Source organism: Rutilus rutilus (genome assembly GCF_951802725.1).
Source record: "Rutilus rutilus genome assembly, chromosome: 11".
Classification (NCBI taxonomy): domain Eukaryota; kingdom Metazoa; phylum Chordata; class Actinopteri; order Cypriniformes; family Leuciscidae; genus Rutilus; species Rutilus rutilus.
This window is the reverse complement of record NC_140216.1, coordinates 15258804-15790924: the sequence shown is the minus strand read 5'-3', so window position 1 is coordinate 15790924 and position 532121 is coordinate 15258804. Positions and strand designations below refer to the sequence as shown.

At 38.8% G+C, this 532121-nt stretch overlaps 8 protein-coding genes across 11 annotated transcripts in view; 3 read left to right on the top strand and 5 right to left on the bottom strand.

Annotated features, from left to right (window-relative positions):
- Positions 1-18168, bottom strand: part of zfpm2b (zinc finger protein, FOG family member 2b) — a 44600-nt gene extending 26432 nt beyond the window's left edge. The window contains exons 1-3 of the mRNA XM_084423830.1: positions 17950-18168; positions 5334-5489; positions 2775-2876 (exon numbers count right to left, since the gene is read on the bottom strand). Of these exons, the coding sequence (XP_084279956.1) occupies positions 2775-2876; positions 5334-5489; positions 17950-17989 (298 nt within the window). The 5' untranslated portion in view covers positions 17990-18168. The remainder of the gene's footprint in view (positions 1-2774; positions 2877-5333; positions 5490-17949) is intronic.
- A 37213-nt stretch (positions 18169-55381) lies between these two features.
- lrp12 (low density lipoprotein receptor-related protein 12) lies at positions 55382-70338 on the top strand. The gene is made up of 7 exons (XM_084423699.1): positions 55382-56365; positions 58749-58805; positions 59740-59875; positions 64494-64696; positions 65269-66370; positions 66520-66652; positions 68119-70338. The coding sequence occupies exons 1-7, from the start codon at positions 56299-56301 to the stop codon at positions 69040-69042; spliced, it is 2622 nt and encodes an 873-aa protein (XP_084279825.1). The 5' UTR covers positions 55382-56298; the 3' UTR covers positions 69043-70338.
- Positions 70339-92428: 22090 nt separating this feature from the next.
- Positions 92429-155538, bottom strand: LOC311299989 (glutathione hydrolase 1 proenzyme-like). 2 transcript variants are annotated; one of them, XM_084424029.1, is made up of 15 exons: positions 155513-155538; positions 118880-118994; positions 118660-118749; positions 117058-117219; positions 116799-116929; positions 113524-113607; positions 113247-113436; positions 112929-113089; positions 112685-112834; positions 112353-112489; positions 111513-111700; positions 93759-93865; positions 93542-93657; positions 93218-93331; positions 92429-93103 (listed from the first exon to the last, which is right to left on the bottom strand). In XM_084424029.1, exons 2-15 carry the CDS (start codon positions 118918-118920, stop codon positions 92960-92962), a joined length of 1815 nt encoding a protein of 604 aa, XP_084280155.1. In that variant the 5' UTR covers positions 118921-118994; positions 155513-155538; the 3' UTR covers positions 92429-92959. The 2 variants fall into 2 exon arrangements, with proteins under 2 accessions (XP_084280155.1, XP_084280154.1); XM_084424028.1 differs by lacking the exon at positions 155513-155538 and adding an exon at positions 135467-135588.
- Positions 154129-167678, top strand: LOC311299988 (NACHT, LRR and PYD domains-containing protein 3-like). 3 transcript variants are annotated; one of them, XM_084424027.1, is made up of 10 exons: positions 154129-154256; positions 154370-154471; positions 156095-156263; positions 156956-157063; positions 162751-162849; positions 162956-164839; positions 164960-165133; positions 165224-165397; positions 166069-166115; positions 166460-167678. In XM_084424027.1, the coding sequence occupies exons 3-10, from the start codon at positions 156121-156123 to the stop codon at positions 166984-166986; spliced, it is 3156 nt and encodes a 1051-aa protein (XP_084280153.1). In that variant the 5' UTR covers positions 154129-154256; positions 154370-154471; positions 156095-156120; the 3' UTR covers positions 166987-167678. The 3 variants fall into 3 exon arrangements, with proteins under 3 accessions (XP_084280153.1, XP_084280151.1, XP_084280152.1); XM_084424025.1 differs by having other exon boundaries at positions 162953-164839; XM_084424026.1 differs by having other exon boundaries at positions 154145-154256; positions 154373-154471; positions 162953-164839.
- Positions 167679-173839: 6161 nt separating this feature from the next.
- rims2b (regulating synaptic membrane exocytosis 2b) lies at positions 173840-332387 on the bottom strand. Its single transcript, XM_084423300.1, has 44 exons — positions 332199-332387; positions 331373-331542; positions 317864-317902; positions 311180-311266; positions 307155-307365; positions 290079-290254; positions 262537-263414; positions 251794-251858; positions 248053-248172; positions 247264-247363; positions 246447-246570; positions 244255-244301; positions 244040-244149; positions 241651-241698; positions 233213-233343; positions 232600-232771; positions 232166-232319; positions 230552-230578; positions 228972-229040; positions 227149-227284; positions 226294-226380; positions 225844-225915; positions 223875-223970; positions 221741-221800; positions 221484-221558; positions 221174-221221; positions 220257-220313; positions 217341-217450; positions 216945-216974; positions 215661-215732; positions 215186-215254; positions 213875-214222; positions 212826-212873; positions 212009-212044; positions 208974-209015; positions 207214-207236; positions 204596-204735; positions 203141-203302; positions 194270-194457; positions 180508-180649; positions 180218-180330; positions 177750-177851; positions 177501-177640; positions 173840-175482 (listed from the first exon to the last, which is right to left on the bottom strand). Exons 2-44 carry the CDS (start codon positions 331525-331527, stop codon positions 175276-175278), a joined length of 5316 nt encoding a protein of 1771 aa, XP_084279426.1. The 5' UTR covers positions 331528-331542; positions 332199-332387; the 3' UTR covers positions 173840-175275.
- Positions 332388-336148: 3761 nt separating this feature from the next.
- Positions 336149-351443, top strand: slc25a32a (solute carrier family 25 member 32a). The gene is made up of 7 exons (XM_084422809.1): positions 336149-336558; positions 337622-337772; positions 341489-341574; positions 345852-346006; positions 348087-348200; positions 348848-348993; positions 350659-351443. The coding sequence occupies exons 1-7, from the start codon at positions 336366-336368 to the stop codon at positions 350783-350785; spliced, it is 972 nt and encodes a 323-aa protein (XP_084278935.1). The 5' UTR covers positions 336149-336365; the 3' UTR covers positions 350786-351443.
- Positions 351444-354500: 3057 nt separating this feature from the next.
- On the bottom strand, positions 354501-364566 carry cthrc1a (collagen triple helix repeat containing 1a). The gene is made up of 4 exons (XM_084424328.1): positions 364351-364566; positions 361314-361532; positions 356565-356781; positions 354501-355222 (listed from the first exon to the last, which is right to left on the bottom strand). The coding sequence occupies exons 1-4, from the start codon at positions 364468-364470 to the stop codon at positions 355080-355082; spliced, it is 699 nt and encodes a 232-aa protein (XP_084280454.1). The 5' UTR covers positions 364471-364566; the 3' UTR covers positions 354501-355079.
- Positions 364567-436211: 71645 nt separating this feature from the next.
- Positions 436212-456954, bottom strand: mc5ra (melanocortin 5a receptor). Its single transcript, XM_084423829.1, has 2 exons — positions 456852-456954; positions 436212-439659 (listed from the first exon to the last, which is right to left on the bottom strand). Exon 2 carries the CDS (start codon positions 439585-439587, stop codon positions 438598-438600), a length of 990 nt encoding a protein of 329 aa, XP_084279955.1. The 5' UTR covers positions 439588-439659; positions 456852-456954; the 3' UTR covers positions 436212-438597.
- Positions 456955-532121: the final 75167 nt, after the last annotated feature.

Genomic DNA, 532121 nt, shown 5'->3' with positions numbered 1-532121 from the left:
CTCCCAGTGTGAAAAGGCTTTAGGGGGCTCAATCAGTGGGACTTTGATGTCGACTGCAGCTGTAATGATTTCATATTGTTCCAGGGATTTCTCTAATCCACTACACTTTCATTAAAATCCCTCACTCCATCCTGTCTTCTTCTGAGGCGTCGGACAGAATCGGCCTCCTTTCGTTCATCTCTCACTCTCTTTTTTTTGACATTCGCTTCAGTCCTTCTCTTTCGCTGCAATATTCATTGGGAAGTTATAACTGTAGATGCTAATTCAATTTGAGATGTTGGAAATCATTCCATGCAAAGCTTTAATTAGTAAATTATGAGGTTCAGGAACAAGAACTAGTGACGGATATAGCAGAAGGGTCACGAAACAAAACAAAAAAAGTTTGGTCTGACACACTAAAACTTCATCACTCCCATCAACAAAACAAATGGTGGTTGCAATTCAACGTCAGACATGCAGGTCTAGTTGTGTTTGTGGAAATACAAATTGCTGTATTAACTATCCACATCCTCAAAATTAATCTAACACATTCCTATTCGTGAAAACACTCTGTTCTCTCTAGTCTGCAAGTACCCTTTGTCTTGTTGTGTCATGACACTTGCTTGCAGTACAGATTGAGTGTGTTGTGCATTGAAAAAGCATTACAGTAATGGTTTTCAATTAAGATGCATTGGGGTAAATGAATATGCAAACAAGACTATTGTGCTTCTGTAGCAAGGAAGATTCCCTCCTCTATGAAAAAAAAAAAAAACTAGTGAAACGCAAGAAATAGTGTACCGTGCCCGCCTCTGTTCTATGATTAACCAAATACTGCATTGCTACTTTTCGTTTTACATTTTTATGGCGATATCACTTGACAACATTATAATCATTATATTTCTCATGAAATATACACAACCATTCAAAAGTGTGGTGGTCAATATGATTTTTAAAATGAAATTAATACTTTTATTCAGCAAGGACACATGAAATTGATCAAAAGTCAATTATAAGGGCATTATAAAGACATTTTAAGTACATAAGATTTTTAATTTTAATAAATGATGATCTTTTAAACAAAAATTATAACGGTTTCCAAAAAAAAAAAAAAAAAAAAAACTATTAAGCAGCAGCAAAAACTGTTTTCAGTATTGAGTAATAATAAATGTTTTTTCTTGAGCAGAAAATCAGCATATTCAAAAGATTTCTGAAGGATCATGTGACTGACATGTGACATGTAACTGGAGTAGCTTTGCCATCAGAGAAATTAATTACTTTTTAAAATGTTCAAATAAAAAAACTTTACATTTACATTATATAAATAGTAATAACATTTCACAATATTTCAGTTATTACTGTACAATTGTTTTAAAGCTTATGAGGTGAGGCTAAAATCAGTGCCGGATCCAAAACCAAAGGTGCCAGTATAACACAAATTAAGCATCAATTCTAGATATTATGTGTCTATTGGCTTGGCATACTGAGGCTCAAACTGTTCAGAGAAGACAAAAGCACTCTTTGCTGATCAGATAAGAAAACACAGTGCCTCATTATTGTATTTATTCAGAGGATGGAGGGAGAGAAAGAGAAATCCAGCGATAGAGACCGCAACAAAGAGCGTGAATATCAGAATGCGGTGATATCTCACCATCAAGACCTGATTACAAAGACCGTGATCATATATAAAGATAAAAGAGAAGTCAGCTCAGTTTGGCTCTGGCACTAGTGACTGTATTGTGTAAATCTAGTGTGAACAAGCAAGATAAAGGCACCTCCCAAAATGGCATTATTACATTATCAGATTTCATGCTTTTAAAGAGGACAAGGCTTATTACAGTACATCACTTGGCTGCACCTTTCAGACTCACTGTATTTTGTCTTACACTGTTGCAAATGTGACATATAAAAGGTAGATTTTTTTTGTGGAATTCAACAATTCAACATGCATGCATGCAACTATTTGAAATATTTCACTGTGCACAAAAAAATAGAAGGAGGTTGTTTATAGTGTTTATCGCAAAGTATAAGCAGTGTGCAAGTATTCCATTCTGAATGTATATCTAGTGAACTGCCTACCTACGCCATTTATGACGACAGATGCTTCTGATTTTGGGACTTTCTGAGCCCACTCAGAATGGAAAATGTTTATCTGTTTTGTTCATATTCTACACTTTTAAAAAGTGTACTTTGTAACAATGTCAAATTATAACTTTAAAGTGCATTTTAAAATAATTGTTTTTAATAATCTTTTGCCATGCTTTAAAGAAGTACACTTATTTTGATGCGTTGACTAATATTAAGCACATGTAAAGTGATTAAATTAAATTATTTGATTAAAATTTAAACTGTAGTGTGTTATTTAATATTACATTTAAAGTTAATATGCTTTAAAAGTACTAAATTGCAACTTCATTATCACAAATGTGTAATTACAAATATATTTTAATACATAACATGCATGTTGAAATTACAATTTAACTTACCATAAATGCTTGTCAGTACATTGAAGTAAACAGAAGCAATTATAAAATTACATAAAGATAAACTGAGAAACTCTAAAGCTCAACTAATTGCACTTAATATAAATTTTAACTATAAAATGTTTTAATTTAATTGTAACTTAAGTGTCTGAAAACCTCACATTTAGTGTGCACTGAAGTATATTCTTTTAAAGTATATTATTTCCATAATAAGGACTATTCCTAAAGCCTACTTCTTTTTCACAAGAGTATGTTGAATTGTATAAATGTAAGGTGTGTTAAGAGGGTTGAGACGTGATTGGACAGCTGTCTTACTTGGACCGTCCCATTCCTCTGCTGTCAGTGGGCTGGGCTCTACTCTCTCTTCTTGTCCATCACTGTCTTGTTGTTCTACCTTTAAACTTCCGCCCATTTCACCTGTAAAAAAAAGACATCAAAGCTTAGCTGTATGTGAACAAACGGCTAAATCGTAGCACAATCACTAAACCGGACAGTGACGGCCGTTCTGGCTCTCGCACCGGCAGCAGCTGTTCATTTTTTTGTAATTCCAATATGCAGTTTCTCATTTTGGATTCTTTCAAGTGTCTGCTGTGGGATTTGACGCTCGTTTCTTTGGAGAGAATGGAAAAGAGACAGAGAGCAAGTCCCTGGACCCACCTTGATCACAGACTCGCTGCCTGTGTTAAGCCCTGTGACGAAACTTATTGGAAATGTTTAATTACAGTGTTGGGAAAGAAATTAAGCTACAAGATGATTCCTTAATTAAGCTGTGATTAAGGATTTTCTGCCTTTGGCTCTGACACCATGGGCAAAGTACTATTTAACACCGTCACAGGCAAGAGAAGTTAACTCCAAGAACAGGCCTATTTACCTCAGATCCTCATTCAACTTCTTTCACACACACACACACACACACACACACACACACACACACACACACACACACACACACACACACACACACACACACACACACACACACACACACACACACACACACACACACACACACACACACATGCACAGAGGGAATCAGTCCATGTCCTCTGCGGACAGGAAATTCCTTTCTAGCGACAGGAATGGATAAAACCTTATGATCTTAAAACTCAAGCTGAATAAATACAGGGAAAGAGCCAAGTATTAAACCTTCTTGAGGGGACAAGACAGCCCAAATACCACTTAAAAGCTGGTGTGAGTTCAGATAAGGGGGTTTTAATGTATTTAGACAAATTAAAAGTAAAAAAAGAGCAATATATTAACAAAACATATGGTAAAATAAGAGCCAATAGGATTTTTGGAAATAGACGAGTAGGTGCTGACATATTCTCAACACACCTTAACTGGAAACGTGAAATTTTTACAGATCCATTTGTTCTGGAGTAATTAATTGATTTGTTAATTGTAAATATTAAATCATTACTTTATCAAGGTGTCATGATCTATTCTGTTATTTTTTACATTTATACTGTTCACAGATTAACTGTTCTATTATATAACTTAGCACGTGTAATGAACCTCAACCGGAAAACTGACGTTTTTACATATTTATTTATTCGTGCTCGAGTAATTAATAAGCATTCCTGCAGTCCAGAGAGCGGCTCGAAATGACCCCGCACTGAGGAAATCATACACGCTAAATCATAACTCATTTTCATCAGGTATAGGTGTCATGATCTATACTTTTACTTTTGACATTTCCATTATACGGTTCACAGATTCAAAAAGCAATTATGTGATCAAGTTTGAAGGGGGGGGTGGGTGTTCGAGAAAAACAATAAATATTCAAAAATGTTTCTTTGCCATTGCTCTTCAAAACTTAATAGGTCAAAACATATGAGAAAATGAAAAAGAATTGCCCCTCTTCCTTTTCAACAAGAACAAAAGGAAACCGCCACACATCGTTCCGCCAATTTTGAACAAAAAAAAACAGCGAAAGTGATTGTTCTTTTGAAGATTGCATGCTCGAAGGCAAAGCAGGTAGTTTACGCAGTTCACTTTGCCGTAGCAAACTTTTGGACGTTGGGGATAGCGAGACAGGCATTTCAAAGAGAAGATTCATCGTTTACAAATAGAAAAGCATAACGTTAGGACGCTGAGTGAATTTCAAATGTCTCGGGGGTCTCTGAATTATCCCGTTGTTACGGTGAGGTGTGGCCGGCAGAAACGCCTGTAATTGAATTTCAGTTCAAAGAGATGATGCTATTAGCTCGAGTTTGATGGTGGAAGCCTGCAGCAAATACCAGCAACTCTGTTGTTATTTACTATGACCAATAACCCTGTTAGTAACATATACAGTAGGTCTTCCCTCAAAATGCCATATTTCTTCAATCTTCTCTTTCATATTCAAATTCAATTTCAGCACAAAACCAAACATTGCTTTGAGCTAAAGGGGTGGTGGGAAGGTGCGAAAAGATTGTGTGTTCTAAAAAAGGTCTGATACTTCTAACATTTACAGAGGATTGTGGAATACAATATGAAATATATATCCATCTATACTGGATTACAGTAGAGATGTGTTTGTTTACGTATACACATATAATTGTAGTGAATTGTAGCAGACTTCCAATCAGATACATGCTACCTATCACCGCAAAACATAAACATGCTGATGTGTATTTGTGTTTTAGAGTACACTTTATTTTACAGTGCCCTTGTTACATGTAGCTACTATAGTAATAACTATAAATTATGCATAATTACATCATGAAACTAACCCTAAACCAAACCCTCATCCTAACCCTTGCCCTATAATTAGTGCATGTAGTTAATTGTAGAAGTGTAACCGTATATTTTAACAGTCTCCTGAGCTATTAAAAGCAAGCTCTGGGCAATAAAAGTTTCTCTTTGTCTCTTTGTGCTGGGAAATGAGCTCACCATTCTTCAAGTGTTCTCCGTCTTTAGAGATGATGTTCTCTGGGTCAGAGAAGTAAAGTGGGTCGTCCTCCACAGACCTGTCTTCTTCTTTCGATATCTCCTTCTTCTCACACACTGTCTCCTCAGACTCTGTCTCAAGCCCATTTTCAAACATTCCTGTCAAATAATGGACAAACAAATGCGCAACTTTAACACTTCAGAAGATGATAAAGGGAATTCATCTTTGTACTAAATTGCATGTTAATTGCATGAAATGAAAATGTATTGTAGTTTAAATTTATATTCAATGCAATTAGCTGAACTTTAGAGTGATTTTTTACCTACTTAAGTAGGACTTAAGTACATCTTTAATTGTAATTTCATAATTACTTCTGTTGTCATTGAAATATGGTTAAAGTGTAACCCTGAATATACTGACAAGCATTTATGGTAAACTAAAATATACTTTGATATCTATTGATATTTCTATTGAAATGCCTATGTCGTATATTTAAATATACTGTAATTACAAGTGTGCATTCGATGGACACTTTTCTATGCCATGAGGCCACAGGAGAGGATTTGTGAATGACAGTGAATGACCCTGGTAGGTCACATGATAATGACAACAATGTCGTACGTCCGGATTACAACTATACTACACACATTCAGAATTAGCATCTAGAGAGTATGCGATTTTGCATTCCATAGTCATGAAAGTGTACTCTCTTTAAGTAATTAAGTAATCTAATGTCCTTAATATTATATAATCTGCAAGTAGATATGGGCCAAATCAAAGTAAGTCTGATCTCTAAAAAAGCAACAGTACACCTCTCTTCAACAAGCAACATGTCATCATGTCCATCAAACACTGTAGGATGCAAACGCCACTAACAAGTCATAAACCATGTGCACCTTGCAAAATATGACAGTACATCTCTTTTATAATGTTTTTGTACCTTTCATAAGTATAAATGAAGGCAACTGCAAAGTGTTCAAGCAACGCCAACACAGGAACAGATCCAAAGCCTAAGGTTACGTCTGCTCCAAGATAACTTGTTCACGCAAGCAGCAGCATTGAAGGTAGACATAGCACACTTTCTTATGAATTTGCCTTATCAGTGGGTACAATGTTGATTTTTCATTTGCTTGCCATGCCTTTGGGTGGTACACCCATGCAATCACAAAGTTCATTTTTCTCTGTTTGATTAATTTCTTTCCTCTGTCAGAAAAAAAAAAAGACATTGGCAACATTCTATCAAGAGAGTCCTTTTCCCTTCCAGCTGTACCAACTTTGATATTTGCATATTAATTTTTTTTTTTTTCTTCAATCGGAGGGCATGAGGAGTAACACCCACCTGAACGAAATTAAACAGAAGTCTTTTTCACCTTTGATATTAAAATATTCTGGCTTCTACATTTCCATGTTTACAGGGATGAAAACTGTAAGGATGAATGTACATTCAGTGAGAGAGTCTGTGTTTTTTTTTTTTTTTAAACATGTTAAAGGTTTTCATTTAGGGTTAGGTTTTTCTTTGTGTGTGTGTGTGTGTGTGTGTGTGTGTGTGTGTGTGTGTGTGTGTGTGTGTGTGTGTGTGTGTGTGTGTGTGTGTGTGTGTGTGTGTGTGTGTGTGTGTGAGTGAGTGAGTGAGTGAGTGAGTGAGAGAGAGAGAGAGAGAGAGAGAGAGAGTGCTGTGATGTTGTGATCTGGGTGAGTAAACCCTTTCTTTTCATTAGCTTTATGAATGGCCCTTTTGTAGGAGGGCAGCAGTGACTGTGTGCATGAAAGGAATCAAGACACAGATGTAATGAGAGGAGACGTGCTGAACAAGGTCACCGTTTTACCATATTTGATCTTGTAGCAAAAACAAAAATGTTCAGCCTTCCCCAAAGGACAATGTTATTGCTCAGAGGTTACTCCTCCACAGCTCAGAAGACTTGATGAAGCTCCCACTTAGGCATAAACTTTAGTATAAAAAGATTTCTTCGAAATTATTCCTTTGGAGTATAAATAAAAGTGCTCAGCAGACGATCTAATCTTTGAATAATTTATTGGCAAATCTTTAACGGAGTTCTAAGAGAAACTATAGATATTGAATACACTGTTTTATAGTTATACAGCTTATAGATTTTCAAGGTAAATAACTGCAAAATGACCAGTACATTACAATAATATCATTCAGTATTTAACTGTGATATGCATTGTTTCATGGATAGCTTGTCACATCACAGTATCTTTTTATGAATTGATCCCATGACTGTAAGTTACCGTATTACCGTATATACTGCATCTGTGAATTTTCCTTCCTATAAGTACCTCTAAAAAAATCTGACATTTAGATTTTCAGATTTGATATTTCTGTTGATTTTCTGTTTCAAATGTTTGTTGAGAATGTGTGTTTATTGACTAATTTTACTTCTGCAATAATTCAAACAGAATTTGCAATAAATAATCATGCTGAGCTTGGAAAAAGAACGCTTGGTGACGTCAGCCAAAAAGGAAGGGCAATTTGGAGGAAGAGTAAGTTATTATAATTTGATTACAGTTTAAATGGAGATTGTTTTTGGCATAACATGCACTGACAACAAAAAAATAAGACTATAAAGAAATATGAAGTAAGTAAATAAGGTTATATTGACTTTAAATTTAACAAACAGGTCACTATTTAAGCGCTCATGCTGTTTGCAATCTCCTAACCCCCTTCCACCAGAACACACTGCACTTAAAATCCATCTAGCCACTGAAACACTTCCTCTAAAACACACACACACACAAAGCTGAAAACACACTAAGTGAAATATGCAAGTATGCGGGCATGATCTGAGTGACTGCTAATTTCATGCTTGGATTTGCTGCTCGCCTGCGATGTTGGAGGCGTGTGTTTGCATGGTGATAGCGGCCCGGCTCTGTATCAGCTGGCTTCAGTGTAGAGCCATGCTGCCCCGTCGCACACCGCAGCCAAAAGCAGGACGCTCTCCAGCGCTCTAATTACACCTGAGCTAATTCAATCTGACAGCAGCGAGCCGCATGGAAATCAGCCTTCTTTTCCTTGTCATTTCAGCCTCCTCGTTCTATTCTGGTATTTTACAGTATAGTTTATACATCTGGCCAAAGATTGATGAGTTAAAATGGTGCACGAGACAAATTTTCCTACATTTGTCAAAATATGCAGAATACAACACAGAATACTGTATCCCACAATGCAATGCACTTAACTTGACCTTCCATTTCCAATTTGATGAATTAATGACAGTAGAATCAACTTTTGTAAATTTTAACATTTGTTTTTTTACTTTTATTTTATTGGACTGTCAAAAGTTAAAACGCATTTAAAAAATGCTAAATAATTGTTTTATTTTTAAGATGGCAACTGAATGGCCCTCACTGAATTAAACTGAATGAGGTCATGTTACAGTAAAATAGCACACTATTGTGTTGTTTGATACATTAACTGCGTACTGTTTCACACGTATTTTAGTTTATTAGTATGCCAGTGTTGCATTAAGATCACACCACTTACACTGTGCAAAACTGTGTATTGCAAACATGCACATCATCCAAAAAGTGACCTGGCCCTAATTTAATATCTGCCATTTTTAAATACAGTTTGCTTTAAGGACAACATAACACAAAAACTAAGATGCATCATATGCATGCTTGATTGCATTTCCAAACAGAATCAAATTTTCCATGCTTTCCTCTGTGTGAATGTCAGATTTGAATTCCTCCTCCTAAACATCGGCACAACATCAAACAAACAGCTGTGGCAGTCTGCCACTGTATTGCATGCCCGATCACCTCATGGCATAACATCTCATTCTCAGTCATTCTGCTGGGTGAAGGAGTAGATGGACCAGAGAGATGTAGAGAATGGAAATAAAAGGAGAAAGAGACAAAGAAAGAGAGGGTTCAGAAAAGTTGTGAGCCAAGAAAGTAATTTAAAGTGTCTCAGGGCCTAGGAGAACATACTTGAACCTCCAGAAGACCTTTGTCAGAGCAGACGCCTCATTTAATTTGATGCAAATAATAAAATCAGGCTGAGATAGATAGGAGTACAGTATTTTCACTATGGTGTACTGTTGCGTATCTAGCCATGTGTTCAAGATGTACCCTTGTGAAAAAGAAGTGTGCTTGTTGTACTTTAAATCTTAAAAGTACTTTTTTTTTTAAACTGTACTTGTAAATGATAAGATATTAATGAAAATAAAGACCACTTGAGTCTACTTAAAGAGTCCACTTTCATGACTATGTTTCTTAACACACTTTTAAAAAGTGCACTTTGTAAAAATGTCAAATTAAAAGTTTTACTTTAAAAGACATTTAAAATCAACATTTTGTCCTGTATTAAAGTACACTTATTTTGATGTGTTGACAAACATACTAAAGTGCATGCAAAGTTCTTGGTTATAATTTAACTGTTTGTTATTCAATAAGTTATTATATTTGAAATGTAATAAATTGCAACTTCATTGTAAATGTGTAATTATAAATTTAAATACACATAGAAGTTTCAATAGAAATTACATTAAAGTATATTATTTTAGTTTACCATAAATAAGTTCATAAGTCCTACTTAAGTGTGTTAAAAAGCTTTCTAAAGTTCCGCTAACTGCATTTAATATAAATTTAAACTATATTACATTTTCATTTAATTGTAAAAAAAAAACATGCAATTAAGTGTCCGTTACATCACATTACATTCAGTTCACACAAAAGTATGTACTTTTAAAGAATTATTTCTATGATAAGTACTCTTTTTAAAAGTATAGCAAAGTGTACTTTATATATATATATATATACATACATACATATATTTTTTTTTTTTATGCAGTTTACCTAGGAACTAAATATAATAGTTTAAGCTAAGAATATAATATTATGTAACACTTTATTTTACAGTGTTGTTACTGTGTACTTACTGTAGTAATGACAGGAAATTAGCCATAATTAATTACATGCAACTAAGCCTAAACCAAACTTCTACCTTAACCTTACATTAAGTATGTTGTTAATTAATATTACTCAATATTTAATGTACTGTATAATTACACTATAACAAGGACACCTTATGAAGATTAACCTTCTCATACAGCTCACAAAGCATCTCAGTGATATACATCTTTGTTTGCTCTATGGTGGTTAGGAAGAATGAAAAATAAACCCATGACTAATCAGTCAATAATAACTATTTTTTTTCTTTTAGCATACAGAATCCCCATTAGCGATCACCATGTTCCCATAATCCCCCAACATACACATGCTCAGTCCTTCCCATGAACAGCCTTTGTGCTGCTGTATCTTTAAATGAGATTAGATGAACGATTAGTACACAGCCTAGAAACATGAATAAGATTCAGATCCCATCATATAATACACTCTCTTATCCTTGAGCTAGTATTTAAGGGAGAAGTGTAGGAACAATGACTCGTATAAGAGCTGACATCTGGATGGAGAAACTGTGTTAACTGTGATTGGAGAGGAAACAAAATGGCCTACAGCACCCTTGTCTGAAAAAAAAAACGATTTTCTGACTTCAAAGATCTGAATTCAACAAAATCAATCCACCATAAGATAATCAATTCTATTAAATCAGAACTAAAGTCTGCATTATCCAGGCATTCACTCTACTGAATGGTACATTTACATTAAAGTAGGCTATTTTATAAGACAGAGATTGAGGACATTATGATTTATTTAAATATCAACTATGATTATCCTATTGTTTAGAAGAAATACAAATAAACAAATTAGATATTATTTTTGGTATACAGTAAGATTATGGAGCTTTAAAATAAATGTAGAAAATAGTAGTATTATGTAATTTGTTTAGATCATACTGAGATCTCTGGCTTTTAAATGGAGACTTCACAAAACTCTTCTGAAAGTCTACAGGAGATCCATGTGAGAGTTTGGGTTGTTTTCCCAGGAGAAAAATCTGAGAAGCGGCAGACTTACACATAAGTCTCCGTTTACTAATTGTTAATATACTGTCTGGGTAAAACAACAGAGATATTAAAGATATCTTTTTTGTAATTTATCTGTCATGATCCTTATTCAGTTCATTCTTCATGGCAAATAAACCACTCCAAACAACTGACATGTAATTTTCTGAAAAATCCTTGATATAAACAGAAAGCATAACTATTAATTAAGCTTTAACATAATTCCAGTATCCTGGAAGCGTGCTGTGCAATCACTAAGGTAATTAAAGAACTTAAAGGCTGTCACTTGATATCAACAGCTTTGCAGACTGAACCCCAAAAGCACTTTGAATTATGAACTTTTAAGCGCAGTTCGCAAAAGATGCTTGCACAAACTTCAGCTATCACCTATTAGTCCTCCGGATTTGTGCCATTAGCGATTTTCCACTCCGCATTTAAAAGCATGCCATCACATTTGCTGTGGAGGTGCTGAAGTTAAAATTAGACCGCAGAGCTCTCTAATCCCAACAAACACCATATATTGTCGCACCAACAGCCACTGTACAATCAAACATACTTGGCTTTTTTAAATAACTCATTTATTAAGCATTTTATAAGACTTTTTATGCCAAATACCAGATCATTTTTGACCGTTTCATGTTTTTAACATCTTTGATTGGATAGACACTAATCATTAAAATGAATGCCTCCAATAAACAAACAGCTCTGAACTCTGCTGCACTATATATATTTATCTCTCCATAACTTAAGTGATATTGTAACCATCTGATCTAATTCAAACTTCCCTGCAGTACAGACTTAACACATACAGAACTCTTAACATTCACAGAAGGAAGATATACTTCATTTCCACAACTGGCCAGGAGAGAATTTGCTCGGTTGTTTGGTATTTTGAGACATTTATCAATCTACAGAAGAAAGCATATTCCAAGATCGCTCATTTGAGTACATTTATGATACATCGGCATGGTTTCACAGACAGAGCTTAGATTAAGCCAGGATTAGGACTTAGGTCAATTAGGACATTTAAGTAGCTTTTATAAACGTGCCTTAGAATTTTTTTTTTGCATCTCGAGGCTAAACAATGTCACTGATATATTTTACGATTTTTCAGTGCAAGTTGCTTTCAGTTAAAACAACTCAAACATGCATTTTAGTCTGGAATAGGCATAAGCATTGACTGTGAAACCGGAGGATAATCTCTTTAGTTTGTCAACAAAGCAATTCCTTTTTCATGGAGCATTAACAGGATGAAAATATTCAGAAGTCTCTCTCATAATATTAATGAAAGTCCTTTGATTTATGAAATAAAATAGTATAAGGAAGAGAACATGGAGCACTTTCAATAAATGGAAGAGTAAGATGAGTGAGTATTGAAGTACCGCCTTTCAAAAAGCTAAATAAGCTAAAGAAGTGAAATTATGGTTGTTTTATTTGCTGTATGATACCCTTGTTATCAGAATGTATTGCTGATTTGACATATATTGTTCAAATGTAATCTTGATCAACAGTTTTGGCAATTTCTGTCTTTCCCCATTTGAGTAGACAACTTGCCTACAGATGACATAAAAAAATAAGTTACCAAGATGGCCGCCATGTAAAATGGCATGACTTAAGGGACATTTGTGTAACTTGAAGGACAAGCTCTTTAACAAATCTTAAGTACAAACACTCTAATTGAGCCGTCTTTTTGTTCCCATTCAAAACCAAACACCAGTTTGTGCATCTGACAACAGTTATTGATTTAACATCATTGAACTCTAAAGGCTCAATGAAGGTGAGGAGAATAAAAGTGGCGTGTTCCCTTAGAGCCGCTGGACCTCACTGATAGGACATCTAGCACGGCAGGGGCATCAATGATAAAGGCTTGTCAAATAAACATCTCGCTTATCTTGTTTTTGGCATTGATTCTGTCGGCCTCTTTTAGAGCTACTGTCCCAGAGGCTGCCTACAGATGCTGTTTAAGGACAGTCTTTTGTACATTTGTATTTTTGTCCGTTGTTTTTATTTATTTATTTTTTTATTGGTTGATTGATACAGACATTTCAATAACTGAAGCCAATATCTACTGAACAATTAATTAAATACATTTAGAATATTACAAACTATTTCTCTGCCAAATGTTATGTTTTTTATATATATTTTCAAAGAAAAACTGTTTATCAAAGAATCCTGAAAAGTGTTACAATTTCCACAAAAATATTAATCAGCACAACTGTTTTCATCATTTCTAATAATAAGAAATGTTTCTTGAGTAGCAAATCAGCATATTAGAATTATTTCTGAAGAATCATGTGACACTGAAGAAAACATATGCAAACAGAAAAGTTATTTTGAATGTTAATAATTTTTCTCGATATTACTGTTTTTAAAATGTTTTTTTGATCAATTTTGCGAGCGTAAACGAGACTTTTAAACATTTTATAAACTAAAGTTTTTAAAGTTTTGCCAAACTTTTGAATGGTAGCATGTGTGTGTGTATATATAAATATTTTATATATTTTATATATTAGGGCTGTAACGATACACGTATTCGTATTGAACCGTATTGAATTGTATTGAATCGTATTGAATTTGTATTGAACCGTTCGGTTATATATATATATATATATATATGCACCATTTTTTTAAAAGTCCCTCAAGGCTGTGGATTGCAGTGATTTTACCCCTTACTGTAATGCACAGCCTCTTGTGGCTTTTTGCTTTAGACTACAATCCAGGTATTACTAATCACCGAGTTGTGGAATTGTTCTGTGCAACAAACAAAGACAAATAGTGGCTACATTCCTAAACTAGTGTCCGGATGTCTCCAAGTGTTCCTAGAGAAGGGTGAGCCAGTCGCATGGCGTTCCTGTCCTGTCCTCTCCATCTCCCCTCCTCTTTTTGCAGCCTAGTGAGCCACAGCACTTCATAGCTCATTAGTGCTGAACAGATGCTGGGGAGAAAGTTGGCACGCAATAAGCCCTCTCTTCATATTGCACTGATCTGTGAGAGATAGCTCACGAATGAGGGATGCCTCACGCTGACAGTTGGCAGATGAAGTTAATCAAAACGGATTAAAAAAAGAATAAAGGAGAGGCAACAAATCTGACATCCTTGATAGGGTATAATAATGAAATAAATTATCATATTCTGACAGCACAAAGTTAGCGCCGACAACTACGAATGACAGCCACCAAATAAATAATTTAAGTATTATGAACAATGAGAGCAAGAGAAATACTTTGACAGTTCACTGCTGCAAGAGCTGAAACTAGCTTATGTGGCAAATCTTCATTGGCAGTTACACCATATTGAAATAGATAGTTATCACATTCAGTAGTTAGAAGCATAGACAGTGGCCCCATTTGGACACTTAAAGGGCTCACCGAAAAATGAAAATTCTGTCATTAATTAGTTACTCACCCTCTTGTTGTTCCAAACAGACTTTCGTTCATCTTGAGAACACAAGAGAGCTTTCTGTCCCTCAATTGACAGCAACGCAACTGAAACTTTGACGCTTCATAAAGTTCATAAAGAGATCGTAAAACTAATCAATATGAATTGAGCGGTTTCGTCCAAATTTTCTGAAGAAACACGATTGCTTTATATGATGAACAGATTGAATTTAGGCTTTTATTCATATATAAACATTGATCAGCGAACATAAACTGAAGTTCAACCGAACCTGCTTGACCCGCGAGAACAAACCTCATTGCGGAAGCTCACAATTTTGGACTAAACCACTCAATTCATATAAATTAGTTTTACAATCTCTTTATGAACCTTATGAAGCGTCAAAGTTTCAGTTGCGTATCTGTCTGTGGAGGGACAGAAATCTCTCAGATTTCATCAAAAAGATATTTTTTTGTTCCGAAGATGAACAAAAGTCATGATGAACAAAACGGTTTGGAACGACGTAAGGGTGAGTGATTAATGACAGAATTTTTACACAATTTTGGGTGAACTAACCCTTTAAGTTACAGTTGTGGCGTATTCCATTTGTCCTCGGCAGTGGGAAAGTCCTAGTCCTTAAAAGGAACTTTTAACTAGAATGTCCCCTCAAGTCGAAGTTGAGACTGGGAAACTTGAGGGGAAGTGCAACAACCTCGAATTTAGAATCCAATATGGCTGCTCAGTGCATCAAACATGAAACAGTAGTACTTTGTTGTTTATTAGCAATTCTGTTTGTCTGTGTCTCAAACTCAGTGGTGCACGCAACATCCAACCTCTTTTTGTGGACATGATACTCGGCATTATCTGTGCAAAATCTGTGCTTTTTTATGTGTTTGTATTCCGAAAGAACAAGCACAACAAAGGTTTGCCTGGACAGGTCCATCTTAGTTTTCTGACCAGTTTACTGGAACGAGGTCAACTCGGGTGTGACGTCATTTCCAGATATGACGAGGTAAATTGAACGCAGCATTAAAAACATGTCAATATCATTGAATTAAATATCAAAATATCAATATCAGCACACAAATGCTGATTGACTCATTTCTGCAAAGACTTTTTTTTTTACTGTCAAGGTGATTTTAGTAGATGTATGTATCAGTTCACCTCATGTTCAAACAGGTATCCTAACAAAGCAACCAAAGGTAGCCTATGTCACATTAACTATGATGTGTAAATGCCGCTGCATTTTCTGAAGTGGTTCATTTTGCATTAATGATGGCCTGACCGTACATTATATGGATATCAGTTAAAAACTATTATAATATTGGGGACGAAAGAGACAAAGAGTGAATCTTTTTTTTTTCTTGCATTAGAGACAAGGCACTTTGTACTTTTAATGCCAAACTGTAGATTTCACAGACTGACAAAGATATTCAAAGATAAAATGTAGAATCAGTATTTATTGTTTCATAGACAATAAGAATGCCCTCAACGTAACAATGAAAATTAAGTTTAAGTTTGAAAGAAAAACAGATGTTATGCTAGTATGGAAACCACACCTAGACTCGTCGCATTCTGGCTTTTTAATCCGCTGTCATTTATTTGCACCGACCAACAATTTGGACAAATTTACACTGCGTATGGCCATGGAGGTGATAAGAGGTTGAGATGAACAGCTGGTACCAGCCTGTGCCTGAGATGCTGATCTGATAGCAGTGACGGCTACTCTCCCACCAAGACACCTTGGCCATCCAATCTCACTTTACCATCAAACTCTTATTACAATAAAACCCTAAACAGCAGCAGAGGGGGAGGGCTGCATGGGAAGAGAGAGAGAGAAAAAAAAGATGACCCAAAATGCCCTTTTTATCTCTCCATAAGGAGAAAGACAGATCCTTCAATAGGGCTAAAATAGTTGGAGAAAAGAAAATACATAATTTATCACCATATTATCGGAATATCCAGGCGGGCTAATAAAGAGAGTGCGGACTGACTATTCCTTGTCTTATCATGCGAAGTGGAGGATGGGGGAGGGATTATCAGGCTGGAACAGACTGCTGGCCTGGAATTCTAATGGTAATAATGGGGTCTCTGATGGTATATCTTCCCCAGCTTATCTAGCCCATTATCTGCCCTTATCGCCACAGTCATCGGGGCAAATTAATGGAGCTCTTTCAGTGCTCTGGCTTTATCTGCTTCACAGAGGGCACACCAGAGAATGGAATAGGCAAAATATGAAAATCCAGGGCGAATCGCCAGGGTTCAGATAACAGGGCAAAGTGCGTTCAATTGGGAACAAAATGTAACAAAAAAAAAGAGAGGAACGTCTCTACCCATAACAACCTCTTTGTCCTTTGCTATGAGCAGGTGGCTGGTAAAGCTGTGCTCTTTACAGGTGCTGCTGCGCTCTCTAGCCTACAGTCATTGCAAGAACTCTCTGCTGTGTGCTAGTGTTTCAAATCACTCCAGAAATATGTGGGACACGTCTGCAGATTGAGATATCACAACAACTGCCTTCTGTATAATGCAGACCTTGAAAAGCAGAAACAGACATGATGAGAGCTGATATGCCTGGACTGCTAAGCAAACAGTTTCAGCACTATAAAAACTCCAGTGAGGTGTGCCATGACTGAAAATAAATTACGTATTTTGGAGAGCTGTCCTTGTGTTATTTCAAGTCTGCTTCAATAAAAATTGAATTTCCTCCAAGCGTCAACCAAAGGTCTTCTCTGTAGTTCCGAGATGCATTAACAGATATTTGCTATTTTGCAATGTCTGCCTTATTCAAAGAAGTGTCATAGTATTGCAATTTTTACAACTTGCAGGTTGCATTATTTTCACTGCAAATACATTTTATTCATTACATTAATTTCCCACACAATGTAGGAAGTTCTGATTTAAAAATATATATTTTGCATAAATAGTGTATACTTCTCAGTTTATTAAAAGCACTGTATTAAAAGTAATAATAATGCACATGGTTTATACTTCACAAACATTGCATGCAGCCATTCAGACAAATCAAGAGTTGTACGCTACATTTCAAACTTTCCGATGATCTCAAAATTTAAATGTTCTATATTATAAAAGAAGAATAATAGTTTTTTCATACATTGAAACAAAACAAGCCTTTGATTTTCTGATCCACATCTGACTGCTCCGATCAATCAATCACTTGATCAATAGCTTAATGCATATCAAATCTCTTTAAAAGAAACGTTAGTTTCAACTTTATCTGCATTAAAACTACTACAAACAACTGTCATCTGTTTTGAGAGAGAGAGAAAAGCATGAGTAAAATCCGCGTTGGCAAACTCACGTTTGAATTGCTTTGGGTTGCTCTGTTTCCTCCGGGACATTCCTGCTCCGCGCGCTGGACTCGAGATTAAACAATGATACTGCGATTCATCCAAACACAGATAAACGCGCTGTGTGTAAGACTCGGGTGTGTTTCAGTGTCTGTCTGATTCCAGTCAGGGTTAGTTGGTGTCGTCGTGTAGAGGGTTAAGTTGTGTTGTGATCCGAGCGCACACTGACAGCGCAGATGAGCGCGTGTTGTGCTTTTGTTGCAGGAGGTTTGAACGCAGCGGTGCGCCGTAGAGCTGCAGCACCACTTACACACTCCACACACACTACAGCCAAGTCACATTCACTGCACTGTAGTATTTAATACCTTTTCGTTTTTTTTCTTCTTCTTCTTTCCTCTCAGGATGTTTTTGTATCAGGTCTAATTAAATACAGTGAAAATAGAACTTTCTGGATTCATTTTGGAGTTTTGTTTTGTTTTTAAAAAGTGTTACATGGTTTGGTTATGTTTCTCATATTAGCTGGAAATCTTTAGAACAACACAATGTAAAATGTTACATTAAACAGATTAAAACTGTGTCTCAAAACCGTGGCTGTGTTCAGAATTGCATACTACCATACTATGCATACTATTTCTGCAGTATTATGCATTGTGTGGTTTGCAAATGTTGTTAATTTATGGGCTGTTATGACTGGATAATCTACTACATTTTGGTCAAATGTGCAGTATGCAACAGAGGCCTTGTCCCAAACGGCACCATTAGTCTTTGAAGTCCTCCTCTGAGTTCTGATGTATTGCCATGTAGACCGATGGTCCTGCAAGACATAAATACACATCAAGTGCACCATTTGAGACAGGGCCAAAGCTTACGTTATGCAACACTATATCCCACAATGCAATGTGCTCACTTTTACTTTACCAGTGTGAGAAAGAACTGGAAATAATAACAACCATGATTTTTAGCATGTCCTTGTTAACTGACTGATTGATCAGACTACAAACAGATAAGACTATTTTGCATAAAATTTTTATTTCCGAGATGATGGCTGGATGCCAATTGCTGAATTCAACATGCTTGCACACTACTATTTGAAATGTTTCACTATGCATTCTCTTCCATAAAAAAAGAAGGCTGTTTACAGTGTTTTCTGAATGTATGAGCTGACTACCTAGAAAGCAATGACCATAGATGCTTCTGATTTTAGTACTTTCTGAGCTGACTCAGAATGGGCAAATTGTTTTGAAATGTCAATGAATATTACTTCAAATATATACACCTAATTATTAACCTATTTTATCATATCACCCTTGTGAAAAAGAAGTGCACTTAATTGTATTGAATGTACACAAGCTGTGTACTTCAAATCTTAAATGTATATATTTCATGTCCACTTTCATGACTGTTTCTTAACACACTTAAGGACACTTTTAAAAAGTGCACTTTGTACTAGTGTCAAATTAAAAGTTTTACTTTAAAGTACATTTTAAATAATCATACTTTAATAATCGTTTGTCCTGCTTTAAATATGTACACTTATTTTGATGTCTAACATACTAAAGCACATGTAAAGTATGTGATTATAATTTTAACTGAAGTGTGTTATTCAATATTAAAGTTAATATTTTTTAAATGTACTAAATAGCAATTTTATCATTTCAAATATATGTATTTTTTACATTTATTTGCATAGAGCTTTTCACAATACATATCTTTTCAGAGCAGGTGTTGGGTTGTGTCTTTAGTCTAGATTTAAGGCTGAGCCTTGAACATTATTTTGGAGCATACACAGTTTTTGGAGCCAAATGCGAAAACGTTCTCCCTCCTTTAGTGGACTTAGATGGGACAACCAAAAGTCCAGAGTTTTGCGACCCTAAAGATCGTGATGGATTGTAAGGTGATAGAAGTTCGGTTAAATACATAGTAGCTAAATGGCCTTAAAGGTCAGTAGAAATACTGTGTAATCGATGTGGAACTCAAAAGGTAACCAGTGTAGAGATGATAAACGTGGTGTTATATGGTCATATTTTCTTGACCTGGTGAGAACTGAAGCGGCTGCATTTTGAACAAATTGTAGCTTGTTTATTGAGGATGCAGGACAGCCACCTAGTCATTTTTACTCTAATTTAAATACTTGATATGCAAGTTACAATAGAAATGACATTAAAGTTTTTTTTAGTTTACCATAAATGTTTGCTAGTCATTTGGCAGTATTTCAAAGATAGAAGTAATTATGAAATAATATAAAGATGTATGGGATAGTTCACCCAAAAATGTATTTACACAAAATAAGTCATTTTAAAGAATGTTGGTAACCAAACGGTTTCTGGTCCCAATTGACTTCCATAGTATTTATTTATTTATTTATTTATATTATTTTTTTTCATACTATGAAAGTCACTGGGGTCTAGCAGCTTTTTGGTTACCAACATTCTTCAAAATATCTTCTTTTGTGTTCAGCAGAAGAAAGAAACTAAATGATGACAGACTATCCCTTTAAGTTCTAAGTGGGTCAAAAAACACTCTAAAGTTCAGCTAATTGCATTTAATATAAAATGTTTAAAAAATTACATTCAGTTGTGTCAAGTGTAGGCCAACTGCAGACTGAAAGTCAGTTTTGTTTGTAATTTAAAGTATAGATGCTGAGATTTAGCGCAATGGGAATCATGTCTTCCATCTAAGGCTCAACTAAAGGATTTGCAACTCTCTTTTTATGGGAGATATCAATGGAGAATTCCAGTTCCATTGAGACGCGGGAACGAGCGTGATAAGGGCGGGGGCGCGCCATAGATGGATTAATTATGAGCGAGCATAGAAAGCAGGCTTATCATCACTTAGCACAGGAGACAGGCTCACACGATCACAGAGCACGGATAAGACGGGAACAATGCGATGCTACCTTACAACCCATCGCCTTACTTTTTTTATAATTAAAAACTAACATGCAATTATGCCCGTATCTTGCTCAACCGAGAGGGCGATGTAAATAACTGTGCTGTAAAATGATGGCAGGGGAAAGACAGTCTATAAAACACAGAGGACAGAATGACCTCTGTGAAAAAGAAGATACAGAATGGGTGAAAGTGCATGCAGCACTCTTACAGTAAATCACAACCACTTAACCTTTAATTCCTAAAAACAATAAAACTTCTTCAATGGTTCTTTGAATAGGTTCCTGTCAAGAAGCATTATTCACTGTAGGAAGTTTTTGAGTTGGTATATGTTTCTTTGGTGGGTATAAGTTATTGGTGTTATATTCTTGTTATATTGGTGTTATTTAAAACACAAGATCACTGATGTTTTAAAGAACTAGAGAATGACATGTTCTTTTTGAGACTTTCTCTTATGGCTGTAAAGACCTAATGGGCTTATTTTTACTGGACCCATTTATTTTGAAGAGTGTTGGATGCAATCAATAGAGACCAATATGAGTATATCACTTTTTGGTTAGTTCAGACTGAAGTGTTACCCCTTGTGAAAAAGAAGTGTGCTTAATTGCACTGAATGTGTACTTGTAGTGTACTTAAAATGTTAAAAGTACTTTTTTTTTTTAAATGTTCTTGTAGATAATATAATATTAATAAACTAAAAGGTCACTTAAGTGTATATAAAGAGAATAAACTTTGATGACTATGTTTATTTACACTCTTAAATATATTTTTAAAAAGGTTTATTAATCTTTTGCAATGCTTTAAAGAAGTGTAGTTATTTTGATGTGTTGATCAACACAAAGCACATGTAAAGTACTTGATTATAATTTTAACTTAAGTGTGTTATTTAAAGTTCATCATTATTGTAATTACAAATGTTTTCAAATACATGACATGCAAGTTTCAATATAAATTACACTAAAATATATTTTAGTTTACCATAAATCCAGTAATTATATTTCAAAGACAATAGAACTCATTACGAAATTACATATAAAGATATACTTACTTAAGTGGCTCAGAAAAAGTACTCTAAAGTTCAGCTAATTGCATTTAATATAAATTAATACATTTAAGCTATTAAATATATATTCATTTGGTAGCAATTAACATTCAGTTAAGTGTCCGAAAACATTACATTTCACACTTAGGTTTCGTAAGAATTACGTACTCTTTTCAAAATAATGCTAAAGTGTACTTTTTTCATAAGGGACAACATTCTTGAAATGTCTTATTCTCAATAAGCTACACTAGAAAAAATGCCCTGTTTTGCTTTATGTTCTAAATGAAGGTTCAATGCATCTAATCTTGTCAAATATAATGCAAGAGTTGCATATTTCGGTACCACTTTACAATAAGTTTTCATTAGTTAATATGTTAACTACATTAGTTAACATGAACTAATAATTAATCTTGGTAATGTTCATTTCAACATTTACTAATACGTTATTAAAATCAAACGTTGTATTTGTTAACAAGTTAATGCATTGTGAAGTAGCATGAACAAACAATGAACAGCTGTATTTTTTTATTCACTAACGTTAACAAAGATTAACAAATACAGTAACAAATGAATTGCTCATGGTTAGTTCATGTTAATACATTAAAAGCTAACAAATGAAACCTTATTGTAAAATGTTACCCATATTTCAGTACCATGAAGTACCAGTTCTTCCAGCTCCACGTTTATTTTTATAAATTTTATAACAAACTTCAGAGCTGAGTCTCAAGTTCAAGACCCCTATTTTGCACAGCAAGCCTAATTTGTTTTCTATCATTATATTCAAAGATTACATGAGCATATGAACTTGTGAAACAATAAATGTACCTCCCAAAAGTAAAAGTGCCTAAATTTAGTTGATAACCTTGATGCATTAATTATTCAAAATGATCAATTTGAAACACTGAAATAGAAATAGAGATGCATAAAATGTGCCATGTTCAATTTATTTTGCAGAAAAAAAAAGTTATATACAGTATCCAAGAACAGTCAAAAGGGACAAAGTTAATCACCTATGATGGTTTTGGATGTAACATCAAATCCTGAATTATTTAAGTGCTCTTAAAGATCTAATCAACAAACAATACTGAGATCTTTCTCAACAAACTACGCAGGTAGGTCTGGACTTTTGTGGCATGCGTCTCCATGCGTTTCCCCCCATCTCTCTGAGAAGATTGACTTGACCTGTAACAATTAAGGCACAATTCATCCTGTTACTTTATCTGGCTTGTCTGAAGCCCTCAACTCCTTGCACCTACCTTCCATCACCTTCACATTTCTGAAGGCCATTAAAAGGATATCTGATAGAATTATAGTGTGAAATGGGGTAGGGTGAAGCCTGTGTAATGGGTTTTGCATATGTTTTCGCCTCTGGCGTGAGATATATTTGAAGTTCGTTTTTATTCATTTGATAAAATAAATTGGCAAAACATCATCCCCGCCAACCTTTTACCCACCTGTGTGCTATCCATAAAGAGAGAAACAAATCTAGAACGGCCAAATCTTGCTAAAATAACTCAACTCCTACAAGAGAGCTTTAACTCCCCCCTAAAAACAAAGTAGAAGATTATATTTACAGTAAGGCAAACAAATTTAGTTTGATGTATTAGTCTCTCAACATTGTCTGCGAAGGATATTTTGTAGACAATGTTATCCCTTCCTTCAAATTGGAGGCATATTATGTGAACATATGGGTCTTTGGTGATAAGCCGTGAATGGCAAAAGCTGCTTCCTACTACCTCTGATGTTTACTTCTGTGGTCTTACCACATTTACACAGTGCAGGGAGAGTATGGAAACTCAAAAGGCTTGATTCAATTAAACAGGAAACAGATGCACCGTCAGAACATGGAGGTTGAGAAACCAATGCGGTGGAAACATGGAGGACGCCGCACGCGAAGTGGTGAGGAAGTGGAAGTGCGACCTGGCCGAAAGGGTAACGTCCACTGAGGTGACGTCAAAGTTATCTTAAAAAACAAATGAAATTGCCATTACACGGTTCGTAGCGACACGGATGTCGACGGGGGCAGTGAATTTTTCTCCTCCCCACGGAAGCGACCGGTCCGCTTGTGTTTGCTGGATTAATAACTTCATTTAAAAGCTCCAGGCGAGAGGAAAGTTAACAGTGACAGTGGCCCAGGTTTTGCGCACCCTCAACGAGCCATGAAATTACTGCATGCCACCTGAAAACGGCTGCTGATGGAAAGGGAACGAGCTTGGGGCCAGAAATCGGGGGCTGTCCCACATGTACATGGACACACACACACACACACGCTGTGATGCTATCACACGTTACCGAAGCGTAAGGAACAAAAGGGCCGGTTGTCGCAATCTTGTTTCTGCGTGGATACTAAAAGCGCTGCATGCTCTAAATCATTTTTATAAGTTACTATAGCCTATATCACAAATTACATTTCTTAAAATTTTCAGTTGTTTCAGTCCTACACAACAATGAGGTGCAAAGATCATCAAATGAAAATGTTGGTTTCTCAGATTTTTACCTGATATAAAGTCTCCAAAACCGCCTCCTCAAGAGTTTCACAGATCTCACAAATGTCTCACATGATGCTCAGATTTGAAGTCTGGAATCTTCAAAAGATTTCAAAAAAGATTTCAAAATGAACATTTCTCCTCAATTTTTTTGACTGTCCAAGACCAAATTATCTGTGCTAATTTAAGTGTTTTATAGCAGGGGTTCTCAACTTTCCACTTTCCTGCCGAGTTTAGCTCCAACCAACCCTAATCAAACCCTAGACAGCAACAGTGTCGGTCCAGAACCGGCCCACATCTGGTACGTGTGGATTCCACGTGTACCAGATCTGGGCAGACACTGGCTGCATCCGAAAACGTAGACAGCTGACTTTTTGCCCCGCTGCCCTATCAGGCAATGACTTTGCAGGCAGCGTTTGCACACGAAGGTACCTCACGAAACTGATTCGGACAGACTTCTGAGGCAGTGTTACGTTTTAATTATCTACAGCAAAATAGAATTAATTTATTGCTACAAATGATATCATAAGAGGAAAACAATTATCAAAAATGTACCTTTACACACAAACTGATGACCAGCAGCAACTTTCAGACTCCATCTTTATTTTACTAGCTCAACTGTCACAGACTGGAAAGCACAGGATTGTGGGATATCAAAGGCAGTGAAGGATACATCTATGCTGCCTTCAAAAATCGATCAAATGAAGGTATCTCAGGAGACAGGAAGTGAAACTAACATTACATTTGGACGTGCCTTGATGCCTTCCAACCTTGGAATGTGTTCTCCGAAGGCAGCATTTATAAATTTTCGGACGTAGCCACTATGTTGCTGTCTGGGACACACCTGAACAAGCTAATCAAGTGTTCAGGTTTACTAGAAAGTTAAAGGCAGGTGAGTTTGATCAAGGTTGGAGCTGAACTCATGTTCAAAAGTTTGGTTGAAATCAAAAATACAGTAAAAACAGTTATATTATGATTTTTTTTTTACAATAAAAAATAAATGCTTTTTATTTAAATGTTGGCCTATTTTAAAATGTAATTTATTCCTGTGATGGCAAAGCTGAATTTTCATCAGCCATTACTTCAGTCTTCAGTGTCACATGATCATTCAGAAATCATTCTAATATGATGATTTGCTGCTCAAGAAACATTTCGTATTAATATCATCAATGTTGAAACAGGTTGTGCTGCTTAATATTTTTGAGGAAACCGTGATACGTTTTTTTCTATAGAAATCACTTATGATATTATAAGTCTTTACTGTCACTTTTACTTCATTTAATGATTCCTTGCTGAATAAAAGCATTATTTCTTTCAGAAAAATATTACAGACCCCTAATTTTTTAACGGTTTTGTAGCTCTGTACTCTCTGTGTGTCTACAATTGTCTCATTTATGCCTGTTTTTATTTATCTTTGGAGAAACATCAACAAACAACAAGCTTGATACTTAAAGATCCTCAATATCTCCTGAGCTATGTAAGACATTTGATCAACAAAAATGTTCCTCTGGGTCATCTAATCCAACAGGAAAGAAAAATCTTAGGGGGCGTTTACATGACACTGTTTTACTAAAACTAACAAATAAAACTAAAACCGGACATCTAAACAACTAAAACCGGACAACTTTTTATGCATTTTAGGAGTTAATTTACATGACAATGCCGTTTTGGGGGCCCAACGAAAATTAGCCATTTTTTATTATAGTAAAGGTGTAACCATGGTTTTGTTTTGACGTTGTTCACACTACGGTGACGTATAGTGTGCATGCATATTACATGTTCGGTCTATTGGTGCATAGTGTTTCTTTACAATGTGACATACTGGCCTGGCATGAATAATACAGCGTTTTTAGTCATTTTCGTGGATCTGGGATCGTTTTGACAACATCGTCGCCTGTATGCGAGAAAAAAAAAATTACAAAGGAAAAACTTTTCTGTTTAGTACATCGTCCTGTAAATAGCCTTCAATGAGAACTCATCACAAATTATCTGTTTCTCCTAGACAATGTGACCAAATTGACATCAGATTAAGATGTCTTGTCAAGAAAAAGACCCCAGTCAGTCATCTCATGTCTCCTCTAAAATTTTAGAAGATAACTCAATCATTTCTCATCAAATTCCTCCAAGAATGATTTATATGAGGTACGAAGAACATTATATGCAGCTCTATCTTAGACAAAGGTGATAGATTTTGAGCATAATAAGTCCTGCTTCTGACATTAACATCAGAGCAATAAATTTAACTTTGGATAAAGTTATCCAAATGTTGCAGAGATATCTATGCATTTCCTGTAATTATACACATTTTAAAAGAAAGATGCAATTTTTTAGCATGACGTAATATACTGTCATATTTCAATTGCAATTCTCAGACTAAATGAGATTTTGCTGACTGACCACAGAGGGAGTGAAGCATCAGGCTCGTCATTATTGAGACATCACCTTAACATCCTTTTGATAACTATTATATTTCACTTGCTGTTAATGATAATTAATTAATTGTGTAAATGCTACTCCAAAAAGCATTATTAACACTCTCTCTTCGGGTTAAATCTAGAGGGGTTTCTGTGTGCCTGTAAATGAGAGCTTAATTAATTTAGGCCCTGCCTTAAGAATTGATAGGAATTGTTAACACTGTATGTGGCCTCATTAATATGTGTCCCTATGGGCTTGGACTGCTAATCATCACACATACTAACAACCTGACGGAGTCTCTGTGTGTGGCTACCCCTCGCACAGACACGCTGACATTAGGTAATTAATCATTAAGAAAACAACACCTCTACTTATAACACTGGCACAGAGCAAATTCAACCCGTCACTCCGACTCTGGTTATGAGATCTCTGAAATATATTTTTACAAGTCATTAAGCAAGGAGTCAAATTAATTATCCATTTTTAAAAGTGGTTTTGTGTGCTTTTACGGTTTACATAATCAGTATTACATTATTAGTAGCAAAAATAATCTTTACAATTCCAAAATAACAAAAATACATCTATTATAAATGCAAAAAGACCTATCAAATTAAAGCAGTATGTAAGCAATACGATATAAAGGCCTAATATATTGTGAATCATTTTATTAAATAAATCAACACAATAATAATAAATACAAATTCTAAGGACACACATTTTATTTTTATTTTCATGAAAAAAAAATCCATAAAGTGTCACTTTTGCACAAACAAGTAAACTCTCTAACATGTAAACAAAGATAGTTGGTTTCTTTGGAAGATGTGCAGTGATGTGCAGCTGGGAACAGGATGGGAACTTTCTGTTTTATAATTAAAATCGAACAATGTAAAAATGTAACAAAAATGCCTGGTCTTAAGTGACTCCAAAGTTGGATCTGAATTTCATCCTTTCAAAATATAATCAATCAGTGCTTCCCCTTACCCATACAAGTCTATGTTTTTAATAGAAGTGATAACACTATAACAATAGATTATTGAATAATTCTGCTCAGGTGGCCTGTAGGTTATGATGAATATTGAAAATGTTGGAGATGCATATCTGATTCATGAATTATTAAATAACAGCCACATTATTTATAATAAAAAATAAGAATTAAATAATAAAATGAAATATGTGTAAAACTGTTTTTAAAAGACCCTTTAAGAAAGCAAATAAGGTCAATTTTGATTTGATGTGTATTTAAGTAAAAAAAAAAAAAAAAAAAAAAAAGATCAATGTTCCATATCCTTATGAGGGTACCTTAAATTGCATAACTTAAAAATAAAACTGGTTTCCCATGCGGGCTTATAAAGACTACCTGATCTCCCAGTTGGTCCAGAATCAATTTTAAGGTTTTAATGCTGGTTTTCAGGACTGCCACTTGAACAGCACCTCCCTACCTCAGTTCGCTCCTACATGTGCACACTCCCTTCCGTCAGCTAAGGTCACTGAATGAGCGATGCCTTTAATTTTCTTCACAACTAGACAAAAAGTCACTCCAAAACCTTAACCCTCTCTGTTCCTCTCTGGTGGAATGAGCTGCCAATCATATATTTTAAAGGTCCCATATTGTAAACCTTTCTGAAGTTTTATTTTAGGTTTTGATGTCCTTAAGAATATATATTTGCGGTATAAGTACCAAAAACCATCTCAATATATGTTTATGTAACGGAGGCCAGCTAGAAGTCGCTGTGCGAGTAAACCTCACTCCTCTGATCTCAATAGGCGCTCTAGCGATATACACTAGACTAGAGGCTACAGTCTTTAGCCTCCTTGTTCAAACACCAAACTCTCATGCCGGAGACCCGGGTTCGAGACCCGCACAGAGCGGGGCGAGTAGGACCCGGGTGGAGGGGTTACATTTACAGCTTCTTTCTCAGGAGCTCTGCCAAGAACAGGTCGATTTTGGCCTGTCTACTTAATATTCATGAGCCTCTCTTCTGATTGGCCTGTTGTTTTCTGAGTGACGCATGGCCAGGCCAACCACAGCTACTACATGCATAGTTTGGCATGACAGAAATAGCGCAAAGTGCGCTCCCTTAATAATTCCTAAAAAGCTGATATCTCAGTTCATCACGATCTCACAAAGCTCCGTTATTATCAATGAAGCTGACTGCACAATAAATATTTCATAATGTCAACACTTCGTTTGTTATAGCCTAATCAGAGGACTTGCCAGCACGCAGAATTCAGCACTGAACAAAAACTCAGTTTTGAGCGGTGGGTGGATTCGATCTTAAATGCATCTCATTGGCCTTTGCGTTCAAGAAATCAACACATGTCTGTGATTGGCTACATTGCTCAACGCTGCAAACATGTAATAGAAACTCGTTCTGGCCTGTAAATAGTTTTTATTTAGTTTTAGTTATTCTTGTTGCTTTTGTGCAATTATTCAATGAAATTCATATTCATTATTCATATGAATAACAATTTATTTGTTTTTAGATGTTTTATTTTTTAGATATTTCTATTTTGCGGGAGTCCCGCGAATCTTTAATTCTCCCGCAACCCGCACACCCACGAGTAGGCCTACCTCACGCCGCACTCGGCCATCACATCTAGTCCCACGCCGCAATCTGTTGCGTTGGGTCCCGTGGGAGTGCAGGTTTATAGAGGGTTTTCACGACGCGTCATCAATCCGGAAGTCGGCCATTTTGGAGGCACTGAACGTAAACAGTGCCATTGAACTGAACGGACTCGCAAATTTGGCTGATTATGGCTGAAAAATGGTCAAGTTTTGGTCTGTACTCATCGGTCGCACCGAGAAAAACATTTCTTGTTCTATAGACTGCCAAAAGTTAAAGAGAAGAGTGCAAAAAACTGATGAAAGATGGCGTTTGTGGTTGAGAGAGGCACAGCATCAGCCACTATGGCTAAAATTTTGACGTAAAATAGTTAACTATGGGTACATACACACTGTCAATCCGATTATCTTTGTAACGTTATCCGATTGGAATATGATCTAAAATGATGTCCACACTGTATGCAAGTTCTGTTCAGGTCAGCTCTTTGACAACACGGCAATGATGTTGCGTTGATGGAGGGGTTTGCATTTGCAATATAAATGTTTTCTTATTTAAATTTTACAATATGGAGATGTGTAGCCGCCGCGCTGGACTACTGCGTCTCGAGCTGCAGAAGTGTAAGTTAGGAGGCTGGTACTGTAACGTTATGCACAACTCTTTTTCCGCGCCGGTTTCAAAATACTTTTCAAAAATAATAATTTTCTGCTCGTCCGGCACTTGCAACAACACAACCTTGTTTCGGCAGCGACTTTCAGCATGTTCCCTATAACAACGTCTGATGTTTACATTTTACGTGGCGTGAGAAAGTCACATAAACCACGCGAAAGAGCGTTCAGACTGGTGGATTTCCTGATATGTGATTTGGATATTAAACCACATAGGGATGTAGCTTGAAACGGATTTCATGTGCTTTTTTTTGGACTGACAATCTGAACGTAGCCAATGTCGGGATACGAAATAGAAGTTAGGACTAGTTAGAGAAGCTAGCTCGTTCAGATCTTTACCAAAATGTTGAGCTCTTTCCTGCTTTAAGTCCTTCTCTATATGATTTCGCAGCTTCCACGTGTTGTTCCCGTGGTTTAGACATCAGAAATTAGTGTAACAATGTGTTCAGTAGTACATAAACAGTGCAATCCATGCCGTTGTTTACATCCGAGTACCTCCAATATGGCCGCGCATCCGGGTAACTGACCAAGTCGTGACGTAGGTGAAAACTCTCTATACATCCATCGACTGAACAGCATGTTTCCATGTTGTTGCTCAGCCAGTGTTGCCAACTATTTTCAAAGGAAAGTAGGCTAGCTAACAACACCTTCCATAAAAGTCGCTAAATGTAGCTAGATGAGGTCATGCGTTAATTAGCATATTCATGACGTCACAGCGTCGTACTTGCGTTCTGCTTGCCTAATGTGTTTTCTCTCTAAATGAATGCTCATGATATAGTGAATGACTACATTTTTTAGCGCAATTTTCCACCGGACAATTTTGCGATTGTTAACCTGTTAAGCTGCAACCCCACTTTTGAAAAATCGGATTTTGCCAATTTCTCGGCAACCATAATAGCTATCGAGTTGAAACAAATTGAAACAAAAATTTGATTTTTTCTGATCAAAAACGGATTTTTCCGTAGAATTAATTAATTAATGAATTAATTCTACATTTACAATAAACTGCCAGGTGTCAGCTTTCAAATGAGATTTTTGACAAAAATCCGTTCCAAATTGCAATCGATAGCTTCTAAAATTTACAATAATATTAGAAAAAAAGATTTGATCAAAAATCTTTCCTTTATGCTTCAAAAATAGAATTTTGAGTGTTGTGATCCCATGACGTGAGAAAATTGCGCTAAACACTCACTGAGTTTTTATTACTTGTTTATAGGCCAATGTGGAAAATTATCTGAATTGAGAGAGTTCGGGAACCGGATGAACTAAAGCTCTGTGATAGTGAAGTAATAAGCACAAGAAAAGAAAGGAAATTAAAATGGTCAAACTAAATTCTTAAATATAGGCTATAAAAGAAAAGCAGAAAAGTGATGCTTTTGAAAAACACTGCTTATTCACGTCTGTCAGATGCCGTGCGCTCAACAGAATGAATGAGCTGCTGCTCCTCTCAGCCATTCACTGAACAGGGTAGACGGAGCTAGAGAGAATGACGGCAGGGAGAAAGCAAGAGCTCGCGCTCGCAGGACTGCCAACATTTGGAGGTTACTGAGGTATGTCCTAAAAGTCGCTAGATTTGTCGCTAGTCACTTAAAAAATATATATATATATTGCTAAAGCCAAGGGGTCTGAAAAGTCGCTAAAAATAGTTGGCAACACTCAGCAACGATGTTGTCTGGTGTTGGGCAAAAGGAGGGAGGGGGTGGGCAGTGCTCGAGGTGGTGACTGAGGTGGTGACTGAGTAGTTCTGACATCACATTTTTACGGAAGTCACAAAGGCTCGTGAAAAAGCACTGCTACTTTATGCAGGCTGTGTGCATTTGTCTGTGGATTGACTGTTTTGAAACGTATATGGTAGTTACATAGCCCCTAGACCTCTGCTATCATGAAAAAAAGCCAGGAAATTTCATTTTTGACAATATGCGACCTTTAAGAAACAGTACAAGATACACCTCTTTCACAAGCACTTAACCACCAAACACCCTTAAACCACACAGGGGCGTCAGACAGGGGGTATCAGTGGAACTGAGTAACAGGGACCCTAGGCGAAGAGGGGGCCCACAAAGATATATTGATATTGTGGTGTTGTGAGGGGCCCTTGGTTCTGTGACTGGGGCCAGGGATGTAGTGCAGGCTAAACGCACGTAAACGCCCACCTCCAAAGTGCGTTTATCCACCTCTAAATTGCATTTATCCACCTCTAAATTTCACATTATTTGAGCGGACTTTGCTTTTCCAGTGCGTGATCGCAGAGCGGTACATGATTCGAGCATTTGGGCCGTTAACGACAGAGCAGAACGCGCAGCGCAAACACGTAGCGGAACATTGAGCAGAGAGCACAGAGCGCCGTCACACACACACACACGGAACAAAGAGAACGGTGCACACACGGAGCAGGAAAAGACACGATCGTGAAGTTACTAAACAAACTGCGCGAGAATGAAACCTGATCGCCGAACACGGAGGAGCGGGACGGCATATTTTCGGCCTTTTCAATAGCAGCCGCAACAGGAAATCGTTAAAAGACGCAAAAAAAAGTGATTTTTTATTATTTATTATTCATTACAGGCAACTGGTTTAATGTAGGGAGCATGTCGAAACCCACCTGTACAAGAGATTCAGAGGGAATCAAGCCTGCACCAGGTTAAAGACTTTTCCCTCTACAGGGAAACACTGATCCACATTTTTCTGACATATTATAGACCAAACAACTAATCGATTAATCGAGAAAATATTCAACAGATTAATCGACTATGAAAATAATCCCAAATCATTATGTACAAGTGCATTGCATTGGAAGCCCTGGATATAAGCCTCCCTCTCTATCTCTCTTAAATATTTTTGTTCTCTGTTTTGTCATTTAGTAAACTTTATAGATTTCAACCATATTATTCCTTCATTGAGTCTCTTTAACAAGAACTTAGATTAATGTATGAATTGAATAGTGATTGTGTGACCTATGATGAGGGAACAACCAGTGATACCCTTGGTAGTACCATCAAATGATAGCCTATAGCGATGTCATCAGGATATACATACACCGGTAGGCAGTGGCCCAACCTTACCGGGTGACCACGTCGTGGTCCACCAGAATTTATAGTTTACCCACCTCTTTTTTTACCACTACACCTCTGACCGGGGCCCAACATTTGGTGCTACGCCCCTGAACCACACACACACACACACACACACACACACACACACACACACACACACACACACACACACACACACACACACACACACACACACACACACACACACACACACACACACACACACACACACACACACACACACACTTTTCTACTAGTTGTTTAGTCTAGCAGTCAATAAACCTGGCATTGTGTATTATGTTCCTCTCTTGTAAGCTACTTTGGATAAAAGAGTCTGCTAAATGTGTAACTCTATAAAGTCGTTCATTAAAAAAAACTAACAAAAAAAACACTGATGCTTCCAGTCATTCAAGACAACAGTTCTTACATTGTTTTCTGACTTACTCCATCCTGTCACTGACATTTCCATCTTAGATTGAATAATTCTGTTCATTTGGCCTGTATGTTTTGAATATTGAAGATGTTGGAGTCAGTTGGACATTGTCGTAGATTTTTCCCTAAACCTAACTAACTGGGTCATCTCCAATCGACGTTCCCTGGGTCGTCTCCAATCGACATTCCCTTTCTATTCAAAGTCTACCTAGGTCGTCTCCAATCGACGTTCCCTGGGTTGTCTCCAATCAACGTTCCCTGGGTCGTCTCCAATCGACGTTCCCTAACGTCTCCAATCGACGTTTAATATATAGTCTACCTACTAACTTGCTTCCCTAACTAGCTTTCTTCCTGCGCAGGAATAATCGACAAACAGACTTAAGCAAATGTCCTTTAAATGCTTTAATCACGGCCAGGAGATCTTCCCAAGCAGTTCTCAGGGAATCCCTCCCAAGAAGCATTATTTATTGAATTATTAAATAGCAGTGCCATTATTTAGGTCAGGGGTGTCAAATTCAGTTCCTGGAGGGCTTCAACCTTAATTAAACACACCTTATCCAGCTAATCAAGTTCTTCAGGCTTTTAAAAAAACTACAGATGTGTATGTTGGAGCAGGGTTGGAACTAAACTCTGTAGGACTGTGGCCCTGATTTAATTAATTTAATTAAATATGTGTACAGCGTTTTTTTAAATGAGGAAATAAATTACAGAGTGCCCCTTTAAGAAAGTAAATATGGTCCATTTTAAATTCATGTTGTTTTTAAGTAGAAAAAAAAAAAATCAGCAGAGGACACCTTAAAAATCTGAAAACAATATCAAGCACTTGCACATTTAAATAAAACTGTTTTCCCAGGGGGCTTAGATTATAAAGTAATTCATCAAAAATAAAGTGCATTGATGATTTGAGTCGATCAAGACAACAGCTCTTACATTGTTTCCATATCTTCCTCCATTCCGTCACTGACATTTTCAGCTTAGATGAACTTTGGCCCATTATCATTTGCAGTGAGACAGGTGCAGGCTTAATGAATGCTCCCAGTGTTTAATTAGCTCCCTGTGGGACAGTAGACAGGATTATCAAATGAACAACTCCATAATTACTATCCATCACATGCTCACTTCCTCTCTCTGAGAACATCCTCTCCTAGCGCTGTCACCACTGTAGCATCTCGTGCATCAGAGCAGTGATGGGGGCAGAGAGAGTCATCACATGGGGTGAGGGGAGTTCAGAGGCCTGGACAAAAATGCCCTTCTTCCTCATATAATGCCCAGCACCTGATCATTAGAGGTTTTATAATGGCATGCCACCATTATGGTTCAAATATGCAGAAGCCGACATGTCAATTAGCTGCTGAGAGCCTTGAACTGAAGGCAGAGAATCAGTGTAGTGCTGGTAATTAACTTAAACAGTAATTAGGCTTCTGTCAGAGATTGTCGTGTCATAACAAAAGATAAAGACAGCTGTTAGCGTGCGAGGAGACAATAGCTCTGAGAGTGTCATCTCTATATACGAGGATCTCTTATAGAGTTATGAAACATCCATCATTGTGCTGCTTCATGATCTGTATCATACAATGAATGTCTATATTTCCCATTTGTTTTTACTGAAGTTTCAACTCTGACCATCATACTTATTCAACTGGTCTCAAAGAGTAGTAGCCTTTTAGACATCAATGGATCATTGCATTAAACAACAAAATTGTAACATTATTATTATTATTATTATTATTAAAAAATAATAAAAAGAAAGATTGCACATCATAAGACATCCAAACAATGTTTAATAATGTGATTACCTAGATAATGTGAGTATCAGGCTGGTCATGTGATTGCAATGTGTTGGGCAACCTGTTCCATGTAATATAAATCAGCTAATATGACTGGTGTCTGCATCACACTTGGACATTAGTGATTTTAAACTGAATTTTTAAAGATGGAAGAAGCAATCCCTCGGGAACAGTGTACATCCATTCATCCATCCATTTTTGAAACCACATTGTCCAATGTCCAAACACACTGGATGGATTTGTCAGTACATCAGATGGTTTCAGGACAGTGTACAATTATTGCTAAACTTTAACATGTTAAGAGCTGAGTTTAACATGCATCATACAATAGAAATAATTGGAAACATCTGATAATTTACAATAGTGCAAGACTGAAAATCATGAAAGGGGCCTACAATAAAATGAAAGCAATTTTAAGAATGGCCTTATAGTCTATATAAAAAATTAAATAAAAATTCCAATGACAGCAGTACAAGACAAGGCATTTTTAAGAAGGCTCAAACAACATATCAAATGTGTCCCATTCATTTTAAAATAAACTACTCCTCAGCTCAGTTTATTCATTGGTTTTGTAATTAAAAGGCCTGAAGGCATTAGAAACCGCGTGGCTCGTTGTGATTTTGCCCTTTTTCCGTATGGCTGTGTCTTGTAGGAGATAAACGCTGAAAGGGAAAATATGGGAGTAGCTAATCTTCAAATCCGTGGCATGCGGTGAGGTGACTGTGATAGAGGGAAGGGTTGCCGTCGATCTGTGCGCTGATGAAATGGAGGGGAAGCAGATGGGGGAATCTCACAGTGTGAGGTGAAGAGAGGCCGTTCTTTCAAATCTGCAGCAAAGAGAAAGATGAGGAGACACAGAAAAACATTCCGAACACTTCATCAGCAGTGGCCCACAACCCAACCCAATCTCTCTGCAGCTCATGGACAGCATCTGTGACATGATATTTAACAAAACAATTTACCGTAATACACTTACTCTGTAAGTCAGAATAAATGTTACAATACAAACTGTTTCAACTGCTGATATGTAAGGCTTGAATATTATAACATGAAAGTAGAACAGTAATAAAACAGAACTTAGAACAGTATTTCCACCTCAAAAGGACAATTTATTGAACTTTACAACTTAAACAACACACAAGGTTGCATGGAAGACAGTAAATGCTTTAATAAAACCTTCACAGTTATTCCACTTTGCTACTTTGCAATCCACAGGAATATCTTCTCCCATAGATGTCTGTTGTCCAAGTGCATTTAGTATAAAAAATAAAATAAATAAATAAATAAAAAGGTTAAAAATAAAAAGGTCTTGCCTGTGCAAAACTCCCATGATGCTGGGTTTTTGGGGGTAGTGGTCAGAGCTGTGTTATGTGGCTGCTATAGGGGTAGTTTGTAGCATATTGCTGACAAATTGTGTATTCTGATGCTGTATCCGAAACCGAATAATTCCCTATTATATAGTATGTGAAAAACAGTATGCCAAAAGAGTTGTGTGTCCTAATACATAGTATTCGAAAAACCTATACCAGAATTCTACCGAAATTCTAAAGTGCACATTCGATGCACATTTACTATCCCCATGAGGCCATGGGAGAGAATTTATGAATGGAAGTGAAGTGAAGTAATGGACACCAGTAGGTCACTTGACAGTAACGAGATGAATGTGTTACTTCCAAATTTCATTCATTCTACCAATAGTCATACTATATAGAACATACTTTTTTAACAATCGCAAAGTAAATTCAAATATAGTACCTACCTATTCAGACAGTGTGCGATTTCGGATGCAGCATGAGATTTTTTTGGAATGTTGCTGTGGCTGCACCTTGCAAGGATTTTGCTAGGTTATTTACATCAACCGCAATACCATTTTGAAATGTTCAACAAGGAGACCCTTTTTAAATGTAAGTGAGTTTAGATGCCCCAGTTCCCGAAAATAAACAGCTTTTGTGTGGTAACAGTTCATCATATAATAAATTAAATTAATAAAATAAGATGCCTGGTTTCCATGACACATTTTTTTTTTGTAAAATTTATTTGGGTTTACAATGGAAAAAAAATAAGTAATTTACTTCAATTAAGCCAATGGGACTTTTGCCCATTTTATCATCAATAAAGTTGTGGTCACATTACCAAAATTTTGTAGGCAAAAAGGCCCAATGTTTATTGTCAATAATGCACCCACCTTCAACACGGAAGTAAAAGTCTCAGGTTGTGTGTAACCCGGTTTGCGGAGAGGGGAATGAGACGCTGCATCAAGGTCGTTTACGCTATGCGTGAGCCTTTGTCTAAAGCACATGTCTACACACGCCGGTTCCTGATAGTCTCAGCCTCAGACGTCACACCCACGTTGGTTAAACGTCTGATGAATATGGCATGCTTTTCTGGAAACACTTTTAGAAGTCGCTATCTGATTGGTTGAATTCTTCAGGATGTCCAGGAGACTTGTGTGTCGTGTTCTTTTACAGTCCGCCTGGAAACAAATGGCGTGACGCCAAAACCTCTCGTGGAAGAAAGCGTTGTGTTTACAACTGTGACAATGAGTGCTTACCAGGATCAACTAAACGCTGGATTTTCAAAAGTATGTGAAGTTCGCGGCTCCATTATTGCAGTAAAATTGCACAACCTTCTTGAATTAATAATTTATTAGATGCACGCTGGTCTGTTATTGTAGGGACATCAACAATATATTGTCATGCACCTAAACATGGCGCAGAACAAAACAAACTGTGATTGGTTGTGTTACATGTCAGTCAAACGTCCTCTTGGGCGGTCCTTTGCCAACAAAAGCTGCGATAGAGTCCAGACCTTCTGCCGTCAGTCTGAAGGTCTGGCTACACGAGACTAGTTCCTGATTGGCTACACGTGATAACGTAGTGACATAACAAAGCCATGGGATAGTGCCTGCCCAACAAGGCTGTGTATGTGCACAGACAGTTGTTGAGCTCAGGCTGAGTCCAGATGAACCCTGAAGGACTTGACACCCTGGGGTTGAATCCATGTCCAGACTATAAAACATGATAAATGTGTGCGGAGAGGACCATCCTGCTATCTTATAAGGATGCACCCATAGCCAGAGCTTTGGAAGACACAACACTCCTAGTGGAGTGGGGCCTAACCCCTCTGGCGAAGCCATACCACGCACCTTGTAGGAGAGGATGATTGTGTCAGTGATCCAATATGAGATACGCTGCTTGGTGACCATGTTTCCTCTATTTCAGCCACCAAAACAGCTGAGAGGATTTACATCACTCTCCTGAGCGGAGAACACAAATCCCCAGAGCATGGACCGAACATAACAGCTGCAGACCTTCTTTCTCTTGCATCTCATGAGATGAAGGGAAGAAAGCCTGCAGGACCACTGGATGACCATCCATAGAAGAATTATAGCTCTGTACTATAGCTATACATATTATAGCTATAGCTATATGTATTATAGCTATACGCCACTGTATAGCTCTGACATCCCTTGAAGCAAAGTCTAAGCAGGAAGAGGCTACTGACGGGGCCTGCAAGTCTCTCTTAAGGGAAGTCAATGCAGATCCACTTTAAGAGTCAGCATTTTTTCAGAGACTGACTCCAAAGGCTCAAATGGGGCTTATGCTAAGGCTCCCAGGACCAATGCTAGGTCCAAGAAAGGAACTCACAACCGACAGATAGGCCTCAGCCGTCTGGCACCTCGCAAGAACCAAGACACCAGAGGATGTCTCTCAATAGAAACTCCATCTAAAGGTATGTGGCTAGCAGAAATGGCGGCCACGTAGACCTTTAGCATAGCAGGGTCAAACCTGTTGAAAGCCGTTCTTGAAGAAACTCCAACACTGAACCAACAGGGCAGCTGACTAGGTTCAGATGGTTCTGCTCGCACCATGATACAAAGAGTCACCTTTTTAAGGCATACAGCTTCCTGGTGGAAGGGACTCTAGAACTCAAAATTGTCTCAATAACCTCAGTTGAGAGACCAGAATCTATGAGCTGGTACCCCTCGGGGGCCAGACCCAAAGTCTCCAGATCTACGGCTTGGGGTGGGGTGGGCTCTCCCATGAAATGCTGTCTAGGAGAGAAACCAGGTCCAAGAACCATACTCAGAGCGGCCAGAAGGTGGACTCGGTCCTGGCGAACCCTTGCTAGAATCCCGAGGAGCAGAGCTATCGGAGGAAAGGCTTACAGATGCAGCCTCGGCCATGTCTGTACCATGGCATCCAGCCCTAGAGGAGCTGGAGGTGTGAAGGTAAAACAGAGGGGACAGTGGGTCGTCTTCTTGGATGCAAACAGGTCCACTGATTCCTGAAAACCCCCGTAGCTACTACACCATTGAACTGAGGCGGACGGGAGGCAAACTGCATCCTGTAACCTTTTTTACTTTATTCAGTACCCATTGAGAGACATTTGGCATTAGCTGCCACACTGCCAGAAAGTCTGACAGAGGGATATATTTTTTTATAGAACTGGCCAGCTCAACACCCTGAATCATTGAACTGGCAGGGACTGAGCCGGCCGAAAGGAAAAATTACTCTTGAGGGAAGATGGGGTGAATAGCCCATTGGCCACCTCTCAAAAACAGAGTGATTATGACAAAACAGAGTGCATGATTATGATAATAAAATAATATGACAACAACAACCAGTTTGCAACATTAAGCAGCATAACAGAAAGTTTTTGTACAGCTAAAATAACTGGAAGCGGATGACACCGGATGCCTCACACATTAAGTTAATATCCACGCCTGCTCTTATATCAAAAATAAGGTGTATAAAGCACAGCTTACACAGAAGTCACTTTAAAACCAATGAGCTTTCTGTTGGTCAATGCAGCAAACTCGCATGATCAACTTGAACCCGTTGCAAAATTGTCCTCACGCAAAATTCCCAATCGCATGGATTTCTATTGAAATGCCTGGATTTAGCCCGTGAAAATTCAATTAATGTGACCACACCTCAACAAGTCTTATGATTTAAGGTATCATTCATGTATGTAATACAAACATTGAAGACAGGTTACACACCAAAGTTTAATACTATAAACATTAGCATTAGGGCTTTGTTCATACAGTATATGACCAATAGTAATATTGATGCTTGCTTTAGCCAGCCCAATAAAAAAGGGGGAAATCTTTAACATGCAAACTCCTTGATGCTGATGAAGTCTTGGCTAAAGAATGACATCAGACTAAGCAAAGGTTCATTAATAGCAGGTGTGCGATGCGTTTCCTCCTTATCAAGTTAAGCCCGGCAAGAGGACTGATAAGAGACTAATGCAAATTCACTGATAAGAACTGAGTGCAAATATTTATGATGTACCTTCAGAATGACGCATACGTGAGCCAAAAACAAGAGCTTCCTTTGTGTGGTCTTGAGAGATGAGCAGAAAATAAGTTTAGTGGACGCTCTATTCCTGCAACCACTTTGTGTTGTGTGTGTGTGCTTTCTGTGTGCTAAGCTGTTCATTTAGAGAGGGTAATTAGTTACGGTAATTACAGTGATGTCATTGGCTTAATTGTTTTTGAAACTGACTGTATGCCTGTAAGAAAAGATTGCTGGGCCCTTTACAGGATTTGAGTCGGAAAATGTTCACTTCAACACCAAAGTCTTGTTTTTGTAGGATCGACTAAACAACCTTTCTCTGAGGAAAGATGTGTGTGAGAGAATCAGCTAATTTAGACTAATTAGCAAGCGTAATATGTGCTCTTGGATTAAAAACTTGAAATAAACTAAGGTTTGAATGAATTACTGGTGGGTCGAATGTAAATACAATGAGTTGAAAGTGTTTTGCACATTAAAAGTCTGGCAAGGTAAGAGCGAGTCAGTGGCTCACTGCTCTAGCACACAGCGGCGTTACAACAGACAACATAACATCATTTAACCTTTACAACGCTCGTATTGATTTGTTTTGTGTTTATCAAGACTGCGATCAGAGCTCGCAGCTGGCTCTGATGGTGGGTGATTGGGTTAATTGAACGGTTGCGAGAAGACAAAGAGATCCACCATGTTAGCCTAGCCTCTGGGAGTATACGAAAAAGTTAGCAGTAGCAGTTAGCGAAGTAAGTACGGCTATTGTAGTGAAGCACGAATGTTTAGGGGCTTATCACATGCTTGATTCCATACAATTTAACCAAAGAGGGGACTGTTATTTACAATACGCACAATATAACAAAGGTGGTTCAAACAAAACCCTACGGCTGTTTTTCCCTCTCTAGCGAACTTCCTCCAGGAGATCTCGGGACAAAATTGGGAAGGCACGTTTTAATTAAATCCCTTTTGCAAATAACTACTGGCCATTATAAATCATTTGGTATCACATAAAACTATTTTACTCTTCTCTCTGTGGTGAGCAGAGTGAAAGGCCTTTTCAGGTCTAGATAAGTGTTAATAAATTACCCATGTTTCCCCGTTAATGGCTGTCAGCCTGCCTTGGAGAGATATCATTGTGTGTCATGAATATTTTGATGTTGTGATTAGATCAAAAATGCTGTGAATTCCTAAACAGCTCGACGCAGCACCGCTGATCAGAAATGGCTATTTCACCCAAACAGATTATAGTGCTTGCATATCTGCAGATAGGGAATAATTAGAATGACACCAGGCCTGTATTCTGCTGTAATAGCCCTGCTACTTTAGCCTATCCCTGTGATCTGGAGACTGCACGGAAACGCACGTGTTTCTGAGATTCAATGTACCTTGGCAGCTGAGATAATGACTATTCTGATGCATAAGCAATTTGTATTTACTGGAGGAGGGAAAAGAAAAATAAAATAGGGAAAGAAGAAATAAACCCAATTCTCATCCCTGTGAGAAATTGATTAGATACTTGCAGCCATTTGTGTATGGTAGTTTCATTGCCTGTCCTCATTATTTGTGGAAGATTATCATCGCGCAGCATGCGCGCATGCTACTTGATGTTTTAATTGACAGGCACAACAAAGGAAGAAGTGAGCTGGATCTCTGAACAGCACTGCAAGACTATTTTTGTGCATTTATTCTGAAATATCACATTTGCACCATACTGTGCTTGCTATTTCAGGTTAAAATAGCATAAGATATTTTCTGAATCTCATTAGCTTCCTCTAGCATTGAGATAAAATGGTGATCAAAATCAGACTTTTGATTAAGTGTCATGGACTTTTTCTCTTGAGAAAAAATACCCAGTTTCACATGTGTTTCCTCTAAAGTTTCGAAAGAGATCTCAAAAGTGTCTCATACTGTGCTCAAATTTGCCAAGATGCTAAAGTCTGCAATTAAAAGTTTAAATGCCATCAAGATTTCAATATGAACTGAGATGTGCTACCACATTTATTTTTGTAGCTCAATACTTGTGTCAATGATTGGCTAATTTGTAATTACCCTGTAAAGCCTGACATATGAATTAATTGTCAGAGAAAAAGAAAATCTTAAAAAAAACTGTTTATTAAAACTTTAGATGAAATACTAAAAATTAAAACGTTTGCATTTGTGTTTTGAGTATCATATTTGGATCAGGAATTTATGGCTCAGTATGACATGGGAACTGAAAAAAAAAAAAAACATCTACATTTTATTTAGAGACCCAAACTGAGGAAAAAATGTAATTTGCTGCAGTTATTGATATTTATATGGCCACAAAGCAAGATGAAATTCTGATAGCTTGTAAAGTTAATCAATGAGATCTTTATCAGTATAGCAGACTACTGTTATAGGTTATAATTGTTATACTGTTATATTTATATGCTTTATAACAGTAAAGCATATAAATAGTTGTCACTGTATAATAAGCTATGTGTTAGTAAGATGATATTTAGTTTTATGATCAAAGTTATTTATTTATTTATTTATTTATTGGTGGCAGGGCACGAGTCATGAAATAATGATTGAGATGTGCGTTCCTCAAAAGCCTGATGTATTATACTTGATACTCAGATAAAAAAAAAAAAAAAAAAAAATTAGATGATCAAGTAAATAAGTGGTAGCACTTTAGAATAATGGTCTGTAACTATGCAGGAAGTAATGCTTTTAACTAATATGGAAACAAGATGAACTAATCAGTAGGCTAAGTAATATCAAATTTATAAGTTCCTTATTAGGTCAATAATTACTAATTAATTACTAATCACAACATAATGTGAGCATACTCTCAATGTGGTCATAAAATGGATCACTAATACTCAAGTGTTACCTAGTCACTCTTCAAGAACTACTAGTGATCTGGACCATTATTTTAAAGTGAAAAATACACTTTTAAAGTAAAAATGTAACACTTAAGTAATTAGTGATGCATGACTGGTAAAAAAAAGATGACCAATTATGTCTCAGACACACAGTAATGTTGTGGTTAGTAATTTATTGGTAATTCTTTATAATAAGTTTATTGTAATTGATGAGGCTAATCTCATTCAGTAATTCTTTGTAATTTGTCATAGTTAGTTATTAGTTCTAATCTCATTCAGTAGCCTAATTATTGATTACAAGGAACTATCTCTGTCCTAAATTTGATATCACTTTCTGATTAGTTAATAGCAGTAGCTGAAATGTTAATGTAGCCTATACTCTAAAACATAATTCAGTGGCTTAGTAAATATCACAGTAATAATTAACTTTATTAACTTAGTAAAAATCTCTGAATATCAGATTGTTTGAGTTAAACATACCAAAATAATTGACAAAAAATCCAACAGGTAATTTTGTCTAAAATGTACAGTTATATTTAAGTTTTTTTTTTTCACTAAAAGAATTTAGTATTTGACCAATTATTTATTTATAATACACTTAATATATTTCTGAAATTTCGATTGAGAATGGAGAATTGAACCACCAATTCAAGAACCACAAAAATTACTTAATTCAAATCAATATTATTAATATATTTAACACATTCTTAAGAAATTGAGTAAGTTTGCTCAATTAAAACAATGCACCCCTCCCCCCACCCTCTGACATGACAACAACTCAACGGTTGAGTGAGCGCGGGCTGTTTGAATTCTCTCCAGAACAGTTCTCTCTTCTCTTCTTAGCGTCGTATAATTGGTGCATTTCCACTGTGAAATTCAGGTGTGTGTATGTTTTATTTTATCTATAAAATCATTACTGTGCTTTAAGTCATTTTATTTAATGCAAAACAACATACTGGGACGCAATGTGAGTCACCTAAAGGAGTGTCAAGTCTGTCTTTTCGCTGATTGAAATGCCTGATCCCTTGCATAAAACACACGACTTTATTCCTAAAGATAATGAATATAATTAATTTGGATGATAAAATGTCCTCAGAACTGTGCACTGTTTGTTTATTGGCAGGTTATGGAGTCAGTTGCGTCGCAGCATCTTTCGGATCTGAGTGAAAAGCAGAATGGCGGTCTGAAGTTGAAGTTCACCCACAGAGCACGAGTTCATCTCAGGCACGAGAACCAGCGCTGATCTGGTGGAAATTGGATAACAGACCAGTTGATTACACTTGAATTACTTTTAAAAGTTTTTACTTCTAATATTTTTGTTATATGAGTTTAAATGTAGGCAGTAATTAAAATTAAAAGTAAATATTACTCATAAATAAAACAATTAATATTATTTTTTAAATTTTTTTCCTCAATTATTTCTACTCAATTTTATTTGTTAATGTACCAAATACAGTTACTCAGATCTACTTTTTTTTTTTACTTACATTTACTCAGTTCATATGGTATAATGTAATTGATTTCATTGCGTTAAAATGTAATCAATATTTTTAAGTGTTTACAAATTTTTTTACAAAAAAATTTAGTAAATCATAGTAAAAGTTTTTAGAGTGTAGTAGGCCCACTCATGCAGAGTTACCTATTAATGACGGACCATTATTCTAAAGTGTTACTTTAGAACATTACAAGTTAATGTTCTTGAAATATTACTAACAATATAATATCTTAAAATTACTTCATAAAAATCAGTAAAGATTTCACAGCAAAAAGAAACATGTATCACAACCTTGGGGGATGTTTTTACAATTAAACCAAAAGGCCATTTAGTCTATTTGCTTAAAAAGTATAAACTATCAGACAATTAATCAGTAGATTGTGTACAACAGTTTTTTTGTTGTTTTTTTCCAGCAAAGTTTTGATCATGTTGATAATTTTTGCATCAAATATGATCCAGTAAACTTTTTTAGGGTTAAAGGGAAAAAGTTGGTATTCAAATGATAAAAAAAATATTAGATGACTTAAGAAAACTTTAAGTTGTACCTTTCCTTAATTCAGTGTCCGGTAACGTTTGTGTGTTGCTCAGCCTGTTAAATGAATTATTATTATTATTAAAACTTTCTGTTGGAACTCTATTCTTTGTCTGTTTGCCTGCAACCAGCTGTGACAAATAATTCTCCTGAGTTTTGAAAGAGCAACCTCAGAATAAGAATTTCCTCTGTATTCTTACTTTGATATCTCAGTTGTTTCTCCTAAACAGAAATTATGTCAAATAAAGAGATATAATTATATTTTGCTTAATATCTTGCTTCTCAGTGTCCTTGGTGTTTTTTTGTTTTGTTTTTCTCCTAAGGAATTGTAGGAGAACATTTGAGATAAAGTTTATGCTTAAAAACATCTGAGCAATACAATTTTCCTCTGGGTTAATGCGAACACACAAACTTTAATAGATTAAGAAGTGTCTTTTAAATTGTTCAACTTTCTAAAGTAACTTATTTTTATTCGTTAATTAGTTTGCCCATATGCCACACATATGCATTCACTTTAATCCATATGGTGCTTCCTTTATAAACAAATCTGGGAGTTATTCTGCACGATCTATAATGGGTTGATCCAGTCTAAGCAACAGAAGACAACAACAGCAAACTTCTAATTGTGCATGTGTGGAAAGAAACCAGTAATCTGTGCAGATGGTTGTCAAAATTGATGAATACTTCAAAAGAGATGCATCAGTCGAGATTGGCACTACAGTACGAAACCACAATGCAGTGCCCCGCTCAGTTTGTACGCTATTTGCCCGCAATCCCGCTGAAAGTGAGAAAGGAGATGTTGGGAAACATCTGGAAAAGCAAATCCCAAATGGCATCCTACGAGATTCTGCACTTGTCAGTCATCAGCCGTAATGGCGCTCTCTGGGTTGACAAGCTTTCATCAGAGAGGACGATGTTTATCGCTTCAGCAAACTGACGCGTGGCAGCTGTGTAGGCTACTGACTGTTACCAGCACGGGCCATTTGAGCTAGTGACACTGAGGTATTACTTTGCACAAATGAAGTTAATTTAAAGATATAGAGGAACATTTAATTAGTGGTGTTTGCTGAGGCAAACATAACTCTTCGGTTTTGGTGTATAACGTCTTGCTTGCACTGTTTGACTAGGAACATAGCCTTACTCAAATCATGCAGCTTGATGATACGAAGTGTGCTATTACTTAAGAGATCAAACTTACTGTTTGTCTAAACTTTTAAATATAAAGGTGGTTCCAAAAGGTGGTTTTTGCAGCAATGCCACAGAAGAACCATTTTGGGCTTTGCAAAGAACCTGTCAGAATCGTTTTGTTTACTCAGTGTGTATAGGACATTTAAAGTGATAGTTCACCCCAAAATGAAACTGTTGAACACACATAAAGATATTTTAAAGAATTTTGGTAATCAAACAGTTAACGGTAGCCATAGGGGGAAAAAATACTATGGAAGTCAATGGCTACCGCCATGTCTGGTTACCAACATTCTTCAAAATATCTTCTTTTTGTGTTCAACAGAATAAAGAAACTCATACAGGTTTGGAACAACATGAGGTTGAGTAAATGATAACAGAATTTTAATTTTTGGGGGGCGAACCATCCCTTTAAAAGAGACCACCCTGAACACCCTATAGCATTGCAGAAGTATTTTTGCTTGTATAATTCCAGGGGTCGTGCATGAGAGGAACAACATGTTTCTCTGTCAAATATAGACTGCAATACATGACACTGATAATTCTCTGCAAGTATCTTGAGCAGTAGATTCAGACAGAAGGTTCACATGGAGTTCAGGGTCACTTCCTGATGTTTAATGTATCTTTCCATTCTTCTAAGTCATTTATTCCCTTTCTCCCTCTCTATTTCTGCTTACCTTCTTATTGTATGGCAGGGTTACTATTTTTAACCTTCCTCTAAAGACCCTTCATCTGAGCACTGAGATATGACTGGGGTGACATTTTATGGAGTCAACAGTTTCTTATCGAGGGCTGTGTCTTAAGCTTTTCTCTCCAGGGTTTACTAGCACTGAGAGTGCGCTGAACTGCTCTGATAGCACTACTGATCTTAACAGAGGAAGACACTGATTTGTAGAGTTCTGAGCCCCTTACTGTCATCCAACTTCAGTTTACATTTTGTAATTTTGTAAAAAGAAAGGTTCAAAGGATTATGATGATTGCAACTGCGCAATCACTTAAATGATTTAACCTTAATTGTTACGGTTCTGAACATTTAAAAAAAAAAGGTTTCAATTGGAGCCCTCTCATAAAAGTGCATTAAAACACCATCAGAATTATTTAGAGAATCTTTTAATGTCAATTCATAATAATATATTATCTATTATCTCAATATTAGGTGTATATATCTAAATATTAAATGTTATAATATTATCATAATCTAAATATTGTTGTAATTATTTAGAACTTTGAGCATTTTGATGTTTGAACTCTAAATGTTTTATCTCTTCTAAAAGGGCTGGTGTTTCTGTTTCCTTCCTATTAAAAGGTTTATTCTTCCTAAATGGCGAATTTTACATTGTTTGTTCAAAGATAAACTAAAACCATTATAAACTAAAACATGTATGCACCAGTAATGAGAGGAACTGTTCTTCCTCTTGTGTGGATGGTCCAGCTCGCCAATGATTAGATCAAGACCAATTGTGATTCTTGGCAGATTTAGTGATATGTAAAATGTCTTTGAAAGAAGAGCTTGGTGGCATTTTGGAACAAACCAGCTTTATCTGGACGTGTTTGAAAAGCATTTTCAACATTATCAAGTAACACTGAAAAGGTCCTTGTTGATTTGAAAGTGATAGGTGCAAATATCATGTCTCCTTTATAAAGCTGTCAGGGTTGTCTCTAAAGATTGTCTTTATCAGACATGTCTTTACTTTAAGTATAGCAGCTGATTGGATATTGGTTTAACATTTTTATACAATAATAAAGAGATGTCAACAAGTCAAGGGATGCTCTGCACTAGTACAGAATTAAGGAACTAACAGCACAACAATGCTACCATCTAGTGTGCAAATGGGATAGGACTCTACAGTTTAAAGGGAGGTCTGGACCAAATAATGATTTAAATAATTCCCTTTGCTGATTTGTCTGGCAAAATACCCTCAATGTTTCTATGAATTTGATAATAAAATGATTTGTTTCTTGTGGGAACGCAACACTTTTGAGATATAAAAGCATTGAAATATATTTGTACCTCCCTTGTTTTTCTCACATCACTGCGCTCCTATAGGGGCTCTGTATTACACTCACATAAATATGTTTTACCAAATGCTGTTTTTAACTTAATACCAAAAGGACTTTTAAAAATGTAAGGCAGGTAAGTCAAAAATTAAACCATTAAAATGCTTACCTCCACTATCCCAATATAAGAGGAGAAGAAACAAGGAACTTAAGTGAATAAACTTTGACTGAAGAAATAGTCAAATAAATAAAAAAACATTCACTTTATGCAATTCTCTACATCGGTGTGTCAGTATTGATCAACACAAGTGAACAGTCAGTGTACCCTTTTCCTGTGATTTCTCAGGTCAAATAACTAACTTACAGTAGTTTCGCTTTCTGTGTAGTCAGTGTGTTTATGCACACCCATTTTGATTTTAAAGTTAGCATGAGATGGAAATTGCAATTTTATGTTCATTGTGTGTCACGTCTTTGTAAGGGGATGTGATGAACCTGTGGGTTATCACCATGTGAGCATCAGTTCACAGTGTTATTGTGTACATTGATGTTATGATTGTTTTCATGTTGTTTACCGGCTTTGATTAATTATATTATTTGTGATTATGTTATCTGTTTAAATGCATATGTAATAGCACTGACATTGAATGTGTTTCCGTTGTCATGGGAGTTAACCGCCCCCTACTCTTGGTATGATCGGCTAGTTTTTGGCGGGAAGATATCATAAAAGGAGTGAGGCTAGTTGAGCCGGAAGGAGTCGAGCCATATGGAATGCCAAACCTGACTTAATAATAGATAAATAAATAAATAAATAAATAAATATGCGAAGAAATGTAAAAAAAAAAAAAAAAACACTATTTATAGCCTACTCTTATTTCCTTATTTATGTATAATTATATTTTTTTCCACATTTATTTATTTTTACATTCATTTATTTATGCATTTATTTACTTCCACTTTTATTTATTCTCACATTTAATTATGTATAGATGTATTTATGTCTACATTTATTTATTTCCACATTTATTTATTTATACATTTATTTATTTATACATTTATTGCTCTGTATGCTAACGTGTTTTACCTCAGACATAGCAATCGAGCTCAGAGTGGCAGTGCTGAAGCTTTGAGGCAACAGGGACACCTTGTGGCGTGACCAAACAATATGCAAGAGGTTTGTGGATGTGACTTTACAGGTCACGCAGGGAATAAATGACTTAGAGAAGGGGAATATTGCCAAAATCTTATATCACGGTTTATGTCCTTTAATATCACCCTAACTGTATGTAGCCTATATAGGTTTACCAAACATAGGCCTACTCTTTATTCCGGACATGGCCGTAAAACATCAGCAGGTCGGGATTTCTAAAATGTCTGGGCACACATGAACAGAATCCGCTGGTAACAGACACTTTGACACGGAAGTGGAATTATTATCCACTATTAATCACATTTCATGTAAATATGCTGGATGAGCTTAAATTGTATGCATTCCATCCACAAGTTCTCCTGTATTGGAAATTAGCATTTTCTTAAAATTTTTGTTAACACAAAGCTTGTATTTGGAACAATAATTGTATTCTGCACCACAACAAATCTTTTTTTTTTAATGAAAACTGGGTTCAATATAATTTTTTCCCTATTGGACACGATGGACAATTATTGTAATGTTCTAAATTACAATGATTTTTGTTTAAATTTTAGGATTTTTTTTATTTTTGAAATGCCATACCAAAAAAAGGGATTCTTTCACACTACTCTAGGACATTCTCTTTCCCATTTCCTTGTCTGGGTGAATTATCTATTAAAAATCATGCAACAACAAAGAAGTGTCTTCATTGAAAGACTTCATCCATATAGAATTTTCAAAGATTTTAATCCAAAAGAGGTGAAGGAAATGAGAAGGAGTTATCTTACCTTTCCAAGTCTCCCTAAAGTGAAAGTATTTTCATTTTAAAATAATAAATAACATATTTTCATCTAAAGAATTCCTTAAATCAAAATTTGATACTGGAGAAAACTCTTGTCAATTTTGCAAAATTGATATTGAAACCACTGAAAATCTTTTCTTTTATTGTAGGCCTAATACTCAAAGTTGTTTTGGTCTCAATTGTGCAGTAAAATATTGTATAATGTGAATCCCCTTGAATACAAACAAATTAAGTTTGGTGTACTGAAGAAAGATTGTTCACAACACTATTTTGTCAATAACCTTTTTGAACTTGCTAAACACTTCATTCATAAATGAAAAGCCCCGTCCTTTCCTTATAATGAACTTAAAGCTTTTGCTACTTCTCTCTCAAATTAAAAAGCTACTATGCTCGCCAGTTTCTTCAATGACTTTGCTATAAATGTTGTTCTTTCAATTATTTCAATTATATATTTTTTTAATTTATTTATTTATTTTCTCTTCCTTGCCTTTCATGGTTGTAAATATGATTTGAGATTTCATATGCTGTTATTTAGGCTATTGTAATTTGCAACTACTTCTGCCTTTTGAGAATTGTAAATTGTTAATAGCCTATTGTTTGTTCAATGCCTATTTTGTATGTAAATTGGTTTATTTCTCAAAAAAAAAAAAAAAAACTTTCTTCCGCCACAAAATTAATAAATAAATGCCCCAATTAAAAATGGTGTAAAAAATAAAAACGTTGTATGTGATAATTTTATTATATAACATAATATGATATACTATCACACGGGAAGAGTGCTGAAAAATACTTTTTCTTTCTTTTTTGCTGTTTCTTCAGAAAAAAGAAAAAAGTTCCAAACACCACTGAACCGTTGCGTGAAAACACGTGGTGTTTTCTTACTGAACGAATCAGTAGCCTGTTTGAAGGAATCGTCTGAATTAACGATTAAACTCACTCGTTAAGACGGTGGCTTGGCACCACCTGTTTTAGTTTAATATTTAAACTTAGCCTATCATGATTTCATCGATTCTATCATTTCATATTTAAATATTCAAAATGTTATATTACAATTTTTATCTCATACCATTATTTATGCAATTGTAATTGCAGTGTAAATGCATCCATGGCTCCGAAAACGATGTTTCCATTGCTACAGTGAAACGGCCTCGTTTCATGTGAGTGACAGGTTTCTGGAGGGGAAGGATTGAATCTCTTCTGGATACTGAACAACCCTATAGACGCTTTTCACATTTCCGGGTTTCTCAGAAGCAGCCGTCATAGTTGGGTGAACCTGAGAGAATACATTAAATATATATATATATATATATATATATATATATATATATATATATTGTGTTCCCATTTGCTCAAATAGCAAAAGAAAAACTCCACAATATTGTTTTCACAACTTTTAAAAGGAGGAAAAAAACAGAGAGAGAAGGATAACAGCAGTCAGAAAAGAGAAAGATGTCAATTTTACTGTCACTCCCACAGCTGCATAATTTGCATAATTTGATGCAAAGTAATATAATACAAAGTACAGTGTTATAAATGTACCATTTTTTTTAAATTAAAATATAAAAAAGCTTTGCAGGATTTACAATGCTGATTACTGATAGAAAGTTCATCCATCAGGAAAATAATCCATACTACTCCAGGGGGTTAATAAAGGCCTTTTTTTGTGAGAAAAATATCCATATTTATTACTTTATAAACTATGATCACTGGCTTCAGGTAATGGCCCTTATGCGAGTCGAGAGCTGTATGGATTACTTTTATGATGAATGGATCCTTTTTTGGGCTTCAAAACCTCAGTTACTATTCACTCCCACTGTAAAGCTTGGAAGAGCCAGGATATTTTTTTATATAATTCCGACTGTGTTTGGCTGAAAGAAGAAAGTCATATACACCTAGGATGGCGTGATGGTGAGTAAATTAACTAACCCTTTAAACACAAAGTAAAAGCTAAACACAAAGTGGCTCTTTCAATATATTTGTCATGCGTAAACAAATCTGTCATTTGAACTGTCACTATGAAACTGGCACAGAGCAAGATGGCAGAGCATTGAAAACTGCTGCAGGGGATTTTAATATTTGTAATTATACACTCACCTAAAGGATTATTAGGAACACCTGTTCAATTTCTCATTAATGCAATTATCTAATCAACCAATCACATGGCAGTTGCTTCAATGCATTTAGGGGTGTGGTCCTGGTCAAGACAATCTCCTGAACTCCAAACTGAATGTCAGAATGGGAAAGAAAGGTGATTTAAGCAATTTTGAGCGTGGCATGGTTGTTGGTGCCAGACGGGCCGGTCTGAGTATTTCACAATCTGCTCAGTTACTGGGATTTTCACGCACAACCATTTCTAAGGTTTACAAAGAATGGTGTGAAAAGGGAAAAACATCCAGTATGCAGCAGTCCTGTGGGCGAAAATGCCTTGTTGATGCTAGAGGTCAGAGGAGAATGGGCCGACTGATTCAAGCTGATAGAAGAGCAACTTTGACTGAAATAACCACTCGTTACAACCGAGGTATGCAGCAAAGCATTTGTGAAGCCACAACACGCACAACCTTGAGGCGGATGGGCTACAACAGCAGAAGACCCCACCGGGTACCACTCATCTCCACTACAAATAGGAAAAAGAGGCTACAATTTGCACGAGCTCACCAAAATTGGACAGTTGAAGACTGGAAAAATGTTGCCTGGTCTGATGAGTCTCGATTTCTGTTGAGACATTCAGATGGTAGAGTCAGAATTTGGCGTAAACAGAATGAGAACATGGATCCATCATGCCTTGTTACCACTGTGCAGGCTGGTGGTGGTGGTGTAATGATGTGGGGGATGTTTTCTTGGCACACTTTAGGCCCCTTAGTGCCAATTGGGCATCGTTTAAATGCCACGGCCTACCTGAGCATTGTTTCTGACCATGTCCATCCCTTTATGACCACCATGTACCCATCCTCTGATGGCTACTTCCAGCAGGATAATGCACTATGTCACAAAGCTCGAATCATTTCAAATTGGTTTCTTGAACATGACAATGAGTTCACTGTACTAAAATGGCCCCCACAGTCACCAGATCTCAACCCAATAGAGCATCTTTGGGATGTGGTGGAACGGGAGCTTCATGCCCTGGATGTGCATCCCACAAATCTCCATCAACTGCAAGATGCTATCCTATCAATATGGGCCAACATTTCTAAAGAATGCTTTCAGCACCTTGTTGAATCAATGCCACGTATAATTAAGGCAGTTCTGAAGGCGAAAGGGGGTCAAACACAGTATTAGTATGGTGTTCCTAATAATCCTTTAGGTGAGTGTATATTATGAGAACACATGAATTAAAAAAAAAAAAATGTGCGTGGATTAATCATTTATAATAAACTGCAATATTCCATAAAAAATATGAAGTGCCAGTTTTTATTTCATGGTGAATTTAAGTGTCCATTAGGTCCATTCGGTGTTACTTTTGTTTGTTTTTATCTATAAAAATGTTTTCAGTAATAGGGGTTTTAAAAGTTAATTATATAAGTTATTATATCAACAAATAAATATTTTTCAGCAGCTTGGTGGAATAGGTGGTTTGTTGGTTTAAAAAAATAATAATTAATTTTTGTATAAATTGATCATGTTGCATGTCTAATTTTAGTTTGCTACTTTTCAAATGTTTTTATGTAGATATTATTATTATTTTACCCTTGTCCCAGACCCAGACTTTCAATCTTACATATGAAAATCCATCATAATAAAATATTGCATTTTTATGATTATGTAAACAAGGAGTAATATAATCAATTTCAGTATTTATTTGTGAAAATAATTTAATTGTTCCCACAGTAGTGGTGTCATTTCCATCACAACAAAGGATGCATTTAGTAGCAACACTTCAGAAAATCCTTTGTCGTCTTGATTTATGTAGAATTATGTTATAATTAAATATATTTTTCTTCAGAATATTACAGAAAGCACATAAGCCAAAACACTTCATGACAGTGGTGGTCAGTATGAACATTACACAGTGTACTTTGAGAAAAACTGATTTAGGCAGCTGAAGAATTACATAATAAAATACTAACTCCAACAGCTTTTGGACACTGAGAACAAAAAAAAACAAAAAAATAAAAATCCTGAACCATCTGTTTACTTCCTAACGGATTTAACCCCGTCATTGGGCATGCGTGGATGACACGACATCTGTCACTCAGTAAGGGGCACGTGGGCTGTTTGAATAGAGACCAGATGTTAGTTTTTCAACCCATGATGTCTGAGCTCAACAATGCAGGGGCGCTTGAATACAGTGACCTCTCTGACTATGAGAAGAAGACCCCGCGGTCAAAGCCTTTGTTAAACAAAGCAGCTAGCTCTCTGTTATACTACATTAGTTGCTGTATTATCCTCAGAGTCCTTCCACATAAGCCCTGTCTCTTCTGAACTTTGGAAAGTAGTTAAAGACATTAATAATATATATATATATATATATATATATATATATTAAATTTTAAAAATATGAAAATCACAGATGATATCTTTTCTAAAGGAATTAAAATGGGACTTTATATCAGAGGAAAACATTCTAAAATTGGGATTACATTACAGTGAATGGTTCTGGCTTTGTGAAGATGAAATTTATACATAACCATTACAGTAGGAGTCATTAGAAAGAATTGACAATCACTGGTGTTGCAAGGTTAACTGGGCCCCCTGTTGTTCCATTATTAGGCTGTCCTGGCCCCATGTACAGTCCCCCGTCTCGATCCATGAATTTTGAGTGAAAAAATTATAATTGTGCGAAAGGTAATGGCTCCTGAAGTTTTTTTGTGTGTGTGTGTGTGTGTGAGAGAGAGCGAGAGAGAGAGAGAGAGAGAGAGAGAGAGAGAGAGAGAGAGTTGTTCAGAGGGGGAAGGGCTGGTTTGTGGTGGTAAATAATACCCGGCTGTAACAACACACAAGCGATCGGAAAGGCCAAAATTCCGCAAGTAGATTTCAGTCAGAGCAGCAGACGATCATGCTATTGATTAAGCCTGATGTCTAGTTTTATTTTCAGTGTTTGGTTTGGTCAGATTTCTGTTAGCGACATCATGCAGTAGATCAGTGTGTGGCTATATTTGTCTGGATTAGGGCTATTTGACACCTTTAAACTCTTGGAATTAGCGCTTTCACGTTGGATCATCGATAGATTAGTGTTGATCTCGTTTCAGGCTTTTAAGGACACTTTGTGTATGTTTTAAAGGAGCTCGTGTGCTAAACAAAAGCGCTAGCACAACCGGCTAGTCAACACTGGTGCATTTAGTCAGTTTATATCGAAATCTTATCAATGATGGACATCGGAAAGGATTTAGCTGCTTTACTAATTAGATAAATGTGCATTTCACCCCAGAGGTTCATTAAATGAATCAATGGGTTTTATAGTAGTAGGTTAGATTAGAGGTGTAGGTTGACATTAGCATTACCCTGTTAGCATTAACGTTAGCGACTCCTTTGTTGGGAAGACTGATTGTGATTTCACTCACTTTGCTTTTTGTTGAGGGAAATTATCGCTTTTATTCAAACTTATTAATGATTTTATTATTTATACATTATTATCGTTTATCTAAGACGGTCGTTTTTCTGTAACATAAGTGTTATATCAAGATAGAAGTAGGAAACGAAAAGAAATGTTGAACAGCTAGTGTCTCTGGTAATACTCCTCTATAGAACACACATTGTGTATAAATAGCGATACTAAAACTACAGAGTAGCACATTTTATCATTTAAAGCTATTATGGCCTACATTTTGAACCTAAACAAGATCTGTTTGCTATGGACACATCTACTCTTCATTTTTATGGGTAAGACACTTCTCTACCGTTTATTGATTTATATAATATATAGACTACATGTTTATTCTATTTCTCTAACGTTACTTACAAATATCCCTGTATGTGTTTTTCTCACGCTATTTTTGGTTTTGTTAAAATAGCATTAATGTACTAGTAAAATGCAGTAACGTTAGGCTATTTCTTGCATGCTCGGTTATAAACTAGTGGTGTGATATTGCAGTGGTGCTGCTATGGGAAAAGTGTGCTGCTTTTCATTCACATACATTGAGGTTTCTCTAATGGTTAAATTGGGTTTGATTTAATTACTGCCATAGAAACTCTGACACGCTTTAAACATGTAACGTTAGAGTGAATGTGATGACATGGCTTGTGTTTGAGATCAGATCCGGGTGAATGAAGGGAACAAAGACTTCTATTGTTTACAGCATGTCTGTCCATCTCTGTGATTGAATCCCATCATCTTGACTTAAAACAAAACAAATTAATCCTTTTGCCCTTCATTCTCTCGTTTTATTTCCCATCCACCTCTCTTTATTTCCCCTGATGAGGGATTTTCAAACATTTACATCTCATGTTTTGGGAATTTTTTTTTCTTTTCTTTCCTCTTTCACTTTTGATTATGTTCGGAGGGTTCCTGCTTTCTAACTTTCTATGTAAAACAGATCAGGGGTGTTTTTTAATGTGCAACATTAGATGGAAATGGTACAGTTAGTTGAATGTAACTGAATGGCAGCTATAAATGCACATTTACTGGAAAACATACTGTGAATTTGCACATACTTTTCAACAAATCTCAACAAATTTTTGAAATTGACACAACTGAGCCCTGGCCATCCTTAATCTTGCAGTAATACTTTACAATACAGTCTAGTTTGTTAACATTAGTTAATGCATTAACTAACATTAACAATGAGCAATATATTTTTACAGCAAGTTCTTATTCGTGTTAGTTCTCAGTGAATTAACAACTAATGTTAACAGATGCAACATTTGATAAAAAAAAAAAAAGATTATAAATGTTGAGTAACTCAATTTAATAAATGCTGTAGAAGTATTGTTCATTGTTAGTTCATGTTAACTAATGTTGACAAATTAAACCTTATTGTAAAGTGTTACCCTTCTTACAGTTGGCGTTACACTATTTTATTATTTAATAGATAAATCCGTGTAAAGTTTAATTGGTAACCACACTCTAGTTGTTCAAAATTGTTTGTAAAGTATCATAAAGACTAGTCCATCTGTTCCAGTTGTCAAATTTGTCGCTGGGGATCTTACAACTGACCTATTGATATAGGCAAGCTAAAATATCCACCGTATCCATCAGTTGTTGTACATTTGTTGTATATCAGCGGCCTGGTTTGCATGCCTGTGTTTGAATGTCGACTGTTTCTCCTTTGCTTTGCTCCCATCATGCCCTCAGCTGCTGTAAGCCAACAGACATAAGTGTGGGAAACCCCAACAGATGATGTTTTGCAAGCTCAAACAATGAGGGCTCTTCGGGGCTTACCTTGTTTTTTTTTTGTGTTCATGCATACAGAAAAGTATATTGTAAATGGTATGTCTACAGTATACTGCAGAAGAGTAGGATGCTTTTGTACATAGCCAGAGATTTAATTGCTAAACCCCTATGTTATCTAAAAGTCATCTTGTGTGGCTTTTAGATCGTACTAGTTGCATCTGATCAGTTTGTATTGGTGTTGGATTTTGGCTGAAGTGGAAGGTACAACAACGTGCCAAAATACTCAGTAATCACTAATTTAAGTCTATATATTAGATTGCAATGTTTTTAAATATGTGAGTGAGCAAGCAAGCAAGTGATTCTATCTGGGATGAAAAACCTAGCTACGTTTTGGTAAGCATTGGCCAACAAATTCAATTTTACTCCACTGAATGAAGAATGGAGGGAGTTTCCCTAAAAATGTCACTATAATGATATTGTGAGAGAAACATACTGACAGGAAAATTCTTATATAAATTAGATACAGCAGTAACACCCAGTCCGCCAATTCTGAAGAGAAGTCTAAATTGTGATTAATTTTCCTCTGCTTCCTTTACATTCTGATTCTGAAGTAAAGCATTGTGTCTTGTCCTCAGAATTACTGTGGGTGTTTGAACCAAATTTCTCTTTGTTGCTTGAAATGTGGGTAGCATTCTGGGTCAGTCTGTTGCTCACAAATGCACCGTTTTAAAATTGGTTTGATTACACATTGTTCCTAGTGGATCAAATTTAAACTCTGTTTTTTTAAAGCTCTGCTGCACACTAGATTGAGTTTGAAGGATCATGTCTTTTTGCACCCTTTAGGTTTTCATCTACGCATATTGATTTCTGCAGCATCATATGGCATATCTGTATATGAATATCTGTTTTTTTTTTTTTTTTTTTTTTTTACAGATAATGCAGTTTCTTCGGAGCACAGCGAGAATGTATATGTATCAGGGATGTCGAACGGTAAAGTCTTGTTCTGTTTTGGTTTACATACCCAGGTTATAGATCTTGTTCATCTTCAGAGCAAAATAGACACTTAATGAGGTTAAACTCTGTGGGTGTCTGATATCCAAAACATTTTTTCAGAGTCCTCAAACATAGCTTATAGGGAGCTGTAAGTGTCTTTGCAGATCACTTTCTTTTAAAGGAATGTAAGGCTCTTGATATTTAGCCCAGATTAGTCTGCTACCCACATGTTACCTCTTGCCTGGCTAACTTTTAACTGCTACTCTTTCATCCACCCCATTTCATTAGTAGGCCAGCTTTATTTCTAGCATTTTTTTTTTTTAGGGTGAATTCGGGAACCCACCTTTTTAGGTTATATTGCACATGTATTTAACAATTTACTGTTTTGGTGTTCATAATTCAGTGAGCTATATGTAGAAATCATATACACTCTTTTTTTTTTTTTTTAAACGACTCTGCCTTGAAGTCTAAAGCATCATCTCATAATTGTAATGAAGGCTAGAATGCATTTCAACATGCTGTTGGAAACATTTATTCTGAATGAAGTCAGCAGAAATGTTAACAAATATTTAATTCCCTAATAAAAAAGGACAAAATGGTTTAAGCTAACTAAAAATTAACTTTTAGACTAAATATTTGTATTTAGTATTTTTAAAAAATATTTTTAGCCTTTTTTTCTTGAAATCAATTTGGAATCAATTATGAAATGGTCTGCCTGCTTTACATGAAGAGAGCTTTTTGTGAGGAGCATATGCAACGTAGCATGTCCAAATAAGCAAGCTAATTTACAAGGTTTATTATTGGTTAAGATGCAGTGAAGTAATCAAGACGGCTCACTTGGTTTTGGACAGTGCTATTGTGTATTAATCACCCATTATGTGTTGAAATCTGTGTGCAGGGTCCTAATCTTTGTTTTTGTGGTCTTCTCCAGCCTGTGGAGATGTAGCGGAGCAGATAAGGGCGTCCAGTGGAGTGATCACCAGCCCTGGTTGGCCCTTCGAATACCCTTCTCGCATCAACTGCAGCTGGAACATCAGGGCCAACCCTGGAGAGATCATCACCATCAGGTAACACCTCACCACAATGCTGCAATATTTGCCATTCCATGATCAAAAGCAGGCCAAGAATAAAGATGGTGCTCACAGTTTGCCTAAATTACAGGCTACAGACCATAGGCACTATAAATTCCTTCAGTGGTGGTGGAGTCTGGTACTCTGTACCAATTCAAGCTAGCATGTTTTCATAGTAACTGCTCTTGCTGAAGCAGTCTGCCTCTTTAGATATAGATGAAAAATGGTGGTCGACTGATATATTGCCAAAGCTGATATTTGACTTTATACATATACATATACATATACATTTTCCTGTTTGCCAGTGCCTGAGCACACAGCGCTCCCTGTCTCCTCCTTCATTAGTTTATCGTCTCTGTTTAACAGTTCTTTCTACTACGTTATTAATTGAACTGTAGTTCACCGAAAAAAGAAAATTCTGTCATTAATTACTCACCCTCATGTCGTTCCAAACCCGTAGAAGGGGTTGCACACCAAACTAGAATTGCAGCATTGCGTCTAGGACAGCTCGAGGTATCGCACACCGGACGCGCACATTCTTGGACATTCTATGCCCAGCAATATTGTTATGGTTAAGGACATTATGAAACTAAGATAATGTCTGTACTATGTTATGATTGTACTGTACAATTAAATGCAACCGTTGCTGAATCTGCAGTCTGACTCTGAACACTTTACCTCAGGGCGTACGTTAACTGAATTAATTGAGAATCTCACCTGAAAAACCCATAACATCAGCAATCTTCATCCATGCAGCTGATTTCTGTAAATGAATGTAAAACTAAATGTATCTTGCAGCAAAGGGTGAAGTCAGTATGTACATTAATGATGATTTGAGACAAATATTATTAAAATTTAATATAAAACTATGTAAATGGCACTCTGTGGCACTGCAGGATTTTGAACAGGGTCCTGGGTCATACCTGGGCGTCGCAGACAGACGCCGAATGTCGCTGCCTGTGTGTGTGTACACTCATAAAACATAATGTGTTCGAATTTTAAAGACTTGACGCGGCGCTGCACTTCTCGTCCGGTTCAAAACCCCCTTAAGACTTTTGGGTAGCACTTTACTTAAATCCTTTATGTATAATGCATTATAAAAGTATTTTCAATGCATTAATTATGCCTTGTAATTCACCTTATAATGCATTGTATGGTCTCATGAATACCAGTAACCACAGGTATAATACATTATAATACTTATCTAATCATTAAACACTCTGAGAGCTTTCTGACCCTTTATTGACAGCCTATGCAACTACCACTTTCAAGCCCCAGAAAGGTAGTTAAGACATCATCAAATGAATCCATGTGACTCCAGTGGTTTAACCTCAATTTTATTAAGCGATGTGAGTGCTTTGTGCAAAAACAACAACAATAATTTGCCACTTTATTTGCAAAATATTAATATCCATCCCGTAAGACTTTCGTTTATCTTTGGTACACAAAATATATTTTTTAATGAAATCTGAGAGCTTTCTGTCCCTCCATTGACAGCCTATGCAACTACCACTTTCAAGCCCTATAGAAAGGAAGTAAAGACATCATAAAAGTAATCTATATGACTCCAGTGATTTATCCTCAATTTTATGAAGTTGCAAAGCAAGGGCTTTGTTTGCTTAAAAAACAACAACACTATTTAGAAATGATTAATCTCCAACGCACGTCCACGCAACAACGTCTGCTCTTGCGTCAACAAAACGCACAAAAAAGATCTTCATTTGTGTACTGAAGATGAACGAAGGTCTTACGGGTTTGGAACAACATGAGGGTGAGTAATTAATTACAGAATTTTCATTTTTATGTGAACTAACCCTTTAAGCATAGTAAACGGTATACAAAATATTATAGCAATTTATGCTATATGCGTATATAATTGCTATTATATTAGTAAAAGGACAGCAAACACTATAAAACTTTCTCATTTACCATGAGCCTGCATTAAATACACATTTATATAATTTACAAATCTTTGAATATCTGAAACTTTTCACTGCGCAAACCTGGCTTGCAGACTTGGTTGAATCATGCCGTGTGATCTTCTGAAGTGTGCATTTGAAACCTGCATACAAACGCGTTACTCTGTGCTTGACAGTCAGTCCATGTGAATTGAATTGAGCTGTCACTGGAGACGCACGATCGACAAACTTGAAACTTGATTTCAAACTACGCTGTGCTTTATCCAGTTTCCCACTAAGTCTTATTTATGTCATTTTTCACTGTGCTGTATGTAAAGTGTAAAGAAAAATATCTGTTGACCACTAGTTAAAAACACTGGGCATCTGTTTGTTTTTATCCTTGTCATTTTTAAAGCAATGCAGTGTCTCTTGGAATTTTCATAGGGATAGGATTGTGTTTTGAGTGCTGGTTCAAAGGAGTGAGTGTTAATATAAATTATTTATTTATTCAGTTACTGCCACCTCAAACAAACTCCTTTGAAATGGTTCTTTATTTCTATTTTTATGTTCTGCATCTGCTCTATTTTTGTACAGCCTGTTTGCCTCAACTAGAGCATTTGTTTATGTCTTTATCTGAGAATGGTGTCCATGGTTACTGCGACAGAAATAGACCCAATTGGTATTTCTTCCCACAGGATGTGATTTTTGTGGTAAACACAGAAACTCACTAATTTTGCCAATGGAAGCGGTCTTATAGAGATGCTATTGGTCCAGTTTTCAGTAGGGCTGAATGATTTGAAAAAAAAAAAAAAAAAAAGTTTATATATTTATTTTTTACAAATGATATATATATTAATTAGTAGGGCTGCACAATTTGGCCCAACATTTTGTGCTTGTATATTAATGAGACTAATAATAATAAATTATGATGATTATTATTGCTCAATAAAAATATTTAATAAAATAAGAAATATTACTATTAGTAATTACTATTACTATAGTAATATTACTAATTAGAGTTATTTAAGAATAAATATGTAAGGGATAATGTAGAGCGAGGCGGTTGTTATAGCGAATACAACCCCGACAGGCTGATCAGTGATCATGAATCAGCCTGAAGGGGTTGTATTCGCTATAACAACCGCCTCGCACTACATTATCCCGCTTATTACATGGCTACCTACCAAATAAATCAATAATTTAACACAAAATATTGATTTAAAAAGGAGTTTGATTCAAAAATTGAATTGTTTTGCTTCCGCTAAAGAAAATAGTCTGTTCCGTCTCTACGGTTAGAATCCTGCGTCCATTGCAACGCTCTGTTTTTCATGGCAACGGTGTGTTATCCGTAGCAGCGGTCTGTTATCAAGAAATAACAGACCGCATTCTACATTAGAATTCAACCAAGCCATGTAATAAAACAATATAATAATAAAAATAAAAATATTTGACAGAAAACGTATTTTACGAAAAACTGCAGGGTTACCTGTTAACATGGTGACTATAAATCATTAGAAAGGTCGAAGGATTTATTATAAAATATTATATTATTATAAAAATCTTTGACAGTTTAATTTTTGTCAGGAGGAGTCCATGTCTTTAATATGAAATATGAGCCTTTTATGCATACACTGTGGGGGAAAAAAAACTCTACACTAGAGAAAAACATGGATTATTATATACATTTCTTTAGAGAGAAGTATTATTTTTCCTAAACATGTTTCTGTTTCATTCATTCTGGAAGCCAGGGGGCGCCCTCGAGCAGAAACTCCACATTTGCCTCAGAGAAGTAATATAATGACATTTTTCAGGAAATCCCTAATGTGAAGCTAGCACTGTAGCTGAATAAAAAGAACATAGAAACGCTTTGACTGATTAAACATGAAGACAATAAACACATGACTGTCACATTATATGGTGTATTTGAGTCCTTCAAGCCTTCTCTGGTATTTTCATAATAAAGTATATTTATAATGCATTGCTAATCGACATAGCCTTTATCACGGTATAGAATACTATAAAATAATATATTGTCTGCTTTGTTCTGTGATAAGAAGCCACATCAGATCACAAAAGGAAATTTCAAACACTCGACTGATAATATGAATTGAGTAAAAACATGTTATTAAATGTTGTCTTTTGTTGGACAACAGGTTTATGAACGCTTTATAAGTTTAGGAAGATGTTTGAGGCATGTTCCTTTTTTTAAATGCATGTTATATGCGACTCAAACTCACAGTGCATTCAGAGATGGAACAGCATTTATTACTGATCACAGACACTTCACTAACACGTTGTGCATATATTTATTTAAAACAAAATTGCAGCCTTTGCAATTAATCGCATTAAGCCAAATCACGATTTTTGGTTCGATTTCGATTAATCGTGCAGCCCTAGTATTCAGCAAGACACTGCGTCCCACATATACCTCCTCCTTTTTTATGTCTTTAGTTTGGTAGAGCTTTTCCCAGCATCATGTTTCTTAATTGGTACTATTTAATAATCATACATCTGGAAGTCATGATCTGTTGCAGTTTGAGACATAAGATGCAACAAGACGTAATCCTGTGTCTAATGTCAGTTAACTCATTAAATTATGAATTAGCTGTTGATCAAACTTCTTGATTACAGGGATGCTTTTTTTTTATTATAAATATATAAAATATTATTGTGCACATACCTGACATTCCTTTACTTAAAATTGGTTGTACTTTTAGTTTTCAGGACTTTGAAATTCAGAGCTCGCATCGATGTGGTTTAGACTGGATCTCTATTGGCACCTACAAGAACCTGGATGGGTACCGGGCCTGTGGCTCGTCTATTCCTGCCCCATACATCTCCTCTCAGGATCACGTGTGGATCAAGTTCCACTCTGATGACAGCATGACTGGAAAGGGCTTTAGGCTCTCTTACATAACAGGTAGACTTGCTATTTATATCCCTTTAGATTCAACTGCATCATAGAGGATACAGTTACGTAGATGTCTTAAACACTGTCTGGCACTGCCATGCAACACTTGTACACTTGTGAAACAATTTTCACTCTCTCTCAAAGGCTGCATTTACATTGCAGGTCTTGCAGGTCTTGATGGTCAATTTCGATTTGTTGACTATATACGATTTTTTGACGACCAGCTTATATATTTTTAAAGTGACCCATATCCGATATCTGCATTTTTTTTCTTGCATTTGCTCAAACTTAATTTTGAACCACTCCTAACCTATCATTTCCACTCTACCAATTTTAAAATGGGATTAGATCTCAGATTTGCATTGAATAAGGGAAATAAGTCCTGTCTTGAGACCAGAATATAATAGACAATTTAAGGTTTTAGCTATTTAGATTCCATGCTGAATATAGATCACACACTTCCCTTTGGCTGTTGCACAATAAACCTCCTCTGAAACAAATCTTCCAAAAATGTATAAATCAAACATTACTGCTAATGCTTATGTCTATCCAAAAGGGTAAAATCTGTTTGTAATTGTTAGGTAAATCGGAAGAAGCCAGTTGCAAGCCTGACCAATTCCACTGTGCTAATGGGAAGTGTATCCCGGAGTCATGGAAGTGTAATACCATGGATGAATGTGGTGATAACTCAGACGAGGAGCTGTGTGTACAGCCAAACCCCTCCGCATTCTTCTCCTTCCAGCCCTGTGCTTTTAACCAATTCCCGTGTCTCTCACGCTACACCCGTGTTTACACCTGTCTGCCAGAGTCCCTCAAATGTGACGGTAGCATTGACTGTCAAGACTTGGGCGATGAGATCGACTGTGACGTGCCCACCTGTGGCGAATGGCTGCACAATTTCTACGGTACTTTCAGCTCACCCAACTATCCTGACTTCTATCCACCTGGTAGTAACTGCACCTGGCTGATCGACACTGGTGACCACCGTAAGGTTATCTTACGCTTTATGGACTTCAAACTGGATGGCACAGGTTACGGCGATTATGTTAAAGTCTACGATGGATTAGAAGAGAACCCCAGGCGTCTGTTGCGTGTGTTGACTGCATTTGACTCTCGAGCCCCTGTAGCGGTGGTGTCATCTTCAGGACAACTTCGGATACACTTTTATGCTGACAAAATCAATGCGGCTCGAGGCTTTAATGTTACGTATCAAGTAGATGGCTTTTGCTTGCCATGGGAAATCCCATGTGGAGGGAACTGGGGTTGCTACACTGAACAACAGCGCTGTGACGGCTACTGGCACTGCCCCAATGGCAGGGACGAGCTCAACTGCAGCAACTGCCAGGAAGATGAGTTCCCATGCTCACGAAACGGTGCCTGCTACCCACGTTCTGACCGGTGCAACTACCAGAACCGTTGCCCAAACGGCTCAGATGAGAAGAACTGCTTTTTCTGCCAGCCTGGAAACTTCCACTGCAAGAACAACCGCTGTGTTTTTGAAAGCTGGGTGTGTGACGCGCAAGATGACTGTGGGGATGGAAGTGATGAAGAAAGCTGCCCAGTAATTGTACCCACACGAGTAATCACTGCCGCTGTTATCGGGAGTCTGATCTGCGGCCTGCTGCTGGTCATTGCTCTGGGCTGCACCTGCAAACTGTACTCACTCAGGATGTTTGAGCGCAGGTAAGTGAAGAAGTTTGTTGGGTAGATAGCCAGACTAAAGCTAAAATAGAAATTGATTGGCAGGGAAAATTATTTAGCAGCTTATTAGTATATGCTTCTGTGACTGTTCTCTTGTCAATTACCAATTAATGGGTTGGTTGTTCTTCCAGGTCATTTGAGACTCAGCTGTCCAGAGTGGAAGCAGAGTTACTGAGAAGAGAAGCTCCTCCTTCATATGGGCAGCTGATTGCTCAAGGACTGATCCCCCCAGTGGAAGATTTTCCTGTCTGCTCTGGAAATCAGGTAAGAAGACTGCATAATTATGTACTTAAAGGCCCGTATACAAAGAACAATAACTATGTTAGCATACACACCAACTTTTGCGCTGCAGTTTTGTCATTTGTCGCTTTTAATGCTCTAGCTTGGTGGATTCTGATTGTTATTTATAGTTTATCAGCTGGAAAAAGAAAGTGATTCCAAATAAATAATGTTCCCTTGTGTCATGTGGAATTCCCTTTTCTCATAGAATTAGAACAATTATTAAAACTTTATGGTTATCATTATAGTTATCGTCCTTGGTGTGAACGGCTCTTTAGTCTTTGGATCGAGACAAAAGGACTTCTGGTTGTTCGCCCTCCATGTTTGGGCAGAAACTACAAAGTCTAGTCATGTCCAAAAGCAAAGTTTTCCAAAAGCCTTCTCTATAATAGGCTTGGTAAATTCGCACAAAGGTGCTATCTGACTGATCTCGAGACATTCCCAGACAATAGAAAGCATGATGTTTGACCTGCATGTAATGGATGAGCTTGTGAACGTGCTTGTGAGTTGGGAAATTTAGGAGCGCATTAAAAAACGTTTGGGGCGCAATGCAAATTTATTAAATATGCGTTTTACTTTAATAAAGGGATACAAGGATGCATTTACAAGCAAAATAATATATATTAGACGTCACAATAATTGCTTAAGCTTTTATCATAGTATGTGGTATTATCACAGTAATGAATTGTTACAAAAAAGTGGTTTAATAACTTTGAGGGGTTTTTTTGCTAGAAGAAAAACAATTGAACATTTAAATATAATAAAACAAAAACACATAATTTTTTCCAACAGATTAAAGTGCAACATTTTTTTTATAAAGAACATTAACACTTTACAATAAGGTCTCATTAGTTGGCATTAGTTAATGCATTAACTAATATTAAAAATGAGAATTAGCATTTGTTACAGTATTCTTTGTTAATGTTAATTAATAAAAATACAGCTGTTCATTGTTAGCTCAGGTACATTAAATAATATTAACAGATACAAATTTAGATTTTAATAATAATGTATTAGTAAATGTTGAAATTAACTAAGATTAATAATTGGTTTAGAAGTATTTTTCATTGTTAATTCATGTTAACTAATGCTAACTACTTATTGTAAAGTGACAGTGTTACTGAACAGTGAAGAATCAGAACATTTTCAATCAATATCTAGGCCATGTTTTAGTCCAAGTTTAAAACTAAATAGGCCTACCTATTAAGGCTTTAAGTATTAAGCATTTGGTGGTGAGATGAACACAATGTTTTTTGAAACATTTAAATACTGTTAAGAAACAGAAATGGGGTAAAGACCTCTTAAAATGATCAAGGTTTGTTTAGAGATTTTATTCACTCGTGCTCAAATACATTTTACATTTTGCACAAGTCTATTTTTAGTCGCAAATGCGAGTGAAACGTTTGCACTGTCGATCCCTGGGTAACATTCCCTGTTGTTCTTACTTTCAGGCATCTGTTTTAGAAAACCTAAGACTGGCAGTTCGTTCTCAGCTGGGATTCACCTCAATCCGACTCCCCACCACAGGGCGCCATGGCAACATCTGGAGACGCCTGTTCAATTTCACACGTTCACGGCGATCTGGTTCTCTTGCACTGGTGTCTGCGGACACTGAAGAGGGTCCTGCCGGCAATGCCTCTGCACGCGAGCCGGAGAGGCTTGGCTCTCACCGTGGACTCTTGCCCTTGGACTCCGATGACACAGACACTGAAAGTGATCACCATCCCCGCAGGGATGTCCCTGGAGCTGTTGGAGGCCTGATGGCCCCACTACCACAGAAAACTCCCCCTACCACAGCCGTGGAAGCCATCGTCTCGGTGTCTGCCAGCTCTGCCCCACTGGTCAGCCGAGAGAGCAGCATCTCTGAGAGCATCTCAGAAAGTTCTGGAGTAACTGGACCTCTGTGTTCTACTACTACTACTTCTACAAGGAGCCCCTTCAGCAGTGCTTTAAGCCGGGTCACACGGAGCCTCCGGTGGATTCGTTTCTCTCTTGGTCGCTCAGGTGACGGAGGGTCAAGTGGCATTGGGCAGAATCACAGCCCTCTGCGGCAACTGGAGCAAGGAAGTGCGGGCTGTACTGGTGTCGGTATTAGGGGCGAGGATGAGGATGACGTGGAGCTCCTCATTCCTGTCTCAGACTCCGGCTCCCTGGACAGTGATGAGAGCTCCAGGCCCCTGCTGGAACAAGGCTTTGAGCAGGCTTTTGTGCCCCACCTAGCCCCCGCTGCCGTCTCTCTCAGAGGCCGGCTGGTAGGTAGGGACGGCCCCTGTGAACACTGTGGAATTGTCCATACGGCGCAGATCCCAGACGCTTGTCTGGAGGCGACGGCGAAAACAGAAACTAGTGATGATGAGTCACTGCTGCTCTGTTAAGAATTGCCCATATGACTCTAAAATGCCCCTGCTCACAGCTTGCCATTTCTGTTATCGCCCCCTAGTGGAGCGGAGGTTGAATGTCTTTTAGACAGGTGTCCTCTTATAAAACGAAGAGCTTCAGAAATCAGGTACTTTTAAAGACCAGTCTGTTCAAATCATACAGAGTACGAGAACTCCCCAATCCCACTGTCCCTTCCACTGTGCAATATTAGTATTCGTTGAGATGTTTACCAGGTCAAAGTCTATTTTTCTGAAGAGTCAAATTAAGCTCACGTTGAGTAGAGAGTGAGCCACTCTGCAGTTCTCAGTATGGGAAAGCAGCACAAACCAATGCATCTATCCTGGACAGTGTGGAACAACGAAAGACTGAACACATCCAAGCGCTCTGAGAGATTTGTTACCTAAACTTTAATTTATTTGTACATTTGATGTCAGACATTTGTTTTATTAAAGGAATGGTTGACCCAAAAAATTAAATGTCTACTCACTCACCCTCATGTTGTTCCAGACATACTCTTTGTGGAGTTATTTTGAATGATGTCCTCAAAGCTTTTTCCTATACAGTGAATAGGGACGGGCTGTCAAGCTTTTAAAACAATGATAAAACAGCACTTGCACATATGGCGTATCAAGGTACATTGTGTTAGATTTGGCATCAAATGTCATTGGTTGAGGGCAATTTTCAACGATTAAAACAAAAGTCATATGGACTTGTTTCAGGGGTCTTTTTTGTTCTTATTGTATGGAAAAGAGCAGCTTGGAGATTCTGCAAAGTTTTCCCCCCTTTTTTTTAGGAGTAACAGATGAGCAAATAACAGATTTTTAATTTTGAGTAAAATTATTCTTTTAACTGCTTGCAAAAATTGGGATATCAACCAAAATTTGGTACGGTTGTTCATTTCAGTGTGAGTTTGGTCCCTGCTGCAGTGGTACTATGTGCGTCACATGCGAATATGAGCGAGGGACATTTATTTATAACAGAGTATAATCTGAGAGGGAGCTACTATTTTTAAAGGATGTTGCATTGTATAACAGCCACTATTGTTTGTTGTATTTATTTTTTGTTACCGTTAACCTTTTGGTAACCTTACTGTTTTGGTACTGAGAATTGTGTGAGTGTGTGTATTTATTATTGGTTTTCATTTCGATAGTGTTTACTTGAAAAGCATGTCCAGCTGTCTTGTGCTTATTTCTTTTTCCATTTCATAATGCGGTGTTAATATATCTATATAATTATATACATACACACATTCACAAACATGCTAAATATATATATAAAGATAAAAAGAAAAATGTTTACTGCACCAAGAGAATAAAAGTGTTCATCCCACTTGTTTATGTTTGACTTCTTTTTCTCTTGTTTTTTATTTATTTTCTTTTTTTCTGAAATGAGCAATAATGGTCATTGGATTTTGGTTTGTAGCAAAGAGGAAGCATTCTAAAAGTCGTCTTTGGACTGCAGAAAATGAATTACACCAGTGTCTACTGATGGCCCTAGACACACAAACAAGTACAGATTTAAACCTCACCGAGAGAGAGAGGGGTAAAAACATGACTGTATTATTGCTGCTGTTTCCACTGGGTGGAGCCAAAAGCCAGTTTAATTTTGTAATATAGTCGAGGAGTTATTCTAATTAAAAAGCTAAACACATTTGTAGTTCTATCAAATATTAAACCAATATCTGGATTTTAAAATGCATATTTAAATGAAAAGTATCAAATGTTACCTCAGAGGAAACCACAGCAATTTCTGATGCCTTTTACAGGTTTTACAATCACTAGAACATATTTCTCAATACTTTTCAAAACTCTTTGAAAAATAGATACCAACTTTCAGCTTGGCACAGCAGTTAATTTCACTTTAAAGATGCATTAAAACTACTAAAACACTTGCAGTTTTTCTCAATTGCTAAAACACTAAACCCCATTATTTGAACCAAATGCTCAGTCAGTGGCCTAAACATATTTGTCAAATAAAAATTGTTTGGCTAAACTTAAAACAAGTTCAGGTATAGTTAGACACCATTTGCAATTATCATGCACTCTTTTTGCAAAACTCTAGTCTTAATACAATTCTGTCAATACTGACTAAAGCAAGATGCCATTTAGATGGACAGAGAAGAACATTTGGATATGACTAGACTGGAGCTTAAATAAACATAAGATTCAAATCGACCAAAATATTGGATGTAATATAATCTAGCAGCTTCATGACCAGCTCTCTGTGTCCTGCTTCAGTGCTTTTACAGGACAGGTTTCAGTGATACTAGACAAGACCAAACTGATCAGGGCACATTAATAATGACTAATATGCTGACTGTGGTTGGGCATAAAGAGACAAGCACATAATTTTAACACAGGGACATGCAGAGGGGGGCTTGCTATGTGGCCCCCTACCAAAAATAACGTGAAGGTAAGGGCGGGACAGTGCCCTTCTGTAAAAGAGTGCAACAGTTCTGTAAAAAATATTTTTCTTTATAGGGTAATTGATTTTTAACGATAACATAAACTATTAAAGACATACTGTGAGCTACAAGGTAATTGATGGTTTTCTGTTGAAGCTGTCAGCTTGCATTATTAAATGCTGTGAAGAATTCCACCAATCAGAGTGGCACACTTCCAAGAAGCTCTACGAATAACCTAATCGAGTTCCCAGATGGCAACATTGTGTCTGCCCAGATTCGGCCCACATCTGGCACATTTGTAATGATGATCTGGCCCACATGCTGCGTTGAATGATGGCACATGGGCGGACCGCTCCTGTTTACCAGATCTGGGCTACAAGCAGGCCATTATAGCAATGCCACATGTGAGCCAAGAGCAAAGAAATAAACCAGAACTGGACCTTATCTGAGCCACAAAATCTGTGTATATGAAATATGGAGTCATCTCAGCCTTAATAAGCCTGTTAACAAGCAGAATCACTGACGGAAAGAAAATAACAGAAAAAGAGATGAGAAGAAACACAAAAAACTACAACTGACTTCCAGCCATAGCCTTAGATGAAATCGACTGAAGATAAAACAAGACATTAACATCTCAGCAGAGGAGGATTAAATAACTCCACAAACAGCATTACGAGATTACAGATTGACTTTATTTCTGTCAATTACAGATTTACTTTACACTCACCTAAAGGATTATTAGGAACACCATACTAATACTGTGTTTGATCCCCTTTCGCCTTCAGAACTGCCTTAATTCTACGTGGCATTGATTCAACAAGGTGCTGAAAGCATTCTTTAGAAATGTTGGCCCATATTGATAGGATAGCATCTTGCAGTTGATGGAGATTTGTGGGATGCACATCCAGGGCACGAAGCTCCCGTTCCACCACATCCCAAAGATGCTCTATTGGGTTGAGATCTGGTGACTGTGGGGGCCATTTTAGTACAGTGAACTCATTGTCATGTTCAAGAAACCAATTTGAAATGATTCGAGCTTTGTGACATGGTGCATTATCCTGCTGGAAGTAGCCATCAGAGGATGGGTACATGGTGGTCATAAAGGGATGGACATGGTCAGAAACAATGCTCAGGTAGGCCGTGGCATTTAAACGATGCCCAATTGGCACTAAGGGGCCTAAAGTGTGCCAAGAAAACATCCCCCACATCATTACACCACCACCACCAGCCTGCACAGTGGTAACAAGGCATGATGGATCCATGTTCTCATTCTGTTTACGCCAAATTCTGACTCTACCATCTGAATGTCTCAACAGAAATCGAGACTCATCAGACCAGGCAACATTTTTCCAGTCTTCAACTGTCCAATTTTGGTGAGCTCGTGCAAATTTTAGCCTCTTTTTCCTATTTGTAGTGGAGATGAGTGGTACCCGGTGGGGTCTTCTGCTGTTGTAGCCCATCCGCCTCAAGGTTGTGCGTGTTGTGGCTTCACAAATGCTTTGCTGCATACCTCGGTTGTAACGAGTGGTTATTTCAGTCAAAGTTGCTCTTCTATCAGCTTGAATCAGTCGGCCCATTCTCCTCTGACCTCTAGCATCAACAAGGCATTTTCGCCCACAGGACTGCCGCATACTGGATGTTTTTCCCTTTTCACACCATTCTTTGTAAACCCTAGAAATGGTTGTGCGTGAAAATCCCAGTAACTGAGCAGATTGTGAAATACTCAGACCGGCCCGTCTGGCACCAACAACCATGCCACGCTCAAAATTGCTTAAATCACCTTTCTTTCCCATTCTGACATTCAGTTTGGAGTTCAGGAGATTGTCTTGACCAGGACCACACCCCTAAATGCATTGAAGCAACTGCCATGTGATTGGTTGATTAGATAATTGCATTAATGAGAAATTGAACAGGTGTTCCTAATAATCCTTTAGGCGAGTGTATTTCTGTCATACATCTACAGAAGTTCTTATTGAGAATTAACAGTGGTTTAACTCTAATCTTTAATTTGAAGTCACCACAACGGTGATTAGTGTTCCCATTAGTTGGGCTCTTAACTCTTATTATTATATCTTTTGACTTTTTTGGCTGCTGTGACAGTGTGTTTGTCAAACATATTTGCAGTAGCAAAGGAAGCTAAAGCGAAATGAGATAAGGTGATGATGGTTACCTGTTGTAATAATAGAAATAACCTGCTGATGTCATTTGAATCTAATAGAATCTAACAATTTAGTTGTGCCATTAATATTTACATTACAAACCATGTGTTACTGCAGCATGAGATTCAGCAGTACTGCAGTGATCAGGTAGATTTTAACAAATGTAAAGGAATTTCCTTTATCCTGACTATCTAAAATAAAACTGTTGCGTCTACTCATCGACACAGAGCGTCTACAATCGACACTTAATAAATAATAAAACTGTTGCGTCTACTCATCGACACAGAGCGTCTACTAATCGACACTTAATACCCTTTATACTCTAGCTCTTGCGTCTTCAATCGACAACTGGCTGAGTTCACTAATAAAACTTACTTGATTCCCTAAACTGACCTGCTGCGCAGCAGAAATGAACAGACAGACTTTCAGCAAATGTCCTCTAAATGCTTTAATAACGGCCGGGAGAGTCTTCGAGCAGTTCTCAGAGAAACTCTCCCAAGAAGAATCAAGGCCGGAGGATCTCTTGCAAATTCCATTGAGAATCCCACCGTAAAACACATATACAACAGTTTTTATAGTATAGAGGTATGACATAATGTCAGGCTGCATTACATAATTTCCCCACTATTTGATTGGTTCTTCATATGCAAACCCCTCTGTTACTAGGTAAAGCAAACTCTGATCTTGCGGTGATCTCATCTGTAATCACAAGATTCTAACAGACTGTCTAGTTTCATTTCCCAAAACTGTGTTATTTTTACATACATACGCACACAGTCAAAGACACAAGTTTTCCATTGGTTTCGTACAGTACATCCTGTTCCAATGTTAGATGTTAAATAAGGTTAGATGTTATAAACATGGTTAGTTTAATATACAGTTTAAAATCTCCACGACACAAACACAAAAGCGAGTAATAAAAAATGCACCCACTATTTAAAAATGTACAGCGTGTTAACTCGAGTGTGCGTGCAAGCCTCTGAGTGTGTGTGTGCATGTGTGCGAGTGCAAGTGTCTGAGCGTGTAACTTAGTCCCCCTATAGTCAATAATTGTATCCCTTAAAAGTCATTTTTGATCACCAAAATAATATAAAAAAACAATCCTTGAAATAAAATTCTTCCATAGCTTGAATGTAACTCTACACTCTTGCCTCATTCGTATGTGCGGTTGTATGAATATGCAAATGAGCCCCGCCTCCACTCACTCGCACCAGCTCAGGGGCTGAGTTATAACTGTTGCGTATGCACAAAACAGGCCCATATGAAAGATATGCCACTACCGACGCATAAGTTGTTGAAGGGAGTGGATTGAAATCCACTGCTGCTTCAATGTATATGTAATGAGTGATTATAATCAAGGTATTAATCAATACTGTTCCTTCTAAATATCAAATGAGTTGAATGACTTCTCTGGAGATTTTACTTTGTTATAGAAGTTAGTTACCAGTGTGATTACTGAAATGTTCTTTTCATGTATTCATTAATGTCAGTATTTGATATTTGAATGCAGTAACGTTGCTTGCCTATTTATCCCAGCTTCCAGAAATTAAATAGGGACTGGTTTTGTGTTTGAGAAAGGTCTTCAACATGTTAAAACACATAGGGGTCATTTAAGTCTATAGTTAAGGGACCATTTGTCAGTTAAAGCCTATAGTTTCCATTTAGGATAAAGTGTCCTATCCTGAGAGAAAGAACTTGTTATCTTGATGTTTTGAGAGGACTCTCCTGTTTATAGTTAGAGCCTGGCCAAATCCAACCTTGGAAAAGATGTGTGTCGGGTGTGTGTGTTAGTCTTCTTGCTTACAGGTTAAGGAACCACTGGCATTGTTGGAGATTGACTGAGTTGTTGTTCGAGACATGCTGGCACCCAGCAACCCAAATTTGCGACCTGGAAGGTCATGACGTGCCTAACTTCAGGGTCAGAGTGTCAGCGGCATAATCTATGGAGATATGCTTCTGTCTATCTGTATATGTGTGGAAAATTACTATGTTTATCAATTTCTTGGCCAATAAGAATCATTCAGCCTGTAAGCAATGACGTAGCTTAGACCTTGGAAATGGTATAACTGCTGTGATCTTTGTAACTGTAAGCGGGGCGGCCTACGAACTCCTGTGTGAGTCTTGAAGCTGACTTCTGCTGATGAAACTGCAAACTATATTCAGTAAAACTTTTCTTCAATTTTTTATAATTCTGACTCCGGGTCTTCTTTTCAAACATCTGGTCCTTGGGTCCTAAACTGTTAACCCCTAACAGTAATGGTGGAGGATGCGGGCAATTATTCTTGGTGACACCCCTGGCAAATCAGCAAACAAGGTAGAAAGAATTATTTGGTAGTGCTGTCTGAATGGAAGAGATTGTGAAGGGGGACGAAAGAGCTCCACTCCGACGAGGCGAGTGGAGAGCTTCACTCTGATGAGGAGAGTGAAGATTAATTATACTAAGTTTAAAAGTATAAGAAGTCGCTGATAGCATTGTTTAAAGTTTAAAGTTAACAAGAGCAGACAGCGCAAGCGAAGCGTGCTCTGTGGGGGCCCCACTGGGCATTGTTGGTGTAGCAACACCCCAGCAGAGTACGTCCCTGGATTGAAGGTCCAGGGCGCCGCAAACCTACTCCATCTCTTCCATCTCAGATAGGGGATCCCCGAATTTAGTGAATCAGGCAGTTAGGGATACTAACAAAAATAGGGTTGTTTGCCAGGGATGCATCAGGAATGATCCCGAGAGAAAAATACAACTTGTGACCCAAATTGGCGTGGACCAGTATATGTAACTGTCATGTTGGAGCATACTTTGCAGTTTCATCACGCAGAAGCCAAGCTGTGTTGTTCAAAGATCGCCGCCTCCATTTCTGCAATAACTTCAGGTGAGTTTGAACCATGATTAATATATGGCTGATGAATTAAGGAACCTTACAAATAGTAAGACAGAAGAGAGCAAACGCTGTAAGCAGCTGTGCTCTGACTTCAAAGAAATGTGCAGAAATTATTAAGAAAATGGGTAGTCAGGGTTTTGATTCTGTTTTGAAATTTAAACAACAACTTGACTGGCTACAAACAAAGAAAGAAACTGAAAATTTGTCATTTTTATCCTTGTATTGCTTCCGATGATTACAAAAAGCAAGTAAATGTAATTATGGGTCAGGGATCATTTCCTTTGACAAATGTGATTCAAGTTAAACAGAAACATTGTGAAAACCCCTTAGAATATGTTGAGTGATTTTCTGTGCAGCTTATGAAAATGAATGTGCTGCCAATGATAATGATGAAGATTATGATTTGGCTATTGTGATTGAATCTGCCACTGGTGGACTGTAAAAGAATACAGAGAACTGCTTATCAGTGGCTCTGTTTACATTCCTGATTGGGACACACTGCTGCAAGGGTGTGCAGTAAGTTGGAGCCGTTTGCAAGCTCAATGATCAAACTATAGGCAAGGTGTCTGAACCCACCAGATGACAGAGAGTGTTTTAATTATGGTCAGCAGGGCCATTTAGCCCGTAATTGTAAATGGGCACTCAGAAGGTGAGAAAATGTGAAAGTAACAGAAATTTCTGGTTTTAATGTGGGTTTGAAAGTAGATCAGTGTTTAAATGACGATATCAAAGTTTTCGTCTGAGAAAGAATAAGAGATAAAAACAAGGTCAAAATATTGAAGTCTTAAGGGAATCCTTTTGAAGGAAAGATCTATAATAATATTTTTCATAAGTGAATTGATGAATACAGGTTGATGTAAAATTACAGATAATGACAAAAAATATGAGTTGCAAAATATATAAAAGTAACTAAGGGATGATTGTGTGTTAATGAAACACTTTTAGAAAAGGTTTAGATTATATTGAGAGACTAGTCTCATAAATGATTTACAATGATAACTGCAAAAGATGCATCACAAGCGGAGAGTGCTAGCCTCCTCAAAGTTAGTGTGAATCCTACAACGGGAACTTGACAACTAAAATTTAGATGAAATGTGATCAAATAAGTAGAAGCAGTATTACTGGATTAACAGTTGCTAAATGTAAAATGTGTAGAAAGGCATCTGATTAAACAAACAGCGGAGGAATGGTGTTGACCATGAAAGAACTAGGAGCTGATGTTTTGCTTTCAAAAGATAAGCTTGTGATTGGCTGAAACAGTTTGCTTATCTGAATCTGGTGTGTGCTGTGGCTGAAACGGCCAGTGCGACAGAGACACGATCTGAGCGAAAATGTGTAATGTCTAAATTCCCTGATGTGGGCAAAAGACAAATATAAAAATTATGTTTATTTGAAAACGCATGCAAATTCTGGCAAAGATGCCTTACGCTGGGCTAGAGTTAAAAGATGGTAGATAAAGTTTGATTTGAGAAGTTTATGAGAGTGCAGTGTACCAGTCCTGAATGCCTCAGAGTCTCTCTCATTCAAAGTCAGCTAAAAGCTGTTATCTGAGCCTGTGTCATAAGTGATAATAAGCTATTTATAGTAAAGCACAGTGTTTCAGTTGAAAACCATAGACATGGAGATGTTAAAAGAAATCATGCTACAGGCAGTTCAGATTTCATACATTTAAAGGGAAGTTTGGAAATGTTTTAAAAGTAAAACTGAACGACTTTAAAGAAGTCTTAAACGATAGAAGTGACGTTTTTGACTAGTTTAATTCAGGGCCAGTAACTTCTTTGTCTGATCTTAGCCTCCACCATGAAACAGGGCCGATGGCTCCGGCTACAGATGTAACAGTGGACGTTGATGACTAAATTCACTGAGTATAATCTCAGTATTGCGATTTTGCTGATTTGAAGATGTTTAATGGATTTAAGTTAATAAATACTGCTGTTATTAACCTGTCTCCCTGTGTTAACACTATTAGGCAACCTGATGGCTCTGGTGACTCTTGAATGTGCCTTCCTTAAGCTCCAGAAAACAACTGATTAGGTTGAAGAAAATGGTCAAAGATTCTGTTATAGGGAAGAGCGGTTACCAGTGTGCACGAAGTGATATCACTCAAAGACGGGTAAGATTCTCTAGGGCCAGAGGTCAACCTAAGACAGAGGGTCACGTAACAAACACTGGGCATCTCCTGAATGGAGGTGTGTTATGTGAGTTGGGTATGAGAGTGGCGCTGAATGACTGGGAGAGGCCACCAGCATCAGCAGATCATTAAGGGGAGATGGAGCTGTGAGAAGTTACGGCAGTTTGACCCAGAAATGTGAGTTCCTCCATACCACTCACCAGAAACCGCATTCATTGTATGGCTTGTTTTTCATTGTGACAAGTGCAACTGTGCCAGGGGACAACACCCTGATGGAGATTAAAGATAAAGAGCTAATGGGAATGGGCTTTCAAGAGCCAGTTGAGACCGTGAGGTGATTGTCATTATTTGTTGTGGAGACAGTACAAAACTTAATTTATATCAGGAACATGATGCTGGTTGCCTTATGGGCAAGGAAAAAAAATTATGGAAGTGTTGATATTGAAATAATATGTCAATAAGATAGTTTTAACTCCTGAAGGTCGTTAGACATGGTGGTGGCTAAAGATGAAGACAGCTTTTGTAGATTCAAGAAAAAGTCTGGATAACTTTAAAGGTTAGGTGAATTGAGTATTTAAAATAAAGATAACCTTAGAAATGCTCATAGCATAATGTATTTTAGATTGTTGTAATGGTACTAATTTGAGTTAAACATTTGTATTTTAACATTTGTGAACTATTAAGGGTTCTATGATTCATTAAGCTACAGTCTTAGGAGGCTGTTGAAAAGATTATTTGTGTATACTGAGAGAGACTGCTTGGGTGGAGGAAGGTCTGTCTTTCTGTTATCGGCCTGCTAAAGCAAGCTGAAGCAAAATAATGATAATGAACCAAAACAACCCAGCTGATTTTTTAAAATCAAATGAATAATGAACAGAAATGCTTTGAAACTGGTTAAGAGACTATGTAAAATTAGGTAACACCGAAAGAAAAATGTGAAGTAAATTTTTTTAGAGTTAATATATAAAAGTGAACATTGAAAATGAGCATATGTGTGTCTAGAATGAGTGCGTGTGGTGACTGCACTTCATGTCTTGTATGTGTTAGTTTGTGGTACTATTATTTCCTGATTTTGTGAATATTGCGTCATTAACCTCTGGAATGAGTGTTTTATCATTACAGATGGGTTAAGTGAAACGACAAACTTTAAAGAAGCTGATAATTCTGAGTCAATCTGATGAAAAGACGATACAGAACATTGGGACGAGCTTTAATTGGATTGGTTTTCCAGCTCTGTCTGCTACTGGTAATTATGACAGCTTTTGTCATTTATGATGTTGATCTGAATTACTCTCTGGATTAGTATTTATGTAAATTGGAATTGTGAAGTTTAAGATTGTCATCCATTATGGGGTAAAAACTCAAAATTCAACTGAGGGTCTAAATTTAAATAAGACACCTAGGTGGGATCATAATGGTAAACGTAAAAATAATAGACTTGATGGCAGAGAGACAAAGTGACACATTGGCAAAGTCACTATCCAAATTATCCAGAGAACTCCCTCATTTTTATGAAAGGCCGGTGGGCGAACAGAGGAGGAGTGGATATAACTTCTAAAAAAGTTGTATTTCTCAATCCATTAAATGGATGTATGACATTAGATGTCTAAGAAAACTACAATTTAGGTAATAAAGGTTAAAGGAGAAAGCAGCTATATGGCTGTCTTAAGGGTTGAGATTCGAGTAACATAATATTTTGGTTTGTGAAAAACAGTAAAGATAAGTGAGACTGAGACATTTACATTTAGCTGACGCTTTTATCCAAAGCGACTTACAATTGCTATATATGTCAGAGGTCGCACGCCTCTGGAGCAACTAGGGGTTAAGTGTCTTGCTCAGGGACACATTGGTGTCTCACAGTGGATTCGAACCCGGGTCTCTCACACCAAAGGCATGTGTCTTATCCATTGCGCCACACCACCCCCCAAGACAATACTGATAATATTTTGGGGGATTTTCAGACTAACCATTTGATAGAGGAATACTGTGAGAAGTAGTTATAATGAAAAATAAAGTTAAAATTAATGTTATGAAAACACGGGTATTGAAGAATTAATAAAATACCATGATTTCCCTAAAGAGGGAACTTTAAGTGTCACTAGGCTGACAGCGCTGAGAGACTCGGTGGAAGAGGGAAGTGAAAAACAAAAAGGTTGTATGAGACGTGTGTGTAGGGATTGTTAGAAAACAATAATGTACTGGTCAGATAAGGAATGAACAAAAGTTTTTATTAAGCAGAATGGGGAACAATTCTATATTTTAGTGGTAAAATAATGATTGAAATGATGATATGAATTTGTTTTATTTCTATTTTTGAAAAAAAAAAGTACAAGATGTTACATGCTATGTGACTGTAAACTGAAGGATGAATTCACTAGAGACTTAAAGTACTTGGATTATGGGTTATGGATTATTATGGGTCTTAATTATTATTATTATTTTTATTTGTTGTTTATTTTCAGTATGACAACCATTGTGTTTTGAACCTAAAGGGTCTATAATGGGGTAGTGAAAAGAATGGATTAACTATCTTTTTCAGTTTATTATAAAAGGAATTGGAAATTATAGTTTTATGCATGTATCCTGGTATTTATGATTATAGACAATGTCTGTATTTAGGATCTGAGTAGTGACTGTGGGTCTAGCCCATGCTAGGAATACAGCAACAGTGCTTGCTTATTTAGCCCGGCTTCCAGAGAATAAATATGTACTTTTTTGTATCAGTTAAGTTGATGATAATTCCAAATTAGCCAAGATGAATAACAGCTGTGTAAGACATGTAAAGACAGCTATGTCCAAAGGTTCTGGAGATCAATAATACTATGTGGGATATTATGTTCATGTTAAGTCCTTGAAGGAAAAATATATTGTCTGTTTTATAAAAAAAATTAACCTGACAGAAGAGCATGGGTCAGACAACAAACATTTTGAAGCAGCCTTTATGGAAAGACCAGATGTGGTGTTTAGGACCCCACATTGGTCTAAAACGGGGGACTGAAGGGAGTGGATTGAAATCCACTGCTGCTTCAATGTATATGTAATGAGTGATTATAATCAAGGTATTAATCAATACTGTTCCTTCTAAATATCAAATGAGTTGAATGACTTCTCTGGAGATTTTACTTTGTTATAGAAGTTAGTTACCAGTGTGATTACTGAAATGTTCTTTTCATGTATTCATTAATGTCAGTATTTGATATTTGAATGCAGTAACGTTGCTTGCCTATTTATCCCAGCTTCCAGAAATTAAATAGGGACTGGTTTTGTGTTTGAGAAAGGTCTTCAACATGTTAAAACACATAGGGGTCATTTAAGTCTATAGTTAAGGGACCATTTGTCAGTTAAAGCCTATAGTTTCCATTTAGGATAAAGTGTCCTATCCTGAGAGAAAGAACTTGTTATCTTGATGTTTTGAGAGGACTCTCCTGTTTATAGTTAGAGCCTGGCCAAATCCAACCTTGGAAAAGATGTGTGTCGGGTGTGTGTGTTAGTCTTCTTGCTTACAGGTTAAGGAACCACTGGCATTGTTGGAGATTGACTGAGTTGTTGTTCGAGACATGCTGGCACCCAGCAACCCAAATTTGCGACCTGGAAGGTCATGACGTGCCTAACTTCAGGGTCAGAGTGTCAGCGGCATAATCTATGGAGATATGCTTCTGTCTATCTGTATATGTGTGGAAAATTACTATGTTTATCAATTTCTTGGCCAATAAGAATCATTCAGCCTGTAAGCAATGACGTAGCTTAGACCTTGGAAATGGTATAACTGCTGTGATCTTTGTAATTGTAAGCGGGGCGGCCTACGAACTCCTGTGTGAGTCTTGAAGCTGACTTCTGCTGATGAAACTGCAAACTATATTCAGTAAAACTTTTCTTCAATTTTTTATAATTCTGACTCCGGGTCTTCTTTTCAAACATCTGGTCCTTGGGTCCTAAACTGTTAACCCCTAACATTGTGATTTATGAAAACAATCTTAACAGGAAAATTTTACACACAAACTCTGATCCATGCGTACAAACATTTTGGAGATGGAGCATTCTGGCGACACCGATGGTAAGCTGAGGGACTGACGGCAGATAAAGGAAAACCATTTTAAACCTTCATTATGTGTCCTAATCATAAATACAGTGCATGTTCACATTAACAGTTTTAAAAAATCAAAGAATGATTTAAGTTTTACATCTGATATACACATTTAGATTAAATATGCCATTCTCATTAATGGAGTTAAACACTTAAATTACATGAAATCATTACTGAGAAGTTACAAAAAATATATATATTCTAATAAATAGAAATATTTGTAGTGGATGTGATGCTTTTGAACACTTGGCATGCTGTGTTTTAATGTTTTAACTACAGCGAGGATTGCTTTGCGTATGATAATAGCAGAACTCATGGTCTGAGAAAATATTTACGCGCAAATAATGATCAATAATGCACAATAAGGCCTATCTGTTTCCATTAAAAATATAAAGCAATTGAAAATACTATTTGGTGAGTGGAAAAGATTAAGAAAAACTTTCTCTAAAATATACTATTTGATTTATTTTGTTCAAAACCAAGGCAAAGATAGGCTGCTAAATGATTTTTAGCAATGTAATTTGCCGGCACATTCGTATCTCATATTTTCCTATGTCTTGTAGCTACTGTTAAACATGGTATCACGTGGATGAATATGCATATGCAAATAATATGCAGATGAGGATATGCATAGTAAAACAACTAGGCGTTGTAAGCTCCATATATGGTTATTTCGAGGAGGAGATGGGGTGGAGACGCATGTGCGCACAATCGTCCGCTGACTGGGATTTATCAAGGGAATTTTGAGCAGGTTCTGTCGGCCTCATTTATAAAACTGTGCATATGATCCTTAGTAAAAGTGCACGTGTGCCCGAAAGCCAAAAATGGCGTTTTTGGCCAAAAGCCAAAAATGGGTTAAATCCCAGTCAGTGGAAGATTGTGCGCACATGCGTCTCCACCCCGAAATAACCATATAAGGAGCTTACAACGGGGTTCAGCAAAAAATCGGCAGCTGGCAGCAGGAAGTAGCTGCCACTGGCAGCTGACAATATACCTGTCAATAAATCCAGGGCTGCGTTCAGCCCCGACAAAACGTTGCACAACGTTTTTTAAACAGAAACGGTGATGTGTTGAACACTGTTCTGATGACGCAAGAGTTGCAACTATGGCAGCTGAGAAGGCCATTCTTTGTAAAGAATTTTCTGAGCCTGATGAAGTTAGTATAAATATGTGTTTAATACTACAAAATATGTCCGATGTTACAGTTACTGTACTTGCCGCCCAGAACAAAAGAGAACATCCCAATCGAGTGAAGGGATTGCTGAAACTGAAATGGAAGCACACATCTTACCTATTTCAGACTTAAACACATCTATTTAGCCTCACATACTGACTTTATTTGTAGTTCATACTGTTTTAATACCCTGTATTTTCTTTCTCATTTTTAGGAAAAGCACTTAATTACCATTGTTTATTTCTATACCAAATGTCATACACTTGCAATGAAGCTAAAAATATAAATAACTACATCATTATGTTGATATCCTATATTTTTACAATCAAACTTACGACAAACATGTCTTCTAATATCCTCAGTTGTTGCGTATACTGAGCTGCATCGAACACATTTGTAAATTACTTTCCTTGAACCCATTGTGCGAGTTCACTTTAACCCCCAATTTCCACCAGATGCGGAACGGCTGCGGAACGGCTCCGCTGCGTGACAGCTCCGTGTTCCGTCGTCCGTCAATACCCACCAGGTCCGGATTTGTTGCGGAACGGCTGCGGTCATGAGTGACAGCTGACGTCATGAGGCCCCATGTAATCTCGCGAATTCTGGTGTGATCGCGCGATATGTAGTTTCTATAAACAGAACTACCAAACCAGGAACAGTTTTCCATCCGGAGGAGTATAGGATAGATTTTATTTTGAAAATTAAACGGATCTTTTATTTTGTTTCTGGCTGTTCTGTTTTGTCACTCGACTTCCTGTCCTGCGTACTCTGCCCTGTAGTGCTGCAGAGCGCTCCGGTGTCGTGCCGAAAAGTGATGGTCCGCCGAAAATTGATTGCGCCCAGTCTCTTTAAGTCTACAGCTGGATCAAACAGACATAACGGGCAAATAACCATCAGTTGATGTCCGTGGTAATAGCAAAGGTATCTGTGTGATACTTTAACGTTTCTTTTAACATAATAATAACAATTGTGGCCAAATAAGTGTTCTCTTACGAGAGGTTCTCTCGTACTGCGTAAGAACTTACGCTTGGGGGAAAGTCTCTTTCCGCGAGATATTGAAGCCAAAAATTATCCTTTAATTTTTATATAATGCAAAACGCGTTGCAGCAGCATACAGACATAGGCGAGGCACCTTTGCGCGCCTATTGGCTGCTCTGCGGCAACTGCAGCAGCCTATCGAGAGAGGCCCTGTTGACGCTGACCAATGGGGGTGCTTCGCGCCCATCTGCGCAGCGTCCCGCCGAAATAGGCGTGGCCTAGGGCTATAAATATAGCGTCGAGAGGCTGGTTCACTGATTTTCATCTCTTCAAGCGGAGCTCACGCATCGCTGATCCTGAGAGAAGCAGCGCCGTCTGAAGAAGCCTTTCAGCGGGACGAGTCTGCATCAAAGCCGCTGGCCGAGCCGCCTTCTGCCGAGCCGCCTTCTGCTGACATTCCTGCTGCGCTATCCGGTGCACTATATCCTTTACTGCAGTGTGTTTTCGCCCCGCGAATCACACACCCTTTCTCTCTAAAAGAGCTGAGCGTCTTTTTCAAGATGTCTCGCACTCTCTGTGGCTCGTGCAGAGCCCCTCTCAGCGACGGGGACCGCCATGTTATCTGCGTTTCCTGCCTGGGAGAAGATCATGCAGCTCTCGCGCTCGCCGACTGCGGATGCCCTCATTGCGAGCTGATGTCAATGGCGACTCTGCGGACTCGCATGGCACGCTTTCACGAGTCTGCACCTCTGCCCGCTGCCGCGCCGTAAGAAGCGCCACGCTCAGCGAGGCCCTGAACCTCCTCCCACCGAGGCAAGCTCGCCGGTTCGCCCGCCAGCTTCACCGCCCGCTTCACTCGAGTCTATCACCCCCGGACAACGGCCGCTGTCCGCCGCCGTTTCCGTCGCGGATGAGTCTGATGATGTGGAAATAGCGGAGGAGGACAGCTGCTCTATCCTAGCGTCAGGCAGTGAGGATTATCCGAGCTCTGTTGATCTCGCACCCCCTGCTCGCGAAATGTCTGGGAAACGGGACGCGTCTGCTCTCTCAGGCCGTTGAGAGCCTCGGCCTCGAGTGGTCGACGCCTGTAGAGCCAGCACGCAACCGACTGGATGGCTGCTTTCTAAAAGGGGACCGTGTTGCTACACCGTCTAGACCCGCGCCGTTTCTTCCTGAGCTTCACGAAGAACTCGCGAAATCCTGGTCTGCACCCTTTTCAGCCCGTGTTAAAACTTCTGTTTCTGCTGCATTCTCCGTTGTCGATGATGCTAAAAACAGAGGATACCAGTCCCTTCCGGTTGTAGAGGAAGCTGTTGCGGATCACCTTTGCCCGCCCTCTGCTGGACGGCGCGCTAAGGCTGCACTTCCCTCGAAAGCCTGCCGCACCACCTCAGCACTGCACGGCCGCGCTTACACCGCCGCTGGACAGGCTGCAGCTGCATTGCATACAATGGCCACGCTACAAGTTTTCCAAGCCAACCTTCTCTGCAAACTTGACGAGGAAGGACTGGAAGCTGTAAGCGTCACGGATTTAAGGAGCGCCACAGACCTTGCTCTTCGCGCTACAAAATCCGCTGCACAGGCCGTGGGGCGAATTATGGCCTCTCTCACCGTTGCTGAGAGACATTTGTGGCTAACACTGTCTGAGATGCCGGACTCGGAGCGCGCCGCGTTCCTCGACGCTCCCGTCTCATCTGCTGGGCTCTTTGGATCGTCCGTCAAGGATTTTGTGGACAGATTCGCTGAGGTACAGAAGACGTCGCAGGCCATGAAACATTTCCTGCCTAAGCGCGCTAGCTCCGCGACAGGTCGCTCTAAACAGCCGTCTGCTCGAAGCTCACAGCCGCAGCCGCAGCCGCAGCCACCGCCCGCCGCCGCCGCCGCCTCACAGAGGAAGCAGGCCCGAAGCTCGAGACCGCGCTCTCGCTCTGCTGCCCGCCGCCCTCAACGTGGTCCCCGGCCAAAGATTGACATCAAGCCCGAGGCCTCGAAGTCGTCCTAGCCCTTCTAGGAAAACGACGTTGTTCAAGTCCCGCTGCGGCCAGACTTCCACCAAAACTACCAGTTCGCTCAGTTCCAGAAAATGTGACTGTTCCAGCTTATTTAGCAGTAAACAAGTCGGTAACACGGCCCGCTTGCCTGCTTACAAACGCCGTTGTCACGGCGACCCAGATATATCCCTCAAAGAGTGTAATTTCTGGTATTCCGGCCACGGCCAATGGTGTTATAAGTGTAGAAAAAATGCCCACTGTAACGTGCTCATTCCTACACACAAACACAGCTCTTCACACAGAGCTCGCGCTCATAAAATTGACTCAGGTCGATTGCGCGTTAAATGTAGTGCATGTGCCCACAGCCCAGTGCCCACATACACTGCACACTGCATGTCTCCCGGTTTCTGTAAAAACGAAACCTACGCACACACGGTCACAGACCCAGGTTGTGTTCAGTGCTTCCCATGCCCCCTAAGACGGCTGAACAAAGCGCTTTCAAAGCGCCCATTCAGAATGATCACGACCAGACATATCCTCTCGCAAGTTCGCCAGGGGGACTGGTTTGCGTCGATAGATCTGAAAGACGCTTATTTCCAGATACAAATAGCGTCTCGTCACAGGCGATTCTTGAGATTCGCCTTCGAGGGCCAGGCATATCAGTATACAGTCCTACCGTTCGGCCTGTCTTTAGCACCCCGTACATTCACGAAGTGCATGGACGCGGCCCTCGCTCCCCTGTAAATTCGGGGAATGCGAGTTTTGAACTACTTGGACGATTGGCTAGTTCTGGCTCAGTCTCGTACAGAGCTTATGGAACACATGACCATTTTGCTCGAGCACCTCGAGAAATTAGGTCTCACAGTCAATTGGGCGAAGAGCTCTCTGTCTCCCAGTCAGGAAATATCCTTTCTGGGCACAGATCTGAACTCGCTGTCAATGACAGCTCAGTTATCGCCACGACGCGCACTGGCCGATCAGCGCATGACGGAAAGCTTCCGCCTCTGCGCTGTGGTCCCGCTCAAGCAGTTTCAAAGGATGCTGGGTCTCATGGCCGCAGCATCACCAGTACTTCAGCTGGGGCTCCTTCGGATGCGCCCACTTCAGTTCTGGCTGCAAGCGCGTGTACCGCGCAGAGCGTGGACTTCCGGTCTTTTTCGCCTCAAGGTCGATCAGAAATGCATTTCAGCTCTGAAACCTTGGACGGCGACCGACTGGTACCGGTCAGGAGTAAGCCTGGGGACTTCCTCGAGTGTGAAGGTGGTGTCCACGGACGCCTCCACCTCGGGATGGGGAGCGCTGCTCGAGGGCAGACCGTTCTTTGGCCTATGGTCAGAACGAGAAAAGCTCCTACACATCAACTGCTTGGAAATGATGGCAGTCGACAATGCGCTCAGGCGCTTCTATCCCCAGATAGCAGGACACCACGTTCTAGTCCGTTCGGACAACATGGCGGTGGTGGCCTTTATAAATCACCAGGGAGGCCCCAGGTCCCGAATCCTTCACAGGCTGACCAAACACCTCCTGGTTTGGGCCCAGCACAATTTACGCTCACTGAGAGCAGTTCATGTGCCCGGCCACTTGAATTTGGGACCAGACAGACTGTCCAGGAACAACGTTCCGGCAGGAGAATGGTCCCTACACCCACAGACAGTCCAACTGCTGTGGAAGAAGTTCGGCAAAGCGAAGGTAGACCTGTTTGCGTCTCAAGAAAACGCTCACTGCCCGATATACTTCTCCAAGAGCACGAACGCGCTGGCCCACGTATGGCCTCGCTGCCCGCTCTATGCCTTTCCCCCCATTACGCTCATACCTCAGGTAATAGAGCGGATCAGGGAAAGTGGATGCTCGGTGCTACTAGTAGCTCCGTTCTGGAAAAACCAGGTCTGGTTCCCAGTTCTGATGCAACTAGCGAGCTCTGCCCCATGGCCGATACCACTGAGGAGAGACCTCCTCACCCAGGTCAAGGGCTCGATTTGGCATCCTCGCCCGGAGCTTTGGGCCCTACATGTATGGGCCATCAATGGGTACCCGCTCACCTCCCTTCGGGAGTACTAAACACGATCACGCAGGCTAGAGCTCCCTCTACGAGACGGCTCTATTCCTCGAAATGGTCTGTGTTTTCTAGCTGGTGCACAGCCCGTGGCGTGTCACCCCAGGACTGTGGGGTGGTGAACGTTCTTTCCTTCCTACAAGAGCTTCTGGAAAAGGGCAGAACCCCTTCCACGCTCAAGGTCTATGTGGCGGCTATAGCAGCGTTTGTTAAGCCAACGCTAAGCCAGTCACTAGGGAAGAACGATCTGGTCGTTCGCTTCCTAAAAGGAGCGAAGAGGTTAAACCCTCCCAGACCCCCTTCAGTTCCCATATGGGACCTTTCCACGGTCTTGGAGGCCATGAAAGGCGCCCCATTTGAGCCAATCCAATCTGTGGATATCAGACACTTGTCCTTCAAGACAGCGTTTCTCTTGGCTCTCGCTTCAGTTAAGCGTGTGGGGGACTTACAAGCGCTTTCAGTAAGCGCGACATGTATGGAGTTTGGGCCAAATGACTCAATTGTCAGGCTCAAACCGAGACACGGGTATGTTCCTAAATCCCTCAACACACCGTTCAGGTCCCAGGTCATTTCCCTGTCGGCCTTACCGGTCCCTGAGGAGGAAAAGGACGCCGCTTTGCTCTGCCCTGTCAGGGCATTAAGAGCCTATGTGTCTCGCTCGTCTGTTTTCAGACAGACAGAGCAGCTATTCGTTTCGTTCTACGGACGCTCTAAGGGGCTAGCTGTAACGAAACAGACCCTATCCAGATGGATAGTGGATGCCATAGCGCTGGCATACACCTCTAAGGGCCTACAGTGCCCATTAGGTGTCAGAGCACACTCCACAAGAGGCATGGCCTCTTCGTGGGCTTGGTCCAGTGGGATTTCCCTACATGATGTCTGTATGGCGGCAGGCTGGGCCTCCCCGTCTACATTTATCAGGTTTTATAACCTGGAAGTTCCCGCTTTGCAAGCTAAGCTGTTGTCGGTCTAATAAGCCAGTACTATCTGCCCCGAGGTCAGCTCAGATGCTGGAAACTGTTCGAGCAATGCTCACGGATCGATCATACAGCCCTGAGGGCAACTGTAAGACCCGTATTTTTCATCAGATCAGGCCAATAACTTGCCCTGACTGCGTGGAACACTATCATTATATGCTCCCTGGTGGGATGCTCCCTATTCAGGAATTATGCTTTAGCCTCTCTTCCTGGACTCTCTGTGAGTCCCTGATGATCATGTACCATATGGGCCCCGGGCACATGCCCTTGGGACTTTGGTATTGGATCTCAAGCACGCACGGCGTTTTACATTGTGTTCCCCAAGCGTAAGTTCTTACGCAGTACGAGAGAACCTCTCGTAAGAGAACGTACTCGGTTACTAACGTAACCTCGGTTCTCTCTAGAGAGGGAACGAGTACTGCGTATCCTTGCCGTGCCTGCAGTTCGCTCTGGTTCGCTCCGGCGATGAAAACCAGTGAACCAGCCTCTCGACGCTATATTTATAGCCCTAGGCCACGCCTATTTCGGCGGGACGCTGCGCAGATGGGCGCAAAGCACCCCCATTGGTCAGCGTCAACAGGGCCTCTCTCGATAGGCTGCTGCAGTTGCCGCAGAGCAGCCAATAGGCGCGCAAAGGTGCCTCGCCTATGTCTGTATGCTGCTGCAACGCGTTTTGCATTATATAAAAATTAAAGGATCATTTTTGGCTTCAATATCTCGCGGAAAGAGACTTTCCCCCAAGCGTAAGTTCTTACGCAGTACTCGTTCCCTCTCTAGAGAGAACCAAGGTTACGTTAGTAACCGAGTACGTTTGCAGTTTATAGCTTAATCAGGTATACAGTCTATGTGTATGGCATTTACATGATTATAGGAAATAATAGAAGTCTGTTGTTACCGATGGAATACGTGTTTGTATTTGGAAAACGGACTGTAGCCTATAATAACATGACTTACTGTTGAGCTATATATAAAATAAAGACATGATCTCTTTTGCAATTATCCTTATGACACTGCATTATTTACTTGCTGTGTACCAACCAATCCAGCCCTTTTTACCTGTTAAAATACCTTTAAATGTCGAAAACAACCCATAAAATGCAGTATTCTACTTACAACAAAATGATTGAAGCCTCTACTTATTGCAATAAATAATGCAATCAATTTTCGGCAGACCATCACTTTTCGGCACGACACCGGCATCCGGCAAAAATGGAAGCTCTGCGTATCTGCTCCGGAGGGCTGCGGATCGCCGGAGTCGGAACGCAGCTGTACTGCATTCAGTGGAAATACACTCATTGACTTTAATGGAAACCTATTGACTCCGCCGCCGTGCCGGAGCCGTAACGCAGCCATGTTTTACATGTTGCTGCTGATTGGACTGCAGTTCTGACACACCCACAAGAGAAAACGTATCTCAAACCCCGTTGCACACCGGTGCACGCCGTTTCCAGGAAACATGACGTTCAACCCGGAAACCGTAGCAAAACGTTGCACACCGTTTTGAACTTGAACATGCCCCAGACGTCAGCTGCCGCTAATAACCGGATGCCGCTTTTAGCCAGGCAAATAAGTTATTATATCAATATAAAATTTTAGTAGCCTACTTATTTAAATAAAAGACTTCTATTAGTAATTATTTGATATTATTTGATTAAAAAAGGTTTATCAAATATAAATCAAGTAACAAAGATCATAATAATACAAAAACAAACAAACATTAAGCTACACTTGAAATTATGAATTTGTACGTGTATAAATATAATTTATGAATGAGTGTACATGTTTGTTAAATAATGAAATCTATTACATACAGAAAGAAATGCCTATGCAATCATATTGTATATTTATCAAATATACATACACATTCATTAAACTTAAATTAAAATTAAAATAATGAGAACAGGCAAAGGCAAAATTCCTTTCAGGATAAATCTGTCCAAATAGGCCCTAGCTTAATTAAATTATATTACTAGCTAATGTAGGCTATTTAAAGGTTTTTCATAAAAAAAAATAAAAAAAATCAATTGAAGTGTTCAATCCCGTTGTTTCAATTGGTTTTGTAGTTTTAGAATGTTTGAGCAGTATGATTGTCAACAATCTGGCCTTATTTAAACATGAACTGCTGACGAAATCCGTTCATGCCAGCTAAGGAATGCGAGGGAGCAGCAGGTACAGAGCGCTTTAATTCCTCGTTGTATTGTAGTCCTATAAAGTGAATTCAAAAAGGCATTCTTTTTCTTTGAAGCAACAAAGGCTAAATAATTTGTTATGTTTTTTTTTTTTTTTTTTTTTTTTTTTTTATTGGTGCGGATGACACGCAGCATATAGCCTATTATAAATATAATATATAAATTATGAATTTTTACATGTATAAATATAATTTATGAATGAGTGTACATGTTTATTAAATAATTAAATATATACATACAGAAAGAAATGCCTATGTAATCATATTGTATTTATTAAATATATAGCCTATCTTTATACATATTAAATATACAACATTCAAACTTAAATAATGAAAGTACTGTCTAAAAGAAGAAGAAGAAAAGTACTTTGTCTTATCAATTACCTTTATTTAAAATCATATTTTGCTATCATTTAAGTTCAGTTTTACATTTGTAGTACTACTTTTAATACATTCTTGTCTTTGTTTAATGAAGCAGCTGTAACTTTTGGAGCTTCCCATCCTTACCATTAGAAATGGTTAGATCTAAAAAGTGAATGGTTGTTTTGGAATGTTCCATGCACAATTTTACATTCCTATCATTATTATTCAAGTGATCATAAAATTGTAACAGTTCTTCATAAGAACCACCCCATATCAAAAGAATATCATCAGTGTACCTCCCCCACCATTTTATCTTGTCACTGTATCTGTTTTAAAATCCAGACAACTGCTTTTTAGACACATTAGATGTGCAGCAATACTGACAAATGAAGAAAACAAAATGTAGGTGTTGTGTGAATATGTTGTTTATGAATATATGCATTTTCATTACATTAGCACCTCAGGACTATTGCACCTCTCATTAAAAAACCTCAGAGCTGTCCCTGGAAAGAAGTTTTAATTTGGCTGGGTCAAACACTCAGTATCCATCAGGATATCCACCTTTCCTGGGGTCAGATGCAGCACAGATTTTGTTCTCCTCTCGTACAACTGCCTGGACCTTTCCTACTGAAGCCGTTTTATTTATGATGTGATTCTTCAGCCTCAAGCCATCAGTTACATTCTGCATTCACAAAAATACAACACAGAGGAAAAATTTGAATAATTATCACTTTGCTAACTTTGTGAATATGATTATAAGAATACATCTTATATTAAACTTCCATAAGAATTCTACCTCATCAAAGCCACCTTCTACACATGTTGTGTTGGGATTAAACTGATTGTGAACTCTAGGTTCATTAACAGCTTTCTGAACATCATAGTCAAAGAACATGTAGTTCAGGATCACCTGAGACGAGGAACACAGGCAAAGAAAAATGTAAATTTCAACAAATGCATTTCCCATCACAACAAATATATTACTGAAGCACATAACCTAAAGTATGCCTAAACAAGGTCAATTTCATAGTATTGACAATTGATGTGTGCTGTAGATCTGTAATGAATTTTATCATTTTTAAGCAATTCTTCTGTGATCTGTTAAGGTATTTTTTGTTACCTGAGCAACTGCGGTTGTGATTTGTGTCCCACCTGAAGCTCCAACAACCATTTTTACTTGTCTGCTGTGTTTGTCCAATATTATTGTGGGAGACATTGATGAAAGTGGCCTTTTACCTTGTCAAAAACAAATACGCATTATGCAATATTTTATAGGTGGTATAATTTATTATTGTAGCTAATAAAATAAATGGCATATGTTTTTTTTTTTTTTTTACCTGGTTTAATTAGATTGTGACTCTTTTCAAATTTAAAATCAGTGAAATCCTTCATCTGGTTATTAAATATAATGCCTGTTGAGCGGGACATCACCTTAGAGCCAAAGCTGAGAACACAAAAAAATACATTATAACATATTATTTATAAAATTATTAAAGGAGGTTTCAGAGAACATGGTTTGGCTGAAATATTGCCCTCCTCTCCCTTACGGAATGAAAATATATTTCCATATATTTATGATCAATATATTAAGTGGTGTAAATATACTGAATAATATATGGATGAATATATTGCATATAGCTTTAATATATTACAATATATTGAATAATATGTAAGGAATTGACGCTTTCATATATTGAAAAATGTACAATATATTTACACTGTAAAAGTGAATTAGTTGAGTGTACTTAGAAAACATGAGGAAAACGATTGCCTTGGATGTTTTACTTAAAGTTGTAAGTTTCTAATATAAAAACATACAAAAGTGTGTTGGGAAAATGATAGATCGTGAGCTTAGAATTATAAGGTTCTATCTCCGTTTAGGGTAGTTCTGAGATATTGAGCATCAAAGTTTTTACATCCCAGCTGGCAATGGAGAGATGGAACCTTTTTATTTGATTAATAACTACTAACAAAATATTTTTTTACAAAAATAACACCACACAGGCATTAATAAACACCTAATGGATCAGATTATGTCAAAACTCAATTTCGACCAAAAGTGGAGATAGAACCTTATAATTCTAAGCTCACGAGATTGCATTTATTTGTATTTATTAAACTGCAATTACTTTGTATGTGTCTGAAACTTAATTGAATAAATAAAAAATTACCAAAATAATTAATGGAAATGACTGCAATACAGTTATTGCCTTTTAAATAAAACAACATGCAGCAAATCATTAGTATTCATGAGCTGTGTCCCAATGTGAAGGCTGCAGGTCGTATTTGAAGGCAGATTGGCCGTATTTGAAGGCCGATTGCGTCACAGTGGCGCGACGAAGGACGTCCCAATTCAAAGGCTGCATCCTTGGAAGGTCGCATTTGAAGGCCGATTGCGTCACGCGGCTCGATGAAGGCTGTCCCAATTCAATAGGCTTGTTTGAGATGCGCCTTGCCTCGCCTGAAATGTAGCCGAGAGTAGGCGGCTGCAGTGAGAGGAGGAGTGAAAAAAGCGCAGGCAAGCCGGACAGATCTCTCTTCTCGTAGTGGATCTGACACCTGCGAGATCAAAGATGGATATCGCGGGATTCACGCTCGTGCACATTGTTGCTAATAAACTGGATGTAATCAGAGCCCGTCTACGGAGAGCCTGTCCACTCCCTATTAAGCCCTATTGTACCGAATTTTGGTTGTAGTACCACCAGAGTTCCACTGGGGGCGCTCGCCATGAGTGCAAAATGAATGGGAGTCAATGGGGCTAGACGGCTAAATTTGTCTCCCTCACCCGATTGCCGTTGAGAAATCTCAGATGTGATTGTAGATTTTGCAAGTTCAACATGGGTTTTAGGTCGAAAGTTGAATGAACGAGTACTTATGTCGTTTTGATTTCTTACAGGTTGAGTTGTTGTTGCCCATGACACGCTAGCATTCTGCTAATGACGTCAGCATTCTGACGTCATTGACATTTTGAAAGACTTTTTTAAAGCAAATAAGTGACTCTAAAAAATCTAACACCCAGCAATGTGTAATTTCTTTGCATCTCCTTTCGAATACAACATTCAAATTACTAGACAAAAAATTATATCCTGAGAAAAGTGGATTTTGAGGGGTATACCGCCATTGACCTCCATTCATTCTGCACTCGTCCTGTGAGCGCCCTCATATGGAATCAGAGTGGAACTGCAACCAGTTCAGAAGCCGGAAGTGTAGTGAGAGTGAAACTTCTCGCCATATTAGACATTCTCTGATGTAATTCAAGTTCTGTTGCTTTTATATGAAAATAAATAAAATGAAGAAGATACCCAAAGTACTTGTTATTTAATTCCATTCCAAATACATGTTTATCAATAATTTTTTCTTAAATACAGACGTGTTTTTATTTATTTATTTTTTTTTTTAAATTAAATTGCATAACCCAAAGAGATCGCACTGTCAGATAGTTTGGGAATATTCACACATAACATATACACATAAAACCTGATATTAGAGTTTTAAAATCAAACATTTTAAAAGAGAACAATACATCACAGTTGTTTAAACCAATGAGCATTAAGCTGTGTCGTCAGCAAGTCGTTTCCCATCGTGCTTTTGATCAGCGCAGTCGGTGGAGAGCAACTGCGCTCGACTGCAGAATCCGACACGTGCGCCTTGCGATCGCGAGAGATTTTTGACATACGTCAGCATGACATCAGAGCAAGGCAGACCGTACTCGGACACATTAGGCTTGTTCGACTTCATGCAGCTCTGTGCAGACCGATCGGCGGCTGACTTGAAGCAGTGCATGCCGGTTAGAAATTTTGTCCGACTTGATCCAGCGCCGACGCCACGTGACTGTGACGTATGCCATCAAAGTATCGCGAGAGCGATTCGAGAGTAGCCGGAGAACTCAGCCAGCGCAGCTTCTCAAGAGCGACTGCACTGGGCTGCAGGAGCTCTGATGACGACACAGCTGTTCCACGATTGGCCAAATCCATTGCATGACAACGATCACATGTGTTGCGTGTTTATTCAAACACCTTTAGTTCCTCTAAAGCGCACAAATCAGTTTTTTATAACAGTAAACACTCTTTTCATGTAGTTGTGATGTTATATTGTGTCATGTTTATCAAAGTAAAACTGATTAAAAAACGTAGACTCCACTTCATTGATAGTAGCTTATGTTGAACTTTATTCTTGTTCAAACAGACGCTGTGTGAAGCAGGACATACATAAAGTATTGAATGAAAATGTCTCTGAAACATTATTTGGCAAATATTGCATTTATTTCACTTCAGCTGTGGTAAAGTATGCAAACACCACGTGAGCGGTCACTACGGGAACCAGAAAGTGTCCGACTTCACATCTCCGTTTGCAGCTCCTCCCCGCCTGCACGCGGCTACTCTCGCCGATCGGATACATCCAGCCGCAGCCGATGTCGAACACACCTATTTCTAACCGGCATGCATCTCCTGCTGATCACCGGTGATCGGTTCTGCGCAGATTTTGCTCATCTCAAACAAGCCTAATTCTGCATCCTCCGAAGGCCGTATTCGAAGGACGGTTGCGTCATCGCGCCGCGACGAAGGCTACCCTGATTCAAAAGCGACGCCAAATGCGCCCTTCGTTTCCCCGTGAAAGGAAGGATACATAAATGGACACTTAAGCCGAGTTCAGACTGCACGATTTTCAAAGTAGTCGGGTCACTGTTCTTTTCACACTGCGTGACTATCTGGGGTAACATTCAGTTGCTGGTGTGTTCACACTGTACGATGCATCGGCGATAAGAGGTTTCACACTGCATGACTTTCAGGAGGAAGAATCGCCGACAACTTCTGTCTGGTCCGCAAACTACGTTTCGCAACCAAACACAGCGAGAAGTGATAAGGAAATAGCGCAAAATCCCGCGTGCGTAAGACCGCAGTTCTCGCGCGAGACTGAAATTGTTATTAAAAATGATAGCCCATTATCCAAATTGTCTGTGCACTGATTTGCAGCGGAAAGGAGAGAAAAAAAAAAAAAACATATTATGCATGAGGAAATGGCTGGGAAGACAAGGGGACCAAGGACTGTGTGTTCTGCAAAGAGAGTTGGGGGTAAATAAATAATTTTGCAATGTGCTGCTGTTGCTGCTGGTCAAGCAAATGTTTGTGCTTTGTTTCTGTTTGATATAATTGTAAATATATCTATTAAAATACTATTGTGGCCTATAACTCCTCCCCGAACTCCCCGCTGCTCTGTATCTTGCTCTCTCATTGGTTTCGGTCATCGCCGATGTAGTTTTCAGTCAGAACACTTTTCACACAGCAGGATTTTGAATCGCCGACAGGTCCAGATATTTAGCATGCCAAATATCTCACGGGCGTCTGCGACTCGTCTGCGATTCTCTCAGATCACGTCTTTGCTCATTCATACTGCGTGATTGTCACTCGCGTGAACGAGCACCGATTTGCCTGTGATTTCAGGCATTTGTCGGCGATTTCTCAAAACCTGTCGGCGAGCCAAAATCGGGGCTAAAATCGTGCAGTCTGAACTCGGCATTAGCGGCCTATACATGGATTTCTCGGCGACGTCATCACTGCTTGCGCACGCAACCGGGAGGCAGAAAGACTCGCGGTCTTCGTACTGGAGTAAAGGGTTTAGGCTATAGCATAGTGGTGGTGTTGTCGATAAGTCAAAATACCAAGGAGTTGTTGCTTAATTTATTTACATGCAGGTCTATCTGTTGTTTTTCTGCTCATTTAAATTATACATGTTGCAAGTAATTCCAAATCTAGGCAATTGGAAGAGTGGGACAGAAGGAGGAAGTTGTATGTTATATTCTTTCTATTCATAATTTGACGAGCTGCACATGACCACATAGCACGTAGTTGTATGCATCAAGGGATTTGTACACTAATCATTTCTCTTATACACACTTGCTTGAATAAGATAATTATGGCTATATATCAGGCCATACAATTGCTGGCCACTTCTTGTCATCCACAATATACCGTATTGCGTAGGGATCCGGCAAGATCTCACCATTGCTGAGAGTAAGTTTTATTGATTATTTTTGCCGCTAATGCCACGTAGTTTTTCACCTATATTTAACAGCGCTTCGTCAGAAGTACAAATACAACAGCCGTCTTTTAAATCCTATCCAATGGTTGAAAGGAAAGGAGTAAACACGGTCACTAGTAGGTTGTGACGGCTGTCAATCAAAATGTGGAGCGGTGTATTCGTTCCATGTGTTTCCTGTCAGAAAACAAATAGATAATTTGGTAAATTTAAATTTAACAGAATTTATCAACTTGTTGCCTGCTGTGGTTGTTTTAATTCACATCCTTTCTAAAAAATATGAACGTTTTTGGTTTAATATATTCTTAATATATAAGACTGTCAGTGATCTAATTTCATGTTTTATATTTTATTTGTTCATTGTTTATTTTGTTGAGTTTTAGTTGGAGTTGGTCAGAACTGTTTAAAAAATATAATAATAATAATAATAAATTATATATATATATATATATATATATATATATATATATATATATATATATGCGCATGCATGATGCCTGCTGCCTTTGGGCTCAGTGATGTTGAATTTAAAAAGACATGTTATGTTACATAGTGATGTAATGGTGTTTTCTGGAAGGAAAGGAACTAAAGAACAAAGAATTTTTATCAGCTGAAAGGCAGAATACAAATGTTTTTATTAAATTAGATAAACATCATATAACAGTTTCAGGTTATGTTTTGGTGTTGGTAACATGTCCCACATTGTCCCACACAAACTTATAATCGTCCCACATTTGGTTTGTTTGATGGTGGTCACCCTAATTACATTACTAACTTAGTCTTACATGATAATTCATACATACATCACAGTATGTCCGGATTTTGATTCGTAAACAGTTGGACGTTTTACATAATTTTATATGAAACACAAACAAACAGATCCAACTCTGAAATTGCAGTTATTGAGTCAACAAGAAATTACAAACAAACAATGCGAAATCTACGTTAAAGGTAGGGTAGGTAATCATTTTTCAAAAAAAAAAACATTCCAAATTTGTTTAAACTGTCTTTATATACCAATACATAATTAAAATGTAAGTACTCTGAAAAAGAAAATATAAAAATCGAGTGACTGTAGACCTTTTAATCTGCAATAAACACAGCTCATTATTTCCATTCACTCCACCCCCTCCCTTCTGAGCTCCTTCCAAAGCCACGCCCCCAAAACACATGAACGCGCAACGCCAAACGCTCAGGCTGGAACAAGACGCATTTATTACCTGAGACGAGTGGAGAGGAAGGAGCGCAGTACATACAGTGACATCATGTCAGAATCACAGAAACACCTAACTTTATCACTATGAATATAAACAAATAAGATTTCTTTTAGTACTCACTATCAAGCTAGCATATCGATAATGGTAAAGTTTCATTCGGTAACGAGCTATATTTATAAGGCAAAACTAAAAACAGGTTGCATTGATACACGTTTTTCCATTACCATCAGTTACACTGTGAATGTGATGAAGGTGAATTTCGTGTAAGATTCTATTATACGGTGTTTTGCATGTAAGAGTTTCCATGATGAAAACATTGTTGACTCTAATGAAGACTAACGTACACTCCGAGTCCGGAGACAAGTACCGCATCGTCGGTTCGAGGACAGGCCCGGGGTTGAGGGCGAAGCAGAGGAGGTCGTTCAAGAGTGCGGGCAGGGTCCGAGGAAGTAGTTTTTGCCTTTTTTGCCTTCGCTGACTGCATATGCAGGTGCTTTGAGCTGAATATTTCCGGGAACGGTGACATGTGATGAGTGCACGCAGGGCAGCGCGCGCAGTGGGGCTCGGGGCGGGCACGAGACATGAAGGCATCTGATTGGTTCTTTACATTCGCACCGAATGGCAGTGATTGGTAAGAGTTTTTACTGTCCTGCAGCTGCTACAGAGGTCTGATTTTTTTCAATCCTTTTTCTAAACACATAATGTATTGACTACTATCAGGATGGAAGGACCATTTCACCCAGTATAAAAAAAAAGTGTTTCTGAACAGGATTACCTACCCTACCTTTAACAAAAATAAATCTTATATATAATATCTTATATAAAAAAAAAACTTATAGGCCTATAAAATATAAAAATATAATATATATATATATATATATATATATATATATATATATATTTTTAAAGGCATATTTTGTACATGACGACACATGTCCTTATAAGGCCAAGAGAACATGTCGTTTTAACGACATAACATCTCGTTATTATGAGAAAATATGTCGTTTTAACGACATAAACTATTTCATTATTACGAGAAAAGATGTCGTTTTAACGACAAAAGATCTCGTTATTACGAAAAAAATTGAGGGGAAAAAATAATATGTAACGTTAGGCCTATGTGGCAGCAATGCGTCCATAGACAGTAAAAGAAATGGACACAGCGACCCCATTGGAACTCAATTGAGACAAGTGAAGCCCATTTTTAGCGATTTCTTAGCACTTCCTTTCCTGACGCGCAGACTCAAACCGAGCAAAGCTTTACACGGACCACGTGAGCAACCCGTCTGTCTTCTAGTAGCTGTGCCAATAAAAATCTGAATCATTCCCTTCCGAATCTTGCAGAGACGGAGAGTGTGAGTATGAGCTGTCCATAAGCTTGGAGCAGGAGCAATTGGCTACATGTTGTTTATCACTGATTCTTGGGAATTTGGATAAAACAGGTTTTAATTTTGAAAATAAAAAGTTAGTAAAATTACAAAATCTGAAAATATATTATTATTGACCAAGGTCTTGGCTGTTCAGCAATATATCGGTGCAACCTCCTCATTTTGTATTTTTTTCATAAAATAGGCGTTTTTCTAGTTATTACTTTGTTTTTGTCAACGCCGTCAGACACAATAAAAAGCAAATCATTTTTTTTTTATTTGGTCTAATATGTATTTAGAGTTTTTAAATCATTATCTGGCATTCTTAGTACACATATTTGCTGTTAAGTGTTAAATATTCACTTTTTTTCATGTTTTATACTGTTTCACGTGTACTCCTTTAAAAGATCTAACATCATACAATGTTCATTTTAAGCCTAAATAGAAAAAGTTATGTTTTTTTATTTAACAAACATTTTTTGTATTAAAAGATACCATTACTTTAATAACTCAACAGCACTGAAGAAACATATTGTAAGCATATTCATTTAAAACAAATAAAACTCCCTCTGACGGTGGTGACTTTAGAACTGAGGGTGGTGACACTAATCTGACGGTGGTGACAGTGGCCTCATTACAACATACAATTCCAAAATGTATACAACTCAAGTCAATGGCTTCTTGCTTAACAACTTTATTTAACTATTTGGTCCAAAAAATAACAATCCTGAGCACTGTGATAAACATTTAGCCTGCCTACTCCGAGCTGGATCGAGTATGGCCTGATCCACCTGACTGTTTGGGGGAAATTCTAGGTGACCTGAGCCCTTTCTCTTACGTTCTCTTGATACTTTTTGTCTATGTTTCCAAGCCTTTCTCTGACTTCTCTTTTCCCTTTCATTCAAGTCATTGCTATTTTTTTAGCTTCCCTTCCTCCACCCTCTTCTTCCATCTTTGCCTTTCCGTTCTGAGGTATTCCTCCTTTAAAGGAGAACTTGGCAACTTTTTTAACTTAATAAAACTGTCTAGAAATAATTTGGATGGTTAAACAACCTGTTCTGGTGATATTGGTGACTTTCCCCGCTCCCCGCAGCATTCCCATGCGGAAAACCAACCTTGCAACTTGGGGACTACCGTCCCGGCAAGATAGAAATTGGAAGTCTCATGAGAAGCGAGAACGAGAAGCGAGAAACACGAACTGCTTTACGGCAATTTGACATAAACACATGCCATATGATACTGTGTATGATGTATTACCCACCTCGGTAGACATAGCTCCACACGACAAAGTTGGCCGGCTACGATAATAACATATGCACATGAGCAGTGGTAGAAAGGGGGAGGAGGGTGCCTCAAGTGAGTTTTTTTTACGACTGTGTTGTGAAATATACGGCCCACAGCTGTAGGGGGAGCTCTTTGAGAAAACACGCGACAACAAAAGTGAAGATCAGCGAAGAAATTACTAGAGTTGCCGAGTTCTGCTTTAACTCTGCCTCACTGTGTATTATCTCTCTCCGCTTCTTTTGATATTCCCTGTTTCTTCTCCTCCACAGATAGCTGCTACCTAGCCATAACTTCCTAAAATACATAAAGTCAAAGTTGATCTAGAGTAATGACTATGAAATTGGGGGGGGGGGGGGGGATTACAGTGAATGTTAGATTTGGTTAAATGTTGTCATGCCATTTTCATTTGGCTTTAGTCATGGGAGATGCATAGCCTACAAGGGATATTGTATGTGCTATATAGGTAGGTAGTAGGTGCACTATGTGCATCCCAAATGACGTAAGCCAAATGTACATGGCATAATAGTGAATTGAGAGAGAGGGAAGGTTACCAATGGTTATACCGCAGTTAGGTCCGGTCTAATTACACTGAACAAAATTATAAACGCAACACTTTTGTTTTTGCCCCCATTTTTCATGAGCTGAACTCAAAGATCTCAGACTTTTTCTATGTACACAAAAAGCCTATTTCTCTCAAATATTGTTCACAAATCTGTCTAAATCTGTGTTAGTGAGCACTTCTCCTTTGCCGAGATAATCCATCCACCTCACAGGTGTGGCATATCAAGATGCTGATTAGACAGCATGATTATTGCACAGGTGTGCCTTAGGCTGGCCACAATAAAAGGCCACTCTAAAATGTGCAGTTTCATCACACAGCACATTCCAACAGATTTTGCAAGTTTTGAGGGAGCCTGCAATTGGCATGCTGACTGCAGGAATGTCCAGCAGAGCTGTTTCCCGTGAATTTAATGTTCATTTCTCTACCATAAGGAATCTCCCAAGGTGTTTAGAGAAACTCGTGTTCGTGAGGATGTTCATGGATATCCACGAACATCCTCACTCTCACTCGTGCTATATTGCTTAATAGTAGCATGTGGTGTAGGCCTGTATGGAAGAAATATAGGGAGAATTACATAAATACAAATATAAAACAGGTTAATGAAACATTACAGGCCATATTGGTATTTATTGTGATCAACAATTATATTCTAGCCTTCGTTGAGGACCATTTGGAGGTTTTTGTCACCACCGTCAGACTGTACGTCACCACCGTCAGACAGAAAACCTGACGGTGGTGACGTATAACGGTGGTGACAAAATCTACTCTTTCACATGATATGCATGAGTTGTTCACATTAGCCATCTTTTTTTCCCTCTGTTGCTATCTACTTCAGACCTCTTCTTAAAAAGTATACATTTATGTCATAATCTAATCTAATATTTTTTTATACAAAAGAGACGGTGTTGACATGTTATGGTTGTGACAGTAGCAGTGTCCAAAAATATGAACAAGTCTAAGAGAAATTAGCAAACTTACAGGAGCTTGAGTGATCTTGAAGCATGCAGAAGAGTTGAAGGTTTGAAAATGGGGTCCCCAGGAATTAAGTTGACCTTGTAGTTGCCTGATTTTATTGCTTTTTATAAATATCTGACGGTGGTGACGAATATGTGGGACACATTTTGAGCAACCACAAAATAATTGTAATATGTATTAAAAACTACAAACAGTGAGGTTTGAACAATATTTACTATGTACTCTTTCATGTGGTAAAGATATTTTTCAATTTAATTATTACGTTTTGTTTTTTTAATCAAGTTGAAATGATTATCTCCTATCCGAGGACAACTGATTTTGTAGGCAATGGGCCAGCATATAATCATTAAATTAATACAAATTAAAAATAAACCTATAAAATAACCTTACATATGTGCAAAGGACCCCCTGATTATAACCTTGATTCTTTTTATTCATGAAAATGTTATTAATTTCCAACAGAATTAGCACTTTTCTTCGTGGGACATGTTTTATCCAAATTCCCAAGAATCAGTATTATAATAAAGGACAAAATAGGCTATTTTTATAAGCTATTAGGCTATATTTTTATTATACGTGGCTACTTATTTTTCATTCTTGTTGTTTTTTGAATAGGCCTACCATTCATTTAAGGATTTGACATAGGGGAGCGCGGGGCACAACCTAACGCGGGGTTAGTTGTAACACGCTTGTTTTAAATACTTCCGCACATGCTTGGATGACGAAGCTTTGTGTATTTACAAGTTGCCATATCAACACTATATAGAAAAAAAATTCCGCCAAAATTATTTTATTTTTGGAAGATATCCATAGACATTTATTAAACCATAGCAAAAGTAAATTTCTTACTTAAGTTAATTTTTCATCTCTATTTTTTGTGTTTATTTAAAATAAGACAAATCTGATATTATTTTAATCTCCAAGATGTTATTTAACAGTTGAGATAGTTATTTAATGTTTCGCTAACTAGCAGAAGACACTAGCCAGGTTTAAATCCCAGTTGTGCAGGCGAGGCCATGTTGTAACACTGCGTTACAATGTGCCCCTATTAGAAATATGCTATTATATTCTATACTTTTATTAATTTTATTGAGAAAACATGAGAAAAAGGTGAATAAAGACTGAGAGTCAATGTTCAGAAATTACTAATTATTTATTTGTTTTGAACTATTTTGTATAGCTGTGTTTTCATGTGTTCATAGTCAAAACTCAAAAATGAGTTTATATTTAATTATTAAAAATTGCCATTATTTTATATGAAAAAGTTTTTTAATTGTATTTTATTTAGAAAATGTTTTAGTTTGTTTTGTATATTTTTTTTTATTAGATCAGATAACATTTTAAGCTGTCACATGTTATGGGGCAACACACCTATGGGGCATGTTGTCACATTTCACTTCCATTCTTTCGGGGTATATCAAGAAAAAAGTATACACTGTATTAATAAAACAAAAACACATAATTGTACCAGACATGTGGGAAATTAATGTGGGGAAAAAAATACTCTGAACCATAAGTAGATTTACACAAATTGAGAAAGTCAAAAAGCGTTACTTTGTGCCCCGCTCTCCCCTAGGCTACAGTAAGGGGAAGTAAAATACGCATAGACATAGCCTATATGTTATTAATAGTGTTTATAATGTTAATGTTGCATTTTATTTACCGATCTTTTACACTATTTCTGATTCTGAATAGGCTAATAATAAAATGCGTTTGTTTCCCTCTCAACATGACCCGGTGCGCTGCGTACAAGCGCACATCTTTGAGATATAAATTAATAAATTTTAATAAAACACAAGGCCTACATCATAAAACTCAGAAGAGTATGTATTTTAATATCTCTGTTGTTCTCTGTTCTCCGGTTGTTAGATAGTCAGTCTGAATGTCATGCGTTTACGTTAATATAGAAATATTATATTGTCAATGCATTATTCTTTTCTTTTTGTATTAGTGTTAAAAATATTAAATTTACAACTAATTATATTGATTTATATCTTCATTTATTATTTAAAAAAAAAATTACTGGGCGAGGGCGACCATGTAGGCTAACAGCCGTCATTTAGGCATACCCAGCTGATGCAAAGCGTAGGTGAATTTATATCTACACAGAAGAAAGCCCTGTCTAGTGTTTTTCCCAGTACGGGTTGTGTCGAGCCATGTTAGTCTGGTTATTTGATGGGAAAAAAAGATGAAATGTAGTTGCAAAAAACGTGTTAGGAATCACACCGCGAGGACTCTTATTCTGCAGTGAAGAACTGAGGAAGAACTGATGACGGGACAGTTTGATCTTCGGCTGACAAATCAAATGAAAGGGGCGTTTCATTCCCGCCCACGTGTAAAATTCGAATATTCCAGCTGTTTATACATTTTTCTACCTCAGAACGAAAAACGAAAAATGAAGCTGAATTCTTGTTTTTCGTTTTTTTGGAAAAAATGAAAATCGAAAAAGGAACTGTTTTCTCATTTTTCTACTTTCAATATTAAATAAAAAAACGACTGAACGAATGATACACGGATTTACATGGTGCGTCCTTTGGAAGACGCATAGCCAAGGCTGCATCCTTGAAGTCTTCAGTCCTTCGAAGGATGCAGCCTTCACAATGGGACACAGCTATTGTCTTCTGCTGAAGCACAGGCTCTACTCTTCAGCACAATGGCGACCCACAAAACTCAGACAACAGAAACCCTTTAAATCTCACCGTTAAAATAGTCCAAGTGACTACAGTGGTTCAACCTTAATTTTATGAAGTGACGAATACTTTTTGTGCGCAAGAAAAAAAAAACGACTTCAACAATTTCTTCTCTTCCGTGTCAGTCTCTAGGTGTGTTCGACATCGGCTGCGGCTGGATGTAACCGATCGGCGAGAGTAGCCGCGTGCAGGCGGGGAGGAGCTGCAAACGGAGACGTGAAGTCGGACACTTTCTGGTTCCCGTAGTGACCGCTCACGTGGTGTTTGCATACTTCACCACAGCTGAAGTGAAATAAATGCAATTTTTGCCAAATAATGTTTCAGAGACATTTTCATTCAATACTTTATGTAGGCCTACAGCTTCATGCAACGTCTGTTTGAACAAGAATAAAGTTCAACATAAGTTACTATCAATGAAGTGGAGTCTACGTTTTTTAATCAGTTTTAATTTAATAAACATGACACAATATAAAATCGCGACTACATGAAAAGAGTGTTTAAAAACTGATTTGTGAGCGTTAGAGGAACTAAAGGTGTTCGGATAAACGAAACACACACGTGATCGTTGTCATGCAGTGAATCCGGCCAATCGTGGAACAGCTGTGTCGTCATCAGCCCTCGTGCAGCCCAGTGCAGCCGCTCTTGAGAAGCTGCGCTGGCTGAGTTCCCCGGCTACTCTCGAATCGCTCTCGCGGTACTTTGATGGCATACGTCACAGTCACGTGGCGTCGGCGCTGTATCAAGTCCATAGACAGTAAAAGAAATGGACACAGCGACCCCATTGGAACTCAATTGAGACAAGTGAAGCCCATTTTCAGCGATTTCTTAGCACTTCCTTTCCTGACGCGCAGACTCAAACCGAGCAAAGCGTTACACGGACCACGTGAGCAACCCGTCTGTCTTCTAGTAGCTGTGCCAAGAGAAATCTGAATCATTCCCTTCCGAAACTTGCAGAGACGGAGAGTGTGAGTAGGCGGTGTCCATGAGCTGGAGCAGGAGCAACTTTTGCTAGGTATTCTGATTAATTATATTGTCATTTTGCCTCGACGTCCTCCCGATTGCCCGCGAGCTTCTCCTCCTGTCCATACGGTAATCTCTCTACTGTGCGACAGAGAGTCGCGTAGGTATGACGCAATCGTTAGCCTACTTTTACTAAAACTGCTTCTACAGGGCCATAACATAAGCTACAAGGTAATGGAGCATTTTATACATTGTCGTGTTTCTTTAGAAATAAATAATGGACCAATGGAGTCTTTAAACGCCTCAGATGTAAAGTTATTCGCTGTCAAAGTGACGCCAAAATGAATGGGAGTCAATGGGATGCTAACTGCAGGTGAAGTTCTGCTACAAGATGTCGGCACCCGGCCGACTTCAACTTCCGGTCGACTTCCTTCCCGCTTGATCAAGTCGGACAAAATTTCTAACCGGCATGCACTGCTTCAAGTCAGCCGCCGATCGGTCTGCGCAGAGCTGCATGAAGTCGAACAAGCCTTCTGACTGTTCACGTGAGCAGCACGCGTGTGATGCTGACGCAGGAGTCGGCCGGCGTTTGACGTAGAACCTGGAAGTGCTGCACTGTGTTTACAACATGGACATGTCAGAGACTGACATGAAAGAGAAGAAATTAGGTGTTTGTGTTTTTTTCTTCTTCTGTATTTAGCCAGGGACAGTAGGGGTTGGAAGTTACATGTATTCGTATTGACCGAAACGGTACGGGCGTCACGGTTCGGTGCATGAATAGGCCTATACACGGAGAATACATGGTATAAAAATAAATAAAACTCCCGTGCAAATTAATTAATGTAATGCGGAACTACTGGGGGGAGAGGCGCGGGCGCGTCATTTTGTTCATACAGGACATCATTCAAACTGCAAAGTGTTTACTTATTTTGGTGTACACTCGCAATAAAACACAATATTGTGCTTTTGTCAAACTGTAAACTCTTGTCAAACTGTAACCTAGAACTGTCACCCAACCAAATCACACACACACACTGTTTAAAAGCAAAAAAATATTTATCCATCCCCATTTAAAAACAGTCTTGTGGGTGCCATCTTTTGGACAGTCATCATATTGCATTGGTTTTCTATGGCGTCAAATGGTGGACAAAACAGCGCAAGCGCATAAACACAGCGCGCAAGTGAATTACAACAGTGTGAGCAACGTGACAAAGCTCGCACGTAAAATGTAAACATGCAGAACTCTCAAATCCCAAACTGGAGAACAAAAAATATGATTGTGCGCACAAATTAACAAGTCGCAAGCAGAAATAACAGCCGCGAGTAGTCCGCCTTGCTCTGATGTCATGCTGACGTATGTCAAAAAACTCTCGCGACCGCAAGGCGCACGTGTCGGATTCTGCAGTCGCGCGCAGTTGCTCTCCACCGACTGCTGATCAAAAGGTGTGTTCGACATCGGCTGCGGCTGGATGTAACCGATCGGCGAGAGTAGCCGCGTGCAGGCGGGGAGGAGCTGCAAACAGAGACGTGAAGTCGGACACTTTCTGGTTCCCGTAGTGACTGCTCACGTGGTGTTTGCATACTTTACCACAGCTGAAGTGAAATAAATGCAATATTTGCCAAATAATACACAAATGTTTCTGAGACATTTTCATTCAATACTTTATGTACTGCTTCATACAGCGTCTGTTTGAACAAGAATAAAGTTCAACATAAGCTATCAATGAAGGGGAGTCTACATTTTTTAATCAGTTTTAATTTGATAAACATGACACAATATAACGTCGCAACTAAATGAAAAGAGTGTTTACTGTTATAAAACATTTATTTGTGAGCTTTAGAGGAACTAAAGGTGTGCGAATAAACACGAAACACACGTGATCGTTGTCATGCGGTGAATCCGGCCAATCGTGGAACAGCTGTGTCGTCATCAGAGCTCATGCAGCCCAGTGCAGCCGCTCTTGAGAAGCTGCGCTGGCTGAGTTCTCCGGCTACTCTCGAATTGCTCTCGCAGTACTTTGATGGCATACGTCACAGTCACGTGGCGTCGGCGTTGTATCAAGTCGGACAACATTTCTAACCGGCATGCACTGCTTCAAGTCAGCCGCCAATCGGTTTGCGCAGAGCTGCATGAAGTCGAACAAGCCTAGAGCTTCCTTAACGGTGCATGTGATGACAGGCTGACGGCAGAGATCGCGGAGCAGCATGTTGATTTAGAACGCAAACTTTTGCTGAATTTATGAGAAATCTACAGACGCAAACAGACAAAGTGTAATAAAATAAAGACCTAAATGTGTATTTCGGACTTTTTTTCAACACAAGTCTGATATCCAAAAATCTCAAAATTGACCAGTAAAAAAAAACGATGTTTTTGCCTGCCGTGTCTCGCCTTAAACAAAAAAGATTCTTGTCGCTTCATAATATCAAGGTTGAACCACTGTAGTCACATGGACTATTTCAACAATGTCTTTACCATTTTGAGCCTAGAAACTGGTAATTACCTTGCAGTCTATGGAGGGTCAGAAAGCTCTTGGATTTCATCAAAAATATCTTAATTTGTGTTCCGAGGATGAACGAAGGTTTTACGGGTTTGGAATGACATGAGGGTGAGTAAATGATGACAGAATTTTAATTTTGGGTGAACAAACATTTTTAAAATTCCCTCTGATTATATTGAAAACACCAGATCTTATGTTGTGGAATCAAAGAGTTGGGTAATCAATTGGGTAAATCTAACTCTAGATTAGGTTCTAAATGATTTTAGTGATCAAGATCATGAGGTTTATGTCCAAACACAAACAAAAACGCCTGATCATATTTTCAGTTACAGCTAAAAATTAAGAGTCAAGGGCCCAACTAAAGCAAACACTGATCACCAGAATGGTAATCTCAGTCCTTCAGTGAATATGCTTGTTAACAGCAGGTGTTCATCACTAATGGTTAATCATCAGCCAATTAATCACTTAATTATCTAATTAAAGGGGATGTCTAATACTATTTCATGCATTATGACTTATTCTATTACTGTTAAAGAGTTGGATTCGGATGATGGAGTATTTCTGTGCCAAATACACTCCTTCAGGATTCGTATTCATTTCGTAAAGTTTTTTTCGAGTATGGCCCTGTAAGACGTCATAAAGGCCAGAATTCTTTGTATGGGCACTTATCCCAGAAGAGCACGTGCACACATCAACCAGAACGAAAGCAAGAGCATGCCCATCAACGTGCTTCGTTCGGGTTGCGGAAGCCGTTGTCAGCGCTATCCTTTTGTTTTTAGACCACAAAATCAATGTGTTTTTGTTTGTGAGGGAAAGATAACCTTGTTCAGCTTAGTTTTTTACAGGGCAGCAACTGAGTTGTGCAAGTGTGTTTGTTTGTTCCAGGCATTTCGGTGATGAATGTTTTATAAATAAGGCCCATTTCAAGTTCAACGCAGGATTTGCAGATCGTTTAAAACTGGAAGATGGAGAGGTCCCAGCGATAAAAGATCCCGGTCATGAGTCAGAATTGCAGGCGGTAAGCAACGTCAAATGTCTGTGTTTTGTTGGCAATCGGCGTGTAAGTGTATATAATGTAAACAACATGAACGTATAGTGAAACAAACGTTATCCAGGGATAATGCGATGATGTATTGTGCATGATTTTTTAGCTCCACCCATGGCACGCCTCCAGGAGCTTGACTGTATTCGGAAAGAATCAGTACAACGTATCTGTCTTTTCTAAATCACATAAAACTAAAGACTCTTCGAAGATATGAAGTATGTAGGTACTTAAGATTAACATGAGATTGGCAGAAACTGTGTGTTATGTGCCCTTTAACTTGAACACTGCTTCACTGTTACATTTTAACACTCTTGAGTGTGGACTCAAATAAACTCTGAGGAGTGTTAATGTAACACTGGGGATTTTGCTGTGTAAATTGAGAAGCAGCGCTCAATAACCTAAAATGAGTGAGTCAGATTAAGAAACACTAATCTCTGATTTTTCATCTTTCTTTTACCGTTCATTGATACTGCTGGTGACTGCCACTGCACTCCCATCTTCAGCAATGATGGACAGGTGAGATGTGCCAAAATCATCAGGAACAATATTCTCCTCTTGCTCATCATAACTGTCTTGTTCAGTGTCATCTTTAATCTTTCTCCTAATGTAGTCGGCAAAGCTTTCAGAGGTAATATTTTGGATGGCCTTTAAAACAAGATTCACAAGATGCATGCATATCATATTTGAACAGTGAAAGGTTTTGAAGAATAATGTCTGGTGTAATATGTTACCTCAAGCTCAATTAGATCAGGTGAGGCCAAAGTCACTTCAGATATTCTGCACTTTAAATGTTTGACTTATTTATTTAAAGGTGCACGATGCAGGATTTTCAAAAAATAAATAAAACATTTATTGTTTATAAACCTAAAAATTATAAAAAGCCCTATTTATAATACATTTATATTAGTTGTTACAATTCCTGTCTTGTTTCCCCTGAGTTGTGTTTAAGCACTCTTGTGCTGAAGTGTATTCTATGTTCCTATTGTTCCAGTGTTTCACTTCTGGTTTAGTTCCTGTTTGCTTTTGTTTCTGTTGCTGCCTTGTTTGTTGCCATAGTGATTAATTACTTTCTCCTGTTCCATGTTATCTTGTGTATGGTGTTTTGTATTTGTATTATATATCTTACTCTGCATTTGGATCCAGCTCTACCTCGTTTATTAGTGCACCGTTCGTGTTTGGACAAAATAAAATTACATGAAGGTAAGTTTTAAATGAAAATGTTTATTTTGGGGCCTTTCAACCCATAATAGCCAACAAAAATCTTAAAGTTATACAATGTAAAAAAGGTTGAACTCACATCAGTGATGTTTTCACAATGTGGATCACCCAGTTTACTCCTCTCCTCATAAGCAGCACGGAAAGCCTCTATTATATGATGATATGTCAAAATCTTATTCTCTGTTGTAGAAACATTGCTGCTTGAGAAGTTGTAACCTGAAATGACATGCATAATTAATTGAACTGAAGCTCAGAACATTTTACAAGAATTAAAGAGCTTTCATGCATGATGAAGATATCTCTTGCCCTAAAGATGCACACTATACATTTACTTTGGTCAGTTACAATTGTTGCTTATGATATGATAGCAATGAGATCCTCCTTGGTAAAATGCCTTTGAGTTACACTCACCTTTGAGTATGTTGAGTATCAGAGCGAGAACGGGTCCACCGAATGGAGCATTAGGAGCATGAAATATGTATTTCCCCACAGTAAAGTTTACTGCATACTCATTCAACACTGGCTGATAATTATTTAGGTCTTCAGATGTTATATCCCCTCCTGTGTTATGAGACACAAATATCCAGACAGACTTGATTTAATAATATTAGGGCAGCAGCCTCTCAATTAGAGTAAAATGTAAGCATTCAATCACCTGCAGCACTGATATCATCCACTATATCTTGAGTCAATGACCCATTGTAAAAGACATCTGGTCCTTTTTCTGCTATCCTCCTATAGGTCACAGCTAGTTGGGGAAATCTTATAGTATCATTTTCCTTCAATATGGTGTTGTTTGAGTCACAAAACACTTCACTGCAAGACGAGAAAGCAAATCAGAAGTAACAATGTTATTCAATTAAAGGCAGATGCTATTGGCATATACAGTACTGTAGTATTATAATAGTGCTGAGCAATAGCCTTTTGGACATCTATTCTGATAATTATTTTGCTAGTTTACAAATATTCTTACCACCATGTTGGATTATTAAGAATAATTTTCTTATTGTCTTTGATAGTTTCAGCCAATGCCTTGCCAATCCGAAAACCCTTGAATGCCAACTTTATACTGGGCTCAAACAGTTCCTTCCATTTCAGTCTCCCGTGTCTTTTGTGTGCCATCGCATAACCACGTAGTTCTCCTGGTACAGCTATGAATAATCCTGTCATTCATTACAAAACATAGAGGAGTGGTCATTCAAGGGTTAAAATTGCAACAACAACAAAAAAGTTGTTTTCTGGTGCTTTACCTGGTTTCTGCAGGTCTTTGTCTGATGTGTGCTGTGAAGCATTCTTTGGAGCAGTTTCTCTGGCATCAATTGTCTCCACCTTTCCTGAGGGTGAAAACACATTCACACCTGGTCAACACTGTGGCTTGCGGAAACAAAAGTTTCCACAAACCACAGCATATTTACTTCCAAGTGAGTGTGATGCAGGGACTGGGTTCAACATGATGAACCCAGTCTTTTTTTATCAAGTTCCTCCCATATAGAGTTTGCTAAAGCCTGGTTCACACGGCAGGATAATTAGGCAGATTTTAGCCCCGATTCACCCCTTCCGACAATCTTAAGAATGCTCCGATTATCGTAAAATAATCTGGTCAGATATTCCTGCCGTGTGTGGTGTGTTAAGACTGCTCTCGTCTGCTCGGAAGGACGTCGGGACCGCTCCGATCTCAAATCGGGGATATCCAACATGTTGGATTTTTTTGGCCTGATTTCTCCTCGTGTGTGGTGTCCCCCGGAGACAAATGAGCACGCAGCCTGTGGACTGTGGCGTGTAGCCAATCAGAAAGTGAGGTGACGAGGCGGCGAGGAAGCACTAGGAAACAAAATCAAAATAGCCGGCGGCATGGCGCACCAGAAAGTCCAGTGGACGTCGGAGATCATCGCCTTTTCTTTTGATAACGTTTTTTTTCGGTTAAAAACAAACTACAAACTATCGCCACTGCATCCTCTTCATCCGCCATGATCATCCGAGCATGATGCTCGGGAGTCAAATCGGTTCGTGTGTGATGTGTTGATTTTGCCGTGTGGCTGCGCACCACACACTGTACGACCAAAACCGTTAGACCCGTGATTTTTTTATCGCCGTGTGTGGGGTCTCTCAGGTTTGGAAAATCAGCCGACAATTTTAAAATCGTCCCGTGTGAACCAGGCTTAAGTAAATGACCTAAAGATCCTCTACAAGTGAAGATTGAGCATCAGAATTAGATCACAGATAATTGTTGGAAACTTTAAAGGAGTCATAACCTAGTATTACCTTGGATACCCACGCTCTATTATAGTCTTTCAGGCCCTTCTAAAAAAGAAAAGTGAAAAAAAAGTGGAAAAAAAATAAACACAGAGCTCCTCTGACCCTTATTTCTGAAGGCATTATTGTCTCGCGAGATCTGATGCGATATTTTGGCTGTCGTGGACGGTCATTGTAATAATGCAAATGAGGGGCGTGTTGATTGGTGGCAGGAAGGAGGGGGGTTGACACCGCAGGTAACGCTTCAGCATATCATTCCAAAATGAAAAAAACATTTCCATGTTGATTCTGGCAGTCAACAACAGAGCAACTCACGTGTGCACCACGTTTCTGCATTTTTCATGGTCGAGTGTGTACTTCGAATCGGAATTCAGTAATGGTGGCGCTCGACTGAATATGAGGGGGAGAGGGGCAGGGCGGGCTTCCTGCAGCATAGGTCTGCGGTATCCATATATGGTATATCCTGCGCCGACTTGACGTCAAGTCGGCGCAGAAATTAACATCACGTATTTGAGAAATCAACTGCAAATAAAATGAAATAAATCTCTCAATATCTCACAAACAGCATTGGCATAATTATTTATTATAAGTGAGTTATTTCCATAATACAAAAAATAAACGGAACTTAGCTCTAGTTAATGGACAAGTTAAGCATGAACAAGTTTGTGAAAGGACTGCCAGTGCCAGGTAAGTGTAAAGCAGATGATGAATCTAATTCAAACTCACATACCAAAACAATGTGTCTACATCAGGCGCTAGCTGACAAACGCAAATACTGTAGAACCAGTGATGTTGGTTCTGGCACTGGATGCGACAAGACATGACGAATCCCCAACAGTGGACTGGTGCCCCGTTCTGTTTCTGACACAAGGACAAATTAATTTACATTTATCCCATCCAGTAGACAGCTGCAAGCTGTCGCAGCACGGCCGTTGTGTCCAGTGCGATTAAAATACAAGAAAATATGACAAGCCATATCTTGCCCACGGATTCACCAGTACACCGTGGGTAATTAAGAGAGACCACAGTGTGTTGTGTGCCTCAAAATATTAACTTCTGACAATGTGAAGCCGAACAAGTAAAGACACCACTTAAGAGAAGCAGGAACACAAAGAGAAGCACTATTTATTGAAGCTTGAAAAGATTCTTCTCTACAAAATTGGGTCTCGGCAGGAAAGATAATAATAATTGTAATAATAATGTAATAATTGTAGTGTTTCCTTTAGTTGGCATCCTTGCATAACTTTCTCTTCTCATTTTCCCCCATGTTCCTCTTCAGACAACAATGAAATGCTCAATCATCACTTCTACTTCTTCATTTAGCAAGTGTGAAAAGCAAAATAATCACATGCAATGGAATTTTAACAAATCCATTTTGAGCTACATTCATATGTTGTTTGAAATCCTATTGAAATAGCATTTCGGAAAATCGATTTTAGTCTGACCGCTCTTATCTAAACGTAGCATAAACGTCAGACGTTCTCATAGGAAACATGCTGAAAGTTGCTGCAGAAACAATGTTGCAAAGTGTGGGACAAGCAGAAAATTACAATATAATGAGACATGTTGAAGACCGTTTGAGACCAGCAGAGACAACAGCACATCGCTGACGCAGAGAGTTGCTGGCTCAGAGGACGTAGTTGTCCAACACGGTGGCTATATATTGTCATGCTCTAAATATCACAACATCAGTATTGCAAACTTCTCCATGTTGTTATTGTTGTTGTTTTTTGGCATGCTTAGCAACGTTATTGGCATAGAAACCAACACAGATATTGCGGAAAATGCGTGGACAACTTAGAATAAAACGTGCTTGAGCAATTTAAGGCAATCAGTTTTACTGTAAAAATGTTGCCTTGGTTTAAATGAAAGAAGAAGAAAAATTAGGCAACATTTTTGCATCAGAATTTTAAGTAGTTTTAACTCAACTAATTTGTTTAGTTGAGTAAATTAGACTTTAAATGTTTTCAACATGTACCCTTAATACCAACATGAAAAACTTTCCTCATAAACACAACTGAAATGCTTTGTGTAGGAGAAGGATAACTAAATTGAGTAAAATAATAACTAATGTAAATGCACATTAGTACAACAGTAAATATATTGTCACATATTTTTGAATATATGAAAAGCGGCAATTCTTCATAATATTCAATATATTGCAATATATTAATGCAATATATTATTCAGTATTTTTTTTCTTCAATATACTTAATGATATATTGAACATAAATATATGGACTTTTTTTTTTTTTTTTTTCAGTAAGGATACCTGTTGATGGATTGTATATGGTGAAAATCACACCTCCTCCGATGCCCATGCTGTGGGCATTAAACAGACTCACACACAGCAGAGCAGAAATAGCAGCATCAACTGCTGAACCATCACGCTTCAACATGTCCCTGTAAACACAAAGAGCAACATTCAGATCAAGAGCAATGACTACAACGACTCTATAGAGTTGCACAAGTTCATTGCTCTTGCATGAAATCTTTACCAGAATCATAAATGGAGCTATTTGGAATCGTACCTCCCAATCGTAGAGCAAACCCCAGCATCCGCTGCCACTGCTGCTTTAGCATAGCAATTATCAGAGGGTTTTACATTGGGTGATTCAGAGGGCGATTTAGTAGACCTCTGAGTGAATGTCACTATCAGAACTATTGCAATTACAAGGGCGACGATCAGATATCTGAAAGTAGACCAGAGATTATCTGATGTTTATTCAGCACACATAAATAATGAAATGTTGTGTTATAAATACACTCACCTAAAGGATTATTAGGAACACCTGTTCAATTTCTCATTAATGCAATTATCTAATCAACCAATCACATGGCAGTTGCTTCAATGCATTTAGGGGTGTGGTCCTGGTCAAGACAATCTCCTGAACTCCAAACTGAATGTCAGAATGGGAAAGAAAGGTGATTTAAGCAATTTTGAGCGTGGCATGGTTGTTGGTGCCAGACGGGCCAGTCTGAGTATTTCACAATCTGCTCAGTTACTGGGATTTTCACGCACAACCATTTCTAGGGTTTACAAAGAATGGTGTGAAAAGGGAAAAACATCCAGTATGCGGCAGTCCTGTGGGCGAAAATGCCTTGTTGATGCTAGAGGTCAGAGGAGAATGGGCCGACTGATTCAAGCTGATAGAAGAGCAACTTTGACTGAAATAACCACTCGTTACAACCGAGGTATGCAGCAAAGCATTTGTGAAGCCACAACACGCACAACCTTGAGGCGGATGGGCTACAACAGCGGGTACCACTCATCTCCACTACAAATAGGAAAAAGAGGCTACAATTTGCACGAGCTCACCAAAATTGGACAGTTGAAGACTGGAAAAATGTTGCCTGGTCTGATGAGTCTCGATTTCTGTTGAGACATTCAGATGGTAGAGTCAGAATTTGGCGTAAACAGAATTAGAACATGGATCCATCATGCCTTGTTACCACTGTGCAGGCTGGTGGTGGTGGTGTAATGGTGTGGGGGATGTTTTCTTGGCACACTTTAGGCCCCTTAGTGCCAATTGGGCATCATTTAAATGCCACGGCCTACCTGAGCATTGTTTCTGACCATGTCCATCCCTTTATGACCACCATGTACCCATCTTCTGATGGCTACTTCCAGCAGGATAATGCACCATGTCACAAAGCTCGAATCATTTCAAATTGGTTTCTTGAACATGACAATGAGTTCACTGTACTAAAATGGCCCCCACAGTCACCAGATCTCAACCCAATAGAGCATCTTTGGGATGTGGTGGAACGGGAGCTTCGTGCCCTGGATGTGCATCCCACAAATCTCCATCAACTGCAAGATGCTATCCTATCAATATGGGCCAACATTTCTAAAGAATGCTTTCAGCACTTTGTTGAATCAATGCCACGTAGAATTAAGGCAGTTCTGAAGGCGAAAGGGGGTCAAACACAGTATTAGTATGGTGTTCCTAATAATCCTTTAGGTGAGTGTATATATGACCTGGCATAAAAAAATCATGTCATGTAAATTATTCTTTCTATTGTTTTTATCTATGGAATTTGCAACATCCTGAACCTCTACAGCTCTGAGAACTGCTAGATTTTATTTTATGTTTTACAATATTATAAAATGTGTGTACATGCTTCATCACCTTTTTGTCTTGCTTCTATGTAGTTCATAAAAGAATGCGCAGATGACACAACACAACATTAAATAGCAGCTGTCTACCAGTATGAAGAACCTATAAAACAAAAACAAACAAATAATTGTAAAAATTATTATTATATATATATATATATATTAAATATTAGATAACACTACAGTGTGTGTAATGGTTGTGCAAATGGATAGAAGGAGGGGTGGATGGGTACCTCATGACATATGTTAAAGGACAGGATGTTTCTTGGTCCATGGTGTGCTGAAACCGAAATTTTCTTTGTGCACATATAGATGTCTTAAGACAAGAGTTAAGTGGGCTTATATAATCTGTGAAACAGACAATTTAACAGTGGTTTAAAATCAATCTAAACCCAACATTACATATTGATTGGGCATACGGGCAAGATCTTCCTTGACAGGAGTGTAACTTATAGTGGCATAACTCTATTTGTATCTTTAAAAAAAAAAATTTAATGAATTTTAGAACAATACATTTCTAAGGTAAAAACATGACATAAACATGACATACTGAAAGAAAATATGTTTTCATATTTTTATATTCGATATATTAAATGGTTTGGTAACACTTTAGAATACTGTTTCTTACTTACTGCATAACTAAGGAATTATTAAAGAACTAATAGGTAATTCTTCATTAACTACTTCTTCACTACTGTTAACTACTAAGGAAGATGTGTTAACTAATCAGTATGTAATAGAATTTTATGATTGTGTTAAGTAACAGTTAGTTAATCAATAACTAGAATTATGTCATACATCTTGAAGAATTACTAATTAAGGTTCAAGAAAAATAACTAAGAAGTAACTAATGAACAGATATACAAAACTACATTGAGTTGTGACCTTCCTTATTTACTAATGTTATTAATAGAAGTAGTATTATGGAAATACAATTTTAACAAATGCATATAAATGTTAAAGCGTTTTTTTGCCTGTGTGGTTTTGTGAGTAAGTTCTGTAAGAAATCAACTTCAGAAAGGAACCCCACCCCCACTCAAGTGCCTTGCCATAACTAACCTCAGATTCGTTTTTATATTTTATATACAGTAGCCTACTGTGTTTGTCTGTTTTCCTCAGCATAGAATGCCATTGAGTAAATTCATGTATTTGAGGCAACGACTGAGGGAAACTGAAAATATAGGGAACTTATTAGTAATGAATTCCCAACAGAATATTAAACACTAACAGATCTCTCAAGATCTCAGCAGAAGAGGGTTAAGTTTAGATATTGATTATTAATCGAAAATAATTGTGTTTGCTTTTGTTGGGTTCTTGACCCTTGAACATAAGTTTTTCTCTGGCTGCTGTAACTGAGTGTTTATAAAACACATTCATTATGATAAAACAACCCAAAGAAATAGTGGGTAAAATCTGTTGGGTGTTTATTGATAATGACATAATCATCATGAAACATCACACCATAAAACTCATCCCATGGTTTATCAAAAGTGTGTTCGTTCAATAAATGGATTTAACTGTTGTATTACAAACACTGTTATTCTATACATTTTGTAGGGCTTGCATAGTTAAACACATACAGACATCAATAATCAGCATATGAATCTCGACAATGGTGACATACTTCATGTTGAAATGGATGCTGGGAGCTACCATAGTCTAAAACTCATCCATGGTTCCCAGAATGCATTGCAGAATGAAGCGTGTCACCATTGTTGAGATCATACGCTGATTCTTGATGTCTGTCTATGTCTAAATATGATAATGTGGAGTGCGGTAAGTGAGGAGACAAGAGACAGAGATGCGTCGAGTCAACTTTACTATCCACTTCAATATATCTATCACACAGTACAGCGAGTGATATCAAAAACCAAACACAACGTCAAAACCGGAACTCGTCATCGTCTAAACCCCCCTCTCCTTAAAGGTACAGTCCCTTGGTGAATGTCTCTTTCAGACTTCCTTGTGGGTCACCACACAGGCCCCCCCAGAATTCACCCATAATAACAGGGCCAGGCCGAACATGTACCCCAAATAGAACATGTGACACTATGCACTAGTGCAAAACAGAACAGTCCAGTACATAACAGTCCCTTCAACAAAGTCAACGTACAGGGGGGCGGACTGGGCGGCCATACCGGCTACGCCTAACAGTAGAGGGGCCAAGGGCAAGGGGCGGGGCAGGGGCAGGGGCAGGGGGCGAGGTTGCCGCAGGTGGGCGCCCTCGCCGCGGGGGCAGGGCCAGCTGAAGCGGTTCGCCAATATCCACATGAGCAGGCTTGAGACGGTCAATAGCCACCCGCTCAGGCCTGCCCCCCATATCCACAACAAAGTTCTTAGACCCCCCCCACCAGGACACGGAAGGGCCCATCGTATGGGGGCTGCAGCGGTGTCCGATGGCCATCGTGGCGGATGAAAACATACTTGGCTGATGGTAAATCCTTGGGCACGTAGGACCGGGGAAGGCCATGGTGAGACGTTGGAATAGGAACGAAAGCGTCTGCAATGTCCCGAGACGCAGCCCGATGTGAGGCAACTGACCACGGGGCCGTGGCATCTGGAAGAAACTCCCCCGGGACACGCAGAGGCTGGCCATACACCAGCTCGGCCGATGAGGCTTGAAGATCGTCCTTGGGGGCGGAGCGAAGGCCAAGCATAACCCATGGGAGGCGGTCAGCCCAGTCGCTGCCCGTAAGGCTGGCCCTGAGCGCGGCCTTCATGTCACGATGAAACCGCTCGCACAATCCGTTGCTCTGTGGGTTATAGGCTGTGGTACGATGGACCTTCAACCCAAGGACCTCGGCGACCGCAGACCAAAGCTCCGATGTGAACTGCGGGCCCCGGTCCGAGGAGAGGTCGGACGGTGTGCCGAAACGGGCCACCCAAGCCATAATGAACGCCCGGGCCACTTCCGCTGATGTAGTGGAGGACAGGGGAACTACTTCTGGCCACCTGGTGGTCCTGTCCACCATGGTGAGGAGGTAGGTGTAACCACGGGAGGGGGGAAGTGGGCCCACCAGGTCCACATTCACATGATCAAAACGTCTCTCTGGCACTTTGAAGGGTGCCAAAGGAGCCTTGGTATGACGAGTCACCTTTGCGCGCTGGCACGCCACACAGGCCGCCGCCCAGGCCCTGACGTCCCTCCGCAGGCCCGGCCAGACGAACTTGGCCCCCACCAGCTTGGTAGAGGCCTTCACCCCCGGGTGGGAAAGACCATGGATGGCATCAAAAACTTTATGCCTCCAGGCAGCAGGTACCATGGGGCGAGGTTGCCCAGTGGAGACGTCGCAGAGGAGTGTAGAGTTCGCCGTGTCAAACATCACATCTTCCATGAGCAGCGCCGTGGGGGCCGTCCTGTAGGCTTGCACCTCAGAGTCCGCCATTTGATCCGCAGCCATAGCCGCATAGTCGAGGCCCAAGTGGACGGAACCAGCGACCGCCCGGGAGAGGCAGTCGGCGACGAAATTGTCCTTGCCAGCCACGTGCTGAATGTCAGTGGTAAACTCGGAGATGGCCGAGAGCTGACGCTGCTGTCGACCAGACCATGGCTCCGTAGACTTGGCCATAGCAAACGTCAGTGGCTTGTGGTCAACGAAAGCCGTGAACCGCCGACCCTCCAACAGGAAACGGAAATGACGGGTGGCGAGGAAAAGACCAAGGAGCTCCCTGTCGAAGGCGCTGTACTTCCTCTCATTGTCCCGGAGCTTCCTGCTGAAAAAGGCCAGCGGCTGCCAGGCTCCGCTCACCCACTGCTCACACACAGCCCCCACGGCATAATCAGAGGCGTCCGTAGTAAGAGCAACTGGGGCGGTCGGAGACGGGTGCGCCAGCAGAGCAGCGTTGGCCAGCGCAGTTTTGGCAGCATCAAACGCATCAGTCATCTCTGGGGACCAATCCAACACGTCCGCCGGTCTCCTACCCCGCAAGGCGTAATACAATGGACGCATGAGCTGGGCCGCACGGGGGAGGAAACGGTTGTAGAAGTTCACCATGCCCAGGAACTCCTGCAGGGACTTCACAGTGCGTGGGCGTGGAAAACTGGCGACGGCCTCCACCTTAGCAGGGAGGGGGACTGCCCCCTGTGGGGTGACGTGGTGGCCGAGGAAAGTGATGGATGACCGGCCAAACTCGCACTTGGCCGGGTTGATGATGAGGCCATGCTCACTGAGCCGGCCGAACAGCTGCCGAAGATGCGTCCGGTGGTCGTCTGCGGACGCGCTGGCCACGAGAATGTCGTCCAAGTAAACAAACATGAACGGCATATCTCGCAGCACCGAGTCCATGAGACGCTGAAACGTCTGCGCTGCCCCCTTGAGGCCGAAAGGCATCCGTAGGAATTCGAAAAGGCCAAAGGGTGTGATGACTGCTGTTTTGGGGACATCCTGCGGGTGGACAGGCACCTGGTGGTAACCGCGCACCAGGTCCACCTTTGAGAAAATGGTGGCGCCGGCTAGGTGGGCGGAGAAGTCCTGGATGTGCGGCACTGGGTAACGGTCGGGTGTGGTGGCGTCGTTCAGGCGACGGAAATCTCCACAGGGACGCCATCCGCCATCAGCTTTGGTCACCATGTGCAGGGGGGAAGCCCACGGGCTGTTAGAGCGGCGCACGATGCCGAGGTGCTCCATGGTGGCGAACTCCTCCCTGGCGATAGCGAGCTTGGCAGAGTCGAGGCGACGGGCTCGTGCGTAGACTGGGGGGCCCACCGTGGTGATGTAGTGCTCCACGCCATGCTTAGCCACCGCCGATGAAAACGTGGGCGTGGTGATGTCAGGGAACTCAGCAAGTAGGCGTTGATACAGGTCCCCGTTGGCCAGCGTGTTTGACAGACAAAGCGCCCCTGTCCCTCCCAGCGTGCAGGGGTACGAAGCAAAAGAGAGGGCGTCGATCAGGCGGCAGTTTGTAACATCCACCAACAGTCTATAAGCGCAGAGAAAATCCGCCCCCAGGAGCGACGTAGACACAGCAGCCATGACGAAGTCCCAGCCGAAACGCCGCCCGCCGAAACACACTTCCACATGCCTCGTGCCATAGGTACGAATGGGTGTGCCGTTAGCGGCGTCCATCGGGGGGCCGTGCCCGCCAGCCATGGTGTCCACAGGCTGCGCTGGCAGGATGCTGCGCTGAGCCCCAGAATCGACCAGCAGCCGCCGGCCGGACAAGGTGTCAGTGATGAACAACAGCTTGCAGTCACGGCCAGCGCCCATAGCTGCTAATGAGCGCCGGCCCTGGCTTTTCCCTGGGCTCCAAAACTGCAAGGCTGACGACACTGCTTGGCTTTGGCCCCAAACCTGGAATGGTAATAACACCACCCGTCCTCACGCTGTCGGCGGGCCGTCACAGCAGCTGCAGTGTCTGGGTCGTCCTCCAAGGGTGGAACAGACGTGCGCTGGGTGGGCAGCAGTGCATGGACAAACTGCTGCCGGTTGGCGAGGAAAATCCTGTCTGCCTCCACAGCCAGTGCTCGGTAGTCTCTGGAGGAAGGGAGGGGGGAACTAGCCAGTGCGGTACGCACGGGTGCTGGAAGCTGCCGCAGGAATATGTGGGCGAAAAGGAATGAGGGATCCGCCGCGCCCAGCACCGCCAGCATCCTCTCCATTAACTCGGACGGCTTGCTGTCGCCAAGGCCGTTCAGGGACAGCAGGCGGTCTGCCTTCTCCAGTTCTGACAGTTCAAAGAGGCTCAACAGGAACGTTTTAAGTGCGTCGTACTTGCCGTCAGCTGGAGGAGCCTCTAACAGCGCCATAGCCCTGGCCGTCGTCGAGGCATCTAAGGCCGCTACCACGTGGAAATACTTTGTAACGTCCTGTGTTATTCCTCTCAGCTGGAACTGTGCCTCGATGTGCTGAAACCACGGCCGTGGATTGTGCTGCCAAAAGTCCGGTAACTTGATGGTGGCTGCGTAGATCGCGCCGACATTAGCCGCGCCGCTAGCAGCGTTTTCACCACCGTCGTTGTGTGACATAATTCAGCCGTGTTCAACTCGCGTTGGGGTCACCAATGTGGAGTGCGGTAAGTGAGGAGACAAGAGACAGAGATGCGTCGAGTCAACTTTACTATCCACTTCAATATATCTATCACACAGTACAGCGAGTGATATCAAAAACCAAACACAACGTCAAAACCGGAACTCGTCATCGTCTAAACCCCCCTCTCCTTAAAGGTACAGTCCCTTGGTGAATGTCTCTTTCAGACTTCCTTGTGGGTCACCACAATAGCAGTTCAAAATGTTTTGTCCAATCCCACCGGTCACAATAGTGACCGTAAAAAAATGTTTCATTTCTAAGGCTATAAAAATTTTACTAAATGATCTATCAATGCATTTCCAGTAGATATTGAAATAATAAAGGGTCTCAATGAAATATGTGCAGTGTCGCATGTTTACTGTAAATTGTCACATGACCAGAGCTGTTTATTTCCTGTTTGTGCCAAGAGAAGAGGAAGACAGCAAGAAAGCTCCCAAAGAAAAGGGTGGTAAAGTATGTTAACATAAAGATAGGACATAGATTTTTGGTACATATCATGTTTAAGGTGTCTAGTATTGATATATGCATTTGCAATTACTCAACTTTGTTTAATGTGGTCATAGAACTCACAAACATGTCAACGGCAACAATAGTGACCGGTGGGATAACCCATTGTATCTACATACTAATACACATAGGCTAACTGTTCTACCTTACTATCTACCTAATTTTACACACAGACACACACACACACACACACACACACACACACACACACACACACACACACACACACACGGTCACGTCTCTTCTGATGTCTGATCTCCACACACACACACACACACACACACACACACAGACAGACACACACACACACACACACACACACACACACACACACACACACACACACACACATGGTCACGTCTCCTCTGATGTCTGATCTCCACACACACACAGACACACACACACACACACACACACACACGGACAAACACACACACACACACACACACACACACACACACACACACACACACAGAGAAACACACACACAAACACACATACACAAACACACACACACACACACACACACACACTCACACATGGTCACGTCTCCTCTGATGTCTGATCTCCCCTCACACACACACACAGACACACAAAAACAAAACCACACACACACACACACACACACACACACACACACAAAAACACACACAAACACACTGCATAGGTCAAATAGACCTATATTAAATCAATACAATGGTTGATACAACACAGTATCCCACCGGTCACAATTGTGACCGATCATAAAACACACTTTTTCACACACTTTTCCATGAAAATTTCTAAAAATTATGATTGATTGTTTCAAAGGGATACTAATGACACATGATTTGGATATTTTTGTGTCTGGGAAAAATTTGGGATTAAATGGGTTAAGTGTGGGATGAATCGTAGGGTGAGATCTGTGAACCAGGATATTTAATGATGATTAAGTCATCATTAATAAATACCCAACAGATTAGGGCCAGATTTATTTTATTATTATGTAACAGGTTGAGAATCTGTAACGTTCGGTTTGGCTCATTGGAAGTAGGTACTTTTTAGGTGTGCGTATATTTCAAATGGTAAGACACGCCCACTGGCGTTGAACCGCAGCTTGACATTGAGTACACCTGTGCGGCCAATCATGGAGGTGCGTCAGGTTTTAGTGGCGTGATAAAAAGCCTGTTTAAGTGGGGCATTGTCATCCTTCTCTGTGCTGTGTGTAGTAACAGGCTACTCATTTCGATTTGCGTTGCCCTCTCTGGAATGTGTGTGCGTGAAGTGGCGAGCGCGGGTAGCATCAAGTTCATTATAGCTTAAGAATTTCTACGTTTCCTACTAGGTGCGGCCCAAGAGCGCTAGCTGCTGGTCTGTGCTGTTTTGTTTTGTTTTTTTATATTTATTTGTGTCACTGTTTCATTGTCCTGTTCGCACGACTGACTGCAGCGGACGTTGCGGTTTCGAACCGCTGTATCCACCGAGCTCTTTAACGAGCTCTTCTCGTTATGAACTGTGTTGAAGTATTGGACATGTGTGTTCTATGGGTTGTTATATCAAACTAACACGCTGGTAGCTGGGTCCATTTGAAGCAGCTTGAACGATCTTAAATATTAGTATTAGTTGTGACGTTAAATATTATGTCGTTTTGATTGTCTGTGAAATCTCTTTCCCTTTTGGTTTTCTTTTTTTCTTTTGTTTTTCTTTCTTTCTTTCTTATTACAAATTTATTTGCCAGTGTTTATCTGCATTTGATAATTTGAACTGTGATATTGAAGCTTAACAGAAGGGGGAGTCTATTTGTTTTCTCTTGGTATTGTTTTTTTATTTTGTTTATCACTTGCTTTAAGAAACTTTGTTCACTGATTTGCTGTTTGCTGTGTGGTTTGTCCCTTTCTGTTAAAGTGGGTTTATTATGGTCTCTTATTAACTGTGGGTATTTAATTGGTAATTGTACGAGATCTATTTTTAGGATGTTTTAAATGACTGATTCTCCCTGTGCGAAATAAATGTTGTATACTTTTTGAAAGTCATGTCTCTGTCTTTGATGCAATCTGAACCAGCAGGGTCCTTCCTTTTGTTGTAATCCTTCTTGGTTTAACTCTCTTTTTGGGGGTATTTTTATTACTTTTACTTTCCTAGGTGGAGAAGTAACCTAGGTGGCGTAGTCGGGTTTTTCTAATATTTGAAGGTTACTATTATTATTATTTTATTTTTTTGGCCATTTAAACTGTCTTACAAACACTGAGCAATAATAGCAGCCAGAGAAAAAATAAAGTTAAAAAGTCAAGTGGAGACTTCTCACTCATGGAGGCTTGTTCGAAAAAAAATAGACACAGGGAACGATCGGGGAAAGGATCCCAATTCCAGTAGTCGTGCCTCCTCACTCTGCACAGTTTGTATGTCTCTCTTATCTGACACACCTGATTCCGATCACCACATCATTAGAAGAGAGCTCCATGAACTCAGGTGTGTCCCTATTCAGTGTTCACTGCTCCCTACTCCCTAAGTACGGGATAGCTGTTGAAGTTCACTTCACTTGACAAAATGTGTTCATTCAGAACAGATGTAGGCAATATATGGCCTGTTGAACGATATGCCTCACCAATAGTGTCCGCTACCCAGTGAGCAAGCCTTTGCTTTGACAAGGGTGCACCTTTTCTTCCGTGCCCAACGCAGACAAAAAGCTGGTCAGTGGTACGCCATGGGGCAGTCTTTGATACATACTGCCTCAACATACCGACTGGATATAGGGATGCCTTGTCCTCTTTAAACACAGCCAGCTGAATGGGTTGGTTTGTGAATTGAGGTGACAATAACTTGGGCTGAAATGCTGGGTTCGGCCAAAGTACACATAAACGAGGCCTAACTAGGTACACTGTTAACCCCTGCTGTAAAAAAAGGCCAAATTCTGACAGTATAATACAATTTTTCCATTAAAACAGTAATATACTGTAGAAAACAATGCATTCTGGGTTATATTTGTTGTTTTCGAGAAAGTAGCCTACAGGAATATACTGTGAATTAACAATGCTCAAACTCGACACTCAGAGACTGTTCTCCAAATCACACCCTATACCCTCATTCACTATTCCCTACATTAGTTCACTAATATAGTCCACCTGAATGAAAAGAAGAGAGTGAATTCAGACACTGATGAACACCTGGTCACACTGGTCAGACAGACTCCTTTCCCGTTTTAAGCCAAAATCTACTTTTTGCCCTTAGGTACAAAATGCTTCTTTACATACATTTGCTAAAAAAGTGAACTTTGATATTGAGAATTTGTTTAAGAATAAAAGGGCATCCAAACGAAGTAACCTTTCTCACAAAGAAAAAAGTGCTTTGGAAGCATTATCCAAAGATGAAGATTTAGTTATTAAAAAAGCAGATAAAGGGGGTGCGATTGTGGTTTGGAGCAAGGACTTATATGTAAAAGAGGCTTCCCGTCAGTTAAATAACACAGAGTTCTACCAACTACTGACCCATAATCCTATAGAATCTCTTAAAGAGGAATTGGGAAAGATGTTACATCAGGCTAAAGCCAGTGGTTGGATCTCAGACCCTGAACTTAGATTTTTGTTCAGTGAGAATCCTAGAATGGCATCTTTTTACATGTTACCCAAGATACATAAATGTCTTGAGAACCCCCCAGGTAGACCTGTGATTTCAGGGAATGAAAGCCTTACTGAAGCAGTTTCTAAGTATATTGACCATTTCATTAAACCTTTTCTACCTTCACTCCCTGCATATGTCCAGGATACTACTGATGTTTTAAACAAGAACAAAGAGCTACAAGATATAGGCTCTGAAACCTTCCTTGTAACTATGGATGTGGAAGCATTATATACAAATATCGACCATCAACAGGGCCTTGCAGCACTCAGACATTTTTTGAGTGGGCGTCCTGAACATGAAATGCCACCCACTGATTTCTTGCTGTCACTAACAAAATGGACCTTGACTAATAACATTTTTGTCTTCCAGGATAAGATCTTTAAACAGACAAAAGGTTGTGCCATGGGGGCATGCTATAGCCCTTCCTATGCAAGTCTGTACCTGGGCAAATGGGAGGAGGACTTTGTTTTGAACCAAGAAAATAATGTGTTTCACAAGTTTATTATCTGGTGGGGGCGCTATATTGATGATATATGTCTTTTTTGGTCTGGCTCGGAAACAGAGTTGAATTAATTTCATGATTATCTGAATAGCATTAACCCAAACATCAAGTTGTCTTTAGAATATAGCAAAGTGTGTATTAATTTTCTTGATTTGACAATTTCAAAAGATAACCAACACAATTTTACATGCCAAGAGCTTCCATCCAAATTGGCTTAAAGAGAATGTCCCATATGGGCAGTTCCAGAGAGTGAAGAGGATCTGTGACCAAGATCATGTTTTTGAGAGTAAATCACTAGAGATGATGTCACGATTTAAGGAAAGGGGATATAGAAGCTCTACTCTCCAAAAATCTTACACCAGAGCCAAACATGTAGCTAGGTCATCACTACTACAAAGGAATACACCGAAACAAACAAAAGAGAGGCCTGTTTTTGTCACTACATACAGTACAGAGGCTGAACAGATAAGGCAAATCATACAAAAAAAAACTGGGGTATTATTGAAAGCGATGAGGTACTAAGTCAGGTCTTTCCTGAACCACCTCTCATTAGTTTTAGAAGATGTCCCACCCTACAAGATAGACTGGTTCACAGTTATCTTAAACCAGAAGTAAAAAAAAACATGGTTAGGCCCTAGGCCCATAGGTTCTTACAAATGCCATCATTGCAACCATTGTGCTAATGTAAGACAAACCAAAATTTTTCATGATGTTGGTTCCCAAAAGGAATTCACTATTAACCATTTCATAAACTGTCAAACTACCTTTGTCATTTATAGATTGGAATGCCCTACGTGTGAAGTCTTTTATGTAGGAAGAACTAAGCGGCGTTTACTGGACAGACTGGCTGAACTCAAATACGCAATTCGCACAGGAAACACCAACTATCCCATGATGGCAAGACACTATATGGAACATCACAATAGTGACCAGTCCACCTTACAGGTCTGTGGGATTGACCACATTCCTTTGTCCTTAAGAAAAGGCAATAGACAAAGGCAGCTGAATCAACGGGAAGCTTTCTGGATACATCGCCTGCAGGCTACTAAATATCCAGGCTTGAATGAGGAACTTGTGTTGTTAAAATAAAAAGTGATAAAAATAAAAATTAAACATAAAAAGTGATACATTGATCATAATTAATTTATGTCAAAATTGCACATTAGTCACTCAGAAATAAATTACCGTTAGGTCTATTTCACAAAAGAAAGAGGACACACTTACTTCTTCAGTTGCGTCTGTTTCTGTTTAACTGGTAACGTTAGTTACAGGACATATTTACATCACATTTAGAAAGAATGATAATTTCTACAAATATATGCCACCAAAAATACGACCTGAGGAGCTTTAGCACTCTCGACTACTCCCATACAGATATTTTCAGTCAGAGAAACAGAGGACGCTCCCGAAAAAAAAGTTGCTTTATTTTATGATAGTCCGGTTTAAAGAGATGAGACGTAGGCTACTGACAGATAAAATAAGAACATGACTGTGATAGCCTTTATGATTGGTCTGATTTCTTCAAGCGTTCACTATGTTTTTTTACTATGCGTATCTTACTATGTTTACTATTCAATTCTTGAATTTGAATTGAATTTGAATTAAAGGAAGCAGAATTGCAATTCAATAAAAATTAAAAGATATTCATATACATATTTTAAGTGAAGTGTTTAACAATGAAGCTTTACAGTATATGTCAGATATGATTGCATTATAAATGATATTAGTTTGAACTACTTGTACAGATTACATTAAAAGGATATGTTTTCCCCCAGCAATGAATGTTAAAAGCTCTAGTCACAGAACAAATAAAGTTTGATTTATTGTAATTGTAATTTTGTGGCACATGATGGAACATGACTCCATTTCCCAGAATGCTTTACTTTAACCAAGTATTTAAAATGGTTGCTAAACAATTTGAGATGGACATTTGTTTGAAAGCACAATTTGATGGGCAACACTGGACTTTTTAAGTTTCAGAAGTCCCTTACAACTTCACTCTGCACCTGTTGAGAGAATCTTTAGTGTTGCAGGAAAGATATTCAGACCAGAACGGTGCAGACTAAATGAAAAAACATTTGAGGAGCTATTGAGAATTAGATGCAACCGCCATGTGTTGGAGTTCACCCCAGTGAACGAGAGGGTCGCTTCCCTGCGTCTTCGGGTCGGGGATAGGTCTCTCACTGTCGTGTGCGCCTATGGGCCAAGCGGCAGTGTAGAGTACCCGGCCTTCTTGGAGACTCTGGGAGGGGTGCTGGAAAGTGCTCCGACTGGGGACTCCGTCGTTCTACTGGGGGACTTCAACGCCCATGTGGGCAGCGACAGTGTCACCTGGAGGGGCGTGATTGGGAGGAACAGCCCCCCTGATCTGAACCCGAGTGGTGTTCTGTTATTGGACTTCTGTGCTAGTTACAGCTTGTCCATAACGAACACCATGTTCAAGCATAAGGGTGCCCATCAGTGCACATGGCACCAGGACACCCTAGGCCGGAGGTCGATGATCGACTTTGTGGTTGTTTCATCTGACCTCCGGCCGTATGTCTTGGACACTCGGGTGAAGAGAGGGGCGGAGCTGTCAACTGATCACCATCTGGTGGTGAGTTGGATCCGATGGCGGGGAAGGAAGCTGGACAGACTCGGCAGACCCAAAAGTACTGTGAGGGTCTGTTGGGAACGTTTGGCCGAATCCCCTGTCAGAGAGATCTTCAACTTCCACCTCCGGCAGAGCTTCGACAAGATCCCAAGGGAGTCTGGAGATATTGAGTCCAAGTAGACCATGTTCTCCACCTCCATTGTCAACGCGGCCACTCGGAGCTGTGGCCGTAAGGTCTCCGGTGCCTGTCGAGGCGGCAATCCCCGAACCCGGTGGTGGACACCAGAAGTAAGGAATGCCGTCAAGCTGAAGAAGGAGTCCTATCGGGCCTGGTTGGCTTGAGGGACTCCTGAGGCAGCTGACGGGTACCGACAGGCCAAGCGGACTGCAGCCCGGGTGGTTGTGGAGGCAAAAACTCGGGCCTGGGAGGAGTTCGGTGAGGCCATGGAGAAGGACTATCGGTCAGCCTCGAAGAGATTCTGGCAAACCGTCCGGCGCCTCAGGAGGGGGATGCAGTGCCCTACCAACGCTGTTTACAGTGGAGGTGGGCAGCTGTTGACCTCAACTGGGGATATCATCGGACGGTGGAAGGAATACTTCGAGGATCTCCTCAATCCCGCGGTCATGTCTTCCATTGAGGAAGCAGAGGCTGAGGGCTCGGAGAAGGACTCGTCCATCACCCGGGCTGAAGTCACCGAGGTAGTCAAGAAACTCCTCGGTGGCAAGGCACCGGGGGTGGATGAGATCCACCCTGAGTACCTCAAGTCTCTGGATGTTGTGGGGCTGTCTTGGCTGACACGCCTCTGCAGCATCGCGTGGCGGTCGGGGACAGTACCTTTGGACTGGCAGACCAGGGTGGTGGTCCCTCTTTTTAAGAAGGGGGACCGGAGGGTGTGCTCCAACTATCGGGGGATCACACTTCTCAGCCTCCCCGGGAAAGTCTATGCCAGGGTACTGGAGAGGAGAATCTGGCCGATAGTAGAACCTCGGATTCAGGAGGAACAGTGTGGTTTTCGTCCCGGTCGTGGAACACTGGACCAGCTCTATACCCTCTCCAGGGTGCTGGAGGGTTCATGGGAGTTTGCCCAACCAATCCACATGTGCTTTGTGGATTTGGAGAAGGCATTCGACTGTGTCCCTCACGGCATCTTGTGGAGGGTGCTCTAGGAGTATGGGGTTCGGGGCCCTTTATAAGGGCTTTCCGGTCCCTGTACGACCGGAGCAGGAACTTGGTTCGCATTGCCGGCAGTAAGTCAGACTTGTTCCAGGTGCATGTTGGACTCCGGCAGGGCTGCCCTTTGTCGCCGGTTCTGTTCATTATTTTTATGGACAGAATTTCTAGGCGCAGCCAGGGGCCGGATGGGTGTCAGGTTTGGGGACCACACGATTTCATGTCTGCTCTTTGCGGATGATGTTGTCATGCTGGCCCCATCAGACCTGGACCTTCAGCATGCACTAGGACGGTTTGCAGCCGAGTGTGAAGCGGCTGGGATGAGAATCAGCACCTCCAAATCCGAGGCCATGGTTCTCAGTCGGAAAAGGGTGGTTTGCCCGCTTCAGGTTGGTGGAGAGTTCCTGCCTCAAGTGGAGGAGTTCAAGTATCTTGGGGTCTTGTTCACGATTGAGAGAAGGATGGAATTGGATATTGACAGACGGATCAGTGCAGCTTCTGCAGTAATGCGGTCACTCTACCGGTCTGTCGTGGTGAAGAAGGAGCTGAGCCGCAAGGCGAAGCTCTCGATTTACCAGTCAATCTACGTTCCTACTCTCACCTATGGTCATGAGCTGTGGGTCATGACCATAGACTGTAAAAAAAGATGGACGACGCCCCTTCGCTCTCTTCCATTGATGAGAACTGAAGCCGCCAGAGTCCCGATATAGCGCTGACATATTGGAACTTGAGTCTGCGCAGTAGCGATCTCGGGACCAGACCTGCGCAGTCGTGAGCAGGAAGTAAAGCCGCGAAATCAACGCTCCGCCCTCACTCTCGCAGAATGCACTCAGGGAGAGTGGATTCTGCACACTTTTTTACAAATTGATTGCAGTACGACAAGAGGCTTGTTAAAATATAGTAAATACAATCTCCTCAGTCTTCCGAAGATCCCGAAAAAATGTCCGTTGGTGCTTCAGTGACTACTTCGCTCAGAGAACCTGTCAATCACAGCTGTCAATCATGACGTTACACCACCGCATCACGTAACTAACTAAAAGCCAACTTATTTTTGAAACGGACACTTGAACTTACATCAGCGTGATAAAAATGACAGCAAATGAAATAAACCACCTTTGGAAAAAAGATATTTGAAGTGTAATTTAATTGTTTAGTTGGTCTCACGTCCCGTTGAATAACACGGGGAGGCGGGACTTATAACCTATACTAGGACCAGTCACCGGGGGGCGATCGAGACGTTTTGGCTTCACTTTTGAGGGCTTGTGCGGCACGCTTGGTCATGACCAAAAGGACAAGGTCCCAGATACAGGCGGCCGAAATGAGCTTTCTCCGCAGGGTGGCTGGGCGATCCCTTAGAGACAGGGTGAGAATGTGGACAACTGCGTAGTGCACGCTGTTGTTGTTTCGTTCAAACATTATGGAACATGGCAAGCAGACTATGGGACAAAAGGAGAACTAAAACAAGGATCAATATTAGCGTGGCGTTTTCGAAATGCCGAGAGCTTCGCGGCAAACTTCGACTTGACAGAGACACCACTCTTGCATGTACTTTATTAGACAGGTGAGCAAATTAAAAATATAAAACAAATCAATGTTATAAAGCTCAACATGATGAAATGTTAGAATATGATCAGTATATTATTCTAATGTTGATCTAGCTTACTGCTAGTCTCATACAGCCAACAAACTAACACATAGAATAACATTATAACTTTCAACACACTCAAATTCTGTTTAGTATGATAGTGTAACTTTAGACCAAATAAATCAGCGCTGCGTTACCTCACAAGTTTAAATTCATCAAATAAACTGACCTGTGTGAGTAATAATTCAGCATTTGAGGGTAGTTCGGTAGAGTGAAATGTGCTCATTCCTTTATATCTGTGTGTGGCGCTGATATCTGTCTCTTATTAGCAATCGCGACCTGCTTCATACCACAGTCGTGTTAAAAAACATTGTTTTCACTCATCCATAAACATTATTAGATCCATCAGCATGACAGTGAGTCCCATCATTCCGCTTATCACTGCGTCATCAACCTACGCCTTTGTTATTGTAAGCGGTTAGCGACCCCTAGCGGCGATGACTTTTTTTTTTTGATAAGATGAATTTTATTTTTATATATATATATATTTTTTAACATATTGTAGCTATAACAATGCATCTCAAAAAGCGACACAAACCAAAAGAAGTTCTTAATTCTACATAAACTAAGCAAGAGCAATTTAACCTCAGACAAGTATTATTCAATCAAACGGCATTCACCACACAGATTTACACTTAACCATCTGTAAATATAATGTCTTACTATCCAGCTAGTTATTCACCAGTTACTTTTAAGGGTTGGTGCAGTCACATTTTTAAAGTAGCAGCGCACATGCCAATAATTGGAGAAGTAGCAGCTGGATTCAACCTTAAACTTACCGGCGAGTTTTGTGATCTTTTATTCAGTGTTGTAATAATGGTAGAGGTAATAAAACAAGAAAACCTACATAGACTTCTGCGTATATGCTAAGATCCTTTGTAAGAGACACACTGTATGATGTGTTGTGTTAGGTCATTTGGTGGAGTTTTTATGTAAGGTTTCACTTCCAGGATTCACTTCTTTCAGAAACATTCCCACCTTCCTCACTGCTATTCCACATCCCAATATTTGCCCATATTTTGTATCAAGCTAATTTTTCATTATACATTTTGAATCATAAAACAATATTACATGCATTTAGTAAAAATGTATCTGATCGCAAGAAGAACGGAGAAACAACCACACACATTTTTATTCAAGATATCTTAAACATGTCACAAATAATGTAAAGCCTACATAGCCAAATGTTTTGAACAATCCAAAGCAGGGAAAAAATATTTTATATATATGTATAACAAAAAGTCAAGGTAGCTGTCATGGTTGCGGATGTAACAGGTACAGAAATGACACTGTTAAATATATGAGTTCATTTGCTAAAACTGATAAACATCATGTTTAAAAAAATTAACAGACTTTCGTGCATTAGAACATTCTGAACCCTTAACACGTTTTGTCACAAAAGCCAGTATTGTCCACTGTCAAGGCTTTGCGAGTTGATTTTTTACAGCAGAAACCGACAAGCACCCTTGTTGTTTGTGAACAACCCGATAAGTCCGTTTTTAGCGAATCAGCACACAGTATTCAGGTCAGGTGACAAGGCTGCTAGTCACTTCGAAAAGACGTGCTAATTGAGTGTAGTTTCGTCAAAGCTGACTAAAAGTAATTGAGGTTGGATTATTTAGACAAACTTGATAAACCTGTGATATCTTCTTTGGGGTGTAAAAGGAAAATAAAAGCTGCAGCTTTTTTCACGGAACCTTGCTAAAGCAGCACGTTACAGTGTTGAGGGAAATGCTCCCTGTATTGCGTGTAATCACAACAACAAAGTTTATCAGGCGTCTATGTCAGCTGAGGAGATTAATGTTACAAATATTAACCGAGTGTTTTATTATATATCATAGCAATTTCTTGGTTCTCTTACGAGAGTACTCTCGTGTTGCGTAAGCTAGCTTACTCCTTTTCTCGAGAATACTGAAGCAGAAAAATTATCCTTAATATTTTAACATGTAAAACGCATTTGCTACAGCAGGCAGACATAGGCGAGGCAGCTCGCGCACCCATTGGCTGCCCTGCAGCAACTGCTGCAACCTATCAGTGCGTCTGGCATGACTCCAGCGCCAATGGGAAGCCTTCCCTGCATTATGTCATGACCTGCCAGAATGGGTGTGGCCTAAGCCTATAAATACCCATCACCCAGGTTGCACTATGATTTCGTCTCCTTTCAGCGAATTATTCTCTTCGCTGGATCTACTGAGAAGAAGAAGCTGCGCCGTCGAACAGCACTCAGCGGGATGAGCTTGAGACAGAGGACGCCGGCTGGATTATCGCCACCTTTGCTCGCCGTACCTGCTGCGCTATCCGGCGCCCATATCCTTTTCTTGCTTCCGTGTGTGTTTGCTGCCGCGACACACACGTCTTTCTCTAAAAGAGCCGGCATTTATAAATGCCTTCCATGTCCTGCGGCTCATGCCGAGCCACGCTCAGTGATGGGGACCGCCACGTGCTGTGCGTTTCCTGCCTGGGCCAGGACCACGCGAACCTCGCACTTGCTGACGGCGGCTGCCACGAGTGTGAAGCGTTGCCTCTATCGACCCTGCGGGCTCGACAGGCGGCCTTCTCCACTAAGTCCGCTTCCCCAATGCTTACTGTTGGGCCGTAAAAAGCGCCGCTCACAGAGGCCACCGGAACCGTCCGTGAAAGAGCCCTCGCCGGTGGCGTCCCCGCGAGCCTCTTTCTTTCACAGGAGTCCAGCGTGAGGGCGTCGGTCGACGCTGAGCTTCTCCGCCTCCTTACTAAGGCCGTAGAGGGCCTCGGCCTCGATTGGACCGTGCCCCAGGAGCCCGCACCCAACAGGCTGGATAGTTGCTTTCTTCAAGGTCGCCGCTCTTCGCCTGTTCTGAGGCCCACTCCCTTCCTCCCTGAACTGCACAACGAGCTCTCCAAGTCTTGGGGAGCTCCGTTTTCGGCCAGGCTAAAATCCTCTGTTTCCTCGACGCTCTCTGCGGTTGACGGAGCCAAGGACAGAGGATATCTCTCCGTTCCTCTGGTCAAGGAAGTGGTTGCTACGCACTTGTGTCCGCCCTCTGCTGGATGGCGGTCCAAGTCAACCCTACCCACCAAAGCCTGCCGGACCACTTCAGCGCTGATCGGCCGCGTGTATGCTGCCGCTGGTCAAGCTGCATCCGCGTTACACACCATGGCGGTACTCCAGATACATCAGGCCAACCTTCTCGGCTCCCTGGATGAGGCTGGCCTGACTACGGAGCGTGTAACGAACTTGAGGAGCGCGACGGACTTGGCTATCAGAGCAACCAAAACTGCCGCCCAGGCCATTGGACGTAACATGGCCACCCTCACCTTCACGGAACTTCACTTGTGGCTGACGCTGTCTGATATGTCAGACGCTGACCGCGCCACCTTTCTGGACGCTCCCGTGTCACCGACTGGTCACTTCAGCCCCTCGGTGAAGGGCTTCACAGAGCGCTATTCCGAGGAGCAGAAGGCGTCTCAGGCCATGAGACACTTCTTACCACGACGCTCCAGTTCTGAGTGTAGAAAAAGTGCCCACTACTCAGTGCTCACCCCTACACACGGGCATTACCCACGCAGTGTCTCACACCACCCCGGGGTCCATTTCAAATATATATTTATTAAAGATAAAGAATGAGCAACGTAAAGTAAATAAAGTCAGTGTAATTGTTAAACTTAAGAAACGAAAACGTATGCAATCAGGGTATGTGAAGTGTCATGCAAAAGGAAACAAAATCAGCAAAACGGTGTAGGAGAGAAGGAGAAGCGGCGGCCTCCTTCAATCAGGTCTGGAGAGCTTTTAACACCCAGGATACTGGAAACAAACACACGCGGTCCTGGAGCAATCACCCGCAACACGCCACACCTGTGCTCCGCTCACCTATAGGGGAGACGTAACAAACAGGCAAACCGCAAAGGAGGAGGAGCTGACAGGTCCGAGACCGTAACACCGGGTCCCTGAGTATCAGCGACCGGAGCCCAGATTTCATTCTACCCCTGGCCATTCACGCAAAAGCGTGGGAATCGATTCCAGGGGTCTCAAAATGGGTGTTAGATATAGTGAAACGGGGCTACTCGCTTCAATTCGCTCACAGACCACCGCGCTTCTCAGCCCGGGTCGAAACTTCGGTGAATCAGGAAGAAGCACACCTACTTCGCACCGAAATAGCGAATTTGCTAAGGAAAGGGGCGGTAGAGACCGTCCCCTTGGCAGAGAGCGAGTCAGGGTTTTACAGCCGTTACTTCTTAGTACCAAAGAAGGACGGCGGGCTCCGCCCCATACTAGATCTCAGGCGTTTGAACAAAGCTCTTATGATACGCTCGTTCAAAACGCTCTCAACCAGACAAATCCTCGCTTGAATTCGACCGAGGGACTGGTTTATATCAGTGGATCTGAAAGACGCCTACTTTCAGATTCAAATAGCATCCCGTCACAGGCCATTCTTGAGATTCGCCTTCGAGGGCCAGGCTTATCAATACTCCTCCCTGTGCTGAAAAACCACCATGTTCTAGTCAGAACAGACAACACGTCAGTGGTTAATAAATATGTGGATAAATCACCAGGGCGGCCTCAGGTCCCAGAGCCTTCTTGCGAGAGCAGAACCTTATGGGCTCAGCACAATCTGTGTTCGGTGAGAGCAGCGCATGTGCCGGGCGTTCTGAACGTGGGCCCAGACATGCTGTCCAGGGCCAAGCTTTCCCCAGGGGAATGGGCCTTGCATCCCATGGTGGTGCGAAACATTTGGAACATCTTCGTCAGAGCGGAGGTAGACCTGTTTGCGTCGCAGGCCAACACTCACTGCCCGATATTCTTTTCAAAAGAAAGGGACGTGCTGGTCCTAGACTGGCCCAGACGTCCTCTCTACGCATTTCCCCCGGTCGCCTTGTTACCACAGGTAATCAAGCAAATCAGGGAGTGCAAATGCTCGAGTGATAGCCACGCTCTGGGAGAATCAAGTGTGGTTCCCAGAGTTGATGGAGCGGGAGAGTACAGCTCCATGGCCGATTCCGCTGAGGAAGGACCTACTGTCCCAGGCCGGGGGCGCAGTTTGGCACCCGTACCCCGAACTGTGGGCCCTACATGCGTGGGTGATCAATTATTGCCATTTCATCTCCCGGAGGGAGTAATGAACACAATCATGCAGGCTAGAGCCCTGTCTACTAGACGGCTCTACGCGTCTAAATGGTCAGTGTTCGCTGAGTGGTGTTCAGCTCATGAATTGGACCCGTTAGAGTGTGAGGTAACGGAGGTGCTTTCTTTCTTGCAAGAGCTGTTGGACAGCGGGAGAACCCCATCCACGCTCAAGGTGTACGTGGCGGCCATAGCGGCATTTACAAAGCCTGTAAATGACCAGTCGCTGCGAAAGAATGACCTAATAATCCGTTTCCTCAGGGGAGCTAGGAGGATTAATCCTCCTCGGCCTCCTTCGGTTCCAGTTTGGGACCTTTCCACAGTCTTAGAAGCCATGAAAGGCGGCCCATTTGAACCATTACATGCGGTGGAGCTGAAATACCTCTCCTTCAAAATACTTATGCTTTGTTATCGCGCCTGACCAACCTAGTTGCTCAGACCGTTGACATATTGCAGCGTCCTGTGGGCCTATGCAGTTTCAAGGTTCATTATTGCCTTAACTGTGTATATGTGTAAAGCACCTAATCTCTATATACCGAGTCATCCCTACCCGTTCTGTCGCTCACGCGTCTATTCCATTTTACATGAGCCCCGGGTATACTGCCCTTGGGACATTAGTATTGGAATTTTGCACGCACAGCGTTTTACATGGGGTTCCCGGCTAGCTTACGCAACACGAGAGTACTCTCGTAAGAGAACGACTCTCGGTTACTAATGTAACCTCGGTTCTCTCTAGAGAGGGAACGAGTGTTGCGTAACCGGCCGTGCTTGTGTTGCATTATGGTTTCGCTTTCAGTCGACTGAAATCATAGTGCATCCTGGGCGATGGGTATTTATAGGCTTAGGCCACACCCATTATGGCGGGTCATGACGTAGCGCAGGGAAGGCTTCCCATTGGCGCTGGAGTCATGCCAGACACACTGATAGGTGGCAGCAGTTGCTGCAGAGCAGCCAATGGGCGCGCAAGCTGCCTCGCCTATGTCTGCCTGCTGTAGCAAATGCGTTTTACATGTTAAAAAAGTTTCAGTATTCTCGAGAAAAGGAGTTTTCCCATAGCGTAAGCTACCTTACGCAACACTCGTTCCCTCTCTAGAGAGAACCGAGGTTACGTTAGTAACTGAGTGTCGTTTTGTTTAACTCTGAAACATGAAATGTGGAGTTATCTGCTTTTGCCAAAAAAAACGATTGTTGGAGTTATTTGTCTTTTACTGTGGCCGAGAGAGCTCAATGCGCTGTGTCGCGGAAATTTTAAACTGTAAATTAAACTAACCATGTTTCTAACATCTAACATTCTAACATTTGAACAATGCACAATGTACTGTTCAAAACCAAGGGAAAACTTGTGACTTTGAGTGTGTGTGTGTGTGTGTGTGTATAAAAATTAGGGGAAGTGAGACAGATGACTAGTTCTCAAACCTGTGATAAGTAATCACAAAAACAGAGTTTGCTTGTGTCAGTGACAGAGGGAAAAGGTTGGGGCTTTTGAACCAATTGAACCAATCATACTGAAGGTTACATATTAGTCATGATAATCTTATTTGTTGTCTCGATTCTATAAAAACTGTTGTATCCGTGATATCTGGTGGGATTCTCAATGGAATTTGTCTGAGATCCTCCGGCCTTGCTTCTTGGGAGAAATTCCCTGAGAACTGCTCAGAAAGATTAAAGCATTTGAAGGACATTTGCTGAAGTCTGTTTGTAGATTATTCCTGAATATCTATCTATCTATTCTATCTGTTGCAGAAGAATATCAAGTACAAGTTAGACAAATCTGACATATAATGAGGGCTTCCTATAAAACGTCTGTCATTTAACAAATTTTAAAAACACGGATGGATAATACAAAATGCTTTCTGACATTCTGACAGAAAAAAAACAAGCAAGAACAAAATTTAAACTTAGCCCGTCAATTTTCATTTTACAATTATCATCTCTCTCTGTGTGCGTGCGTCCGTGTTTGTGAGAGAGAGCTCGCGCAACACTGAGGTAGCCTACTTTTTAATCCATAAGTATTATAGGGTGGCCCTTAAATGTACGATTTTTTTTTATTTAATTTTTTTCTGCAGCCTGACCCGCTAGATTTGTTCCATTTATGCCAAAAACACCCCAGAAAAAAAATGGGGCAAAAATATTAATATTTAGAGGTAGCTCAAGCACATCAAAGTTCGCTGTTTTTGTAGGCAATTCTACAAGTCAGCAAAATTCTTCATTCTAAAACGTTTAGCATTGAGCATTGTATTCAATATACACAGTTTGCAGAATGCATCAAATCACATAGCCTATTACTTGATCACAGTTCAATGTGAGTACTATATTAATTATTTAACCAAATATATCTTACACAACATACATTTGACTATTGTAAGATAACTGATGATACGCATCTTTTCACAGTTAGTCCAGGCAAAGTAACTAATTTTGGAGCCAAAAATAGAACTAATTATAAAATAATTTTTTGCAGCTTAGATAATTTCTATGAAGTGTCCAGAACAACATACTAAAAGTCCTAAGAAATCCTAGTTGAGGAAATATGTTAAATTCTCAACAATGTGAGATGTGTGCCAATAAGGCCAGACAACAATACACCCCAATGGGGCTATTTTTTTTCCTTTACTCCTATCAAAATGAAACTTTACACAATGAAAGTACCCATGAAGAGTAAAATTTTTGGTATTACAAGTTTCTTTGAAAATGAATTTGAATATGCAAATGAGCTATACACTAATCGAATATAGGCTACCCAAAATACACCCGCATAGGCTTAATTTTTCTTTTACTTCTACCACAATAAAACTTTACACAGTGAAAGTATACATGAAAAGAAACATCTTTGTTGTACAAGTTTCTTTGAAAAATCTATTTTAAATATGCAAATGAGCTCAACACTAGGCCTAATTGACTTATGGCCAAGAAACCATAAAGTCACAAGTAGAAAAAACGGGGGCCAAATAACTAACACATTCATGTCCATTCAGTAAGTTAACCTATGAATAAACACAATACATTTGAAGTCACTTGCCACACTTACCTGGGTCACTTGCCACAAAAAGACTTATATTGACCTTAAGAATTGATTGCACAATCTTGCCTCCAGTTGCTTTCAATTTTTTTTTTTTTTTTTTTTTGCGAACAAGCCTTACCTAATGACATTCCCCCACATATAACATCAGAAGAAAGTCAGAATAGCCATCTTAGTCATTAGTAACGTGGTGAGATTAAATTTTGGGCTGGTAGATTTACAAATGATTGGTATTTTTGGTAAGATTACGAGATTACAGGCAGAAGTCAATCTTACCAACTAAACGATTCACTCTCACACAGAAGACAGATGAAAAACCAGATAGACACACTTTCCAGACATTCCAGCTCTTTAAAATAATTTTGCCAGACACCAAAACTGCTTCTCTTTTTGTAGTTAGCAAGTATTTCAGACCAGGCGGGCCACACATCAGACTTCAACCGTTTGTAAAGTAGCTTTGCAGTGTTATGAGAAGCTAGCAACAGCAATATCTAGGTTAGTTAAAGAAAAAAACTTTAAAAAAAACAAAAATAAAAAAAATAAAATAAAAAAGAAACCTCCCCATGTTGTTGTTACCTGTTGTTACCGACCCTGAAGACTATACCGGCGGGGGTTATACCCCTGGCAGGTACTACCAAACCAGGCAGTTTTCAGGTTAGAGGCCAGTCTAAAAGCAGCATTGCCATCACCCATTGGCAGTAGGATGATTGGATGAAGATTGGGTCGATGTATTTGTCATACATATGAATGGTGTTTCTGCCTATATGCAAATTAGGACATATTCAATAAGTGTGGCCCTCGTGTCGTGCATATTCAAATTCATTTCAAAAGAAACTTGTAATACAAAAAAAAAGTTACTTTTCATGTATACTTTTACTATGTAAAGTTTTATTGTGGTAGGAGTAAAGGATAAAATTAATCCTATTTGGGTGTATTTTGGGCATATTCGATTAGTGTATAGCTCATTTGCATATTAAAATAAATTTTCAAAGAAACTTGTAATAAAAAAAAATATATACTTTTCGTGGGTACTTTCATTGTGTAAAGTTTAATTTTGATAGGAGTAAAGGAACAAATAGCCCCATTGGGGTGTATTGTTGCCTGGCCTTATTGGCACACATCTCGGATTGATGAGAATTTAACATATTTCCTCAACTAGGATTTCTTAGGACTTAGTATGTTGTTCTGGACACCTCATAGAAATTATCTAAGCTGCAAAAAAATTATTTTACAGTTAGTCTGTCGTAAAACGCTACTTTGCCCAGTTCACAGTCAATAGTTCAGAGTTTCTTAACACAGCATTTCTGTGAAAGTGGCTTCGTTAGCCCGTCGTTAACACAATTTATGCTTCTGCAAGAAATGCATAGAATATATTTTGTGCAAAATAGGTGTAAATTCAGAATTGCCATTAAATAAGCAAGTATTTAAATAGTTTAGATAAAATTAGGCAAGTGGTAATTATCACAAATTGAGCATAATAACTGATTATACAAAATTTCAATGTCATCGAGCAACCTCTAAATATTGTTCAAATGAGCTCATATTTTGCCTGAATTATTTTTTCATGTTTTGTAACAAATTGAGGGGGTCAGACAATTATAAATCAAAACTTGAAAAATAAGGGCCACCTTAATAAGTAAATAACGCGCTAGTTTTCATACAAAAAAAAAAAAAAGTAACATAATTAGGTACTTTAGTTATTATTAACACAATAACGTAACACATGAAGGCTATGTTTCTCAACACTGAGAATGAATAAATAAACGCCTGTTTCTCCAGACTCGCGCTTATCAGTAATCCACAAATCACATCACTTTCTAATCACTAAACCGTAGCGATTTCAAATTTATTAAGATTTATTGTTCAGCATTACTTGAGCATTTTATTATTTGCATGGCTGAATGACGTCTTCCTCTTTTCTGAGTGACCATGAATAACGGAGTATTTTAAGATAATCCATGCGATCCGTGTGATCATCGAATCCATAGGATTAAGTTAACTCAATACAATATTTAAACTTTCCACATCCACCCCAGGCCGTTTACCTTCCGGAGTCAGAAGTACCGTTACAACTACTGTCTTCGCTTATGAAATCACGGCGGGCGGGCCGCGGGAGCGGAAGGGGGATCGAGCGGGATTCTTTATTGGTGTCGATTTTCAGTCTCTTTTCAATGATAGGCCTTACGCATCTGTCAATCATCCCCGCTTGCTATTTGGGGAATGAACCCAGCGATATGATTGGTCGAACTCTTCTTCTTTTGCTGTTGCTTGATTTGAGGACTGCGCGTGCACAGAGGCGTCACTAGGGGCACATTCAAGTTCAAAACGGTGTGCAACGTTTTGCTACGGTTTCCGGGTTGAACGTCATGTTTCCTGGAAACGGCGTGCACCGGTGTGCAACGGGGTTTGAGATACGTTTTCTCTTGTTTGGTGGGTGTGTCAGAACTGCAGTCCAATCAGCAGCAACATGTATATAAAGCATGCGGTATTAAAGTGAACTCGCACAATGGGTTCAAAGATAGTAATTTACAAATGTGTTTGATGCAGCTCAGTATACGCAACAACTGAGGATATTAGAAGACATGTTTGTCGTAAGTTTTATTGTAAAAATATAGGATATCAAATGATAATGATGTAGTTGTCAACATAATGATCAACATAATGATGTAGTTGTTTATATTTTTAGCTTCATTGCAAGTGTATGACATTTGGTATAGAAATAAACAATGGTAATTAAGTGCTTTTCCTAAAAATGAGAAAGAAAATACAGGGTATTAAAACAGTACAAATAAAGTCAGTATGTGAGGCTAAATAGATGTGTTTAAGTCTGAAATAGGTAAGATGGGTGCTTCCATTTCAGTTTCAGCAATCCCTTCACTCGATTGGGATGTTCTCTTTTGTTCTGGGCGGCAAGTGCAGTAACTGTAACATCGGGCATATTTTGTAGTATTAAAACACATATTTAGGTAACACTTTAGAATACTGCTCCTTCATTAATGAATAACTACACAGGAACAAATGAGTAATGCACTATTAACATTGTAGTAACTAGCCTACTATTAACTAACAAGAAACTCTGATTAACGAATTAGTAAGTCATAGCGTTCAGTCGAATGTGGTAGTTCACTATTAGCTAATCAGTAACTACTATTTTTCATACCTCACTGAAGACTACTAAGAACTACTATAGAGCTGGTAAGTCCCGCCCCTTCGCTAACCCCGCTGAACCTCTAGGTTGAAAAATCGTCAATGCAAGTGAATGGGAGAAAATAATTATTTTCTGGTCCCGTTTGAATTGTGCCATGAATGTGAACATATGTTGTCTGTGAATTTTTTATATAATCTTTCATGTGAAGAATGCTACAATTTAGCGGGTAGAAGTTTGATACGGTTAGACTTTGTGTGAGAGCACTTTGTGGACTACAACTCTTCGCTGCTTTCGACGCGTTTGAAACGTCACCACCACTCGCACACGGACACTAGCTCACGGATCCCGCTAAACATGACTGTGTCTTTGGTGCACTTCACCGCCTTCTTTCAGGGAGAGGACAAAATCGTTGAGGTTGGCGAAAACCACGGGTAAGTCAACTTTATGGGGTGACGTCACGACATGTAGTCTTTCTCGTTATGTATTTTCGACAACTGCTAGCCGAAGAATCATACCATATACTGTCAAACTCGTAACATGAAAGATTATATAAAAAATTCACAGACAACATATGTTCACATTCATGGCACAATTCAAACGGGACCAGAAAATAATTATTTTCTACCATTCACTTGCATTGACGATTTTTCAACCTAGAGGTCCAGCAGGGTTTTACGGAAGGGGCGGGACTTACCAGCTCTATATACAGGTTCATAATTAATATTAATAATACATAATATATAATAAGGTAATGGTAACTCATTAGTAATTAATCAAGTGTTACTACATCCTTCTAAAGGAACTAATAATAATTTGGATCTGTATTCTAAAGTGAAAAACATGATAAATACCTAATATTGACTGAAGTCATTGTAAGTTTTAAGGCTTTTGTAAGGTTTTTGATAGTAATGACTCAAGTGTTACTACATCTTTCTAAAGGAACTACTAATTATTTGGATCAGTATTCTAAAGTGAAGATCATGGGAACACACTAGTAATGACTAAAGTGTTACCAAATTCATTGGAAGGAATTACTATTCAAAATCTAACAAAAATCTCAAAAGCTTACAATGACTTCAGTCAATATTAGGTAGTTATCATGTTTTTCACTTTAGAATACTGATCCAAATAATTAGTAGTTCCTTTATAATGATGTAGTAATACTTGAGTCATTACTAGTGGGTTACCATTACCTTTTATTATAAATTATGCATTATTCATGTTAATTATGAACCTGTAGATAGTAGTTCTCTGGGAGGTATGAAAAAAATAGTAGTTATGATTAGCTAATAATGAACTACTACATTCATCTGAGCGCTATTACTTACTAACTTGTTAATCAGTTTCTTGTTAGTTAATAGTAGTTACTAGAACGTTAATAATGCGTTACTCGTTTGTTCCTCTGTAATTATTCATTAATGAAGGAACAGTATTCTAAAGTGTTACCCATATTACTTTGTGAAGAATTTTCGGAGCCTGATGAAGTCGGTATAAATTTTATACCGACTTCATCAGGCTCCGAAAATTCTTCACAAAAAACACAAAGAATGGCCTTCTCAGCTGCCATAGTTGCAACTCTTGCGTCATCAGAACAGTGTGTTCAACGCATCACCGTTTCTGTTTAAAAAACATTGTGCAACGTTTTGTCGGGGGTGAACGCAGCCCAGGTTTTTGCATCTAGTTTAGAGTGACAAATCGTACCAGCGTACTTTGAAGTCAAAATGCGTATCCGCTACGCAAAATGCGTACAGGTTGGCAGGTCTGGTACAGAAAAAAGCAACAGACTGTTTAAAGTGTGCAGTGCAATATAATTTATAGATTGAAACCAGACATGAAGTGTTCAATACGGCTTTCGCAAAAAAATAAATAAAATTAAAGCTGCAAGCAGCATTTATCGGGGTTCAAGCAGTTAAGGCCTTTAAGGCCTTTAAGCACACAAGCATCAAAAGACATTAAGTTTTATTTAGCAAGCATTTAACAACTGCCATCATAGATAAAAAAGTCAATTTACAGCCTATACAGGCAGTTTACCATAGGAAATATATGGTTTTAAAGTGTTTTTACAGTTACAGCACCTTTTGCCTGAGTCTTCTTAAAGTCTTGCCTGATCTCCACCACTTTTATTAGTAGTACTCAAAGTGTGCCCATATATGTGTGTCAGATTTGTTGTAAATATGTAATTTTGATAAGGAGTTTAGACAATTATATTCAGTGGCGTAACAAGCCAACACCGGGCCCTTAAGTAGGATTATCAAGGCGGGCCCCTTGATGACGCAATTGATGACATTGATGACACAATGTCCGCGAGTAGGCTACCATGAATAGGGCAGGATATGATCATACACAGCATACAAGAGATGAGATGACTAACAAAATCAGGAGTAGCCTACGCTCACCAATAACAAAACAAAAAAACAACAAAAAAACAATGGGGACAGCGCACTATAAAACATTGTTAGGCCTAGGTCCAAATACATAAAAAAGATGCTCTCTTACATTATAGCGGGATTTTCCGGGCTTTCCTATGTGCAACTGCAAAGTTGTCGATTAGATCAGGATTGTGCGCACAGGCATTCTCAATTGACCATTCGCAGGGAGTTTGATTAACAGGCGATCTGACTAATCATAATCCGCCATTTTGTCCAACAAAGAAGTCAGGACAGTTAGTAGATTAACATAGGAGGATTTAAATTTGAAAAACAAAGTGTACTGACGTCTTAGTACTTTAAAACAACATTCCTTTTATGTTCATTCATGTTTATTTTAATGCTATAAATCAGTGGTTCTCAAAGTGTGGTACACGTACCACTAGTGGTACGCAGGCTCCGTCTAGTGGTACGCAGAGGAATCATTGAATTTCGCACGTAAGATCAAAATTTACTGTCTATTGTGTGATCAGTTTTGACCGGTCCCTGGAGCGTACAATACGATTACACCGGTGTGAGTAGAACGGCCAGTGCATCACGTGATCAACTGCTAAATTCAAATCGTGCTCGCAGTTGGCTGGCGGTGAGCCAGAGACGGACGCGCGCCACTTATACGCTGTCAAATATCACAATTATTCAGTGTTTTTAACCACATAATGTTTATTTTACGTTTCAGACATTTAAATTCACATAAGTACTAAAAAACAATACATTTACAATTGGTAAAATACACACTGATGTCTATGGAAGCGAAAAAAATAATTGCCATTATAATTAGACGGCACGTTTTACACATTGTGTAAGTAACTTTAAAGTTAACTCTATTCTTCTCCCAGTTCACCGGCCACTTACTTTCATGTATTTTGGGAGAAGTGGATGAATTTACGTGCTGTAAATCCAACAGATACGATTCTCTGAACAGTGGCACAAACTAACATAACGGCGCATATAGCTCAACTAACGCGATCGTTTTAAAGGTATTTAAAAAACATAACACTTCCACTTGCAATATTTGACAATAGGAATATCAAATATTTCATGCCATAGCTAACAAATTTGTGAATATTTTTAATTAAAAAAAAAGAAAGAAAAGCAGATAATTAGTCATTCAGCGCTGCGGTGTGTCACGTGACAATCAATGATGCGTCACCATGGAAAAAGTAAAGTGATCAGTTCTGCCTTGAAAAACTCACAGGGGTCAGCCAAAACATTTAAAATTTACGTTTAAAAGGGTTAAATATGAATACACAGCCTGTTTTTTTAATTAATATTTTAAGGACAGTAGGCTACAGTTTTTATTTCACTTTTAGGTGCAATACATTTGAATTGAATCAAGTTAAGTTTTTTATTAACCTGTATGCAGGGGTGGTAAAAGTACTCAAAAGTTATACTTGAGTAAAAGTATATATACCTAAATAAAAAATGACTCCAGTAAAAGTAGAAAGTCCTCCATTCAAACATCACTTGAGTAAAAGTACAAAAGTATCCGATTTAAAACGTACTTAAGTATGGAAAGTAAAAAGTAAATATTCAAATTAACTGTAAAATATCAATAATTAAGCAGATCAATTGTTTTGGGAGTGATATGCAATGTTTTAATTGAAGAAATTAAAAGATTAGATACTGCAATTAAGAATTTGTTAGATTTACAATCATAAGAGAGAATGAAGCACCTTAACATAGTATAGTGGTTGAACTTGCAATAGACATGTTCCATAACATTAGCTGCATCAAACAGAAGATGCGCAAAATACAAGATAAGACTTGTATTGCATATGTTGTATATGTTTTAGTATATCAATGAGGAAGAACCATCTCTTTAAGTTGAAATATCTTCAAAACACACCATTAAGCTACACAGAATACTATTCCAAGTTGTAAAAGCTTTTGTTCAGCTTTAGCAGAAGCTGATTTTCAAAATTGCGAGTCCATCCTGGCTCTCCTGGGGCTAAATAACAATCCTGCTATACTAAACAGCCTCTTACACGCCACTGAGACAGGAAGGGGTGTGTTTAACCTGATGTACAACTTGCAGTTCACAAGTTCACACTTACATACAACTAGTGGAAATAAAGTTTAATGCGTATTTGGCGTGCTGTCCGGGGGGAGGGCTCCGAGCTCGGAGTTCGGCCTGAACCCAGAGGACTCCCCCCGTATGTAACTGGTTAGGACTAGAAGTGTGGAGAAGGGGTGGTGGAGGGATGCTGTTAAACTGTCAATGGATTGAGGTGAGACCGCTGAATGTATATATACCTCTTACCACTGATTGATTGCTGAGTGCTCTCCACTCGTGTTAATTATCTGAACGTGCTCCTCCCGAACTTTGTTAATAAAACATCATATGGAGGGAAAGGTATTCAGCAGACTGATGTAGTCAGCACGGTTTAATCACACGCAACCCCAAGTCTGCCACCGTTAGCTATCAATATGCGTTAGCTTGACTAAAATTAGCTATCTGTTTACAAGGCACGTTTCAATATGAAATCACTTGGCTAACAATAGTAACAACATTAACGTCAACTCACCTCATTATGTTTTCTCAGATTTGAGGGTGAAGTTTTGAATGCTGAAATTCCATTCACCCATGGCAGGCAAAAAAGACATGCGTGAGAGTATGCTGGCAAAGACCTCATGGCCTCACGCATTCTTTTTTTCAAAAGAAAACCAAGTTTTTCATTGGTTTGGAAAGCCAGTGTAATAAATACTTGGAGCGGGCATGGGGAAATGTTTTGGAGTAAAAAGTAAACTTTGTCTTTAATATTGTAGTGGAGTAAGAGTGAAAGTAGATGCAAATAAAACATACTCAAGTAAAGTACAGATCCCCGAAAAAAATACTTAAGTAAAGTAACAAAGTATTTTTACTTCGTTACTTACCACCACTGCCTGTATGCAAGCAGCACAGTGCATTGTTAATGTTCAAACTGTGTTTTTACAATGTTTAAAGTGGCTGACAATAATAAATATTCTTATTAGAAATTAAGCTGCCTCATTTTTGAGCTGTGCATAACTGTAGCTGAATAGTTAGGCCTACTACGCTACTGTATTTTCATATTGGTCATTATGGTGGTACTTGAAGAGCCAAATATTTTTTGAGGTGGTACTTGGTGTAAAAAGTTTGAGAACCACTGCTATAAATTAACTAGAAGGAAGAGATGATCGGTTCACAAGCAGCTTTAACTGAGCCTTGAGTCTACAGCGATCTGTCAGACACATTAAAGAGTCACAAAACGGTATTTATTGTTTAAATGTCTCTAAAAAATGACTACATTTGAAAGGTGAGACTTTGTTTCATATCAAAAGTACTTGTCTGTCAGCGTGCAGTCTTTTCTCTGATCCGCAATGTATTTTTCACTGCGTGAGAACTTGGTGTGGTGTGAGAGTGGCGTCGCTTGTCAAACATAGCAACAGTAACTAAAGTGGGCAGGTCTTTGCGAACGGTCATTGACAGTATGGACGGGGATTCGCCAGTCCCAATTCAAAACAAATTTCATCACAATCCATCATTGTTCGTTTCAAACATGTGAGAGCATCAAAATGATCCATGGGTGAAATTGATTGGATTTCATTTCTTTTTTTGTCAGTTCCTATCATAATTTGAACATTTTGACATTATTGTTTAGCTATTTACCTATGTTTTCAAATTTCCTTTGTTTTTTTGTTGTTGTCTCGATCAGACTAACGGCTTTGAAGATAACCACAAATTTTTAAAGCTCTAAATGACACTTACAAAAACCATAAGGCGAAACCTGGCATGTTTGGTATTGTTGGACTCGGCAAAGATTCTTAGGAGGTCACTCCTGTTAAAAAAACACGGGCTTGAAACTTCTAAGGCTCCTTCAAGGCATTGTGCCAATGACGTATACTGAGTTTTTTTAGATACACCAATGTTCTCATAGATTATCATGGCACCCTGGACAAAGACACTGCGTGCCAATTTTCAGTAGACTAACGGTTGGGTGCGCTTATAGCTATTTTCATGATTTTTTTCACTGTTATAGCGCCACCAAGTGGCCAATTGTCACGATTTTTTTTCATGTCAACTCATATTGAGCTTATGAACATGTGTCCCAAGTTTAGCAAAAATATATCTTTCCGTTCACAAGTTATAACCATTTTATAGCGCTACCAAGTGGCCAATTGTCAAGATTTTTTTCACGTGACCTCAGAATGAGCTCATGAACATGTGTCCCAAGTTTTATGAAAATATCTCTTTCTGTTCACAAGTTATAACTGTTTTATAGTGCCACCTAGTGGCTAATTGTTGCGATTTTTTTCAAGTGATCTCAGAATGAGCTCAGGAAGATGTATCCCAAGTTTAGCAAAAAAATCTCTTTCCGTTCAAAATTTATAACCGTTTTAGTAAAAGTGGCCCTGGTGCCATCAAAGATTTTGGTTCCCCTTATCGACCGTTAATTGAAATTTTGAATTTTTTGGATGATTATTGATTGTCAGACTCCAGAGAATATTCTTGCAGTGGTTTGGTTCCGATAGGGCCAAAAACCTAGGAGAAGTTCGCAAAAATAGGTTTTTCAAAAAAATGCAATTTACTCGAAATTGGCGCCTGAAGGGCGAGCAAATCGGAGATAGCCATTTTGTCCGCCTTGTGCCAATGATTCCAACGATATAAGACACTTGATCCTGGGACAAACGGTCTACGAGTTATGAGCAATTTTGAACTTTTGGTTGCTGTAGCGCCACCTATGGGCCATTCGGGGTCATACTCTGATAGGTTGTCCCCAAATTGAGGCCTACCATCTGGCCAGGTTTCACGTCTCTAGGCCTTACGGTTTGGCCTGCACGATGCGTTTTACGAATCCTTACAATTACAATAGGGTTTCAGCATTTCATGCTTGAACCCCTAAAAATTCAGTCTTGTGGTACGAGAGTAAATTGTCGTGTATCTCCTACCAGAAAGCAGGAGATCAAAGAGGTAGTGTGCACTGCAGGGGGATCTCTAATAATTTTGGAGGTTCTGCTCCAACATCTGAACAAATAAATGTCCTCAACTGATGTATATTATGTCTGTGTGCTGATTATATTTTGTACTGTTTTGTTGCAGAGCCCTCTGTTCCTCTCTTGTACAACTACCATACCAGGATGTGATGCAATATGTCCGTACAGTTCGCAAGAAATTTCAATCTTGCTTTCTTTAATCATCTCAGGAAACAAAGATGTTGTGCTTTTCCCATGACAGTGGAGGTGTGTGTAGGCCAAGAAAAATCCTCTGTAATGTTCAACCCCAAGAATTTAAAACAGGGGACTCTCTCCACAGCCACTCCATTTATGAACACAGGACTAAAACAGCAAAATCCACAGTGTAATTTAACACTCCTCAGTGTATATTTATATATTATGTACATGTCAGTGTACATAGCTTTTCTGAGGGGTGTTCAATTAACACTGGGGATTTTGTTATAGGTCTATCCTACACAATTATTCGCTAACATTTGCTTATTTTTCCATCTAAAAGTTGTATTCATTTTTGCAATTAGCCTAATTATGTCTTTTATTTTGCTCTACTTTATTTTTGTTTTGTGATTCTTTATTTTTGTTTGTAAAACATATTTTTTTCTCTCTTGCTACTTTCTTTTTCTTTTTCAATTCTTTTTTTATTTGCTTTTTTTTTTTTTTTTTTTGCTCAATACTTTATTTTTTTGATATGCTACTATAAAATGAACAAACTTATAGGCAGGCAGCTCTTGCCCCACCCCTGGTTCCGCAGTGCCAGTACCCAGTTCCTTTTTCCTTTTCTAAAACTGAGGAAGCACATATCACTGAGAAGTGGAACTAAAGTAGAAACCGTTATTCTTCATATTTAACATTTATAAATTCAATATTGAATTCAAGTAAGCTGTTCAGACCAAGACACTATTTGGTAAGTACCTACTTATGCGTCGCAGATGGGTGAGAGACATTCAGCAGGATAAATATCTATATTCGACCAAAAATCAATCCAACGACTTTGAAAGTGGTTTATTGTCTGCGCAGCAGCAGGTGACCAGAAGTGAAAGTAATTTACGACACTGAAGAGACGCCATTCCTGACAACCAGAACCAGAACTTCGAGTATATAAATGCGGTGTATCTTGTGGTAAGTTTTGATGTTACTCTTTGTTACAACGTATAACATAAAATTGGTTTCTTCCCTTCTTTACAGGGTATTTCAGAGTTATTAGGCTATTATGTGATGCGCAAACTATCGTTAAGTTTGCGGTTTGACATTCAGATTTCTTTTGGCAATAAATCCGCAGTGCGCTGTCGTAGACATACAAATAATAACGCATGTCATTCTTTATGAATTGTGAATTCAGATGACGCGATCTGGTCCGAAATCTGTGTTTGTTTTCCTTTCTTGATCGCTCCTTCTTTTTCTTCTGTAATAATGACAAACAAGGCTGACTGTGCAATGATAACGGTCGAGGTTATTCGTTTAAAAATGGTAATCTAGTCGGGTCCTACTAGACTCAAATAGACTGTTGTGATTTGTGAAATATTTTACAGTACATTTTTGGTCAGTTAATATGGAGTTAATATTGTGCCATAATTAAACAAACAAATCCAGCATTTTGCAAACAAACTCGATCTGCTTTGCAAAGGAAAACTCGACTCGCAAACAAACAGAAAGCATTGTGCAAGTACAAAGGTCAATTTGAGCGAAAATGCAGTGGAGAAACAAATATGTTTTGTAAATAAATGACCCTAGATAATATTTAACAAATAAATACAAACTATTCTACAAATTGAATGTAACCTTTGAACAAATACCAAATTAAGTGCATACAAATGCATACCTGTCTGTTATGATTGAGACACTTGGCTTTTTATGAGATTCCTCCTCGCACAACATGAATTCGTCAGAAATTCAATTACAAAAAGTAATCATGTAGATTCACTGAAACAGGAACTCTGGAAACTTGCAGAGTTTTACTATTGATAGCAGAATTAGCATTCGCCTGCGAAGCGATCTTGTTTTTTGTTTTTTCGGACTTGCCCATTGTGTCACTCTCTAGTAATATAAAGGTATAATTATCAACTGATAGATGTTAGAAGTTGAAAGAAAGTGATTAAGTCTTTTTCTGACTGCACTAAAAGCCAATTACACTTTTTGAGTTTGCAGAGCACATCAACTTACATGTTGCTAGAGCGCCATCTTGAACCGCCCTCAAATTTCTAAGTGTTACGAAACGTTTCAAAACCATTATGACGTAATGATGAAGCCTCATTTACTGAAATCACGTGACGTGACTCTGGCAGTTTGATACACACTCCGAACCATTGATTCAGAACAAAATATTTGTAAAGGTTTCGAAGCTTCATGAGGCAGTGTTTTGAAATTGGCATCACTAATGGTTGCTTGCTATCTAGGAAAGTAATTTAAGTAGTTAAAAACCATAGTTTATAAGCATTTTGTTTTAGGATTTTTCTAGGTGATATGATGTGATGTAAAATGATTACTCATCAGATTTATCAATGGCATCTGAAAACAAGTTTTGACTTCAGAAACAAGTGGTTTTACTAGATTTCAAAAAGCATGCAGGACTTAAAATACTTGTCTTACTCCATGATTCTGAGAGATGTTTGCTGCCAGTTTTACTGCAAATATGTTGTTATTGTGCATTTGAAGATGGTTTTCTTCTGATGCTGCACTAAATCAACCCCTCAAAGTCTCTCTCTCTTAAAATTTGTGTTACCACATAAATATCTTAAATCATAGGAAAGAGGAGGGGGGATACCTCCAAAATGAGTGTCTGTGAGGAGAGAGAGGTGGGCAGCGGGGAGAAAGAAGACTGTGTTGCAGGACCCAGCTGTGTGTCAGTGAAGAGTGGTCAATCCATGAGAAACCCTACTAATTTCAGTGATGGATCAGTGACCGCTGACCCCAGGTACAGTAATTAATTTGTATGCTTTTGGCATATGCAAAGCAATTGACAAATTCTCAGGGACAAGAGATTAATAGACAAACATGGGGCTAAAAGTTCAAACAAGCCATTTTATTTGTACAGTAATTTTCACAATTCATATTATTTTAAAGATTTTAAGGATTAAAAATCCCTCACCATTCACTCACCCTTGTGCCATCCCAAGGGTCAGTGTGAGGCAGTCAGGTGTCTGAATACAAAAAAAACCGACTTGATGTGGACAAATGTAAATGTGCTGTTTTCTGATTGGGTAATGATCCAATATGCCTAATCAGATCACAGTGAAGCTCCTTTTCTGCAGTGGAAACAAGTTTGAGCCTGGAAGCCGCACCATGTTGGTGGAAAAACAGCCTAAGTGAACCACGTGGTTCAGTTGAAACCGTCTATACCAGGGGTGGGGAACGTTGGTCCTGGAGGGCCACTCTCCCCAGAGTTTAGTTCCAGCCCTATAAACACACCTGAACAAGCTAATCAATGTCTTCGGGATCACTAAGGCTACATTAAGGTGAGTTTTTTTCAGGGTTGGAGCAAGTAACTCTGTAGGACAGTGGCCCTCCTGGACCAACGTTCCCCACCCCTGGTCTATACCCTCAGCTTATGTTTAGACGTTTTCGGTTTAATTTAATAAAATTCAGTTTTGTTTGTCTTTTTGTCAGAACCACCTTAAGGACATCTTCAGGACCCAGTTGTGTGTCATTAAAGAGTAAAATATCCATGTTTGAACCTGAAAACTTCAGTGACAAAGCAGTGACCCCTGACCCTTCGTAAGTATAGACAAAGTTGTTGATTACAGATTACGAAGAGTATAAGGTTACTTAAGGTTATTTACTTGTTGTGTCATTGTTGGTCCAATATATATATATATATATATATATATATATATATATGTATATATTTTAACTGCATAAATAACTGCTTTTGAACTTTCTCCTGTAGATTGGTGGGTTTAAACTGGTTTGTTTAAACTGGTTTGTTTTTTAGGAAAATTGAAAGGAGTTCTATATTTTATCAACTCAATAACCTATGTAAATGATCTGAGTTTAACACATTAATGTAGCACAATAAAATAAAAATAAAAACATAGCAGGATAGTCTGTGTGTCTATGGTTGGCTATGCAATGTCGACTTTCGGGGTTGGCCATAGTACCTGCAGGCTGCAGCCAATGGAAATGCTTCTATGTCACTGCGTGTGCTCACCGAATGCTTCATGAGAGCGGATTGAGGAAGGACCTGCTTTCTCAGGGATGGGGCACCATATGGCACTCGCAGAGTATTTAAGGGGCCATCCGAAGCACTCGTCCCCGTGAAATGTCATGATAGAGGAACAGCAGCTACGACCGTCTCCAGAGTAAGCCCTGTCCCTTCCATCCCCTTGGTATGGAGGACTACTCTCCTTGGGCTTACATGGGTCGCTGGGTAGGTTACGACTGTGTGAGGGCAGTTGCCAAAAGGGCAGAGATGAACACTCGAACATCAGACTCAACGCAACAAAAAGGACTTGTGAATATTTTAAAAACAACTCAAGTCTTTTATACTAAACTACTGATATCATAAAGAAAGAATTTGTTTTATTTTAATAGTTTTATAATATCTGCATCATATTTTTCCCTACGTGACGTGGTCCGGACCCTTATCATAGAATTTGATTACGTATGTCCATGTATTACATGTAAACTCCAAAATGTCATAATGAAAGTCCCATGAAACATGACGGGAGCCACCGTGCTATATATATATACAGACTTCCCTCTCCCTAGACACTTCCTCCAGCTCTTCTGGGGGGACACCGAGGCGTTCCCAGGCCAGCCGGGAGATATAGTCCCTCAAGTGTGTCCTAGGTCTTCCCCGGGGTCTCCTCCCTGTGGGATGCGCCCGGGACACCTTCCCCGGGAAGGCGTCCAGGAGGCATCCGGAACAGATGCCCGAGCCACCTCAGCTGGCCCCTCTCAATGTTATTTTCCTCTCCAGTACCCTGGCATAGACTTTCCCGGGGAGGCTAAGAAGTGTGATCCCCCTGTAGTTGGAACACACTTTCCGGTCCCCCTTCTTAAAAAGAGGGACCACCACCCCGGTCTGCCATCCTAGAGGTACTGTCCCCAACCACCATGCGATGCTGCAGAGGCGTGTCAGCCAAGACAGCCCCACAACATCCAGAGACTTGAGGTACTCATCCACCCGCGGTGCCTTGCCACTGAGGAGTTTCTTGACTACCTCTGTGACTTCAGCTTGGGTGATGGACGAGTCCACCTCCGAGCCATCAGCCTCTGCTTCCTCAATGGAAGACGTTAGTGACGTATGCAGCTTTTATCTCTCTTAATGTGTGTACATGAAAAAGAGAGGTCAAACAATTTATTACTTAACCCTCTGGGGACCAAAAACGCGCCCGCGCGTTTTGCTCTGTTTTTTTTTTAGCAATGAAAAATAAACACTTAATGCTCTGTTAATTTTGATCTTTCATTTTCGTGTAATACATCAATCGATCCTGTTCAGTTTCTATTTTTTTTCTGTATACTCACAATAAAAATAAAGTGTTTTGCTTTTTGACAAATAAAGAAAAATGAACATGATGCGATTTCTGCCTTCTCTCTGTCAGTAAACTCCCATTTGAAACGCGTTCGAAAATGATCTATAACTCCACGAAAATTCAGTCAAACAGGCAAACAGACCCACGGGCATAAAGCTTGAGATCGCATCTTTTAAATTAAGTAATTTATATAAAAAACAAATATTCTCAGCTTCTGTAATCTGTATAAAAAGAGAGCGACTCCAGTCGAGCTCATTACGAGCCATTCAAAAGTAATTTGACCACTCCCCGGAGAGCGCGTGCTATTCAAATGCAAATTCTGAGAACCATTTCAGTCTGAGAAACGCCCCCACATCAGCTGTAAAAAAAGCGCCGCGAGTGAGGCATAATATAGCCTACCTTATGGAGAAAAGTTTCCTCAGAACAGTGCTGATATGAGGAGCAATATCTCCTGATATGAGGAGCAGATCCCGCTGAGGAGTGAGGTAGGCTGTTTTCTTTTCTCAAGTGTTGATGTGGAATAACGTTATGGAATAACGTTAGTGTAGGCCTATGTAAACCGCAAAAAGATGAATCGCATTTCTATAATATGACTCGCCTTTCTGTGAGATGAATGAAGGGTACATATTTGTAAAGACTGTTTAGCCTAAATATGAATCGCGCGTCTGTGTGTGAAAGAATAAACTGCTTTGCTATAGCTGAGATGAGTAATGTTGATGATGAGTAACGACTGAAATATGTTGAAATAAAATATATTTGTATAAGCAACGTATTAAACAGTTTTTAGGCTACTGTAGAATATACTGCCACATCAAATAAGCTTTTGTTTAGCAATTTCTGCTCATATCTAACGTTATATATATATACATATATATATATATAAAATAGCCTACTATTTTTGTCAAAAATAAAGTCATAGACTAAGATGTTAGATGTTCCAATGTTGGCTATATTCAAACTAATGAATACATATGATAAAATGTAGGCCTATAATCTTTTTTTTTTTTTTACAAAGAAAGAGTACACTTGAAATATTGTTGAAATTGTAATTATTGTTGTAATTGTAACATTTTTAATAAAATAGCAAAACATATTTACAAGAGAGATGTAAGCGAAATCTTAAATGGTCAATGTAAGTCTAAATACATCTTTTGTCCTTGCATTGTGGCTCAGTCAGTGTCACACCTGGCTCATTAGGCAGAGTCATTATGCAGAGTCATTATGCAGAGTGGGTGGGACATTGTAATCTAAGGTGTAAACTACTCCTCCTCCTCGCATATTGGCTTTCCAAGCAAAACCTGTTTTACACCATTTAAATCAATGTATTTTTTTTTTGTGAACGATAAAGCAAGACTATTTTCACATCATTTTGAAGCTAGAACTCAAAGGGACAACATCCATTAGTCAAAAGTCTTGTGGACACATATTTAATATGTGTTTTGTGGTCTTAATTCAGCAACTTTCATTTTTATTTTTTCCAATAACCACGCATAAACATTATTCTCTTAAAAATACAAACATCTACATACACGTTGCTCGCATATTATGGTAGCCCTGTTTGTGCTACATAGAGTGAATTTACACCTTAGCCATTAACATGTTTATAAATAACTGAAAAAAGCACAAATGTCAAGGCATGTCAGAACATCTCAAGGACCCCAAAAACAGCTTGGTCCCCAGAGGGTTAAAACGCATATTTTAACTTATCGCAATCAGTATGAGTACAGTTTTCAATTGACTTATTCCGAGGATTGATATTTTCTGAAAATGACTGTCGGAACTGCTGTATAACAAACCGCAACTGGCGTCATCTTGCATCCATTTTGCGATTGTATTGAAAATGACTACTCGTCTTGTTGCCAGGACGATTGTTTTGCACATTGTAATGGATTATAAAGTAACAAGCTGGACTTACATTATCCTTTACATCTTAGGACCTTTATTACAAACAAAACAGATAATAGAAAGATTATATACTTTGTCTATATAGTACAACTAGAATAAAAATAGGATTTTTTTAGTCTGATCATTATTATTTTATTTTTTTTTGTAAGGCATGAAATGACTTGAGACTTGCACGGACTCGTGACAAAAGACTCAAGACTAGACTCAGACTCCAGCTTAAAGACTTCAGACTTTTTCTCGGACTCCAGCTTAAAGACTTGTGAACATCTCTGAGGCACGCTATTGCTTGCTAGCATCTGCGTCTTCGACACTCCTAATACAGTTCAGTGGTTGTGGCGCTTTCCATCAGGACCCGATTACATCAGTATCGATGTAACGTCGAACGTGAAAGACTGAATGGAAACATCTAGGTTACTAGCGTAACCCCTGTACCCTGAAGGAGGGAACGGAGATGTTACGCCCCCTGTCCGGCTCCTCAGCAAAACATGAATGGAGTAATGCAGGACATATCTATACCCGTATGTCCAGGTGGGTGGGACTCGGCATTCAAATCTCACTGGTCAATGTCCATTGGCTCATTTAGTTACCTCTTGGAGGTGATTTGTCTCCCAGGCGAGACCCCTTTACGTCAGTATTGACGTAATGGCTCCGTTCCCTCCTTCAGGGAACAAGGGTTACATTAGTAACCTAGACGTTTCCTTTAAGCCTGAGGACAAATTTTATTTAACCAGTAATCTGTCCTCAAGAAGGTTTACATTAAGTCCCTTGGGGTCCGATAGACCCCAAACTTTTACAGAGCGTAAAAAGTTACAAGGAAATATATATTATTTACATGGCAAACTATATATCATTTTTTAAATGTACTTCTCAACTATACATTTATGCTGTGGAAAGTCAAACATTGTTATTGACAGCAGAGTCTCACGATTAAAAAGAGCCCAAACAACATAATCCATTGCTTTGATCACGAGATATTCCTCACAAAGTGATGCATGCTTAGCTAAAAAACATGTCTCTCATCTTTTTGAGATGCAATGTGTTTTCCAATGGTCCCAGAGCCATCCGTGCTTGTTTTCAAACGTGGAATAACACAAAATATATATCATCTTAAAGCATAGAATCTCCGCTTTTAATGAATCTAACCTCTTTGATAAACTCCTAACGAGTGTACCACCCGCGGGCGCAACCTAGCTATGAAAAAAATCATAATCATATTTTTTAAAACTACTGCCTTGATTAACACAAAATAGATGTCATTTGAAAGCTTAGAGTCTTGAAGTTTACAATGAATGTAGCCAGTTTGATTAACTCCTAAGTAGTGCCGAGTTATTTGCTGATGAATAGAATTTTGTTTTCATAATCTTTAAAATATTTTTTTGTACTACGTACTGCAATGTGTCAAAAACATTATACAGCTCATGAAACATTCACAGATCATTGAAAATGGTACATCATTTTATACAGCATATTATTACAATTAAAATGAGCCCAAAATGAACATAATCTATTGTGTTGATCATAAGATATTCCTCTTGGAGGAACAATTTAAAAAATGCCCATTAGGGGGTGTCAAGGACTGAACAAAAATGCTATCCTGGTCCCAAATGCTGTAACTTTTGATAACTTTATGCAATCACCACAAACTTGGATCCAGATGCATTTCACATGTAGAGGGACTTCACCAAAAAAAAATTTTTTCTCTTCCTTATTTCCTTCCTGAGTTATTCCATGTCAAATAAGAAAGATTTGCAAATTCATAATAAAAATGATATATATATATATATTTTTGTCTTTAATCAGCAGTTTCTCTGCATGAGAATGTTCAAATGTAATGTTATTTGTATTGTCAAAAAATTTTGAAAAGTTTTCTATCAAACGATACCTTCCTTTTGACTCTCCTTGTTATAGTTTTGGAAACATTGTCTGGAGGACACAGAAACATGAAACAAGATTGTTATGTTCTATTTTTATTTATTTCTAATACATCTGAAATGTTATCTTAAAGTAACAACTTTTTTTTAGGAGTGAGGAGAAACAGGAGAGTGAAGCCGTGCAGCAGGATTCTCTCCAACCAAGTCAAAGTCAAGTCAAAGACAAACACAAAAGCAGCATGAGGAACAAGTATGAGAGATTATTTGAGGGGATCAATCATTCTGGTGGTCTCCAATAGTCAATGTAATGCCTGTAATTGCCTTTTTTGTTGCTCTTTTTATTTTAATTTCAGTAGGGGAGAGACACATGAGCTGATCAGACCTGTGCCATCCTCATCCCACTATCAGATTCACATTAGGCAGAACAAAACTGAAGCAGTCCTGCAGACAGACACACTGAAGACTGGAGACCTGCAGAGAGTCAAAGACCAGCTCAAAACCAGCATGAAGAACAAGTTTGAGAGATTATTTGAGGGAATCAATCTACAAGAGAATGAAACCCTCCTGAATAGGATCTTCACACAGCTCCACATCATACAGGGAGAGAGTGAAGGAGTGAATGAAGAACATGAGGTTTTACAGATGGAGAAAACAGCCAGAACACAACACTCACAAGACACTCCAATCGACTGCAATGACATCTTTAAAGCCTCACCTGAAGCAGGATGTGAGGAGAAAGACCAAATCAAGACTGTTCTTACTAAAGGCATCGCTGGAATCGGAAAAACCATTTCTGTGCAGAAGTTCATTTTGGACTGGGCTGAGGGAAAAGCCAATCAAGATGTAGATTTAATGTTTGTGCTTCCATTTCAAAAACTGAACTTGATCAGAGATCATCATTACAGTCTTCACAGACTTCTGCTTGACTTTCATCCTGAACTTCAAGATCTGCACTCAAAGATTTACGAGGACTGTAAAGTTGTGTTCATCTTTGATGGTCTGGACGAAAGCAGAATGACACTGATGTTTTCAGATGCTCAGAAAGTTTTTGATGTGAGTGAAACTTCATCAGTGGGTGTGTTGATGTCAAAGCTCATGAAAGGAGAGCTGCTTCCCTCTGCTCTCATCTGGATCACCTCCAGACCAGCAGCAGCCAATCAGATCCCCTCAGAATACATCAGCCGTCTGACAGAGATTCAGGGATTCAATGAGCCTCAGAAGGAGGAATATTTCAGAAAGAGAATCAGTGATGAGCATCAAGCCAGCAGAATCATTGCACACATCAGAAGAGCAAGAAGCCTCCACATCATGTGCCACATACCCGTCTTCTGCTGGATCTCATCCACTGTGCTTCAAAAGATCCTGAAAGTAGATCTGAGCACAGAAATCCCTCAAACTCTGACTGAAATGTACATCCACTTCCTGGTGATTCAGATAAACATGAGGAATCAGAAGTATGAAGAGAGTGATCCAGAGAAACTCCTGCTTTTCAACAGAGAAGTGATTGTGAAACTTGCTGAAGTGGCTTTCAAACAGATGATGAAGGGCAATGTGATGTTCTATGAGGAGGACCTGAGAGAGAGCGGCATAGACGCCACTGACACATCAGTGTATTCTGGAATTTGCACTGAGATCTTTAAGGAGGAATATGTGATTCATCAGAGGAAAGTCTACAGCTTCATTCATCTGAGTGTTCAGGAGTTTCTTGCTGCTTTCTATGTGTTTTACTTCCATGTAAGTACAACTATGAAGGGACTGAAGAATTTTGCATCAGTACATCATTTGCTTAAAAGTGCAGTAGATATAGCCCTTGAGAGTGAGAATGGACACCTGGATATGTTCCTGCGATTTCTGCTGGGTGTCTCACTGGAGTCCAATCAGAGACTCTTACAAGATCTACTGACACACACAGAGAACAGCTCAGAGAGCATCAGGATAACCACAGAGTACATTAAAGAGAAGATCAAAGATGGACATGAACTCTCCACTGAAAGATCCATCAATCTGTTCCTCTGTCTGCTGGAAGTCAAAGATCAGACTCTGTCCAGAGAGATTCAGGAGTTTGTGAAATCAGACAAACACTCAGAGAAGAAACTCTCTCCTTCTCACTGCTCAACAATCGCCTACATGCTCCAGATGTCAGAGGATGTGCTGGATGAGCTGGTCCTCAAGAAATACAACACATCAGATGAGGGTAGAAGACGACTGATATCAGCTGTGATCAACTGCAGAAAAGCACAGTGAGTGGTTAGTTTGTGTGTACTTTTTTAAGAGACTTTACATTTTTACATTTTTACAGTCAGATGCATTTTCACTTTATTACATAAATCATTACACTATTCTATTTTGTTCTTTTTCAGTTTTTCTGGCTGTAATCTCTCTGCTCAGGACTGTAAAATTGTGTTGTCAGCTCTCCAATCCTCAAACTCTGTCCTGAGAGATCTGGACCTGAGTAACAATGACCTGCATGATTCAGGAGTGAAGCTGCTCTCTGATGGACTGAAGAGTCCACACTGTCAGCTGGAGATACTGAGGTATAAAGAACATATAAGAGATAAAGTAAACTCAGTCGGTCCTAATGCTGTGTGTATGTAGATGATCTGTCTGTTGATGTGTGTATGTAGGTTGTCAGGCTGTATGGTGACAGAGGAAGGCTGTTGTTATGTGTCTTCAGCTCTGAGTTCAAACCCTTCATACCTGAGAGAGCTGGATCTGAGCTATAATCACCCAGGAGATTCAGGAGTCAAGCTACTCTCTGACAAACTGAAAGATCCAAACTGCTCACTGCAGATACTCAAGTATGTGGGGTGGAATGATACATTTTTGTGTGTACATTTTTAATGCTTTGAGGACAATTGTTTCCACAGAGTAACTCACCTAAATCTAACTCTTGTCTCATATGTAGGGTCACAGGAACACATAGTTTCTCTTAGTCGCTCATTTTCTCTTAAATATTTGCAATTAATCCCAACAATTAAAATGTTAAAGGAGAACTCCGGTCAATTTTAACATTGAGCTCATTTTTTTGTACATTTGGAGTGCTGTCAGTACAGAGAACAACGACAAAAATCGGTGTTGCCTACGGCGAGTTATCCTCTTTTTAAAATTTGCACCCTGTTGACTTAAATGGGGCAAGTTTTAAACCTGCTTTTAGGCTCTTAACATCCTTGATGTGTCATTACAAGTGCACAGATCATGTGAGTGATTCCTTCGGAGTGAATGCGGGTGAATCTGACTCCAGTAGATGTGAAAGATATTAATAAAAATGATGTTTATTCAGCCAGCGCACATACCTGTATTTACATCCTGTTTTCGGTCGAAGTCCACAGTAATCGATTGTCGAGTTCACGCGCGTGATCATAGGTACTAAACCTATGCGCGTGAACTCGACAATGGGGTTCAATGTGGACTCGGAGTTCTCCTTTAATCAAACATTTTCCATCTGTTTTGTGTATTTGTCACTCTCTAGCTTGGACCATGGAGAACATTGTAGGATCACACCAGGACTGAAAAAATGTAAGTAATGTACCTTACTGTTCCTCTCATTTACTTTTAAAAGAGTAAATTCATTTTATTCATGAAGAGAAATAGGCTGCAAACAAATTATATGGTACTGTTGGAACCTTCTTACATTATACACATAACAGCTGCAATACACAATATATATATATATATATATAGGGTATCCTTCAGAAATCACTGTTCCTTTGTTCTAATTGTATAAACAGTTTGGTTCAATTCTTTACAAAACACAGATAGAGTTGATTGCAGTATCAGTGTATTGACATCTGACAAAAGCTAATTAAAACCATCAAAAAACTTTGTACACATAGATACTGATGTTCTCTTCTTGTGTTCAGATGCGTGTGATCTCACACTGGATCCAAACACGGCAAACATTCGTCTCTCTTTGTCTGAGGGGAACCGGACGTTGACGTATGTGGAAGATCATCAGCCATATCCTGATCATCCAGAGAGATTTAAATACTATGAGCAGGTTCTGTCTCAAGAGAGTTTCTCTAGACGGTGTTACTGGGAGGCTGAGTGGACTGGCTGGAGTTATATAGGCATGACATATAAAGGAATCCACAGAGGAGGAGGAAATCAGTGTAGATTTGGTTACAATGAAATGTCCTGGTGTGTTTTCTGTATTGCTGACAGATACAGTGCCTGGCACAATAATAAAAATAAAGACATACCTGTCCCTTCATGCCGCTCTAAAAGAATAGGAGTGTATCTTGACTGGCCGGCTGGCACTCTGTCCTTCTACAGCGTCTCTGACACACACACACTCACACACTTACACACATTCAACACCACATTCACTGAACCCCTTTATGCTGGATTCAGAGTGTATGAAGCCTCAGTGTCTCTGTGTCAGGTTTAACAACCCAGGGGATATTCCTGAAAGCAAGGTTAACTTTCTGTCAGATATACTCTAAACTCTGTTGATTAACCCAAGACTTGTTTACTTGTGGTATGCTGGTTCCAAAAAACGTGTTCGGGCATAAGTTCAGTCAGTTCACAAAAGAGCGACGAATCGAGTCACCATGGAGATGGACTCTAAGAAGAGGCATGTCATACTTTTTCCTCATCTTTTGTTCCATGGCAAGTTACATTCCTTGTGTATATCACTAACTACTGTGTGGTTTGGTTTAGCATTAAGTTTTTTTTTATTACAGTGAACAAGAATTGTATTTTTTGCTTGGTTCTAAATATATTAATTAAAAGTATTTTCCTTGCAATTCTTGCAAAATGCAATCCAATCAGGCAGACAGGAAACCACTGTGCAACAGTGAAAACCAACCATCATACTAATGCTGATTGGCTACACGTTTGTTGTTGTGTCTGGTTGTGTCGGTCCGACCAACTTTCAAACAACGTTTTTCAAATATCGCTTACCCCACCTTTAAGGCCAGCATCACTATTACTAACTGCTCTATGTGTCTGGTTCATGAATGAATTGATGTGTTGAATGGCAGTTGAAAGTGAATGAAACATTTTTGTATTGACTGAAAAAAAAGATTTTAGGTCTGATAGTTTGTGCCATAACCAGCGCAAATAAAACTTTAAAACAACTTGGGATGTGCTCTGTGGTGTCTAATTTTAAATGTATGTAATGCTTGTAATTAATATAAAACGCCTTTTTTTTTTTTGCTACTGTTGTAACACACTGCTAAACTACTCAGCTGTGGTTACTCTATAAATGGGAAACAAAGCGAACACTGAGAAGACACAAGAGAGAAGACCCATCTAATATGTGAACACAATGAAAAAAATATTTTCAACCTGGCTTTATCCAATACTCACATTTCGTTTTTTTAAATATATGCAAATTAGTGCATATTTAATTAGACATTGCCTAATGTGCATATTTAAACATTAAATTACAGAAAACTTCTGATACATTTTTTTCTCATCTTAATGTAGGTAATTAACTGGGAAAGTTTCATGGTGATTACAGGTGAATAGGGTAAAAGTTTTAACTAGCAGATATCATATCAGATATGTCTCACCTTAAACTTCGCAATATGGTTATGGTTAACATTTTAAACCAGTGGAACGGCCTATCCTTTTTCTATAACAATCTTGTTTCGTCCCCCACCGATATCCAACTGTTCACAGACGCCGCCCCCTCAATCGGTTTTGGGGGATTTTTTCAAGGTCGTTGGTTCACGTTTCCGTGGCCACCGCAGCTCCAGGACATATCTCAATCCTCAGCCCTATTCAAGCTTTACCCTCTCGTAGTAGCAGCTTTTCTGTGGGGGAAAGAATGGGCCGCTAGTAACATTTTAGTGCATTGCGACAACGACGCAACAGTGCATTGTCGTCCCCTTGGAATTATAAGGTTCTATCTGCGTTCTGAACAGTTTTGAGATATTGAGCTTTAAAGTTTTTGCATTCCATTCGACTGTGTAGAAAGAATCTTATTATATTCTAAATAAAAAGTTGCAAAATGTACACAACTTAAAAAACAACATCACATAATGTAAAGAAGTGGTCACAGAATAAGACTATGTGACTAAATTTTGACAAAAATGTCAGATAGAACCTTATAATTCCAAGGGGACGTTGTATTAACAAAGGCCGTTCCCATTCACCTGGGCTGCGTTCAGCCCCGACAAAACGTTGCACAACGTTTTTTAAACAGAAACGGTGATGCGTTGAACACACTGTTCTGATGACGCAAGAGTTGCAACTATGGCAGCTGAGAAGGCCATTCTTTGTGTTCTTTGTGAAGAATTTTCGGAGCCTGATGAAGTCGGTATAAATACTGTATGTGTTTAAATATTACAAAATATGCCTGATGTTACAGTTACTGCACTTGCCGCCCAGAACAAAAGAGAACATCCCAATCGAGTGAAGGGATTGCTGAAACTGAAATGGAAGCACACATCTTACCTATTTCAGACTTAAACACATCTATTTAGCCTCACATACTGACTTTATTTGTAGTTCATACTGTTTTAATACCCTGTATTTTCTTTCTCATTTTTAGGAAAAGCACTTAATTACCATTGTTTATTTCGATACCAAATGTCATACACTTGCAATGAAGCTAAAAATATAAACAACTACATCATGTTGATATCCTATATTTTTACAATTAAACTTACGACAAACATGTCTTCTAATATCCTCAGTTGTTGCGTATACCGAGCTGCATCAAACACATTTGTAAATTACTTTCCTTTGAACCCATTGTGCGAGTTCACTTTAATATCGCGTGCTTTATATACATGTTGCTGCTGATTGGACTGCAGTTCTGACACACCCACCAAACAAGAGAAAACGTATCTCAAACCCCGTTGCACACCGGTGCACGCCGTTTCCAGGAAACATGACGTTGTAGCGACAATGGGTAGAAAGCAACCACCAACTAATCTTCTTTTTGAATATTAATTCAAATTCTCTACTTCTCGATGACTGAGGGGGGAAGATTTGTTCAGAACGTCTCATGATCATCACCGGTCTGACTAATTGAAGGAGCCCCCGGCACTAACACATAACTGGTCAATGGCTAGCTTTGTGGCCTACTACGGACTGGTTAAGATAAAGACAGTGTCCGCACATTCCAGAGTCAAATCACCAAGACCAGAGCCATAAGTCACCCATCCCGGTGCCAGAGAGTCTGCAAAAGACCCTTTAAAAGAAGAATCGACACCAGCAGATGTTACTGAAACCCCGACAACATTCCTGAACACCTCCTCCTTAAGACCTCTGAACAAACAGAGTTCTGTCTCTTCACCAGAGAACTGATTCTTATCAATAACTATACATAAAATCATTCAAGAACAATTTTCAATGGACTCATGATCAAACAATCATGCAACTACCTAATCCTGGGTTGTTTCCACCACTTATATGCATATTTTAATAAGATAATATGTTTTGATCCCATTTAATTCAGGTAATAGTTATTATATTAACTATTAGAAGGAGTGAATGAATGAAAGTGTGTACTGTTTCATATCAATGCTATCTTACGAACACAACTAGCAAGATGGCTTGAATGATATCGGTGTAATATGTTTTGATCTTCTTTTAATTAGAAATCATGTCTAAACTGTGGCCCCTGTTCTCTCTGTTAGTAAGGAGAGCACAGATAAGCATGATTTACGATCAGAACTGAAAAGAACGTCACCTCCTAAATTCAGCCAGTGTCTAATTGGCCAGAACTCATCCTGGAGGTTGGACAAAATTTTAGTTTAAAACCTTAGACCCAAAAACAAAGCCCTCTCTCTCTCGCTGCTCTCGAAGGTCTCTCTCGGTGCTCTCTCTCTCTCTATAGGAACCATGTAAACGCGCAAACGAAATAACCCAAATCAAGATCTGAAGAACATGGGTTAAACAGCTTCATTCAAGCCATCATCATCTACTCTCAATTTCCTTTCTTTTCTTAGTTTCATTTCTTTTCCGTTGTGAGTGTCGGTTCTAAGTTAAGTTTTGCGACAAGATTTCGAGCCACGTTTCTTCTGCAAAGCCAGCTTCAAACATAGACATTCATTCCGCCAGCACACCACGTGACTGACCACGTGACCCAGACATCAGGCACGAGGAGACCGAACGGACCGGGAAAACCCCTTTCACGCAACAAAAAGGGAATCCCCAAAAGCAAATACGCAAGTAGACTACCTCCAGACTTTTAAGCTGAAACTGGTGTTTTGATAAGGGTAATAACCAGTCTTAAGAAACGATAGAAGGGTTAAATTAATGATTGATGGTTCGTTCAGGTCATGTCTAAGTGCATATGGAATCGTGAGATTTCATCCTTTCACTCTTAAACCCACTCTTTCCTCACTCTATCCCTTTCTGCAACGCATATGAATGTGTATGTGTGTGTGTGTGTGTGTGCGTGTGTTTGTGTTAGAGATTAGCTTTATGTATTAGTATATAATCAATAAAGTATTGTTTGTATTTGAAAAGAGATTGCTTGTGTATGTGCTTATCAGATTTATTGTCTTGAACTTCGATTTAAGTTACCTATGCTTTTACCCTTAATTTACTTCGTAATTTATTGTTAGCTGGGGATTAATTCTTTCTTGGCCAGGAAGATATTATATTTCCTAGAGTTAATACTTGTTATGCTTTCTGTTCATTGGATGAACTGATAAAATGATCATACTATTGATTCTGCTACAGTAAATTCTGAAAATAATTAAAAATAATTAAAATATAAATTATTGGTCATATTCCGTTATGAATAATAATTAATAATATTTATACGTGGGCGTATAAACGCTACAACGTTCAACCCGGACACCGTAGCAAAACGTTGCGCACCGTTTTGAACTTGAACGTGCCCCTGCTCTGATGCCACTCCTAAGGTGTCTCACCTGGATTTCAGCTTGTGACCAATTCATCATAATTGCTAAACACGTCCCTGGGTCAGAAAACCGAATCGCTGACTCCCTGTCTCGTTTTCTGTTTCAGAAATTCAGGATGCTGGTTCCAGAGGCGGATCAATTTCCAACTCCAGTACCTCGCTATTCGGTACTTATATTCCTGTAACCCACCCGTTAAAACCCTCCTGGACGCATCGCTCGACACTATCCTCCAAGCAGTTTCTCCCAGGACCCTCCAATCGTACGTGACTGCTTGGAGATGTTTTAAAGCATTCCATGTCTCTTATAACATGCTGTTCCCCGATTTTTCTCTTCTTTCAATCACCTCATTTATTTCCTACCTTAATAGCGTTAAGGACTACAAGTTGGGTCCATCAAAGGTTACTTGAGGGGCTTTTTTCCATAAATTGATGTACGCCGCTCCCTCCCCCGAGATAAACAATTCACAAACCTCCCTCCTGATCAAAGGGATTCAAAGATCCCAGCCCACCCGTCCCGACGCCAGACAATCCATAACACTAGACATTCTCACCAAATGTATTCACGCCCTCCGCACAGGCTACCAGTCCCTCAATACCGCCCTCACACTCGATGCTATGTTTATCCTAGCCTTTTTGGTTTTCTTAGATGCTCACTTCCAAATTCGACCCAAAAATCCAACCCACCATCTCAGACTTGTCAGTACTAGATGGTGAAACAATCTCATATTTGATTAAGCAAAGTAAGACTGACCAAACCAAAAAAGGTCAGTTAATTTACATTTTTAACCTCTCATCGCCAATCCAACCATACCAGTCCATTCTGGCATATCTACAATGGAGAAGCTCTCAGGCTAAATCTCCTCTGGAACCCCTGTTCATAGACGAATCCAATAAACCCGTGACACACTTTTGGTTCCAGAAACACCTCAAATCTGTTCTCCAAAAGTCAGGCATTCCAGCAAATAATTTCTCAAGTCACTCTTTCCATATCGGGGCAGCAACTTCAGCAGCCCAAAAAGGCCTCTCCCAACAGCAGATCCAAGCTCTTGGGAGATGGTCCTCAGATGCTTTCCAAAGCTATATCAGGACCAACCGGTTCCACATCAAACTAGCTCACCAAACCCTCATTGATTAAAACCCCCTGGGTCGTCCACCTGGGGTCTCTCTCTTTCCATCCAGCGAGCATTTGGTCTCACAGCACACGCAGTGAGAAACTCTTGGTCGAGCACTCATGTTCCTCGTTCCTGTTTCCTCTTTTTTGTCCAGCGAGCATTTGGTCTCACAGCGGACGCAGTGAGAACTTTCCCGGTAGAGCACTTACGTTTTCTCTTCCGTCCAGCGAGCATTTGGTCTCACAGTGGACGCAGTGAGAAAATCTCCCGGTCGAGCACTCATGTTCCTCTTTCCTGTTTTCTCTTTTTGTCTAGCGAGCATTTGGTCTCACAGCGGACCCAGCGAGAACTTTCCTGGTAGAGCACTTACGTTTTCTCTTCCGTCCAGCGAGCATTTGGTCTCACAGCGGACCCAGTGAGAAAATCTCCCGGTCAAGTACTCATCTTCCTCTTTCCTGTTTTCTCTTTCTGTCCAGTGAGCATTGGTCTCACAGCGGACGCAGCAAGAATTTCCCGTAAGCATAGATCGGAATTGTCACTCAACCGTTGGTGAGTAGGGCCCGATGACCGCAAGCCGCCCACGTCGAAGCTACACGGGCCGACCGTGATCTGCCACAAACTGCTCCCATCAAGAAAGGTGCAAACTCTGCCGATTGGTCGTTCCAAATGACAACTGCTCCCCGTTCGCGGGCCAGCAGGGCCCGTCAGTTCGGCGCAGTGCTTTAAACTTTACTCCCTCTAATTGTATGTAACTGTGAACTCGTGAAATTGGCATTTGGAATAAATTGGTATTTTGACCTAAATGAGAATCCTGCAATCCATGAAAGTAAATGTTTTGGTATTTTAAGCTGTAGTAGGTCATGTTGTAATGTCTGTGGCCTTCACAACGTGTTTTAAAAGGTTAGTGAGCAGGTTTGGGGAACAAAAGCAAACAAAACCAGTAATTAGTAAATGAATTTTATTCTCTCAAAACAAGAAACAATTAAAAATTCATATTGTGTGGCAATTTTCCCATCTCCACGAACTGTGACTCACTCCTCATTCGACAACCAGTGTCTGTTGTGTTGAATAACACAACGTGTATAAACATTGTCCAATCCACTCTGAGATCAGAGACTTGTACAGCACCATCCAATGGGATCCATTTTTATAACATTTTCTTTATAACAATAATAAAATAAAATATACTTGCAACCTTTTCAAGTCAACCTTGAATAAATATAAATTTTCTTCTCAACTCCCCCCCCCCATGTTTTTTAGTTTTCTTTTGTCTGTTTGATTCTCTTTTCCTTTTTTCTTTTCAAAACTTCAAGATGAGTGCCAAGAGGTGGAATGTTGCGTTGAATGTCTGAACCGTCGGCCACAAAACCTCAACCCCGACCTGAATCCGTGGACGCCACTGGAACGGTGGGTGGGAGGGGGGACGACAGAGCCTCCGGTCCACATGCACTGTACATAAAACTGCAAAAAATTCCCAGATGTCTCTATCAAAACATGCTGTATTACTCAGACGGTGTGCTCAATCCATGTTGCAGACCCTTTTCAACATGCTTGCTTTGAATGAATGAGCCATTCTAGTGTAACGGAACACAGTGGGATCATGACAGACCCATACGATAATCTACAGCTCTGTCTCCACATGAACACATTTATGGCTGCATTTGAAGGGAGAAATGTACAATTTTCATGTTACGTTTTTATATCGAAATAAATATTGTACATTTATTGTTTTCCTCAACCATCTCTTGCTTTTTTTCCCTTTAATAATATGAGATACAAAGTCTCACCAGGTCACACCTGTAACCGAGATCTGTAAAAATACAGAAGAATATTCTAAAGGATGACAATCACGTCGTTATCATTTTGCATTCAGTCCCTTTGAAAATCATGCACTAGAGAATTTCATATTAAAAATAATACAAACTGTTGAAAATGGCTGATCTGGTCATCCTTAAATAAGTTTCTTCCTCTTTCTTTTTTTTCCTTTTTTTTTTGCAAGTCTCGAGGAAAATAACCATATAAATTTTTTTTTTAAAACAACTTTGCATCCATGCAAAAAAAAAAAAAAAAATTATAAATTTCATACAGTACATCAACAAAGAGAACATCATACCGGAGCACAAAAAGGTCCATTATTTATTTATGTTTATTTTTTCAGAATTGTGTTGTTTCCTGAATCAAACAGGATCTCTGGCCGTATCCATTTCCTCATCGCCGAACTTTGAAGATCGGGCTTGATGTAGGGTGATTTCCATAAGAACGTCATCTCTCCTAGGTTACTCTTTCCTATTCCATTTTAGCCAAATGCTTCTCTCTTCATAGATCTTCTTTTGACAGCTTGGCTTATGGTAATGGCTACAACGCATCAAGTTCTAGGTAAGAAACACTGACATCTCTTTGCATACAACAGAGAGTAAACAGCCAGAGTAAAACAGTGTCTTCCTTTTTCTACTGTTAACAGTCAGACTCTGCCGAATCCCTGGCTGCATCTCTTCAGCTGAATGGAGAGACTTCCTGTGGCGTTCTTTCCCTGCGTGCGACAGCAGCATACAAGTTTCTTTTCATTTATTTTTTTGGCAGAAGGATGCAGGCCTTTTCTTTGCCTCTTGTTGCACGGGCTCAGAGGACACAACATCAAGCATGCAGTGTAACCAGGACGTGACCCGTCGAGACCCTCTCCTCTCTGTCAGTGCTGGAGCTACTCACGCCGCCCTCTACCGCTCACCTCCTCGTGCCGCTACGACCGAACGTTGGAACTGTCCAGGCCTGAATCTGGAGGTTTACTACTTAAAGGTGCCAAGGTTGGGTCCACCAATGAGGTGGGAGGGAAGAGCTTGTACCAGCCAATCACCATGTTGGTCAGCTCTAAATCGTCTAACAGGATCTGGGCGGCTCCCATGAAGGACTTGTGGTCCATGCGTCCATAGTCCCCCCAAACAATAATCTGTAGAAAGAAAAGAAAGACATGATTAGTCAAAGAGTTTCCGGAGATGTGGTGCATTATCATGAACTAAAACTATTTAAAACAAAATTGTGATTTGAAATAAAGCTGAAATAAAATAAAATATAAATATTAGATGAAAATTAGATGAGTTAAATTAAAATTAGAAACTTGGCAAATAACTAAAATAAAATAATGTGAAGTATTAAAATGACTAAAACTGAAATAAAAATAAAGCTAAATAAAAATTAAAATAACAAATTTACTAAAATTTTTACTAAAATTCAAATGAAAACTGGAAATGTAAAAATAATTAAAAAACTATTTAAAATGTTAATAAATACTACAAACAGGGGTGCAAACACATGTATGGTCAAAAAAGAGAGAGGTAATCGAAGCCCTCGTCCCGCGGCAAATATCCAGATACTACATTGCCACCATCCCCAACCCATCCCTATAGGCACATAGAGTCAAATGAAATTTAGAAAAACTATCTTGCACTTCTTCTTCTTGCTTTACTGCTACTTCCTGAAAACAATTTCACCTGATGATTTGAATAGCTCTTTTTGTAAAGAATTAATAATTCTAGGATGATTGGGGTAATTGTGTAGGGTAGGCCTAGTGCATCTGCATAGAAACTAATAAACAAAATACAAATATAAATACAATAAAACACAAATACACGAGAAATAAAGCAGTACTTTATGTTTTTCAGGTAAATTAACTGTATTAAGTATTAATACAGTTTATCTTTTGACAAAACGTGATTAAGCTCTTTCTCTTTTGTTGTTTGATTAACTTTGGTGACACAAACAGCTGCAGGTATATTGGGTGCTGTCCCTTTAAGACGAATGCACGTATCTAATACCGGTAATGACACGCATCCGTTTTATTTTGACTGCGTTTACGGGGAAACTCGTTGAGACGGACACTGGCTTATTTTTTCGTGCACATGTCTGTTCAAACACAAATAGATAAGAAAGAAAAGGGAATTCGGTGTTCACGAACTTCACGTGCTGTCTGCGACTGAGTGGCTCTGTGCGCCGACAGACCATCTACATTTGGATGTTAAACATAATATATATAGCCTGATACAGCAAAGACAACGTCGGCAGTATTGACGGCAAAATAGGCTACAGAATATTTCGTTCTGTAGGCCTATTGACAGGGGCAATATTTGAAAATCGATAATTAGGCCTATTTTTTAAATTACAATTATATATGCATTTGTCAAAACCGAGAGACTTTCAAGCATCAAAATGTAATTCATTAATATGTATTTGCGCCTTCTATTTTGTCTGAAAACTTCCAACACTCTTGCATGTCGCGTGAAAAATAGGCGTCGGTTGCGGTTCTATTTCTAGCACGAGGTTTCGGCGCGGCTCGAGAAGTGTGTGTGTCACGCAGGCATTGTGCTCTAACACAAGCTCTAACCAGTTAACATGAGAGCCGACATAAAAACGGACACTCCACGCCACGCAGAGAGAAATGTGATGCAGTGGCAGATCCAGAGTGAGACAGAAACACTAGTGGTTCACGCTTGCGCACATACTGCTGGTTTGGCGCGCAGTGTTCTGATTCGCTTATTTCCTATTTACTTGTTGGTGGACGCAATCCAGAATTACTGTTGGTTAAATTATAATCAGACCCCCCCCCCCTCCTTAAAAAAAAACTCTTCGGATCTGCACGATTCACACAAGTCACCCAAACTGACGTGAAAAAAGCGGGAGGCGCCAAAAAGCGCGCTGTTTGCACCCCTGTACAAAACATAAATGTGGTGAAAACATGTCTTGGTCAAATTTAATTCAAAAATCAAAAGAAAACACTAGGAAAGAAATTATATTTGGCATTACGAAAATTATGCCTATTTTTGGACCATTACGTTTTTTGTGACATTATTTTCATAACAATGTGCCTTTCGTGACACTTTCAAGTACACACTCTCTACCATACTTTTTTGCCTTACATGTTGTTCATACTTAGTAAAGTGAGAAAATAAGATGCAGCCCTGATGGCGTTACCTGTAAAACCTTCCCCTCAGGGTTCTCCTCAAACTGAAGCTGCTGTTGATAAAGAGGATCCAGAGTTTTTCTTGCTGTCCGCGTTTTCTTTTTGTTGATGCATTTCCCATTATCCAGCAGATATACTTTTACATAAGGTGCTGCAAATGGAAGATTGCAAGGATTTACATATAAACCTCACAAAATAGTCCAAAAACAGGTATTTAAAAACGGTATTGTGTCACAATCAGATTGAGTAATGAGGTGTACCTGGGGTCTGTTTGTTCCCTGGTTTGCCCACAAGGCCTCGAGCCCGAATAACTTCAACATCCAGCCTTTCTTTCCTGTGTACCATACCAATCTGGATGTCACCTGTGGAGAAACCACATCCAAACTCTTAGAGCAGACAAAAAATGATTTGATGAAAGGTAACACAGTGTTATTACAATGCTATGGACAAATCATTTTGAATATTAAAGGAATATTTCACCACACAATTCTGTCATAATTCAGGTTTTACTTTATTTTGAATGAAACCTGAGAGGTTCCTGTCCCTCTACTGAATGCCAAATCGCCAATATGCTATTATTACGGAGCTCCGCCTATGATTATTTATCTTCGTTAATTGTTCTTATTCTGTTCATTGGTTATTTTATTTATGAATGGATTTTGTTTTCATGAAACTGTTGGCTGACAATAAATCACATTTAACTAATCTTAATTGTCAAATAATTTTTATCTCATGTATTGTAAAATGCTGTAATTTGAGAGTAGGCATTGGGCCACCTTATTTCACCAATGTCCACTATTTAACAAATGTTAAACTTTTATGAAAAAAATACTAAAGCATGTAAATGATTTAATTCCTTCATTATCTACACGCTTTAACAATTTAAGTCTGAACTGTTTGTATGCAACTTCTCTTTGTTTTTAGTAGTCAGCCTCAGACGCTCGATCGCCTGCTAACACATATGGTTGGATCAGTTCAGTAAGCTTCACGGTGGGGGTGGGCAATACAAAAGTGTAAATCACTGATCTTTCATACAAAGAGTGCTGGCTTGCCTGATAATAAGTGTTTTAAACAGAGTAAGCAAAGGCAAAGTGCCAGTTTCAGGATAACTGTTTCAATGTGTCCAAATGTAATTTTATTAAGCTATAAATATTGTATTGTATTTAAAGGTTTTACATGAAAGTGTTTAATCGTTTGAAGTGATCAATCCAAGTGTTCAACTGGCTTTAGATTTTTTAATCAGTTATGATTGTCAGCAATCTTATATTATCTAAACAAGTGCCCTTGCCAACTTTATAGAAACGAATTTGAGTGGAACAGGAGCCTGGGCTGAGGAGAAACAGAGCTTGTTTATTTGCAATCGAACTCGTTTTTTAATAAATAAGTATCCTGTTACTGTTCTGAGACTTCATGTTAACCTTGAAAGCCTGACAAAAACTGCTTTAACAGATACTGTTGTGCAGCGCAATGGAGGCTCTACTGGAATGTAAAAAATGTTTTGTAACTTGCCATTATTTATTAAACCAAATGCTTGACCATAATAGTCTACTGTCCCTTATTTTTAAGCATCAATAAGAATGGTAAAACACAAATCCTGTCGGCCAACATCAGTTAAGAGGAAATATTTATTTTATAGGTTTTACTCGCACAGCTCTTACTAGGGCGTCTTCGTTACATAAAAAAACAAATGCTTACATAGGGTTTTGATTACTAAATTTGAATCTCCTTTGGAGCTGTTTAATGGCTACTCGCGAAAATGATCTGATACGTTTACCCCATAACTTGTGAAACATACTGTATGTATACTGTCGGTGTATGAATGAGTGAGTGAATGGGTGAATGTGAGGCAATATTGTAAAGCGCTTTGGTGGCCATTGGGTCTTTGAAAGCGCTATATAAATGCAGTCCATTTACCATTTATTTACCATGTGAATAAAAGTTCAATTACATTAAATGATCATTTAAATATCTTAAATATGTTCTGAATATAAAGCGACCATGCCTCTTCACAAGACTTGGATTAAAACGCTCATCAATTTATAACGAATTTATGACCTTTTGGATCTTCTAAGCTTTGGTTACCACAAATTTCAATGGAGGGATCAGAAACCTCTCCTTTTCATTAAAAATCTCTTCATTTGTGTTTCAAAGATTAACCAAATTCATATTGAGTTTGAGATATTGAGTAACTGTTGACCTAATTTTTTTTTTGGATGAACTATTCCTTTAAAGGATTCATTTCTGTTCCAAAATTTATATTATAGCGTAATTTACTCACCCTCAAGTCATTCTAGGTGTTTTTGACTTTCTTCTTTCAGCCAAACACAAACAAAGTTTTATTGAATATAACTTCGATTGTGTTCGGCTGAAAGAAAAAAGTCATAAACAGCTAGGATGGCTTTAGGGTGAGTAAATTATGGGATAATTTTCATTTTGGGGTTACCTATTCCTTTAAGCCCAACGTATACTCTGATATTTACGCATATGCAAAGCATACTTCGCATAATGTAAATCTCATCATAGTACACATACTGTATGCGCATAGCCCAATTATTCTAGTATACTTTGTATATTATAAATACTATATAGAATGCCAAGAAGGATATCTGTACGGCTGTACGCATACGCTAAATGTTTGTCAAAACTGAAGTTGTCTTACAGTGTCTATAACTCCAGAGAGAGTTGTTCATATTAACAAAAGAATAAAATAGAGACCCATGATACTAACCCATTGGAGGTGTGGCCAATGTCTGTCTCCCTGCCAGCTGGGCTGGGCCAAGACCATCCAAAAACTCAGTGAACTGGCTGTCTGATGAGATCTTCACTCCAGGGAAGATTAGACTATTAATAGATAACGGACAGAAAATCAGTAAACTGAGTGCTAAAGGCTTCTTGCAAGACATTTCTTTAAAGATATCATCAATGATGCAAACCCAGCCAACCAGCAATGGTGGTGATGACATCATGTGATTTATGGAGTGGTGGACCATCATATTCAAATAGATTTACTGCACTTACTTTCCAGGTTTTGCCTTTTCACCATCGTCCGTGGTCTCTCGGCTGGGCTGCCGTGTCATCCTGCTCTTCATCTCAACGGCTAAACCCGTCTCCACACTCCGCTGGATTGCCAGGCGCACTGGCTTCTTTTTCTTACCCTCCTCTGAAAATTACAACAAGGGGAAGGGAAGATGAGAAAATAAGACAAATGTGTGACACTATGACCGCCCGTTCCACCCCACAGTGTTTTGAGTCCATCTCGAGTAGTTTTGTGGTCTTGGTCTTTTGAGCATTTGGACTCGGTCTTGACATGGATTTGGACCGAGCACAGTCATGAGAACTTCAACTCATTCATATGATCTGCTTTGAGCTATTGTGTATCTCTGGACTGGAGCAAACTGTGCGCGCGCTGTTTGCATGACACTGACGTGAAACCAGACTTCATTCCCCCCAAAGAATATTTACATTGTCTGAATTGTTCAGAGCCTCTTCAGGTCTCTGTCTTTACTCAGACTCAACCTACTCAGGTTTCAGCCTGGACTCCAACTTGTATGAGCTGGTCTGAACTAGAACACTGCAAACCCACATGCATTTGCCATTAGTTGAGCAAACTCGGAGGCCCATCCCAAACTTATGCCAGAAGAGTGGAGAATGCTCATGCTCTTCAGGCAACAAAAATGGTTTATTTATAGTTGTCTGCTCATCAAACTGGGTTGGAGAAAGTTTTTTAGCAACGGAAAACATAATACATTTCACCCTTAAGAATTTTTTTTTTTTACAACTACTGAATGAGATTCAAAAATAATACATGTTATGATCAGCAGGGGGCGTCAGTCTGCCACTCTGAGCAGCAGGACATCCTGTGTCCCCCAGTCAGCTTTTACACATCCATCCATCCATCGACACAAACATACATCACTCATATACGTCTCTCTGGCTTTCCGATGGCCACAAACCCTTCACAAACAAATTTTGCGCTGACAAATAAAGCTTTTTAAAACACAAGACACTGAAGCACACCTGATATGTAACTTCATTCTTACCTCCGTCTGCCTCTTCAAAGGAGTTCATGCAGGGGAAATAGATAGCCAGTGCCTCAAAGGAGGCCGACAGGCTGAGCCGGCTCTGTGAGCGCTGTATCCGCATGCCGGGGACAGCGGCGCTGCCATCCTGCCCTTGTCTGCCCATTTTACCACCCGGCACCCTCAAACACCTCTAAGGACACTGAAGAAGGGTAGCAGATGCGTATAGCTGATGCCGTGAGACGGTTTTGTAGAAACAAGTTTGGCAGGATTGTGTTCGATAGCAGCTGCGAGTCTTATTAGTTCTCAGGTTATGCGGTGAGGATGACTGTCTGACTGTCTCCTCTGCAGCGCGCTACTTCTCATCTAAAGGGGTGGGAGGGGGAGACGGTAGCATGTGCACGTGTTTCACAGAGGATGTGGCCAATCAGAGGCACAGAATCTAAGAGACCCCTAAAACGCTTCTCCAGGAGACAGAGCTCTGCCTAGAGATATGACTGAACACAAAAACACGCACATGACTTGCCTTCTGACTGCAGCTTCATCAGTCACTACACAAACAGCTGTTCTCATGCAGCTTTTCCAGCAACAAGCTACATTTTCCATTGAAATGATACATCACTGCGTTTTATGTCGCATTGTATTGTGCACGCAGCTGTACAACAGAGTGAACAGAAACAACAGATGGACGAAGACATGAAGTCAATCTACTGTACCTTAAAATGCAGATGATGCCTGTGGTACCTTGCCGATGATGGAAAACACTTTCTCAAACTAATAAGATTGGTTACCTGATTTAACATCACTTCTGAGACTAAGGACACACATTTGTTATTAGTCTACCCAGTAAGATATTCTTGTTTTGAAAGAAATGAATACTTTTATTCAAGTAACAGTAAAGACTTTTACAATGTTACAAAAAACTATTTCAAATTAATGTTGTTCTTTTGAACTTTCTATATCAAAGAATAATAACGATTCCATCACGTTTTCTACAAAAAGATTAAAGCAACTTTTTTCAACTGATAAAAAGAAGAAATGTTTCTTGAGCAGCAAATCAGCATATTAGAATCATTCCCGAAGTATCATGTGACACTGGAGTAATGACTGATGAAAATTCAGCTTTACCGTCACAGGAATAAATGACATTTTAAAATGCATCAACATAGAAAACAGTTATTTTAAATTGTAATAATATTTTACAATATTACTGTTTTTACTGTACTTTTGATAAAATAAATGCAGCCTGGTAAGAGATTTCTTTCAAGAACATTAAAACCTTATACTGACCACAAACTTTGAACGTTAGTGTACAGTATCTCACATAACTCTGCCCTTAAACAGCACAATCTATGATTCATCGATTTACAGTCAAGTATTTACGATTTGTCAGTCAAGCTGTTCTTCACATGTAACTGTGTGGTTCTTGACCAAAAGAGGCAGCAAAAAAAGGTCCAGACCTTCTATCATCATCGATCTTCGTTAAATTGTTAATTATTTTTCTATTTTTCTTCATTAAACAACTCCCCCTGGGCAAACCTCATCTTTCAAAGTTGAGGTTTGGGAAATTGAAAAAATATCATATCACAATTTATTTATTTTTTCAGGAAGGATCATGTTCCACGATCTGATCAAGATTATTTTTCATGTCGGTTTATTGCAAGCCACTGAGAGGTAGAGCCAGACAAAAAAAAAAGAAAAAAAAAAAGGAATAGCTTGACAAGGTAACAAAGTATAAAAGAAAAGGATTACAGACCATTAAGGCACATAATAGGACAAATACGACATAATATACAAATTACATAAGTAGTGCTTTAATTTTTCAGCTAGGTCTATTTAACAGTAAGAAACTGAATAGTCAAATGTAAAAATAAAACTGCATAGACTTCACTTTATGAATTAAATATGCATTGATGCTACTTAAGTTATTCAGTAAAGAGCAGTGTGTGATTTTCTTTCTGTCTTTTGTTGTTTAACATTACTGAGACAAATGTCAGCAGGTAAGCTGCGGTCACCTAATGCACAGATTCAATATACTGACACATCCAATTTCTCCCTGCTGTTTATGTTCACTTAAGATATATCCGACTGTGAAAGATAACTTAGTTCAGTACTCGTAGAGGAACCATAATCACTCTAATAGTTAGACAAAGTGGCACAATGCGGACAAATAATCTGACACGCAACATCCATGGAATAAGTGATCACAACTCTGGAGAAATGCGTCTCCATTTACAGGTAAAAACACACTTTACAAACGTATATACACACCCGATATGTGCAGATGTGCAGTTGTGTTTTATTTCCAGATTATTAGTATATTCTGGTAGCTTTAATGTAATGTAGCTTCAAATGTAAATAGCTCCAAGGAACAGCATGTTATCTTTCTGAAGAAAAACAGTGTGACAACAGGTACTCACTACCTGACTGAACTAATGACCTAAAAACCCATGAAACAAACACACTGCAATATCACAACCTGTTACAAGAAATGCAAAAATTGCAAGTTCTACTCAGTAAGCCTTATCATTAACAAAGTGAAAACTAGCAGCTTGTTTTTGTAACAGAACTGAGACAACAATCTAAAGACTGGCAGTTCCATTCATTATGGGGTTTTAGGCAAATAGAAACAGCATGCACCTTAATGAAGATGTGACATCTAATCTACACTTCTGTAAGTTATAAATATCTTATTGTGCGTGTGTTGAAATCATCACCCCTGCTGCATACTGGCTTAAAATAGTAACGTCTCAAACCTTCCTATTAAAGTCTAAAGAATACAGTTGTGACTCATATCTACGCTCAAACCTCAACATGTCTGACAGTAACACAAATAGTGTAGCGCACATAAAGTCTAACAGAGCATAACTTCCCAGCACGTTTTACTTGTGTCATTTATTTTTAAGTAGCCTATGCCTACACAATCCAATGAACTTAAAATACCATCTAAGCACTAAAAATAACTGGGTGTTTGAGATCTGTAATGCAAACCATTGGCTAATAAATGTGCAGTTTATATTAAACACTAATATTGCAATAGTGCAGACAGAAGACTCAGATCTGACATTAGACTCACTGTGTGGTCTAAGCGTGTCGTAACAAACAAAATGATGCTGGTTTAATTCACTGTCTCAGAGGGCATGCGCGCAGGTCATGGAGTAGTCGCTTTTTTTCTGAGCTCCTCTCCGCTGACACTAGATTTTGAATGCCTTTGTAATTAAAGTACCGTCAAACCATTTTACAGTCGATAATGACATTTTGAGAGTTACCTTTTGTCAGTTGTTTTGAGTACTTCGTGAAATTTAAGTGTGTTGTGACGTGATTTTCGTTATTTCACTGACTCATTCTGTGTACTAAAGGCGTCACAGAAACCGTTGCAGCTATTAAGGAGGACGCCAACCGAGGAAATTCTATCTCACAGGGAAGAGTGATCGCGATACTTGCCACAATCGGTGCCCAAGGAGATGATTTGAAAAAGCTGATAGAATACAAGATGACTGATTTAAGTGCTCGCTTGGAGCTGGTTAACTGCTGGTTAACTTGCAGATCAGAACAAAAAAATGGGCGAGGCGTTGTGCCTTTCTACTGTAATATATTTTAGAATGTAATTTATTTTGGTGATGACAAAGCTGAATTTTCAGCAGCCATTTTTCCAGTCTTCAGTGTCACATGATCCTTCAGAAATTATTCTAATATGCTGATTTGCAGCTCAAGAAATGTTTATTTCACTTTTGATCAATTTAATACATCCTTGCTGAATATATATATATATATATATATATATTTAGACTGAAGATAGACTAAAATAAACCTGAAATAATTCCTTGTAACACATGAATGGAATATTCCACAATGTCATTCATTTAGAATGAATAACACACTCAGGAGAGCTTTAATGGTCCATTAAGTACAGTCTCTTGAATAACAACCAGGTGTTGAAATGGCTTTTTACCATCATATCATGTGCTGAGATATTGACTTGTGTTGACCCTATGACCCCTAACCTCCTCTCCACCGAAACAGATGGACGTTGTGAGCGGTCAGCATGTTATTAACACCTGGACCACACAGACCGTAAACGCAAGTCCATTATTCCACAACAAGTGGTTTACACAATCCTGTAAAACAGCCTTTGACAGGGTGTTTAGAAAGTCTCTGCTACTGAGCAAAGAGCTTTGGGAAAGTTTTCATGGTCCTGTTTTCCATTTATCAGTTCCAAACCCTAGTGATCTGCTTAGAGAACATTTTAGGGCAATTTCAGGTTAAAGGCTCGATTATAACCTATTATACCATAGGCACGCCCAGCTCTACAGGCTGTTTTAAAAGGTAGGTGGACAAAATTATGCTGCCTTTTAACCCTTGCACAAGTACTGTAAATTTAAAATATTCTAGCTGAGCCCCCCAAAAATAAAAATGCTAAAGGCAAACTCTCCTGATGTGCCCTAATTTTGTGGTGTATAACAGTGCAGATGTAGAGTATCCGGTTTTTCCTTTCAAAGCCACTTTTGTTATTTGTCAAGGTACATTATTATTATTATTATTTCTTTTTTTAACAATATGTTTAATATCAGAACAATCTTAACAAACTGACTGAGGCCTGTTCAGGACAAACAAATTCACTAAAATGAATCAGACTTGCCAGCGCTACGAGAGTGAGCCAGCTCTCTTTGTCATTTACCTCCACTCATTTGTCAAGAAAAAATAACACAAATGTGACTTTGACAAACAACGATCAATGCGCTACAACACTAATCACTGGAAAAGTGTTTTGTAACTTTCTAGTGGTGTGTGTGTTGGATGTTGCCACATGCTGAATCATACACCTCGGTTTAATGTCCTTGTCATCATTAGATCTTATTTTTCAGAAGCTCTACCCACAGACTGTGCTGTTACTATCAAGGAAGAAATAATCACTCTAATAGTTAGACAAAGCGGGACAATGTGAACAAATAATCTTTGCAAATCAGTGACGGTGCAACACGCAACATTCATAGGAACAGTGATCACAACTCTGGAGAACTATGCGTCTCCAATTACAAGGAAAAACTACACTTTACAAACGTATATACACAACAGATATGATTATTTCCAGACTATTAGTATATTCTGGTAGCTTTATTGTAATGTAGCTTTAAATGTAAATAGCTCTTAGAAACAGCATGTTATCTTTCTGAAGAAAAACAGTGTGATCCATTAACAACATTTCTCACTACCTGACTGAACTAATGACCCCTGAAACAAACACACTGCAATATCACAACCAATGATAAACTGGACAGGATGAAAAAAGCCAATGGCCTGGTCAGAAAAATATTGTTAGTAGCCTACTGTTTGCTAAAAAATATATATCTCACAGCATTTGTCCATGAATGTTGCTTTAAATCATACAGCTAATGTTAATCACTTTAAATGAAGTCCAGAATGTAATACAGAACAATTTTTCTATTCTTTGTGGTTTTATTTTTATGGTTTATATACATACATCATTAGGTGCCACTCAAGAGACATATGAACAGCAGAGTTTTACATCATGCCATACTGACGTACACAGCCAGTGTATCCTCCTCCAGACTGTGTGTGTCTGTGTGTGAAAATCAGGAGTGAGGAGGAGGTTTGTTTTTAGCTGTATATGACTGATCCGGCAGGAAATAGAAATGAGACGATCTTTAAATACGTGAGGAACAAGCATCGGGTGTGAGAATGAGCCTGTTAAGTATGGAAACATGTCAATCTGTACAGCGGGAGAGTGAATCATTACTGCGCCACAAAAATATCCTCAACCTATTTAAGGGGATCTTGGTGGATGTACGACAATCATATAGTAGAACATGTATAGCTGTCTTAAACATTATACTTTTAGAGCTAGATTTATGTTTTCCTGAACACAAAAGAAGAATTTTAAAGATGGATTGTAACCAAACAGTTTTGGTGACTACTGACTTCCATTGTATGGCCAAAAAATTTACAAAAATAAACAAATAATTAAAATAATTAAATAAATAATTAAAATAATAATAATAATAATTAATAAAAATAAAAAAAGTTATCAAAATTTCTCAACATCTTCTTTATCTTCCACAGAAGTAAGAAAGTAAAATGCTCCGCCTTGTGAAAAAGTAGTGCACTTAAGCATACTTAAAAAAAATATTATGAAAAAATATACTTTAAGAGAAAAATAATAAAGTGGGAACTGAATATAATGTTTACTTAATGTCATTTCTATTCATGTAATTACACATTTGAAATGATGAAGTTGCAATTTAGTTCGTTTAAAGGTTGTATCAGCGATTTCAGGCCCAAACATAAATGATCACATTCATCTAATCTTTCCTAACGATCCGCTAGCTGCCCGCCCCATAAGCACGCCGTCAAAAAACAGCGTCTCTGTAGGCAGCCTAGGCTCTGAAATCTGCACACAAAAACAGTTGGTTTCACCACCACTCAAAACCAAAATAAATAGTGTTCCAACCAATCACCGACAGGGGGTGGGTGTTGTGAGGTTTTCGCGTGCAGCCGTCATAGGCAGCCGTGCACGAGCGCAAAACCTCACAACACCCACCCCTGTCGGTGATTGATGTTTTTGAAAGTTTTATTGAATGTGATCATTTATGTTTGGGCCTGAAATCGCTGATACAACCTTTAAAATATATTAACTAATTCAAATTTAATATTGAATAACACACTATGGTTAAAATTATAATCAAGTACTTTACATGTGCTTTAGTATGTTAGTCAACACATCAACATAAGTGTACTTTAATGCATGACAAAAGATTAATAAAACTTAATGGTTTAAAATGTATTTAAAGTAAAACTTAATTTGACATTATTTCAAAGTGCACTTTTTGTAGTCATGAAAGTGTACTCTCTTTAAGTGCTCTTGAGTGGCCTTTTATATTTTTAAGATTTTAAGTACACTACAAAAGCACATTCACTACAATTAAGTGCTTTTTGCAAGCCTGTGGTCCCACTGTACATACTGAATACACAAAGCCAGAGGAACGTTTGAGTTCTTGCCAACACAGATGAGATCACTCAAGTGAAATAATGCCCTTTTGCATCAGTTATGTTAACTCACCAGTCAAATCAACATAAGCGCTGAAGGATTGGCCTCCAGCAGCAAAGCTCTTTTAAAACCAACAGTTTTTCCTCAACAGACAGCAACGGGAGATCTGTGCGGGAAATGTACATACTTGCATGTGGCAAATGCTGTAAAACTGCTTTATCTAAAGAGAAGCTTTGACCAGTGTGTCTTATCATAGACTAACGATCTCAAAGTATAACCACGTGGAGCATCCGATTCAATCCATCCCATCCCAGCAGGTCTTTATGAGGCAGAGTGGGGTGTGAGGCACGATTTAACCAGTAGGACCTCTGAATCCTACCTGTGAGCTGTAGAGAGGGACATGCACTTCCTCAAAGCTAGCTCATATCACTGCATGTGTGTGTTCAGATGGGCTACTCATAGGTCATGACTTCCATCATTGATAAAGTGAGTGACAGTGTTTTGTTTCTCAGAATAAGAGAAGGAGGTCATTGTAGGATTTTTAGCGTAAAATATTTCCTTTAAAACTGTATTAGTGTTTAGTAGTATTTTAATTTGCAGGTTACTAAAATATCTCTAGAAAGTCAAACAGGTTTGGAGTGACATGAGAGTGAGTAAATTATGACAACATAACCATCTTAATCATTAAAAAAAATGAATTAAATCGATTTTTTTTTTATGGTAATAGTTTTTTACATTTCATGAATTATTAATTTACAGATATTACGTTTTGAGGAGTCACACCATGTGAATTTTGCAATAAAAAGGTCAAATTATCTGATATTATAAGGAAACTTACTGACCATGGGGCTTTGCAGGTGCTTTCTCAATTAAATCACTTCCTGTTTTTTTTTGGTCCATGTTAGTTGCACCACATGACTTCTGCATGAATTTCCACTGGCATTGATTAAGCCTGTATTACACATGGCTGTATAATGAATGAACACAGACCTATTCAGACTATTCAGAATTTGTGCCAGCAGCACTGCATGGTCCAAATGGATCTCCATCCATTTAGATGATCAGTAATAATGATCCTGATTGATTTGAATGGCTGAGCTGTATGCTCAAAGGGACCTATTGCATAACAGTGTGGAACAATATGAAAATATAACGTCTTGCTGTTACAAAAGAAAAATGGAAAGTCTGGCTTTCTTCTACATGGATGGATTCAGAAAGATCAAAGTTATACTTTTAAAAATCAAGGTTCCAAAGTTTTTTTTAGGTTTTTTTGCAGTGATGTCATAGAGACATTTTTGGTTCCACAAAGAACCTTTCAGTGAACAGTTCTTTCTTATTGTAAATAAGATTTTTAAAATCTAAATGGCTATTTTCCACTATAAAGAATATTTTGCGCAGAGATGGATGTTAAAAGGGTGGTATAATGCCCTTTTCACAAGATGTAAAATAAGTCTCTGATGTCCCCAGAGTGTGTATGTGAAGTCTTAGCTCAAAATACCCCACAGATATTTTTATCGCATGTTAAAATTGTCACTTTTTGAGGGTGAGCAAAAACGCACCATTTTTGTGTCTGTCCCTTTAAATGCAAATGAGCTGCTGCTCCCAGCACAGAGGGTGGAGCTTCGACAGCTTGTGTCCTTTTACCTCACACAGACATGCACTGAAAATTTCAAAAACTTTTAGTCTTTTATGTTCAAACCGGAGTCAGATAATGATTGAGAGACTCAAGAAGAAGTGACAACATTTAGAGTGCAACAGGACATTTCTGAATGGTTAGTTGATGAATTTATGTAGCTTATGTATAGTTATATTCTAGTCATATTCTGTCATGATAATCTATATATCATGTTCCCGGGGGCGGGGTTTATGTAAATTCTGTGAGATGTCACTAACCCTGGAGGAATGTTGTGTAGTCCCTACCAGCCGTTTGTTGTAGCACTTAAAAAGCAATTTCTTTAAAAGAAAATATCTTCCTTTGCTTTGAACTTTGAGCATTGTAACTTTGCAGATGTTGTTTACGCTCAAACAGGAACATTACACACTAACTAAAGTTAGAAAAGTGAAATCATAATCTACCACCCCTTTAAAGGTTCTTCATGGAACCCCAGATGGCAATAAAGAACATTTATTTCCAAGAGGGTAGGAGCAGCGAGTGATTTTCTTGTTTTGTTGTTTGATTAACATTAATGACACAGACAGCAGCAGGTTTATTAGGCTGTCAATTTAAGACCTAATGCATGGATCCAATATACTGATACACATCTTATTTTCTCCCAACTGTTTTCTACATTCACATAACCAAATGTGTGTACATGTATACCAGCCAAGCCTCTGCCTTTTTGTGTTTATGAATGTTTAGGCATGCACCCCGAAGCTCAAAGTATACTTTTTGCTTGTCTGTGTTTCACTTCGTCTTAAGCCGGGTGTGCACTGTACGATTTTGCACATAACCTTATGACGCAATTAGTGCAACAACAACAAACCACCACTTGTTACACAGACATCGTCTTAGTTTTTTCCCATTTGTCTTTTCAAGACAAGCCATGATTACAATTAACGCTAGAGATTGTCTTTGTTTGTTAGCCACCATTTCAATCCCACATGTTAATGCAGCTCACCGTCACCGAACATGTCACAGATTGATGATGTAAATCTCTGGATGAGTCTTCTTGCGTGTGTCCTTTTTTAACGAATCTTGACTGTCTGACATTAAAGACAACTAAGATCCCAGTGTGACATGGCTTACAGCAGGGATCATGTTTGTACAGTCTGACAAGCAACAATCGTAAAGGAGCGAAAACGCACCACTGTAATAGCATGCGGCACAATAATAATTGTATCTCGATTATCGTGTTTTCATAATCGTTGGAAGCCAAAATCTAATTTAAACAAAAATTTTATAAATCAAACAGCCCTAAGACGAATTAAGGCGAGACACGGCAGGCAAAAACATAGTTTTTTTTTCACTGGTCATTTTTGAGATTTTGGGATATTTGTCTTCTTTCAGACTTGTGATGAAAAAAAGTCCGAAATACACATTTAGGTCTTTATTTTACTACACTTTGTCTGTTTGCTCTTTCAGCTTTTTTTTTCTGCTCTTTTCTCTCATACTCCAAGTCTGAAATCTCCACTTCAGTAGCACCTATATACACCAAACTTTCCAGTCTTGTACCTAGTTATATTATGAAGACATTTACAGGGGGATTTGTAAATATATTATTCCTAGCCTGATTTATATACAATTTTATTCCCAAAAACATGGCGAAAATAATTTTAAGGCTATTGACAGTATATTCTGATTTACAGGATAACAAAAGTAGATATACATAAAGCCCTCTGTAATTTTTTTCCCCATCTAATATGTGAACACAATGAAAAAATTATTTTGAACTTGGCTTTATCCAATACTCAGATTTTATTAGATAATGCCTAATTTGCATATTTAAACATTCAATTACATTACATTTTTCTCATCTTAATGTAGGTAATCAACTGGGAAAGTTTCATGGTGATATCTGCTAGTTAAAAATATTACCCTATTCACCTGTAGTGTCTCGCCTTAAAGGAATCGTTCACCTAGAAATTCAAATTTGGTCATCACTTACTCACCCTCAAGTTGTTCTAAACCTGTATGGGTTTGTATGAGTATGTATCGGTTGACGGTAGCCATTGACTTCCAATGTATTTTTTTTTTCTACTATGGAAGTCAATGGCTACTGTCAACTGTCTGGTTACCAGCGTTCTTTAAAATATCGTATTTTGTGTTTGTGTTTAACAGAAGAAGAAGAAACTACCCCTAAACTATCCCTTTAAGCACAGGTTTACTATAAAGTTTAATAAAATAAAAATAAAAAGTCACTAAAATGTTAAATCAACAAGTCTCAATGTGTATCCTTAAATTGCGTGGACCTCAAGTATGACCAATGTATTGTTGCATAAAGACAGCCCTTGACGGAGTTCAGCCTGGTTTTTCCTCCAGAGCCGTCTGTTGTGGTCATCACTCACAAAGCACTTAGTGAAATATTGACGTGCACTCAATGATGATACAGCCGCTAGTGCAGCTGCCACATCGTGGTCTGAATATCGACTTGAGTCGGCAAACCCCAGTTCGTCTCCACAATAACAAACACAGTGGCCTAGAAAAACACCTTCACGTTTCCTCCACATCTATCTGAAGAGCAGAACGTGAGAGGTTCTGCTCGAAGCCATTGTGCTGATAAATGCAGTATTAACACAACACCCTGACTAACTCACACTGACAGAAATAGACAAATCACATGTTAGAAAATTGGGCTGTTTTTACAGGTTGAATCTGTGCATATGTTACTTGTGACTTTATGACCTGCATTTACATTTGAACTGAATGCGCCGCAAAATACCTCATCCAAATGATCTTCATATCTATCTGTTATTTAGGTCAGCAGCAAAACATAGTATCAAGCATGCATCCTTATTCATTGTAAAATGAATGGAGGGCAAAAATTTAAAAGCTGGGCGAGAACTACATTAAAAAGTAGAAGGCAATGAAAATCTTCCAAAACTAGGAAGTGCAAAGGAATATATACAATCAAGTTTAGGGTCAGTAAGATTTTAAATATATATATAAATGACTGGAGTATTGACTGCTGAAAATTTACATTGACAGCTTTAAAAGACAGCTTTTATTCAATAAATTATAAGAAGAGAAAACAGTATTTAAAATTGTATTAATATTTCACAAAATTACTGTTTTTACTAAATTTGATCACATAAATTCAGCCTTGGTGAGCATAAGAGACTTTTTTCAAATACAATAAAAAATTGGGTAACGCTTTATAATAACTGCACGCTATTAATCATTAGCTAATCATTAATAAACAGTTAATTCATCATTTATAAAGCATTAATAGACATTAATAAGCAGTTTATAAATACAGCTATATATGCTTATTCTTGATTTATAAGCATATCTATAATGTGTTTAATAATTGTATTTTCATACTTGATCAATTTATCATTTCTAAATGAAGTATTGTTTTATTTGGAGTTGTCAGTGGTTCATATGATCACTTAGAAAGTTTAAGTAAATGATTAATGATTAATAAACTATTTAAATGTACATTCATACATCTTAAATATTTCTAGGTTCTGCATCACTGTGTTGTGTTTGTTAACTTTTTCTGTTCAGAAGATAACTGAGCCTTTAAATCTCCTTTGTAAATGCTTTACAAGGCATAAATAGTCATCACTTCAATGAGCTCACAAAAATAGATAACTGACCACTACTAAATGCTTTATAACTACCTGAATTAACCATGAATTACAGTAGAAATACATGTTAATAAAGCATTTATTAACACATTAAGTAACCCATTACTATGTCTGAATAATAAGATGTGTGAATGTACATTTAAATAGTTTATTAATCATTTACTTTATAAGTGATCCTATGAAACACTGACAACTCCTAAATAACTGGTTTGTAAATACTGCAATGCTTCATTTAGAAATGATAAATAATCATTAATAAAGTTTTATTAAACACATTATAGATATGCTTATAAATCAAGAATAAATCATTTATAGCTGTATTTATAAACTGCTTATTAATGTCTATTAATGCTTTATAAATGATGACTTTACTAATGATTAATAGCGTGCAGCTATTATAAAGTGTTACCAAAATGTTTACTGACCCCAAACTTTTGAACGGTAGTGTTAAGTGTTGGAAAGTTCATCAATCTCTTGGGTTAATGTACTAGCACAGCTCACTCACCCTCTGGGTCCAGTTGTGAGGTACTTTGACTCTTTTTTCCCAGTCCCACCATGGCGGCCATCTTCGCCCCAAAGCTGGAGCGCCTCTTCTTGTCATCGTCCTCATCGTCATTCCTGCCCAGCGAGCACATGTCTCCACCCACACTGGAACTCTTGGTGATGACGGAGCCAGGGGTGGCCGTCTGAGCCCTGTGTTTCATTTTAGATGTAAACTCACTGTCAGCAATATCAGAATGAGGTGATATAGGAACAGGGAAGGAGAGGAGGACAGGGACAGGAAGAGAGAGGAAGGGACAGGCTTAAGCTATAGGATTTAGGAGCAGGGTCAAAGGTGAAGGACAGTCACACTGGTATAACAGCCACAGTGTATGACATCTCCGGGGAGCATCAACATGACCAGCAGCTATACAGTAGGCCTACTGCAGGGGTGACGTATTTTTCGTAGGCCAAAACCCGGAAAGAAGTTGCAATTTAGCACTTCCAGTTTCATCGGACTGAAGTCATTGGGGTTTTGAATGGGTTTTTGATTAAAAGCCTGAAATAAGTTCTGTGGTTATTTTCACATTTATTCTACAACATAAAATACATTGGTAATACCCCCTTTAAAAAAAAAAACTACTTGTCTTGAAAAAGGTGGTTTCTAAATAGAACTACAGAGGTTGTCTGGAACATTAAACGTCTTCATGCTGAACAGATAAATACTCACTAGTCTACTTTCACAGCCTCATTGTGTTTCGTGCTCTTGCAAACTAAACTAAATGTTTTTTAAAGGGATCATAAACTGCATTTTTTTTTTATGATTTTATAATGTTTCCTGAGGTGCAATTATATTGTTAGTATGATTTTTACATATAAAAGGTCATAGTTTAGAAATAAAAGTGCATTTTCCACCCTGATTTTAGCCCTCTGATTTGAAAGCTCTGTCGGAAGGGGTGTGTCTGCAGTGAGACTTGAATGTATACGCCCACTGCTGTGATTGGCTAACATCTTTGCATATGAAATAAGTATTACACGTGGAACTCTCTCGAAATCTTTTACTACGTTTTTACTATTACAGCTGGCAAGATTACCTAATCGTGAAAAGTGTTGATTATACCATTATATTTTGATCTACTCCCATTGCATGAAATGTTGCAGTGATGAGTATGTAGCCGATGAGAGATATGTGTGGAGTGCATGAATGCAGTGATCTAGTCAATGCACCCTCACAAATGCTGAACTAACAGTTCAAACACGATGAAAATAAGAGATTCATTGAGCAATGTAGAAAGTGTCATTAATTATAATGGGAGTTTTGGCGAGAGTCCAGAACTCAGTCACTGATAAACTCAAGCTGTGTGATTGACAGCTACTGCGATTATAAAAGGAGCATTCTTTGATCGCTTTCTGTGTATAATTTATTCACAATTTAATAACAGATTATTTTAACGTTAAGCATTAATAAATTCTGTAACAAATGTATTGCTCAGTGTTAGTTTAAGTTAGTAATGCATTAGCGTTAACCGATGGGACCTTATTGTAAAGTGTGACCAAAATCTCAGATTTTGATTGCAGACTTATTTTGTAAGAAGTCATAATGGTGTCATAAGATGTAAAGACTGTGTGCTGCTGTGTCTATTATCAGTTCACCTGCCATGAGAGATTGCTGTAAGTCAAACTCTACACAATTAGTTTAATAAATCAGCATTAGGGTTAGCATAATTAAATTTAATTGAAAAGGTCTACTCCAGCATATGTTGTAGAAAGGTCAAGTATGGACAGAGACTGTAATATGAAGTATTTATCCACAGAGGCACAGTTTGCAGAAAGCTTGTATAATGACCTATTTTAGTGACGTGAGACAAGCTCTCAAACAAGGGGGAAATAATGAGACAGTGACTCATCAAACTCAAGCTCTCTCTCCTGAAAAGATAGGAGAAGATGGCTTTAGGCTACTAACATGAGATTGAATCCTGTGCTAGTGATCCGTCTTACTAATAGAAACGAGAGATTACTTTCTGTTTGGTTTTCTGTGAATGGCAAGTTATTGAGTAAACTTTTTTTCTGGGTTTGTATCTACCATATGAAAATACTATCAGAAGACTTGTATGAGGATTGTTCCATTGACACCAAGTTAAAATATTTCTACAGCCTTGAAGAAGAGGATGAAGCTGTTTCTATGACAACTATCTTCAACAATAATCTTTGCTCTGAATGTTAAAGTCTTTATTAGGCAGGATCATCAGACATTAAACACTGTAACACCATACAAACTGACTCAAATGTATGTGTTATTACTTTTTTTTTTTTTATGCCTCTACAAACTGATATTGCTTTGTATATTGAAATCAACAGGTTTCAGCAGGTCCTATTATTGTATGTGTCTACAACTGTATAACTTATTAAAATATATTAAAATAGTCTGAACAAACTATTTTATATTCTTGAAATACTGTACTTAAGATTTTAGACAAGTTTTTGTCGTTTTTAACTGTACTTTTAACACTTATATGAAAACTTTAACTAATTTTATGAAAACATGCAAACGGTTAAGATTAGACTGAAAAACTCCTTCAGAAGGAAGTGCAGAGCAGTAGGTGCTACACACAGCCAGAAAAAGCACAAGGTTTGACAGCAATTTTGCTTTAATCATTAGTTCTTCTGCCGTTTAATAATGTGACAATCACAATTGGTTTTTTGCAGTATTTGGGACAGAGGAGCATGTTTTGAAGACAATTACATTATGGGCCCTATCTTGCACCCAGCGCGATTGACTTTGTACACCGATGCATGTATCATTCCTATTTTGCACTCACGCACAGCGGACTTTTCCCTCCACAGACGCACGTCGGTTAACTAAGAAATACACTTGCGCTCCCGGGGGCGGTTCAGCGCAAAGAGGAGGTGTGTTCCGGCGCAAACGTTCCCTCATGCTATTTTGCAGGTTTAGAAAACAATTCCGCCACTGAACGAAAAAAACTAGTTTAAAGTCAGTGGCGCGTTGCGCATGTTATTATATGCTATTTTAAGGGCGCATGCTTGGCCATAATCAATGTAGCGTGTGATATACTTCGATTCTCTCATCTACACAGAAGCAGCAGTTTTCATTTTTGCAAATCATACATATATTACGATAGATAGATAGATAGATAGATAGATAGATTATTATAAAAGCATACATCTAGCTTACACATTTACCCAAATTATCATACGCCTGTTTAACCGAAGTTAATTTGGGTGTGTTTCTCCATCCCCAACATCACTTCTCTGTGTTTTACGGCCGTGACGAGAACGTCGGTCTCCTCGGCTGTGAACGCTCCTGCCGTGCGCCTGGCAAATCCGCCGTTATAATAGGAATCCGCTATAGAACAAGCGCGCCTGCTCTTAAAGGGAATGTGAGATGACGCTCTGATTGGTTTATTTCACGTTACGCCCAAACCACACCTATGAATAATGAAGCTACTTCAGGCCAACCCAATTTAGATTTGCGTCGGGCGCAAGAGTCATTTATCCCACCAGTATAATAGCAACAGCGCCCAAGACCCGCCCACAAAGTTACTTGCGTTTCGCGCTTGATACATGCGTTTCAGATCATTAAAATAGGGCCCTATGTCTTCATAGTGCATCAATGAAGAATTAATCCTTGTTATTTTATATAAATTAAATTTTGATGCCTCATGAAATGACCAGTCTAAAGTTTTTTTTATACATACTGAGAATATTTCATATTTATATTTACATATGATGTCTCTACACTACCATTCAAAAGTTTGGGGTCAGTAAGATTTTTGCTGTTGTTATTATATGGCAAAGATGCATTAAATTGATCAAAAGCAACAGTAAAGACATTTATCATTTCTATTTCAAATAAATGCTGTTCTTTGGACTTTCTATTCTTTAAAAAAAAAACTAAACTAAAAAGTATCACAGTTTTTAGAAAAATAGCAGCAGAGCTGTTTTTAACATCGATAATAAGAAATGTTTCAAAATCAGCATATTAGAATGATTTCTAAAGGATCATGTGACACTAGACTGAAATAATAAGCATATGAGACTTCTTTCAAAACCATTAAAAAAGAATATTACTGACCCCACATTTTTTAACAATATAGTATCTATAAAGTACTATAGGCTCGTAGTATCATTCACTAGAACTGAGTCCCTGGAGTATTGGATCATACTGTTTTAAAGTTGTTTTTAATGTCAAAAAGTTTTTAATGTTGTTTGTATGTCTATGTGGTGTTTTTAATTTGCTTAATGACAAAACTTGTGCAAATTCATAAGTCAACACCATTGCTGATTATTTTCTCCTAATTAAAAGTGAATCAATGAACCAAAGACAGTCTCAAAAACGAGGTTTGAAATCGACTGTTTCTCATGTCACAAACTACCATGTAACCAATCACATCAATGTGTGGGCGGGCTTTAGCATATCAATACTATGCTCTGAAGCAGGGGAGTCTCAAGAGTAGCCAGGTTATCCCGATACATTTGTCTGTTGATATGAAAAATCGGGTACATTTAGCAATATAGAAGGTTAATTATGTATTTGATGTATAACATAATGCTATGACAAATGATATGCCTTTCTCCACTGACGTTCTAAGTTCTTCAAAGCGTTTCTAAAGATACTGATATTTAGAAGGCAGACTGAGATTGCAAATGCGAACATGGTTTGTGTAACATTAGCAACACATCATTAGCTGTTTGATAACGTAGTCAATCAAAAAGCTAATCATATTAATTACCGTTATGTGTCCGACATTGTAAAAAGCGATATCACTGTGCAGCGTTTACTACAGTAATTTGAGTAAATTTGACCAAATCTCTGAGCTTGAGTTAGTGAGTGGAGGCGGAGTTAATTTGGATATTCATGGATCTGCATATACTAAATTAAGCAAGGGTGTAGAGTTACGTTCAAGCTATTTTAAAGCTTGTATGGCATTTTGGTGATCAAAGTTTTTTGATCAGTTTTAAGGGATACAATTATTACTACAGGGGGCTTTTAAGGGCCTTATCAGTCAAAACAAATGAAAATGGTGGGTTGACAGAAAGACTTCATGTGACAAAGGAGGACTACGGCTAGCTATGGCATTTCATCTTGGCAATTAATCTCATGCTGCAGCAGCTCAGTGTGTTTGTGGAAACTTGAGAAACCAATGAAGACATAGAGGAATAATGCTGAATGTTTTCATTTCCTGTGTCGTTTAGGCAGAAGCTATGAAATCTAATGATTGTGTCTGTATGAATACACAATAACTTAGATAGGAAATAACCTTGTCTTGCTATGACAATGGCATTTGACATTGAATGAGACTACCCCTCATTAAAGCACCATGAATGGCCGTCATACAGTCACGTCAAACAGTAAGAGGCATAAAACATTTTGAAGAGCGCTAGTGCTGCTTTGAAATGACTGTAACCTAATAAAAATGCAGTCTACAGTACTCAACATCTGTATGAGTGCACAGAGTGCTGGTTATGTAAGAATTCATGCTACTGCAGTTGCTAATTGGTGAAAAATTCAGTTGACAACATTAAAATTCTATTTTATCTGCTGTAACGTTTTAATGATCACAAACACTTCATCTATATTCAGTTAGTGACCCACAAATGGTACTGAAAACTTATTGAAGTGGAAATTGGTGGAAATGCTTGAGAACTTAAGCTTGTTTCTTGTTTTTGCTCTAATTGGAATGGAGATGGCAGCTGTTCATGCAGAACTCCCCAGGGTTACTAAGATGACAGTGATATTATGCAAGACTCAAACTCTTTTGGGACAATATGACGAATTAAAGGGCAGTGGAGAGTGGTGCCATCTAGAACTACCAAACACAGTATTGAATAACAAGACATATGCACTGAAAAAAAGTGAAATAACTGTGTCATTTATTTAAAGTGCATTTTTATGTTGGTCTAATCTAAAAACAAAGTTCCCTTTCAGTCTGTCATGTTCGAAGTTAACTCGATACTGATGTATGAGGAGCCCACTTAAGAGCCCAATCACCCTCGGGTAGCAAGAAATCAGGCCATTGAAGATTGGCGAGTGAGATTTGCATGCCAAGCCACTCCCCTGGACATACGGGTATATAAGCTTAAAGCATCATCCATCGCACCTATCTGTTGCCACACTTTCAGCCCATGGTCGGATCTTGCGTTTCTACGGGCAGGGGTACCCTTAGAATAAGTGTCCAGGCATGTTGTTGTCACAACAGATGCCTCCAGGTTGGGCTGGGGCACTGTATGCAACGGGCATGCAGCTTCGGACTCCTGGACAGGAGTTGCTATCATTACTGCTAGCCCTGCGCTGGTTTCAACCGTTGCTGCAGGACAGGCACATAATGGTCAAGAGGGACAACACTGCAACGGTGGCGCACATCAACCACCAGGGCGTTTTGCGCTCACGTTGTAACTCGTCCGCCATCTCCTCCTCTGGAATCAGCAGCAGCTCAAGTTGCTCTATGCCATTTACATCCCGGGCGAGCTCTATGGTGCGGCTGATGCGCTCTCACGACAGCTCACACTCCCGGGAATGGAGACGCCATCCCCAGGTGGTCCAGCTGATCTGGATTTGATTTGGGGACGCATTTAGGTAGGCCTTTTTCCTTCTCCAGAATCCTCCGATTGGCAGCATTTTTACTCCCTGACCGAGGGGACCCTCAGCACGGATGCGCTGGCACACAGCTGGCCCCGGGGGTCTATGTAAGTATGTGTTTCCCCCAGTGAGCCTGCTTGCATAGACACAATGCAAGGTCAGGGAGGATGAGGAACAGGTCTTGATGATTGCACCATACTGGCCCACCTGGACCTGGTTCTCGGACCTGATGCTCCTGGACCTTCTTTCCCAGAGACAGGGCACCATATTGTACCCGCCTCAAGATCTCTGGCACCTGCAGAGACCGCCCAAAGTTCCCACCACTCCTTTTTGGGACCAGGTGGTGAACTTGCAAGTGCTGCCCCTGGAGGAGGCAGGCCCATCCCCCGCATTGCCCAGCCCAGACAGAATGCGGAGCTTTGAAAGTCAGCAGAAGGGAAAGGCTGTCTCCAGAGGTTGGCCCAATGGATAGGGGATGCCATTGCCTTGGAGTTCCAAACTCAAGGCATGCCGTGCCCCTTCTGAGTTAGAGCTCACTCTACATGGCGCCTCTTTAGCAGACATCTGCATATATTCAGGCCGGGTGAAACCTAATACCTTTGCGAGATTTGATAATCTCCGGGTAGATCCAGTTTCCAGATCCAGATCCAGTTTTATACTGTGTTAATGGTATAATAGGTAGGTGGATGGAAAACTGGCTCGGTGTAGCAGGAGCAGCGCCATTCCCCTTGGCGAGGGGGTGCGAGCACTTATTTTTTTCTCCAGATGAGTTCCCCAGCCGGCGAACCCTGGTTTGAGGTTCCTCCAACACCCTTGGCAGTTGGAATTAGCGGAGGAGTCTGACGCTAAGCCCAATACTTGTGTGCATGTCAGCCCCCTTGGTCAGGATATGGGTACTGCGCTAGGTGCCCATAAGTAGTTGAACCCCCTTGGGTAATATCATATGTGTATTCTTCCATGGAATGGTTTCCCCGTTGGTTAACCTGTGTCCTTCCCTTGACAGTGTCTGCTCTGTCATAGCTCACCGTTTGTATTAGTTCCATCCCTTTCCAGGTAGGACCTACCACAGAGTTTTCTTCCATATGTAGTACTGCCCCAACAGTCAGTCCATATGAGTATTTCACACGTTACCTCCCTACGGGCAGGATGTGGCCTCTATAGCGTCCCTTTCCATCTGGACTCTGCTCACTTCCCCAGTGTTATCCAACCAGTCGTGGCTGAATAGGGTAAAGCAGAAAGGAACAGTAGCTATTGATCTTCCCCTTAGAAAGTTCTGTCCTTCCGTCCCACCAGGTATGGAGGTCTGTTCGACTTACATTTCGAGCTGGGAAGGGTCAGCGTTTATGGCACTTTCCATAGGGAGTCCATACATCAGTATCGACGTAACATTGATTCTGACTGACTAAAAGTGAACATTTTGTTTACTGTTGTAACCCTCCTCCTGTATAAATTATGTTCTTTTGAACTTTCTATTCATCAAAGAATCCTGTTTTTTTTTTTTACACTGTTTTCAACATTGATAATAATAATAAGAAGAAATGTGTCTTAAGCAGCAAATCAGCATATTAGAATGATTTCTGAATGATCATGTGACACAGAAGACTGGAGTAATTATGCTGAAATTTAGCTTTGCCATCACATGAATAAATCATATGTATTCAAAAAGAGATGTTATTTTAAATTGTAATAATATTTCACAATATTGCTGTTTTTTCTATTTTGAATTAAATAAATCCATCCATGGTGAGCAGAAGAGACTTATTTTGAAAACATAAAACGAGAATACAGCAAAATTATTTAACTAAACCAGGTTTGTGACAAGTTAATGCGTTTTTTCATTTAACATTATTAATCAGCAGAATAACTGATACTGATACAATATCTGATCTTACCTTTTTATATTCATATCCAGGTGGGAGAAATATTTACTTTTTTTGGTAAATACTGGTAAAAATTCTTAGACATCAATGCTTTGGCTCTCGGGGCCCAGGATTCCCATCTATGATGACGATTTTGAGTGTTAAGGATTTTTTCTTTTACAAAGTACTACGGCTGACCCAATGGAAATGTAAAACTGTTCTAAAAAAGTATTGTCCAGACCTCCACTAGGAAGGAAATATAGATACCGGATCTCTTGGAACTTTATCTTAATACCCCTCCCCTGATTTAGGGATATGATCAGACTGGGGAGAACATTAGCTGAGGACACAAACTGGAGAACACTAAGCTGGAGGACATTAGCTAAAGGACACTAGTTGGAGGACATTAGCTAGGTTTATGAGACACTCTGCTTCTAACCTCTCAGGTTCCTCCTGTTCTTCCTCCTCCTCTGGGTTCTCAGTAGACAAACCCACCCCCCCTTCATGCCCCGCCCCCAGTGCACTTGTTGTAGTTGATTCCACCTGCTCTTCCACAACAACAGCGCCCTCTTCTCCCTGACTCGGAAGGGCCTCCGCACGGCTGACATATACATATACATGGACAGTCAGACAGACAAACAAACACATAAACCAAGCCATGACATCATGAAAGGAAGCATGCAGGACAGAAAAGACACAGAACAGACAGCCATGAGCTTGGCAGACATGCAGATGATGAAAATAAAATAAATCTTTAACAAGATAACATAAAATTAATACAAAAAAAAAATTAACTCTCCTAATTCTGTGACAATAAAGGCCACAGAATGATGCTGTCACATACTTTGAGATTCTCCTAAGTCTCAATCCTTCTGTTAATGGGTTAATCTTATAAAAATAGAGTCCAATTACAAAACATGTCCAATTCATATTTCAATAATACACTTTAAGCTTATTTATAAAATGAAATGTTTTTGCTTTGTATTGCAACATTCATGAAAAGTAAGCTTTTCTACACAAAACTCTAATAGGACACTAATGTGTCGTGAAAAAGTCTGCTCAATTCTGTGATATGAAAATATAACAATGTTATATAATTTAATTAATTAATTTAAATTAATTGTTAAAGAAATGTATACTTTTATTCAGCAAGGATGTATTAAATTGATCAAAAGTGACAGGTAAATCTTGTAAATTGTTACAAAAGACGTCTATTTTAAATAAATGCTGTTATTTTGAACTTTCTATTCATCAAAGAATCCTGAGGAAAAAAAAGGTATCACGGTTTTCATTGATAATAATAAGAATCATATTCAAATGATTCTGAATGATCACGTGACACTGAAGACTGGAGTAATGGCTGCTGAAAATTCAGCCTTAGCACTACAGAAATAAATTACATTTTAAAATATATTAAAATAGAAAACATTTCTCTTTTAAATTGTAATAAAATTTCACAGTATTAATGTTTTTATTGTATTTTTGATCAAATAAATGCAATCTCGCTATGCATAAGATACTTTTTTCCAACCACAAACTTTTGAATTAGTAAAAAAAATTGAATATATGCTTGAATTAGTATATATTTATTGCATTATTGATATGTTTAAAAACGTTATGCAGAATATTTGTTTCTCTATTGATTTTGAGGTGAAATATGAGCTGGACATTTTTTCATTAGAGTAACCTATACAAGTCTATTCAAAAACATGTGATGTCATCTCAGCCATTGGTAAACACACTCTTGGAAAGTTCAGAGGTTTGGTTCACTTCGCAAGCAGGCAGAGCCACACCTGAACTCAACAGAAGCACAGTAAGTGTGACCAGAGAGTTTGTCCATGGCTGAAGATACATCCACAGGTATAACAGGTCAGTGGGTTTATTGTGTGCCTACCTGATCCTGCGGCTCGCTCGCACCCTTTCTGATTGGACAGACATGTAGCTCGTGCTGCTAAGCCGAGATGCACTCGACATAGCGGACACATCGCTTACATCACTGTCCGATGACCTCATGGAGAGACTGTCCATCCCCTGCTGTGAGAAAAAAAAACAAAAAAACAATGCTGATTATTACATTAAAATAATGTTGCACAAACTGACTTCAAAATAGAAACGAAATAAATTTCAAACACGGCCCAACAGTGGCCAACACACTTTTTCAGGTGCATTGGTTTCCGGAAGTATTTTTCCATTCATTTTTTCCACAGGGATTTAAAAAAAAGTGTTTGTTAAAGCATTATGCCATGAAACAAACCAATCAGCTATGAGGTGAATCACTACAAATGTTTTTTTTGAAGCAAAAAAATCTGACAAAAAGACAAAGGTTATAAACTTAAATTAAATATTTAAGTATTTTGACTGTAGGGGTTGCGTAGAGCTTTGTTGGTGCGATTTGCCCACTTCGTTTCTCTGATTGGTGGAATTTTCTATACAGCATCATGGGCAATGTTTTTAACCACAAATTCCACTGATAAACGTGATTATTTTAAAATAAGCTGAAAAAATGGAAACAGATGGCTTAAAAAAAACAGCCTATGTCATTGATTAACAACCTCAGAGCTCACAACAGGTCTGTCTATAAAGGTTTTAAAGTTATTGTTATAAATCAGTTTCCCGTGAAAAATGAATGTTACCAAACCGCAACTGTTGCACTCTAGAGTTTGATGTTAACATGTTGCTAAGCTAACACTAATACTCTAATAACCATAAAAATCAGATCACAGATCACACAAATAATTATTTTAACTATATAGTATTAAATTAAACATCAGTATCTTTTTGGTCAGAGGTTCTTGACACCATCAGCCATCTTGGATGTATCTAAGATGGTTAGGAATGCATTCTGGAATTGAATTGCATTATCCAGGGTTAGATTTTGGTCCAAGTGGTTTGTCTGTCCTTATTTACAATAGAAAGTGCATTGAATGCTGTCTTGGTAGGCAACTCACTAGGTTTGAAAACAACCAATAACTAAAATGTTTATAAAAGTCACAAAGGATGTCATATCCCAGAGCACACACAGATCTGACCTGACAAAAAATAAAACAACCCCCCCGCCCCCAGTTTTTATATAACTTCCGTTATTAATCAAAACAGAATAGAGGACCAAGTGAAGCGTTTGTAACATATGCAAGAATTATGGTAAACAGTGCACACGTGCCTCTGTTGGAGATCAAATAAAAGAGACGTGTTATATAACTACAGGATTCTCAGTGCTCATCTTTTCTTATAGTAAACTCACCACGAGTTATGGTGGTATATTTCAGCAGTATATCAGGAACACATTTTTTACAGATACTTGACACTTTATGTAACCATGAGGAACAGCTAATCAGTACTTAATATAATGTCTATGTGAGGGCCTTTATATTGTGTCCTAACCAGGCACAACATTGTGTCCTAACCAACAACAAACAGTAAATCATTCATGTTAATCAGAGAGCTTTTGTGAAATATTATTAGAATTTAAAATAAGTGTTTCCAATTAGAATTTGTTTTAAAATGTCATTCATTTCTGTGATGGCAAAGCTGAATTTTCAGCATCATAACAAAATCCTTCAGAAATCCTTCTAATAAGCTGATTTGCTGCTCATGAAACAATTCTTATTATTATCAGTGTTTAAAAACAGTTGTGCTGCTTAATATTTTTGTGGAAACCGTGATATTATTCTTTTCAGGATTCCTCGATGAATAGGAAGATTTAAACAGTATTTATTTGAAATATAAATATTTTGTAACATTATAAATGTCTTTACTGTCAATTTCAATCAATTAATTGCATCCGTACTGAAGAAAAAATATTAATGAATTATTTTTTTAATCTTACTGACCCCAGTCTTTTGAACGATAGTGTACAGGCTGTAAATTACGGACTCTGAAACAATAGATATACTGTTTAAAATTAAACAAAGTGCAAAAAATTAACTGGTAGTTAAATGTTATTGAATGATGTCATAGTTAATGTGATTCTCTACACCTAAACTTACTTTGTTTGGACACATGTGTGAACTTGAGAAGAACTGACTTCAGTTCATGCATCTAAAATCACCAAACCACCAGGTGATTAAAAGTTGTTGCACAATTGCTGATATTTTGTATCCACATATTTTGGGCCTGTTGTAGCAGTCATTTTCATTTTGCTTTGAAAAACGACAGAGAAACATCTTATTGTATCTGGTCGGGACACAATGTAAGGGTGGAAATTAATTTTACTCCAACTGAAGAGAACATTCCTTACTGCAAAGTAAACTATTCTCAGTCCACTGGTGACAAAGGCCAAACGTCTGGCATCGGACATGTTTGTAAACGCTTAAAATATCACCAAAGGGAAGTATGCAGCAAATGATTCACTGGCTGAGACTTCTCGTCTCTACAGGCCAGGGTTATTCTAAAAATTAATGAAGTCACCATGAAGAAAAGCTTCAAACAAACAGCTCCTCATCTATTCCCAAATATTAAGGATACAATTGCTTTACTGTAGAAAAACTCAAGCAATGACAGAAAGAAACATACCTTTGATGGATCCTTCAAAGTGCCTGTGTGACAACAAAAGACAAAAAAGTTAGATGTATTGAAACTCATAACAGAAGCACAGTACTGTATGTAAATTAGTAAATGCTGCTTGTTGATACAAATACACATCCAACAAACTCCAAAGCGACACACATCAGACAACAGAAGTTATATGGACAGCGTTTTTTCAACAGTAGGAAATTATAGCTGATCCAGTCCAACCCAAATAAACAGATGTGAAAGAGAACACAATGCCATTAAGCAACTGAATGAAAATGAATTTGACCAGTCATTTAAAGACCCTATGAAATGAATGCAAGTTACACATGTCTGTGCAGGAGATGATGTCATCAATAATTCTGGCAGAAAAAAAGGAAGGGATTGTATTTTGTAGCATGTACTGTATATCTGCTAAAGATTTACTTTGTCGGCTTTTAGGAGTACACTTGCATATGATAAGATCAAAGCTAACACACATGAGCTCGTAAAAGAGTAATGGACTAAAAGCCACTAAATAAATAAATAGATAAATAAGTAAACAAATCACAGATTCCCTAAGGAATAGAGTACAACAGTGCAAACCAACTTTTTTAGCGGCACTGGTTCCGGAAGTATTTTTTCCATTAATTTCTCCGATATGGGATTTAAAAAAGTCTTTGTCAAAGCAACAAAGTATTTGGAAATCAGACCAAAATACAAAGGTACAAGACTGTGTACCATACAGCTTTAGTGATGGAAAGAACTTCAATCCAATGAAGCATTGCAAACAGCATAAAATATAAAACTACTAATTTAACATGTGATTATATATAAAACAATAGGTTTTAAGTGTATTGCAAAACATGCATATTATATATAGAAATATTTCAATATTTTGAGAGCGTGACTCGTTTACGTGGCGCTTCATGGCAGTGGGTGGAGCTAAATAGATCTTTTAACACGGTTTTGCTTGTTCTGCTCTCTGATTGGTGGAATTGTCTATACAGCATCATGGGTAATGTAGTTTTTGGACACAAATTCTGCTGTTAAACAATATTATTTTAAAACTAAAAATCGAATTTTTACTTGGGGAACCCGACTATTGCACTCTATTGAACGAGCAAATTCAATAACATTCAGCAACCATCAAGAAAAAAAACAAAAACATATTTCAACACTCATTATTACTTCAGACTTGATTTAAACACTAATGCCTGGGGACTTTGGTCTCATATAGAAATAATTTACTGAATTCCAGAATCTATGCAATGAAGTAAAACAAATCTGTCTGAAAGATAAGACATCATATCCTAATTCTGTGAACCACTGAAAAGACTGGAATAATTTTGAATGCTGGTCTTTAACGTGATGCTGGTGTCTCCACTAGATTGCTTAACTAACTTAACCAGCATGACTTCCTTGGTCTGGAAAAGTTAGTTCAGCAGTCTAGCTTGTTAAGAAAGATGGTCTAATGGATTTCATTAGAAAGACAATATGCGCTGATTCTCACAAGCACTCTTTTGAAACATTATACATGTCCTTGCTGTCACTTATGATCAATTTTAGTCCTTGATGAATACAATTATACATTTTCTTTAAAAAAAAGTACTGACCCCAAATTTTTGAACGGTGTAGTTCCAATGTTTTAAACTCTTTTAATAACACTACCCAACCATTTACCCTGTTTGCTCCACACACACACACACACACACACACACACACACACACACACACACACACACTGTTTTGGAGGGGTTTATGTTAGGGTTAGTCTAAATTACCTGCATCTCCATTCTCTGACACTGTTGACTCTGACACTACTGCTGATGTGTGGATGAAACACAAAATGAGAGGAAAACAAGACAGTTTAAACAGACACATGACACACAATGTTATGATGGAAACACACACACACACACACACACACACACACACACAAAAGGATTTTAGATGAATTTCAGACTCAGAAACTCATCACTCATGCCGAAACAAACATTAAAAAAAAGATCTGTGAAATCCAACACCTCAGAAAAACCTTAAAGCATCAAAAGAATGTACTGAAGTGTATTAAGCAAAGGTTAATGTGGAACATACGTCTCAAACACACACACACTACAAACACAGGTCATCTATGCCCTATTTTCCCCACTGCATACTACATGCAACTTACACTACAGTAATGTCTAACATAGCTCAATGGCATTATTGATTCACGGTTTATTGTCTTAATTCTTCTTTTATTGAGTTTAATTGTTTAATTTGAGAAGCACAATCAAATATATTCTAATGCTAAAATAACAACAAAAAGGCCAGCTCTTAATTCATATTTTGAAATCATATTAGCTTTCCAAAAACCCACAAGTCTCCAGTTTTATTTTACCAAACGAATGATACAGGTGCTATAAAATTACTGTGAAATGTAGTTTATTCTGTTCTTCTGTTTTTAATCTTTCAGTATTCAGATTATTCAGCTGTTTATCATAATGTATCAAAATTACAGATTCTAAATATATCAGTGAGAACCGTTCATCTCAGCATCAATAAAAGTGTTAATTACTACCTTCCTTCTACCTATTGCCATAGTGATGATGACAAAGAACAATTAGCAGTTCAGTTCTACAACTATATAAATAAAATCTATCTCGCTATATAAATAAAGGTTACTTGACTAAATCTGAAGTGAATGACGTGAATTTTAATCAACGCAACAGGGACATGCACAAACATTTTTAGGGGCAGTGGCCCAAACCAAGAAAAAGGGCACCATGTTCTGGTGTGTTTGTTTGGAACTATTTTCAATACACTCTCAGAAAAAAAGGTACAAAAGCTGTCACTGGGACAGTACCCTTCAAAATGGTTCTAATATGTACCATTTAGGTACTAATATGTACACTTTTGGTACCAATATGTACCTTTGAGGGACTAAAATGCACTCTTTAGGTACAAAGTAGTCCTTTTGAAAAGGTACCGCCACAGTGACAGCTTTTGTACCTTTTATTCTGAGAGTGTAGAGCAAAAACATACTGAATTTACATTATTATTTTATAAAATCTAAAAAATACCTGAACTGAAAATTGTACTGTTGTATAAAATCAATATCACATTTGCAATCGTGCTCATAGGCCATTCGAGAGAAAAAAACTGCTCTCTTGCTCGTGTGATACCTTGTTAAAAAAGGAACTAATTCGGGGGAATTTTTGCTCCCATATCTTGAATTTTGAGTCATTATTATTATTTTGGCTGCATTTCCGACCCTGATCTTATTACTATCTTTTCGCTTAATGTTGTATGTGTTGTACAATTAAAATGTGTTAATCTTAAAAACAGACAGATTTTAACCTACAATTGCAGAATTTAAGTCAGCTGTACGGTATTGTACTGTGTTTGTACTGTGTGTTTATTCATCAATCCCAATAGACATTTTCAAGCACTGTGTGATTAGCTCACTTAAAGTCCCCCTGTGGTGAATATTAAGTTGTTTCTATGTGGTGTTTTTGATATGCTTTAAGACAAACCATGTGAAAATTCATAAGTCAACACCATTGCTGAGTATTTTCTCTTTAGAGGAACCAAAGACAGTCTCAAAAACGAGGTTTGAAATCGCTGGTGTTTCTGACGTCACAAGCTACCTTGTAACCAATCACGTCAACGTGTGACCAGCAACGAGTGGATCTCTGAGCGGGTGAGTGGAGGCGGGGCTAATTTGCATATTCATAGAACCGCGTATACTAAATGAGTTACATTCGAGCTATTTTAAGGAAAAGCTATTTCAAGGAATTTATTTTTTATTTTTTTATATATGTTATATGATCAAAGATTAGTTTTAAGAGATACAATTATTGACTACAGGGGGACTTTAAATATTTAGTGCTGCTTCATAAATGTATGCAAAATTTCATGTTGAAAAAATGGATTCATAGTGCATTTTTGTGTCGCAACGTGTTGTCTGCTCAGTTCAGTGTGAGCCGCGCTGCAAAAATCACCCTCGCCAGAAAGAGGACAAGTCAAGCATTAACGAGACTTAAAAAGCTCATGTTGATCTATCATTCGCAGCCCATAATGAGAATAAACACCAATAAATGTATTGATATTTTTTGCTTGCTAGCACACCAATACTGCAGACGCTTATTTAACCATGAAAGGCAGAAACCATGATTGTGTTAATATATGAGTAATTATGAAGCATGGGTCTCCTCTAGTCCGCTTACTCCTCTAGGGAACTCGGAGCACGGCTGTGGTGCGAGTGATAAGTGGAAAGCCCGGACCGGAGTGGATCTGGAGCTGCAGATTCATTACAGAATGCATATGGCGCGAATTGAAATCCACTCCACTCATATACAATACTCTGCCTGCTAGAGGGATACCTCGGCCCAAGAGGGCAAAGGGGCAGTAGCTCAGGCCCTGTAGCTACCCGTAACTGCAACGCAACATTTGACAACCTATATTACTGAATAAAAACAGTGATAACCCTATTTGGGAATAATTGTGTAGTTGGTTTACAGATTAATCTGAATTTAACTTGACTTATAAGCGCTTCCCAGTAGGCAAACACACCATACCCAGTTTATTACCTGTTTGATGTTTAAATATACCAAAAAGTTTTAGAACACTTTTTTTATATATATATTTTAGTAATCATGCCGTATAGAGCTGTAACTACAGAGGGTTCAGTCTTAATAAATAACATGGCAGCAACAAGAGCAGCAAAAGAAGAGAGCTACATTGCAGAAGAAGGCTGCAATCTAGTTCCTTTGGAAGCGCACTAGTGTTGATCTATTCTACTAAAGGCAGATGAAGACCACAGGTTGTGGCATACCAGGAGCTTTCTTCTGCTGGTCCTCCCATGTCACCTCTGAAGTTACAAGACAAGGAGAAAAAGTCAATGGTCCTAGTTAACAAAATTGTTAATTAGATGTGCATACTTCAAGCCAGCAGAGTGCATATATAAGGCACATTTAGCATGATTAAATTACAATTATATGACGTTTACCCTCATAGTTAAAAAAAAAAATCCAGTTATTTTTTTCCCTCCATAAAGCCAAAAAAATTTAAATAATAATAATACTTTCCTTTTTCATTTTTCATGCATATTATCATTTGCAATTATTAAGAAAATTGATTTTTTTAAATTAAATAGTAATTTAATATTATTATGTTTATTTAATCACTTTTTTAAATTAATTTTAATTTAAAAATATAAAAAAACTTGTACTCTAACTATGAAAGTCTAGTTGATTTTTGAAGTCTAGTTTTTAAAAAAGGAGTGTCATTGAGCCATCTACAGGTGAATGAAGGTACTTGGTTTACACGAGTGTCCAGTGGCTTCAAAAACATAATGAACAATTATTCTTAAAATAATAACTAATCCCTCAAAACTAAAAAAAAATTAGCTCAGCTTAGTGCAGAACCAGAATTTCTAAACATTTTCAATAACATCACTCTTAATGACATCACCAACACAATCATAGCGTAAATAGACTATGATATAGAAAAAATATATCGGATACAAGTGCAGCCGTACAAACGTCAAGTACTGCAAACGTATCTACTTAAACATCTACTTTTCTAAATCTCTGCAACACAAACACACTGTAAAACATCACTGAGAGATTCACACGGTCACACACACTTGCCTTTCCTCCCATTGACAGGTGGGGGAGCTACAGGCTTTTCCTGGGATTCTTGTGTCGGAAATGGCACACACATAAACAGAAGGGGAGTTTAATCATCAGTATTTTCCACAACCACACAGGTACAGTCTAACCATGCTAAAACACACACATATGCACACTCATGCTCCTATGAAGCTACGAGCACTCAATCTATGTTCAGAACAGCATACTGTACTACTCTTACTATTTCTAATACTGTTTATGACTGCATACTGCATACCGTTTGACATACTATTTTTAAGTATCACAGGAAGTATACAGTGTATACCAGGGGTGCAAAAATACTTAGTTCCAACCCTGCTCCAACAAACATACCTGTTAGCTGGATCATGTGCGTTTATAATTAGGGTTGAAGCTAATCTCTGCAGGGCTGTCGCCCTCAAAGAACTAAGGGTGCGTCTCAATCAGCTCTCTAGCTTCCTAGGTTGTGAATTAGTATATCGTGTACACGAATATTGGCACTGGTAAGGACAGTAAAGACCCTGGCTCACTACACATTGGGTCACTGATGACTTATTTCCTGCAACATGCCATTGTACAACATCACTACTGGTATTTATGAACAACAGCAGAACTGATATCTTTCTGACGTCATTTTTAAATGTTATTCAAAGTACATTATGAAAAATACTTTGCTTGTTACATATACATATATGTGCAAAATGTTAGCTAGATTATTGAAATATAATTAAATAATTGTTTGTATTTAAAAAAAAAAAAACATCTATTGTGTGGTGAGTTGGCTAACGTGATTTTTTGTGCTTCAGAACTTCCGTTAAAGGAACACTGTGGGCATCGATGCTCTCTGGTTTTCTTGGTGCACTGTTGGATTTTTTAGGGAGCGAACGTTTCAGTGCACTGGTAGGATTTCGTGGTTGAGACAGCCCTTTAAATGGCAGACTCCCTGATCAGTTCCCTACTACTGAACTAGCGAGCTGATTGAAACACCCTAAGTTTTGCATCCCTCGTGTATACTGTGTAGTAAGAAGTACTCTTTTGCATTGACACACCTGGCACAGAAGCCTGTTGTACAAGAGGTGAGGCTGATGATGAGGCATGGGCTGGAGGGGGAGGAGCATGTGATGCAGGAGGAGGGGCATTGACTGGAGAGGGAGGGGCATGTGTTGCAGGAGGAGGGGCATTGGCTGGAGAGGGAGGGGCATGTGTTGGAGGAGGAGGGGCTTGTGCAGGTGGGGGAGGGGCATGTGTTGGAGGAGGAGGGGCCTGTGCAGGTGGGGGAGTGGACACTGAAGAAGGTGGATGGGGATGTGCAGGAGGGAGAGGAGAGTGGACATGAGGAGGTATGGTGACATGTGCGATGGTAGGGCCCGGGACAGGAGGCTCCATCCTCTCATGAGCTTTGTTGATGATGACAATGAAGACAGCATGATTGGCAGAGACAGGGTTGTGGACAAAAAAACAAAACAAAAACAAAAAACAGGAAAATTAACAAAAGGATTATTTGGGCGGACATTTATGAAATGCACTGAAATAAAAAAAAAAAAAAAAAAAAAAAAAACAGACAGACAATAAACATGAAAATATGTACAGGCAACTCGCTACTTTAACAGATATCGAGCCATCTTGCAATATCAGTGCATATGAAATAATCCAGTTTAACTGATATCATATTTTATTGTGATATAATAATTTATTATAATTGTAATTTATTATAATTTAGTTTTCCAGAATAAACATTATTTTTACTTTAAATACTTATTTGATTTAACAATAACTGATTTATTATTTGGTTAATATTTAAAAAATGGCTTTAGCGGTTCATTTTTATCAAAAACAGTAAACAGTAAACACATATATTCTAATATTTTATTTTATATAAAAAAATATTTTATATTATAATTTTTTTTTCAGGATTCTTTGATGAATAGAAAGTTTAAAAGACAGCATTTATATGAAATAGAAATTGTTTGCAACAATGTAACAGTTTTACTGTCACTTTTGATCAATTGAATGCCTCCTTGCTAAATAAAAGTAGCCAAATAATTTCATGCAAAAAAAACAACAACAAAAAAAACAACCTTATATAACATTAAAAACCAATGGCAGGAAGAATATTAAGCTATTTGAAACAAAATCAGAATTGTTGGTTTCGGCTAAAAATGTCGGTGCATTACTAATAATACGTACGATGACACACACACAACAAGGTAGTTTGTGCCACTGTATTGTAGTGTACTGCTACAGTATTTACTGACCAACACACTCTATTTAGCGTTTTTTAACATTTAATCTACAGATTTTTTCTTGTTTGTGTATTGTTATTATGGGATCAATTGCTTGCTATGCAATAACAGCATTACCAGCCATTGCTTGTGTGACTTGTGGAGGTGGAGGGGGCGGGGCTGGGTGATGTGAAGCCCCTCCCACTGCTTCAACATTCAGACAGAAATGAGTGTAAAAAAAGAAAGACAGAAGTATGCCATCAGACATGAGGGTGAGAAATATAAAAATATGAAAATAGAAGCAAAAAAACTAAATTAATCTACAATTTACTGAAAGACTGAAATGTTTCTTTTCTAAGTCCACTTGGTGACTGACCATACTAACTAGTGTTCTGCAGTACAAATGCAAATATAATTCAGAAAATTCTGTTTTTTGAATATTGAATAATTTAATAATATAAAAAGTGATAAAAATCCATTAAAATGTCATTTACGTAGTCTATTAACAAACTTATTAAAACAACTTTGATGCAAATGCAATTACTCTCAGAATATAAAGATCATATTTGCATTTGACTGATAAAGTATTCCATGTGTCCTAAATATAATTTACCAGCCACAGTCTGTGGAAGCTGGGAAAGAATAGGAGAAGGAGCAGGAGGCTGAGGTACCATCCCTGTTCCTGCTTCATTGGTTGATGAGTTGTGCAAATCAAAAGAGAAAGCAAACCAAAATGTCAATAAACCAACAACTAGTGACTAATAAACCATAATTATCACTGTATGACTGAGAGGATTACTGCTAGGAGTAGACCACCATGCAGGTGCAAGAGTTCTAAAACTAAATATACAACAAAACAAAAACAAAAACAAAAATATATATATTCATCTCTCAATATTGCTCACATGCCAATGATTATCCCTTCAAAAGTTGCCGACCCTCTGCTATAAACATACCAGAATTTACCCTGTTTTTTTAGCACTTACAATACTGTCAGAAGATGTTACTAACGTTAAAGTTCTGACATAAATTGCCGTCTGCTTTTATCTCAACAAATTTCAATTAGGGCAATTTTGTATGAATACCTGTTTACCCTACATAATTAATATATAAAAAGGTAATTGCAGCTTTTTATCTCAGAATTCGGACATTATTTCTCGCAATTTTTATCATTTTTTAGTTAAAATCACAATTCAGACTTTTTTTTCTCAGATTCGTGCAATCTGGACTTTCTCTCTCAGAAATGACTTAATTTCTCGCAATTCTGAGTTTGTATCTTGCAATTTTGAGTTAACAACACGCAATTCTTTATCTCTTTTTTTCTCAGAGTTGCAAGTTTATACCTCACAATTTGGACTTGCTTTCTCACAATTGCAAGTTTTAACTGACAACCTAATTTCTCACAATTTTGTTACAATTGGAGTAAACATCTAAAAAAAAATATCTCTGAATTGTGAGTTTATATCTCACAATTCAGACTTGTTTTTCTCAGTTGATATCTCTCATTTTTTGAGAGAAAAAAGTACTGAATGCAAGATGTAAACTCACAATTTCCAGAAAATAAAGTCAGAATTGCGAGATAAAGTCACTTTTTTTTTACTCTGTGACGAAAACAACCTTCCATACGGTGGCAGATTTGGACATGATTCCAGACATGGACGGAGTACATAGACTACACAAAGCATACATCTATAATGATACATGTACAGCACTATTAATTGCACAACCAAGGCTGAAGCATCTGTTCACTATACCCAATGAACGGCAGAAGCTAGAAAAATGACAGGTAACGCTCACAGACCAGAGCTAACAGGATTAGTCAAACAGAGTAGATGATAAAGCTGTAATAAAGAAGACTGTGACGTAGCTAAACACACAGAAGGTAGTGCTTACAGACCTTCATAAGGCTCAGTAATGCCCTCGCCATCTTCAAGGAAAAAGGGTGGGGGAAAAAGCAATCCATGTTTTGTTATGTAAAGGACAATAATGTTATTTTATCCAAATTGTAGTTACACAATATTCTTTATCTGACTTGTGGTCAAGATGTTTGTTTAAGCATAAGCCTTTTGTTTGTGTGTGTGTGTGTGTGTGTGTTTGTGTGTGTGTGTGATAACTGATACATTTGTGCAATAAAAGGCTATAGTTATTTACTTAGCTTATTTGTTGAATTTTTGTCAGTTACCCAATGGAAAGGTTATTCTTATCATCTGGTGACCCTAACCTGACTAATTATAAAGGCTTTCTACCCATGAGCCATCTTGCAATTTGGAAGAAGCCTGGTTTATCTACTCACTTCTGTCCATAGAGCCCTTTGGTGGAACTTGCGGTAGCTGCCGACCTCTTCGACTCGATACTGGCGTGCTGGTGGGACTTGTTTGGACCGATCCAGTGCGGGGATTTGCCCTGCGGGACAGATGGTGTGTCAGTAATGAACATAAAGCATTACATCTAAAGAAGTGTTTGACGTCGAGTCATAAACCTGCCGCAAGACAGGGCAGACTGTTTGACTACAGACACACGCTGGTGAGAGAATACTAATAAAAACAAACCTACATACTATGGTTATACTGGCAGTAGCATCGCTTACTAATGATGCAATAGTGTCAGAAAACACACTCCACTTGATTGCTATAAAAAGGGACACATACTATGTACTATTAAACAAAATAAGTCAATATTTGGCACGGTTTTCTCAAGGGTTAGTAAAAAACTAAAAGGAAGTAAAAACATTTGGTGAAATATACGTTCTGTAGATAAGGTACATCAACATGAGCTGGTACAGCAACCCACATAATATTGTAGGTGAATCTCATGAAAACTTTCTAGTCATATTTCACCCCAATATCAAAAGAAATACATGATAAATTATATTTTCCATTTCATCAACAAGGCCTATTTAACATAAAGAAATATTTGCATTTTACATAATTTTAATGAAAATTAAGCACATTCTTCTCTCCTGTTACTATAACTTCTCACTATAAAACGTCTTATTTACATTACTGTAATGGAAACAAATAATTATATATTATATAATATTTAAATTGTAAAGTTTTAGTAGTGTTTGTTGCATTGCTTTTCATTTATGCTGATTTATGTTATGTTGATGTACTTTTCAATTGTGGGAAACAAACCACCATTTAACCTGTTACAGAACAGATTTCTTTTTGCACAAAATCTATAAATTATGTTAGCTTGTTTCGGTTACGGTTGTTCCGTTACGGTATAAAACAATTTAAATGATAATTGCGACTTTTATATCTCACAATTCAGACTTTTTTTTCTCAGAATTGTGAGTCATATTGTCAGAATTGAGAGATAATTGTGAGATGTAAACTCGCAATTGCTAGAAAAAAAGTCAGAATTGTGAGATATAAAATTACTTTTTTTGACTTCTCAGAATTGTGGACATTTTTTTCCTCAGAATTAAAAGTTTATATCTTACAATTCAGGCTTTATAACTCACAAAAAAAGTCAGAATTGTGAGATAAAAAGTCACAATTACCTTTTTCTTATTTTTCATTCAGTGGAGCAAACAAACTTCCATAATAAATAAAAATGCAAAATGATATAGAAATGGAATATAAACAGAAATGAAAATCAACATTTAAAATGCTTAGAATTACCAAAATAAACCATCTGGACACATATTGTGAAAATCACAATAAAAAAATAATCTTGTTGAATCTAAAACAGGCTTAATTTTCTTTTTATAAAATATTTTTTCTTCTATTTCTCTTCTTATTTTGGGGTAAAATATGACCCAACAAGTTCTTGACACATGTTCTTTTGTGTAAAACTACAGAAAAATAACCATTAAACAAATTTCACATAATATAACCATATAAGAGCATGCATCTAGTAAATATGTCACAGTCATGTGCATTTTAGCCACGTAAACAAATATATACGTTTAAAATGCACATCAACTCCACAGTAAACACAATGATCTTTAAAGCACCTTTTGAGCTCAATGTCGCATTTGCTTTCCAATGATCGTACATGTGCCTCACATCTCAAAAGTAAATTTGTGGCACATTCAAGAGCTACTGCGTCTCTTGCATCAGTGAAAGTTCATGCGTAAATCTGAACATTTATGTAATTTCCTTGTGACTTATGATGTGCTGGGCAAATCGTAAGTCAAAAGGTTTTATGGTGTCTCAAAAGGTGGGATGGAATCAGCATCAGGAGAGGTGCTTGTGGCTGCTAAAGCTGCAAGGAAAGTGAAAAGGCCTAAATGCATGAGCACACGGCACTCATAACAGCCCATAACTCAAAGCATAAACTGTTAAACCACAAATAAATAATGTTAGTAAACACAAAAAAATTATAATAATTAAAACAAATAAGAAAGTAAACCATACGATGCCAGGTACAACCCATTATATCTCAAGAGGATATAACAGGTGTGTCTATAATTCAAATGAAAAGAAGTTAGTAGCAACCATCATCACTACTCTCTACTTTATAAATGAAAAACAGCATCGTTACAACAGGGTTAAAATAAGAGGAAGTGGAGAGAGGCATTCCAGGTGACAGGAAGCAGAAGGCATGGTTTCGTTTAGGGCTTTAGTGCTTGTTGTGATGGGTCTGGGTCACCTCGTTAAGGCAGGAGAGGGAGGAGCGGATCTCCCTGACGGTAAGGACGGCATGGATCTCATGTAGCCGGAGTCGGGCCGCTCAGATGAGCGGGAGCGGGTGTAGACCGGTCGCTCCATCATGGGCCGCTGGTCAGCTGACCTGGACCTGTAATGGTCATGTCTGTCCACCATGCTGCGGCTATACCTGCAGAATGTTAGTCAAAAAGCCACGCTCAGCTGAGCCCCACTGCATCATGGGATCACAGGGCATCAAATGCTCTATAATCGCGTTGTTCCTGTGAAATGATGCTGGTTGGCTAATAATTGGCAAAAAACAACCAAACAAAAAGTTTCAATATTGGCTGCTCAGGGTCATCAGCATAAACAGAAACTCATAAAGAAATACCAAACTGAAACAACCAAAAATAAGTGTTAACCAAAGCAAGTCAACAAACTGACATGTGCAGGTAGACAAAAGTTAAAGAAACAAACAAATAAACGTTTCTGGAAGCTGCTGCAAAGAAAAAAAAGTGAAAACATTTCATACTGACACAACAATAAGCCCCATGATTAGTCTACTCTATTCCTCTATACTGTACTCTATACGTCTACAAATTCTACTGTATTACCTCAGATCTTCCTCAAAGTACTCATTGTTAGCTGGGAACCCTGGAATATGATCCTCTCTATAGAGGTGCATAAGAGAAGAACATGAAATGGTCATTTAGCAGCTCTCATAGCTGTCAGAAGTTGCTAAATAGCCTTATCACACAATATACCCTTGTGAAAAAGAAGTGCGCTTAATTGTATTGAATGAGCACTTGTAGTGTAAATCTTAAAAGTATTTGTTTTTGCTAAACTGTACTTGCAGATAATATAATATCAATGAAAGTACACTTAAGTGTACTTAAAGAAAGTACACTTTCACGACTGATTCTAAACACACTTAAGGAGACTTAAGTAAAAGTGCATTTCAAAATAATGTCAAAATAAAAGTTTTATTTTAAATCATTATGTTTCAATAACCTTTTGTTGTGCTTTATAGAAGTACACTTAGTGTACTTAATTGGTTAAAAAAATTCAAGTCAGCCAATTGCATGTAATATAAATCTAAACAAATACATTTTCATTTAATTGCAATTAACATGCAATTAAGTGACGTAAAACATTACATTCAGTTCATACTTCTTTTTCATAAGAGTTTATAGATAATGTAATGCATAGTATACTGTTCAAAGTGAGAATCGGTTACTACTTCAAAACAAACTAACTAAAACTAAATTAACTTCATTACGTTTTTAAAACTAGGTACCATACTAATATAAAATATTTATTTAGTTGTGCTACTGCTATATCTTCTAATCATTTAAAAAGCAACATGTGATTTGTTTTTCACTGTGCTAAAGCTTCCATTTACCAGAATATTAGTGAACATTTAAAAATGCTATAAAAACGTAAAGGTAACAGGATAACCAAAACATCTAAACTGAACTAAGGTCTGCACTGAAAACGTCTACTGAAACTATTTCACTCAATGTAATAATACCTTTCTGTATCTGTAGATGGCTCAATTTCTATCCTGGGGCATGTCCTACTGAATAAACCAACCTCAGTGTGTTAGTACATGTACTTAGTACATGATATTCAGTTTTTATTTGCTTGAAAATGTATAAAAGGTCAGTGTTTGAGAAGATGAATAAAATAAACAGGAGTCTCAAATCCATAACTGGGATCTAGACACAAAGTCTCAGTGGGAACATAAATTGGGCATCTGTTCCTAGCAGTTAATAACTGATGAGTAAAAAGAAAGAGAGTTTGTGATGTATTGTGGGTGTTTATCTCTACAGAAATCTTACCTGTAGTCCCCACTGGTTCCATTCATGACATGATTGGGCCATGGAGTAGATACATGATTGGGCCCATTGTAATATCTTTAAATGGAGGATGAGGAACGATAGATTGAAATGAAGAAAGGAAAGTATGATTAGAATGAGCAACAGTTGAATTCGGGCAAGGGGTGAGAGTTATGTCTCTATAGTAAAATAGTCCACTTGAATACTATTATGGATGCATAAACATAATGCATGTCTCAACTTAAGTATCTGGGTTTTACCTCTCAGGTGAATCAAAAGAGTCACTGTAGGTAGACATTTGTCTATCTCTCCTCATCCTCCTGAACACAAAATAACACAAAATCAGATCCTATGTGCCAAAAATAATTCTACTTGACAAAAAGAACTCCAATGCAGCCATAAAGTGCTATAGATTCACATTTGCTCACGATAACAGATCGCAAGTTAGTTGCTAAGGGGTTGCTAAGGGGTTCTGTGTGTCTTTTTCTTTTGGAAAATTTTAGCTGACTAAAATTTTGACTATAGGTCAAAATCAAAAGAGCCCATCCCCAGGTCTATTAAGTGATTTTATAGCAGTTTTATCATCTCCTAGGCAGTGCTGGCTAGATTACTTACAAATTGTAGTCCGCTACAGATTGCAAATTGAATGATGAAAATACATTTTAGATAATGTACTCTGACTACTTTTTTGATTACTTTTAGATTACTTTTGACCTAACTCATTTATCATATTGATTTGAATAGGACAATCTTACTGATTCCATACTGATATACAAATACAAATAGAAAGAAAATACATTCCACAGTATGAATGGCATTAAACATTACGTCAGGGTTTCCCGAACTGTGGTTTGTGAAGGAACTGCAGGGGGTTAGTGAGTTTATGAAAAGCTAGTAATAATAAAAAAAAAAATGTAAAGTGAAATGTCTTGTCAACAAGCCACATGGTTTGAGGAACTTACATTTCAAAATTGTATTCTTACTATTACTTAATTGTAAATATTAATATAATATTTTGATTTCCAGGGAATGCCTGAACTAATAAAATAAATATCTCAAATTAAATGTAAGTTGCTTTAGATAAAAGCATCTGCCATGTTTATGGTTACATCATGGAATACTCCAATAGGTGATGCCATAGAAGAACAATTTTTGGTTCCCAGTTATGTAAAGGAAATTTTTTCTCAGTGACAAGAACATTTTAATAATCTAAATAACCATTTTCTACTATAAATACTTTTTGTGGAGTGGAAAGATTCTATGGATGTTAAAGAATCTTCATGGAACCATATATGCCAATAAAGTACCTTTATTTTCAAGAGTGAAGAGATACGCATGTATATTATGGTGTGGTCACATTTACTGTTGTAAGGTGAATTTTTACAGGCAAAATCAAGTCATTTCAATAGGAATCCACATGACTGAATTTCACGTGAGGGTAAATTCCCACACAGATTCCGCAATGGGTTAAAGTTGGTCATGTGAACTCTGTGCGTTGAACAACAGAAAGCTGATTGGTTTGAAAGTGACTTCTTTGTTTCACACATCACAACACTATTGACAAATAAACCTTTTTTTTTATGCCCTCGAAATTTTGCTAATGTGAATGCCGCAAAAATTATTATTAATATTTATATGTGAATCTTATCACACCTTAGGGCTTCCGTACACCAAAGCTGGCAAGGTCTACTCCATAATATCTGAGTCTCCACTACACATCCTGAATAGATTCAATCCTATATTTCTGAGGGGTAAATAATATATTTATATATAACATGGTGAACATTCACTGTAGCTTGCAGTTTTTTGACTGGCAGTTCTGTCATAGAGTGACGCTAGTTGGCTTGGGACCGAAAAAGCTAGTGCTCAGTCATCAAAACAACACAAGCCATCCAGTGAGCAGCGCTGAAGATGCAATTCATTACGCCACAGTGGGAATGGTGGAGTGGGAGCTACTAAAGAGACATACATACACATTTCACAAATTTCTTTTGGGAAATATTGTTCTAAGATCACAGGCGTACTTAGTAGCATAGTCGGCAAAGTCACAATCTGTTCGCTATCATCTATGTTTATCCTCCTGAGAGGAGCCATAATGACTCCATATCATTATGATGACGGCACAAAGCTTTCTCAATGGGCAGAGGACTGACGCTACAGCGACACTTTAAATTTGCCACTGTTTTCCAAACATTTACCACATTTCTGTAAGAAAATGGCCCATTTGACGTTATTGTCTCCTTTTCCACCCATTGGAAAGTTTCCTTCGTAAATCTGGAGACATAAACATGAAACATTTTGAAAGGCGCAACTAGCTATTCTAGCCCAAACTACTACCCACGGCACTAATATGAAACATCATGAGAACGAGAGTGAACCGCTGTGGTTTACTACCTGTCCACGCTATTGTACCCTTCTGAGTATGCACGGGCCATCCTAGTGGAGCGCAGTAACCTGACCGCATCTTCCCGATAGAGGGGGGGGCACATACTATGAGTCAGAACAGAAAGTGAAAGTGCAGTAGTTAGAGATGGGTGGGGCAAGTAGGGATTATCTGGGAGGTAAGAGAGTGGGACACCTTTTTTTGCCACCTCCACTCTGAAAGAAGGAACAGGTGGAGATCACCCAAAGCACAAAAGCAGAAATCAAGAAACCTCAAGTCAAGTACTAGCAAATGCACAACACTACACTGTTCTTTTTGAAGGAATCCTGGGGTGAATTCACTAAACAGTGTGTGCCTTTTTATGCGTGTCAAAAATACCAAAAGACATTAGCCTTTCAAGGCGCATTATAGACTGCACTTTATTTCCAAAACTGTATTTGATTGGCTAAAGTATATTTTGGGTTTTACGTGTAGGCTAGGGTATGTGTACCCTACGCATTGCATAAATATAGTCATCTGTAGATGACTGTAGAGAAACAGCACAGAAATTGAACAAAGATGAAACTTTCTAGTGCACACGAGTCGATCTTTGTAGTATACTTTGAAAGGCTGTGTGTTCGAAAGTATGCATACGCTAAGCGTTTACGTCAAAACTGAAGTATTCTTTAGGCTTTCCATCACACTATTATGGCCATGGAAGGTAGGCGGTAAACTGAATCACTTAATAGAGATGTTTGTTTACATTTTTTTAATGTCAGATGATCAATTGATGGAAATGAGCGATTATTGGGATTTGATTACCAAGCATTCATCCGTGTAGAAGCATTGCAAAATTTCAAGAGTCCACTGGGTGTCTGGACCTCTGTGGTGCAGATATGCCGTACAATTATAGTGAAAATGTTTGTTTGCTTCATCCTCCATATTATAGTACTCAGAACTGCCCCGAAAGAACAGAACTATAATGTGCAAATCGCTTTCAGCACAGAATATTGTTGCCTGACTTGTGAAAAATGATTCGGGCACAATTCATTCATAGTGAATCCCCAAAGGTTTTAATACAAGATTTGACCAGAGAATATGACACTGTTGTACAAAAGCTTGGGGTCAATAAATGTATACGTTTATGCAGCAAGAATGCATTACATTTCTATAAAAAAAGTGAGAGTAAAGATTGTTATAAAATATTTCTTTTGCTTTGCCATCACAGGAATAAATTACAATTTTCAACATATTCAAATAGAAAAAGAGTTATCTTAAAAGGTAATAGTATTTCACAATATTACTGTTTTCATTGTATTTTCAATCAAATAAATGCAGCCTTGGTGAGCATTAGACACTTTTTTAAAAAAACATTAAGAAATCTTACCAACCCCAAACTGTTGAACAGTAGTGTATTTCGTCCCTCAGTTTGAACACAAAACAAACAAAAATCACATTTACAGTAATACATTTACAATGGTAAATAAACAGACATGACATTTTTATTTTATTTTAAGTATACAGCATAAGTGTTAAACCATATAATATTACAATATAAGTGTTAACATGAGATTTTGCCATGTCATGATCATGTGAAGCCAGCAAACTGTTAACTTTTCTGTAAGTAATTATGTTTATCTATGTAGGTCTTTCCTTGTATTGAAACCTGAACATTCCTTTAAGGTAGTAAGAATGTGACAGTATTAGTAAAAGAGAGGTGCTCAATGTTTTCTCATGTAAAAACATGACTCTATCATCCGAAGATGAGATCTATAATGCATGAGTGAATTAATTACATACTTATTATGATTAAATGACTTGATTAAAGTGAAAGAACAGCCTCATGTTTCTTATACAGTGCCATGTGTGGGCAAGCTGTCACCTGTCAATCAGCTAGCAGCAGGGGGTAAGTGGGTGGGTGAAAGTGAGAGGAATGCTGTGATTGGACAGAAGGGGGAGGTGAGCAAGGGCGCGTAATGCTGCTCTGGGGTAACAGAATACCTGGGGTCCTGGATAACGGGGTCGATGGTTGGCTGTCTGTGTCTGGTTCGAGGAGGGAGGGTAAGATACTGGCTGCAACCACAGGGAGCAAAGAACAGAAATATGGCTGAATGGAGCTATTGAATATGGAGCGATGGAAATATAAAAGCGAGAGAGGCAGAGATTGACGGATAAAAAAAAAAGTGTGATGTCAAAGAGAAAGGAGAAGGAACAGATTTTTTTCCCTGCTTTCTCAAAATGAACTAAACCTTCCTACGGTTCTCTCTGTGCTGCTGGCACATCATATTTGTCACACTGAATTTCCATAATCACGTTAACTGAAAAGATGAAGGTATAAGGCAACATTCCCATTTGTGTTCCCTCTATCAGAAAAAAAGCAATCTAAGACACAAAGAACTTTTAAGGGCACAATAAACACAAGCGCTCTCTAGCGTGTTATGTGAGACATACCTGTCTGGTGAGTATCTGTCTTCAGACAGGTGTTTTCGGGGGCCATAAAGCGAGGGTGCTCCTCTCACACCATGGTCTAAACTTCGACTGAAGGAGGGGAGAGAAAAGGAGAGCCCTGCTTTGACAATGAGCACCAGGAACAGAAGTGCCATATTTAATGCGTTATTTTACTATTCTGTAAATAGACTTTAAATAGAACCGTTTATTGAACCTTTAGACAAAATATTGTTCTTTAAAAAAGTTTTCATATGTGTTTTATGTTTTGTCTCATCAGGATTGTATGGCTCATATCATATGATACAGGACAATATATTTATTCAGATACATTTATAAAATGAATGATACATTTATTCAGATGAATAAAAATATGTAATTTGGTGCAGTTGCTAATATTAATATTATAAGGTGAAATTCTTGTAATGTAAAATAATAGGATCTTTATAACAGTGCAGACGACTACGTACATAAATTGCATATAAATATCAGTTGTTATTCTATAACTCCTAATAATATGTCTTAGTAAGATGAAATCTAAATGCTTATTTTTATGATCAAAGTTTTTATATTGGGGGGAAAAACATATAATGCAATGAAATCCAATGATGATTGAGAGATGAACATAAACATTCCTCAAAAGTTCCCTGATGTATCATAATTGTGTTCCCTGATGTATCATAATTGATGCTCACGTTTTAGCATGATGTTTTTTAAAGATAAATTATGTATGCATAATCAAGTACACCTAAGTCCAGTAAGTGTTCATCTTGAAATATTATTAACAATATACAATTTATTTTTACGTTTACTTACGTTTACACATAAATCACTCATTTGTGTTTTTCTGTTGTAGATTACCTTTGTGGGGGAGGAACGCTGGGTGAGCGTGAACGTGTGCGGATCATGTCTGATCGTGAACAGTGATTGGATGACATCACCTGCTCAGGTACAGACAGAGTGGAGCTCTGGAAATCCCTGCCATTGTGCCGGTAATCTGAGGCAAACACAACACAACAGACATTTAGCTAATCAACTGAACATTCAGTGAAATAAAGGAGCATTATAATTAGTATTATCTAATACAATGGCATTCAGATATTTTTGGGTGTCCAAATATTTTTTTGGGGAACTGCATTTTGTCTACTACACAATGACACTTTATGAACATGAAGTGAACACAACCGTTAAGAGTCCTGTCACAACGTCAGAGTGAAATGACGGTGAGGATTTTCTTTGTGCTGAGTTGGGAGAGACTAAAGTTCACAGTAATCTTCTCTCTGACAATATCCTTTAATTTGATTTGTTGATTAGCATGTGTGAAACGCACACAAAGGCTTGGGTAGCCCACGTGCAATCAGACATCAAAAAGATCATTCCAGAGACAACAGAAATCCCTCTGGAGTTTCATTTATTTAGATCAGATCAGGTCGTGTGTTCAAACGGTCAGTAAGATTTAAAAATAATAATAATAATAATCATACTTTTGTTCAGCAAGAATGCTTTAAATTGATCAAAAGTGACAGTAAAGTCATATATAATGTTACAAAAATGTCTATTTAAAATAAATTATGCTCTTTTGAACTTTCTTTTCATCAAAGAATTCATCAAATAACTGTTTTCAACATTGATAATATTAAGAAAAGTTTCTTAAGCAGAAAATTAAATAGAATGATTTCTGAAGGATCATGTGACACTGAAGGGTGCCGTTACGATGCTGAAAATTCAGCTTTGCTGATTTAAAAAAAAAAAAAAAAAAATTAAATTGTAAAAATATTTCACAATCTTACTGTTTTTACTCTATTTTAAATAAAATGTATGCAGCCTTGGTGAGCATAAGAGACTTTTATAAGACTACGTTCACACTGTCAGTCTAAATCGGATTATTTGTGTATTCGATTGGAATCTGATCTAAATGACTGACTGTCCACACTGTGTATCGCACCTGTTCAGGTCTGATTTGTGTGCGCTGTGGCTCTTTTTCATTTTCCACACATTTCCATCTGTGTTGGTTTCCATGGCAATGATGTTGAGTTGGTAAGACTACACCAAAAACAACATGGAGGGGGTTTGCAATGCTGTCTTAGAATAAGACAATGTGTATCTGACTGCAGCGCTGGACTAATGAAGCAGCGACAGAAACGGATGCTTTTATGAACAGCTTTATTCCATGCTGCCGTCTCTGCCGTACAGTAGAAAAAGTAAATACACATCATCACTGGACAACACAGAGATGTCTCTATTATATTATTTTCTGCGTGACCAGCACACTGACAACACAACGCAATCTTGTTTCTGCAACGACGTCTGACGTGTTTACGTTTTACGTGGAGTGAGAAAGAGACATATCAGAAATCAGAAATCAGAATGGTCAGACTGAAATGGATTTCCAGAAATTATATTTGAATAGGATTTCAAACCATATACGAATGTAGCTTGAAACGGATTTGTAAAAATCGGATTTCATGTGACTTTTAGAATTCACACTTGCTAAATATGATCTAATTCCAATTTTTGGACTGACAGTCTGAACAAGGCTTATAAGTTTATAAATGAATTTGATATATAAAAGAGCACTGAATTTAATTGAAAAGTACTGAAAAAAATGTTTTCAAGGACACTCAAGTCTTCAGTTTTCTAAGTACAGTGTGGTACTAAAGCAGAGAAAGGTGACTTCGCTGTACCTGAGATAACACCAATCCCATCTTCACAGTCGTAATCAGAGAACTCACTGTCACTGATTCTCTGTGATCCTGAGAGAGAGAGAGAGAGAGAGAGAGAGAGAAGAAGGGTGGAGGAACAGATCACGAGGGACATAATGAAGAAAAGACCCTCTTAACGTGACCGTCTGTTGTAATCCACAGGACGGTTCACGTGAGGTTAAGTAATCTAGCTAGGGTCACAGCAGAGCAAACACATACTAAACTAGCATCATGTGATCAGAGATGCACCAATATTGAAATTATGATATTAACATATTTTAAAATAATTTTAAAAACCTTTAACATTTCTAATTAATTCTAAATGAATAATTTTTATAATTAGTTATTATATTGTGAACTAAACATAACTTGTATTTTTTAATATTTTATAATAAAATTATTATTTAGTTTTTTTTGTATGTGGCTGATATGATGGCTGATATTATAAATATATACAGTTTTGCCTAACATTTTTTCTTTTGTTCGTTTCACAAAAATAGCTTTCAATAAAGCAAATCCTTCACTTTTACATTTTAATTACATTTTTAGGCTTTCTAGGCATGAAAAAATGCTTTTTACTTCTGAAAGCTTTTAAGAATGTATAGTTTGACCTAAAGAAAAGACCCGATATTTTTATATTGGATATTATTCAACCTAAAAACATTTAGAAAAGCTTATATTGGTCCATTTGTAGTTATAACTTCGAAAAGCATTAACTAACGAGTATTACATTTGTTACAGTATTTAATAACATTTGTTAACATTCGTTATTAGAAAAACTGTTCGATATTAGTCCCTTTTAGCTGAAGTCCATTAAATAATTTAAATTTGAATAATATATTGAGAATGACCTGAGAATATTTGAAGTGAAAAACTTTTTTCCATGCTAAGGCACAGCTTATGTGAAAGCAACCTGGACTAGTTTGTGAAAGTAAGTCACTATATTGATGATGTATAATTTGCATGTACAACAAAATGCATTTGTTTCTAATGAAATAACTTTAGGCAAGAGGCTCTTTGTATCTCTTACAATATATCCATGCCAGTTAAATTTAGTTTAAGCTGACGCTTTCTCATTAAAAAAAACATCTGCAGCTCACGATGAAACTCACATTGATAACAGAAACATACTTTGGTTCAGACCCAAATAATACAAGAACCAAGTGTGAAGCAGAGTGAGGTTTGCTATCATTTAGTTTTGAAATAAAAAAAATAGTGAAACACAGCAAACATCAACCACAGAAAGGTTTGTGAGAGACTGGGAAAAGCGTTAGCAGTCCATAAATAGATCTGCTCAGGAACAGCTATTAACTGGGCTGATTTTTTTTTTTTTTTTAATGGTGAAGATCAGGCCTAAAAAGGGATATAAGCTTTAAAATGAGGATTGGTGGCATGTAGCAGCAGCGATGAGCATTAACTCCATGCAAGCTGTGTGGAATAGTGGGGGTTTCTGAAGAGTATGAGGCGGAATTGAGGGGAGATCACACTTTGGACAGTGTAAAGGATAGTAATCACATTGCTGGCCAATCACATGCTAACTGGAGCAAGCAGGTCAAAGTTACCTGAGTTGTATAAATACGGGCTCTTGACTGGAAATGTGTCAGTGGTGGATAGATAGTAATATTTTTTTGAAGGAAACAAAACATGAAAACAAGAAAACACATCAACAAAAACAAAAACAAACATACATAAAATGTTCTTTTGAACTTTCTACACATACAATTTTAAAGAAAAATGCATCATAGTTTCCCCAGCAATAATAAGCAAATATATAAACATAGAAAACAGTTCTTTTAAATTGTAATAATATTTCACAATATTATTGTTTGATCAAATAAATGCAGACTTGCTAAGCATACGAGATTGCAAACTTTTGAACGGTAGTGTGTATTTTTTCACATGTCTATATGTTATACAGTGCAATTCAAATTTTATTTTATGATTTAAACAACTGGTAAATGAAACAAAATGATATGATGAATGATTGACATAAAATGAATTCTGACAGGACTGTTCACAGAAGTCGATTTACACATCTGAAAGTGGCCCTGACTGGATTTAAATATGTGATTCAAAATCTTTTGCTGTTCACACTGTGCGGGCAAAATCAGATTGAGATCACATTCAATTGTACTGTGAAGACTTTAGTTTACTATTATTAAAGGGTAACTAAACCCTAAACCAACTTTTTTTAGTTAATGATCTGTAAGAATGGGGCTTTATTAGTGCTGTTCATTGATTCAAGTAATTTTTTTGGCATTTGGGTATAACCGTTTTTAATTCTATAATATATGGTGTAAAAACGGCTGAGTGCTGCCCTCTTTAGGTTGAACGGTGGCTACTGCAGATGAATTTTCCTATTGGATGTTTGCGGTACTACGTGACTTAAGCGGTACTACGTGATGTAAGCAGGTTCCAGCTCACCATGCCCTTGGTACGAGCTAGCGTACATTTATCTGTATTTAGTACAGTGGTCAGGAGGGTACGTAGGTGTAGTGTTGCTGGTTGCAACAGCACTGCTGGACTGCATAGCTTTCCAGCAGACTTGGAAATTAGACGCCAGTGGTTGCATGCACTTGGCCTGGAAGACCGTGAGTTCCCGCCTAGAACTCAAGTGTGCAATCTGCATTTTACGCGGGATTGCTTCTCCAACGAAATAGAGGTGGAAATGGGCTTCTCCACACGGCTCGCGCTGAAAAGCGACGCAGTGCCAAACGCTGCTCCTCCTGCATGGACTCCACCACCGCAGCGGCGTCTTGATGTGAGTGATCATATATATTTTGATCACAATTTAAGTTAATCCTCTGGGGTCGACAAATGCGCCGGCGCATTTTGCTGGATTTTTTCACATAGCGGCAAAATATGAATATGCCTGCGCTATTGACATTGACAACTCGATAAATCTCATCAGATGCATGTACTTTACGTCGTCTTGCGACCCTGTGAGTCACTCTCCATTTTAGAGTCTGACAGCAGGTCTCAGGTGCACGCCCCCCCCGCTCAGCCCTGCCCTCGGTTCGTCCCCTCTATCTCCGCTGGGGTCTGCCCACTTTTCTAGCATTTTTCAAATATTGCCAGTGGGTGGAGTCAGGCTCTGACCAGGGGTTTAGTTACCCTATAAGCAGTTTTAATTGAGTATGTTTGTGTTTATTGTAACAGTAGATGTGTGTACATACTCTGTAACCTGCGCGTTGGGCTCTCTCCATGTAGGAGACGTCTCTGCATGTAGGGTGAGGGGTTAGGCAGCGGCATAGAGGACACGTCATGTGTTTGGAGCTTATACCAATGAGGCTGATCATCCAACAGCGCTGTCTCCAGCTCTATCAGAATCTACACACACAAACACACAGGTATGAAATACAGAGCCATTTATGATGACTTATGATGTTTTGAGTTTAAACTGCACAATTGTGCAATATTTAAAGTCTAAACTTTGCCAAGAAAGTCACAAAATACTTTTTTTTAAATTGATTTTAAACTAAAACTTCTATTCATGTCTGATATTTCTGCCACAACAGTTTTCTTGCATCATACCGAGTAAACAGTGTGAAATATTTTATTACTACGAACGTGGCATTATAGAGACAGTGGGAAGGTGTTCCTCTCTCACCTCTCCCAGGAACTCGCTTTCTTCCTCTCGGACTCTGGCCTGGTCCCATAGCGTGATCTCCAGCATACGTTCCCTGAACTCTCGCCTGTGCACTGGCGAGTACATGAACGTCTGGTTCCACTTGGGTTCCAGAGATTTCTTCACTGTTTTCGTTCTCCTCTTACTTTTATCGCTGAGAAGAACAGGTGAGCTCATACTTTACTGCTGCTAATATGACTTAAACTTGAGGGGTTTTAACATATATATATATATATATATATATATATATATATATATATATCGTTTTTTTCAGTAGTTGTCAGTCTGTGTTTGTGGAATATTTCGAAAATTCAGCTTTGTCATAAAATATATTTTAATTGAAAATAGTTCTATAATTTTTTTTTATAATATTTCACAATATCACTGTTTTAAAGTATTTTCGATCAAATAAATGCTGCCTTGGTGAGCATTACAGAATTCTTTCAAAAACATTTTAAAAACGCACCACCTCACCACAAACTTTTGAACAGCAGTGTAAGTATTGTTTACAAAGGTTATCATTGGAGATTATAATAAAAAATCCAAATTCAAAGTTCTTTTGAAGGACAAAAGCTGAACTCTGAAGTGTAGGTACCTTCTGTCGGGGAGGAAGTAGATTTTGACGTAGGGATTCCTAGGCCGCCCGTCTTCTCGTGAAGGGAGGTCTTTGGCGCCCAGGATAGTGACAATGAGTTGATGTCCCACTTTATCGTACCATAGCTTGACCTGCAGGAAGACACGGGCTCTCTTAGGTGGTATGTAACAAAAGCTTACCCCAGAGGTTCCAGGGCAGCCCTGCAGAAGCGTCACATGCTTGGCAGAACTTTCCCAGAGCAGGTACAGCACCAGCACACACCAACTAAATCAAGCTAACTACCTCTCAAGATCAACTTTGATGATCAACTAAATTCACCACACACACAAAAAAACAAAACAAAAAAAAACAACGAAATTAAAACTATTTCTAAACACTGAACCACATAGTTTGATACCACAATGTTTCTGGGGGCTGACTTTTTGATGCACTCAATATTCCAGGTTGAATACAGCTTCATTATCACAGAATCTTTTTTTGACTTGCATCTCAGTTTGTAAAAACTTTTGTTTACAGTAAACATACTGTATTGCACGTACTATGGGGAAAGACACCGTCTTAAATCTAAATTAAAAGCGCTTAAAACCCTTTCCCTTTTGAGGGAATTTGGGCTGCGTTGAATGACAACACTTTGGAGAACTACTCCAGCGTGACAGCATCTGAAGCATGTGTGAAACTACTAGTCCAATCCTGATTGGCATTGCGGTGTGATGTAGAGTGTGACGGTGCACCACGGAAGCTACAAAGGTAAGCTGGCACACAATAGCATCAGCTTCTGTTCTTCAGCAAGTGATCTGTGTGTGAGAGACTGTCATGTAAAGTTCTATGTCCTATTTGGTGTTGTTTATCCTGACAAAAGAACGAAATTATGGCGAGTAAGAAAACTACAAAAAGTGTGTACCTCCCTGACCCAGATACATCACGGGAGGGGACACACACAAGTTAAGTTTTGTGTTCTCTGCCTGGGAGCAGAGCATGCATGGGCAGCTCTCGAGGCTGCCTGTACTCACTGTGAGCAGCTGCCGCTCAGGATGTTCCTCTCCCATCTCCTCGCGGTTCGGGACCAGCGTCTGCCGAGGCAGTGCGGCATCTTAAAATCATGGTATTCACAAATGGAGCTTGCAGAAGAGGTGGAGACAGCTTCGGCCCTTTCTCTTCCATCATCTGCAGGTTCCAGCCCTCACATTTGGGATACGGAAGCCTGCTCTGCAGCTTCTTCCACCCCGAGCAAGTGCTCGATGCTTGAGTTCTTCAGTTCTGAGGAATTGGAAGCTCTCAGCATTGAGGCGGGGGAGATTGAGGATTTGCCTCTTCCCCCACTTATGAGGAACTGGTTGAGGTTGTGACTTGTGCGTGGTAGCTTGCTTTTCCATTTAGTTTCTACAGAACTTAGTTTGATAGAAGCAGATAAACGCTTTCTGTTAAGCAAAGCACAACCTCAGCGCCGGGGCTTACCGTTCTTTCACAATCGCCATGTTGAGTTATTGAGATGGAAGAAGTTGTTCTCTTCCTGCTTATCGAGCCCATCAGCAAATGTGTATTCCAACATTATGGGCTCCATGGCAGCATCGGTGGCAACGGAGAGGCATTTGTGGTTGAACCTCTTGCGCATCAAGGAGAGGGATAGAAAATTCCTCCTTGATGCCCCGCTGCCACCTTCTGGCCTCTTCGGCAATGCTGTAAGTTCAGTCGTTGAAAGGTTTCAGGAGGTGAAACGTCAATCTGCAATGTTTAAGAGGTTCATCCCTCACTGCTCTTAGTCCCGTGGGGGGTAATCAAGTCCTAGGACTGGTTTGTCATGATAGAGCTAAATGATGCATACTTCCATATATACATCCTTCCTCAACATTCCTTCCTGAGGTTCAGGGGCAAAGCATTCCAGTATAGTTTTCTTCCATTTGCCTAGCTCTATCCCCTCGCACCTTCACGAAGTATGTGGATGCAGCACTGGCTCCTCTGAGACTCCAGGGCATTTGTGTGCTCATTTATATAGACGACTGGTTGATTTTAGTCCAGTCCCGACAGATGGCGGTTTGACATCAAGATGTTGTTCTTGCCCTCATAAGGCGCTTGGGGCTGAGGCTCAATTACAAGAAGAGCGTGTTATCTCCCCTTCAGAAAATTACCTTTCTCTGGGTAGTTTGGGATTCCACTACGATGCGGGCACGTTTGTCTCCCACTCGTATCGAGTATATCATGATGACAGTAACCAGGATCAATCTTGGCCAAGCTATTACTGTAAAACATTAAAAAATTGCTGGGGCTCATGGCAGCTGCGTCCAATGTAATATATTTTGGCCTGCTGTACATGAGACCCCTGAAGTGGTGGCTCAGAACCAAGGGGTTTTCCCAGAGATAGTGGAGTTAACCCTCTGAGGAAAGGTCCTGCTGGATTTAAAAAAAAAAACAGCGTATGCTTTCTGTCGTCTCAGGGCCCATTCACACCTACCTTGTTTGGTCCGGATTTTCGGACTTTTCAGTTTGGTCCAAATCAAAATTACAGGTGTGAAACCTCCCCCGGACCACGGATGAAATTTGGTCTGACGAAAAGAGGTAGTCTCGGTCCGGATCAAACTGAACAAAGGTTTGGTTCGTTTCTAGTATGAAAGCATTTTCTGTATGGTTCTGACTTTCAGACCATTTACAGGAAGTTCCGGTGGTTCCCGTGTAGCCTAAACAACTGAAGAAGAATATTTATGTGCAGATCTGTCAGTCCTGCCCACAGCGTTTCTTCCAGCTGATTCGCCCGTGCACACACACACACACATTTGTCCTGCGTCCTGCCGGCGACGATAAAATGTTCGCACAACAAGGACGTTCATTGGCGAATTTGAACTAGCCTCGAGTATAGTTGGTGCTGCAGGGAGTAATGCCATAATAATAAAAGTATAGTGGCAACGATATGCGTCTGTTCATTCATTCTTGTCAAAGTTACCCGCCGAATTGACAACACGCTGACATCAGACGCAAACCACAAAACCAATCAATGTCAAGATGCAGCCCATATAGGTGATGACGACAGGACGCAAGTATGTCATGTAAAGATCTTTAGTGCGCTCGCATAATTGCAATGTGAATCTAAACCAAAACTACCCAAATGTATACAATGTATCAAAACATGACCTTTGGTTCGGACCTTGGTGCAGACTTTCAGGTGTGAAAACGGCCTCAGTCTCTGGGAAATTCTTTGTGACACATTTCATAAAAATGAGCCGGAACTCACCGAATACTTGCCACACAGACATAAGAGATGCGTTTCGGGACTATATTTCTATCCCTCAGGCAACGCAGCTCCACTGGGGCTGGATGCCATGGTACAGGCGTGGCCAAGTCGAGTGCTTTGGGTCTCCCAAGAAGGGGTCCCCAGTGCCTTAACCTCCTTTGATCAGGGTACACTCTATGAGGAGTGTTACATCTTCGAAAGCTCTATTATCAGGGGTTTCCTTCCAAGAAGTCTGTGAACACATTTATGAAATTCTACAGTCTGCGTCCCTTTGCCACACCTCCTGAATGTTTGAGAGCGGCTTGCTTCAGCCTATCAGAAGCTGAGGCTGTTGTGTGCTGGCTTACCTTTGTTGCTTCCGTGGTGCGCCATCACACGCTACGTCACGACGCGTATATATATTATTATTTATGTATTATTATAGTATAAATACTATAATTAAATATAATAAAACTGCTGCTTTGAATGAACAGCCATGTTCTCCTCCCGTGATGTAACATGAGACTAGTGTGATAAACTGTCTTATAATGTTTCACAGACAAGGTTAGTAACAAACTCTAACGACAAGACCAGACACAGGTAAACCCAGTGAGTTTTACACAATGGTCTACATTCATGATGACAATTTACATTACAAAAATTTTTTTTTTAGAAATGGTTTACTCATTCACTCATGTTTTCACACTTGCCCAATACAGCTAATTCATGAAAGAATATCTGAAGGACACCTTTAATGTAAATGTGTTTTTACTTTTCTTTTACAAACTGAGGGGCGAGTTTTTGGATAGATATTAACATCACTACACATCAATAGATATTAAACTGCATTTAACCCAAAATATTAGAGGGGAACTACTTGTCTATGATTTCTGAAATATTGCATGTTAGGCTACATGTGAGAGGATTTGAACAGTTGTTTGTGTGCTAGTCTGGGTTGTGGAATATTCCATCCCTCATTGGCTGGCCAGGGGATGAGGGCGTGTCTACCACAAGTCTCGTCCAATCAGATGACTCAAATGTAGTGACAATTTGTCACATTTATTCTAAAACTGACAGACACTTTCAAAGCCCAGCAATCCAAGTCAAATAAGATACCACACAAGAGACTAAGCAACGGAAATGTTAACATAAAACATTTTTTTTTTTTTTTTTTTTACTTTGTGTGATTATCTAATTTCAACCCAAACTAGAATTTAAATGAAGCAGCTTTGAAAGTCTCAGTTGCATCTATCTGGGAATGAAATAAACTAAATATTCATTCTCAAACATGCATACTATATAGTAAATTATCCTAAAAACCAAGAAGGGCAAAAACTGGAAGGTTCTGAAACATGGCGGACAACAATATGAATAAATAAATCATTAAATAATCAGATTCATCTAGCCAAAAATTATTAATTTACCTTGAAATAAATGAATTAGCAGTTAAATAAATCTAAACTTAAATGTCCTTACTTGAATAAACAATTAAAGCAAAAGTTACATGTATTCATTTATTTAGACATAATTAAATCAGTGTTAATCAGTATAATGAGATAAAAATGTGCTTATTTATTTATTAAAGGCAGTGTAGGCAATTTGTTCCAGAATTATAATTTTTTTGTTATGCTGGTTGAAAGTCTCCACATCCTGATAGCAATCACTACGTTAAGTGCTCTAAATGTATATATATATATATATATATATATATATCGTTTGTAGAAGGCATAGGACCACAAAAGGTTCGTTCAATCATTGCATTCGGTCCATTTATGCGTTTCAATGACAACACTATCAACAACTAAATGAATCTGCCGCAGTCAGGTGGTACAGGTCAGTGCTCTTTAAGTTGTTTATGCTCATTATTACAGTATTGTAATGCTATGTGCGTTGAGATATGAGGTAGTTTAACACCGTTTCTCGTCTCGTGACGCTTTGAAGACTCAGCTGTGTGCGTTCATGTGTTTTGAAGGAAGCGTGGCTTTGGAGAGCACTCTGAAGGGAGGGTGGGATCTCATGCTTTCAAAGCCAACTTGCTATTGCTAGCCACTCCGAAAATTGCCTACCCTACCTTTAAATCAAATAATGAAATGATCCAGTTTGTTTGTAATATTTCATATATCCAATTGTAAAAAAAAATCTGTAATGTAATTACCTTTTTGTTTTTTACATAGAAAAAAAATATTTTGTCACGTTTAATAACAATAGGTTTACTTCCCGAATGACAAATGAAACATTTAATTATACAGTTTTGAGTACTTTGGTCCTCTATGAACACTTCTCAATTATTGATAGTAGCTTAATTATCTCACTTCCAAGCATTTGCCCTTTCAGATCACTAGAGCTAAAAGAAACACTATAATGCATCTTTAGAAAGAACTTACTATTCTAAAACATACTCCATTACTAATGCATGCAGCAAAGCAACAGAAAGTGCTCAATGCAGACTAGGGCAATCCAGGTAGCTTCCATTGCAAAAAAACAGCAGGGGGAGGCTCCAGTCCAAACAAATTGTACCATTTGATTCTTACACAGATGTATCGAGGTCTGTGTTTTTATTAGTTGAATGCATCAGGAATAGGGTTGGGTACTGTTTGAATTTTAGCAATTCCGATTCTAATTCTGCTTATCGATTCCGATTCTTATTGATTCCCAGTTTTGATTCCAATATGGTAAAAAAAACAAAAAAAAAACTTAAGATATCAAACATATTTATTCTGTTTCTGTGTCTTTGCAAAACATTCTGAATGCCATGAAAGAAAGGTAACACTTTATTTTAGGGTTCAGTTCTCACTTTGAACTAGTTGCCTATTAGCTTGCATATTACTAGGATATTGGCTGTTTATTAGTACTTATAAAGCACATAGTAATGCCTTATTCTGCATGACAAAAGTTATTCAGTCAAGATCAGTGGGTGATTTTCTTTTTCTTTCATTGATTAACAGTAATGACAGACAGCAGCAGGTTTATTAGGCTGTCACTTTACGACTTTACGACTTAATGCACAGATCCAATATACTTTTACACATGTGTTTTCTTTCTCAACTGTTTACGTTCACTTAAGACATAACTGACTGTGTTTGTTTAAGATGATGGGCCCTATTTTAACGATCTAAGCACATGGTCTAAAGCGCAGGGCGCAAATTCACTTAGGGCGTGTCCAAATCCACTTTTGCTAGTTTAACGACGGGAAAAATTGTCTAAAAGGGTTGTCCTATTCTCTTAATGAGTAATGGGTGTGTTTTGGGATTTACGTGCGTTAAACCAATCAAGAGTCTCATCCCCCATTCCCTTTAAATGCCAGTTGTGCTCGTGCCATGGCAGATTCGCTATTTACATGACGGAATTTGATAGTGGAAAGACCGAACGCGTCTCCAGAGCGCAAACGGATCTGCTCATGTGCGAGGTAAAAGTGCGCAAGCAGACCATCTACGGGACACACCAGATTCCACCATATCTTTATGTACACAATAATAATCTTTTACATTGTAATCCTTTTATTTTAAATATTTGGCGTGTTTGTGTGCTGCTGTGTGTTTAATAAGCAGAGTGGACGTGCGTAGTGGACCTGCCTATAGGCACACATTACTAACGCACTCATTAAATAACAAAAATATAAAAATAAGTCTATTTCTGTTGCCTCAAAATAGAAACGTGCCAACAATGCGCCAGAACACACCTCGTTTTCAGACCAGCACGCCCGTGGGCGCACAAATGGGCGCAAATGCATTTGCTATTTAAACAACGTGGTGCAGGACATGAAAATGATAACTGCGTCGGAATGAAACTAGCAAAAAACACTTGTGTCATGCTTGGTGCTGCATTGCGCTAGGTGTAAGATAGGGCCCGATATTTTGACAACATTTTGTGTGTATTCGTCAGTTCAAGCGCAAGAAGACGTGAAAGAGAACTCAATTTAGTATTCATGCACTATATGAGAGGTGAAATTCTGTGCACGCGCTCTGGATGTGTCCAGCACGCAAGTGCCGAAATGAGTTTTATTTCGCGTTTTCTTGCTCTTGAATGGTTTCGAATCACAGGAATCGATAAGTGGAATCAAAATTTTTATTTAATTTTTTTAACAAGTATCCTTGACCTAAAGTATCCGATTCCAGACATTGAATTTGTTTTTGATCCAACCCCAATCGGGAAACAATAGTCTGAAAATCTAACATCAATATATCAAATTTTTCGAAAACTACAGCAACAACTATTGGAGTTATTACAGTTAAATGAGAAATCATTAGCAAGTGCTATTAAAGAATTAGTTCACTCAAAAAATTAATATTCATCATTTACTCTCCCTCATATTGTTCCAAACATGTCTTATTATTTTTTTCTCTGTGAAACACAAATCAATGTTTGTTTTTTTAAATACTTGGCACATTAAGATGTCACTGCAGTTGTTGTTTTTTGGTTTGTTTTTTTGGTTTGTTTTTTTTGTCAATGATGTCTTGTGTGCATAACATGCCAGGTTTAAACTACTTCTTTATTGTTCCACAGACGAAAGCATTTCATATGGGTTTGCCTAAACAGTAGTCATTTGGTACAATTTGTTTATTTATCTATGAAGTTTAGAAAAATGTTCTACATTGGAAAATGCAATATTATCTTGAAAGTGTGGCAATTAGCATAGTGTATCTTTTCATTATAACACAGAACATAATATTTGATAGTACTGATACAAACTGGGCCTCTTTGGCATTGATTTTATTTTATTGTACTAAAAATGTAACTAGCAATATTCATACAAATAATAAGTTCCATGTTAAATGACAAAGAATGAAAAATGTCTGTAAAAAAAAAAACAGTTTAAAATTTAAAGAGACTTAATTTAGTAACCTACACTAATTACAAAATCATGCCACATTTAAAAATAGGGTAAAACAAATGTCTCTTTAAACTATTAAAACAAGTATGTAATTCATGCAGAATATTTCAAGCCTCAGCAAGATGGCCTTTCAATTAATTAAGCAAAAATCAGACTGTAATAATGAAACAGCTCTTATGAATTGTGGTTATAAATTGCAAGGGCAATGACATATTTGGGGGAGAAATAAAAACTGAACAAAAGAGCAAGGGGGAGAAACTTGGAATGCTGCCGTTTTCCTGCAGTGCATTTTCCAAATAACGCACAGAGAGAGTAATGAAGGATTGATAAAGACTGCCAGAAATGAAAGAAAAGATTAAAAAAAGACTGAGCAGAGAAAGAGAGAGAGAAGTCTGACGATGTTACCTGGACCCTAGGGACAAAAGGCGTGGCTCTTCTACTAAGGCATGGACTCTGGATAAGCAAAATTAACAAAAACAAAAGCAATACAACTAAACCAAAACTGCACAGTGGCACACAAATTAAAACAACCCATCTGAGAAGTAATTTAGCCTAACAGAGTGACAGCTCTTATTCATTTATCAAACTGCTTCATACATTACGAGAATCTTAAAGCTGAATTAACCTTAGGCTCATGTGTGAGTCCTGAATAGTGTCAAAAGACGATTCTTATAATGCAATGTAAGTATGCTTATATAACCACAGTGACACATGTTGGTATGTACAGCTTATGTAGAATACCTTTCAACTTTAAATGCCTTATAATGTTTCTCAATAATGTATACAGTCAACAACAACATGCAGCAATGATCAGTATATGTGTGTTTTAGGATAAATCTCCCACATTCCAAACAAAAAGAAAACAAATGTACAACATCGCAACCCATAGCAAGATAGAAGAACAGATACACTTCAGCACAAAAACAGAAGAAAAAAAACACTTCTTTTACTATTATTGTTAATTAGCATTGCCTTTTTAAACACAATCTCTCTATATTTAATATATTCCCAATTGTTGCTACAGCTCATTTCCCTATTAAACAATTAAAAGGAACAATAATTGCTAATTGTTTCCCATGCCTGAAGCAATTTACTGTACTGTATGAAAGCGCTAACACCTGGATGAAACTTACCTCACAGACGTCTCAGGCGTACAGTTAGGACCACTGATAATGCACACTGTGTAAATTATTTATACGCTTCCCCTGAGTTTCAAACTGCCATTAAGACCGAGGTTGATCGTTAAAGTAGACTGAAAAACTTCAGAGAAATGTACAGTAGCTACCCCTTCAAGGAATTGACTTTACCTAACATCCTGATCCACCTGCGCTGTGTCTGAGCTGATTGAGTCTACGTCAATCGAGTAACAAGCTTGAAAACTAAGAATACGTTTTCCATTACGGGATTCCTTCCAGAATCCAGGCTGGTCTGTGACGGACACTGTCTTGGACTGACAAAACCGTCTAGAATCACACAATACACCTGCCCCAAACTAACAAATGTAAGATGTCATTAGATTTATAGGATGTATATTTATTTTATATATCCTATGTTTTGCTCATTTAACTTTATAGCATAGAAAACAGATCTAACATAAAATTATTTATTTAAATTTAGCATTTGTAGCATTTAGTAGCATTTAGCATTCCACAAACCTGAAAAATGAAGTACAATTATAATACACCGGCACAACCTAATTAGGGTCTATTTAAAAAATAAAATAAAAAACTAGTAATTTAGTTATTTATGGTGCTCAAAATGTTATAAAATTACAATATTGTCACCACTTACTGAGTCCTGGCTGTGGAGTGACTCAAAGTCTATTTCTAAATGAACAATCTCTTGGGAATCCTCAAACATTTAGCTAATTATGACATTAACAGGTATTTAAAAAATATATTTTATGCTTGTAAATTAGAAAGAGGGAGAGTTTATCTCCTATTTATGTGGAACTAGATGTTAATGTATTTATGTAATGTTGAAATGATAAAGAACAGCATTTTTTTTATTGTATTATAATTATTGGGCATGCAGTTTTTATGACCTCATATCAGGAGAGATCGCATGAAATATCTGTATTTTTACAAATGAATTTGTCACACTGCAGGACTATTCAAATTAACCAGTGAAATAAAAAAATCTGATAATAGTGGTGATTTTTATTTTTTTTTGTAAACATGATTTTTCCCAAATGCTTATAATACACTACTACTAAATCTACTACTACTACTAAAACAGTAACATTGTGAAATATTATTACAATTTAAGTTATAAATTAAGTGTTTTCTATTTGAATATATTTGAAAATGTAATTATTCCTGTGATGAAAACAGCATTTATTTGAAATAGAAATCTTTACTTTATAAATGTTTATATTGCCACTTTTGACAATGTAATGCATCCATGCTGAATAAACTGAAAAAAAAAAAAAAAAAATAGAAAAAAACTTAAATCACCCCAAACTTTTGAACAGTAGTATAAATTACCTATATTCCTGATGTAAAAAAATAAATAAAAAAAAATCATGTCCATTTGTCAACTCAGCACATACTCTTTTAAAGCTTTATAGAATCTTATCTAATATAACTCCTTGGCCTTTTGATCTGAGCCAATATCTGTGTGAATGAATAGTGTGTGCTGGCAAATGCCCTGAAGATGTATTGAAATAATGGCTAAACATCAAAGCTAGCACCATTTCATCAGAGAAACCCTGAGTTGAGCAGCCAAAGACAAGCAAAATAAGTCTAGATATCAGTCAATTGTGCAGAGCATCTGAACAGATGCTGGTACTCACTGAGAGCTGTCCAGACAGATACTGAGGGTTGTCCCGATGCATACCAGGACTCATGGGGGAGGTGACAGAGATAGAGGGACCCATTTTTTGGGATTCGAAGGAACTTGAACCTAAAAAAAATAATGAATGAAGGCTTAGATCATTGATCCTCCTGCTAAAAAAGTGCTAAAGTACTGATGTGTTTCAAACAATATATCAAAACCAACTAAACTTACTTGATTCAAGTTGTCCATGTGTGCTCTCTGGTATTCTAGGGACATCTCTACGAGGAAAGAGTGAATAACATTTTAATGGAAAGCATCCCAACTATATGTCAGAAAGTAATCGGAAAGGTAAAAAAATATCAAGCTTTGATAATACACACACACACACACACACACACACACATATACATATATATATATATATATATATATATATATATATATATTTTAATACACATTTACATATATATTCACACACACACACACACACACACACACATACACATACACATACACATACACACACATATATATATATATATATTTTAATACACATTTACATATATATACACACATACATATACATACATACATGCATACATACATATATACATATAAATACATATACACATATACATATACACTCACCTAAAGGATTATTAGGAACACCTGTTCAATTTCTCATTAATGCAATTATCTAATCAACCAATCACATGGCAGTTGCTTCAATGCATTAAGGGGTGTGGTCCTGGTCAAGACAATCTCCTGAACTCCAAACTGAATGTCAGAATGGGAAAGAAAGGTGATTTAAGCAATTTTGAGCGTGGCATGGTTGTTGGTGCCAGACGGGCCGGTCTGAGTATTTCACAATCTGCTCAGTTACTGGGATTTTCACGCACAACCATTTCTAGGGTTTACAAAGAATGGTGTGAAAAGGGAAAAACATCCAGTATGCGGCAGTCCTGTGGGCGAAAATGCCTTGTTGATGCTAGAGGTCAGAGGAGAATGGGCCGACTGATTCAAGCTGATAGAAGAGCAACTTTGACTGAAATAACCACTCGTTACAACCGAGGTATGCAGCAAAGCATTTGTGCAGCCACAACATGCACAACCTTGAGGTGGATGGGCTACAACAGCAGAAGACCCCACCGGGTACCACTCATCTCCACTACAAATAGGAAAAAGAGGCTACAATTTGCACGAGCTCACCAAAATTGGACAGTTGAAGACTGGAAAAATGTTGCCTGGTCTGATGAGTCTCAATTTCTGTTCAGATGGTAGAGTCAGAATTTGGCGTAAACAGAATGAGAACATGGATCCATCATGCCTTGTTACCACTGTGCAGGCTGGTGGTGGTGGTGTAATGGTGTGGGGGATGTTTTATTGGCACACTTTAGGCCCCTTAGTGCCAATTGGGCATCATTTAAATGCCACGGCCTACCTGAGCATTGTTTCTGACCATGTCCATCCCTTTATGACCACCATGTACCCATCCTCTGATGGCTACTTCCAGCAGGATAATGCACCATGTCACAAAGCTCGAATCATTTCAAATTGGTTTCTTGAACATGACAATGAGTTCACTGTACTAAAATGGCCCCCACAGTCACCAGATCTCAACCCAATAGAGCATCTTTGGGATGTGGTGGAACGGGAGCTTCGTGCCCTGGATGTGCATCCCACAAATCTCCATCAACTGCAAGATGCTATCCTATCAATATGGGCCAACATTTCTAAAGAATGCTTTCAGCACCTTGTTGAATCAATGCCACGTAGAATTAAGGCAGTTCTGAAGGCGAAAGGGGGTCAAACACAGTATTAGTATGGTGTTCCTAATAATCCTTTAGGTGAGTGTATATTGTACGTATTTTCTATGAAATGGTTTTGATCTCAATCATTTCAACCAAACAGCCATTTTTGTCAAGCAGATTCAAAATAGTTATAAACAGCAATCTTTACCTGATCGTGTTTTAGGAAATATAATTACTAAATAAAAAGATCATTAAAATATCAAATATTTACAATGGTAGGTCATTTTGCTGTATATTGCCATCAAAATAATTTTAAATGCATCACTGATATATTGCCCAGCTCTTCAAAGGTAACATGAGCATCTGACAATTTTGGTGCTAGACTCTTAAATGGCTGAAGGTAGAAAAATGTCTAGCATTTTGAAAGACACAAACAATAATTTCAAAGCATGTCAAAATGTTCTCCTAAAGCACAGACCTGAAGCAGGACTTTCATTTCAAATCATGAATGTTGAAGTTTCTGCATGTGTGTGTGTGTATGTGAATATAAGCATCCATATGTTGAGCTACCACAGGCTATCCCTCTTCATAAGCCTCCATTGTCAAAGAAAATGTGCTCTGTGTCCCTGAAGTGACATATTGAGTAATAATCCATCACCCGCTTTAACTCACCCAATGGGCCGTGAGACCACCAGCTCCACCTGGGGCTCTGGCTTGGATTCTAGAATTATATTGTAAACTTCCTTGAATGTGGCTCCCTGCAAGACCCTCCCGTTCCACTCCAGAACCTGATCACCTGAGGACGGATACAACACAGGATGTCCACAACATACAATATTATCTCCACTTAAAACAACATACTTTTAATTTTACTACATCATTTACTCACTTTTATGTCATTCTAAAACCATGAGACCTCCATTGGAAGACCATGAAACCAAAACTTTGACGCTTCAAAATATTTATAGAGACATTGTAAAGGTAATCCACATGAACCGAGTGGTTTAATCGAAACACAAATGAAGATATTTTTTAATAAAGTTAATAGATATCTGTCCCTCCACTGAAAGTCCATTCCACCAAAATTAAAATATTAAAATGTTAATAAAACTCATATAGACATTGTAGAAGTAATCCATATGAACCGAGTGCGAGCGGTTTAATCAAAGCACAAATTAAGATGTATTTCATAAAACCAAAAAGATTTCTGTCCCTCCATTGAAAGTCTATTCCACCTAAACTTTAAATATACTAAATTACATGAAGATATTGTCAACGTAATTTAAGAGGGTGACAGAATTTACTTTTCTTTTCATTTGTGTGTGTGTGAGCTAACATTTTAAGTTTAAAAAAAAGCTTGATTTTTAACTTCTTTTGTCATATATACAGTGGAACCACAACATTCAGCAGGATTGTAGAAGCAGCAGCTTGTACAATAATAAGTACTGAAAGAAATGTGTTTAATTGTGATTTGAACAGAAGTATTCACCTGGTCGTAGATGGCCGACAGTGTCTGCCAGACTTCCTCTCTTCACCTTCGTGATGAAAGCACAAAGTCTGCCAGACTCTGTCATCTTCCCTCCCACGACCTGCAGCAAAGACAAAAGGCAATGAAATTTCTTTAAAATATGTTTTACATGAAATTGCAATTTTTCCAGAACAAAGGGTCTGAAAGGTGATTATTTATCTGGATTTTAACTACAGAAAGTTTGACCTCTACCATAGAGAAATGATGATGATCCCCAGGCATCAAAACATTACAACACCATACGTGCTAATACTGTGGGGCGAGTTTACTATGAATGAACTGATAGAGTTGCTTATTTGCATGCATTTTCTGTATACCCCATTTACTATAGAAACTATGCAAATCAGACAACAAAGCAAACACACCCACAAAATGAATACTAAATACAGTTTGTCCAGGGGAAATTGCTCCCTATTTACAGAAATGTACCCAGATAATGGCTGAAAGACAGTGAGTGGTCAAACTTTCAGTAACTCAAGCACTATATCAGCATAAATAGTGCCCTTTGTGGGAATGGGTACTATTTTAAGTGCAATGAGTCATCAGTAACCAATTTATAATACAAGAACTCAAGCAAAATTCAGTCCACAATATTGTAACAAAGGTCAAAGTTCAAATCATTAAGGTAAAGTAAAACCTGCAGTATTGCGTATGAAGCTGATCAAGTATTTGCTGAAGTTCTCCTATGATTGAGGTTTATTTGCATGACTTTTAACAGGTGAACTCTGACAGTGTTTGGGAATCTCTTACCTTGAGGCCCAGCAATGCCCCCGTGTCTCTGGGCACTGTGCCATCTTTCATCCGCTTGTTTAGCACTATCCGCCCTATTAGGCGCTCTCCATCTTTGGATGGTTGCCATGTCACCGGGTGCTATGGGGTCAAAGTGATAATACACCTTTGGTTTTTATACAAGCATTCACTCCGCACATTACACACACACACATACAGGCTCAGGGAAATTAGAGGAGGAGGGTGAACTCTTACTTGCTGTGAAGACACAAACCATCCCAAGGTGTTACTTAAAAATAAGGCATTGGTTTAAAGGCAAATTGAAATACATTCACACAACCTTTTTTACTTTTGTAATCGTATATACTAATGAAACTGGATATTCAACAAAAAAAATGTAGGATGGTATTTGATTTTATTTATTGAGGATTGATCGAGTCATGACAAAAGTGGGCCTTATAGACCAGAATGGAGTTATCCATCTTTTTTTTTAATCTTTGGATTAACATGTGCAGATGATAAGAACAGGAACACACATTTCATGTTGACTTTAAAAGGATTTTTTTTAATCTTGTCATAAGTAATTTATAAAAGCAATAAACACCATAACATTTACAATATTTAAAGAAATAATTCACACAAAATTGAAGATCCTGTCATCATTTTCTTACTCTCATGTCATAAACCAATCTAATAAAGAAAAGCCTGAAAGAGTTCCCACATCCTCTGCAGTTCTCAAATCTAATATTCATTTCAAATGGTGCATCAAGACATACAGTGCCACATTTGATATAAATTTACATATAATATCTTTTATTTTTTTTGTATCTTGACACTGCTGTTAAAATTTGCACCACATTTGAATTGAATGAGACTTAAAAGCTGCTAGGAGGTTGAAGATAATCAGCGATTAACATTTACATTAGGCCATATTTTTACAGACTTTTTAAAGCTATTTAAAAAAAAAAAGCTATTTTAAAGCTCACTCAAAGCTATTGTATGGCTTCGGAAAACTTGGAAAATATAACATGATTTGTATAGACCACTTTGTGGTACAGTACATGTTTTTGCCATTGTTTGAGCCTGACAGCCTCAGTCGCCATTATGAATAAAAGCATCCTGCAGTACATCTTCTGTTGTGTTTCACAGAGAAAAAAAGTCATACAGGCCTGGAACGGCATAGTAAATGATGACAGAATCTTGGAATTTGCTAACAGCATGAAAGTAATTGTCTTCAAAATATTTTTACACCCTGTAGGGGTCGGTTTGTGCGTTCATCAAGTACAGACACAATAGACAGGACAGGTTAGAGGTATCAAGCACACTATTCTGTGGACAGCAACTCACAGTATTGAACTAGATCAGCAGCTCTCAACTGGTGGATCAAAACACTGTTCTGATAGGGCAGATATTAATATATTAAAGCAATAAGTCCAAAGAAGCATTGGTTTACAGTGATTTTAGAACAGCTACATTTACACATTTTTTTTTACATTTATTCATTTAGCTGACGCTTTTATCCAAAGCGACTTACAATTGCTATATATGTCAGAGGTCGCACGCCTCTGGAGCAACTAGGGGTTAAGTGTCTTGCTCAGGGACACATTGGTGTCTCACAGTGGATTCGAACCCGGGTCTCTCACACCAAAGGCATGTGTCTTATCCATTGCGCCACACCACCCCCCACATAGCTATAGGCACAACGCGAAGCAGAGTTGTTCAGTAATATTGATGTAATGTGTGGTGTGTGTTTACACAAAATTTTACATGTTAGAATGTGACTCAGCCAATCATAATCATGGCGCAGATCTATCCATTTGAGTAAAAACAAAATTAAATGCAAAGAACCTGTAGTTGGCTTGGTTTGTAGTATGGGACGCAGACAGGCCCTTTTCAATTCAAACAATAACAATATAGATTGACCAAGTTTTAAAAGAGGATAGAAATCCACATATTTTGTTTGTTTTTTTTTTTTCATAAAAGGCTGTACATTCAATCAAACTTAGAAGTTTTTGCACAAATTTGTCGTTTTTAGCAAAAATTCTTCACTCACTTGGTAAAAGTAAAATTTAGACAGATTCTAACATGGACAGGTTGTTATTACACAAGAGTGTTACAAAAGTTTTCAGCGACAAGCGAATTGTCTGTCCAACTCTTTGTCTAAATGCGAAACAGTCAGAAGATATTTAATGTTTAATATATATAGAGGGGAATTTTGGACAAATAAGGATTTATTGTTTTTAATTGCAATACACCAGAAATAAAAACCAAACCATTAACCAAAAGTTCTCATTACTTGTTATGGTTAGAATTTGAGACATAACCCAAATGTACATGCTTATTTCATATGGTTCAGACTTAGGGCCAGATTGACTAAAAAGGGTAAATTAGTGTGAGATTTCAATTCCAAAAAATGCTGATGGGAGTGGAAAGTACTGCGCGTGATCTACTGACGACGCACAAATTAAAGACGCAGCCGGATCATTTCCATAATGACCAACGCAATCTACGAAGAGCAGCGCAAATTAGCGTCTGGTTTAAGACAAGCTTTTTTGGGCGTTAAATAATGGTGCAAATAACAGTAAATTGACTAGTGCAAACCTTAGTAAATCACCTCGCATGATTCATTTAAATACTCTCTTCCCATAAATCCCTACAAATGCATATGCAATAAGGTCAGCCGCAAAAATAACCCTGTCCACAGCTTTTTAGCACTAATTTTTCACTGCGTGTCTTTAGTAAATCCTGACAGTAGTTTAACGCCAAAAGAGGGTTTGCGTTGGCGCAAACTGATAGTAAATCTGATGCATTGTGTTAAAAAAAAAAAGACATTTTTGAACCAGATGAAGCAAAACCAGTTGAGAATCACTGATCAAGATCAATCCATTAACCAAAAGAAAAGTAAACTGCTCTCACACCCTCAAGCTGTATGGATGTAGCAAGCTACTTCTATTCACTACTGTGAAAGACATGGGGAACAAACAAAAACAAAAGACAGGACAGGAAAGGGCAGCATGAAGAATGAGACAGTGAAAAGGGGAAAAGAAAAACAACTGCTTAGTGCAAGATTGATTCCCACACTAGTCTATCCCTGTGTTTAAGCTGAGACTGAAGGATTGTGTGGAAAAAATCATGTCAGGAAAATCCCAAAGGAGGAAACAGTGTGAGAAGGTAACATGAAGTGAGGAAAAACAGGTTTGCAATCAGAATGGAGCGTCTGTCCGCATCGAGAAGCATGCAGCATATGGAGCACACAGTGCCAGGAAGTTTGTCATTCATCTTTCTGTGTGTTAGGATGCGCTACGACTTTGCAGCCAGAAGACAGTGGAGCCAAGCAAACAAGAGGGTTCGCCTCTCTCCTGAGAGGCACGGTTAGAGTAGAAAACCCTCTAGGGCTGGAAACAGACAGTGAGTGTGTCGAGCAGGTCAGTCACAGGAAGTGTCGTCTCAGTACCTTGTCGCTATGGCTATGCTCCTCGTTTAGCGTGGTGCTACTGCACGTGTCAACCCCTGAATCTTTGACCTGCGGCTCGCACCACTCCACGTCTTCGTCGTGGGAGCGCTCCCAAAATCGCACCACTGTCTTTTGCCTCTCAGACAGGGCATAACTGGCGTCCAAAAAATATGCCTGCTCATTTGTTTTTCTTTTCCCCCTTTGAATGTTGCCTAAAAGTTATGGATGATATAAAAAAGGAGAAGAAACAAAACATGCAGAGGTGAATTAAACGAGGGGAAATGGGGTGAGAGGGTCAGAAGCCTCACCATAGACATTGAGGCGGCCTCGCTATGCCAAGACGCATGGTCCCACCAGTGACCATCCATATCTCCTGAGGACAGCACAGTGAGAGGACACACACTTGTATAAACAAGAAAAAACTTATATAGTCAAATGTACAACATTCATTTACTCGCACACTTTCACATTCTTACAGCTCTCTTAAAGGAATAGTTCAACAAAAATTAAACTTCTGTCATCACTTTCTCACCCTCATGTCTATCCACACCTCTATAACATTCTTTCTTCCTTGAAACACAAAAAGAGATATTTTAAAGAATCTACAAGCCATTTTTTGTTTCATGCAATTACAATGCATGGGGAATAAATCTAAGTTTCAAAAAGAACATTTGTGATAGAAATCGCAATGATAGATCTATCTATCTATCATTATGCTTAAAGGCAAATCACATCATCTACATGGCACAAAAATGTGTGTACCAAATACCAATAAATAAATCTATTTTACAGAAATATTATGATTAAATAAAGTAACTTATTCTAACATAAATATGAATAAAATAATTTATTTTCTACAGGTAAAAAGTAGCACCACACCATGCTATGTTTCCTTTCTGTCATTCTCTCCATCTCTCTCAGTTTAATGGGGAAGTGAGTGTGAGTGGATGTTTGCCCACTTCTTACAGTCATGTGACACAGGCCAGCTATATATATCAGGGGTGTTTTAACACAAACTTTAAAAAAAGAACTGAAATGTCTGAAAGTGATGCAGAAACACACGTTTTGCATTAATGTAATTTTTATTCAGATTTTATACCAAAGAACTAGCTTGATATATCGATACTGCAGTATCGATGTGCCCATCCTTGTTCAAAAATAAACCACAATTCATTTATTAATTAATTGGAATGATAAAATCAAGAGTTAAACTCACAGACTCAATGATTTGGTTGCAGTGATTAAGAACTCACTGGATTTGAAGATTATCAATGAAAACTTGGGTCTGGTGCTTATACAAAGCTATCGTATGACTTGGAATATGATGCACAAGTCATACGGACTACTTTTATTGGCCTTTTATGGTCCCCATTCATTGTAATTAATCTTTAAAAAAATATTTTTTGGCATTCTACACAAGACTGGAAGTCATACAGGACCAGAACAACATGAGGGTGACTAGTCTAAATGATGACATAATATAAATTTTTAAGACAATTATCCCTTTAAATTAGCATATTAGTAATCAATACTACTTTTCTTTATACACACATTTAACTTTTCAAAAAAGGAAATGTAAATAAACAACAAATACAGATATTCAAAGGTGTATAGTGTTACATAAAAGCATAAACCAAAACACCAAAAAAAAAGAAGAAAAAAAGACAGCTTCTATCAGCTTCTTAGCTTAACATCTGACAGTTAGTTTTCCACTGAAGTAAATCTTCTGACTCCTATATATCTAGACAGCAGCATTTCAGTTTTTAGTTAAGAAATCTTGATCTGGTTGGTTACACACAGACATTAAAATCAAGTGCTTAAATGACATTTAAAACACAAACTGATATTGCCCTTTGCTGTTGCATAATGTAGACTACATAATACCATAAAATGCATACTACTTTGTTGTGATGTTATATTTTGATAATCAGATATATTTAACATATTATAGCCTACATCAAGCAAATATGAATAAATTAACAAATATTCTCCTTGCATTATCATTGGAACACAAGTAGTTATTGTAACATAAGCATTACTTTTAAAAGTAAAGTTTTCCAACTGTAACATTTCTATCGTGTCATTATGCCTAGAAGAATAATTATCTGAATCATCTCAAGTATTATTGTACTGATACCTTCTTACCAGTACAAAACAAAACTGGACTGGATTCATTTATGTAAACCATAATCACAGGATTCACTTGAAATGTGCAAAATAGTTATTTACCTGTGACTGTACCGTCAGTACAGAAGAAACAGTATCTTTGATTAAGAAACCAAGCTGTAGTTTAAAGATGAAAAATATGGCCATTATGCATCAATAACTTTAACAGCTAAATTCAGTGCAATATTACAACAGCACTATAATAAATGTGGGGGAAAAAACCTGTATCCTACCACACAGCATAGAAACATAATATTGCAAAAGTCTGATTACTGCCGCTAACATTGCATCATCCTGCTCCCAATTTCCCAGCCAACAAACAGTGATATCTGTATTATACCATGAAAAGAATGAGCATTGTAAAAGCTTACTTCAGTAGACATTACTTCTGCTTTAACATACACCATGCCTCACAAACCAGAAGCATTTGCCATCAGTCACATCATGTGTAGACCGTCCCCAACGTCTTCAGGAAAAAATAATCTGTTCTGTGTAGTCACAATATATTGTTGATAATCCGTCTTTGCTACACCACCTCTTCCAAATCTTGGCAAGTTAAAGTTCCACAAAGCTGATTTACTCAACCACGTCCACCAGAACTCAAATGCAGCTCTTCAAGTCACGCTTGGGTCAGTACTCAAAGATCTGGCAAATCCTCTTCAAGGAAGATGTCACACCACAACGTTTGCCATTTTTTAATGGTCTCTCACTGTGTAGTTCTTTCCCTCTCTCTCTCCTTGCACTGAGATGGAGTTCATGCCTTAGAATAATGAGCTTACTGTTATTCTTGTAAGCCAGCTCAAACACCCTGCCCTACATAGTCCCTGCATCACTACAGACTGTTTCCCTGAGTTTGCTGGGCTGATCTCTGACTCAGAGAACCCCTACAGCTCGCTCTTGACTCCTTAGCAGCAAGCATTGGCCTCAATCATCTGCACAGAACCAATAGTCCCATTCCTTTCCTTAAGATTTTCCAACCTTCTAGTTGGGGGTTTTACATGAAAGTGACAGTTCAGAGAGAACAAATAAGTTAGTAAGAAGTATCCACTCATTTGAGACTGAGGAATACTCCAAAGCACATGGCAGCAGAGTCATCCCCATTCATTAAAATATCAACTTACCACCATTTTCCCTGGCTTCAGACAGCGTAGCGTCTCGGTGTGCGCCTCCACCAGTTTGCTACTTTGACCAAATCCTTTTCTCTTTTCACAGATGGGGAGGGAATTGAATACTTTGAACCAATCAGGTTGGGTTGTCACTGACTGATTGACGTGTGTCCAATGGCACCCGATGGAAGGATAAGCTTGTCAGAGATCAAGCTCCTTCCTGTCTACAGTCAAGAGGTGTGCCACGCTTATGAGGTCAGAAGAGAGTGATTGGATGTCTGCTAGATTTGTGGCAACTCTAGAGTTTAAAGTTGGCTGTTGGATTGAGAATTTTGGGAAACAGTCATGGCCTCAAGAAACACCAACATGGTTATCACACTAATCCAACAAAACCAAACAACCGTTGGGATTTGGAGTTTGTTGGTGTTTGTTGGGGAGGTGTGAACTAGCCATTAGATAGCAGACTGAAACAGAGAGACAAAGAATGAGTGTGGTTGAAGGTGGAAGCAAGTGTGTCTTTGGGACGTTCTTTAAAATTCTGCTCCACTGTAGTCTCTTGAGTGCATTAAGTAGCTGTGATGTGACCACTACATATGCACTGTTGCAATTTCACTTTCTGACTTTGACATGGAAGTGACCCTCTACAAGTGCCCTCCACCGCAAAGCTGCTGGAACTCCCTCTCCCTACCTCTGCAGATGGAGGAAAGGCTCTGGGGAGCTCTCTCTCGAGACTGCTCCTGTGCAAAGAGGCTTATCCAATTGAGCTAATTGTGACCCTGACAACATCAGAGCTTTTATGGTAGGGGCCAGAAACACAGGGCAGAGGCAATGATGAGCTGTATGAAAATAATGATGCAACGGAAACTGAAATACTGAAAAGGGTCATGTATATTATGATTTTTCCCTTTTGACATGTTTCAAGCTGGCAGACCACAAAAAATTAATTAAAAAAATTACTTGTTACTGAAAAATTAAAAAATGTCTATGCACAATGTATGTCCCAGACTAAGGTAAAGTAGGTATGTCCATTAACAACAATTTTTATCAAATATAATGCATACATTTAAATATAAATTTAATTTTAAAACTATGTGGTGCAGCAGGTTTCTGGAGTCACTGCTATTGAGTACATTCAAATGAAGTGCACATAAATTCTATAGAAAATAATGCTTTAGAATTTTAGAAAGCACTGTTCCATTCACCAGACGTGTCTGATGTGCAACCCCATTTATGCATCTCTTTCTGTTAAATGCTCCATCAGAGCCTTCCCAAGCATAAGGGTCCTTCTTCCAAAACGTCGTTGTTGAACGTCGTCTCTTTGGTCGTGTGTCGGCCATATCAAAATTCTCAAGAATATACATTTTTAACGTTAGTCGTTGTCGTTGTCTAGGACATCTCTCCTCTAGCTAACTTCCCTCTTCATGCTTCTCTCTCCTCCACTCCCCACACCCCCCTTCATGTGCACGCGCACTAACCCCCCAACCCCCACCACCAAATCATTCTTGTCGGTTATTGGCTGGAACACTGTTTGTTATGTTTCGTGGCCAAGGCTGGGCCAGTTTGTTTTTCTTGCCGTTTGTGGAGCCAAAAAAAATTTGGCCTAAAAAACGCGTGACATCGCTTAGAGCACCTTTAAATAAAGAAAATATCCATAATGTGCAGTGCTGAGGAGACTCAGTTTGAACCCTTTTTTGAAACCCTCAGTTTTGAAACCCTGTCAGTATGACTATTGAAGAAACATGATGTGCACGGCTGAAAAAGGCAATTTGGTGATGCATTTTAATAATTCAACAATTTAAAGATTCTAAGATTCACATTAGCTCATATACTTGTCAGGATGTACTAGTAAGTTGCACTCCTAAAAAACACCAGTATAAAGTACTGTATGTTTTGCATGCTTAGGAATGGAATGCTGATTGCTGGTTTGCTGCTCTCCAGGATGTGAATTAGGTGAGCTGGTCGACCAACTTCACCAGCACTAACCAGGCCTGGATTTTTTTAACCAATGGATTCACCCAATGAACTAGAACAAAGATATGACTGTCTGTTTGGCTATTTACAGATTTATATCTAACCTGTGGTGATGACATTAGGGTGGCCATACGTCCGGATTTTGGCCAGACAGTCCGGCTTTTAAGCCCCCTGTCCGGCGTCCGGTGCAGCCTCAAGCCGGACACTCATTTGTCCTCCATTTTGGAGTTACGCTGAATCGGCCTAAAAAAACCCGCTCTAGAATCTTTATTGGGGCGCAGCAGCATAGCGTCTAATGCCGTAAGATCTCTGGTCAAACAAATGATTGGCTGAAAGCGCTGTCAAATATATATCTGATATATCATTGGTTAAAAATGTAAACAAGCCTCCACGACATGGAGTAAACGTGCAGGCTACGTCATATCATAACGTTAAGATGCTGAAACATCAGACCTCATTTAATCCGGAATGGACAAAAGAGCACAAATTTGTCCATGATGACCCTAGAGGTGCTGTTGTCGCCTGAGCTGCTGCAGAGGGTGAACTTCTTTGTTAAGAACTGAAATGTGTATTTATTAATTTTTCGCATTCATTATTTGTTTATTTATGTATTTCTGTGTTATGTTACGTAAATGTTATGTTTTCTGGCACTGTGCACTTTTCAAGACAGGTTCATCTCAGTGGTCAGTTTTTGAAACAGACATCACAATGTCTTGAATAAATACAAATACTGTGAACAAACACTTTTTTGCCTCTTCTGTTACACATAGGTCTACATCAAGATATATCGTAGATCAAATTGTCTGGCAATGAATAGACTATTTCAGATTCACTGTATCATGATGCCATCGATATGATGGACAAAATTGTATTGTAGTTGCAAGTACACCAGAGTCCTATGCTATTATTCTTGCCTCACTAAATGCCGCAAAGTGTCCTCGTTTTTGGTGTTATGGAAATGGCTACCCTAGATGACACTGATAAAGAAACTACGGTATCGGCCCGATACTGAGCTCATGTACTTACTTGTACTCGTAAAAATGCTCCGATACCAACAACCGATACCAGACAGCATGTGTACAGTGTTTGTGTCCAGACAAAGAAACACTGACAACAGAGAATATAATGGGGATCAAAAAGAAGGCTGTGAATTGAGCGCATCCCTTTTCACAGACATTAGTGGAAAGATTGGTAGTTCAGTCGGATGTCAATGGCAAAGAAAGTAAAACGAGGCATGTAGCTTATTAACGTTAACGAGAGAGAGAGAGAGAGAGAGAGAGAGAGAGAGAGAGAGAGAGAGAGAGAGAGAGAGAGAGAGAGAGAGAGAGAGCGCACTTCTGTTGAATGCAAGAAGTTCCATGAATACAAACATCCAAAGCGCGCGCCCCGAAAACCAACGTATCAGACAGCGCGCAAATACTGAATTGAATTGTCTTTCAAGTCTTGCGCTTGTACGTACGAATTCACACAAAATTATGTAAAAACGTCTGTCTTGGCGAGTATCAAAGTAAACAAAGTCGGTTATATTATATCTCAAGTCAACATAGAGATTATATTCAAATGGGGTCCGTGCGTTCGGTCTTAAAGGGGCAGCAGTCTAATAAACCTGCTGCTGTGTTTTAATGTTCAAACAAAGGACAAATAAATGACTCACTGCTCTTGACTAAATAGGCTACATTTTGTAACTTTACAAAAACATCCATCTATATTTAATTTATATAGTAATGAATATGCAGTGTTTTTTTTCACATTTGATTGATTCGTTTTTGGTGTAGTCTCAAAATTGGAATAAATAAGTGATATTTCACTTGTGTCTAAACATTTGTACCACTGACCCAATCCTCAGCACTGAGCCCTTCTGGAGCAGCTCTAAATATGTGATGTACTATTAAATGAAAGATCAAATATGATAGAGCAATTTAAACACTGAAAGTAACAGAAGCTCATACAATGCATTTTAGCAGGCTTAATTAAGCATGAAAATAACTTAGCCAACTAAGTTAACTTAGCCAAATAAGTTAGCCAACTAATGTGATTTATATTGTTTTGGTTTCTACCAATACATTTAAAAATTACAAATGCAGTGAAAATACAGGTATCGGTTACGGTATCGATATCAGCGAGTACCAAAAATGACAGTATCGGTATCGGACTTGTTCTGGAAAAAGTGGTATCGGTGCATCCCTAAAAGAAACATCAATGATTGCTCTTAATTCTTTGTCAGATCTACAGGACATTACATCATCAGGTCATTTGAGGTCATAGTAAAATACTCACTTTAACTGTCCTGTAGAAAAAGCTGTATAAATTCATATTGTAACGGGAATCAACTTAATGACTGTGTCCACTGAAGCTCTTCACATCATTCCCATTCACACAAACACAATAGTATCTTCAGCCCGGCTTGCATTACATAATTAAACCTGCCTATATAATATGAAACAGCCTCCATGGTTTAAAACCCTAGTCATGTGACTCACCCCATGTAATTGCCAGTTTCAGTGGATTCTCCTTTATCTTAAGTGCAGTTTTAAACTGAATTTAAAGGGGAGAGGTCACAGAATAAATTGCTTGTCACAACTGATCTCAACAACTCTAAAGCACAGAAATTAAAACTAAAAGAGATTTACCAAGAGAATCTGAGGTCAATGCAACATCCTAGCAAGTCTTTACACTTCAACTTGACATCCCATGTGATAAGAATGTCACTCAGGGATTACGTTACTAGGGACGCAATTATAACCAGTCATAATTTACTGGTTAACCGGTAACCGACAGAATTTTGACAGATTAATACTGTCGGTTAAACAGTTTAAAAAGTGCTTTTTCAGGATTTTTAAAAAAATCTTTTAAAATAAGGAGCCAGTGTTCTGACGTAGAAGCTGGAAGCACTGCATTGTGTTTAATACAACTGACATGGAAGAGAAGAGATTGTTGAATAAAGTCATTTTTGTTTGTTTTTTGCATAAAAAAAGTATTCTCGTCGCTTCATAACATTAAGGTTGAACCACAGTAGTCATGGACTATTTTAACGATGTCTTTATTACCTTTCTGGGCCTTGAAAGTTGCAATGACGTTGCTCCCTATGGCTGGTACAGAAAACTCTCAGATTTCATCAAAAATATCTTCATTTGTGTTCCGAAGATGAATGAAGGTCTTACGGGTTTGGAACGCCATGAGGGTGAGTGATTAATGACAGAAATTTCATTTTTGGGTAAACGACCCTTTAAATTTAACGGTTTCAGAACAGAACAAGAATGAAAAATAAATAAATAAATAGCTATATAAACATCAAGGCAAAACTAATTCATTTAAAGTGAAACTGAAACAGAAACCAGTGTTGGGCTCACGTAGACAACCTCGCTCATTCGGCACCGGGGTTGGGAAGTAATGGAATACATGTAACAGCGTTACGTAATCAGGATACAAAAAATTGGTAACTGTAATTCGTTACAGTTACGTCAAAAAACAAAGATTTCAAGGTAGCAATGCTAGAACTGATATATTGTGTGTGCGCGTGAGGCGATCACTTGAATTGTTTCTTTATAACGGAGGAAACAACTTAATACACTCCGTCATTTATGGTCATAAGTGGAAGTCATCATTTGAAACTGTAAAGGGTTTAGTTTTATTTGTACTTTGTATCATTGTACTTTTTTAAAATAAAGAAAACAAACAGGATGCCGCATTCTGCGGTCACGGTTTATTTTCCAGTAACTTGTTTAGCACCATATAGCCTACTACTTGCAAATTTTTTTCTTTTGTTTTGTTAATCTCGTAATGATTTAAGTGAAACATTTCGCGCATTTATTCCTTTTATATATATATATAATTTTATTTATTTTTTCGTTTACAGAAGAGCTGCAGGTGTGTGATGTGACGATGAGTGAATATTTGCGCATGTAAAACTAAACCCCTGGAAAACAGATTTAGTTATTTTTAATGGGTCACAGACACTTATTTATTCTAGTTTAATTTATTTCTAATCTAACATAATCTTGTCATTTAACAGTTAAGGATCGGTTAACAAGCTTTGGTTGCCGATTAGGGGAAAAAAATGAAATGAACATCACTAACCGTTACAAAACATCACATTCACAATCACACCCAAGTCTGTTATGGTATAGCCATACAGTATTAAAGGTTTAATTATTGTTCGTTAAATTAAAAATGCATTAAGCATGACATTTTGGCAGAAAAGTTTACTACTACAATCTAGTTAATGAACAACACTGGCTTTTAACAACCCATTTAAAGGGATAGTTCACCCAAACATTATGAAAATTATGTCATCATTTACTCGCCTTCAAGTTGTTCTAAACCTTTATGAGTTTTTTTCTTCTGTTGAACACAAACAAAGATATTTTGAAGAATGTAGGTAACCAAACCATTTCTGGTCCTCATTGACTTCCATAGTATGAGAAAAAACACCGTTTTCTTACCAACATTCCAAGAAACTCATACAGGTTAAGAAAAACTTGATGGGTGAGTAAATGATGACAGAATTTTCATTTTTGGGGGAACTATCCCTTTAATTCTACAATTGCAATTGCATCAAGCACAACTGAAAAAAACCACAACAAAAAACATGCAACGATTCATCAACTAATTCATCAGACAAAACTGACTTTCACTGAAGAAGGAAAACCAAGAAGAACCAAAATGTAACCAAAATAATTTAATATCTAGGATGCCAAATCATCTGACTGTTGATTCCTTTAAGGTGCACTAAGTAATTGTATGTTTATGGATGCGTCCAAAAGCTTAGGCAGCTGACTTGTTGCCTCTACACTATCAGGCAATGACTTCACAGCAGTGTTTTCACACAAAGGTATCTCACAAAACCGATTTCAGACAGGAGTTCTGAGGAAGCAGAACAGTCTAATCATCTACAACAAAACAGAGCAAGCTTTGGTGATAACTAAGCACATATTTAATTACTATAATACTAATTTCGCGCTAGAACTGAAATCAAAAGTTGAATGACATTCAAACTCATACATTTACACACAAACTGACCACCAACCACAACTTTCAGCACAGGCTAATTGTATATGGGCAACAAAGAATACATCTATGCTACCTTCAAAAATCCATTGGATTAAGGTATTTCAGCAGACAGAATGTGGCAGAATCATTGGCTTCAGGATTGCCTTGTTTCCTTCCAACACTTAGGAAGGCATACTTTTTCAGGTTTTGGATGCAGCCTATGGCTGTCCAAAATCGCATAATCTCTTGAGTAGGTTCTTATTTTGAATAAGTAATTCACAACCGCTAAAAAAGTATGTTCTATATAGTATGTGTAGTATGAATGTATACATTCACCATGTTGTCATTATTATGTGACCTACCAGCATCTGTTAAGTCGCTTCTCCACCACTCATGAATCCTCTACCGTGGCCTCATGGGATAGTAAAGTGTCCATCGTATGCACACTTCAGAATCTCGCCGGAAGAAATAGGTAATCCGGGTACTTTTTGCCGACTCTTTTATGAGTACTGTGAATTTGAACATACTTCTTTTGTTTTTCGCCTACTATATAGAGGAGAAGTATGCGATTTCAGAAGCAGCCTTTGTTTCACTAGCTTTTATTTGTCTCCCTAAACAATCTATACAACATCATTAAACTCTCTGCTGCCACCATCAGCTCTGGAGCACCATGAAGGTCAACCATGAAGGTGCAGCTCTTTCTAGGCAACTGATATAACAGGAGTCACATCTGAGATTACTTTTCTAACTGAAACACTGCAAATGTTATTAATCAACAATGAAATTATTTCATTTTCATTTTCAGCCAGCAGCGTTTACCTTTTTCACTGATGGACTCACTTTCCAGCTCCACATCCTCACAGCTGGTGTACTCTGGCGTGGTGGCCAACTCCTCCTCCGAGCTGCTGAAGCTGCCCATGGTTCTGAGCTTGCCAAGGCGTTTGCTTCGGTTGGGTCGAGGTGGAGGAGGCCGAACCGATTCGGATTGGTCTGAGCTTAGGGAGTCATTTCGCAGCATGCTATCCATTTTGTCCCGATTGTTCCTGCGCATAGCTGAGCTAGGGTCCAAGTGGTGCTGTTGGGGTATGGGTTTCCTTGTTGGCTCCGCCAGTCCTCGCCGGCTTTCACCCAGCACAGGGCTGCGGTGTGGTGTTGGTGGGCTATGATTCGACATCCGATGTCCCGGTGAGCTCCTGTCCTCAGAATATGAGAGTTGACTTGGACCTCCCAATAGAGGGAGGCGCGACTTCCGCATACCGGGGCCATGCAGAGGCTCGTCAAGTTCTGTATAAGCAAGTGAGACGTCACTATGGCGCCGCTCATGCCGTGCCCGTGACACCTGGGCGTGGATGCGCATCTGCTCCTCGTAGGGCTGGGGTTTGACCGGGTAGCGCGCCAGGTTGGGGTCACTGCGGTAACGGGCCTGGTATTCCTCCTCACGGCGCCTCTGGAGTTCATAGTCGTCTAACTGGCCGTCCAAACGCTGGCCTTGCGAGTGCCAGCGTCCTCGACTGTCTCGATAATCTCCCACCTCGTTGTACATTCTTGAACTCCTTGGCGAACGGCCAGGATCACGTCCGTAGTCGGACGGAGAGCGAGGCATGCCACCTTCAGGCGGGGCATACTGCAATCCTCCTTCCCCCTCCCTTTGGTTATATGCCGCGTTTGGGTCTCTGGATGCTGATGGGCTTCTGTTTCTAAGAATGGAAAAAGAAAATAATGTCAGTGTGACTGGTCAATACAGTGAGGCAAGTCTAAAGCAAATAAACAAATGTAGACAATCACAAATGAGCTTTGGGCACCTCCTTTTCTCTTCAAGCAATTCAGATAAGAGATGTGTAAAACTACATACTTTAAAAATTAACTAGAGGGTGAGTTGTCTGAACAACTGAAGCCCTGTATATTACTCTGATTTAGGGTAATTCCCAAGACAGTTCAGACCTGTTTCACATAGGATGCATTCTTGTGTTCAAAAACAGCTGGATGTAAAACCTGGAACAGGTTCTCAGGTTGTTCATGGTGCAGGATGCTAAAGACTGGTCAGAAATCATGAGAATAATCATGATTATTTTATTATATGGGCAGCCTCAATTTTTAACAGTAAAAAATACATCTACATACAGTTTTGTGGGGAAATGTTTCATTGGGAAATGTTTCTCAGGTTGCAACATCTAATATTACTCAAATAGGCAGAAAACCAGATAACTCCAGAGGGTATACAATTAGAGAGATAAATACAAAATAAATATTTTTCAATGATTTTTTTCTTCTTCATTACAATTACAATACAGCCAATTATTTAATTTTGGAAACAAAGTCACACTTATTTTTCTCACACAGAATAAATTACCCTTTATCCATAAAAAAAAGTATTGCCATTAAAAAAAAAAAAAAAAACGGAACTAGCAAGCCATCCTGATCTATGCGTAATTACTAGACCCTCAGACTAAACTGTTTGACGCAAACAGTCACCTCAAGTTCACTGCCCAAGAGTCGATAACCATTTGGCTTCAGGACTCTCTTGTTTAAGCAGGCATACGTCAACAAGCATCACTGTTGTTCCTGCCCTGGAGCTCTTTCATCGTGAGGAGCCCACAGGGACTGTGAGAGTGGGCAGTTGGATCGGGTTCGGTGGTCCTGGGACCAGTCTGCCATAACAGACCCTTGAGCCATAGCTTTCATAGTGGTTAACCTTTAAGAGCAGAGAGTTTGGCTCTAGCCACAATCATGAGGGGAATTATGTCACACTGAGTTTATTTACCTCCCTTTCTTTCTTTCTTTCTTTCTTTCTTTCTTTCTTTCTTTCTTTCTTTCTTTCTTTCTTTCTTTCTTTCTTTCTTTCTTTCTTTCTTATTACCTACGTCATGTCATGCCAGCCAGTGTCACTTACAGCAGATGCCACTACTCTACAGCACTAGTTCAAAAAGGAGACAATGGGATGGGTGTGATTGTAAAAGTAAACATCACTTACTATTGCTCATACTTGCGGTTAGCGATTTGAGCAAACCCATAACCCTAAATAAACCCTAAATAAAACTTCAGCGTGTAACTCAGCTCTTATTCTTTGTCTTCAAGGCACGAATGATACTTCAAATCATGTGACTTGTTGAGAAGAATGCACTGTGCATCAGTGAAGCACCGAGAAAATTTTGGCAACTACCCACAATCCCTTACAGTGGGGAGTTTTTGCATGGGCAAACATTTTACTTTTATTGACACAGGCAATACATCATTAAATGATTGTGCAGAGTTAGCAGCAGTGCCATATTGAGCTGTACCATATTCCAGCACTAAATGACTGCTAAATGTCTAAAATGTGACATCGACCAATGGGCTATATGGCATGATTGCAATGTTTACCATGTGAAAAGCTCTATGAGCTTCTCAAACAGAGCAGCCCAACACAGCAGGAGAATATTTTAAAACATTCTGTACGTGTACAGTACACAATTACAACACTATAGGTTGTTTGCTTTAAAATAAAGGCCATCTTGAGCACAGATGCTAGACTGTGAAAAGACCCCCCAAAAAAAAAAAAAATTCAGTATTGCATTATTTGTGTATAGAAATTCCTTATGGAATTAAAGATCCCAAATAAAACACATATTCCTCCTTTCCACTGAAATAGTGCTTGGGTTGGAGTTGAATCAAAATCACTAACTATGTCCCACCATATTTTAAAATCCAATTCAGCTTATTTTATGTTCATTTAGTAATGGTCATGAAGCAATTTAAATATATAACAATTCAAATGAATAGTAATACATTTACAGATGATATTTGTAAATAAATGCAATTTATTTAAAACAGGAAAAATAATGTCACTTGAGTTACTGTGAAATGTTACAAAAATAGGTTAGTTATCAAATAAAAACACCACATCTGGTTTTAGAACATACAACACATTAGAACATATATTTTAAAGAAGTCTCTGAAGTTGCTGAATTTATTTGTTAAAAAATTACAGTAAAAACAGTAATATTGTGAAATATTTAAACATTTTCTATTTGAATATACTTTAAAACGTAAAAGAAGCCATTACTCCAGTCTTCAGTGTCACAAGATCATATTCTAATATGCTGATTTGCTACTCAAGAAGGTTGAAAACACTTCATATTTTTGTGGCAACCATGATTTTTCAGAACTCTTTAATGAATAGGCTATAGTTTAAAAAACAGCATTTATTTGAAATATAAATATTCTAAAACATTATAAACGGTTTACTGTCACTTCTGATCAAATTAACGCATTCTTTTTGAATAATTTTTTTTTTTTTAAATCTTACTGACCTCAAACCTTTGAATAGTGGTGTATATTATAACAATATGTATATTATAGTAATATAATATGTTTACATTCAGGGCACTGATACTGCATAGAAAGGAACTCAATCCCATTAGGATGCTCAAAACAGCATCTTAGTGAGACAAAAAGAGGAAGACAAATTGAATGTTTAAATTCTATATCTATGCAAACCTCACCACAAGCATGGTAAGCTTTCCTAACTGTACGGCCAGCTCTGTGCAGGCATTACTCAGGCGTTATAATTACTCGTCTCGAAACATCTGTACGCCTGTCACAAAACCGTCAACTAAGCAGCATTCAGTGAGAGCCACTCAACTGTCACACAAACGCTGCACAGGCAAAAAAAAAAAAAAAAAAATTCTTCCACGGCTGAGCGCGTCACGCATGCACGCACCTGTCAGTCAAGAGCTGCACATCTGGGCTGCGGGCGCGAGCATGTTGAGTGCGTGGCTGCATCAACCACAAATCCCTGTTTGAGCGCTGTGCACCACACCGCTACGCTGAAGGGCTGAAGAGGTCCAGCTGGGGGGAAACCAGGTCACCACTACAGAAAACACAAGCACTACTCCCGTAGTACAGCAGCTGCTAGCTTAGCACATCATCCACCCCTCCCAGCATGCCCTCACACACGGAGGCGTTACGGTCAGGCCGCACCGGAGCGAAGAGTCAATTCTAGAAAGCCGAAGTGGGCCGAGAAGTGCCGACGGGTGCCGAGAGGCCGAACGCACGAGGAGCAAAGGCTTCTGGGACTGGAGAGCAGTGTTACCATTTAATGCTGTTATCACAGGCTGTATTTAGCTGGAGGTCAAGCACGACTTTACCCTGCAAGGAGGATTATGGTACTTAGCTGATTACTGGCTGCCTGACGGTTATTGCCTACCAATTGTACGGCTTGGGAACTCCTTCTCCGAGTGCAAGACTGGATTTCGGCATAATCATCTTCCTCTTTGCCCCGGCAAACTCCAAGAACAAAGCGACACAATATCCCAGTGAAATAAACCTCTCTCGATATGATGTATCAGCATATATAACTTGGCTGTCTCAGCATGTATATGCAGCAATTGCATGCATGTGTGTGTGTGGGGGGGGGGGGCACATTTCCTTGAGCTCTGAGCAAGTGTGGGCATGTTCACAAATATTCATAAATCTGGTGTGTGTGTGTGTGTTGAGGAAGACACAACAGTCCAGTCTCTTTCTCAAGCAGACAGATTAACTCAGGGCCTTGTGAGCATGTGTGCATAAATGCATCTGTGTGACAGTGAGAACATAGCGCCACCTACAGTCAGTGAAATATAATACACTGAAGCTGATTGGTGTTAATTAAGTGGGTGTACTACAATTATATAAAAATTAAGTGTATATTTTTTATGTTAAAATTAGTTTTATGAGGGGGTTTTTAATAGCCCATGCAGATATCTACAAAAAAAAAAAAAAAAGTATAATATCTACAATAAAAAGTATAGTAAGCAATGTAGGGCTTCACGTTTTGAGGAAAAAATTGCAATTGAGAATTTAAAATGTGATTAAAAAAAATCCCTGTTTGCTGTTCATGTTTGTTGGGCTGCACAATTTGGCCAGAATGTTGTGATTGTATATCAATATGGCTGTATAATAATAATAATAATAATAATAATAAAATATATTAAATAAAAATTACAAAATTACAAAATTAGAAACATTAATATTGTAATATTTCATTGTACATTAAAAACTATTTTTTTATTATAATAATTACTTTATTTTACATAACAACTGTAAAATTACAATATTTATAGCTTAATTTCTTACATTTTAAATGTCAAACCATCAAAATTGTATTTTGACAAAACCGCAGGGAGCTTAAATCTTCTCTTTTGTCAATAATCACTTCACATTACAAGTGAAGTGCCTGTCCCCTGAACACACTGTAAAAAAACGCGATCTCTGTAGACAGCCCAGGCTCCACAAATGGCAAGAAAAACAAACTGGCCCAGCCTTGGCCACGAAACATAACAAACAGTGTTCCAGCCAATAACCGACAAGAATGATTTGGTGGTGGGGGTTGGGGGGCTAGTGCACGTGCACATGAAGGGGGGTGTGGGGAGTGGAGGAGAGAGAAGCGTGAAGAGGGAAGTTAGGAGGAGGGAGGGTCGAACATCGCTTAGAGCACCTTTAACACCTGCATTTATCTGCCAATGTGAATGGAACACTGTACTAAACACTGAATCTACAGTGCCACTGCAGAAGAAATTGTATTTTAGCTTGGGTTTAAATTCAATGTGAAAATATCAATATTGCATTGCAGGCAGCAAAGGGGGTGAGAATGACTCTTATGACCCTATTCTTTTTTCCAATTCATCAAAAACAGTCAGTGACAGTAATTACTGAATTAATTACTCGCTTACTGAATCACAAGTCAGATCACTTTCAGTCATGTCTGACTGTTCCTGTGTTATGTAGTATTTAAGGTTTCTGAGGCTTTTAAACAGTGTAATCATTGTATTTTGAAATGCTATGTATTTTTATTTACTATGTAGCTAGGACATAATATATACCTAAAGTTAATACAGCATTTACGCCAACCACTGTGCTATTAAAATCTGTTTAAAATCTGTGTAAACACACCTTGCCAGCACAGCAATGCCCTAGAAACCACCTAGAACATTCTAAGCAACTGCACACCAATAAATTGGAAACCACCTACACCCTGCCTTCAGTCTTCAGTGTCACATAATCCTTCAGAAATCATTTTGTTATGCTGATTTGAGAAATTTCTTAATATTATCCATGTTGAAAACAGCTGCTTCAGTTTCATGTAGAATCCGGGTTTCATTACCATTTAAAAAAAGATTTTATAAAATCAATACTTTTATGTAGCAAGGACGCATTAAAATTATCAAAAGTGACGAACAAGACATTTATAATGTTACAAAATATTTCTATTTGTTTTAAAAATTGCAGTTCTTTTGAACTTTTTATTCATCAAAGAATAAAAAAAAAAAAAATGAAGCAGCACAACTGTTTGTATTCAACACTGATAATACGATATTTTGCAGCAAATCAGTATATTAGAATGATTTCTGAAGGATCATGTGACACTGAAGATTGGAGTAATGGCTGCTAAAAATTCAGCTTTGATTCATTTGACAGTAATGATTTACATTTTAAAATATAGAAAACATATTTTAAATTGTAATAATACTCCCTAATTTCACTGTTTTTACTATATTTTTGCAGCCTTGGTGAGCATAAGAAACTTCTTTCAAAAACATAAAAACGTAACCAAAAACTGTTGACCAGTAGTGTATAAGATGAAATTTCCAGAAATAAAACATAAAATGATAAACATCCAGATTTGTCTAATATTAAAACATCTTAGTCACCTCTAGTGGGCCCCGGTCCCCTGGTTGAGAACCACTGCACAAGCGAGAAATGACACACTGCACCTTCTCAACTGATGTTGCTAACCTAGTAGCAAGGTTCATCATCCAGTCCCACTTTAGGACAGATGGTATAAATCAAATCCGCCCAGTACATTGATTTCAGCAGAGCATTCGTGCTGTGATCGGCCCGTTGGACCCTCCACACAGTGTTCAGACAGCAGCAGAGATCACAGCCTCTCACCAAGGGGGATCCGTCTGACCTGCTTCCATGTAAAAGCTCTAAGACTGCCTTATTAGCATCTGAAGACACACACACACACACACACACTGTAAGTAGGGCATACCCCAGTAGAGCGGGACACACTCCATAAAAGAGGTGCAGAAAATTCAGGGAAGAGAATCAACCACAACAGTAAGGTAAATAGACCTTCCAATAAGAAATGTGACAATGTGAAATGTGACAGGGTCACAAATCAGTATTTTTTCAAGGTACATGGTGCCGTTCATTACCATATGTCACTTTACCATTATACCGTACAAAAGTGCATTAAACGGAAGTTGCAATAGTCTTTTCTTCCCTATTGTTGTGACGTACATCCGAGTTTCTCGAACATGATCTTGTCCATCGGGAATCGATGGATGGTAGGGTGCTCTAGGAGGATGCTGACATGTTGCTAGGGTGTTGCTAAGTGGTTGTTAGGATGATCTGGGTGGTTGCTAGTGCTAGTGATTATTAACACGTTGCAATGTGGTTGCAAGGATTTTCAGGTGGTTGTTAGGCCATTGCTAGGTGGTTACTAGTGTTTTAACTGTGTTGAAATGTGAATGCTAAGGTGTCAGGGTGGTTCCATAGGGGTTTGCTACATTTGGTCAAGTTACTGTTACTGTTACTGTTACAAGTTACTGGGCATCTTTACGTAGGGTAATAGGTTAGTTCAAATTATGAACCCTGAGTATGAGCAATAGTGATGCTTGCCTTAGCAAATGCCACTATAATATTTCTCTCTTAAATCATAGCTGACTGCACTGAACTATTATAATAAGCTTCACCATTAGTTAGATTACAGAATGCTATAGACCTGTCATTTAACCCCCCCCCACATCCAAGCAACACCAATATCCAGAGACAATACCACTAAAAAAACGCAACTCTGCGCTAAGTACAGCGTGCCAGACATGAGTCATAGTTCAGAAGGCAGTAGCGGAATGCTCCAGAACGTTGGTGCAGTACTCTGAATCTATTAGTATGCTCGTTGTGTTCCAAATATGCACTGATTTTAATTACCTACTCTTCTGATTCAGCGTACATCACTCAAGCACTGCACTTCTGATGGAGTAATGCTGTTTACTGGAGTCCAAAACCCTTGTAACTTCCTCTCTTTCCAATGGAAAGAGAAGGAAGGTTTAAAAAATAGTTAACAAACAAAAAAATATACAGTATATTCTGTAAAAAAAATGTATTCATTTTATTTCATCTGTGGAGTACAAAAGGAGTTGTCACGCTCTTTTTCTTGCAATTGTCAAAAAAATTATATTTTGATTGCTGAAAAATGGCTGCTGAAAATTCAGCTTTGCCATCACAGGAATAAATTACATTTTAAAATATACTGGAATAGAAATCGGATCTATTAAATTGTAATAATTGTTCACAATATTACTGTTTTACTGTATTTTTGATCAAATCAATCTTGCCAAACTCAAAATGTTTGAACAGTGGTGTACAATGAACAGGAACTGAAGCTTTCAAACTTCAAAAACAAGTATCATAAAAGTAATACATACGACTTATGTGCTATATTCTACTTCTGTGCTTATACACTATACGTCTTCTCACATTATGCAATAGCTCTGTGTGAGGAACAGAGCAAAATTTGCTATTCATTAACAATTATTCTTTTGAGACAGATTGTTTCAATAAATCATTTGATCCAGTTCACAAAATCATCTGAATGATTCTTTTGTGAATCAAACTGATGCATTTAACTATTTGACTTCAATTTCAGTCTGTTCCTCAAACAAAGCTTGTATAAATTCAGAAGTTTTTGACGTTGAAAGCTTAATTGCATGAAAAAGAGTGGCCAGCAACACATCATTCCGAACTTCTCTTTTGGTGTGAAGAAAAAGAAAGTCATGCATGTTTAGACCAACATTAGGGTGAGTAAATCATGTTAGTATTTTCATTTTTGAGCAAACTTTTGCTTTATATGCACTTCCTTTCTTGTAAGGATCACTCTTTAACTAATGGGCACTCCAGTGTGGTGGGATTTGAAACACTTAGTCCAGCGCTGCACACAGACAGTCTCTATTTTGGGCCTGGACAGGCAGGTCATAGGGCCGTAGAGTGCCTTGCAGGCTGCTGAATAAATAATTTGTTCCTTTATATAGTGGGTGAAGTGGATGCCGGTTGAGTCGGCAGCCTTTAAAAGAGGATGCGAGCGAGAGTATAAATGAACACACATTGGTTCCTCTGACGCATGCGATGCAGCACAGCGCAACGAGAGATGTGGGTAAGCGGCGCAGTCAGAAGGGAGACTTTCTCGTCTCATTTTAAATTAAAACAGATTTTCTCTCTCTTCTCTCTTAGATAAACACTGCCCTATTCATCCACTCCAGTCGAGCCCTTTCTAGCACTTTCAATCAGATTTCACACAAAAGAAAAATGCAGTGCGGCGCACAATGGCTGAAGTGTAGAAAATTGCAGTGGCTCTGAGAGCAGAGAGCTAAAAATGCGTTGGCGACCAGCTCGGAGCTAAGTATCACTGTTATTTCTATAGCAAAGTTTGTTTCTCAAGGGCAGAAGTGATGAATATTTCTCTGCGCATTATCAAAGGCAGAGAGATGTCATGTTGCTGTCAGTGACGGAGAGGATGGGAGCTCTGAGGGGGATGAAACGGCTGTGGGTTTGGGAAATGACACTCTACAGTGTAGCAAGAAGTGTTGTGTGCAGACTTTTCGTGTGGAGTCAAGACAGTCTTCAAAAATGCCTGGGACACAGAGATGCACTGATACTGTGATCATGTTCGCCTACTCTGTAAAACGCTCCAGCATGTAGAATACATGCAACATTCATTGCAAAAACACTGATGCAGAGCAAGATATTTCCAGATTCATTTGATATATATTTTTTCAGCAAAGATGCATTAAATTGATAAAAAATTACAGTAAAGACTTTTACATTGTAACCAAAAATTTTTATTTTAAATAAATGCTGTTCTCTTGAATGTTAAGACTCATCAAAGAATCATAAAAAAATGTACCATGGTTTCCATAAACATATTAAGCAGCTATTTTCAACATTGATAATATTAAGAAATGTTTCTTAAGCAGTAAAGCACATATTAGAATGATTTCTGAAGGTTCATGTGACACTGAAGACTGAAGAGTAATGATGCTGAAAATTCAGCCTTGACATCACAGGAATAAAATACATTTGATAATATATACAAATATAAAACAGTTCTTTTAAATTGTAATAATATTTCAATAAATTACTGTTTTTACTTTTTTTATATCATAAAATTGCATACCATAAAATTGTTGAGCATAAGAGGCTTCTTCCAAAAACATTGAAAAATCTTAGTGACTTATGGTGATCAGTTACTGTGTCCCATATAATTTTTTTTTTTTTTAAATATCTACTTTTATGTTCTACATAAGATAGAGTCATAGCAGGTTTTAAACAACATGAGGGTAAAATAAAAAAATAAATAGTAAATGATGACAGAATATATATATATATATATATATATATATATTGATGAACTACTACTTTAATAAAAATAAACATACTACCTTCAATACTTAGTTTTACTTTAACAGGTATCAGTAACAGAATGTACCACAAAGAAATGTGTTAGTCATTCATATGAAAAATAATGTGACACCTTGCCTCCACGTCAAATGAGCAACAGATTCAAAGCGATGTCTTTTCAGGGTTCTTAGTTTTACTGCATACAAACTGTTGAAAAAATATCACTTTGAATATAAACAACAATTGCAATGGTGGGTTCAAATCCTCCTGGGAAGTTCGTATTTACGAGGTGGGAAGTGTGGGAAGCTTTCAAGTCACTTTCGTCTGAGTTAGATGGGGGTGCACTTTCTCTTAATTAATAAAAAAAAAAAAAAAAAAAAAAATACCACAAGGTTCTTAAACTCTACTTCTAGAAAATGAAGAACAAGGAATGTGCATCAGGTTTGTTTTGCTTTTTTATGTTTTTAATTAATTTATGAAGCCACTGTAAACTTTATCGTTACATATTATATTGTTATATTATAATGCCATCATATGTTGTGCAGGCAATTAGCTTACTTTGCTGTAAAAAGGAAATCCAGACAGCATCACTGCTAAATACTTTTGGTTGGAATTGTGGTGCTGCGCCATGTTTCTCACTGACACGTCCCCAACTCGTAAAGATCGAGAAAATCCCGAGCTTCCCACTTGTATTTACGACATTGTGGCGGCATTCATGTGCGTTCAACTAGTAAATACGATCTTTACGATATGACTTGAACGCACCATAAGCCAAACATAAAGCTACCGTTCTGAAGAAGAGAAGAGACTTAAATCAATGCCAAAGTTGTTAACGAGTTACTTTCCATCAGAAGTAATAATTTATTTTTACGTTATTTCATTAGTCCTCCAAAAAGAACACTAATAATTATTTTTAAAATTAAAATTCCCCTACACTGGTCTTCCAAAAAAGCAAGCACAATTTCTCCTTAACTGATCCCCCATCTCATGCATTTCATCACTTACTATACCCCCTGTTCTTGAAATACATTTTAACTCTATCTTCCAAAAATAAAAAGGTATTCCAGGTAGTCCTATATAAATAACTCTAAATGTAATCCGAGAACCTTGACCTAATATGCAAAGGTCAAGCAGCCTCCCCAAGGCCACCACCATGCAAATGATCATCTTTAAAGGAATAGTTCACTTCAGAATGAAAATTCTGTCATCATTTACTCACCCTCAATTTGTTTCAAACCTGTATGAAGTTATTTCTTCTGCTGAACACAAAGGAAGATATTTTGAAGAATGTCAGTAACCAGACAGCTGATGTACCCCATTGACTTTCATAGTAGGAAAAGAAAATACTATGGAAGTCAATAGGGCCCATCAACTGTTTGGTTGCCGACATTCTTCAAAATATCTTCTTTTGTGTTCAGCAGAGGAAAGAAATTCATACAGGTTTGAAACAACTTGAGGGTGAGTAAATGATGACAGAATTTTCATTCTGAAGTGAACTAATACTTTAATGCTACATGCCTCTCCTCCTACAAGCACAATGTTGTAGGAACAGGTTCCAAACAGTGTCGTCGGTTCTTTAAGGGCTACGTACTGTTACAATGACCGTGATAGAGGCTCAAAAATGATCTCTTATTGATGGGATTCACTCAATAGAAGCACAATGCTGTTAATCTCCCAATCAATGATCTTATTAGGACAAATAACCTGCCAGCTAAATGGCATCATTTAAATTTAACCTCAGTTTAAGGATCAATAAACCATCACCAAACTCCAACCCTTGATTTATCTTCAGCTTGTCTATTACATCTGCCCTGACCTTATTAGTGCTGCTTGATAAGGCAACGCTCACTATTGTTATTGCTATAACTCACCCCACAGAATTTTGAAATGAATGATGCCTCAAATCATGTGGCTCATTGAGGAAAGGTATGCTATAACTTTTCTAAGTGACTTCTTTTCCTGGTAGGCAGCAAATTAAATAGCGGAAAAATCCCATAAGCTTAGCTATGTTTCCATTCATGTATTTTTATGTGAACTTTGAGATATCGCATTAAGAACACTAGATGAAAAAGCCAACATGCGCATAAAATCTTAAAAATTGCACACGATGCTGTCTCACACGATTGCATTCCCAAATATCAGGTATCTGCCTCTGAATGCAGAATAACACTGTGTTTTATTGCGTTTTATCTGCGCACTCTGAGGGTCAGGTCATTTATTATGTAGGAAAAAAGTCACAAGCTTCCCTGATTGCAGCAACTTTTTATTATTTTAATGCTGATATTTTGTGCCAGTTTTCCAGTAAGCGAAGATTTTGTGTTCTTAAACACGTGATGGAAACAGTCAAAAATACTTTGTGCGATATTCCAGTTTTTGATGTGCAAAACTGAAGAAACTGTGGGTTGCTCGTATGGCAAATCGAATAATCATAATCTAAAGACGCAACTTTTCTGAAAGGGTTTTATCAACTATCCAACAGCTAAAGTACAGGAAGTTAATTAAAGTGCCCCTATTATGCTTTTTCGAATATTACCTTTCATGCAGTGTGTAATATAGCTTGTTTGTGAATGTTAAAGGTGCTCTAAATTAAAAGGTAGCTGCTCTGTGGAGTTTAATTGTGAACAAGCAAGTTTAGATTCATTTCTAACAAATACGTGGAAAGCATTTCCTTCCCCATTAATGGTAAATAAATATTGTGATAATATTTTTGGCCATATCGCCCAGCTCTACTTGCGGGTGGTCTATTATTTAATGGGCCAGTAAGCAACCACCTAGCAATGTACCTAGAACACCATGGCGACTGCATAGTATAAACCATTCAGAACACCTTACAAACCACATACAGCAGCTTTTTTTAGCAACACCTCTGCAAACACCCACAGCACCCTAGCATTCTGCCAGTGAGTTTTGCACAGGTAAGAACCACTCACACATTTTTTAGGAAAATATAAAAATCCAGTTTCATTTGCACTGTCTGCAGAACTTCCTAGATAAAGCACTTAAATGAATGAATAAACATTTCACTATAATCATTTAAAATCATTTATTAGGCAGGGTTTTAAACCAAGGCTCTGTACAAACATTGTACGCTAGAATTGTCTTAAAACATTTTCAAAACATTTTAAAGTATTTGCATAAATAGTAATTAACTATATGATAAGCATTATAGTATGTAATAAAAATAGTGGTAACACTTTACAATAAGGTTTCATTAGTTAACTGTAATAACTACATTAGTTAACATGAACTGCACTTCTACAGCATTTATTAATCTTTGTTAATGTTAATTTCAACATTTACTATTAATACATTATTAAAATCAGCAGTTGTATTTGTCAACATTAGTTAATGCACATGAACAAACAAAATCAACAAATGAACAGCTGTATTTTTATTAACTAACGTTAACAAAGATGAACAAATACAGTAACAAATTAATTGGTCATAGTTAGTTTATGTCAGATAATACATTAACTAATATTAACAAAGGAAACCTTATTGTAAAGTGTTACAAGAATGGGTAATGTTACAATAATGTAACCAAGAAAACACAGCTTTTTATTTTGGGTTGTAAATACACTATATAATATTATTGTTTAAATGTTTGGGGACAGTACACTTTTTTTTTTAAAGTAATTAATACTTTTATTCATCAAATGTGACAGTAAAAAGTGTTACATTGTTACAAAATATTTATATTTTAAATAAATGTGGTTCTTTTGAACTTTATTCATCAATAGAGACTTTAAATATTAAAAAATATTAACAAGCCCAAACTTTTGTATATATGTAATATATCCTAAAACGTACCTCACTTGACATACAGTATGATACAAAATAAGCATATTTACTTGCATCAGTGGCGCTGCACCTCATTTGACTTTCCACCACTTGAAAAGAGAGAAACATCGACGTCCAACATTATAACAGCTCCAGCCCGCAACGGGATGGGCTGCTCTGACTGTCCATCGATCAGTTTGGATTTCCATTAAAAGGAGCTGGCGCACAAGGACTGACTGATTCAGAGCGAGTGCTTTTGGGAAGAGAGTACACTAGAGAAAATACAGCTTCTAAATAATCAATGATTGAGGGAGTAAATCAGCCAGAGTGAAAGAGGCCGAAATGTGGCCGGCAATTTATTAAGACATTTGAGGGAGTCAGATTCCATTTCTGTAGCCCACCACTCAAATGCAATATCAACAGCATTAGTGCAGAGACCGGGGATACAACAAAATGATTTGGTCCATTGAGATATGGGTTGCTACTAAGTGGGTATAAGGCTTTTGCAAATAAAAGCCTGAATTGTAAAAAGGGCTAGGCGGTGTGACGGGATATACAGCGCAGTGCGACCATAAAAATTCTGCTATACAGTATATATCACAGCAGATTTACTTTACATTATTTACACGACTGTTACATTTCTAAAACTATGTAAATAGCCTTTATGTGCCAAATATTGAATTCCATGAATGTGACTAACAAACTAAGCATATATGGATGATGATGATGATGATGATGATGATGATGATGATGATAATAACACAAACGGCAGATAACATGATTCAGCATCTTTGTTTTTGTTTTGTTTGTTTTTTAAATAAGATACAAATGCTAATTTTAAAGCAGATGAATAAACATGCAGTGAGGATCTCATCATCATCATCATCACACACAAACTCATTCACAATTCACTAACTCTGGGAGTCACACTGTTACTAGATAGCATGTCGCAGCTGACTGCATTAAAGTCTGTAATGTTGCCAATGCATAACTTATGTATCAGAAAACATTACGCACCATAAGTGAAATGATTTTTGGGTGACAGATAAAATATGAGCTAAGTAAACAAAGATAACCTCTGAATAAACCACCACAAAAATAGCTAAAAATTCTGATTTATTAATAACAGAAAAATAAATGAATAGAAATTCAAACAGATACATGTATCATCATTCCCTCCCATTCTAAACCTATCATCTAGTAAAAAAGAAGATAGTCATAAAGTCAACATTAACTCAATACTGACCCTATTTACTTTCCTAAAAAAAAATATTAATCAACGTATACTACTCCAAAGAACAATAATACTTGTCATGATCATTTTTTATCAAAATGTAACAACACTTTTACTCAATGGCTGAAATCACTAATGCCTCTTATTTTTCAACCCCTCCTCTCCAACTATCTGTCAGAGACCACTTTGCACAATCCAGTCAGTTCCTGGAGGATAAAATGTAGTCCCTCCCTATATTTTCTGTTTCACTCAGAAATATGTCACATTACTTTAATAAAATGATAATGCTTGAAGTAAAAATATGATGCCTTCAACACATCCAAATTGTGCATAGCCAATTTTAAGCACTATATGCAAACACTCAAGACTAGCCTAAATAATCTTTTTTATTTTGTGTTTTTGAAGCATATTTTTCGTTGCATGTTGCTGCCAAGTAATTCTTTCTAATTTCCGTCAGACTTTATAAGCAGATGACACATGCACAAGTGTTACTTTAACAAGATGGTCCTGTGAACACAAGACACTTGTGAAAGGCGCTCATGGTTAAACCTGTCTACGAAACCATGACTCTGTGCTGTAGTCTGTATTTTGTGAATGAGAATATGCTGTTGTTTGTATTATGATTAAAAAAAGACATATTCAGTGTTTCAGGTATGCCATAACATTGCTTAATAAATCATGACTTTACTGAATGACTCACTAGGACATTTATGTTATTGTGCTTGAGTTATAAATAGCTCAAGGCTCCTCATAGTCTAAATTACCGTAATAAAGAAAGTCTCAAACCTGCTCCAACAAAGAATCAGCAATATATCTCTCACTATAGATCTATATAGAAATTTACAGAAGGAGGCATTTAGATGCTAATTTTCCCTATAACCATCTAACCAATTTATGAAAGGGACAAAAGAAAAACCTGACAATGTCCCAATGTCCTAAATCCAAGATGCTACGATCCCAGCTGGGATTTGCATGTGAAAGTGGTAAAATAAACAGAACGGTTTAAAAATAAATAAATGCAAAGTGCACTGGCAAAAACATTCCGTCACTCCTTTGCTATGCATTAGTGCTCATGTTACATACACTTTTTTACATTTATGTTATCTCTAAATTAAGTGATTATGTACTTAGAATATTATGAAATATGACTGAATAAAATTGGCTACATTAAGCTACAATAAGTCATGTTTAAAAGTCTGATCAGGTAGAAACAGCTAGTTAGGGTAATAACTGGAAGGTTTATTTTTTTTTTACTTTTTCACAGTGCATTAAGTAGTCTAATAATACTAAATCAATTGCAAGTATTTCCAGGCACAACTTGTAAATATACTTGTTAGTAGGTGTATTATTATTATTATTGTAATTTAATTAATTGCATTTACATGCAGTGATTAACGGGCACTGTAATAAAGAGTGTTCCCATATTATCTTATGCAAAAAGCATAAATGAAGCTGTTGGCACGGAGGCGCAGTTACCGTTATAAAACACCCATGCGAATCTTAAGCGATAAACAGCAGCGTAAGTTCAAAACCCACGGGATTCTTCAGCATGTTAATCTATAGCACTGGATGTCCCTGTGCTGTATTTCTGTATTCGTTTAGCTCTTGTGTGATGATCGGTGAGCGGGTATCGATCGCCTCACCTGCCGTTCCGCGCCTGTCCCAACAGCTCTGGCTTCGAGATGTTCTGGGGTGGCTTAAAATGCGATAGAAACGAGCTACAGAACTGTCGCAATGTCCCAAATTGCATTTTCACCTGCCCCCTCCTCCCTATCCGAACCCAGTAGTCTTTCACTTGAGGAAACAACAACAGCACACCCACAACCCCGCGACCGCTACATCCGACGCGCTGCCGTGTCGATCAAGTCCCATATTTTCCCGGAGATCTGATGGATGTGCGCTTCATGCTCCAGTCCTGAGGTGCTGCGGCTGCTGGGAGCGGGGGATGGATTCTTTCTGACGGCGTGCCAGAGAGAGAGAAAAACAGCGCTGCATTTTTACCGGCTGGAATATCTGGAGCTGCGTCCATGCGCCACCGTCTCGCCTCGGAGAATCAGACGAACTGGAGCAGCACAGACTCTCTCTCACACATCATTCCTGACGCGCTCGCACTGGCTGCTCGTTTCTGTGAGAGATGCGCAAACGGGAGAGTGAACACGGCGTTCTGATACAGTGAGCTCTCGGGAGAGGTACAGAGAGAGAGAGGCAAAAACAAGTGAGCATTTTTAGACTAGTGCATATGATAGCCTACCCTAATATGCTGTCTAAGCAGTCAGCTTACTAGGTTTTCAGACAGAGTCTATTTCAGCAGACGCTCAAAGCACTGGAGCAGCGCACGCTCTACAGTGCACGAGTGATAGGCCTATAGCTATAACTTGTTTTATCTCGTATCTCGTGTATTATTTCGTATTTTATCTTTTACCTCATCGATGCCCGTTAAAGGTCACTTTAAGAAGTGATTGGCCATTTAAAGAGGATCGGCAACATGAGGGCGTTTCGTAGGCTACTTGGCGAATCGAATCTCCTTTAGCGTCCTGAGACGTCACGTGAGTATATTTTATTTTCCTTTCTAATGTTTTTCGGTGCTGCTAAAATCTTTAACCACATTTTACAGGACATTTTCTCTAACATTTTCATTAATTTCTCTATCTCCCTGTCATTATCATTATAAGAGTCATCATCGCTAAAATCATTAGTCACCAAAATGGACAATTCTTGGTTTATTTAAAGAAATATTGCAGTTTTAGTATAAATGATCAGTGACTTTTTTTTTAATTCATGTGCTTTTGTAATCTTTAAAGGGGTCCTTGATTTGATTTCACTTTTTTAACTTTAGTTAGTGTGTAATGTTGCTGTTTGAGCATAAACAACATCTGCCAAGTTACAACGCTCAAAGTTCAATGCAAAAGGGAGATATTTTCTTTTACAGTAATCACTTTTTAAGGACTACAACAAACGGCTGGTAGGGACTACAACTAGCTTCTTCCCAGGTTGGTGACATCACGAACCCTAAAATTTACATAAACCCCACCCTCGGAAGCACGCAACAGAGTGGGTGAGGCCATGTTTGATTGCTTTAGAGAAGAGGAAGAGTTGTTGTCGCTGTTTTTTACACCCCAGAAAAAAGTTTGTCCTAAAGCTGATGAACTTAGAGAGGGAAAAATTTATTTCACACTGTTCCTGAACATTCTAACCTCAACGTTTGTCTGTGCTCTGCAAATTTTACGGAGAAATGCAGTAAAATGCAGGCTATAAGCACAAAGCCATTCCCATTTGTCAGGACAATCTGTTGTTTATGGATTACAACTTGTAAGTATGTCTTATTATTTGTAGTTGTGTTTTCCATTAACAGTTCCAATTATAAGCTTTATGTAGTTGCTATGATAGATGTAAACGAAGAGCAAAGCTTTGCCTCCACTAGCCTGCTAACTAACATTACAGTATTGATATAGTGTTTACTTTATAAAGAGCTTTTGTAAGTTCTTGCTTTTGTAAGACTGTTCACCGCCCCTTAGGAAAATTATCGATGATTTTGTGATCGATTACTGTTTGTATCACCATAGTTTTCTGACAAATATGATTAAATGGTGATTAACATCGTGTCTATTAGAAAATTGCACACAAACAAAATATACCACTCTGAAACGTCCTGTGAAATCCATGCTTGCAAAGTCTGTGCTTGAAATCCGTTCAGCACAATCCTCTTGTTTGTTAACATTGTCAGGGTCTGAATCAGGCTTATAATGGTTTGAAATTGACGCCATTGTTAATATTTATATTAGGGATGTTAACCGATGACCGTTTGACCTATGGTTGACCGTATCAACGTTAACCGATCAAAGTTGTAGGTAGTCGGTTAAAAAAAAAAAGAAAAAGTGATCTCTAAATTAGGCTATTATAGACAGTGGACTAAACGCTACTACAGTTAGCCATCTCATTCCAAGATATTTTTGTGTGAAGTGAACAAATCCCTCACACTCAGTTTTTCATAACTCGGCTGTTTGTACTTAATAAACCAATAAAAACATTTGGCGCGAGGTCACAGCGTTTGGGTTCGCGCGCTCACAAGGTTTGTGAAAAGTAAAGGCTACAGGCTAAAACACTCGAGGTTCGAGCTAGGGCAGACGACAGGATGAAGCGTGCAAAGAAAAGTAGTGTGTGGGACCATTTCACCAAAAAGAATGACACAGATGTAAGTTGCAACTTGTGTGATACAGTGCTTAAATACAGTAGTAGCACATCATCTATGATGTAAGGTGATGATGATCATCATTTTTATTTATTATTGTTAGCACTACCTCAAACTAAAGCGGCGTCTCTTCGGAACAGTCATTTTCTTAAATGAGCCGCGGCAATGTTTGAAATGAGCTTCTAACGCTAGACAAACACCTTTATTTTCAACGCAATCACCTTGTACCCAAACCATTTCGAAACTAAGGAGCCATTTGTCCTCCGATTACATACAAGCTCCTCGGCGCCGCGTTTGCGGGACTCATGTTTCGCGCTGTAGGGGATTTAAAAAAAAGTGACGTGAGTGGAAGGGCGGCAGTGTGTGTGTGAGCGGGAGGCAGAGCGGCAGAGAGATGCGACAGAGTTGCGAAACTGCAGGCGCGGCTCGAAATGGCTGTTATTTCAAATAGCGTAGCATATTTTAAACTAATCGGTTAACCGGTTTCAACCGGCTAATGAGGCTCGGTGGTCGGTCGAGAAATGTTTTAGTTTTCGCCATCCCTAATTTATATCTGAGTAGAGCTCGCGGTTATGAAGAGGCGCGATATTTCAAGTGGTACTCGATGCAGAGCCAAATGGGAGGAGCTAGAGCTCCAGCTCCTCCCCTCGCTGGAGCTCCAGCTCCTCCCCTCGCTGGATTTAGTGGGAGGGGCCGCGCATGCGCAGGTTAACTTTCTCGCTATCAAAGAGTTACGTCACGATCTTTTCCCGCAGCGTTGCATTCCGGGAAGGCGCCGCCATTTTAGGTGGTAACTCTATCAGTTGCCATGGTTACTTCTACAGTGAGGCCAAGATAAATAGCAAAAGAGAGAGAAAAGATCAGCTTGATATGCGTTTGCATTTTAGCGATATGCCACAGTTTCTTGGTGAGATATGGAGAAGGAAAAAGCTTAAAGAAACGGCCTATCACGTTAATGACGTAGCCTACGACATTGCCAGAATGTACGATCTGTCCGCACAAAATGCACATCCAATATCAGATTTATTTCCACATATAAATAAACCCCAGGCAAAATTAATCAGTGAGGCCCTATTTTTAAATATATTTTATATAGTCCTATAATGTTTTTTTAATATAATATATTAAAATGTATATTTGTTAATAGGCTATCTTCATTGCCTAGATATAATTAAACAAAAACACATCTAACAGAACATAACCTGAGTTGTTCATTTTTTATAATATGTTCTTTTTTTTTCCTTTTTTTTTTTTCATTAACGAAATGTCACTTCGTCTTTATAACAGAAGAGACAAAAATCTTCAGCCTATTACATGTATAACGGATTATCACCTTATAAACAGTCCTTTGTGGAATAAGGCCTAATGCTATATAGAAATAGCATAGCCTATGGTTATAGCATCTTAATTTAAACTTTATTTTGGTATTAGGTTATTAAAATGCTAACTCGTCTATCTAATGTAAAGAGCTGGATACTAGGCTACTTAAATAGGCCTTATGTCATTAAATGTAGGCCATCTACAATAGACTAAATATTTTTAACGTTAGTCATTCATTTAAGCAATGACTAATATCGCACGTTAATCAATCCCGGGTGCATGTTCAAGCATCAAGCACCGGCAAAAGTAGGCTAATGATAATAAATGTGTCTAAAAAAAAATAAAGCATTTTCATTATGTATTAATAGGCTGTGTACAGTATCATAACACTGAACAACTCAACAGAAATCAGATGATTTAGATTAATTCACAAATAACACACACGTAAATGCGGTGGACAAAAAATAAATAGGGGTGCACTATCTAAGCTTTCACATTGCCTTTTAAGTAATTTACATAATAATAGCAGACGCTTTTGTTTTTTGCTTTAAAAGTGAGGAAAACAACGAAACCGTTATAAAGATAAAATAATACATAGATAAAAAGTTTCAACCGTTTTTAGAAAAACACACACACACACAGTGTGAGCAATGTTCTTATTAGGTGTTTACGCGTTTGTCACAGAAACGATAAATATTTAATCATAATCACGACAAATATTAGAGAAAAATACAATATGATGTGCGCATCAAAACAAACTTGTCCTTCCATCACGGTTGAACTCGCACTGGATCCAGCAACAGTGAGCTAGAGCTCTAGCTCCTCCCATTTGACGCTGCAGCGAATCCCCGCTCACTAAATTTAGCAAGGTGGAGCTGGAGCTCTAGCTCCTCCCATTTGGCTCTGCATCGAGCACCATCTCCGATATTTTCCGAACACACCAAAGCGTGCCAATCACAACACACTGGGCCAGCTAACCAATCGCAGCACATTTCGTATTTTGGAAGGAGGGGCTTCATCGAAAACGAAGCATTCAACCAGACTGGGGAGAGAGGAGCTGTAATAATGTAAAATTTGTGAATAATGCACTTTTTGAATAATAGAGCATGAAAACATTGTTGTACACCCCAAAAACAAAATCAACACTGCGTAAAAGGGCATAATAGGACTGCTTTAATCAAAATATCTTACCCTCCCTACGCAAAGACATCTCTTCGTGTTTCGCGGCGCGAGGGCTGGACAACTTGTCACCCACATGAGATCACAACATCCATCCAACCAGCTACAAGAATCTGAATAATATTTTATTTTTGTTTAAAATAGAAATCACGATTCTTCCATGATTCTGAATAGACATCTAAACAAAATAACATGTAATTTACAGGTCTGACAAGATATTTTTATTTATTTGAATTTAGAAAAATCAGTTTGAATGACTGATACAATGGCTCACTCAGACGTCGGTGTTTGCGCAGAGGTTGCGCAGAGGTTGCGTAGGCTTGCGCAGAGATAACTGATAATCGTTTGAACCTATTTCCGGGAGTGCGTTCTCGAGCCACCAGGCACCAGGCATCATTGTGCGGATGGGCGGCCGGAGCGCGTTTCTGTTAGAACAATGTCGTGCTAGCAGCCCCTAAGTTAATAACTAATGATCTTTGCAACAGAAGTGAATCAATCAATCAAAACTAACTTCAGCTGGACAATAACTTTATTCTAGAGCTGCTGTAAAGCCAAAACAATCTGTTACTGTAATTTCCTATTATCACTGTAAATCTGCTTTGCAAAAAGCGCTATAAAAGCGCTTAAAAATGAAGGTGACTTGACTTGACTTTCATTGCTGAATGAACCAGCATTTCTGAATGAATCTCTTAAATGAACAACTCTATGTTGATCGCTACCGTAGACATCAGTTTACATCCGAACTATAAACCTTTATATCCCAGTACTTCTGTAATAATTTGAATTATTGTAACACAGAAATTATAGTGTAGTTGAAAATAGGGATGCACCGAAATGAAAATTCTGGGCTGAAACGGAAACCGAAAATCCTGTATGCACTTGGCATTCAGGTCTAATTCACGATGGTCAAAATCTAATTCCGCCCTTAATCTTTCTTGTTCAAGAAGTCGTTTAACTCAGATATACATCACAATGGGGAAGAAAAGTCTAACTGCAACTTCCGTTGCATGCAGAAAAGGGATCATCACTCAAGCATCACAGTACTCTAGTACTTGACAAAAATAGTAGTTTAGTACTCTAGAAAGTGACAAAAATTATGAAAGAAAACAGTCATTGGCATTTTAAAGGCCCGTTCACGCCAAGAACGATATTAGAGTCCACACTAATGCAAAATAAAGTTCTGTTTATTATAAGCATGCGCTGTAGTTTTGTCATGCTTGCCTTGAGCTCTTTAAAGCAGGATGGATTCTGATTAGCTGTCAATGTTTTTTATCATTCTTCAGCGGGAAAAAATCATTCTGAAAGTGATTCCAATTATATTGTTTCTCTGTGACGTTATTGTTTATTGATGTGGTGTGGACTTCCCTATTCTCATAGAATTAGAATGATTAATTAAAACTGTGTAGTTATTATTCTTGGTGTGAGCAAGCCTTTATTGTTAACATTTTTTTTCTGGTTGGTTGAAGTTGGACAGCAATGGGAGGGATGTTCAATGAAACAGCGGAAGAAATCTATCTGACACATATGTACAAACAATTAGGCAGTAAAATAGTTCTTCAGATAGTTAAATCAGAACTTGCTCCAACTCCGCCCTGAGTCTCACTCCAACTACTCAAGTATTGGCTGAATAATTTGTTGAAAATTTTGAGCAGTCAAAATGATTACAATCATTACCATTATCTATCTGAGCTCAATGTGTGCAAGTCCATCTGATGGTGATGTGGCCTGTGTGGTCAGTGCACTTTCCTCATTAGGTCCTGGACCACTTACAGACCCTTAATGATCTGCTGGAAAGAGTCTGACGGGATCGCTAGTCCACTTTTCGAGTCAGACCAGAGCTAATGGTATTGCTGCGTGCGTGTAGCTTAGTAGTGAAATATCTGTTCTAGTCATGAAGGCTGTAAGCACTGTTACTATGCAAGTGTAAGGCGGGTGCCAGCAAGTCTGGGCTACCCCTCGAGAAAACAAAAGGCTCTCATGAGAATTAACATTTGAACTCTCTCTTGCATATGTAACAGCAACATCCGAGACGCAGCACACAGTGCAGCTCACACCTCACTTTTAAAGTTTCATCATCTCCCCCAGCTCCCCCTCTTCTCCTCCTCACTTAAAGCTCACTAAAAACCTATGCAATGTTAACAAGAAGTGTGTACAAAAAGTAAATATACATGTTTGGTATCATTTAAAGTGTCTCAGTGCGCCTGGTAAAATGGTCTCATTCTCCCAGCCATAATGAAAAGCTAAAAGAAGTTATAAAATATAAGAAATGTGGTATTATTGATATATTGGTATTATTGTGCTGCTTGACCAATCTAAATTTGGGTGTGTCTTACCTCTGTTTTAATTTAATGTTACTTTAGATAAGTGTACGTGGGAAACCACGGCATGGCCAATCCAAAGCTATTATAAGAGAAGTAATGTTGGTCAGCTATCTGTAATAGTGGCCATGCCTCTACTGAAGTAAACGTTAAGTTAAATTCAAGTGTATGCAATTCCATGAGGGCTATACCAAAGTATCTTTGATTGTGTAAACATGAATATGACAGATCTCAGGTATATGGCAATTACCTCTGTTTGGTGACCAAAACTGATGAGCTTGTGAACGTGAGACCTGCGTTAAACAGAAGACTTGAGGACCTCTGAGCGACTACTCTGGGGTGCGTTTCCCAAAAGCATCGTTAGCCAACTATGGTCGCAAGTTCTATCGTTATCAGCATAGTTCAATGAGTCTGTGTTTCCCGAAAACACAGTTCTAACGAAGATTCACGAACAGCATCACAAACTTGAGTGGTTGGAACGACAGCTCTTGGCCTGTGGTTAGAAGCATAGTTTCTTGTTTGCATGACATGTGGACTCAATAAATCCTTATCTTGAGCCAAATAAGAAAGCTGACATTCAATACAATCTGTATCTTTTATTTAGAATACATACAAATGTCATTTACATCTTTTAATTTGTCAATAGACCACAATTAAATCAATGATTTAAAGCATCGTTTTTGAAGAGTACGCATGTGTGATCTTCTACTACGTAAGAATGAGCCAATGATTGAATCTGGAAACAAAGCAAAATAACTGAGAAAACTTATAAATTGTCCTCAGATGCCATGTCTGTAATTTATAGCAAAACATCTAGTATTAATTCAATCTCAAACAGATTCATTAAAAGAAGTTATTACTCCAACAGGTGCATGACATCATTAACCAACGTGGTTGAACAACCAATTTGCGACAATATTCGTGACTAGCTAGTTGATTTCTTCAACGATGCATCATACAATGGTAGTGAAGCAGCGAGTTACGTGGTTGTTGTACGGGAAACGCACCCCTGAACGGGTAAAATATACTTAAAGAGTTAAAAAAAATAATCAAACATTCGCTCACTTTTAATGATGCTCAGATATCATTAAAACCTTTTTCATTTATGGAGTCAGATGAAATAACGAGGTAATACATATGAGAAAATGTATTTCATTTAATCTTGTCGTGTTGCGTAAAAGGAAAGACAGTAACGCGCAGAAACCTTCACTCGTATTATTGGAGACAGCCATTGGACCTTTAAACGGGCTTACATAAGCAACCCACTATTAACCCCAAGTATAGTCCAGAAATCATACCCTTGTAGCGTATACTTCAAATCTTAAAATTATATTTTTGAAAAACTGTATAATTGCCAATATGAACATTAAAGCAATAAAACGGCTACTTAAGTGTACACTTTTTAATGCACTTAAGTATACTTTTAAAAACTTTGTAATCATGTCAAATCTGCTTAAGTATATTCATTTAAAGTGTTTTATTTCTGTAATACGCACTCTTTTTTTAAAGACATACTTAAAGGAGAACTCCGGTCAATTTTAACATTGAGCTCATTTTTTTGTACATTTGGAGTGCTGTCAATACAGAGAACAACGACAAAAATCGGTGTTGCCTAGTTATTCTATTTTTAAAATTTGCACCCTATTGACTTCAATGGGGCAAGTAGTAAGCCTGCTTTTTAGCCTCTTAACATCCTTTAAGTGTCATTACAAGTGCACAGAAAATGTGAGTGATTCCTTCCGAGTGAACACGAGTGGATCTGACTGCAGTAGATGTTAGAGATATTAATAAAAATGAAGTTAATTCAGCCAGCGCTCATACCTTTGTTTACATCCTGTTTTCGGTGGAAGGCCATAGTAATCGATTGTCGAGTTCACGCGCGTGATCATAGGTACTAAACCTATGCGCGTGAACTTCATTTTTATTAATATCTCTAACATCTACTGCAGTCAGATCCACTCGTGTTCACTCGGAAGGAATCACTCACATTTTCTGTGCACTTGTAATGACACTTAAAGGATGTTAAGAGGCTAAAAAGCAGGCTTACTACTTGCCCCATTGAAGTCAATAGGGTGCAAATTTTAAAAATAGAATAACTCGGTGTAGGCAACACCGATTTTTGTCGTTGTTCTCTGTATTGACAGCACTCCAAATGTACAAAAAAATGAGCTCAATGTTAAAATTGACCGGAGTTCTCCTTTAAGTGTACTTCTTTTTCACAAGGTTAATATAATAATAAATAATACTGATAAGCAAACACATATCAATCACAACACCCTAGTACAGTAACGGAGAGCTTAGCAAAGTCAGGCTCCACTCACATTCACTTCTTAAAATATAACAGTGTAGTTACTGCAAAATTCATGACCATTAGTTTTACCTCTAGTTACCTCAGAGGCAACTGTCACTGTACATTGAATGTTGCTTTGAAGAATTAAACAGATATAATTGTCAAAGAAGAAAATTAAGGAGCTAAATGTTAACTGCAAAGCATGTATTGTGCCTTCAACATAGCACAACCCTTATCACAGTTGTATGTTTGAATTTTACAGATGCTCCTAAAGATTTAAAACATTTGCAGTTTCCTGTTTATTAATGCTGCTGTGTGATTCTTAATTACTGCACATAAAATGTCCATACATTACAGGTATCAAATGCATGTCCTGAGAAAATAGCGAAGAAATCCTGAAACTGAAAAAAAAAAAATCATATCCTGGTTTGCTAATTTCTCTACAAGACAATTACAAAAACGGTTTTCTGTCCTATGAATTATCAATAATAAAAACACTTCACTTAAGTAATTTCCACTCCAAAAAACCTTTAACAAAGCTTCCTCATTGAGACAAAACCTTCTGACAGCATCAGTCCCGTACATTTTACATTGTCCGAGGCCAAGCAATGTGCAGTAATATAAACTTCTCACCTGTCTGAGGGGACCCCTGCACCGTTTCTGAGAGGGTCCTGGTTTGCTCCTGCTGGGCCTCCCCTTACTTTGGCTTGGGACCCTGATCTGGACCCCTCAGGACCACTGTAGAACCACGCTCCCGACTTGGTGAGGATTTCTTGTTGTTTTCGGCACAGGTTGCATACCCACATTACCTACATGGAAGATGACAAATTAAGATTAAGGGAAAAAAACTCAGTAAGAACATAATAACAAACAAACCAAGATGTCCAGCTTTTATGGAGTTATTGTGTTCTTCTAACTATTCCTTTTTTATCATACAGATCAGTAGCGGCTCCTGACCGTAAATTGAGGTAGGGCAGATTCTGGGTCTCAGTGCTAGTTTATGATAAACATTTTGTGAGCTTTATATTCTAATCGCTGAACACATGCAGAACACTTTTGGCAGAGTTTGCGTTATTAAGCCTGAGGGTGGCGCACTAATGTTGACAGTCTTTAAAGGGGTGGTTGATTATGATTTCACTTTTTAACTTTATTTAGTGTGTAATGTTGCTGTTTGAGCATAAACAACATCTGCAAAGTTACGATGCTCGAAGTTCAAAGCAAAGGGAGATATTGTCTTTTACAGAAATAGCTTTTTAAGGACTACAACAAATGGCTGGTAGGGACTACAATGAGCTTCTTCAGGGGTTAGTGACATCACTAACCCTAAAATTTACATAAACCCAGTCCCCGGGAACACGATTTATAGATTATCATGACAGAATATGCTAATAAATGACTAGAAGATAGTTAGCTACATAAATTTATCAACTAACCATTCAGAAATGTGCTGTTGCATTTTACATGTTGTCACTTCTTCTTGAGTCTCTCCATCTTTGTCCGACTCCGGTTTGAACATAATAAAAGGCTAAACGTTTTTGACATTTTCAGTGCATGTCTGCGTGAGGTAATTGGAGCTGCTAGCACACACAGCTCTTGAAGCTCCACCCTCTGTGCCGGAAGCAGCAGCTCATTTGAATTTAAAGGGACACACACAAAAACGGCGAGTTTTTGCTCACCCTCAAAAAGTGACAATTTTAACATGCTATTAAAATATCTGAAGGTATTCTGAGCTAAAACTTCACATACACACTCTGGGGACATCAGATACTTATTTTACATCTTGTGAAAAGGGCATTATAGGACCCCTTTAAGTACACACGAATGCTATCTTAGAATTTCCCTAATGTAGTATTTATTGCTTCAGAATGTTGTTTTAGAATATTACTAGTTGTGGATGAATTCCAGTGAGGAAAATAATGTCATGTCTATTCTTAGAACAAACATAAAAAACAAACACAACAGAATTACATAAAGTCTATTCATATGAGCATGTTTATACTAAATGATTTATACTTTCACTAATTTGATTCGCTCCTCCACATAGGAAGAACAGACATGCCAACTAGTTCCTGACCTGATGAAGACTAATATACACATAGCTAAAGTGGACTGATATTGTCTTGGTCTGGAGTGAGGTTTATGTAATGTAATGTGAAAATAAATTTGCCCCAATTGCTTTCAATTAGCTGGGGAGGGCTCAGGCACTCACTGCCCTGCTTAAGGCCCTGATATACTCACGGTGAAGTTCTTTCTCATTCTTCATTTAGGGGTAAAACGAAGTTCGAAATACGTGAGCAGCGATATACTGTTAACAAACATCTGATGCCACCCACACCGATGAGAGCAATGTTTAGATGAATATGTAAATGTGTGCTGCACGCGTTCCTCTCAATAACAAAATAAACACAACAAAACTGAGAAAACAGCAAGCATTCTTTTAATAAAGCATAAGAAAAGCATCTAATCATAGCAACGTCAATATGTTTGCACAATCTCTGCATTTCGGTACACTCTCAGAAAAAAGGTACAAAAGCTGTCACTATGGCGGTACCTTTTCAAAAGGTACACCTTTGGACCTAAAAAGTGCATATTATTCCCTCAAACGTACATATTGTTACCAAAAATGTACATATTAGTACCTAAATGGTACATATTAGAACCCTTTTGAAGGGTACTTTCCCAGTGACAGCTTTTGTACCTTTTTTCGAGGGTGTAAAGTCGAAATGACCAAATGGTAAAGTCACGTCATGTTTATTTTTATAGCACTTTATACAATAGATTGCTTAAAATCAAGAAGCTTTACCGTATTAAACCTAAAAAACAGTGTCAGTGGCTCATTTCATCAGAAGTACAACTTCATTTTCTACTATACAGCAGCTCTCCAGTATGTTTATGTTTTAACTCGAGGGTCATGTCTGACCTCCACGGATTGAACAGGAGAAATGAAGCCGAAAAGATTTCCACATGAAAGAAGGCAGAGGCACCGTGCACACCAACCTATTATGTAATTGCCAGGGACCAATGGTAGTACAAAGGTGTTTACCAGCCGAAGCAAACTTTTACGGAAAGTTCGCTTTGGCAAGCTGTTTCGAACTTCCAAAACAAACTCTAAAAGAAGTTAGTTTTGGCCTGATTTTGTTCGAAATGACGTCACATCAGTTCATTCTTCGATTTCGTTTGAAGATTATCGGGGCCTTTAGTATAATGATACATGCCTGCCGAAGCCATTTGTTAAATTTTAATATATCCTCCTGCTCTCTTTACGACATAACATAGTCTAGAAAATCCGAAAGATATTTGTTGCAGAATGCTGACCACAAGTACAATTTATTATTGATTCAGTTTATAAAGAGGTCTATGTTTTGGATGAATATATTGGTGCCCTTACAGACTTCACTACTTAGGTTGCAACAGATTCTACTACAAACATATGTGTCTGTCAGAGGACCTTGGCTACACTGTAAACCCCTATACCATCTGTCAATCAATATGTATATAGTCATGGAAGTGGTAAGTAGATGATCACCGTATCTTCTACTACTAATAAAACATTCATCCATCTATTCAAAGCTTGTCCTAGTGTTGTGGGTAAGCAGGAGCCAATTAATAGCCTATAGAATAAATAATATAGAATAAAATGTATTTACTACAGTAAGAGTACCCGTGTGAAAAAGAATTGAGCTTAACTGTACAGAATGTTCACTTATAATATATGTCAAACCTTAAAAGTATAATAAAAAAAAAACTGTACTTGCAGATAATAAAATAATAATGAAAAATAAAAGGCCACTAAAAGAGTACACTTTCATGACTATGATCCTTAATGACTATAATTCTTTGTAATAATGTCAAATTAGAAGTTTTGCTTTAAAGTACGTTTTAAATCATTGTTTTTTTTTATAATATTTTGATTTGAATATTTGAATATAATCACATTCACTTTCAGTTTCACATATATATACTATATTAAAGTATATTATTTCGGTAATATGTACTCTTTTTTTTAATAGTACGCTACAGTGTACTTCTTTTTCACAGAACTTGAAGGGTATTTGTTGCACACTGTGCAAACTAAACCACTAAATAAATTAATCAATAAATAAGAAACTGAAAATGCCGAAAACATAAAACTACAGTTATGCTAATAAAGAATCTTTATTTTTAAGAGTGTATGGTAAATGTTTGCAAGATTGTGATTGTAAGATTGGCAGACTCATAACACATAAACTGCACACTCATACACACTGAAGTCAGACAGTGAGATAGTGAGAGCGAGTAAATCAATGACTACCATTAGAGCTGCTGCTAGAGGAGAGTGGTCACCTGTCTTTGCTGAGTCACCAGTGAGAGAGACAGTCAAAGAAAGGGAGAGAGTCTGAGAGAGACAGTCCAAAAGGGAGAAAATGAGTTTGTGTGTGAATGGAATGGGCCCAGAAAATAGAACAAGAGGGCCATTAGTGACAGCCTAGTAATAAGGAAATATTGCCTGAACTGCTTTCAAATGGACTGTGGACATTAAAGTGCTCAATGCAAATGTTGCTACATGAGAAATGCATTACCGCAGAGGCTACACAAATTTCTGCATTTAGAGAAACGCAAAGAAACCAGTGGCTGACACAAGACTTGCAGTAAAGCATTGCCGACAACATTATACATTTAAAAAAAAATTAACTATTGATTTAAAGTTGATTATAAGTATAGAAAAAAAAATTATTCAAGCTTATTATAACCAGATGTATACAAATTAGTAGTTTACAAGTACAGAGACTATACATCATTCAAAATACTTGGGAGAGGACGGTCAAGGATCATGATGCAAGGAAATGCACTGTTTTGCATATGATCATTATTATTTTTTAATAAAGATGAAAAAACGCAGACTGATCATTGACAAACAAAAGTTGAGTGTGATAATAAAGTAAATTTATTTGCTGTACCTGTTGCACTCAATTTCTCAGGGGGGAAAACAGTTAATTAACCTTTTTTGACCAATTGAAGGGCATGCTGTGTAACAGTAGGCTTAATGGGGTAAGTTGTCACAATGGGAACCTGCATTTAAACAGGTTGTTCAGCTTAATTTAAACCGTAAAACAGGTATAGAAAAGATGTAACCTATAAAAATATTAAATGATTTGTATTGGCCAACATTTACTGTAGGTTAATTAATACATTGCAAAGAGCACAGTTTAGGCTCACAGTTAAATCTACCGTTGACTCAAGTCTGAATGTAGGCTAGTAGCATGTTTACTATGTTCACTTGTTTACTCAACAGCGTAAGCATGGCTACATGATTTTGACATTGAATGGATGTTCGATCAGAAAAAAGTAATTTGAGACAGTTTCGAACTGCTAATAAATATATGTAACATAATATACATTTAAATATAACTGGACTTTTGGTTTAAAAACCAGAGTGAGCCCTTGTGACAACTAGTAGCCTATGGTAGAAAGAGTCGAAAACATTTAATATCATACTTAATGCATAAATTAAGTTTCCTACCCATTTCGTCGTTGTGAGTCATTTTGTATCCGTCGAGACACGATGAACAGCGATAGAGAAGATTGTTACAGCGTGCAATGGACTCTTGACGTCTTGAGCGTCTGCTGTCTCCGTCAGAACGAGAAATGATCGGCTCGGTTCATCTGGATTCTGAGAACGGCATGAGAAGCCGCTATTGAGCTGCTGTCAGTTCTGCGCATGTCTGACAGCGGAACCGATCGCCGTTTAAGAGGCTGAATGAGGCATGAGCGATGAAGCTAAGAAACTCACTGCTGTTCGCTTTAGTCTACATTATTTACGGATCCTGCCGCTATCAAGCCACTAAGCCGGAATTCAGTTCATTACAAATGCATGCCGTCTCAAACCGCCCGAAAAAACACAGGTAATAACAGACACGAAGCTGCAGCCAAACACTGTAAACACTAAAAAGCGAAATACACTCAAACGATGTGAGTGAATGAGCGTCCTCTGGGTAATTAATAACTCTCAAAAGCTGTAATGAAGTTCACCTAACGTGACCTCACAATGTGTGAATGAGATCTAAGTGGACTGAACTCCGATTTGCAATAAAAATATAGTTGTTTTCACGCAAATTAATACACTGTCGCATGAGGACGAGAAGTCAGACACCTTTAAACTTGCTTCTTTCTCTCTCAGCACTTCACAATGCAACAGAATCAGCTCTTATGTATTGTGTTTTTATTAGGAGATAAGTGTCACTAGGAAGTTAAATTTAAGTTAAAAGTTTACAAAAAGGAAGTCTAATCAACAAAATGTTGACTTCAAGCAAAAAAAACTAGTTAAAACAAAACAGCATCAACAGTGAGCAGATCCAAACCCTCTATTGATTCTAAATAACTTTATACATTTCCATCTGTCACGTCAAACATGTTTATTAGAACAATGAGAAACAGTAGGCTACTATTTTTTTTAATCTAAAACCATGTAGCCTACTGTATCTAGAATAAGTGGAAACTGATAATGTAAAACTAAGTACATGTTGGAAAACACAAACACAACTATTTCCTCAATATGTTTTAGATGTTATTGTGAACAATTCATGTTTCATTTTTAATATATATGTTATAATGACACAACTGGATCTTCAGTGAAAATGCCAGACTTCTCTCTGGTGACAAACAGGGCTTCTCCAATCATTTAGTCTGCTTCAACTTCAGCCCTGCAAACTCACATTCATCTGCCTCCACTTTGCAACAGCCACGTCTCAACATCCAATCAAACTGAACCAAGTCTCCACCCTACATTTTTTCTTTTTCTATTGTTACACTCAGCATGTCACAATATGAAAGAAAAGATTCTGTTTAATTGTGACTTAAAAGGATAGTTCACCCAAAAATGAATATTCTGCCATTAATTACTCACACTCATGTCGTTCTAAACGACTTTCATTCATCTTCGAAACACAAAGATATTTTGACAGCTACACAACTGAAGCTTTTACGCTTCAAAAAGGCCATAAAGAGATCGTAAAACTAATCGATATGAATTGAGTGGTTTAGTCCAAAATTTTCTAAAGAGACTTGATCGCTTTATATGATGAACAGATTGAATTTAGGCTTTTATTCACACAAGCATTCATCAACTCACACATCAGTTGTGGTAAACGGTAACAGAAGCATGTTCGCTCTTGTGTTACACAGCACATTTGAGTTTCCGCAATGAGGTTTGTTCTCGCGGGTCAAGCAGGTTCGGTTGAACTTCTGTTTATATCCATTTATCAATGTTTATATGTGAATAAAAGCCTAAATTCAATCTGTTCATCATATAAAGTGATCATGGAAATTTGGACTAAACTCGATTCATATGGATTAGTTTTACGATCTCTTTATGTGTAAAAGTTTGTTGCGTAGCTGTCAATGGAGGATCAGAAATCTCTCAGATTTCATCAAAAAGATCTTCATTTGTGTTCCGAAGATGAACGAAGGTCTTGCATGTTTGCAACGACATGAGGGACAGAATTTTCATTTTTGGGTGAACTAACCCTTTAAAGCCTGCATTTACTGTATAATTTTGTCTTAATGTATTATAAAGGTATCCATCCTAATAATGCATAAACATTTTAATGCATTATATACGTCTAGCCATAAATATGATATGATATTATATATTAGCTATTTGTAGTACCCTATCAGTCGATCACTCTCTACATACGTCGAATAGGAATCTCGCTAGAGGCCAATCTACTTCGAGTGAAACTAAACGAGCCAATGCACATTGGCGTGCAATCATTTGCATCAGCTGTTCAGCCACGCAGCGCGGGTATATAATGAGCAGAAGGTGCGATGGCACTTCAGCTTTTTGCTTCGGCCTAGCTTGTCGATGCTGTTCTTTTCACTGAGTGTTTACAAATTGAACGAGCGAGCTCTCCAGGAGGATCTCTCACATCTGGTGCGGGCGATACAGCACGGCAGCGGGGTCGACTTTTTTCTCTCGCTCTCTTTCTGTCTTTTTGTGTTTGTGTCTGTAAAACAAGCAAAACAAAAAGGCTGTTCTTACAGCTGGTACGGTGCGCCAAGAGCACTGAAAAGCCATTTTTACGGCTGGTAAGATCGCCGTGAGAGAGAGACGACGCACGACAGGTTGCACACTTCCCTGTCTGTGTTCGTAGCGACCGTACCCCTGCGTGCTTCAGCCCCTAGGAGAGCAGCCCCCTGAAAGAGCTTACACGGGTGGAGCGCGTCTTTTTAAAGATGTCACTCTACCTGTGTGTTTCTGGATACGGTCGTTACCTGGGATCGCGGGATGATCACGAACGCTGCATCGCGTGTCTGGGCATTGAACATGCTGAGGCAGTGTTCGTGGATGAGTCATGTACCCATTGTGGGAAGATGACCATCTCTGAGCTTCGGTCGAGACTCTCGTTCCTGCAAAGGGGCGGAGTCCCCGCGCCTCTGCCGCGATCTAACACTCCTCAGAGGGTTACTTCAGGCAGGGGTGCAGGTGACCTGAGGATTACAGTGAGCACGCTTCCTCCGGGGAACCAACCTCCTAGGAACTCTCATTCCTCTCACGCTACGCAGCCAGTAGAGCCACCGACGGAACATGCTGGACCATCCACAAGGTCCACAAGGCCCAACCAGTCATTTCCTTCGGCGCTCCCCATGATGAACAGATGTCGGTCGCTGCATCGGAAGGTGGGTCAGACTTCTCTGCGGATGACGATTCCAGAGTCGGACCCAGAGATGATGGCCATGCTTTCCCGGGCCGCCAACAGGATCGGGCTCGTGTGGAGCCCTCGAGGTTGGACGATTGGTATCTCAGGGTGGTGCGTGCTGGTTCTCAGCAACCCACCCCAGTGCCTTTCTTCCCGGAGGTGCATGAGGAGCTCACGGGTGCGTGGACGGCACCTTTTACTGCCAGAAACCGCCCCGGTGGCTCCTCCTCCCTCACCACCCTTGATGGCGGGGCGGCTAAGGGTTACACACGTATCCCACCAGTGGAGCTGTTGTACTGCGACCCCGGCCTGGCTATGTGCCCAAGGTTCCTACCACTCCCTTCAGGGACCAGGTAGTGAACCTGCAAGCGCTGCCCCTGGAGGAGGCAGACCCAGCCCTGGCTTTGCTCTGTCCCGTTCGAGCTCTGTGTCAGTACGTGGACAGAACTCAGTCTCAGGACCTTAGACCAGCTCTTTGTCTGTGACGGAGGCCAGCAGAAGGGAAAGGCTGTCTCCAAGCAGAGGATGGCCCACTGGATAGTGGATGCCATCGCCTTGGCTTACCAAGCACAAGGCGTGCCCTGCCCGCTCAGGTTACATGCTCACTCCACAAGAGGCGTTGCATCCTCCTGGGCGCTGGCACGTGGCTCCTCGCTAACAGATACCTGTAGAGCTGCGGGCTGGGCAACACCTAACACGTTCACTAGATATTATATTATAGTCTACGTGTAGAGCCGGTCTCCTCCCGTGTTCTCACGCTAAACGGGTAGAAGCGAGAGGCCCGGCTCTGTCGGCTTGCTGCACCCTACTGTGCACTTTATTGCTTCAGAGTAAAAAACCTGTTGAGTCCTCCAACACCCTCGGCCTGGACATGGCGGAGCGTCCGGCGCCAGGCCTTTATCCGTTGAATCCTTGAGAACCGGGTCTAGACTGGGTCCCATTTGTGTGACCCTACGGGGATCCCATATGTGTATTTCTACCACGGCTGCTCCTAAACGGAAGCCCATGTCTTTCCCTTGGGCTAAGTCACCCAGTATTTTTATATGCAGTACAACCTCATATGTATATCGCTACATAACTCCTTCTGGGAAGAATGTGGGTTCCGCAGCGTTCTCCTTCCTAACAAGAAAGGGCACGCTTTCCCAGTGTTATCCAATATTCTCACTGTATGGGTTATAACGGAACAACAGTGACAGATACACTCTGTGTAAGCCCTCTCCTATCGTCCTTCCAGGCAAGAAGGGGCAAGAGGCTCACACAGGCCGCTGGATGGGGTCAGCAGCTGTGGCGCTTTGGTAGGGATTCCTATTCGTCGGTCACGAGTCACGACGTGCGTAGAGAGTGACCGACTGATAGGGAACGTCTTGGTTATGTATGGTAACCCACGTTCGCTGAAGGAGGGAACGGAGACATACGTCCCGTCGCCACATCTGCTGTTTACCCGCCGGGGCAGCCGGGGCAGCCAGCTCATCGGCTTGGCTCCTCAGCAAAAAACTGAAGTGCAATCGCACCTTCTGCTCATTATATACCCGCTCTGCGTGGCTGAACAGCTGATGCAAATGATTGCAAGCCAATGTGCATTGCACGCCAATGTGCATTCCTCGTTTAGTTTCACTCGAAGTAGATTGGCCTCTCTAGCGAGATTCCTATTTGTCGGTCATGAGGTACGTCTCCGTTCCTCCTTCAGGGAACGAGGGTTACCATACATAACCGAGACATTACACCTTTAGAGTTCAATGCATTACAACACCTGACATAGCACACAAAATTGGATGTTAATCCTTTAAAAGTAGAATTAAATATGTATTATATGATATATTATAATTCAATTATTCAGAATTATTAGTTGCAATTTTTGTAATTACAAAAGGTATTGCAACCCACAACAAATGAAGTTATAAGGCATTATGTGGTTAATGTTATAATAATGTCTTTTTTTTTTCATTAATCACATGTTTTTATTTTCTTGTCCTTCCATGTACAATGTTGTGAGTGTGAATGTTTAAGGGCGTGGAGCAAGAGCTCCATGACATCACTGTCCCACCACTGAAAAAGAATCTGGTCATCTAGCACTGCGGGGGCAACTCAATCCATGGCCTCACTAACATGTGGAGCCATTGACACTGACATCAGACACAGCAGCGCCGGTGTCCATGACACCCCAACACCAGCTGCCTTCACACAGCTCCACACTCACTGTCCAGCAGGAAGCGCATAGCACCATGGGAATAAAACCACTTGCTAATCTAGAAATAGCTTTTAAAGTTCATCACAGTTCATCAAATTTAACACACTTATATTGCAACCATCCATACTGATCTCAAGCCAGTGAAACAAATCAAACAAAACCTCACATGCCAGATAAGCAGATAAAAAGTGTACATATAAAACTACCATCTAGATAAATATATAGTTGGTTTGCTGTCCTGCATATACTTGCATATAACGCTGAGATCTCAACAAATCCCGCAATACTGTTTTGTGGGACACCTGAAAAGACGTATTTTGCCTCTATACCAACAAGAATTCAAGCAGAGTAAGCAGTTCTAACCATATACAAGTGCTGTTTATCGCAGTGTTATCTCATCAGAAGCATGTACAGATCTTCCTACTGCTGCACCCTCACTAAACACTATGCATTATGCACATCATTCATCATTCATGAGCTGTGAATAGTGAATTAGTCGCTGGTTAACAATTGACCATCAGTAAAGTTATTTTCCACATTCTTCAACTCCTAAGAGGGCAAAGAGCACAGGTGGCGGACAAATTATTATGTAAATAATCCAAAGAAACTGTCTGAGGTTCTATGGCACAATCAAAGCTCTGTGTATGTTTTCACAACAGGGGAATCATTGATAAAAGCTACATTTATTTAAATAAATATTTTGAAATTATGTCAGAGTCGCGGTTCAGTGAATAGCTTACCTCTTTGATATTCATATCCGTTTATAAATCAGCATAAAGGGCAGTATATGGTGTATCTCACAATGAGATTTTTTTCCACATTACAGTGTTTTTGGAGTAAAATGTGCCTAAATTTCATGGAAATAATGTCAAAATGCAAATACTGGATATACACACTACCGTTCAAAAGTTTGGGGTCAGTAAATGAATACTTTTATTTGCAATGATGCATTAAAAAGTGTCAGTAAAGACGTTTATAATGTTACAACAGATTTCTACTTCAAATAAATGCCATTCTATTTTATTCCCGAAAAAGGGTCTCATTTTTCTACAAAAACATTAAGCAGATACACAACTGTTTTCAACATTGATAATATTAAGAAATGTTTCTTTAGCAGCAAATCAGCATATTAAAGTGATTTCTGAAGGATCGTGTGACTGAAGACTGGAGTAATGACTGCTGCAAATTCAGCTTTGACATCACAGGAATGAATACAATTTTAAAATATATTAAAATAGAAAACAGTGATTTTAAATTGTAATAATATTTCACAATATTACTGTTTTTACTGTATTTTTGATCAAATAAATGCAGCCGTGGGCCCGTGGAGCATAAGAGACTTCTTTCAAAAACATAAAAAAAATCTTACCAAACCCCAATCTTTTCAACATAGTATAAATATATGAATCGTACCAAACATTTATTTCACTGTAATGGAGCAATAACATGCCAGCAGCATGTGACAAATTAAATGCAGTATTTTTGGATACATCCAATTGTCATAGTATAATTCACTTTTTACAATATTAATGCTCCATAATAAAGGGGCTTGTGAGAATTTGAACATAATGAAAAAATAATAAATACTAAGAAAAAGAGGAGCTGCTGAACAACTTGTCCCCATGCTGTAAATGTATGCAAGTAATTGGTGCTAAAAAAAAAAGAAGAAAAAAAAGAAAAGGAGATGCACAGTAAGGAACAGAGGGAAATGTACTGCGATATTAGTATTGATTCATGTATACAAGTCTAAACTTCAATGGTTCACTGACTGCTGAAAGACAAAACTGCAGTCAGACAAAAAAGTCGTATTAGCTATTTGAAATCACAAACACATGAAAAAAAAAGAGGAAGGGCTGAATCACTGAATGGAATATAATGCCCACTAGTGGAAACAGTGTTGAACAGCCTGTGTTAGTTTCATAAAAAAAGACAAAGATTTCTTTCTTTTTTTAAGGCAAGAGTTTACACTAAATTAATTTATCTTCATTTTTAATATATTTTTAGTTGAACTTAATGTCTGCTCTACACTTCAGCGACCACAAAACCTTTAATATAACGGAAGCTCTTAAATGTCAAACATAACTGAACATTAAACATTAACAGGTATTTCCCTTCACTCAAAAACACATAAAACAACACTTAATTTCAACATTTACTCTCCTGATCCAGCCATATGCAAAGGATGCTGGGAACTGAAAATTTCGCCCAATTTCAGTTAACAGAAATTATTCATGTAATCCAACACAAACGAATTAAGTTAAATTCAATTTTAAATATATTTAAGTGGATTGAACAATGAAATTGAGGACTAAACGTATAGCAATTGTGTTGCTTTAATTAAGCTGCTTTAATTAAGTAATTTGAACAAGCAGCAAAAATCTCTTTTTTCAGTGTTGTAAAAAGTGTTGAATTATTATTATTATTATTATTATTTTATGTTTTTGAAAGAAGTCTCTTATGCTCACTAAGTCTACATTTATTTGTATGAAATGTATTCCTGTAATGACAAAGCTTAAGTTAACACTATAGTAACTTTCATTAATAAATCATTAACAATAATGCTTAACAGATCATTAGTTATTAATATATATATATTCACATTGAACTATGAGATAGTGTTTGTTAATGTTTACTGTTGAACTTACTAAACATTACATAATGATTAACATTATTTAATGTAAATTGAAATGCTTACAAATATCATTAAACTTTCTATTCATATGATCATGCACTTCTTAAAAATCTTTTTTTGAAAGATTTTAAACGAAATTATACAATGATTAAAAGCTTACATTTGCTGTACATTTGAATGCTAAATGTCTTTAAAATTCAATTTATATATTATCTAACACACTTTAATTATATTATTAGTAATTTTAAGCATTTCACAAAAAAATATTCATGGGTAACATATTATTCATTAACTCATACCACAGTCTGTAAAAGTCACACATGTGGTCTTTGTTGTGGTGTGTATGCAGACTTAGATGATTTACACTTTACAAATAATTTATTCATTATTTGTTCCTGTTTTTGAAGTACCCAATCTATTCATAATTTCCAAATGTTTCTAATGTTTATTAATTTAACACCTTTATGGGCTTTGGATGTTTAGCTACTGTAACAACACTTGTGTAAAGGGTGGTTAGTTATGTCTTTAGCAGGCATTTAGCTAAACTTAATAACACATGATTGTAATTATGGTGCAAAACATGTTTTGTATTGCCTCAACATTAAGTATACTATTTCCATAAATAGGATATTCCTTGAATCATACATCAACAAATAATTTTTTCAAGAAAATATTTCATTTATCAAAACAATGTAATACAAACAGTTTGAACAGTGTTCCCTTAAAGTAATCAAACTAACCCCTGCACACTGTTGACCCCTTAACCAAGCCTTAAACCTACCCATACCACCAAACCTGTCCCTAACCTTACCTGTATCACACCAAATAACAGCAAAATTGTTTTACAACAGAACTGGAACACAAGTACATACCTATTTTTATTTTTTTGGACGCAAGTATATAAAGACATCTACATAGTACATACACCTATACCTACATAGTAAAGACACCTAATATGAAGTGGGACCAGTCATTCTTATATTGTTAAATTTTCTGTTGAACATCCAGATCACTCATACCAAACACCTCTTTGCTTTTGTACATTTGTAAATGTAAAAAAAAAGTTCATTAGGTTGTATATGAATTGAAGTTTGAAGATTTTCAAGAAGTGCATGATAAATAAAAAGTTGAATGACTTTGTAAGCATTTTAGTTTACATTAAATAATGATATGTTAATACATATTCTATGTTAATACATATTCTATCATAATACGTTGATACATGGAGAAAAACATTTATTTCATAATGTGATTTTCCCCCCACTTTCAATTATTTTACTTCAATGAAAGGTTAGATTTTTGCAATTTTTTAAATAAAATGTCAAAAGGATTAACAATGCAGATTTTATTTTTACAGCCATCTTTGATCATATTTACCAAGGGGGCAAATAATTCTGACCAGCACTGCATATATATACACTCACCTAAAGGATTATTAGGAACACCATACTAATACTGTGTTTGACCCCCTTTCGCCTTCAGAACTGCCTTAATTCTACGTGGCATTGATTCAACAAGGTGCTGAAAGCATTCTTTAGAAATGTTGGCCCATATTGATAGGATAGCATCTTGCAGTTGATGGAGATTTGTGGGATGCACATCCAGGGCACGAAGCTCCCGTTCCACCTCATCCCAAAGATGCTCTATTGGGTTGAGATTTTGGTGACTGTGGGGGCCATTTTAGTACAGTGAACTCATTGTCATGTTCAAGAAACCAATTTGAAATGATTCCAGCTTTATCCTGCTGGAAGTAGCCATCAGAGGATGGGTACATGGTGGTCATAAAGGATAAACAATGCTCAGGTAGGCCGTGGCATTTAAACAATGCCCAATTGGCACTAAGGGGCCTAAAGTGTGCCAAGAAAACATCCCCCACACCATTACACCACCACCACCAGCCTGCACAGTGGTAACAAAGCATGATGGATCCATGTTCTCATTCTGTTTACGCCAAATTCTGACTCTACCATCTGAATGTCTCAACAGAAATCGAGACTCATCAGACCAGGCAACATTTTTCCAGTCTTCAACTGTCCAATTTTGGTGAGCTCGTGCAAATTGTAGCCTCTTTTTCCTATTTGTAGTGGAGATGAGTGGTACCCGATGTGGTCTTCTGCTGTTGTAGCCCATCCGCCTCAAGGTTGTGCGTGTTGTGGCTTCACAAATGCTTTGCTGCATACCTCGGTTGTAACGAGTGGTTTTTTCAGTCAAAGTTGCTCTTCTATCAGCTTGAATCAGTCGGCCCATTCTCCTCTGACCTCTAGCATCAACAAGGCATTTTCTCCCACAGGACTGCCGCATACTGGATGTTTTTCCCTTTTCACACCATTCTTTGTAAACCCTAGAAATGGTTGTGCGTGAAAATCCCAGTAACTGAGCAGATTGTGAAATACTCAGACCGGCCCGTCTGGCACCAACAACCATGCCACGCTCAAAATTGCTTAAATCACCTTTCTTTCCCATTCTGACATTCAGTTTGGAGTTCAGGAGATTGTCTTGACCAGGACCACACCCCTCAATGTGATTGGTTGATTAGATAATTGCATTAATGAGAAATTGAACAGGTGTTCCTAATAATCCTTTAGGTGAGTGTATATATATTCTGTCATGGTCATGGTCATGGCATCAAGAACAGAGGGCTATTTAGAAAACAACAAACAACAAACTACACACCAGAAGCCTGTTGCATGAAGCCGTTTTCAGTTCAGGTCAATTTGAGATTAGTTTGAGCAAACTTGCGCTACATGGCTAACCTGGTCCGGAGCAGGTTTTATTCTGGGTTAGAGTTCCCAAAACTGGGCCAATCAGTTGTGAGTAAAGTGACATGTACTGTATCTGATGCAAAAAAAAGCCACTCCCCTGTATCTCTCACTCCAAATTAAAGAAGTTTAGAGTGGGAAAATAAAGAGACAAAATTGCTTGTCTTTTGCTGTTAATTATTGATTATATTTATATTACATCAATTATAATTGTATAATTCATATAATACATTCATATAATTATTATATTAATTGACAATTAATATTAAACATTGCATTTAAATGAATATATAAATACAAACTTTAAAATATAAAACTTTTAAACGGATTAAGCTTGCATGTTTTCTTTTGAGTTCTTTGTGAACTTATATAAAGTATGCAAATTCAGTTGATACACATGCATATAGTCAGATATTTTCATTTAGCTCGCTTTTTAAACTCGCACTGCAGCAGTGTTTATTTCTGCCTTTTAAATGCATTTAAATTCATGTTTTTCATAACGATCTCTTCATCTCTTTATCAGAGAAGTGAATTGTGTCAGCTCTCTCTTGTGTCAGAATATGGTCATGCAGAATAAGGCATTAATATGTGCTTTATACAGGGGCGGATCTAGAAAAATATTTATGGGGTGGCGAGAGGGGGGCAGGAATTTTTGAAAGGGTTGGCAACATATGGCAGACGTATATATACTGAATTTAATCACAGTTAAATTGGCCACTTAACTTTTAATTCGTTGCTGCCAACTGGGGTGGCAGCAGGGGTGGCAAGGCTTTCTTTTAGGGTGGCATTTGCCTATGGCACCCCGGTAGATCCGCCCCTGGCTTTACAAGTACTAATTAACAGCCAAAATCCTAGAAATATGCATGCTAATAAGCAACTAGTTATTAGTGAGAATTGGACCCTAAACTGAAGTGTTACCCAATTGTGTCATTAACTTGTTTTCTGAGCTTATGTACCTCACAAGTGAAAAAAGAGTGAATAAGTGAATCAAGTGAATCAAACTGACGCTCTCCATGTTCCGTGTGATTGGCTGTTTGCAGCATGACACACTTTCATGTGCAAGTTTCAGAGTTAATCAAGCTCTGGATCAAACCCTGAATTGACAGAGAACGTTTATACCGAGTGTTTTGAGCCCGCTGAACCTGATCTAAACTAGGTTGGATTTGTAAGGTTTTGTCAACTACTCTGAAACTCAGAGCTTGTTCAACTAGGCCTCAGGAGTTAGGGAGACACTCTATTGTGGGGCTTTATTTTCTTTTTACATTTTAGCACCCTCTAGTGGTTAAGGGATTAAATAGCTAACTTTCTGTTTAGTAAAAAGCCACCAAACCCAGAAGCACAATCTGAAAGATGTCGAAATTGAACATAAGATACAGAAACACAAGGCCATATACAGTACAGGGTCTTTATACAACTTGTTTACAGATTTTACGATGAGAGAGGGGTCAGACGTACTTTGTTGGACCGGAGCGAGACGCGTCCTCCACAGCGTGCGCAGAACTTATTTTGGCAATAAGAACAGACGTGGCCGCAGCCATCGGCAAACTTGGTTTTGTGGCAGATCCCACAGATGGGCGAGTCTCCCTTCTGCTCCGGATTCTTCTGAGCCTCCTCTCCGATCTTCTTCACCTGGTCCTTATACATCTCAAACTGCTGATGCAACTTCCTGTGGAGAGCAGAGGGGGACATTTAGGTTTAGGTCATTTTAGTATTTTCCTGTAATTGTCTTGATTTACATTTGGGGAGGAGAGCAGCTCCTGGATCAGTGTTGAGGGTACGTTTACACGACAACGATGTACTAAAAACTGAAACGTTTTTCCTTTGGGTTTTTTGCATACAGACGACAGTGTTGACTAAACAAACCACATCCGCAAAGATCCATGAAAATGATTAAAAATGGTGCATTATGCATGCCAGGCCAGTAGTTGGCGATATCACTTTTAAAAAAACACTATGCACCTTACTGAACATGTGATACGCATGTGCATGACATCACCTTTTTTTTTTTTTTTACATTTTGTAGTTTACACAGAGACAATGAAGGTGTTTTCAAAAAGTGCACTTTGAAACCCGTTTTCAAAAGTTTGCATTTTCAGGCCCCCAAAACACTGTTGTCGTGTAAATGAGTTTGTGCAATGATAGCTTTGTCACCTGTTAATTAACATTTATGCAAAACTGATCAGGAATATAAAAATAATTCAGCCAAGAAGTGCTATTATGTTCAGCATAACCTGCAATGTTACTGCAAATAAAAAGAAGAAAAAAATACCACATTGGTTACACAATAGGGTGCTTTTTCAGTAAAAATTGTACGAATTTATTAATAAGAATAATTATAAATTTCTACCAATAAACTTTACATATTAAAAATTAAAATAATTGTAAAATAAAGTAATTTTTATAAAAAAATGTAAGGGAAAAAAATGGGTTGAGATTATTTATATTCCCATCATGTTGAAGAAGATGATGTTACTTCATTGATGTCTAAACATATTTAATTTTCAATATGGATAACAATACCAAAACTGGATCAGGAGGCCGATTTTTTTTTATTTTTTTTTATTTTTTTATTCATGCCAATTCTGAACTATTTTAGATTTTGTGTAAATTGGTGGCAAATTTGTCTGAATCTTATTCATACATTTTTTGTGCGATCTGCTTACACCCAACTATGCTTATTGTTTTTCTTTTTTTTTTAATTCATGAAATTGGTTTGGAATTTTCATTCCTGTTGTAGTCTCAATAGCTCTCCAACAAATGTGAGATTTGCAGTTTCATTGCTTTATAAGACACCAATTTGTACCAGTGTTGTTAACAAGAATGAAAACGTTTGTTAATTGAAATAAAGCTGAAAAAAAAAAAAAAAAATATATATATATATATATATATATATATATATATATATATATATATATATATATAAATGCTATAATTGTGTACAAATAATAGAAAAATAACACTGATTTCTACCCATTTCATGATAAGTACTAGCCTGGCTAACGTCAGACCTCGTCTCATTGAGACGTGGTCTGGGAACCACATGTTCATTTTCTCGCATTTGAGGCGTGGTTTACGAATGTCCAGAGCCATTTATTGGGCGCTACGAATGTCTATCAAATGCGCCTGTACGTAGCTCATAGCCAATCGTTTTAATTATACCAGATGACATATGTAGAGCGACAGAAATTCGACGAGGAAGAAGACGATGGGTCAGAGATTTATGTGTACACGATGGCGTTCAGCGACTGAACTACTTAGAACACTATCTAAGGCTGCATCGAAAGGTAACTTCGCGTCTGCTGCCATGTTGGATCCATAGATATAAACAAACTGCTTCGGTGTGTCGCATAGACGTCGTCATCGTCTTGCTGCTCCCTCCCCGTTCTGTGATTGGTTCCCTTTTTGAGGGGAAAATCTGGTCCATGGTGTCCAGGCAAGCGCATGAATAAAATCACGCTGCGTGCAAGGCAGCATGGGGAAACCCAGGCTAGATAAGTACAAGTAGAATCTATAAAACGTTTTTTTATAAAAAAGTTTTTTAAAGTTTTTTTTTTTTTTTTAACTGTAAAAAGTGATCAGTTGACTTAACTTAATAATTTTAAGGCAATGGGTTTCCTCACTTTTTTAAGTAAATAAACTTCATACCTAATTGAAAGAATTAAGTAATTGTGGAATTGTCAAGTTCACATAGCTTATTTTATTTCAATTATGCATGGTTTATTTATGTAATAATTTTAAGGCAAGGAGTTTCCTCACTTTTTTTAAGTAAGTCAGCTGATCACTTTAGTGTTTAAAACCTTAATTGTTTGGCACGTCATTATTGGCACTGGGGGTGTAAACATGACTCTTATTAAGTTCTTTATTCAGTAGTAATTACATTAATATACCTAATAGGCTTTAAACTCTGGGTTAATTCCTCCTATTCTACATTCATCAGTCAAACCATATTGAAATAAGACAGTAACCATTGACAGGATGCATCTAATACTTTAACAAGACTCGTAAGATGATAAGAGAGTGTTCCAGTTTGACAAGATCCAAATCTAATGCAGACAGACTCAATCAATAATTTATCCACAGAAAACACTTACTCATCAGATGATTATTGATCCAGGGGGTATTTTCCATTGTTTTTAAGTCGCATGGAGCAGTGAAGTATGACAGGGACGGGTTTTACTGTACATGCACTACAAATCATGATATTCAGTTTGAGCCCTGGAAAATCGATAACGTGTCCACACTGAAACTATCTGACATTGTCTCTCCGCAAGAGTACATGAATATCCGCTGTCATCGGTTTGGATTGAACATGTTGTGTTGACATACAATTTGGTAGACTGATGAAACGGTCCATCCAAAAAAAAAAAAAATTCTGCTTGACCCACTTGGATTAAACCATGTTGTATTCATTTTGACCCAGATAACGATTTTTATTTTTCCTGAAATACTAGTTAAGACCCAATCAGAGAGGATTTTCTTTTTCCTAAAAAAGCTTGTTATCGCATAATTCGCATTGGACAAAAACTTACTGACTTTGCTCACACAAGGTATACCAACTTTTGGATTTGTGGTGTTCCAGGTCAAAATGACCGACTTACAAAAAATTGGGTAACACTTTAGTTTAGAGTCTAATTCTCACTATTAACTAGTTGCTTATTAGCATGCAAATTACTAGGATATTGGCTATTTATTAGTACTTATAAAGGACATATTAATGCCTTATTAATGCCTATTTATTGAGGCAAAAGTTGTAGTTAATAATTAGATACTAGTGAGAATTGGACCCTAATCTAAAGTGTGACCAAAAAATTGCTTATAAATCTGTTATTACCAAACATTGGATTCCATCCTTGAACTAACTATTAACTATGACTTTAAGTTAGTTGTTAAGTTTAGGTATTGGCTAGGATTAAAGGATGTAGAATATGATCATGCAGAATAAAGCATTAATATGTGCTTTATAAGTACTAATAAACAGCCAATATCCTAGTAATATGCATGCCAATAAGCAACTAGTTAATAGTGAGAATTGGACCCTAAACTGAAGTGTTACCCAATCGGGTCATCAACATGTTTTCTTTAAATCAGCACAGGTTTTGTATTTGGAACTGATTGATCATAGGCCACATTGATCTGAGCTTATTTACCTCACAAGTGAAAAAAAGAGTGAATAAGTTTGAGTGAAAAAAGTTTACTCAAGTCTATTCACCTCAAACAAACAAACAAACTGAGGTTTATAAACTCAGATCAATGTGGCCTACGATCAATCAGTTTCAAAATTAAATCTGTAATTGAAAGGAAACAAGCTGACGAAAAGATTGAATCCAGTATTTGGTGATATGAGAGATTTACAAGCAAAGATTTTAAAAGCCCAGTAATTTTTGCCTGGGAACACCAAATTAGGTAAAGGATTTTTAGCACAGGACAAGGGAACTAGCTACTTTTAGCGGCATGAATTGAAGCCCCTGCACTGTACTTACGGTTTTGGCTCCTCCTCACTGGGGGACTTTGACTGGGGCTGAAGAACATTACTAACCAGCTCAGTGATTCCACTTAAAGGGTTCCACCTGTTCAGACAAGCATAGCAACATCAAGTGGCAAGAACCAAAGAAATGTGTTTTCTCTCTGTCCCGCTTACTCTATGCATTTTGTGGAACTGATCGCCATGATTATGCCATATAAGACATGTTCCTGGATCAACATCTTTTGTTGATCCTGGAACAACATTCCTGTCTAAAAACATAGAGCTAACCCTATCTTTGCCTCTGAACCTAACCCTACCCATAACTTATCCCTAAAAATGTGAATAAGAATGGTGTAGAAGCCGCTAATCACTGCTATAAGCCTAAACTTGACATTAACTGTAAACCATATTCCTCAAATCTGATTGTTTGATTAGAATGTTGTTCTAGGATCACCAAGGATGTTTTACTTGGTGAAATCGCATTCAGTCCCCCTTGTGGGACTACACCAAGGAATCCCTTGGAAAGGGGGGGGGAGTCCATCAGTCAGTAAATCCTTTGAGGTCATTTAGGGTTCCCATTCAAGGGGGCTTGTTTTCTAAAACTCAAATGTGATAGGCTTCTAAGCAAAACCCCCATTCGTCATTCACTGACGTAACTCATAATGACTGAACGAAAGGGAACGAGGCGCTGCGTCGAGACGCTGTGGGAACACCTCTGCGTGATTGCGTCATGAAGCACTTATGAAATCAGTCCAATGGCGGGACGGAACGTCATGTGACGTCATCGACCAGGAAACTATAAAGCATACATGGAACAAACAGTCACTAGCTTATGTGTCTTCAGCAAGTGCTCTGTGTGAAACTGTCTCTGTCTATTTATTGTTGTTTGTCCACAAGCATACATACTGTATATATCTAGAAAAGAGTCTAATGGCGAGCAAACAGCTTTTTGGATCGTGTGTTCCTCCCTGCCCTCGCTTCATTATGAGTGGGGACACAAGCGATTTATGTGTTGTTTATTTTGGATTGGAGCATGCACGGTCAGCTCTAGTAAAGGGGGCTGGCAATGTTCATTCATAAATTCCCGACATCTAACATATGCACTATCGAGAGTTTTAGCTCTGCTCCTGATGGCTTTTTTCTCGAGTGAAGAAAGTCAATAAAAATTATTTGGCTTGGATCTCGCGTTTGCCGAGGCAGCACATAGATTACGGGTCTGCAATAAAGATTCTGTGACTCGATCTCGGATCTTGCGTGTGCCAAGGCAGCGCGTAGATTACAGGTCTACATATCTGCAATAAGAATCTAATGGCTCAGATCGCGCGTTTGCCGAGGCAGCGCGTAAATTATTTGTCTGCATCTCTGCAATAAGAATCTAGTGGCTCATCTTGCATTTGCCGAGGTAATGTGTAGATAATGGGTCCGCAATGTATATATATGCAGGGAACTGAGCAGATGGGAATTCCCTTTCTCTCTTTCTCTTATGTTTGTGTGCAAACTACTGTTTGCATATTATTATTTAGGCTATGGTTCTTTTTGTTTGAGATTATAGCCTATCATTCAGACCATGTATTCTTGTCTGTTTGTTTCTGGCTGCATTTAATTTTGACTAAATTAAATGTTAAATACTCTTCTGATTTGAAGTCTATATTAATACAATACATTCAGCCTTTCACCTAGACCGTTTCTACTTGTCTGGTTGATATTTGGCTGCATTTAATTTTTGAGAAAATTAAATATGTACTCATCTTATCTTTGAGGAGTTAGAGGTCTTTATTAATATATTATTCAGTTTTTTCATCCAGACCATGTTTACTTGTCTGGTTGAAATTTGGCTGCATTTAATTTTTGAGAAAATTAAATATGTACTCATCTTATCTTTGAGGAGCAAGATGTCTGTATTAATATACTATTCAGCTTTTTCATCCAGACCATGTTTACTTGTCTGGTTGATATTTGGCTGCATTTAATTTTTGAGAAAATTAAATATGTACTCATCTTATCTTTGAGGAGCAAGATGTCTGTATTATTATACTATTCAGCTTTTCATCCAGACCGTGTTGACTTTTCTGGTTGATATTTGGCTGTATTTGATTTTTGAGAAAATTAAATATATATTCATCTGATCTTTGAGAAGTCATTTAATTCTGAGGAAATAAACGGTGAATTCCTGGGGGGAAATGGATAACACCTCATTATATGGTGCCCATCTTCCTTCGGTGCCCTCCAGCGAGTTCTAGTCTCAGTGTCTGACTCGCAGAAGGAGGGTTTAAGAGGGGTCAGTTCGGTTGTTTCCTGCTGGTCATCCGTTTCAGGACGCTGGATTGGCTTCTCAAGCTATACTAGAGACAAGTCTCGAGAGACTGGTTCCTTTAGTAGTCTCTCAGACATAGTCGTCTTGGGATAAGGAAATGTGTTTTCTCTCTGTCCCGCTTACTCTTTGCAATTTGTGGAACTGGTCACCATAATTATGCCAAATAAGACATGTTCCTGGATCAACATCTTTTGTTGATCCTGGAACAACATTCCGCTTCAGGGCGCCAAGGTGCATGCATTTCCCAACAATCCTCCGAGGAGGGTCGTAGAAAAGTCAGTTTGGTTGTTCCTTGCCGGTTCGCCGTTACAGGGCACCGAAGTGGCTGTTCGACCAATACCAGAGGCCAGTCTCGAGAGACTGGTCCCCTTAGTAGATTTTCTGGCAGCGTGGAAGCTACTGCCAAATATATCTCGTTGGGTCCTGCTCACTATAGAAAAGGGTTACAGAATTCAGCAGTTCTCTTCCGACCAGGCTCTGGTTATGGAGAAAGAAGTACAGACTCTTCTGCAAAAGGAGGCTATAGAAAGGGTTCCTCCTCCTAGCAGGGAGTCAGGGGTTTACAACCGTTACTTCATTGTTCCAAAAAAAGGATGGAGGCTTACATTCAAACAGATTGTGTCACAGATTCAGTCTGAGGACTGGTTTGTCATGATAGATTTGAAGGACGCATTCCTCCACGTAGCCATCCATCCTCATCACAGGAATTCCCGGAGGTTCGCTTTCGGGGGCGAAGTGTACCAATATCGGGTTCTTCCCTTCGGCCTAGGTTTATCATAGCTCAATCCGAGCATGTGGCGGTTCGGCATCGAGATGTCGTTCTTGTCTCACATGAGAAAGTTTGGCTAGGCCAGTCACTCACTGTGAAACAGTTTCAGAGACTGTTGGGTCTCTTGGCAGCGGCGTCCAACATAATAACGTTTGGCCTCCTGTACATGAGGCCCCTGCAGTGGTGGCGCAGAACCAAGGGGTTTTCTCCGAGGGGAAATCTGTTTTGCATGATCAAGGTCACGTGGCGACGCCCACGTGCCTTAGACATGTGGAAGAAACCTTGGATCCTCGCCCAAGGCCCAGTTTTGAGGGCTTCTTGTCGTTGCATAATGCTAACGTCAGATGCTTCCTTCACAGGATGAGTGGTCACTCTGCGCAAGGTCTGTGGCAGGACCATCTTCTTTCTTGGCACATAAATCGGCTAGAAATGATGGTGGTGTTTCGAGCTCTCAAACACTTCCTACCAGACCTGAGGGGCCATCATTGTGCTTGTCCGTACGGACAACATATCGGTGGTCTCTTACATCACCATCAGGGGGGTCTGAGGTCACGTCAATTATGCAAACTGGCTCACCAGATCCTCCTGTGGGCCCAAGGGAATTTGCTCTCTTTAAAGGCAATTTACATCCCAGGGTTTTTAAATTAGGGAGCAGACATCCTGTCGAGGCAGCGGCCGAGAAACTTTGATAAAGCGGAAATAGACCTGTTCGCATCTTAAGAGACGACACACTGTCCACTGTGATTCTCACTCAGTCAGCCAGCTCCTCTGGGGCTGGATGCTATGGTTCAGACGTGGCCGAGGTCACGTCTGTAAGCATTTCCCCCGATCGCTCTGCTCCCGGGAGTTCTGAAGAGAGTTTGCCGGGACGGGGACCGTCTCCCTGTTTTGGCAGGTGCAAGTATGGTTCTCAGACCTAGAGTCTCTCCTTGAGGGCTCTCCTCTGGAGATTCGCTCAGGGGGGACCTTTTTTCTCATGCGAGCGGGTTGATCCTTCACCCCCTCTCAACTGAGGTTGTTGGACCATCCTCCACTCCAGAGCTCCCTCCACGAGGAAACTCTACATCTTGAAGTGGATATTTTTCATCCACTTCAAGACCCAGTTATCTGCCCAATGGGTAGCAGTGCTGGAGTTCCTGCAGGAGCGTTTCTCCGCAGGTCTATCCCCCTCCACAATAAATGTGTACATGGCAACCTTAGCTGCTTATCACATCCCTTTAAGTGGCGTATCCTTGGGGATACACCCTCTATTAATGTTTCCTTCGTGGCACTGTGACCAAGAGACTAGGAGAATGGCTGCTTCTAAAAATGTATCGTCAGGAGTGAGGTTTTTGACCTTGACCTCGGCTCCACTCCAGGGGTACAGGTGCTTTTGTATTGGTGTGCGCAGAGATTTCACACGGACAGGCACTTGTTACTATGGCATCATGGGTATAGTGTTCCCACGACGTCTCGACGCAGCTAAAGTTCCCTTGAAAGGGAACGTCTCGGGTTATGACTGTAACCCTGGTTCCCTGAAGAGGGAACGAGACACTGCGTCGCCCTGCCATACTCCCTGCATGACTGTGAGTGACTTTCAGCCTATCAGAAGCTAGTGACTGTTTGTTCCAGGTATGCTTTATAGTTTCCTGGTCGATGGCGTCACATGACGTTCCGTCACGCCATTGGACTGATTTCATAAGTGCTTCATGACGCAATCACGCAGAGGTGTTCCCACAGCGTCGCGACGCAGCGTCTCGTTCCCTCTTCAGGTAACCAGGGTTCCCTTTCGTTCAGTCACTACAAATGGGGGTTTTGCGTAGAAGCCTATCACCTTCGAGTTTTAGAAAACGAGCCAATGGCATGGAAAATGCCTTGGGTCTGCGGATATTGCATGTCGTGACTCCGCCCCACCACTTGGGTATAAAAGGAGGAGCGGTGGCAATCTCGCATTATGTTTTCACTTCGAAGCCAAGAGTAATCTTCACTTCTACAAGCCATTCTGAGATCTTTACTCTTCGAGACAAGCTACTCTCCAGGTGTTGGTGTGATGGCGAATTCCAGCGAGTTCACATTGCCTGCTGATCTATGGAGTGATCTGCCAGTCGTGTGCTTCTCCCTGGTCGCTTCAGCACTCTGCAGAGTTTTCCCTCTCACAAAAGAGCTTGCGCGTGGCACGTCTTTATAAAGATGTCTGGCCCCTGCACTTCTGGTTGCGGTCGGACTGTTTCTCAGTTTGATGGGCACAATCGCTGCCTTGCGTGTTTGGGCATAGATCACACTTGTGGATGAATCATGTTCTCATTGCGGGAACATGACCATCGCGACACTGCGGTCAAGACAATGACCTCACTAGAGCGAGAATCCACTCATCCACACCCCGATCTACCCCCTCTTTGAGAGGTGGTACTTTGGCTGGTGGACAGGGTGACCTGAGGGTGACGGTGTGGAACAAAGCGCCGACGATATTTCCTCGGCCCACACCCCCCTCTTTTTCCATGCCATTAGCTCGTTTTCTAAAACTCGAAGGTGATAGGCTTCTAAGCGAAACCCCCATTCGTCATTCACTGACGTAACGTCTCCGTTCCCTCCTCAGGGAACGAGGGTTACATACGTAACCGAGACATTAGTCGTAACCCGAGACGTTACATATGCTGTATTTACACACACACATTTATGTAGACATTCTATTTTAAATAAATGCGGTTCTTTTGAACTTTATATTCATCAAAGAATCCTGAAAATAAGAAACAAGAAATGTTTCTTGAGCAGGAAATCAGAGTAATGATGCTGAAAATTCCGTTTTTTATCACAAGAATAAATGACATCATAAAATATACAGAAAATACTTATTCTAAATTGTAAGAATATATGACAATATTACTGTTTTTAATGTATTTTGATCGAATAAATGAAGCCTTGGTGAACATAAAAGCCTTTTCAAAACCATTAAAAAATCTTACTGACCCCAAATTCTTTTTACATTCTTTTAGTGCATGTAGTGAATATTAAAAAGTCATTACATTGTAAAAAGAAAAAAATATAATTTTCTAATGCACTATAAAAAAAAAAATTTGCTAATGGGGTAAGACATTAAAAAAAACTTTCTTAAAGACAAAACATTTTTTTACAAAAGTTTCAGTTTTACTTCTCAAGTAAACTGATCTTGTTTGAAGGAGTTTTTTTTTTTTTTTTTTTTTTTTTTTTTTTTACTGGAAAACAAGAGTGTAATGCAATAGATCAGTGATCAGAGAAGCGGCAGCATTAGAACTAAGGGTGGAGAAAGAAGCCACAATATGAAAGCAGGTGAATCACAAGAGGAAACTAGTTCTGTATACTGGAGGACGGTGGAGGAGAAACTGACCAACTACATGTACATATGGGTCACTACAGCAACACAGATTTGCGATTAAACGTACAACCCAAAGGTTAGAAGGATGAGAAAGCATGAACAGTTTCAGTAAATCAAATGGGGAAAAGGGCCCTAGAAGGACTAGTCCTGAGTTTTCAACTACAGAACATCATAAAGCCAAATAACTGATCATAGGTCAGCTCTGAGGGATGTATCATAGACAGCAAAGGGCGAAGAAGGAAGACTGAAAGCTTAAAGTATGCTGAAAGAATTTGCTTGTACTCACTGAGCTGGTTGAGGCTTTGTGTCTTCTTTAGGAGGTTCCCTAAAAAGATATGTTCAACAGCTCATCACACACACAGGGCAAAACATAAGACAAAATCAAAAACGGACAAATCAAAAACAAATTAAATGATGGCATAATGAAGTCAGAAAACTAATAATAGTAAAATAAAATAAAAATATTGGGGCTGCCAAAATAATGTGCCAAATTGTTAAATATAATTATTAATAATATTAAATAATATTAACATCATTACATTTCATGCTATTGGACCTTTAGGAATTATACCTTTACTAAGGCAGAATTTTATGGAAGCGTGTTTCTGTCACAGAATATAAAAAATAGTCGTGGTCAGAATTATTGATACCCTTGGTAAATATGAAACAAAGACGTCTGTGAAAATAAATCTGCATTGTTAATCCTTTTGACCTTGTATCAAAACATGTAATAAAAAGTAAAACAATGGAAAATGGGGGGAAAATATCATCAAGAAATAAATGTTTTTCTCATATACACATTGGCCAAAACCTTTTATTCGATACTTTTTGCAACCTTCTTTTGCCAAGATAACAGCTCTGAGTTTTCTCCTATAATGCCTGATGAGTTTGGAGAACACTTAAAAAGAGATCAGAGATCATTCCTTCATACAGAATTTTGATGTTTGTTTTGGATCATTGTCCTGGTAGATCCAACCACAGCCTATTATAAGATTTCTAGCAGGCTGCCAATAAAAAAAAAATAAAAAAAGAAGGAAATTATCTGTTGGTTTATTTGATAGAATACATGATATCTGAACATTATGTCCAGAACCTCTGGCAGAAAAATAGGCCCAAAACATTAAAGATCTAGCAGTATATTTAACCATGGGCAAGGGGTACCTTTTATCCCAAAGTTCACTAAACCCACTTGATGGGTTTGCTGCCAAAAAGCTTTTTTTTGTTTTGTTTCATCTGACCATAGAAGCCGGTCCCGTTTGAAGTTGCAGTATTTGTCAACTGAATGCTGGAGTTTGTTTTTGATGACAGCAGACGATTTTTCTTGGAACCCTCCCAAACAACTTGTGGTGATGTAGTTTTTTTTTTTTTTTTTTGGCTTTCTGACCCTAAGACTCAACTCATTTCTGCAATTCTCCATCTGTGATCCTTTGAGAATCTTTGGCAACTCAAACTTTCTTCCTCATCATGCAATACATAAGACAATACACATGTCCTCTTCCATGCAGATTCTTAACATTTCCTGTTGATTGGATCTTCTTAATTATTGCCCTGATGTTGGAAATGGGAATTTTCAATGGTTTAGCTATTTTCTTACAGCCACTTTCATTTCTGTCAGGACCAGTATCGTCAAATACGATTGACAATTAGCATACAGTTAGGATTGGCGGTATGGTTCTGTTCTGGGCAAGAACTCCCTGCACATCCATGCATACCTTAGGGTAAACAGAACAGAACCAATATGAATGTATTGCAGATATCATTAATTAATCTGAATGTACAACATAATTAGAGAATTTTAGTCTGATTCAGGGGGAATCATAATGCCAAATCCTGACGAGAGGAGGAGCTGGGGATGGAGGAGGGTTATTAGCTCCTGAGAAACGCGATAGCTGCTGATAATACTGAAGGAGCTTATATATGTATACGGTGATAGGCCTCATATTCCTATTGGTAGACGTGGATCAGCTGAGAGTCAGCTGATGCGAGCTTGACTAACGTAACCTGCCAGAACTGATTGATTTTGTGATTTTCAACAATCTTTTGCTGCACATCAGAACTATATTCTTTGGTTTTACCTTTGTAATGGATGATTAAGGGGAATTTGTCATTTGTGTGACCTCATATTTATACTCCTGTGAAACAAGAAGACATAGCTAGACAATTTCATGTTCCTAGTCACTCTGGTGTGCTAAAATTGTTTAAATATTTATGGAAATGTTCTTCAGAAATATTTTACTCATAAAAAATTATAGGGGAGCCAATAATTGTGGCCAACGTGTATTGAGAGAAAAAACATTTATTTCATAATGTGACCCCCCCAAAAAAATTCTCTCAATTCAGACTTGATAACTCACAATGGCACATTTTTATTTCACAATTGCGAGAAATAAAGTCAGAATTGTGATGTTACGAGGTGGCTAATTCCAATTCATACGACCTCACTAAATCGGACATATTTTATGAGTTGACAAATTCGCATGAATTCGTATGAATGACCTACCCTGACCCCGCCCCTAAACCTACCCATCACGTGGGTTTAGACAAATCGTACGAACGAATTTGTACGAATTAGCCACCTTTTAATCACTCGTACGAATTGTTCGTGAGATAGCGTTGGAATTCCAAGGTAAATAAACTCAGAATTGCGAGATATAAACTTGAAATTGTAAGAAAAAAGTCCAAATTGAGAGTTTATATCTTTATTTCTGGTAATTGTGCTTAATGTAAAGTCTGCATTGCAAGACAAAAAGTCGCAATTTACTTTTTTATTTGTATTCTGTGGCAGAAACAAGCTCTATATTATTTAATCATCATCAGAGTTTATGAAGTTTGAAATGTAGGCTGGATATGGATGGCTGGTGTTCCTGTGTGCTCGAGATTTCACAATGGACTGTAGTTAAAATAATACTAAACCCACTGCTGATGACTTTGTATTGTTGTCATTAAAATCAAGACAAAGTCTTATTGAAATAAACTTTATTTTACAGTGAAAATATTTGTGTTATATTGTGATACAAAATTAATCAAATTCAACATTTGAAATCAGATTTGAGATCATATAAGAAAATTTATAAATAAATACCAATAAATAGGTAGACGGTTATAAAAATAAATATGAGTCATGTGTGTTACAGAAACAGACATACATAAACCAGCATGAATATAAAAATCATATAAACATGAAATATTTAAACAAAAAGAGAATAAATAATATGTAATGAGAGAAATATAACAGTTTTTCCTTATATGTGACTTTTGGTATTGTAAGTAACATTAAATTAATCTTTAATCTTTACACCTTTAGTGTAAAACTACTTGAGTACTGCCATATTTTCTCATTATTTCTGCAGCATACAGTATGCATACTCTACACAATATTATGCTCAAATGTGCAGCATACAACCAGGACGCACTGCATAGAACACCATATCCCACAATGCAATGTGTTCGACTGGGCCTTCCATTTCCTGTCTGATGAACAAATTTTGTGCACCATATATGTATTTATCAGCTTGTAGAAAAGCTACTTACCACGGTGGCTCTTTACCACATATGTTATGGTGGTAGTCAGTGTATTACAAAGGTACAAAATGCATCTTAGTACTTCAGTAGGTTGGTATAATAACATTATATCAGTTAATGAAATATGTTTTTACTGTAAATTTAAAGTCCAGTAAGATTACAGTACAGTCACTGTACTGTTGTTGTATATACTATAGTCTGTGTAAAAAAGTAGCATACTTGTACAGCAACTTTTTTAAAGCCAGCACAAACAAGCATAGTGTTAATCCTGTTACACAACAGGTTTGACATAAGACTGATTACTTGAGACTGAGGTCTCTTAAAAGGTCATATATGACAGAGATGAGTTTATGGCATCATGGGGGAAAAGAAAATTCCCAAACTTTAATATGGAAATATTTTATGGTCCTGTGGAAATCCCAGTGTACGTTTGGCCAGCTAAACACTGTGCCTTTCAGAACAAGTAGAGATTACAACCTGTTATTAGCCAATCAGCATTGGCCATTCTAAATGCCTGACACTAAGTCCTAATACAGTACAGCTCTGATGCAGAGATCAAGTGCACTTGCACCACTGTAGCTTTGTGCATGGTGTTTAGGATCGTTATTGTGTTCGAAATTACACATTCGATATCCAAACAGATCCTCCATACTAGCCTTGCAGTGTAAAGCTCTATTCGGTCAGGATCACTTTTACATGGAGAGGTGGGGTAAAGTAATTATTTCCAGAGCTTCTCAGTGATTTTAGTCCCATCCGAATGTGCCATCTCAGTAATCATTAAATACTGTAATTAAATTTTCTCTATAAAAGTAGTTTTCCGCAGTTTTTCAAGGAGGCGCTTTAAGAAGCATTTAGTTGCTTTCTAGGGGGTGAAATGTCAAGTCTGTGGCAAACCTCAAGTGTTTTCCACATACCATTCAGATCAGATAAAGGTCGAAAGCACTTGTTAGAGGCACACAACTTCTTTTAGCTCTAGGTAAGTGCCTTTTACCAATAGAATCCAATCTGAATTTAATTAATTTCATTAATAAATTGTTCGACCAGACCTGACTGTTATACATACATATCAGGAAGCAACGTAATACGCACATGACGACAGGGAGGTAACAGCAGTGTGTAAATCGAGTTACCCCTCCCACTTTTGGTAGTTTTACTTCTGGTAGATTTCTTATCCCGTACAAATTGGCCAATAATATTACAGACTTCCTGTGGTAAAATTACATTTCTCCATCAACCCTTGTAAAACTAATCCTGTCCGAATAGGGCTTAAGATGAAGCTGGAGGTTCCTCAATTGCACGTCTCATCCAAGACTTTTAAGTTATTTTGAAGCGTACAACCAGTGAGGTGATTTTCAATCTCTTGAGAAAACTTTCGCTAGTCTTTTTCGACCTGCCCAGTGCCTTACATTCTGCATGGTCTCACGGTGCTTTGCAGTAATTCTGTGGACATTGTGATCGCTCAAATTCAGAAAACAAGCAATATTCAAAGTCAACTGACCAGATTTAGTCATTTTGATAATATCCTCTTTTGTTGCAAAAGACTGGCCATTTTCACTAAAACCCACAAAATAACATTGAAACGATACAGACCAAACACAAATGCGCAATATACTTAAAAAATCTTTTGTACATTTTTTATATTATATTTAAAAAATGGCGCGTATAGAACATTGCAGTGTTCTATAGAGATTGGTGTTAGCATTATGCTAAGCTAGGTTCTGTAACACAGCTAAACTCACTCATACAGGCTAAAACATCAGGCTGGAACATGGAATGTGGCATTCTCTAATAACATTTTAAAGCAACAGTACCTAACAGTAGATGAAACTGCAAATCACAGAACAACTGAATATAACAGTATAAAGACACAGCCTTTATTATTTATAAATGTATTTTACACATAGATTAATGTCACATATTTTCATAAAAGAGATAGTTTACCCAAAAATGAAAATTCTGAGCATTCCTTAAACGCCACACTCACTCTGTGTGCTGTCATAAGGAATACCCAAATGACTTCCTCTCTTAAATCTGCCTTTGTGCGTTATGTGACATTATGACACAATTACGAAGATACAGACAAGTCCAATCAAATTCCAACTCAGATGTTAAAAGAAGTCTTAATTTAGTTCTAAATTTCAAGCTGAAAGCACATAATAGATACAATGTGCTTTATGAGAGACAACTTTATTTGTCATTTAGCAGATATGTTTTTCGGTGCGCTAATTGCTGGGACTCTCCCCCTGGTGCATCCTGGGGAATAGGGCCTTACCCAAGGGCACAGAATTGACAGGCGGTTCCCAGTAATTCATTTCATTAGTGGCCCTACCTGACACTAAACCAGCAACATTAAAATTACCAGATCAGACCAGACATAACAAGCTCAATCCCAGCATAGACGAAGAAGTTGTATGCATTGAAAATCTCTGCGAACAGTAGTACTGCGAACTGTAGTCAACACTTGCAAAATTGTATGCGCTATAATGCTAGATGCTTAGTGAACAAGAAATGAGTAATCTGATCAAATAAATAACTTGTGTATATATATATATATATATACACACACACAAGTTATCCCTTTAATTACAAACTGAATGTAATGTTTTCAGGCACTTAAATGCATGTTAATTGAAATTAAATAAAAATGTATCATAGTTATTTATGTTAAATGTTAAACTTTAAAGTGTTTTTGATCCACTTAAGTAGATAGTACATTATATATAATATGAAGTACTTCATATATAATTAAATAATTACTTTTATTGTTTTTGAAATATGGTTAAAGTGTACTGATGAATGTACTGACAAGCATTTATGGTAAACTAAAATATCCTGTAATGTAACTTCTATTGAAACTTGAAAAGGTTGCAATTTAGTACATTTAAAACATATTAACTTTAAATGTAATATCGAATAACACACTTCAGTTAAAATTCTAATCTCTTATATAAAGCTCTTTACATGTGTTTTAGTATGTTAGTCAAGACATCGAAATAAGTGTACTCCTTCAAAACATGACAAAAGATTAATAAAACAAAATTATTTAATATGTACTTACCGGTAAGTAAAACATTTTTATTTTGACATTACTACAAAGTGTACTTAAGTCATGAAAGTGTGCTCTCATTAAGTACAATTAAGTGGCTTTTTTAATTAAATTAATAAACTATTATCTGCAAGAGCAGTTTATATATATATATATATATATATATATATATATATATATATATATATATATATATATATATTCTTTTAAGATTTGAAGTACACACTATACAAGAACATTCAAAACAATTACGCAACTATACTTCCAAACTCTCTCGACAGGTACAGCCAAAATCTGGCATGCCAGAATGGTCAAACAAGCAAACAAAGTTTTGAAGGGCCACTTGTTTACATTTAAGTCAACCTATAAATAGCTTAGAGATGACTCTGCACATAAACTGGAACACAAGAAAGAATTTTAACATTTATAAATGAAGCACCTCACCTTTAAATCCTGTTTGAAACGCCTGTCAATATGAACATTTCTAAACTTAAATGCACGAACATCTGTATTCAACAAGGTATGAGATTTTTTCCACCATCAGAGGTTTATCAGACCACTTCACTGTTCCATTCTCTAGCTGAGGAGGACAAACCCACCAGACACCTCTTAAAGGAGAGAGTGTGTGTGAGACTTAAGTACTACTATCAAAACAGACACACAGAGACGAAGATACAGACTATAACATGTTGCAGTGGGTCTGCACTTACTTGATTAATACTTAACCAGTACTTGACTGACTTTGCAAAAACTCTCTAATCTTCATAAGAAGCCTCATTTTTCCATAGATCATCACTCTTAGCACTTAATACTCAGGAGTGAGTGCACAAGATATGAACGTATCTGCTAAAAAGCACAGTGTCACCTCAGATGACCGCCTGTGCTGTGCTCTTTTAGCATGCCCTGCCAAAGTACATTTCAAAATCAGTCACTGATATTGGGGATGTGCAACACTACATTCAAAAACAGCTAGACGAAGCAGACAGAATCAAACAGATTGAACTTTGAGTTGTCAACTATTTTTAACTTTTATTCCCGAATAAACTTGGGCACGACATGTATGTAGACTGTACGATGATGACACGTATTGACTCGTAGGCTACGACGCACATGTAAGGGATAATGTACATCCAGCCGGTTGTTCTCTCAGAATAAACCCCCTTAAAGGGATACTCCACTTAAAAATGAAAATTCTGTCATCATATACTCACCCTCATGTTGTTTCAATCCTTTATGAATTTCTTTCTTCTGCTGAACAGAAAGGAAGATATTTAGAAGAATATCAGTAACCAGACAGTGTCTGGTCTCATTGACTTCCATAGTATATTTTTTTCCTACTATGGAAGTCAATGAGACCAGAAACTGTCTGGTTACTGACATTCTTCTAAATATCTTCCTTTCTGTTCAGCAGAAGAAAGAAATTCATACAGGTTTGAAACAACATGAGGGTGAGTATATGATGACAGAATTTTCATTTTAAAGTGGAGTATCCCTTTAAGGCTGATGAGGACCCTGACGCGAAGCCCGCTTATTACACGCCTACTTGCCACAAGTAAATAATTAGACACGAAATATTGACCTGAGTTGAAATATTTTATTAAGTCTTTAAATGCAAAGCTTCCACGGAGAGAGCAGTTGCTAGGGCGGCAAGTTCAAACTAGACGGACATTTAAGAGATAACCGATCAGAATCAAGTATTCCACAGAGCCGTGTAATAAAGAAGAATAAAACATCATCAGCATGCGCTAGTGGTAAACAAATAGAGCAAGATGAATTGCACTTTGGCAATTGTGGTTTTTATGTGTGCTGAAAAATAGAGGAGAATATGGACGCGGTCATGGCTAGGGAAAAGAGGCCAATTTGGCATGGCGATTTTTGCAAATGGAGCTTCAGGTAAGTAGTCATAAGTTGTAGCGCCATGTTGCATTGATCAATAAGCCATTTCATGTTGCATTTTTATTGGCTAGTCAGTAGACGAGGATGTAGGAGCAAACACACAGTGAGATGATCATGCTAAACTTCTGACACTGTCAGAAAATTATTGCATGCTATCTTTGGTCGCAAGACCGTGACAACGGGCGTCTTTGAACCTCTCTCACTGTACCAGGTATACCACCATTTAGGAGCCACAACCACAGAAATTGCCACAATTGGTCATCAACATCTTAAAATTTTGAAGTAATAAACTATTTTCTATCAAGTTTTTGACCCTCTTTCGAACACTCCATTTTGATAGGCGTTCTGCATTCAAGACTTGGAAGTAAATGCCCACTGCTATGATTGGGTAACAGTTAACTTCATCTGAATGGTACGCAACTTTCTGTGTGAACACAAAAAAAAAATCATGGACATGATTCGAAAAGGTTAAATGGTCCTGAAAAAAATTAGTCACACTTGTATTGTTCAAGGTCAATTGTTTGACCGCATTGGAAATAAACAGGAGATGAATTTTATCAATTTGAAACTTTTGTTACTGCGCACAAACAAATCCTTATTGAAAGCTAATTTTTTTTAGATATCAACCTCAAATTTGGAACACCACTATATTTCATATAGAAATTGAAAATTGTATATTTTTGTGCATTTTTTATGACAATAAATGCAAAATTTTATATGTTTTATATTATAAAATATGATATAAAAAAATATATATTTTAATATTTTTTAAACTTTTTTCACTTCAGCAAAAATCTGCCAAGTGTCGTCTTTAAAAAGAGATCAATCTTAAGTCTGCACCAAAGCATTCAAGATTTATGACAGTTTAAATAGGAAATTTCATTAGGCCTATGCTCAAAAAATGAATAAATGTATTATAACTACTGCATACATATAATTTATACTGTAAAATCCCATAAAAAAAAAAGAATATGCAGTAAAATAAAGTGAACAAACGTCTTACTGGCACGATCTGACTGGAACTTCGTTAAAAGTTCACGTGTTATTAATGTTAGGATGTTAGGATCACAAGGATGGCAATGCAAAAACCCCCCAAAAATTTTTTCACAATTTGTGATCCTTCACGTCTTGTAATCCTCAGATGCATCTCTAACATTGTGTTGCTGGAGTAATCTATCCTGTGTTTGCGTCTATCTCGTATTTACTACTACATGACAGTGAGGCAATGATGTAGAAGTAAGCGTTGATGGCGTTCTGTAGAGGCGGTCTTTCGTCGCACTCCGATGTGATAATGTGACAAAATCCGAAACAAGTCGTTCTCAATTTATGGTCCATTTGAATTTAAATGCTATACAACTACCATACATTTAAATTGTATTTTTGGAGTACCATACAAACAAAAAGACACAAATAACTGCTCACTGGACTCATATGCCCCTGGCAAAACTAGAAAGCTATTCTTAATTGTTTTTTTTCTTGGATTTTAAATCCATGATACTTAATTACACATGTGTGAGAAAGACATTGGTGAACTACACAGACTACTAATTAATAAGACAGCGATCAGATTAAGCCACAGTATCCAACCCAGATCAGAGAGACTGACATCTGACCGTGTGACTGTGAGATCTCCAGTGGCACAGGCTTCAAAACTGTGTCAGTTAAACAAGTTCATGTCAGGTGCCAATACAGCCATAGAAAGAGATGGAGCTCATTTAAAGTGAAGAACTTTACATTCTCTCTAACTGGTAGAATAAAACAAATATTCATATAATGTTTTACAACATGAATGATTCCTAGGTTTGATTCTCAAACTCGGTCCTGGAGGGCCACTGTCCTGCACAGTTTAGTTCCAACCCTGATCAAACACACCTAGCTGTGAGTTTCTAGTGATCCTGAAGACATTGATTAACTTGCTCAGGTGTATTTGATCAGGGTTGGAGCTAAACTGTGCAGGACAGTGGCCCTCCAGGACCGAGTTTGAGAAACCCTGGATTAGAGAGATGTACATTTACATTTCTTTGATTACATCTTTTAAAATCCTAACTCAGATTATAAGCAACATGCAGTATTCGTGATTTTTTGTTGTTGTTGTTTGTTTAAGCATCATTAATAAGAGAGCAATCACACACTAAATACAGTACATAGCAGTTAGTTATGTAGAATAACTGGATGGTTAAAATCGTCACCTTGGAATTCTAAGGTTCTATTTGAGTCATTCACATATTCTTATTCTGTGAGAACTTATTTACATTATGTGAATGTGATGGTTTTTTTTTTTTAAGTTGTGTACATTTTGGGACTTTTTATTTAGAAAACAAAAAGGTTCTATCAACAAAGTCAAATGGAATGCAAAAAACTTTGAAGCTCAATATCTCAAAACCGCTCAGAATGCAGATAGAACCTTTTAATTCCAAGATGTGTCCAAAGCGCTTCTTGCTCTACTGTTTTCACTCCTCATGCTTTGTTACTTCCCTGTGGTTGAGTCAGGCAGTAAAAGCATTGATTTTTTTAAGCTATCAATGTCCTATTATACCTTCAACACAACAACAGTGTTAACGGATCATTTGGAGTTAAGGCATATCTGTTTCTATTTTAATCTATTTTAAAATGTAATTTATTACTGCTGAATTTTCAGCATTATTACTCCAGTCTTCAGTGTCACATGATCCTTCAGAAATAAGTCTGATATGCTGAAACATTTTTTATTATCAATGTTGAAAACAGTTGTGCTGCTTAACACTTTTGTGGAAACCGTGTGATGAATTTTTTTTTGGGGGGGGGGGATTCTTTGATAAATAGAAACTTCAAATGAACAACATTTATTTGAAATAAAAAAATAGATTTTTTACAAAATCTTTTAACATTATAAATGTCGTTACTGTCACTATTTATCAAAATATCGTTAAAAAAAAGATCGCTTTTTTTTTTTTTTTTTTGCTTTTTAAAAAAAAGGAACCATTTCAGCCATAATCCAGACATGCTGACATTATGCATTTAACGATTATGCATTATGCATTTACCATTTAATGATCAATGATAGCCTATGGCTTATCAGAAACTGGCTTATCTGACCTGCCACCACAAAAGTGTGATATACACTAGAGGCATCAAAACATGCCACTATCCCAACAATTCACTCTGTAAGTGTGAGAGTTGAGAGTGCAATCAAGCACATCTTGAAATAAGAGCTTGAGACAATTAACTATTTTTTTATATGTTTTAAATTATATATATATATATATATATATATATATATATATATTAAATCAGGTGATAATACAGGTGAGTTACACCAGCTTCAATTAGTTAGTTCATAACAGAATAGTCTCAGTTTTCCATTGACAAGCAGGCACATGGCAGAGGCGTACTGCAGCTGGAGCTCACGCTGTTTGGCACCGATGGTGGTCAGGTGGTCTACAAACAGACCTGAGCGGGTACACTGGCACAGAATTAGAAGTTCACTGGGTTCACTCCAGCCTTGGAACTTAGAGCCAAGTGGGCCACTCCAGTAAATAATGTCTACTCTCTCTTTCTAAAAAGAGAGCCGACTGCCTTTAAGAGCAAAGTTTAATGGGAAGAATTAGAACCAGACAGCAAGAGAAATAAAGATAAACAGATAAACTGTTAGATAAACAGATGCTTAATTATGGGATAGTTGAAATAAATAGATTAAATTCTTCCCAGTGCCTTGGGGCCTTGAGCAATATACTTATAGCTGAATTGTAGATAAAACCATCAGTTTACTTTGTCTAGTAAAGCAAAGTCCAGTGTGTAGCAGTGCTTATACAGAAATAGCAGATGACTGTAACATAGCGTAATCCAGGGTATGAGCAATTGATGATCATGTCAAATCTTTGTACAGACGCTCGGATGCTCTTGATTCCATTGAAGTACAAGGCGCTCTTTTGGATCATTCTCAAACCATGCTGGTAAACATGATCATCAGGTTTCATACAAACTTGTGGAGCTCATGCAGCTCAAGTGCATGAATTAAAACAAAAGAGGGGGGACAAATTATATACCAAGAAATGTACCAATTCATGCCAATTTTTCTCTTGTAGTTTTCACTCAAATTTATTTATATACTGTATATAACATAGATTATATATATATATATATATATATATATATATAATCTATGTTATATACAGTATCTAAAGTATAAAATTCATTTAAGGAAATTGGAAATTAACAAATAAAAATATTTTAAGATTCTGCACTATTCTGCATTAATTAAGATTCCGCACTCCAAAATATCAGATTCTAATACTCCCACTGAATCACTCAATGTTTTCAAATATGTGTACAGTACACTATAACAATTAAACAAGGATTACACCAATGCAGAAGTAGAGGAATTTTTGCATGTTACACTGCAGGACGCCACTGTCACTGCTTGACATCATGTCAACTCCCTGTCCCTACCAACTACCAGCAAACAGGTGCACCCCTGCGATTAATCCAGCATGTCAAGCAAACACAAGCAGAGAGAGAAAGACTTTCTGCCAGCACACACCGCTCCATACATGCATCGACTCAGGAGAAAACACATCCGCACTGCGAGCGCGAGTGGACAGCGTCGTGGTGCTGAAAACACCGCGCGGAGCTTCCACGGCAACCGCAATCGCGCAAATAAACTTGCGCTAGGTTTCGCGTTAATGTTTAACGTCTGACCTATTCGACAGCACGCATTAAAAAGTGTAGTAATCTCTGGTAAACGGCAGCTGATGGGATTTTTAGCGAAGATGGCGCCCACAGCTAACCCAACCCACCAGAGCCTCACAGAATGACCATAACTGAGACAAAATACTACATGCACACACGGCGCGAGCCACGAAAACCTCCGAGGCGCGTGACATTGACCTCTCTGATGGTTAACCCGGGCATTTTGTCCGGGCCCCTCTCAACAATAGCCTAATATTGACAGTCTACGTAAGCAGACGTATTACATTTCAGGAGACAGTCATGCTGAAAATAACAGGGAGGGTTTTAAAGAGACAAATGCAGCCATCATCCACAAGCCTGTGACTGCAGCACTGTGAGCCAGACACTCTTTTAAATACAGGTTCCCTCAGTAATGCCATAGCAGAACCGTTTTTGGTTCCCTAAAGAAGCTTTTAGTCAAGAGTTCTGAAAATAACCATTTTTTAATGTGAAGAACAGTTTAATAATCCAAAGAACCTTCTTCCACTATAAAGAACCTTTTGTGTAATGGATGTTAAAAGGTTTTCCATTGAACCATTTGCCAATAAAGAAGAATTACTTTTAAGAGTGCAGAGCCCTCAAACCCTCTCTATTAAGGGTGCTGAACACAATCAGCTGGCTTACTTCAGCATGGACTGCTCTTTCTCCTCCTCTTTCTTCTGTCGGTCCATGACCGAGAGGATGATCTTCCTCTCCTCCTCGGTGAGGTGGCTCAGATCCGGCATGTCCGGCGGAGCAGGAGCCGCAGGGGATGCGGCCGGGGCCCCCCGAGCTGACATTTTCAGGTGTAGCTGCTGCTGAAAGAGCAATGAATGAGCATTAAATACATCTGCAGAGAATCCATGCAGCCTACACATGTGCTCTTGTTCTAGACTTATGGGATACATAACTGTATAGATCTCGCTCATAAAAATAACAGTGATGCCAAAGAATAACCATTTTTGGTACCCCCAAAGAATCTTTCAGTGAACAGTTCTTATAAAAACACACATATATATATATATATATATATATATATATATATATATATATATATATATATATATATATATATTGTATTTGTTTTTTATTTTATTATATATTTTTTAGAGTGTATAGTAGTCTAAATGCCATTATGTCCTGATCCTGAAGGCGGTATGTTTTATGACAACACATTATCTCTCATCTTGATACCATCAGATTCATCACACACAGCCGGTGTACATTGTAGATGTAGTACATTTAGAAAATGATTAACGATAAACAATATAACCCCGTGACAGCATGGGGAACGCGTGTAGTAGGCTACGGTTCACAATGTAGCTTGTCACGCTGGCTCATAAAAACAAGCATCTTCTGAGAATAAGGTGTAAAACCCTGGGGGCTTCTCGAGTTACATGCCGGTTTCCGGAAGCCGAGGGCATCCCAAGCATGCCTGTCGAATGTGTTTGGAGAGAAAACGAGTGCTTGCCTTTTATTTCGCAATCATGGTGAATGCAGTCTAACCCATGGCTGCTGCTGCGAATGGAGAGCTCTCGCGCATCGTCCAATGGCGGGGCGCGCGATCCCTTATTGCGGTTATCGGCGTCCTCGCTCGCAACCTTCCCCACGATTCCCTCCTGGTTGCTGCTGCTAACTCCAAGAGATTTCTTGAATGCACAAAAATGGATGCGGTTGGGGAAACGGTCTGATAGGAGAGCGAGGCGGAGCGACGGTCTTACGTAGGATGAAGATCAGATGGTCCAGTCTCGCGGGCGGGGGCAGCGGAAGTGCGCGCGCCCGGACACATTCATACATTCATTGACAGGAGGCGCGAGAGGAGTTGGAGCTGTGATGTAGGCTATGGTGATAAGTCTCAGATAGTAATGGATTAAATGTCTATTAGTTTAAATTCCGTTTTTTTTCCCTCAGACCTCTCTTAGAAGCATAAAGCATGTTAGTATACTTACTTAACTGCATCAAATTAAAGTCAAACCAAATTCTGGGAAGACCATTACGAAACTGAAATACATAGGCCTAACCCAAAACAAAAATTTTATTGAGTGGCAGATTATAATCATACCATATTAAATGAAATGCCAAAATAATTATATTTGAACTCTTGTTAAAATTGGACCTCAGTTTACAATTAGTAGTACCTTATTAGTAGAACAAATAATCAAATAAAAAATCATGAAAATTGAAAATTCAGCTTTTCCATTACAGGAATAAATTACATTTTAAAATATTTACAATATAAAACAGTTATTTTAAAACTGTATTAATATTTATTTTCGCTGTATTTTGTATATAAAATAAATAAATAAATAAATAAATGCAGCCTTGGTGAGCATAAGAGACTTCTTTCTAAAACATTAAAAAATCTTACTGACCCCAAACTTTTAAATGGTATAGTTTCATACAATTTAAACAATATTAGCTCACTGACTTGATAAAATAAGAAATAATGTAATTATATTATACAATGCAAGTTTCATGACTGACACTGGTCAAGCTATTTGGTGACTTGTCTGTGCCATTTATTTCTTCACCACTAGATAGTATTGTAGTCAAGACCACCTAAACCGAGACTAAGACAAGATCAAGACCAATGTGTGTTGAGACCAAGACTAGACCAAGACTTTGAGGGGTTGAGACCAAGACAAGACCAAGACCAGTGTGTGTTGAGACCAAGACTAGACCAAGACTTTGAGGGTCTGAGACCAAGACAAGACCAAGGCCAGTGTGTGTTGAGACCAAGACTAGACCAAGACTTTGAGGGGTTGAGACCAAGACAAGACCAAGACCAGTGTGTGTTGAGACCAAGACTAGACCAAGACTTTGAGGGTCTGAGACCAAGACAAGACCAATACCAGCATTTTTTGAGACCAAGACAAGACCAAGACTTTGAGGGGCTGAGACCAAGACAAGACCAAGACCAGTGTGTGTTGAGACCAAGACTAGACCAAGAATTTGAGGGGTTGAGACCAAGACAAGACCAAAACTTTGAGGGGTTGAGACCAAGACAAGACCAAGACTTTGAGGGTTGAGACCAAGACAAGACCAAGAATTTGAGGGGTTGAGACCAAGACAAGACCAAAACTTTGAGGGGTTGAGACCAAGACAAGACCAAGACTTTGAGGGTTGAGACCAAGACAAGACCAAGACTTTGAGGGTTGAGACCAAGACAAGACCAAGACTTTGAGGGTTGAGACCAAGACCAAGACTTTGAGGGGTTGAGACCAAGACAAGACCAAGACTTTGAGGGGTTGAGACCAAGACAAGACCAAGACTTTGAGGGGTTGAGACCAAGGCCAAGACATTGAGGGGTTGAGACCAAGGCAAGACCAAAACTTTGAGGGGTTGAGACCAAGACAAGACCAAGACTTTGAGGGGTTGAGACCAAGGCAAGGTGAGACTGAGTCAAGACCAAGACCAAAATTAAATGCATATTTTCAATTATACTCATATTTGTGAAAACAGCTCTTTTGCTTTTGTAATATTGCTTAATGGTTATAATATAAAAATCTATATCTCATGCAAGTACTTTTTTGCAATCACATCTTGAATTTTGTGGGCATTTGTACTACCTTTGGTGACATTTTTGACAATCCCTTGTTGATTTCTGACCCAGCACATCAATTAGAAATAAGTTATTGATTCCATTTGAAGCAGTAAGTTTTACATCCAATCACATTAATGATGTTAACAAATAAACTCTCATTGGCAATTTAGTGATATCCCCGCAGTTGTGTTCTTGACCAGTCTTGAAATAAAATCCTGAGTCCTCTTAACCCTTAAATGCATGAATGTTTCACCAATCATTATTACATATTCAGGTATTTAGCGACCCGGATCTATATCTAACATGTCATGGATGGATCTATACCCGTCGCAATAACATAATACTCTCCTGATATTAGAGGGAAAATGACAGAAGAATAAAATAAAGCATATTTTGTTACCTTTTGGAGCTTGGAAGGTTTCAGTTTGAGCAGATGTTTTATACCATCATCACTGTCCTCGTCAGAGTCCTTTTCCCATTACATTCAGCATCTGGCTCGAGATCTCAAACATATTCTCAAAACTATCATTTTTAACATCTTCAAAATCAATATTTTTATCGCTGACAACTTCTGCACCAGATCCACCATCAAGTGACAGTGACACTAATGTTTGATTGCGTTCAGTACTTGCTCTGCAGTAAATCTCTGAGCCAGTTTTGCTGATGATAGTTTCTATTCTTTTGTTTTCAGCCTGCGGTAACTGAGTGAAATGTCACTTCATCATTGTGTATCAGACATTGCCACCTTGTGAAATAAAGGTGAATTACACTTATTCAGTCATCAAAGATACAATTATTGTTGTGCAGTTAAAATATACTTGCACTGTTACACACCAGGGGTTGTTAGTGACCCTATACAATTTTTACAAAAAATGTATGGGAAAACAGGCATTCTTTTATGATTTTTTTTAATTATTATTGTTATATTGTTTATAATGAATTGATTGAGGAATACTAAGAGGGTTGATGTCTATCCTTAAAAAAAAATGAATGAGGAGGAGGGTAGAGAAAGACGTCCTTGGTCACTGAAGACCTGAGGTAAGAGTTCGTCTGAGACCCAGACAAGATCTAGTGCAAATGCAGCTGAGACAGAGACAAGACCAAGACCTTCAAGAAATGGTCTCAAGACCAGTCTCAATTACTACAACACTACCACCAGATAGATACAGTAATCAATGATCACTGACAATTTTTATAAGCAAAAGCAAAATATTAAAAATTTATAAAATTTATAAATTTAATAATTTATATTAAAAATAATATTTTTATACAGGTATAAAGACATTAATTATCTTAACATGAGGTTCAAATACGGGATGCTTCTAAATGAGTTCATCTGGTTATTTGCTACTTTTCCTTCTCTCCATTATCATCAATTAAGAAAAGTAATTTAGTTTTCAACAAATTCATATGTAGCCTACAATTTAAAGCATAATTGTATCCTATATATTTATAACTCATTTTAAACATTGAATCATAATCCTTTAGGTCAAAACGCGTCAATGGTCACAGGAAACATTCATTTTTCTTTCAGATTGATTTGTTTGTTTTTGGTTTTCATTTATTAATCATTCATTTATGAGTAATTAAGCCTATACTAGGCTATAGGTGTCGTATTAGAATAAAATACAAAACCGTATGCAGAGTACATTTACATATAAACATATAAATGGTAGGTTGTAATAAATATAGTGTAATAAGTCGTCGTTAAATATAGTCGCTCACGCTTAATCTCAAAACAAAGCTCACATGCACAGATTTGTAGAGCCTGTGGAGTGGTCTGATCTTTAATCACGTCATGTGACATGTGATGGAGATCCGCTGCTGCGATGCGTGTTGCTCCGCCCATTTATATGCGTCATCACGCTCTGTTATTTACCTTCTCTCACTGTGGAGAGGAGAGGAGGTCAGACTTTGAAAGAAATGATAGCGCACAGTAATGGCCCAGCGGTGGCTACTGAATTTAATAGGGGAATTGGTTACTTGACGACGTTTTTTCTTTAATAACGGGGTTAGTGTGTCGCTGTCTGCACTTACATTGTTTTTACTGCCTCTTGCGCACGCAGGGTGTCCGTCTTTAGTACGTAAACAAACATGACTGCTACCATTTCCAGGCAGAGAAATGCTGCAGTCTCTGCAGACTCTGGTTCTTCTTTTTCCATTACAGCAAGCCTCCTGCGACTCTCTAAACACATAAAATACGAAAATCTTGCTGCTGGACTAAGTGGGGGTGTTATTTCCACAATGGTGTTACACCCCCTGGATCTGATCAAAATCAGGTTTGCAGGTAAGTAACGTACGTTCTCCTTATATAAAATTGCAGAGTGTGTCTCAAAACCTATAGAGCTGCCTATCTAGACAGCATGTTAGGGCATCATTAGGTGAATGCATTATTGGAAAAAATATACTGTCTAGAAAAGCTTTTTAATTAAATTACAAAATAACACAACAACTGATTATATGTTATAACAGAGCACATTCAGAAAATGAAAATAATATAAATATATTTAATTGATGAAATGTAATATAAATGTGTACATTTTTGGTCATGATTATTATTTCTACAAGTTTTAGAAACAGAGAACAAGGCACTTGCTTTTTCACTGAATAATAAAATAAATTTTAAAATGAGATTATTAATGTTCCATCACTATTACAATTATTTCTAATAAATGAATGAAACATTTAGAATGTTAAGTTGGCATTAAATGGAAGTTGCGATATACTTTTCTTCCCTATTGATCCATATATCTGAGTGAAATAGCTTATGAACAAGAAAAAATACAGGGACAAAATACTAGATTTTGGATGGGGAATTGATTGGATCATTTTGGTTTGTTATTGCTGTGATCTCAGGTGAGGTGAGTGACAGGTTGTCCCGCCCCCACATCGAATAAACACGTCAGAGAAGAGATGTTGTCGCAATAGGGAGGGGAAGTTATTTTTATTAAACATTATGGAGAGGAGATGTATGAATAACATTTTTTTTTTAAAATGATGTGCACAGATCATTTATTTATAATAAATACTGCAGTATTCTAAAACAAGAATTGTCAATTTTGATTTCATGGTTACTTAACCCAGTTGTGCTTGTCATCCAAAAAGTGTTACTATACAAACATTATAGGAATAAACGAGCTGTTGATCCAGTTTCACAACCTCCCAAAAAAAGCATGCTCATGCTCAGTAGGTTTTGAGACAAAACACTAGAAAAACAAACACAGAGGCCACAACACAGGTAGTTGTACTTTTGCACTGGCCTCAGTGCCTTTTTGAGGATATTTTTAGATAACATTGAAGCAGAAGTGGGAGTGTGTTATCCCCCCCCCACTGTTTTTTACTCTTTCCAGTAAGTGATGGTTTGAAAATGCGACCCCAATACGATGGCATGATGCACTGCATGAAGACTATCTGGAAGCTGGAAGGAATTAGAGGTCTCTATCAGGGTGTGACCCCCAACATCTGGGGGGCTGGGGCATCATGGGGCCTGTACTTCCTCTTGTAAGTAGTCGAAGTTGTGTTAAAAGGGAAGCACAGAATGGAATTTCCTGTTTGAATCTACTTCTAACTTCTGTATTCACTACCATTTAAATGTTTGAGTCAGTACCATTTTTAAAAAAAGGAGTTAGTACCTTTATTCAGCAAAGATGCTTTGAATGGATCCAGAGTGACAGTAAAGACATTTATAATGCTACAAAAGATTTCTATTTCAAATGCTGTTGTTTTAAACTTTCTATTCCTCAAAGAATGCTGAAAAAACGTATTGCATTTTCCACAAAAATATTTTTAAACTGTTTTCAACACTGGTAACCAAATCATCATATTAGAAGGATTTCTGAAAGAACATGTGACACAGACGACTGGAGTAATGATGCTGAAAATTCTGCTTTGCCATCACAGGATTTGATATTATATTTGAATAATATTTCACAAGATTACTGTGTTGCTATATTTTAATCAAATAAATGCTGCCTTGGTGAGCATGAGAGCCTCTAAAAACCTTTTTTTTAAATAAACTTCCAAAACTTTTTATCAGTAGTGTAAACGGCATTGATATTGACTATTTTCACCTGAAAAAATAAATAAAAATAGAAGTGAACTTTTTTTGAAAAGGCATCAGGTTCACAGGCCAAAAAAAGAAGCAGTCAACAGTGCTTTGTCAGTTGATACTGTACGAGTTATGAAGATACTCCACAAAGTTATCTGACCTAATTTCAGATCAGGATCTCTAGCAAACAAAGTGTGCATGTGCAAGAACATTATATGGGTAGCAACACTGAAATATAAGTAGCAAGAGCCTTGTTGATTTGTTCTTTGTCCTTCAAAATCAGTTGAAAAGTACACTGTAATATTAAGAGGAACTTTTCTCCTGTCAAGGTGTATAAGAAAAATTAAGCAAGGTCATATTTCTCAGGAGGTAAAATCAGGCGATCTGACCATAAAAATAAATCTGAAAAGAATTAACTGAACAATCTTATATCTAGTGTAATCGGGTCCTTCTCAGCCCGGTCCGAGGAGGATTCGAAACAGGGTCTCTGGCGTGGGAGGCGGGTGCGCTAACAAGTGGCGCTTTTCCACTGCATGGTACGGTATCGGTCGGTACGGCACGCTTTGGCGCATTTCCACTGCATGGTACGGTACGGCTCGGTTCGGTACGGCACGCTTTGGGGCATTTCCACTGCATGGTACGGTACGGTACGGCTCGCTTCGGCTCGCTTTAAATGGTACCACCTCTGTTGAGGTTCCAAGCGTACCGTACCGATACTAAAATGTGACGTGAAAACACTGCAGATCACTGATTGGTCAGACAGAATCATCTCTACCAGCGTCATTGTATTTACAACACGAGACACTAAACCCGCTAGATTTAAATAGCCAGTAGACAACAGCCAACCTGTTTTAAAAGTAGGCTATTTGCTTTAAAAAAAAAAGAGTATAAACTTCAAAAAAAGAAATGGCTGAATCGTGGTCAGTGGACGAGGTGCAGACGTTCCTCTCGTCAGTTGCCGAGGAGTGGATGGGGAAACACGGAATGAAAAATTCGCATTTAATATGATGTCATGGTAGTGGAGACGGCAACTATATAACGATCAGTCCCCCCACTTTGAAGCGGTACTAACTGCAGTGGAAAAGCAAACGAGCTAAAGCGAGCCGAACCGTGCCGTAACGAGTCGAGTCGTACCACGCAGTGGAAAAGCGAAGCGAGCCGAACCGTTCCGCGCCGAGTCGAACCGTACCGAGCCGAACCGAGCCGTACCATGCAGTGGAAAAGCGCCAAAGGATACTAAAGACCGCACTCACCGCAGCTTCCAGCACCAGTCGCTAGAGCGCCTCTTGAGATCAGGGGAGTGAGGTTTACACGCACAGCTCTTACTGGCCTATGTCCATTACACTCACCCACCTAAACCTCACTCCCATTCAGGTCACGGCACCAAATGCAACCTGTCCTACTCAACCCACTCCGAGCGGGATTCCAACCGGGGTCTCTGGCGTAGGGCTGTCGCGATAACCGCAATATTGTAGTACCACGCTACTGACAAGCCAACCGCGGAGGAATGCAAGTAAACGCAGCAGCTGCGATATTCACGTGTTTTCTTTTTTCATAAGGCTATACCCTTCTTGTTTTGAACTTCGTGTGTATTGAATGTTAAATAAGTTAATAATGATAACAAGACTGTTTATCATGGTGATTTGTACAGAGGCTTCGTGGATTTGCACTTAAGCCTAAACAGACAGTGAATGAGAGAGATCGACTGAGCGCGTGCGATTACCTGTGTCTGTCTTTGAGGTTAAGTCATATATATTCGTGAAAAGGTTGCCGTGCCCAAGGAAAGTGAAATATTTGTCGTATCGCCCTTTTAACGGTTAAGGGTTATCATAAATGGCGGCAGCACTGGTCAGCATTCCACAGCGCGAGGAAGCCGCAAAAAAAAAAAAAAAAAAAAACCTTAAGTCACACATTGAATCAATGCCATTGGTCTCTATTAAGTGAAGCATCAGCTTCAGCGTTACCCATGCAACGCATTGCTGGTCAGCTGAGCCTTGAAAAGTAGAGCTCAAAGTTAAAAATAATTAACACCTTGTTTCATTACATCTATCTTTTAATGAATCAGCGTTTTTGAACGTGTTCGTTGAATGAACGGTTTAATGACTCACTCAAAGACAATGCGTTGCCGTAACAATGTACTGCGTGCTGAGTGACAGCATTTCAATACGCAGAAATGCTGTTTAGTTTCGGTTACATTAGGTACTGAAAATGTGCATGCTAAACACATCGTAACACTTATTTATATAGCAACAAATAAATATAAATAAATTCAAATAAATAAATGGCGATAATACAGAAATTACCGCAAGGAAAATTCCTTCACTGCGACAGCCCTACTCTGGCGTTGGAGGCGGGCGTAAAGACCGCAGCCTCTTGTATCAGTCGCTAGAACGCCTCTTGAGATCGGAGGAGTCAGGTTTACATGCACAGCTCTTACTGGCCTACGTCTGTTACACTCACCCCCTTAAACCTCACTCCCATCTGGGTCACGGCACCAAATGTAACCTGTCCTACTCGCCCATCTCCGAGTGGGATTCGAACTGGGGTCTCCGGCGTGGGAGTTGGGCGCTAAAGACCGCAGCCTCTAGCAAAATTCGCTAGAGCGCCTCTTGAGATCAGGGGAGTGAGGTTTACACGCACAGCTCTTACTGGCCTTCGTCAGTTACACTCACCCCCCTAAACCTTACTCCCAACCGGGTCACGGCACCAAATTTAGCCGGTCCCACTCAACCCACTCCGAGCTGGATTCGAACAGGGGTCTCCGGCGTGGGAGGCGGGCGCTAAAGACAGCAGCCTCTAGTATCAGTCGCTAGAGCGGCTCTTGAGATCAGGGGAGTGAGGTTTACGCGCACAGCTCTTACTGGCCTATATCCATTACACTCACGCCCCTAAACCTCACTCCCATCCGGGTCACGGCACCAGCAGGGGTTTAAATACAGCAGCATGGACCCAAAAAAAAAAATTAAATGATGTGATGATTTACTCAAGTCATACAGGGAGTAAATTATAACAGTTTTAGTTTTTCCTCTTCCATGAATCCCCATGGGGATTCAATAACAATTATATAAAGGATGCTCATTTTACAGCATTGTAATGCACTGTACAATAGATATCCATGTGCTTTATGGCTCTCAGGAATTTAATGTGGTCCTTTTTCATCTTCCCACAGTTATAATGCTATTAAAGCGTACACACAGGAGGGACGGCAAACAGAGCTGAGTGCTGGCGAACACCTGGTGTCTGCAGCGGAGGCGGGTCAGTATGAGAAAAGAGCCACCTGTGAGCTTGACAAAACTAAACACAGCTAAATCTGTAGCTCAGTTATGAGACTGGAACAACTGGAATGTCAGAGGCCTTGGAGACTGTGTGTTCTTCTGTGCAAGCTGGCTCGTTCCTTTTATGGCTGTTATATCCCGTTCCTTTTGGCTGTGCCTTCCACTCTGTAACTACCAACTGTGAAATGAGTATGCTCCATATATTAAAATATATACCAGGCTGTATATCAAACCCAGACACTTTCTTAATTATAACTTGATTTTTACACAATGATAAGAAAACAAACAGGATGGAAATACCTGTAATTAGCTACTGCTCATTTACATCTCCTCAGGGCATCAAGTTCATTTTAATGCAAAATAACTTCAAGTTCGATATTGTGTTAACCACTTAAAAAAAAAAAAAAAAATTGGGTAATGTGGTTCAGTTTTCATTTTTATTTTTAACAGGATGGAATATTTTATTGACATAAACCAGATAATACCATAAATCTTTAAATCCACTTCTTCCTCGAGGATGTTGTCATTAAAGGGACAATGTGTAGGAATTTCTCCCATCTAGTGGTGAAATTGTATTTTGCATTCAAACGAATACTGCTCTCCAGCACCCCGCTTTTTCAAATGCGTGTTGCATCTACAGTAGCCGTTACGTACCATAAAGCAATGACAGGATGTCTTTTAATAGCACTTCATCGAGTTATACTGTCTGTCTATATAATAAAGTACACAACCAAGCAATGTAAAAAAGCTTGTAATTAAGACCGTAACATTGACTTACCTGTCGAGAAGAAAGCAGGCAACTTCAGCGTCCCTTTTGAAAGCTTTCTCCTGCATTAGCTCTTTCCACCTGGAAAAAGCTATCCCGACATTAACCCTTGTTTTTTGTAATCTCCGGTCACGTTTAGTTTTTACGGTCTACTTTGGACTTTTTCGACGACGAGGACTCCTTATCCTGTGACTAACCGTACAGTGCAGCCTTTTAAACTTGCCGGGGCAGTGACAAGAGCCTCTCACTAGTCTGCTCCTCCGCTTCTGCTGGTTTCAGTCACGTGACGCTGGCTCTGAACGAAAACGCGTTGTGGAAACGCGTTGGCCTAGTACTTTTTGTCCCTCTCTGCTATTATAGTTTTTCAAGATGGCGGAACTACATGGAAGCCTCCGTGGACCTACCCGTCCCATGTATATAAAGATAATAAATTCTTCGTTTACGAGGATAAGTCAGATCATTGGCAGAGGTATTTGTACACCATTGAGGACATATTTAAGAATAAAAATATTGATTTTAGATAATAAAATACCTAAAAAACTACACATTGTCCCTTTAAGGAAGGAAATGTTCCAAAATACTAACATATTGTGGACATATACATTAATAACCAACTTAAAACAATATTCCCAAAAACTTTAGAGAAAGGGGAAAATATTAAGAAGAAATTAATATTTCTTAATTTACCCTTTGCTAAGCTCTTGATTTGCAAGATTTTGTTGTTGTTTTGAAAAAAATTCAATAATTAACACTTTTATTCAGCAAGGATGCATTAAATTGACAGTAAAGGCATTGATAATGTTACAAAAGATTTGTATTTCAAATAAATGCTAATATTTTGAACATTTGTACTGACATATTAGTAATTTAATAATTATTAGTAATTATTAATAATTTAATTAAAACGAGTGAACAAATTCTTAATTCCTGGTCACAATATAAATGTTTTTTTGTCCACATGTCATGTGCCAGGCTGCATAGTGTTTTTTTTTTTTATTAAATAAATGCAGCCTTGGTGAGCATTAGAGATGCGCAGATGGGCTATTATTTCATCCGCAACCGCATCACAAAAATCATCATCCGTCCGCCATCCAGCCGCACCAACGTTTTTGACCAATTTTCAAAACCGCACCCGCCCGCCATCCGTTGATTTGTGTATACATATATTTTTCATTTGATTGGTTCAACCGCCCGCCACCCGCCCGAATTTAATTAAAATATTATTTTTCGTCACGTCATCCGCCCAATCCGCGGTTTATCCGCGGAGTCTGCGGCTGTAACCGCCAACCGCGCATCTCTAGTGAGCATTAGAGACTTCTATCAAAAATCGTTTAAAAAAAAAATCTTACCAACCCCAAACATTTAACGTTAGTTATAATTAAATATAATTCATATAATTATGAATGTGTGTTTGGATGGTATTAAACCCAGTTTTACAGAAATTATCCTCAAGTATGGTAAATGTTGTTGCCAGGTCACTAACTTACACTTAACATTAATTAAATTGCGTATTGATTCAGGGAACAGCAGAGGAAATAGTAACTTAAGAGTTCAGAGTAGCATAGTAAACTACGTTCTCTTCACTCACACTAACGTTATCAGCGTTCAGTTGAGACTTCTCTGTTTTCAGTTGACTGTGAAGAATTGGCCTTGATTCTGATTCGCAGTCTCTGCAGATTTTAATCACATTAATGCGGCATTTGATTTCTTTGAAGAAATATGGTAAAAATGCTTTGCAATGCCACAGTTCATTCCAGCCCATGCAAGAATAATATGCAGTCAGTTTTGCCACATGAGCAATTTTACTGAAAATAATGCTGTTTCAGATAAATCTTCAAAGCCTTCATATCGTCTGTAAAGTGTGTCTTAGCGACTTTCCTTTAAAGTGAACCTGTATGTTGAATTAATTGTAGGGAAACCTGTTTTTAGGCCTCAGATTAAAAAACAGTAATTGCAACTTTATTTCAGGTCATTGCAACTTTATATCTTGTAGTTGGGGCTTTATATCTTGTAATTGGGACTTTATATCTCTTAATGTGATTTTATTTCCTATTTTAAACTCGCCTCATAATTATCTTGCCTTACAATTAGTTTTTACTTGAAGGTTGGAATGGGCTTTAATATTTAATCCTGTATATTAAGATACACATAATGGGGATATGAAAATATATTACATAACAGGAATGACCAACCTCAGAACTGTTTTCTATGTGGATATGTTGAAACTGACAAAAAAAAAATGTGGAAAATAGAGAAGCAGCAAACCTGTGGTCTCAGCTCAGCAAGTTAAACAAACATCTTTGTCCCCATTGCACACCAAAGAGTATTGAGGGAGAAAATAGTCCTACAATATCAGTACAATACAGGTGCTGGTCATAAAATTAGAATATCGTCAAAAAGTTGATTTATTTCAAGAATTCAACTTAACAGGTGAAACTAATATATTATATAGACTCATTACATGCAAAGTGAGATATTTCAAGCCTTTATTTGTTAAAATTTTGATGATTATGGCTTACAGCTTATGAAACCCATGAAATCAAAATCTCAGAAAATTAGAATATTACATGAAATCACACAGTAATTACACAGTGATACCATGGTCATTGAACCAGGTTTTGGTTCTTTTGGCAGTGTGGGCAGGTGCAAATCCTGCTGGAAAATGAAGGAAGAATGAAGTGCTCTGAAAATGTCCTGGTAGACGGCTGCGTTGACTCTGGATTTAATAAAGCACAGTGGACCAAAGTCCTCTTTTCTGGTGAGAGCAAATTTTGCATCTCATTTGGAAACCAAGGTCCCAGAGTCTGGAGGAAGAATGGAGAGGCACACAATCCAAGATGCTTGAAGTCCAGTGTGAAGTTTCCACAGTCTGTGTTGGTTTGGGGAGCCATGTCATCGGCTGGTGTTGGTCCACTGTGCTGTCCACTCAACGCAGCCGTCTACCAGGACATTTTCAGAGCACTTCATGCTTCCTTCATTTTCCAGCAGGATTTGCACCTGCCCACACTGCCAAAAGAACCAAAACCTGGTTCAATGACCATGGTATTACTGTGTAATTACTGTGTGATTTCATGTAATATTCAAATTTTCTGGGATTTTGATTTCGTGGGTTTCATAAGCTGTAAGCCATAATCATCAAAATTATAACAAATAAAGGCTTGAAATATCTCACTTTGCATGTAATGAGTCTATATAATATATTAGTTTCACCTGTTAAGTTGAATTCTTGAAATAAATCAACTTTTTGAAGATATTCTAATTTTATGACCAGCACCAATGTTATCACTAACTAATAGGAAGTTAGCACACTTCAACTTTCACAATATTACCAAAGCACATTCTATATCAACCTCAGCCTGCATAAAATAATACGGGTCTGAATTATTATTCTGATTGGTCTCTTTTACACGTAAAAAGATCTCATACAGAGCACTAACGACGAATGACTTCGTTAAATGTTGGTGTGAAGGTCCCCTGTTCCATGTTTCCAGGCATTCTGACGCTTTGCCTCACCAACCCGGTCTGGGTGACAAAGACCCGGCTGGTGCTGCAGTACAATGCAGACCCGTCACGGAAGCAGTACAAGGGAATGATGGACGCCCTCGTGAAAATATACCGTCACGAGGGTATCCCGGGACTATACAGGGTACATCTACAGATTTTAAACTAACCTGAGATCCTGTTACAGGTGTAATAGAGCTTTCATGTGAGCTAATCTCAAGATTAAAGTCAACATGAAATCAAAATGTTACCAGAGGTGTAAAGAGTACCTGAAACCCATACTTGAGTAAAAGTACAGATACCTTACAGTGAAAATAACTACCCTTAACAAGTTACAAGTCACCAATTCCAATACGACTTAAGTAAAAGTCTTACACCCGGTTTCACAGACAAGGCTTAAGCCTAGTCCCAGACTAAAATGCATGTTTGAGTTGTTTGAAAGCAACATGCACTGACATATCTTAAAATAAGTCAGTGCCATTGTTTTGTCACAAGATGCACACCAGTAATATTTTGTTTCTAAGTAATGTTTATAAAAGCTACTTAAATGTCCTAATTGAACTAAGACCTAATCCTGGCTTAGTCTATAAGCCCTGTCTGTGAAACCTCAAAATTGCAATAAATCAAGGTTGACACAACAGCCTCTTAAGCGTCTACAAACACTCAATCCCAGTCAAGCTCAATTGCTCAAAAAGGGAATAAGTAAACCAACATCCTTCAAAAAGGTCTCTTCAATATAACGGATAAATCAAATAATGTCAAAAGCCTACTTGCACTGGACACTGGTTTCGGCCTCGTCGCCGGCTGCAGGCACGTCCTCATCTCATTTATAAAACACAACTATGCACAAGATATAGTATCTTCAATGCCCTGTAGATGGCTATATCACCTCTTTTTTAGCAGAAATAAACTGTAAAATATAACAAGGAATTGCATTCCTCATCACAAATGTATTGGAGTAAAGAGTACATATACTTATTAAAAAATATAATCAAGTAGAGAGTAAAAGTTGCTAATATCTTAGATACTCAGTAAAAAGAAGCCAAAAAGAAGTGATGGTTAAAGTGTGCTGCCGAATGTAGTGACACGCATTTAAACTAAAAGATACTTTAGCATCATTTGTATTGAAACTTGGGTTACACTTTATTTTAAGGTTACTTAGTTACATTTTGCTTATTCAAATAAGTACTGAGTAATATTAATTAACTACATGTACTTACTATAGAGTTACAGTTAGTGTTTAGTTTAGGGTTAGTTATTTGTAATTATCCATAATTTACTGTTATTACTATAGTAAGTACATGTAGTAACGTGTAACTACGTCTCCTCAAAATAAAGTGTTACTGAAACGTGTATCATATGTTTTCAAATACATTTGTAATAATACTTTTGTGATGATGAGGTTGCAATTTAGTACATTTAAAATACAGTAACTTTAAATTAAATTTTGAATTACACTGCAGTTAAAATTATAATCAAGTATTTTACATGTGCTTTAGTATGTTAGTCAACACATCAAAATAAGTGTACTTTAAAGCACGGCAAAAATATTAAATCATAATGATTTATAATGTACTTTTAAGTAAAACTTTTAATTTGACAATACAAAGACTTGTTATATGTATACTTAAGTGTGTTAGGAAAACAGTCATGAAAGTGCACTCTCTTTAAGTACACTTAAGTGGCCTTTTATTTCATTAATATTATATTATCTGCAAGTCCAGTTTTTAAATTATAAGTTTTGAAGCGCTTGAAGTGTGCATCCAATACAATTCAGCGCACTTCTTTTTCATGTGCAAAGAAAACAGTTTTTTTCTTAGTGTTTGTTTAATAACTTGGTCCCCTATTTTATTGAATATCATGTTTACTCTGATATAGTCACAATATGGACTTAAATGAGTTTCATGTTGACTTTAAAATAGTGGAGTGATCCATCCTTTTACTCTCTAACATTGTAGTTCTTTGTAGGGCCACAAGAGGGTGTGATTGAACTATATTTGAAGGATTGATACAGCTCTTAATAGGTGGTTCAAGTTAGCTCTAAATACAGTATATGCTAAAATCTTTGTGAGACACGCCAAATTGTCCTAACATTATTACATATTGAAGTAAAGTTCACTCTAGTTTAATTCTAGTCTAGTTTAGTTGCTCTTAAACTATGAGGGAACTGTGTGATTGTGGTTTTTTATGTTTGTGAGCCTCATTTTGTTGTTCTGCCACTGCAGGGTTTTGTGCCTGGGCTGGTGGGGACTTCCCATGCTGCATTGCAGTTTATGACCTATGAATGGCTAAAAAGAGAGCAGAACATATATAAGAAGATGCCGTCTGAATCCCTGCTGGTGAGGAAATAAAACCAGCCTTATGTTTTCAGGCTACACTAAGAGGAGGAACAGCACTGCATGACTTTCATATCTCAAATCTTTGTTTTTCTATACCTGTGGTAGATTTTGTTGCTTATTCTGGCCAAGTACTGCCCAATTTCAACAGGAAAGGGTCATACGACTGTAAATTGTACAGTGCATTATGTACACACACCGTTTTTGACCAATAAATTGAAATGGTCCAGTCCTTCATGATAACTAGAAATAAAAACATATTATAAATGAATGTTATAAATATTGCTAAAGCAATTTATAGCTGATTTAAATATTTTTGAGTTAAACAAAATATACATTATATACTGTATATTTCCATGACTTATTCAGGTTAAAATATATAACATATAAAATGTAACATTTTCAGACCTGGAAATCTTTTTAGAATAATAAAATCCCAAACTCTTGAGCTCCACCAGTGTCTTGAACTATAAATTCATTCGTTTTATAAGGCGAAAAGGCACCACATACAAAGAATGACCCGCACGATTATGTGGCTTTTGACTGTATTGTAACCTTTAAAAAGAGAGGTTTATGTGAACTGGAACCAGTAATGATCTTTGTTTCATGGATGTGAGTCAGTCTCTCCTTCCTGTCTGTCTCTGCTTCAGTCTCCACTGGAATACATCACCATGGCAGCCATTTCCAAAATATTTGCTGTAGCAGTGACCTACCCATATCAGGTGGTGCGCGCTCGCCTGCAGGACCAGCACAACAACTACAGTGGAATCGTGGATGTCATCAGGAGAACATGGAGGTATGAAATCACATGGCACATAAACGCTCTTCAAACTCCATCACAGAGCGCTTAGGGATTGCCTTTACCAATATGCCCTGCCTCATCTCAGAAAAAAGCATGTAACATAAAATAAAATGAAATTGGTTCAATTCGTTCTGAAAAAAAAAAAATCATTCACAATTCATTTGAATCCCTGCTGATGAGGAAATAAAATCAGCCTTATGTTTTCAGGATAGGAGGAGGGACAGCACAGCATGACTTTTATACTGTATTTTAAGACTTTTTTGGTAACACTTTACAATAAGGTTCATTAGTTGATGTATTAACTAACATGAACTAACAATGAGCAATACATTTGTTACAGTATTTATTAATCTTTGTTAATGTTAGTTAATAAAAATCCAGCTGTTCATTGTTTGTTCATGTTTGTTCACGGTGTATTAACTAATGCTAACAAATAATAATAATAATAATAAATGCTGTAGAAGTATTGTTCATTCTTTGTTCACGTTAACTAAGGTAGTTAACTAATGTTAACTAATGAACCTTATTGTAAATTGTTACCACTTTTTCAATACTTTTTCAGTTTATTTTGGCCAAGTACTGCCCAATTTTGAAAGGAAAGCTTCATATGACTGAAATTGTACTGTACAGTATCATGTATGCCCACTGTTTTTGACCAATAAATCGAAATGTTCCAGTCCTTCATGAGGTTTCACTTTAGTTTAGGGTCCAATTCTCACTATTAACTAGTTGCTTATTTGTATACATATTACTTGGATATTGGCTATATATTAGTACTTATAAAGCAATTATTAATGCCATTAACTCCATTTATATTCAATATAGACAATGACGAATACATTGTTTTGACATGTTTTTGACTCTCCGTTATTAAATAAATTAGGGTTTAAAAAAAAACTATAGATTAAAAATATTTAATCTATAGTACCATTCAAAGTTTGGGTTCAGTAAGATTTTTTAAATGTTTTTGAAAGAAGTCTCTTATGCTCACCAAGGCTATATTTTTTTGATCACAAAAACAGTAAAAAAAAAATAATAATAATAAGACTGTGAAATATTACTAACTTTCATTGATAAATTGAAAGTTTAAAAGACCTATTTGAAATAGATTTTTTTTTTTAACATTATAAATGTATTTACTGTCACTTTTGGTGAATTTAATGCATCATTCCTGAATAAAAGTATTAATTTCTCTTAAAACAAAAATCGTTTGAATGGTAGTGTATATGTCTCGTTCTTTTTTTGTGCTAGATTAATACTTTGTTGACAGTGATTTATAAAAGTCAGTGATTTATAAGAGCATCCATGATAAAATAAATAATAAAGAAAAAGAAAAAAAATTACAAGAAAAATCTTTTTTTTTTTAATCTAGTTTAAAATACAAGTGCCAAGTTCATAGAAATGTATTCATTTTGGTTTCTTATAATTTTGAAAAAGAACATTTATTGACTCCAAAAATGTCATGTGGTGTAATCATTAAATTAAAAGGACATTTTACTTACATCTTAATGTGTATAATATGCATGTGTATAATATGACTTTGATTTGGCATAGAACTATTTTTATATATCATTTCTAATAACAATAATAATATCAATTGATAATTTTAAATAAATACAAGGGATTTAGCAAAACATGTTTGTGTTTGTCTCTCTCTAGCAACGAGGGGATCGAGGGCTTTTACAAAGGGATGATCCCCAACTTGGTGCGAGTCATTCCAGCGTGCTGCATCACCTTCTTGGTGTTCGAAAATGTGTCACGCTTACTTTTGGGCGAGTATCACTAAACCTTCAGGAGTCACAAGCGGGACCAAAACAACACAATATGCCAGGACTATGTATATGTGTTAGAGACGAGCAGGAATATGAAACATTTCCTGTTTAACTCTGAACTCAACAAAACTAGAATTTAGCGTGTGCACTGAATGAAAAAAAGAAAATAGAGGTGCATATATATGAGATTTAAGAGTTGTTGTTTTGTCGAGTTTATTGAGAGAATTCATATTTGTCTCACAGATGTGTAAATATTGAACCACGACAAAGTGTAATTTCAAGATTTGAATTGATTTCAAGTAGTCAATGGCAAGAACTGGTCTTGGAAAAGTGGATTCAAGCCATCCTGTGACAATGCAACCAAACACAGTGTTCACCAAACACAAAACTTAAGATGTTTGTCTTTTTTTACGATATTTTCACTAAACAGCTGCTATATTTGCTGAGCTATGCGAGAGAATGAACCCATTTACCTTTACCCATAAGCAGATCTCCGCTGGCTATAGTCCCTGGGTTGAAACTCAGTGGGCATGCTCAGGAAATGATGTAACGCTACAGGATAATGGCACACAGGCCTGGGAGAAACCGATACTTTGCTGGAGGACAGGAGCAGATTTTAACCAGATGTGTGTATGTAGATGACATCTACTGGAAGAGAGGAATGCTTTAACTGTAATGAAAGAAGAAATATGAAAGAAAGAACTGTGTTAAGTAGCAACTGAGAGGCCATAGTGTATGTATATAGAAATGTGCTATTGTCAATGACGCACAAAGAAGAGCTGATGTATGTACAAGCCATTTTTACACATCTAATAAAGGAATATATGTAACAGACAAAGAACCCTGAGCTAATTGTACACGCTATGTTTTTAATAAGAACCAACAGTGACCCTATAAACTATTTGGACACTGCTTTTGACTTTTTTAAAATGTCTTAATGTCATTGCATTCAGTGCAAAATATCAAACCAATTGTAATTTACTCTCAAATACTGCTGGTGCAATCTGCCCTTGGGAAGAAGTGTGCTTGGTTGTATTGAATGTGCACTTGTAGTGTACTTAAAGAGATTATTAGACTATTAAGTACACTTTTAAAAATGTGCACTTTGTAAAAATGCGTAAAATTAATAGGTTTCATTTAAAATACATTTTAAATCATTATTTTTAACATTCTTTTGTCATGCTTTAAAGAAGTACACATATTTTGATGTTGACCAACATTCTAAAGCACGTGTAAAGTACTTTATACTTTTAACTGTATTGTGTTATTCAGTATTACATTTAATATTTTAAATGTACTAAATTACAACTTCATTACAATCATTTTTTTACCATAAATGCTACTCCTCCTACTTAAGTTGTATTTAAGTAGGTCTGAAAAATCCCTCTAAAGTTCAGCTAATTGCATTTAATATCAATTTAAAATATAATGCATTGCAATTAAGCATCTAGTTTGCATTTAAATATAGGCCTATTCTTTTAAAGTGTTTTACATCCGTAATAAGTGCTCTTTTTAAAAGCATGCTAAAGAGTACTTTTTCACAAGAGAATTCTCAGAACTACACTTTCACTGATAAAAATGATGAAGTAAATACTACAGAAAAAAACAATGTAATTTGCATGAAAAAGTTAGTTCATGCAAGAATAGTGAATAGAATAAGAAAATAAGTAAATTCTATATTAGTACTCAATTCAAGTGTGTAGAAATGAAAGCGTAAATATCAGCGTTATAAAATTAAGTAAAATTACTCAACTTTTCTGATTCTGGTGTTCCCATCATGCACTGGGCCTTGAATAATTAATTAGGTTGATTTTTCACTGTTTTCCAGCTGTATTTACACTGTTTTTTATCATTGCTTTTGTTAGGATTTGTAACTTGCCTTTTTGTGACATTTGGAGTTCATTTTCTACTCAAAATGACACATTCAGGCACAAAAACGATCCATCAAATGTTACCATCATTGTCTACCAAGTAAAAGCACAACCTCTGATCCGTAGATATGGGGTCTCACACAATATCTATTGTATTAATTACTTAGATGTTTCTAAGTAAAGCATATACTTTAAAAGTGTGGTTCAATTCATTGTTATATTGGTTGAGTGAAATGTATTACAAAGGAAACTTCAACTAAATAGTTTTTACTAAACCTTTTATTAGCAAAGTTACTTATTTTCTTTGTTAATTTCACTTAACTTAGTTAAGTAGAGTTTACTTAATTCCATATGTGAAATTTACTTTAAAAATATGCGTGTAAAAACTTGCCAAAGAAAAATTAAGTACATTTTACACTTTCAATCATTTGGTGTTTTTTAGTGAATGTATCAATCAAGTCAGGTCTCAAGTGCACACTGGTGTCACAGCAGATGTACTCCCATCAATTAACTATCAACTTGGATGGATGGATCATCCACTAATCTTTGAAAACCACAAAGTGTCAAAGACAATACTAATTGTCTTTTTTTACTATTTTTAATGCAATGACTAATGCAATGACAGTCATTGACACATTTCTAAGTTACTATAATGTTGTGGGTCAGTGTATCTTAACCTGCACTAACAGTACTCTGATTTCTTTTATTTTGAATTCTCAGCAGCACAACAGCTGCAAAACTACTTCAAAACCACACCAGACATTCCAAACCTTAGTCATGCTACACAGTGCAGTTCACTGCATTTTCCCATCTACAACCCATTTTATGTGGTGCTTTTAGCTTTTTTCATCAGATTTTTAAGCTAATTATCAAGCAGTTGGTCTCAACTAGTTTTATTAACAAGCTGTTTAATATGTATAAATGTGTTTTATTTTTTTCAACATATACTGTATGTATATGTGGAAAAAATGTGTATATGGTGTAATGGGTTAATCAAAGTCAATTAAGCGTATTTTTTATTAATATACTGCAAAATCAGACCCAATGGTTTTGTAGTCAAAATATATATAATGATATATACTTAAAATGATAATTATATATATACATATATTGTGTGTGTGTGTGTGGGGGGTGGGGGGTGGGGTGGGTTGTATAGCAATAGCAAAACGTGTAATGAGCAATATATTTTTATAACAGTTAATACAAAATTTCATATTCATGTTAGTTTACAGTGCATTAGCTAATCTTAATAGATACAGCTTTGGATCTTAAAATGTATTAGTAAATGTTGAGATTAACATTAACTAAGAATAATAAATGCTGTATACGTGCAGTTCATTGTTACTTCATGTTAGCTAATGTAGTTAACTAATGTTAACAAATGAAAACTTATTGTAAAGTGTTACCTTGGTTTCTTTTAAAGAAGGCCCTTATGGTTGCATTTATTTGATCAAGAATACGTTAAAAACAGTAATATTGTGAAATTAATTCGTTTTTTATATTTAATAAAAATGTGACTTTCAATTTAAACATTTAATTGTTATAATAAAAAATTATATTAAATATCTTAAAATTTAATTTATTCATGTGATGCAAAGCTGATTTTTCAGCATCATTACTCATCTTAAGTGTCACATGATCCTTCAGAAATCATTCTAATATTCTGAGTTGATATTTCTTATTGTTATCAATATTAAAAAATAAGTGTGCTGCTTCAAATTTTTGTGGAAACCATGTAACATTTTTCAGTATTATTTGATTATTTTTTTTTTAGCAATTGAATGCATCCTTGCTGAATGAAAGTATTAATTTTCTTTTGAAAAGTAATATATTACATTAAATAAATTGAGATTTGTTTCCACATTACATTTTTTAATAATGAGGTGAAACATGACCCTGACTTTTCTTCATACAGTTTTTGGTCATTTAAAAAAAAAAAAAAACACAATGGATACAAAAATATGTTGAGTTCTAGTCATACAGGCACAAAGAAGACCACTAAATAAATATTAGCAAAGCAAGAATCATCTTTGTTGGACTCTCTACATAAAAAAATGATGGCAATAACATGGTACACAGTAATGACATCTTAGGGTAACAACATGGTACTGTTTCAATACCATATTCATTTACCATGATATTTACATAGTACAAGGTCCTTTCATCATTCAAATTTGTATCATGGTATTGTCCAAAGAACCATAGTACTAACATGAAACTTATTTCTCTCTAATTGTCTGTACTATCTAAATCGAGCATACTGAATCCCTAACTGAGCCGGAGAATCATAATCTAATACATGAGAGTTGCACAGACTCAAAGCAACACTATTAGCTTTAATTTGTCCAATTTCTATGAGGAAGGTCCTTTCTGTGAAAGGAACATGATGTCGCTGTCTTCTATTGCCATGGCGACAGTGATCAGTTAGAAGGGATGCTCATTTTGGAAGCTCTTCGATGATCACCCTGGACACAGAGTTCCATCCTGTAGATGCGTCACCACGAGGGTAGTCGGCACAAGTGCCCACCCATATCCCAACATCCACCAGACCAGCCTGGATCCCATCACAGAGCCCCTCGACTGGCAGAAAAAACACAAGCAGTTGTTACAGAGGCAGACACAAATTTCTCTTGCATTTTTTTGTCATTAGAATTTATTTTTAATATTAATCAATTATATAAGCATAATGATTAAACATAATATTAAACCTAACTATAAACACACACAAACAAAAATTATTTAAGGAAAAAACTTATTTGAACTTACTAAAGAATAGATCTTTTTTAAGTATTTTAACAAGTCACAATTTTTTTTAATTAAAATCACAGGTTAAATAGTGCTGTCAAGTTATTTATAAATAATGAATATCACACGTTGTATATATCCATCCAAACAGTTTTTAATTGCAATTAGAGAGAATTTCAACAAGTATAAAAAAAAAAATGTATCACAATTTTTATATTTTTTTATTTGTGATGTCTGTTAGTGCATATATTTCACTGGAATTGTTTTTGTGTGTGTGTGTGTGCGTGCGTGTCTGTGTGCACTGTGCAGTGTTCAGTTTTGCTAAATGAATTAAAATAGCTGTATATAGATAAGATGTATGCTGAGATGTGAGCTGGTGAGAAACCACAAAGAGCTCTCAAATTCCTCTGGCCTCTCTGTAATTGCAGCATAGATGGTTACGAAAACTGCCAAACTGCCTTCGACCACACAAAAGAATACTCAAAGGAATCCATGTGACAAAGAAATCTGCATGAGAGTCTTTTTCTGCGTTCAAAAATATGAAATTTGTACGATAGTGGATTATGGTTATGAAAGAATGGTATTTCAAACAGAATAGTTTTTTTTTTAAAACAGTTCGTGATCGTTAGAAAGTGTCAGTCATGTGATTAATGAAATTTAGTTTTTAATAAACAAATTCTTGTAAATACACAATATATGTGGAGTGTATGTTTTAATGGAATGTATATTTTGGTGGTGTAGAGTCCATTTTATGTTTGCTATGTGCCATATTTTGGAAACCACAAAGCCATAAATAGATGTGAAATGTATATCTGCATAATTACAGAGTGTCTGAATCACACATGCAGCCATAAACAAGTATAATGGTTAAAAGTATTTTTATAACATCAAGCTTTTTATTTGAAAATATATGGGAATTAATTGATATATATTTAAGTAGTTAATTATAAGTTCCAAGCAAATAAGTTTGAAATATGTTATTAATAATTTTATTGGCAACATTTTACAATATTTCTATTGCACAGATACATTTTAACATGTTAAGTTTCTTTTTAAGTGCCTGAGCAGTGTTTATCTTATTTGTCTATGTAAAAATTGTATTGACAAAAAATAAAAAATGACCTTATCTTGCAGATCAGATAAAAGGTAAAGGATGCAGATAGTTTGTAAATGATACCTGTGGATGTCCTGTGTATGTTTATGGTGGAGTTGAGTTCAGGGCTGCCCTGGTCCAGGTAAATGATGGATTCTATGGGTAACGGTCCAGTGCATTCTGCCCCATTAAAGGTGAAGTACCAGCGCTGACAGCAGGCCGTCTTACACTTAAGCCTGAGCGAACCGCTGAACAGCACACGCAGAGCACTGTCTGGACGCAGCTTGGTGAATGTGCACTCCTGTGACAGAGAAATCAAGTCATTTTCCATTGTTAAATCACTGAATGAATGTCTGAAGAGGCAACCTATACAGTTGTGTTCAAAATAATAGCAGTCCAACATCACTAACCAGATCAATCACTGTTTTTGGTAGAAATTATATTTCTACAAGGCAAATCATTTACTAGTAGGTGAAGAAGAGTAATAGAAAAACCACAGACCCAACAGTCATGACATGCATGCTGCTTATTCTATGTAATTGAATCATTAGCTGAAAGGGGCGTGTTCAAAATAATAGCAGTGTGGAGTTCAATTAGTGAGGTTATTCATTCTGAAAAAACTGGTGTCAAACAAGTAGCCCTTATTTAAGGACAACGGGAGTACTGTACTGTACATGGTGGTTATAGTGCATTTCTCTCTGAAAATCAGAGTAAAAGGCCATTCCAGACATTGTTATGAAGAACAGTGCACTTTGATTAAAAAGTTGATTGGAGAGGGTCAGATATATAAAGAAGCTCAGCTAAAATGATATCAAATGCTTTAAAATGGCAACCAAAACCAGAAAGACGTGGAAGAAAACAGAAAACTACCATTCGAATGGATTGAAGAACAGCCAAAATGGCAGAGACTCAGCCAACGATCAGCTCCAGGGTGATCAAAGAAGATCTAAAGTTACCTGTGCGTACTGTTACAATTAGAAGACACCTATGTGAAGCCAAGCTATCGGCAAGAAGCCCCCGCAAAGTCCCACTGTTGAAAAAATGACATGTGCTAAAAGAGGGTACAATTTGCCAAAGAACACATTGACTGGCCTAAAGAGAAATGGCGCAATATTTTGTGGACTGGTTAAAGCAAGATTGTTCTTTTGGGGTCTAGGGGCCGTAGAAAGTTTGTCAGACAACCCCCCAACCATGAATTCAAGCCAAAGTACAGTGAAGCATGATGGCACAAGCATCACGATATGGGGATGTTTCTCATACTATGGTGTTGCGCCTATTTATCACATACAACAGATCATGGATCAGTTTGAGTACATCAGAATACTTAAAGAGGTCATGTTGCCTTATGCCGAAGAGGGAATGCCCTTGAAATGGGTGTTTCAACAAGAAAATTAGACACACCAGTAAGCAAGCAGCATCTTGGTTCCAGACCAACAAGATTAACGTTATGGAGTGGCCAGCCCAATCCCCGGACCTTAATCCAACAGAAAACTTGTGGGGTGACATCAAAAATGCTGTTTTTAAGGCAAAAGCCAAGAAATAAAGAGGAATTGTAGTATGTAGTGCAATCGTCTTGGGCTGGAATACCTGTTCACAGGCGCCAGAAGTTGGTCGACTCCATGCAACACAGATGTGAAGCAGTTCTCAGAAACCGTGGTTACAACTAAATATTAGTTCAGTGATTCACAAGAAAGCTTTTTTCAGTATATACAGTAAATGTTTGAAATGTGTGTATTGAAATAAAAGTTATTATAAGGATTTTGAGCTTTACACACTTTTTTTAAACACACTGCTATTATTTTGAACACAACTGTATGTCTATAGTCAACTCCAGTCCTCAGGACCCGCTGCTCTGCACATTTTGTATGTCTCTCTTATCTGACACACTCAGTTCAGTTCATGGAGTCTCTCCTAATGAGCTGATGATCTGATTCAGGTGTGTTAAATAAGGGAGACATACAAAATGTGCAGAGCAGTGGGTCCCGAGGACTGGAGTTGAGAACCACTATAGACTATTTTGGTTTGGCAACAATAGAGTGCTGCATGTATTAATGTAGGCTAAATCTGGGAAACAAATTTCAATTTACCACTTCCTGCTCCAGCGCCTTGAAGTCAATGGGGTTTTTTAATGGATTTTTGGTAAAATGCCTGAAATGAGGTCTGTGTTTAATCTAAACTCAACATATTTTCACATGTTAGTCCATGACATAAAATACATCAGTAACACACCACTTTTTTACAACTTTTACTTGTCTCGATAAAGTTGCAGTTGCTAACAAGTGTCTAAATGGGACTACAGAGGTTGTCTGGGACATTAAACATCATCATGCTAGTCTGCTTTCACAGCCTTATAATGTTTATGCAAACTAATCTAACTCAACTATGCTATTCTAAAATGTTTTTAAAGAAAGTCTGAAAGAGCTGTCAGAAGCTTAGTGATGGTGACGCTAAAGTCATGCGAATGTAGTGTGCTTTGTTTATTTTACTTTTGACTTCTGGTGATTGTATTTCAAAATCCCCCCAAAATTTGTTCATTTGTGAAGATTATCATGATGAATCATAAGCTTTTGAATTATTGCAGAAAATAAGCAATGAAAAAAATCCTGCTGGGTTTTTGTTAGGGATGAGCTTGTTAAGCGCATCCCATTTTCATGGACATCAGTGCATGGAAAGTTTGCAGTTCACTCAGATGTCAATGGGAAAGAAAGTAAAACGAGGCATGTATTATTAACGTTAACTGATGGTAGAGAGAGGTAGAGAGAGAGAGAGAGAGAGAGAGAGCGCACTTCTGTTGAATGCTCTGGATTGCTGATCGCTCACTCAGCGCACGTGTCATTTGGATTAAAACTAAATTTTATATTTAAGTAAAACATGAACTGTTACCTGATTTATGTGTAACGATTGGATCCTTACATTATTATAGGACGTTTGCAGTTCAAGAAGTTTCATGAACGCAAATATCCGTAGCGCGCGCACGAAAACACGCGTCTCAGACAGCGCGCGAATACTTAATTGAATTCTCTTTCACATCTTGTGCTTGCTGCTTGGTATGGACGAATTCACATAAAATGATGTAAAATCACCCATCTTGGGGAGTATCATATTGTACAGTATTCATATTGTACCCGTGCATTCGGTCTTAAAGGGACAGCAGCCTAATAAACCTGCAAAGAAATCACTCACTGCTCTTGACTAAATACCTTTTGTAACTTTATAAATATCCATCTATATTTAATGTATACAGTATTGAATAAGCGGTGCTATTTCCCATTTAATTACTTTGTTCTATTGTATTTATTTGTCCTATTTATAATTTGATTATTTGTTCTTCATATTTTATTACTAACTCATTACTTGTCTTTAATAACGTTTTAAATTCACAATAATTAGGCTAGTAGTTTTTGCTGTAGTCTCTAAATTGGAATAGAGAATTGTGATATTTCACTGGTATCTAAACATTTGAACCACTGACCCAATCCTCAGCACTGAGTCCTGCTGAAGCAGCTCTAAATATGTGCTGTGCTATTAAATGATAAATAAAATATGATACAGCAATAGAATAGACTAATATGATTCATATTCTTTTGGTTTCTCTACCCAATACATTAAAAAAATTACAAATGCAGTGAAAATACAGGTATCGGTACTCTGTATCGGCAAGTATCAAAAAGTATTAAAGAATCGGTATCGGACTTGCTCTGGAAAAAGTGGTATCGGTGCATTCCTAGTTTTTGTCGAGGGAACCAGGCTAATGCAAACTTACAGTTTGACCTAAACTACATCTTCACTGCTGCGCTCACGTTTAAAGCCATTACCATTGATGTTAAAGGTGAAGTGTGTCATTTTTTTGGGATGTTAAAATGCTTCCAATCCGTTTGATTTGTCAGCTGATTTCCTGAAGACTGTGAACACTTTCAAAACATTGCTGTGTTTGTTTGAGCAGTCTAACACATTATCTTCTGGCTCAACCAATGGTTTGAGTTTGGGACAGGGCTAACTGTTTGTCCAAACACAGATGTCATCCTTTTAACTTTTCATCTCCAACAAACGACGGAAGCCATTCATTTCCAATGTAGAGTAGTATGAGAGCTGCATGGAGTTCCGATCATATGTGCACGCAGAATTTTCAGATCCAATTTGAGCTTTGGTTGTGCTAATATTTGAACTTTTGCAGCTAGACCATTTGCGACTGTCCGATTATTGATGTATTCTCAGAACTTGAGATGAGAACTACCAATATTAAGTACAAAATAAGTATTTTTTATCATTTTTATTGGGTAACTCTTTACAGTAAGGTCTCATCAGTTAATGTTAGTTAATGAATTAAATATTGAAATTAACATTAAATAAGATTAATAAACGCTTTAGAAGTATTTTTCATTGTTAGTTCATGTTAACCAGTGTACACAGTTAACAAATGGAACCTTATTGTTATTGTTAATTATTTATGTTTTTTTTTTTTTTACTTATGGTTTTTCAAACATATTGGTGGTCATTTGTTTGTTTTTTGTTGATATATTCACACATTCATTATTTATTCATTTTACCATCGAAATGTGACAATCGTAAGCTTAAAGTTTGGCTGGCATAGCCCTGTTAGCCCCTTCTTATAGCTTTTTCACTAGCGAAGGTTTTCTGTTAATGTTATCGCAGGGCCATCAGCCAATCAGTGTTGTGATGATGTCATTTCCTGAGGCTCCAGAGTCATTAGTCACATACCATTTATGACTGGTTCAAAACAACATGGCAGCAAAACTGAGCACCCATGAGCAAAGTACATTCAGAGAATATAAGGGAGTTGAATAGCTCTTCCTTTAAGAACATAATACTTACAGCTATTTTGCCTAGATCAATGCCGTAGTTTAATGAATTCCAAGCACACTGTTTGAAGTTAGGTTTCCAGGGATCATCAAACCTTTCTGTCACACACTCTCCCTTCTCGCCTTTAAATCCATCTCTCCCAGGGATTCCTGGTGTTCCTGGAATGCCATTTATCCCCGGGTTCCCATCCCTGCCTTGCACTCCAGGTACACCCTGCATGCATGGCTGGTACTAATGACAAAAACATGAAGAAAAGAGGCATGGAACTATTTCAGTACTTTTCAGAGTCTTTTGGCTTGTTAATGAGGATGACAGTGATTCACCATGATGCACAGTCTGCTGTGGGTGGGAGAGCACCATGACCCTATTCTTGAAGACGGATACATTTGTGCCGAAATGGCAAAAACAATGAAAACATAAAATTGGATGAAGAACTTGTGTTAAATCCCCTGACCACAGTCACAGCCTGTTCACTTGATTCAAAGGGATAGTTCACCCAAAAATTTCATTTTGTTATCATTTACTCAACCTCAAGTTGTTCCAAACCTGTAAGAAATTCTTTCTTCTGCTGAACACAAAAGAAGACATTTTAAAGAGAAAGTCTGTAACCAAACAGTTGATAGGCCCCATTGACTTCCATAGTATTATTATTTTTTGCATACTATAGAAGTCATTGGGGCCCATCAACTGTTTAGAACAACTTGAGTGTGAGTAAATGATGACAGAATTTTTCTTTTTGGTTGAAATATCCCTTTAAGCTCTTACACATGACATGAATATTTACAGGTATTCTGGCAGACTTTTGAAAATTTGGAGGATTTTTTCTTATACTGTAATCATATATTGCTGTTTGTTGAAATAATAACAACAATAAAATATCTGAATTAAGGCCTGTTCACACCAAAAACAATAACTATAAAGATAACTATAACATTAGCTATATTAGCATCCACACCAATGCACAATAACTTCTGTTTATTATAAGTTGTATGCAGTTAAGCTGTCTGCCGCTTTAAATGTTCAAGCTGCTTAAAATCAGGTGGATTCTGATTGGCTATAAATGTTTGTATCATCCATGAGATAGAAAAAAAAGTGCCGTTTTTATTATAGTTGTGAAGTGGACTTTGCTATTCTTATAAATGTTTAATTATTTTTAAAACAATATATTTATAATTGGTTATCGTCCTTGGTTTGAACTGGCCTTTAGTCTTTGTCAGATTTCTTTAGTTTTCATCCAGTGAGTAAATTTAATCCACTTTCTTGGGGTTTTTCAATAATGACAGTTCTCTATTGCCTTGCGGTGGTTTTACAGACCAAGGCCAATTCTCACAGGTTTTATGGAATCATAGGCTATATGTACATTATACACCAGTGGGACATAAAAAATCCAAATGAGTCTTAGTGGTGTGGTTTGTTTGCATCCGCTGATAAGAATGTGGAAAGTTTTGAGTTTGGTTAGATATTACTCGCTTGCGTTTTAAAGTTAGCCAACCTAAAGCATTTCAAAATTCACCAAGAAGTGTACTAAATGCAAAGGTCATCTTGATCACACTTGGCCATTGTGGAAATGAACATAATTTCAATATAAGCATCTGTCACCACTTTACCAAAGTCGCTGCTCCAGTGAGCAACTTAATGAATCAGATTAAATTAAATTAATTGAGTGAAACTCTTACCAGTGAATAAAGATAGGTGAATAAAGATAGGCTGATCTTGATTTGCAATTTTTTTTATTTTTTTTTATTCATTCATTACATTTTGGACTGTTCAGTTCAGCAATTACACAGTATTCAGTATATTGTTATCACTGTTTTATTATAATATTATTATTATTATCATCATCTTATTATTAATTTGACTTTATTTATTTGCATATAGCCAAAGACTTTGACTTGAAAGGTTTGTGTGTGGTTTGCAGATTACCGTTATACATAGTTTCATATATTCAATAGGCTAGATTAAACTGTGTTCACGAAACAAATCTACCGCATGTAGCATTTTCTATAAAGAGTCACTTGAGGGTATGGCCATCGAGTAGTCAGAATTTTGCCGGATCTATTTTTTTCAATGAAACAGTTCAAAAAGCTGGTTGTTTTGAGACGATTTTTTTTGTTTACCGTTGATGTTTAATTACAGACAATAATTTCAGATTAGGTTAGACCTACGAATTTCAGATTAGGTTAGACCTGCGAAACGATTCAACTGAATGAATAATGTAAATAATCAATAATGTAAAATTGGGTTAGTTAGCGATTCAAACATCACTACAAAGCCAACCCAGACAGCAACATTGCGTAGGCCCAGATCCGGGCCACATCTGGTAGGCTACATGTGGATTCCATGCGTAGGCCTACCAGATGTGGGCCGGATCTGGACCAACACTATGTTGCTGTCTGGGAAGCCATTGTTCATTGTCATTGGGCTCCGTGTGTGTTTGTCTTGGTTTATATTACATTTTGGGGACCAAATGAAAAACCTGAGATCACCTAATGGATTAATAAACATACAAAATCATATTTTTTTTGAAAATGTAAAAATGCAGAAAAAAATCTGTGATTGGTAGGTAGGGGTAGGGTTAGGGAATAGAAGATACAGTTTGCAAAGTATAAAAATCATTACGTCTATATGGTGAGTCCCCGAAACCGTGTGTGTGTGTGTGTGTGTGTGTGTGTGTGTGTTAGAGCAAAAAAAAAGCAACACGATACTAGTTACCAATACATTATTTAATTATAACCCTATTCTCTGAATCCATTAATAGGCTGAATTCTGCCTTTCCCCTATGAGCTAAATTTTTATTGAAATTTTCAATCAAACTAATCATAAGTAACGGAGAACAGAAAATCTAATTACAAAGGGGAAAAAGCCACTTTAACAATGACAATAATTTAGTATTTTATCCAAATGAAGTAGCTACTTCCATTTTGGCGAATCAGCCTGACTATTTGAAACACATTTTAAAAATGACAAGAGGGGGACACTAAAATATTTATCATCTGGTACGATGCATCTTCCCTATCTTGGGTTTGCTTTAAAACGTATCTTAGCCTACCTTGTCAGTAAACTCCGCGTCTCTTTGCCGGGCGCTCCTTTCTTTAGCTTTTTCGGCGAAACAGAATGTCAAAGTTATCCAAAAGCAAATGAGAAGCTGAGGCAGTATTTTAACCATCATTGCTAAACTGCAGAGGTTTACAGCGTGCGCGCGCCTGCTCTGATCCAACTGTTGCCAACTAACAACTTTTTCTAAGAGAATGTGACTATTCTGTCTTCCTGCAGGGGGCGCGTGACAACGAAGAAAGATCTATAGACCAGTGTTCAAACCTCGGGACGTGTATCATTGGAGATAAATATATTAGCTATACTTAGATTTCGAGGATTAACTGGGAAAATCCGGAAAATGAGGAAAATCCGCCCAATAATCTCTATTTTATGCATTGCTTCATTGTCTAATCACAAACGACTGTGATTGATCCTTCCAGACCAGCTCTGAGAAAAGTAACATGTACCACGTGGCAACACACCTAATGATAAACTTCATTTGAGTGCAAATAGCTCACTGACTTCTCCACCCACCCAATGTTCAGACGTTAAGATCAAACAGCATGTTAGCCTATCTATTCACACTGTAGTGTGACGACAGTAGTAGCCTACTATAGGCTATTCTATCACTATTTGCACTTGTGAAAACAAACAATATGCTTGGTACAAACAACATCTACTTCTATTTACACCCAGTGTAAATAGCATCCACTTTTCTTTTTTTTTTACACTAAATGTAAATCTGACCATTCAGAATAAGTACATTTATTTTCATTTTAACAGGAAGTGATTTAAAAATGTAACCTGGTTGTATCACAAAGTCATATAGCCTACATACACACATGAAAGTCATGAAGTATCAACCAAAAACCAGTGCTTTAAAGTTTAGTATGTTTTTGAGGTAATAAAATGGCTTTGGTCTCTTAGTGTGACTTGTGAAACTCTTGTGTATGAGACTTTTCTGATTGCTATTATGATTTTAAATAACACTCTTTAAGGTGAAAAAAAAAATGAATAGTTGTTCCTGAACAAGTACTCTATTCATTCAGTGAGGGGCCGTACGTTTCTTTTCCCTCTCTTGACCTGGAGGCACCACAGAGACAGGAACTGTTGGGGGTCTCAGACCACAGCTGAGGTATTTCCCTGTCAACATCCCGTAAGCCCGCCTCATGCCATATGAAATCACAGGCATTAGCCATATTCATAATGTTATCTGAGTAAATAGCACACATTTGCCTCCAAGAGAATTCTGTCTCAATTTAGTCTTGAGATGTGACCATTAGAGAAATTTCAGTTAAATTTCAAACTTTCACTTTCAACCCAAGCAGCTTTCTGTTGTATGTCTTATGTCCTGTAATTGGTAATTATGTCTAATTTTAAGCAAATTTAATAACTTTAATGCCTTTACTAGCTATTGTTATGTTGTTATTTGTTAACTAAAACTAAACCTAGCAAAGACCTATACAAACATATTAAATAAAGCTGAAATAAAATATAAACATTACATGAAAAGACTTACATAAAAACTTACAATTAAAAAACTTTAGAAGTAATATTAGAAATGTTGCATTGCCAACTAATGTAAAATAAGTTAAAGTACATGACATTTAGAAAAAAGAATTTACAGAAAAAAACATGATACAGAAACAGATCTTATTAAACTAAAATGACATTTAAAAACATTTAGTGGTGTTTATTTTTATTTTTCATTAAAATTTAGCATAATTTATAAATTGTTTTCCTCATAGCGACCAAAATTTTGATCTGACAATGTAAAAAAATTCAGGTTTTACTATCTTTGTGAGGACATGTGTGAGTCACACACACCAAATATGGTTGAGTACACATACACTCACAAAACAGTTTTCAAGAGTTAATGTTTTGTTACTCTTTTCTATGAGTATATCTCATTACAATTTTTTTAAGGTAGATCATTTAAATTTTAATTTTAACAATTTAACAATTTAAATGACTAGTACTACTGTATCTATTTCTACATGAACACAGAGAAAGGAACCAGTAGATGGCAGAAGCGCTTTATTATAAAACTCATCCTGTTCAAAAATGGCATACATCCACAAAACTTATAAATTGCACTTTCAACGTGATAACTGTTACATCTGTAGAGGCAACACTTAATTTAGACAGTACATTTTTGTTTTATTATTATGGCTTTAAGACAGCATCACCTCCGCTATCAAAAATTCCCATTAAGTTATGAAACTGTTATTTCTGAATGATCTCTGAACGATCAAAATGTGCAATTTATATAAAAAAAAAAATAAAAATCTTTGTTATAAAAACGTTACAGGAATATTACATTTTTATCATTTTGCAAACATTGAGAACGTTATGAAAATGAACCATGATTTTATTATAGTAAAAGTGTAGTAACTATGTTTTTTGGCGAATTGATTACCAGTTTGTTTTACTACAAATACCATGGTTAAACTTTGGTTAGTATAGCAAAACCATGGTTAATTTGTGGTTACCATGGTTACAATAACAATAGTGTTTTGGTTTTATTTGTAGTAAAACCATGGTGCATTTTCGTAAGGGTTATTTGTTCTCTGAACTTTCTGAACATTTTAAAAATACATTTCAGAACACAATGTTTCATGAACAACGTACAAATGACGTTTTTGCGCTAACATTTTGGGAACATCATGAAAGACTAAATAACTTTTTCTGTTAGCATTGCTGAATATTTGTTCATAACTTTGAGGGAACCTTGCCAGAAAGTTCTGAGAACGTTCCCTATTAGCTGGGCTATTGCTCATATTTGTTGGATCTGACCAACAGAAAGCAACCACCCTAGCATAATGGTGTTGACTTATGCATTGGCAAACACCACTCATATTCTTTCTCAGAAAAAAAAAAAAAATCTGCTTCATAAATCACACTGCACATGAGCTATTAGTATGTATCGTGTGGTGTGTCCATGTGTCTAGCTCTATGAGCCAAACCTCTCCTGTCCACTGAATGACTCACAATAGGCAATTACAGAGTGGGAAGCTGTTGCTTAAGAAAAGTAAAGCCTTGTTGTAATATTGTTCCTATGCAACAAGTAGAGAACAGACAGCTACATACTTTGCATTTAAATCAAAGGCGCCCATTTTAGACAGCTTGTTAGTCTAATTACAAGCAAATACAGCCACCCTTACTTCAGTTTGCTGAAATTCAAAGTGACTTGGTTTGTTAAATTCAACGAAGGGGAAGCACAATAAGGATAATTAGAAAGTAAAAACAAAATGACATTAGTTCTTTTGTTACCACAGAGGAATGTCTATCACTAGAGCAGAGTTTGTTAATTTGAGTAAATAGAATTACCGTAAAAAGAAATTAGAGGCAATTAAATAAGACAAAGCTCCTAGCGGCCTTTTTTTTATTGTTCTTTTTTAATTAATATGATCAGTGCACTTATTTAGAGTTTGTTTGTTTCCAAACTCCTGCTGAGAATAAACCCTTTCAAGTCATTCAGAACTTCTCATATAATTGTGTTTTCCATGGAGAGGATGGACAAAACAATTATAAGATGTTGATGACATGTTGAAAATGCCATTTTATGCTGTTAGCCTAGTCTTACTTTGTTCTGCTCAGTGCAAAAGCATAGATAAACTAAGGATTTTAACCATTAGAGAGAATATTGTGGTGAACATCTCAGGTTATTGACTGTAAACTTGTTCCCTGAAAAAGTGGGAACGAAATGCTGCGTTGAGCACTATGGGAAATACATCTTTGTATGACCAGCTAGACCCCTCACAGTTGTGTAGTTTGCGCTCACAAACACGCGAAAAGTCTCAGACATGAGCTTGTGATGTTGACTCAAGGACATGTGAGCCAGGAGTAGCCTGAGCATCCAAACTATAAAATCTTATGACTATGTGCAAATAAGACCACCACATCAAAAACCTGCTGCAGGGGGGCACCCACAGCCAAAGCTTGGGAGGAAGCAACCCCCCTAGTAGAATGAACCCTAATGCCTCAGGGCGAAGCTTGACCGTGTGCCTCATAGGGAAGGACAATGGCATCCCTCACCCAATGTGAGATTGTTTGTTTGGTGACAGCTGCCCCCCTGTTTTGGCCTCCATGACAAACAAATAGTTGCTCTGACCTACGCCTATGGCTAGTGCAGTGAACATAAGTCTGAAGAGCACAGACAGGGGACAGTCGTTGAGGTTTCTCCTTATCTGGCATTGTGAATGGTGGAGGGCAGATAGGCTTCAAGAGTGACCAAATTTATGGTCGAGAAAGGAACCTTAGGCAAGTAGTCAGGATGAGGATGCAAAATTGCTTTCACCATCCCAGGGGCAAAGTCTAAGCAGGATGGTGAGATAGACAGTGCCTGCATATCCCCAATTCTTTTTTATGGAAGTGATAGCCTTAAGAAAAAACATTTTTAGAGTCAGAAGCTTGTCAGGCACTGACTCTAGAGGTTCAAAGGGGGTCTGAACCAGCCCCTCAAGGACAATAGCTAAGTCCCATGAAGGAGTCTTGGTTCTAATGGGAGGCCTCAGTCGCATGGCCCCAAGGATAAAGCTGGCAAGCATAGGAAGGTGTGGAAAGCCGATAAAGTGGCCACATAAACCCTGAGAGTGGAGGGGCATGTGCCTGCTGAAAATTTTTCCTGCAAGAGGTCCAGAACTGAAACCATTTGGCAGTCAACTGGATCTGCATGATGTGCAGTGCACCACCTTTCACAGACACTCCATTTACTGGCATAAATTCTTCTAGTTGAGGGAGCTCTAGCACTGAAAATAGTCTTCATGACTTCTGGTGAAACCCCAGTGTCCCTCAGTTGGTACCCTTCAGGAGTCAAACATGAAGGTTCGGGCCGGGGATGAAATATTGTCCCCTGTGCTTGAGACAGAAGGTCCCTCCTCTCCGGTATCACCCAGAGAACTCTGAGAACCAAACTATGTTCGGCCAACATGGTGCTATCAGTGAGAGGCAAGACCATTGTTGACGCACTCTAGCTAGAACTCCTGGGAGCAGAGAGACCCATTCTGGGCCATGTATGCACCATTGTGTTCAGACCCAGGGGGGACGTTGCGCTGTCTGTTCAGAGGTACAGAGGTCCACCTCTGCTTTGTAAAATCTTTCCCAGATTTGTTTCACAACCTCAGGGTGGAGTCTCAACTCCCCCATCAGTATTCTCTGTTTGTACAGTAAATCTGCTCCCACATTCAGATGTCCAGAGATATAAACTGATTTGAGTGACAGGAACTTGTCCTGAGCCCAAAGAAAGATCTGCTGTGCTAGCTTGTTTAAGCGGCGTGAACGCAGACCACCCTGGTGATTTATGTAGGAGACTGCTGCCGTGTTGTCCACCCGCACTAGGACATGACATAGAAAGGATACGTAGTCAGGGACACGTAAGCCTTATCTGCCTTTGGGGATTGGCCCTTGGATGAAATCCCCTGCCTTTGAGCCACAACTGAAACACGTACAATTGATCACCATGGACGCAGATGCCATGAGACCTAACATTTGTTGGTACTGACAAACGGTAAGAGCTTGACCTAGCCTGACTTATCTCAGGGTGTTCTGGATGGTCTCGATTCGAGAGGGAGACAATTGTGTCTGCATCGTGGTTGAATCCCATATGAACCCTAGGTATGTCGTTCTCTGGGTAGGAGAAAGAACGCTTTTGCTGACTTGAGTCTCATTCCCAGAGAGATGAGATGAGCTTGGATAACATCTCGGTGTTGTGACGCCAACTCTTGGGACTGGGCTAGTATCAGCCAGTCATCTAGGTAATTAAAAATGTGGATGCCCTGGAGTCGCAAAGGAGCCAGCACTGCATACATGCACTTTTTGTAAGACTTTATTATTAAATAAAGTTTAAAATTTATAAACCAAAATTATAAAATGCCGGGCAGTCTGGTTGAGGAATGACCACTCCCCGAGAAGACAAAGGACGTTTCTGTCAGGAAGTAAAAGCGGATTCAGTAGTGAGTGAAAAAGACTGTTTAATGAAAATAATCAGCAGTGATGATAGAATTGGTCAGAGTAGTTGGATAGCAGGTAAATGGGGCAGGCGGATTAATATTAGAGTGAAAAACTGTCTTCAATTTGGAGACATTAAAGACGGAATGAATTCTCTTGTATGCAGGAGGAAGTTTAAGGTGGACTGCCACCGGGCTAAGGATCTTGGTGACAGTGAACAGGCCGATGAATTTGGGAGATAGTTTGTTACAGACGGAGCGGAGAGGAATGTTCTTTGAAAAAAGTCACACTTTTTGACCCACAACGTAAACGGGAGGCTTCGACTGGTGTCGATCGGCCTGAGCCTTAGTGCGCACTCCCACCTGGAGGAGAGTCTCACGGGCTCTTCTCCAAGTGTGGCGGCATCGCTGGATGAAGGCATGAGCAGAGGGGACCTGCTCACGGCGACTTGCTCAAGGCGACTTCGGATTCCAGACTCGGAAAAATAGATGGCTGGTAACCTAAGCTACACTCAAACAGAGAGAGGCCCGTGGATGACACTGGTAACGAGTTATGTGCATACTCAACCCATGAGAGTTGCTGGCTCCAGGAGGAAGGATTCTGGGAAACCAAACATCACAACACTCTCTCTAAGTCCTGGTTGGCCCGCTCGGTTTGGCCTTTGCTCTGAGGAAGAAACCCTGGAGACAGACTGACACTCTCCCCCAGTAAGCGACAAAACTCCTTCCAAAATTTGGAAATGAATTGGGGCCGAAACAAAGTGAGCCGCCTTTGAGAACCGGTCCACTATGGTCAAAATGATAACGGCGGTAACAAAATCGAGTGCGATGTGGGACCAGGGTCTCGAAGGGACAGACAGCAGTTGAAGTAACCCATCCGGGAGTCGACTGGAAGTCTTACCACGAGCACAGACAGAACAGGCCAAAACAAAACCCCGAATGTCGCAAGCCATGGAGGGCCACCAGAGCCGCTGTTTGACCAAAAAGCTGGTAAGGTTTACTCCTGGGTGACACACCACATTGGAGCAATAACCCCACCGAATGATGTCAGACTGTGACCCTTCCGGCACAAATAAACAACCCGATGGACACTCGGGCGGAGGCGTTACCCCTTCTACGGCCGTGCGCACCTCAATCTCCTATGTGAGTGTGGAGACAATGAGTCTCTCAGGTATAATGCACTCGGTAGTGGACAGGCGTTCGGAATGGTCAAAAAACGCGAGATAAGGCATCAGGTTTGATGTTTTTAGAACCCGGACGATAAGAAAGGGAAAAATCAAAACGACCAAAAAAAAGTGCCCAACGAGCCTGCCTGGAGTTGAGTCATTTAGCTGATCTGATATATTCGAGATTCTTATGGTCAATCCAGACGATAAAAGGTACTCCCGAACCCTCTAACCGATGACACCATTCCTCCAACGCTAACTTGACTGCCAGTAACTCTCTGTTACCAATATCATAATTACGTTCGGCAGACGATAAACAATGAGAAAAAAATGCACAAGGATGCATTTTGTCATCCATGGATGAGAGCTGGGAGAGAACCGCTCCTACCCCCACCTCCGACGTGTCGACCTCCACCACAAACTGACTGGAAGGATCAGGGGCTATCAGAATGGGAGCTCAAACAAAGTGGCTCTTGAGGTGAGCGGCTCCACGAGACTCGTGGAACTCATTGGAAGTTCCAATGTGAAGATTCAATTCAATTCAATTCAAATTTATTTGTATAGCGCTTTTCACAATACATATTGTTTCAAAGCAGCTTTACAGAAAGTGCATTTCAGAAATGTACATAGAAAAATACAGTTAGTTAATCATGTATTAATTTAGGGCATAAACATATCGCCAGCGTCGAGTCGTCTCTTCACAGGCGTCGAGTCGTCTCCTTCTGAATGCGGTCAGCCAACCCATGCAGGAACATGTCCCACTGCGTCTCCTCGTTCCATTTGCACTCGGCCGCCAATGTCTGGAACACGATGTAATAGTCGGAGATGGGTCTGTTGCCTTGATGAAGGTCGGCGAGCGATAAAAGACCAGCCTCATCTCCTCAGAGAGTGCTCGGAACGAGGAGCAGCAAGGATGTTGATTATCCCACACCGCCGTTCCCCATTGAGCCATGCACCCAAGACAGTAACGCCATGACCAAAGCTACCTTAGACTGCTCAGTGGAAAACGTCAGTGGCTGGAGAGAACAGAATAAAGAACATTTAGTTAAAAATGCTCTGCAGTAGTTGGGCTCACCCGTGTAGGCTTAAGGTGTGGGTAGGTGCGGCTCATGCTGATGGCCGGTGTTCATAGGAGCAGGGGGAACTGACGGCGGGGCTGGCGTGATGGGGGCTCTCAGTTGTTGGAGTTGGTTGGTGAGCTTGGACACCTGCACTACCAAGGTTTGTGCCGCGCGACCCATACTTTACTTTACTTACTTTACTTTATTTATATAGCACAAGTAAACACAACTGATGTTGACCACTGTGCTTTACATGTGAACTTTTCAACAAGGGGAAACAACACACTGGACTTTGTTTACACAACCATAAAGAACTCTTACAAGGCTGAACCCCGCCCCCACCTCGGGTACTCAGACCACATCACTGTTATGCTAATCCCAGCATATAGTCCACTTCTCAAACTCACCAAACCGGTTCAAAAGCAGATCACAGTATGGCCAGACAATGCCACCTCAGCACTGCAGGACTGCTTCCAGGACACAGACTGGAACATGTTTAAAGAGGCAGCCACCTACAACAACAACACAGACCCGAATGAGTACACTGAAACTGTGACTGCTTACATCAAAAAGTGCACTGATGATGTGACAGTCACCAAGACCATCACCACACGTGCAAACCAGAAGCCATGGATGACAGCAGAGGTTCGTGGGCTGCTAAAGACCAGAGATGAAGCATTCAGATCAGGAGATAAAGCAGCCCTCAAAACAGCAAGAGCCAATCTGTCCTGTGGCATCAAAAAAGCAAAACGGTCCTATGCCCAAAAAATCAACAACCACTTCACAGACAGTAGAGACACACGGAGCCAGTGGCAAGCCATTCAGACCATCACTGACTACAAGCCCCTGCCACAGGCCTGTGATGAGGACACATCCCTCCCCGATGCACTCAACCACTTTTATTCACGGTTTGAAATGCAGAATGACACACCTGCACAAAAACTGCCCACACCTCCCAACGACCGGGCGCTCTGTCTGTCTCCGGCAGACGTAAGGAAGACCCTATCTAGGATTAACCCACGCAAGGCTGCGGGTCCTGACAACATACCTGGCTGTGTTCTGAGAGACTGTGCTGTACAGCTGACAGATGTCCTAACAGATATCTTCAACACCTCGCTGAGCCAGGCAGTCGTCCCCACATGTCTCAAATCCACAACAATCATACCGGTACCGAAGAAATCACCGGTGTCCTGTCTCAATGACTACCGTCCCATAGCGCTGACTCCAATCATGATGAAATGCTTTGAGAGGCTAGTCATGCATAACATCAGAACCAGCCTCCCCAACACACTCGACCCGCTTCAGTTTGCATACCGTCCAAACCGCTCTACGGACGATGCAATTTCCTCCACCCTCCACTTGGCTCTTACCCACCTGGAAAATAAAGACTCCTATGTTAGAATGCTGTTCATTGACTTCAGCTCGGCATTCAACACAATAATCCCACAACAGCTCATAAATAAACTAAACCTGCTGGGCCTTAACAATTCCCTGTGTAACTGGATCCTGGACTTTCTAGCTGGAAGACCTCAGTCAGTCCGTGTCGGCAACAACACCTCGAGCACTACAACACTGAGCACAGGTGCCCCACAAGGCTGTGTGCTCAGCCCGCTGCTCTTCACACTGCTGACTCACGACTGCACTGCCAAGTTCAGCTCTAACCACATCATCAAGTTTGCTGATGACACAAAAGTGGTAGGTCTCATCAGCAACAACGATGAAACGCACTACAGAGAGGAAGTGGCACGGCTGGCTGAATGGTGTGGCACAAACAATCTGTCCCTCAATGTGGAGAAGACAAAGGAGGTTGTGATGGACTTCAGGAGAAACTCCGTTGACCACCCCCCACTGACCATCGACAGCTCGACTGTGGAGAGAGTCAGCAGCACTAAATTCCTGGGGGTGCACATCACAGAGGATCTCACCTGGACCACCAACACCATGTCACTCTCCAAAAAGGCACAACAGCGCCTATACTTTCTCCGCCGGCTGAAAAGAGTAAGTCTCCCTCCACCCATCCTCACCACATTCTACAGAGGCACCATTGAGAGTGTGCTGACTAGCTGCATCACTGTCTGGTACGGGAACTGCAGTGCTGCCGACCGCAAGACCCTCCAGCGGACCGTGAACACAGCTGCAAAGATCATCGGTGCCCCTCTCCCCTCCATCCTGGACATTTTCCTTACACGATGCTCCAGCAAAACCAACAGCATCGTGAAGGACTCCACCCATCCCTCCCACAGTCTCTTCCAGCTCTTACCATCTGGAAGACGGTACCGGAGCATCAGAGCCCGCTCCGCCAGACTGCTCAACAGCTTTTTCCCCCAGGCTGTGAGAGCCCTGAACTCAAACCACCCCGCCCACCTCTGAAACCCCACGCAAACCCCTACCTCCTGAAACATGGACCACCCCAAACCTTACCACACCCAAGAAAAAACTGTATGGACACTTTACACTATGTGGACACATAGAGGACACTTTACACTATGGACACTTTACACTATGTGCACTATGGACACTTTACACACACTGCTGCGGGTACACAATCCCACAAAAGACTCAGCAATATATGTATGTTTACATGCTCATGCACTTCAAATCATCCCGCACTGTTCCCCAACCAGCTGCTGACTCAAATGTCTCTATTTGCACATGTACAGTATTTGTAATTTTCTTCTATCTTTTAGTTTGTATAGGGTAAATATTTATGTGAAGCATTTGTATAGTTTGTATTTATTATCCTTTATTCTTTTAGTTTGTATAGGGTAAATACTTATATATATATATATATATTATATATATATATATTATACTTATAGTTAAATCTGTCAGTAGGTTAGTTGTGTATAGGTTTACAGTGTTTTTTACTTCATTGTTGTATGTCTGTATTTATGTAGCACCGTGGTCCTGCGAGGCACGACATTTCGTTCCACTGTATGTCCCCACATGTAGCGGAATGACAATAAAGCTCAACTTGAACTTGAACTTGAACTTTACATAACAAGGAAAGCAAGAAAAGAAAAACATCACAATTACACAATATAATCATACCCACATAAAACATTAAAATTAAGGAAATGCCCGTTCCAAGAGATATAACTTTAGTTTAAGTTTAAACTCATATAAGGAGGTCAACGATCTCAGCGAGGAGGGGATGCTATTCCACAGCCTTAGACCGATAACAGCAAAAGCACGATCCCCTCTCGACTTTAATCGAGAATGTGGCTGGGACAGATTAAAATTACTAGAGGACCGTAGACATCTACCAGGCACGTTCACAGTCAGAAGTTCGGATAAATAAGAAGGTGCAAGACCATTTAAAGATTTAAAAACAAGCAACAATAATTTCAAGTCAACCCTATAGCGCACCGGCAGCCAGTTAAGCGACAATAAAATTGGAGTGATATGTTCATGTCTGCGGACCCCAGTTAGGAATCTGGCAGCAGCGTTTTGGACCATTTGAAGCCTTGTAATAGAAAACTTGGGTAATCCTGCACATAAGGAATTACAATAATCCAGGCGGGACAGAACAAATGCATACATAGTTCTTTCAAGCTCAAATGGTGATAAGAAAGACTTTACTCTGGATAGCAGCTTCAAGTGATAAAAACATGATTTAACCACTGTGTTTATGTGTTTATCAAGCTTAAGAGAGGAATCCAACGTCACTCCCAGACTCCTAATGGTAGGTTTAATATCACAAAATTATTTTGCAGCATTAAAGGTGTTTTTTCCATTTCCTATGGAGGGCCCAAACACAATAGCCTCAGTTTTGCTCGCATTTAGATGTAAAAAATTTGCGGACATCCAGGATTGTATTTCATTTAAACATGCGAAAAGGGTTTCCAGGCCCTTTGAGTCAGTATGTTTAAAAGGCAGATAGATTTGAGTATCGTCTGCATATACCCATGCATATCGACCCATGACCACCATCTGTTCCTCCTGCCGCTCCAGGCATGAACTACTGCTGGACAAGAATTCCTGCAGATTGGATACACTTGCTGAATCCAAAAGTGTGGTCAGATCTTTCTGTCAGGATGTAGAAGCGGAACACAAGAGAACAGAGAACACAAGCGGGACCAGGACTCGACCACAGGAGAAACCAAATGATCTGACAACACAGGACGGAAACACAGACATTATATGTGATGTGATCTGGGAAAACCTGTTGGATATCGCGCTGGTACGTTTTCAGTACTTTTTTTTTTTTTTTTTTTGTGAGATGCGGAGTGGAGCACAAGAGAATAACTGAGTCTGAAGTAGCTGATCTCTTAAAAGATCTTGCTCGCCTCTCAATCGTCCAATTTCAAAACGGTTTTCACAGAATGAATTTGGAGTTCGTAAGCTGAATGAATCATTGATGATTACTAAAATTTGTGATATGAAAAAAAGGCAATAAAAAAAGACCAATCGTCCCGCTAGCAGGACGTGACAGTTAAGGTGGGCATACACTGTGCGATTTTCGTCCGATTTTGAGCCAAATTCTGACTCGTGCGACTCTTTTTCGGGACGGGACGATTTTCAGCTTTGCCGTGCATCGTTTGTCGTGCAGTGTTCATGCAGTGTACAGGGGGAAATGAGAGGCAATTAACCTCTCCCGACCGGCAATCGGATGGTTGGATGAATTTCTGGCATGTTAGAAATTTTGGTCGGAAAACAGAAAGCGATGCATCAGGATGTAGTGTATCGACGAATTATTATTTTTTCCGAAGTGTTGACAACTTAGTGTTAACTAATAATAATTGTTATAAACTGGTACTACCAACAAAATATTCTTGGAACTGGGCGTCGTTACACTACATCCTTATGCATCGCTTTCTGTCAGGACTTTTACGTGCTTTTCTCAACTCAGTGAAGTGACATCGGTGTCCGGGTTAGCAGTAGCATGAGCCGTCAGGCAAGTGTTATTTAAATAAACTCCTGATGTACTCACAAACTTTCCAATGCCTCGTTTTATGAGTACAGAACCTATTGGTACTACTGTAGAAGTTTGGTACCATTCTGGGCATTAAAGGGTTAGTTCACCCAAAAATGAAAATTCTGTCAGTAATTACTCACCCTCATGTTGTTCCAACCATGTAAGTCTTTCGTTCATCTTCGGAACACAAATTAAGATATTTTTGATGAAATCTGAGTGCTTTCTGACTCCTCCATAGGCTTTCAGAGGGACCCAAACTCGCCGGCCCAGAATATTAAAAACATCGTTAAAATAGTCCAAGTGACTACAGTGGCTCTACAATAAGTTTATCATGCGACGACAAAACTTTTTGTGCAGAAAAACAACAAAAATAACGACTTTATCCAACTATTAGTGTTCTTCAATGTGGGCCTCTGACGAGAGTTCACGGGAGCGCCAGGACGCATGCGCGAGAACTGAGATTACGGCGTTCTTCTTCTACTACTTGTTACTGGCTGCTCACTCCTTGGGAGTATAGACCTTTCTCACAATAACCGGAAATACGTAATCGTTGTGGAAGCGGAGTTCCTGTCAAGCGTCAACACACCAGAAAAACATAAACGCGGGCAAGTTTAAAATGGATCAAAGAGTCTACACAACTTCATTAACGGATTTGCCAAATATAACATTTGCTGATGTGACGACTCGTAGAGGAAAACTCCATCACCAAAAAGAAAAAACGAAATAAAGGGTAAAAAAATTTCCACACGGAATTTGTCCATAAATATCAAGGTAAGTAGAGAGCGAGGCTAACTGTTAATTAAAATGACACATCATTAGCGTGTCAATAGCTCTTGCTAGTTGCTTGCGCCATTTCTTTATGTTGCTTTGACTGCGGAGGAAGTAGATTACCACGACGATTGCGTATTTCCAGTCACAAATACGGAAGTTGTGAGAAAGGTCTATTACCGCCATCTACTGTACAAGATGATATAAATATCCAACTGTGTCGGATACGGGTGCGGGTCGGACACGGGGGAAACACGGGTCTAAAACAATCACATGCAAACGTAAAAATATATGCATATTTTTAGGAACACGTCTACAAAAATATTCCTGTATTTCAAGTTGATAAAATAATTTAAAATCCACATCAGTTTATTTGTGCCCACGCGCCACGCCCTCCCAGGAATCTATAACGTTACCTACTTTCAGTTTTAAAAATTCATCATAACTGCGCGCGCGCGATCTGCTTGCACTGCAGTCGTCGAGATGGATGCTGAGGAGTTGAAAAAAAGAATAGCTAGTGGAGATTGTAAAGTTGTCGACAATACGTCATCAAAAGTCAAGTCCAGTGTGTGGGAGAAATTTGGAGTTATCTGAAGAAAACAAAGGCTTTGCTGCATGCATTTTCGTGTTGGATTATAGCCGCAAATGTGGAACTTCATCGCCGAGGAAGCGCGCAGATAACTGTGGTAACAAAGCAAGCAGTTCTGTCGAACAGTATTTTTCAAATTTAACACTAAGTATGTGTGGTGTGCAAGGCGTGTTTGAACCCAAAATTGTCTGATGTAGGGTAGACGAAACTGCGTGGCAGATATAGTGTTGTAGCCGCGTCTGTTGGGTTACTCAGTTTTGTGGTACTTATGTATGACCTGGCAATAATTGTAATTGTGTCTACTCTATAATGTGATTGGCTAAAATGATTTTATTTCGGGTGCGGGTTGGGTGTCGGTTCTATTTTAAGCGGGTCGGGTGCGGATTTTAATTAGTGCTGTTGACGGAAAACGGGTCGGATGCGGTTTGAAGCACTGCGGGTACAGGCGGGTGCGGATTTACAAAATCGGACCCGTGCAGGACTCTGGTCCCGACATCATCGAGACCTAAATCACAATAAGTGTCGAATTCAATAGCTTACATACAGTGCGCGTCTTCCTCTGCTTATAAACAGACCGTTTTGCGCTTCCGGCAATCTTGTACAGTAGATGGCGGTAATACTCCCAAGGAGTGAGCAGCCAGTAACAAGTAGTAGAAGAAGAAGAACGCCGTAATCTCAGTTCTCGCGCATGCGTCCTGGCGCTCCCGTGAACTCTCGTCAGAGGCCCACATTGAAGAACACTAATAGTTGGATAAAGTCGTTATTTTTGTTGTTTTTCCACACAAAAAGTTTTGTCGTCGCATGATAAACTTAATGTAGAGCCACTGTAGTCACTTGGACTATTTTAACGATGTTTTTAATAACTATTCTGGGCCGGCGAGTTTGGGTCCCTCTGAAAGCCTATGGAGGAGTCAGAAAGCACTCAGATTTCATCAAAAATATCTTAATTTGTGTTCCGAAGATGAACGAAAGACTTACATGGTTGGAACAACATGAGGGTGAGTAATTACTGACAGAATTTTCATTTTTGGGTGAACTAACCCTTTAATAGTGGGGTAATTTACGGGATACAAATTTGGAGCCAATAGCGCCTGCTCTAAGCCATTCGGCTGATATCTCGAAATAAGCTCTAACTTAAAAAATGTTCAACCAAGGGAAAAAAGGCTTCTGGAGGGGTGTTGGCTCAATGTCATGGTGCAAAGGACCCTAGGTTGATTTTACTCCGAACCATCCCTTTAAATCAGCAATTGGCTAAGATGCTCCACAGACCTGCCTCTCTGGGGCGATTTCTCCAGCACCCCAGAGCTGATGAGACGTGAAGACAGGTGGAGGAGACGTGTAGAAAAAGCAGACATTTTTTATTTCTATAATATTTTTCCCATATACTGGGTGCAGACACGGCCTTACCTACACTGTTAGACTTTTTATCATATTTTTGCAGTAACTTACTGGCAGCACTATTGCCAGTAAGTTACCGTAAGTTACCCTTTACAGTAGCTTACCTGTAAATGTGTTTTACAGTAACATGCCCTTACCGCAATTTCATTTTACAGTAAGATGCCCTTACCGCAATTTCATTTTACAGTATTATACCCATTTTACACTATTTTATTATTTATATTTTACATGAATGCTATTGAATTTAATAAATTGCAAAAAAGTGACTTGAGTCCATGTACATCAGCATATTCTTTATTCACTGTCACAGTCAAATTACATCCATTTTATTTATTTATTGTGATGCAACATTAGGAAAGGCAGTTTTATTTATATAGCACATGTCATACACTTTGGCAATTAAAAGTGCTTTACACAGTAAGGAATTAAAATAATCACAAAATAAAAGCAAGGAAAATTAAAGTGCCCCTATTATGGATTTTTGAAAATGACCTTTCATGTAGTGTGTAACAGCTCTAAGGCCTCGTTTACAAGTGAAATGTAACACAATTCCGATTTTTTGCTCATATGTGACACAGATCGGATGTATTCTATGAACGTGTAAACAGGAAAAAAAACGCATGCATTCGGATATTTCGAGATCGGTTTCAGGCCTCATTTATATGTGGAAATAAATCAGATATAAATCAGATATGTGCCAATGCGACTGTCATGGGCCTCGTTTACACTGCAGGTCTTGATGCCCATTTCTGATTTGTTGCTTATATCCGATTTTTTTTACTGTCCGTTTACACGTTCTTTCAATTGTGACCCATATCTGATTCATGTGTTTACACTTGCCATACTATCTGAAACATTGCGCATGCTTAAAGGGTTAAATTATCTTGCACAGATGGACGAACGCAAAATATGATTGATGCTAGCTCTACGATATATGCAAAGTTCGCCAAACATCACCATGATTATGAGGCGGAGGAGGACGAAAAGTGCCATAATTTCAGCCTGTGCATTTGCTTCAGTTATTGTGTGCGAGAGAGATCTCAGGACTGGTGGGAGCATATAAGGATTGCTAATGTGACGTCATCATGACATATTCCCAGTGGTGAACGCAAAGCATTTTGGGAATCCGCGGCACAAACATAAGGCGCCAAACTTCATTGCATGGAGGGAAGAACGCAGTGTTCAAGATGCCTGCATTTTGTAGGATTATATTCTGTTTTTCACGCTAATTTTTCATTATTTTCATGCCAGAACACTTGCCTGCTATGCCAGCCTGGCCAAACATACCCATAATTCTTTGCGTTCTGAAGAGGTTGCCGCCCATTTGGTCACATGTCTTAGCGATCTCTATTGTGGCGAGCTTTAACAAGAAGCAGTGGGTCCGAAATTTTAGGATGAGCAAGCCAACCTTTGATATGTTGTGTCAACGTTTGTCCACATTCCTCTCCTACGACGACACGTTTCGTCGGACCATCCGTCCCTTTGCAGAAGCGTTTCTCTCGTCATTAAACCGCGGAGACGTTGCCTAATGACTCTGAATCTGAATATATTATGAGAAAATTAAACCGTTTTTTTAACCTTTGATGCACATACAATACCTTGTAGGTAAGTGTTGTAGTAAATAGAATAATAAGGGCACTTTAAACCATAAAAACAATTAAAAACGATGTACAGTACAGTTATAAAATCGAATTAAAAGAGTAAAAAGATGATACATAGATAAATTTCTCATCTGGCAATACACCGGTGTATCATATTTTTCACAACTCCCAGTTTTACTCTGAGATTTTTCCATGGTGATTACACTGTGTCTGTGGTGTTCTTGCGGCACGCCTAAGAAATCGACGTATCCAATAAACCCGTATCCAATTTTTCCCTAAAATCGTACATGAGAAGCTCTAGGACTGACTCACGGGGTAACCTCGGGTTCACTGCCCCATCAGTCCGTACCCCAAAGATTTGTCCACAAGCTCTTGGAATGGAATCGATCCAGTCCGCACCCCACAGAACCTCGAGTATAATTACACGTCAAACTCACTTCACCACAGACAGAGGTCATCAGCATGATTTCATCTCTCAATTTCCCCAATTAAGTAATTTATGTTTGTCTCTTACCCAATTTGCAGTGCCATTTGAGTTCAGTTTAGAATCAAAAGGAGGATGCACAAAGAGAACTGAATTCATAACAAATCAAAGCAGGGATCATGACAATACGCTAAAAAAGCACAAAGCATGAAAAAGCATCCCAGTTGGTCTTGACAGGCCTCCATACTGATAAACCACTGATGGCTGATCTGAAAAAAGAAAGAAAAAACAAACAAACAGAAAATGTGTGAGAAATGGTCATGAGTTTATTTAATCTAAATTTGTTCATGGACAGACGAGGTAACAACTTGTGCAACAGCAGTTATTACCAGTCCAGTTAGTTTAAAAATAGTATAGCTTTATTGCACATCCCTTGTTAGGGAACTCTATTAATTGCCTGAATGTACAATTACGTTAAAGGTACACTGAGTAACTTTATGGCCCTTCAAACTTAAATCTGAAATAGAAAGCTTTTGTAACATTACAAATGTTTTTACTGTCACTTTAGGTCAATTTAATGCATCCTTGCCGAATTAAAGTATTAATTTCATTCAACAACCAAAAAAAATAAAAAATACTGACTGAACAGTAGTGCTTTCTATTTCAGATAAATGCTGTTGTTTTGAACTTTCTATTCAAAGAAATCCTGAAAAAAAGTGTACAACTGAAACTAATCTGAATGTTTCTTGATTCTCACAAGTGCTAAAAAGAAATGTAAGTGTAGAGCCCTGCAAGTTATGCATTACAATATGTTAATCACATAATGCATCTGAAAATGTTAGTTATTCAAAACATACTTACAAAGCCAGAGATGCTCAGTGCTGAGGCTCTTAAAAGAGTTAGCTCCTGTTGACACAGGGAAAAGAGAGAAAAAGAAGAAACATTATTTTTCATCAATGATTATTGGCTAATGACTAGCCTATATGTTGTGAACATGATAATTCAATCGAGGCTGCTCTTGTTTGCGTTTGAGGGTGCATAGCACCCCCATAGAACCGGGCCTGCGTCAGAGAGAGCGCGAGAAGAGTGCCTTTGAAAAAACGCGCTAGGCCTAACTTAAAGCAGCACTCAGTAGCTTCGGGATTTCAACGCTGTATTCTCGCTTTTCGCTCGCAGGTTTCTCTCTAGAGCTCCCCCCACAGCTTCAGAATAGATATTTGACAACACTGTTGTAAAAACTCGTTGGTGATTCTCAGACACCAGAGGCTAGTAGATCAACGACATCAAAGCAGATGGGACATTCTTTAAAACGTCTTCTTCATTCGGGTTCGAACAGTGTGAGGGAGCGCAATAATGACAGCATTTTAGCAGATTTCTTTTGGCCGTTAAGCAGTTGTTTACATCGCGAGACCTGATATCACGCGAGACTTCCTGACGCGGCGGCCGGTGGCCCGCCGCCCCAAAGTTGCAAGTGCGTATTTTCCGCTCACGGGCACCAGGGGGGTGCGAAACGACCACCATTCAACCCGAAATAAGTATTATAACCATTCCAATGACTCCGAAGCTGTTCAGTTAAGGTAAAAAAGTTACTTAGTTCACCTTTAACTTACTTCAAAACGCCACACACATTTAACTGACGAGTAAAATATGTCATAACTGGTCATAAAAAAGATGGAAAACCATTGTTTGTTGTTTGGGTCCATCTACTAGAAAAGGCAGTCGGTCAATTTTATGGCATTTAATGGGATATGAAAGCGGCAGTTTCGAGGAAAACTAAGTAAAGTTTCTTTAGACTATCCTGTTAGCTGTTATTAAAAGCCTATTCGATTTTATTATTTACTTTCTTCATAAATGTAGCTATATTTAATTGATATTGGTAATGGTTTACTTTGTAAAAGTAACTTATAAAATAAATTTGTTCAAAGTACTTACCTCAGAAAAAAACCCAGCTGGCATCTAGCGATCCGGGACGTCCGTTATGAGCGCGCACTCGACACGTGACGTCACACAAACCTCAGTTTACATTCTGCCAGGTTTTTGCGCGGGCTTTTTCACGCGAGCAACAATTTAAATGTTGTGAGGTGTAAGCAAAGTTTATACATATATAATGTATATTATTTAAAATAAAATAAAAATACATTTATATCACCACACTGTTTTACCTGGCATAAAAAAATGATTGCCTGTATGGGAACCAGTTGTGAATTTTTGTATATATATATATATATATATATATATATATATTTAGTTGTTGTTATTGGAGAAAATGCTAATATAAAAATTACTCTGGTCTCTCACTAAGAACTAATTTTAAATGTTTTTTTAATTTTTTAAACATCCAGTGTGTGCATAGCTTAAAAATTAGAATGCAGATTCATGATTTTCATCTGCAGAACAAGATGGGGGGGGGGGGGGGACTATAAAACATTATCATATGATATTTTAATGCCTAAAACATATGCATATACACACTTCAAGAAATCTGTCTTCTTTATTTACAGTAGCACTACTGCTTTTGCATAAACGGTAAAGTACCGCAAATTCCCATATACAGTAAGTTACTGTAAATTTCATAAAAAATACCCACAATGCAGTGCATATTACAGTAGTTAACCGTTAATAATATAAATGGTATTTTACTGGGCTTTTTTTGCGGTAAGTAACTGTAAAATTACGGCAAAGTCTAACAGTGATACTTAATAGATAAAACAATTCTAGCACTTTCTAGCTGCTATAAATGTGACCTGCCACAAGATGCCGCTGTTTTCGACACTCTTGATGCTTTGAATCTTTTCCTGGAACAATCAGGGGAAAGCCTCAGTGCTTCATGAGGCTTAATTTGCCCATCCCTAATGCAGAGTCCAAGAGACAGGCAAACAGGCAAATGAGGCAATCCAGGAAACAGGCAGAAGATCCAAACCAAAGAAAAAAGACAAAAAAAAAAAAAGAATTGCAGTGGTAACACCAACAAGACTTTGCAAAGTGTGAGTAGAAATATAGTGCTTATATAGACCAACATTACCAAGCAAATGACACACAGGTGAAAGTAAACAAACCATAATGAGTCCAGACAATGGGTTATGGGAAATGTAGTCATGATGAGAATGTAGTCATGATGAGAAAAGTAGTCGGGAGGAGTGCTGCCTGATGGTTGATGTAACCTGTTGCAAGAGGAAGGGGAAGTTGTTTTGAATAAAGATATACAAGGGCTTGTGAATAATAAATAAACAACAATAATGATGTGCATAGATAAAGCAATATTCATGCACATCACTATTGCATTAATCCATAAAAAAGAATAGTCAATTTTGATTTCATGGTGACTTTAATTAGATTTAGGGTTGGGATATTGTCCTGTGGATAGTTATATTGTATTTATAATGTTGTCTAATAGTAACACATTCAGGCTTTGCTGCACTGTGCATTTCCCCGGTTTCTAAATCACATATAAACATAAGGGAACCTGATTCCTGGAAACAGGTAATGTCCATGGTCTACTAGTTCTTTGGTAAGTTGTAAGGATCACTGTCAAGTTCAACTGCCTTAATTTAAGCAGGTAATCATCTGTCTTCTTACTCCCCTGTGCGCATTTCCCCCTCTTAGCACAAGCGAAGTTGCAAGATGTTTGTATCCAAAATAAACCTATAAATCTATGTTCATCTTGCTTCATCTATTTGGCAAGTTACAGAATTTTTTTCTCATTAATAGCTTAGAAAAGTGTCCTGGAATCTTACCAGTCTTGGCACAAATGACTAAAGTTGGACCAAGGATGTGCAGTGCCAAAACTTCTGAATTCAGCAGTGGAAAAATCTAATTATAATTAGGACGTAACCACAGTATATACAAGCCCTTAGTCTATTTGGCTTATCTTTCTTATACCTTCTAAAACTTTTCCAAAAATGTATGTGAACTTTTGGATTTGTTTCTCTGCAGAGGCTTTTCTGTCCCTGACGTGCTTGTTGAGCAATAATCAGATCAGATCATGATTGTATTATCTCAGAGAGTGTGCCAGATTGGCACATGCTCTGCATTTTACAATCTGCACAAGATTATACAATTTGCTTGGATCAGCGCTTGAATCAGACATCATGACGTTATGTAGCAACCTATGTTTTCAAAGCACACAGCAGTTTCACATTTGAGATATGACTGGATAATTTATGTTTTGTCATGTCAGATGAACATTAATTAATCAAAAATCGAAAACCGGAAAAAACTGAAACCTATCCAAATTTCCTGAGGGTGCCCATGTCAAATTAGCATCATGGGTTAGACTACAATTTGATAAATGAACAGCTCTATTAAAGCTCCCTGTTGTACTTGTGCACTCTCTTTTCTCACATGGAAGTGGAGCAGGAAGCATGTTAATCAAGTGTTGAATTTAATTCTCTTGTAAATAATGATTAATATAAATATTTAAATATTTATTATCTTACATTTACTCATGTTTTATTTTAGGTATATTTGGCATATTAATGTAAGGCTGGAAGCTTACGCTGCTATTTTTGAACCAATAATCGGAACAAAAGGCAGTTGAAGAATGATGTGTATAATTCAAAAATGTATTTGACTCCAATATAATTAATCTGACTCAATTAAAGTTGTTATTCTTTAACCTCTTATTCTTTAAAGGTAAAGGTCTTTCTTAGAACTGATAGGAAAACGTAGGATTTAACCTGAACGTTTAGATAATGAAAGTTATAATCACTTTAGCATATAATCACTTTTATAATCACATAAAAGGAATGATTCTCAAAGCCTTTAAAGCAGGCAAAGTTATTTATTAAGCTACATGTTTAAATATACAGACAGTAGAATGAAACAACATACTGTATAGAAAACTTAGTTGTAACAAATAATATACAAGGCCGTAAAAGCCTTTCTTGTAGTATGAGGTTACGCACCGGTGTGCGGGAGTGGCGGGGTTAAAGCCTTTCTCCTAGATCAACAGTTACCTTTCCTTCTTATACCCTGAGCAAAGTATTGTTAAACATGAGTGGAATACCAACACCAAAATTGACCAACAGGAAATCAAAAGATGAGGCAAATGGGCGGTGATGAAGAGGGGGAGAAGAACATTAACATCTTCTCCTCAATGCATGTTTAACCAATAGTACCTAGATTGTACATTAGAATACTTTAATATCTCTATTACGTTCACCACCATTCATTTCAGTTTATAAGCTGTCAGATGAGATCAAACATGACATAGTTACATATTAGAACATACTAGTAAATAAACAGTATTTAGTTGAACACATATGTCCTGTGGTACAGACATGCCATTGAGGTGCAAATGACTCTGTCTCTCCCGATAGAACCATCCCGTGCTTGGAGTGTCCCAACAGTCCTCAATCAGCATATTGATGAGGCATTAGCATACTGTGATGATGAAGGCTATTGTGCCATGTTTAATTCACATGTATACCGTGTTGACGTACTAGGGCAGTAAAGAGTTCTGCCCATATTTGCTCAACCCTACATTAAGGTGCAGTCAAGGTTACATGGTGAAAATGTGTGATTCCTCTATGAATCTATGCAATTGAGAGTTTCACTTTCAAGGCCCAGAAAGGACGTAAAGACATTAAAGTAATCCATGTGACTTTGTGCTTTGTTTGCTCACAAAAAGAAAAAAGACAATTTACCAGTTTATTTACAAATTATTTATCTCCAATGCACGTTCATAAGGGTACCACAACGCATGTGTGCTATGTTGGCGCAAGAGCAAACGTTGTTGCATGAACGCGTGTTGGAGATTAATATTTTGTAAATAAATATGGTGAATTATGTTTTTATTTATTTTTTATTGCTTTAATGAGGTCTTTTACCACCATTCTGTGGCTTGAAAGTGGTAGTTGTGTCAATGGAAGGGAAGGAAGCTCTCAGATTTCATTAAAAAGATCTTTATTTGCGTTCTGAAAATGAACGAATGTTGTATGGGTTTGGAACGAAATAAGGGTGAGTAAATGATGATATAATTTTCATTTTTGGGTGAGCTAACCCTTTTCCTGCAGGTGATGGGGTAACTTCTAATGAATCGGTTATAGGTTGAATTAATGTCAAATTACTGCTGTATATAAAGAACATGGCATGAGGACCACTTCGCTATTTTTTTTCTTTGTGGTTTTGCTTTTTTCCATTGTTTGATTTCATCATGGGTTCCCTCTTATGTCACACACCCCAGGCTGCTAGAACACATGTGCATTCTTCAAAACCTGTGCTTTCATTATTTTGACAAACTTAAAGACAAAGAATGAAATTTATATACATGTGGAATGACTGTACCTCATATTAGTGTGCCTTTTTTTTTTTTTGCTCAAGAGCACAATCTATTAAAGTCCACGTCAGAAACTAACAAGAAACTATGTTTTTTAACAACAGGTCGACAAGCCAACAAACAAGTTTGGGATGGCACTCTGGTTTGGGAAAACTAAATTGTTGAACTTGGTAAAGACAGAACTTGCAACCATATGGTTGGCTAATGATGCTTATGGGATCCAAAAGTGAGAGAAACTGTCTCGGATTACGACTGTAAACTCTGTTCCCTGAGAAGAGAACGAGACACTGTGTTGACTACGACCTTTCGGGGAACGGGTATAGGGCCTCTGAAGCATGAATTAAAGGTGAACTAAGTAACTTTTTGACCTTAACTGAACAGCTTCGGAGTCATTGGAATGGTTATATTACTTATTTCGGGTTGAATGGTGGTCGTTTCGCACCCCCCTGGTGCCCGTGAGCGGAAAATCCGCACTTGCAACTTTGAGACGGCGGGCCGCCGGCAGCCGCGTCAGGAAGTCTCGCGTGATATCAGGTCTCGCGATGTAAACAACTGCTTTACGGCCAAAAGAAATCTGCTAAAATGCTGTCATTATTGCGCTCTCTCACGCTGTTTGAACCCGAATGAAGAAGACGTTTTAAAGAATGTCCCATCTGCTTTGATGTCGTTGATCTACTAGCCTCTGGTGTCCGAAAATCGCCTACGAGTTTTTACAACAGTGTTGTCAAATATCTATTCCGAAGCTGTGGGGGGAGCTCTAGAGAGAAACCTGCGAGCAAAAAGCGAGAATACAGCGAAGAAATCCCGAAGTTACTGAGCCCCGCTTTAAACTAAGCCAATCGTGATAGGTGTTACGTCATGACGTAACGTGTGACGGCATATACGGAAGCTACAAAGGGACGCCGGCACACAACAGTGTCAGCTTCTGTGATGAAGCAAGTCGCTCCCAGGCAAGGCGAAGGGACGCAGTGTCTCGTTCCCTTCTCAGGGAACAGGGGTTACAGTTGTAACCCGAGACGTTCCCTTTCAAGGGAACTCGAACTGCGTCGACTATGACACTTTGGGGAACGAGTACCCACTATGCCACAACGAGCCCTGCCTGTCCCAGTGTGAAGCTGCGCACAGGCACACTTAGGACGAGAGCACTCGAGTGCCAGGCGTAGAAGGAATGTCCAGACTGTAAAATTTAATAAAAGTGTGAGTGGTGGCCCATCCAGCTGCATACCACACTTCTTGGATCAAGGCCCCTGAAAGGATGGCTCTAGAGGACGCCATGCCTCTGGTTGAATGAGTCCTCACAGCCAAAGGTGAAGGCAAACTGTGCACCTGATAGGCCATAGATATAGCCTGAATGATCCATTTGCTGATGGTCTGTTTGGATGCGGGAAGCCCCTTCTTGGGCGACCCGAAACACAACAGCATTTGGTCTGACTTTCGCCATGAAGAGGACCTCTGCATATATAGATCTTGAGAGCTCTGACAGGGCAGAGCAAATGAAGTCTCTCTTCATCCGCCGTCACGTGAGGTGGACGATGAAAAGCCTGCAGAACCGTAGGCCGTGCCATATTTGATGGCACTTTAGGCACATAGCGCAGCCTGGGATGCAAGATAGCCTTAATGTCGCCTGGAGCAAACTCCAGGCACCCGTGAGATATCGAGAGAGCCTGAAGATCTCCTACTCTCCTCAGAGAAGTAATGGCTAGCAAAAAAGCTACTTTGAGGGAAAGGTTCTTGGCCTCAGCCGACTCCAGAGGTTCGAAGGGGGCCTCGACCAGCCCTTCGAGAACCACTGCCAGAACCCATGTGGGAACTCTGGTACGAGTCGCAGGTCTCAACCTCCAAGCCCCATGGAGGAAACGTTCAACCAGCTGATGTCTCCCCAGAGGCCCATCACCCAGAGGAGCATGGAAAGCCGCAATAGCAGCCACATACACCTTGAGTGTGGATGGGGATCGCTTAACAACACAATGCAATCACTAGTAAGACTTCCTGTTAATAAAGTATTTGGTAAGAATCTATTCTATATTAACAATGCATTAAATCACATTACAAAATGCCTCGCATTTCCTGCGGCTCGTGCAGAGCCCCGCTCAGCGACAGGGACCGCCATGTGATCTGCGCTCTCTGCCTGGGACGAGACCACGCAGCCCTCGCTCTCTCTTCAGGGGGCTGCGAATTCTGCGAAGAACTGTCGATGTCGACCCTGCGGGCTCGACTCGCCTCGTTCTACGCTCCCGCTGTCTCTCCGCCTGCCTCCACCGGGCCGCGCAAGAAGAAGCGCCGCTCCCAGAGGCCACCGGAGCCCGATGCAGCAGCTGAGTGCTCGCCGGATCCCTTCCCGCGAGCCTCGCTTTCTCCTTCTCAGCCCCCCCTTCTCCGACGCGCAGCTGCCGGCTCTCGCCCGCACTGCCGTCGCCTCAGGGGATGAAGCGGATGAGGCTGCTATCGGCGACAGCTGCTCTCTTCTAGCCTCGGACAGCGAAGAGTGGTCCGGATCTCACCGCTCTGCCTCCTCTTCGACACGGGAGTCTAGCAGGTCCCGCGCCAATGTCGACCGCGCCTCCTCACTAAGGCGGTCGACCAACTGGGCCTCGAGTGGTCCCCACCGAAGGCGCCCGCGCCCAACAGACTCGACGGGTGTTTTTTGCCTAGCCGCCGCCAAGCGCCTGCCTCTAGGTCAGCACCCTTCCTGCCTGAGCTTCACACCGAGCTCTCGAAGTCTTGGAGCGCCCCCTTCTCCGCTAGACTCCGCTCTCCGGTCTCCTCGACCCTCTCTCAAGTAGACGGGGCCGTCGAGAAGGGATATACTCAAATCCCCCCAGTAGAAGAGGCTGTCACAACGCACCTTTGCCCGCCATCCGCTAGATGCCGCTCAAAGTCTGCCTTGCCGTCCAAAGCCTGCAGGACCACATCAGCTCTAGTCAGCCGCGCCTTCGCTGCCGCCGGCCAGGCTGCTTCCACCCTGCACTCGATGGCTGTTCTCCAGATCCTTCTAGCCGATCTCCTCCGCGAAATGGACGAGAAAGGCCCGGATCACGCAGTCCTGACGGACCTGCGCAAGCCAACGGACCTCTCGCTTCACGCTACAAAGTCCGCGGCACAAGCCATCGGGAGATCCATGGCTTCGCTCAACGTCACCGAAAGACATCTTTGGTTGACGCTCGCGGATATGAGCGAATCTGAGCGCTCCGTGTTCCTCAACGCCTCGCTCTCCCCCACCGGTCTCTTCGGCCCAGCGGTAAGTGGGATTGTGGATCGTTTTTCGGAGGTACAGAAGGCGTCGCAGGCTATGAATCTCTTCCTGCCCCGCCGCTCGAGCTCAGCTGCAGGCCGCTCTCAGAATCAGCCTCCTGCACGCAGCTCGTCACAGCGCTCGTCTCAGCCTCCATCTTTGCAGCGACGACAGGGCGGCCGCCCTATATCGTGCTCGACCAGCCGTCACAGACCGCCTCCCCCTCGGGGACCCCGGCCCAAGATAGCGCTGAAGCCCGAGCCCGCGAAGTCCTCCTAGCAACCGCAGGGAGGAAAAGATGGTTGAGTCCCACCGCGGCCGGACCGCCATCAAAGCGCCCACCTCTGTCAGTCCCCTTAGAAAAGGCTACTGCAGCAGTGTACACCGCAGCCAACGAGTCAGTTATACAACTCGCTCGCCTGCACACAAACGCCGTTTTTACGGCGACCCAGAGAAATCTCAAAAAGAGTGTAATGTCTGGTTATCCGGCTTACGCCGAGGGTGTTATGAGTGTAGAAAATGTGCCCACATCTCTGTGTTCACCCCTACACACAAGCACGATCCCCCCGGTATCTCCCACAGAGCGCACTCTCATAAAGCGGGCATGCGCCGCTCGAGTGCTAAGTGTAGGAAATGTGCCCACGATCCCGTGCCCACACCTACCCATTCAAAATGATCACAACCAGACAAATCCTCACGCAAATTCGCCCGAGGGACTGGTTTATCTCTCTCGATCTGAAAGACGCATATTTTCAGATCCAGATTATACCCCGTCACAGGCCATTCTTGAGATTCGCCTTCGACGGTCAGGTATATCAATACACCGTCCTGCCGTTCGGCCTGTCTTTAGCACCCTGTACATTCACGAAGTGCATGGACGCGGCCCTCGCCCCCCTGAGAAGACAGGGTATGCGGATATTGAACTATCTGGACGACTGGCTGATACTGGCGCAGTCAGAGACAGAGCTCATGTCTCACAGAACAGCGCTTCTCAGCCATCTGGAAAGCCTGGGTCTCTCGGTCAACTGGACCAAGAGCTCATTACTGCCCAGTCAGTCAATTTCCTTTCTGGGAATAGAACTGGACTCGGTGGCTATGACGGCCAGATTGTCAATGCAGCGCGCGCGTCGCATTTGACATCTCGCCGCGTCTTTCCACACAGGCAGCCGGCCCCCGCTGAGAACATTTCAGAGAATGTTGGGCCATATGGCTCGCTGAGAGCCACGCATGTGCCCGGTCATCTGAACGATGGTCCAGACAGACTGTCCAGAGACAATGTTCCCCCGGGGGAATGGTCTTTGCATCCCCAGACAGTCCAGTTATTGTGGCGCCTTTTCGGCAAAGCGAAAGTCGACCTTTTTTCGTCAAAAGACAACGCTCACTGCCCAAGGTTCTTTTCGAAGAACGAGGATGCGCTGGCCCAAACCTGGCCCAGCGGCCCGCTGTACGCTTTCCCCCCGGTCTCACTGTTGCCACAGGTCATCGGGAGAATCAGGGAAGCGCGCCACTCGGTGCTCCTCATAGCCCCGCACTGGGAGAATCAAACGTGGTTCCCGGAGTTAATGCGGCTGTCAGACACAGCCCCATGGCCGATCCCGGTGAGGAGAGACCTTCTCTCTCAAGCCTGCGGCTCGATCTGGCATCCTCATCCGCTCTGGATGCATGGGCTGGGCTGGTCATCTGCATGCATGGATTGCAAGCAAGGGCTGGTCTCTGCATGCATGGATTATCAACGAATACCCGTTGACCTGCCAAAAGGGGTTGTCTCACGATCACACAGTCTAGAGCTCCCTCTACGAGACGGCTCTACGCATCGAAATGGTCTGTGTTCGATAAGTGGTGCACTGCCAAAGATTTGGACCCACATACGTGTGGGGTCTCGCGGGTGCTTTGCTTCCTTCAAGAGCTGTTGGACATGGGCAGGTCCCCCTCCACGCTCAAAGTGTATGTTGCGCCCATTTCAGCGTTCGCCGACTCGGCGCATGGCCGCGCATTAGGAACGAACGAGTTCATCATCTGCTTCCTTAGAGGAGCCAGGAGGATGAATCCCCCGTGGCCCCCGTCGGTTCCTATTTGGGATCTTTCCCTGGTCCTAGAGCCCTTGAAAGCGCATCCCTTTGAACCGATAGAAACTGTGGATTTCAAATATCTCGCTCAAAACCGTTTTTCTGATAGCTCTGTCATCAGTCAAACGTGTGGGTGACCTACATGCATTATCAGTTAATGCCGCGTGCCTCGAGTTCGGACCTAATGACTCGAAAGTCATTCTCAAACTGAGGCACGGTTATGTCCCCAAAGTGATGGGCACTCCCTTCAGAGCGCAAGTCATTTCTCTCTCAGCTTTGCCGGCATCCGGCAGCGAGGTCGATAATAACCTCCTCTGCCCTGTCAGAGCACTGAGAAATTACATCACGCGCTCCGCCGCTGTCAGGCGCTCGGTGCAGCTTTTCGTTTCGTTTGGTGGACGCACCAAGGATCTCGCCGCCTCGAAACACAGTCTGTCCAGATGGATAGTGGACGCTATTGCGGCTGCTTACGCATCTAAAAACCTGCAGTGCCCCTTGGGCATCAGAGCTCACTCCACTAGAGGCATGGCCTCGTCGTGGGCTTGGTCCAGCGGGATTTCCATTCATGACATTTGTACGGCGGCGGGCTGGGCCTCCCCTTCTACATTTGTTAGGTTTTACAACCTTGAAGTACCCGCTCTGCAGGCTAAACTTTTATCAGTCTAAGTCGCGCGTATGCCCGGCCCACAATCTCGTGCGCAGGCTACTGCTGTTCGATTTAGCTCTCCTGGTTGAGCTGCACTATAAAGGGTTGTGTCAGTTTCAGTACAGACCAGCTGGGCCGCTCTGCACTCCCTACTGTGTGCTTATGTACATGCGCTAGCCACATACCAAGCGCCCCCATTGGGCGTGACGTCACGCCAGGCTCAGTGGTAGGCTGCTGCAGTTGCCGCAGGGCAGCCAATGAGCACGCTAGATAGCCTGCTCTAGGTCTGCCTGCTGCTGCACTGCGTTGACAAGATTATAAAAATTAAGGATAATTTTTTGGCTTCATATCTCGAGAAAAGATGACTTTACCCGTAGCGTAAGCAACTTACGCAATACTCGTTCCCTCTTCTAGAGAGAACAGAGGTTACGTTAGGTAACCGATTACGTTTTTTATTATTGCTTGACACAAATTCCACGATTTCAATTCAATTCTTGTGATTTGATTCAATATTGACTCATTTGGATAAATATTATACACAAGATAGGTGTTAATTTTTCTCAAAAAAAAAAAAAAAAAAAAAAAACTCACATAATGCTGTAAACATACAGAGAGCCCTATCAGCTGGTAGTATTATTTAAGGTTAAAAATAACTCAAATTAAACAATGCGTTTTTATTATAATAACAACTTTATTTAATGATATAAGTAAAAATATACGAAATATGTAATATAGTACACATATTTAGCAAAATACTTAGCTCTATAGCTCTTTTTTTTCTAGCCAACAAACATGCTATAGCCTATATTATGGTAATTAATGCTTTTCTGAGGTAAATGTTGTGTGACAATTGTTCTCCAGCTGTTTTATTGACCCCTTTCCGTGGTTGAAAAACCCTGATTGATCGATATTATGTATGTATGAGAAATATACAATTCGGTAAGTTGGACTGTATCTTTCAACACTGTTCATTCGTGTTTATTTAGGCTACTATTAGCTAGTAGAGATGATCGGGGGCCTAAACCATGAAGCCGGTTTAGGTGGCTAGCCAGCTATGTTTCAGTTTAGTTTCCGCCAACCCTGGGTTTTAGGTACTATGAAAGTAGCTTGGCTTTAATCGGTGTTCGTCGCCATGGTATCTTGCGCTGCACGGCTAACCTGCTCCGGGGCAGGTTATGTTCTGGATTCAAGATCTCAGACTGAAGTTTGACCAATCAGCTGAGAGCAAAGAAACATTTAGGTGACGTAACTTATTCCCAGTGACTGTTGCAATGACTTCACCTTTTCTTCCAAATCCAGTGGACATCTCAGCGCAAACTGTTTGACGAGCACTTCGTAGAGAAAGAGTTTTTAGCCAGACAAAATCCCCTTGCCTTTCCTGATATTTACTTGTTTGAAAGATACAGATTTTCCGCGGAAGGAATCTTTGCGAACTTCTTGAGCCGCACAGTCCTATCACAGCCTTAATGTTCAGATGATGTGAATATGTGAGATGATTATTTTCTGTGAGATGAATCTTTAAATTAATAGAAACATTAACAGATATAACATTTAATCTGCAGATGACTTGTGGTCATGAACATATGATCACAAGTTTGGATGCCAAATGGCCTGGCTCCAGTGCTTGTCTCACAAATTTTCCGTGAGTCTGTGTTGTGTCAGCGCTTTGAGGAAAGCAAGTTAAAATTGGTACAGTACAAAACACTGTTAATTTGAACTGAGATAGAAAAACCTACACAATAACCCCCTATCATGACCCTCAGACAGGGCCACAGCACCGCTTCAATGTGGCCCTCAGTAAAACCAGAGTGAAGATAGAGATGACCTTTGGCATCCTAAAGGCACATTTCAACTGTGTTCGGCGCTTAAAGGGCCCTACACACCGGGACGAATATCGGCGCGCGTTATTCGCCAGCGTTTTTCAACGCGTTTTTTGTGTTCACACCCAAGCGATTTTCGCTGACAATGAGCCGAGTGAACGTGCAAATTTATTCCCTGACATTAGATGGCGCTTAATGTAAAACAGAAATACCAGTTTTTGTAGTCGCTGTCGCGTTTGTCATATAGTTCTTTATGTTCCGACACCAACGAGACCAGCAGCTCTACAATCATCTTGCTTTGCATCTTCCTCGTCTTATTTCTTACCTGCAGTGTAGACGCTACTTGGCGTATATCTTCTTCGCCATTGCGTATGTGTGCTCGGCAAGACCGTTTTGTGTTTGAGCGCCCCCAAGTTGTGTTTTACTGTAACTTCAGAAGCTCCAGACACGTGAGCAAAAGCGGCAATCTCATTGGTCGGATAGTTTTTAACGCGGCGCGTCAAACCAAAAAAACGAACCCAAGGCGTTTTTTAAAAAATGATGCTTTTACGCGTGGCGTTTTTCGTGTCGGTGTGCACACTCACATTGGCGCCCTTTGTTTATTTACGAGGCGTTAAACGTCGACGAATATCGCGCGCGAAATTTGTCCCGATGTGAACAGGCCTTAAGAGTCACCAGAGAGGGATGCAGCCATTCTGCACAATATAGCCACCAGTAGAGAGAAACACCACAAAACCATCTTCTCCCCGATGAAACTGACCCGATCACACTTGACCACCCAGCTGGTGCAGATGTAGATGCAATCACCATACAATTATTACACTTAATAAAAGCACATTGAAACTGCAGATAGGTCTCAAACTGTTTTATTGGTTTTGTGGGATGGGAGGGAGAAAGAGAGCAAGAGAAAGTTGCATTAATAAATATTCATACTAAAGTGATACTTGGTTAAATAAGTTCACATACTGAGATCAGTTTTATCCAGCTGTTTGATCTCCAATTTTTTTTTTTTTTTTTTTTTTGGAGCCTCCTCAGCTCACATTCCAGCTCCTTTAGTGAACAGTCTAGTTCAAGTCTCCTTTAGTGTGCAGTCTAGTTCAAGACTCCTTTAGTGTGCAGTCTAGTTCAAGTCTCATTTAGTGTGCAGTCTAGTTCAAGACTCCTTTTGTACAGGGCCCTGACTGAGTCTGTTTCCACCTGAAACATAATTCCACCACAAACATGATCATTACAAGTTTTCTGGAGGCTCATCAAGTCACAAAAAGTTCCTTGACTTCCTACAAACACAGGACTGACTGTAATTTATGGCAAGGGTTTTAAATCCTTACCTTGTTCACATTTCTTCTGAAGCCCATTGAGGTAGAGGCCTCAGTTTCTGGGGCAGGTTGTGAAAAATCCTACAATAAAAGAGATGTGTAAGGGCCAGTCCCTTTTTTATGCCACACATTCAAATGTTTGCCATAATAAAAAGCCCAGTGCATTCACATCAGCAACTGTCTGAGAACACACAGACAGAGTGTCTTCATCATTTCCTCCACCCTAATAAGTAAAAATAGGCCAATGTAAAGCATAACTCTTGTAAAGCAGGTTATGTTTGGTGTTCTGTCTGCTGCATACTGACCTGAGTGACCTCTGTGTGGGAGACTGTGTGTATGTGTGCTGGCTTAAACAGGGACACTGTATTTCCCTCTACTGCAGAACATACAGTCAGCCATATTTAAAACTTTAAAAAAGTAGTAATGTATTGCACACGTACCCAGTGTTACTTGCTTAGAGGAGCCAGCACCAGTGTCAGATTGTACAGCACCTGTAATCCCATCCATAATAGTCCGTCCCTTATTGCCTACTCAGAGCCAACTCCTCCGCCAGTGTATTCTGGTTTTCTGAATTTTCAGGCCCCAGTTCACGTGCCGCTAGGGATCTGTCATGTCACATTTACAAGCACCAAAACAGTATTTATAGTAAGTGAGTGAGAGGGGGTAAGAGGGGCGAACTGGTGAGAGGTGAGGTTGCATTTGGCTCTAAGCAAATCCACGTATATACACGTTTTCCTCACCTAGCGCCACTTCACAGCTAGCTGCTGCTGCTGTAGCGGCATGTTCAACGCTTTGGACGTTGTTGTTCCTGTCTGTTTCCCCAACAGTAGCCGTAAAAAAGTTTGTAATCTTTGGCAGCGTTGCTAAATACTTATCGGCGTCTTTTCACTTTTTTCTTTTATTTGAGCCGCTTGGGTAACTTCGTTTCATTTTCACGTTTAGACTCATCTTGCTTCATCTGTCTTTGTGTACTTCCCAGTCCTCCTGTCACTGCGTGTTTATCTTTTGCGCCGCGCACCATTACGGACTAGTCCATTTCATTGTGAAAGTAGGGGGTGTATGTGTTGGGACAGATAACCATGAACTGGACGTTTCAACGTATTTCTTTAGAATATTAATAAAATTTAGCATGCTTAAATTTTTTTTTTTTTTTTTTTAAGTCTGGTCAAGCTGGAATCACAACTATTTTATGAGTTTTATGAGCCTTTTGATATTCCTCTTCAAATCAGACTAATTTTCCTTGAATTATGTTGTACATTAAATTATTGAACACTAATTATATCTGCAATACATTTATGTTGGTTCTGCATACCCTAAGGGGGGTTATGCACCTGCTAGGCTGCATGGATGGGCAGGGAGTTCTTGCCCAGAACAGAACCATACCGTCAATCCAAACTGTATGCTAATTGTCAATTTGTCAGTCATCTTTGATGATAGTTAAAATAGTTATGAATTGCCATGAGAGGGTGTTGGAGGAAACTCAAATTAACAAGCTTATAAAAGCTAAAAGATTAAGGTAAGAGAAAGCAATCTCTTTAACTGGAAAGCAACCGTATCAGGACCAGAATCAGATGAAATTAAGATGCTTTGCTCAAGGGCACAACAACAACAGTCAGAAAAAGAGCTCATGGTGGGATTTCCTGTTCATGCGGTGCACTCATGCTCCATACCCACAAGCTCTAGCTTCAGAAGCCAATGCTTTATCAATTAGGGCCATTATTCACTGTCTCCATGCTGTTCTGACGTCCTCTTTTCCATGGCCAATTAGCCAAAACACAGTTCCAATACATCACTGTATCCCACAGATTCTTCTCTCGCAGACTGTTTTGTCACGGTCCATAAGCTCAGCAGAAACGTTATAGCCTCGACCACGGCCTTAGAATAGGTAATTAGCCCTTCTGTTGTTGAGAGAAATTTTGGCACAGCTAGCTGGGAAGAAACAGAATAAAGGGAGGAAAATGTTAAATCAGCTCTAGACATTATGTTATGGTGCTTGCTGAGGCTTTGTACTTTGAAGCAGAGATGGGGGACTCGAGTCACATGACTTGACTCCAGTCGCAAATTTAAGGACTTGAGACTTGCTTGACTAAATTAAGAAAACGACTCGACTTGACTTTGACTTGAGATCCAATGACTCGAGACTTGACTTGACTTGAACTGTATGACTCGAGAATGACTTGATACATTTTTATATAAATCATCGCTACATCAATTGATGAACAAAATGAAAGCAACGGAACCATTGACGCCAGTCATCAGATTCTGCGCGATTGCGTGACGCTGCACAAGCCCAGAAAAAAACATACATCGCGGTGAGCGCGCTAAATACAAAAACATCTCCCAGCATCGTTTCTTTTTGGATATACACACTAAAATTGACCATATTCATACAAGAAGATTTGCTGTACGCATAATAACTGGCAAGGGATATCGGACGACCATCACAACCTCGAACAGTCGAACTTCATTCACCACGTCTAAAAGTAAGCTATGGCTTGTTTAACCTGTTTGTTATAGTTAATTTGACTATCGTTAAATCTAGAGAGAATATTGGTCAAAACAGCATGCCTAGCTCTTTATACACAATTATGTTTTCAAATGTAGCTTAAAGGCACAATATGTATCTTTTTTGCTTTAAAAATAGCAAAAATCACTATATCTATGTTATATATATTTTTTTAGTTGTGTAGGCCTACTTACATTATCCCGACTGTTTCCAACAACTTTCAAACCAGGAGAAATTTGTAATTTAATTCGAAGACACGTCCCGTTTCTTTATTTCCGTTTTGTCGCTGTCAATGTCGTCATATCCGCGTTGTCCCTGGTTTCCGCTCGTACTGCCATAGCAACCAGAGCCCTCTGACAGTAACCAGAGAATGTCTAATATGGCGAGAAGTTTCACTCTCACTACACTTCCGGCTTCTGAACTGGTTGCAGTTCCACTCTGATTCCATATGAGGGCGCTCACAGGACGAGTGCAGAATGAATGGAGGTCAATGGCGGTATACCCCTCAAAATCCACTTTTCTCAGGATATAATTTTTTGTCTAGTAATTTGAATGTTGTATTTGAAAGGAGATGCAAAGAAATTACACATTGCTGGGTGTTAGATTTTTTAGAGTCACTTATTTGCTTTAAAAAAGTCTTTCAAAATGTCAATGACGTCAGAATGCTGACGTCATTAGCAGAATGCTAGCGTGTTATGGGCAACAACAACTCAACCTGTAAGAAATCAAAACGACATAAGTACTCGTTCATTCAACTTTCGACCTAAAACCCATGTTGAACTTGCAAAATCTACAATCACATCTGAGATTTCTCAACGGCAATCGGGTGAAAGAGACAAATTTAGCCGTCTAGCCCCATTGACTCCCATTCATTTTGCACTCATGGCGAGTGCCCCCAGTGGAACTCTGGTGGTACTACAACCAAAATTCGGTACAATAGGGCTTAATAGGGAGTGGACAGGCTCTCCGTAGACGGGCTCTGCAGTAACCAAGGTGACAGACGTGGACGACTGTTAGTTCGCAATGTCTATTTGCACGCTGTTGTTGTTTCTTTCAAACATATGGACCATGGCAAGCAGACTTTGGATAAAAAAGGAGAACTAAATCGAGAATCAATATCAGCGCGGTGTTTTCGAGATGCCGAGAGCTCCCATAGACAGTATATAAACGAGAGCTCCACGTCCGAGACTTCGACCGCTCCTACATGTACTTTATTAAACAGGTGAGCACATTTACATAAAACTAATCAATGTTATATAGTTCAACAATGATACAATGTTAGAATATGATCTGTACGTTATTCTGATGTTGATCTAGCTTACTGCTAGTCTCATACAGACAAACTAACACATACATATGTTTACGTAAGGCCGTCGTACGTGCTCGCCCCTAGGTAGTTTTCGCTTTCTGCGCATGTACTGTATGGTGAGCTACGGTTTCAGCCATTCATTGAAGCTCACCCGTTCTCACCGGGTTTTTTCAAAATGTCTGAGGGTCGCAAGAGAAAAAGTGTCTACGAATTGTATGACAAGAAGAGAAAGGCCTCTGAAGAAAGAAACAAGACCAGAGTGTTTTTGGGAGAATATTTCACATGCTGGCGTGCGCTAAAAGCACAGGTTGGGCTTCCCACTGATGCCTCAGTCGCAAAGTTTCTACTCGACAGGTATAGTTTGGCATGCTATTTGGAGGAATCCATTTAAAATCACTGCTAGTAAAAGTTAATGTAAGCTATGATTAGCGATGCTAGCCCTGGCACAAGTCACACACCGCGAAGACACGGTAAACATCTCAATTTGTCTAAAGTTATTATGACCAAATGGTAAAAGGTATCACGCTGAAATGTTCTGAAGCCTTGTGTGTTCATTTAATTCCAATGTGTTCACATAGTATTTATTACACAAATGCAACAAGCTACTTCTCCATTGCAGATCATGTCTTGAGTCCTCACTCAATTGATCAGTATAATAAGTAAATAAAACACGGAAGGGCATTTGACATTTTGTCTTGCATGAATGTTTTTGAGTTAGAGTGTTTTTGGGAGAATATTTCACATGCTGGCGTGTGCTAAAAGCACAGGTTGGGCTTCCCACTGATGCCTCAGTCGCGAAGTTTCTAGTTGACAGGTAAAGGAAAGTAGGCTTGTATGAGCCATGCCAACAGCAACTTGTAAACAGAGCGTGCACGAGGAGAACTAGGCTTGTGCATGCTCTCTCGTGCACGCGTGTAATAGGCGTTCCCTCTCGGGAGCAGGTAGAGTGTTGCGCATGTGCATTTTTTCAAAAAGTGGAGAGGGCGGTTCTTTTCTAAAATTCGGGCAAATTCTCCACTATACCAGAGAATGTCTAATAAGGCGAGAAGTTTCACTCTCAGTACACTTCCGGCTTCTGAACTGGTTGCAGTTCCTCTCTGATTCCATATGAGGGCGCTCACAGGACGAGTGCAGAATGAATGGAGGTCTATGGCGCTATAACAATAAAAATCCACTTTTCTCAGGATATAATTTTTTGTCTAGTAATTTGAATGTTGTATTCGAAAGGAGATGCAAATAAATTACACATTGCTGGGTGTAGGGATGGGGCCGATCCGATCCAGTATCGGTATCGGGACCGATACCAGCGTAATTCACGTATCGGATTTTCCCGATCCAACCTGCCGAGATATCCAATATCCACGAGTCATGTCTGCGCTTTAACGTTGTCTGCTGAAATGGCTCCAAAAGTGATTCCTGCCGGATAGTCTGCTAGCTGGCTGCAAACTGTGGAATGGATTTCCTGAACGGAGGCGCGGAACATCAATGAGACACAGAGTTATGAGACACGCTCCCGCTCAGGCAATCCATTCCGCAGTTTGCGGCTAGCCAACATCGTCCGCTGTGTGGAAATACTTCACACTGGAAACACCGCAGAGCAAGACAGCGAAATGCAATGTTTGCAAAGCCGTAATTCAGAGCTCTTTGAAGCTCCCTCGCGTCGTACAACACAACGAACGCAATCAAACATTTAAAAAAGCACCACGTTACTGTGCGTTCACACCAAATACGAATAGCGCGTCAAATTCGCGTCTACCGCATCTACCGGACGCTTGAATATTTTGAATCCATTCGCGCGTCCAGAGAAAAATTGACGCGTGTAAAAAGTAAAAGTTTGAAGTAAAATTGACGCGCGTCTGAGGCAAAATCCGCTTGTCTGTTTGCACGATGCTGATGTTGATCGAGCATTCATCGAGAGAGAGTTACCGCATCGGAGCGAGGATCACCCTTCAGATAGTGTGTGTGTGTAAGATGTTTACACTTGCACTTTTCTTATATTTCAAGACTCAAGTATTTGACATTTTGGGAATGTAATAAACATTGACATGACAATCAATTTAAAACCCTTACAGTTGCATTTGTTTTCAGAATGGGATTTTTCCTATTAACAGGATTTCCTGTCATATAAAATAAACAATAATGATAATAATAATATTAAAGCAAACACAGCTCTGGTATCGGAATAGTATCGGTATCGGCCGATATCCAAATTCAGGTATCGGGATCGGTTCGGAAGTGAAAAAATGTGGATCGGTGCATCCCTAGCTGGGTGTATTTTTTTGAGTCACTTATTTGCTTTAAAAAGTATTTTAAAGTGTCAATGACGTCATACACATGTACGACCAGAGATACTGCTTTACGCAATCCTTCAGTCACTCTGGTGCTTTCGCGCTCTGCACTTTCTTTTCTCTCGAGGCATCGACAACACAGCTGACACAGGTAATACACGTGCTAGAAGAGTTTTTGTTTTGTTTGTTTCTGGTCCCGCTTCGGATGCCACGATGCCATCAAGCGGTATCTCTGGTCGTTAACAGTCCTTCACTGACCAATCAGCGTTCATTAGCAGAATGCTAGCGTGTTATGGGCAACAACAACTCAACCTGTAAGAAATCGAAAGGACATAAGTACTCGTTCATTCAACTTTCGACCTAAAACCCATGTTGAACTTGCAAAATCTACAATCAGATCTGAGATTTCTCAACTGCAATCGGGTGAAAGAGACAAATTTAGCTGTCTAGCCCCATTGACTCCCATTCATTTTGCACTCATGGTGATCGCCCCCAGTGGAACTCTGGTGGTAGTTACAACCAAAAAAAAAACAACATAGAAAACTGTTAATGTTTTGTCGTGTTTTATGTTTCTCTTAAAGCAGGGTCAGATGTTATCAGGGGGTTGGGGGCAAAATGCCAGCAGAATTAATATAAAAATTGCCCTAGTATGAGTTATTTTTTATAATTATAACATATGATATAAAAAAATATTTCCAGAATATTGGCGCGATTGCAAATGTGATAATGATTTTTTAAAACAGTTCAGTAAGCAAAGAGTGAATATTGTGATGTGACATTTTAGACATAATATTAATATATATAATATTCCAAATATTCTCTGGTTTTGCTCTATTTCTCCAATGACAATAGTTCCAAACAAGCCACAGAAACAGTTATGCATATTTGAACAAATTCCTTTTTTTGTGTGTGATTCAGTGACCTAGTTGCTTAGTTCCAGAACGAATCTGCCGTTTTGAACAAATCAGTTGAAGAATGCTTCTATGACTCATACATTAAGACGGTGATTTGGCACCACCTATTGGCGGTTTTAACTTCATAATTAAAAATATATAATTTATTATTTTTTAGCATCTAATTTGTTGTATATTAATTATAAATCATTAATCTCATAACATTATTTATGGTGTTGTAATTGCAGTTTAAACGCATGGTTAGAAAAATAAATGGTTAGAACATAGTTTGAAAAAAATGCCCCTGGAAATCAATTTAAGGGGTCAAATATTGGCTCTTAATGGGAAAGTTAATGTCTGCCGGTGATATTCCATAAAAAATATATATATAAGAAAAGTTAAACATATGACATTTACTATGAAACCAATATTATTAATGCATCACACTTGTGAATTTATACCTTCAAATGTTTTATCTTCAAAACATTTTGTATCATTGTTATTATAATAATAATAATTCCAAATTTTGATAATCATAAATGCATGCTAATAAATTATATGAATATTACGATATAAATGTAGCCTATAAGAAAGGTAATCATTTTTGAGGGAAAAATAAATAAGTTTGAGGCCAATATAAACTACTTTTTTCTGTTTGGTATTGTAACTTGACTTCGACTTGACTTGACCCTTAGCAGGACTCGACTTGACTTGCTTGAAGTGAACCACTGACTTGACTTGACTTGACTTGGTTGTGTGTACTTAGACTTGCTTGAGACTTGATGGTAGGGACTTGAGACTTACTGTACTTGTGACTTGAACATGTGTGACTTACTCCCACCTCTGCTTTGAAGTATGATTGCTGTTGCTGTCTCACATCCATTAATGGAGCTTTCCAGCATTTTAGTCAGAACTCAAACTGTGTTCACATTTTTGTTGGGTTTGTGTTTGTCCTTGTAGGAAATGTACTTCTCCCACATCTTTCTTTAGTAAGGTATTTGTTTCATAAAATGTTTTGTACTTGTTACAATGATTGTTGAAAATTCTTTTATCATGTACTACGTGCAGCTTTTCTCACATAACAACACTGTGTGTGTGTGAATTACACAAGCTTTGGTATAGAGAACAGGCCAATGAAGGCTAGAGCACACAGCCATTCAAAAGTCAGTTAATACTTTTATTCAGCAAGGATAAAAAAATGTACCAAAAGTGGCAGTAAATGCATTATAAGGTTTGAATGGTTTCTATTTTGAATAAAAACTGTTCTTTTGAACTCTCTCTTCATCAAAGATTCGTGAAAAATGTATCAGTTTCCACAAGCGTTTGAGACACCTAAAAACTAATTATTTTTTAAGTCCATTTGGTGACACTAGTGACACATAAGACACAGCTTTAAGATTAAACTGTCAAAAAAATCTGGCAACCATGAAATGCCACTTGTTAACTAAACCAAACACTTTAGCTTTCTACTGATAGCACTATGGAAGAGGATGTTTTCTGGATCGTTTGAATTAATGAAGTTCTTTTACAAATAATTTACCTCAGAGGGACATGTAGTTAAGTCTGTGAAAGAAAAGCTATGGACAAAACGCCTACAAAGGACAGAAAAAATGAATCAGTTTGGGGAATAGTTCTCAATGGTAGTCTTCACTTCCTTTCCTTGTGTTTTAATTAATCCCCAACCAATCTGGAGCTCAGGTAATGGGCTTAAGGGAAACCATGTGTAACACATTCAGTGTTAGCACTCAGTCCAGCCCTACATGGTTCTTACAGCATCTTCCATAAAATCAGCAGCTGTTCAAGCAAGCTCTCAGCGTGGACAACCACATTATTATACATCATTGATCAAACTCGCATTGAGAGACTAAACAGAGCCGACATTCCTTCACCGTTTATACTGCCTCATTCAGCTGTGAAGAGGGTTTGAGAGTCTTGCAGAACAACTGCTCATTCACAATATTAATTCAATATAAAAACAGTTATATAAAGGGTACATATCCATATATACTGATGAGCCAAAACATTATGACCAGTCACAGGTGAAACGAATATCACTGATCATCTCATAACAAGGCCACATATTAAGGTCTGGGTAAAATAGATGGTCAGCAAACAATCAGTTCTCTTAATGTGTTGGATGCAGGAGAAATGTGCGGGAATAAAGATAGACTTTGACAAGGGCCAAATTGTTACGGCTAGGCAACTGGGTTAGAGTATCTCTAAAACGGCAAGGTTTGTGATTGCTCTTGGTCAGCAGTGGTGAGAATTAACCAACAGTGGTCTGAGGAGGGAAAAACCAAAAAACGACGACAGGGTGAACCTGGCGTCCAAATTCTCCAGATCTCAAATCATTTGAGTGTCTGTGGGATATGCTGGACCAACAAATTCAATACATGGTGACTCCACCTCCTAAATGACTTCGAGAATCTGCTGCTATCGTCTTCAGGGGTCTTGTAAGAACCAACAGCATATTAGTCATAATGGTGGTCATAATGTTGTGGCTCCTTGGTGTGTGTGTGTGTGTGTGTGTGTGTGTGTGTATAAATAGATGGCAAAATGAAACTTGTACTCATATATTGTATATTTGTATTCCCACCAAATGTGGGTGGGGCTTAAACCAGGAGTTTGCCCAAATATATGAAATGCCAATTTTAAATCGACATTAGATGCAATACGGAAGCAAACAGAACGTATTAAATAAGTTATGCACACAGAAACCTCAAAACCTCACTTCAAAAAAATGAAATAAACAGAAATAAAATATTAATACAGACCTCTTAAAGGTGACATATTATGCCCCTTTTCACAAGATGTAATGTAAATCTATGGTGTCCCCAGAATGTGTCTGTGAAATTTCAGCACAGAATACCCCCCAGATCATTTATTATAGCTTGTCAAATTTGCCCCTTTTTGGATTTGAACAAAAATGCCCCTTTAAATGCTAATGAGCTGCTGCTCCCCGCCTCTGTTCAGAATAGAGTTGATCCTTTACATGAGCTTCGGATACAAAAACGTGAGTAATCTCACTAATCCAAAATCTCAGAAATAACCGGTGTAGTGCAGCCTTACAGAGAGACTCAGGAAGAGGTTGCCGCTTTTAGACGCACATACCTGGACGTTTCTGAATGGTTAGTGAATACATGTAGTTGTTGTGGAGTTTGATTCATATGTGGGATTAAAATTAATCTACTGCTCTCTTGTCTCATCTGAGGCTGAGACGCTAAATAGTGTTCTGTGCTCGTCTGTGCAGCCAACGACAGAGCAGTTTGCATGCTTTGCTCGAACTTTAGCCATCACGTTAGAACTGGTTACACTGTTGTAAACCAAATGGCGGCGCCTTGGGTGGAAACGTGCAGATTAAGGGGCAGTAATACTATAATAAGATACACTTCCTACGTCAGAAGGGGAGCGAAATCTGATCGGCTTATTTTTTGACATGCTTGCAGAGAAAGGCTTACCAAAACAAAGTTACTGGGTTGATCAAGAATCTTGAGGAAGATCTTGAATAATTATAACCCTGATGAGAAAGGGTTTAACCCTATAGCTTGAAAATTTAAAGTTGGCCGTTGTGCATTTTGTTTAGGCTGGTCCACCATCTAGACCAGCACCTGACCATCAAAAAACTGTTTTTTAACCACCATAAGAATACATACTGGGCTAAACTGCTGTACAGTACCTTAAATTAATTGAAAGTCTTTGGGATGTGTTGGAGTAGACTTTACAGAGTGCTTGGTTCTTGCATTGTCAATACAAGATATTGACCAAAAATGGATGCACCTCTTGATGGAAATAAATGTTGTGATTATATTTTCAGGACAGTTGTAATGTTGTAATGTGGCCTTTATATAACGATAAGAAAGTAAGTCAAACCCTAGAACATAAAAGTACACACCTTTAAAAATCTCAGATGGAAAAGTTTAAAGTGCAAGTTTCTCCCTCAGTTCATTCAAGCTGTCTTCTATTCAATTTTCAGTCATATAAACTGACAGATAGCCTCCTCTCTAACAGCCCCCTCCCCTTTCTAGCTCATCCATATTCATACAAAGCATATCATGGAAGTCTATGCACTGTAGCTCACCAGAAAACTGAGCTTTTTGTGCCTGGAATACACACTGAGTGCCACATCCTTTTTTGTTGATGTTTAGTTTTAGGCACATTTTCGCTATAATTTGGTTTTATGCTAAATAAATAAATATTTTATATATATATATATATATATATATATATATATTTATATATATATAGCTTCACCTAGAATAGGGAAAGACCAAAATCTACATATCTGTTGAAACGTTGCAATAACATATTTCAAATCAGAAATGAAATCTGAAATGACACAACTGTAAATTTGCATATTAGTCCCCAAAATATGCAGAAAAAAAAAGCATTTCCAGCCAAGTCCAGCTAATACGCATGTGCATGCAAGTCAGAAAAACAAACAGATGATGCCTCAATACAACAGGCAATTGGCCATATTGAGCATTACAATATTTTGCATTCACAAACATATTTTAATCCATGGTAGATGTCAAATATGATCTGATGCCCCTGACACTATTTCAGTGTTGTTCAGAGGCTGACAGAAACTATACGCTAGAGGGACAGGGATGTTTTGGCACCGTTCATGCCAATGAAAGCAGCGTGAGTCTGGCAATGAATATACGCATGTGCTTGTATTTCTCACCCACATCATCTCAGTCTCTCCACTAGCACACTCTCTGTTAACACTGTTCAATTTGCCAACAAAGGCCACTGAAGCAGAACAGTATAATGAATCATAGCGTACATAAGATTAACATTGTGTTGACGAGTAGCTGACTATCTGGACTAGTACAGATACATTTAAAAAGGGGGCACTTGGGAGCATATATAAACATAACAAATGATTTATCTGTGCAGATTATTATTATTGAATTTTAAGTCCCCCTGTAGTCAATCATCCCTTAAAAAACTCATCTCTGAGTCTGATCACAAAATGTCATTTTTAAAAAAAAAAAAGTTCCTCTAAAAAAATGTCTTCATGCCTTTAAATAGCTTGAATGTAACTTTACACCCTTGCTTCATTTAGTATAATCGGATCCATGGATATGTTAATTAGCCCCGTATAAAACTCACTCACACCAGCTTAGAGACCCACTCGGTCAACTTGCTGAGGTAAACGCTGAAGGTATCGCTCTTTACAACGTTGGACACATAAAAGTACAAAAAAGTATACTTTATTGTATTTGAAATATATTCCCTTTTTCAATAGTACATTGCAAATATATTAACATAATTTTTACACTGGAATATACTTAAAGTATAGTAAGTATACTTAAAGTTGTTCCAATTTAGTACACACAAAAGTACACTAAATACACTTATGCTTTACTACAATTTAATTACAACTAAAATATACATGTACCAAGTACAAAATTAGTTGTTTCAAAATAGCACACTTCAAGTTAACTAATCATTAACACACTTGAAGTATACTAAATTAGTCTGGCTGCAAGTATACAGTACTTAGCTTGAACAGGCACATCAGGACAGAGGACAGAAACGAGCAGGGTTATGTGCCGGGCCCAATTTAACCACTGCCTGTTCGCCATTTCAGAATCAGACAGCTGCCTTCTGGGATCAACATCCTTAGAAACGCTTTAAACAACTTAGAATGTCAGTGGAGAAAGGCATAGGGCCCTATTTTAACAATCTAAGCGCATGGTCTTAAGCGCACAATCTGAATCCACTTTTGCTAGTTTAACAACAGGAAAAATGGTCGGCGCGCCCGGCGCATGGTCTAAAGGGTTGTCCCTATTCTCTTAATGAGTAATGGGTGTGTTTGGGTTTAATGTGCAATAAACCAATCAGAGTCTCATCTCCCATTCCCTTTAAAAGCCAGTTGCGCTCGCATGTTTGTGTGCTGCTGCCCTGTGTGTGTAATAAGTAGAGTGTACGTGTGTTGTGCACCCGTCTATAGGCTCACATTACTAATGTGCCCATTAAATAAAAAAAATAATAATACTGCATCATTGACTTTAGACCTTAGTCTATTTCAGTTGCCTCAAAATTGCAACGCACACACCTCGTTTTCAGACCAGCATGCCCTTGGGCGCATGAATAGGTGCAAATGCATTTGCTATTTAAACAATGTGGCACAGGACATGAAAATGATAACTGCGTCAGACTGAAACTAGCAAAAAACACTTGTGTCGCACCTGGCGCCGCATTGCACTGGGTGTACGATAGGGCCCATAATAGTTCATCATAACATCGTGATATGAATCATACACCCTCTATATTGCTAAATCTACCCAATTTTTCATATCAACAGAAAAATATACAGGGATAACCTGGCTTTTTGGGAGAATCCCTTGTTTCAGAGCATAATAATGATATGCTTGAATGATAAAGCCTGCCCGCACGTTGACGTGGTTGGTTACAAGGTCAGAAACACCAGGGACTTTAAAATTCATGTGTCCTCATAATCTTTAATCAAAATACTATAACTTCCCTCCCTCTTGCAGCAATATAACTTTTCTTCTCTGATGACGTGTTTAACTGTGTGTGAGGGCAGAACAACCTGTCACTTACATGAGATCACAGCAATAGCAATCAACAATGATCCAATGTTCCAATAAATTCCCGATGGACAAAATCAGGTCTTCCCTACATTTTTTCTTTTTCTTTTATTTACTCGGATACACATTACAATAGGGAAGAAAAGTTTGGAAAAGATGCATTTTCCTTTTCAGGCTTATTTTAAGTAATTTTCTAATTGTATACATTTAATTTTTCAATTAAAATATGTAAATGTAATATAGAAAATCTGTTTATAATTTATAACAATTAGGCATATTGTGTTGTATATTTTGTCCGTTTACACCTGCTGTCACAGTCATGTTCTGTTTCTGTTTAATGTTTTTACCATTTGCCTACCTGTTTGAGTTCTCATTAGTCTCCTTGGTATCAATTTGGTTATTCTGTTCAGGTGTGTCCCAATTAGTTCCCCTTGTTTTCCTCTTGCATTTATACCCCGAGTTTCAGTAAATAATGATAGATTCAATTAATCTAGAATTTTGGTAGCCATTTATTTAGTTTGATAAAACGCTTAATATGTGACGTGAACTACCATCTTTGTTTCTGAAGGTCCAATCGCCTTACAAAACAAAGATATTTGGGATTTCAATTCAGCAATATTTTTCAATTTGAAATGTTTTGTTCAGACAAATGTGTTTGACTAATTGGAACAATATTTGGGGGAATTATGTTGTTTTAACATTAAGTTTTATGTAGTAATTGACCTTTCTTACAAGGACCTTTGAAAGTTCCTATGTAAACTGGAAAATATGTAGTTGTCCTTTTTACACTGCAGGCCAATGTGTTCTCTTCTTTTTTTTTTTCTTTTTTTTTTTTACTGATTGTTTGCTTAAAAGGTGCATTGTTCTTTCTTACTTTTGTGAAACATTAAAGAAGATATCCTGAGAAATGAATGTCCATAAAATGAAAGTCATGAGGTCCAATGTTGTTTGGACCTCAACATTCTTCAAAATATTTTATTTTATGATCCACGTAAGAAAGAAAGTCTTTCAGGTTTGGTACGACGTGAGGGCGAGTATGACAGAATGTAAATTTTTGGGTGAGCTATGAATATCTATGGCTTTAGATCAAGTAAAACTAATGAAGTGAAATTCTTATGAAGCTATCCATTAGTTAAAACAAATTTGCACACAATTTCTGTACTTTTCGAAAAAGCACCTTGGATGGCTTTCTGTTTTGAGCATCGGCACACTCAATGCAGCGTGTTGTAAATTTCTAATGCTCCTTCACCTATGAAGTGCAATCAACAGTAAGGTACAAATGTGGTCTTGTCCAATTTTCGGCCATGTTCTCAGTCAAGGATAATGGCAGTGGAGGAGTAAATTACTATGTTTATCTGCTCTGATGGAGTAACTGCCCGCGCTCTGCAACTGTAGGCAATACTTTTTTTGTTGTTAGCATGACCTCATCCTTGTAGAGAAAATGTAATTCTGTCCTATAAATTAATTCTGTTTATAATGCCTTGCTATGTTTTTGTCACAAATGTCAAGTTCACTGTTTACTCTGTGTAATGGGGTGGCAATTTCAGTGTGCACACAGTTGCGCTGGTATGTGGATATTTACAAGGAAATCCTAACTAAATTACTTTCTTATCTCTGTGGGCTTCTTTTTATAGTTGAAAGCCACTATGGGACGAGGTCTAGTGAGGTAATGCTAGGTGCTCAGAGTATTCAGACAACTGGGTATGATGGCAGAGCCCTTGAAGTGAGCACTTTGGAATGAGCAGGGAACTTGCGTGCCATTTATGTAGCTGTTTGGAACACACTTGGCGAAGGGAGCAATGACAGACAACATATATTCCTCATTATCTTCACCTTGGGTATTCTCATGACAATGCAGCACGGTGTCCTTCAGCTGCTCTTGCAACAGAATTTTCTTATTATTGCTGTTAACATAACTGTATACAGTATGTATATTATATATGTATATGTATGTGTGTGTGTGTGTGTGTGTGTGTATTTCTCTGCCGTCACATATTTAAATCTGCCGTCTCATCTTTGGACCCTGCATTACCTAACACATTTCTTATCTATGAAACAACTTATTTAAACAACATGACAAAAATATGTGAAACAACTTGAATTGCTTTGTTTGTAAGTTAACTCGAACTCTCCCGCCACTTAGCTTCACGAGTATTCGCTGGGTCACTTGACCATAAATGATAAAGTTACTTCCTTGAAATGACCATCACGTGTACCCTTGGAAGGACCCTTTGTGAAGGGATCCAGTTGTTCACTTTCGTTTGGAATGCCCCTACAAATGGCGTCCCCTTCCCGAAGTGCCCTTCAAGGGCGCAAAAATGCGTTTTGGAATTTGCCCTACATGTTCATAAGCAGTCTATAAGGCATGTAGGCATACTGCTTCTTTACAAATGACATTACTACAATAACTACTGGCCTGACATGCATAATACAGTATTTTTAGTCGTTTTCGCAGATCTGTGTCAACAGGGATCGTTTTGAAATTGCTGTCGTCTGTACACAAAAAATGCAATGTTGCAAAGTAACCTTGGATTATAGATGTTTGCACAAACAAATGAAAAGGCTATGAGTAGGCTGACAGCTTATTGGTGCAAGTAAATGAAATGGCAGTTTTATGCTTGTGATAACTTTGAAAGCACATTTCAGTTCTGAGAATAAGCTGATGTTGGTCATTTGGGGTGTCATGGTCAGGGGGATACGAATGTCATGATATCATAATGAAGAAATAACATAAGAACATCTTAAGTCATTTGACATAATCTTTATTTCATTTCAAAAATATTTTAACAAAACTGATTCACTAATTAATATTTGAAAAACATTTTTCTGCCAAATCAAAGTAGTGATATTTTATGAACTTTTTACCTTGACCAATATATTTCAAATTTTAAATAATCATTATTATAAAAAAGATGCACTCTGTCACAGCCACGCCCACACCACGCTGTCCCCCATCTGCCACACTCCGCTCTAGGTGACCAGATTTCTATTCATACACACCTGTGATTTCATTATCTCTCAATCATGGACTATATAAACCAATGCGTTACTCACCACCAGTGCCTGGTCTTGTCCATACTCATGTGAGCAGACGTCTTCCTGTTCCAGATCCTTACCTGATATTATGTTCATGTTGTTCTCCATGTGGGATTACCTCTGTGCACTCCTGTTTGGACTGTTTATCCTAGTGCTGTGTTCTCTCCCTTTCTCATGCTCTCTACTGTAAAAAATTGTAGTCTGCCTCAACCCAGATTCCACTCCAAAGTATATTTTAGAGAATGAGCTCATCCCCAAAATGGCTTAATTATCATATGACACTTTGCCCTGGTTTCAGTAATATTAGAACAGTACCACTGGAATGATATTCAATCAGTAATAACGTGGGAGCAGCAGCAGGACATCATGAACCATCTTGTGACAAAGAGTTTGTGACAGTGATTACCAGTCAGATTAGGGTACAACAGGGCTAAAGGCACATGTAGCAACTCATAATGTAATAACTGCACTTAAAGTAATAGGTATTACATTATTGTAACAAAATGCTCTTAATGTAATAATTTTCTCAAAACGTAATAAAATCTTGAGGTTATAATGTAATAATTTTTACATTATGAGAAATGTATTATTAGCTTTGTTAGTTTCGTTTTCATAGACTTTTAGTTTGTTTTCATTGATCACGTCTTCCTTTTTTTGAGTTTTCCCACCACTCATCTGTTTCCATGGACACTAATCCTCATCACAACTGTTAGTCACTATTAGGGGGTGTTTACACAACACCATTTCAACTAAAAATGTAAAACTTTTTATGCGTTTTGGCTGTTCGTTTACACGACAACAGCATTTTGGGTGCCTGAAAACGCAAACTTTTGAAAACGCTCTGGTCCTTCCACTTCGGGTTATGGCTCATGCATCGCGGCAGGCGGTCGCTCTCCGTCTGCGGGAGGCTCATGCAAAGTCTCCGCAGTCGAGGGGTATGGTGGGCTGGGCTTTGGGTCTGGCTGTGTCATGGATCTCATACCAAAGCGTTCATAAAGTTTAGCATTTTATATCACAATACTGTATTGAAGTCAATGGCAATTTCATGTTTTGTTCTATTATAGCACCAGAGGCATAATCCCACTATTTTTTGTATGTGTTCTCAGAGTGAACCCATACATGTGTGTCAAATTTGGGGAAAATATCTCATTTGCTTTTGGAGTTATAGACATTTATATGTTTAAATACATAAAAAATGACCCACACCTGACTTTGTTTGCATTTTCTTGCCACTTACTTACTATTAATATTTTGTCATTTGGGCATTAGCATATAGCCAACGATCTATGTTTTCAAACTTCCTATGGTGGTTTTGTCTCGATCGTTCTAACGGTTTCGAAGATATTGGCAAATGTTTTTTAAGCACTAAATCACAACGCTACACAGTAAGGTAAGCCGAAACCAAGCATGTTTGGTATCGTTGGACTCGAATTCAGAAATGTAAGGAGATGACTCCCGTGAAAATAAGTCAACCACACCCAGAGTTGTAAGCATTTTGAAAATTGTATTTTACCACTAGGTAGCGCTGGTTCGAAACTTATCAAGCTCCTTCAGGGCATCGTACTGATGACCTGTACCGAGTTTCATAATGATACATTCATGCGTTCATAAAATACAGCATTTTAGTACAAAATTCTAAATAGCCGACGTCCAAAATGGCCGATATGGGAAAATCAGATATTAGTCGACTCGGCATGACGCCTTGAATCTAACGAGACCACTTTTATGTGGTCTTTTTTTTAATCGTTCAGTATCTCCGGAGCAGTAGGTGGCTCTGCGCCGAAACGCAGCATGCCGCCTCAGGTCATGCTTGTGATGGCGTACCAAGTTTTGTCTGAATACCATAAAGTGTTGTGGACACCCTTGTATGGTGTTCGGGTCTGTAGGACCCGTTTAAATTTTTAAAATAATTGTTTTTTCAACCTCAGACTCATTGGCCTTGTCTCATTTTCTGTGAAGAACATATATCTGAACACATTTTCAATGACCACACACTGTACACCCACCTACACATTTATATTACACAAAGGATGTTCGGGTCCACTGGACCCGGGGCTAATAAAAGTGTGGAAATTTTAGGTCCTGTGAGATAGGTTTTTCTGAGAATTCAAAATAGCGGAAAAATTTCCATGACAGAAAATGATGCACTTTCAGTGCTTGGCCCCTAATAAATAAACATGAAAAAAAACCTCAAACAGACTATTGCGAATGTTCCTTGTTCCTAAAATATCTCTCAATCATACTGAAGCTTCTAATGTGGATTCCTATAAAGCAGATATTGATTTAAACTGATGCTTTTGTAAATTTAAAAGTGATATTGTTGTACTTGCATTGACTTAGTGTTCAGATAACTCAGTCTATTTGTGTACATTTAGATTTAGATCAACTTGATTTGAATTTTATATTTGATTCTACCAAAGAAAATGAAGAGAGGTATTCAAGAAGGTAAATATAAACTAGCATCTGCCTCCTTCCCTTTCCCCTCTGACTGAGGTCAGGTGGGGTGTGTTAGAGGCTTTCCATCATGAAGCTGGACCTATGATGTTGTTTAGCAGTGTTTTATTATTTATATTCCTGCCCTGTGATTGGTTCGGCACATGATACTGATTACGAGTGTTTTGGATATTGGGGTTTTAAGTTAAGCGTAGTCAGGACTCCTCTCATTCTAGAGAGTAATGTTTGCTGAGGCCTCCGCTCTCTGAATCCACCTAGGCTGACACTACTGAGTCATTGGCTCTCAAGAACCTCCTTAATAGAACTAGTTAGGGCTCCTCTCGATTTTGTGAGTTATTATGTTGCCTCTTTTCAGACCTCAGTCTGAGCTGGGCCTCCGATGTGTATGGCTCTATGAGCCTCCCTGGAGTGACTTCCAGTGGAAGCATATTAGGTCTCTCATTTTAGAGTTATTCTATTGAGACCTCCGCTCCCCAGAGCTCCGCTAGGATAGCAGTATTAGGTTGTAGAGCTCCTAAAAAGGAGGCTCAAATCCTTGGTAAGCAGTCTTGGCATAGAACGTAGTTAGGCTTCCGCTCATTTTAGAGAGTTGTCATGTTGAAGCCTCCGCTCTTAGGAACTAGGTATGAACAATGGTGCTATGTTGTGTGGCTCTCTGTTAGTCTCCTCTGCAATCTGCTCTTAAAGGGTTAGTTCACCCAAAAATAAAAAAAATATGTTATTAATTACTCACCCCCATGTTGTTCCAAACCTGGAAGACCTTTGTTCATCTTCAGAACACAAATTAAGATATTTTTTATGAAATCCGAGAGCTTTCTGTCCCTCCATAGACTGGAACGTTGTTACCAATTTCAAGACCCCAAAAGGTAGTAAAGACATCGTTAAAATAGTCCATGTGACTACAGTGGTTCAATCATAATGTTATGAAGCAACGAGAATACTTTTTGCGTGCAAAAAGAAAAGAAAGAAAATAATGACTTTATTCAACAATCTCTTCTGTTCCATGTCAGTCTGCTACGTTGTTCACGTGAGCAACACGACACATGCGTGTGATGCTGACGCAGGAGCTAGCCAAAAATGGGCCGGCGTTCTGACATGTCCTTGTTATCTTCACTGCCTACCACGTTCAGTATAGCCTTCTCTGTGAGCGACAAGGATTTCACATGTCATAAATGCAGGGAAATAGTCAGGCTGATGGAGTAGATTTCAGAACTAGAGACACGCATCCAAACTTTAATCGAGGATAGTAAGAATGCAAGGGCTCTAGGTACTGCTTTGGATGCAACTAGCTTAGCAAGCCACATACATTGTTCGGTTCCGGTTGTAGAGCCCCCGCAGCAGGGCAACTGGGTCACTGTGAGATGGTATAGTCGCGGGACAAAACGCCTCGGTTACGACTGTAACCTCGGTTCCCTGAAGAGCACAACAAAGACAGAATCACCTGGGACCCAGGAGTGAAGCCCAAAACTAGGTAGTAAACCCGACGAGTGTGTGCGGAAAGGAACAACCCGCCGCATCACACACCTCTTGTAGGGATACCCCTAATACAAGGCTAAAAAGCCACCATACTCCTGCTCCAACGCACCACGGAGGAAACCGGTTTGTTTCCTGTGCAGGGAGCTCTAGAGTGATCGTGGCCTCAACAAGCTCAGTTGAGAGACCTAAATCTATGAGTTGGGCCACCTCAGAGGCCAAACCCAGACTTCCATAACTCTGTTCTCCAGAACTCCCAGAAGTAGAACAATCAGGGAAACCATGTACAGACGCAGTACAGCCACGTCTGCAACTCCATATGAGCTCCACCACCTCGGGGTGGAGTCTTCCTTCCCCGGGCCTCAGCCCCTGCCTCGACAGGATGTCTGCTCCCTGAATCTGGTGCCCAGAGATGTAGAGCCTGGGCCATCATCACCAGGTGATTAAGTGCCAGGTGAGATGGTGACCCGTCCACGGGCACCGAGCGACCATCCATGATCGCTCCTCAGCCCGTGAGGGAAGCATCCGTCGTAATCGTTAAGCGACGACAATGAGCTCCCAGCACAGGACCCTGGGACAAGAACCAAGGCTTCTTCCACATGACTATGGTACGTAAGCATCGCCGCGTGACCCTGATCATGCGAAAGGGGTTGCCCCTCGGGGAAAACCCTTTTGGTCCTGAGCCACCAAGGCCCAGCAGAGACTGTACTGCCAGCTGAGTAAGTTCAACTTGCCGCAGGAGCTGCTGATACAGTTCTACTCTGCAGTCATTGAATCCGTCCTCTGCATTTCTATAACTGTCTGGTTCAGCTCAGCTACCAAATCAGAACTCAGAAGACTACAGCGGATAGTCCAGACTGCTGAGCGAATCACTGATACAACCCTCCCCACTCTCCAAGAACTGTTTGAACTTTTGCCGTCTGGTCGGCGCTACAGCGCACTTAGCAAACCGAACAACCAGGCATAGGAAAAGTTTCTTCCCCCAGGCAATCCATCTTATGAACAGTTTATGCCCCCACTTGGCAATAAACGTGCAATACACAATCCTATTTTGGTAAAACACACCATATTTTTACATGTCCTTGCATTTGTACATACATACCTGTACATACATTAACCGTCTATAGTATATTTTTGTATATTGTGTATTTAAAAAAAAATTGTTTTATATTATTTCCTATTTACTTATTCTAATTTTATTATTATTTTTATTATTATATGTGTCCTGTCACTGTCATTCTGTTTGTGCTGTGGAAGCTTCTGTCACCAAATCAAATTCCTCGTATTTGCAAACATACCTTGCAATAAAGCTCTTTCTGATTTCGATTCTGATTCTAATACTGGGTCTCTCCTTTGACTCTAAGCATGTTTATACAGCTGAGTTTTTAGACTGTTTTCTTATAGGATAATGTTTGTGCTTTTCATGTGAGTTTAGTGTTAATCCTCTATAATCGCTGCTGTCATGAGCACATAAAAGGCAGCCAGGTGCTAATTAACATAAGGTGCGATTGAGAGTGGATAATGCCATCACAGGCCCGGAGTGAAAAACAATCATGCTCAGCACATCATGTGTGTTCAAGATCATCAAATCAGAACTATCTACATCTGATTACAATTAATCATTATAACATGATTTTTCATATCTAAAAATAAGGGAAACCAGCAGCAGTTACAAATAAACTAGTGTGATGGCATTAATACAGCACTTTGTGATAAAACATTTTACAGTTTTACACTGTAAAAAAATTTAATTCAAATTTCTAAATAAAGATTATTGGAGTATGGTTTACTATAAAATACTATTTCATTCTTTCTACTTCAAAATGTAATATTTCATTAAATGTGGTACTCGCAATTTGTGAATATTTTGTAAATGTCAATCCTATACCATTTCTATGTATGTGTGTGTGTGTGTGTGTGTGTGTGTGTGTGTGTGTGTGTGTGTGTGTGTGTGTGTGTGTGTGTGTGTCTAAGAAAAAGTTGTGTGTCAATGAGTAACCCGTTCTGTAATATGATCACATATTAAATTCGTAATATTTAAATCCTTTAAAGGAACACTTCGACTTTTTGGGACTTTAGCTTATTCACCGTATCCCTCAGAGTTAGATTAGTACATACATATCTTTTTCATCTCCGTGCGTGCTTTAAGTCTGTTTGACGCACCCACCGCTAGCCTAGCTTAGCACAAAGACTGGATGTAAATGGCTACAGCTAGCATACTAATCCCAATAAGTGGCAAAATAACGCCAACATTTTCCTATTTACATGTTGTGATTTGTATAGTCATAGTGTGTACAAATAACAAGGTAATATGAGACACAGACATTTTTTAAACGTTTAAATACTGGGAACTATTTTCTCAGAAGGCGAAGCACTGCTACTTGGGCGGAGTGATTAGCGCAGCACCCGAGAAGCGCCGTGGTGAGGAGCAGAGAGTTCGCTCAGAGTTGGAGTAATAGAGTCAGCAATTACTAGATAGTAAATGCAAAGTTTACAATCATGGGAGTTCGCTGTATTGTAAAGAGCTGCGACAATAAACAGGGGAATTCCAACCAAAAACGCTGACCTGATGAATCAATGGCTACTTGATCTGGATATAGATCCAAACACACCTGTAGACATCATCAAGGACTATCGCGTTTGCTCAGAACATTTCACTGAGGACGACTATTTTGAATAAATTGAATTTGCCACACGGAGCAAGAAACGTGTGCTGAAGGATAACGTTACAGCCATCCCATCGATAGTGAAGACAGGACAAAGTGGATCACCTGCGGCTGCGGTAAGTGTTCCGTTATGTTTTTAGATGACTAGCCTACTGTTACAGTGCCATTAGCTAACGTTAGATGTAATGTAACCTTCGTGACACTATTACATGAATAGGGTGCTCACTATATAAGTTGTTCCCGGGCTCCATGTATCCCCTGTAATGTTAGTATTGTGTTGTCACAAACGCGCTCTATCACCCCAGTAACAAATAAGCGGCGCTAAAGGTAACTTTCAGGACTGAAGCCTTCAACTTGCTAATGAATTGGAGGGTGGGATGGGCAGTTTTCATTTTTGAGAAACAGTGACCTTGTTTGTGAAATAGTAGGCTACTCCTGTTCTGATTCTCCCCTCGACCTCAGTCTGTTCGGCATTGTCTATCAGCTTCCAAAGTTTGTAACTCCTCGTCTGTGTATTCTGGCTCAAAACGATATGGTTCTGGATCTTGGTTTGATACCAAATAAAAATCCTCTGACAATTCATCAAAGTCAGCCATGATCACGAATCACGAATCACGTTCGCTACTAGCTAGTCACGTTGGTTTTGTTGACGGAACGGCGCTTCTCGGGTGCTGCGCTCATCACTCCGTCCAAGTAGCAGTGCTTCGCCTTCTGAGAAAATAGTTCCCAGTATTTAAACGTTTAAAAAATGGCTGTGTCTCATATGACCTTGTTATTTGTACACACTGTGACTATACAAATCACAACATGTAAATAGGAAAATGTTGGCGTTATTTTGTCACTTATTGGGATTAGTATGCTAGCTGTAGCCATTTACATCCAGTCTTTGTGCTAAGCTAGGCTAGCGGTGGGTGCGTCAAACAGACTTAAAGCACGCACGGAGATGAAAAAGGTATGTATGGACTTATCTAACTCTGGGGGATACGGTGAATAAGCTAAAGTCCCAAAAAGTCGAAGTGTTCCTTTAAGCTGTGCACTTATTTGAGATAGTCGGTTCAAGTGTTGAAATTGCCCCAGCACTGTCCCACTCTGATATATTAATTTAAAGCCTTTCTCTATGTAAATATATTAATGGTACTTTATTATTTCTGGTGAATATATTCCAAAAGATGGCAGGCAGATGAGGTAATCTTTCAGCTGAGGATAAAATCATAAAATATATTATAGTTGACCCTGTCTACAGCTAGCAGTCACAACTTTTTAAAGACATCTAATCAGTGAAAGTTTTCTGAAGCTATGGCAACCAAAAGATGTGTTTTGTTTTCTTTTTCATATTGCCACTGCAGCTGTAATGTTTATGTGTAGTCTGTTGAGTTTCATTGTGTTTTGGTTCTGTTTTCCCTGTTCTGGTTTGCTTGTGTTCCCTGTGCTAGTTAGTCTCCATGGTTGTTAATTTAGTACCACACCTGTTCTGTTTTCCCTTGATTGCTCCCTTGTGTGTATAAGCCTTTGGTTCATTCAGTTCTTGATCTGGTATCGTTTGTGTTACGTGGTTGTGATTTATGTGCTACACCCTGTGATTCTCCTGAGTGTTTCGTGTTGGATTTATGATTAAAGACTGTTATGTGATAATCCTTGTCATTTTGTACTTCATTACAGCCACTCAAGTTTGACAGTAACAGTGAAGTGGAGGTTCCCTGTGGCGCTTTTGAGTAGAAAGGTCAGTTTTGGTTTTGCGGTAAAGATCTATTGCCTCTTCTGTTTAGCACACATTAATGAACTAGTGTTCAGACACCTCAAGAAATCTCATCATTAATGCTGCTCTGCAGTGCCACAACCCCCAAAACATCAGGGCGCATGTAACGCCACTGTTGACTCTTTGAAGCAGCGATACATGTTGCCATGGGCAACCAAGACCTTGCATGCTCTACACACTGCCTCTCTTTACTGGCTGCAGACTTTTGAAAATCAGTCTAAACATGTCACTAATTTGTTTGCTCGTATAGGTCTATTTGTTACACACTGAGCCTCCGACAATAATTCGTTTTCCATTTAGTCCTCTATTTAACTCGTGTTCTAGAACAGCATTTATTATTTTTTTCTTTTAACGGATTCAGTCCACCATGTCTTGAAGCTTTCAGTGTGCAAAAACACTTCTTTCCTTTCAGAGGTAGGTAGGAGTGTGGTGTGTTAAAGGAATGTATTTTCTTGTTCTTTTCTTCTTTTTTTACTCTAGAAGACAAAAATAGATTTTGGTCAGTTTCCGCAAGATTGTACAAAAGTACAATGAAATGGTCGATACAGTGTGTGCTATTCAAGTACTTTGAAGCCATATGACAGTTTTTTTTTGTGAGAAACTTACACTTACACATGTGCACTTACACATTAGAGGAAACTCTGATGGAGCTTAAATAGCAATATTTAACATTTGTTTTAAGAGTGTGGAAAGAGCCATACCGTTTTGAAATCAAGCGGAAATACTGCAAGTTAGATTTCTGAAAAGTTTCTACTTAACTGTATTGAATGTGCACTTGCAGTGTAATTCATATCTTAAAAATATATTATTTTTAAAACTACTTGCAGATAATATAATATAAATGAGATAAAAGGACACTTCAAGAGAGTACAGTTTCATGTTTTGGTAGCACTTTATTTGAAGGGGTGTGCATAAGACTGACATGACAGCTTCATAATCATGACAAGACACATGTTATGAATATGAAGGAGGTTTTATGCATGTTAATGACAATTGTCATTAAGTGTCATTCGCTCAATTATGTCATTTTTAATGCAAAGATGACAGTGTTTGAGATGTCTTGGTTATGACAACTTGACATAATCCAATACATTATAACCTGTCAGTGTCTTTGTCATGACAACTTGACATTACCAAGACAACATAACCTGTCATAAATATGTCATAAACATGACATAGCAGATTAATCATCAAACTTAAGAAACTACTTAGCTTTATGGGTTAACATTACATTATATTTCTGACCACTTTTCTTCCAGTGGTACAAATTGAATTTGTCATTAAAATGTCATTAAGTGTTAATACATTAACATATTTTATAACAGTGTCATGAATATTTTTCTTGACCTCAACTACAGTGATACAAATTGTATTTGTCATTAAAATGTCATTAAATGTTAATACTGTCAAATTATTTTATAACTAATACTGGAATACTGGAATACTGGAAAAAAAGTGGTCAGAAATATATTCATGACACAGTTATAATGGCCTCATGACAGCCTATGTCAAAACCAACCACATGACAGTTTAATGTAATGTTAACCCATAAAGCGAAGTAGTTTCTTAAGTTTGATGATTAATCTGCTATGTCATGTTTATGACACATTTATGACAGGTTATGATGTATTGGTTTATGTCAAGTTGTCATAACAAAGACATCTCAAACAATGTCATCTTTGCATTAAAAATGACATAATTGAGCGAATGACACTTAATGACAATTGTCATTAACATGCATAAAACCTCCTTCATATTAATGACGTGTCATGTCATGATTATGAAGCTGTCATGCCAGTCTTATGCACACCCCTTTAAGTAAAGTGTTACCCATGTTTTTACAGTAACAGACTTACGTGCACTTTATAATATTTTCTTTTAAAGTGCATTTTAAATCATGTTTTAATAATCTTTTGCTGTGTATAGCACTGTAGTGTGTTTGATTTTACATTTAAAGTTAATGTTTCAAATGTACTAAATTGCAACTTCATCATTACAAATGTGTAATAACAAATATATTTAAATGCACGACATACAAGTTTCAATTCAGTTTATTTTAGTTCACCATAAATGCTTGTCAGTACATTTGGCCATTCACTTTAACCATATTTCAAATACAATAAAAATTATTATGAAATAACATAAAGATAAAAATAAATCAATGCATTCTTTCATGCAGCATAAATAGTGTTACTAGACTACTGACAGGGGTGTTACCAGAATCACAGTGGCTGAGCTCATATTTTAGATAGAGTGTGAAACAACTCATTCTTTGTGCACTGAACATGTTTCTAGCACTATTAATTTATTTCACAACAAAGGCTCATACTGTCACAAATGCAGGTTGAAGCAGGGAAGGATGCAGGATCTATTTGCAGCAGCTTTTATTTAAACTCAGAACTAGAAAAATACAGACTCGGGCTAACGAACAGGACTCGGGAACAGAACAACCAAACATAACACAACAACGACAGACAAGGAACAGACTAAAACACAGGGCTTAAATACACAGAACAGATCAGGGAAACGAGACACAGCTGGGACAAATGAACTCAGTGACTAATTAACAAGACAACAGGTGACAGGGATAACATCAATGAAACACATGGACAAACTGGGTGTGCCCTAGGGAAACACCATGAATACAGACACTAAACGTGACAGAATGCCCCCCTGCCAGAAGGCGTGTCCTCACGCCGCAAGGACTTCACAGGAGTGGGAGGGTGGGCGTCCTGGAGGCCAAGGAGGGCGAGGCCTAACAGGACAGGAGGCCTCCAGGGAGGCGCCGAAAGTTCAGGGGGCCAGGGAGGATTCCACCGTTCAGGAGGCCAGGGAGGAGCAGGCTGGGCAGGCGGCCATAGCGGAGCAGGCTGTGCAGTCGACCAGGGCGGAGACTACCCTTCGGGCGGCCATGGCGGAGCAGACAGTTCAGGGAACCATTGAGGCGCAGCCTCCATGGCTCTATCAAAGGACCCACTGTACCTCCCCCAAAAAATTCTTGGGGGCAGCTATGGGGTTATGGGTTGGAGCAGACACCGGCTTAAGTGTGTGGATGCAGCCCACACACACCACATGGCTGTGGCCATAGCCAGTGTAGCAGTCACTGAGGGCTCAGGTTCAGGCGTGGCGGCGGCCATCTGTACTGAGGGGTTTAGGTTCAGGCGTGGCGGCCATCTCGGAACGAGACTCAGGCGTGGCGGCCATCTCGGGATGAGACTCTGGCTCGGCAGACGTGACGTGAACGGTCTCTGGCTCGGCAGACGTGACGTGAATGGTCTCTGGCTCGGCAGACGTGGCGGCAGCCATCCTGGGAAGAAGAATCAGGCGTGGTCACCTACTTGGCTGGAGATTCCCCTTTAATGCTGCTTGACCCATAAGTGGTCTGTCGTTCGGTCACAAATGCAAGTTGAAGCAGGGAAGGATGCAGGATCTACTTGCAGCAGCTTTTATTTAAACAAACTCAAAACTAGACAAATACAGAACAACCAAACATGACTCGGGAACAGAACAACCAAACATGACTCGGGAACAAAACAACCAAACATAACACGACAACAACAGACAAGGAACAGACTAAACACAGGGCTTAAATATACAGAGAACAGATCAGGGAAACGAGACACAGCTGGGACAAATGAACTCAATGACTAATTAACAAGACAACAGGTGACAGGGATAACATCAATGAAACACATGGACAAACTGGGTGTGCCACAGCAAACACAACATAAGACACTAAACGTGACACGTACATTTCACAAAAAGTGGACTAATTCTTAAAACTTTTAATCAGTATTCCTCCGCTCACCGTTATGCACAGCATGCTCTTTGGGAGCTAATGAAGTCCAAAATGTATTCTGCTTGAGTAACCAACATTAGAGTACAACAAAAGGGAACACAAAATTTAAAGCGAATTAACTGCGTTGTCCTGAAGCATTTTGGTCTCCCACATTTTACATTTCTGTTGAAAAGTGTGTAATTAAATGGCGTGAGAAGATTTTCTGTAAATAACATGAATTTTGTTCTGTTGCTTACACAAAGGTATCATATGGATTCACTCCACTTGGAGAGTATGAGTCACAATGAAAAATTTTATGATGGTTTTGTCCTTTTTGGAGCTCATTTAAAGTTCATTTTTATGATGGTCTAATGGTTTGATCCTGTTTTGTTCAGTTTGTCTGAAAGTAAATAACTTTCCCCATAGAAAAAGCTAAAAGAAACAATTTTGTTTAAACTATTTTTCCCTGACACCAGTATGCTGATGTACAGAACACATAGCCTACTGTCTAGCTTTACTGACTGCAGAAAGTAGGCTTCGTTATTTTTTCATAACAGATTTGTTTTAAAAATATTGATTTTTGTAGTTTTTGTTTTTATTGTGATAGGACAGTACAGAAATGACTGGAAGCAAAGTGGGAGAGAGGTGGAAATGCCGGGATTGGGAAAGGTCCACAAGCCGGGACTCGAACTCTGGTTGCCCAAAGCGCAACCACGATACATGTTGGACCGCTGTTCATGAGGCTATTCGCTCTGATGACATAGCATAAATGTATGTGTGTGTGTGTGTGTGTGGACGAGAGCAGCATGAACTTTCTGCTAAACATCTTTCAACTAAAGAATCTAAATGGAACAACAAGAGAGTATTATAAAATGTTCACTTTCAGATGAACTAGTGACATGACAAACTCATTACATGCTATTTATATACAGTGGGTACGGAAAGTATTCAGACCCCCTTAAATTTGTCACTCTTTGTTATATTGCAGTCATTTGCTAAAATCATTTAAGTTCGTTTTTTTTTATTTTTTTTATTGCACCCCATATTGACAGAAAAACACAGAATTGTTGACATTTTTGCACATTTATTAAAAAAGAAAAACTGAAATATCACATGGTCCTAAGTATTCAGACCCTTTGCTGTGACACTCATATATTTAACTCAGGTGCTGTCCATTTCTTCTGATCATCCTTGAGATGGTTCTACACTTTCATTTGAGCCCAGCTGTGTTTGATTATACTGATTGGACTTGATTAGGAAAGCCACACTCCTGTCTGTATAAGACCTTACAGCTCACAGTGCATGTCAGAGCAAATGAGAATCATGAGGTCAAAGGAACTGCCTGAAGAGCTCAGAGACAGAATTGTGGCAAGGCACAGATCTGGCCAAGGTTACAAAAAAAAATCTGCTGCACTTAAGGTTCCTAAGAGCACAGTGGCCTCCATAATCCTTAAATGGAAGACGTTTGGGACGACCAGAACCCTTCCTAGAGCTGGCCGTCCGGCCAAATTGAGCTATCGGGGGAGAAGAGCCTTGGTGAGAGAGGTAAAGAAGAACCCAAAGATCACTGTGGCTGAGCTCCAGAGATGCAGTCGGGAGATGGGAGAAAGTTGTAGTAAGTCAACCATCACTGCAGCCATCCACCAGTCGGGGCTTTATGGCAGAGTGGCCCGACGGAAGCCTCTCCTCAGTGCAAGACACATGAAAGCACACCTGAAGGACACCAAGATGGTGATAAATAAGATTCTCTGGTCTGATGAGACCAAAATAGAACTTTTTGGCCTTAATTCTAAGCGGTATGTGTGGAGAAAACCAGGCACTGCTCATCACCTGTCCAATACAGTCTCAACAGTGAAGCATGGTGGTGGCAGCATCATGCTGTGGGGGTGTTTTTCAGCTGCAGGGACAGGATGACTGGTTGCAATCGAGGGAAAGATAAATGCGGCCAAGTACAGGGATATCCTGGACGAAAACCTTCTCCAGAGTGCTCTGGACCTCAGACTGGGCCGAAGGTTCACCTTCCAACAGACAATGACCCTAAGCACACAGCTAAAATAACGAAGGAGTGGCTTCACAACAACTCTATGACTGTTCTTGAATGGCCCAGCCAGAGCCCTGACTTAAACCCAATTGAGCATCTCTGGAGAGACCTGAAAATGGCTGTCCACCAACGTTTACCATCCAACCTGACAGAACTGGAGAGGATCTGCAAGGAGGAATGGCAGAGGATACCCAAATCCAGGTGTGAAAAACTTGTTGCATCTTTCCCAAAAAGACTCATGGCTGTATTAGATCAAAAGGGTGCTTCTACTAAATACTGAGCAAAGGGTCTGAATACTTAGGACCATGTGATATTTCAGTTTTTCTATTTTAATAAATGTGCAAAAATGTCAACAATTCTGTGTTTTTCTGTCAATATGGGGTGCTGTGTGTACAATAATGAAGAAAAAAATGAACTTAAATGATTTTAGCAAATGGCTGCAATATAACAAAGAGTGAAAAATGTAAGGGGGTCTGAATACTTTCCGTACCCACTGTATATATTGTATTATAAAATTATAAATTTATAAATTATAAAATATCCATGTTTTATATTGATAAAGTCCTCTTGCCAGCATGTTGGCATGTGTCATATATATATACACACTCTACATTTATTATTATTATTGAATGCTTATTGCATGCATTTTGGAGTACAAAAATACAGATAAATAATATTAATGCAGATACCTCATACCTCGCAAATATGAAAACGTTACTTTAACAAACATTTGTGGTTCACATTAGATCTAGGTAGCATTCTTCCCACACAAATGATCTTGAGGCAACGTGTGATGAAGAGTCACATGCTTCAGGCTGCTATCACTTCATTGAAGGTCATTGCAGAGCTTTCAAATAGTGCTTTGTGGACCTTATGCCCTGAAGCACGAACGACGTGCAGAAATGATGATGGCTCTCGTCTACAGTAAGAAACATCAAAGGAAGAGTCCACAGGGAAAGAACACACACGGAGACGTCATGAAATGAAAGGGGGATGTTTACTCTTTTTATTATGATGACATAACTCACATGATGTCTTCTCAGGAGAGTGCTTATCTGATGCCCAGGAACAGAGGAAAGCAGCATTTCTGTGAAATGTAATCACCTTATTATAAGCAGTCTAAAAGGTCTTACAATATCTAGAAAGATCTGAAAAGTGTATATAGGAGAGGGCGTGATTTGATTGTAATGCTCAGTAGTAACCTAAAAATTGATGCAATACACAATTTCATTAGTCTTAAATGAGATTCTGCTCTGGTAAGAGAAGCAGCTGCAAGTTCATCAAGTTTACCAGACCGTTGAATTCTTGAAAGTTGAATCTGAAGTGGAAAAACAAGTCGAAGAAAAGGAACTGGAAAGCACCAATACCTTGAACATCAAATGAAAAAACAAAAATTCTTGTCTGCACTGATGTGTTTTTTTGCAGCGTGATTCCTCTGGCACCATTTTACACTGGCTCTTTTATCATGAAAGACTCCTTTTTCTTATTATCATGTCATCTCCAAAATGGAAAAAGATTATTCAATTAATTTCATGGCTTTATTACTGTACCAGCAAGAATCTGAACCCCCCTAATGGAGTAACCAAGAGCAACCTTTCTGTACAATGTAAAGCCCTGGTGTTGTTCATGAGTAATAATACATGTTTCTGATATCATGATGAGAATATGTTCTAGCAAAATCATATTCATGCTCTGAACATATAATTGGTCAAGCTCTGACACCATTAGGATTTAAACCAAGGACGTCTATTTAAAAAATAAAATCTTGCCTAAATATCACAAAAGCATTTGATTTAAAAAGCCTAACTAATGTTTTTACACACTTCTTACATGGTTTTCGGTGATTTATATCAGCTGATGCTTCATGGACAAGAACATTAATTTAAAATGCACTGTATCTGTATATATATATATATATACATATATATATATATATATATATATATATATATATATATATATATATATATATATATATATATATATGTAGTCTGACCAGTCATTTCAGCGATGTTGGTCAGGTATAGGAATATATTTTATGTGTGATATAAATACAGGACTTTATCAATATGAAACATGGTATATTAAAACATTTGCATTAATACACAGTCACCAGCTCAGTTACACATCCCAGCATCCCTTCTGGTCCCCACCTGCACTCAGTCAGATTATCACCAGATACTGATTCCCTGCACCTGCACTCCCTCATCAACACAGCCTATAATCAACTCACATCATTTTCTATAGGGCACAGCTGATTGGTTCCTGCTGTATCAGTAGCCAATGAGCTTGCTGCTCAATCTTCAAATACTACAGCATTTTCTGGAGAGGCTGAATTGCGCTTTCAGAAACCCTCCACCTTTCCCAGCTCCACCTGTGTAGATATGCTACGAGTAAATCATGTATGCTATTTTGAACAGCAGCAGCATGCTTTTTTACTCACAGTATTCTCTGTCGTGTATGTATTGGCAGTAGCAAGTCCCATACTTGCTCTGCAGCAACAAAAACCAGAGCAGCGTAGCATATTCACTATATTGCCAAAAGTATTGGGACACCCCTCCAAATCATTGAATTCAGGTGTTCCAATCATTTCCATGGCCACAGTTGTATAAAATCAATCACCTAGGGATGCAGACTGCTTCTACAAACATTTGTGAAAGAATGGGTCGCTCTCATGAGCTCAGTGAATTCAAGCGTGGTACAGTGATAGGTTGCCAACTGTGCAATAAGTCAATTCTTGAAATTTCTTCACTAAATATTCCACAGTCAACTGTTAGTGGTATTACAACAAAGTGGAAGCAATTGGGAACAACAGCAACTCAGCCACGATGTGGTAGGCCACGTAAAATCACAGAGCGGGGTCACCGCATGCTGAGGCCCACAGTGCGCAGAAGTCGCCAACCTTATGCAGAGTCAATAGCTACAGACATCCAAACTTGGTGTGGCCTTCAGATTAGCTCAAGAACAGTGCGTAGAGAGCTTCATGGAATGGGTTTCCATGGCCGAGCAGCTGCATCACCAAGTGCAATGCAAAGCATCGGATGCAGTGGTGTAAAGCACACCGCCACTGGACGTATACTCTGGAGTGACGCATCACAAAAGAGAAAGAGAAGAGACTGCATTTTGCCAAGTGTAAAGTTTGGTGGAGGGGGGATTATGGTGTGGGGTTGTTTTTCAGGGGTTGGGCTTGGCCCCCTTAGTTCCAGTGAAAGGAACTCTTAACCCTTTGATGTGTACGATCACACCGGTATGATCAGTCTTGGCTGGTCCCTGGAGCATACGATCACACCGGTGTGATTATAACTTTCAATGAGTCAAGTGTTTTTTTTAGGTTTCATACACTTTAAATTACTTTACACAACAACAAAAATACTAGTAAAAACTAAATACAGTTTGTTATTGCACACTAATATCTATAACAGCAAGATAACCTTTTACACATTATGTAATATTATTTTATTCGAGTCAAACACACCGTGTAGATAACTCTAAAGATTACTCTGTTCTGCTCCCAGTTTGACACCCACTTACTGTCATATATTTCAGGAGACATGGATGATCTTGCATGTTGTAAATCCAGCAGGCTCCGAGTCCGACTCCATCAGTGTTGTAAACAAATAATGGCGGCGCCCATAGCCCATAATAACTTACCGATCAACTAACATAGATTGTCTTTTTTTTTTATTTTATTTTTTTATTAAAACCACATTAGGAGTTCCCTTACATATATTTAACGATGTAGTTAACAAGTTTGTAAATATTTTGCATAAAAAAGATTGTAACTGTCATGCATTGCAAGTCTTTTTTTCCCGCTGAGGACAAGTGATGTAGAGCTGACGACACCGTTACCTCACACTCGCCTTTGTTCTAATTTGAGACACAACTTTAATAAAATTGACCAGTTTTTAACTTCTTCAGAGAAAATGACAGAACATGTATATAAAAGAAGACAATTGACAAATGAGAAAAAAACAAAATTTATTCTGATGATGAGATTTTTGACCACGAGGCAGAGCGTGACAGCGATGAAGACCTTCCCCCAAACCTTGAAGCTCTTGACAACATCGAAGGTGAAGAGACAACACCAGTCCATGTTTTACCCATGTCAAATGAAGCAGACGAGGTAAACTCATCGTCATGGAAGGCAACCAACCTTTTTAATCCTCCTGGCCCAGGCAATTTTGACAACCAGCTTCATGTTGTGCAAAATACACCAGAATCCCCCAGTGAGGTCAATTGTTTTAAATTGTTCCTCACAGAAGATGTCATCGGAGAAATTGTGGAGGAAACAAACCGCTATGCCTCTGACTTGCAAGAAAGGGAAATTAAAGGAAACTTGTTAAATGGGTTCCAACAAATATCCCTGAAATGTACAAATTTTTAGTGTCAGTTCTCCTAATGGTGGTGATCAAAAACCCATCACTTCGTGATTACTGGAGCACAGATCCCATGCTCTTGAAAATTAGAAACATATTCACTGCTCTCACCTCCTCCTTTCGTCACATTTTTGTGCCATACAGGGATCTGTGTGTGGATGAGTCTCTGATGAAGTGGAAAGGCAGGCTGGCATTTCGTCAGCTCATTCCATGTAAACGACACAGATTTGGGGTATAATTTAACGATGCCATACCATGTAGCTTCTCTCTGCTTTGCTAGTGAGAGATATAAAACTCAGTAACAATATTAACACTAAAACAAACAAGAAAATTGATGTAAAGCATTGAACGTCAAATATGTGCTTTGGTATATATGTATAACGTATCAATTCAACTGAACCCTGACTTTACCTGCTGAATGCACTGAACATATTTGCAATGTGCAAAACAGCGCATTGACAGACAAACAGTAGACATGTGAACGTCCACATTATTGAGCACTGTCCGTTTTATAAGAGAATTTTCATGACATAAAATATTTATTCATATTTATTGCATGCTTGTAAATAATTCTAATTTAAAAAAAAACTAAAATATAGCCTACTCACCGATTGTCACGCGGCTGTTGTGGGGGAGATGCAAAGTGCCGTGTGCAAGCGAAATTCAAAGCAGTGGGGGAAAAAACACAAACATAACCATATCAACCATAGTCTGTACGCTAACAAATTATTTGAGAGGCTTTGCATAAAAAATAAAGCGAAACATTCAAACTACTCACCTGCAGGCGGTTATCCTTCGTGTGCGCCATCGTGACTGCGAATGTCACGTGACAAGGTTGATTATAAATTAGTATAATTTATATGGGTTCCAACAAATATCCCTGAATTATGTTGTCCATGTAAATTAGAACGCGATTCATTGCATAATAACCATAGACATAATAAATACATATGGCAGCGTTTACACTTGGCATTAACATGCGATCACCATGATCCGATCAAGCAGATCGGATCATAATCAGGACACGGTGCGTTTACACCTGTCCACATCAAGTGGCTTCTGTTTCTGGATAACAGATCGGATCTCGCATTCCCGCGAAAAAAAAAAGGATGGCTCCGGTGCAAAGTTGACCTGAAGTGGTGGGTTTTCTTTTAAAAACAGTTTTCAGTTGGGGTACATTTTACAAATCTCGCAAATTGAGGAGGATGAAGAGGCTGCAAGTAGCCTACTAATAATGTGGATGGATAGATAATGGAATGGAAACGGCACAGAGAAACGTATCCGATAACGTTAATTGCCAGCTGTGGTGGGAAAAATGCATGTTCTTTACAGAAAATGAACGGTTCTGCAACTTTAGGGTGCGAAAGCAAACATTTCAGTTGCCAAGAAAGGAGGCAGACGATGACTCTTTCTCTAGTTTAATAATGAAAACAATAAAAGAACAGAGGTCCAAGAACATAAGCGCTTCTTATCAGCGTGCTCACCTTACGTGCCTTTTATCTTAAAAAGGGCTTCCCAAAGGGGTGGTCGATTATGATTTCACTTTTCTAACTTTAGTTAGTGTGTAATGTTGCTGTTTGAGCATAAACAACATCTGCAAAGTTACAATGCTCAAAGTTCAAAACAAAGGGAGATATTTGCTTTTAAAGAAATAGCTTTTTAAGGACTACAACAAACTGGTAGGGACTACACTACATTCCTCCAGGGTTAGTGACATCACCAACCCTAGAATTTACATAAACCTCGCCCCCTGAACACGATTTATAGATTATCAAGGCAGAATATGCTAATCAATGACTAGAAGATAACTACACATAAGCTACATAAATTCATCAACCAACCATTCAGAAATGTCCTGTTGCATTCTACATGTTGTCACTTCTTCTTGAGTCTCTCCATCATTGTCTGAATCCGGTTTGAACATAAAAGGCTAAAGTTTTTTGAAATTTTCAGTGCATATCTGTGTGAGTGCAAGCTCTTGAAGCTCCGCCCTCTGTGCTGGGAGCAGCAGCTCATTTGCATTTAAAGGAACAGACACAAAACAGTGCGTTTTTGCTCACCCTCAAAAAGTGACAATTTTAACATGCTATATAAAAATATCTGTGGGGTATTTTTGAGCTAAAACTTCATATACACACTCTGGGGACATCAAAGACTTATTTTACATCTTGTGAAAAGGGCATTATACCACCCCTTTAAAGTCACAGACACAATACTCTGACATCAGTATATTTGCGATGTACTTCGCACTCGACTGTATCGCAAAACCACACAGCTACATGCAGCAATTCCTGGAGAGAGGAGGGGGAATAAGGACAGTGGGCGGGGTTTTGTGTGACGTCCACCTGTGAATGCAGACACGATGGCTGGGTTGCGTTTACATTACACTGAGATCCGATCACAATGCATCCTCGACTACCTCCGAATCTGGACACGCTGATCGGATAACATTCCGATCAGCAGCGAGAACACACTTGTGTTTTCAATGTGTAATGTGGACAACATCCGGATACAGGTCGCTTGTTAATGCCAAGTGTAAACACGGCTAGACGCTAGCTATTTTAGTCTGACTGACTCCGGTTGCCAACTAACGTTACTATTACTAATTAAATAATGACCAAATACAACCAGAAACAAATGTTCAGTCTCAGTGAAAGGTAATTCCCAGAGACATGTTTTCAATTGTCTGGCGATTTGTAGGCTTCAGCCCCAAGCAGCACATGAAGCAGGCATTTTTCTCAATTACCGTTTTGGTGTTGTAGTTATGGGAAAGTTGCCCTCCACATTATGGCAGCGCCGTTGAGGGCGTCTATGTATTATTATGTCTATGATAATAATGGTCGCAGAAAAAAAACTCACGCCAGGCTGCCAGTCTGAATATTTAGAACGTACGTGCGAAGGGGTTAATGCTTCTGCATACCAGGACATTTTGGACAATTTCATGCTCCCAACTTTGTGGGAACAGTTTGGGGATGGCCCCTTCCTGTTCCAACATGACTGCGCACCAGTGCACAAAGCAAGGTCCATAAAGATATGGATGAGCGAGTTTGGTGTGGAGGAACTTGACTGGCCTGCACCTCAACCTGATAGAACACCTTAGGGATGAATTAGAGCGGAGACTGCAAGCCTGGCCTTCTCGTCCCACATCAGTGCCTGACCTCACAAATGCGTTTCTAGAAGAATGGTAAAAAACTCCCATAAACACACTCCTAAACCTTGTAGAAAGCCTTCCCAGAAGAGTTAAAGCTGTTGTAGCTGCAACTGGTGAGCCAACTGGATTAAAAATGGGATGTCATCTATTAACCCAAATATAGCAACATTGTCATATCCATTACCAAGCCAAACACTCCAAGAGTTGTCATGACAGAAATGAGACTACATGATTACTTTATACACATACTTTGTTATGCAAATTTGTATTATTATTTTATTGTAAATCGATGCAAAAAACATGTAACAATGAAAAATGGTCACAAGAATGAACTTTATTCTTATATTTTAATTATACATGCATCCAAATACATGAAAATAAGAGATTGTACAGCATAACACAGATGCACAGAACATTTATCACAGTGAGGAGCATTACTGCTGTTCACTCAAATCTAAATTACTTATATATATCTGTAGTGAGTGGCACTTTTGATGATTGGAATTAATGATAATTGTCTAATAACTGTCTGTGTATGTGAAACCACTCCAGGTAACCACAAATTATTTTCTGAGTGGGATTCAAGTTGTTTTCTGTTGAAACAGTGAAGGGTTTAGAGATACACTGTCATGGAGAGCCAGCAAACCTGAGCAGTTAATGTACCACAGAGAGACCGAGAGGACAGATCAGACGACCTCCGGGTCATTTTGACAGCACAAAACACATTGAAGGCACATTCTATTATTACCATCATGAGCACATGTAAGGAGGGTTGACATTATGCTTGAGTGACTGGACGGTGATTTGAACTGAAATGAACTGAACCACTTTGAACCAAAGTGAAGAGAAGTGGATAATAAATTGGCAAAAATCAAGCTGACAAACAACCTAACTGAACATATTTGCACAGTCTGAGCAATTACCCACTTACACTTTTAAATTCTGGCTCCATTAGAAGTCAATACAAGACAAGAATCAACTAGCCTACTACAGCAGTCCTACTGCAAATTATATATAATGTAAACGTTTCATAGAATTTACATAGCATGAACAGATTTACATTTAGATTACAAATACTTCAAATGTAAGCTGTTGGATAAATGTTTTAACCATAGGGGAAACAGGGCTATTCACAAGGACTATATCTTAGTACCTTCAAGGTTTTGAGTCAAAATACCTATAACACTGCTATAGCTCTATAACATCTAATTTAAAACCCTTTTAAATAGAGGTAATATTTCTGATATAGCTGATGAGTAACAAACGAAGTTGTCATTTTATTAGGATGAGTTGTGTTTTATATTTTCATAATTTTGTATATTATATATAACTTTTTTTTTTGCTGTTTTGCTAATTGTTTCATGTTTTATAATCAATGTAGCACTTTATTATTAAAAATACCCCCCATGGGAAATATTAACTGAAGAAAAACCAACAAAACACTTGCTTTTACCCCTATAATTTCAAAATGATTAACTTATGCAGTGACTGCAGACAGTAAGCAGCATGATGACAAACATTGATTCTCACCCTGAAATTGTATAGCAAATACAAGAAATAAAAAAGCCATAGAATTTAATGTCATTACATTTAAAGGGGCAGTGGTAAATGCTTCAAATTCAAGTGCATGTTCGTGCTTACAATAATATGTAAATTGCCAACATATCCACAAATGCAATAGTGAGGACAAGTCAGAAATATTTATTTAAGCTTTTTATTTTAGTAGTTGCAATACTTATTTTAATTAGGTAAAACTTGTTTTCTCTGTTGTTTTATTGTATGAGTTAATATACAGCATAAGTCATAATATATTTTTGATTTAGTTTATGCAGCTATAGATATACACACATTATGATACAGGCATATGTGAAGAATTTCTATTCAAATACAACTATTACAAAACTCCTGATGCCTTTAAAGACTCTGAAAAATGTGTTAGTGACATGATACCAGAAATGTTGTCATCCTCTTTGTCATGCTGTTCGAAAAATGTCTACTTAAGGTTTCAAGGACTGTGAATCTATTTTTGTCACAGTCAGTCTGGTTCCATTCTTTTATTTTATGTACTTTACGTTGTGTATTAATGTGTGTATAAATTGTGCCATGTTTTTAAAAATTGTAGTCTGCTGCAGCAGTTTTGTCATTGAATTTCATCTTAGGAATCAATAGTGTTGCTCGTTCTTTCTCACCTTCACTGCCAACCACAGAGCACATGCAACAATGTAAACTGCATGCTATATTACATTTTAATTTGACCTATACAACATTAATGTCTAGACAGGCTTTGTTTTGCATTGTTAATTTGACAAATGATTGCACTTGTTTTTCCCATAGGCTTTGATCAAGAGCTCCTCCGTGCCCCTAGAGACTGTGTTATTAAATCACATTGTTCATCGAGGATTATATTGTTCCATATAGAACTAAGGCCTCCTTAATTCTCCAACAATATTACAACATCTACATATATTTATAATATCAAAAATTGTCTCATTAGATATTCTATTTTGCATCTTTGTGCCCTGAAGAGTTAATTAATATTCCAGCTTTTTTCAAGTTAAAATTATGTTTGCATGAGTGTTTGCATTATAGAGGATGAGGAGTAAGTAGATGGTATACATCATCATAAAAATCTTATTTTTCATCTAGATCAACAGGGGGTTGGCACATTTTGCTCTCAGACTTTATGAATCGAAAGATTTCTTCTTGTGAAATGACAATCCACCTATAATTGTTTGGTTTGACGCTACCTTGACATTCCAAAAATGTTCCTCAGGCTATAGCAGCAGATGATTTCCTTAAGTGTTTTCCGCATTTCCTGACTCCTGAAAGCGTAAATGAGTGGGTCGATGACAGAGTTGCACATGATGAGGATGAGGTACATGTTGAAATGAGACATGAAGCACATGCAGTAGAGGTTTCTGGGGCAGGAGATCATAAGGATGAGGTGGAGAAAGAATGGAGCCCAGCAGACGATGAAGATCCCGAGAAGAATGGTCAGTGTGACGGCCGCCTTCATGCTGGCTCTCTGGTGGATGGAGTTGTAGCCCGGCAGGGCGGCAATGCGTTTGACATGAGAACGCGCCAGCATGAACATGTGGCTGTAAAGAGAGGCCATGAGTGCTAGCATGATGAAGAACATGGAGACCAAACACACGATGACGGACGTGTTGTCAGAATAGATTATGAAGACTATTCCACAGCCGGTGCAGAAGGTCCAAATCCCCCCAATGATGAGCGCGGCCCGGCGAACCGTCATGATGTTGTGGTATCGTAGAGCGTAGAAAATCGTGACGTAGCGATCAACAGCAATAGCTAGAAGACTACACATGGACGCTACCACAGAGATGCAGATCATAGAGTCAAAAACGTTGTCCATCTGTCTGATGAAATGGTCCTCCACCACCAACTGGCGGTTAGTAAGCAAGTAGATGACTATGGTCTCCCAGGCGTTGGAGACGCTCACCAGCATGTCGGCCACGGCCAGGCTGCAGACGAAGAAATACATGGGTGAGTGTAGGTTTTTGTTTTTCACTATAGCGCAGATGACCAGGATGTTTTCCAGTAGACTGACAATGCCAAGGATGAGGAACACCTCAGTGGCGATGTTGAGCTGCTCGCATGCTTTTGGCTTGGCATGGGATGAGGTCTCGGTAACATTGAGGAGGTACGAAACAGGACTGGAATTGACATGGATGGCCCAGAGGGAAAGAGTGGTGGTCTCTGAAGTGTTCATCTTGAGGAATTGAATGGGAATATTGTAGACTTTTCTTGGAGTCACTGTGATGGTGGGTAGGGCATCTTTAACCTGCACAAAATGAAACAAATAATGTTTAATCTATGAAGAGTCAACTCTTAAAATTATAGTTTATTTATTGGCATTGATGGTTCCTTGAAGAACCTAAATTACATGGCTCTCAGTAAATGAATACTCTCAGACTTCAGTATTAATAGGTATATGGTATTATTGTTGCTAGAATTATTGTTTTTTACACTGTAGTGGATTCTAAGATAATAAACAGGTAAGATTTTAAATTAGTTTCTTCTCAAATCAGTGTTTCATGTCCCTGAAATTATTGATGTGGTGAAAAGCTGCGTAATACGTGATATGACTACATTATCCCTTAATGTCCATTTTGTTTGAACTTGTTCTTGTTCTAGGCTCTAAGCTGCTTGCTTTGAACTGTATTTCTTCACAGAAGCTTTGCATTCAATGAGTTAATGAAATATTTCAACTCAAATTAGTATTTTGTGTCTAATTATTTACTTATAGCCACATCATTTCGGGGGCCTGAACACCCTGTCAGGGTTTAAAGTTTTTCTTTTGCTATTTTTCGCAAACAGACGACAACCTTGTCAAAATGATCCCTGTTCATACGGATACACGAAAACGACTAAAAACACACATGGCACTTTTGGGAAAGAGGACCAACATTTATATTGAATAGCCATCTCAAAGTTCTTAAGGGACAAAAAAAGTATTCACCTTTGCAAGTGCTCTTATATGAAAGAAACTAGATTTTGATTGACCACAGAACTGACATGTATATCAAACTTAAGAGAATTATCCAAGTATACTCCTAAGTTTTTTACACAATCGCCCTATCGAAATAAAAAACATGTTTTAATGGGCTGGGAAGAATATCAGTCAGATTATATCAGACTGATAGAAGTTCAGAAAGCGGGCTCAAGTCAACACTCGTCCATAGGTTTCGGTAATGCATAATACTATACACCAAGACCACATGTGGCAAAAAAGTAATTCAGAATAAAAGTCTTATTAACTACTGATATGTTGTTAATCAAAGCAATTATCAGCTTTACAGATTAATTGTTGACTTGTGAAGCACGACAAAGTGAACGGAGTTGCTGTGACATAAAAATATACTTTGAGCTTAACAATGTGAGTTCCTGCCCCTCCGATGAAAGCAAGGAAACCTAAGTAAGATATTAAAACACGATTCATTTTATTTAAAACACGACACTGCAAATGACAATATATACGTTTTTCACTTTATCGAAAAGGATGAATAGCCTATAAAAACGACAATGTAACAAACAATGGTACATTCATTCATAATTCTGTTTACACTGTAAGTCATTCTTTTTCAAATAATAACAAAGTGCTTACTTATTTTGATATGCAAAACTGTTACCCAATCATAGCAGTGGGCATTTACTTTCAAGTCTTGAATGCAGCACGACTTTCAAAATGGAGTGTTAGTTAATGGAGCGGTTAGAGAGGTTTGTTTATATCCTTACACTGAAATATAATTTATAAAAGTAGTGAAGCTTACCTTAACAAACCTCACTAAAGAGCATATAGATGACAAAGAATAGGGATCCATTCAGGATGAGAAACAAAAAGCATGCATGTGTCTAGTAACAGAAACTATTGACTAAATATGGCCTTTTAAATAACCAGACCTTTCAAAACCAGACCCAGAGGATACCTAATTACGGTTATGAATTCTTGCCTTGCACTAATTCATCATCTCTCACTTTATTCTTTGAGATAACACTTTAAAAGGTAAAAAAAAACTGATCATGCTCCAAGGTCTTCAAGCTACTGCACGACATGAAATCTAAGCACTAAACACATCCTCAAAAGCATATGATCATCTGTTTCGTGACGGATGGCCAGTAGGCTTTTGAAACAAGCCCATTGTTCATAAAAACAGCCCTGCAAGTAATGTATCAGTGAATTACTCTTCCTGTAAAAGAGATGATTTATTGTGCCTACTGGTGATCATCGGTCAGGTGTCTGGATGAAGGGTCTTCTATCTGAATGTGTGCGCCAGAAGTCATCTACTATCTGCTGATAACTGTACAGCAAATGAGTCATTGCCTGGACAGACTACAGAGCTTTAGAAAACAAGAAAGTAAGAACTACACAGTTTTACAACTTACTCAAATGACTGTAATGATGGGCTGATGGTGGGAGAGCAGAAAATAATGAGTGTTCAGGGTTGGACACAGAAATACTGAAATTATTAAATCGTTTTACAGGTCTTTGCTTCCTAGTAATGACTTGTGATTTACTTGAAAAGTTTAATTAAATTAAAATGTTTAATTTTATATTATTACAATATCACGAATGTCACGAATATGTGTGTGTGTGCGTGTGTGTGTGTGTGTGTGTGTGTGTGTGTGTGTGTGTGTGTGTGTGTGTGTGTGTGTGTGTGTGTGTGTGTGTGTGTGTGTGTGTGTGTGTGTGTGTGTGTGTGTGTGCTGTATGCAGGCATGAATAATGCCTCAAATTATGTGGTTTGTTGAGGTGAGGTGAAAATAGGTACAAATCCCATAGATTTACATTGACAGATATGGGACACACATCTATGAGGAGGTGATAAGCAACCACCCAGCACAGCCAACAGCATACTAATGCAACCTAAAAAGGCATAGAACAATGCATTCAACTAAAGAATATGGTGTATAACAGTGTTATATTTTAAAGACTATATCCTAACTAAGGCCATCTGCAAAATGCACTGCAATGGTGACTCACGCTCATAAACTTGGGTGAACTTGATTGAGTGTGAGACAGCAACAGTGTTTCAGTCCACCAAAAATTTCCCCCGGTACATTTTGTAATATCTTCATTGTGCAAAGTAGCTGATTTCATTTTAACAGGTGACTGCTAAACATCGAATTAAATGCATGTTCATAATAAATGTGATTATGACAAGACTTGTTCCTGGAGGTTCATTCATTAAGTACCCTTGCAATCAGAGGGAGAGGATGTTGATCCATGTCTGTCTTGCTGACGGTAAGCCTTTCAACAGGTTTAGTTGTTGAAAGCTAGTTATAATGCATATGGCATAATGTAATTTTAATTTATTCTAATCTGATGGACATCTGACACATTTTCAAAGTTGAGGCAGAGGTAATTAAAATGATAACTTGCCGACATTTCACAACTGTAAAATAATGTCAAATAAAATAAAAATTTTCTGTGTGAATACTTCCATTGCAAACTTTAACAATGTCACATAAAAAATAATAATAATGAAATAGAAATCCCTGTGGGTCCCAGGTGGCAGATGAAAAGAAAATCTGGATAAGATTCTAGCCTGGTGCAAACACTGTAATATCGAGATCTGACATTTCAAAGGATTTAATGCATTTGTTTTCCCCGATATGTGCCATCATTGATAAAAGCAAAGCCCACCAACTCCCATTTATGCGAGGACCTATATAGATACTGTTGATCCAAAGCTCAAATATGAATTTTAGTTTGAACCATGATTCAGTCATGATGCAGTGGCTTCCTTACTGTCTTTTCCATATTCCAGAGCTTCAGCTTCAGAACCCAGCCATAGCAGTGGGCTGTTTTCTTTAGTCCCTTCTCTAGTGTTATTGCTGTGTTATAGTGTGTAGTGCTTTATTTTGAACTTTTAGTGCTTTAAACATTTTATTGCAACTTCATTTCATTATGTTCAATCCATTTAAATTGGTAAAAACAATAGAGTAGTTTCTAAGTTTTTGTGGTTACCATTTTGCTGAAGAGTGGAGCTTAATTGTCTATAACATGTTGTTTTTAGTTATTTTCTAACACATGAACTATAGGATCTATTAAGTTTGTTCAACAAAGCATGAGTGTTTAAATTAACTTGTTTTAGTCTTTTTGTATGGTCCTAAACAGTGTTGGGGGTAACGCACTACAAGTAATGCGTCTGGCATAATCAGATTACTGTTTTCAAGTAACAAGTAAAGTAACAGATTACTTTTGAATTTACAACAAAATATCTGAGTTACATTTTTTAGTAAGTAACGCAGTTGCTGTGTTTGCCCATTTATTGACTGACACTTTCCTATATTCCCTGATGTTGAGAGAAATCTGTGTAAACATGATGGTTATTGTGGTTCTTGACTAAATGTGAGCATGCATTTACTCATCCCACTTGCACAAAGACAGATTAAGTATTTCATCTGTCAAATGTAAGTACTTTACAAAAAAAAAGTAATGCAATTAGTTATTTTTTTTTTAGGAAGTAACACAATATTGTAATGCATTACTTAAAAAAAAAAGAAAAAAAAAAAGGTAGTCTGGTACACTGGTCCTAAACTAATCGCGTGGAGATGTTTTCCTTAATTTAATTAATTAAGTGAATTAAACTTCAACTATTTTTGAGTGTAGAGTGTCAAATGTCTAGTCCATTTCATGTTGTTAAGAGTTCTCCAAAAGATACTGTCAAAATACATGATTAATTATGCCTGTCAGTGCTGCCAGATGGTGTAGATACAGCATCTTCGAGCTGGGAATAGCAGGGCCATGCTGACCAGCAAAATCTTGACTCCTTAAAAAGAAGCACTGGAGCATGCTACCATGTTATTAAATTGCATCTAGATTTAACATATCTATGTTATATTCGAGCAAAATTCATTACCTTAAAATTCATACATTTGGAAATTAATAGTTGTGTATATTAGCACAAAAATGCACAAATGCACAACTTTGAAAATCCACTGTAAACATCTCATTTCTCATTTCAAAGCAGTATGACATGCGATGACATCCTCTAGTTCTCAAAGAAATGCTTTAATTTGGGGAAATCATTATCTTGGCTAGATAACACTAGAAATGTTTTTTAGAATGGTAGAGGAAACCAGTCAAATTAGAGATTCACTGAATGGAGATAAGCATAGATAGCATCTATTCCTCAGGCCACATTTATATTGTACATTTAGTTGCCAAATAAATCTTTTTCACATTTAAGATGGATTTCCCTGCTTTTGTGTTTTTATTTTTTTAACCCATTGGACAACCCTACTCCCTCTATTATGGAAAAACAAACTCTAAACCTATGTTGGCTATGTGTAGATCAATTTGCTGATTATCAAAATGATTTATGTTTGTTCAAAAAAATAGTTTGCTTAGATTTATCTGAAGCACTACTAAATACAGAGTGGAAAAGTGTGCCCTTGAAGAGCATTTCCCAGAAGAAGGAAAAATCTCTTTAACATCTCAAATGTTTCTCCTAGACAAAAATTAGGTTACTTTAACATCAAATGGAGACTTTTACTTGAGTCTCCTGCTTCTCAACAGAGATCTCAACAACACTGACAACACACACTGTGCTCAGATTTTTCTCCTTAGCTAGAGAAACTAGTGGTCTCACATTTCTCTCCTCTAAAGACTCAGAAGAAACCTCAATGTCACTCTTAAGTATGCTCTTAAAAAGTATAACCTAGACTGCTATAAAAGTATAACCTATATAGAAATCTATTTTCTATTAAAACATTAGGCTAAATAAATAAATAAATAAATTCCACTTTCATAAAGAGAATTGTGCAGCTTAATTTATTTATCTATGTATTTATTACATCAAATGTTAAAAAGAATTCTAACAATCACTAGTGCAACAAGGTCTTCTAAACAAGGATGAGTCCTCTGGATTACTCACTTAATGGAAATCAATTAATATATAATAACAACTATTATATTTATATATAATAATAAATAATAATCAACAAGACGGACAAATATTATTGGTATGATACATTTCTTGCTGAAACTCTGATTGTATATAAATAATGGCACCACTGTGCTGCATCAAAAAATAGAAAGGTCCTATTTTTATATACTAACTACCACTTCAGAAGCGGTTTCTGTGCTGCTTTTATGTTGTTAAGACAACATTAGCTTGAACACAGGTGTATCTAGTTAATTGTTCATTGCACTACATGTAGGTTAAGCATTAGACTTTTATTACACAATATTAAAACTGTAAATAAAACATGGAAATAGAAAAATGTAAAGACAACATAAAATAGTTATAGTAGTTAAAATAGTTTTAGTATTTTTCTGCATAAAATACTGTTTTAAACATAAAAAACTAAATAAAACCAAAAGTTAAAATCCATAAAAGCTCATTTGCACAGAAACTTAAAAAGAAAAACACCACGGAAAGAAGGTGAAAGTGTAATGCAGTTATTTAAATGGGTGTGTATAAATATTTTGCCCTAACTTTTGCCTTGCATCCTGGTGAGGATTTTAAAATAGTAGAGAGTTTCGGGCTCCTCATTAGAAAGGAGTGTTTTGACAGCAAACATATTCTATTCACTCCTGATCTCCCCCCTTTACTCTCTCTCTCTCTCTCTCTCTCTCTCTCTAAATTTTAAATTTCAAATGAGCTTTATAAGCATGACTGTGTATCACAATGTTGCCAAACCATTAACATATTATGTATAAATAATAAAACAAACAAACAAAACATATATGTATAGATCGTGCCATATGTAACATTTTAAATAAATAAATACAATCCATCTTAATAAATGAATAAATAAAGCGGGTATCTCTAGAGAGTTAACTGTCTCTGACATTGTGAATGGCTAACACATATTTTGCAGCTAGTGCAGCTGTGCTATCATCTTCTCCAAGTATGAAAGGCATTTTCTCAGTATCGCTATAAGTTCAATGAATGATGGAATCAATGTTTCAAATCTGGGCAGAAAAGTTTCTCTTACATTGATATATTTAGTACAGATGAGTAGAAAGTCTCTCTCTCTCTCTCGTACACCTGAGAGAGACATCATCTGCATTTTAACTCATCCCGCATTAATTAAGATCCTCATTAGTTCCTATGAAAGGAAAATGTTTCATTCATTCACACAAACTTTCTTTTGCAGGGATCCAATTGGTTTGTTCTGCTCTACGTATGAAGCACATCTAATTCATGGAGGCGTAGGGCCTCTGGGACGCCACAGAAAGACTGCAATTGATCAGCCAGTATTGTACAATTTCTCAATGCAATGAATGAAATTCAGAGATAGATTCCTTTTATGATCTCATGGCCTGTTCTCAAGGATGAAACATTAACCTTCTTCTAAGAAAGCTTGTAACACACATTTCCTCTGACAACGGCAGAGATCGTGCTGTCTGCAGTGCGCTGGAGGATGAGTCACTAGCTGGAGAACACTGATACGACCTCCAAAGTAGACAAACACTGATGTTTTTCTTTAGTTTTATTTATGCAAATTTTTTATGAAGTGTGGTTAAAGAAGCATCCTCTGGGCCACTCCTGTTTGTGGTTGGAATTTGAACTCAAAGTCTTTTTAAGCTCAGGCACTGACATGCTAATTAAAAGGTAAAATGGAGCCTAAAAGGATTGAAATAAAGCATTTATAAAACTTTTCCTGACATTTTTATATTAAGAATTGGGCTTAATAATTGTATTGGTTATGCACTTAAGTGTACTTCAGATCTTAAAGGTGCAGAATGTGATTTTTGCGAAACAGTTGATATTTGAAATCAACCCAAACAAACACACCCTTCCCTTCATTGCTCCGACCCCCAAAATGCACAAACAATCAATGCATAGCTGGTGCATTTATAGCTGAAGCGAAGCAACATAATGAACATACAGTGCACAACAAGAGGAGTTTGTTGTTAGTCACCAGCACAGCTCCAGACAAACAATGACTGTCCTGTTATAAACTACAGCAAATCTTCTATGAAACATAGCAAAACTAATGTCACTCACATATGGAACAGAAACAACATAACCTCAGCATGCGTTTTAGGCTTTCCCGCTAAATTATTTTAGCTTGATAACATTATCAGTTTCACCTTGAATTAACCTCAACGTACACGAATGTGTCATATGAGAAGCTATAATAACCGTTCTGTGCATCATCGGTTTCAGACCATCATGTTATGAAAGCACAGAGATCTCCTCACATTTAGTGCCTCATTCTTGTGGTGTGCTGGTGCCATAAACTCTGAGCTTGTTTAAGATCATTGTTTGTTTGTTTGTTAGATGAAACCTTAGAATATTTCATAATGAATGCATGTACTTTCTGTTGTCTTTTGTTGTTGATAACCATAAGAGCAGCTTGCTTTCTAAAGAGAGCTTCAAAATGTCCTGGTGTGACACTTCATGATTAAAAGATGAAGGGAACACCTAGTGCTCCTCCAATCATATAACGCTGAGACCACGTTTCTGAGTGGTTGGATAATGAACCGATGTCTTGTTTCTTTTCACAATCCTTAACCTCTCTGTTTTTGCTGTTGAATACAGAAAGGGAAAAGCCAGATATATAGAATGGATGGATCACACAGATGTTCTACAGAAAGTCTTTAGAACAAGCATGAAAAAAAAAATGGTAATCAAGGTACATTTCTATCCAAAACACTTTAAGGTGTGCTCATGAGTTTTTGATGGAAACTGCAATACATACACCTTCAAGTCGCACTTGAATTTCAAATAACATGCAACAGGAATAGACAAATAGCTGCTGTTATGCTGCTATGTCTAAGAATTGCAAGTAAAACACAGAAACATTCAAGAGACTATTTTCACTAAACTGTTTTCTGAAAACTTGATTTCAGAGTTGGGCCACAACATCTGAAAACACTGATGTCATGTCTGTTCTAGGTTATGGTTAATGTTCATGTTTTGTGATTTCGTCTTCCCTTCATGTGATCTTTGTGTTCCCCTCATGTGATCTTGTCATGTGGTTCCTTTGGTTCATTGTTTTGATTGCTTTCAGGTGTGTCTTGTTTAGTCATTAGTTCATGTGTGTATAAATTCATATATTTTACAATTTAACTATAAAAAAAAAATCTGGACTGTATTTTCCAAACTAAAATGACAGTGTTATATTTGAATTTGTTCCACCTGTAAAAAAAGAAGACATTGTAGCAAATTTTTTTTTTTTAACCACTTAAGAAATTAGTATATTCTTATATATATATAATATTTATATATAGGCCTAACATTTTATAAGTGCAAACGTAATGTTATGTGTTTTGGACCCTTAATTACAGTTAATTAAAAGTGTATTATAGTTCAAATTCATGCTAAATGCAGTTAGCTGAATTTCAGAGTACTTTTCTGTCTCATATAGAATATAATTATTTAGTACATCTTTGTGTAATTTCATATTTAATTAATCACTGGAATATGGTTAAAGTGTACTGCCGAATGTCTTTTTTATGGAAACTTGAATGTAATTTAATTAAATATATTTGTAATTACACATTTGTAATGATGAAGTTGCAATTTAGTACATTTAAAATATATTAACTTTAAATTAAACTGAATAACGCTACAATTCAGCACAAAAAATATTATTAAAACATAATGATTTGAAATGTCATAACGAAAAAAAAATGTTTTGATGTTATTACAAAGTGCACTTTTTAAAAGTATACTTAAAAATATACGTCTATGTCTATGTCTACATTAATCTGATTCTGGATTCATTTGAAAATGGCGATTTCATTTCAAAACACTCCCTTTCCACACTAGTGTTTTCTCAAAGTTGCTCATCCACACTACATCCACACTGAAACATCTGAAAACGCTTAAATCGACTTAATGTGTGTGTGCGTAAAACGTAATAAAAGCTCACGAGATGATACCAAGAGAGCAGGCATAATAAAGTTATTGTGCTATTCTTCTGGCACAAACATTTTATTAGCAAAATATCCCACCACTCACTGTAGCATCCAGGTTGCACTCAAAATCGTATGGTCTAAAATGCAATTGTCATCATGTTTTGCCGCAGGACAGCAATTGCTAGTAAATTTTCTGTCATCTTTGCAGGAATGTAGTATGGATTTCCAAAGCTGTCAAAATAATAAATAAATAAATAGATAAATAAATATGCAATGTAAAAAAGAACATAAAAAAAGCATATATAAATACGTAAATAAATATACAAAGATACAAAAAAATGAGTATTTATACTTGTATGTCCTTATTTATGTAAAATGGCATTTATTCACATTTATATTTTTATTTATTTATTTATAAATGTATTTATTGCCACTTTTATTTATGTATGCATTTATGTCTACATTTCGTCACCTTCCTAAAATAATTGCCTAAGTCATTTTTTGACAAAGATGATTTTTGAAGAGGAGTCATCTCCTCATGATGCTGGCCACCTCTGGTAAAATCGCCCACATCCTCGGTTGAACAGATCATGCAATTCTACCCCTGTAGTATAATGGCCTATGTCAAGAGTGTGACTTAGGCCGTTTTATTTTGCCTAAGTCAAAAGACAGTGAGACTTAGGCAATTTTACAAGCTTTTCAAGATGGCAGCTACATCAAGAAGAACGAAAATATACTCAACCTCTGAAGTTAGGTTCCGTTTTTTGTGTTTTCCGAGAAAGATGAAAAAATTACTTAGGCATTTATTTTAGGAAGGTGACGATTTATTTATTTTCACATTTATTTATTTATAGATTTCTTTGTCTGTATGGTAACGAGGGGGCATTTTACCTCAGACATAGCATGGTGCGAGATGCGTACATGAGCACATGAGCTTTTGTTTGATTGAAAACAGAATAATTACAATTGAGGATTTGTAAAAAAATTCTGTAAAAAAATATGAACGTAGTGTCCGTGGCGTCACCCGTAGGTTTCTGAAGAGCATTTTTGAAGCCTAAAGTGGGCGGAGCCGGCCGTCGCCATCTTGGCCTTGCGTCACTCCCGGATAACAGAAAATGGGCAAAGAGGCTGAGGAGCCTGGCTATCTGAAATCACGCCCACCTAGCTCGACGTGATCGAGTTAGCTCAGGCTGGGGAGGTAATGCTATAATGTTATGCTACTGACAGTACCAAGTCTGCGACTGCACAGGGCCTCGTGCTAAAGTGACAGTTGATGATGTAAAGCCAATTAAAAGTTCCTATTTTTGCCCTTCGAAATATTATAATAGTTAAAAGACATGGCTACAAGTGAGACTGTGTATCGTGATTCTGTACTATTCTGCTAGTTGAAAATGTATTATGCAGTAACTTAATATTACTCTGAGTCTGAGAGAGTGTGTGTGACAGTGATTTATGTGCATAACGTTACATGTCAGTCACTCTTTTTTTATAGTCTATGGTCCGTCAGCGCGGCATCACTCGTCAAGTTCGTAGAGAACTTATTCAGTCCATTTTAAATTCAGATTTTGGCCGCCTCTCAAATGGGTTAAACCATAGATATATTGCCTATGAAGTTCAAGTAAATGCGCTAGAAAATCCGCAGTCATTCAAGGGTGTGCATTTATTGCATGGACGGAGAAAGCGCCGACACCTGCAGGATTTCACCTGACGGTACATAAGCATTTTATAATCTATCTGTTCCGTGAGAGCAGAAAGAACGAGCCTTTATTGACGTTTTTAAAGGGGTCATATAATGCCATTTTTGTACAAGCTAATATGATTCTTTAGGGTCTAAATTAAAAGTTTGTAATATACTTTAATTAAAAATTCTCATTAGTATTGTAAGAAAACACTAATTTTACCTGGTCAAAAACAGCTCTGTTTTCAGCACGCCGTTTCAGTGCATGTGTCTTTAAATGATAATGAGCTTTGCTCACCCCGCCCCTCTGTTCTGTGGGTACACCGTATTAGACATTCTCTGACCGTATCTAACACAATAACCACGTGTTATTCGTTATAAACGTGGGATTATGAATTATATTGAGAACGTCGTACATAGAAAACATGCCGTAATGTACCCTGAGTGTAAACCTTAGAAGCATTCATCGTGAAGCCTGCAGCAAGGTTTGCAAATTTCGCAAAGATTAATATAAATACTAATATAAAGGTTAATAAAACATTACACTCACATCTTCTGGAGGTTTAGCAGGAACACGTTGGTACCGATCCGTTTTTTCTCGTTTGTGAAGCTGTCTGGTGTGAAATGATTCTCGCAAACATGAAAGCACAGACGATCATGGGGAATCCCCGTGAGGGAATCCCCGCGTCAATCCTTTGGGCATATCACTTCAAAAATAAAACTTAGCCACTGCTTCTTCAATGGCTCGGATTTAGGAACATCCAAATGACTGCTGTGTTCCTTATTACATCTAAGAACAGAACACCACAATCGCTTAGACGCCATTCTACTCCAGCATATCAACAATGGCGGACTACTATGACGACGGCTGTCACAGCTTGCTCAGGGCGGGTCTTGTGTTGAAACACGGCTGTCAATCACAATAGCGGGAGGGGCGTACGATCTTATGACGTCACAATATCGAACGGCTTGATTTCAGAGATGGTCAAACATATAAGGAGATTAAAACAAAACCACTGGATGGATTTTTATCATGATAGGATGGTTGTGTACAGGCACTGCCAACAGACATTTCAGTGCAATCAACTTGTAAAAGTGCATGTACCATTATATGACCCCTTTAAATCTGAAAACTCCAAAAAGCAACGAAATTGTCAGACATCCATTAGTGCATGTTCACAGAGGAAAACAACTGAAATACAGCGCTGGTTGTTCTCTCGAACGATACTCGACGACAACGACGGAATCCTTAGCCGTGGGCGAAGTAATGGGTGTATTAAATTGTATGAAATAATCCCGAAAAAAAGCACAAAACACTGCAGAGAGGGCAAGTTCAGCAGCTAACGTTTGCTGAGGTGAAGTGACGGCTAGTAACAGCAGACAAACGGCTAGCATTGACATCAGCGGCAATCCACCTGTCACTCAAGTGGCCACACCCTTAATTATGCAGAACTTTAAATATTAATCAACTAAACGGATGAGTTATAAAAATTCACCCCCCTCACAGTTGTTATGAAGGGCAAAATTAGCTGTATAGACCAAAGCCACATAGAGAACCAGGCTGTAAACATGTTTTTTTCTGCTGTAAAGTTGGTAATTTTAACATGGGGGAGATACAGATTTGACTCACTTGTGCAGCCAGCCTCAAGCGGCCAGTCAATGAATTGCAGTTTAACTCACTTCCGTGTTGGTTTCAAGAGAGAGACGGGGAGGTTGCCGCTTGATTTAGACGTGTGATTAATCAGTATCTAAGAGCAGCACCTTTGAAATATGCATTGTATTTTAAGCATTTGAACTGTCACATGTTGTGCATGCAAAATTAGGAAACACAAACGTGAACTCTATTTGCAATCACATTTCAAACAAATTAATCAATATGCTTGCGCTGACTTCTCTCCGCATTCTGAGCTGGTCTGCGAGTCTCATCAACAATAAACGCAAGCTCTTAGCAACCACACCCAGCGCATTTACTGTTATGTACAGAATAAAGAGTTTATATGGTCAACCAATATACATACATTTTGGGTGATATTAAATGACTTAAACCGCGATATAAGATTTTGGCCATATTGCCCATTTCTAAGTCATTCATTCCCTGTGTGACTTGCAATAGCATGTCCACAAACCTCTTGCGTTTCGTGTGGTCACACCACAAGGCGTCACTATGGCCTCAAAGCTTCAGCACTGCCACTCTGAGCTCGATTGCTATGTCTGAGGTAAAACACGCCCCCTCGTTACCATACAGACATATAAATGTAGAAATAAATGTAGAAATAAATAAATGGAAATTTAATGTAAATAAATGTAGACATAAATAAATATATACATTAATAAATATATAAATAAATAAATGTGGAAATAAATTAAATGTGAAAATAAATAAATGTGAAAAAAAATGCAATAATACATAAGGAAATAAATGTATAAATGCTCATTTATTTATGTATTTTACATTTCTTTGTATATTTATTAATGTATTTATTTATTCATTTATTTTGGCAACTTTGGAATTCCATAAATGAAGGTTCTACAAAGGAACATTTATGAAAACACTATGAAAGTAAATAGCAGGGACAACAATGCTAGTATAACCAGAGATTTGTCAATCATAGACATAGAGTGTAGTGGATTTTTCCTAAAACCCGACCAAATCGACACTTAATAAATATAAATCTATCGCGTCTACTGATTGACACAGAGCGTCTACAAATCGACACTTAATAACTTCTATACTCTAGCTCTTTTCGTCTTTATGCATTACATCATTTCCCCACTATTTGATTGGTTCTTCATATGCAAACCCCTCTGTTACTAGGTAAAGCAAACTTTGTTTTAATGATGACTTCATTTGTTAATCACAAGATTCTAACAGACTGTCTAGTTTCATTTCCCAAACTATGTTATTTATACACACACACGCACACACTCAGTAACAAGTTTTCCATTGGTTTCGTACAGTACATCCTGTTCAAATGTTAGATGTTAAATAAGGTTAGATGTTAGAAACATGGTTAGTTTAATATACAGTTTAAAATTTCTACGACAAGAGCCAACATGTGTCATCGTATTCGAATACCTCCGTTTTCACACACTACAACATGAAAACGGCTTTTTCAAATGTATCCACTGGAGAACATTTTTAAAAAGCTCCGTCTTCGTTGACAAAAAAGGCGTCTCAGTGTGGACAGAAAGCCAAAACAGACAGAAAAAGGTTGTTTAATGGCATGTTCCATTATGACAATTTAGATATCTCCTGGTCAATAACAGTAAAAATGTTTAATAGTTTTTGTCATCGTTACTGTTGGCAAGACTTATCAATACACATAATGCATGTGCCTTTACACAAACTGTACTTTCACAAGTAAACAAATTCAGCATGGCAAAATGTGTGACAACTAGTCCCGGTCTCCTCTGTATATTGGTTTTGAAGAACAAGAAAAGATGCAATGTAACAAGTCATTGTACTGACTTTACAATAGAGAAAATTAAATGCACTAATCCAACATTTATTTACTGAAAAAATTTATAAAATAATAGATGGAATATCACAAGCTACATTTGCAGCAATGTGCTATATATTTGCTATTTGGTAACAAATTGAGCATCTCACAATCCTCCTAAAAATGTCAAGGACACAAATTCTGGCCATTTTTCTTACACAACACTAAGGGAACACAGAGTCTTTAAATGTAGTGTGGCATTTATCAGCGTTCTGATGCAGTCATCTGTAGACTTTTGTGGGATCTGTGTTCATTCCCCATGGCTCATTAAAGCAGGGAGTGTCTGAGCCAGGCCTGTGGATTTAAACCCCACGCCAAATAAACAACTTCGGCTATGTGTGTGTTTATTGCTTTTTCTATTAAATAATCTCAGAGGATCCTTTTGACCTTCAGTCAAGACTTATCTCCCTGCTGTGGTTTTGTGTCCATGCACCACTGCAGTGGGCACACACACACACACACGCAGAGAGAGACGTGGCATGATCCATGCACACACACACCCACGCAGCTCTGACTCAAACACGCTCTGCAATGCCGAGCGCTGGATGTGTCCCAAAACCTATTGATCTGCCTACTTGCATTTTATGCATCAGAGGTGCTTTCCAAGTCAGTAAATCTCACATTCTAAAAATCTATTTATGCACTACTTATAAAGACAATACAATACAACAAACAACAACAAAACAAAACAAAAAACTACCATAAATAGAACAGATATATACACAGAAACACACACATAGCTGAACTGACTCAGATCGCACCTCTAGCCTTTTAGCTTTAGTCTTTTAGCACTAAAAAATGACAAGTGAGAGATCATTGTTGTGTCAATATCAATTGAAATATAAAAATAAAAAAGTCAATTCAGCAGTTGAAATCAGCCCAGAATTCCCTGTGCAGCATTTTGCATGTCATTTTTGTACTGAAATATTTAGTAAAATTATGGTTCCAGCAAGTCACCTTTTACTTGTAAGTTTTTACAGTAGAGTACTTTCATTGCCATTTCAAAATAAAGTGTGTATACCTAAGCCTATATAGGCCTAGTTTAATACTGAAAGATTTTAAACTGAATGTCACATCACTGATTTACTCGCAAACAGAGATTTTAGCGATAATCGATTCAACTCTTTCATTTAAAACAATTGTTTTGTTTAACTCATGCTTTAATCGTCAACTCCCCCAAAGCCGCTAAGACTGAGGTGAGAAGCGAGATCAACAAGTGAATAATTAATATTTAAATGATTCTAAACGCCATGAACAATGCTACAGTTTGTACATAATGTGCATACAATCAGCCTATTGATAGGCCTAAATCGCGATTCGTTTTCTGTTTTAGTCTGTATTGATAAGGTCTTTCGACAATTTACATGTTTTATTTGTGTATTTATCAACATCGTAAGCCTATAGTAGTCCAGTTAACGAAGAAGCAGGTCTAAGCGTGAACTCTGTGAACGTCATTGGTCATTCAGTGCGGACAATGTAGAAAAGTGAGGAGAACCAGACGAGAGTTGCATATACCAATCCTACTTCAGGCATATCTTTAAATGGAAGACATAGTAAGAGTAGCCTATCCTATTTCGAATTTAGCCACTGCAATAGATCCAGCGATTCACTACAAAACGATCAAATTGAGTAAGTTGCGCATCGGAACATGTTGCTTGCTCGCTATTTGAGATAGCTGTAATCCACAGCCACGCCGTGACTTACTGAAGCAACACCCTCAATTTTAGCAACACTATTCCCACTTAAATCCAAAAAACAAGATGAAAACAATCCGGTTCATAAGCTTTACACGACATCACTAAACAAACAGCAGAAAATGACGGTTTAGTTCAATTACAGCATATTTTATGTAAGCTATATATTAGTTACATGTTGGAGAGTTATCATTTACAACAGTAAACTACTACATTCAACATTTACAACAACATGATAGCAGGGTTCCTTCTTATGATACATGTATAGGACATAATGTTGTGCTTTCAGGGTTTTCCACGTTTGAAAAGTTACAAATAGTCTTTTATGTCATTAAATGACAGCAAACTAAACGCGCTGTAGGGTGAATGCTGATGAATGAACATGAATTAGATTTCAGCACTAGTCGGTGGACAGCGCCGAATTAATGATCGATCTAATCATTGTCACTTATTCAGTAAATGAATGGATGGATGAAATAGGCTGCAGTCTGATGTAGTAAACCCGCCATGCAAATTTCAAATGATTTACAAGCTAACTAAACACATTAGGCTATTCAGCATCTACCGGTACTCTATCCAAACGAGATGGTGGCGTATTTAGGCTTCTGACATTATAAAAACAACGAATGAGCGAGTAAATATATTTAGCGCAGTGCAACGAAAGAACAAAAACGATATTTGTCAGAATAATGTTGCATAAGTTTTGTTGGGACGTAGCGCACCTCAGACACATTTAAGCTAGATAGAAATGACAAAGCTGAAGTTCAGCAATTGACTCACTTGTTTGGAGAAGGAGTTGTCTGTGCTGAATCTTATCACCACTAAGAATTTCAAAGACTGTCTGTTTATTTCAGTCCAGAGCCGTTTATTCGCGCTGGAGGAGGATGTTTGAAGATCTCCATGAAGAACGCGGCTCTGCTGCATCAGATAAATATATAGGATCCGGTAACAGCGACAGCTCCACCTCCAAAGCTTCTGAAGCTCCTCTAGACCCCATACCACGCTGAACACAAACCAGGATTCATTAAATACTGCAATGAAACTCAAAGTCTGTGTTTTACATATTGTAAGACCAGAATACTTTCAATTTTTTTTTTTTAAATAATAATAATCTTATTAATTTATAGTCCAAACACAGGTCTAGACCTGTGCATATGTATAATGCAAATATACGCATTATATATATATATATATATATATATATATATATATATATATATATATATATGAAGAGTTCAGATGCAAAAGCCTCTAAGTGCCATCTGAAATTTTCTTCTAGAATGATCATTTTTTTTCAAGCTCGTATATTTAAGTTCAGTAATTTCACTTAAATTACAATTAATAGGTTTTCATTGCCATTTAAGTGAAATTACTGAATTTAAATATACAAGCTTGATAAAAATGATCATTCTAGAAGAAAGTTTCAGATGGCACTTAGAGGCTTTTGCATCTGAACTCTTTATATATATATATATATATATATATATATATATATATATATATATATATATATACAGTGCAATGCATAAGTGAATACACCCATGCTAAAGTTGACTAAAAAGAGGAATAAAAAATCATATTTTGGAAATTGAACTTAATGCCTTAATTTAAAAAATTAGGAAAAATCCAACCTTTAAGGACACCAATTTTCTTTGTGAATGAATAATGTATCGTAAATAAATAAATGTTCTTCCTTAAAATACATGTTGCATAAGTGAGTACACCCCTATGTTAAATTCCCATAGAGGCAGGCAGATTTTTATTTTTAAGTATTTAAAAAAAAAAAAATGTAGGATACTATGCATCCTGATAAAGTTCCCTTGGCCTTTGGAATTAAAATAGCCCCACATCATCACATAGCCTTCACCATACCTAGAGATTGGCATGGGGTACTTTCCATAAGATCATCTCTCAATGCAAATCAAACTAGCTTTTAGGCTAACTGAAATAAAACCATGCCAATCTCTAGGTATGGTGAAGGCTATGTGATGATGTGGGGCTATTTTAATTCCAAAGGCCAAGGGAACTTTATCAGGATGCATAGTATCCTAAATTTTTAAAAAAAAAAATACTTAAAAATAAAAATCTGCCTGCCTCTATGGGAATTTAACATAGGGGTGTACTCACTTATGCACCATGTATTTTAAGGAAGAACGTTTATTTATTTACGATACATTATTCATTCACAAAGAAAATTGGTGTCCTTAAAGGTTGGATTTTTCCTAATTTTTTAAATTAAGGCATTAAGTTCAATTTCCAAAATATGATTTTTTATTCCTCTTTTTAGTCAACTTTAGCATGGGTGTATTCACTTATGCATTGCACTGTATATATATATATATATACAAAGCAGGAATAAAAGTCAGTTGAGACACCAAATGTAACTGCAAAAAATGATAAATAAAAAATTTGAAATAATAATAATAATAATAATAATACAAAAAAATTCTTTATTGCCAACATGTTGAATAAAAGAAGCTGAAGAAGACTGCAGGGGATGCAAACAATTCAGTCACTAAGAGATTACTGTGGAGTCAACAAAGAAAATGAATTCACAATGGAAATTGATTTGTTTTGAACATTTAAAAGTAGACATATAGCTGGCATAAACGCAAAGGTCTGACTGCAGCATTTCAGTAGGGCAACACAATAATTTGCATTATTTCTCTCTCTTCCTCTCTTCCCTTTTTAAACTTATTTTTATCTGTAATAAAATCTATTTAAATAATAAAATAAAGCCTACTGTAGACTTTGTTGCTTAATTGCTGCAATAAATGTATTTTATTCAATTTGCTGGCAAAAATACATAACCATTTAAAAAAAAATTTTTTAGGTATCTAAAACAGCCAAATCTATTATAAATTTCTCTTTACTCTTTAGTTTTGTGATCTTAAAGAGCGTGATGGATTGTAGGGTGATAGAAGTTAAGTTAAATACACAGGAGCTATACACCATTTAGGGCCTTTTAGGTCAGTAGCAATAATTTGTGATTGATATGGAACTTAAAGAGATGATACAATTGTTGTTATATGATCATATTTGCTTGGCCAAGCAGCTGCATTTTGGACTAAGCTTGTTTATTGAGGATGCAGGACAACCAGCTAGTAATGCATTACAGTAATCTAGTGTGGAGGTCATGAGTGCATGAACTAACTTTTCTGCATCAGAAACAGATAGCATGTTCCATTGCTTAGCGATGTTTCTGAGGTGGAAGAAAGCTATTTTTGTAACATATGAAATCTGATTTTTGAAAGACAAATTGCTGTCTTATATAACACCTAGGTCTTTAACTGTAGAGGATGAAGTTACATTACATCCTTCTACATGCAAATTGTATTCTAAGAGATTCTGTGTACAGGTTTTTGGTCCAATAAGTAATACCTCAGTCGTATCTGAATTTAATAGAAGAAACTTGGATCATTTAGAGATTTCATCTGGTTGTGATGAAATATTTAACTGAGGATCATCTGCATAACTGTGGAAACTAATTTTATGTGTTCTTATAATATTACCAAGTGGTAGCATATATATTGAAAATAGCAGTGGGCCTAACACAGATCCTTGCGGCATTTCATAATTTACTGATGTCATCTTAGATTTTTCCCCGTTTAAAAAGACAAAATGGTAACGGCCTGATGGGTACAATCTAAACCACTTTAATGCCTGTCCCTGAATACCAGTGTAATTTTGAAGTCGATCTAAGAGTATTTTATGATCTATAGTGTCAAACGCAGCACTAAGATGAAGTAAAACTAGTATTGAGATGCAGCCTTGGTCAGAAGCTAAAAGTGAGTCATTAGTAATTTTAACGAACCCAGTTTCTGTGCTATGATGGGGCCTGAATCCAGACTGAGATTTTGCATTGATATATATTTTCTTTTTTTTGCAAGAAGGAGCACAATTGAGCGGACACAATTATTTTCTAGTATTTTAGACATAAATGGAAGATTTGAAATGGGTCTGCAATTTGCTAATTCATTTGGATCTAACTGTGGTTTCTTAATGAGAGGCTTAATAACTGCCAACTTGAACGGTCTTGGGACATGACCTAGAGATAAAGACAAGTTTATAATATTGAGAAGAGGCTCTTCTGCTACAGTCTTTAGCCTCCTTGTTAGAGCGCCCGCCTCCCATGTGGACAGGCCCAGGTTCGAGTCCCGCTTAGAGTGGGCGGTTCGAACTGGAGGGGCAACAGTTGCATCCAAAATTTCATCCAGGTTGTTGTAGAAGGGACAGGAATCCATCATTTCAGTGGATTCCCCACTTCAACGCATTTTGTCACGGGTGCTCATGTACTTCTGTCATAGTATTTTATTATTTTTTTAACATTTACACTGTATTGTAGTGCTGTTCTGTTATAGCCTCTTTTAGGATTGAGCAATATGGCAAAAATATCATATTGATGATTTTATCACAGTTCTTTTCATGTTTATGTTACACTGTAAAATCTAACTAGTTGGACTTAAAAAAAGCATGCAAACGGATTGCCTTAAAAAAAAAAAAAAGTAAAGTGAAATAGGAATAGTATGTGGTACTGACAAATGCTTAGTTAGTATAGTTCACTTACACAAGAGTTCTAGTAACTAAAAAAGAACTGTAGAGAGTACTTGATCATTTACTTTAAATAAAATATAATTGTTACCACTGTTGTTTTGCAGGCTGAATGTTGAAGTCTGTGTGACAAGTATGATCAATTGCAAGACTGTCACAAATATAGAGGGATTATATCAACACAATTAAAAGTTTCACAAGGTGTGTAGGACATAAGTGTTAGCAACAAAATTATAAAAGATCATTAATTGACATGAAATATATTATACATCATTCATTCATTCATTCATTCATTCATTCATATATATATATATATATATATATATATATATATATATATATATACTGTGTATATATATAACTCACCTAAAGGATTATTAGGAACACCTGTTCAATTTCTCATTAATGCAATTATCTAATCAACCAATCACATGGCAGTTGCTTCAATGCATTCAGGGGTGTGGTCCTGGTCAAGACAATCTCCTGAACTGCAAACTGAATGTCAGAATGGAAAAGAAAGGTGATTTAAGCAATTTTGAGCGTGGCATGGTTGTTGGTGCCAGACGGGCCGGTCTGAGTATTTCACAATCTGCTCAGTTACTGGGATTTTCACGCACAACCATTTCTAGGGTTTACAAAGATTGGTGTGAAAAGGGAAAAACATCCAGTATGCGGCAGTCCTGTGGGCGGAAATGCCTTGTTGATGCTAGAGGTCAGAGGAGAATGGGCCGACTGATTCAAGGTGATAGAAGAGCAACTTTGACTGAAATAACCACTCGTTACAAACAAGGTATGCAGCAAAGCATTTGTGAAGCCACAACACGCACAACCTTGAGGCGGATGGGCTAGCAGAAGACCCCACCGGGTACCACTCATCTCCACTACAAATAGGAAAAAGAGGCTACAATTTGCACAAGCTCACCAAAATTGGACAGTTGAAGACTGGAAAAATGTTGCCTGGTCTGATGAGTCTCAATTTCTTTTGAGACATTCAGATGGTAGAGTCAGAATTTGGCGTAAACAGAATGAGAACATGGATCCATCATGCCTTGTTACCACTGTGCAGGCTGGTGGTGGTGGTGTAATGGTGTGGGGGATGTTTTCTTGGCACACTTTAGGCCCCTTAGTGCCAATTGGGCATCGTTTAAATGCCACGGCCTACCTGAGCATTGTTTCTTACCATGTCCATCCCTTTATGACCACCATGTACCCATCCTCTGATGGCTACTTCCAGCAGGATAATGCACCATGTCACAAAGCTCGAATCATTTCAAATTGGTTTCTTGAACATGACAATGAGTTCACTGTACTAAAATGGCCCCCACAGTCACCAGATCTCAACCCAATAGAGCATCTTTGGGATGTGGTGGAACGGGAGCTTCGTGCCCTGGATGTGCATCCCACAAATCTCCATCAACTGCAAGATGCTATCCTATCAATATGGGCCAACATTTCTAAAGAATGCTTTCAGCACCTTGTTGAATCAATGCCACATAGAATTAAGGCAGTTCTGAAGGCGAAAGGGGGTCAAACACAGTATTAGTATGGTGTTCCTAATAATCCTTTAGGTGAGTGTATATACATATATATATATATATATATATATATATATTACTTCTCTTCCTTTGAAACCAAATAACTGATTTCTTGTTGCAATCGCTGCATCAATGGGAAGTGAATTACAATAGTATAAATGAAGTTCCAAGTGCCCAACCAAAGGGATCACTAATCGCCATAATGGTGACTAAAAACATTTTAGGAAAATCAACATCAATTTATTAAGTCAGCTTATATCACATAAGCTGACTTAATAAATTGATGCTGATCATCACGTTCAACATCATGTTCTCTCAAATGTATCAGTTGTATTAAAATTTCAACATTCAAGATGACTTTGGGAAATGAGTGAATGCAAACAGAGTCCATTAAGTGAAAAGTCCATTAATATTTTCCCCGCCTCAAAAACTACACTCAAACTAATCAATTAATCTGAACTTGGATTTTCTTAGTAAACAAAGCTTAGTATGTGAATAGTACAGATTACTAGATTTTTACAATTAAGTTAAGACATTAAGTAAAGACATTAAGTAAAGTTAACTAAAAAGTGTTAGTTTGAATCACTGTTGGATTTTACAGTGTACTATTTTGCAAGTGACTGAGCAAGACAGCCAAACTAATTTCTCTATTTTAAAAAACGTAGATTTACAAGGTAACAAAATATAACATAAAAAAGACACACCATGACAGACCATGTAGGCAATATAGTGGGCGAAAATAAAAATCAGTATTTCATTATTTTATCTTTGTTATTAAAAATAAGATGCACATTACAAGTACACAACATAATTTACAAATTAAATAAACAGTGCTTTATTTTTTCAGCCACAGTAAATAACAGCACCATTCAAATAAGAAATTGAATAAACAAATGTGAAAAATAAATAAAACACTACATACACTTCACTGTATAAATTATACATTGATTCTTATTTAAGCAACTGTAATTCTTCAATGAAGAGCAGTGAGTGATTTGCTAAATGAGCAAGCACTGTTACTGCATTAGAGAATACATAAAAAGAACATTTCAGTGATCACATTGGTAACTTCTATAATAAAGTAAAATCTCACAAGCCTAGATAAGTCATTCAACTTATCAAAATATATTGATGAATACCTTGATTATAATCACTTATTACATATACACTGAAGCAGCAGTTTATTCCAAAATCAACACCCTTCAGTCCCCAGTTTTAGACCAATGTGGGGTCCTAAACACCACATCTGGTCTTTCCATAGAGGCTGCTTCAAATGTTTGATTAATGACCCATGCTCCCCTGTCAGGTTATAATTTTGATAAAACAGACAATATCTTTTTCCTTCAATGACTTAATATCAACAAAATATCCCACATAGCACATAGTACATTATTTATCTCCAGAACCTTTAGACATAGCTGTCTTTACATGTCTTACACAGCTGTTATTTGTCTTGGCTAATCTGGTATTATCATCGACAACATGATTACAAAACAAGTACATATTTGTTCTCTGGAAGCCGTGCTAAATAAGCAAGCACTGTTGCTGTATTCCTAGCATGGGCTAGACCAGCAGTCACTACGCAGATACTAAATACAGACATTGTCTATAATAATAAATACCAGGATATATACACTAGTATTTATAAAACTATGATTTACAATTCCTTTTATAATAGACAAAGATGGAGTGTTAATCCATTATTTTCACTACCCCCATTATAGACCCTTTAGGTTCAAAACACAATGGTTGTCAAACTAAAACTAAACAAAAACAAAAATATAATTAAGACCCATAATAATTCTAAAGTACTAAAGTACTTTAAGTCTCTACTGAATTCATCCTTCAGTTTACAGTCAAATAGCATGTACCATTTAAATTAGAAATAGAAATAAAATAAAACAAATTCACATCATCATTTCAATCATTATTTTACCACTAAAATATAGAATTGTTGACTAGAATCATGACGCATGGCGTGACCTTCCAACGTGATGACGTAGTTCCCTGTCCGTTTGTTGATCAGCTCAATCCGAACTATTGAAGGTAAAAAGTCTATAAATTATAAAAAAAAAATTTAAATGACCCATCGTTTCGCTAGATAACAACCTCTTCTTCAGCTGTGATCGCGTACAGCCCGTTTAAACACTTCAAAGAGTTTTGAAACTGCATTGATTTGGACTTAAAAACGATGGTAACCAATGAAGTCCATTGTTAGAGGAAAAATACAGAAATGTTTTCCTCAAAAAACATAATTTCTCTCCCACTGAGGAAAGAAAGACATGGATATCTTGGATGACATTGGGGTGAGTAAATTATTAGGAAATTTTAATTTTGGGGTGAACTAATCCTTTAACACAGGGAGACAGGTTAATAATAGCAGTATTTAATCACTAAAATCCATTAAACATCTCCAAATCAGCAAAATCTCAGTGCTGAGATTAGACTCAGTGAATTTAGTTATCACAACCATCCATTCAGTGTACTGCTGCTACATCTGTAACTGGAGCCATCAGCCCTGTCTCATGGTGGAGACTAAGACTAGACAAAGAAGTCACTGGTCCTAAAATAAACTAGTCAAAAACGTCACTTCTATTGTTTAAGGTCTGTATTATTATTTTAAAGACTTCTTTAAAGTCATTCAGTTTTACTTTTAAAACATTTACAAATTGCCCTCTAAATGTATAAAATCTGAACTTATTATCACTTATGACACAGGCTCAGATAACAGCTTTTAGCTGACATTGAATGAGAGAGACTCTGAGGCATTCAGGACTGGCACACTGCACTCTCAAAAACTTTTAACATCAGACTTTATCTACCATCTTTTAACTCTAGCCCAGCTTAGAAATGACTTTGCCAGAAATGACATGCGTTTTCAAATAAACATAATTTTTATATATTTTTGCAACTCACATTTGTTGGAGTCATTAATTTTACATCAACCCGTATTCATCAATTCACTTATGAAAATTATTATTATAGATCTTTCCTTCAAAAGGATTCCCTTAAGACTTCAATCTTTTTACCTGGTTTTTATCTCTTGATCTTTCTAAGACGAAAACTTAAAAATTGTCATAATAAACACTGATCTACTTTCAAACCCACATTAACACCAGAAATTTCTGTCACTTTCACATTTTCTCACCTTCTGAGAGGCCATTTACTGTAAAACACTCTCTGTCATCTGGTGGCTGTGTGTCAGCCTCAACTACAGCAGCACACACCTTGCCTACATTTTGATCATTGTGAGCTTGCAAATGGCTCCAACTTACTGCACACCCTTGAAGCAGTGTGTCACTGTTCTAAGGGATTTTCACATCTTTACACACACTTGTCCAAGGAAATGATCCCCGACCCATAATTTCCTTTACTTGTTTCTTGTAATCATCGTAAGCAATATGAGGCTAAAACTTAGAATTTTTCAGTTTCTTTCTTTATTTGTAGCCAGTCAAGTTGTTGTTTATCTTGCCAGTCGTAATCAAAACCCTGACTAAACATTTTCTTAATTTCTGTAAATCTCTTTGAAGTGAGAGCTTCAGAGCGCAGCTGCTTACAGCGTTTGCTCTCTTCTGCCTCACTATTTGTTTCAGGACTGATCACGTTACTTAAAGGTATAGCGGAGGATTTTCTTTTTCCGGGTGGATCATCAAGACTATTGGTCCTCCTAAGTGTCAATCATTCTGGTGATATGACACTTAAGGCCGTCATACGTGCTCGTGCACACGATTCACATGATGGCGTGCGCTCAAAACACAGGTTGGGCTTCCCACTGATGCCTCAGTCGCGAAGTTTCTACTTGACAGGTAAAGTTTGGCATGCAATTTGGAGAAATCCATTTAAAATCACTGCTAGTAAAAGTTAATGTAAGCTATGATTAGCTCGTGCATGCTCTCTCGTGCACACGTTTAAAGGGATAGTTCGCCCAAAAATGATATTTAAGCCATGATTTACTCACCCTCAAGCCGTTCGAGATGTATATGTCAATCTTTTTTCAGACGAACACATTTTCAGTTATTTTAGAAAATGTCTTAGATCTTTCAGTGGTTAGAATGTGAAGCAATGGGGTCCAGCTGCTTCAAGACCGAAAATGTGCACGCATCCTTCACAAAAGTAATCCATCCGGCTCCAGGGGGATAAACGAAGGCATTCTGAGGGTAATCCGTGCGGTTTTGTCGTAAAAATATACATATTTAAAACTTTATAAACGAAAAAAAACTGGCTTCCGGTGGCGGTCGGCGCGCGTTCATGGAGATGGAAGCGTTGTGACGTAGAACGAACGTGACAGCGCAGCCAGAGAGCAGAGCAAAACAAAACTCTACGTTCGTTCTACGTCACGACGCGTCCTACGCTACGTCCTACGTCATATGCCAGCATCCATCTCCGTGAACGCGCGTCGACCGCGACCGGAAGCCAGTTATTTTCGTTTATAAAGTTTTAAATATGTATATTTTTACGACAAAACCGCACGGATTACCCTCAGAAGGCCTTCGTTTATCCCCCTGGAGCCGGATGGATTACTTTTGTGAAGGATGCATGCTCATTTGCGGACTTCAACGAGCTGGACCCCATTGCTTCACATTCTAACCACTGAAAGATCTTAGACATTTTCTAAAATAACTGAAAATGTGTTCGTCTGAAAAAAGATTGACATATGCATCTCGAACGGCTTGAGGGTGAGTAAATCATGGGCTAAATATAATTTTTGGGCGAACTATCCCTTTAATAGGCATTCTCTTTCAGGAGCAGGTAGAGTGTTGCGCATGTGCATTTTTTCAAAAAGTGGAGAGGGCGGTTCTTTTCTAAAATTCGGGAAAATCCTCCGCTATACCTTTAATTTGTCTGCCATATCTTAATCACGATTCAAAGTCACCTGAAGTTATTGCAATGGAGGCGGCGATCTTTGAACACAGCTTGGCTTCTGCGTAATGAAACTGCAAAGTATATTCCAAAATGACAGTTACATATACTGGTCCACGCCAATTTGGGTCACAACTTTGTTTATTTTTCTCTCGGGATCGTTCCTGATACATCCCTGGCAAACTTACTCGTGCGTAGCACTGCCTGCTGCCTCTAACGACGCCATCAGCAACCTCTTATACTTTAGTATAATTAATCCTCACTCTCCCCTTCGTTGACCCAATCTTTTCCATTCAGACAGCCCTAACCAAATAATAAAATCTTTCTACCTTGTCTGCTGATTTGCCAGGGGTGTCACTGAGAATAATTGCCTGTGCATCCTCCACCATTACTGTTAGGGGGTAACAGTTTAGGACCCAAGGACCAGATGTTTGAAAGAAGACCCGGAGTCAGAATTATAATAAATTAAATTAAAGATTTACTGAAGATAGTTTGCAGTTTCATCAGCAGAAGTCAGCTTCAAGACTCACATAGGAGTTCGTAGGCCGCCCCGCTTACATTTTTTTTTGGTAACATTTTTAAGAGTAGATTTAAATGTGGGAACTTTTACTTTAACTCGAGTACATTTCTAATGAAAAAACTGTACTTTTACTTTGTTACATTGGGCGACGTTCCTCTCGTTACTTTATTTGAATGCAATACATGTTGTTAAATGCGTAGTTTTATACCAAGCACGCTGTATCTTTTTTCTGGGCATGAGCGATGCTCAATTCACAAATGAATCACTCTTTTGAGTCGATTCTGTTCAAAGACTTCATCAAACAAGTTGGCAGATCTGTCTAAATCGGTTCGCGAATCAGTTTGAATGATCTGTTCAGTTTCCTGCACGCCCTTAATCGTCTGAAGCGCTTTAATTCACACTCGACTTGGAGTCGTAACAGGAAGATTTAAGAACATCAAGAGCGTTAGATGAAGTGGCCGTGGACCTACGGTACAGTCAAGTGAAAGCAAATCTGCAAATGCATCATATTGTTGCCAGCGATGAAGATCTTTATTAGTTGAACATCTTCGTAAGCTGTCTGTGAATGAATGATTCCACAGGACGATACATTTGATTTCATTTCATTCAGGTAATACATTTTACAACCAAACAGATTATTACGCCACGATAGCACTACTACAAAGTATGACATTACCCATTTTTGGACACATTCATTTATACATTAAATAAGCTACCATTGTCCACAGTTTATGAAATGAACACCTGCCATCCCGCGGTAATGTGTGTGCAGTAATGTGAATGCAAAACTCTGCAGTCACTTTATTTCGACATTGTCTAATAATCCAAATGTAGTTGTGCAAGTTATTATTATACAAACCAAAGGACAGGCAATGATTTTCGGGCTACAGATGGCAGGAATAAAGCTTGTATTATCTCTATAGATAGAGATAAACTAGCATGCTCTTAACCGATAAAGTTAAGAGTGCAGACCAAAGCGCAGACCAAATTTCTATGAGGCTCCGCACCTCCTCACAACTCAAGTTTGTCCGCAAGCTGCCATGCTAAAAGTGCAAACTGTCAACAAACATTTGTCCTCATCCCATAATGCACAGCGCAGCTGACTATGGCAGCTGGTTTAGTCCAAAAATGTGCAGTTCTTTGGCAGTTGGGTCTGTTCGAGGTCGGATCACGTTCTCACCACAAACTAACCGCTCCAGAGTTCGTTTGAAAGCGCACCGAGACCACCTCTTTGAGGAGGAGGTACGCTTGTTTGGTCCTCTTTTGGTGCGCACCCTAGTGCGATTGCTGCTTTCACACCTGCCCAAACGAACCGCACCAAGGGGGACAACGAACTCTAGTGCGATTCAACCGAACTAAATGAGGCAGGTGTGAAAGCACCCTTAGTTCGTTGGCCAGTTCTCCGGACTGAGCCTGGATTCTCCCAAGGTTTTTTAACTCCATTCTGTCATCTGATGGAGTTTTGGTTCATTGGCACTGTCGCCTTTGGCTTTTGGCTTGCTTAGTTGGGGACACTTAATATTCAACAATTCACCATTCAGGATTTCGGTTACCTGCGCAACGACATCAAGAACACGAGCACCAGGAAAGCAGTGACTGCGCACCTTACCTTGGCCGGACGATGGAGCCGGATGATGGAATCACAGATGAAGCACCCAGGGCACGTGGTGTTTTGGCGCTGGAGTGAAGGAGGGCTGGAATGATCGCGTTCTGGGTGCATGGGCCCTGTGCAGAGAAACACACTGAGTAGAGGAGGTCGGAATGATAACATTACTTACCACGGACTTGTGAGCATCAGCCCGCGAGGTTTCTTGTGCTGATCGCTTTTTCCATAGCTTGGCCTTCCTCTCTAGTAGGTCGCATATCTGCTTCTCCACGGCCTCCAGCTCCAACTTCACTGCATGCAGCTCGAACGTGTCCTCACCTGCACTCAAAGATAGATACTTTCACCATCATAAACAGAAAAACAGTCATTTCTTGAGTGATAAGAGCAAGAACAAGACGAGCGATAGGCGAGACCACGCTAGTGATGCTAGAGGGCTGAAGCTAGTAGCGGATGTTCGGAAGTTTTGATACAAGTACCGATATCAAAACAATCCAAAGCAAAGCAAAAATTGTTGACATGTTGACCTGCACAAATAGAACCAGACAGTGTTTACACTCTTCAAATGTCAACCATATTGCTTGCTTATTAGTATCACTTATGTTACACTGGGATATGAGAAAACATGTTAATCATTTTAACATTTCTCTTACTTTAGACTCAATTTCCATTATGTGATTTATTTTTGTCTTGGGATCTCTATTCTAGCAGGACCACTATCGTCAAATACAATTTACAATTAGCATACAGTTTGGATTGGCGGAATGGTTCCGTTCTGGGCAAGCACTCCCTGCGCATCCATGCAGCCTAGCATGGATAAGAGCAGGGAGAGCAGCAATAACCCCCTTTAGGGTACAGAACCAACATTTTATGGATTGCATATCATTAATTCAAGATTTTAAAGTACAACATAATTCGAGAATTTATTCTGATTCAAGGGGAATCAGAATGCCATACTGACTGACGAGAGGAGGAGCTGGGGATGCGATAAAGCTGCTGATAATACTGAAGGAGTTTATATATGAATACAGTGAGTGATAGGCGTTGTATTCCTATAGGTAGACGTGGATCAGCTGACCTGCCAGAACTGACGCAACGCTTAATTATTAATTCTTGAGATTTACCTTTTTATTTTAGGATAAGCCTATTTTAGGTCATCCAGATTCATCTGATGAGTGACAGCTCAACATCAGGATTAACATGTGAGGAATATGATGATAAAGTCTATATCGATTAGAATTACATTATAAATATAATCTACCTGACATGGCTCTAAGAACACAGATAATTCATATATCGTTGCAATCATGTTTATTGTCTCCAAAACATTTTTATCTGCATGTTACAGCGATCTCTGATAAGCTTTGTGTATGTCAGGGAGTTCCTGGAATGTCACATGAAATGGCTCTTCTTCATGTGTTCCATATATGGACTAAATGTGCATAGGGCGCCCTCAGGCTGCCAGTGTGTATTCAAAACACAGTACATCAGAGTATCCATACAGAACCCATGACTGTTTCATAAATGGGAACAAAAGGCGCATTGAGAAAGCAGGATCAGGACGATCTGTTACCACTGCCTGAAAAAAAAAAAAAAAAAAAAAAATCCCATATAACTGTAGGAGACAATTACTGATGACGGAAGCTGAAACAATAGTTGTCTCTAGTTGTCTATTTGATTATAAACTCGTATAGCACTAAATGTAGCCTAAATTGTGATTATGGTCCTCAACAGGTGTTAGCTAACAAGAAACTTGTGATAGCAGTCACAAGTTTGTTCTTTTTTAAGATTTAGAGCACCATGGGTGCATAAATAACTCCTCTTAAGAGTTGTTATTCCTTTGGGGGAAAAAAATCCCCCAAATGAGAACTGTGCCTATAAAGTAACTGCAAACATGAAACTTGTTTGGAATTTTAAGGAACAAATGTTTATGTATCACCTTCTATAAACATAAGATTGCATTAAACAGGTTTCTCTGTGGCATATGGGTTTTTGGACCCTACACCCATGAGGAAGTACTGTACATAATCAAAGTGGGAAGTGTGTTGGAAAAATATTTGACAAAATAACGGCTTGCAAATTGAAGGGTAAAATACAAAACCAGTGAATTGAAAAAAAAACTGTGCTCTTAGAAAAGAGTGTATTGCACTCTTTGTCTGTTTCTGTGTGGAGACCTCAGAAAGCTCTTTAATGTTGTGTCATGGTCTTCTGTTTGCCATCAGATTTTTTTCCCAGCGTAATGACTTAATATTGCCATATGCTGCTACACAGAACATCTTCCCTTCAGAGATGGCATGCTAAATTGTCTTTTTTATATATCTGATAACAAAGAGGCAAAGTTTATGACAATATCATTGTTAAAATCTCTCTCGATATTCTCTGAGGCACTGAGGAAGTTATTTTTAGTGTTCCCTCGGGTGGACAGACAATTTCTTCCATCAATAACTTCCATTTCCTTTGTATTTGATTAATCCCTTCATCTCTAAGAGAGGGAACACAACATTATACACAACTAAATTACTGCATATGGTCTTTATAGATGAGATTACATAAATTCATGTATGATTTAATACAAAATATCGGTTCTGTTTTGTGATAAAATCACTGCCAATCAAATTAACTTACACTGAGAAAAATTATCATTTGGGAAAAATAAAATTTCAACTTCTATGATTTGCTATAGACAAATGTATTAGTTGATCTTAAATTATATTTATGCCATACCATACTTAATCTATTTAAAGGGGTCATATAATGCCATTTTTGTACAAGCTAATATGATTCTTTAGGGTCTAAATTAAAAGTTTGTAATATACTTTAATTAAAAATTCACATTAGTATTGTAAGAAAACACAAATTTTACCTGGTCAAAAACAGCTCTGTTTTCAGCACGCATGTGTCTTTAAATGATAATGAGCTTTGCTCACCCCGCCCCTCTGTTCTGTGTGTACAGTTTGTAACACAATAACCATAACGCGTTGTTCATTATAAACGTGGGATTATGAATTATATTGAGAACGTCGTACATAGAAAACATGCCATACCCTGAGTGTAAACCTTAGCCGCATTCATTGTGAAGCGTGCTAGCGATTTGCAAAGATTAATATAAATATTAATAAAAAGGTTAATAAAACGTTACACTCACTTCAGTTCTTCTGGAGGTGCAGCAGGAACACGAATAGTTGGTACTGATCCTTTTTTCAGGAGCAGCTTCTTAGCAAAACCAGCTTTATACTGACCCTCGTTTATAAAGCAGTCTGGTGTGTGAAATGATTCGCGCAAACATGAAAGCATTGACGTTGATCGTGGGGAATATCCCCTTCGAAAACAAAACTCAGCCACTGCGTATTCAGCGGTTTGGATTTAGGAACATCAAAATGACTGCTGTGTTCCTTATTACACCCAAGAACAGAACACCTCAATCGCTTAGACGCCATTCTGCTCATAGACAGTGCTCCAGCGTATCAACAATGACCGCGCGGACTATGATTGACAGTTCGTTCACGAGCGAGGGTGGGTCTGTGTTGAAACGCTGCTGTCAATCAACAATCGTAGGAGGGGCGTCGATTTTGTGATGTCACAAAATCGAACGGCTTGATTTGAGATGGGGGAAAACATATAAAAAGATAATTAAAAAAAACACTGGATGGATTTTTATCATTTTATGATGGTTGTGTACAGGCACTGCCAACACACATTTCAGGACAATCAACTTGTAAAAGTGCATGTATGACCCCTTTAATACCTGGTTGGCTGTAGCCTGTGATGCGTGCCGTCCGGCTCCTCGCCTTTCTGTTTGTTGACAGTAGCTGCAGGTATGTGCTGTTAGCAGGTAGCAGTTTGCTAACTTTTTAATTACTGTTCTTGTGGCATTTACTATTCGTTTGTTGCATCCTAGTCTTTTCGTCTCTCTGTGTTTCCCTCGGCTTGCTTCAGTTGTGGATTTGACGACTGCTCACCTCTCAGGTACGAGTTAAAGCTGTTTGTCACAAGAGACGGTCTAGCTTTGCATACTTGATGTGCTTTTAGTAATGTGCAGTTCCCAGTTTAGCAGCGGGTAATTTGAATGCTGTGTACTTTTGCATGTGAAAGGATAATATGGCAGGGCATCGTCCATTTTAGGTAAGTGTTTTCTTGCATGTTACAAACGGGGAATTCTAGCAGGTGATGCATAACTATTAGTAACATTTTGATTTTCTTTGTTTGTATTTGCCGCAGGATTCTCTCTCTCGTTCTTGACGATCATTGTTCTCAGCTGTTGCTATAGTTACAGCCTTTTCTCTTCTGCCGTGCTGCAAGAACGCATTTATCTTGCATTTATTATTATTTCGAGGCTCGCTCGTGATAACTGGGACCTGTACCATGATGGTGGTTGAACAAACTCCGGGTTACAGGATTAGTTTTGAGTTGACAAAAAAATATTAGGAATTTAAACAAATTTACACAGCAAGAACAAAAATAGCTGTCTATAAAAGAGGACAACTAAAAGAAAAAGTCTTGCTATATCAGTGCAAGTAAAAGTTGTGAAGTTAATTCATACTGTTGATAAAGGTATAGAGAGAATTTAACTTTTAAGCTCACATGTAGTTATTTTATAGCTTAATCTATTGATTCTAAAGCGTATTTATATTACCTTTATATATTTATTTCTTTAAATTGTGCGTAAAAATAATTGATAAACTAAAATTGTACGTGTGATCGATTAATAATTACATAAATAATATCTAAATATTACAAAATTATTATTCTAAATAAGTGTTACTAAAAGCCAGTTTTGTCTTCATTTGCTATGTAGTGACCTTTAATTTGGAGTAGAAACAGGTGGAGTTACTTTATCCTTTGCTCACAGCTGATTGGTCCAATTCCGGTTTGAGATCTCTTACCTGGAACATAATCTGCCCCGGACCAGGACCGACTTCATGGTATAGGCCCCTGGTGCTGGAGCACAAACTACGTGGTGGCTTCATGCGAGCCCTTTCTCCTTTGGTGTTTTGAATTGTTTTTCCTACTGTTTTGAATATTAGTATATTGTTTATTGTGATTTATTTTTGATTTACCCATCACTGTTTTCTGTCTCGTGACTAAATCGTGATATTAAACTGTGCTTTAATTTAGGCTAATTGGTTTTATTTATCTATCTTTGATTTTCTTTCAGGAGCTGAGGTCCCACGGGTGAAGGATCTTTTGTGGTGGTGGTGCTTCTTCAACATTTGCCATGTGACACTTTTTGAAGTGTTTGGTTGTGATCTGAGTGCACGGTGGTGTGTTTGGAAGTGTGCTTTTGGATAACTAGCTCTGGTGATCACTCCTGTGGGGAACCTCAGCCCTGTAGGTTGGTGTAGTTTGTTTTGATGTGTTTCTTTTTGTGAGTATGTGTGCAAATTAGTCTCTATGTAAAGTGTATGTATTTGTTTCTTTATTATTTGATTATTTGAAACCGTTTCAGCCACAAACCTTTAACAGTGAGTGTATTTTGTTGATTTTCTGTCTTTACGTTTCTGTGAACTGTACAGTTTTGTCTTTATGTATAGTTATTTTTGTGTATTGTTTATTTCTTTTTGGTACTTTTGTTGGAGAGAGCTGTGAGACGTTATACAGTATCACTGAGGACACTTTAAAGTGATTTCTTCCTCCTTTTTAAATTAACTTTTGTACCAATAAAATCTTTGTATTTGTATACATTACCCACGTTTCCTGCCTACCATTCATTAAAGAGAGTCGAACCCGTGTGACCTATTAACACCTCTTTAGGTGTTCTTTATATTTCCTTGGGTGAAATTCCCAAGGTGGTGTAGTCAAATTTGCAATAAGTAAAAGAACTTGGGTTTGTGTTTTAAACCTGTACCGCTCCATCACATTCGTGTAACATGTATACTGTTTTGGTTTCGTTTTCACACTTTCTCCTTAGTTCCCATTTGCCTGTGTTCTTACTTGTCTCCTTGGTTCCAAATTATTGTTTGTTGACGTGACATAAAGCGGTGATATCTAAGTGACTGATGTCTAAGTATCAAAGAGTTGTTTACCAGTGATTCTTGAGATCAGGGACAAAACATGTCCACCAGATAAAACACAGTTTGTGGGTAAAAAAATTACTTAATATTACACATACACTTAACCAGAAGACTAATAAGGATAATGAAAGCACAACTAAATATTATTTCATGTTGTTTTATAAATGTTTTTAATTCTAAATGATATGATATGTGGCCAGTGTCTGTAAAAACCCTTGTCCGGAAGCAGGTGTCATTACATTATAATAGCTTAAAAACAATTAAAAGTAATTTTAAATTCAATGTTATATTTACTATATTTACTGTATGATATTTTCTGTTATAAATGCTAATTTAAGTAAAGTATAAGGGTTACAAGCAACGAATGATAAACGAATGATAAACAAGAAGGCATGTGTTATGAGAGGAAACATGGTATTTTGTCAACTCCATCAGATGTCAACACCATCAGGATTTGTGTCTGACGGTGTTGACTTTTTCTAAGACGGTGTTGACAAATGCCATTATGTGCATTATTCCTCATTTTAGTGTAGTTTACTTCAATTATATTACTCACCAAACATTTGATATTACTGTTGCTCAGTTTTATGAGTTGAATTTCAACCAATTGCCATATAGCTTTATGTTTTGAATTGAATCTCATTTTCATAGCCTCTCGAGTACTTGATATGTAATAAGGTGTTGCTTATGATTACCCATCATTTGCAGCTTATGCTTATCCATCAGAAAAGTATACTGACCGCATAATGGTATGCATTTCAGGCTAGAATGGCTAGTAGGGAGAAGCTATCAGTGGAGGAACGAAAGAGAAGGAATAGGGAGTATCAAAAAAGAAGGCGGAATTTTTTTTATAGCCAACCTGAGCTGAAAGAAGAGTTGCTGAGAAATGAGAGGGGAAAGATGGAGAAATAGGGTGAAGGAGGGCAAAATAAAAAACAAGTATTTGATACACTGCCGATTTTGCAGGTTTTCCTACTTACAAAGCATGTAGAGGTCTGTAATTTTTATCATAGCAACTGTGAGAGACGGAATCTAAAAAAATCCAGAAAAATCACATTGTATGATTTTTTAATAATTATTTTGCATTTTATTGCATGACATAAGTATTTGATCACCTACCAACCAGTAAGAATTCCGGCTCTCACAGACCTGTTAGTTTTTCTTACTCGTTACCTGTATAAAAGACCTGTCCACACACTCAATCAAACAGACTCCAACCTCTCCACAATGGCCAAGACCAGAGAGCTGTGTAAGGACATAAGGGATAAAACTGTAGACCTGCACAAGGCTGGGATGGGCTACAGGACAATAGGCAAGCAGCTTGGTGAGAGGGCAACAACTGTTGGCACAATTATTTGAAAATGGAAGAAGTTCAAGATGACGGTCAATCTCCCTCGGTCTGGGGCACCATGCAAGATCTCACCTCATGGGGCATCAATGATCATGAGGAAGGTGAGGGATCAGCCCAGAACTACACGGTAGGACTTGGTCAATGACCTGAAGAGAGCTGGGACCACAGTCTCAAAGAAAACCATTAGTAACACACTACCCCGTCATGGATTAAAATCCTGCAGCGCACGCAAGGTCCCCCTGCTCAAGCCAGCGCAAGTCCAGGCCCGTCTGAAGTTTGCCAATGACCATCTGGATGATCCAGAGGAGGAATGGGAGAAGGTCTGATGAGACAAAAATAGAGCTTTTTAGTCTAAACTCCACTCGCCGTGTTTGGAGGAAGAAGAAGGATGAGTACAACCCCAAGAACACCATCCCAACCGTGAAGCATGGAGGTGGAAACATCATTCTTTGGGGATGCTTTTCTGCAAAGGGAACAGGACGACTGCACCGTATTAAGGGGAGGATGGATGGGGCCATGTATCGCAAGATCTTGGCCAACAACCTCTTTCCCTCAGTAAGAGCATTGAAGATGGGTCGTGGCTGGGTCTTCCAGCATGACAACAACCCGAAACACACAGCCAGGGCAACTAAGGAGTGGCTCCATGAGAAGCATCTCAAGGTCCTGGAGTGGCCTAGCCAGTCTCTAGACCTGGACCCAATAGAAAATCTTTGGAGGGAGCTGAAAGTCCGTATTTCCCAGCGACAGCCCTGAAACCTGAAGGATCTGGAGAAGGTCTGTATGGAGGAGTGGGCCAGAATCCCTGCAGTGTGTGCAAACCTGGTCAAGAACTACCGGAAACGTATGATCTCTGTAATTGCAAACAAAGGTTTCTGTACCAAATATTAAGTTCTGCTTTGCTGATGTATCAAATACTTATGTCATGCAATAAAATGCAAACTAATTACTTAAAAATCATAAAATGTGATTTTCTGGATCTTTGTTTTAGATTCTGTCACTCACAGTTGAAGAGTACCTATGATAAAAATTACAGACTTCTACATGCTTTGTAAGTGGGAAAACCTGCAAAATCGGCAGTGTATCAAATACTTGTTCAGAGTTGTTCTCCCCACTGTATCAGCAGAGGTCATGGATTTCATAGAAGAGGAACACTTGAATCGTCTGTTGCCTGGTGTTTAAACTCCATCGACTGCATTGAGAAGTCAGTTTAGCAATATTTTAAAGGTTTAGCTGTCATTTTAACTATGGATTATTTGAATTAGTTTATATACTTTATAAGCCGCATATATTTGAAGATGTTGTGGACTTTACAAAGGGGGTTAATTTCTTTTTCTATTGCCTGTAAAGTCCCTCTACTCCCATGAGATGAAAAATTGGTTATATAATGTGTTTTCTTCATATCTTGCAATGTTACGATATTTGTGAGAGTTCAATGGTCCTTTTGAATGAAATATTTTTCTGTTTCTTGCAAGTTTGTCACCACCGTCAGTTTTGTGTCAACACCGTTGATGCCTTGTCAACTCCGTCAGAATGATATATTGGTTGTTGTTTTTTAAAGATGAACTGTTTTGTTCCCTCAAGAATATTTGTTAATAGAATGGTTGCATTTTCAAAGTTATTGTGTAATTTGTATGCTTCTAAGTATCACTGTTCATTATGGAAATTAAATGATACATTTTTTCATTTTATTTCAAATTGATTAATCCATACAACCTAAACCGCAATCATTAAACATTGACTAATCTAACTTTTAAAAGGTGATACGATTCATTTAAAAACATTTTTATATGATTAAGACAATTAAAAACCGCTAAGATTCAAAATATCTGAGATAATTTTATTAAAAATAATTTTATAGACATTTCTATGTGTCTGATGGTGTTGACAAAAATCCAGTGCTGATCCCACAAACCTCTAATTTATAAAAAATGAATAAAACTGGAAGGTTGTTCCAAAACATGGTTACATAGCCAAACCCTCATTTAACAAATATGTATACACTGGTTTTTAAAATAATGAAGATTTTTTTTTAGAAAATCAAAACCTGTTTTGTCCCTGATCTCAAGAATCACTGTTACTTACTTTTTAATTAGTCATCCCATTAACACCATCATTGTCTTCATTCAGGCCGATTCCAGAATATTGATTATTTCATCATCTAGTTTTTTTTTTTTGAGGAGACACTGCCTCCCTTGCCTCCTCGGAGGAAACTCCACTGGAATGAGGGTACATGGAGGGAGGCCATCCTCAGATGTCTGGAGAGCGTATACCCCCAGCAAACACCATCCTCCACGTCACAGAGCCCAGAGCCCAGCAAGCCTTCACCTCGCCAGAGCCCACCGCAGACAGGGAGCTCAAGTCTGCCGCAATGAACAAGCCAGTTCCAGAGGAGAGGACCGAGCCAGCCATTACCCCAGAGTCCCTTGCACCACAGTGAGTCTGACCAGGTGTGTGATCTGGCTACATCCATGCCAGAGGGGATATTAGTGGAGCTGGATACAGAGTAATGGCTGATTGACTGAGAAGTAGTGCTGCCCACCCACAAACCTTCTGTACCACTGGTCCCTTCCTGCACTAATTTCTGTTTTTTCGCCGCTGGTCCCGCCCAGCTCTGAATCTTTTGTGTCTTCATCGTTGCCACTGATCCCGTCCAGCTCTGAATCTTCTGTCTTCATCGCTGCTGATTCTGCCCAGAACAAAGCCTTTTTCGTCACTCTGTACTAAGTCTATAGTCCATCAGCACCTCAACTCAGATGACAACTTCAAAACTCCCAAAGTGTTTCCCATTGTGTGTGCCAATATGCATCAGACATTCTGCTGCGATGGGTGTCTGAGGCTTGGATCGACCCAAGGGCAGAAGAATAACATGAAAGGAGTTTAAGCAAAAAGTGCTTTACTGGAGATCCCAAGTTAAGTAAAGTCAAGTAAAACAAAAAGGAAGCCAAGCTTCCACAGACAACTATAAGAAACAAAAGCTGGCCAAAGACTTAACTTTCTTGGTGAAGATGATACATGCATTGTATGCTAAAGACTGAACACAGCTGAATGAAAGAGGCATGCTTAAATAGGCCAAAACACAGGTGCTGCTAATAAACTACTGAGCAGCAACACATTGAATTCTATAGCATCTGGGGCCACCTAATGGCTGGGGAAAGACATTACAAGGCAAAAGTGTCAACACCAGCTAGTGGCTGGGAGAGACATTAAGAAGCAGAAAAGTCAATTCAAGAGTCATTACAAGCTGGAGCCTTACAGGAGCCCCTCCTCCAGGAACGACTCCCAACGTAGCCCTAGCTGCATTTGGTCCATGGCGGTGGAACTTCCTGATGAGATATGGGTCTAGAATATCTCGAGCTGGCACCAAAGACTGCTCCTCCAGGCCATAACTTTCCCAATTCACAAGAAACTGGATTTCCCTACTGACCTGGCAAGAGTCCAGCAGTCGGCGCAAAGTGTAGGCTGGCTGACCACCAATGATGCGAGATACTTGAGGGGGTTTCCTGACTGAGGACAAAGGAGAATAGAAAACGGGTTTCAAACGAGAGATGTGAAAGGTGGGATGAAAATGCTTGGACTTGGGTAGGAGGAGATGGAAGGACACTGCAAATTCAACCCAGATCAAATGGGAGCTCCAAGCAGTCTGGTTGTTAGAGACTAGGTATCTGAAAGTCGTTTCAGTCTCCTGGTTGACCCTCTCTTTATGGCCATTCGATTTGGGTTGGAACCCAGAGGACAGTCTGATGGATACCCAAATTAGGTGGCTAAAAGATTTCCAGAACCGGGAGGTGAACTGTGGTCTCCGGTCGGAGACCATATCTTGGGGGAAGCCATGGATTCTGAAGACATGTTGCATCAGTAAGTCAGCTGTCTAACCTGCCATGGTAATCTTAGGTAATTGTATGAGATGACATGCCTTAGAAAATATGTTCACCACCACAGGGTTACTACTTGAGATCTTGGTAGACCCATAACAAAGTCCAATGATGTGAGAGACCAGGGGTGTGTAGGGATGAGAAGTGAGTGAAGTAGGCCTTGAGGGTGAGTTATTTCTTCCTTTTTTTGTGCACACACAACGCAGGCAGCGACAAAATCCTGATCGTCTCACTGCATATTGGGCCGCCAAGATTTTCTCTGGATGTTCTTGTGCTCCTGGGGTGGCCCAAGGGAAAGGAAGCATGGCCCCACTGCAACACATAAGAACACATGAGGTTAGGCACAAAAAGACGAACCGGAGGGCCATTATCTGGGTTGGAATGTTGTCTCTGGGTCCTCTTCACCGCCGTTTTGATTCCCCACTGGACTGATGCCACCACTCACGAGCTGGGTAAGATTGGTTCAGGATTGCCCTCCACTTCTGGTCTTGAGAGGGCATCAGGCTGTGGGTTCTTGTATGGATGGTATGTAAAGTTAAAGCGGTTAAAGGAGGGTGTAACGAGCCTGGCATGAGTTCAATCTCTTGGCCTTTTGGATGTAGGTGAGGTTCCTGTGGTCTGTCCAGATGAGGAATGGGTGCTTGGCACCCTCCAGCCAATGTCTCCACTCCACAAGTACCAACTTTACCTTCAACAGCTCCCAGTTACCAATGTCATAATTCCTCTCGGCTGGGAAAAGTTGACGTGAAAAGTAAGCACAAAGGATGAAGCTTGCTGTCGCTCCTCACTCTCAGACAAGATCCTACCCTGACATCAAAAGCATCCACCTCCACTACAAAGGACAGAGAGTCAGAATGGGTGCGTTAATGTAAATCTGCGTGAGTCATTCGAGTTGCTTCTCAGTCCACTTAAATTGCATTGATGCCTTCTTGGTGACAGCGGTTAGGGATTCTGCTTTAGAATTGAAGTTCCTAATGAGCATCATGTAAAAACTGTAAAGTTCAGGTTTCTCAGTGCTTATCGTAATTCTCTTTCTGCGCCGACAAAATTTGTGCCATTGTCTGAGCGCATGACTGACACCTGTCCTCTTCTACTTATAAAATGCCTTAAAGTGTTATGCATGAATCAGTGTTCAAACTATCAGCTATCTCAATGTTTACTGCTCTGATTGTTAGGCAAGTGAACAACACTCCATACCTTTTTACAGTACTCTGGACCCGTTTTACATCGAAGGGTCCAAATTAATCTACGCCCACGTTCGTGAAAGGGGGTTTATCAGGTAGCAAGCGGTCTTCTGGCAAACTTGCCATTTTTTGCTCTCCAATTCTCCCATTGAATCTGCGACAAACTGAGCATTTATGTATAAGCTTCCGAATTGCTGAGTTGGCTTGCGGGATCCATAATTTTTGTCAGAGAAGAGTAGATAGCATGTAGTTTCTACCACAATGACCACATCTTTGATGAATGTCACTTAGAATGAGAGTTGAAACCCTGGAGCCTTTTGAGAGGATTGCGGGATGTTTAGATTCCTCTGCATGGCTGCTCTGTTGAGCCTACCACCCACTCTTAGTATCCCATCCTGAAGCACAGGATCAAGCTTGTACAGCTGACTTTTCCTCTTAACAGGAATATTTTTTCTCAAAGCCTCAATTTCATTCTGAAATTGCTGTTTTTGACTGTATTGAATGAGCTGAATTTCTGCTTGATTCAAGTCCCACAGTTTCAGTGACTTTTTCTCCATTGTTGATCTGTATTTTTGCATCTGCTCCTGTAAAAGGGACGATTGTTTTTCTGGGTCTTTCTCTGATTGTGCAATGGATTCTTGAAACTGTCTTCTTGCCTTACATAATTGTAACAGTGTTTCCTTGAGTGTTAGCATCCATGCCACTGCCTTTTTCAGATGAAACCAGCTTGAGTAGAAATGAGTTAACTTACTCAGAATGTCATTGTTTTCTTTAATGTTGAGAATGTTGACCTTGAATTCATTTTTGATTTCAGGGTCTTGTTGTGCACCTTGACTCCGGTCTTTGAGGCCATTCTTCTTCTGGTTTCAACAAAAAGTTGGGCCCTTTAACCCACGTCTTCTCTTGTATAAAGTCCTTCGCTTTAAGACCTCTGGTAGCTTGATCTGCAGGGTTTTGTGATGTCCTGACATACCTCCACTGTAATGGAGTAGTAGCATCTCTTATTAGTGAGATCCTGTTTGCTATGAATGGTTTGAAGCGTGCACTCTCATTGTCAATGTAGCTGAGCACTGTAGTGCTGTCTGTCCAGAAAACAGATTGCTGTAGTGGAATTTGAAGCTCTTGTAGTATTTTGTCTACTTGTCTGACGGCTATGGTTGCTGCTGTCAGTCCAAGTCTAGGGATTCTGATTTGCTTGAGTGGGCTAACTCTTGACTTTCCCATCAACAATGTTTTTGATTTTGTTCATTGGTAAGTACCAGATAAGTTGCTGTGCTGTAAGTATTCTCGCTGGCACCAGAGAAATTATGTAGCTGTGCTTCTGATGTATTACCAAACTTCTCTGGTTTTACGCACCTTTTGATCTGGAAGTCCGAGAGGTGATTTAGATCTTCTAGCCATCTGACCCACTGATCAGCACACTTGCTCTCAATCTGGTCATCCCATCCATATCCTTGTTTGCACATATCCCTTAGAAGGAGTTTGACTGGTAGAATGAGTGGCACCAGAAACCCAAGAGGATCATAGATTGAATTAACAACCGAGAGAATACCTCTTCTACTCAACGGCTTCTCCTGTAACTTGATGTCGTATGTGAAGGTGTCTTTTTCTGTACACCACTGCATGCCAAGTGCTCTCTCGATAGGCAGAGAATCCTGATCCAAGTCCAAGTCCTTTACTCCACTGGCCCTTTGTTCTTCTGGGATGGACAATAATACTTTCCTATTATTGCTTACCCACTTTGTTAAGCAGAAACCTCCTTCAGCACACAAATTTCTAACACCCTTTGCTAAGTCAATTGCTTCTTGTTCTGTAGACACAGATTTCAAGCAGTCGTCCACATAAAAATTGTGCAAAACTGTTTCAACAACCTTTGGAGATGCTACATCTTTTCTGTCCTCTGCTTTTCAATGCATAAGAGGCACAGCTAGGTGATGAAGCGGCTCCGAATAAATGCACCATCATCCTAAATTCTTCTATAGGTGCATCTAGATTGCCCTCTGGCCACCAAAGAAAGCGAAGCAGATCTGCGTCCTCCTCAGGAACCCTCATCTGATAGAACATAGATTCCACATCCGCCATCATGGATATTGGTTCTTCCCTAAATCTGGTAAGGACACCAATAAGTGTGTTTGTGACGGTTGGACCTTGTAGCAATTGACCATTCAGAGACATGCCTTGAAACGAAGCAGTACAATCAAAAACCACTCGAATGTTTGTTTTTTTCTTTGGGTGGTATATACCACACTCTGCTGTCGCTGCGACCAAGCTGTTCTGTGGGAACTTTAACTGCGTATCCTTTCTCTATTATGCTATTCATAAAGCTACTGTAGTCTTCGAGCAAACTTGAGTTCTTTTGAAGCTTTCTCTTCAGGATAGCTGCACGCAGTTCAGCAACACTTCGATTGTTTGGCCTCTTGACTGCTTAATTTCTCAATGGTAGTTTCACACAGTAATGACCATTCTCAAACTTAGTCTTTTCCTGCACTGCTTGCATGAACTGTTTGTCCTCCAGGGACATTTCCTCTTTCTCTTCATAGTGGCGCTCTGGAAAATCAGTATTGTACTGCTGAATCAACAGTTGCTCTATTTCCACCACTGAGAGCTGATTAACTGAATGATATGGCAGTTTGGACTTTTCTGAAGTGTTGCTTTCTTTTTTGATGGGTCCGTTCACTACCCAGCCCAGTGCAGTCTTTACAGCATACGGTCCATCTTGTTGGCTGTTTATGATGTACCACGGTTCCATTGCCTTTGAATTGTTGGCTCCAATTAGAAGATCTACATTTGCATCGATATTAGGTATGCTTACTTTGCTTAAGTATGGCCATTTTCTGATGTCTTCTTGTTTAGGAATGTTTGTCTGTAAGGATGAAACTGTTTCCCAATTTCTGCTCTCTTGGCTCATCTTGACACCTAGTGCTCAGTAGAATCTGAGTTGGCTTCCCTTTCAGGTTCAGTTTCCTTGCAATTCCTCAGTACAAAATGTAGCTGTACTTCCTGGATCCAGGAAAGCATAAGTTTCTACATATCTGTCACTCTTGTTTGACTTGACCTTTACTGGCACTATTGACAGCACAGTTATCTCCTCCAGATTCTGTGTTATCACTTGATTTGTGGTTAAGGGAGACTTGGGCACATGAGATCTTCCTGTCTGGTATTTCAACATCTTTTGTTCCTTTTTGGTTCTCATTAATGTGTAGAATGTCTGGGTGTTTTTGGGAACATTCTTTGCATTCCATTTAGCAAGTTTTACTAATATGGCCTTGAGTTAAGCCTCCAAAACATAAGCCTTTAGACTTCAGAAATTCCACATGCACCATATGTGGCTGCTCCTTTATTTCACTACATGACTCGAGAGCATGATCCTTAGTGCAAAACATACATGGTTTCTCAAAGGCATTGAGCATCTTGGGTGGACTGACCTGTTTCCTTGACACATACTGAGGTTTTCTTTCCTCCATGCAAATGTTGGTAGCAAAGCTGCTCCTTGTTATTCCTTTTTTAGTAGGATACTTCTCTCTCTGATTCACCTTTGCTGCCACAAATTATGTCACCAAAGAGGGGGTCCATGGCCACTTTAGCTTGACGATTAATAAAGTCAACCAAATTAGTAAATTTTGCTCTTACTCCTTGTCGCTCTTTGATGTCGTAAGCTTCTGATCGCCACCTTTCTTTCATCTTGTATGGTAGCTTTGAAAGTATAACTCTCATATTGGTAGGATTGTCCATTTCCTCCATGAACTCTCCATCTTCCATTGTATTCCAACAACCAATCAGGAACAGAGCATATGCACTCAAGACTTTTCCATCATCAGGCTTGATCTGAGGCCACTTTAAAGCTTTATCAATATAAGCACTTGCTATGATTAGCTCGTCTCCATAATGCCTTTGTAGCAATCGTTTTGCTTCTTTAAAACCTTTGCTTGATGACATATATTCACAGCTTCTTACCATCTCTTGTGGCTATCCAGCGGTGTATTGTTCTAGATAATATAGCTTGTCTTTTTCATTGTCTGTTTTATGTTCTATGGTATGCTCAAAGGACCTGATGAAGGATTTGAACGTCAGTGGATCACCGGTAAACACTTGGATGTCTTTACTTGGAAGCTGAATTTGTGTCTGCTGTTTCACAAGCAATTCCGTCAATTCATTTTGCTTTTGCATAATTTGAATAATGCTGTCACATCTGCTTGACGATTACTACTGTGGTCTGTGGCCCTTGATGTGTCTAATTGTAGCGGTGCAAGAAACACTGGATTTGGGATGGCCTTCATTTTACTTTTCCTCTCAGATGAATGACCTGGTGAATCGTCAATCTGCTCTGTTTTCAGTTCTTTTGGCTTCTGTTGGATTCCCCTTCTTGACTTAGGCTACGTTCACACTGCAGGCTGAAACGACCCAATTCCGATTTTTTTGCCCCTATGCGACCTGTATCTGATCTTTTCATGACAGTCTGAACGACACAGATCCGATCTTTTCAAATGCGACCCAGGCCACTTGGGTATGTGGTCCCAAATCCGATACATATCCGATCTTTTGAAATGCGACTTCAGTCTGAACGGCCAGGTCGCATATATCCGACCCGCACGTCATTGATACAGTACGCGAAAAACTTCATAATTCTGCATTGAAGTAGTCGTCGGTTTGAAAACGGACTGCATATTCGTCGAGCTGAGGTAAATCTGCCGAACGGGTCGACCTCGACGAGCCCGTTAATTAAAAAAAAAGAAAAAAAGCCCACGGCCATTATATATACGTTATGTTAACTTATTTGTGCTGAATCTGATATTAGATAGGTCAGCGTCAGCGGCTGCTGTCTGGCTCTTGTGTAACGGTCGCTGCGCGCGCTCATGTGTGTGTGTGTGTGTGTGTGTGTGTGTGAGAGAATCACAGTTAGTTAAAGTTTAGTTACAGTACTTCCGCAAACAACAAGTGATGTCGTTGACCGTTGAGTACTCTTCTGCGCATGCGGGTCACTTCTGGGTCATTTCACGTTCACACAGGAGATCACAAAAGGTCGCATTTAATTGGAAATGTGAACGGCCTTACAAAAAAATCGAATTTTTTCAAAAAATCGGAATTGAGCATTAAGCCCTGCAGTGTGAACGTAGCCTTAGATTGTATGCTGCATCTTCCATCTTCTGAGTTTTCATGTTCTTTCAGTACCTTTAATTTAGCATTGCTTTCTGCAAGCGCTGTTTCTATTTCAAGTTCCTCCATTTTGGCTTGGAATTGCATCTTTTCGATTTTCGAAGTTGCTGTTTTTTCTTTGGGGAAGCTGCCCTTGCTAGCAGGGCTGCACGTTTTGATCCTTCACGTGCATATGCAGATGAGACGGAGGAGGAAACAGATCTGTCATGAACTGGTATCCTTCTCTATCTCTTTCTCCCTCTTCTGGTCACACTCACACATACACACACACTCACCCACACGCGCCTTCATTCTACTCAGCTGTTTCTCATTACCTGTTGCCATTACACTCATCTCTTACACACCTGTCCCCTCTTTCTCTCTGATTAGCTTTACTACTTCTAGTTCCCTTCTCTCTTTTCTCCTCTGCCAGATTATTAACTATGGATACGTATGTGTCAGTGCTTTGACCAAACGCTCTTCTTGTCTTGTCTAGTTATGTCTGATGCGGTAAAGTCTATCTTTTCTGGCTATGTGTTTGTTAAATCTGTGCTTTGCCCAGTTACCCTGCTGTTGAAGGCTGTGATCGGTCTGGTGCCTCGTCTATCTGCTGCTGCCAGTTTCGCTCTGAGAACTCTTGTGGACCTGCTCACCCAGCCCAGGGTTTTCTGCTGTTTTTGTTGCAATTTATCTAAAGAGAACTTTTCTGTTTGAAAGCCCATCTACGGCTCATTGCCTTTGTTACATTAAAGAGACTGTTTACCTGCAATCGCTCTTGGGTCCTCTCTTCTCCCGTGTGACAAGATCGACTTTCAATATCTGAATCACACTTATTTTTAGATTCACTCTTGTTCACAGATACTTGTGAGGCACTGTCATGAGGAGAAACATCATCCTCCATATCAACATTGTCATCTTGGCCTTTTTTTATAACCAACAGCAGCAATCCAGTTTTTTGTTTTATTTTCAAAAAGTCTCATGGAATCCATTTTAGGCTGAAACCAATTTTGTTGATCTGCAATCTTCTCATCTTGAGGCAAAATATCTTGAATTTGTCAATTTAAATCCGTAAATTCGGTTAGCAATTGTACAAAGTCAAATTGCATAAAATATTGTACATTCTGCAGATTGTCTTCATCAATCATCAACTTTTCAATGGCATTGATCTTACTGGTAAGAGCTGATAATTTCGCTCTTCTCTGTCCAATGAGTTCTGACAATCCTCTTGTGTTCAAAAACTGCAACGTTATCCTCTCCTCCTTCAGCCATCTTAATTCCACCAATGCAAAAACTGCTTGCACACGATTAAAGGCACGCTAAATACCTTTCTGTATCAAACGTGTGCATTTCAGCTTCTTCAAACATGCATTTGTAAACTTAATAGCTGGTTTAAAGTCCGTTACCTCAAATAATATAACTTTGTTGAGTGACAACGGTATTTTCTGTGACTCTGTTTAAATCCACCGTAGCATAAAACACCAATGTCCACTATTCATAATCCATAACTGGAAAATGTTACACGGTCAAAAAACTGTATCGCTCCAATATTGCATCACAAGAAAACTAACCGCCATTGCCGGAAATGACATCGTCAATACGAAATATTATATCACACATTTAAATTATCCTATTTATTTACTGATTGCTTAATGCACACAATTCCACTTCTATATAAAGAAATGTGACTTATGGCTCTTACACTTTGGTAAATCATTCCCATTTCAGCACAGGGTTTGCAAACAGACCTTTACTGCAAGATATGGACCCGACAGTAATGCCACAACGTGTAAGTAACCATGTTAAATTCTAATGCCTAATCTGTGATCATTGATTTCACTGATAATCATTCATGTATAGTCAGATGTTCTTTGTCTCAAAATCATTTAGTGCTGTTTAGGCGTCAGTAAATCCAAGTCAGTGACTAAACAATCAACTTCACATTGTTTCTCTTAGTAATCATGAACATTAAGTGTTATTTAAATTGTGATTGAATTATTTATAGAAAGCGATTGAAAAATGCTCCCGTTATAATTGCTGGAGCTGTAAAATCAGACTGAGTTCTGGACTCTCGCCAAAACTCCTGTTATGACACTGTTTACACTACAATGATTCTCTTATTTACATTGTGTTTGAAGAGTTAGTTACAGTGAGGAAAATAAGTATTTGAACACCCTGCTATTTTGCAAGTTTTCCCACTTGGAAATCATGGAGGGGTCTGAAATTGTCATCGTAGGTGCATGTCCACTGTGAGAGACATAATAAAATTAAAAAAATCCAGAAATCACAATATATGATTTTTTAACTATTTATTTGTATGATACAGCTGCAAATAAGTATTTGAACACCTGTCTATCAGCTAGAATTCTGACCCTCAAAGACCTGTTAGTCTGCCTTTAAAATGTCCACCTCCACTCCATTTATTATCCTAAATTAGATGCACCTGTTTGAGGTCGTTAGCTGCATAAAGACACCTGTCCACCTCATACAATCAGTAAGAATCCAACTACTAACATGGCCAAGACCAAAGAGCTGTCCAAAGACACTAGAGACAAAATTGTACACCTCCACAAGGCTGGAAAGGGCTACGGGGAAATTGCCAAGCAGCTTGGTGAAAAAAGGTCCACTGTTGGAGCAATCATTATAAAATGGAAGAAGCTAAACATGACTGTCAATCTCCCTCGGACTGGGGCTCCATGCAAGATCTCACCTCGTGGGGTCTCAATAATCCTAAGAAAGGTGAGAAATCAGCCCAGAACTACACGGGAGGAGCTGGTCAATGACCTGAAAAGAGCTGGGACCACCGTTTCCAAGGTTACTGTTGGTAATACACTAAGACGCCATGGTTTGAAATCATGCATGGCACGGAAGGTTCCCCTGCTTAAACCAGCACATGTCAAGGACCGTCTTAAGTTTGCCAGTGACCATTTGGATGATCCAGAGGAGTCATGGGAGAAAGTCATGTGGTCAGATGAGACCAAAATAGAACTTTTTGGTCATAATTCCACTAAACGTGTTTGGAGGAAGAAGAATGATGAGTACCATCCCAAGAACACCATCCCTACTGTGAAGCATGGGGGTGGTTGCATCATGCTTTGGGGGTGTTTTTCTGCACATGGGACAGGGCGACTGCACTGTAATCCAACAGGAGAGGATGACCGGGGCCATGTATTGCGAGATTTTGGGGAACAACCTCCTTCCCTCAGTTAGAGCATTGAAGATGGGTCGAGGCTGGGTCTTCCAACATGACAATGACCCGAAGCACACAGCCAGGATAACCAAGGAGTGGCTCTGTAAGAAGCATATCAAGGTTATGGCGTGGCCTAGCCAGTCTCCAGACCTAAACCCAATAGAGAATCTTTGGAGGGAGCTCAAACTCCGTGTTTCTCAGCGACAGCCCAGAAACCTGACTGATCTAGAGAAGATCTGTGTGGAGGAGTGGGCCAAAATCCCTCCTGCAGTGTGTGCAAACCTGGTGAAAAACTACAGGAAACGTTTGACCTCTGTAATTGCAAACAAAGGCTACTGTACCAAATATTAACATTGATTTTCTCAGGTGTTCAAATACTTATTTGCAGCTGTATCATACAAATAAATAGTTAAAAAATCATACATTGTGATTTCTGGATTTTTTTTTTTAGATTATGTCTCTCACAGTGGACATGCACCTATGATGACAATTTCAGACCCCTCCATGATTTCTAAGTGGGAGAACTTGCAAAATAGCAGGGTGTTCAAATACTTATTTTCCTCACTGTATGATGAAATCATTCGTGAGAGTGCAGAGTTGCTTTGACTAGATCACTGCATTCATGCACTCCACAGACATATCTCTCACAATTCTCATCACTGCAACATTTCATGCAATGGAAGTGGATCTAAATATAATGCTATAGTAGTCAATACTTTTCACGATTAGGTAATCTCGAAAGCTATAATAGTAAAAACATAGTAAAAGATTTTGAGAGAGTTCCACATGTAATACGTATTTCATATGCAAAGATCAATCATAGCAGTGGGCATTTACATTCAAGTCTCACAGCACCCTGTCTAGCCAATGCAAGAGTATATACAGTATAGTTAACCATTTTTGTGTACTGTTTGTTCACACCTAAAAACTTGTTACATGAAAGATGACAAAAGTTATAATCAACAAACTGACAACAACATGAACAACAAAATCAACAACAGTGTAAATCAAACTAGTGAATTGTCAAACAATGTAACCATATTAATTATTCATGTTGTGGTGCATGCTGGGAAGAGTGCGAATTGGATGCATTTAGACAGGAAAGGCTTATTCATATGTTTGATAGACACAATAATCTCTACAAAATGTGTAGTTTTATTCAAGACATTTTTAAATGTTGCTTACTCTTGAGAAGCAAAAATATTTTTTTAGGAATATTGTTATTTAACATGTTTTTTATTATTCACACATTTATTTATTTTTTTAATCTGTAGCTTAAAAGCTCCTGTATGCTGGAGAAAATCTTAAAGCTTTTGTTCCAGTGGCTACTTCTTGTATATGACCTTATCATTGTGCATGTTTCTGATCATCAGTACCAACTCAAAGGAATCATTATAAATGTGGCATCAGGCACTAGATCATTAAACATGCACTGCTGTGTTGATGAAGTTTTCTGAACATAAAATAAATGAAGCAAAGCTGCTGTCTTGTCAGTTGTCATGGTTATTCATTTTGATTTCATCATTATGTTCAGGTGTGTGTGTCTCGTTATCTCCCCTATTTAAGTTCAGTTCAGTTTGTGAGTGTTTGTTGGGTCTCGTCTCAGTGTAGTTGTGTTTTGGATGCACCTTGTTGAATTTTTATTGGAAATAAAAAAAAATTGGAATTAAAGCCTGTATACCTCTCCCACACAAGCCGTGACAACTGTCTGAACCTATGTATATATATCATGGATAGTGCTTGTTAATTCTTAATAGCACACAGAGCTAGATGTGTGATGTGTTGTGATGTGTTCTTAATCAAAAACAACAGCTCTAATGAAGTACTTAGGGTGTATGCAAAACATGTTGTTAGATTCAATTTGCCAGACACACTAACAGTGTCTTTTGGTTCATAAAGCTGTTACCTGCTAATTCATGGAAAAGAAAACCAAATGGTCTTCTTTTTAATAAGATGTTTCTGACATAAGGAAAAGGCATGAAGAGTACAACAACTAAGAGTTATTTACCTGCCCTACCAATATTTTTACTATCCTCACTACACACACACACACACACACACAAAAACCTTTGTTACAATTTTTTATATATATTTGTTAGACATATACTACGGAGCCCCTAAAGGGACCTTTGCAATAATAAAAATATACAGACTTCCACGTGCCTGCGAGAAACGTATCTTGTGCGCACGAGAAACTATTTATTTATGGTAAATTTAAATATACTTTAATGTAATTTCTACTGAAACTTGTATGTCTTGTAATTACACATTTGTAGGGATGAAGCTGAAAATTTGTATATTTAAAACATAAAATCTATAGGCTATGTAATAAAAGTATAAACATGAAAATAAGTGTACTTTAAAGCACTACAAATTATTATTAAGACATAATGATTTAAAATGTACTTTTAAGTTTTAAAACATTTAATTTTACATAATCACAAAGTGTACTTAAATGTTTTAAGAAACCATGAAAGTGGACTCTCTTTAAGTACACTTAAATGGCCTTTTATTTCATTAAAATGTTATTATATATTATATATAATTATTTACACTAATTGCACAGTCAGTTACAGTACAGTTACGGTTGTGCAAAAATGTACATGTTCTTTACATACATACATACAAAAGTGTGCTTCTTTTTCACAAGGGCACCGAAAAACAGTTCTTGTTGTTGTTTTTCTCCAAAATGAATGTACAGAAAAAATTTAATGAAAATGTTCAGTGCACCGCAGCATTGGACCAAAAAGCAAGTGACAGGTCTGTTAACTGCCAGGGTCCGTTTTTTTTTACTGCCAGGGTCAGTCAATATTTCCAGCAGGGTCATCCTTATTACTGAACCCTGCCACCTAGCAATGCCCTAGTAACCACCCAGTACACTCTGGCGAAGATATACCAACACTGCAAAAACACTCAAAACACCTTAGTAACCACATACCTCACCCTGCAACCCACACCACCGTACCACTACTTCTGCTTAATGAAGATTAAGATGAACTGTAGTGAACTAGTCTATCTGAAGATCGCAGCAGTCAAGTGATGATCTCCTTATAACAGCCTTGTTGTTTTCTAGAATGTTCAAAAAGCCCCACACTGAAAGTTAAATTGTCGTTATTATGTTTGGATACACATGGATCAAAAGAAATCGGTTATTTTTTAACAGCCTTGTTGTTTTCCAGAATGTTCAAAAAGCCCCACACTGAAAGTTAAATTGTCGTTATTTATGTTTGGATATACACATGGATCAAAAGAAATCTGTTATTTTTTAATTTAATATTTATGATTAAATAAAATGTATTCAATATCTCCAAGCTACTGATGTTCTTTGCAATCCTTGCAAAATGACCATGGTTCTGAGCCAACGTTTAGAACACTTTCCCAGCTAACAGGGAACGTTCCCCCATAACTTTCACTAACGTTCTTTAAAAGTTGTGTAAATGTTAGGAAAATCGTTCTTAAAATAATGTTTACGGAACGTTCTTACAATGTTATTAATAGTAAGTTTAGTATACATATCTACACCAGGCGATGTATGAGGAAAGCCCGGAGGATCATCAGTGACTCAAGCCACTATATTCTATGCCAGGCCATGCCCTACACACGCTGTAGCACTTTAATACACTAATCTATCTTTATCACCGAATTACCATCCAATGCACATCATACTGGATATGTGTATTAAGGGTATGTTGTATAATCTGTAATTTAGTATATTCATTGTGTATATTGTATTGTGTAAAATATGTACTGGTAACTGTTAAGTATGTCAACTGTATACTATGTATTGAGTATTCTAATTGTATTTTGAGCATTGTCATCTGTTTGTCTTTTAGTATCTAATTGCATTCTGATCTGTCTGGAGCACGCACTCAAGAATTTCACTCACCACGGCACATGTTGCTGTTAGTGATGTGACAATAAAAGTGATTTGATTTAATTCGAGACACACACACACGACAAGACTCAAGACAACAGGAGAGACAAAAGATAACTAAAGCAGAATAAAACTGACAATTATGACAAGAGAAAGCAAACTTGAAAACTAAAAGAAATAAAACAAGACCGCAACCTTGCAGGGAACTAGAGAAAAAAGAAATAAAAAGAATAGATAACAACAAAATTCAAATCCAGAGAGAAACCAAAAATAAGGCTTGAAAGAACTGTAGAGAAATATAGTTTTCTATATAAAAATAAATAGAATAAAAACATTTTCTCTTTCTCTATAGAGAAAAATAAAGACTGGAACTTGCTAAGAATTAAAAAGAAAAAGAAAACCAGGACCAAATAAAAAACAGAAAAAAACAAAGGAAAAAAAATACAAAGCTGGAAATGACAGAGAAAACAAAATGCAAGAAACACTTTTTGTATTGCGTTTTCCACATGTGTTGTTAGATTTGTGTGCCGTAGTTGTATGTTTGAGTTTGTGTTCTTTTTTCCCTGGTTTAACTTGTTGAGATTGTGTTTTTGGTTTAGAAAATGTAAACTTTGCTCATATGATTCCATGTTTTGGACTATGTACTACAGCAAAATGTTAATATTAAAGTAAAGTCTTATGTTATTATTGTCATTCAAATATTTAATGCACTTAGCAACTTTTTGTAAAATGTAAACACTCTGGAAAAATGTGTCTTAACAATTTTTGGAACTTAAAAATTCATACCTGCAGCTCAATTGCTTACAATGTATCCATTGTTATCACTTGAATTTATATAAACATAGCAGATACAGACAAGACAAGTGGGTAGCACTGTCACCTCAGATTAAGAAGGTCCCCGGTTTGAGTCCCGGATGAACCAGGAGTTTGCAGGTTCTCTGTGTCATAGATCGCGCCTCTGTGGCTCTCTCCATTCATCAAAGAACACCTTCACCAGAGTATTGAACTTCATTTCCCATAAACCCCGTACCTAGGACTAATCACCCACACAGGTGTTCCCAATTCTCCTCTCCATATAAACTGCATTCTGACTCTCACACATTGCGAAGTCTTGTTTTGCCCCGGCTGACATTTCCAAGCATTTACTCTCTGTTATTGATTCCCCGTGTACTGATTTGTGACTGTTCTTCGACTCCCGATTCCTTGCCTGCTGCCTGCCTTGATCTTCTGCCTGTTTACCGTCTACTCTGATTACTGCCGCCTGCCCCGACCTCTGCCTGGTATTGTTTATGCTCTTGGATTATCTTCGCTATTGTTTACGCTGTTCTCTGACCATTGCCTGTTGTGACTATCCTTAAAGGGGTCATATAATGGTACATGCACTTTTACAAGTTGATTGCACTGAAATGTCTGTTGGCAGTGCCTGTACACAACCATCCTATCATGATAAAAATCCATCCAGTGGTTTTGTTTTAATCTCCTTATATGTTTGACCATCTCTGAAATCAAGCCGTTCGATATTGTGACGTCATAAGATCGTACGCCCCTCCCGCTATTGTGATTGACAGCCATGTTTCAACACAAGACCCGCCCTGAGCAAGCTGTGACAGCCGTCGTCATAGTAGTCCGCCATTGTTGATATGCTGGAGTAGAATGGCGTCTAAGCGATTGTGGTGTTCTGTTCTTAGATGTAATAAGGAACACAGCAGTCATTTGGATGTTCCTAAATCTGAGCCGTTGAAGAAGCAGTGGCTGAGTTTTGTTTTTGAAGCTATATGCCCAAAGGATTGACGCGGGGATTCCCTCACGGGGATTCCCCACGATCGTCTGTGCTTTCATGTTTGCGTGAATCATTTCACACCAGACAGCTTCACAAACGAGAAAAAACGGATCGGTACCAACGTGTTCCTGCTGAACCTCCAGAAGATGTGAGTGTAATGTTTTATTAACCTTTATATTAGTATTTATATTAATCTTTGCGAAATTTGCAAACCTTGCTGCAGGCTTCACGATGAATGCGTCTAAGGTTTACACTCAGGGTACATTACGGCATGTTTTCTATGTACGACGTTCTCAATATAATTCATAATCCCACGTTTATAACGAATAACACGTGGTTATTGTGTTAGATACGGTCAGAGAATGTCTAATACGGTGTACCCACAGAACAGAGGGGCGGGGTGAGCAAAGCTCATTATCATTTAAAGACACATGCACTGAAACGGCGTGCTGAAAACAGAGCTGTTTTTGACCAGGTAAAATTAGTGTTTTCTTACAATACTAATGAGAATTTTTAATTAAAGTATATTACAAACTTTTAATTTAGACCCTAAAGAATCATATTAGCTTGTACAAAAATGGCATTATATGACCCCTTTAATAAATACTGCAAATGGATCAGAACGTCTCTGACTCTGCATCACAGAAGACTTCGCCCACACAGGATCCAGCAGCTATGTATCGTCTGACCACAGAGGTAACATCTCAAGCATCCATGCTGGCTGCCCATCAGCAACAACTTGTCAAGCTAACCGCACTTACAGAACAGCTGGTCAGATCCATGCAAACACTCACCACACAAGCCGCCGCATCAGCCCCGGCAGCGGTCGCTCCTGCTCAACCACCCCAGTCTGTGAGTACCCCATCCAGTAATCCTCGATTGTCCCTTCCTGATAAGTTTGATGGCTCTCCTGCGCTATGTAAGGGATTTCTGTTGCAATGCTCGTTATTCATCAATCAGCAACCACAGTTTTATCAGACTGATGACAGTCGAGTGTCGTTCATCTGTTCTTTGCTGACCGGAAGGGCTCTTGAGTGGGCGACGGCGCTTTGGCAGGGTGGTCAACTGTCATTCTCTTCGTATGACAGTTTCCTTCAACAGTTTAGAGAGGTATTCGAGCATCCCGCTGGAGGAAAAGATCCGGGTGAACTCCTACTGTCCCTGCGTCAGGGCGGATCATCGGCCGCCGATTACACCCTCTCGTTCCGCACCCTAGCCGCACAAACTGGATGGAAGGATGACCCGCTGAAGTTACTGTATCGCAAGGGTCTCAATTCGAACCTGCAGGGGGAACTGGCATGTCGGGATGAGGGGAAATCCCTTAGTCAGCTCATGGATCTGGCTATTCGTCTTGACAATCTGATGCGAGCTCGGCGAGTGCCACAAATGCCTCGATTTCCCGAACAGCTATCCACCAACCAGGATTCTGAACCCATGCAGGTGGGCTACACTCGTCTTACGCCAGCGGAGAGAGAGAGAAGAATGCGCAATCATCTCTGCTTGTACTGTGGACAATCCGGCCACATGAGGGCGACCTGTCCTAACCGCCCAATTCCCCGAGATTCTGCTGCGGTGAGTTCTCATCTCTGCTCTTCTAAGCCCTTTGAACTAGCGGTTACTCTGCGTTTTGACAAAGAAATAGTTAATACCACCGCTTTAATAGACTCTGGAGCCGCTGGAAATTTCATTGACCTGACTTTTGCTAAGACTCATTGCCTTTCTCTTCTTCCATGTGAATCTCGGATGGCAGTGGCAGCATTAGACGGACGCCCTTTGGGTACCGGCAAGATTCATTACATCTCTCAAGAAATCACCTTATCTACCAGCACTCTTCATTCTGAACTCATTCAACTGTTCTCCATTGACTCTCCACGACATCCCATCATTCTCGGTTTACCTTGGTTGGAGAAGCACAATCCCACGATTTCATGGTCCGAGAGGCAGATAACCCAGTGGTCCACAGCCTGTCAAGAGAAAGTGTTTGCACACACTAACCAAGTTTACTCCCATCACCATCCCCTCTGAGAATTCCGATCTTCAGAAGATTCCGGTTCAATATCACAATCTCTCTCTGGCTTTCAGTGAGAACCGCGCCAATCAACTCCCTCCTCATCGGTCCGGGGACTGTGCCATTGATCTCATTCCAGGAACCATGCCCACACGAGGAAGAGTTTTTCCTCTCTCCCAACCGGAATCCGAAGCCATGAAAGCTTACATTGAGGAACAGCTCTCTAGGGGATTCATAAAGCCATCCACTTCCCCTGCTTCAGCTGGATTCTTCTTCGTGAAGAAGAAGGATGGAGGGCTGCGTCCTTGTATCGATTACCGCAGTCTCAACGAGATCACAGTTAACCCTCTGGGGACCAAGCTGTTTTTGGGGCCCTTGAGATGTTCTGACATGCTCTGACATTTGTGCTTTTTTCAGTTATTTATAAACATGTTAATGGCAAAGGTGTAAATTCACTCTATATAGCACAAACAGGCCTACCATAATATGCGAGCAACATGTATGTAGATGTTTGTATTTTTAAGAGAATAATGTTTATGCGTGGTTATTTAAAAAAATAAAAATGAAAGTTGCTGAAATAAGACCACAAAACTCATACAAAATATGTGCCCACAAGACTTTTGACTAATGGATGTTTTCTCTTCGAGTTCTAGCTTCAAAATTATGTGAAAATAGTCTTGCTTTATCGTTCACAAAAAAAATACATTGATTTAAATGGTGTAAAACAGGTTTTGCTTGGAAAGCCAATATGCGAGGGGGAGGAGTAGTTTACACCTTAGTCCCACCCACTCTGCATAATGACTCTGCATAATTAGCCATTCATTCAGGTGTGACACTGACTGAGCCACAATGCAAGGACAAAATATATATTTAGAAGAAGACTTATATTGACCATTTAAGATTTTGCTTACATCTATCTTGTAAATATGTTTTGCTATTTTATTAAAAAGGTTACAATTACAACAATAATTACAATTTCAGCAATATTTCTGCAAAAAAGTACTCTTTCTTTGTAAAAAAAAAAAAAAAAAAGATTATAGGCCTACATTTTATCATATGTATTCATTAGTTTGAATATAGCCAACATTGGAACATCTTAGTCTATGACTTTATTTTTGACAAAATAGTATTTTATATATATGAGCAGAAAAGCTTATTTGATGTGACAGTATATTCTACAGTAAAAACTGTACCCAAATCTAGTCAACAAAATGTTGTCTTTCATACTTCGCCTGACTGTAGCCCTATAAATGTTAATTTGCAGTTTAATACGTTGCTTATACAAATACATTTTATTTCAACATATTTCAGTCGATTTTTACTCATCTCAGAAGGCTCTAGCAAAGCAGTTTATTCTTTCACACACAGACGCGCGATTCATATTTAGGCTAAACAGTCTTTACAAATATGTACCCTTCATTCATCTCACAGAAACGCGATTCATATTTAGGCTAAACAGTCTTTACAAATATGTACCCTTCATTCATCTCACAGAAACGCGATTCATATTTAGGCTAAACAGTCTTTACAAATATGTACCCTTCATTCATCTCACAGAAACGCGATTCATATTTAGGCTAAACAGTCTTTACAAATATGTACCCTTCATTCATCTCACAGAAACGCGATTCATATTTAGGCTAAACAGTCTTTACAAATATGTACCCTTCATTCATCTCACAGAAACGCGATTCATATTATAGAAACGCGATTCATCTTTTTGTTTACATAGGCCTACACTAACGTTATTCCATAACGTTATTCCACATTAACACTTGAGAAAGGATAACTTAGCCTACCTCACTCCTCAGCGGGATCTGCTCCTCATATCAGCACGGAAACTTTTCTCCATAAGGTAGGCTATATTATGCCTCTTTGTTTACAGCTGATGTGGGGGCGTTTCACAGACTGAAATGGTTCTCAGAATTTGCGTTTGAATAGCACGCGCTCTCCGGGGCGTGGTCAAATTACTGTGAATTATCTCGTAATGAGCTCGACTGGAGTCGCTCTCTTTTTATACAGATTACAGAAGCTGATAATATTTGTTTTTTATATAAATTACTTCATTTAAAAGCTGCGATCTCAAGCTTTATGCCCGTGGGTCTGTTTCCCTGTTTGACTGAATTTTCGCGGAGTTATAGATCATTTTCGAACGCGTTTCAAATGGGAGTTTACTGACAGAGAGAAGGCAGAAATAGCATCATGTTAGTTTTTCTTTATTTGTCAAAAAGCAAAACACTTTATTTTTATTGTGAGTATACAGAAAAAAAATAGAAACTGAACAGGATCGATTGATGTATTACACGAAAATGAAAGATCAAAATTAACAGAGCATTTTGTGTTTATTTTTCATTGCTAAAAAAAAAAACGAGCAAAACGCGCGGGCGCGTTTTTGGTCCCCAGAGGGTTAAGTTTCGCTATCCACTACCTTTAGTTCCAGCAGCCCTCGAACAGCTCCAGACCGCGAGGTACTTCACTAAGTTGGATTTACGAAGCGCCTACAATCTCATTCGAATCAGAGAGGGAGATGAGTGGAAAACAGCTTTCTCAACCACAACTGGGCACTATGAATATCACGTTATGCCGTTCGGGCTCGCCAACAGTCCTTCTGTATTCCAATCCTTTGTCAACGAGGTCTTCCGAGACATGCTCAATCAGAGCGTTATTGTCTACATTGATGATATCCTCATTTATTCAGAGACTTTCGAGAAGCACGTGAAAGATGTCAGAGCAGTTCTGCAACGTCTCATTGAGAACCAGTTGTATGCCAAAATACAGAAATGTGAGTTTCATCAAACGCAGGTCGCTTTCTTGGGTTACATCATCAGTGCTGAGGGGGTGACCATGGATAACGGCAAGGTACGGGCAGTTGTAGATTGGCCTCAGCCTACCACTGTGAAGGAGTTACAACGTTTCCTGGGTTTCGCCAACTTCTATCGTCGATTCATCAGAAACTTCAGCATCACGGCAGCACCTCTCACCTCTCTACTTCAGGGCGGAGGTCGGCAGTTAAAATGGTCATCTGAGTGTATCACAGCATTTCAACGACTCAAGGAGAGGTTCACCACAGCTCCCATTTTACACCATCCAGATCCCGAGCGGGAGTTTATTGTGGAGGTGGATGCATCCAATACAGGAGTCGGGGCTATACTGTCACAACGACAAGGTAATCCAGCAAAGTTATTCCCATGTGCCTACTATTCCCGCAAACTTACCCCAGCAGAGCGAAACTACGACGTGGGTGACAGAGAACTCTTGGCGATGAAGACAGCATTCGAGGAATGGCGGCATTGGTTGGAGGGAGCTCATCTGCCTTTTACGGTGCTTACTGACCACCGTAATTTGGAATACATCCAGGCTGCCAAGAGACTGAACCCCAGACAGGCAAGGTGGTCCCTCTTCTTCACCAGATTCGACTTCAAGGTAACTTATCGCCCAGGCTCTAAGAACGTCAAGGCCGATGCACTGTCACGTCAGTTTGATAGCTCCTCCAGTCCTCCCACATCTGATCCCATACTTCCCGCAACGCTGATTCTCGCCCCTGTCCAGTGGGACATAATGACTGAGATCTCTTCAGCACAAGGGGAGGAACAAGCACCGCCTGAATGCCCTCCAGATCTTACCTACGTGCCTACCTGTCTCCGCACACGAGTGTTACAGTGGATTCACAATAACCCCAGTGCTGGACATCCCGGGATCACAGCCACTACCCATTTAACTACGAATCGTTTCTGGTGGCCTACGCTTCAAGCCGATGTGATCACCTTTGTGCATCAGTGCAGAACTTGCAACATTGTCAAATCATCCCATCAGAGACCGGCCGGTTTACTCCAGCCACTACCTGTACCACAACGTCCTTGGTCTCACATTGCTATTGACTTTGTAACCGATCTACCTCCCTCCCAGACCAACACAACCATTCTGACCGTGGTGGATCGCTTCTCGAAGGCTTGCAGATTCATTCCCCTGACCAAACTACCCACAGCATTACAGACAGCAGAGGCTTTGGTGCAACAAGTTTTCAGACTGTACGGATTACCTGAGGATATAGTCTCCGATCGGGGTCCTCAATTCACCTCTCGTGTGTGGCAGGCATTATGTGGTCAGCTTAACATCAACGTCAGTTTGACGTCTGGCTATCATCCACAGTCCAACGGGCAGGTAGAGAGGCTGAATCAAGAACTCACACGCTTTCTACGCACTTATTGCCATCAGAACCAGCAGGACTGGAGCCGTTTTCTCATGTGGGCCGAGTACGCCCAGAATTCGCTGCGCAAACCATCTACTGGCCTCACTCCCTTCCAATGTGTGCTTGGGTATCAACCTCCTCTGTTTCCCTGGTCCGGGGAGCCCACCGATCTTCCAGCTGTTAACACTTGGCTTCAAAGAAGTGAGGAGACCTGGAATAATGCTCACGTGCACCTGCAAAGAGCGGTCCGCAGAGTCCGAGAACAGGCGGATCGTCACCGGAGAGGGGGACCTGAATACGTTCCAGGACAGTGGGTGTGGCTGTCATCCCGAGACCTCCGTCTTCGACTTCCCAGCAAGAAACTAAGTCCTAGGTACGTGGGTCCCTTTAAGATTATTAGACAAATAACACCAGTGTCATACCGTCTAGCCTTACCTCCCACTTATCGCATATCTCCCACTTTTCATGTTTCACTGCTCAAACCTGCCGGTGTTCCGAGTGGAGAGAGGGACCAGGACGAGGCTGCGGAGGAGAGCTCCCCTCCAATCATCATCGAGGGCGAGGAGGCTTACCGAGTAAAGGAGATTCTCGACTCCAGACGCCGAGGCAGGGAGTTACAATACCTGATTGACTGGGAGGGGTATGGTCCAGAGGAAAGATCCTGGGTGAGATCACAGGACATACTGGATCCCGCGCTTACCATTGAGTTTCATCAGAACCACCCTACGAGACCTGCCCCCAGACCCCGTGGAAGACCTCGGCGTCGCACTGGCCCTCGCTTCAGGAGCCGCTCGCAGGAGGGGGGCTCTGTCATAGATCGCGCCTCTGTGGCTCTCTCCATTCATCAAAGAACACCTTCACCAGAGTATTGAACTTCATTTCCCATAAACCCCGTACCTAGGACTAATCACCCACACAGGTGTTCCCAATTCTCCTCTCCATATAAACTGCATTCTGACTCTCACACATTGCGAAGTCTTGTTTTGCCCCGGCTGACATTTCCAAGCATTTACTCTCTGTTATTGATTCCCCGTGTACTGATTTGTGACTGTTCTTCGACTCCCGATTCCTTGCCTGCTGCCTGCCTTGATCTTCTGCCTGTTTACCGTCTACTCTGATTACTGCCGCCTGCCCCGACCTCTGCCTGGTATTGTTTATGCTCTTGGATTATCTTCGCTATTGTTTACGCTGTTCTCTGACCATTGCCTGTTGTGACTATCCTTAATAAATACTGCAAATGGATCCGAACGTCTCTGACTCTGCATCACACTCTGTGTGTCAGTGTGGGTTTCCTCCAGGTACTCAGTTTCTTAAACACTGCTGTAATGATACAATCCGGCAGTAAAAGGGTGTTCAATTACGGAGAAAAATGTGGCCAAGGTTTTTTCAGTGGTATGGGCACATCCTATGAGCAGGCGCTGCTGTGCCTACCACATCATAGTGGATGGGAAATGGCCACATGGACGACCAAAGCATAGATGGCAGGATATAATTGAAGCAGATATGAGGACCATCAAATTACAAAGAACGGGACGCTCGACCGTGTAAAATGGCATGCCAAGATCCAAAGACTCCACACTTGTAAAAAAAAAAACACGCTAGGATGAAGAAGACTTCAGTTTCCACCACAGTTCAAAGACATTTTGAGAACATTCAGAAATAACTTTTTCATAACTTAATGGGAATGTTAGCAAAACATTCTAAGAACAAATTGCACAATAGTTTTGTTAGCTGGGTTCACACAACACTTTAGAATTATTGAACAGAACATTTTGTTCTTGTTTCTAATTTAACCACTTTCCTTTTTTTCTCTCTCTCCATTAAGTGTTTGCTGTTTTCCCAGTGCCATATGCCCTTAAACACAACAAAAGTCTATTGCACATTACAATTTTGAACTAACTTTAGATGTTTTACCTTGAGTGAGTGTTTAAAAAATAATAACCCTCACTTTTCTAAATGTAATAATTTAGTTCATATCCTAAATATAACTAAATGAATTACATTTAATGATGACAGAAGATAATGTAGTGACTGTGATCCATGTGCAGAATCATTTGTTTGAAAATTAGAGCACAATATGAGTAACTGGCTTCACAAAGGATCCCAAAGGAAATTGATGGAATCACTTCATCATATTACAAGAGCATTAGCACAGCAGCAAATTATCAGTATAATTAATTAGTTGCCTTGCTGACCACTTAATAGAAGCTTGACAGGAATGCATGAATGCTGACGAAGGATAATAATAATGGTTGCTTTTATAAGAGCTATTTGATTTATATCTGCAGGAGAGAATGCTATTTCCCTTTCTTCTGTTTTCTGAAGTCAATTTTCTGTGAAGTTTTCTTTTAAAGAGACAACAAGAGGTACCTTTGAAGCCATTCACAAAGCTGAATGTCTGGATGCATGTGTAATAAGCAGAAAATCCTTCCATAACATTCAATTAAATGGGCTGTACTGCTTGGTACTTCATATTATTTTCATCATATGACAACCATGAGAAGAGCTGTAGAAGAGTTGTTTTTTGTAGAATAACATACATCAGGCTATGAAAGATGCTGTCAAAAACACTTTCTTATACAATAGGGATAGTTCACCAAAAAATTCAACTTCCGTCAAAATGTATGCACTCTCATCTCATTTAAAAACTGTATGACTTTCTTTCTTCTGTGGAAAACAAAAGACGATATTTTGAAGAATTATGGAAACCAAACAGACTTCCATTTTATGAACATAAAAACAAACTCAGACATTTCTAAAAATATCTTATTTTATTTAAGTGTGACAAAACAACTTCATAGTTATAGATATTTAGAGAATGCAGATAGTTTAGATATGCAGGATCTGATAATCATATTCTGAAGCATAATAAATGGAAGGGAACTGGGTGAAATTGTTCCCTGAGATCAATTTCACTGTAATTAGCTTGTGGCCGTTTTCTCAGGACTTAAGCTTTCATGTGTTCCCAAGGTCTCCAGTGGCCTCATCAAACCCCCATGAGAGAGTATCTCAGTCTTCCACTGCGTAACGCACATTGATAAAGCCTGCAGGCAAAATCCAGACTGTGAAGATGACTCATAACTGAGCCAGTGTAACTTCTGTCAGCTGACTGAAGATGAGGAGGAGAAGGAGGAGGAGAAGGAGGAGGAGGAGGGGAAATGGAGTGCTTCTTTTCTTTGTTGGGAAAAATGATTGAGGATTATCTGCTGTATATGCGGATCTCCAAGGAATTCATGTTAGTCCTCTGTAGAGGACATGTGTTTGTGGAGTCCATACAAGCAGATTCCTGGACTCCCGGACTCCTGGTCAAAGATACCAAATGTTTTGGTACTGTATATTAGATACCAAAAGTTTGGTCATGAGAACTTCAAGTCCTTGTTTTTAAAAATGTCTGACATCACAATTAAGCAAATGGTATTGAAAGAACAGTAGTTCTGTTGTTGTGCAATTGTCACTTGTACTTGCACTTTTTTCAGTTATTCAGAAAATGCTTAGCCTAAAGCATTGACATTTTGCCTCAAAAACCTTTGACGTCAGCAGCCAATTTAATTTAAATGTTTTCATTCAGATTATAATAGATTCAATAAAAATAGAAGATTACGAAAGCCTATGTTACTTTCATAACACCCAGACCTAGTCATCTTATGGAAGGGATGTTATAATTGTGGCAGTGAATGAAAAAGCTCTGCAACAGATTAATAGATCCGATTTACAATGTATTTACAAAACAATAAAAATAAACTGTACATGAAATATACATGCATGTAGAGTAAACTGTTTTAAAGAGGAAAACATCATGTCACAATCCTGGTTTTGTGTTATGTTTTGTTAGGCCTCTTATGTTGAAATGTGTTCTCAGTTACCATTCGTCATGTTCCCGATGTTGTGCTTTTGTAATGATTTTTAAGTTGAAGTGTTTTCTGTTTCTATTGTTTCTGTGTTCTCCTCTTGTGTTTAGTTCCTGGTTCCCTTGTTTTGTGTTATCTTCTTTGCTTGTTTCCGTAGCAACATTGATTAGGTCTTAATAGTCCTTCAGGTGTTTCTTGTTTCCTTGTCATCTTGTTAGTTTCCCTGTGTGTGTATATGTCCCTGTGTTTTAGTCTGTCTTTGGGAGTCGTTGCCTGTGTTTTGCATTCTTGTTCCTAGTCAGTATTATGTTCCCACACCTTGGTTGGATTATCTTTGTTTATGTTTTTTTCTTTAATAAACTTTTGCTGCATGTAGATATTTGCCTCTCCTCGTCTTTGCCACCATTGTTACACCATTGTTTCTAGACTCACTTCCTGTGTTTGGTTTCCTATTCTCTGTGTTGTTTTTTTGTCCAAATCCGATACGTATCCGATCTTTTGAAATGCGACTTCAGTCTGAACGGCCAGGCCGACCTGCACGTCTTTGATACGCGACAAACGTCATAAATCTGCGTTGAAGTAGTCGTCGGTTTGAAAACGGACTGCATATTCGTCGAGCTGAGGTAAATCTGCCGAACGCGTCGACCTCGACGAGCCCGTTAATTAAAAAAATGAAATAAAAGCTCACAGCCACCATCATTATATATCCAATGTGAATAAGAGTAGACTAACGTTATGTTAACTTATTTGTGCTGATATTAGATAGGTCAGCGGCTGCTGTCTGGCTATTGTGTAACGGTCGCTGCGCGCGCTCGTGTGTATGTGTGTGTGTGTGAATCACAGTTAGTTGAAGTTTAGCTACTTCCGCAAACAAGTGACGTCGTTGACCGTTGAGTACTCTTTTGCGCATGCGGGTCACTTCTGGGTCATTTCACGTTCACACAGGAGATCACAAAAGGTCGCATTTAATTGGAAATGTGAACGGCCTTGCAAAAAAATCAGATTTTTTCAAAAAATCGGAATTGAGCATTAAGCGCTGCAGTGTGAACGCAGCCTTTGACAGCGAATAACTTTACATCTGAGGCGTTTAAAGACTCCATTTGTCCATTATTTATTTCTAAAGAAACACGAAAATGTTTAAAAGGCTCCATTACCTTGTATCTTACATTATGGCCCCGTAGAAGCAGTTTTTGTAAAATAGGCTAACGATTGCATCATAACCACGCGACTCTCTGTCGCACAGTAGAGAAATTACCGTATGGACAGGAGGAGAAGCTCGCGGGCAATCGGGGGGACGTGGAGGCAAAATGACAAAATAATTAATCAGAATACTCCTAGCTCATGGACACCTCCTACTCACACTCTCCGTCTCTGCAAGTTTCGGAAGGGAATGATTCAGATTTCTCTTGGCACAGCTACTAGAAGACAGACAGGTTGCACACGTCACATCTACGTCGTCAAGCTCAGTTTGAGTCTGCGCAGTACGGTCAGCCATCAGGAAGTGAGTGCTTCTAATTGACTTCACTTTTCTCCGTTGAATCCAATGGGGTCGCTGTGTCCATTTCTTTTACTGTCTAAGGGACTTACCGGTCCAATGTAAATAAAGATAAGAAATTATTCGCTTTCGAGGATAAGTCAGATCATTGGCAGAGGTAATTTTACACCAATGAGGACATATTTATGAATAAAGACATTTATTTTAGTTAATAAAAAACTACACAGTGTATCTTTAAGCTGTGGCTTTTCAGTTGTTCTTTGCTAGTTGTTGTTTTGTGGTGGATCGTTCCTAGATGTTCCTGTCTTCAACTTCTTCCAAGTCATGTGGAGTCTTGTCATTAAAAGCATGCATGGAAGGGGATTCTCTCTCTGCCTCGTCTATCCATGACATGTCAATGATTTGCTACTAAATCAGGTATGTCTCACTGGAAAGAGAGATAACTGTTTGGTTATGACTTGATTTAACAAACCCAAAACTAAACAGATCAGACATGTCTGTGATGACATCATTGTGCATTAAGGTGATCTATTTATTGACCATTATCTATGTTTTCTCCCCTAGAGTATCAAATTATAAATTTCAATATTTTTATTACTGAGGAACCTAAATATTCTGGAACCTAAAAGTTTATTTGGTGAACGAAAAACATAATTTTTGCCTGCAGTTTCTTGCCTTGAATTTCTTACTGAGAAAGCAATAGCCATATTGGGAGTGAGCAGGCAGAGGTGAGGATCTTAGCGTGTAGAGTACGTTTAATAAACAAACAGATGTACATTCAAAAACAGAGAAACCCTGGGAACCAACACACCAAAAAACAACTGACAAAGCACAAGAGAAATACAAGGGCTATATATACACGACATGGGGAAGCTTAACAAGATAACGAGGTAAACTTTGTTAAACGATGGTAAACTAATCAAGGGGAAAACTACAAAGAACTGCAAAAGTCCACAAACACACACAGGGAATATATATATAGCAATTGCTTTACCTCTATTTTGCCCTTTAGCTAGACATTTAATTCTTTATGATTTAAGTAATGTAGTTGAGTTAATGAAAAGGTTTGTTAATTGTATGCAAGTAGAAAAAGTGTGCTGCCATAATTGGTTTTCTGAAACTCACGAAATGCACACATTGTAGGTAAACATGTTTTCAGGGCATGCATTTACTGGGAATCAAACCCATTACCTGTGTTGCTATTTTGACATGCTCCTGAACTGCACATGCTTGTGAAAAAGTGTGTTTGGTTACACTTTATTTTAAGGTTACTTTTTTACACTGTAATTATACATTTCAGTACTGAGTAATAATAAGTAACTACATGTACTTACTATAGTTAGGATTAGGGTTTGGTTTGGTTTGGTTTAGGGTTAGTTGCATGTAATTGTGCATAATTTATTGTTATTACTATAGGGTTAGGGTTACTAATAAAATAAAGTGTTACAGTGCTTAATTATATTGAATTTGCTTTTGGTGTGTACTTCAAATCTCAAAAGTATATTTAAAATGTCCCTATTATGCTATTTTAAAGTCTCCTAATTTTGTTTTGGAGGTTTCTACAACAGGTTTACATGCATCAAAGGTTTCATATTATCATAATATACATTGCACATCACCAAATTTAAATCTCTAAATCCCTCCTTTCCTTGAGCTACTCTGCTCTGATTGGCCAGATTGTATAGTCTGTTGTGATTGGTCTACCACGTGCAGTGCCAGTCTTGGACTTCAGTTTTGGAGAGGCTGTTCTTTGGTTAAGCCACCTGAAGTCTGTGCATATCCACAATTGTCCCGAGATCTTCCAGACCAGGACAAAAGGTGAGGCCCACTCACTTTTGGACTTCCGGATGATACGGCATGCCTGCATTTCATCCAGGGTCTGTCTCAACTTGTGGTAGTAGTCAGCCGGCGGAACCGTTTTTTAAGGCAGTCAGAACCATGTCATTGTCAACTCTACTAGATGTACAGGACATACAGAGGATTGAAATTCCGTTTCCCTCAGACCCACGGTGTAAAACACCAACATAACACAAGACAAGTATTAAACATAAATAAGATACAATACATACAATAAAAACATCACAGCACATGAGTTTAAATATGTTTACATACAAACAGTATGCAAAAGAGAGAGCAACAGTTGATTGTCCCAATCTGTGGTGGCAAAGCAGTCCTGAAATTCTGAGGAGGCACCTTCTGGCCACACACGTACCTGTCTTAACTGGTTTGGTGACTTTTATTATTATATTAAGGCCAAGTGAGGGGAGGGGTAAAGCTTTGTATGCCCCTCTGTGGGTTGTCTAAACCAGGTCCAAGATATTTCCCCGCTGTGTTGGAAAGTCAATACATATGTGTTTTTGGAAACACAGACCTAGGGTCTGCATGGCTGAAATCTCCAGCTAGGAGGAAAAATCCATCTGGGTGTGCTGTCTGTTGCTTGCTGATGGCATGATACAGTTCACTGAGTGCCTCATTCCTATCGTTGTTGTTAGGGCTGGGTGGAATGTAAACAGCTACAACCATGTTCACTGTGAATTCCCTTGGAATGTAGAAAGGTCGGCATTTGATGATTATAAACTCCACTAGGAGTGAGTATCTGCAGACTACTACAGTATAATGGCACCAAGCATTATTAATGTAATCACAGACCCCGCCACTGCAGGTCTTACCACCCTCGAACAAGACTCAAAGTCCGCTAGGTGGCATGTTAGCTGATCAAGCTGAATAGACAAGGCAAGGCAAAGCAAGGCAAGTTTATTCATATAGCACATTTCATAAATTATGGCAATTCAAAGTGCTTTACAGAAAGGAATTAAAATCACAAAATAAAAGCAAGGAAAATTAAAACAGTTATAAAAGAAATTAAAAGAGATATTGTCACGGATCCACTCAGCACACCTCAGCCAGCGTCAACTCAACACACCTGGTCGCGATCTCACTCACCCGAATTCTGATTGTCTGCACCTGCAACTCATCACTTCACTCTGGATATAAACCCCAGTCACACCACAGCTCACTGTCCGGTCTCGTCTTCAGACACCCGTGACTCCCCAGCACTACTCTCCACGACTCTGTTATACTGCAAGTATACCTCAAGTTCAAGTCTCTCATTACTCCCTCTGTGTGTTCCCTGCCAGCTTCATTTACCGGTGATTTCCTGGAATCCCTCAAGATCAAGACCAGTCCTGTTTGTCTCAACCTGCCAAGCTTCATGTATCCCAGTTCCATGCCCTGAGTGACTCTATCTGTTTCCTGCATTCTAGAAACTCTAAGCTCTACATTATATTCCCTGAGTTTGACCATCTGTGCCCCCAAGCTATCCGGAGCTGCATACAGTGTCTAAATAAACCTTTGTTATCCTTACCTCTGTGTCCTCGTTCATACAGTGGTGTGACAGAAGACCGGACCACACACAATGCAGGCTCCCACGGCTTCCGGAATCTCCGCTTCACCCCCCGAACCCTCTCAGAGGACCCCTGCGCACGCAGCCGTCACCCCGCAACCAACACTACAAGAATCGCTAAGGGAATTCAGTCATACTCTTCAGAACTATTGACCTGCCTCAGTAAGTCCCATGGCCAAACCTGCTATTTATTCGGGCGACGGAGAGTGCAAAGGGTTTCTGCTACAGTGCAAGCTTTATATGGAGGTAAATGCTGTTCAGTTCATTTCAGAAAAAGCCAAAATTGCTTTCATAATTTCCCTACTCACAGGTCGAGCGTTGAATTGGGCTCAAGCTCTCTGGGATTCCAATGCACCGGCATTACAGTCTTTCAATGAGTTCCTTGATCATTTCAATATAGTATTTTCTCAAGCATCCAATACCACATCAATTCATGATCAGTTGTATCACCTACGGCAAGGCAAATCCTCTGTTTCAGATTACGCCCTGAAGTTCCGAACTATCGCTGCAAGCAGTGGATGGAATGAGATCGCTTTGATGACAGCCTATCGACAAGGTCTCAACTCTGACATCTGTTTACAACTGGCCATTTATGACGACACCATCGGGATAGAAAAACTTATTCAACGCTCCATACTCATAGCTCAACACCGCAATGCTTGCTTTCAACATTCCTCTGCACGAACTCCTCGCCTCTCCGAGCCCGTAAACCCTCCAGTACCAGAGCCAATGGAGATCGACTCAGGACGTCTAACCACAACAGAACGTAATCGACGTCGTGCCCATAATCTGTGTTTTTACTGTGGGGATTCTGAACATTACCGAGCTGAATGTCCCGTTCGTCCCAGTCGTTCGGCGGTGAGTACAGTTGATCTACCATTTCCTGTATCAAACCTGAAGCAAACTCCAGTATCACTTACCTACCGAAACCATTCTGTTTCAGCGAAAGCTCTGATCGACTCTGGTGCTGCGGGGAATTTCATATCAGCCTCTCTGCTCAGCCGGTTACAAGCCCGCCGTCGTCGCCTGAGTCGCCCACTGAGTATTCACTCCATTCTGGGAAAACCCCTCAGTAACAGAAATATTCTTCACTGCAGCCCCGAGTTACAACTTTCCATCGGATGCTTACATCAGGAAAGATGTTCATTACTGGTACTGGAGGGCTCCACCTCTGATATCGTCCTGGGACGCCCTTGGCTTAACCAGCACTCGCCTGACATCTGCTGGACATCTGGAGAGGTACGCCAATGGAGTGATTACTGCAAATCGCATTGTTTACGTCCCATCAAGAAGAACTCAACCGCCCCGTCCTTGGTCACTTCTCCTGCGATCCTGGGTTCAACCTCCATCGAGAGTCCAGCCACAGATACAACTCCTCAGATTCCTCCAGAATACCGGGCGTTCCAGGACGTGTTTAGTAAGCAACTCGCCACCATTCTTCCACCTCACCGGCCATGGGACTGCGCAATCGACCTGCTGCCTGGGGCCACACTACCGCATGGGAAAATTTATCCATTGTCCATCCCGGAGCAGAAGGCCATGGAGGAGTACGTGGAGGAAGCTCTACGCCAAGGATACATTCGATCATCCACGTCCCCTGCCGCTTCAAGCTTCTTCTTCGTTGGGAAAAAGGACGGAGGACTCCGTCCATGTATTGATTATCGCATTCTTAACGCAGCCACAGTCAAGTACAGATACCCGTTACCTTTGGTGCCCTCTGCCCTGGAGCAACTCCGTTCAGCGAAAATCTTCACCAAACTCGACTTGAGAAGTGCTTATAACCTGGTTCGTATCCGTGAAGGAGACGAGTGGAAAACGGCCTTCATCACTCCTGCGGGGCACTACGAATATCGGGTTATGCCCTTTGGCCTGTCCAACAGTCCAGCGATCTTCCAGGGCTTCATGAATGAGATCTTCCGAGATATGCTCCACCGGTTTGTGATCATCTACATTGATGACATCCTAATCTACTCCTCCAACCACGACGAACACATCCTTCAGGTGAAAAAAGTGCTAAGACGCCTCCGTGAGTACCAGTTATACCTGAAGTTAGAAAAATGCGAATTCCATCGAGAATCCATGCACTTCCTCGGGTATGTAATCCGTCCAGACGGCATCTCAATGGATCAAAGTAAAGTGGAGGCGGTAATCAACTGGCCTAAGCCTCAAACCCTGAAAGAGCTGCAACGCTTTCTCGGCTTTGCCAATTTCTATCGCCGGTTCATCCGCGACTACAGTAAAATCTGCACTCCAGTGACATCCATGGTAAAGAAGGGCACCAAGCAGCTAACCTGGTCTACAGAGGCGAGTCAAGCCTTTGTAAACCTCAAAGAAGCCTTCTGTTCTGCTCCTATGCTATGTCATCCAGATCCAGAACTACCATTTCTAGTGGAAGTGGACGCCTCCACCAACGGAGTTGGAGCAGTTCTCTCCCAGCGGCAGGGGACCCCTCCACGGCTTCATCCATGCGCCTTCTTTTCACGTAAAATGTCCCCGGCGGAGCCGAATTACGATGTCGGTAACCGAGAACTCCTGGCTATTAAGTTGGCGCTAGAGGAATGGAGACACTGGTTGGAGGGAGCCAATCATCCGTTCCAAGTGATCACAGATCACCGCAACCTTGAGTATCTCCGGGAGGCCAAGAGATTAAATCCTCGCCAGGCTAGGTGGGCTCTCTTCTTCACACGCTTTAACTTCACGGTTACTTACCGTCCTGGTTCCAAGAATCTCAAAGCAGACGCCCTGTCACGTTTATATCAGCCTGAATCCTCCACAGAGAGCAACGAAACCATCCTCCCTCCAACTATGCTTGTCAGCCCCATCCAGTGGAACATCGACGAACTCATAGCCGACGCCACCCTTACCGAACCTGCTCCGCCGGGAGGTCCTGAGGGGAAGGTTTTCGTACCCACCAATCTCCGTCTTCCTCTCATGGACTCTGTCCACACCTCTCCGGGCTCTGGACACCCAGGCAGCCAGCAGACCCTCTCACTCCTTCAACAACGGTACTGGTGGCCCAGCATGGCTCAGGATACCTCCCGATACGTGCAGGGATGCACCGCTTGTGCTATGGCCAAAGTACCCCGACGTCTACCCGAAGGAAAACTCCTGCCACTGCCTCTTCCAAATCGACCCTGGTCCCATCTGGCCGTGGATTTCGTCACCGATCTACCATCATCCGACTCCAAGACCTGCATTCTAGTGGTTGTGGACAGATTTTCCAAGTCCTGCAAATTGATTTCCCTATCTGGTCTTCCCACAGCCTTCAAGACAGCAGAAATGTTGTTTACCGAAATCTTCCGTCATTTCGGTATACCAGAGGATATTGTCTCGGATCGGGGCCCACAGTTCATATCAAGAGTCTGGAAATCCTTCTTCAAACTTCTGGGGGTATCGGTCAGCTTGACGTCGGGGTACCACCCACAGTCTAACGGCCAAGCAGAACGTAAGATCCAGGAGATCGGGAGGTACCTGAGGACCTACTGCCATGAAGCTCAGGACCGCTGGAACCAGTACCTCCCATGGGCAGAGTATGCCCAGAACTCCCTACGCCAGACATCCACCGGATTGACACCGTTCCAGTGCGTTCTAGGGTATCAACCACCTCTTTTCCCTTGGACAGGTGAACCCTCGGACGTTCCAGCGGTCCAACACTGGTTCACCGAGAGTGAGAGGGTCTGGGACTCAGCCCATGTCCATCTTCAGGGGGCAGTCCGGAGGTTCCAACAGCAGGCCGACGCACGCCGTAGAGCCACACCCCATTATACTCCTGGCCAGCTGGTGTGGCTCTCCACCCGGGACATTCGCCTCCGGCTGCCCTCTCGTAAGCTGAGTCCCAGGTTCATAGGTCCGTTTGCGATACTGAGGCAGGTCAATGAAGTCACGTATCGTCTCGCACTACCCCGTCACTACAGGATTGCACCCACTTTCCACGTATCACTGCTGAAACCTTACATTGCACCTCTCTCTCCCCCTTCCACAGAAGCTGACGCTGGTGAAGTACCCCCTCCTCCTCCAGTGGACCCCATTGACGAAGCCGTGTATCAGGTCCACGCCATTCTAGATTCCCGACGACGGGGGGGCCAACTGCAGTATCTCGTGGACTGGGAGGGGTTCGGACCAGAGGAGCGCTGTTGGGTACACCGGGACGACATCTTAGACCCCACGCTCCTCCAGGACTTTCACCGTGAACACCCGGATCGTCCAGCCCCTCGTCCTAGGGGTCGCCCTCGTCGTCGGGGCATACGGCCCTCAGGAGCTGGCCGTGGAGGAGGGGGTACTGTCACGGATCCACTCAGCACACCTCAGCCAGCGTCAACTCAACACACCTGGTCGCGATCTCACTCACCCGAATTCTGATTGTCTGCACCTGCAACTCATCACTTCACTCTGGATATAAACCCCAGTCACACCACAGCTCACTGTCCGGTCTCGTCTTCAGACACCCGTGACTCCCCAGCACTACTCTCCACGACTCTGTTATACTGCAAGTATACCTCAAGTTCAAGTCTCTCATTACTCTCTCTGTGTGTTCCCTGCCAGCTTCATTTACCGGTGATTTCCTGGAATCCCTCAAGATCAAGACCAGTCCTGTTTGTCTCAACCTGCCAAACTTCATGTATCCCAGTTCCATGCCCTGAGTGACTCTATCTGTTTCCTGCATTCTAGAAACTCTAAGCTCTACATTATATTCCCTGAGTTTGACCATCTGTGCCCCCAAGCTATCCGGAGCTGCATACAGTGTCTAAATAAACCTTTGTTATCCTTACCTCTGTGTCCTCGTTCATACAGTGGTGTGACAGATATATGATACAGTTATAAAATGAACTAGAAGAGTAAAAAGATGATACATAGATAAACTTCTGGCAACTCATCTGGCAAAACACCGGCGTATCATATTTTTCACAACTCCCAGTTTTACTCTGAGGTTTTCCCATGGTGATTACACTGTGTCTAGCAGAGTCTGAATAGCAGAATAGCAGAGTCTGGAATGTTGTCTTTGAGCCACGTCTCCGTAAATATAAAAACACAGCATTCTTTGACAGTCCGCTGGGTATGTGGTCCATTTTATTGGCCAAAGAGCGTACGCTGGCGAGCAAGATATCTCTAGGGATAGCTGGCTTGTGTGGGCTAGCCGCTAGCCTAGCCCGGATACCTCCGCGCTTTCCCCTCTTCTGCCTCCTCTCATGCCACCTGCGGTGCCTCCTCAGCGGTTGGAGTGCAGCACTGGAGGTTGATGTTGTGTGTGATAAATCAGAGGAGTAATCCCAAGCCCCGAAGCTCATCAGCGTACGCAGAGTTTAACTCGTAAATAGAAGTTCTGTTTGACTCTAGCAGAAACGTTCGATTGTATATGCGCCTAGAGATGGACAAACGTGCCGAACACTCATTCACACTTAAACACAACAGCTCACACGAAGGTAAACATGTAAACATCATACTTTCGGGAGTGAGAGGAGCCTCTGCGACTTCACACGCCACCGCAGCTCAGTTATTATACAGAAATCCACTTATCAGCCCACAATGGACACGCACTACGAGCAATCATAATGTTCCATGATTTGGAAGTTGAGGACTCTACCATCACAGTACTCCCAACAGACAAAAGAACTTCTTCTTTCAACCTTCCCCAGACTAGATGTTTGTGTTCCGGCTTAATAACACAGTACCAACTCTTTTTGGAATCCTATCTCCATGCTGACGGTCAACACTGGAGAGTAGAATGAGGAGAGGGTCATTACTGTTTTCCTTAACAGGCTGTGAGACTTTCTCACAGTACTACTTTGTATTTTCGATCTGCTGAGTCACATACCTTAAAACATTTGAGCCTGCTATCAAGTCATCATCTTAACCTTGAAAAGTTCACAGGTATTTTGCAGGTAACAGGTTACGGATCCACTGTCTAGAATGGCTAAGAGTTCTACTTTTCCTTCAATTTATACCGGAGCATGGAAAAGATCATCCTCATCATTCCCTTTTGTATAGATCGGTTTTTGAAGGAAGCGTGAACAACTATTCTCAAAGGTACTTGCTTCACTCTCATTGCTTGCCTATTGAGTCAGACTGTCAGCAATTTTGGTCTGAACATTAACAAAATTCTCTGGTGATTTTAGTTGGCTGGTACCCGCACTGTTCTCCTTGCAGTGCAGGCTTTCTAGTTTAAAGGCCACTCAGGACCAGAAGACCCTCTGGATGTTTCTTGTTTTATTGGTTTTCTTTTGGGGCATTGTGGGCATTGTTTGGGGCATTGTGGGCAAGCCTCTGTGTCCAGTCTTGTAACACCTTAAACACAGCCCTAAAGCAGTGTGTCTTTGTTGTGTGATCAAGGGCCTTACAAACTCTACAGGAACCTGAATATACACTCGACTCTCCAGACCTGGCTTTGACTTACTCTGCTTTTGGCTCTTGCCCTTCTGTGAGATTAGGATCTGTTGTAGGAGGGACACTGCTCTACCAAGAAGAGCTGGATCAAGACCACTGGAATGACTACTGCCAGAAGCTTGCTGCTGTCATACAACAAGCACTAGAGGGCTTTTCTTCAACTTGTTATGCTCTTTCCACACTGGCTGATTGCTCACCTCTATGATGGCTGTCTATCAGCGCTTGAACCTCCCTAGCTTTCCAACTCTCCAGTGGTTTACTCCACAGGACCATACAAAGGGTAGGTTCCAGACAGTACCTAACAAACATCTTTGTTACTTCATGACTAGGGTATTCAACTCTTTTTCCCTGTCTCTGTAGGCACTCATCAGCAAGGTCAACAGCGTTATTAAGTCTGATACAACAATCTGATTCCCTTTCTGATCGCCTGGGCAAGATCTCATAAAAGTCTCTCAAAGGAGTAGTGGAGGAAATTGCATATCTAACATGCTGTCTTAAAATAGAGAAAATGGGTCTCACATTAATCAGGGGGTTATTGCGAATGCAGGTCCTTACATACATTTTTAGCATGGCCCATCAGCCTATCAAGAATCCCCTGTCCTTGTTCTAACACATTGAATCCCATCCTGTTCAGATAAATTTGTATTAACTTCTCCCATTAACCAATGGGGCATCTGTCTGTTTTGTCATCTCTGAATGTCGGAGGTTCTTTGATATCCTGATGTCTGACAACTAGGTAGATATTTTACAGGTCAGGTAGCTGAACTGAGGACTGTTGGGCATTTAGATTATCTCTCTGGGCATTTTGCTCTGCTGATGACAAGCTGGTATCAATCTGGTTACCTATTTCACTACCTAACTGCTTCATTAGGTCTGCCATGGTTTGCCACTGGTTCGCTTGGTCACCTCCTACAGAGTCATGTCTTTCACTATGAAAAGCTGGTGAGTCACACCTTACACCTGACTGACTTGTGTTATTGATGGTGGAGAGTCTACTGGGGTAGCAATCATGTCATGCTCTAGCATACTATTCAACAAAGCCCCCTGCCCTAACCCGGTTGAACCCTTGATAAACTTCGAACAACATTCAATTTTGGCTTTTGATATGGTCAATCATTATCTTCTTCTTGATAAATTGTATTCTGTTGGTTTAACTAGAAATGTTCTTCTTTGGTTCAGTGCTTATCTTCATAACAGACGTCAATGTGTTGTTTTCCAGGGTTTTCAGTCAGATTATGTAATTGTTGAAAAAGGTGTTCCACAAGGTTCTACTCTTGCTTTTCTCTATTTTTTTATTAATGATTTACCTCAGATATGCTCAAATTGTTTGTTAGATCTTTATGCCGATGACACTGTTATTTACACCACTAATTCTGATTTGTTACAAATTCAGAATTCTTTACAATCTGATTTTAATTTGGTTAAAAAAATGGTTTCATAACAATATACTTATATTGAATAAGAGGAAATCTTGTTGTATGATTTTTTCGTTGTCATTCCTATCCTTCTGATTTGAATATTATTTTTGATGATGGCTTATCTCTTGATAATGTTGATTCATTGGCCTTTGGATTGTTCCTGAACTTACTTTTAAGCCACATATTGATTATATTGTTAATAGAACATTGTTTGTGTTTACTTTATTGCTCAATCAATTGTTTTACATTTCAAGTCAGGAAAAAATAGTTTCTCAGTTAATATTACCTCTTATTGATTATGCCGATATTGTTTATCAAAATACCCATGATATTTATCTTAAGCGTCTTAGTGGTGTTTACAATTCTTTGTGCAGATTTGTGTTAAGGTGTCCATATCGTACTCATCATTGTCATCTGTATGAATTGTTAAGGTGTCCATATCGTACTCATCATTGTCATCTGTATGAATTGTTAAGGTGTCCATATCGTACTCATCATTGTCATCTGTATGAATTGTTAAGGTGTCCATATCGTACTCATCATTGTCATCTGTATGAATTGCTTAATTGGTTTCTTCCTAAATCTAGAAGACAATTACAATTCTTTTTAAATGTGTTTATTTTGTATGTCCTTTTTTATTTTGTATTTTATTCCATATAGTTCTTCTTATTCACTTAGGCAGTATCCTTTTTTTCGGATGTCGGATGTAGGTCGGATGTAGGTCATTTCAGTATAAAGCCCCTTTTGACTGGAATAATCTTACTGTTTCTCTGAGATCTACTACCTCCCTTAATCACTTTAGGCTATCTTTATTTTCTTATCTTAAAATAACTTGTTCATGTGTTTGATTTTTCTTCTCTTTTTTTGAGAATGCGAGGATTTCAGTTATTAACTGGTCTTATGTTGATGTTACTGATGTATGATGTTGCGTTTTTGTATTTCAACTGTGGTTTGTGGGTGTGGGGGACAGGTTGAGCATTTCTTTTGTTTTGTATGTTTGTAGTGTGTGTTTGTTTTGTAAGGTTGTTGTTTTTTGTGTTATATTATTCTGTTTGTGTTTTCTATCCTTTCAATAAATTCAAATTCAAATTCAAATTAATTCAGAAGGATAATTTAAAGTTGACTTTAAGTTTGCTGGAATGGTCACAAAACTCAAAACACTACTGTCACGTGCCAGTGTTTGTTTGACAACCTTTTCCAGTTCATCTGTATCACCTGTGTCAGTTCACCATCATCATCTATGTCACCTGTGTTCTGTTCATCAGTGTTTGTATTTAGTTCCTTTCCGTTCAGTCAGTCTTCGTCTGTTCTCAGTCCTATTATTAAGTGGGTATGAACCTTCTGCCCGTCTGTACCTGTTTGAATTATATTGTAAGTAAAAGTTTGCATTGGAACTTTTGACTCCTCTTCGTCTTCTTCTGCCTGCACCACACCCTGACAGAACAACGGACCGCCCAAAATGGACGATAGGGCCAGAATAATCGTCCTGGCTCAGGACAGCCCTGACTTTTTTTCATTCATGAAGAAGTTTGTGTCTAGCCGCCACCAGCGCCCTGGACGTCGAGACCCTAAGGACCCTGTTCTGGATGGGGGCAACTTTGCACCAACATAGCGACCTCCCAGACACCACAGGTTTGGACTGGAAAGAGACTGTCAATAGGTGTCTGGAGAGCGTTGCGATCCAGAACACTGCCTGACCAGCCTGATCTTCACGTCATGCCTGACGAACCTGTTCTTCACGTCATGCCCGCAATGCCAGCAACGGCTCAGGACCTTGTTCAAAATCCTACCGCGCCATTTACATTTTTGTCTCATATTTGTCTTAAATCGTCGTTAATGTATATACTGACTTCACCCTGTCTTGCAATATACATTTAGTTTTATTTTCATTTACAGAAATCAGATGCGTGGGTGAAAACTGCTGATGTTATCGGATTTTCAGGTGATATTCTCAATTCATTCAGTTAACGGACGCTCTGAGGTAAAGTGTTCAGACTGCAGACTTTAGTTTGCAATCATTGTATTTAATTGTACAGTACAATCATAACATAGTACAGACATTATCTTAATTCCATAATGTCCTTAAACATAACAATATTGCTGGCCATAAACTGAGAAAATGCGCGTCCAGTGTGCGATACCTCGAGTTGTCCTAGACGCGACGTGGCGTGGTGCTGCTCTTCTCGTCCGGTCTGCCTCCTCCATGGCTCCTCACTCCATCGGCGCCGCCTGCACATCCTGCTCCGCCCTGGTCCCTCCTGCCTTCCGTCTGCTTTTCACCTCCTCTCCGTCCTCCTCCTAAGTCCCCTTCCTCCCTCCGCAGTTGGCCTATCTACGGTGCGAGGACGCGCCTACCGGGAGGGGGGAGTACTGTCATGTGTCAGTGTTTGTATTTTCATAGTCACATGTCTTCCTTTGTTCTGTTTTCCAGCCACTCATTTGTTTCCTTGACAACTGTCGTGGAAATTTTAAACCGTATATTAAACTAACCATGTTTATAACATCTAACCTTATTTAACATCTAACAATGGAACAGGATGTACTGTATGAAACCAATGGAAAACTTGTGTCTTTGACCGTGTGCGTATGTATGTAAAAATAACATAGTTTTGGGAAATGAAACTAGACAGTCTGTTAGAATCTTGTGATTACAGATGAAGTCATCGCAAGATCAGAGTTTGCTTTAGTAACATAGGGGTTTGCATATGAAGAACCAATCAGATAGTGGGGAAATTATGTAATGCAGCCTGACATTATGTCATACCTCTATACTATAAAAACTGTTGTATATGTGTTTTACGGTGGGATTCTCAATGGAATTTGTCTGAGATCCTCCGGCCTTGCTTCTTGGGAGAGATTCCCTGAGAACTGCTCGGGAAGATCTCCCGGCCGTTATTAAAGCATTTAAAGGACATTTGCAGATCTGTTTGTCGATTTATTCCTGCGCAGGAAGCTAGTTTAGGGAAGCAAGTTAGTTAGAAACTCGGCCAGTTGTCGACTGAAGACGCAAGAGCCAGAGAGTTAAGGTATTGGTGTCGAGAGCAGACGCCAGAGAGAGTTTAGGGTATTGGTGTCGAGTGAAGACGCCAGAGATATTAAGATCAGTAGGGTGTCGAGTGCAGACGCCCCAGGTAGTTAGGTTTAGGGAAAATTCCTTTACACAACCTTTACCAGTTCATCTGTATCGCCTGTGTCAGTTCATCATCTGTCACCTGTGTTCTGTTCATCAGTGTTTGTATTTAGTTCCTTTCCGTTCAGTCAGTCTTTGTCCGTTCTCAGTCCTATTAAGTGTGTGAATCTTCTGCCTGTCTGTACTTGTTTGAATTATATTGTAAGTAAAAGTTTGTATTGGAACTTGACAACCTGACAACTACAAGAGGATATGATGAGTGATGGTCAGAAAAGAAGGTGACTGTTGATAATAATAGCCAAACCACAGTTAGTAGTGACTAACACAAAAAATGCTTTGTACTGCATTATTGTAGTTGTTAAATAAAAATGCATGCATTTTAATAATAACATTAACCATGTGACTTGACTTTATTAACATTGTGGTAATATAAACATACAAAAATATTTTAGAATGGGTTAAAGTACAATATTGTTCAAAAGCTTGGTGTCAGTAAAAGTTTCTGGTCTTTAAAATAAACTAATACTTTTATTCAGCAAGGACACAATAAGTTGATCAAAAGCGACAGTAAATATGTTTATCATCCATCCATCTTCTTCCGCTTATCCGGGGCCGGGAAGGCATCCAGGAGGCATCCGGAACAGATGCCCGAGCCACCTCAGCTGGCCCCTCTCGATGTGGAGGAGCAGCGGCTCTACTCTGAGCTCCTCCCGAATGACCGAGCTTCTCACCCTATCTCTAAGGGATCGACCAGCCACCCTGCGGAGAAAGCTAATTTCGGCCGCCTGTATCCGGGATCTTGTCCTTTCGGTCATGAGCTTTGGGTCATGGTGAGAGTAGGAACGTAGATTGACCGGTAAATCGAGTCGCCTTGTGGCTTAGCTCTTTCTTCACCACGACAGACCGGTACAGCGACCGCATTACTGCAGAAGCTGCACCGATCCGTCTGTCAATCTCCCGTTCCATCCTTCCCTCACTCATGAACAAGACCCCAAGATACTTGAACTCCTCCACTTGAGGCAGGAACTCTTCACCAACCTGAAGTGGGCAAGCCACCCTATTCCGTTTATATGTATGTTTATAATCCTACAAAAGATTTCTGTTCTAAATAAATGCTGTTCTTTTGAACTTTCTACTCAAAGAATCCTGTAAAAATTATTGTAATAATATTAATGTTTTTACTGTATTTTTGATCACATAAATCCGGTATTAGTTGAGCATGAGAGACTTCTTTCAAAAACATTCAAAAATCTTTCACAAACTGTGTTTCCTTAAACCCGAAATTGTGTAGAACATCAATATTACATAAATTTACACTGAAAAAAAATCTGTATTAAGATCACTGGCCCAATTAGAGTCCACCTCCAAGTATTTGTATATTTTATCTTATTATATGGCTTAGTCTGTGTATGTAAGTCTAATATTTTTCACCCAATTTATTGTCTGCCAAATTAAAATCTTAAGTCCAATTGCCTAGAAATGTAATGGCACACCTCTCTTCAACCAGCTGAATGATCTGTAGCATAAAAAGTGTGGGACAAGTAAAACTCATCCACTTTAGCTTACTGGCTTTATGAAAGCTTTATTCTTAATGGCTTTGAGAGTGGAAATGAGGTTATGTGTCTGTCTCCTCCAGCAGAGCTTCAGTTCAGAGGAGCCCGATCCCACAGAGACCTTCAGATAATGACAGCCCCTCAGTCTTGCGCCTCATTTATCGCTCCCCTCTTGCTGATACGTTACATAACATAACATGTTACTCTGTCTCAAACCAGCATTCTGCTTGAAGCTCCCAGTGGTGACTTTTGTCATGATATCAGTGCAACCTATTATATAATACTGTAGCATTCCTAATCTGTTATCTTGTGATTTTGAGATGACTCTGACCCTCATTAGCATACAGGCTTCATTACATTAGGACTATAGTGCACATATACGCGCGCCTGCATCTGCACATGACTGTCAGAGGACAGCTCAGTCACAGCAGCCAAGAAATACAGTGCTGCAATTGTCATTTTCATAAATGTAAACAACTCAGTTTATCATGAGGATGATAAATTACTCAAGCCTTTCTAGCCTTCAAGCTCCCATCAAGTTAAATAAATAAAGAAATACTTACTTACTTACTTAGGGTTATGGTTCGACAGAAGTTTGTTTGTTTTGTATTAGTAGGTTATAGAGACTTGTGTTCAAATTTGATGATAGAACAGTAATGTGATCCTAACTAAAGTGATAGCCTACCAGCTATGCTAAACAACAATCTATGGAAGAGTGTTTCCACCACACTGTAAACATTTTTGGAGTAGGCAAATTTCAAAATTTCATGTTTAAAGTCTGCAAGAAATGGAAGTTCCCTTTCAGTCGTTCGACGTAACGTCGACGTGATGACGTAATTGGGATCACTTCAGGGAGCCCTATCATCTTCGAGTGTCTACAGAACGAGCCAATGAACGTTGGCGTGTGTGAATCATGTCACGCGCCCCGCCCCCGCGGGTATAAACAGGAAGCGGTTTAAGAAGGGGGGAGCCATTGGGCCCACCATCTGTTGTATTAATTGTTGACATCTGCAGTGCCCTTGAGGCTTGTCCTCCCTAAGTCCTCCCACTTCTTTCTGACCTCCTTCCCTGATCTTTTAATGCCCCTGGTTGCAGTTAGTTTTGTAGCAATATCCTCCTAGATTTTTTGTTTTTATTTATTTGTATGACTGCCCTTAAACCTGCTGAAAATGTGTTTACCTCGACCTCCTCTAAAATAACATTAATTTCCTCTTTTTGAAAAATGTATTTTCTTTGTTTTTTGGTTCAGCCATTTTTGCTGGTGTCTCCAACCTAAGTGCTTACAGTATATAGATTTTTGGCATCATAGCAAATGATAATTAGGCTAAACATTTCAAAATACAAGCGTGTGCTACAATTACGAGCCGTTCTATAAGGTGACATTTCAGCACTTAAAGCACCACAGCGTGTGATCGTGTTAAGTGCATTTTTGTGAAACACACATGAAATTAACACGAACGTTCTTAGAATTGCTCGTAGAAAACGCTCTTAAGTGCAAAGATCCAACATTATCTGGAAACGCAGCCCATGAAAGTTCACTAAGAAAAAAGGTTATTAAGGTCCATGTTGATTTCATGTTGACTCTAATGAATCTGTATATAAACACAGAACACATATACAACAGTATTAAGGACATAAAGCCATGCTGTGGAGCTCTGGTGTGGATTATATTGATCTCCAAGCCAAGAGTGAACACCTGCTCAGGGCACAGAGTTAGATGCTAATTACTTACATTAGCATTCAAGAGGAAGGAACATGAATAATCATTAATATACCAGAAGTAGAGCTCAAAATAAACCTTCAATCTAAATACAAAATCTGAGCACAAGCAAGTCTAATATTTAGACAATGTGCTCAAGAATCAAACCAGACCCATCAAGGAGGCACATCTCCAACGACAGCTTGCAAAGATTGATTGAGAAGGAAAAAAGTGTCATTATTGTGGAATCAACGTTTCTCCAGGGTAGAGACAGAAAGTAATTGAGATGTCACCAACGTTTCCTCTGAAACCCTACAAGCAAAGACAGGTCAGGTAAAATGTCACAGCACCCGTAATGGGATTGTGGGATCATTGGAGTTCGAGACTTTCCAATTTCGGCAACCACCTGCAAGTCTGAAAAACAAAGAGTGCATAAATCACACACTACTACAACAAAGCTTTTCTTGGCTGCAGTTTTTTAAATTTCCACCCTAACAAGCTCCATAATGGACCCTTTTCACAGACTATGATGACGCATTTCCAGAGTTATCAACATTTTTTGAATTAATATACATTTATAACGCTAATAAATTACAAAATTTGAAATATGTGAAAAGGATCCATTATGGTACAGGAGGGGTAAGACTATAGATGGTACAAAATCTCATTTCAAAACATTTGATGAATGGTTATGCTCTTAATTTTGTCTTTTTATCAGAGTATCAACATTAATAAGATTTAGTCAGGCTCCTCACCTCTAATACAAATACATTTTAAAATACATTTATGTAAAAAAAATTACTGAACAATAATTATGTACAATAAAAGCCATATAAGCATTAGAAGTTTTCACAACAAGAAATAGACAAGCAGACGTTTCAAAACTATAAAGGCAGCGCTCAAGTATATCATTAAAGTCAAATAAATATATAAAAGGTTATGAAACTTAACTTTGCTCTTTTCACGTTTGGTTTTTGGTTTTGTACCATGTTTATGTTTTCATGTGTTTTATTTTGTATATTTCTTAGTCACAGGCTGAATCCGAAATCGCCCCCATACCCTTAAATAGGGCATTATTTGAGGGGACATCCATTTGTAGTGGTGTCCGAAACCAGATTATTGGGTCAGATTTAAAACTAAAAGTCTAAAACTAAAAGTCTTAAACAAAAACTAAAAGTCTAAATTTGAAACTAAAAGTCTAAGTCGAAAACTAAAAGTCTAAATCGAAAATGAATTTGGTATTTAGGATTGGGCATTTGGTATTTAGGATTGGGCATTTGGTATAGGGCATTTTTTATTTAATATAGTATTTATTATATACTATATATAAATATAGTATATATTTACTACCTACAAAATAAATAAATAATTTGACACAAAAATATTGATTTAAAAAGGAGTTTATTGATTTAAAAACGATTGTATTGCTTCCGCTAAAGAAAATAGTCCATTCCGCGTCCATAGCAACGCTCTGTTTTTCATGGCAACGGTGTATACTTCGCAGCGGTCTGTTATCAAGAAATAACACACCGCATTCTACATTGGAATTCAACCAAGGCAAGTAAAAAATATATATATTTTAACGCAACGCATCAGAAAAAACAAGGTTAGGAAACAGTAATACGTTCACAACGCCGCCGACTTGAGCTGCAAAGAAGCTCTGGCCGCCCTGTCAAGGACGCTTGTCAAAAAGTACGGGGAAGCTTGTTGACAATTGTTGACAATGACAACGGTTGTTGATAGTGAGTGCGCGCGCGCAGATCTATTGTAACAGTACACAGTACACCACAGTGATATTGTGAAAGCCGTGGCAAGAGACAAGCAGCTTCTTTATTATACCTGTGTGCTGTCTATTACAACTTCTGCTTGAACAGGTGGTTCCTATCATTATCGGATTAATTGCACAGTTTAACCATCATAGAGTGAAAGTTTATCATTTGCATGTCAGTTTAACAAGGGCGTGCTTGACAGGGCATAAGAACGAGCAGAGAGAGAGAGAGCCCCGGCCGCGCGCGCGCACTCACTATTAATAGTAATAATAATAGTTATTCTCGTCGTCAGACCGATAGCACTCCTTTCACTGGTGACTTTGTGTGTGAGGCCACATAAATGTTACAACGCTGTCATTAAGTTGAAGTTATCACATTATAAAGTACAGTCCTCGCTCCAGCCCTGCTCACTCGCTCTGTTTGGTTTCATTACAGTGCTCCTTAGCACTGGGAGCTCCCTCTGCTGTCCATAAGGTGCCTCTGCGCACCAGCCATCTCAAACCCCGCCTCCAGTATTTGGGCCACGCCTTCTTATTTGCAAACACTCCTCAATCCTCAATCCTCAAATGGCCAATCCTAAATCCCTAAATCCCCAAATTCCCAATCCTAAATCCCCAAATCCCCAATCCTAAATCCTAAATGGCTAAATGATTAAATGACCAATCCTAAATACCAAATTCCCAATCCTAAATCCCTAAATGCCCAATCCTAAATCCTAAATGGCTAAATGACCAAATTCCCAATCCTAAATAGAAAAAAGGCCCTATCCTAAACACCAAATGCCCAATCCTAAATACCAAATGCCCAATCCTAAATACCAAATTAATTTTCGACTTAGACTTTTAGTTTTCGACTTAGACTTTTAGTTTCAAATTTAGACTTTTAGTTTTCGTTTAAGACTTTTAGTTTTAGACTTTTAGTTTTAAATCTGACCCAATAATCCCTCCATAGTTATCGAGTGCACTCATCCTATCCCACATTGCACCGCAATAACGAGCGTACAGCTGATTTACGCTCAACGGCTGTCCGAATTTGCTCACTCGGTTTCATGCACTCCTTCAAGTGAACTGTATTAGTGGACTAAAGTAGGGATGAGGGTTTGGGGAGCGATTTCAGATTCAGTCACGGTTCCTGTTTTTTTCATGTGTTTCGTTTGCCCTCATGTGATCATAACATGTGCTTCCCTTGTCTAATGTGTCATGTTCTGATTGGTTGTTTTGGTCATGCATGAGGCGTGAGGTGTTTCTCAGTTCTGTTTTCTCATTGGTTCATTGTTTTGATTGCTTTCAGGTGTGTCTTGTTTAGTCATTAGTCCTTGTGTATTTAAGCCCTCTTTTTTGCCAAGTTACCTTGTCCATGTCCATGTCCATATCCAGTCTTTGTTTTGCTCACTTTGGATTATTTTCAATAAACTGCACATGGGTTCAATTTCATCTCGCCTTCAGTGGACTGCTGTGACAGCCCTCAGCCAAAACAATTTGCCCAGAAATAAATAATAGATTCACAAGACCAAAAATTGCCCGTCAGATATAGCCAAAACAAATTATATCATGTTTAACCACTACAGAGACATCAAAGCCAGCGGCAAATGTCAGAAGGACTAGCCGAGATATGGCTGTTCTCCGCGGGGTGCATCTTCCGGACCTCACAACTCTGAAAATGTCTGAGCAAATTTTCACATAGGTGCTATCGATATAAATAAACTGCAGATTTTAGGTTTAAACAACTACACTCTTGCCTGAAAAAAAACTCTTAAAACTACATTTCGTGACACAACAAAAGAAAATTAGATGAACAGTTCCAGTGCTGATACTGGTGAAATATCAGCACTCCTCGAAAGATTCTCAGCCAATCAGATTTGAGGACCTGAACTAACTGTTGTATAATATTCAATAATTCCATGAGTTGAACCTTCAGACATCTTTGCTATTCATTAAAACATACAGTAGTGGCCAAAAGTGATGTCAGGAGGGGATATTTGTTTTACTGACTGTACAAGTTTAATTAAACCATTGAAATATGAGGAAAATATTAGATTTTTTTAAATATATATCTATATATATTAAATATGAGAATAGAACAAAACACTAAACTTTGTTAAGGTAGTTATACGACAAAAAAGGCAAACTAAAGCGACAGGTTTAGTAATAGTTCTAAATCATAGAAAAACGAAAAGATCACAGGAAAAAGCATACACTGACTACAACATAATCAGTCATTATTTAATCAATCAAAGAATTTTTAAGGAATGTTACAGATGACCCTGTAACATTGCCATTTTGTCTCAGTCTGCCTAATGGCACAGACAAGTACTCTCCATCTTACTCCTTGATTTATTGTAGGTTATTTCAGTCTGGAAGTGACAAGAATCGATTTTACTTTGGTTGAGGAGACTATGTGTGAACTGTCAATAACCACGGCTAACTAATTGCTTTGCACCCTCACTGTTTGCCAAACAAATCGACTGAACCTAAAGAGCTTAAAGGACGCAAACTAGCAGTTTTTCCCCATTCACCTTCTCAACAAAAACAATTAGCGTCAGGATGAGGACATCGATTTACAGCAGCAAAGGAAACGCTCCTGTGGAGCAATGAGTCAGCCTCAAGATTGTCTGATGTGTGCGTCTCACATAATTACAGATTCTATAAGATGTGTATAATTACTGACTGCATCTTAAATGCTGCATTCTCTGATTATATCTGGAGGAAGGAAAGCATCAAAGAACATCCAAATCTAATATTTGTGATATCCTGTCTTCTACAATGCCTGGTTGATTTTTAAAGGCTGCATTGATATGATAACCTATAACATCCTGTTCATAGAGTTTGGCAGTTGGTTGAAGAAGAAAAATGCAGTGTGATGGAGAATTTAGTTTATTAATGTCCATTTATTTAATATATTTTACATTTTTGAGAATGTTCTGAGAACTTTCTTGGAATCAAAAACTAGCATTCTCAGAACGTTCAAAAAAAAATGCATGTTTAGGGTTTTGTTTTCTTTAAAGAAAGAAAGGTGCAGTTTATTTACATACTGATAACATGACAAGAACGCTCCCCTAACCTCCTAACTCCGCCCGTACGAAAATTAACCATGGTTTTATTATAGTAAAAGTGTAGTAGTGTAGTACCATCCATGTGTTTTTTTTTGTTTTTTTTATTTTTATTATTATCGTTTGCCTAACTATAGTTTTACCATTTGTGGTTACCACCGTTTAACTATAATAAATGTTTTTTTGGTTGTATTTGTAAAACCATTGTAATTTTTCGTAAGGACAATATCATGTAACCTGCTGTATGTCGGTAATCATTGTGCACTCCCACAAGCTATTAAAAGCTCTATGGTAGCTGGACGGATGTCAGTAATCAGTACTATACAAACCACGTCGTGTTTTGGTCTGTTCAGTTGATAAAAAATAATATGAGCACATCAACCATCTGTTTGTTTTACTGACAGAGAAACCACTTCATGATTCACAGAGAGCAATAAGAATGATTGCAAATCAATCAGACTGCTTTGCAAGTGTTTGGTCATTTCACTGAAAAGAAAGAACCGCCTCAAAAGAATGTTTAATTAACAAATGATTGGCATCACTGGTTGAGTCGACAAATATGGGACACATAATAGTAAATGCTGCAATATTTGCAAGGAAAACTTTTCTCAGGTCAGTTGGATGTCCAGCTGCAGGCTTTTGGTTTTGGCTCTCTAATACTGGGTCGGGCACCCCTTCAGGTGTGGGTCTCTGCAGGTCAGACTGCCAAAAGGTAGGGGCCGTGTCGAATTGTCTTTACAATTGGTCGTGAAAGCTGCCTGTTCAGTTAGGGGTTAATCTTTGTTGTAGCATTATGGGGCTGCGTCTGAAATCTTTGAAATCAGTGAAACACTGCCTTTAGAGGATGCATTGCAAGGTAGGAAGGCATCAAGGCATGTACGAATCCAATGTTAGCTTGCTTCACTTAGTGTTTCCTGAGATACATTCATCTGATTGATTTTTGAAGGCAGCATAGATGTATCCTTCGCTACCTTTGAAATCCCACAATCCTGTGCATTCCATTCCGTGACAGTTAAGCTAAAACAGAACGATTGCGTCTGAAAGTTGTGTTTGGTGGTCAGTTTGTGTGTAAATGTTTTCGACCAACGTTTTCCACTTTTGATGTCATTTCTAGCAAGTAATCACTATTGTGGTAAATAAATATTCAAACTCAGCCATCTTGAAGGACATCTCAATTCTCTAATTGCACCGCAAGGAGGCAAGGAACAAGGAAGCTTGCTGAGGAGTCATGAGCAAGGAAACACCCTCACATCCTACGAAGGTGGAGCTGAGATGCGAGGAAAGGAAGGAAACCCTGGGTGCTCCTCATTTCTAATTTGCATCCTTGTTTCCTTTCCTTGTGTCTCAGCTCCACAGCAACAATACTCAGGTAGAATAGTGGAGAATTGTCCTTAAGGCAACAAATTGTATCAGAATACATGGTAAAATTCACAATTTCAAAAGTATCACAAGATTATTTTTAACATAAGATGAAAGGATGATTTGTACAAATTTATAACTCACATTTTCATACAGAGTAATTAAAAAATACTTTCAAGAAGATTCACATTTATGCATGTAAATCAAGTGTATTCATGTCAGCAGATCTTAATTTGTATTTAATCTAGAAAATTCCCTTAAAGTCGACATGAAACGGAAGTTGCGACAATCCTTTCTTCCCTATTGTGACGTATATATCCAAGTAATGGCTTCTTGAACAAGAAAAAAATGTAGGGTGGGACTTGATTTTGTCCAAAGGGAATTGTTTGGATCATTGTGGTTTGCTATTGCTATGATCTAATGTGAGTGACATGTCATCAGAGAAGAGATGTTTCTGCAAGAGAGAGGGGAAGTTATTTAGATTAAGTATTATGAGGGCACATGAAAAAAGAAAAAAGAAAATATGAATCAATTATAGGACCGCAATATCCCAGTTTGAAATGTCTATTTTGATTTCATGGAGACTTTAAACTCAGTTGGTATTAAGAGGCCTAATGCGGGACAGAACAAATACTCACACCACTACACCACCACCAGTCTGAACTGTTGACTCAAGGATGAATCCATTGATCTTGTTTACACATTTTGATCCTGCCATCTGCATGTCACCACAGAAAGATGCGTCAGACAGACATCATTTTTCCAATATTCTGCTGTCTATTTTTTGTGGGATTGTCGCTAGTTTGGCCTCAGTTTCCTGCTCTAACCTGACAGACATAGCAATTGCATGATTATTTTAGCTACTGTCGTCAGCTTCAGCCATCCTGACCTCTCATTAAAAAAGCAATTTAGTCCACAGAACTGCCACTCACTTGTTGGTTTTCACACCATTCTCTGTAATAACATGCTTGCACGATATACACTACGAGTCAAAAGTTTGGGATCATTCAAATGTTTTTGAAAGAAGTCGTTTATGCTCAGCAAGGCTTAATTTATTTGGTCAAAATAATAAAGATGGTGATACTGTGAAATATTACAATTTAAAATAAAAAAATAGAATGAACCATCAAAAATCATTCTAATATGCTGATTTGGTGCTCAAGAAACATTTATTAATAATGCTGAATTATTTTTGTGGAATCTGGAAAAAAATTTTTTTTTGAAGATTCTTTGAATTTATTTGAAAGAAAAGAATCTGTATGTAAAGACATTTTACTGTCACTTTTGA

Excerpts from the sequence above, each read along its gene's own strand:
- LOC311299988 (XM_084424025.1), top strand. The coding sequence starts at position 156,121 with ATGAGTGTCTGTGAGGAGAGAGAGGTGGGCAGCGGGGAGAAAGAAGAC. Across the intron at positions 165,134-165,223 it reads TGTCAGCTGGAGATACTGAG|GTTGTCAGGCTGTATGGTGA; the intron begins GTATAAAGAACA and ends GTGTGTATGTAG. Across the intron at positions 166,116-166,459 it reads CACACCAGGACTGAAAAAAT|ATGCGTGTGATCTCACACTG; the intron begins GTAAGTAATGTA and ends TCTTGTGTTCAG.
- rims2b (XM_084423300.1), bottom strand. The coding sequence starts at position 331,527 with ATGTCAGCTCGGGGGGCCCCGGCCGCATCCCCTGCGGCTCCTGCTCCG. Across the intron at positions 215,255-215,660 it reads GCTTCCACAGACTGTGGCTG|CAGTGGGAGGGGCTTCACAT; the intron begins GTAAATTATATT and ends TGAATGTTGAAG. Across the intron at positions 212,874-213,874 it reads ACAACAGGCTTCTGTGCCAG|AATCCCAGGAAAAGCCTGTA; the intron begins GTGTGTCAATGC and ends TTCCGACACAAG.
- lrp12 (XM_084423699.1), top strand. The coding sequence starts at position 56,299 with ATGGCCTACATTTTGAACCTAAACAAGATCTGTTTGCTATGGACACAT. Across the intron at positions 56,366-58,748 it reads TCTACTCTTCATTTTTATGG|ATAATGCAGTTTCTTCGGAG; the intron begins GTAAGACACTTC and ends TTTTTTTTACAG. Across the intron at positions 66,371-66,519 it reads CTCAGGATGTTTGAGCGCAG|GTCATTTGAGACTCAGCTGT; the intron begins GTAAGTGAAGAA and ends TTGTTCTTCCAG.
- LOC311299989 (XM_084424029.1), bottom strand. The coding sequence starts at position 118,920 with ATGGACCAAGAAACATCCTGTCCTTTAACATATGTCATGAG. Across the intron at positions 112,835-112,928 it reads GGATGATATCAGTGCTGCAG|GAGGGGATATAACATCTGAA; the intron begins GTGATTGAATGC and ends CTCATAACACAG. Across the intron at positions 93,866-111,512 it reads ACCAGCAGTATCAATGAACG|CTTTGGCTCTAAGGTGATGT; the intron begins GTAAAAGAAAGA and ends TTGTGTTCTCAG.
- mc5ra (XM_084423829.1), bottom strand. The coding sequence starts at position 439,587 with ATGAACACTTCAGAGACCACCACTCTTTCCCTCTGGGCCATCCATGTC.
- slc25a32a (XM_084422809.1), top strand. The coding sequence starts at position 336,366 with ATGACTGCTACCATTTCCAGGCAGAGAAATGCTGCAGTCTCTGCAGAC. Across the intron at positions 337,773-341,488 it reads TGGGGCCTGTACTTCCTCTT|TTATAATGCTATTAAAGCGT; the intron begins GTAAGTAGTCGA and ends ATCTTCCCACAG. Across the intron at positions 348,201-348,847 it reads TGCCGTCTGAATCCCTGCTG|TCTCCACTGGAATACATCAC; the intron begins GTGAGGAAATAA and ends TCTCTGCTTCAG.
- cthrc1a (XM_084424328.1), bottom strand. The coding sequence starts at position 364,470 with ATGATGGTTAAAATACTGCCTCAGCTTCTCATTTGCTTTTGGATAACT. Across the intron at positions 356,782-361,313 it reads TTGATCTAGGCAAAATAGCT|GAGTGCACATTCACCAAGCT; the intron begins GTAAGTATTATG and ends TCTCTGTCACAG. Across the intron at positions 355,223-356,564 it reads CATACACAGGACATCCACAG|TCGAGGGGCTCTGTGATGGG; the intron begins GTATCATTTACA and ends TTTTTCTGCCAG.